We start from the raw sequence: 431,554 nt of genomic DNA, 5'->3' as shown, positions 1-431,554 counted from the left end.
CCCGATGTGGGGCTCCATCCCAGGACCCAGGGATCATGACCCCAGCGGAAGACACCTACTTAACCCATGGAATCCAGGCGCCTGTGACATTGATGGTTTTGATTTACATTCGAAAAGGGCACTGAGAGTCTCAGAAGATAGTCATTTATAATCACAATTATCTTTTTCTTCACACTTCATACTTTTTTTTTTTTTCAAAATCATATAAGGGGGAAATTGCATATAAAATTATGCTATTTTTAAAATCAAGGCTGGTTTTTAAAGCAAGGACAATCTTTTATTTCACGAATCAAAAATAATATATCATTTTGCAATTTTCCATGCAATAATGTTTCAAGCTCTTCCACACATACTGCCTTATTTAATGCTCACACAAAACTCTTTTGAAAGAACAAGACATTAGAATTATCTCCATTTTTTTAACTAACTCTTTCCTTACACTAATAATAGACCATTGTCATTTGCATTTGCCCTTGGAGACTATATTTAGATTTGGGGAGAAATAAAATTACATGTCTATCTGCTCAATGCTTAAAGCTAAAAATTCCACCTGCTTCCCCTCCTATGTTCCCTATCTTATTTAGAGATATCACCAACCAGGAAGTCAGCCAGACTCTAAACCTGAGTCATGCTATGCCTCTCTCTTTACCCTTACATTCCATGAATTACTGAGTCTGTTGGTTATATTTCCTTTTTTTTTTTTTTTTAAGATTTTATTTATTTAGGGGTGCCTGGGTGGCCCAGTCGGCTAAGGATTTGTCTTCGGCTTAGGTCATGGCCCCAGGGTTCTGGGATTGAGTCCCACATCAGTCTCCTGGCTCAGCAAGAAGTCTCCTTCTCCCTCTCCCCCTGCTTGTGCTTTCTTTCTCTTTCTCTCTTGTCAAATAAATGAATAAAATCTTTTTTTAAGAGACTTTTAAAAATCGTCTTAAAATCTTTTTTAAAAAAAGATTTTATTTAATTATTTATTTATTTGAAAGCCAGAGCACATGAGTGCAGGGGTGGCAAGAGGTGGGAGTTGGAGGGGCCAAGGGAAAGGAACAAGCAGGCTCCACGCTGAGTGAGGAGTCCAATGTGGGGCTAGATCACACAGCCCTGAGAACATGACCTGAGCTGAAATCAAGAGTCAGACACTCAACTGACAGAACCATCCAGGCGCCCTGGTTATATTTCTTAAATGCATCTGGAAACAACCCCTTACTTTCCATCCATCTTCATTGGCACTGCCCTATTCCAGGTCTGTAGCGTTGCAATCGCCTCGGAGCTCACCTCTCTGCCTCCAACCATACTCCCTGATGTCTGCCACAGAGAACACTCTTTGGCCACCACTTCCAGACCAGTGGCATAATAAGGCTTTTCACGATCCGGCCCCTTCCAAATGAACAAGATACCTATTTACAAACCGTGTACCCAAGAATCAAAGTAATGCCATGGAATATTCCTCTGCAGTGACTAAAATTCAAATGTCTGCTCTTTCGGGCCCTTTCTTCCTGTTAGCAAGGAAACCAGAAAGTTGCAGTGACAAAGGTAAGGTAGTACTTAGTAAGCAGAAGCACTGTATAATCACTAGGGAAATTTCATGCAGACTAGAGCAGATCCCAGTACTCTCTCCTTTGTCCACAACAGTGTGCTTTTCTAATGTTCAGAATACAGCATTTGCTTCCACTAGATTATCTCTGCCTCTCAGACTTCATTTGGGAAACATTATTTCCTGCCCTAGCTGTCCTATCATAGTACTGTGTTCTGTATTGACTATTTCTACTATAGGACTTGTTAATTTTTTTAGCACTAAAATGATTTATGAAGTTTGCTTTCTGCTAGAAGGCTGCAAGTGAACCAGCACTTGGGTCAACCAGATCTGAGTTTAAATTCTGATTCCTTCACCTACTCATTGAGTGGCCTTTGTCTAGTCCCTTAACCTCTCTGGACTATATAGTTGCCTTACCCATAAAATATAGATAAGACAGTTCTAGCTTCATAGAGTTATTGAGAAGATTCAATGTCAAGCTACATGGAAAGTACTTTGCATAGTACTGGACACATGGAAAACACCCAATAAAGTAGATTTTACTGATCATCTGTTCATTCAGTGTGGCAGTGAGGAATCCTATGCCTAGGATAGGATCCATTATACAGTCTTGTTTTCTACTTAGTGGTTTATCTACTTTGGAAACCAAGAATGTTTTCTCTTTTAAAATATTTTGTCCAGGGGCACCTGGGTGGCTCAGTGGGTTAAAGCCTCTGCCTTCGGCTCAGGTCATGATCCCAGGGTCCTGGGATCGAGCCCCGCATCGGGCTGTCTGCTCCACGGAGAGCCTGCTTCCTCCTCTCTCTCTCTCTGCCTGCCTCTCTGCCTACTTTTGATCTCTGTCTGTCAAATAAATAAATAAAATCTTAAAAAAAATTTTTTTTAAATATTTTGTCCAGGGGCGCCTTGGTGGCTCAGTGGGTTGAGCCGCTGCCTTCGGCTCAGGTCATGATCTCAGGGTCCTGGGATCGAGTCCCGCATCGGGCTCTCTGCTCAGCAGGGAGCCTGCTTCCTTCTCTCTCTCTCTCTCTCTCTCTGCCTGCCTCTCAGTGTACTTGTGATTTCTCTCTGTCAAATAAATAAATTAAAAAAAAAATCTTTAAATATTTTGTCCATTATTTAGGGAGCAGACTTTCTCAGACAACTAGAAATACCCAGTTGGCTTACCTAGGTACCCCCTACCAGACTATAAGTTACTAGAGAAGAGGTGGAAGATTTTAATTCTTTTTGAATCCCCAGCACCTAGAAAATGCCTGGCAAAGAGCAGGTAATTAAAGGAAATGTCTACTGAATGAATAAACTTCTAGAAACTATTTATGACACATTTTTTATTTTATTGTCTAGACCAGTAGTTCTCAAAGTATGCACCCTGGATCTGCAGCACAGACATCACATTGAGTTTGTTAGAAACACACATGGAGTTCTATGTCTTAATTGTAAAGAGATTACAGGAGTTTATGCCTATGTCAAACTCATAAACCTGGGGGTGCCTGGGTGGCTCTGTGGGCTAAGCGTCTGACTCTTGATCTTGGCTCAGGTCTTAAACTCAAGGTTTTTTTTGTTTGTTTATTTGTTTGTTTGTTTTGTTTTGTTTTAAAGATTTTATTTATTTATTTTACAGAGAGAGATCACAAGTAGACAGAGAGGCAGGCAGAGAGAGAGGGAAGCAGGCTCCCTGCTGAGCAGAGAGCCCGATGCAGGACTTGATCCCAGGACCCTGAGATTATGACCTGAGCCGAAAGCAGTGGCTTAACCCACTGAGCCACAGGCACCCTGAACTCAAGGTTTTGAGTTCAATCCTGTTTTAGAGCTTATTTAAAAAAATAAAACAAGGGGCGCCTGGGTGGCTCAGTGGGTTGAGCCGCTGCCTTCGGCTCAGGTCATGATCTCAGGTTCCTGGGATCGAGTCCCGCATTGGGCTCTCTGCTCAGCAGGGAGCCTGCTTCCCTCTCTCTCTCTGCCTGCCTCTCCATCTACTTGTGATCTCTCTCTGTCAAATGAATAAATAAATAAAATCTTTAAAAATAAATAAATAAAAAATAAAAAATAAAACAAAACCTCATCAAACTGTATACTTTTTTTTTTTTTTAATTTGACAGAGAGACATAGCGAGAAAGGCAACACAAGCAGGTGGAGTGGGAGAGGGAAAAGCAGGCTTCCCACGGAAGAGGGAGCCCAATGTGGGGCTCAATCCCAGGACCCTGGGATAATGACCTGAGCCAAAGGCAGACGCTTAATGCCTGAGCCACCCAGGTGTCCAAACTGTATACTTAAGATCAGTGCATTTCACTGTATATAAATGAAGTACCAATAGGAAATTAAAATAAAGTATTGCTATTTTAATTCCTTCTGTATATGTCTTAACAGCAGAAGTTTTTTTTGCCTATCAATCTTAAGATCTCGACAAGGCCCTTGTGGATCTGATCTCCCACCTACTTTTCTAGACTAAACTGTAACCACTGCTCCTGTCACTTTTTCAGTCCTTCACCAGCAAATACCTCTTAGTTCCCCAAAGGCATATATTCCTATCCCGCCCCAGGGCCTTTGCACATGATATCACTCTCTAAGAATGTTTCTCTTTCTTCCCTTTCACCTGGTTAGCTCCCATTCTTCTTTCAGCTCTCATTCTTCTGTGTGTTCCTCAAAGAAATCCTCTGAAATCTCATTTCATTATAGGTGTCCATGGAAACTTTTGTAGGGCTGCTGGGTACAGTTGTGCAGGATGTTCATCTAAATAAGTTTTCCCAGCTGAAATGCTAGTAGATGAAATCCAATTTTCACTCCACTCACAAAGCCTTGCATATGGAGCAGGGCTGTGTCAGTCTAGAAGGGGTGACTTTTTCTAATTCATCAGAGGCATAGTCTGCTTGCTAAGCTCTGCCTACTCTGGGTTGTTTTTGTCCAAGGAGACACCTTTTAAAAAATAGCACACGAACATGATATGGGCTAGCAGCAGTCCTGACCTTATACTTTCCCTTCATAGTATTTATCACAGTTGTAATTTTACATTTATCTGTGTGATTATTTGGTTAATGTTTGTTTTCCCCCACTAGACAGTAAACTCTGTGACAGTAGAAAAGTGTCTGGTTTTGCTTATTATCAGGTATTCCCCACACTGAGAATAGTGACTGACACGTAGTGAGTAATCAGTAAATGTCTATTAAATGCATGAGACATTTGGTGGGGAGGTTAGACAATGTTTATTTTTCATTTTTAATTATATACATACTTAAATTACAAAGTAAAACAGGCTTATTATAAGAAATTCAAACAACAGAGAAGCATATAAAGACAAAAATGAAACTCTCTTTCCCCACCGGCCCTATTTTTCAGGTATAACTACCGTTAATATTTGACATGCATTCTTTAAGATTTTCTTCTAAGCATATGTAATCAAATTCATTATTTTTTCTTATTTTTTTAAATGCAACCCCACTCTCCTTATTGTTCTGTGACTTGCCTTTTTCACATTTTCATCAATAGTTGGATGTTTTAAACATCATTTTATAAAATGTACTTTGTTATTATTTTTTAAAGTAGGCCCCACACCTAGCATGGAGACCAATACAGGGTTTGAACTCACGACCCTGAAATGAAGGCCAGAGCTGAGATCAAGAGTCAGACGCTTAACCAACTGAGCCACCCAGGCTTCTCGTAGCATCATTTAAAAAAAAAAAAAAAAAAAAAAAAAAAAGAAAAACAATAAAGTTATTTTGTTTGGGGGAATAAAAATGATCAGCCAGGAGAGAACATGCATGCATGATCTGAGTAGTCCAGTGAAGAGAGGCACAGGGCAGAGACTTCCTAGTATAGGTCACCATAGTGGTAAATACAGGTGGGGACCCAGACATGCCCAGTTCACCTTGGGAAGTTGATGTGTCCTGTTCTCCCCATATCCTCAAAGCCAAAGAGGGACTGCTAGAGCTCAGCCTCAGGCTAAGAAGGCCCTGACACTGGGCTCTGGGCTGCCCCCAGAGATGCCTTTCCTGTGCCAGTACAGTGGCCCAGGGAGCAGGTTCCATGGGATCAAGAAGGACAAAGCCATGAAAGGCTACCCTGCCTGCCACATGCCAGCAACGACACTTCCCTTGGGCTTGCTGCATTCCCTCATGAAAAGCACCCAAGTTCCTTTTTCTTTTCCTCCCCTGGTTCTTTCACTTGTCATATTCCTGGGGAAGGGGCTTAATGAGGGGTCAGAAATGCTTCTAGAACCTCATTAGCCCCCTGCAAGAAGGACCAGGTGGGTCTCCTTGCCCCCTGAGTCCTGGAGAGAAGCCAGAAAACAAACCTGTCACCGTGTCTGTCTTGCAAGGCAAGAAGATGGGTCTGGTCTCAGAGACCCAGGCCCCAGAGAGCCACAGCAGAACTGTGCCTGCCTTGGGAGGGCCATGTATTTCCTACAGTGAGAACTATGAAGAAACTAAGCAAGAAGATTGAGCCCCTTGCTCTGGGAGATCACAGCATGTTGTGCCAAGTTGTCCCAGTCCCTGCACCACAGAACACAACCGAAGATGGTGATTTGTCCGGTGGTTCTGGCCTGGAGGTGCTTCCACAGGCTCACTGTCCTGTCCTCTGGGAAGTTCTTGGAAAATCTGTCATGATAATCCTTTCGGTTTTTCTTTTCTGATAATAAAACCTACGCTCTGTGCAGAAAATTGCAAAATGGCAGGAAGGTACAAGAAAATCTATCAATGACTCATAACCCCATTCCCCTAAGATGGCTTCTGAGTATCTTCATGTATCTTTTCCACTGTCTATATGGGTATGTACATATTTTTAACAGGATTAGGGCCAAAGTCTATACAGTGTTGTAATATGCTTTTTTTTTTTAAAGGCAGTTTCCTGTGGGTTTTTTTCTCAATATGCTTTTTAAATCATTACATAAATAATAGTAAAGGACCCCATGTATTATGCCAGGTACAGTACTAGGGACATTAAATATATTATGAATTAGGTAGTACTATTACCTTATTTCAGAGATGAAGTAACCAAGTATTGGAAATGTTCAGTTTCCGCCCCGGGCCCCATGGGTCCCATGGTTGGGGGTACTGAGCTGACAACCTGCCTCTTGGGCGGCTGCTTCCATCTGTACTCTCCTCCTGCCCTTTTCAGTGAACACTCCTAGCTCTCCAGCGGTTCCGCTTTGCTCACTAATGGGCTTTACTGCTCCCTTCAGAGAGCATTCCTGAAATGCAGGTGCTAGAGATACCGCTCCACATTTAACTAGAAGACCAACCAGTGAAGATGGTGCAAGGAGCCAGAGATCAGAGAACTAGTCTGAGGGTGAATTATCCTAATTTAATGCCTGTGTCAGATAATCCTTTTCTACTCAAAGCATTTGGTGCCTTTCTCCAAGACACAAATCCAGGGAAGCTAGAAACAATTGCCTCAAATCATGCAGCAGGTCAGTGGGAGATGGATTCACCCCTGCTCCCAACAAATCTCTAAGGACTGTGATCATTCTGTCATGGGCTGCGGGGCATTCATGTCATAGCGCCTCTAGAGATGTCACAGAGATTTAAAGATGGCCACCTCTCCACCTGGGTAATTATTCAGAAGTAGAAAACTCTGATCTCTGCCTAAGTCAGATGTCAGCAGACTTCCTCAGTGAAAGACCAGGTATCAAATGTTTCAGGCTTCGAGGACCATATAGCTTCTGTCAGCTCGGCTGTTGTGGCAAAAAAGAAGCCATAAATAATACGTAACCGACATGGCTGTGTTCCATTAAAATTTTATTTACAAAAATAGGTGGCCGTCAAACATTTGACCCATAAGCAGGATTAGACTGCTGAAGGGGGGCAAAGGAGAAGGAGGGAAGGATCCCTCCAAAGGACAGAAGGGGAAATCCCTCACCATTTCTGGCAAGGTCAGTCTCGCTGGTTCCCCCTGGGGCTTCAGACCCTCGCTGACAGCCTCCGCCAGAGGTTGTCAATTTCCCGAAAAGTACTAGAATTGGTCCACAAAGGGAAAGTCCTGAGAAATTTCTGGAGAATCCAGGGAGTGCGGTGGCCGACAAGGGCTCCCCACCAAATGCAGAGTCCACCAGATGTGGGGTGACCTGATCAGGTGGAGGCCAGCAGCTCAGGGGGGTGAAAGAATTGACCAGTACGAAGGAAACAGAAGTTTACTGAATATACCGCAAGGGAACACGGGCCAAGCAGCAGAGGAGAGACTGTTGACCAGGTGGTGGGGAGCTTAGTGAAGGGGGCAAGGTGAGGAGGTATGGGAATCTATGAATTTTCCTTTTTTTGTATCTGTGCCCAGGTGTAAGTAACCCATTGGTCAGCTAGGGCTTATGGTTATTTTGAGGCGATTTGCCCAATGGCCTGGTGGTCAGTATGGGCCCTTTTACCATACTTGGGTTTCCATTGCTCACGTTGGTTGCCTAAAAGCAGCCTCTACAAGCTGTAATTTCTCAACCTCTGCTTTTATGGTTTAAGCCTTCCCCAAAAGCACCTAGATATTGGGTAGGTTATAATTTACATACAAATCACCTAAATTTTAGAGCATAAGTTCACTTCTGAGGGGTTGACCTGTTTTTCTTCAGTGGTGTAGGAACACAATCTTTCAACTATTAATCTAAAATCTTGGGGAAGTACAGGGAAATCAGAGAATGTTTTGTCTTATATTGGAGTTGGTCAGTATTACTAACAGATGAAAAGGGAAATATTTTACAGATCTATAGCTACCAAAATAGAGGATGAATCAGACCGAAGGAAAGAAAACATTAGGAAAATCAAAAAGGGAGTGTGAGGAGGAAAAAATGACATTAATATAACCAGGCAGCTCCATTTGGTTTCAGGTAGCCAACTGAGGCAAGGGGCAGCTTATCCAAATCAGGAAATGAGGGGACTCAAGAGCTGTCATTAATAACTGGCATCTCCCTTCTTTGAGGCAAAGATACTAAGATCACATTTGGGACATTTGGAGAGAAGAATGCCAGGTAAGGTACTGATGAGAAGTTGAATTGCAGTCTAGGAATAACTCACACCAGGGACATGCTCTACACTCCTCGTTCCATCTTCCTGACTTCCTTCATTCACCTGCAAAGCTGGGATGAGGTAGCAAAACCCCATCTACCTCCTGGATCTGGAAAGAGAGCCTTGAAGTGTGCTGTTGAGCCTGGGTATGCTGAGGTTATTAACACGCCCAAGAAGGGGGGGGGGGGTGGACAACCCTCCCTCAGCTGGAGAGCTTTAGAAGACGCATTCTGGGGACAGGATTACACTGAGCCAGGCAAGGTCCCAAGGATTAGAATGTCAGGGCTGACAAGAATCCATGACTCTGATGGCGTTCCTCCAGCCCCGGCACCTTCTTGGAAAGAGCTAGTCTCAAAATGCAGGCAGAAAGTCTGCATGAGACATTTTTTAATGCTGGAAGAATATTAGGCTTTTTGAAGGCAGAGACTGTGTCTTATTTTTCCCTTTTTAATCCCCACACCCACACCCAATTATCATAATGTTTTGCACATAAATGGCATTCAGTAAATTCCTCCTGATTGATTTTAAAGTGTTCAAAGAAGCCCTATGATGTTCGGTTCATAGAAAACTGGATCTGCAAGCGTATGATTACACATTGCCTGAGTGATGATGAACAGCTGCTATTTATGAAGCAGAAGAGACAGAAAAAATGTTGAATGAATGAGAAATAGACTTCAACTGAAATGGGAAGGATTCAATTTAGCTTTTGAAACTCATTTCCTGATTTGAAGCTTGCATGCTACTAGAAGACAATACGAAGGGAGGCTGTTAAGTTTCTTTTCTTTATAAATAAATGATCTTTGAAAGTTTTTCCAAAAAAATGAACCCTTTATTTGAAGACTAAGGGTATTTCTGACTAGCATTTTCCATAGTCTAATGAGATAGATTTTTTTTTAAATAGGGTTTTTGAAAAAAGAGAGAGAGAAGCAAACTGTAGGAGACTCTTAATTATAGAGAACAAACTGGCTTGATGGAGGGTGTTGGGTGGGGGATGAGCTAAATGGGTGATGGGTATTAAGGAAGGCATTTGTGATGAGCACTGGGTGTTATTTATAAATTCTGCTCCTGCAGCCAAAATTACACTATATGTTAACTAATTAGAATTTAAACAAAAATTTGAAAGAAAAAACGGGATTTTTGGCATGTGGAGGATAATTTTATGGAAAAGTTGCAAAGATAGCACAGAGACTTCCTGTATACCCCTTACTCAGATTCCCTCATTGTTAACATTTTTATTACCATGGCACGTTCATCAAAAAAGTTATAAAGGGGGCGTCTGGGTGGCTCAGTGGGTTAAGCCTCTTCCTTCGGCTCAGGTCATGATCTCTGGGTCCTGGGATCAAGCCCCGCATAGGGCTCTCTGCTCAGTGGGGAGCCTGCTTCCTCCTCTCTCTGCCTGCCTCTCTGCCTACTTGTGATCTCTCTCTCTCTCTGTGAAATAAATAGTCTTAAAAAAAAAAAAAAAGGAATCCTCCTACCCTGAATGTGTCTTTCTCCTAAGTTTTCATCTACCCTCTTCCTTCCCACAGGGGAGGAAAGCCTTTCCCTCTACCCTCCCAGGTTTCTACTATATTTGAGTGCATCAAATATAGTAGAAAAGGTATACAAATTTATTAATTTTTCATATAACATGCACAGGGTCACCACAGGGAACAAAAAGTGAATACCCAAAACTGAGATTTGAGCTTATACCATCTCAGTAGGGGAAGGGGATGGGAGATGTATGTCACACAGGGGAGAGTAAATGAATTTTTTGGAAGATGAATAGGCCCTTACAATCAATGGGAGATCCGACGGTTCATAACAAAGTGTGTCTGGATGTGGTGTGACTTCTAGTCTCTTCTTCTGTGGTAAGAGTCAATCTTCTCTGATTGATGAAACTCCTGGAGAGGGGATTTATGACAGTTGCACTCTTTTTGGATGATCTGTCTTTAGGCAGTTAAGAGGAGTTCAGAGAAAGCCTTTTGTTCAAGTGACTTCAGCTCAAAATAACCAATATAACCCAAAAAGCATATTGTGGGTGGTACGTCCTTAAGCTCCTTCACCCCCATCTCTGCTCCTTGATTATAAATCGCCACTTGTCCTTGCTGCATTTTGGAGTTGAGCCCTATCTCTTTCCTATTGACAATAGTCTTTTATTGTTTCTTTGTTTTTGGTGGTTTTTTTTTTTTTTTTTTTTGGTAATGGTCTTGATACCTATTACTATAGTCCTAAATAAAGTTACTTACTATTTTAACAAGTGTCAAAAATTTTTTAACATTGGTAATAATAAGCATTAACTAATTTCCATTTATTCCTGTCTCATTAGAAAAAAAATTTAAATATTCCTTCAAGTTTTAATAAAATTCTTTAAAAACATTTTTGCTTTTTTACAGATAACATGCATGCTTAGAGGAATCTTCTTTCCATGTATGTCCTTTATTCAGATGTTGAACAACTGTCCTAATTTTATGACCAGAATTTGACTCCCATTTTCTAGCTCCCATAGATCCCAGACACACAGAGTAATATAGGTTGGAAATGCTTTAGTTAACTATCCTGTAATTGTAGAGCAAAATTTCACAATCTTCTTGATAGGAGAAGTTTGTCTCTGCACATGAATATATCATACTAAGTACATGTTACTTTCTCAGTGGCTGACTCCGTACCAGTCTCATCTCTTTCTCACTAACTGAGGAATGTCTGTCACATTAGAAGAGTTCAATAAATAACTGCAATTATTATTAAGACCTGAACTTTAATTTTTTTCAACTTCCTTATTTTTCCCGACTCTGCATTGCAGAGACCTCTTATTCTGCCCTTCCTTTGACTTACCTTCCTTTTTTTCATTCTCAACTGAGTTCTCTCCTGATTTCCAAAAGAAAAGTGACTTGCAATCTGCAGATAATGAAACTGATAGTCTCCCTCTTAAGGCATCATGCAGAAGTAATTCAAGTACACGTAATTTTATTGGATGGGGCGCTCTATCAGGTTATACATTGGATGAGGTCTAACTGAAAAAATTTGTTATCAAGTAGGTGTTGGAGAAATGTCAGGTCGCTTCCAATTTCCTCATTTTTACATAAGAGGACAATGAAGCCCAGGAAGTAGTCATAACTAAGATCTACAAAGAGGGGATGAGGGCCTGGCTTTTATTTCTTGTCATGGTTCTCCTTTTCCTGCTTACTATGGGACTTATGAACCATCTAACAAACCTACAAGGTTCACCAGTATTACTTGACACCTGTCAAGCGCACAGGTATAGTTAACAGAAACAAGTATTTTGGTGAAGTCTAAGTTTTGTTTGCCTTTCCCTAAAATTTTATTGTATCTGGTATGTCCCCAAATCCTGTCCGTTGTTTAAGCCTCACATTCTTATACAAAGTTGGAGCTAACCACTGATTTTTAGGCCATGACATTGTTCAGCGCCGTGACAATGTTTTTAACAGTTAAAACGAGCACTTTGGGCCGCAACTCATTGGAGTCTAGAATGCTAACTGCAGGATATTCCTATATTAAATGATACTCAATATTGGCACAACGGGGTGAGAATAATCATTGATTGAAATAAATATTCACCATATTAAATACCCATCACAAATTTAGAACGCGTCCAAACGCTATGACTCGGTGGTGCTTTGAAATCCATCCCGGGCTACGGAAACCCGGTGGAAGACTACCTGGTTCAGCAAACAAGATTTCGAAGAGGAGGGGCACGGGGAGGCGGGTCTGGACGACCCAGCGCGAGAATACGCCCCAGCGCATGCGCACGTCTTAACTGGCAACTTCCATTTCCTAGATGGGGGAGGCAAGTGAGAGGCACTCTACAGTTTTCGAACGCCTATTCACAACGAAACACTAGATCTTCAGCAGTTCCAATGATTAATGTGAGGGTTTTGTTCTCCGAGTTCAAGATTAAGGACACTTGGCATACGTCGCTAAAGCAAGAGGTGACTTCTCGTATCTTCCCCCATCCCCTGGAACATCGGTGGTCTAGTCCATTCCACAGACTTTCGAGTCCTTGCAGCGGGTCGGGGATCGAAGGATTGGGCCGATTGCGGCTGAAACGTCTTTGGAAGGTGGAAGGGGGTGAGGGGGCATCCCTTTGAGTTCCGCCTCTTCTTTATCGAGACGGCAGTAGGGAAAGGGGACGTGCGAAATACTGCTCTTGATAGCTAACGGATCTCACCTCTCCGTGCAAACTGCCGGGAGGGCGGCGGGAAAAGGGCAAGACGGGAGCAGGGAAAGGGAAAGAGCCAGGAAGCTGCGCGGGAGGGCGCGCACGCGCGCCCCTTTTTCAGCAGTGTGGCGGGGTCGCACGCACGCCCGCCTCGGCGGCTGGGCGCGGTTTGCGACAGTGGGGGGAGCGGTGGAGGTGGCGGCGGCAGCGGCAACTTTGCGGCAGGCTCCGGCCGGGCTTGCTTGACGGCGGTGTGGCGGAGGCCCCGCCCTAGGCGGCAGGAACCTGGAGGGAGGCGGAGGAATATGTCCGAGAGGGAAGTGTCGACAGCGCCGGCGGGAACAGACATGCCTGCGGCCAAGAAGCAGAAGCTGAGTAGCGACGAGAACAGCAATCCGGACCTCTCTGGAGACGAGAATGTGAGTGCAGCCCAGAGCAGTGCGGACGGGACTCTGGAATGAAAGTTTTAAATTCTTTTTAAACTCGGCGTGGGGGCGGGCGGGCTGCTGTGGGGGGGAGGGAGAGGTGTCACCCTCAGGAAAACGCGGGCGTGGAGGAGAAAATCGAACTTGTCTCTATGGGAATTTTGAGCAGGGGCCGAGAGCAAGTAGAAACTTGGCGAAGGAGAGTGGTTTTAGAGAGAGCGTGGTAGGCGGAGGGGTTGAAGGGGTCCGCTGTGAGATCCTTTTGCGTGGTTGGGCCTTTGGGAGATTTGGGGGAGAGTGCGGATCTGAGATTCCAGTAGTTTAAAAGGCAAGTTAGAAGTTTTTCTGAGAAAGTTGGAAGGAGGAGCCAGCGTGAGGTAGCGACTCTTAAGAAATTTAGGGTTTGGATCACTTTTCGACCCTTACAGACTCTTCAGGATGGAAAGAGCAGTTAGATCTTCGACTTAGGGGGTTTGGGTGACTCTTCCAAAGGTGGGATTTTATGTCTGCTCCTGTCCTGCGGGTGGAGTTGGGGTATGCCTGACAGTCGGCTTTTCTTCCCGAGGAGCTGAATTGAAGAGGGTCGTCTTATGAGTCGGAGGGGGAAACCACCTTTGATGTAGTAAGAGTCGGTTACTATTTTTAAAGTTTTTACTAAAATGAGGGGGATGACTTAGAAGATTTAAGCAACAGGGGTAAAGACGATGTCTTTAGGGGTGGGTTCGTGGCTTTGCAAATGTAAGGCTTTTGGAATCAGATATTTTTTTAAAAATACTCTGAAATAGATCTCGGTAATCATCTAGTGTTTAGGTAAGTTGCCAGTAATAAGTGAAGTGACGTTAATTTTCAGTTTTAAGTTTATATCGAATAAGGTCAGCGAAGTGTTTTGGCAATTCACTCACAGTTATCCAAATGTGAACCTCCTGTGATACCTGAATATATTTTAAAAATCTTTATAAAGTGTTGTTGGAGGGTGATGTCAGTTTTTCATTTTCGCAGTTGGGCTAGTTTTAGGAGTAAATGCTATCTTACACACCCAGTTACTAAATTCTACATCATTACTTCACTAACAAGCATATATATAGAATGGTGTCATAATAAAAATTTTCACTGAAGAGATGGGAAAGAATTTTTGTAGACAGAAGAAAAGATATTCGGGGGTTTGTCAGTTTTGGGGATTTGGATTTGAAGTTTCTGGAAAGTTTAGGTGTTGAACGTTACTTTAAACCTTTTTCCAGGGGCTCTGGGTGACTCAGTGGGTTAAGCCTCTGCCCTCAGGGCATGATCTCAGGGTCCTGGGAGCTAGTGCTGCAGGGCTCCCTCCTCAGATTCCTTAATTTCTTAGAAATGGGGATTAATAATGGTATTTACTTCAAATAGTATTTGTGAGGACTAAATGAAATAATACAGGTAAAGGGCTTAAAAGAGTCTCTGCCCCAGAAATACTATACAAGAGTTATTTATGCTATCTGAAGAGAAATTACTGTGAAGACTTCCGCTTCTGGCCCCAGCACATACTAAATAAATAATCAAGCAGAAATGTAATGAACATGTCAATCATCTGTTTAGACTGAGGAAGATTTCAGGGGACCAAATAAATGGAAAGCCTTTCTGGTAGACCCTTAAGGAGGATATATTCTTTGCATTCTGAAGCTACTGAGAACAGTAGATGAAGCCTTTATTTTGGTTCCCTCATTTATATAGAGACTTTAAGCCTTTTTAGTGCCTTGACCACCTCATTGAATCTTGGGTAGCCTTCTCAGAGCAACATTTTTATTTTATTTTTTTATTTTTATTTTTATTTTTTTAAGATTTTATTTATTTAACAGACAGAGATCACAAGTAGGCAGAGAGGCAGACAGAGAGAGAGAGGAGGAAGCAGGTTCCCTGCTGAGCATAGAGCCCGATGTGGGGCTCGATCCCAGGACCCTGGGATATGACCTGAGCCGAAGGCAGAGGCTTTAACCCACTGAGCCACCCAGGCGCCCCCAGAACAACATTTTTAAATTTATAAAATATAATGTATAAAGTTACAAACAAAAAAATTATGAAATATGTTATAAACATTTCTCAAAACAAACTTTTTAAGATTTGTTTTAATAGAGTGCTTTAATAATAAAATAGTCAAGTGCTAATTTGTACATCCAGCATGGGCCTCAAACTCAAAGCCTGGAGATAAAAAGTTCTATGTTTCTCAGACCCAGCCAGCCAGTGCTTCTCTATTAGCACATTAAGTAGCTAGATCTAGGAGGGGGTCTGGTAGTAATGATGGACATAAAGCAGTTTTTTGAGATCTGCAACTAATAGAATATATGAAAATATTTGATTTCCGTGATGACAAAGTGACAGCTACAGTAGTAGTCTCATGTATTCTACCTTTATTTAACAGAAGGAAGTGCTAAATTTCAGTTAAAGATGGTGAAAATTAAGTGGGTTTGTGTGGCCATTTAAATTCACAGGCCCTCAGAATTCCACCCAAAGACCCCAGATCCAGGACTTAGGTTAGAAGGAAGCAGTAAGGAAAGATAGTAGAGAACTCTAGGAAAATGAGTTCAGAGAAAGCTAAACGGGCAGTGTGGTCTTTACTCTTGAGGGAACTGAGTAGTGATGAGAAGGCCAAAAGCAAGTGAGGAAAGAACGTGGTGTTTGAGTTGGGAATTAAGATAATCTGAGGAGTTACTACTATGTATATGAATCAAAGAATTGAAAGGACATATTTTAAGTTTTTTGTATGTGTATATGCCATTTTATTGAATTTTTAAAAGGTCTCATGACTTGCAGAGTATGTAGCTTCTTGAAGAGTATTAATGGTTGCCTAGTAGAGGGCTGAATCTGAAGACTTAAACTTTGCTTAAGTAACCCATGGCAAGATTAAGGGACAAATTACTCTCCCTGTTTGCTTGTTTGGCCAATGAAGATGGTAGTGCCATTTCATCATTCTGTACCTTGAGAAGGGGCCATGGTGGAAGTCAGCCTGTACACAGATACTCAGCAAAGGTTTGATTTTAATTTAAAGATAAAGTTAAAGCGTTGTGACGGCATTGCATTTCCATTTGATTCTTTTGTGATTTTCCTTTGGAGGAGATGGGTAAGTGGTCAGAGTTAAAAAACAAAACAGTGTTTTTTGTGTTTTCTTGATTAGCAATTGAATTTTGTGCCAGGAAGTAAAGAAGCTGGTGAATAAATGTCAGTTTCATTATTTTACTTCTCTAGTGTTAAAGGACAGTTTTCAGAAAAAGGTAAGTAAAACATGTTAAATTTTTATTTTACACTCATATGAGGGAACGGGGCATGTGTGAGTCAAACAATATACATTTATACATTAAAGGAATGTAGAGGTGAAATTGCAGATGGAGACCAAAGTTTTTTCCACTGTGGAAGGGAAGACATTTTAAACCTCTACCTTTGGAGACAGAATTTACACAACTGTCAGTTACTCACAGTATAACAAGAGTTATAAAATTGTTCAAAGGCAGTGAAGAAGGCTTGAATCTGTAATGTGGAAAGGTGTGCATAAAATAGTACATAGTTTTCCACTGAAAGATGGTTAATTTTCTACACTGGGTATTAACTGTGAAACTGTGAAGAGGGCAAGAAAGAGAGATATAAACCATGATTTCAGCCTAGGAACTGAACTTTTAGAATTTCACATTTTCAAATGTCTGATTATATTTACATTAAAATTACAGTTCAGATATTGAGCACCTATTGTATATTATTTATCTGGTTTTTTCATCCTAATTGATAATATTGGAGAATAACAATTGTAGTTTTTTAAAAGGTAGGAACCATTTGAAATTTTGAAAATCACCCCAAGAACAGTTGTGTAATACCACACTGTTTTTAGGTGAATTTGTATGAATTTTTTTATATGCTTTTTGACACGCCAGTTAATTTTTTTACCTTCTGTAAACATAAAACTAGGAAGCAGTCATTTAGAAATAGCCCCTAAGGCTGTGTTTCCTAGACTTGTTCTAATAGATATTAACAGGCATTCCACTAAGAAAGCCTTCCTCTGGAATGAATTTAGGAACTATTGCCCTAAGGCGGTAAGTTTAAATAAATCTCTTTATTCCAGAGAACACATTGGAATATGTAATCAAAGGAGGTAGTTAAATCTTAGATTAAAGGGCCAAGAATGTATCCTGTGAACTGGAGAAAGGGTATAAATTAAGTGAATTTTCATGGTTTCCTGCAGTCGTTTCTACATTTGAAAGGATTTTACTTTAATTATGGAGAGTTTCTGGAATTCTATATAGGTATCATTATTACATAAGAGCTGTGAGGCAAATGTCACTTGTAAATAGCACAGAATATGTAGGATTTTTAAAAAATTCTAAGTTGTTTGTATTCTAATTAAGCAGAGTTTGAACAGTAACAGGATACATCTAAAATAAGAGGCACCAGCATTCCGTCATCCTAAGAGGCCCATTAACCGCTGTACTCCAAGTTGAGCAGCTGTCAAATGAATTACGAAGACATGTAGTTCAGTCAGATTTAGGAGTCACAGCTTTGGTTTGAATCCCAGCAGTCCTAAGTAGCAAGAGACCACTTAACGCTCTCTAAATAACACTTCCTTATCTAACAGTACCTTCTGTGAAGAGCTGTAAAGATGAAATAAGCCAGTGTGCTAAGGTGGCTGGCATAGACCAAGTCTTTGTTATTAGAGGCAATATTATTCTTGTCAGTATTCTGATTAGCTTTTTTTACTATATTGTTGCTGAAATAACACAAGTCCACAAATCTTAATGTTTAGCTGGTTTGCTTTTTATCCTGTTTGGAGACAGGAATATATTTTTCCATTTCTTGCAGAATTTATTAATCACTACTTTAAGGTCAGTCAGCAGCTACCCAGCACAAAGTCATTTTCTGCTACGTACAGTGTTTTGTTTCATGGAATTTTTCCTGATTTATTGCTTACAGGACGATGCGGTCAGTATAGAAAGTGGCACAAACACTGAACGCCCTGATACACCTACAAATACACCAAATGCTCCTGGAAGGAAAAGTTGGGGGAAGGGAAAATGGAAGTCCAAGAAATGCAAATATTCTTTCAAGTGTGTAAATAGTCTCAAGGTATGTGCAGAAAGATCCTGTGGGCTGAATGCCAGGCTTCAGAATTATTTCTCAGTGGTAAACATTTTATGCTTAGATATTTTGTCACATTTAAAATACTTTAAAATTAGAGTACTTTGAAAGTTGTTTTGTAGCATACACTAATTTCAGTGGGTAATGCCTAGTACTACAGACTAGGTTTTCTTTATTATCTGCATTCAGAAAAAAAGATTTGGGATATGTTATTCTTCCTATTTTTTTTTTTTTTATATTTTATTTATTTATCAGAGAGAGGGGGGAGAGAGCGAGCACAGGCAGGCAGAATGGCAGGCAGAGGCAGAGGGAGAAGCAGGCTCCCTGCTGAGCAAGGAGCCGGACGTGGGACTCGATCCCAGGACACTGGGATCATGACCTGAGCCGAAGGCAGCTGCTTAACCAACTGAGCCACCCAGGCGTCCCTTCTTCCTATTTTGATAAAACTTTAAAAACAAAGCCACTGGGCGCCTGGGTGGCTCAGTGGGTTAAGCCGCTGCCTTCGGCTCAGGTCATGATCTCAGGGTCCTGGGATCGAGTCCCGCATGGGGCTGTCTGTACAGCAGGGAGCCTGCTTCCCTCTCTCTCTCTCTTTGTCTGCCTCTCCATCTACTTGTGATTTCTCTCTGTCAAATAAATAAATAAAATCTTTTAAAAAAAAAAAAAAAAACAAAGCCACTTCCTGATACCTCTTCATAATAAGAACTGAATGTGACCCATTAACTTTCAGTCAGCATAAATTGAAACAGATGTCCTTGTGCAGTTTTTAAATATTTAATCCTTATCATTTGTGTTACTTGAAATTGTTTTCAAAGGAAAAGGTATACATTAACATTTTCTTACTATTCAGTATTTGGGGAAGGCAAGGTTTTGGAGTTACTTAAATTACTGCTTCCTCAATAGCATTTTTATTTTAAGAAGGATTAGTGATATTCAAAATGTTTTCCTTTACATATTATGTATTTTCTGTTTTTTAATTTGGGAGTATTTTTCTTAAACTGAGCAAAAGTATGGATTGCATTATTTTATGCATATGTAAGTTAGAATCTTTTATAAGTATCTGAATATACTTTTAGGTAAAGTATTCAGAAAGCATTAGAAGCTCTGGCTGTATGGAAATATTTTCCTGTCTGTGTAGCAAAATACATTGCTCAGTGTGCCAAATTAAATTCTCTTAAAAGGAGGGAAATTAATCTTAGTATATTTTAAAAAAAAAAAAGCAAAGTGTCCATTATAGTTTTGTGTTAATATTTAGTTATTTTCACCTGTTTTTTAGGTAATATACTTGGGAGGTGTTGGTTTTAACTGTTTAAATAATTTGATTAAGTATTTCAGAATCCTAAAGCTATGGCTTTTCAAAGGATAAAAAATGAAAGTTTTACACTTTAAAAGTGAATATGAAAGTTAATGTTCAGTGTCAGGAGATTGCCAGTAAAATTCTAAGGCTGAAAAATAACTTTGAATAAAGTGAATACTGTTGACCCTTGAACAACTTGAAGGTGCCACCACCCCCACTCCTGTGCGCTGAAAATCCAAGTTTAACTTTTGATTCCCCCAGAATCTAACTACTAATAACCTCCTGTTGATCAGAAGTCAGTAACATACCTTACCAATAACATAAAGTCGATTAACACATGTTTTGTGTGTTGTATATATTATGTAATGCATTCTTACACTAAAGTAAGGTAGAGCAAAGAAAATGTTAAGAAAATACTTCTTTGGGACGCCTGGGTGGCTCAGTGGGTTAAGCCTCTGCCTTCCGCTCAGGTCATGATCCTAGGGTCCTGGGATCCAGCCCCTCATCAGGCTTTCTGCTCGGTGGGGAGCCTGCTCACCCCCGCCCCCGCCACCCGGCTCTGCCTGCCTCTGCCTACTTGTGATCTCTGTCTGTCAAATAAATAAATCTTTTAAAATATATATATATAATATGTGTATAAATATATGTGTGTGTGTGTATATATATATATATATATATATATATATATATATATAAAGAAAATACATCTGCAGGGGCACCTGGGTGGCTCAGTCAGGTAAGCATCTGCCCTCAGCTCAGGTTGTGATCCCAGGGTCTGCTTAGCAGGGAACCTGGTCTCTCTCTCCCTCTGCCTATCCCTCTGCCTACTTACACTCACTCTCTGTCAAATAAATAAATAAATAAAATCTTTAAAAAGAAAAGAAAAGAAAGGTATCCAAAAAATCCATGCTTAATTGGACCTGTGCAGTTCCAACCTGTCGTTCAAGGGTCACCTGTACTTGTTTTTTATGCACCTCATTATAGCATCCTGGTAACTGGCCTTATAGTCCTTTGCCTTCCTTGGTCCCCAGTGCTCAGGTATTCTTGTTCATTATAAAACTTCTTGGGATTTTTTTTTTTTTTTTAAGGACCCAAATTCAAGATTATTTGAAATTGTTTCTATAGGAGTAATAGAAAGCGGAGATTTGCATGGAGTATGATATGGTTCACTTTACAAAGGAAAAATTAAACCTAATAAAGTTTAGTGAGTGTTAAAGAAGCTTTACTAATTCTTGGTGTATTTGTTCTTTTCATATTTGAGAAACATAAATTATGTACTTATGTCCCAAGAGATTAAATGCAGCTGTAACAATTATCCAGTTTAATTTTGAATCAGAAGAATCAGTGATTCTTCTTCTTTTTTTTTTTTTTTAAAGATTTTATTTTTATTTATTTGACAGAGATCACAAGTAGGCACAGAGGCAGGCAGAGAAAGAGAGAGAGAGAGGAGGAAGCAGGCTCCCTGCTGAGCAGAAAGCCCGATGCGGGGCTCTATCCCAGAACCCTGGGATCATGATCTGAGCCGAAGACAGAAGCTTTAACCCGCTGAGCCACCCAGGCGCCCCGAATCTGTGATTCTTCTTAAACCAGTGATTTGGTTTCAGAAAGTAGGAGGCAAATATCAGAGAGTTTTCATAGATGAGAACTTGTTATCTGAGCTCTGATTTTTTTTTTTAAAGGTTTATTTTTTTTATTTATTTATTTATTTATTTATTTATTTATTTGACACAGAGAGAGAGAGATCACAAGCAGGCAGAGAGAGAGGGGGACGCAGACTCCCCGCTGGGCAGAGAGCCTGACGTGGGGCATGATCCCAGGACCCTGAGATCATGACCTGAGCCGAAGGCAGTGGCTTAACCCACTGAGCCACCCAGGCACCCCCTGACCTCTGATTTAAATAGTGGTCTACATTTGGGGAAAAAAAGTTATAAGGGGAAATGGTGGATTCACCATTCGTTTGTTTCTAAATTATAGTAACTTTTCTGTTTTACTATTATTTTGCAGGAAGATCATAATCAACCATTGTTTGGAGTACAATTTAACTGGCACAGTAAAGAAGGAGATCCATTAGTGTTTGCAACTGTAGGAAGCAACAGAGTGAGTGTTCAGGGATCTGTTTGGCATTTGGCTTGGCTGTTTGACTCTGGTGTTACTATAGTATTGAAGTGTAATGATTTTGAAGTAAATTTGGCATAGCTAGTTTAACAATAATCCTTACGTAATATTCTAGATATAGTCACAAAACTAAAGTTTTCAAAACCTAGTATTCACTACTGAAAATACAGCTTTCATATATTACTCTCAGCTCTCAGAGTTCATATATTACTATCAGTTGTTTCTGTTTATATTTTGTCCTTGTTAATATTATTTTGTGTGTGACTGAAAGAATTGACTCCTGTTTTTGGAAGCAGTTTTAATAGTTCTGTATCATGCAAATTAGGATATAAAGTCTGTAGTTTCTTAACAATAATAAACTTACTTAGTGGCTCTCTGTAAATGCAAAGGATAAATCCAGTGGCTTTATATATTAGTTATTGAAAGTACTTTAACTATTTGCCATAAACATCTGTTAGATTTGTTTTTATTTAAGGAAGCCAAAAGTATCTTGAGCTGAGAGAAGTGTAGGGAAGAAGCATGTTGGCATATTTTAACATCAGCCATTATTTAACTTTTTAGTTAAACCGGGGGCTGACTTGGTGGACTGCAAAGACTTACTATTCTTTTCAGTTCTAAATAAATGGAGAACAGGAAGAGTCCTTAGTGCTTTCCAGGGACTGCTTTGGAATTAGTTATTAAATTGAAATCACCTCAGGGAAAAATTGTCCTCTTACTAAGTTTACATTAGCTAACATTCTGGTTATCCATTAATACTGTACTAGGAGTTATGAAGAACAACATAGAAATTTATTGTTGTATTTGGGGGAAAATAAAAAACGGAGGCAATTGACTAATTAGATACAGGTTGGCAACAAATACAAGTCACTTCCTCTGCTTTTAACCTAAGAGGTGAAGAGGAGTGAATCTGAGAGATGGTACGTAAGTTGCTACTTTGAGTGAAATAAAATTTTATGCTTCTTTAGTAGTTGTACTAAGTTTCTTAGGCAATAAAAGCATGTGGTTTTAATGCATACTGTTTTCTGTATTTGTTTTTTGTTTCTCAGTATTGGTATTCTGTTCTCAAACAAAGTTAACTTGGTAATAAGGGAGTTGTCAACTCAGTATTTTTCCAATGTCAGCATATTTCCAGGCTTTTTTCCTGCAAGTTCGAGAATCATAACAAGCAGACATGCATCCATTCTGGGCTAGATCCTCTCTATTTCTGTTTTCTAAAAAGTAAAATTTGGTTTTAGGTAATTTCCTATAAAACTTCTTTTAAGGAAGGTTTCATTACATTTAAGGCTCTGGCGCTTTTACTAGGTCACTGAAATCCTGAAAATTTGAAACTTGGCTACTGCAGTTGGTAACATGGCTTTTCTTGGTGTTCAGCCAAATGTGGCTTGTGACATGTAGCCTGCTTATAGTTGTCTGGTTACTGAATTCTTCGGAAAAAAAAAATTCGTGGGGAAAGATAACAGGCTCAAGAAAAGATCAGGTTATTTTTTCCTAGTTGGGAACATAGTGCATTAATTACTTTGAATCTACTTTTAAGACGTTACTATAAACCAAAGATTATACTTCACTACCTTGGCCATGATAATACCGGAATAGTTACAATTTGTGCTTCAGTGTGTTTATTTAAATGTTCAGGCATTGTAATAAAAAGTATCCCTAGTTTCATTAAAAATGACATGGAAGGGCATTACATAGTTCATTGAATTGTAAAAAGTTCTGCTTTTTAGGAAAAATTATCTTCTTGAACATAACCTGTTTTAGCAGTCATAAGGGATATTTTTAAACTATTGTAGCGATTTTATTAATTTAATAGTGATAGTTTATAGTATCTTTATGGAGTTCTTAGATACTTCTATTAAAATTAACAAGTAATTGCTAACATGACTATAAGCTCTAAAAAAAGAAAGAAATCTATTAAAGTTTAATTTTACATAGTGTATATATTAACTTAAGAATATATGGCAAATAAAAAGGACCACCATATATCAGAAAGTTAATATTTAATGAGCTGTGTCCATGAGAAAAACATTATTTAGGCAAGTTATAAGCTTTCTTACATGTAATTAATATGTAAATATTCTTAAACTACCCAAAGACTTTAAGAGCTTAATTAAAAAATGATAAATTACAACTTTACTTTGAGGTGTTCAGATGTATTCACTTTGAAGAGTTGGGCAATTACATGAATGAGATCTAAAATTAAAACATTGGAATTAGAAACCATTATTATTACTACAATATTTAATATACTCAGGAAGTTATCTAATACATTAGGCTTTATAATGCTTCCTTAAGTTTAAAGAAGCTATTTTAAAACAGTTTCTGTAGTATCTTTAAGACACATTTGTAACTAAAATATGTTGCATAGGTGAAAAGAATGTGGTTTCTGTGTTTGAGATTAAATTTACTATATTTTTGTTTTTATTAGGTTACCTTATATGAATGTCACTCACAAGGAGAAATCCGGTTGTTGCAATCTTATGTGGATGCTGATGTATCCTTTCTTGAGTTTTTAATATCTTTGCTAAACAAATTGACTTTCAATAAGTACACCAAAACTTTTCTAAATTAATTAGTTCCCTTAAGCTATACTGTCCTTTATGCAGTGCTCTTCCTTTATTATCTCCCAAGAGATTCCTCGTATCTAGTTTATTTAATTTTCCTGATCCTAGAAATGCATTGTAAGGTGGATATGAGAGAGTGGGGAGAAGTGGCTAGAGATGAGCATTGGAAATCTAGTAATAGAAATGTTAGCAAAGAGTAGCTACAACCTCCTGTTTCTTTGACCTTGCTTAGAATTTTATCACTTGAGGGTAGTTAATATTAGTGAGCTGGGGTTGATCAGAAGCTATGACTGGCAGTCATACCAAGTATTTGAGCAACAAAGCTTATAGGGGAACAGTAAACAACTACAGTTTGTTTAGGAAATAAAATATTGCAAAACATGAACACATAAAGAAAAAGAAAGGCTTAAAAGGCCAGAAGGTTTAGACAAAGGTTGGTGATACGGTGTTTCTTTCAGATCATTTCAAAAACCTAGCAAAAAAGAAAAGGCAAGTCTTCAGTAGTTTATGGAAAGAAGTGACCTGTAGCCTTACTGGGCAAGTCTCACAGGACAAGGTGGAAAACTCATAGTTAACGCTATTCAGACTGAATAGACATGCATAGTCAGACATATTGGGATCAAAGAAGGGTCAGCAATTTATAGCCTGTGGGCCTAGCCACCTGTTGTTGTAAATAGTTTTACTGGGACACAACTATACCCATTTGTTTACATTGTCTACTATGGTTGCTTTCGAATGACAGAGTTGAATAATTATGCATGGAAATAGAAACCAAAATGGAGTGGAAGAATTGGTTTGACCATTTGGTTTAGATTGTAGACCTAAAATGGTCACTGTTTAAATATGGTAATATAAGAAGAAATAAGAACTTCTGTGTCAGAAACTTTAGCACTTCTTTAGAGGTTTCCGTGTAGTATATACCATAATCATTGATGTGTTTACTTTTCAAAAACAAATTACAATTCTTAACTGGCATTTCTTAGGCTGATGAAAATTTTTACACTTGTGCATGGACATATGATAGCAATACAAGCCATCCTTTGCTGGCTGTGGCTGGATCTAGAGGCATAATTAGGATAATTAATCCCATAACAATGCAGTGCATAAAGGTGGGTTTTTGGTTAAATTGTAGATCTGCCCTTTTTGAATACACACTTGTGAAAACTTGTCATTTTTAACTTAAAACCAGTAGAATCAATATCTGTACAGTTTCTAATTTGATTTGCACTTGGCTTTTTGCTTCCTTTAGACTGGTCTTTGAGACCTTTGTCACATATGATAATACAAATTCTGGAATAAGCGGGAAGTTTTTATTTGCAATTTTTAAAAAATAATTTCCCTCCTCCAATGCCTTATTCTGAGATGTTCTAAATGAACTATAGGGAAAGAGTGAGTACTTTTTCTAAACATCCTAATTAGGGATATAGAGTCAAGGACTTGTAAAGAACGGAAATGTAAAGCCTGGGAATTTGATACTAAGTTTTGCAAATTACTTTAATCAGAAGTTTTTAACCCTGGGGCACATTAGAATCATCTAAGGATATTTTAAATCCTTCCTTGGGTCTCAGCTGATCCAGTCAAATCAAAATACCTGCAGATAGGACTTGAGCATTTTTTTTTCCCTTCAATTTTGTTGGGTGATTTTAAATGCAGCCAGGGTTGGGAACCACTAATTTAAGTGAAACTGTTTTTCCATTCTTTAACGATTAATGAAATAATTTATTGATTTTTAATATGAAAGTTGAATGTTCTAAATTTATTGTAGCATTATGTTGGCCATGGAAATGCAATCAATGAACTGAAATTCCACCCAAGAGATCCAAATCTTCTCCTGTCAGTAAGTAAAGGTAAGAGAAGCAAATGTTTCTTTATTTCTGTTTATTTGGGAATGATTTTATTTTTTAAAGGACAAAGAGTCCTAAGTTATTAAAAAAGCCAAATTTAAAAAGAATTTATAAAGTATGTTTTTAGTAGAAAAATCTCAGGCTACAGTAGCATCTCTAGACGAAGAATTAGGTAAAAGGGCTGTGAAATAGTTAACATCAGACATAATTTGTACAGGTTAAGTATGTGTAACCCTTATTAACGGTAGTATATTATGACACTAATACACTAATATTAGTGTATGTATCCTCAGTTGAATTATTTTAGTAAGCTTTATTAATTTCAAGTGGCAGATCACCAAAGTTACGACATTTTTAAGAATTTAAAAAATAGGGCGCCTGGGTGGCTCAGTGGGTTAAGCCGCTGCCTTCGGCTCAGGTCATGATCTCAGGGTCCTGGGATCGAGGCCCGCATCGGGCTCTCTGCTCAGCAGGGAGCCTGCTTCCCTCTCTCTCTCTGCCTGCCTCTCCATCTACTTGTGATTTCTCTCTGTCAAATAAATAAATAAAATCTTTAAAAAAAAAAAATAAAAAAAAAAAAAAGAATTTAAAAAATAGTATTGCAAATCTTATCAGTGATCGGCTGTGTAATAAGAAATAATGCATCTGAGAATCTGTATTGCTTTTTCATACATGAAGTTTTTATTTTATAAAGGAGTCCCTAATAGAATTCCTTAAAATGCTAAGTTCTCCAGCATAAGCTCTTTGAAATAGTTCCCATATGCATAAAGAAAGCCTTGCCTTCCTCCGTACGCTTAAACTGGCATTATAAGTTTATTCAGGGTTCAGACAAGCTTCTTAATAATTTCTGAGCTCTCTGAAATCAGCTGTGTTATTTCTGCATTCTGTTCTTGATTGTTCTCTTTTTACTTCCACATTATTATTCTAGTCAAGTTTATTCATCTTAAAGGCTTTCAAACCTATAACCTTCCCCCACAATCTGCTCATACTAAAAGATGTCCTCAGATTAAAACTCTTCCATGAAAATGCTTCATTGTGATTTTCCTTTACCTACCAAGGCTTACATTTGAAAATCAACAACTAAGAAGAGCTGATAACTTTTTCTCTTTTCTTGATAATAGCTGGGCCCAGGTATTTCTTTACAAGTCATATAGGTCATGATGCCACACTCTCTAATTATCACAACTCCCCAGCCATACTCTTCCCCTTTTGGGTCAGTAAGTACAAAGATAACCTACAAAGTATAAGAAAATATTTTGCAAATTACGTATCTAATAAGGGATTTATATCAAAAGATGTTAACAATTCAACAGTAAAGACAACCCTTTAAAAAATGGGCAATGGTATTTTTTAAATTTTTATTTATTTATTTTTTAAATTTATTTTCAGTGTTCCAGAATTCATGTTTATGCACCACACCCAGTGCTCCATGTAATATGTGCCCTCCATAATACCCACCACCAGGCTCACCCTTTCAATTTGTAAATGTGGATTCTGTGGAAAAACTTCAGTATCTTGTTCTCCGTCAAATCCCTAAGTATTTGTTATCTCAGGAGCATAACTCCATCAAATTAGGATATTATTTAAAGGAAATTATTGGAGGCAAATAAGCTAAACATATTTTAAGATAACATAAGTACTTTTTTTCCATCTGGAAAGTCTGAGCTCATACTTCATTAGAAAATGTAGCTTCCATTCTTACTTCTCACTGTGCATTGCTTGAGTCCGAACTTTTGTAGTTTTTACTTCTTTAAAGAGGTTTTGAGAGTCCAGAGTAAATGAATGATAAAAGTCCATTTAAGGGGCACCTGGGTGGCTCAGTGGGTTAGGCCTCTGCCTTCCACTCAAGTCATGATTGCAGGGTCCTGGGATTGAGCCCCGCATAGGGCTCTCTGCTGGTCAGGGAGCCTGCTTCCCCCTCTCTCTTTCCCTGCCTCTCTGCCTACTTGTGATCTCTCTCTCTCTGTCAAATAAATAAATAAAAACCTTTTAAAAAAAAAAAAAAAAAGGGGCGCCGGGGTGGGTCAATGGGTTAAGCCACTGCCTTCGGCTCAGGTCATGATCTCAGGGTCCTGGGATCGAGTTCCGCATCGGGCTCTCTGCTCAGCAGGGAGCCTGCTTCCTCCTCTCTCTCTCTCTGCCTGCCTCTCTGCCTACTTGTGATCTCTCTCTGTGTCAAATAAATAAATAAAATATTTTTTAAAAAAAAGTCCATTTAAAATTTTTTTATGTCTTTACTAGATCATGCATTACGATTGTGGAATATCCAGACAGACACTCTGGTGGCAATATTTGGAGGCGTAGAAGGGCACAGAGATGAAGTTCTAAGCGCTGTAAGTTGAAAGGTGCAGGGCAATGACCTTCGGGTGTATAGAGCTCTGAACAATCCCCGTGGAACTCTTACAAGAAAGTATATAGTTTATTTGACATAGCCTGCTAGGCACTCAGTTTATTTACTTGTGATATAACAAGGTTTTTACTTTACAGATGAAGGAATTAAGCAAGTAAGGCTTTTTATGCTTTATCTCTACTTTTGTAATTTATACCAGCGTCTCTATTCTCATGAAAAAATACCATGAACTTGTTCAGTCATACAACACCAAAACAACTCTTGTTTTGTTGGTTTTCAGTTATTAAAGAAAAAGGTTAAGCTAGTTAGCAGTTGAGATCAACTTTCATCTTTTATTTACAGTTGAAATATAAAATCCATTTTTAGAAAGTTGTTTTATTGTGCTAAGTCTTAGATAATTTTTTTCGTGTTATTTTTATATTTATGTATTACTATGTTTATCGATTTAGTGATATGATGTTGGTATTTTTAGTCAGCTAGTATTTTTACATTATTGTAGCTTTTATTGTAGCTTTATTTACTTTCCATTTATAGCTTATGTAGTGGTTTTACAGCTCTTCCATATTAAACTATGCAGGGGGCACCATGTTTTGAAGTCAGTAGCATTTTATTTGGAGGTACTAAGTATTTCTGTTGTTGGAGTTTTTATGCTTTTTTTGAGAATCACACCTACCTTCAGCTACCTTGTCACCTTGGATTTTCTAAAACTTGCAGCAGCATTCTCCCATCTGGTTTTATGTGTTCTAAGAGCCATGACTACCATCCTTTAAGAATTATAAATTAGGGGCGCCTGGGTGGCTCAGTTGGTTAAGCAACTGCCTTTGGCTCAGGTCATGATCCTGGAGTACTGGGATCGGCAGCATCAGGCTCCCTGCTCTGTGGGGCATCTGCTGCTCCTTCTCCCACTCCCCTTGCTTGTGTTCCGTCTTTTCACTGTGTCTCTGTCTGCCAAGTAAATAAACTCTTAAAAAATAAATTGAAGTTAAAACCAATATAACAAGTATTTTGACTTAGATACACAGATAAAGTAAAATTTCACTTGTTCAGGGACTGACTGTATAGTTTATAGCTCTTGATTTCATTGTTTAATCAGGGTTGGACAAAGAACTCTAACAAACTTACTCAGATCTTTGTGTCATAAAATAATTGTTTTACTTCAGTTTACCTTCAGAATCAAGCAAAGAAAATATTTAAAGATAATTGGATAGATAAAACTAAATTCAAACAATTTACTTTCTTTATATTGTGTAAACTCATATACTATAGTCATGACAAATCAGCTAAAACTAAATCTTGAAAAAATAAGTCTTGGAAGTAGTAACAACTGATTTATGGGTTACATAGATAAACTCAGAATGTTTGTGTGTGACTTGAAGAAGATTTTTCATTATGCTGTATATCAGATGAAAATTGGGTAGTGTTGGGGCACCTGGGTGGCTCAGTGGGTTGGGGCCTCTGCCTTTGGTTCGGGTCATGATCCCAGGGTCCCGGGATTGAGCCCCAAGTCGGGTTCTCTGCTCAGTGGGTGCCTGCTTCCCTTCCTCTTTCTGCCTGCCTCTCTGCCTCCTTGTGATCTCTGTCTGTCAAATAAATAAATAAAATCTTTAAAAAAAAGAAAAGGAAAAGAAAATTGGGTAGTCTTAATTTGGGCAGTTTTATATATTTAAACTTTTTTCTGTTTTACATACAGGATTATGATCTTTTGGGTGAAAAAATAATGTCGTGTGGTATGGATCACTCTCTTAAACTTTGGAGGATCAACTCAAAGAGAATGATGAATGCAATTAAGGAATCTTATGATTATAACCCAAATAAAACTAACAGGTAACCATTGTGCTATTGAAAACAATTTGTTTTTTCATGTTGTTGTATAGAGGCATTCTACTTTTTCCAAAATTTTTACATAATGTCCCAACATCGAGTTTAGAAGCCCTTCTTTGAATAAGTTTATATACCATAAGATTTTTAAAATCAAAGCTCTTTATTTTTAGTTTAATGTTTGTGGAAAATCCCCTTTGAATTGTGTTTTTTAGTTTTGTAGCATGTTAAACTTTTATTTAGGTATGCATATGCTTGACTATTTACATTATAACAGTTTTTTTTTTGTTTTTGTTTTTTTTTTTAGATTTTATTTATTTATCAGAGAGAGAGAGGGGAGAGAGAGAGCACAGGCAGACAGAATGGCAGGCAGAGGCAGAGGGAGAAGCAGGCTCCCCTCCGAGCAAGGAGCCTGATGTAGGACTCGATCCCAGGACGCTGGGATCCTGACCTGAGCCGAAGGCAGCTGCTTAACCAACTGAGCCACCCAGGCGTCCCTACATTATAACAGTTTTAAAAGCTGCTTAAAACTTGCTGTGGGGTAGGGTAAAGGACCCTTCAGAATAAGATTACTTGTATTATTTGTGAGCACTTTTAAATTCCAAAGTCTAGATAGTAGATCATGAATTTTTTTTAATGGGCTTTTTGGCTTTATTTTATGGTAATATAATGCTTTCCTTTAAATGATGATCCCTTTTTTAGATGGAGAAAATTCAGAAGCAGGAGCCTTGCTTCATGGGACTGACTATGAATGGGAACTTGCAATTTTCTTAAAATACATATATATGAAGATTTTTATTTTTTTAAATTAATCGCTATATCCAGCATGGGGCTCAAACTTAGAACTCCAAAGATCAAGAGTTGCACATTCCACCTGCTAAGCCAGCCTGATACCCTTTAATATATTTTTGAAATGCTTCAATTCTTAATTCAATAACTGTCTTTTCAGAATCTCATCAGGCTATTAACACTTTCATTGTAACTATGGTATGTCTGTATATTAACTTTGTCCTTCTGTTTTAACAAAAAGCATTTATTTTCTGGTTATCAAACCAGATTATTAATAGGTTATCAGTTAAATTTATAACCAACAAATATTTCAGTGCACTAACATATATATTTGGCTAAAAAAGTAATTAACATAATTATAACAATTAAGAGTTTGTATCAGGTCATTAATAACATTTTAATGTTTTAATAAAGAAAAGCTCCCAGAATTTGAACTGGAAAGAATGTTTGAGATGATTCAGCCCACCATCCTTTTTGCATATGAGAAAAAAGTAAAGAGAGGACATGTGAGTTGCCGAAGACACAACTAATTCTTGGCATCATATCATTCTTCTACAGTTATTTCAGTATAAATCCGAATCACTAGATTAGAAATGTTAGGTATACTTTTAAGTAACTATAGAATTGGTAGCAACTTCTCTGCTTGGTCTTCTCAAAAACATCTTTAAGGAAAAAAATAGCACTGTGTTTTACTTGCCTAAATATGGGAAAAGTCTTTAATGTCAAATTCCTGTCAGATAACATTTTTAGAAATTTTTGCTCAAGGCGGGACTCTCCTCTAAACTTACCTTTAGCAGCCTTTGGAATGATGTCATTGTTCCTAGAAAGGTGACTATCTTTTGAAATAATCTAGATATGTTGATGCTTAAATATAAAGGATTGAATAGATAGTTTAATGTTTTCTGTGAGAATCTTTTAGTGCTGCAGACCTTACTTATCATTGGTTAGGATAGCCAGAATTGAAGTGATTAATTTTGGTCACCATAGTAAGAAAGCTACGGTTCTTATAAATGAAATTTCATAAGATGAAATTGAATTGAGAGCTGATAATGGAAAAAATATAGAAACAAATACATGAAATGAGAGTTCAGTTCTCAATAATGAGAAGCTTTGCAGTTTTCTAGGAACATAAAATTAATAGTCATAAATCTGAAAGTGAAAATGAGTGTGATTCTACATTCTTTTTTCTTTTAACTTTTGACATTTCCATTGCAGGCCATTTATTTCTCAGAAAATTCACTTTCCTGACTTTTCCACCAGAGACATACATAGGAATTATGTCGATTGTGTACGATGGTTAGGTGATTTGATACTTTCCAAGGTATGCTAACTGCTGTTAAGCTGTACTTCTGTTGTTTGTGTTTGTGTGAGTTGGAACCTTGCAGGGAGCACAGTTTTTTTATAGTTTTGGTAAATTGGATGGCAGATGGGAAAGTCCTTTTTTTTTCCTTGAAGTCTCAGATTTGGAAACTTGTTTTAGGCATATAATATCCTGGTGAATTATTATAACTTGTTCTGCAATAAAGGAAAAAATGTTAACTTGTAAGATGAGATTCTTTTCTGATATCCGATGTTATAAAATAACGAATATCTAAAGTCAGTAATGGGTTTTTTATGTTTGTGTCCATTTCAGTAAATTTGTATTTACAAATACAGATAGCTGGAGTTGGCTGTGGCTGCAGTTTGCCAACCCCTGCTCTCTAATGTGTTGATTTTTTTTGCTGATAATTTAGAGTAGTTGTTGGTGATGGTATCTGAACGTTTAGGATTGTCATATTTGGAAAAATTGCTGTCCAGTTTCTTTTCTTGATGTGGATTTCAGGGCATTTCATATTTTCTTGGGCAGAGCCTGACTTGTTTTTTTTCTTGGCTTTACAGGTAGTTTTACCTTTTTTTTTTCTTTTTTTTAACTTTTGATCTTGAAATAATAGATTCTCAGTAAGTTTCAAAGAAAGTACAGAGAGGTCCCATATTGCCGTTCACCCAATTTCTTCTATATACATCTCACATAACTGCAGTATAAAATCAAATTTAGGAAATTGACCTTGTACAATGTGTGCATACAGTTCTATGTTGTCATTTTATTACATGTGAATTTTTCCATTTCAAGAATGTTACAGTATGGGACCTTTAAGATTGTTTTTTTTCCATTCAGTATGCCATCCAAGTTGTTGTGTGTATCAATAGCTTTCCTTTTTTATTGCTGAGTAGTATTCCATGGTATGGATGTGCCACCGTTTATTTAACTATTCATCTATTGTAGGACATTTTGGTCCTTTTGCAGTTTGGAGCTATTACAAATAAAGCTGCTAATAAACAATCGTGTATAGGTTTTTGTGTGGACTTAAGTTTTCATTTCTCTGGGATAAATGCCTAGAATGGCAATTGCTGGGTCATGGTTAAGTTTGTTTAGTTTTTTAAGAAACTGCCAAACTATTTTCCAGAGTGGCCGTGCCATTTTACATTCCCACCAGCAATGTATGAAAGATCCAGTGTCTCCGAATCTTCGCCGGCATTTGGTATTGTCACTATTTTTTATTTTAGCTGTTCTGATAGGTGTGTAGTGATATCTCATCGTGGTCTTAATTTGCATTTCCCTGATGGCTAGTGATGAACATCTTTTTCATATGCTTATTTACCATCCGTATATCCTTTTCGATGATGTCTCTTCATATCTTTTGCTCATTTTCTAATTGGATTGGTTTTGTTTTTTTATTGTTGAGTTTTGAGAGTTCTTAATATATTCTAAATATAAATCCTATGTCAGATACATAGTTTGCAGATATTTTCTTCCAGCCTGTAGCTTGTCTTTTCATCCTCTTAACAGGGTCTTCTGCAGAGCAAATATTTTAATTTTTGTTGAATTTCAGTTTATTGATTTTTGTTTGAAAAAAATTTTATGGATGATGCTTTTGATGTTACATTTAAAAGCTCTTCACGCTCTGGATCCTAAAGGTTTTTTTGTTTTCTTCTGAAAGTGTTCTAGTGTTTTGTTTTGTTAAATGTATGATCTATTTTGAGTTAATTTTTGTATGAGGTTTAGGTGGTAGTTCATTCTTTGCATTTGGATATCCAGTTATTCAGCACCATTTGTTGAAAGACTATTCTTTCTCCTTTGAATTGCTTTTGTACCTTGGTCAAAATTGTTTGGCTTACTTGTGTGAGGCTGTTTCTGGTTTTTCTGTTCTGTTCCCTCTACCACTGCTATATATACACAGTCTTAATTAATGTAGCTCTGTAATAAGTCTTGGAATTGATAAGGTGTTTTCTTCCACTTTATTCTTTTTCAAAATTGTTCTAGCTATTTTGATTCCTCCCTTTCTGTTTAAATTTTAGAATAATCTCGTCTACATTTTATAAAAAATTTTGCTGGAGGTTTTTTGGGCAGGGAAGAGTTTGGTATTTTGTTAAACTTGTATATCAGTTTGATGGGGAATTAATGTCTTTGCTCTGCTCTCTAGTCCATGAACATAGTATGTCTCTCCATTTATTTAGATCTTTGATTTTATTATCAGCATTTTGTAGCTTTTAGCATACAAGTCCTGTACATGCTTTGTTGGATTTATACCTAACTACTGCTCTTTTTTGAGTGATTATAGATGGTATTCCTTATTTCTTTGTGTTTACTGCTAGTTAGTATACAGGAAAGCAATTAATTTTTCATACTGACCTTGAATCCCCTGATTTTTTTTGTCTAGTACTTGGGAGTGTTTATGTAGACCATCATGTCATCTGCACATAGGGACAGTTTTATGTCTTCCTTTCTGGCCTTGCTTTATTTCACTGGCAAAATTCCAGTTCTGTGTTGAATAGTAGTGTTAAGATCAAACAAACATTCCTGACTTACTTCTGGTACTAAAAGGGAAAAATTCTGTCTTTCACAATTATGTATATTAGCTATATGGTTTTTGTAGATGTTTCTATCAAGTTGAGAACTGTCCCTCTTACTAATTAATTTTTTGAGAAGTTTGTCATGAATGGGTGTTGAATTATTTATTCATAGTGTGTGACTTTTTATATATGTTGCTAATAGCTGATAATCTTGTTAAAGATTTGTTTGTATTAATGAGGCTGTGATATGAGTCTGAAGTTTTTTGTAATGTCTTTGTCTGGTTTTGGTATTGATAACACAGGCTTATGGACATGAATTGGCAAGTTTTCCCTCCTATTTTCTGGAGAAATATAGAAATTCTTCATAAATGGTTGTTAGAATACTCTGGTTAAGTCATCTAGGTCTAGATATTTTTGAGAGTTTTAAAGATAAAGATTCCATTTCCTTAGTAGTTAAAAGAGCTTTTCAAATTAACTATTTCATATCGTGTGAGTTGTGGTAGTTTGTGTTGTATGAGGAATTAATTGACTACATCTAAGGTAAAATTGATGTGTAGAGTTGTTTGTAATATTCTCTTACTGTACTTTTGACAACTGTAAGGTCTCTGATAGCCCTGTTTCATTCCTGAGATGGTAGTTAATGTCTTCTCTTTTTTTGTAAGTCTTGGTAAAGGCTCCTCAATTTTTTATCTCTCCTTCCATTTGTTTGCCCTGGGTGTATTTTGCTCTTTTACTAGTTTCTTAAGGTGTGGGAGCTCAGATTATCGAGTTGAGACTTTTCTAAGATAAGTATTAGATGCTATAAATTTTCCTCTCAGCAGTTCTTTAGCTGCATCTCACTAATTTATTTTGTTATTTTTTTGCATCTCACTAATTTAGATATGAATTTTAGTTTCTAGGTGTTGGAGATTTTCTTGTTATCTTTCTCTTAAATGATTCCTAGTTTGACTCTATTGTGCTCAGAGCATATTCTTTGTGATTTGGGTTCTTTTAAACTTTTTTGAGATTTGTTTTATGACACTATCTTGGGTATGTTCTGTGGGAGCTTGAAAGGAGTGTGTAATTCTGTTTGTGTGGAGTGTTCCATAAGTGTCTGTTAGGTACTGTTGGTCGATGTGAGGTTGAATTCTTTATGGCTTCATTGATTTTTCTGTCTACATATTTTTTTTTTACGATTTTATTTATTTATTTGACAGACAGAGATCACAAGTAGGCAGAGAGAGAGAGGAGGAAACAGGCTCCCCGCAGAGCTGAAGAGCCTGATGCGGGGCTCGATCTCATGACCCCAGGATCATGACCTGAGCCAAAGGCAGAGGCCCCAACCCCCTGAGCCACCCAGGCACCCCCTGTTCTATGTATTTTATCAATTGTTGAGAGATGGGGATGTTTGCAGCTGTACTTGTGGATTTTTTTCCCTTTTTGCTTTCAGTTTTATGGTGGTTTGCTTGTTATTGCTGTGTTTTGGTGACTGGAATCTTTTTTTTCTTCTTCTTCTTCTTCTTCTTTTTCTTTTATCTGGGCTTTTCCCCTAATTTCCTATAGGTAATGCAAACATTTTTTTTAAGTAGGTTCTACGTCCAATGTAAAGCTTGAACTCACAAGCCCTAGATCAAGGGTCCCATGTTCTACTGACTAAAGCAGCCAGGTACTTCTATGTGAACAGTTTTTAGAATCCCACTTTTCTTTTTTTTTAGGTTTTTTTATTTGTTAGAGCACACAACAGAGCATAACCTTTGAGGGGAGGGGGGTAAGAGGGAGAGAGAGAAGCAGACTCCCCACTGAGCAGGGAGCCAGACCCGAGATCATGATCTGTGCTGAAGGCAGATGTTTAACCAACTGAGTCACCCAGGTACCTCTGGAATTCCATTTGATTTATCTGTAATACTAAATACATTTTTTTTCTTTTTTAAGATTTTATTTATTAAAAAAAAAAAAAAAGACTTGATTTATTAGAGCACAAGCAGGGTGGAGAGGAAGAAGCAGGATCCCTGTGATCAGGGAGCCTGATGTGAAGCTCAATCCCAGGACCCTGGGATCATGACTTGAGCCAAAGGCAGGTGCTTAACTGATTTGAGTCACCCAGTCTCCTGAAGTACATTTCTTTATATAGCTTTTTAGTTTTTCCTCTAGATGTTATATATGTATATTTATTAAATATTTTGTTACCTTTTGTTATATATATTATGTATCTTTATTAATGCTTTATTTGTAAGAAAGTCACTTTAAGTATAAAATGTGTGTAGATTAAAAGTAAAAAATTGCCAGATTCCCTGGTGGCTCAATCAGTTAAGCATTCGACTCTTGATCTCAGCTCAGGTCTTGATCTCACGGTTGTGAGTTCAAGTCTCGTATTGGACTCCATGGTGAGCATGGAGCCTACTTTAAAAAAAAAAAAAAAAGATAAAAATTGCTCAAAGACATGCCTACTATGCAAACACAAATATAAAAATATATTTAGGTAGCCTCTCTACTGTGTATCAGCATTTTGCCAATCTTACTTTCCTTTATGTTACTTTATCCACCATTTATAGTTTGATTGTCTTGAATATTCCCTTTATAATTGAGAACAACATCAAAAAAAGTTACTATTTTTTTAATGTTACTATTTCTGCTTCAACCATCAAACGTAATTTAAAAACTCAAGAGGAAAAGGAGAGTATCTACTCATTTTTGGTTTTTCCCTTGTTCTTTCTTCCTTTCTGATGTTCAACGATTCCTTCTCATATTATTTTCTTTGTGTTTATAAAACTGCCTGTAACCATTCTTTTAGGAAAGGTCTGCTGGTGACAAATTCTTCATTATTCTTCGTCCTTCATTCCTGAAAGGTATATTCATTCAAAATGGGATTTTACATAGACAGTTAATTTCTTTACACATTTGAAAAAAGTTGTGTTCCTTCTCTCCAGGGTCCGTGGTTTCTGATGATCCCTGCCATCATTGGAATTATTTTTCTCCTAATCATAACGAGTTCTGTCTTACTTGCTTTCAGGGTTTTTTTCTTTGTCTTTTTAGTTTTCAGAAGTTTGAATATGATGTACCTTGATTTCTTTGAATTTATCTTTAGGAGTTCACTCACCTTATATTTGTAATAGATTTATGACTTTTGGAGATAGTTTGCCCCAAATTTGGAAGTTTTACAGCCATTATTCAAATTCGTTTCTAGACCTCTCTTCTCCTTTTGGAACTTTAATGATGTAATGTTAGATCTTTCATTTGACTCCTGGGACTGTCATTTTTTTAGGTTTGTTTCATTTTGTTTGGATTGGGTAGTTTCTGTTTTTCAGATGTTAAATTGACTCTTTCTTTATTGAACCTTTCAGTTGATTTTCTTATTTTGGTTATATTTTTCAATTCTAAATTTTCAATTTGATTCTTTTTATTTCTTTGCTGAGACCTTTTTATTTTAAGTGTGTAATTGCTTATTGAAGCATTTTTTTCATTGAAGCATTTTTATTATGGCTGCTTTAAAATCCTTGTCAGGTAGTTTGAACATCTGCATCTCATTGTTGGCATTTATTGTCTTTTAGCATTAAAGTTGAGATTTTTTCTGAGTCTCGGTGTGACAAGTGAATTTTTTTATTGAGATCTAGGTATTTTGAGTGTTACACTACAAGACTGCATCTTATTTTATTTAGATCTTTTGCAGCAGTCTTCCTCTGACAAATTTTCAGCTGGAGAAGAGGAACACTGCTTCATCATTGGCAAGTGGTGGGGAAGTCGAGATGATGGCGTCTCATTACTGTTCCCAAGTGGTCTCCACTGACACTGAGGGCTGTGGATGATTGTAAACAAGCTGACTCTTGCTGGGCCTCCTCTGATACCACCCTAGGCAAAGAGAAGGAGACCAGAGTTACCTCATTATGATGAGGGGCAGGTAGAGTCAGGAGTAGGGAGGGTTGGGTATGCATTTGAGGTACATAGGTTACCACCTGAGAAGTGCTCCCCACTGGGTCATTGGTGGTTCATGCGAGGATGAGCCTACAGTTTTTTTCTGTGGTGTTTTCCTGGAATAGGATGTTTGAAAATTTTCTCCCCTGCTAGATTGTCACTTTTCTGGTTCTTTGGTTAGAGAGAGCAGGCTTTTGTTGTGGGTGTTTTGTAATTAACCCATGGGTATTGATCGCTGAGCTGCTGCCTTCTCTAGCATCCAGTCTGGGATACATAAATTAGGCAAAAGAGAACCAAGGAACTCAGCATCCTTCATGTCCCAAGGTTCCTAACCAGTCTGCCTTTTCTCTACCTTTCAAAGTCTTATGTTTGCTTTCTATTTGATACTTAGTCTTTTAAGCTATAGTGAGGATAAATGGAGAAAAGTACACCTACCCCATCGTTTTGGAAGTAGAAGTAAAAAGGCACTAACTCTAAAATTTCTTTTCTTAGACCTTCGTCAGACGATAGGAAGGGATTTCTGCATTTTAGGTTTCAGGAAGCTGACCTGAATGAAATATATTGGTGGTCACAAATCTATTTCTGCATCAGAATCACTAGGAGAACATTGTAAAAATAGATTCTTAGGCCTCAGTCCCAGAGATTCTAAATCTGGCAAAAGGACCTGGGAATTTGTAATTTTAAAAAGCTCTCTAGATGACTTTTTTAAAGATTTCATCTATTTATTTGACAGACAGAGATCACAAGTAGACAGGCAGACGGGAGGCCGGGGAGCAGGCTCGCCGCTGAGCAGAGAGCCCAGTGCGGGGCTCAATCCCAGGACCCTGAGACATGACCTGAGCTGAAGGCAGAGGCTTAACCCACTGAGCCACCTAGGCATCCATCAAGATGATTTTCAAATGCAGTCATCCATTATAATGAGGAACTTCTCTTTACCTCAAGTTTTAGTTCATGAGGGGACTCGACTAATAAAGAATCCTTTACCAGTGTAATTGGTGCAAGGCACTTGAAGAACTCTGTCACAGTTGTTCTGCTTCGGCCTTCCCTTGTAGAGATTCTGATTCAGTAGGGTTGGGACCAGGATGAGTTTTTTGAGGGAAGTCTATGGGCTATCAGTCCAGTTGTGCATTTAGTTAGGTTATCAAAGTAGGTGATCTCTAATCTAAGGTACTTTTAAAAAAACTTATGTATCAGATATATAGCCCTGGGATTTTATATAATCTAAAAAAGGCAGAGAAAGAAAAAAGTTGGGGTACTGTCTCCTCCCTAATCTTCCCTGCTGTTAAACTGTTCATAAGTCAGTGAACCAGACACAGCTGGGGACCAAACCAGAATTGCCTGGACTGTGTGTCCTGTAACACTCCAGCAGACACTCTTTCCCTACACAGGCATTTCTCAGTTCAGTTTCTGTTGAGGTAATTGGGCTAGATCTTTTTTTTTTTTTTTAATGGGAGGGGCCATCCTGTACATTGTAGGATGCTCAGCAGCGTCTTTCCTTGTCCACCCACCAAAGGCCAGGGACATTGCCAAATGTCCCTCATTATCACACCACTGGCCTTTAATATAAATAGTGCCCACCATGTTGCAGTTTTTCTTCCATTGTAATCCTTATCACTTGCTGCTTAACGAGAATGTGTGCAAAGATAATGATATAGAACGAGGAAGATGTAACTTAGTCTAGTTCAGTCCTATGCCCATATCAGTGTCTTGATGTTAAAACTACTGCGTTTATTGCCTTCTATATAATCTGATCTCTAAGGCCTCTAAGCGGGGGCCATATTGAAGAGCCATGCATTTGTACAGAGTTTTTGTAATTTTACTTTCGTTATAGGACACTCAAGTCTGGATGCCACAGTATCTAGAGCTGAATTTGGTTTGGAAGAGAAATTGTGACTTCAAAATGAATACTCCAGATAACATAATGCTTTTGAATATTGTTAAATTCTGTTCTAATATGACTTCTTGTCCTCAAGTGTGGACATTGACTCTGTAAATATAAATGAATGTATATCACTGTATTTAGTAGTTGGGTAACCAGGTTTTAAGACTGTCAATTCTAAAAAGATAATAAAGAAGGGCTTTGTTTGTAATATTTAAAATTCAGTTTTGTATGTAACATTTCTTGTTTTCTCATTTCTCTCTTTTAAAGTCTTGTGAAAATGCTATTGTTTGCTGGAAACCTGGGAAAATGGAAGATGATATAGATAAAATTAAACCCAGTGAGTCTAATGTGACTATTCTTGGGCGATTCGATTACAGCCAGTGTGACATTTGGTACATGAGGTTTTCTATGGATTTCTGGCAAAAGGTAGCAGCATATTTTTACATTTTAAACTTAAGACCATTGAAAATTTCACTTTTCTCTGTTGTGCATCCATCTTCAGTTTCCTCTAAGAATCTACCTTGATCTTTTGTATTGATTACTTTGGCAACTGATATTATTTATTCTATCTTTGTGGTTCTGCTCACCATCTGCAATGTTTATTTTAAAATGTAGTTAACAGGTGTCAGTGGTGGCAGTGAGGTGCTTACTTTCCATAACATCTGTTACTAAGATTTAATGTTTTGGTGATTAGAGTGTTAAACTTTTTTTTTTTTTTTTAAGATTTTATTTATTTATCAGAGAGAGAGAGAGGGAGAGCGAGCGAGCACAGGCAGAGGCAGAGGGAGAAGCAGGCTCCCCGCTGAGCAAGGAGCCCGATGTGAGACTCGATCCCGGGACACTGGGATCATGACCTGAGCCAAAGGCAGCTGCTCAACCAACTGAGCCACCCAGGCGTCCCAGGAGTGTTAAACTTTTTAAGTAGATTTTTTTATATAAAAGCTTGGAGAAAAATCAGCATCGAAGGTGGGACCAAGTAATAGTTATCTAAAATTTTAAAGAGAATTGTGTTAGGAATTTGTAGTAACAAATTATTTGGGTATTTATTTCTCAGAAGACTGGAGAAGCTCTCTGTAGCTGTTGCTATAATTCTTTAAGGCAGAATAAAGAGTACATGCTAACTATGTAAATGGTAAAGTCCTTCATAAATTTGCAAAATGCCTTCTAATTTACTCAGGACACCTCTGAAGTATTAGTTGCTATTATCCCCATTTACAAATCAGAAATACAGGGTGCAAAGAACTAATCATGAGCATAGCCATAGGATAAAGCTGAGGTTTTTCTGAAATATGAACATGTCTTAAGAATGCTTGAAGGCCCTGTAGCCTATTTAATAATTTGAATTTTTTAAAAATATGTTTATACAGATGCTTGCATTGGGCAATCAGGTTGGCAAACTTTATGTTTGGGATTTAGAAGTAGAAGATCCTCATAAAGCCAAGTAAGTATTTAGACTATGTACTAATAGGGGCACCTGGGTGGCTCAATTGGTTAAGCATCTGCCTTCAGCTCAGACCATAATCCCAGAGTGCTGGGATAGAGTCCTCAGGCTCCCTGCTCTGTGGGGAGTCTGGTACTCCTTTGACATGCCCCCCTCCCCTGCTTGTGTGCATTCTCTCTCTGGGAAAAATAAAGTGGTTTTTTTTGTTTTGTTTTGTTTTTTAAAGATTTTATATATTTGTCAGAGAGAGATTGAGAGCTAGCATCAGCAGGCGGGGTGGCAGGTAGAGGGATAAGCAGGCTCCCCACCGACCAAGGAGCCCGGTGCAGGATTCAATCCCAGGAACCTAGGATCGTGACCAAAGACGAAAACAGATGCTCAACCAACTGAGCCACCCAGGCGTCCCTTTACTGATAATTTCTGCCTTTTTACTCAAATGCCAATAGATAGGAAGTAATTAATACTTAAAGTACCATTCTTAAATCATTTTTAACATTTACATGACTCAGTTATTTTTAAATACTTTGTGTTCTCATAATGACTATTTATCATAAGTACTGTGGTGACAAATTACTTTTTTTTAAATTAAAAATATACCCAAGTTTTATGAAATTAGAGATTGAGCTCTTAGTGATGTTTTAAATGCTTTCCATATGACTTGGAACATCTATTTGTTTTCTAATTCACTGGTTTAATTTGATACAACATTTTTTATGAATGGCATTTAAACTATTGTTTTGTTTTTTTTCTAGATGTACAACACTGACTCATCATAAATGTGGTGCTGCTATTAGACAAACCAGTTTTAGCAGGGATAGCAGTATTCTTATAGCTGTTTGTGATGATGCCAGTATTTGGCGCTGGGACCGACTTCGATAAAATACTTTTTCTTAATCAAAATTAGAGCGTGTTTTCTGTGTATAATAGAATTACTGTATCTTGCTAGTAAGGGCACATAGAGCATTTAGAGTTGTCTTTCAGCATTCAATCAGGCTGAGCTGAATGTAGTGATGTTTACATTGTTTACATTCTTTGTACTGTCTCCTGCTCAGACTCTACTGCTTTTAATAAAAATTTATTTTTGTAAAGCTGTGTGTTAGTCTGTTTTCATTGTGAGAAAAAGAAATGTACACCCTTTTTTGTAATGATCATTTTTGTAGTTCTTTTAACTAAAGAAAGCTCTATAATGTGATTAAGTTAAGTTCTAGAACTAAGCAGAATTTAATTCTGCAACTATGAGCTGAGCTAAGTAACTTAACATCTACGTCAGTTTCCTCCTGTGTGAAACAGAGATAAGAATACCTACCTTATAGGGATTTTAAGGATCAAATGATCAAAGTGAAACAGCTGGAACAGTACTTGACATACACTAAACCCTAAATATTGTTACTTATTTTTACTGGAAAGTGTATTAACTATGTCTTTTATTTCTTATTTCTTCTGTAATAACTTCATAGTAATTATGTTTAAAATTCTATAGATTTTCCATTTCTTTTTTTATTTCTTTTCATTTTTCCATTTCTTCGTGTCTTCCTCAATTTCTTGAGTACTTTATAGTTTTCTGAGTACAGATCCTTTGCCTCTTTGGTTAGATTTATTCCTAGGTATCTTATGGGTTTTGATGCAATTATAAATGGGATCAACTTCTTAATTTCTCTTTCTTCTGTCTTGTTGGTGTGTAGAAATGAAACTGATTTCTGTGCATTGATTTTACATCTTTCCACTTCACTGAATTCCTGTATGAGTTCTAACAGTTTTGGGGTGAAGCCTTTTGGGTTTTCTGTATAAAGTATCATATCATCTGCAAAGAGTGAGAGTTTAACTTCTTTGCTGATTCATATGCCTTCTATTTCTTTTTATTGTCTGATTGCTGAGGCTAGGACTTCTACTACTATGTTAAACAAAAGTGGTGAGAGTGGATGTTCCTGTTGCACTATTGACCTTAGGGAAAAAACTCTCAGTTTTTCCTCATTGAGAATGATATTTGCTGTGGGTTTTTCATAGGTGCAAGCCTCTTGCTTAAAAAGCAGGGAAAAGGGGCACCTGGGTGGCTCAGTAGGTTAAGCCTCTGCCTCAGCTCAGGTCATGGTCTCAGGGGTCTGGGATTGAGCCCTGCATGGGGCTCTCTGCTTAGCGGGGAGTCTTCTTGCCTCCTCTCCTCTGCCTGCCTCTTTGCCTACTTGTGATCCCTGTCAAACAAATAAGTAAAATCTTAAAAAACAAACAAAAAAAAACCCAAGTTCTGGTTCAAACTGAAACCACAGCTTCTTGGGGTTGTCAGGACCGCTGTCTACTCAATTTTAGATGAAACACGCTTGCACTCATTTTGAATCTAATAATGGAATTCTTTGCTCATAAAGAACTGAAAATGCTACATATGAATAGAGAGGCAAGGAATGGTAGACAGATACGCGTATTGCATGAATTCCCTCTTTACATACATGCTGTCTTGTTCCACTGGACTTAAAAAATGCAAGTTCAAAGAAAAGAATGTCGAGATGGGAACAGAGGAGGCATTAAACTACACATGGGGGGGCCCCTGGGTGGCTCAGTGTGTTAAGCCTCTGCCTTCGGCGCAGATCATGGTCTTAGGGTCTTGGGATCAGGCTTTCTGCTTGGCGGGGAGCCTGCTTCCCCCTCTCTGTCTGCCTCTCTGCCTACTGGTGATCTCTCATCTGTCAAACAAATAAATAAAATCTTTAAAAAATATAAAATTTAAAAAAAAAATAAACTACGCGTGGGTTCTTTCTGAACTCAGTCCCCTCTACTGCTTACTGCATTGATCACACACCTGTGAAGCTGATCCTGTCGGGCTGATCTGAGGTCCTGTGCCCCACTTTTCTAGGAAGCTCCTTTGGGTACTAACCACTCTGTAAGTAGGTTCTCATTTTTTTTTTTCTTAACTATTTAGTCTTGTTATTATCTCTTTCTGGCTCTATCTTGGTCTTCTTTGGTCCTTTCAAGTAAAATGAATAGAATGATTTTCCACCTTCTTCCCTTCTCCCCACATTTGCCCTCAAAAGAAAAATAACAAATTCAGCTATAGGAAAGAAGGCAGAGACTGGGAGCCATATTGTGCTCTGTGAGCAGGGACCCGAGTTTACAGAAATCTATGATGCAGAGTAGATGGCTGCTGCTGCAGAGATGACAAGTACAATGGAGTCTTGGGGTCTTTAGAAGGAAAACAAAATGGGCTACGAAAGGACTGGGATGTGATTTTAGGTGTATCATCCTACAGAATATTAGAAAGGGGCTGGATAGAAATTAAATGATTTTAAAGTTGTTGTTTCCTAAGAAAATGCCTGAGAAGGGCAGAGGTATAAAGAACTTGTGGTCCAGTTGTCCAAAAGTGCTCAAAGAATTAAAACTCTCACTTGAAGCAAAGGCGATAGACATTCTGCTTAATCGCTTCATCTAGGATCATCTAGTAATTTTATTTTTTAAAAAAAAAGATTTTATTTGTCAGAGAGTGAGAGGCAGGAAGAGGGAGAAGCAGGCCACCCGCTGAGCAAGGAACCTGATGCACGACTTGATCTCAGGACCCTGGGATCATGACCTGAGCAGAAGGCAGACGCTTAACAACTTGAGCCACCCAGGTGCCCCTATAGTCTATTTCTTACTGTGGGTTTCATTAAAAAATTTTTTTTAAACTACTGTCCTAGGGAATGCCTGGGGGACACAGACAGTTAAGCATCTGCCTTTGGCTCAGGTCATGATCCCAGGGTCCTGGGATCAAGCCTCACCTTGGGCTCCTTGCTGGGCAGGAAGCCTGCTTCTCCCTCTCCCACTTCCACTGTGTTTTCTCTCGCTGTGTGTCTCACTGTCAAATAAATAAATAAAATCCTTTAAAAAATAGACTATAATATCCCAATCACACAAATATATATATACATATATATGTACATATGTGTGTGTATGTGTATATATATGTGTGTGTGTATATATATATACACGTGTGTGTATATATATATATATATCACTAAAACAAAAGTTCTGTGAAAGAGTGCACTTACCATGTAAAACCAAGGAAATTGGGAGCAAGACTCATATTAGGGGTTCCTGACTGGCTCAGTCAGTAAAGCATGAACTCTTGGTCTCAGGATCATGAGTGCAAGCCTCGTGCTGGATATAGAGCTTAGCTTAAAATGAAAAAAAAAAAAAAAGTGCTAGATGATCTGTTTAGCCATAAAATATAGCTCTAACACTATAAAATTTGTAACTTCGCCTACTTTCATTTGTTACCTGTGGGTTTCCCCTGTTAGGTAAAAAATGACTATCATTTTGTTATTGAACTGATGGATTTCTGTATTCTTGGTATTTTGTGGGTTTTTCTGATACAGAACAAAACTTTAGATGAATGAAAGATTCATTTCACTTTCCCTGCTTCAGTTACCCCAGACTGATGTGAAATTTGACAAGTTGGGTGATTTCTGTTACATTGTGTGCAATGAGTTGAAGGAGTGTGTATGTGTTTAATTCTAAAACCATTACATTGTAGGTTGTCAGAAAGTCATTGATTTTGAGTATTGGCCATTATTTGATTTCTTTTTATATGAGGCTTTAAAACTAAAATTTTTAGAATTTAAGCTGCTAAAATTTTGTATAAAAAAATTTTTAAAAGATTTTATTTATTTATTTATTTGACAGAGATCACAATTGGGCAGAGAGGCAGGAGAGAGAGAGAGCAGAGAGCCTGATGTGGGGCTCGATCCGAAGGCCTTGGGATCATAACCTGAGCCCAAGGCAGAGGTTTTAACCCACTGAGCCACCCAGATGCCCTTGTATAAAATTTTTTGTCAGGTTGTTTTCTTTGAAGTTTCAGGATGATTGGTTACTACAACTTCAGATGTCATTTTCAGTTACGTCTGTGTACAGAATGAAAAAATGATCATCTCTTCATGTGATTATCTTAAGACAGAGAAACCTGTCCCAGCAACCACCAGCAGATTTCCTTTCAGGTTTCACTGATCGGAACTGGGTTATGGGATTGATTCTAAACCACTTACTGCAAAGGGGCAGGAAAATAGTTAGATTAAGCAGGGCCTCCTCTGGGGCTCTGAGCCTCCTGGGGAAGGGATGCATTCCTGAACAAAAATGGGGTTCTGTTAAAGAAGGGTGAAATGAATGTTAAATAGATAACTACCAGTAATTGTTACAGGGAAGGAAAATTAATGAATAAAATGCAATCACAAATTGTGAATGAACTACATGGAAGCTAGCTTTTGCTGCACAGCAAAACATTTCAAATTTTATTTAACTTATGATTCTATTTTGGCTGATCATGGCCAAGAAGTTCTGGTCTTGACTGGGTTCATTAATTTCTGGTCTGCCTCAAATCAGCTTTGTAGCTCTGTTCCTAAGGTTTGATTGGTTGTTGGCAGAGGCAGGGGGTGCCAGGTGCCTTTCATTATCCAGCAAACTATCCTTGGCTTGTTCCTTTGTTAGCTTGGCAAAGTTCCAAGAACTAGAACAGATGCTTGCAAATATTTTTGAGGTCTAGGCTTGGAACTGGCACATAACTTCTGCATTCTTTCCATCAAATCAGGTAAAAAGTCCAGGAGGGTGAAGAAATAGATACCATCTTTGCATGTCAAAAGATGCAAAGTCTCATGCTGCAAATTCCTAGACACAGGGAGAAGAAGAATTTGTGCTTTTTTTGGCATCTGCTATCTGTGATAAGACAGGCAACGGGAAGGCCACTCAGATCTCCTTTCAAGAGAGCTATCAAATCATCAATATGTCTCTGAGCTGAAATTCTTATACTGGTGTGATTTTTACTGATGATTTCCTGATAGGGTTTGTTTTAGGCATCCAAAGTTTGGAGGCTGTGATGGGGGTGATTTAAAACAACAATGTTAAATAGACATAAAACCATGGCATATTCAATGCAAGGAATTTTAGAGATTAGTCCAATTCCTTAATTTTTTCCACTTTTATAAAATAAGATTTTATTATCAAAATAATATAGGCATATAGTTTAAAAAGTAAAACAGTTAAAAAGGCTTTTAAGCAAACAAACAAACCACCAAAACCAAAAAACAAACAGTAGTTTTCTGCTCATGTTCTATACCACAGAAGCAAGCACTACGTTTTTAGCTATTTCTTCCTACGTTTACCTAATTAATATGTAGTTGCTGTTGTCTTTTGGTTCCTTCATTCATTTTGATATATATTGACTATGAGGAGGATCTCAGCTGTTCATCCCTCTTCTTCCTCTTCTCTCATCTTAGTGGAGTTAAATAATGATTTTTATTTAATGCACATTTGGAGATTTTATTAAGATAGTGTAGTAGGCTGAATAATACCCCCCTCAAGTAGGACCCCATCCCTGGGACCTGTGACTGTTACTTTCTATGGAAAAAGAGGCTTTATGGGTATGATTGTTAAGGCTATTGAGATGGGGAAATTATTTTGAATTATTCTGGTGGATCTTAAATGTGATCACAAATATCTGCATAAGAGGAAGGCAGAGTGATATATAACAAAGAAGAGGGCAATGTGAGGTCTGGAGCAGGATGTTACGTTGTTTACTTTGAAGGTGAAAGAAAGGGGCTATAACCTAAGGAATGTAGCTCTAATATCTGAAAAGGCAAGAAAATATAATTTATTCTGGACCCTCTGGAAAGACTGTGGCCCTGCTGACATTTTGTTTGTGGCCAGTTGATGATTTCTGACATCTGATCTCTAGAACAGTTAAATTTGTGTTCTTTTAAGTGACCAAATTTGTGGCAATTTCTTATGGCAGCCATGGTTTTGTGCTAAGTCACTTTATTGAATAATTTTATTTCTGTTGGCCTAAATAATGGCCCCTTTTGATTATTCACCACAACCAAGTGGGACTTATTCCAGGGCTGCAAGATTGGTTCAACATCCACAAATCAATCAATGTGATACAATACATTAGTAAAAGAAAGAACAAGAACCGTATGATACTCTTAATAGATGCTGAAAAAGCATTTGGCAAAGTACAGCATCCTTTCTAGATCAAAACTCTTCAAAGTGTAGGGAAAGAGGGTATATGCCTCAATATCATCAAAGCCATCTATGAAAAACCCACTGCAAATATCATTCTCAATGGAGAAACTGAGATCTTTAACATGGCAGGGATATCAGACATATCACCACTGCTTTTCAACATAGTACTAGAAGTCCTAGCCTCAGCAATCAGACAACAAAAAGAAATAAAAGGCATTCAAATAGGCAAAGAAGAAGTCAAACTATCACTCTTTGCAGATATGATACTTTATGTGGAAAACCCAAAAGATTCTACTCCAAATCTGCTAGAACTTGTACAGGAATTCAGTAAAGTGTCAGGATATAAAAATAGTGCACAGAAATCAGTTGCATTTCTATACAACAACAAGACAGAAGAAAGAGAAATTAAGGAGTCAATCCCATTTACAATTGCACCCAAAACCATAAGATACCTAGGAATAAACCTAACGAAAGAGGCAAAGAATCTGTACTCAGAAAGCTATATAGTACTCATGAAAGAAATTGAAGAAGACACAAAGAAATGGAAAAATGTTCCATGTTCATGGATTGGAAGAAAATATTGTGAAAATGTCTATGCTACCTAAAGCAGTCTACATGTTTAATGCAATCCCTATCAAAATCCCATCCATTTTTTCAAAGAAATGGAACAAATAATCCTAAAACTTATATGGAGCCAGAAAAGACCTCAAATAGCCAGAGGAATGTTGAAAAAGAAAGCCATAGTTGGTGGCATCACAATTCCAGATTTCGAGCTCTATTACAAAGCTGTCATTATCATGACAGTATGGTCCTGGCATAAAAACAGACACATAGATCAATGGAACAGAATAGAAAGCCCAGAAATAGACCCTCAACTCTATGGTCAAGTAATCTTCGACAAAGCAGGAAAGAATGTCCAATGGAAAAAAAGACAGTCTCTTCAACAAATGGTGTTGGGCAAAATTGGACAGCCACATGCAGAAGAATGAAACTGGACCATTTCCTTACACCACACATGAAAATAGACTCAAAATGGATGAAGGACCTCAATGTGAGACAAGAATCCCTCAAAATCCTTGAGGAGAACACAGGCAGCCACCTCCTCAACCTCAGCCGCAGCAACTTCTTCCTAGGAACATCGCTAAAGGCAAGGGAAGCAAGGGCAAAAATAAACTATTGTGGCTTCATCAAGATCAAAAGCTTTTGCCCAGCAAAGGAAACAGTTAACAAAACCAGAAGACAACTGACAGAATGGGAGAAGATATTTGCAAACGACATATCAGATAAAGGGCTAGTATCCAAAATCTATAAAGAACTTCTCAAACTCAATCCAATCAAGAAATGTGCAGAGGGGCGCCTGGGTGGCTCAGTGCGTTAAAGCCTCTGCCTTCGGCTCAGGTCATGATCTCGGGTCCTGGCATTGAGCCCTGCTCAGCAGGGAGCCTGCTTCCTCCTCTCTCTTTGCCTGCCTCTCTGCCTGCTTGTGATCTCTCTCTGTGTCAAATAAATAAATAAAATATTGAAAAAAAAAAAAAAAAAGAAATGGGCAGAGGACATGAACAGACGTTTCTACAAAGAAGACATCCAGAAGGCCAACAGACACATGAAAAAGTGCTCCACATCACTCAGCATCAGGGAAATACAAATCAAAACCACAATGAGATACCATCTCACACCAGTCAGAGGGGCTAAAATTAACAAGTCAGGAAATGACATGCTGGCGAGGATGCAAAGAGGGAGCCCTCCTACACTGTTGGTGGGAATGCAAGCAGGTGCAACCACTTTGGAAAACAGCAAGGAGGTTCCTCAAAAAGTTGAAAATAGAGCTACCCTACGACCCAGCAATAGCACTACTGGGTATTCACCGTAAAGATACAAATGTAGTGATCTGAAGGGACACATGCACCCAAATGTTTATAGCAGCAATGTCCACAATAGCCAAAGTATGGAAAGAACCTAGATGTCCATTCAGATGAATGGATAAAGAAGATTTGGTATATATACACAATAGAATACTATGCAGCCATCAAAAGAAGTGAAATCTTGCCTTTTGCAACAATGTAGATAGAACTAGAGGGTATTATGGCGAACGAAATAAGTCAATCAGAGAAAGACAATTATCATATGATCTCCCTTATATGAAGAATTTGAGAAGTAACATGGGGTGTTTGGGGGATAGGGAAGGAAAAAATGAAAAAAGATGGGATTGGGAGGGAGACAAACCATAAGAGACTCTTAATCTTGCAAAACAAACTGAGGGTTGCTGAGGGGAGGGGGGTAGGGAGAGGGTAGTTGGGTTATGGACATTAGGGAGGGTATGTGCTATGGTGAGTGTTGTGAAGTGTGTAAACCTGGCAATTCACAGGCCTGTACCCCTGGGGCTAATAATACATTGTATGTTAATAAAAAAATAAAAAATGTATAGAAAATAATGGCCCCTATTTCCATTTTAGTGTGACTATCTGACTGAGGCTAAGTCTACATTCATCCATGAGCTCTATAATACATCTCTCTGTATCATTTTTCATGTCAAAACTATAGGGGGCGCCTGAGTGGCTCAGTGGTTTGGGCCTCTGCCTTCAGCAGAGAGAGAGGAGGAAGCAGGCTCCCTGCTAAGCAGAGAGCCTGATGTGGGGCTCAATCCCAGCACCCTGAGATGATGACCTGAGCCAAAGGCAGAGGCTTTAACCCACTGAGCCTCCCAGGCGCCCTTCTAATTTTATTTTAATGGTACAATCTCTTTCTTTCTCTCTCTCTCCCTAGATAATAGCATAGAGTTTTATTATTTTTTTTCTGCATCTTGTATTGTTTTTGTATTTACTAAATTCCTTCCCCCTCATTTGTTTACTTTGGTCACTCTCTTTTTTAACTTAAATTCAATTAACATATAATGTATTATTTGTTTCTGGGGTACAGGTCTGTGATTCATCAGTCTTATATAATACTCAGTGCTCATTACAACACATACCCTTCCCAATGTCCATTACCCAGTTACCCCATCCACTAACCCTTCTCCCCAGTCACTCTCTTACTTGATAGTGATTTTCCTCAAATGTCTGATGATTCTTAGTGGCATGTTCTATTTATAAGGAAAAAATATGGGGAGAGCCATTAAGTGGAATGTTTCCCTACAGTAGGATTAGGCAGCCTGTCAGTTTTGTCAACAAAGATTTCAAGATAATTGTATCTCCGGAGTTGTTAGTTTTTCCTGATGATGAAGTTCTAGAACCTAGGTGAGGTTCCGTGGGCTGAGGTCCGGAGCCGATGACCAAGAAAGAATTCTTGAGACATCTTTGGTGCAAAATGGTGGTTTATTAAAGCACGGGGACAGGACCCGTGGGCAGGAAGAGCTGCTGCTGCCCCGGGTTGTGAGGGATGGCAGGTTATGTACCCTGCGTTTGGGGGAAGGGGAGGGGAAGGGAGTTTTCAGTGGAGTTTTCATATGCTAAAGAGGGCCTACAAGGTGCCAGGATTTCAGAGGCCTACCGGAGGCCTTGCCCTTGCGGCTGGATCAATGTTGTCTTTAGACCAGCCATTAACATTAAGATAGTTGGGAGACTTTTTGGTGGGATGTCACAATCCTGCTATCAATCGTCTTTGTTAGTGAGATTTAGGACATTTCTAAGCCAAGGGAGACTCCTGTCTAGCAGGATTGTGAGCTCTGCAAGTTAACTATTTGCTTATTGTTCATGGCAGTCAGGGCTGCCTGAGGGATGCTACACATAGGACTGAGGGGAAGCGGATGGGGGGGTACAAGGCGCCAGCTTTTGCTTTGTCTTCAGCCAGCCTCGTGCTCCCTCATCACTGAGAAGGAAAAATATCTGGGGGATATGAGCCTTGAAGGCAGTATTGAGGAGCTAGGAGTGGGAAGGCTTTCCTGTAATTCCTCTCTTCCATTCCAGGATGGCCCATTTGCTCATAGGCACTTTTACATAAAAATTTTTTGATGCTAAAAAAATTTTTTTTGATGCTATTATAAATAGTACTAATTTTAAAAACAGTTTTATTGAAATATAATTCGCATACCATATAATTTACCTATTTAAGATGTATAATTCAACGGTTTTTAGTATACTCAGTACATGAGCAATTATCACTACTGTCAATTTTAGCTCATCTTCATCACCTAAAGAAGTCTGTGGGGGAGGGGAATATGGAAATTGTTTAATAGGCATAGTTTCAGTTTTGCAAGATAAAAAGAGCCACTCAGTTATTGGTAATTTGTTCTGGCAGCCTTAGGAAACTAATAAAAATCCTTTGTCCATTTTAAAATTGCTTTTAAAAAAATTTTTGAGCAGTAAGAATTCCTTCTGTATTTTGTTTATGACTCCATTACCAGATATATAATTTGCAAATATTTTCTCCCATTCTGTGAGTTGTCATTTTTTTAAAGATTTTATTTATTTATTTGAAATAGAGAGAGAGCATAAGCAGAGAGAGGGGCTCTGGGAGAGGGACAAGCGGACTCCCCACAGTGTGGGAAGCCTGATGCCGGCTTCTAGACCAGGACCCCAAGACCATGAGCTGAGCTGAAGCCAGATGCTTAAGCAACTTAGCCACGCAGGTGCCCCTAATTTGGCCCTCTTTAGTTACAAAGAATTGTATGTAGAAATAATGGAGTTTGGTGAATAGAAGGCTGGATTTTATAATCTGGAGAAAAGGTATTAAATTCACTGTTTCTAATTCTTTGTCCTACGTTAGAACTAGAAATTCACCAGCAAAATGAAGAAAAAGCTGAAATCCCTCATAACAAAGACTGGCATAATTAATATATAGCAACTTTAGTTCATAAAAATATTTCTAAATTTTTAAAGAAGATTTTATTTATTTATTTATTTGACAGAGAGAGATCACAAGTAGGCAGAGAGGCAGGCAGAGACAGAGAGGAGGAATCAGGCTCCCTGCTGAGCAGAGAGCCTGATGCGGAACTCGATCCCAGGACCCTGAGATCATGACCTGAGCCGAAGGCAGCGGCTTACCCCACTGAGCCACCCAGGCGCCCCATAAAAATATTTCTAAGCTAGCCAGCTCTCAAACCAATAAATAAAATAGTTGTGTAAAATAATGTGTGACTAAGAATCAGGTAGATCATGGAAAAATTCCTGAAGAAGGCACTTGGGCAGCTCAGTTGGTTAAGCATCTGCCTTCGGCTCAGGTCATGCGTAGGGTCCTCTGCTCAGCATGGAGTCTGCTTCTCCCTCTTCCTCTGCACCTCCTTCTGCTCATGCTCTCTCATTCACTCACTTTCTCTCCCTCAAATAAATTAAATCTTAAAAAAAATATTTTGAATCAAGGGGGAGGTTGCCGAGTGTCTATTATAGAAAGATAAGACAAGTGCATAAAGTATGAGTTGTTCAGACAATCAAATGCAGAAAAAAACCTGGTCTTTCTTCTGTGTTTCTCCTCCACTTTCACACTACTACCACACTCACAACACCTCTGACACCAAATGTATGGGTTTTTATTTTCTTTCCCCTACACCAAACAATTCTGTGATATAAGCTGGGTGTCCTAACAATTAACTCAATCCCAGTACTACCTAGAGATAACACCAGATCCCATAGCTTAAGTCCCACAAGACTCAGTCTGTCGAGACTGCCCCAGACTTCAGATGCCAAATGCAAGTAATAGGTCCAGGTTACCCACAACTTCTGTCTGACATGGCTACAAACTGGAGGTTCCCATGACCTCCTCCTCCTTGAATTCTATTATTTGCTAGAACAGCTCACGGAAGTCAGGGAAACACTTATTTATGTTTACCAGTTTGTAAAAGGATATGATAAAGGATACAGATTAACAGCAGATGGAGAAATACAAAGGACAAGGTCTGGGAGGGTTCTAAGTGCAGGAGCTAATGTCCTTAAGGAATTGGGGTGATCACCCTCCTTACTATTGGCGTTTTATGGAGGTTTCCTCACATGATCAAGTATTAACTCCATTTCCAGTCCTTCTTACTTCTCTGGAGAATGGGGGAGGTGGGGCTGAAAATTCCTAGCCTCTAATCCTGGCTTGGTCTTTCTGGTGACCAGCCGCCAACCAGGAGTCTCACCAGAGTCAACTCATTAGAACAAAAGTTGTTCCTAGTGCTCTTACCACTTGGGAATTTACAAGGGTTTCAGTGCCCTGTGTCAGGAACAAGGGGCAGAGACCAATATATTTATTTTTTATTTCAATATTTTTATTTCTACGAAGACATAGAAAATCTGTCAGGAGAAGTTAATAATGCTAAATACTAACATTTTATTAAGCCATATTCTGGCTAGTATTTAGAACTTTTCATGCAAGAACCTTCATAACAACCTTGTGATGCAGTTACTATTATCCCATTTTACAGGTGGGGAAATGGAGAAATGGGAGTGTTAGGTTAATTAACCTAAGATTATATAGTTAATAAATGACAGAGATGGGCTCGGAACCCAGGCAGTGTATCTGCCTCTCATGAAGTGATCTTATCATAAATGTCTTTCTATTTTGAAGGTTCTAGGACTTTTTAGGTAGAAAGTTGGAGACATCAATAGAAACATCTTTTATCTCTTCACCTTTGGCTTGGCTATCTAAAAGGAATATCTGAAAGAATATAAATGGTCACAGTTTATGAAACCAGAGTGGAGGCCAGAGGATTGTTACAAACTTTTTGATCTTCCATGTATAACCTGGGTTTGGAAAGACAGACCTGCTGATTGATGACTGGTGTAGGACAGAGACCCTCGGGGACGGGATATCCTACCTTTCTATCTAAGAAGATAAAGCTGTGAAAGGAGAGTGAATATTGGTGTCAATTAGTAATTGATGTCAGTTTCTTTGGGCTATTGCTTTTTATTTCCTATGAACCTTTACTGCAAATACATATAGAAAAGTAAGACATTTAAAACCCCCATAAATTAACTGCTGCCACTCTATTGTTTTATATATACTAATTCATTTTATCCTCTCAGCAACCCTATAAGATAGGTACAATTATTATTCTTATTTTACAAATGGGAACATTAAAACACAAATTTATAAAGTTATTATAGTATCTTGCTTACAGTTTTACAGAAAATAAATGGGGGAGTTAAGTGAAGTTGAAAAGAACTACAATAAAGTTGCCAGTAAGTACTGAATGTCTGGTTAAAAATTAGTACTTTACGACATTGTGTAGGAAAAAGAGTCCTGGATTTCGATCAGGACTCGGATTCAAGCTTCATTTACTGCGGGGTAAAGACAGGGAACTGGTCGTTCTAGGCAATTTCTTTGCATACCTCATAAGGTTTTTGCCAGGACCCGGAGAAGTGATTATCGTAAAGCGCATTATAATTTCTAAAATGTTACACAAATGTGAGAAAAACGTACTGGCACCGAATTTAAAAAACTGTGGCGTGGATAGTCAATCCGGAAAGTCAAGCCCTCTTGACTTTCCTCCCGGAAGTCGGCGCAGGGCAATATGGGACTTGTAGTCTTGTTCTGGTTCCGGCCTGACTTTCTCCCTTGGGTAGGGAGGCTGGTGTAAGCCCCGGAAGTACTCGCTACCTGAGAAGCGTGCTGGTTAAGAAGTAGAGTCAGAGGTCGTGGGGCCAGAAGGCGTTCCTGCCGCTGGCCTAGTCGCGATGTAGCGGAGGGGCAGGCGTCCTCTTGCATGTTCTGGAAGGTTCTTGTGCTCCACTAGGGCAGTAGTCCCAAGACTTGTAGTCGCCGGCTTCGGGTCCCTGGCGGCTGAGCGGAGTCGCCGCCATGTTTGGCTGCTTGGTGGCAGGGAGGCTGGTGAGGATGGGGCCGGGTGGTATCAGGAAGGGGGCAGGGCGCCCGGGGGCGAGGCGGGAAGGGGAAGGTGCTCGGGTGCAGGAGAGGTGGGGGAAACCCCCCCTTACGTGTACTTTCCAGCTAAATGTGAGAGTGGAGAGTGGGTGCTGGGGTGATGTCTTTCTCGGCTCTTTTCAGTCATTTGAATAGTAGCCACATGAACTACTTTTTATCGAGTGTGCATTATCTATATACGCAGGCGGTGCTCGTCTTTGGTCCATTTCTGATAGTTTGAGCCTTCTGGTAGCGCTTATTTAGCAACTCAAATTTATTCTTACTCGTGAGATGGTTATTCTTATTTTGTAGTTGAGGAACTTAAGCCTAATCGTCAGTTTAAATACTTGGCCTGAGCTAGCTCATGCAGTAACTTAAGAGGTAAACCTGGCATTTGAATCTCGTGTGTAACATACTGTTTCTAAAAGATTAAGGTGCTGGGGCAGTGTATACATTTGGAGTCCTTTTGGAAGGACCCCAGTAAAAAATACGATTAAAGTAATCGGAAGTTGGCTGATAGAAATGCCTAAACTTCAGTGTGAGTCATGGCCGAGATACCCCAGAAGGGTATGAGCTTTGAAAATCTTTTTTGGTCAGAAGAGATAATAATCAGCCTTGCCAGATTATTAGAGTTAAATGGGATCAGCACCTGGAATTGTTTAGAAATGATTTAGAGGATGAATCTTGCTTGCCTCCGTAGAAACCACCCAGAAATCCCTTTTAGACTTCACTCCTTTCGCCCAGAGTTCTTTTTTTTTTCTTTTTGCTCCCTGCTTTGTTAAATTTTGCAGCCCATTTGTTGAATTAAATTTTTCATCAACTTCTGTAATGTATTCTGTACACAGTTCTGAGAAACCGCAAAGATAAATTGGAGACTCCTAGTCTCAGATTCTCTTTGTTTCTTGAATGACTGGGAGGCTGGCCGCCTTGGTGATGGTGGTAATTGGTAATTGATAATATTGGTGAGATAACTTTGGGTTGCTCCTGCTGTTGGCAGGGAAAATGAAAAGACCAGCCGGGGATAAGTGTGGTACTCAAATGAGTGAATGTCATCAATGAATGACTTTTAAAATTTGTGTTTGTGTTTTATTTTACTTTATATATTTATTTTTAAGTAATCTCTGTGCCCAACGTGGGGATTGAGCTCATGACCAGGACATCAGGGGCACACATGTGCCCCTGTGTGCGTTTTTCTTTTTGTTTTGTTTTTTAAAGATTTTTTTAATTTATTACAGACAGAGATCACAAGTAGGCAGAGAGGCAGGCAGAGAGAGAGGGAGAAACAGGCTCCCTGCTGAGCAGAGAGCCTGATGTGGGGTCTCGATCTCAGGACCCTGAGATCAGGACCTAACCGAAGGCAGAGGCTTTAGCCCACTGAGCCACCCAGGCGCCCCCGTGTGTGCGTTTTTTAAAGAAAGGGCCACATGGATTCATTCCATGTATCCCATGTTGTTAACTAATTTGGAAGAAAATTTAATTACAGCATATACCTTTGGCTACTTACCTAACACCTAACCTCTGTGATAGCTATCCAGTAGAGGTTCTTTAAAGATAAGACTTTTAGGAGATGTCTGGACTCTGTTAAACAGAGAACATGTTCAAAATGAAGGGCAGATAGACCTGGAGATATCCAAAACTTAACTTCCTTATTCTCTAACTAGAAAAGTCCAGTCATCTAATGTTATGAGTTTAATTCCTCAGTTAAATTCCTTGAAAATTTTTTCTTAAATAAAAGAGTTATCTTTTTCCCTAAGGTTAAGTATTAGTGTGTCATAGTACAGATTTATAGAATGTCTGGTGCTTGGTAGACTTGACATTTAACTGATACTTATTTTGCCTAATGGTTATTTCGTGGCTTGTAAATACCACCATTTTATATGTTTTTTAGGATTATGTGCATGCCCAAAGCTGGCGAAACTGAATTTAATACTAATATACGCAGTTTGGTTTTACATTTATGTTTTTCTTTTGTTTTATTCTCTGTTTAAAGGGACAGTTTTTTTTTTTTTTTTTTAAGATTTTATTTATTTATTTGACAGATCACAAGTAGGCAGAGACGCAGGCAGAGAGAGAGAGGAGAAAGTAGGCTCCCTGCAAAGCAGAGAGCCCGATATGGCTGGATCCCAGGATCCTGGGATCATGATCTGAGCCAAAGGCGGAGGATTTAACCCACTGAGCCACCCAGGCGCCCCATAAAGTGGACAGTTTTTAATGAGGTTGGAAAACTTCAGAAGAGAGAAGCAGAACTTGATTTTAAGAACATTCATTTTTGGTCTCTTGGAAATAAATTTAGGACAATTCATATTTATTGATAATACATAGCAATAAATTCTTGAAGTTTCTTTGTAGTAGTAGCTAGGGTATTAAAAAAGTAAGCATTTTAGTAACGACAACAACAACTATTAGCGAAGGAAAAGAAACTGCATTCTAGGTAATAAGATTTGACCATTTAGAGTCTTAAAATACTGGTAGTAATTCAGATACGGTGTTTTGGTGAATGGAGTGGCAATAGCAATTAAAAAGAAAACCAGAAAACTGTGTGATGTAAACTCTTGACAGCCTTTTGACCAGAGAGCCCTCAGAAGTAATACTTCATTTTTGCTAATGGATGTGATACAGCAATAATCAGTAATTTTCTGAAAGTGGAATAAAGAATTTCCTCTTTGGAAGTAGATTTCTCAAACTTCTCAAACTTCAAAATAAGAAAAGATCTTATTCTAGAAACTGACATTCAATTCTAGAACAGAAAATTAGATTATGAAATGAGTCAAGAGGAAACTTTCACAGGTTCTCACTTAGCACATTCAGAGTAGGATTTTTGTTTCTTATACATACAGTTGATTCTCGTTATTCGTAGTAGTTCAGTTCTGTGAAGTCAGTGTGAATACTCAGTTCCTCGTTAGTAAATACTGAATAATTGCTCTTAGGGGAAACACAGAGTTAGGTTTTTTTCCAAGCCTCTGATGACAGTTTTTATTAGCCTGTCAGTACATAACTTTGTTTTCTGTATGTTTCTGTTTAAGTACATCTTATTTAATATGTTTTGTTGATTCATTAACATTGAACTTAACAGTCAGTAACACCATAACTCATTTCTGAATGAAACTTACATATTTTCTCAGTAAGGCACATAACTGTTTCAGACTTAGGACTACTAGCCAACATTTCAACTTCGCCATTTTAAACATCGGAATCACCAACAAAAAGCACAAAATACAACCGGACATGACACTAAATTGACTGCAGAAAAACACATTTGTTTACACTATGAGAGCTGAAATAAAGAAGGCACAGCTAACTTCTCCATCTCAGCTGGGAACGTGTACATTAGGCAACCTAAAATTTTTGCTGCTCTGTGCATGAACATGCCCATGAATGCCCACCGAAGTGCAATGAATATTGATTTTGTGCATATAAATAAATTTTAGTGAGTAGGCAGATTAATAAATAGGGAATCTGCAAATGAGGATTTTTTTTTTTTTAAAGATTTTGTCCATCCATTTGACAGACAGAAATCACAAGTAGGCAGAGAGGCAGACAGAGAGAAGGAAGCAGACTCCCCGCGGAGCAGAGAGCCCGACGCGGGGCTTGATCCCAGGACCCTGGGATCATGACCCGAGCTGAAGGCAGAGGCTTTAACACTCTTGAGCCACCCAGGCGCCCCTGCAAATGAGGATTAAGTAATTCTTTCTGTATTGCTTACCCATTTTAATTTCCTGTACTTTGCATACTAGAGGATAAGGCTTTGGTGGTGTGGTATTTTGAACAACCTTTAATTTCTTTAATATGCTGAAGCCGTAGTGATTTACTTATGTAAGTAAATTCTTTTCAGGGCACTTCTGAAATAATTTAGTTCTATTTTTTAAAGGTTACATTCATTAAATGATTATTTTAAGGCTGAATATATATACACATATATATGTATATATTTGGACTTTCTTTTTTAAATTTAACACTGAAATATTTGGAAATTCCATATAGACCATCAGATTAACCCAAAGTTATACTGGGTTTAATAATATAATTGACTTAATAACAGCTTACAGAAATACTATAAGGGTTGTAGAAACTCCTCAAACTATTAAACTAAGACACGTCTCTTATTTTCTAGGTGCAAACAGCTGCACAGCAAGTGGCAGAGGATAAATTTGTTTTTGACTTGCCTGATTATGAAAGTATCAACCACGTTGTGGTTTTTATGCTGGGAACAATTCCATTTCCTGAGGGAATGGGAGGATCTGTCTACTTTTCCTATCCTGATTCAAACGGAATGCCTGTATGGCAACTCCTAGGATTTGTCACAAATGGGAAACCAAGTGCCATCTTCAAAATTTCAGGTCTTAAATCTGGTAAGAAACAATATTAAAATGATTACATAATTTAGCTCTTTTCTTAATAGCGTACATAGGATGTAGCTCTTTTTTTTTTTTTTTAAACTTTCCATTGTTTTCCTGGTTTCTAAAGTGATACATTATTTAAAAAAAGTTCAGATGGTAAACTGATATAAACTGATAAACTTGAAAAGTAATAAGCAAAAGACCTCCTTGGCTTCTCACATTTCCACCCTCTGTCCGTGGAAAGAGCCATTTACTTTAGGGATTTTGTATACTTTTGTAAAGGGATTTTATTATGTGTTTTAACAAATAATAACAAGGAATCTTCTCAGAATTTGTAATATGCACATCTGTGTATTAGATAATCATATAAAGCAAATAGACTTGTATAGGAATTAAAATGAGAGCCTTTTTTTTTTTTAATGAAGATTTTTTTTTTAAAAATATTTTATTTATTTATTTGACAGAGATCACAGGTAGGCAGAGAGGCAGGCAGAGAGAGAGGGGGAAGCAGGCTCCCCGCTGAGCAGAGAGCCCGATGCGGGGCTCGATCCCAGAACCCTGAGATCACGACCTGAGCTGAAGGCAGAGGCTTTAACCCACTGAGCCACCCAGGCGCCCCTTAAATGAAGATTTTTTAACAGATTTGATTACCCCTCCACTGTTTTTGAACTCTTAGATTTGATTATCCCTCTGCTGTTTTTCTCTTGGTTGTATTGACAGTGCAGGCCTCAGACCTATAGGGGCATAATCCTTGCTTTGATACTTTGAAGTATTTTGTGGAGAAATGTGAGACAAAACTAGATAGATGGCCATTTACTGCCATTGAATCTCTGGTTCCCTTGAAAATCTACATGAAAACAGACATAATGTATCTACTATGAGGATTTAAAGATAACGATTAAGTTCTTGCTGGAGATAACTGATATGCTGATAAAGGAAGATAGTTTTGTAGACCACTAATTGGAAGGGTGAAAGGTCAGTGGATGTTTGTACAAGATGAATAGAAAGGGGAGCAACTAACTCAAGTTGGTTGAAGTTTCCTGGAGGAGGTGATACTGAGAGGCCTATTGAGCATTCTTTTCTAGGTGGAGGTGATATGTGTACAGTGAAGAAATTTTGAAATTTTGAAAGCATGGCCTGCATAGGATGGTGTAAGGGTAGGTTAGGCAGCCATGGATCAGGAAAAGCTTTCTGTGCCATACCGACTCATTTGAATTTAAGTTAGTGATTTTTAATGTACTTATCTGGGTGATTTCACAGACTTATTAGATGGTATTTTAAAAAAATAAGTGTAACGTAATGTAAATACTCAAAAGTTTTCATGTCCTCTAAAGCCCATCCATGTATTTATTCTTCCTCATAAAGAACTGCTCCTTTGGGTGTAGAGGAGCCAGTAAACAACAGTTTTGGGTAGTGGAGGTGATATGAACAAGTTTTTGATTTTAGCCTGAGAGCTGTGTGAAGAATGAACTGGAGCAGTTGCGGCTGGATGATGGACTGTTAAGCATTGTTACGTTATGTAGTTGGAATTCTAGAAGAAGAAACAGGAGAGAGCAGTATTTAAAGCTAAATTCTGTTTTGACTTGATGAGAAATACTAATCTCTAGATTTAAGAAGCAGGACAAATCCCTGTGGTCCTTATCAACATGGGATTCCATGAGGTAATTATCCCTAATCCCTCAGACAGTGTTTCTTTCTTTCTTTCTTTTTTTAAAGATTTAATTTATTCATTTGAGGGAGAGAAAATGAGGAAGAGAGAGCAAGCACAACTGGGGATAGAGCAGGGGGAGAGGGAGAAGATCCCCACTGAGCAGGGATCCTGACTCTGGGCTTGATCCTAGGACCCACATCATGACTTGAGCCAGATCATGACCTGATTGGAGGGCAGACAGCCAGCTGAGCCACCGGGTGCCCCACAACAGTGATTCTTAAAGCATGATTATGTGACCACCAGAATTAGCATTAGCATCCCCTGGGAACTTGTTAGAAATGCAGATTCATGGCAAGATGACAGACCTATTGGATCAGAAACTGTGGGTGGAGTCTAGTTCCTCAGGTGTTTTGCGTGCTCAAGTTTGAGAACCACTACCCTAGGGCATCCACTGCATGTAATGAATTAATGTCTCACACATTTAGTATGGAGTTGGTTTTGAATAATCTTTGGGAGAATTAAGAAAATCAGATCATGTTTTCTCTTTTATGTGACTGTGCCTAAAAATAAAAAACTAAGCAGTCTGTAAGCAGAAGGAATGTAAATGGACAATTCAATACATTCTAGTGAAAATTCTGGGCATTTAATGTAAAGAGGGAGTAATAAAGGAGCCAGAGAGAAAGACAACTCAATTATAACTTGATGGCAGTTATACCATGAGGATGGATAGAGGTCAAAACCAATAGATGAATATCTTCAAGGAAAAATAAAAGGTGATGGAGAAATAAATATATTTTGCAGATGGAGATGGGAGGTTTACTGCTCATAGACCATTACTGAAAGAACTACTGAAGGTAGTTATACTTTGTAAAAGGAAATTGAACCCAGGATATAGAAGAGCATGCAAGATGCAAAGTTAAAGAATTGGTAAACATGGGACACGTGGGTGGCTCAGTTGATGAAGCGTCTGCCTTTGGCTCAGGTCATGATGTCAGGGTTCTGGGATTGAGCTCCTCATTGAGGGGAGCCTGCCTCTTCCTCTCCACCTTCTTGTGCTGTCTCTCTCTTAAAAAAAAAGTCAACATGTATCCTAATCTGGCTACCTGCTTTATTAAAAAAAACAACAAATAAATGCACACAATAAATAACTTAAATGCATAAGAATGAAATATTGTACTAGAAAATATTGCATAATTCAGGAATGGTACTGCTCAGAGTTGAAGCTTTCTGAAGTCTTAGTATTTAGAAAGAGAATAGTGATACTGATACTTGCAGGTAATCTTAAAAGTTTAAGGAAGAGTTAAAAAAAAAAAAGGAAAAGTAAAGTCATAGTATATAGGCATAGTATATTAAAAATAAAATAAAATTGTGAAAATAACTTCAACTATATCCGTTATCAGGAGAGATGTAAACGGAATACACTTGGCAGAGAAAATTCCAGGATAGGATTTCTTTAAAAGGGAGCAAATGAGTAATTACATTGTTGCGTATGAGTAAGGGTCTAAAACATTTTAACACAAGCAACCAAAAAGTAGCTGTTATAGGTATATTAGTTTTAAGAAAATTTAGACTAAGACAAAAACATTAACAGGGATTGAGAAATTCATTTAGATAATCGATTGGGAAAACAAGTATTTCTGGGAAAAGATAAGTCATGAATTTGTGTGTATATATAACTTCAGACATATATTTAAAATTGACATTTAGGGGTGCCTGGGTGGCTCAGTGGGTTAAGCCGCTGCCTTCGGCTCAGGTCATGATCTCAGGGTCCTGGGATCGAGTCCCGCATCGGGCTTTCTGCTCAGCAGGGAGTCTGCTTCCTCCTCTCTCTCTCTCTCTGCCTGCCTCTCTGCCTACTTGTGATCTCTCTCTGTCAAATAAATAAATAAAATCTTTAAAAAAAAAATAAAATAAAATTGACATTTAGAATGATAAATGCTATTAATATTTTATTTACCTCTTGATAATACACTTAAGTAAATATTAGTAAAATGCAATTTGGATAAAAGAGTTAACAAGTTTGAGCCAATGGGCATTTAGAGAACCTGCACCTAATTATTAGATCATACACATTTTTAAAATTTTTAAAAATTTTTTTAATATTTTATTTATTTATTTGACAGACAGAGATCACAAGTAGGCAGAGAGGCAGGCAGGCAGAGAGAGAGGAGGAAGCAGGCTCCCCGCTGAGCAGAGAGCCCGATGTGGCGCTTGATCCCAGGACCCTGGGATCATGACCTGAGCCGAAGGCAGAGGCTTTAACCCACTGAGCCACCCAGGCGCCCCGATCATACACATTTTTTAAACATTTATTTTATTTTATTTTTTAAGATTTTTATTTATTTGACAGCGAGAGAGAGACAGCACACAAGCAGGGGAAGCAGCAGGCAGAGAGAGAAGCAAGGAACTGCTGAGCAGAAAACCTGATGTAGGACCTGATCCAGGACCCTGGGATCATGATCTGAGCTGAAGGCAGACGCTCAGCCAACTGAGCCACCCTGGCAGCCTAGATCATGTACATTTTTTTTTTTTTTTAAGATTTTTTATTTATTTATTTGACAGAGATCACAAGTAGGCAGAGAGGCAGGCAGAGAGAGAGGAGGGAAGCAGGCTCCCTGTTCAGCGGAGAGCCCAATGCGAGGCTCGATCCCAGGACCTGAAATCATGACCTGAGCCAAAGGCAGAGGTTTTACGCCACTGAGCCATACAGACGCCCCGATCATATACATTTTTTTTTTTTTTAAAGATTTTATTTATTTATTTGACAGAGAGAAATTACAAGTACACTGAGAGGCAGGCAGAGAGAGAGAGAGAAGGAAGCAGGCTCCCTGCTGAGCAGAGAGCCCGATGCGGGACTCGATCCCAGGACCCTGAGATCATGACCTGAGCCGAAGGCAGCAGCTTAACCCACTGAGCCACCCAGGCGCCCCGATCATATACATTTTTAAGTACACAGAACATTTATGAAATTTTGACCACATACCAAGTCATGAAGCAAGTTGTAGTAAATGGCAAATAATCAGTATGCAGCCTATGGTGCTGTGTAATTAAAAGTCAAAAGATAAAACGTTATTCTGTGTAGGAATCCTCCCTTCATCGTGTGTAGCTGTCAGGCCCAGATGGTTTAACAAAGTTTAGCTAAACTTCTATGAAACAAATTGTTCATATCTTATCTAAACTTACAGAGAGTAGAAGACGATTACCCAGATTATATTTCTAAACTGATAAAATCTTCGTATCAGAAAGGACAAGGACAATATAAGAGAAGAAAGTTGACCCATGCCAATTTTATTTATTTAGGATTTTTATATTGATGTACATAAAATAGTTACAAAGTAAATAGAACAAGGTATCTTATTTTTTATTAGTTTTCATTATACAAAATTCAAGTATATATAGAAGCAGGCCACATGGAATATTGAACCGTTCTCTATTCATCACTCAAAATGACCAACTCATGGATAGTGCTATTTTTTTAAAAACATTTTATTTCTCTCCTTAATTTTATTTATTTATTACTTTTTAAAAGATTTTCTTAGGGAGAGAGAGAGAGAAAGCACATTGGGGAGGGGCAGAGGGAGAGGAAGAAGCAGGGAGCCTGATGGGGAGGCTCCATCCCAGGACTCTGAGATTATGACCTGAGCCAAAGGCAGAGGCTTAATTGACTGAGCCGCCCAGGCACCCCTATTTATTTATTTTAGAGAGAGGGAGCATATGCACAAGCAGGGGAGGGGCAGAGAGAGAATCCCAAGAAACTTTGAGCTATTGTGGAGCTCAAGGCAGGGCTCACGACCCTGAGATCATGACCTCAGCTAAAGTGAAGAGTTGGACAGTTAACGGACTGAGTGACCCAGGCATGCCAGTTTTACTTCTCTTATATTCCTACTCACTTCTCCCATCTTGTATTATTTGGAAACAGATTCCAGAATCATAACATGTAATTCATAAATACCATAGTGTCTTTAAAAGACAAGGCCTTTTTTTAAAAAGATGTTATTTATTTATTTATTTATTTATTTATTTAACAGACAGAGATCACAAGTAGGCAGAGAGGCAGGCAGAGAGAGAGGGGGAAGCAGGCTCCCCGCTGAGCAGAGAGCCAGATGTGGGGCTCGATCCCAGGACCCTGAGATCATGACCTGAGCCGAAGGCAGAGGCTTTAACCCACTGAGCCACCCAGGCAACCCTTTCTGCTTTTTAAACATAACTGTAAGGTTGTTATCACATCAAAAAGCAAACAATAATTCCTTAGTAGGGAATTGAATGTCTGATTAGTGTTCAGATTTCCATTAACCTGAATTTTTTGTTTATATATTTTAAAGTTGTAAGTACTTTCAGTCAGCATTGCAACTGATTGATGTCTCAAGTTATCTTTCATAAAAATTAAAAGTATAGTGTATTCTCTGTTCTATTTCCAGTAAATTAGTTGGACTTTGAGATTTGGTCAGACTTCATTTGAGTTTATTTTGAAAAAAAAATTTTTTTGGTGGGATTATTATAGGTAATGGTATGTTCTTTGATCAGTAAATATATATATGTATATATTTGTCTCTTTTTGTGAAATTAGCAGCTATATATATACCATGCCTGTATTTGTTAATTCAGTAGGGGTTTGAATGATCACATTCTAATTGTTATTTCATTTATTAGCTATAAAGAGACTCTTGAATATACTATTGGTCACCCAGAGGTAGGGTCATAGGAAAGGCATGATAATGCTTGATTGTTCGTCTTCATATACCAAAATTCAGAAAAGAGTTGATTTCCTAACATTTGCCTAAAGTAGTAAGTTCTTTTTAAAGGATTATAAAATCTTGGAGATATGTCTGTGTATATTTGTTTACATTTGATGTGTTCTGACTATTTGTATACCCTCAGAATCCACTGGACCTAATTAAAAATTTATTTATTTATTTATTTAAAGGTTTTATTTATTTATTTATTTGACAGAGAGAGATCACAAGTAGGCAGAGAGGCAGGCAAGAGAGAGAGGAGGAAGCAGGCTCCCTGCTGAGCAGAGAGCCCGATGTGGGACTCGATCCCAGGACCCTGAGATCATGACCTGAGCCGAAGGCAGCGGCTTAACCCACTGAGCCACCCAGGCGCCCCTAATTAAAAAATTTTTAAAATAGATTTTATTTATTTATTTGAGACAGAGAGGGAGAACACAGTAAGAATGAGAGGGAGAAGCAGACTCCCCACTAATCAGAGAGACCCACATGAGACTCCATCCCAGAACCCTGGGATCAAGACTTGAGCTGAAGATAGACACTTAACTGACTGAGCCAACCCAGTGCCCCTAAGATTTTTCCAAATTTATTTTTATTTATTTTTTTAAAAATTTATTTATTTAACAGACAGAGATCACAAGTAGGCAGAGAGGCAGGCAGGGAGAGAGAGGGGGAAGCAGGCTCCCTGCCCAGCAGAGAGCCTGACACAGGGCTGGATCCCAGGACCCTGGGATCATGACCTGAGCCGAAGGCAGAGGCTCAACCCACTGAGCCACCCAGGCGCCCCTAAGAGTTTTTGTTTTTTTTTTAAAGATTTTATTTATTTTTATTTGACAGACAGAGATTACAAGTAGGCAGAGAGAGAGGGGAGGAAGCAGGCTCCCTGGTGAGCAAAGAGCCCGATGCGGGGCTCGATCCCAGGACCCTGGGATCATGACCTGAGCCGAAGGCAGCGGCTTAACCCACTGAGCCACCCAGGCGCCCCCTTAAGAGTTTTTTTTAAAGTAATCTCTACATCCAGTGTGGGGCTTAAACTTAGAATTCCAGCATCAAGTTGTATGCTGCACCTGCTGGGCTGCTCAGTGCCCCTAATATTAATTTTTCAATTTCTTTTTTAGGCAAATGCTGATAGTTTGTAATTTTTATCCTTTCTTAAGAATTCTTCTAAAGAACAGAAAATTTACTTTTTATTAACAGTTTTAATAATTTATTGAGATACAATTAACATACAATAAACTGCAAATATTTAAAAGGTGCAGTTTGATGAATTATATATATGTATACCCACCTGTGAAACTCCATACTGAAGATAATGAACTTATCACCCCTTAAGTTTCCTAGAGTTCCGTTGTAATCCTTCCTGTTGTCTCCTCTCCTACCCTAGGCAACTACTGATCCAGTTTGTTTCACTAAAAAATAGTTTGTGTTTCTGGAGTTTTATATAAATGAAAACATACAGTGTGCTTTTTTGCCTAGCTTCTTTCATTCAGCTGCGTTATTATTTTTAGAATCATCATGTTCAGTAGGGCTTGTCTCATAGAATCATCATGTAGTACTTATCAGTAGTTCATTCCTTTATATTTCTGGGTAGTATTCCATTGTATGAACGTACCACTGTTTGTTCATCCATTTACCTATTGATGGATATTTGGATTGTGTAGGGGTTTTTATTCATAAAAATAAAACTGATGTGTAAACATTTTTTTTTTTTTAAAGATTTTATTTATTTATTTGACATAGAGAGCGAGATCACAAGTAGGCAGAGGCAGGCAGAGAGAGAGAGGGAAGCAGGCTCCCTGCCAAGCAGAGAGCCTGATGTGGGGCTCGATCCAGGGACCCTGGGATCATGACCTGAGCCGAAGGCAGAGGCTTTAACCCACTGAGCCACCCAGGCGCCCCGTGTGTAAACATTTCTATGCAAGTCTTAGTGTGGACACATTCCCCCACCTTCTCTTGGGTAGGAGTGGAATGGCTGGATCATATGGTACTTGTATGTTGAACTTTTTTAAAAAATGACAAACTTACATTTGTCAGTCTTATTTTCCAATATGGATGTTCCATTTTACATTCAACCAGCTGTGTTAGAAAGTTCTAGTTTCTCCACATCCTTGCTAATGCTTAGTTTGGTCAGTTTTATGCATTCTAATAGGTGTGTAGAGGTATACACTGTGTTTTAAATTTGCATTTCCCAGGGCGCCTGGGTGGCTCAGTGGGTTAAGCCGCTGCCTTCGGCTCAGGTCATGATCTCGGGGTCTTGGGATCGAGTCCCGCATCGGGCTCTGTGCTCAGCAGGGAGCCTGCTTTCTCCCCCCCCCCCCCCCCGCCTGCCTCTCCATCTACTTGTGATCTCTCTCTGTCAAATAAATAAATAAAATCTTTAAAAAAAAAAAAATTTGCATTTCCCTAGTGACTAAGGATGTTGAGCATTTTTTTCATGTGGTTATTTGCATATCTATATGTTCCTTATTGAAATGTCTGTTTTAAGTCTTTTGTCTTTTTTTTTTTTACTGGGTTTCATTATTTTTTTTTTTAAAGATTTTATTTTTATTTATTTGACAGAGATTACAAGTAGGCAAAGAGGCAGACAGAGAGAGAGGAAGGGAAGCAGGCTCCCCACTGAGCAGAGAGCCCGATGCGGGGCTCGATCCCAGGACCCTGGGATCATGACCTGAACTGAAGGCAGAGGCTTTAACCCACTGAGCCACCCAGGTGCCCCAGCTGGGTTTCATTATTGAGTTGTGAGAGTTCTGTATTTATTCTTGATACAAGTTCTTTATCAGATATGTTATTTGAAAATGTTTTTTCCCAGTCTTTGACTAGTATTTTCTCTAACAGTATCTTTGATAGAGCAGAAGTTTTTTAATTTTGATAAAGTCGACAGTTTTTCAATTTATTCTTTTATGGATTATGCTTTTGGTACTAAGCCTAAGAAATCTTTGCCTAATCCAAGGTCAGCAAGGTTTTCTCTTCCTTTTTAGTGTCAGATTTTATGCTTCTATCTGAGATCCAGTTTGAATTAATTTTGTATTTAGTGCAAGGTTCAGATTGGAGTTTAGTTTTTTGTTTTCAAATGGATAGCCAGCTGTTCTAAAACCATTTGTTGAAAAGACAAAGCAATGGCATATTTTTCTGCATCTATTATCAAGCATGGTCACTTTGGTATTCATTTGGGGGCTCCCAAAGTACTCCATTTTAAAATATAAACAGATATAAATGAATATTTATATATTGATTAAAAAAGATGGAAATAGATCCTAATTTTTTTTTAAACAATAAATTACTAGTTTGAAGACACGCTAGAAGATAAGATGGGTGCTGGTAAATATTTAGCAATATAGGAAGAGGAGCAGCTAATTGAGGGGAAGAGAGGTGATATTTTTGGTTTGGATTTGAGGAGCCTCTGGGCATGATAGCAGTGCCTCAAATACAAAGTGGTAGGTTTTGTTTGTATAGCAATAGGCTAGTAGCCAGCTAACTGTTAACTGTTTGCATAGTTGTCGAGTGCAGGTTTATTTTGTACGCAGACTCTTAGGCATTGATTAAGGTAAATTTTAGCCACCAGCCAGTAGACCAGGACACATTGCTTATTTTGGGGACATACCAATTATTTTACCAATTTAATGCCCACATTTTTCTCTCTTCTCTTTGCCCCAATTTTGCCAACATACTGTGTTTTGTTTTTTTTTTTTTCATTTGTGACCATCACTATATTCCTTGCAGGACATGGTTTTGGGAATAGTGAAGAGTGATTTCTTCTGTCCTTTTCACATTGCCTTTGGCTTTCTTTTCCCTTTTATCTTGTGATACCCAGTAGGTTGGAGCTTGGGATGAGATTGGCATTTGGGGTCATAAGAACCCAGATATTTCCTTAATGTGTTATTTCATTGAATTTGGAGGATATTAAGCTGTCCAAAATGGGTTAATCCAATTGCTGCAACTGGAACAATAATAACTCAATGAGATATGTTTTCTGTTGGGTAGAGTTAGGTAAAATAGTCTAAAACTCAATCCCAGAGTAATACCTGATTCAGTACAAGAAAATGGATATATTTCCATTATGATAATAAGATTAGTTCTGTATTCTCCTGCCTTTTTAAAAAATAAATGATTTGTTATCATTTCCATTATAACATGACTATTGATAATTTTATCCATTAAAACATTTTCAAGGCAGTATTTATGATGGGTAAAGCACAATGTTTTATTAAAGAAAAATAAAGCAGCTTAAAATGTTTAGAGACTTAGTACATATCAGCATTAAGCAAATGATAAAATGTTAAATGTTCTGGTTGTTTTTTTAGTACTAAGTTTGGAAAAGCACTTTTTGGATGTCTGAAGTATCAGAATTCTTATTTCTTTAATTACTATTCTTTTAAATTAGCATATAATGTATTATTTGATTCACGGGTACAGTCTGTGATACATCAGTCTTACAAAATACCCAGAGCTCATCACTACGCATACCCGCCAATGTCTGTCACCCAGCTACCCCATCCCTCTCACCCCCTCCACTCCAGCAACCCTCAGTTTGTTTCCTGAGATTATTAAGAGTCTCATATGGTTTGTCTCCTTCTCTTGTTTTGTCTTGTTTGATTTTTTCCTCTCTTCCCTTATGACCCTCTGCCTTGTTTCTTAAATTCCACATATCAGTGAGATCATATGGTAATTGTCTTTCTCTGATTGACTTATTTCACTTAGTGTAATACCTCTCGTTCCATCCACGTTGTTGCAGATGGCAAGATTTCATTTTTTGATGGCTGCATTATATTCCATTTTGTATGTATATATGTGTACACACACATACCCACTCATCCACCCACCTCTTCTTTATCCATTTATCTGTTGATGGACATCCGATGGACATCTGGGCTCTTTTCATATTTTGAAAAGCCATGAATTCTGTGTGCTGTAATCGTCTAGTGCTGGAGTTTTGCAGTTCTCATTGATCGGTATTTGATCTTGGCTGGATGTTCTTGCTCCTCTTCTGGGGAAGGGGCATGTTGGGTTGATTCTCAAATGTCTTTGCTCCTGGTGAAATTGCACTGCCCTTGCCAGGGGTCAGGCTAAGTGTTCTGCTCGGGTTTGCTCTATGTTCCTTCTGTTACCTGAAGGCTTTCCTGAGCGGATTTAGAGGATGAGAATGAAATTGGTGGCCTCCCAGTCTCTGTCCCGGAGCTAATAGCTTGGGGTCCCACTCTGCAGTGTGCCCTCACAGGAAAGCAGTCAATCACTCTGGTCTCTGTGGTCTCCGCCCACACTTTGTGCTCACCCAGCCTGTGACTGAGTGTTTCTCTCAGACCCAGGACCCAGTTTGGAGTCTCTAAACCCAGCAGATTCTTGTGCATACCCACTCTATTCCTCCTGGGAGAAGAAGGGGAGTCTTTGCGGTTTTGCTGCTTGCTGGGTCCCTGCTCGAAGAGCAGTGGTCGGACTGCTGCGGGTCACAGTTTTTGGCAATCCCGTGCTGAGAGCCCACTCCTCAGCTCACTCTTCACAGCCAGCGTCCCTGCTCTGATGCCTGGGAGTTCTGTGGCACTCAGGCACTCCCAGTCTTCCTGTGACCCTGAGTGTTCTGAGACCACAGCGTCCCAGCGAAGGTTCTCCCCCCCCCCCCCCAGCTTCGCAGTCTGTCTTCCTGTATATTGCCTTGGATTCACTTTTCTGTACTTCCTACCTTGTGGAATGTGGTTGCTTTTCTGTTCATAGAGTTGCAGCTGTTCTTTTCTTCAGTCTCTGTTTGAGTTCGCAGGTGTTCAGAATGGTTTGATAAGCTGTCTAGCTGAATTCCTGGAACCAGATAAAATCAAGGTCTCCCACTCCTTTGCCATCTTGGACTCTTGTCAGTCCTAAAGTATTAGAATTCTTACTTTATATATATAAATGTTAATATTAGAGAATAGTGTAATATTAAAGTATAAGAATAGGTTGACTTTTAATGGGTGTATATTTTTGAAACTTTGAGATGCCCTTTCAAGCCTAAGGATGTAAGTTTCACTATGTTGGGCAAACCTAGCTAAGGAGCACTTGAGGGTGGGAGAGCGACTTGTTTTTTTTTTTTTTTTTAAAGATTTTATTTATTTATTTGACAGAGATCACAAGCAGGCAGAGAGGCAGGCAGAGAGAGAGAGAAGGAAGCAGGCTCCCTGCTGAGCAGAGAGTCCGATGCGCGGGGCTCGATCCCAGGACCCTGGGATCATGACCTGAGCCGAAGGCAGCGGCTTAACCCACTGAGCCACCCAGGCGCCCCTGGTGAATACATTTTTAAGCTGATGCTGGAACAATCTGGGGATGATGGTTAACAATTAGGATAGGACTAAACTTGAAAATAAAGGGTTTGGTATTAAGAAACAAAAAGATTCTTCCTTTTCTTTCTTCCTCCTTTCAGTCCTACAGAAATCCTGAAAAAAAAAACCACAGGCTTAGGAGATAAAAGTTGGTGGTTGAAGAATTGGAGAATTTAAGAAGTTTATTTAAATGAGTCTATTAAAATTTTGTCTTCAGGTCCTATCCTTGGTCTTCATAACATGGAAGAGATATTTAACCAAACAATTAGTAAAAATTATGAAATACTGGGAGTTCTGTGTAAGGAGATTCTTCTCTTTAGTAAGAAGCATATGTCCATTCAAATTAACACAAAGGAATATTAACAAAATTAAAACTTATTTTATGGAACTTATATTAAAAGTGGGTAGCTATAGATACTAAAGGTCTTTTGCTATACCATGATTTTTTTTTTTTTTAAAGATTTTATTTATTTGACAGATGACAAACAGACAGAGGCGGGGGGGCGGGAGAAGCAGCCTCCCCACTGAGCAGGGAACCCAGTACCGGGCTCGATCTCAGGACCCTGGGATCATGACCTGAGCTGAAGGCAGAGGCTTAACCCACTGAGCCACCCAGGCACGCCTATACCATGATTTTTTTCCCTATTTCCGTATATCGCTTTGCGGGTTCAATGAACTATTGGCTATATATGTGCAATATAAACTTAAAAGCATTTCCTAGTGTTATTTTTTCTATTATTGTTCCTTTTTGGTACCTCCTTCCATCTCTTTAATCATGATCTTGCCCCCCATCCCACCAGCAACACTGACTGAATAAAATATTTCAGACTGTGAACAGAAGTTCCCTGGTGAACAGAAACCAAACACTGTAAATCAAACCAAAGCGTAACATCAAATGAAGTAGTGTTCTAACTAATCTAGACTGTATACTCATCTTAGGGGTTGAATCAATCTTTGCCCCTTTCCCCTTCAAACTCTATATATGTCTAGGCCTAAGATAGCTGCTGCTTCTTTTGTTTTGCATTTCACACTGTGGCTCTCAATTCCTTTTTCAGGGACTGTCTTACATTATTTTTTTTTCTTTTTATTGAATACTGTACTAGTTTTAGGTGTACAACTTAGTGATTTGACAATTCTACACACTACTCAGTACTCTTCGTAAGTGCAGTCACCATACAATGTTACTACAACATTACTGACTATATTCCCTGTGCTGTACTTTTTACCTAGAAGCTTCTTATGGAAGCAGCCCAAGTGTCCATCAATAGATAAAGATGTGTGTGTGTACACACACACAATGGAGTAATGCTCAGCTATTTAAAAAAAAAAAAAAAAAAAAGGTCTTGCCATTTGCAACAACATGGATGAACCTAAAGTGTATTTTGCTAAGTGAAATAAGATTGAGAAAGACAAATACAATATGATTTCACTGGTGTGGAATCTTAAAGCACACAACTGAGCAAACAAAATGGTTTCTTAGATATAGAGAACAAACTGGTGGTTATCAGAGAGGAGGTGGGTGGAGTGATATGCAAAATGGATAAAAGGGATTAAGAGGTACATACTTCCAGTTATAAATTAGGTAGGTCATAGAGATGAAAAGTACAGGCTAGGGACTATATTGTCAATAATTCTATACCATAATTTTCAGCTTGTCTGTTTACATTGTAAAAGCTTGGGAAATCAACCGGCAGTTATTTTAGGCATTTCTATTAAATGAATTACAGAAAAGTACCTGCTTATGTAGTTTAGACCTTGTTGTTTATCCCATTCTCAACTAATTACTGAAAATCGACTTCACTCTTAGCAGAGTGTCAAAGTCAATGATGATTGTGTGTGTGCGCGTGCGTGTGCATCTGTGAATATTACGATCACTCCAAGATAGTATTCAAAGGGAACAGATTAGTAAACTGAGATAATTTTAAAATGGCTTTGTGGAAGGTTAGTCTGCAGTATGTATTTGAAGTATGAATAGATTTGGATGGGCTGGCAGTGGGAGGATGAGACTTGCATTTGAAAATGATCAGAGTCATAAAGGTAATGTGTATTGTGTCTCTAAATGGCAGTGAGGAGGCAGACTTTTAAGGGCAGCGTGATAAGCTCCTATTTGAGAGCTATGAGGGGTAAGGTTTTAAAAGTTAAATGGAGCTGTTGTGTGGTGGTTAAAATTTTTTCCTGGTAGGCAAGTGTTTGAGCAAGAGAGTGATACTATTTAAAATGATGTTTTAGGAAAATTATTGTCCAGAGTGGCTTGGAGAATCTGTTAAGATTAGAGCCGGAGAATCCAGTTAGGAAGATTTTATAATGATTGAAGGATAAAGGAAAGGGTAACATATACTGAATACTGAATATCTGCTTGTGCAGTGCATTGTGCTAGGCTTTGATGGGTTTAAATAGCTGATACACATGAAAACCCAGAAGAAGGTGTTATTAATGTCTGGTATTTAAGAGGCTGGATTTCGGAGAAGTTACAGTATTTTGCTCAGAGAAGAGAGTCTGTTAACTTTTATGTGTTATGTGTAGATCAGCTTCTTTGAAACAGTTGAGTGTTGCATGGCAATACCGTTGTTTGTTTAATTCTCAGTTGATGGAAATATGGATTGTTTCCATTGTTTTAAATTGTTTTAGTACCGTTGCTACAATATATATTCTTACACATATCTTTTGTACATATTTTCTAGCACTGTATTTCTGTAGAAGAAACTCCCTAGAAGTGGAACTGAATTCCTGGATTAGAATGGCCTTTAAAACAAATGGGATAGGAGGCCTGGAGAAAGGGAACTGAATGTGGATAATGGATCATAATTTTCATGGCAGTTTTTAGAAAGTCATAATAAAGGTACAGTGTACTTGGTACTACATAAAAAAACGAAGGGAACATATCCTGGCCAAGTATAGTAACAGAGTAAGCCGTGGGGTATTAGAATGGAAGGCCCTAAAAATAATTTAATCTGGGGCGTCTAGGTGGCTTAATCAGTAAGCATCTGACTCTTGATCTCAGTTTAGGTCTTAATCTCGGGGTTGTGAATTCAGGCTCCTCATTGGGCTCCACACTGGGCATGGAGCCTGCTTAAAAAAAAAAAATTAATCTACTTACTTTTGCTGTTGAAAATTTTGAGATTTAGAAATTACATAATGTTTCTAAAACAGAGGAGGAATTAGGATCTAGATACTCAGGTTTTTGTTGTTTTTTTTTTTAAAGATTTTATTTATTTATTTGACAGAGAGAGAGCACAAGTAGGCAGAGAGGCAGGCAGAGAGAGAGAGGAGGAAGCAGGCTCCCGCTGAGCAGAGAGCCCGATGCTCGATCCCAGAACCCTGGGATCATGACCTAAGCTGAAGGCAGAGGCTTTAACCCACTAAGCCACCCAGGCGCCCTAGATACTCAGGTTTTTAGTTCACTATTCTAAGCAAAATTAAGTCCTTTCTTTTCCCAAAGTAAATTTAAGGAGAAAAATACAGTCAAATTTCCGTTGTCTTACGTGTATATATATAGTTCATATGCCTGTAACTACTGTTTTGTGCCGTTTTTATTTAATGTTATTCCATAATGGGTTTTGAAATTTTGATGTGTTCCAAAAGTATTAAGTATTTAGTTTTTCCTTCTTTTCCATTCTTTTTTCCCTACTAACCAAGTAAAGTGAGAAACAGACATATTCTGATCTTCAGATGAGCTGGACTGGTAACAAGATGAAATTTTTATGTTTCTTTAAAGGGATAAGGTGACATGAGTTAAAAGGCTCTCAGAAACACTGATGTAGAGGATATGGTTTTTTTGTTTTGTTTTGTTTTGTTTTAATGTGTTTTAAGTGATAGTATAGTAATATATTTTGTTGATAAGTTATGGTTTGATTATTTATTATTACTTTTTCCTTGTTGGACATTTTGGCCTTTTTTTTTTTTTTTCTTTTTTAAAGATTTTATTTATTTATTGGCCAGAGAGAGAGAGAGAGGGAGAGAGCACGAGCACGGGAAGGCCAAGTGGCGGCAGAGGCAGAGGGAGAAGCAGGCTACCTGCCGAGCAAGGAGCCCGATGTGGGACTCAATCCCAGGATGCTGGGATCAGGACCTGAGCCAAAGGCACCTGCTCAACCAACTGAGCCACTCAGGCGTCCCGGCTTTTTTTTTTTTCATAAGCCTCTGAACATCCTGTAAATTTTCAGTTGTTTTATTGCTAGTATATGGAAGTACAGCTGACTTTTTTAAAAGACTTTATTTATTTTATTTTATTTTATTTTTTTAAATTAGATTTTTTTTTTTTTTTAAGATTTTATTTATTTATTTGGCAGAGAGAGAGAGATCACAAGTAGGCAGAGAGGCAGGCAGAGAGCGAGGGGGAAGCAGGCTCTCTGCTGGGCAGAGAGCCAGATGTGGGGCTCGATTCCAGGACTCTGAGATCATGACCTGAGCTGAAGGCAGAGGTTTAACCCACTGAGCCACCCAGGCGCCCCTAAAAGACTTTATTGTTTAGAGCAGTTCTAGCTTTACAACAAAACTGAGAGGAAGGTACATCGATTTCCCATATAGATGTAGTCTACCCTATTTCAACATCATTCACCAGAATATTTTTTTTTTTTCTTTCAAAAACCAAGGATGAACTTACACAGACAAATCATAATCATCATAATCACTTAAGGTCCAGTTTACCTTAGGGTTCATTAGGGTGTATTACCTTAGTGTTGTACATTCTTTGGATTTGGATAAATGTTTCATGACCTGTATCTATAGTTATACTTTCATACATTTCACTGCCTTGAAAATCTGCTTATTCTTCTCTGCCATCTTACACTCCCCCTAACCCCCAATCTTGGGAAGCCACTGAATTTTTATTGTGTCTCTGATTTTGCCTTTTCCTCAGTGTCATGTAGTTGGCATCAGTATAGTATATAGCCTTTTCAGATTGGCTTCTTTCACTTAATAGCTCATTTCTTTGTAGTACTGAACGATACTCCATGGTCTGGATGTACCACAGTTTATTCATTTATCTACTGAGGGACATCTTGGTGCTTTCAATTTTCGGCAGTTACGAATAAAGCTGCTTTAAACATCCATGTGTAGGTTTTTATCTGCATTGAAGTTTCCATCTCTTTTCATGAATACCAAAGAACATGATTGCTGGATCTTATGGTAAGAGTGTGTTTAGTTTTGTAAGAGTCTGCTAAACTCTCTTCCAAAGTGGCTTTATGTGTTTACATTCCCACCAACAAGGAATGAGTTTCTGTTGCTCCTCATACTCAATAGCATTTCACGTTGTCACACAATTTTTTGTGCATTGACTTTGTATCCTGAAAGGGGAAGGAAAGGGTAACATATTAACTGTCTTGCTAAATTCCTTTATTCTAGTGCTGCCCAGGATTTTCTGTATAGATGATACCTTTGAAAAAGTTTTTATTTATTTCCTTCCAATTTTGACACCTTTTATTTCTTTTTATTGCCTTGCTGCATTGCCCAGGCCTTTATGTACCATGTTAAATACAGGCAGTAAAGAGTGCAACGAGACAAGAGAAAGAAATAAAAGGTAAAACAGTTGTACTCTCTTCTGTTTTATGAGTGTTTAAGATTGGTGAATTGGCTCTTAAAAATATAAAATACCCCTATCTTTAGTAATGCTATTCTCTTGAAGTCTATTTTGTCTAAAATTTATATAACTTTTCTGGCTTTCTCATGGTTAGTGTTCACATGCTTTATTTTTTCTACATTTTTTACTTCTTGACATACATCTGTGTGGCCCTTGTAAAGAGTATATAGTTAGATGCTGTTTTTTGTAAACTTGTTCTTATATTCTCTGCCTTTAAAATGAGATGCTTATAGGGCACCTGGGTGATTCAGTCATTAAGCATCTGTCTTCGGGTCAGGTCATGATCCCAGGGCCATGGGATCGAGCCCTGCATAGGGCTCCCTGCTCTACAAAGAGCCTGCTTCTCCCTCTCCCACTCCTCCTGCTTGTGTTCCCCTTCTCTTGCTGTTTCTGTCAAATAATAATAAATAAAATCTTTTAAAAAATGAGATGCTTAGTCTATTAATATTTAATGTTATAGATACACTAGGTTTAAATTTTTACCTTGCTCTTTGGAGTTTTCAGATTGGATATAGCCTTTTCAGATTAGCTTCTGAATCTGGAGTTTTTTTGGCCCCTTTTTTTTTTTTTTTAAATCCATATTTCTTATGTTGGTTTTTTACAAAGGTGTATTAGTTTCTTTCTTTTTAAAAGATTTTATTTATTTATTGTTGGGGGGGGGAGGTGAGAGAGCATGAGAGGCGGGGAAGAGCAGAAGAAGGAGAGACTCCCCACTGAGCAAGGAGCACTACATGGGCTTAGTCCCAGGACCCCAAGATCATGACCTGAGCTGAAGGCAGATGCATAACTGACTGAGCCACCCAGGTGCCCTGACGTGTATTATTTTCTTTGTGCTTCCTTTAAGGATTATGATATTGGTTGTTAACTTTTCACAGTGTACCATAAATTAATATTAACAAAGTAAACATCTATAATTTGACAACTATGAAACTGGATCTGGCCATTTTTATAGGGTTTTATCTCCCGTTTTCCTTGCTATATTGGTCTAATTAGTGAAATTCTGAATATAATGATAACCATATGGCAAAAATCACATTTTGGTGATTTTTTTTTTTTAAAGATTTTATTTATTTATTTGACAGAGATCACAAGTAGGCAGAGAGGCAGGCAGAGAGAGAGGAAGCAGGCTCCCTGCTGAGCAGAGAGCCTGATGTGGGGCTTGATCCAGGACTCTGGGATCATGACCCGAGCTGAAGCAGCGGCCCAACCCACTGAGCCACCCAGGCGCCCCTAATTTTTATGTTTTTGATGTATTAATTTTTATGTTTTTGATGTGTGTCCAGTTCATTGGAAATCCCATTTTCCACATATACTAAAGTATTTCTTTCTAGTTCTGTATTAATGTTGTCAGATTTTACAGTGCTTTTTAGAATTTTTTTCTTAAATTGTTTTCCTTGAATTCTGAAAGTGTAGTCTTTTTTTTTTTTTTTTTAAAGATTTTATTTATTTATTTGACAGAGATCACAAGTAGGCAGAGAGGCAGGCAGAGAGAGGAGGAAGCAGACTCCTTGCTGATTAGAGAGCCCGATGTGGGGCTCGATCCCAGGACCCTGAGATCATGACCTGAGCTGAAGGCAGAGGCTTTAACCCACTGAGCCACCCAGGCACCCCCTGAAAGCGTAGTCTTAATAGGATCCTTAAATTGTAAGATGACTAAGAAAACTCAGCATTCACATAATATGTGCTTGTGTCCATTTATAATGATTTAAACATCTGTTAAAACCTGTAACAAGTGTGAATAATGAGATGCCATGTAATGTTAACTTTAAGAAGTTTTGGTTCACAGTATTTAGGGAACATGAGTACAGTGTTTAAATAAAAGTTTAAAATTTTGATTCCAAATTTAGAAGGTGAAAGCAGTTTTTCTTACCAAAAATATGTAACTGAAAGAACTTGCATTCATATTTATGCACAGTTATATACATATGTCTGTCAAAGGTAAATACTTGTGGAGTTCATATCTATTTGAAGAGTTTTTTTAGCCACATCCACGTACTCTCATACACACAGAGTTCAACTTAAAACCTTCCTTTTCTCTGTAGGTTAACTATTTGTAAAGTGTTTCACGAAACAATGAGGAAATGGTTCAATGCCTCAGTCAGGGAGAGTTCCAGTGACATCTGCAGTGGAGAATTATATGGAGAATGGGAAACAGAAGAGGCCAAGATTGGAAGAGCAGGTGGGGGAGTAGGACATTAGGTCAGATATAATAAAAACTTACATGGAACTTGACAAGTACTTTTTATTGTGTTTGTAGCACTTTAACATGTGATTGTACTTAATAGAAGAATAAGAAATAGTTGTTCAAATCCCCTGTGGTCTAAAGAAGAGAGATCATATATTTATATGAATAAATAGAGTACTGAATGTAGTAGAACTTCATAGAATACTCTTGTTAGGGAAAAAGGTAATTCAATGTTTCAGGTCTTCAGAGTAAATTGGGCACCTTACGGTAGGGTTTTATCTTCTTTTTTTCCTTCTCCTCCTTTCTTTCTTTTCTTTCCTCTTTTTTTTTTCTTACCCTGGCCCTACTTTGAGGTATTGTTAGTTTGGAATGAAATTCTAGAAGTATCCCTATTCAAATATTAAAAAATGCTCTTTAAAACAACTATTTTGGGAAATAATTTTATTTACTTACTTAGAAATAATTTTAAAAATTAGAGAAAAATGACAAGAATAGTATGAAGAATTCTTAAATTCTCCCACATTCATCAGTTTTGCTACAGTTTATTTATTATTCTCCGAGATATATATATGAGCATGTGTGTGTGTGTGTGTGTATTTTTTCCTGAAACCTTGAGAATAAGTTGTAGACATTATGCTCCATGACTCCTAACTACATCAGAATATGTCTCCTTATACAAAGATATTCTCGTATATAATCATAGTATCATTATCAAATTCAGCAAACTTAGTATTAATATAATACTCTTGTCTAATATACAATATACATTAAAATGTTGCCAATTTTTTTAATAATGCCATTAGTAACAGGCATTATACCTCCATCTAGGATTGTGTTAGGATTGTGCATTACGTTTAATTGTCTTTAGTCTTTAAATCTGGCATAGTTCCTTAGCCTTTCTTTGTTATGACAGTGACATTAAAAATAACCATATAAAAAGGCTTAGCAGCCAAGAAGAATTTTTAAGAAACGTTAAAAATAGAGTTTCTTATAAATCATCATTTGAATTTCTCCTGTATACTTCTGCTCTTTTCTTTTTGGGCTTGCAGCCATATTTTAATGTCATCACTTCGGCTTTCTGTGCACATGACATATATAGTCTCCTCTAATTTCATGTAACTCAGTTGCCAGGAAGAAATTTTTACTCTAGTTTTTGTTTTAAAACTGGGTTGAGCTTGTCAAGGGAATTAGGAAGGACAAGAGTTCAAGATGCTACTCAGCCTATTCAAATGAAAATAGGGCTAGTGCGCCAGAGTGGGAGGGAACCATTTACTTCTGACATTTCTTGGCTTGCTTTCTTGAGTGGCTTATTTTGAAGTAAGTGATGCATAAAAATCAGTGAAGAGTTCATATCATGGAATTTGGTATAAACAGGTAGGATAATGAACTAGAATGAGCTTCAGCTTTAGAGCTTGATAGACTCATTTTGAATATCAGTTACTAGCTATGTAGTCTTTTTTTTTTTTTTTTTTAAGCTATGTAGTCTTGATTAAGTTACTTCACCTTGGGATTTCAGGTAAAACGGATTTCATACCTATAGTGCAGGTGTTTTTTGCAGCCGTTAGAAATAACAAATGCAAAATGTGTAAAAGTGCCTGGCATATAGTTTGTACTCAAGGATAGTTAGTATGTTTTTGTAAAATCATAGAAAGATCTAGGAAAGATATTATGAAGAAAATGAAATCTACTCAGAAAGTTTAACTGTTACTTTTCCCATTAGAATGTAAGCTCCTTGAGAGTAGGGACTGTTTGTATCTTTTACTGTGTGTTCTTTAGAATGTATAGAGCACAGTGATGGACTCAGATACTTGGGAAATATTGCTTGATTAAATACATTTTAGACAATCAAATTCAAGACATATTGTAATGTCAGATACATTAGCAGCTTTATCTGGTTTAAAATATTTATTGTTGATAAACCTTTGGTAGTTACATTGCTCTTGAACTATGCATGAGTGGAAAATGTAATTTCAGGCGTGTCATGCTATCAATAGAAATGAAGTAAAGAGGTTAGTCTCTCTTGCCATGCACACATACAATATCTTTACCAGTGGATTTCCTTTTAGTTTTTTAGTTTTATTCTGTTGTAGAAGTCTTCTAAAGAATAGAGACCACCTTTGCTTGTATATTTTTTAAAAAGTCATTCTATCTTGCAATCACTATATGAATCTGCTGGACCATCTTACAAATCTAAGATGCATTTGATGATACTGGTAATCTTGTTTTTCCTATATTGTGAAACATTTTGCTTTTTCATCCAAGGAATTATTTCATCATTACTCATCAATTGCTCTCAACCATGCAAAAAAAAGAAAAAAAAGTTTGAAATAATAAGAAAACGGAAGAGTGATGGAATTACTTAGAGCAGAGATTGGCACACTTAAAAAAAAAATATTTGAGAAAGCATGAGCAAGAGAGCAAGAGCTGGGTAGAGGGGAGTTTGAAGGGGAAGGGTCAAAGAGAGGGAGAAGCACACTCCCTTGAAGGGTAATCAAAAAGACTTTCCTTTATCTCAGTAGAGTTGACAATCTGGGAGTATTTGTCAAAAATATTTACCTGCAAAAATACCGGTCATTGCTGCCTGACGCACTGACAACGAATGAGGCAAAAATAGGCTGACTACAAAGCTTGGGAGGAAAGGCTGGGAATAAAATACTTTGTGCTTTTTTTTTTTTTTTAAGGTTATTTATTTATTTGAGGGGGGAGAGAGAGTACATAAGCAGGGGGGAGGGGCAGAGGGAGAAGCAGACCCATCACTGAGCAGGGATCCCAATGTAGGACTTGATCCCAGGACCCTGAAATCATGACCCAAGCTGAAGGCAGATGTCTAACCAACTGAGCCACCCAGGTACCCTGAAATAAGATACTTTGGGGAATAAGGGCTTTGAGTTCTTGTACCTGGAAATTTTTGGAAACCTCAAAGACCGTATACAGTTAGGGCTATGCACATGCTCAGGAAAGAACTAAAAAGGTTCTAAGTTTTCACTTCTGGCTAACTTCGGGGCTATACATAAGCAGGAAGTGAAGGCTAACGCAGAGTTGAAAAACTACCTGGCTAGTATTAAAGGGATGTCCCAAACATAGAACCCATCTATAAAGACTGGGAGAATTTTGGGGTTCCACGCTTTTAAGGAAATATCTTTTTAATCACCACCTGACCACTAAGCCAATAGAAATGTCTCTCACTTGTTGCACATGACAAAAAATACAGACTTCGCAGTATTGGTTTAGAAGTTATTAAGGAAACAACAAATATTAACAATAAACCCTGAGGGGGGGAGTCTGATTTCTAGACTTGCTGAATTATAATATTCAGCATCCTGTTTTCAACAAAAAGAAAGTATGCAAAGAAATAAGAATATATGGCCCTTTCAGAGAAGAAATGAACAGAATCTGTCCCTAGGAAACATATAACATTGGATTTACTGAGAGTTAAAGGAAACCAGGAGAATAACATGCCATCAAATAGAAAATATTAATAGAGAAGTTATAAAAAGGAACTAAACATAAGTGATAGAGCTGAAAAGTATAGCATATGTGATATCATAAGTGATAGAGCTTAAAAGTACAGCAGATGGAGTTCACTACAGGTTCTCAATAGATTTGAGTAGGCTGATGAAAGAATCCATGAACTTGAAGAATGTGAACCTTTCAACTTGAAAAGCTGAAAGAAAAAGAAGAAAAATGAACAATCTCTGAGACACCGTCAGGTATACCAACATATGCACATTAGCAGTCCCAGCAGGAAGAGAGAGATGGGGTGGAAAGAGTACTTGAAGAAATAGTGCCCTAAAGCTTTCTGAATTTGATGAGAAACATTATACACTTAAGAATTTAAGTAAACTCCACGTAGGATAAGCTCCATACCAAAACATATCATAAAGAGAAAATGGCAAAAGAAGCAACTCATCAAGTGACAAGATTCTTAGTAAGATTAACAGCTGGTTTCCATTAACAGTGGAGTCAAAAAACAGTGGGATGGTATAAAGCGCCGAATGAAAAACTGACAAGAATTCTCCTTTGGAAGTATCCATCAGAAATGAAGAAGGGTTTCTGGGTGGCTCAGTCATTTAAATGTCCGATTCTTGATTTTGGCTCAGGTCATGATCTCAGGGTCATGAGATCCAGCCCTGCATTGAGCTCCATGTTAGCTCGGAGTCTGCTTGAGATTCTCTTTCCCTCTCTGCCCCTCCTGCCACATGTGCTCTCTCTCAAATAAAATCTTAAAAAAAAAATGAAGACATTCTCAGATAAACTGTTAAAATCATTACTCCAAGACTAAGCCTATAAGAGAGACTAAAGACAGCCAGCCCTTCAGACTGAAAAGAGGGGGTATGAGACAGTATTTGAATTCCCATGAAGGCAAAAGGAACACAGGTAAAGGTAACTAGTTTATCATAAAAATCAGTATTGTACATTTTGTTTATAACTCTTTCCTTCCCTATTTGATGTAAAAAACAATTTTGTGAAATGGAAACTGTGGGGTGCCTGGGTGGCTCAGTTGGTTAAGTGTCTGCCTTTGGCTCAAGTCATGATGGCAGGATCCTGGGATCAAGCCCGGCATTGGGCTCCCTGCTTGCTCAGTGGGGAGTCTGCTTCTCCCTCTGCCCCTCCCCCCATTCCTGCTCTCTCACTCACACTCACTGGCTCTGCTCTATCTCAAAATCTTAAAAATGGAAACTGTAAAACTATGTTTATGGGCATGCTATGTATAAAGAAATAATTTATGACAACACATAGGGAGAGAAATTACATAGCAAAGTTTTTATCTACTACTGATACTGAGTTGGCATTAATCCAAACTAGGTTGTTATAATTAAGAAATTTATACTAATCCCTACTGTAGCCATTAAGGGGAAAACAAAAAATATATAGTAAAAGAAATGGTATAAAATGGTACACTAGCAAGTGTCTATTTAACACAAAACTAGATTCTCCAATTAAAAGGCAGAAATTTGCAGAATGGATAAAAAAACATAATCCAGCTATTGATTGAGACACAAAATAGTTGAAAGTAAAGGATGGAAAAAGATACATACAAATAGTAACTAAAAGAGCTTGAGTGGATGGACTAAAGCCAGACTAAATAGATGTATGACAAAAATTATTATGCGCAATAAAGACATTATATAATGATAAAAGGGTCAGTCTATCAGAAAGTTAATAACAGTTCTAAACTTGTTTGCACCTACCAACAGAACCTCAAAATACATGAAGCAAAACTTAGCAGAATTGAAGGGAGAAAATAGTTGAACAATATTTGTTGGAAACTTCAATTCCCTACTTTAAGTAATGGATAGAATGACTGGACAGAAGGTCATCAAGGAAATAGAAGACTTGAGGGGCACCTGGTGGCTCAGTGGTTAAGTGTCGGCCTTTGGCTCAGGTGATCCTGGGTCCTGGGATTGAGCTTTGCATAGGTCTCCCTGCCTGACGGGGAGCCTGCTTTTCCCTCTTTCACTAACCCTGCTTGTGTTCCCTCTCTTGCTCTGTCTCTCTCTTTCAAATAAATAAACACAATCTTTAAAAAAAAAAAAAAAAAGACTTGAACGCTATAAACCACCCACACCTAACAGACTTACATAGAACTTTCTACCCAACGACAGCAGAACACATTCTTCTCAAATGCACGTGGAGCATTTTCTTGGATAGACCATATGTTAGGTTACTGTAAAACAAGTCTCCATGTATTTAAAGACTGAAATCATACAAAGTGTGTTCTCTAACCACAATGATAGAAATAATAAATCTGGAAAACTCATAAATATATGGAAATATAAAATATAATAAAACAGTTAATTTAAAAATACTAAAATTATTTTAAACTAGTTCTATTTAGTGACAGGTATGTGTGTATTTTTAAATCACAGAAGAATAAATAGTAAGTTTTTATTCATGTGCTTGAAAATTTAAGGAGAGTTTTGATATTTGTAAGGAGAATTCTCGTTATTAGGAATATGTGTTGCTCCAGGTTTTTGTTCTTCTTTATTTGGTTAAACATTTTATAGTCCTGTGAAAACAGCAGATAACCAAAATCTATTGTATGATTTTTTTTTTCCTTCAGACTAACTTTTCTGATTGTCTTATGTAGATTAAAGAAATTGGCCTCTATTTTCCCCATAGAATTTAGATGGCATTTACAGGCTCAGGTGTATACTTAATGACATACTGATTTTTATTTTATTTTATTTTTTTAAGGATTGATTTATTTGACAGAGATCACAGGCAGAGAGGCTGGCAGAGAGAGGAAGGGAAGCAGGCTCCCTGATGAGCAGAGAGCCCAATGCGGAGCTCAGTCCCAGGACCCTGGGATCATGACCTGAGCTGAAGGCAGAGGCTTTAACCCACTGAGCCACCCAGGCGCCCCCACACTGATTTTTAAAGGGAAAAAGTTACTAAGTATTTTCGGTTATAAGCTTTTTTATTGCCTGTTTGATAACATCAGGTGTTATATGGGGTGATTCATGACATTTAGTAAAATATGACATGTCATTTGTCAGTAATAGTAGTAATTTAAGATCTTTCTTTAGTGGAATAATGAGAAAATGCTAAAACTAGTTTTAAAAAATCTTTAAAAATATCCTTTCTTTGGAGTTAGCTTTGAGAATTTTTAAATATAATTAATGCGTATTTATTTTTCTTATTCTGTTACTTTCTGTTTCTACCTACATTAATTGTAATATGTTTTTGAAAAGTAACAGCTGTTTTTTTGGTGGGGAAAATTTTAGTTTTCTTACTCTTTGCTAATGTGATAAAAACTAGCCTTTTACATTTTTTTGAAAAGAGACAAATGTTCATATAACCATTTTTTAGTGAATGTAGATCAGAGGTTTTCCACATACTTACAAAGGAATTTTTATAACTACAAGTTAAATTTGAAATTTGTGGTACATGTTAATTTTTTTCAGGAGAAGGAAGCCAACACCCTTTTGGAGCCATGAATATTGTCCGGACTCCATCTGTTGCTCAGATTGGAATTTCAGTGGAATTATTGGACAGTTTGGCTCAGCAGACTCCAGTAGGCAATGCTGCTGTATCCTCAGTTGACTCATTCACTCAGGTAATGCAATACACATTATCTTCCAAAAAAATTTTTAAACCAAATTCTACATATTCTTTTAAAGATTTTTATTTAAGAGAGAGCACGAGCAGGGGGAAGGGGCAGGAAGCAGGTTCCCCCTGATCAGGGAGCTTGATAGAGGACTAATCTCAGGACCCTGGAATCATGACCTGAGTTGAAGGTAAATACCTTACCAGCTGAGCCACCCAGGTGCCCTCCAGATATGTACTTTAAAAACTAACCTGGTGATTGAAAACATGTAAAAATGAAGGTAAACATGTATGGTGTAAGTTATTGGCTTCCATGGATAATTTAAGTTTGCCTGCTTTCTTCTATAGGTATTTTAAAATTTGTAAATGCTTTGATGAGACTTGTTTTTATACTGGTGAAATAGTTCAAAGTGATTTTAAAATGGGATTAAATATTAGCTTTTTCTTATTCCCTCCCAGTTAGTATGCTAGGCTGTGGGTATACAGTTGTGAACCAGATAAGCAAAATCCTTGTCTTCATGGAGCTTAAAGTGACATAATTCCATGATGGTTGACTTTTAACCTCTTTAAGGCAAAGGCCTGAACAGGAGAATAATGGAGGTAGAGGTGTAGCTAATGCAGAATCTCGAAGGTAGAAATCTGAAGAGTAATATGAAGGTCTTTGTGATTGGAGTAGAGTGAGCAAGGGTGAGAGATGGGAGATAATTGGGGAGGGGGCTGCAGGATAAAATCATATGGTACCTCATTGGCTTTTATAAGGATTCTGATTAAATTTAAAAAAATTTTTTTAAAAATTTTTTATTTGACAGAGATCACAGGTAGACAGAGAGGCAGGCAGAGAGAGAGGAGGAAGCAGGCTCCCTGCTGAGCAGAGAGCCTGATGCGGGCCTCAATCCCAAGACCCTGAGATCATGACCTGAGCCGAAGGCAGAGGCTTTACACTGAGCCACCCAGGCGCCCCTGATTAATTTTTTAAAAAGATTTTATTTATTTACGAGAGAAAGAGAGAGAGTGAGAGCGCATGTGCACATGAAAGCAGGAGGAGGGGCAAAGGGAGAGAGACAAGCAGCCTTCCCACGAAGCAGGGAGCCAAATGCTGGGCTCGATCCCAGGACTCTGGGATCATGTCCTGAGCCGAAGGCAGACATTTAACTGACTGAGCTACCCAGGGTCCCCTATAAGAACTTTGACTCAAATTCTCTCTGGAAGAGAAGAAGTAAGTTTTGAGCAGAAGAGTAATAGGATCTAACTTATATTTCTAAAGGATCACTTTCGCATTTTGGGTAGACACTGTTGTGGGAAGGAAGAAGTCAGTTAGGCTCTTGTGAACATTAGATGACAGATGATAATGACTTGAACCAGGGAAGTTTGGGGAGGTGGAAGTGAAGGTGATTAAAAGTACTGGCATACCTCGTTTTATTGCGCTTCACTTTATTGCGCGTTGCTGGTATAGTGTTTTTTACATACTGAAGGTTTGTGGCAACCCTGCATGGAGCAAATCTGTTGGTGCTGTTTTTCCAGCAGCGTTTGCCCCCTTTGTATCTCTTTGTCATGTTTTGGTAATTCTTGGAACATTTCAAACTCTTTCATTGTATTTGTAACGGTGATCTGTGACCAGTGATCTTTAGTACTATTGAAATTGTTTTGGGGCACCACAAACTGCCCATATAAGATGAAGAACTTAATCGATAAGTGTATTTTCTGACTGCTCCACCTACCAACTGTTCTGCGTTTTTCTCCCTCTTCTTGGGCCTCCCTATTTCCTGAGACACAACAATATTGAAATTAGGCCAATTAATTATCCTACAATGGCCTCTAAGGGTTCAAGTAAAAGGAGGAGTCAATCCATGAGGCAAACTTCATTGTTGTCTTATTTTAAGAAATTGCCACAGCCACCCCAACCTTCAGAAACTACCACCCTGATCAGTCAGCAGCCATCAACATCAAGGCAAGACGCTCTACCAGCAAAAAGATTACGACTCGCTGAAAGCTCAGATGATGTTTAGCATTTTTTAGCAAAAAAGTATTTTTTAATGAAGGTATGTACATTTTTAAAGACATAATGCTATTTACACACCTAGTAGACTATAGTATAGTGTAAACAGAATTTTTATGTGCACTAGGAAACCAAAAAATTCATTTGACTCACTTTATTGCAGTGGTCTGGAACTGAACTGCAATATGTCCGAGGTATGCCTGTAATTGATTTCTGGAACTAATGTGAAGATGGAGCCAGTAGTGTTTCATGATGTGGATCACATGAAAGGTCTGAGATTAAAGAGAGACATCAATTATAGCCCAAGGATATTGGCTTGAGGAATTTGAACACAGGAATATTATGAAAAGAGCAAGTATGGGCTGGGAGTGGAATCAGTGGAGTTGGATTTTGGTTGTACTATAATTGGGATACCTGTTAGATATCCAGCTGGAGATGACAAGTGTAGAGTTCAAGAGAGAGTTCTGGGATATGGATAAAAATGTGGGAGTCATCAGTGTAACGATAATATCCAAAGTTTTGAAGGGTGTGTGATTACTAGGGAAGTAATTAAATGGAAAAGTTGGCTATTGACTGAGCTCTGGGGCCATTTCAAATTTGAGAAGCTGAAGAGATGAAGACAAAGAAAAAGAGCAGCCTGAAGTAGAAGGAGACCCAGAAAGTGGTGTTTTGGAAGCCAAGCAAAGACTGGTTTTTAAGAAGCAAGAAGCCTCAATAGTATCACACTGCTAATGAGTTAAAATGAGGGCTAAGAAGTATCCAGTGGACTCAGCAAGATGGAGGTCATTAAAAAGTTAGAAAACTGAGTTCAGAGAGTAGAAGGAGTTTGGAGTGAGTTGGAGAGGAGGAAGTGGGAACAGTGAATATAGATGACTCTTGATGAGTGTGGTTACAGAGGGTAGCAGATAAATGGTTTGGTTGCTTGAGGGGGCAGTGGGACAGGATTTTTTTGTTTTTACTTTTTTTTTGTTGTTTGTTTTTACTGTTTTTAATGGGAGATATTACACCATGTTTGATGAGAATGAAGCATTAAAGCTGATGTTGCAGGAGAGTGGAGAGAGTTGCTGAACTCCTTGAATAGAAATGAGAGCACATTAGATTGAATAATGCATAGTATTCATAGGAATGGCTATATGAATACAGATGCGGGAGGGTTGTTAAATGTGATGAGAACTTGTGCATGTTTTCTCTTGATACCTTCACTTTGCTCAGTGAAACAGGAAACAAGGTCTTTAGCTAAGATTGAGGGGAAAGAAGTTTTGGAAATTTGAAGAAAAGGATTATTAACCAAGTCCTCTAGGAGAGGAAGAGGGTGAATGGACTAGGGAACCCCTTATGAGTTTGCTGGGCAGCATACTCTTGAGGGTTGTGGCCATGAATTTAAAGTCAGACTTCTCAAATGATTTCTTGAGAACAGGCTGAGTTAAGAATGACAGAGTCTGGGTCTTAATTCTTTTTTCTCCCCCGTAATTAAAAAAATAAACTGCTATGCTGAAAAAGCAAGTTGTAATCAGGAGTTAGTAGTATCTCATATAGACTGTATTAGAAAAATGTCTGAAAAATGCATACCAAAGTGATGTTATCTATGGAAATGGGCAAGGAGACTTTTTATTCTATATATATGTAAGTTATTTGAGCTTTTAAAATCATACATATTTTTATTAAACATTTTATTATGAAATATTTTACATATGTAGGAAAGTACATTCCTCCAGTATTTATTGTATGCCTACTGCATGCCAGGAGTTTTCTAAGCATGAACAAATACAAATAGCTAGACAAAATAATAGCTATCCTCGTAGAGCTCTCTTTATAATGCAATATATATGAAGACTTCTGAGTGTCTTCTACCTAGGTTTAATTGATATTTTCCAAATTTGCTACTAATAAAAAAAAAGTATTTCTGATACAGCTTGCTGGCATGTTTCTCTTCTTCCAGTTCTTCCCCAGTTAGCTACTCTTGGAACCAAATTATCTTTGCCATCCTGTATTAGTACTTTAAAAGGAACATTCATTAAGTATCCACAAAATATGTATGGCATTATTTGTTAAATCATGTTTCTGATACATTCTCTTAGTTACTCTTGTTACTTCCATGTAGTTTTTATTAATAGTACATGAACATGGCTTAAAACATAGATGGTTTTACATGCAGAACAGTTGTCCTCTTAATACTTCTTATATTCTGCTCTTACTCTGTTCCTCAAAAGCAGTCACTTTCAGCCTCTCCCACTTTTTTTACTTTACCTGTTTCTTCTTGTATTTACTTCCATGTGTCAGAAGAAACTTGCTTAATCTCTTTTTAACCAGTTGATTTGCTATAGGTGTTTTCCACCGACTTCCCCATACCTAATGTGATTCAGTGCTCTTACTCCTCTGCTTTCCAGCATTCAGAGTTGTCTTTTCTCCCTACCTTTTTTTTTAAAGATCTTATTTTTTTAAAATTAATTTACTTATTTTAGAGAGAGAAGGATAGGGAGGGAGAGGGAAAAGAGAGACAGAATCTCAAGCAGACCTAGGGCAGAGCCTGATAGGGAGCTCAGTGCCATGATCCCAAGGTCACAACCTGAGCTGAAACTGAGACTCAGACACCTGACTGTGCCACCTGAGGTACCCCTAAAAGGTTGTATTTTTAAGTAATCTCTACACCCATTGTGATGCTTGAGCTCACAACCTGGAGTTGCATGTTCTACCAACTGAGCCAGCCAGATGTCCCCACACCTTTTTATTATAGATTTTCACTAAATTAATATTTAGAGTTTTCAGTATTATGATCAGGTAAATATTTTTCAGAACTGAGCCAGGTGTACTATGGTTACATTTCCTTTCTAGAATGAATTTTTATTTTCCTTGGTTAATAAATGCTTCATTTTTTTCCTTTGTGTCAGTTGCTATATCCACATCTCATTTATGCCCAAACTCTGCCAAGTATAAATTCCTGTAAAGTATATTTTAACCAACTTTTTTTTTTTTTAATAAAGATTTTATTTATTTATTTGTCAGAGAGAGAGCGAGCGAGAGCGAGCATAGGCAGACAGAGTGGAAGGCAGAGTCAGAGGGAGAAGCAGGCTCCCTGCGGAGCAAGGAGCCCGATGTGGGACTCGATCCCAGGACGCTGGGATCATGACCTGAGCCGAAGGCAGCTGCCTAACCAACTGAGCCACCCAGGCGTCCCTTCAGTATATTTTTATTTTTTATTATTATTATTTTTTTAAAGATTTTATTTATTTGTCAGAGAGAGGGAGCAAGAGTGAGCACAGGCAGACAGAGTGGCAGGCAGAGACAGAGGGAGAAGCAGGCTCCCTGCTGAGCAAGGAGCCCGATGTGGGACTTGATCCCAGGACGCTGGGATCATGACCTGAGCTGAAGGCAGCTGCTTAACCAACTGAGCCACCCAGGCGTCCCTTCAGTATATTTTTAAAAAGCAATTTTAAATTTGTTTTGGAAACATCGCTCTTGAAACTCTTCTTTGTTCTTCTGTGGATTGATTATTTTCTGGGTCTTTTGCATAACTGTAGTCAAGGTATTCTTTTCTTTAACCATTATTGTAGAAATTCTTTTCATTTCTCTGTTGCAGTCCTTTTTTTGTTTCTTCTCTTTTCCATTCTTGTTGACTTAATACCCCTTTGCATGTTTTTAAAGTGATTATAAATGGTATACTGTACAGATTTGTACAACTTGGTATTGTTCACTCAGCATTATTTTTAAGATTTACCTGTCTTGATACATGGAATAAATCTAGTCTATTTTAATAGACTTGTATAGTTGTATAGTATGTCATTGTATGAATGAGACAGTTTTTTCTTTTTTTTTTTAAAGATTTTATTTATTTATTTGACAGAGAGAGAGATTACAAGTAGGCAGAGAGGCAGGCAGAGAGAGAGAGGAGGAAGCAGGCTCCCTGCCAAGCAGAGAGCCCGATGCGGGACTCGATCCCAGGACCCTGAGATCATGACCTGAGCCGAAGGCAGCGGCTTAACCCACTGAGCCACCCAGGCGCCCGAGACAGTTTTTTCATTTCCATATTAATAGATAGTCTCACTAATACTTGTTTTAAGACATTAAATTTTTGCCAAACTGCTGGGTGAAATTTGAATGTCACTGTTGTTTTGGTTTGTATTTCTTGGTGACTAGTGAAGTTGAGCGTCTTTTCTCATTTTGACCTCATTTGTGTTTGTAATTGGAATTGACTGACCATTTATATATTTTGCCTAATTTTCTATTGTATTTTTTGGCACTTTTTAATTTTAACTTTCTGGGAAGAGGCCTTTATGTATTCTGGGTAAAGTCTTCTGTACTAGATGCTGTAATTCTCCTAGCATGTTGCTTGTCTTTTAATGTTGTTTTGGCATCTTTTGCATGTAGACATTATATTTTTGTATAGACAATCAGTTGTTTCTTTTGTAATTATTATTATTATTTTTTGCATTGGTGAAGTCGTTCCTATGTTATCCTAATGTTTGAAGGTGTTATGTTCTCATAGGTACTAAAGCTTTAATTAAAAGCTAGTCTTTTTTCTTTTTGAAACACTGAGTTAATAGCATCTTTGTTATATATCGTGTTGTCACATATGTTTAGACTTGTTTCTGGTTTCTCTGTTCTATTCCAGTTAGTTTGCCTGTCCCTTTGCCAGTAAAAGTCTTACTAATATCTGCTAGGCCTAAGGCCCTCCTCTTACTTATGAGAGCATAAGCTTATGTATTCTGCATACTAATTTTATCTTTATTTATTTATAAGATTTTATTTATTGATTGATTGATTTGACAGGCAGAGATTATAAGTAGGCAGAGAGGCAGGCAGAGAGGAGGAAGCAGGCTCCCCGCTGAGCAGAGAGCCCTATGTGGGGCTTGATCCCAGGACCCTGGTATCATGACCTGAGCTGAAAGCAGAGGCTTTAACCGACTGAGCCACCCAGGTGCCCTGCATACTAATTTTAGTATCAGCTTACTGAGTTTTATGAAAAACTTTATTGGATTTTGTTGGAAATAACATTGGTCTTATAGTTGTTTTATTTTTATTTTTTTTAAGATTTTATTTATTTATTTATTTGACAGACAGAGATCACAAGTAGGCGGAAAGGCAGGGAGAGAGAGGAGGGTGCTCAGCAGAGAGCCCGATGCAGGGCTCCATCCCAGGACCCTGGGACCATGACCTGAGCCGAAGACAGAGGCTTTAACCCACAGAGCCACCCAGGCGTCCCGAGGTTTTACAGGTTTAATTTGGGGAGAATTGCTTCCATTATGTACGTCTTCACTGAATGTGGTGTATAGGTCCTTTAGTTTGTTTTCTTTCCTGTCTCTCAAGACAGTCTTGAAGTGTTTTCCTAGATATTTACAGATTTCGTTTTTATTCTGAATTGGATCTTTTAAAAGATTTTTATTTATTTGTCAGAGCGAGAGTGCACAAACAGGGGAAACAGCAGGCAGAGGGAGAAGTAGGCTCCCTGCTGAGCAAGGAGGCTGATGTGGAGCTCAATCGCTGGAACCTGGGATCATGACCTGAGCTGAAGGCAGACACTTAACTGACTGAGATTTAAAGATTTAAAAATCTTTTAAATAAAAATTTGCATTTTAAAATTTTGTTGTTAGTGTTAAAGGTTGCTGTTGATTTTTGTTCTTTCTAATACTGATTTTTTAGTTAGTGATTTTACTGAACTCTGGATTTTAGTCCAAGTAACTTAATGGTAGCCTCCTGGATTAAACTATCTTGATATTATTAAGCAAAAAGATAAAAGCTAATAAGACTTCCTTTCATTGTATTTAGGATTTTATCTTTCTGGCAAGAAAAAGACTTCTTACTATTTTAAATGAGAAAGTAGGCTGGGATTTAAGGGAGGGGCATAGTAGATGGTGAGGGAGAGAGAAAAGAAAGTATTTGAAGGAAAAACATTTTCTTCCTTTTTACCCCCCAAATGAATATCTTAGGAAATTAAAATTTTAAAAGCCACAGAAATCCTTTGAGATATGAAGGTTGTTAAGATTTTACGCCACAGTGTCATTTTATGACTTTCTTTAACTTACAGCATTAAACTGTTTAAAACTCATAGTACTTAAAACCAAGTACACTGCAGGAACATTTTTAATTAAAAATACTAAGGTGTAAGTAGAATATTTAGTATAACTCATTAACCTATTCATTATTAACTTTCCAGTTCACACAAAAGATGTTGGACAACTTCTACAATTTTGCTTCATCATTTGCTGTCTCTCAGGCCCAGATGACACCGAGTCCATCTGAAATGTTCATTCCAGCAAATGTGGTTTTGAAATGGTATGGGACATTTTGTATCTCTAATATTAAGGTTTTTAGTAACCATGCATTTATTTTTGCTGGTAAATGTATTTCTTTGACATTTAAACATACTCTTCTATTGTGAACATCAGCATACATTAACAGTGGCATGCCATTAAAAAGTATACTATGGAGTTCACATCAGGGAATATGTTCTTATCCTAAATACTCTGTTACATAGTAGCTATTTTGAATTTATAAAGATAAGAAAATACAATTGCCTATGTGTAGGGACCACAATTAAGGCTGTAAATTTTAAAATATTTTTATTTATTAGTAACCATATACGAGTCTTGGAATACAAAGCAATTTTTGGGTAAGTTTAGAAAGTCTTGGTCTGAAGTAGATATGCATAAGGCCTCAGGATGATTTTTACTGCACCCTGTACATAAATGGTTAAGAAAATTGATTTTCCTAGCTTTCCCATGATTCTGTTTTATAGGTATTCTTGTCACGTTGAATATCCCAGTGGTGGGCAATACATGAGAATTTGTTGAGCAGTGGTAGCATGGTGTAGCATGGATAGCTCTGGACGGTATTAGGTTTGAGCTTTGTTAAAATGTAGGTATGTGGCCTTGAGCAAATTTCTCTCATCTACTCATCTCTGAGATTAACTCTTTATCTTCTTTATTTTTTATCTGAGCTTTTTAGAAGTGATACTTAGAGTTGTTTGCTTTTTGATAAGTCATTTGGTAGATTATGAAAGATACAATTTTCTTGTAAAAATATGTTCTTTTCTTTTATAGGTATGAAAACTTTCAAAGACGACTAGCACAGAACCCTCTCTTTTGGAAAACATAATTTGAATAAAATAATTTTTAATGGATTCTGAAATTTGTCATGTTTTGAAGAGAAATGCCTCCATTTAAAAGTACGAAGTCAAAAGGATCATGAAGCCTAAGTTTAAAAAACTGCTTATTGACTGAAGCTTAATGAAAATCTTCATAAAAAATTAAAAACATGGAAAAATGAAAATATGTTCCTTATTAATGAGTTTTTCTCCCTTAAGTTTAAAATATTCAGAGGCAAAACACTTTGTTTTGGCGAGGATTCATTTTTTACTTAAAAATAAAGCATGGACAATAGTGTGCCAAATGCCATTGCCTTCATAATATTTCGTTTAGTATTATAGTGGTTTGCTAGAGTAATTAACTTAAAATCAACTATATCAAAATTTGGGGGACTTTTTGAGAAACATATCAAATATACATTTTTATGTACAGAAAGATTATTTTCAGTTTATATTTCTTAAGATTACAAGTTTTTCCATTAACACAGGTTGGCTGTCAGTTTTATATCTGCAAATTCATACATAATTACTTGTTTGACAAAATTGCCATGGTTAAATACTGACAAGGTTTTATTTAATTCTGGTAATGTAATCTTCTGAGGCATTTGTGTGTAGAATATAGGATTTAGTACATTTGCTTATTAAGTTGAAGCCATTGTGTCTCATTCAGAAGGGAGTCCTTGACTCATTTATACTAGTGACATCCATTGACCAAAAAAACCAAGCAAGCAAAGCTAGACTCATTAGCTTGCTGCACCAAGTGAATACAAATACCAGAGGAACTGTGGGGTATCTCCAAAGGAAGGGAACATATAGGAGTTTGGGGCCTCTGGTTAGTTTTGAAACATTTTGGCAAGGATTGGTGAAAATTTGGAAACTAGAGAGTTGCTGGTGCAGTTAATGTCATTAAAACACATGAGCCTATGCAGAATTATCATTACATCAGCTTATGGTTTTATCTTGAAACGTATCTGATTGAGCTAGCATTAAGAGTTTGAGCTTAGGCAATTTGTTCTGTTGTCAAAGTTTTGTATACTTCGGCATTTTGCAAGCTGTATGTTTTTGCAAATTGTAGTTTCTTTTTCACTTCTCAATTCTCTTCTGGTCTTTCTTCAGTCTGTTTTGAAGGATTGACCATTATCTTTTGGAGTTGTGATCAAGCCAGGTTACTATTGCTCTTCACTGGGTTATAATTATATATCAAGTATCCAGTGGTAGTTTTAACATAGTCTCAGGTCTTCATGTTAGTAATTGTTGACTGTTGTTGAATCATGTGACTTGACAGTGGCTGTACCACAGGATTTAAGGCTCAGAACAGAAAGCATCTGCCAACTGTATTAAAATCCTCAAGCAAAATGAGTATTCTACTAGAATGCAAAGCCAGGGACCTAGGCTACAAAACCCAAGCTACAAAAACATATCCCAAAGTCCAGGTGGGTCTATTCTATAGAGTCCGTGAAAGACTTTAGCTTGGTCAAAGACTATTGTACCGGGGCACCTGGGTGGCTCAGTGGGTTAAGCCGCTGCCTTCGGCTCAGGTCATGATCTCAGGGTCCTGGGATCAAGTCCTACATCGGGCTCTCTGCTCAGCAGGGAGCCTGCTTCCCTTCCTCTCTCTCTGCCTGCCTCTCCATCTACTTGTGATTTCTCTCTGTCAAATAAATAAATAAAATCTTAAAAAAAAAAAGACTATTGTACCTGTCAAGTGATTTTTATAGACCTTTATATATAATATAATAAATATGAACTGCCCTTTGGCTTGCCAAGAGGAAGTAGATGACTATGTCATTGCTATGACAATCCTGGGTAGTGAATTTAAACTGGTTTGTTGGGCTTACACAGCATGTGTCAAAATTTGAACCACCTTTTCTAGTTGTATTCAAGAATTAACACTTTGGGGACGCCTGGGTGGCTCAGTTGGTTGAGCGGCTGCCTTCGGCTCGGGTCGTGATCCCGGCGTTCTGGGATCGAGTCCCACATCGGGCTCCTTGCTTGGCGCGGAGCCTGCTTCTCCCTCTGCCTCTGCCTGCCACTCTGTCTGCCTGTGCTCGCTCTCGCTTCTCTCTCTATGACACATAAATAGATAAGGTCTTTAAAAAAAAAAAAAAATTTAAGAATTAACACTTTGGAGAACTCTTCTGTGTAGCCAGTTCCTGCTTCATTTGGAAGTCTCTGGTTATCCTTCCCAAGGAAACATGCTACAGGGAATAGAAACGGGCCTTAAATATCTGAAAGCTTCTTAACAATTATTCTGTACGCAAGATAGGTTTGGGTTTAGGAGGCAGGCAAAAGCCTGATGTAGACCTAAGTAATCCCTGGTGAGTTACAGATAATACTAGGAATATAAATGATACTACGACCGAAATGATCCAGCAATTGTTTCCTTTAGCTGAGCACATTGCCGGTGGAGTTTAGTTCCTGCCTAGAAGTTTGGGAGATCTTTGGAGAAAATGACTAGTGCAGTGAGAATAGCTCTGGCATTTGTTCTCTTCTCTGGTGAATCTGGTTCTGGTGACAATGCTATTATGATTATAGTAGAAGCATTTTGTTGACTTGGAGAAAACTTTTCAGTTTTTACACGAATGAAGGCTGGGGCTACTGATGAAGAGGAAAATTCAAATATCAGAAGAGATATTTGGGAGGAAATTGATCACAGGAGTTTAAAGGGATAGATAATTACATCTTTTATAGTGGAATTTGACAGTTTCAAAGGGTGGCTGTGGTCTGAGAAAATGGAAAAGTTTAGCATTTCTTAGGGTGACCAAAAAAGACCATAGAGGATTAAGAATAAATTCCTTTAATGATACAGATATGTAAGAACATACTGAGAAAAGAAACCTTTAGGGTTATCTCTAGGAGGTGCCACGCTATAATAAACGGGACAAAGAGCGAAGGTATCAGAAAATTAATCATGTTTTTTGCCTTGGGCAGAGGCAGTTCATTTTCTGTTACCCGCTCGACCTGTGGGTTTGATTAGCTTCAAAGATCATGGCTTCTGTAAGGAGGATGCTTATGAGCACTGAGTCTTATCTGTAAGTGATGAATCACTAAATTCTCCTGAAACCAATTTTATGCTCTATGTTAACTGGAATTTAAATAAAAATTGGGAAGAAAAGAAAAGATAATGGCTTCTGGAGAATCCCTGAGAGTCACTGGCTGAAAGTCTCCTGACAAGAGTGGTGGTCCAGCTGTTTGGAGAAGATACTTGTCATTTAGTTGGGAAACAAGAATCCAGGAGTCATTGTCTTGGACTTTCACTGCCATGCTAGTTACAGTATCTGATAAGCTTATTTTCACTGAAGGCAATTTTCATTTCTCTGATGTCTCTTCCAAAAGACTATATTTGCCAAAGATTGAGGATGTTACCAACATTGATGTTTTTGTAGATGAGGAGAGTTGAATTCACTGTTGAGGTATAGCACAATTGTAAGATTATTATAAATTATTATTATTATTAGATGACAAAGGTATTATGGACAGTGACAGTTTTCTAGGTCTGTAATTTATCCCATAAAGTATATATTTTTTGGAGTCAGTTATTCTATTAGTCTTTATGTAAGCAGAGTATATTTCTTTTTACCTGTAATGTATAGTCATTTGCTATGGTCTGAATGGGTATGTTCTTGCAAAATTTATATGTTGAAATCCTAATGCCCAGTGTGATGGTATTATGGCCTTTGTCAAGTGCTTAGGTCATGAGATTATAAGAGAGATCCCAAAGAGCTCCTATGCCCCATCCACTGTGTGAGGATAAGTAGAAAAGTCTGTGACCTGCAAGAAGGCCTTCATCTGACCACAGTGGGCACTTGATCTTGGGCTTCCAGCCTCCAGAACAGTGAGAAACAAATTTTTGTTGATAATAAGCCACCTAAACTCTGGTATTTTGCTACAGCAGCTTGAATGGAATAAGAAACATTGAAACCTTTTTATTAACACGTTTTACTTACACATAATTTAATCTAGGCAGGCTGAACTTTTGATTTTCCAAGTTTTTTTTCTTTTGACTTTTAAAAACTCCTAACAATAGTTTTGAATTAATTAAAATTTGGAGAATGTCAAATAAACTTAATTTTTCCTATTCTTCTATAAAGTGAAGGAAACCCAAAGATTTCAGACAAAAAAGACATCTTAACAATCTTATTATGCCTCAATTTGGGAAGGGCAAAATCATAAAGAGATCTCAGAGGAGACAAGATATGAACACGAATCAAAAATATCCAAAGGCAAGAAATAATCTCAGCCAATATCTATATTCAGTATACTAGGAAAAAGAGTAACACCATTTACCATCTGTGCCCCATGGATCTGTTTTTTTTAAATGCTTCTAAGTCACTTGAACAAGTAAAAGGATGGTAAACAACTTGATCAGAATTTTAAGTAATGAGAAAGCAAACCGTGTTTCGTATTTTCATAGATTTGATGACATATGTACCTAATGAGAGCATTGTCTTCTAAATGTAATTATCATTTGTCATGTATGAATCTGGAACATGTCCATCTTGTAAATGTTGATTTTAGATTTCAAATGCATCTCTAATAGGGTCTACTTTTTTTTTTTTTTTAAGATTTTATTTATTTATTTGACAGAGAGAGATCATAGTAGGCAGAGAGGCAGGCAGAGAGAGAGGAAGGGAAGCAGGCCCCCTGCTGAGCAGAGAGCCCGATGCGGGACTTGATCCCAGGACCCTGAGATCATGACCTGAGCCGAAGGCAGCGGCTTAACCCACTGAGCCACCCAGGCGCCCTAATAGGGTCTACTTTAACATTACTTTCTGGTTCTTGAACTTAAATCTGCAAAATGCAAATACTTAAAGAATTAATTGAAAACTGACAGCAAATGATTTTGTTGAAAAGAGAGTAGCTGTTTTCTTAGTTCCATAGTTGTAAGACATTTTCATTTTTAGATTTATAACTATATGTTAGAATAATCAAATAATTTTTCATTCTCTGTCTTCTCTTTCTCTCTGTACTTTTGTGGACACTTCTTCTTTCAGCATTTGCCTATTTTTAAAAAGCTTTATTGAGATATAATTCATGTACCATCAGATTCACTCAAAATATGCAATTCAGTGTTTTATAGTATATTCACATATTTGTGCAACCACCATCAATCTAATTTTAGAACATTTTCAATTTCCTTAGAAGTTCCATACCCATCAGTAGATACATCCATGTTATAGTATGTCAGTATTTATTTACTTTTTATTGCTGATACTACTCCACTGTATGAATATACACATTTAATCCATATGTCAATTGATGGACATCCCCTTCCACGTCCCCCTCCTTTCCTTTTTTTGGCTATGAACAGTGCTGCTATGAACATTCATCTACCAAGTTTTTTTCCTTCTCTAAGATTTTATTTATTCGAGAGAGAGAGAGAGCGCAGCACACAGAGGGGGCAGTGGCAGAGGAAGAAGCAGGCTTCCCACTGAGCAGAGAGCCTGAGATGGGGCTGGATTCCAGGACCCTGAGATTGGAACCTGAGTGCAGACACTTAACCAGCTGAGTCATCCAGGTGCCCTGATCTATAGTTCTTATGTGGATTTATGCTTTCATTTCTCTTGGGTATGGAGGAGTGGAGTAAAAAAAAAAAAAAAAAAAAAAGAAGTGGAATTAACTGGATTATACGGTAACTTTGTTTAACTTTTTGAAGAGGACTTTTTTTAAAGGACGTTTTTTCAGATCATTTGTACCATTTTACATTCCCATGAGCAATGCATAAGGATTTTGATATCTCTACATCCTGTCAACACTGTTATTATCTCTCTTGATTGTGGCCATTCTAGTGGGTGTGAAGTGGAATCTCATTTTGGTTTTGATTTGCCATTTTCTTTTTTTTAATTTTTTTAAAAAAAGATTTTATTTATTTATTTGACAGAGAGAAATCACAAGTAGATGGAGAGGCAGGCAGAGAGAGAGAGAGAGAGAGAGAAGCAGGCTCCCCGCTGAGCAGAGAGCCCGATGCGGGACTCGATCCCAGGACCCTGAGATCATGACCTGAGCCGAAGGCAGTGGCCTAACCCACTGAGCCACCCAGGCGCTCCTTGATTTGCAATTTTCTAATGACTAATGGTATTGATTTTTTTCCTGTGCTTATTGGCCATTTGTTTACGTTGAAAAAAAAATATTCAAATTCCTTGCCCATTTTTAAATTGGATTATTTGCTTTCTTATTGTTGAGTTATATATTTTGGACACAAATCCCTTGTCAGATATATGATTTGCATATATCACCTCCCATTTTATGGATTGTCTTTATTTTCTTGATGAGAATATTAAGTTGCAGCACAGAAGCTTTTAGTTTTGATATAGACCAATTTATCTTTTTTCTCTTGTCACTTATGCTTTTGGTGTAATATTGAAGAAACCAGTGCCTTACCCACGGTTGTAATGATTTATTCCTCTGTTTTCTTAGAAGAGTTACATAGTTTCAGCTCTTCAGTTAGGTCTTTGAACCCATTTTGATTAATATTTATGAATGGTGTTGGTTAGGGCTCCAAGTTTGCTCTTTTGCAGGTGGATATCCATTTGTCCTAATACTGCTGTTTACTTTAGCTAATTTTGGTGCACAAGCATAAAAGATGGAAAAACGGTAACTAGGTTATCAGGAACTTTTAATCTTTTCAAAAGTGGGTAGCTTTTTCCAAAAATGACTTAACGGTGTATATCAAAATGCTTATAGAATATTTAGATAAAAGAAATCTCATTAATCTCAGCACAGTGATAGCTTTGGTGTTTTACAAGAAATATAGTCCAAATTATAGTTTTACTCATTTTATTATTTTTTAACAACACCTAGTAATGGCTTCATGAACCTGTTGTGAAGAATTTTTGTGGGGGGTGATGCCTGGGTGGTTCCATCAGTTGAACATCTGCTTTCAGCTCAGGTCATGATCCCAGGGTTCTGGGATCAAGTCCTGCATCAGCCTGCCTGGGAGCCTGCTTCTCCCTCTGCCTGCCACTCCCCCTGTTTGTGCTCTCTCTGTCTCCGACAAATAAATAAATAAAATCTTTTAAAAAACCATAAGAATTTGTGTAGGTAAGAGAATGTACATGTAGAGTAGTAATGAACAATTTTTCTACCTAGATAAAAAAATTATTTTGTCTTAAAAAGTGTCTGGTTGTGTGAGGTTATAAAAGAGTACTTTTTTGGGGCACCAGGGTGGCTTAGATGGTTGAGTATCTGCCTTTTGGCTCAGGTCATGATCTCCAGGTCTTGGGATTGAACTCCATGTTGGGCTCCCTGCTCAGCAGGGAGTCTGCTCCCTCTTCCTCTGCCTTGTCTCCCTGCTTGTATGCTTTCTCCCTCTCTCTCTCTCAAATGAAGAAATAAAAAATCTAAAGAAAAAAAAATACTTTTTTGAAAGACAAATTTAGGAGTGTACAGAACGTGCAGAAGGTTTGAGGGGTCAATTTAATCTGAGTTTATAATAAGTTATAAGTAATAGTTTGGAAAGGATCAATGACTGTTAAAACTTTTGATAAGGTTGGTTAAATGTAATGGATGTATTCACAAGCCTGGGATCATGACCTGAGCATCCCCGCTACACAAATTCTATTATATTCCTTCACAATGAACATGCATACCAGTGTAATCTAAAGGATTCTACTCCATTTATTAAATAAAAGCACATCTGGGGCACTTGGGTGGCACAGTTGGTTGGGCAGCTGACTCTTGGTTTTGGCTTAGGTCATGATCTCAGGTTCATGGGATTGAGCCCTGCTTTGACTCCATGCTTGGTGCAGAGTCTGCTTGATATTCTAACCCCCAACCTCAATCCTCTACTCCTCCCCTCACCCCACTGCTTGAGTACTGTCTTTCAAATAAATAACTAAATAAATTTATAAACAAGAGCACATGTTTGGCATAATTATACTGCCTAGTTGCTAAGGATTACTTATTAAATAAATGTTTATATTCTTAACTAACTGGAAATCACAAATTTTAAGCTACTGGAGGACGTCCTTTTGGTTGTAGTGTAAGAATTCCATAAACTTAAAATCTCTAAAAAGACTTTCATTATATAATTTCATTTTGTTAGTCACAACTTAAGTGTTTTGTAATTTAAGTGACTTGTGGAAGCAATGTTAACCCATATAACCTGTTTAATAAATTTATAAATAATATGTATAAATAATAAACCTATATAATAAATATAATAGACACTTTAAACTATGGGGGGGACCCTAAGCTTGTACCAACTAGAATACATTTTTTAAAGATTTTATTTATTTGAGAGTGAGAATGAGCATGAGCCCCCACTCATGGGGGCAGAGGGAGAAGCAGACTCCCTGCTGAGGAGGGAGCTCAACTCAGGACTCCATCCTAGAACCCTGAGACCATGACCTCAGTCCCTTAACCAACTGAGCCATCCCAGTGGCCCCCCAACTAGAATATTTTTACATTGTGGTAAAGTAAGGGAGAAAAGTGATATTATTAACTCATAAATCAATTAGCACAGGAGCTTCTATAGATTATTTTAAAAATCCCTTATTATCTGATTCATTCCTCTTCTGATTTAGGATGCTTCCGAAACAATTTTGTTCATGTCAAAACCCTAAATGGCCATTTATAATTCCAGATTGCCTATGAATATGTCTTTGAGAAAGATATGTGCAAAAATGAGAAAATAGAGGTCAGAATTCTGTCAAGAGGTAGCCTACCCAAGTGTTTTGCAGATGAGCAATTAGACAACCAGGCTGATTTAGGTTCAAAGGGAAAGTATTGCTTGTGTGAGTCTCTAGGGTCATTACTCAGCAGCTTCCTGGCAAATGGAATATTAAGAGAATGTCTTTCCAAAGCCAATTTCTCATAAACAGACAAGACTTAATTAGAGCATTCTTATATGGGCTTAAAAGGGTTAAATTTTAAAAAGTTTGCCTAGATGATGCCAGATTATTAAGACCTTGTGAATTCATGAGTCCTTTGGAGGGAAGTTTGGAAGACAGATTTAATGGGTCTTTAACTGACCTCTGTAAACTTCTCTTTTGGACATGCAGCAGAACTATAGACAATAGACGGGCAAAATGGCTAATGGTAAATCAAAGATTTGTTAGACCTTTACCAAGAAAAATGATTAAATACCTAATTACCTAGTCAAGGATTCCCAGGAGAATTTCTTCCCAGCACAAAACCCAAAAACCCAACGCTGAAAAACTCATTGAAATAATGGACTGCAATTTCAGCCCAAGATTGACTCTGGGCAAGTGGAAGGTAAAGAGGATTTAGTGGATTCACTAGTATCCCGTTGAGAGTCCACATCACGATACGGAGGATCTCAGGGGAGCTCTAAACCTATTAAAGTCTGTAATACAAAGACCACTAGGCATAAACTCTGATTCAAACAAACTTAGATTTATTAGGGTGCTGTAGTAAGGAAGGGTGCACACTAAGGGAACAGTAGTGCATCTCCAATGGGAAGAATTGGGAAGGGGTTTTGGCAGCCGGAGTTAGTCTTGAATTCTCTTGGCAAGAACACATTGGTGAAACACTCAGTGGTGTTTAGAGTGTTGTATGTAAGTGAAGAATCACAAAACTCTACCCCTGAAACTAATATACTGTATGTTAACTAACTGGAATTTAAATACAAATTTGGAGGAAGGAAAAGTCAGTGGTCTTTAGAACACATGAACCCAGTTATAGTTAATGTTACACCAGTTTGAGGTCTTATCTTAGAATATATACATCTGTATAAGCTTAGGTGGTTTGTTTTGCATGTTAAGTTTTGATGCAGTTTATCTCTTGAGAATCATGTATATATGTTTTGCAAGTTGAAGTTTCTGTTCGAATTCTCAGTACTCCCAAGAAAATATCCGTAGTTTAAAAAGATGACATTTATAGACTAATACATTTATTGCATAAGTTAGGGTGGTGGTCTTTAGCGTATTTTGTTGGGTATTATTTTAGTCTTAGTTTGGATTTTTAGTAGTATCTTAATGATGCATCAGGTCATGGAATTGTAAACATTTGTTGGTGACATTTGAAGATAGCTCCTTTGGTTTCATTATGTGCACTCTATTTTTCTTAACTGAGATTGGTTTTGTTACTGAAGCTAGTTCATATAGATTTCAGGCTTTTTCCTGTGATCATTACAATAGTCGTCATGTATTAAATCTAGACTAAAAGCATGTGAAATTTGTTGGGCTTATGTACTTTATCTTCTTTACTTGATATCTGGCCTGCATTAATGGACATGGAGAGAAGGACTATTATTCAGTGGTGGCTATGTGTAAAGAGGCTTATTATGCTGGCAGAATTGTCATGTTTGCTGCTTACCAATTTTTGTATGGCTTAAAAGATCCTTTCATCACTTAAATATTGAAATCAGTCTAAACTCTTTAATTCGTTTTTGGAAAAACCACAGACTGTTATCTTCCTTCACTATTTACCATGCATCCTTTTTTCTCAACATTAAAAGGATATAAAAAAAATTTATCTCACTAAAAATGCTGTTTCTTGAAAGTATAGTGGGATAATAGTTTGTATTACATTTGTAGCCTGTAGAGTTAGATATTTTCAGACATTTCTTACTTCAACTGATCATTTGGCATATTCAGTATCTCAGGACTGTCATCCTATTCCTTTTCTCTCACCTTCTATCACCTATCAACCTGAATTCTGAATAAGTCCAATATATGTGCCTTTCTTTCTTTTTTTTAAAAAAAAAGTATTGCATAAGAAAACCTGTAACTACAATCTCAAACTTAACATTTTTTGATAGACTCTTATTTTTTTTATTTATTTTTATTTTTTTTTAAGATTTTATTTATTTATTTGACAGAGAACACAAGTAGGCAGAGAGTCAGGCAGAGAGAGAGGAGGAAGCAGGCTCCCCGCTGAGCAGAGAGCCCGATGCGGGACTCGATCCCAGGACCCTGAGATCATGACCTGAGCCGAAGGCAGCGGCTTAACCCACTGAGCCACCCAGGCGCCCGATAAACTCTTATTGACCACAACCATTATTTTATCCTCTGGCTGCTTTTAAGATTTTCTGTTGGTCTTTTGTTTACAACAGTTTGCAACAGTTATTTTTTATTTTTTATTTTTTCATCCTGCTTAGTGTTTTCTGAGCATCTCGAATCTGTGATTTGATGTTTGTAATTAATTCTGGAAAATTTTTGGTTGTTACTGGTTTCCAATTTTTTCTGTCTTGTTCTTTCTTTTTTTTTTTTTTTTTAAGATTTTATTTATTTATTTGTCAGAGGGAGAGAACACAGGGGGAATGGCAGGCAGAGGGAGAAGCAGGCTCCCTGCTGAGTAGGGAGCCAGATATGGGACTCAATTCCAGGACCGTGGGATCATGACCAAGGGCAGATGCTTAAGCAGCTGTGCCACCCAGATGTCCCTGTCTCATTCATTCTATGATTTTAGCTATGTGTGTGTTAGACCACTGATACTGTCTCATAGCCCTTTTCTGTTTATTTTCACATTTTTCTCTCTTTGTGTTTCAGTTTGGTTATTTTCAACAGACCTGTATTCACGTTTGCTAAATTTTTCCTTGGCTTGTCAAGGAAGCTGGTGAAGGCATTCTTCATCTCTATGACTGAGTTTTAAATTTCTAGTATTTTCTTTTTTAAAAATTTGTGTACTTGTTTTAGAGAGAGCATGTGTGAGAGCAGATGGTCGGGGCAAAGGGAGAGGGAGAAAGAATCTCAAGCGGACTCCCTGCTGAGTATGGAGCCCAACATATGGCTCAATCTCACAAGTCTGAGCTCACAACTGGAGCCAAAACCAAGAGTTGGACGCTTAACCAACTATGCCATCCAGGGCCCCTTTCTAGTATTTTCATTCAGTTTTTTCCTTTAGTTTCCATCTCTCTGTTGAAATTACCTATCTGATCTTATGTGTTGTTCATCTCTTTTGTTGGAGACTTAACATATTAATTATACTTCCCTTTTTTTTAAAAAAAGATTTTATTTATTTATTTGACAGAGATCACAAGTTGGCAGAGAGGCAGGCAGAGAGAGAGGAGGAAGCAGGCTCCCTGCTGAGCAGAGAGCTGGACACGGGGCTCGATCCCAGGACCCTGGGATCATGACCTGAGCCGAAGGCAGAGGCTTTAACCCACTGAGCCAGCCAGGAGCCCCTAATCATACTTACTTTTAATTCCCTATCAGTTCCAACATATATGTCATATCTGACTCTAGTTCTTTTTTAAAATTAATATATAATGTATTATTTGTTTCAGGGTTACAGCTCTATGATTCATCAGCCTTAAATAATACCCAGTGCTTATTACAACACATACCCTCCCCAGTGTCCATCACCCATCCCTCCAACCCCTTCCTCTCCAGCAGCCCTCAGTTTGTTTCCTAAGATTAAGAATTGCTTATGATTTGTCTCCCTCTGTGGTTTCTTCTTGTTTCATTTTTTTCTCTCTTCCCCATCAATCCTCTGCCTTATTTCTTAAATTCCACATATCAGTGAGATCATAATTGTCCTTCTCTGATTGACTTATTTCACGTTGCGTAATATCCTCTAGTTTTGTTCAGGTCATTGCAAGTGGCAAGATTTCTTTTTTGGTGGCTGTGCAATATTCCATTATAGATGTGTATATGTATGTATATATCTCAATCATTCCCTTTATATATATTCCACCTATCTATCTATCTAATCTGTATATCACATTTTCTTTATCCATTCCTCCGTCTTGACACTAGTTCTAATGATTACATTTGTCTCTTAGGAAGGTATTGTTTTTTTCTTCACCTTTTGTATTCTTTGACATTTTTTAATTGAAAGCCAGACGTCTTCTGTGGGACTAGAGACTGAGATAAATAATTTGTGAGCCTGGGAATAGGGACATCTGTCCTTCTACTAAGCATTTAGTGTTGAGTTAGTAGTTGGGCTGGGGTTGAAATTACTGTCAGTGTACCACAAGCTTAAAATTTCTCTAGCCCTACTTTGTGTTATGGGTGAGGTAGTTTACCAGAGGTTTACTTTCCTCAATTATTATATTTAGATTTTCAGTTTCTGTTGCACCACCAAGAAAGTCTTACGGGTTACTTATTGCTTGAGGCTAGTTAGCTGACGGTGGGGGTGGGGAGTTGGGGTGGAGAAGTTCTCTGTTCTAATTAAGACTTACTCTTAGGCAGTCACCATCCCTGACTCTTGGGTATGTGGCTTTCTCAGTGCTCCCGCCTCCACTGGCATAGTTCTGAGCCCAACACATTTTTCTGCCTCTGTATCTGGGATAGATATTTTTCCCTCTCCTATTCTCTTCTCTTGGCTGCAGTGGGCTTTTACAAGTGTCCTAAGAGTGACAGTTTTTGTCTGTCTCAAATTAAGGTTTTTGTTCCCTTAAAGAGAGTGGGAAGTCCTATCAAGCTATTGCAGCAAGTTCTCCAGCAGGGGCTGCTGTTCCCTCTCTCAAGTTTTGCGCGGTAAGGAGACTTAATCAGTATTCTCCAAATCTTTTGTGTGACCACCCAGTGTAGTTCATGGAAGCAAAGCTCGTAACAGTATTGAGACTCCCCGTGTTTGCAGCTCCAGAGGCTTCACCCTTTCCAACTAATCATCTTAACTGAACTTCTCTTCTTGTTCAGCTTTGTCTAGATAAGCTAGTACCACGTCTTGTCTCTCTCTTGGTTACCTTGCAACCTCAGCACTTGCATGGATTAAAGAAAGTTCTGAATTTGTTGTTTGTTGTTTGCTCATGGCAGTAGCATCTCTTTGTCCAGGTTTCTGCATCCCTAAAAGGACACCAGAAGTCCCATGAGAATTTTAAAAATTCTCCTGCTCTCTTTGTATATTTCCTATTTATTACATCCCTTTCATCAGCTGACAACTGTTCACTTTTCTGAGAAAATAGATGTTATCAGACGGGAATGGTTGCTACTTTCTGTGGCCCAACGTCTGTACTTATCCTTTTCTCCATTCTTCTATCACTGTGGATGGAGGTACTCTCTCTACCTGTTCAAGGCTCATCTTCATTCCAAAGCCCATCCTGATTTAACTTCTCAGGGATTCTCCCTGTGTCAATGTTCCCTTTAAATAGCATATCTTATCCCTCTTTGGCCTCTTCCCAATAATAATTAAATAGATCACATCTTTCCTCTCTCTCATCTTTTTTTTTTCTTTTGTTGTTGTTGTTTTTTAAGATTTTATTTATTTATTTGACAGAGATCACAAGTAGGCAGAGAGGCAGGCAGAGAGAGAGGAGGAAGCAGGCTCCCTGCTGAGCAGAGAGCTGGACACGGGGCTCGATCCCATGGCCCTGGGATCATGACCTGAGCCGAAGGCAGAGGCTTTAATCCACTGAGCCAGCCAGGCGCCCCTTTTTTTCTTTTTTCTTTTTTTTTTTTTTTTTTTAAAGATTTTATTTATTCGTTTGACACAGAGAGATCACCAGTAGGCAGAGAGGCAGGCAGAGAGAGAGAGAGGAGGAAGCAGGCTCCCCGCGGAGCAGAGAACCCGATGCGGGACTCGATCCCAGGACCCTGAGATCATGACCCGAGCCGAAGGCAGCGGCTTAACCCACTGAGCCACCCAGGCGCCCCCTTTTTTTCTTTTTTGAAAGGATTTATTTATTAGCATGAGCACAAGCAAGGGGAGCAGCAGGCAGAGTGAGAGGGAGAAGCAGACTCCCCACTAAGCAGGGAGCCCGATTTAGGACTTCATCCCAGGACTCTGGGGTCATGAACCTGTGCCAAAGGCAGACACTTAACTGACTTAGCCGCCCAGGTGCCCCACGTCTTTCCTCTCTTAAACAAAAAGCCCTTCTATAACTTGCCCCTGCCCTCTCTTGGTCCACTCTTTGATAGATTTCTCAATGGAATTGTCTCCACTTCCTTACAATTTTTTTAAAAAAGATTTTATTTATTTATTTGACAGAGAGAGATCACAAGTAGAGAGGCAGGCAGAGAGAGAAGCAGGCTCCCTGCTGAGCAAAGAGCCCATTGTGGGGCTTGATCCCAGGACCCTGAGATCATGACCTGAGACGAAGGCAGCAGCTTAACCCACTGAGCCACCCAGGTGCCCTCCACTTCCTTCCAATTTATTGACTCTTTAGCCTTTTCAATCTGACTTGAGCCTGCACATTTAATTTAAACTAATCTACAAAGTCATCTTTGGCTTCTTTGGAACTTCAGTCTTTCTATTACTTAGCATTGCATGTTTAATCATAGTCCTCTTAAAATGACTAAGTCTTGACTGCCATAATGTGCCATACGACCTTCTCTGTCTCTCTTTTTAAGGGCATGTCTATCTATAGCATCCCATGGAATGTTATCCTAGGCCCCCCCGCCATGTTTCTCACTGCATACTTCTAAAGCAGTGCTTTCCTGTATAAATATAATGTGAGCCCTATATATAATTAAATTTTTTTCTAGTAGCCACATTAAAAAAATTTAAAAAGCAGGTAAAGCTAATTTTAATAATACATTTTAACCCAATATGTGTAAAATATTATTTCAACATGTAATTAATAAAAAAATAATGAAATATTCTACTTTTAGGGGAGCCTGGGTGGCTCAGTCTGTTAAGTGTCTACCTTCAGCTCAGGTCATGATCTCAGGATCTTGGGATCAAGCCCAGCGTCAGGCTCCTTACTCAGAGGGGAGTCTGCTTCTCTCTCTCCCTCTGCTGCTCCCTCTGCTTATACTCTCTCTCTCTCTCTCTGTCTCTCAAATAAATAAATAAAATCTTTAAAAAATAAAAAAGAAATACTCTACTTTTTTTGTACTAAGACTTCAAAATCTGGTTTTTATACTTACCGCTCTTCTCAATTTGGATGTAAATTTATTTTAATTTTTTAAAGATCATATTTATTTATTTGAGAGGGAGAGAGAGGGCAAGCCGCAGACAGAGGGAGAAGCAGGCTCCCCACTGAGGAAGGAGCCTGACTTGGGACTTGATCTCATGACACTGAGATCTTGACCTAAGCTGAAACTAAGAGTCAGATGCTTAACTGACTGTGCTACCCAGGTGCCCCAACTTTTAAATTTAAATTAATTAAAAATAAATAAAATTTTAAGATTCAGTTTCTCAGTCACAGTAATCCCATTTCATGTCTTCACATAAGGCTAGCGGCTACCATATTAGAAAGTGCCACTCTAGAATGATCTCATCTATTTCAACACATTTTGATGACTCCAGATCTCTTTTCTCAACACGAGAGTTTTATTTTCAGCCATTTCCTAAAAAGCTTCATGTCCTATACGAACTTAAAAATCTGTATAGTTGACCCTGGAATAATGCAGGGGTTAGGGGCGTCAGACCCCCTCCCTTCAGTCAAATATAAGTCAAAAACTTATAAATTTTGACTCCCCCAAAACTTAACTACTAATAGCCTACTCTTGACCGGAAGCCTTACTGTCAACAAATTGATTAACACATATTTTGTTTGTTATATGTATTATATACTGTATTCTTAGAGTAAGCTAGAGAAAAGAAAATTTATCAAGAAAATCATGAGAAAAATCATAGGGAAATTAGATTTGTGGCACTGTACTCTATTTTTAAAAACCTGTATATAAGTGAAACTGCACAGTTAAAACCCATGTTGTTCAAGAATCAAACTATATACAAAAAAGAACTCATCTCTTCCCTCTGCCTCTCTGTTCACAGTGTCCCTTATCTTAGGAAATTCCATTGATTTCTATCAGGTTTCTTTATCCTTTTTTTAAAGATTTTATTTATTTATTTGACAGAGACACAGCAAGAGAGGGAACACAAGCAAGGAGAGTGGGAGAGTGGGAGAGGGAGAAGCAGACTCCCCACTGAGCAGGGAGCCCAATGTGGGGCTGGATCCCAGGACTCTGGGACCATGACCTGAACTGAAAGCAGAGGCTTTCACCCACTGAGCCACCCAGGTGCCCCCATTGACAACATTTTGAATAGAAGAGTTTAGTCCTTCCTTGAAAGAGTCTCTGAAAGAGTCCCTTTGCTGCTTTTAATCCTTCCTTGCTCTCATCTTTTTGCCACACTGCAGTTGGAGGGATCTTTTTGATACGTAAATCTGATCATCTCAATCCCTGGCTTAATATACTTCAATTTCTTGATTTCAGAACGAAGTAGGGAATCCAGATCCTCCTTATCCCTTCAACTTTATTTCCTAATATTCGTCTTCCCCGCACCAACTTGCTCATATTCTGTGTCTGTGTGGTTTGAAGAGGTCTTTGTGTATGTTTTCTGTTCTGCATGGTCTGCTCTTCTTCCATTCCCTTTGTTCCTATAATCCCTCCTTAGGTCTCAGCTTTGATCCCCTTCCCCCTGAGAAGCCTCTCAAGAATAGATAGTTTTTCCCCTCTCTTTTCTCCTATTGCATTCTGCGGCATCCAATCATGCTAAATTGTTATTGCCTATTTACTTGTCTTTTTAGCCTGATAGTCAACTTCTGAGGTCAGGGACTATCTTTTTAATTGTTAGCAAATAGTAGATGCTCAATAGAATTTTTTTTTTTTTGAAAGGCTGAACAAGATATGAGAGAACTATACTTTGTGGAGATGTTAAGTGCTTCCCTGATTAAGCTTTCCTTGTAACTTCCAACTTTAGAGTTTCAGAGGATCCACAAAGGAAGAAATTGAGGTATGAGAGGTGTTTGGAGCTTTGTTTTACTAGGGAATGATACTTTCCAAGACCTCAGTTTATTCCCAATTTCTTTTCTTTCTTTTTTTTTTTTTAAGATTTTATTTATTTATTTGACAAAGGTCACAAGTTGGCAGAGAGGCAGGCAGAGAGAGGGGAGGAAGCAGGCTCCCTGCTGAGCAGAGAGCTGGACACAGGGCTCGATCCCATGACCCTGGGATCATGACCTGAGCCGAAGGCAGAGGCTTTAACCCACTGAGCCACCCAGGCGCCCCTATTCCTAATTTCTTGAATATGATATATGAGTATCATATGAAATATGAATATGAAATTATTGAATATGGCATTATATGTTTTTCAATATGCATACCATAAAACACTAAGTCTGCTAGATGCCATGAAGAAAAGCTTCTGTGATCAAATAGTTCAAGAAATGCAGCATAATCTTCCCACCTCTAAAAATTCATGGTACTATGTATTTACATACTGAAGTCTCTGCAAAATCCTCAGTAAAGAAACCTTGTAAAATTTGTTTAACTTGATGTTTTTCTAGCTTATTTGACTATAAAACTCCATTTTAATTTACCTTTGGCAAATGCAAAGATGAAAGAGAAATTTAATTGCCACTGTCAGGCAATAAGTTTAAATGTGAAATAAAATACATATATACATGTTCTAGCTTAAACACTCATTGAAACAGTTTCAGGACCTACTGTTCCTTTTTTTCCATTTAGAACCCATTGTGGACTAATATGTATTAGACGTCTGAGCCATCACCAGATTCAACTTTTCTGTATTTGGTTGATAAAAGCCCAATATTTTCCAACCAGGAACCACAGTTTTCTTAGATCGCAACTAGCAGTTGGCTTTCTTTTCCCAAAGATACAAAGTTGTGTTTTTGTTTTTTGTTTTGTTTTTGCAAGGGTGCATAGAGAAAACTGAATCACATAAAGTGGTCAAGGTAAGGCCTCTAGAGCCACATAACTGGGGTTCCAAACCTGGCTTTACCATTTACTTACTGATGTGATTTTATCAACTTACTTTGCCTCTCTGTGTCTTAGTTTTCTCATCTCTAAAGTGAAGTGACGGCAGTATCTACCTAAGAGGCTCATTGCAAGGTACAAGTGAGTTAATTTACATAAAACTCATATAATAAATGTTCACTTAGTTTCAGAATCAGATTATTAAAATCTACCAGGTGGAATATCAGCCAGGGTCACACATTGATGAAGTGACCTACCATCATATCATAGCTTCAAAGAACAATCAAATTGTCATACCTTTTGGCCTTCTTTTGGATACTGAAATGACTGATAACTATTTGAATACTAGGTATGTATTGTACTTTTAAAGGAAAATTGCATAAATAATGAGGTTGCTTAGGATAACTATGTATGTATTTCTTGTTTGGAATTTTATTTCCTTCATGTGGTATGTGTACTTGGGGTTTGAGAAAAATGGAAAAGATAGTGGTAGATAAAAACCCTTCAAAACTTGGGAGTTAATTTGGAGAAAAACAGAAGGAAGAAAAGACAGTCTATATAGGTCTGTATCTATTAAAGAAAGTAAATTATTAATAATCTTCCAAAACAGAAAGTGCCAGGCCTAATGACTTCACTGGTGAGTTCTGCAACCGAATAGTTAATGAAGAAATTATACTGATTATCTACAGTCTCTTCAAGAAAATAGAAGCAGGGGGATACTTCCTTATTCTGAGGCCAGCATCATTTTAACACCAGACAAAGACATCAAAAGAAACTACAGATCAACATCTCTCATGAACACAGATATAAAAATCCTCAAAAAATATTAGCAAATGAATTCAACAATGTATAAAAAGAATTATATGCCATGACCAAATGGGATTTAAGCAAGGTATTTAATGCTGGTTAATATTTGAAAATCAGGTGATAGAAACCATCACATCAATAGGCTAAAGAAGAAAAAAATCACATAATGATTTCAGTAAGTATAGAAAAAATTTGACAAGATTTAACACCCATTCAAAATAATAATTCTCAACAAACTAAGAATAGAGAGGAACATCTTCAGCTTGATAAAGAACACCTACAAAGACCCTACAGTTAGCATCATACTTAATGGTAGAAAACCAGAAGTATTCCTGCTAAGATTAGGAATAAGACAAGATCGCTTCTCGGCCTTTTGGCTAAGATCAAGTGTAGGAATAAGACAAGATGTCTTCTCTCACCACTTCTTTTCAGTTGTACTGGAAGTCCTAGTTAATGTAATAAGACAAGAACCAGAAATAGGATGGAAACAGGATATTCATGGATGGGATGACACAATGTTACCAAGATGTCAGCTCTTCCTAACTTGATCTATTGATTTAATGCAATCCCATTAAAATACTAACAGGTAATTTTGTAGATATGAACAAACTGATTCTAAAGTCCATATGAAGAGGCAAAAGACCCAGAAGAGCCAATTCAATATAAAAAAGAAAAGTTAGAGGACCAATAGTGTCTAACTCCAAGACTTAACTATAAAGCTATAGCAATCGAGACAGTGATATGGGGCAAAGAACAGACAAATAGATCAGTGAGACAATAGAGAGCCCAGAAATAGACCAACATAAATACAGTTATCTGATCTTTGGCAAAGAAGCGAAGGCAATACAATGTAGCAAAGATAGTTTCTTCAGCAAATGGTGCCAAAACAACTGCTCTTTCACCTACAAAAAATAATCTAGACTCAGACTTTATACACAATACAAAAATTAACCTAAACTGGATAATAGATCTGAATATAAAGTATGAAACTGTGAAATTTCTAGAGGACAACATAGGAGAAAATCTGAATAACCTTAGGTGTGGCAATAACTTTTTAGATAAACCACAGGCATGATCCATGAAAGAAAGCCTTGATAAGCTGTCAGCAGTCATGGAGTAGTGTTCCATTTCCTTATACCAAATACACTCTTCTCTCCGAGTACACGTTAGACCTTGGCAGAACTTTACGTTGTTCTTTACTAACAGGTCGATTTACTGTTTCAAAGTCATATGGAGTCCATACGCAGGGATCAGGCTTTAGGCTTTTGGTCTAGTTAACTCTTTCCCTTGGCCTATATAAAAGCAGAACTGGACCTAACTGCATAAGCCATAATGTGACAGAATATCTGAGGAGAGATTCTCCCTGTTTCTTTGTCTTTTGAAGAAACTACTCTTCAATCCACAGAACAAAGAAGTTTTAAGCCCTGGTTTCTTTTGTGTCTCATGAATTCTCTTGCATAATCTACTCACTGGGTGTATACATGTGGTCCTACTTTTCTCCGCCATTTGTCTCTGCAGGCAGAGAGGTTCTGTAAAGTGGGGAAGAGCCGGGGAATCCATTGAGTGCTTCCCAGCTGCAGCTGGTTTTCTCCTAAAATACCTCAAATTAGTATGCTATTATGAGGATTGATTTCTATTCTAGGAATACCTAATCTAATCTACATTAGAAACATCTAATTTTCCTACTGACATTTGCCCCTTTCTTTTTCTGGTTTTCATTTGGAGGACCCTCAGGTTAATTGCACATGGCTCTGCCTAAGCCACATGACTAACTAAAGCTAGGATTTAAGCGTTTCTCCTTAGTGGTCAAGTTTATTCTCCGATAATGGGATGGGAGGATGTATAGTTTCATTTTCTGACACCACGCTAGTCTGACTTAATTGTTTTACAAAGTTGTAAGCAGACAAGACCACAGATATTGACTTGAGCTATCTTAAGGAGAAGGGAATTATTGGAAGATGGTTAGGAAGCATACAGACTAATGGGAGCTGGGAGATGGAGACTTGGAAATGGGCAGGAGTCAAGGGGGTTGTGGAGCACTGGGCATTTGGAATCCTGGCATTTATCATAAAGCAGAACAGTGAGGAGGGAACAGCATCCCTGCAGTATACATCTTCCAGACTTTGCTGTTGTTTCTGCCATGGGTTCAACAATCTTCAGTCCAAGAAAGAGCATCTGATAACTATGCTTGGGTCACATGCCTGGCTCCTGGCCTTGCTGAGTCAAGGAAGGCAAGGATTTTTTTCCTTCAGCTTTAGTAATGGAAAGTGGTCATTCCATTATAAGGAATTACTGCCTTACAGACATAATGCACAGTCTGAATGTGTGAATTTCAAACGGAAATCTGGAGGCTCATAGGCAGTCGAAACAAAACAAATGCCACCCGGAACTGTGTTTTCAATGGACCAACTGAAATGTAGGAGAAGGGGATTGAAAAGCGATGATGGGAGGTAATGGGGAAGAGAGTTAAAAAAAAAAAAAAAAGAGTAGGTAAAAGAACAGGAAACATTCATTCAAGAAATATTATTTTTTGGCAACAGGTACATCTACAAACAAGTCCTCATGGCTTTTGTACATGATCTTTAAAGCTCTGAAAGCTCAGTATGGAAAGCACATCTTAGTGACATAGAAGTATAGTAACCCTCTTTCACCACCGGGGGTACTTCCTGTATAAACAGTATGCTGTGGATTCCGGGGTTATTCTCAAACACTTGCTATTTACAAAGTGCTTTCATGTAACAATTACGCAAGAAATATTGAGTTCCTATTGAGGGTGAGAAATGTGAGCCCAGATGAGAGACACCAACCAACCTGTACAGATAGGGAGGCCAAAGTTTCCTAAAAACAGCTGAGATTTGGGCACAAGGACCTGTTAGAAATTAAGAGGGGAATTCCAACTTAAGAAAGAACCATCAAAGAGGTAGAGATTCTTGAGAAAGCACAGTGCCGGGGCGCCTGGGTGGCTCAGTGGGTTAAGCCGCTGCCTTCGGCTCAGGTCATGATCTCGGAGTCCTGGGATCGAGTCCCACATCGGGCTCTCTTTTCAGCAGAGAGCCTGCTTCCCTCTCTCTCTCTCTGCCTGCCTCTCCATCTACTTGTAATTTCTCTCTGTCAAATAAATAAATAAAATCTTAAAAAAAAAAAAAAAAAAGAAAGCACAGTGCCTTACAGGAATCATAGGAGATGGGTTGGGAATGGAGAGAGAGAGAGTATTTTAGGAAGAGGAAACAAGATGAACAAAGGTGTCCAATGTATGTGCATCAGTTAAGATTCAACTGTTTGTTTAGCTTGTTATCTGGCTTGTCTCACTTCTGCATCCATGACCTATCTTGGAAAAGTGAACTGTTTAGAATAACTACTCTGAATCTATCCCCTGGTAGTCCCTCTGCTTTCTATAGCCAGTCCTTTATTCCCTAGCTTCCTCATTTTCCCATCTTTTCTTTTTCTGTGCTAGAGCTGTCTTGGAAGAGACACATTTCAAAACAGGTGTTGTCTTCGAATACACAGAACCCCAAATGCTTATGGAATACCTACACTGTATATATAGAAGAGAAAGAAAAAGCCTATCTCCTGAAGCCCTGATGCATTCATTCTGTTTCTATCTTATTCAGTGATTTAGGCAATTATTTATTGACTCCATATGATACGTCAAATACTGTGTTAGCACTTTACATCATTATCTCATTCAGTCTTTAGTGTAACATGGAGTTATTATGATCCTTACTTTACTGATGATAAAACTAAGACTCAGGGAAATCAAACAGTTTGCCCAATGTTTCCAGAATAGAAAAGTAAATGTCTTGGGGCGCCTGGGTGGCTCAGTGGGTTAAGCCGCTGCCTTCGGCTCAGGTCATGATCTCAGGGTCCTGGGATCGAGTCCCGCATCGGGCTCTCTGCTCGGTGGGGAGCCTGCTTCCTCCTCTCTCTCTCTCTATGCCTGCCTCTCTGCCTACTTGTGATCTCTCTCTGTCAAATAAATAAATAAAATCTTTAAAAAAAAAAAAAAAGAAAGAAAAGTAAATGTCTAGGACTTACCCTTCCATTAAATATTCCCATGTCGGGCTTCTTTACATCATTCAGCTCTCTGCTCAAATGTCAGCTCAGAGAAGACTTTCTAAGTAGCCTCCTCACTCTGTATCCAATTGTCCTGCCCTATTTTTTCTTTGTAGTACTTACAGTGTTTATATTTTTTTATTTGTGTCTTTCACTAGACTATGATCTCTGTGATGGTGGGCTCTTGGCTGTGTTACTGTTTATTATACCACTATGCATAGTACAGCCTGGCACATAATAAGGAGCTCAACAAACTTTTGTTGAAGAACTGATTCGTAAACCCAAGCTCTTAGCCACTATTCTATATGGTGTTCCTAATGGGTTAGGAAGTTTTTTTTTTTTTTTTTAAGGATTTTATTTATTTATTCAACACAGAGAGAGAGATCACAGGTAGGCAGAGAGGCAGGCAGAGAGAGGGGGAAGCAGGCTCCCCGCTGAGCAGAGAGCCCAATGTGAGGCTTGATCCCAGGACCCTGAGATCATGACCTGAGCTGAAAGCAGAGGCTTAACCCACTGAGTCACCCAGGTGCCCCATGGGTTAGGAAGTTTTAATTTTTAAAAGCCCGAATGTGGTGCACAGAGCTTATGAACACAATGTGCCAAGTAAATGTGCACTGCTCTTCCATTCTTTTTTAAAATTAGAAGTAAAATTAGTAAGTAAACCTTAAGCATGTATATATTTTTACAGATGTATATACTGTGTAAGCACCACCCAGGTCAAGATATAGAACATCTTTAGTCCCCAAGGGAAGTCTCTTATATTACCTCCCAGTTGATACCCCATCTCCCAGAAGTAAGTTTTCTGATTCCTATCACATAAATTAGCTTGCTGGCTCTTGAGTTTCATATAAATGTCATCTGTGGTTTGTATTTTGCATTTGTTTTCCTATGCTTATCATAATATTTTGGAAATTTATGTTGCATATTTCAGTAGTTTATTCTTCTTTTAATTGTCATGTCATGTTTCATTGTATGAATATATTGCAATTTGTTTATCCATTTACCTATTAATGTATGTTTAGATCATTGCCACTTTTGGCTATTAGGAATAAAGCTGCTATAAACATTCTTGAACAAATTTTTATAGACATACATATTCAATACATTACTTTTGGGAAGATATACTTAGAAGTGGAATTATTGCATCATAAGGTAGATGTATGTTCAGCTTCCATTTTTGGGAAGTTCCTGTTCAAGAATTTCCCCCTTTTTAAGACTTTTTCAACTAAAGAGTTCTTCATATATTAAGGATAGAATCCTTTATCAGATATATCAGACATATGTACTACAGATATATTCTCCCAGTCTCTGATTGGCCTATTCAATCTCCTACTGATGTGTGTTGATAATAGAAGTTCTTAATTTGATGAAGTCAAATTTATTGACTTTGTTAAGGTTAGCACTTTTTCTGTCATGTTTAAGAAATCTTTGCCTACCCCAGAGTAGTGAAGTTACTTTGTTTTCCTGTAGAGATTTATTTTTTGGTTTTACATTTGGGTCTATGATCCACCTTGAATTAATTTTTGGGTCTGATGTGAGGTAGGGTTTACTGTTCTTCACATATGAATATGCAATTTTTGAAGCACCATTTAATGAAAGAGACGATCATTTTCCTGCTGAATTGTAGTGATACTCTTGTCATAAACCTAGTAAGTTTATCTGTAGAGGTATATTTCTGGACTCTGTGTTGTTACATTGGTCTACTAGTCTATCTTTGCACCAATAGGACACTGTCTTAATTGTATAGCTTTATAGTAAGTCTTGAACTCTTATAAAAGTCTTCCGAATTTTTTCTTAAGATTATATTGGCTATTTTAGGTTCTTTGCATTTTCATATAAATGTAGGATTCAACCTGTGAGTATCCACCAAATATTCCTGCTGGCTTTTGATTGGGTTTGCCTTGAATCTACACATCAAATTGGGAGAAACTGATATCTTATCCATATTCAGTCTTTTGCTTCACAAGCATGATACACCTCCTCCATTTATTTGGGTCATCTTTAATTACTCTTTATAGTATGAACTTACAATATTTTTTAGTTTTCAATATTAGCCTCATGTAAATTTTCTTAAGCTTGTTCCTAGATATTTGATATTTTTATTCCACTGTGGGGAATATTTAAATACTTAATTTTCTGATTGTTTCTTGCTAATATATAGAATTATGATTTTTATATCTTGACTTTATATCTAGAGAGCTTATTGATTATAACAGCTGATATGTTTTTGGATTTCTGCCTTTACATTTATATAATATATAATTGAAAAACATTTTACTTTTTGTTTTGAGTCTTATATTTTTTATTTTTCTTTCTAGTTTTATAGCATTGTCTAGAGCCTCCAGCACAGTAGTGAATAAATGCTAGTGGATATCCTCATCCTCTCTTTGACCTTGGGGAGAAAGCTGTCACTATCTCACCATTGCTAATGATGTAGCTATAGAGTTTATTACTAGCTAATCTTTTTTAAAGATCAAGGATGTTTTGTTCTATTTCTACTTTGTTGAGGACCCTGAGTTTTCTTCTAGAATTTTTATGGTTTCATATCTCACATTTTGGTCTTTTTAAAAATATCTATATCTATCTATCTATCTATTTATTTATGAGAGAGAGAGTACATGGGGTGGGAAAGGAAGTGCAGAGAGAAATGGAGAGAGAGAATTTCAAGCAGATTCTGGGGTGAGCATGAAGCCCGACTTGGGGCTCGATCTCATGACCCTGAGATCATGACCTGAGCTGAAATCAAGACTGAGATAGTCAACTGACTGAGCCACCCAGATGCCCCTACTACCATAACATTATTGAACTGAGTCTCTTTGTTTGTCTTTTGTTTATTTGGAATATCTTAATTTCTCCCTCGCTATTGAAGGATCATTTTGCTGGATATAAGGTGTTTGTTCAGATTTTTTTGTTTTGTTTTGTTTTAGTGCTTTGAATATATTGGTCTATTACCTTTTGGTCTCCTAAGTTTCTGATGAGAAATTTGCTAATAATGTCATTGGGAATCCCTTGGATATGATGTATCACTTCTCTCTTGCTACCTTCAAGATTCTCCTTGTCTTTGTCTTTCAGAAGTTTGACTATATTGTGTCTCAGTGTGAGTCTCTTCAAGTTCATCTCACCTGGAGTTTGCTGAGCTTCATAGATGTTATATTTGTGTGTTTCATCAAATTTGGGAAGTTCTCAGACATTATTTTTCAAATCTTCTCTCTTTCCTTTTTTTTTTTTTTTTTTCATTTCTTTCTGGTACTCCCACAATGCATATGTCAGTCTACTTGAAGGTGTCCTGCCGGTCGCATAGCCTCTCTTTACTTCAATCTTTTTCTTTCTGTCCCTCAGACTCAATAGTTTCTATTAGTCTATCTTCAAGTTCACTGTTTCTTTCTTCTGCTGTTTAAAGCTACTATTGAATCCCTCTAGTGAATTTTTCATTTATTTACTACTGTATGTCTCAGATGCAGAATTTCTTTTTGGTTTCTTTTTAGGTTTTCTATCTCTGTTGATATTTCTATTTTGTTGATATATTATTTTCTTGACTTTCTCCATGTCTGACTCTTAATGGACTGATGTTGAATCACTGAATTCTATATCTGAAACTAATATTACACTGTTTATTAACTAACTAGAATTTAAATAAAAACTCGAGGAAAAAAATATATAGTCTGTATACCAGTTGCCAGATGTATGTAGCATGAATATATTTTCCTGTTCTGTTTTCCTTTTTCATTTCTTAATGATGACTTTTGAAGAGCAAAACTTTTAAATTTTGATAAAGTCCCATTTATCACATTTTTAACTCCAATAATTTATGCTTTTTGTGTTCTAAGAAATATTTGCTTAAAACCTGAATATCACAAGATTTCTCTCTTATGTTTTAAAACATGTTTTATTTTTTATTTTTTTTTTTTTAAAGATTTTATTTATTTATTTGACAGAGAGAAATCACAAGTAGATGGAGAGGCAGGCAGAGAGAGAGAGAGGGAAGCAGGCTCCCTGCTGAGCAGAGAGCCCGATGCGGGCCTCGATCCCAGGACCCTGAGATCATGACCTGAGCCGAAGACAGCGGCTTAACCCACTGAGCCACCCAGGCGCCCTTAAAACATGTTTTAAAACCTTCTGGAAGCTTTGTAGTTTTTACTTCTAGATATAGTTCTACAGCCCATTTTCAATTAATCTTCGTGAGGTGAGTTGCTTAACCAACTTATCACGCATTGCCTAAAATCATCTACATTTCTTTTCAGAGTTTGCTTATTGATCAGTGGTCTTCATTTAAAAAGAAAATCAAGAAGTATTCCTTTGTAGAATACATATCTTGTTTTGCCTATGTAGGATGGTATAACATAATAGTGAAATTGGACAAGTAACTGTAAGTTTAGGATTTGTGGAAGCCAAAAAATTCTCTCTTATTTCAGTTTTTCCCACTTTTTTCTTTTAAAATATGGGAATTTCCTCTATTAGTATTTATCATAATTATTCCTATTTTTAATCAATGAAAAATTAAAGCTCAGAAATATATTTTTTCAGTGGTATAAATTATTTATGCTAATAGGTGTTAGCTCAGGTTTTTGGTGCCAGGTTTTTCATTTTAGCACATATGAAATAGAAAAAAGTTAAAAAATGTTTTTAAGAGGGGCAGGGCAGATGATTACAGCATAAATATCAACCTTCTGTTTACAAATAAATACAAATGTGTATTATTATCATACTTATTATTCATTGAGGTCACATCTATTAAACACGGGAAGTCCTATTGTATGACTTTTCTCCTGTAGATAGTCCAGGCAGGCTGGTGACAGTGCTATCTATAACTTCAAAAGCTCTGTTTTCAAGTAGTCTGATTTGATGCGTTTTGCTCTATTTCCTTTTTGGGTGATCATTTTATAGCTTATTCTCAAAATATTCTCATTTGTCACATTAGCTAATTTACCTTTTTTCAATTGTATTGTATCTTTGCCATTTCATCTTTCAAAAGTCTATAAATAGCTGTTATTGTCAGTGACATTAATCATCTTGTGCCCTGCCTTTCAATGGCTAGCACTTATCCTTTTAATCTGGTAGATTTCCTTCATCTCCCTCAGAAATTTCCCTGATTTTAGTTGCCATCTGAAATATGGATTATTTGTATCATGTGGTGAAATATGAACCTCATCTTAATATAGTACTGGAGAATATAATACTCTGTGAGTGATAAGGTCATCATCTTATTCCAAGGCCTTCAGGAACCATCTGCAACTTCCAAATAAAGCCCAGACCTCTTTGCTTAGCATTCAGACAAATCATCTCAGATATAAGTAACATTCTTCTCTTTGTACTCCCATTATATTGTCTTCATACCTTTAACCTGATTGTTAATGTGTCTTTTATGATAGAGTTGCAGTGCACAAGCCGTTAATTTATAGGATGTCAAGTCTATGTAAAGCTGAAAGAGGCTAATTTAAATTGAAACACTTCAGTCTTAACCACTAGTCTTGTATCAGCGTTTACTCAGGAAGCAGAAGCCTTATGAATGATGAATATCAGATTGCTATGGGCATTAGCCCTTACATAATTGTAGGGACTTCTGAAGCAGTCTGTGGTGTTGGGCCTGAAGTCAGCAGGAACGACAGTCAGGAAGGAAAGATAGTCATGAAATGGGGGAGAATTAAAAAAAAAATGATTGAAATTGGTGAGGATAAGCTGGAACCCATGAGGACAAACTAGAACCGATGAGAACAAATTGGGACTTGCATTTGTCTCTCACTGTATCTAATTTCAGTGATACATGTGACCTGTAGGATAAGGTGGTGCTTTTGGCCCCACTGTTGAACATGCACCAAGCTGAGGATTCAGGGGAGCTGGAGAAGGAGATCTGGTGGGCACTGGAGAGCTGCAGGCCAGGCTGCTGGCCCATGCCTATGTGGCAAGGCAGCAGATCAGCATCTGACCATACAATGATCTTCAGAGCATAAGAACGTCTTCTGCTTTACTTCTGCATTTTAAATCTCACACAAATTTCTCTTTTTACTAACCTTAACCTAGAGCCATACAGGGAATGGAATTCTGGGAAACCCAGTTCCATCTTAGCTAAGTTAATGTGGTAGAAAGCCACCTCAAGTCCACTTCTGCATAAGCCCTTGAGTAAGCAAGGGATTGGAGATATGCATCTGGTATGTTTTTAGTCTGTCTCGGGTTCCGAGTACCTACCATACTGTAAGCATCTCACAGTGCTGGGCATAATTCTGCTATTTGGGTGAATTTTTCAGACAAGATTGCTTTCCTAACCATAAGCCAGTTGCTTCAGTATATGCTCACAGGAAAGTGATCTGATTTAAAGCTGGAGAGAAAAACTGACTGTATTGGGTCTATGAACCGAGAGATGCTATCTGGGTTCTAACATGGTACCCTCTTAAGAAGGCATTTCTAGAGTAATTTTGCTCATTTATTGAATTTTCAATTTACACGTTGACTTCAGAACCCAATCCTGATTTTAAAACTTTCTTCAATAAATATTTGTTAAATGGCAAATGAATGGTGTAGGGATTTTCTTCTGCTGTGTTCCTCTTACCAGCTAGCAAAGTGCTTGACACATAGTAGATACTTAATAGATCAGGGTTCGATTATTTATTGAAAATTTTTATTCTGTGCTGTGTAATATTAAAACAAAAATTTTACAAATTGTTTTCTTTTTTTTACTAGGTTTCCAAGTTGCCTTTAATACAAACCACTGAATACTGCGTATGCTTTGGGGTCTGGTTAAAATGACTGCCCATTTAATGTGGGTTTTGCAAGGTGAGTTGAAGTTTGCAGAAAAGTATATGTATATTAAAGTACTTTGGAAAACTTTGGCTCTCTTTGTTTCCTTCAGTGTTTTCACACAACTCTGCACTCTGCTTTTACCTCTCTCTGTCTTCTGTTTCTCTTTCTTTGGCAAATTACCTTTAAAATGTTAACACTAGGATAATCCATGCTCTTGGTAAACAGTAAATAAAGAAGAAAAGTTAACCTAAAAGTCCTCTGAACTCTTCCCTCTCCACATACAATTCCACACTATCCAAAAATAACCACTGTTAATATCTCTTTCCTCAAATATTCTATGAATTTATGAACATATATGAATATATATCCTTATATGTATATGTATACTTGAAAACAATAGTATCATATTATTAATATTATTCTGCAACAAGTTTTCACTTAATGTATCTTGAAACTTTTAAAATGCCTGCACATAAATGTGCAGCTTTCTTTTAAGCAATCCCTTCAAAATGTATTCCAAAGTATAATTTACCATTTAACTAATTCCCCATGATGGTTATCTTAGGTTAATTCTAATAATTAGCATTACAAACAATGTTGCATGTGTATATGTCTTTGTCTGTATCATGCAGGTGTATCCAAAGAGCAAATTCTAAGCAGTAGAATTGCAACGTTTGCCTGAGCTTTGTTATCAACTAAAGGGTATGTATTTTCGGGAGACATGTTTGTAACTTATTCAAAGTTGCTAGTAAACACTGGGTCACATGCGTCTCCACAGCCTCTTTTGTCAAGAGACCTTTGGTAAAAGGAAAAGATGTTCAAAGAATGGTCTTTGCCTTCATCATTTGTAGATCCTCCTTTGGTCATCTATAATTCATTAATAATCAACAGTCATTCATAACCATTTTTTTTGAAACTGAAGACAGTTTTTCTGGAGACTAGAAGTATCATCACCATGTTTAAATCAATCTAATCTATTATTCTAAGAAACTAATATTTTTTTTCATTTTCATTATCTTAAGATTGAATAATAATGCTGATATGACCACTAAAAATTAGCCTGCTCAGCAAGTGTCCAGACAACTGGTACAAAAGAGTTTGCCCATTGTTTGCTGCTGATCCATTCAACAATCTTCCCTGCTTATTTCCCCAAAGAATTTAAGACAACCTATTCTGCGAAAGACAAGTGCTTGAAGACTAAACACCATCATAGACTAAGGATAGAAGGCAGGTGGTAAAAGAGAGAGTGGGAGAAAATTATTTTTTCAAGAAACTACTTTATGAAAGTCCTAAAACCTAGTTCTGAACTTCTTAGTAGAAGATAGAGAAAACCTGAGTTATGGAACCTGTCATTTTTAATGTATTTTTAAAAAGATTTTATTTATTTATCACAGAGAAAGAGATCACAAGTAGGCAGAACAGCAGGCAGGGGGGGGGGTAAGCAGGCTCCCTGCTGAACAGAGAGCACAATGCTGGGCTCGATCCCAGGACCCTGGGATCATGACCTGGGCAGAAGGCAGAGGCTTAACCCACTGAGCCACCCAGGCACCTTGAGCTTATCATTTTTTAGCACAGATTTTCTCAGTCCTATTAGACACAATGATTCTTTTCTGCAACAAATATTTTGCCTGAATGCCTTGTTACTATCCTGAAGTGAGGTTTGTAGATAATACAGCTTATTTACCTATACCATTTAAAAGTGAATATAAAGGGAGCACCTGGATGGCTCTGTAGGTTAAACATCTGACTCTTGATCTCAGCTCAGGTCTCAACGTCAGGATCATGCGTTCAAGCCCCACCTTGGGCTCCATGTTGGGCGTGGAGCCTACTTAAAAAGAAGTGAATATAAAGTCCAAATTCTAGTATAATGTAAGTAATGTATAGTAAAATAATATATATTTTAATGTACACATGTCTAGGCATGACTATGCTGGAGGGCCAGTGAAGTTGCCACATGCTTTTACCAACAGAAAGGATCACTGTGAATGCCACAACAGCAAATGCAGTCTGGCTCTGCTGTGTTGGCTACTCAGATGCCACCAGCCTCATCGATCATAATGATTATACTTTTCCTAAATAGGAAGAATTCTTCTAAATTCCTGAAAAAGAAAAGGCATAATCTTAAATCCTGAACAAAAGGGCATAATTCCCAACTTTCCTTGGGTTTTGGATTTCTAGGAAATTAAGTGATACTGAAATTAAGGAAAAACTTCTTTGTATTTGCACTTAAAGTGTTTTTTTTCCCCCCTAGGTTCATAAGCAGCCTCCTTTTTTCTTACATGGGGACGTCTGATGAGATATTTCACCATAGTGCAGAATGTGGGACAGTCTTCACTGTATAGGACTGTCCTGTACATTGCAGGCCATCAGGCCTCCCTAGTTTCTGTTCACACTAAGTGCCAGAAGTTTCTCCCTCCCACGAACATTGCAACAGTCACTTTGGAAATCTTCTTGGCCTGTGTTAAAATCTGCACTTCCCATGACCCAGTAGTCTACTCCTAATTATCTACACATCAGAAATGAGTATGTACGTGCATCACAGTTTTGTTCAAGAATATTTGCAGCACAGAGAAATGTACCTCCGAAACAAATAATACATTATATGTTAATTAAAAAAATATTTACAGCACCATTGTTCCTATTAGCCCCAAATGGAAGTAACTCAGATGTTCCCTCAGCAGTGGAATGGATAAATTGTGCCACATTCACACCCAGGAATAATATGCAACAGTGAAGACGAAGAAATTGCTCCTGCAGAAGCCGTGGGGAATCTCACAAACATGATGTTGAATGACAGAGCCGCAAACAAAATAATACATCCTATATGATTCCAAAAGTTCAAACACAGGCAAATAAATGTATAGCATTGGTGGACTAATGCCTGGAGGGGCAATGAGGTATTTCTTTTTTTTTTTTTTTAATTTTATTTATTTATTTGACAGAGAGAGATCACATGTAGACGGAGAGAGAGGCAGGCAGAGAGAGAGAGGGGAGGAAGCAGGCTCCCTGCTGAGCAGAGAGCCCCATGCGGGACTCGATCCCAGGACCCTGAGATCGTGACCCGAGCGGAAGGCAGTGGCTCAACCCACTGAGCCACCCAGGCACCCGCAATGAGGTATTTCTGTGGTGATAGAGCTTCCTTCCTCTCCCTCCTTTCCTTTTTCCACGTATCATTTATTTGTTCCATAAGAAGTTAGTATTCTGCAGAACACTCTGGGAAAATAATTTTATGTGACTTCTGTTTTATTAACTCTTAGTTTTCATAGAGAACCTCAGAGAGGTAGGGTATCTTCTCTAATTTTGAGTAGTGAGTGATGGATGCAAGAGGTGTTTCTTGACCTGGGTGGGGCTTATGTGTGTGTTCACTTTGGGATAATTCATTATCGGCAGAGGGAAGAGTATTAAAACAAGTCTGTAGGATGACATTCGTGTAGTGTAAAGGGAATTTTAAAAAAAGAAACGTCAGTTTCTCTCCCCAGTCCTCTGGCTGTCCATCTCCTCTGGAGAGAGCCCAGGGCAAACCAAACGCGAGAAAAAAAGTCCAGTTCAAACTGCAGTCCTCGCACAGATCTGGAGACTCAAATGTGCACCACCAGGGTTAAAAGGTATTCCCAAATTGGTCCAAGGTGGTTACAAAAGCGAGGAAGTCTCATCGCTGTCCAGGGTAAGAAGGGAAAGAAAAAACGTGAAGTTACTTCCCAACCTCGCTGTTGGAAGCTCCGGAATCACCAGGGCAACTGGGAGCGACCCATCATAGGAGGCGGGGCCAAGGCCATTCTTTGACACCCTAGCAACGCAGCAAGCCTTTGTCGCGTCCTAGCAACACACCTCGCCCTTCCTGTGGCCTCCGTCCTCCTTGCCGGCTCTAGGCTCCTGCTCACCCTCTCATGGTACCTCTCCGTGGCCCGGAGGGAGGGCTTGGATTTGCATACTGGCGCGGGACAGCTCTTGGGTTCCTGTGGTGGGAGTCACTCAGGGAAAGTCAGCACATGGAGGGAGGGACAGTGAGAAACAGCGTTTAAGAAAGAAAAAAAATCAAGATTTGGTAATTTTTATTTTTAAGGCACATCCAAAGCTCTGAGGAGAGGAGATTGGAGGGTGGGAAAATCAATTTTGTACAAACTCCATATAAAGAAAGAAGAAGAGACCCATTGAGGACTGAGCACCAAGCCAACTAGAGACAGACCTGCAATGTTGGACACCATTGTCCCTTCCGTGCAAGACCTAGGCAGGCAGGTGCTGCCTACCCTGCTGTCGCTGAGCCAAGAGGGTAAGCGATGTGGGGTGAGGGCCCTGGGGGCTGGATCTTAACCCGCTTAGGGAAAGGCAGAAAATCTCCTTCCTTATCCTCTGGAGTGACCAGGTTGTCTTGGCAACCAGCTGGCAATCACAGCAGGCTTACACTGGATGCCCAGAGACGGTTTCTTTATTGACTGCCTTAATGAGGGAAAAAGGCCAGGTGAGGATTTTGATTAAAAGAAATAATGTCTTAACTTGGGGACTAGCACAAAGTAAGTGCTCAATAAATGTTAGCTAAAAACAACCACCCCAAATGGCTCCTTCCCAGACTTCATGAAAGAAAAGACTACTTTTGTTGCCCTTGATGTTTTGGGGTTAAGTGAGAGGACCATAAAATGAGCAGGGTGGTTGGAAGAAGACCTGGCAACGTCTTACAGAAAGCTTACTAGGCTTGATTAAAAACATTCTTTCTTGGAAGAATCCCCCTAAAGTGACACTGAGATGTCTGGAAGCAATGGGAGTCCTTGGTTTTCCAGAAATGGACACTCTTGTTACTATCAAGTCATTGTAACTTAGGGACGTTGTCTATGCTTTAACCAAATGACTTAAGAAGACAAAAATAAATAGGAGTAGATGCCTCTTTTCTTTCCCCTGCATCATTCCTATTTTTTCCCATTATAATAATTCTAAAAGAAGCATTAAATATAATGATTTTATGGATTAAAAATATTTGCCATATTTATAAATTTATATAGAATTTATTTATATGAGTAATTTTGAGAGCCTATTATGTGTTAGGTACTAGAGAACTGATGGTGAGCAAAACCCTTGGAATTTATTGTCTATTGTGGGAAGAGATACACATTAACCAAATAATCACAGAAATAAATACTACTTTACAGTTAGTAAGTGCTATGGGTGCAGGTGCACGGTACACTGGGAACTTTTACTCAAGGCGAGGATGGGGATATGTGTCAAGATTTGCTGAAGAAGAGAAGATTCGAGCTGAGATGTGAAGAAGGAGTTGCTGTGAAATAGAGGAAACGGATCAGGGGAGTGGGGAGTGGAGGGAGGCGGTAGTGTGCCTGGCAGGGGGAATAACAAGAGCATGTTGGCAAGAGGGAGCCTGGTGTTACTGTGGTACTGAAGGGAAGTCAACATGGCTTCTCTGTAAGTGTGGGAGGTGAGTGTGTTCTAAAGGAGGCTGGAGAGAAATGGAGGGGTCAGGCAATGCATGTAAATCATATTAAGGATAGTGGTCCCTAATTTAAGTCTGATTAAAGGCCCCTAAGTGTTTTGCGTGAAGCTAAAGGAGGGGTTGAATGACATGAACAAGTTTGTGGGGTTTTTTGTTTTGTTTTGTTTTGTTTTAAAGATTTTATTTATTTGACAGAGATCACGAGTAGGCAGAGAGGCAGGCAGAGAGAGAGGAGGAAGCAGGCTCCCTGCTGAGCAGAGAGCCCGATGCGGGGCTCGATCCCAGGACTCTGGGATCAAGACCTGAGCCGAAGGCAGAGGTTTTAACCCGCTGAGTCTCCCAGGCACCACAATCAAGTTTGTGTTTTGAAAAAGATTGCTCTGGTTTCCAAGTGAATGAATTGGAGGATTAAGAACACCTAGAACAGTAACTTAAGTGAGAATGAATGGTAGCTTGGTCTAAATTGGTAGCAGTAGAAGTGGAGAGAAGTAGACAGACTGTAAGGCTATTTAGAGACAAAATATACAGATTGTGGTGGTGGACTGGGTAGGAGGGTGAGAGAGAAAGGAAGTCTCAAGGATGAGTTCCGAGTTCTTGGCTTATATAATTGAATAGATGGTGATGACAGTCATTGCAATTGAAACCTTGGATTTAGGGCAAGATTTAAGGGAAGAAAGATGCTGGGTTTTTGTTTGTTATGTTTTTTAAAAAATGTATTTATTTGAGAGAGAGAGAGAATCAAAGGGAGAGAGACAGCATGAGAGGGCAGAGGGTCAGAGGGAGAAGCAGTCTTCCCGCTGAGCAGGGAGCCCTATGCAGGACCCGATCCTGGGACTCCAGGATCATGACCCAAGCTGAAGGCAGTCATTCAACCAACTGAGCCACCCAGGCACCCAGAAGATGCTGGTTTTGAGCATGTGAAGTGTCTCAGGGAGATATCCAAAGAGGCAGTGGGATACATGAGTCTAGAACCTAAAGATGGGGAGAGTTTCTGGGCTTCTAAAAAAACACTTGGGACTCTTCAGCATTTTGGTGGTGATTAAAGCCCTGAGCATGGATGTGACTGCTTAAGAGGAGTCTGGAGTGAAGAATGAAGGTCGAGGGCTGTACCTTTGAAAATGTCAACATTTTATTTATTATTTATTTATTTATTTATTTATTTATTTATAAGATTTTATTTATCCATTTGAGAGAGACAGCACGAGCAGTGTGGGAGGGGAGGAGAGGGGCAGAGGGAGAGGGAGAAGCGGACTTCTTGCTTAACAGGGGCCCCCATGCGGGACTTGATCCCAGGACCCTGGGGGATGACCTGAGCTGAAGGCAGTTGCTTAACCAACTGAGCCACCCAGGTGCCCCCAAATTCCAGCATTTAATGGCTAAGTTGAGGCAGGTGAACTTTCGAAGGAGAATGAGAGAATATGGTTGTACAGGTAGGAAGAAAACCCAGGAGACAGTAGTTGTCACAAAAGCTAACAGGAGAGGTGTTTAAAGGAGGACAGAGTGGTCATCAGCGTTATGTGACTGAGGGGTCAGAGAGGTGAAAATTGAACATATCTATTTAATCTGTTGACAAGGAGACCATTGGTGACCTCAGCAAGAACTTTCTTGGTTGAAGGACAGAAATAGAAGTCAAATAACTACTTATTAACATTCACAAATGACCCATTGTGAAGGAGATAAGGATAAAATTCCAATTTCAGGAAAACAAAAAAATTAATTTTTTCATATTAAGTCCTGTTGTTTCCATATGTTTCACTGAAGTTTAGTATTACATAGTTGTGGTACTTTGAAGGTCCTGTCATCGTTTTATGGATATCAACTGAATCAAACTTGTGAAGACTAAGTAGCTAGCAATCTTCGGAGGCAGGAAGGCTGTAGGTCTTCAGTGTGACACACTGATCTTTTCACTACACTTTGCTCTGGGAATATGTTTCTTTGTTTAGATCAGTCTTGAATATTTTGCTTTGTTTGTGTGTCAATATTTTAATTTTAGAAGATGTCTTATGAAGTCAGGGAGCTTATCTTTTATATTTGGTATTAATATCTATTTCTAGCATATATTATTCTATAATTTACATAATGGACACTGTTCTTTTTTATAATGATCATATATAAAACAGAATTCCTGCTACTTGGCACTGTGTTTAAAAATATGGTTTTGGGGCTCCTGGGTGGCTCAGTGGGTTAAGCCGCTGCCTTCGGCTCAGGTCATGATCTCAGGGTCCTGGGATCGAGTCCCGCATGGGGCTCTCTGCTCAGCAGGGAGCCTACTTCCCTCTCTCTCTCTCTCTGCCTGCCTCTCCAACTACTTGTGATTTCTCTCTGTCAAATAAATAAATAAAATCTTTAAAAAAAATATGGTTTTGAATGCATAAAATGTTTAGAATTTGAAGCCAAATGATGGTTGAACTGAGTATAGAAGGTACGTCCAGGGATTATTTCTTTATAATAGTGATTCATGGGATTTCAGTATTTGATTAAAATAAATAATTACCCCAGCTTTCTCTAAAATATAAAAATAGCATGTTCTTTAACTTGCTTCATAGACTGGATTACAATTCTTTTTGTTTTGAGATTAAGTGATGCCCTCTCTGATTTGGGGATGCCAGAAAAATCAAAGTTAAAAATCATAGTTTGTAGGATATTTGAATCTACTTATTCCAGCTGAAGGGCAGAACCCTAAAGCTTCCTAAAGGGAATGATGTGCAAGCTTTCTCTTTTCTTCAGTAAGAAATAGCAAATTTCAGGGGTGCCTGGGTGGCTCAGTGGGTTAAGCCTCTGCCTTTGGCTCAGGTCATGATCTCAGGGTCCTGGGATCGAGCCCCGCATTGGGCTCTCTGCTGCCTGCCTCTCTGCCTACTTGTGATCTCTGTCAAATGAATAAATAAAATTTAAAAAAATAGCAAATTTCAGTTTCCAATAATAAACTCTGCTCTTGCATAACTTTGCCCATTAGATTGTATAGAGTAAAATGACGTGACTTGAATCCAAATGAAGAAAGGTGATCCTCAAATTTCCAGTTAAGCTCAGTCAAGTCTTTTCATTAGTTTGGTTGCAAGCTATATAGATTCTCCAGGCTCTAATTAAATCATTTCCTTTTGGTATAGATTGTTTTCCTGAAATTTGAGCTGCATATCATGAGTCTAGGTGAAAGACTTAATAGTTTTGACTTTAAAAACTCTGAAAGGTCTCCCTGTAAATCTGGGTATTATGAAGATTCTGTCTTGTTAGTAAATTAATGACCTTTTTGGTCATGATGAAAATTTTAATTCAGCATACAATTGGGATTGGTTGAAAGACCTTCTTAGTTCTTAGCTGCCAGAAGTAGAATTCTTTTGTCTATGGTGGTGGGCAAGAGTGAGGAACACAGTAGGATGGAGCAGAGTAGAGGGAAAACTTGGTTATGATCTTGTCACTTGGCTCGCTGTAGCATGCAACCCTAGTTTTCTTGGTGGGTGAGTGAATTTTCATCACCCAGCTTGTTCCCCGATGCCGATGAGAATCACTACTACTTCTCATTGCCTAACCTATTCCTCCTCTGGCATATTAATTAAAATACTTATAACCCTGATATATTGGAATTACAAGATTGCAATTTCCCTGCTTTAGCTAGTGGTTTAAGCCATTAGAAATAAAAGTTGTATATTATGCTAAGCAAAATATGTCCAATCAGAGAAAACCAGTTATCATATGAGCTCACTGATATGTGGAATTTAAGAAACGAAGCAGAGGATTGTAGGGGAAGAGAGGAAAAATGAAACAAGATGAAACCAGAGAGGGAGATAAACCATGAGAGACTCTTAATCATAGGAAATGAACTGAGGGTTGCTGGAGCGGGGGCGGGTGGAGGGAGAGGGTAACTGGGGATGGACATTGAGGACATGCGATGGAATGAACACTGAGTATTACACAAGACTGATGAATCACAGACCAGTACCCCTGAGACAAATAATCCATTATATGTTAATTAATTGAATTTAAATTTTTAAAAAGGAAAAAAAGTAATAAAAGGTATAGCAATAAATCAAGCAGTTTCCAAAGTGGAAAGAGAATTGGTCTTTTATCACCAACTGTGTCCATATCCTAAAGTGGCAACCTGGTAAATGTTACTGTTCTTGATCTTTTATTTTGAGAATTAAATATAACACTCTTTTTTTTTTTTTTTTAAGATTTTATTTATTTATTTATTTGACAGAGAGAGAGATCACAAGTAGGCAGAGAGTCAGGCAGAGAGAGAAGGAAGCGGGCTTCCTGCTGAGCAGAGAGCCCAATGCGGGACTCGATCCCAGGACCCTGAGATCATGACCTGAGCCGAAGGTAGCGGCTTAACTCACTGAGCCACCTAGGCGCCCTAAATATAACACTCTTGATTTGCAAAGAGTTCCTCAATGAAAAGTATCTTTTTTTTTTTTTAAAGATTTTATTTATTGAGAGAGCACGCATGCACACGCTGGGGGAGGGGCAGAAGGAGAGAGAATCTGAGCGCAGAACCCAACAAGGGGCTGGATCCCACAACCATGAGATCTTGACTGGAGCTGAAATTGAGAGTCAGATGCTCAACCAACTGAGTCACTCGGGTTCCCCTGGAAAGTATCTTCAATACACATCATTGGGTTTGGAATGGAGATGTCAACACAGACTTAATTTTCTGTATTTCTTTTTCTTTTCCAGGTTTAAAATTTTTTAATTTGCATATTTAAAAATTGTGCATCCCCATGATTAAAATTGTTGAACAAAAAAATGGCACTCTGATTAAACTGCATTTTACAGACTGCAGGACACCTTGAACCAGCTGCATTTTTTACTCTAGATTTCACTGTCTTCCCACCCAGCTTCTTCCTTCACCAACATCCAAGTTCTTTTCCTTGCCTGCCAGCCAGACAGGCAGATGGGAGAGGCAACCGCAGCTTTCACTGTCAGTAGTTCTTGATTCTTTGATGTGAAAAGGGGCAGCACAGCCATTTAAAACTGGATCCAATGTGTTTGCCTCTGACAAAGTTAAATAGCTAAAAAGAAGTAAGAAAGCAATGCTTGTGGAACATGCCATGCACGTTCAGCTGCACATGCCTCATTAAGATTCCCTGCTTGCTTCTCTTGTTCAGTGGTTTCTCTTGAAGGCAGTGGATTTTTCTTCTGTGTTTCTGCCTTCTTCAATTTCAACTTACTGAATTTCTCTCTCTAAGTCCTGTTGGGGCTGTCAGACTTGGTTGCAGAGGAAGCAGAATGAGGTACACAAGCCAGCGAAGTCCATCCTGTACCGTGGCTGCCGCCAAGTCTCTGTATTTCTAAATATTGGTTATACCTAGAGCATATCCTCATATCCCATATTTAACACTAGTTATTGGCAACTACTTATTTTTCTGCCACATTTTTTTGGGGGGAACATATCTCAGAACAAGAAAAACATAGAAGATCTCTCTCTGATCATTCAGAGCAGATAGGGAGAAGTCTACGCACTGATTCAAGACTTTGGGTCCCTCCCCTAAGTTCAGTTGTTAAAAATTATTGTTTTAGAGATAATATTAGTATATTTGTTACAGTAAGTTAGGTACAGTAAATTAGGTACATTTGAAGCAGTAAATTAGGATTAGGCAGGAGGTCTGCAGAGCCCTCGCAGCAGAACGGTGACAGCTTGTCATCTTAAGAGTAACAAATGAGAATGAAAAGCAAGTCAAAAATTAAGCAAAAACATGGTGATGATTTTGCAATATAGACAAATATCAAATAATGTTGTACACTTGAAACTAGTATAATATGTGTCAATTGAATCTCAATTAAAAAGAATATGTATTTTTATAGGTTTAGTGATGATGTTTTATGGGCATAAGACATTTAAAGATTTTGTTTTATTTATTTGACAGAGAGAGAGATCACAAGTAGGCAGAGAGGCAGGCAGAGGGGGAGGGGGAAGCAGGCTCCCTGCTGAGCAGAGAGCCCGGTGTGGGGCTCCATCCCAGGACCCTGAGACCATGACCTGAGCTGAAGGCAGAGGATTAACCCACTGAGCCACCCAGGCACCCCTGGGCACAAGACATTTAAAAAATATAGAAGGCTACTGCATGCTATTCACTGTTGATGGTACACCAAGACTCAGTGCACCAAAGAACTTAAGTCCCTGCTGTCATGGAGTTTATTGTCTGGGCAGGGTTGTACAGAAAGATCACATGTGCACACACACACACACACCCCATTTGGGAGTACTCCCCACCCCCCAAAAGAATTAAGCAAAACAGAAGTATAGGGACACTTAATATATAGACAACAGCCTCTCATGCCTCAGTGGTGCTTGGCTTTATTCCTGTGTTATAGGATGGCATACGAATGAAGGTTTATCAGATGGCACAGAGTAGACACTCCATAAATGCTTTTTGAATGTCATCAAAACAAGGAGAGGGTGAAATAGGTGATGGAGATAAGGGGGTGAACTTGTGATGAGCACCGGCTGTTGTAGGGAAGTGTTGAATCACTAAATTGTACACCAGAAACTAACATTGCGCTATATATATGTTAACTAACGGGAATTTAAATAAAAACTTTATTATTTTTTAAAATATTTTTATTTATTTATTTATTTGACAGAGAGAGAGCGAGAGAGAAAGGTCACCAGTAGGCAGACAGAGGGGGGAAGCAGGATCCCCGCCGAGCAGAGAGACCGATGCAGGGCTCGATCGCAGGACCCTGAGATCATGACCTGAGCCAAAGGGAGAGGCTTAACCCACAGGGCCACCCAGGCACCCCTAAATAAAAACTTAAAAAAAGTCTAGATTATACTTGGCTAGCTCTATTTATAGGATAAAAGGAACTCTGTCACACTTTTACAGAATTTATAGAATTTCCTTTATAGAATTAAAAAGTGTGTGATAGAGTTCCCTTTATCCTAGAAAGATTTTACTCAAAAGTTTATTGTATTATTATTATTATTAAGCACATTTTTGGAACTTAAAAGGGGGAGCTTTAGCTATTAGGAAAATTAACTTTGAGGAATGACCTTACTTTCTTCCAATTCTAAATTAATTGGGAATTACTATTATTTGATTCTGCATTTCATATTTACTTTTTTATACTAGCACCAGATACTATCACATGAATGCTTAAATAAATTATTTTTTATTTCCTTTGAATTTCAGAAGTCTCTGCTATATGGGCAAATGTGTCAGAATTTGTGGAACGGCAGCTATCCCTGCACAAGGTAGGATTTATACTTTAAGTTTAATGCAAGAGTCCAAAGGATCTTTCCTTCTTAGTCTTGTATAATTTTGCTGTGAGCAAGATAGCAGACTTTACAGCCATCCTAATTTAACTTTCAGTCTTGTGATTTTATGATGCTCCCACTTTGACTTATGGATAGTAGATTTAACAAACATGGATTTTATTCTTACGTAATGAGTTTTTAAGAGTTCTACTCTTTTAGTGATACCATGCACTGACTAACCTGGCTATGTGTAGAGGAACTAGATGAATTCTATTTATCTGTGATCAGATAGTTCCTGGCGTATCTATAGAAGGATATATTGCTTCCTGTCTTGCCTCCTTGCAGGGAATGGCTTTTCATTGAAATACAAGGAGACAGTGAGGGACTGAACTCAACTTGCCCAAAATGAGAAATCTTGGCCTGCCTTGAGTTTGGATGCTGTAGAACTGGTCAGAACTTTGAGAAGTTTGGAGGGGGTTTGGGAAGTTGTGGAACATTTATATGCTACTCAGAGGTCTCAATATGGCAGCCCTTGGGCCGAATTCATCCTTCAAACTTTTGTTTGTTCTGATAATTTGAATTAGTCATCACCACCTAAAATTTGGAGAGTTTATATAAAGTTTTGCATCTGTTCTCTCTTTTCTTGAAAAATCAGCAGATTTAACAATACCAGTTTTTCCATGCCTGCATGCTGACATTTCACTGGAGCCAACAATGGGCTCTAGCCTTTGGATGGGATTTGTACTTTCTAGTCACTGCAGTTTCTGGTTGGCTACCTTCACTCCCCTGCATTCTTTCATGGTGTATGTAGGCATTTGCAACCCTTGAGGTATGATATTTTCAGGGAGACAGAGACCCAGTCTGAGAGCGAAAAGCATTTGCTTCTACCTAGCAGCCAAGATCATTCCACTGCAGCATATGCCTAGGATGCTGGATTGTCTGATTTTAAATGAGAGACAAAACCTAAAAGATGGAATGGGAAAGCAGAGATTCTTATGGCCTCTTAAATTACCTCTTTCTAATGGCAAATGATTAAAATTTGGAATTTCACACAATTTAGGACAAGAGGAATCTTTAAATTTTTTTTATTAATTATTTTAAATAATATATAATGTATTACTTGACCCAGGGGGTACAGGTCTGTGAATCATCAGGCTTACACACTTCACAGCACTCACCATAACACATACCCTCCCCAATGTCCATAACCCAACCACCGTCTCCCTACCCTGTCCCCCAGCAACCCTCAGTTTGTTTTGTGAGATTAAGAGTCTCTTATGGTTTGTCTCCCTCCCAATCCCATCTTGTCTCATTTTTTCCTTCCCTACCCTCAAGCCCCCCGGCTCTGCCTCTCAAATTCTTCCTATCAGAGAGAGAGAGAGAGTGGGTGTGAGTGGAGGTGTGTGAGGGGGATGGAGAGGCAGATGAAGAGGGAGAAGAAGACTCCTTGATGAGCGGGGAGCCCCACGGGGGGCTCCATTGGAGGACGCTGGGGTCATGACCTGGGCCAAAGGCAGACTCTTAACAGAGCCATCTAGGTACCCTGGACAAGAGGACTCTTAAATATAGATTAAAATTAGCAATGGCATCCATACAAGTTTTCTTAGTCCTCACAGCCTTTGAATGATGATGGAGATGGGAGATCTGATGTTGGAAGGATTGGATATCAATGTATTACATTTATATTTATATGAAAACTTAAAGTCATAACGTGCTATAGTTGTAGGAGATTGTAGAGATCATTGACTATTTAATGGTTAATTCTTTCCATGTTTTTTGGGATAATGGTACTAAGGGTTATTTTTCTGATTGTTGCTCTTTTTTTTTTCCCCCTTCCTTTTTTCTTGCAGGGGGTTCAGATTCCAGGACTTGGAACTTTCACTTTCATGAGACAAAAACTGGAGGTGGGAAACAACAAGTTTATTCTGATTCAGAGACCCATGTTTATCATGGCCGAGAAGTTAGTGCAGATTCATGGACTCAAGCAAAACAAAATATATATTCCTGGTAAACTTCTTCAACATTTAAGACGTTCTCAGAAAGTAACTGGCCTGGGGATGAAAATGAAAGGGCAAAGTGTGTTCACTTGCTACCTTACGGGTTTCTGATTTGAGGAGCTCAGTTTTCATGTGGAACCTTTGGTGGGGGGGGGACAACACAGGAAATAATAGTCTTCCTGCAGGCCATTTCAAACCTCAGTAGCTTAAGAGGCAGGCCTGGGAAGACTTGAAGTGATGTCAAGGCAAATTTATATAAATGCCACATTACAGAGTTGTGCAGACTTTATTAATTTTTTTAGGCTCTAAGAAGTTAAAAGTGGCTATTGAAAAAGTTAATTAGGGTCTCTGGTTAGAATTATAGTCCATGTTAGCTATGAAAAAAGACCTCTAACTGTTTCTATCATACATAATCTAAATTATTAAAATTTAAAAGTGAGGTTAATAATTCCATAGATGAACACCTTGTATACCTCTCACACCCTAAAATCTTCCTTCCTTCCTCCCTCCCTCCTTCCCCTGCCTTCCTTTCTTCCCTCTTACCACAGATATTTACTGAGGGCCAACTATGTATCAGGCCTTGTTCTAGGACCTTGAAATACAGTGGTAGGCAAAACAGGCATGCCACCTGACACAGGATGCTTGCTTACGCTCCAGCTTTGGTGTGTGGACTTAGTGATGCCTGCTCTGGCTCCTTAGGGGCCTTTGGGGGCTTCCTTCCTGATTTCTGGGCTGTATTCCTTTTGATCTTCCTTACTATTGGCTCCTGCATCAGACTCATAGATGGACAAAGAGAAACAGTCTATCCTCAAAGTCAGCAGGTAAAAAGGCTAAAACTTGCCTTTTGTGAACTTCCCTGAAAGTTAATTTTCAGACAAACTTCCCACCAAAAAGGAAAGATTGGAAAAACAAATAGCAACAAATTATACTTAGTTATGCATATAATCTATATGGTAGATTTGATGGACTGTTCAGATATTTTTACCTAGAGTTTTATGGACATATAATATCCTAATTCATCAAAAACCTAGCAAAGTGAAAAGATAGCCAACCTTTTTTTTTTTTGACAAAAACATTTGCTCCTTAGAATTAGTTAACCATCATAGTATACTGCAAAAAAGTAGTTTAGATCTGTAGTTTTTTTTTAAACAAGATTACAGAATTATTTTTTTACAAGTTTGAAGAAATTTCAGAATTAAATATATATGCTTGAATTAATTCCAAAGACAGTTCTGTCTAGAGTTTACCTTTGGGGTTATGATTCTTCATCATTAATTAACTACGTAACTAAACATTATATAGTGAGTCTTAAAGATTGTCAAGACATGATCCTTCCTTTGAAGATCTCAGAATTTAGCATGGGAAATAAATATGAAAGCAAATGTTGCAACATGATTAAATGCTGTGAAAGCAGCATTGGTGAGAACTGGATCAAGTGTTAGGGGAGCTGAGAGGTGAGCATGCCCAACTTTGCTCGGGGAGAGTTAGGAAGATGACATGTATGGGACGTCTTAAAGGATGATAGGACTTTGCTGGCAGAGAAGCTATGGAAAATATTTCGGAAACACTGTGAATGACTCAAGAATAAGAAAGGAGTAAAGCCTATGAAAGGAGTAATGGGTACTTCTGTGTGGCCAGGGCATATGATTGTGGAGGCAAGAGGAGGGAGGTAAGACAAAAATGGTTGGTAGTGGTCAAATTGTGAGGGGCCTTTGGCAGTATGATAAGGACTTCAGAATTCATCCTATAGACAATGAGGAGTCATTGAAAGTTTTTGAGTGAGACTTGAATGTACTAATCCAGTTTTTAGTTTAGGAAAACAGTTCTTTTAATTACAGTAGTTTTGGGGGCACCTGGGTGGCTCAGTTGGTTAAGTGTCTGCCTTCTGCTCGGGTTGTGATCCCAGGGTTCTGGGATTGAGCCCCACATGGGGCTCCCTGCTCAGCAGGGAGTCTGCTTCTCCCTCTCCCTCTCCCCTTCCCCACTGCTCATGCTTTGTCTCTGTTTCTCTCTCAAATAAATAAATAAATAAATAAATAAATAAATAAATAAAATCTTTAATTACCGTAGTTTGGTGAAATATGACAGAAACCTGAATGAAGGCATTGGCAATCGGGAAGAAAATGAAGGAGTCAGTTCATGACATATTTTGTATGGAGAACTGATGGGATTTGGCTGCCAGTTGAGAGTGGTGGGTAGCAAGAAGCAGGGAGGTATTTAGCATGACTCAGATTTCTTGGAAAATACATATATGTTCTTGTCATTAGTGTCACAGGGAATGAAGGGGCAGCGGGGATGGCAGGAGAAGTAGTGAGTTCACTTTTGGAGATGTTCAATTTGAAATTCCTGTAGGGATACTTAGGTAGAGAGAATTCCAGAGCTTGGGAGAGGGATGGAATCTATAGGTCAAGATTTGGATTAATTTACCCAGGAGAGGTTTGAAATAAGGGGAAGAGACAGACAAGGACAAAGTCTTGTTTAAGACACACACACACACAGACACAGACACAGACACAGACACACACACACACACACACACACACACACCAAGAAAACACCATCTTACCAGAAGTAGAAGAAGAAGGAAACAGCAATGGAGACCAAAGAAGAGGAAATTGGAGAACCAAGAATGGTGCCATGGACACAAGAGCAAAGAGAGGGCATGGCCAACAGAAGTTACAGAGAGGTCATGAGAGTGAGATTTACAATCTCTCCATCAGCTTGTCCATCCTGGTTGATACTGTCCTTACTGAGATAAGTGGACTGGAAGATAGACTGAAGAGAAGCATTGGATGAATGGGAGGGGACAATCTAGAGGCAGGCATCAGAGCCTTTTCTTTTAAGACATTTACAAAAAATAAAAAGTAAAATAGAGGGTGGTCGTATAGAAGCACCATTAAGTTGTGCAGAAGACCATGGGCTGATATATGTCTCGTAGTTATATTAATCCTCATCAGCCAGCACTATCAGACAGAAAAGCTGTAAAGTAACGCTTGCTGAATGAATGTTTAGAATGTTCTTATCTTACTCCTATCCTGTTCCTCTGTTAGTGGTTCTTGTTTCTTGCCTCTTTTTGCATTTATCATCTTGATCATCTTTGTTATTTACCCCCTTTTCTGACTGTTGTTCTAGTGGAACAGAACAATTGCTTATTTTTATGCTAGCTATAACCATATTCCTCTGCAGTATCATTTATGAACTTATTAGGGAGGAAAAGCAAGTTATCCAGTCTGATGCCCTCTGATAAGACAAACTTCATTTGAAGGTAACTTCTATTGAAGATGACTATCTTTTCAAAACACTTGGCATTTATAGATATTTATAAACATTTCAAAATGGTGTGATAACTGGAGGAGATAGACAAATATTGCTGGAGTATGTCCTGACAGAAGAAGGCTGACAACTTCAGAAAAACCTCTGATGAAGTGATGAAGTTAGTTGTTACTGTGTCTCCAAGATAAAATCAAAAGCTTGTCTGCAGCACTCCTTAGAAAGCTAAATGTTCTTATTCTGAGAAAAAAATATACTTTTAGGGAAATTTGTGCCTCTTACTGACTATTGATAGGGTACAACGAAGGGGTTCACATGGACAAGTCTATTTTTGAGTACTGAGAATTATTTGTGAGTGTATATGATATATTCTTGTTGTAATTTCTACTTTTCCCCCCTACCCTGTCTTTACTCCTCTAGGTGATATTCCAGTTGTTCCACTTAATTTTGTCATGATATCCCTGGAGGGTCCATTTAGCAGGGATACAGTGGAAGGATGCGTGAAGGAGACATTGCTTTTTCTATCACGATCCATTTCCATCAAACGAAATGTGGAATTTACTTTCAAAGGAATCGGGGTCCTTGTGATTAAAGGCAACAAAGTGAAGATGAGATTTTATAAAGACTTCCTTTGTTCTGTGGATGGAAGTGGGACTTTGGCAAAAGCCCTAGCAAATGTAAATTAATGTTTTCCTTCTCCAAACCCCCCTCCCAATCATAGCTTTGAATTAAGTGTGTGTCATTATTAAGAAAAATTCAGGTGGAGTTGTGCCTGGGTGGCTCAGTCAGTTCAGTTACCGACCCTTGATTTCAGCTTAGGTCATAATCTCAGGGTCATGAGACTGAGTCCCACATTGGGCTCCATGCTCATTAGGGAGTCTTTGAGATTCTCTCTCTCCCTCTCCCTCTGCTCTTCCTCCGGCTTGCATGCACACACTCTCTCTCATAAATAAATAAATCAATCTTTAAGGGGAAAAAAAAAAGAAAAATTCAGGTTGGCATATTTTAAATGGCACTTACCCCAAGTAAGAAGAAGTCCTTGTTTATAGATGACTAATTCTTTGACAAAGTTTAGAAGGACAAAGAAACTTTAAAATAAGTTTTGAGTCAATGCCAATTGAAAAATATAAATAGTAATAGAAACACTCATAATTCTAAATGTTTTATAGTACCTTATAGTTTAACAATTCTTCCACATGTATTATTTCACTTGTGGTGCAAAACTTTATCAAACTGGCATTATTATCATCCTGATTTTATAAATGAGAAAAATGGAGGTCAGGTTATGTGGGGAGACTGAAGTCAGGAGGCTATTAAGTGGTAGAACCAGATTTTATAATCATTCTATTTTTTTTTCTTTCTGCTGGTTATAGCATTTTAATGAAAACCTACAGTGAATTGAGTCATGGAAATGTATCTTTAACTTTTTTAAAAAAGATTTTATTTGTTTGACACAGAGAAGTCACAAGTAGGCAGACAGGCAGGCAGAGAGAGAGGGGGAAGCAGGCTCCCCGCTGAGCAGAGAGCCCAACATGGGGCTTGATCCCGGGACCCCAGGATCGTGACCTGAGCTGGAGGCAGAGGCTTAACCCACTGAGTCACCTAGGTGCCCCTCTCTTTAGCTTTTAATTTGCCATATTGTGGAACAAATTTCTAACTGACTCCATCGTTGTTAACTGTTCTGTAGCTGGTATGATCTTCATGCTAAGTTGAATGTAGCAGAATTTAAGGAGCTGGTGAACTAGTCAATCAGTGGGACTAAATGGATGCTTAATGTGCCCTAGGTTCACCTCTGGGAACCAACAAAGCTGGTATAAGTGAATTAGATTATCATAGAATATTAGATAATCCTGTGTCCCACAGAATAAAAGCCTGATTTTTAAGTGAAAAGGCTATAAAATGAAATTCTATAAATATGGTCAAATTCTACCCTTTAATTTATTCTCTCATGGAGCTCTGTTATAGGGACTTTAAGAGTTGTGCAAAATGAGGCTGTTGGTGTTTTCTCTACAATCTGGTTTCATGCAGGATCTTAAAGAGAGGTACCGACCCTGTGTGTGTAAAGTGGAAACACACACAGGTATAACCCTCTTTTTCCATGAAAACCCACCAGAAACAAGGCCAAAGCACACACCTATCTCTAATCTTCAGGGATACTAGGGAACTCTGTAGCTTTAATAATGCATTTCTAAGAGAGGACAGCATTTTAATTGGCCTGCTGTACTCTAAGACATAACTTTTAAGGAGTGTTTTCCAGAAAGTAGTCCTGAGAAAGATCCTATGAAAAGAGGACCTGGAGGCCAAAGCCAATGGAGGACTGCTACATATATCAACCTCACACACAGAAGCACAAAGCACGCAGGCCTGTTCAAGGGTCTGAGAAGTCTGGCTACAGAGAAGCCACTTTAACTGCCTGAATCATGAATCATGGAACTTTAGGTTAATCCAATACTTGTTAACATCTATAAAACACATTTTGGGAACTTGCTGTAAAGTGGTGAGAGTGATTGTTTTCCCCCCAAATGTCTCAGAACTTAAACCTGAGTGCTGTTCTGCAGAGTGGTTCTCTTAGGAAGCTGTGGATTTATTTCAATGATGCTGCTTTTGGTGGAAACATATTTAAAACCTCTTTTTGGAAATTCCTTTCAAGCCTTTTGTAAACTGTGTCATTAATCCCAAAATAATTTTGTATATTATTCTATACTAGTATAATATGTAGTGTGATTACTGCCTAATGTAATAATAATGATAATAGCTGCTATTTGTTGACTGCTGATCCTGTGCCAGCCACTTACATACAGTACCCCCCAAATCCCGTGAATTAGAGCCCATTGTTAGCCCCATATGCCCAGGGTCTAAGGCTACATAACTTTAACAATATGGAGATGTGAATATGAACCCACCGACTTCAAGCTCTTCTCTTAACCACCCAACTTTAGAGTTATTTGGGTCAAGCATGAAATTAGCTTGCTTTTTCATTTTTCTGATAGTTTTTTTTTATTAAGTTGGCTCTCCTCTCAATGATGTGTAAAGGAAGCCATAAACTCCGAAGGCAATTTCCAAAGAGGCGATGGTTTGAGAAAAGGCAGCATCAGTGACGTTGGTATAGGACTACCTGGGTGGTAAGTGAAATAATTCCTCATTGACTTTCTAAGCTCTAGACTTTAAGCACTCAAAAAAGTAACAATAGAGAGTACCAGGGTAGCCTTGCCTGTGAGACGGCCGGTAGCTTAGATGTGTTTGTGTCCTGGTGTAAGCCTTTTCTGTCTCTGTCCTTCAGAGGCCTGGCACTGTGGACTCCGTGTTGTCTAGCAGAGAGATCTCAGGGAAGCGACCCAACAGTGTGCTTGCATTTCCAAGGTCAGTGCTTTGCTCCTCAGGTTCCTCCAGGACAGCAATCCTTGTTGACTTATTAATGTGATTGGGTTGTGTTTCTCACCTTTTCGAGCTCATGCTGCTTTCAGTGTTCTTTCTCTCTCAGTGCTCCAGCAAAGAAGAATTTTATGCATATTTTCCATAGTTAAGATAGAAAACAATGCACAGACTATTTCTTTTTTATTTTATATTATTTTTTTTCCTGAGGTTTCAGCAATTCTAAACACCACTTGGTGCTCATCACAACAACTATACTCTTAATCTTCTTTATCTCACACCCCTCCATCCACCTCCCCTCTGGAAACCACCAGTTTATTCTCTGTATTTAAGAATCTGCTTTTTTTTTTTGGGGGGGGGGTCTCTTATTTTCTTTGTTTGTGGAACTCCTAAGTTCCACATATTTGTCTTTCTCTGTCTGACTTATTTTACTTAGTATTGTACCTTCTAGGTCCATATAGACTATTCATTTTTTAAACTACTCGTAGTTCCCTGGAAATTCTGATACTACCTCCCATCACCGTTAGTCCCTGCGATATAAGTGCAATTCTTCTCAGCTGCGGCGCTTTCTTCTACCTTCTATCACTTCCTCTGACCTAGCTTCCTCTTTCTGCAGTGTAGCCCACCTCCTGTCTACACTCTGATTTTTACCCCTCAAGCTGTAGGAGAGACAGGTAGAATAAAGGAACAACTTTATCTCAAGCATGCTGTGGGCATTACTGGTGACTGCTGCTGACATGATTATAATAATGATAATGATAGTAATAATAATAGTTGTCATCAATGGAACACTTACTACTGTAGATGTCAGATACTGTTAAGCATTTTCTCAGTATTATTGTACTGAATCTTCACTACAGTGATGTAGGGTATGTATTATAGTTTTACCCATTTTATAGATGTACAAAATTAATTGTATTTTTAATTCTTCCCCGCCCTCCTTTTAACGAGTGAAACAACATGGTACAGTATTGAGAACACTGGAACAGGGGTCAGGAGATGGCTTTTTTTCCAGTGAGTGGCTCTCACTCACTCATGGCATGCCCTTAATCATGTTCTTCATCTTCGTTGCTGCCCAACTGACTACTGTGCATTTCAGGAGGAGGAAGTTTGGGGAATAACAACCAGCTTTCCGGAGTGTTATTTTCTCATGGTTTTTGAGTGTGTGACATTCTCTTATGTTTGTTGGATTGCTGATGAAAGGACTGTATGACCTATGCCTCAGCAAAACCAGTATGAGGGCCAGAATAAGCATTAGAGAAGAGTTAGTCCAACCCCTTCATCTTGTAGATGAAATGGCCAAACAACTGACTGGCCAAGTCAGAAATAAAACTACGGCTCCTCACGGCTGCACTGTCCTTTCCATTGCATCGTGTTGCCTTACTCATTAAAAAGAAATCAATGAATTCAAATAATTTTATTTTGATTGTATTTGGGAAGGCAAATCTGGCTGCCCTGCTAGGACACATTTTGGCTTAAGCACTCCAAGAAGGAAATAACTGAATTGGTTCAAGACCAGAGACTGACAGACTCTCCTGTTAATCATAGAGCCTAGACATGGACATGAGGACTCAAATAGTCAAAACAGTTACAGACGTTGTATTTATGTGAAGTTTGGCCCCTCAGTCTACTGGAAGTACCACCTCTCCCCCATTCTCATCTCTCCTGCTTGCCACTCTAACCCAGAACTCCAAACTTGAGACCACAGAGAATCTACAATTACGCATACCAACTAACAAACCCATTCCCCCACTGTGCCTTTGTAAGTCCCTCACTTTTGCCTGGGGAAGGGGTGGAGATGTGGGGCAGAGAAAGAAAGAGGAAAGAAATGGTTATTTCCAGACATACTCTGCCTACGGGCTATGAATCTGCCCTCAAGCCCTCCAACAACCACCTTGCACAGTTATCACTCCTAATGGCATCTTGGTATAGAACTAGAAAAGACAGACAAACTTAAACTGAAACTAAACCCAAAAGCTTAAATCCCACAGTTTATCTGTATAAGAGCTGCTTTTGAGCCCCCAGTGTTGAGGGGGAAGGTCTTGGTCAGGCTCTCAGACTTAGACTCAAAGAAAGCCTCAGCAATTCAAAGCACTCGCCCCCTTGAGTGAATTGGGCTTACTTCAGAATCAGAGAGCTAGCTGGCTTGCTTCTCAGGATTGAAAGTTCACATGATCATCTATTCAGGTCCAGTGCAGTAAACATTGTGGCTTATTTCTAGGATTGAGCTCAAGGAAGTGGAGAACAAACCACCTATGGAGACCATTGTAGAAGAAGGTAGGAAAAATAGACAAAGGAAGTGCAAATTAAAAGACCAGCCAGACAAAGAAGAAGGAATCAGAGGTAGGCCAATGATTCTAGGCATCATTTGTCATGCTTTATTGCTTCTAGGTCCAGCCATATTTCTTAGTGACTTCTATGCCCCAGATAAAATTAGATTCATGAATAATCACTGTATTCTTCTTTCTAACAAATACATTCTTTTATTTAGATCGTGGTTTTTAAAGTTATTTATTTTTATTATATAAATCCTATAATCTCTTTCATAAACATCTGAGGAAAAACTACCTATGTTTATATGATTTCTAAAAACTTATATTTCTTTATTCTAAAGATATAAGAAAGTTCTAGGACAACATTACCAAAAAATTATATAAATGTAATTGTATAATGTAGCATATATGGTAAACATCTAAATATTTCTTAATCCAAAAGAAAGTAAATTGGTTATGGCTAATAATAACAGAATATCTGCTAAATACTATGACCATGCTGATATTTTATGTATGTTAATTAAATCTCGTAAGTCTCAGGATTTTTTCAAGTAGAATTTTTTTTTTCATGGTAGCCAGACAAGGTTTATTTTAGCAATGTAGAGATCGTTTGGCATTAGGAAATGTATTTTTATTTATTTATTTATTTATTTATTTATTTATTTATTTATTTAAAAGATTTTATTTATTTATTTGACAGAGAGAAATCACAAGTAGATGGAGAGGCAGGCAGAGAGAGAGAGAGGGAAGCAGGCTCTCTGCTCAGAGAGCCCGATGCGGGACCCGATCCCAGGACCCTGAGATCATGACCTGAGCCACCCAGGCGCCCCGGAAATATATTTAAATTATACAGTTCATCAATAAGAAAAGCAAATCACCCAAATCTAGATTCTGAAAAGCATTTGATAGAATTCCACATCTGGGGTGCCTGGGTGGCTCAGTGGGTTAAAGCCTCTGCCTTTGGCTCAGGTCATGGTCTCAGGGTCCTGGGTCCTGGGATCGAGCCCTGCGTCGGGCTCTCTGCTCGGCAGGCAGCCTTCTCCCCCGTCTCTCTCTGCCTGCCTCTCTGAGTACTTGTGATCTCTGTCAAATAAATAAATAACAAAAATCTTCAGAAAAAAAAAATCCCCATCTGTTTTTTTTTTAACTTTTAAAATTATAGAAAGTAGGATAATTTCTCTTTTAAAAAATACTATTAAAAAATTTTTTTGTTATTAATATATAATGTAATATTTGTTTCATAGGTACTGTGAGCACAATTCACAGTGCTCACCACAACACATACCCTCCCCAGTGGACATCACCCTGTCACCGCAACCCTCCCACCTCCCTCCACTCCATCTAACAAATATCTTCTATTCCTGGAATCTTATATCTCATCTTGACCAATTTCTGACGCTCAGGCTTTTAGACTATGATCTCTTTGTTGGTTCCCCATTACTTAAAGAGGCCAAACCTCAGATGTCTATGGGGTCCAGGCAGATAATAAACGCATGAAGTGTGTTCCATGTAACACAATAGGGTGATGCATTAGCATAAATAATAATTTTATAAATAGAGAATGATAATTTTGCATCTTTGATTGCCGCTTCCAGTCGGCGACGAGAGAAGAATTAGGCACAAACAAGTCAGCTGCAAAAGACTGGGAGCAGGGGACAACAGTCGAAAAGGACTGCTGCCACGAGCAACTCCACAGTCTCACTTTTATTGGATAGAAAACAATGGCCAACAGAAGGACTGATGAAGGTCAAACGTTAATCCCGTCTTGCAGACAAGCAAGAAGGAGGATAAAGTTTATAGTTAACCAAGCACATTCAAAGGACTCATCTAACTAACAGCGGGCGCTTCTGGGAAGAGAAAGGAGCGATCACGAAAAAGGGAAGCAGGCGGTTTTCATTCCACCCCGAGCTCACCGGGCGTTCCCGGGTGCTCGGCCTCCCTGAAGCAGGCGACGTTCCGCCCTGGGCGGGCCGGGCGTTCCCCGCTGCGGGGCTTCTGTGAAGGGGCGGCATTCCGCCCTGAGCGAGAGCCGGGCATCCCCAGCTGCCCATTTTCATGGTCGTACATCGTCCTTCTCCCCAAAGACCTGTTGTCAGTATATGTATTTCTTAAGGCCATATCTAAATGTGCTTGGCAACTAGTAAAATCCTCCAGGGGTTACAGTTTAAGTAACAAATTGTTCCGAGGGGCAGCAGCATTTGATATTTGACTTAATAGAAGATAGCTGAATTTTTTTTTACATTTTTATTTATTTGACAGAGAGAGAGATGACAAGCAGGCAGACAGGCAGGCAGAGAGAGAGGAGGAAGCAGGCTCCCTGCTGAGCAGAGAGCCCCATGTGGGGCTCCATCCCAGGACCCTGAGATCATGACCCGAGCCGAAGGCAGCGGCTTAACCCACTGAGCCACCCAGGCGCCCCAGATAGCTGGATTTTTATATCTATGTCTTTACCTAATCTGTTATGATGTGTTGTTTGGTTGAAGCATATGAAGAAAATCCTAGGACTTCAAAGACTTTTTGAAAGGGTCCTAGAGATCCTTAGGGGTTTCTGTACTACTCTCAGAAGACTTCCTCTGGAGGACTGTTGCTCTGTGGGCAACACACTAATTGACTCTGAAGCAAAAAATGTGGGCCAAACAAATCATATCAGTGGGTGAACACTGGTTTGTGGATCTTAGTTTTGCAACGTGATGTCTACGTGATTACATGTAAGCTTTTAGCCTAATATTCCCATGCTTTTGTGTTTTTAGCCTCATCTGTCACTGTTCCTCATAGACTTCTTCTCTGAGCAAAACTGTCCATATTCTTCTAACATGTCTTGCCCTTCCCTGCCTTCATGCTTTTGCTTATGCTTTTTCTCCTGACTACAATGTCCTTCCTTTTCTCAGAGTCTCTCCCAATCCTCCTTACCTCTGCGCACCCTTTCTACATCTCACTTCTCTCATCACTGGACTCTGAAGTGTCTTCTGTCTTCTCTGAACATGCCAGACCCTTGAAGATGGCACCATCATTTGGGATTTAGACATTTTTTCTTCATTGTCCTGAGTTGTTATTTATGCAATGTATGTAAAGAACTTAGCATTGTTGACACGTAATAAGATCTCAACAAATGAGAGCTCTCATGTTTTTTCTTTTTCTCCTATTTTTCTACCCAGCTATTGATCTCCCCCTATTTAATGAGCGTGTTAAATCCAGATGAACCCATCATATGTTGAAACTATCATATGAATACACATAACCTACTGAATAGTATAGCTAGCCTATCTTAAATGTGCCATCTAGCCTACATTAGCCTACAGTTGGGCAAAATCATCCAACACAAAGCCTATTTTATAAAGTATTAAATATCTTGTGTGATTTATTGACCACTGAAAGTGAAAAACAGACTGGTTGTCTGGGTACAGAATAGTTGTAAATGCACTGCTTGCTTGCTCCTGTTATTGTGTGGCTGACTGGCAGATGCATCTTGCTGCTCTGCCCAGCATCCCAAGGGAGTACTCTGCCACATATCCCTAGATATGTGAAGATCACACTTCAAAATTCAAAGTACAATTTCTGTTGGATGCATATTGTTTTTGCACTAACATAAAGTCAAAAATTCACAAGTCGAACCATTTTTTAAAAAATATTTTATTTATTTATTTGACAGAGAGAGAGAGAGCGGGAGACGGAACCCAAGCAGGGGGAGTGGGAGAGGGAGAAGCAGGCTTCCCCCTGAGCAGGGAGCCTGATGCAGGGCTCGATGCAGGGCTCGATGCAGGGCTTGACTGGGATCATGACCCGAGCCGAAGGCAGACGCTTAACGACTGAGCCACCCAGGCGCCCCAAGCAGAACCATCATTAAGGGAACTGTCTATACATCTACTGAAAGATTTTTAAGGGCCAAGACTTGCCTCTTTGCATTTTCTAAAGTGACCAGCCAGCTTTGCACATAAGAAGTACACAGCAAAAAAATTTGTTTTCACTACACTGGGCAAGGGACAATAATTTAAGATAAGAAATGTTTCTTTATAAAAATTTTTCCTAGTAAAATAATGAGTTTTAAGAATCAGTTAGGTATAAAACTGCACATTTAAGTTTGGAAGGAAACTTGGGTTTCATTCATTCTACAGAGATCTTATCACCCAAGAGACTTCGGGATAAACAAGCCATATCCCCTCCCAAAATGACAAACGCCACCTTGCTGAACAAGTTAGAGCGCAATGGGAGTGGCGGGAAGATTATGAACCCTGAAAGGTAATGCATTGGTATTTTACCTGTTATATGTTACTAGATGTATTTTTGAGTTCTATCTTGATGCAGGGCATTAAAATGAATGTCCATTCATTCCTTCATCCAGGATTCTTGAGTACATTCTACCTGCTAGGTGATTGAGATAACAGATACAGTCAGGGCTTACCATCCAGTGGGGAACCCAGACATACATAGAATAATTAGTTGATTCAGTAGGATACTTGCTATAACAGAGGTGGAAACAAAATAGCACAGAGGAGGGAACATCTAAATCTCTTTGTGGATTTACAAATACTTCCCTTTTCTTTTTCTTTTTAAAAAATTTTATTTATTTATTTGTTAGAGAGAGAGTGAGAGAGCAAGAGAGAGAGTGAGAGAGCTCACGAGCAGGGGGAGCAGAGGGAGAGGGAGAAGCAGACTCCCCACTGAGCAGGGAGCTCGATGTCGGGCTCGATTCCAGGACCCTGGGATCGTGACCTGAGTTGGAGGGAGATGGTTAATGGACTGAGCCACCCAGGCTTCCGCCCGTTGTTTCCTGTTCTTGGATATTACAATATGACACAGTTTCATATTTAGATAAAATTGGAAAGCAGCTTTGCTAAACATGGTTGGCACTTAATAAATGTTCTTTGAATCAATGGATGTATTACAAATCATCATGGCCATGTCTTCTAACAATTTTACATCAAAAGAGTTCTATATATTTTTTCCTCTTTGAGGAGGACACTTTTTAAGACCTCCAATCAGTCAACTGTATGCAAGTATTTATTGAGCATCTACTATGTACCTTGCACTGTGCTGTCAACTTTGAATTTATTAATGTGTCACAATGTATCAGCTATCATATGTATGATATATGCACTTTACATATGTATGATATATGCACTTTTATATGTAAGGTGTATGCACTTTCGTGGATACTAAGGTCATGTTCAAAACATTAGGCACACTTTTTTTTTTTTTTTAAGATTCTGTTTATTTATTTGACAGAGATCACAAGTAGGCAGCAAGGCAGACAAAGAGAGAGAGAGGGAAGCAGGCTCCCCGCTGAGCAGAGAGACCAATGCAGGGCTCCATCCCAGGACCCTGAGATCATGATCTGAGCTGAAGGCAGACACTTAACCCACTGAGCCACCCAGGCACCCCAGCACACTTGTTTTAAATAATCTCACAGTTACGAAAGAGAATTGAGAATTAAATGTCTTGTTTTTTGGAATTTAGTTCAATCCAACAGACACTGAGCACTACTGCATGCCCAACATTATTCTAGATACTGAAGATACAGAGCCATACAACATATAAAAGACTATATAAACTTGCTTTCATAAAAGAGTCTTTTAGGGAGACTGATGCTGAAGAAGTAATACTCATGACAAAGACAACAGAAGAAAGTACGGAAGCTGCAAAGAGGAGGGAGTAATTAATTGTTAGGGATTATTAATGAAGGCTTCCTATTGGTGTGGGCCAAAAAATGGTTTTTGTGCTGATCATTAAAGTAATATCTGTTTATCACAGAAATTAAAAAAAAATGAGAAGAGCAAAAGATACAAAAAATCAGTCATAACCCCATAAGTAGATGAAACTTTCTGCTAATATTGTGGTATATATTCTTCATTTTAATGCATATACAATATATACATATATTTATACTTGAAACCTGTACACATTTTAAGTACAACTGAGATCATATCATATGAAGCTTTGTTTACCACAGTAAGTAGTAAACATTTCCCCATGGCTTTAAATATCTCAGGATATAAACAAATAATTGCATATCATTTCAGTGATTTAACCTTTTGTTTGACCAGTCTGCTTTTGTATATTCCGATGATATTTAGTTTTTAAAATATTATAAATAATATTGGGATAATATAACTACACAGAAGTCTCTGCCCACATTTGAATATCCTATAGGATAAAAACTTTAACCTAAAATTTTTGAGATAAGAGATGGGCCCATTTTTCATGTCTTTGATACATGTTAGCAATTATTTTCAGGAAGGTTGTATCAAATTATCTTCCCAGGAGCAGGAATATCTGATTATTGTTACTCTCTCACCTTATTCAAATGTCGTCTTGGTGGAGCATCCCTGGGGATTCTGCTTATGGTTTAATACATTCTGTCCCTCCAGCACTGTAAGGCATTTATCACCATCATGTGTACTATTGAATTCATTCATTCATCTTGTTTACCAACTGGCTGTCAGTTCCTATCAGAAGGTCAATTCCATTAGGCCCAGGATTTCTCTTTCTTTCTTTTTTCCTATGTTTTGTTGTTCACTGCACCTCCCATGCCTAATACAGTGCATATAATAAGCACAATTCATTTTATAGAATGAATAAATTTTATCCCAGTTTCACAGAATTGGTAACTGAGGCTTTGCAAGATGACTCAGCCTGCCTAATGGCATCAGCTTATAAGCAAAAAAGCAGGATTCAAACCCAAGTTTATTTGCTATGACACATGGGTTCTTAACCTCTATGCATAGAGATTCTCTGCAAAAAAAAAAAAAGGTATTTTTATTTCTTTTATATTTATACTTGCCTCTAAAATTGTCATTGCTCATGTCAGACTGCTTTAAACATTAATTAGTGTTGCACCGTTTTTATAGTTTGTCATCTCCAGGTTGTTTGAAAAGTGAAATGAAGCCTAAACTTTCTCCAGTCCCCACCTGCCAGGATCATAATAAGGCAGGACAGGTACTGTGTTTTCAAACCAACAAAAAAATTCCAATCAGAATCTTTCTCACTTCTGTTTCTCAATGAGAATTATGAGAATTGCTCTTTTTTTCAATGTATGGATTTAGCTCATGTATTCAGCACCCCAAATTGGACTTTAATAAATCTTTCTACTAGTCAAAATCTACTGGGGTTAACAGAAGTAGGGTTGGGATATCTCTTTCTAATTTTGCGTTGCTATAAATGCTTCTGATCAAATGAGAGTTCAGTATGTCCTCTTGGGTATTTTGGGGGCCCTCTCTACAAATCTCAATTTATTAATTGTCATTAATACATCCTTTTATGAAGTATGTTGCTTGACGTACTCAATCTTTGGAGAGCTTATGAAGGGATTGTGAAGGCAAAAAAGCAAAAGGCAAGAATTAATATGTCTTCAAACCTGGTATTGTAGGAGATGTGTTATGTGTGTTTGCAACGAGCGCAGCGCAATTCCCCATTGTGCTACAGTGAGGAAAGGAAGAGGCGAGAGATAGAAGATGAGCGACTCATTCAGCAGTATCAAATCCTGAAGGATCAAGAGGCTCTCTTAAAACAGCAGGTAGTTCAACGCCTTGATTAAAGAGTGCTTAACATGGGACAGTAGAACATGATTATAAAGTGCCATTTAAATGCTCCATTAGGTGCTTGGATGGCTCAGTTGGTTGGGTGTCTGACTCTTGATTTCTGCTCAGGGCTTGATCTCAGGGTTGTGAGTTCAAGCCCCATACTGGGCTCCAAGCTGGGCATAGGGCCTACTTAAAAAAAAAAAAAATCCCCCCAAACCAACTTAAATATGTCTGTTCTGTAACATATTTGATCATTTACTTACTGCGGGATTAAAACGTAGGTTGTATCAAGTTTTCACTAATAACGAGCAACACTGGGATGAACACCCAAGCAGCTGAATGTTTGCACCTGTTGCTGATTTCTCCCTCTCCCCCACCCCCAAGGATTGAATTTTAAAGGTAGAATTCCTGGATTGATATGGTTTAAATTGTGATTTCTAATAAGACATAATCAAAGCTTTTCCCTTCAAAATCATGGCCTACCTAAGCAAGGAAAGAAAGAATAGCATGTTCACATTTGCACTATCCAGATTCCTGAGGTCTCCAATAATTGACCCTACTACTGCTTCTTGCATTTGTGGTACCAGGTAACTACTTACGAAATCTTCCATTCCCTCTTATGATTCCCATAGAGGTGATGCCTAAAGCTCCAAAACAGGAAATAAAAAAAAAAACCTTCCCCAACCTACTTTTATAGATCTAAGAAGACATCAGAAAGTGCCATTGCCTCCAAAAGGCAAGTTCTATCTTGGTTAGATAATTATAATGTAATAGAATTAAAATTTTAAAGGCTCTATGTCAATATGTGATTTTTTTCTCAAAGATGAGAAGTCTGGCTAATAGAGAACAAAATCAGAAAAATGCTGCCTACAACCTTGGAGTTGCTGAAGCTATAAGAATCCACAAAAATGAGAAACCTGAATTTTATGTGAGTGTTTCCAAAATTTCTGTTGCCAAGACCTGCCCCATCCAGGAGTGTTTGGATCTATTCTCTGTGCTGCAGGCTGTACCATTGTGTAGGTGGCCGAGGTGAAAAGTGGGTTGTGCAAGTTTGTAGCCTTGTTCTGGGTCAGGAGTTGTCCAGCGTCTGTGTCCAGACTCTTCACATCTGCAGTACAGTCTCTGTTCAATACTATGGTACTTGTTAATGATAGTAATTCTCAGCTAAGCCCTGGGACGGGTGGTGGGGGGCAGTGTACTACAGTAATGCCCCAGGAACTGTGGATCTGGGGAGCCAGTATGACCTGGAAGCTTGCTGGAAATGCAGAGTTGAGGAGCCCCATCCCTCCAGAGTGGGACTCTACATTTGAATAAGATCCTCCTGCGATTTGTAGGTGCAAGTTAAGTTTGAACAACCCAGCTCTTCTGTGGAGGTGAGCCACCTACCTCACCACTGATTTCATGTTATCAATAACTGTGCACCTACCTTTATTTTGCTGAATCTTTCTCCCTTCACACCACTGTCTAGGTGGTCTGACACACGGGACACAACTCTAATAAAATGCCTTTTCTTTATTCATCACCAAACATTTATTGGACTCTGTGCTCATGGCTAGGAGGAATACAAAGAGGAATAAGACAAGGTCCCTCCTGGAAGAGGTCTCAGGTTACTGGAGGAGACAGGTTTGAAGTGCTAAGAGTGTGGTATCATAAATGCTATGATATATCTTTGAACAGAGCAGCATGTGAGCAAAGAGTCACGTGACCCAGACCAGAAATGTGCGGGACTTCCTTGTATAAAGGAGTTGGGTAAAGCAGGGGATGGTGGGAGAACCTTCCCGGGAGGGATAGCAGGGAGGGAGGAAGAAGACATGATACTTTTGAGATTCAAGCCTGATTCTTTTCTCTTCTTACATATAAGTTCCAGATTACGATTATTGCTGCCTACTTTGTTAGTAGGCATCCTACTGCCTACTTTGCCGACAAAGATACATCCTCTTTGATGTATCTGCAGACATCTTAAAAAGACCAAAACAGAATTTATTTATTTATTTATGTTTAAAACATTTTAAAATTTAAATTCAATTAACTAACATATAATGTATTATTGATTTCAGAGGTACAGGCTTGTAATTCATCAGACTTATATAATGCCCAGAGCTTATTACATCACATGCCCTCCTTAATGTCCATCATCCAGTTACCCCATCCCTCCACGCTCCTCCCCAAATCAGAACTTTTGATCCCTCTCCTCACCTGTCCTCCTCTTTGCCTCCCCATTACAGTGAGGGGCATCACCTGGCAGACAGTTGCACAAAGCCCAAACCAAGGAGTGATCCCAGATTGCTGCTCCCCTGCCCCCATCCAGCCATCCTCAAGCACAGTTGCCTTTACTGCCCAAATGCATCCCATGTCTTCACCTCCCTTCATCTCCAGGGTTACCAGCGCATCCTAGTACAAGCCGCATTATAAGGCTCAGCTTCTGAAACACTTCCCTGGTTAGGTTTGCTGCTGGCCTTCTTCCCCTTTACAATCTATTCTCCACACTGCAGTCAAGTGATCTTTTGAAACTTAACCCAAACATAACATTCTCCTGTTTAAAACCTCTAACGGTCTCCCGGTGAGTTAAAACAAAATCTAAACTCTTTACCTTGACCTATCAGGTCCCTATGGCCCTGCCTTCCTCTTTGAGCTCTCCTACTTCTTTCCTCTTGCTCACTGTGCTTCAGCCATGTAGACCTTCCTTCTGCTCATTGAACATACCTAACTCATTTTCCTCTAGGGCCTTTGCACTTGCTGTTCTTTCAGTATGGGACACAGGTCACCTGATATTTGCAGTGGAGGTGTTCAGCCAACTTTACTGAAAGGACTTCTCTAATAACTAACTGCTTTAGCCCTGTTTCCACCCACTTGCTATGATAAGGGCTTCCTAGCACTTAATCCCTACCTTAACCGATGATATATTGTTCACTTGTTCCCTATCTCCTATAACGGAAGGCAGGCTCCATGCGCCAGGCTCTCTGTGGATCTCCGTCAGTGTCTAGAATGGCCAGGCCCAGAGCGGGTATTCAGTTCTCCCTCTCCCACATCTGCTCAGTCCTTGCTCATGCTTTTGCTCTCACTCAGAACTCCTTCTTTCCACCTGTGTGTTGTGCGAGCTCAGGATCTCCTCCATGATATCCTGTTTCATTTCTCTCTCATGTATAAGGTTTCATCAGTTCTGCTCAGGTTCGTCCTTGAGCACAGTCCCATTGTTCTGTGGGTTGCCTCAACACTGGCTGGTCAGTATGTCGAGGACTGGGCAAATACTGTAAATTAATAATTGACTTTAGTCTTCTGCATTACTACCTTTATTCTTTGTTGATTTTTGGTATTTTAGAGTAAATGCATTGCTTCTCTTTCATTCCAGAAATCTTTCCTCTTTGATAAACGGCCACTCAGTCCTGAGATTAATGCTCTAAAACAAGAAGAATATTCCCAAAATCTCCTGAAACAAATGGATAACAGACGAGAAAAAGAAATAAAGCAAAGACAAAACAGAGAGTTGATGGAGCGCCTAGAACAAGTACAACTCACAGAGGAGTGAGTCTAACTGACAGGCCCTGAAAAATGGGTTCAGAATTTTCCTGTGAAGCTTATTTCCATGTGGGATTGAATCAGCCTGGGTAGTTTCATTAGCATAGCTCTAACCGACTGTGCAAACCAACCCAGCTAGCAGCCAGCGTGACATTTCTTTAGAAAAAACGAAAAGGCTGTCATTATTATAATGACCATTAGAGTAAGGATTAGCAATCTGTAATTCGCGATAGAGGATCCTTTTGTATTGTGTTGTGATCGCTGATACTGGCAGGTGGAGGAAGGGACTTGTCTTGAAAAAGCAGCACACCCAGCTACTCCGCACTGATCTCAAGGCAAGCTGGCGTTTTGTTGGAAGTAGAGGTGTCTCTACTTTTGGTGTACGTAGGGGTAGGATGAAGTAGTAAGGGTAGGCGTGTGTGGGGGACGTAAGTGGGGTAAAACCAGGCATATGTAAGAAACGCTTCCCCTCTGCTTGTACCCACAGCTCCTTGGTTGACATCATCTCTTTTTCAGCCCAAACTTGGGGGAATATTAGTCCCAATTACAAATGTTCAGGAATGAGAATCTGATTGGTCTTGCCTAGGTTACCTGAAGCCTGGGATAGGGTCATAGTTGCCTAAGGGGGTCCTGTTTCTTTAACTGTGGTCAGGAGAGCAATTAAAGAGGTTACTGTAGTGGGAAAGAGACTCTTAAAGAGTACACTGGTTTTTATGACCAAAGATTTACTTTTCTATAAAATGTATATGTTCCATTATACTCACTTTATGGATCATGTGGGTTCTCTGTGGGTTGCCTGTAACAGAATCATAATTTATGACAGGAAAGATCACTTTTCTTAAAAAGGAATCATATGGTGAATCATTTTATAGAGTGAATAGACACTTCCTGCTTTCCTATCTAGGTTTTTGTTTTAAAGCATGGTGGGTGGAGGGCTACCTGTCTCAGGGGTAGTGAGTTTGGACAGAATGGTCAATCCCCTGCTTACATCTGTCCTGTCTGTCCTGTATTTAACACACTGTCCACTAGCCTTTGGATCTGTTCCTCCTTTCTTCATTAAAATGAAAGCTCTAGGCAGAAATACCACTTTTATATACCAGTCTCTCACTCCTATTGATACTTAGGAAACAGGTTTTAGTGCTGCTAGTCTCTATTACCAGAGACAGTAACACACTGTGCACCCCGCTTCTCTTACTCTTAACTGCCAGACTCGCTGCACAAAGAGCCCAGTATATAAAAGATAAGATGGAAGAAACACAGTGTTACAAGAGAGCTTTGGATGCGCAGGTAAGGGGACAGCAGTTATCTTAAAAATTATGCTGTGCTTCAGTAGCATTCTAAAAATCTGTATAAGAGTTCTCATGTGATTAGCAGCCTTATATGTTACCCATTTTGTGGTTTGGGGGGCCCTCGTTCCTTCCTCTAAGGGGGGGGTGGTATTTTACTGTGCTGCGGTGTTGTGCGTACGGTTTATTGCCTGTAGAATTCTGGTCTGCACGATGTGTGTCCCTGTTTCAGATAAAGAACAAACCCCTGCAACTTCCCATGTTTGAGCCAGACTCTAGTGAGCCCATCTTTGGTAAGGATGAGGGTGAGCTGATGGTGGAAAAGCAAAAGCAAGAACAGAATTACATGAAGCACCAGCTGGAGGCCGCTGCCAGCCACAGGAGGAGAACCATCCTGCAGCAGCTGGTGGAACAGAAGCGGGATTTGCAGATGCTTCGGAGGACACAGAGAGAGTGAGAGAGCCCAGATCTTCCTCCTTCCCCCCCTCCTCTCCTGCTCCCCTTTCCATCTTCCTGTTCTTTCTCTCTCTCTCCCTCCTACAACAGCAAGAAGCAAAAATATTAGTGAACACACTGAGGAGTGACTGTGTGCAAAATATTGCTCTGAGCTTATCAAATCCTTCACCTTGGTTTGTCCTTACAATTCACCCTATGAAGAAAAGTTATTGATTAGAAAACCCAACCAACCAGACCCGATCCTCTCCTCCCTCCTGTTAACGCTCCATGTTTTTCCCTTCCCTTTGCAGTACAGCTTCTTAAAAGAGTTGTCCAGGTCAGCACGATCCATTGGAAATACAATGTGAGCGACAAACGTGCTGCTGTGCTCAACTAGACACCCACCTGAAACTGGGGCTCTTTCTCAGCCTCCAATAAAGCCCCTTCCTTCAAAGAACTGTTGATGTAGTGAGCTGTACTTAGGGCGGGCGAGGTGTGGTGAAGGTGGCAGGGTGGGCAAGGCAGGACTTGATGCCCTATCAGTGAAAATATATGAAAATTCAACCATCAGATACCCAGTTTCTTTTTTTCTTTCCTTTTGATTTGATGAGTCTATACATTCTACTATGCTCACCAGAAGCGTAGCGACCATCTGTCCTGGTAAATTGCTCTTAACGATGTCATTGACCCTATTCCTTATGCTGTGCCTTTTATTGCCTCATTCATTCCATAACTAGAAGCCTATATGTCCCACTCCCCTTCACCCATTTTGCCTGACCCTCCATGCCCCTCCCTTTTGGCAGGCTTCCAGTTTGTTCTCTATTGAGTCTGCTTTTTGTTTGTTTATTCATACTTTTTACAGTCATATGGTATTTGTCTTTCTCAGTCTGACTTGTTATTTCACTTAGCATGAAACCCTTTAGGTCCATCCATGTTGTCACAAATGGCATGAATTCATCCTTTTTAATAGCAGTGTAATATTCCATGGTGTGCATATGTGTGTGTGTGTGTATGGGTGGATAGATAGACAGATAGATAGATACCACATTTTTCCTACCCATTTGTCTATTGATGGATACTTAGGTTGCTTCCATATCTTGGCTACTGTAAACAATGTTGCAGTAAATGTAGGGGTACAGGTATCTTTTTGCATTAGTGTTTTCATTTTCTTTGGGTAAATACCCAAAGGTAGAATTACTAGATCATATGGTAGTTCTATTTTTAATTTTTTGTGGAACCTCCATACTGTTTTCACAGTGCCTGCACAAATTTATATTCCGACCAATACTCCATGAGGGTTCCTTTTTATCCACATCCTTGCCAACACCTATTTCTTGTCATTTTGATTTTAGTTATTCTGATTGGTGTAAAGTGATATCTCATTGTAGTTTTGATTTGCATTTCTCTGATGATGAGTGGTGTTAAACTCTGCCATTTCCAAGCTGTATGACTTGGGCCAAAATACATGTGGGGTCTTTGAGCCCTCTTTTCCTCACACATGAAAATAAGGATAACATATCTGTTGAACCTGCCCTACCTCTCCCTACTGTGAGAAAAACGTGAGAGTATGTATTTGAGAACATTTTTGGAAACTGCAGAGGTCTGAACAAATATGAACTGTGGTGTTGGTTATCTCTCTTGTTGAAGCTCTGGTCACAGACCACCCCCCCCTTTTCTGTATGGGTCAGATCCTTGTCTTCCATTTCTATATCCTTCACGTGGTATCCCAGATTCTCTCACTTATCTCTCTCTCTCTCTTTTTAAGATTTTATTTATTTATTTGACAGAGAGATAGAGCCAGAGAGCATAAGTGAGGGGCTGGGGGTGGGGGGATGGCAGAGAGAGAAGGAGAAGCAGGCAGAGCCCAATGCGGGGCTCGATCCCAGGACTCTGGGATCATGACCTGAGCTGAAGGCAGACACTGAACCAGCTAAGCCACCCAGGAGCCCCCTCACTCAACTCTTTTCCAACTTCCCTGTCTCTTGTTCATCTCAAGATGTCATCTTAAAGCCTCCTGTGGCAAGTAAAGGGTCACTTTCAGAGGAGATAATTTAGTCACTGTGATCTAAACAGGCCTGCTAAAGTATTCTTTTTTTTTCTTAAAGATTTTATTTATTCATTTGACAGATCACAAGTAGGCAGAGAGGCAGGCAGAGAGAGAGGGAAGCGGCTCCCCACCAATCAGAGAGCCCTATCTGAGGCTCGATCCCAGGACCCTGAGATCATGACCTGAGCCGAAGGCACAGGCTTAACCCACTGAGCTACCCAGGTGCCCCTACAGTATTCTTTTTCTTTAAACTTTTCTGCTTTTGTTTATAAAAAATAGAACAATTCATGTTCATTAAAATAAGTCAACTGGTAGAATAAAACAAGGTTAATAGTCTCCCCCAGCCTTCTATATTTTTTCCTACTCTTTACAAATATCTTCACACAATACCCACATATATATTTTCCTTCTACTTTTGTAAATGAAAATTTCCTTTTACTTTTGTAAATGAAAAGACCTATGAGATCGTATACATTACTCTGCAGCCCAACTTTTCTTTAACCTAATAATGCATCATTAATTTATAGTTAGGTCAGTACACAGAAGCAAAATTAATTCATTCTTTATTGGCAGCATAACATCTATAACATGGATTACTATAATTTAATCATAATAAAATTTAATTAATTTTATTATTATAATTTCACTTTTACACTATTGATGAAAATTCACTCGGCTTCCAGCTGGTTTGCTATTACAACAACTTTTTTTTTTTTTAAAGATTTTATTTATTTATTTGACAGAGAGAAATCACAAGTAGATGGAGAGGCAGGCAGAGAGAGAGAGAGAGGGAAGCAGGCTCCCTGCTGAGCAGAGAGCCCGATGCGGGCCTCGATCCCAGGACCCTGAGATCATGACCTGAGCCGAAGGCAGCGGCTTAACCCACTGAGCCACCCAGACGCCCTTACAACAACTTTTGTATTAAACATTTTAAATATATATCTTTATATTGGTTCTTTTGTTTCTGTTGGATAAAATCCTAAAAGGGGAGCTGCTGGATCAACCGTATGGCACATTTTAAATATTACCAGATACCAGCAGTTTGCTTTCTAAAAAGGTAAGGCGAGTTCTCTCCACCAGTCTTGTGAGAATCCTCGTGGTCTCCCCTGTGGCCCAGTTCATTTTCTCACTTGCTTGGCATCTAAATTAAACTGACTTTTAAAATTCTCCCTTTACAAAGAATATAATAGTAGCCGAAAAGCATATGCAAAGATGCTCAACTTCCCTAATCACTAAGGGAAAGAACATCAAAACCACGGTGAGGTAGCTGCTCCTTAACAAATGATCTCTGCACTCTGAAACGTGCACAGGTGAGCCTTCTTTGGCGGCCAGATGCCCTCCTTTGTCCTGTTTGGAATAGACACCATTTAGCATTTAATTAGATTTTTGCCTCTATAAGGCAGGAAGTAGTTCATGTTTCCTTGACTCTTTGCTTATCTGAACCGGAGAGAGAGGGATTCTCCACTCCAGTGAATAAAGGCACCCCAGTAGGATGGCAAGATTGCAAATGTAGCTGTGGTTGTATCACGCAATTTAATAACTTGATTCTGATCACATATCTATCCTGGAGAGCCAAGTCTATGGCAGCTGAATGAAGTAAGCAGTTAGCAAACTGTTCACTCTCCCTTTGCAACTCATTAATGCAGATGTAGGAAAACATCTTTTACTGTTTAAGATGTATATATCCCTGTAACGTAGACGGATAAGATGGCTATCTTTTCTTCCCCCTAGGGCTTTATGAAAAGAAAACATACATTTGCGAACAGTGTCATAAGGTTTCACAAGTGCAAAGATGAAATGTGCTCTCATTTATCTTGTATTATAATACAGTGCTTTGATTCTTTGTGAAATGTCCAAATCAAGAATAATTATAGATTTCTCTTTTTCTTTTTTTTTAAAGATTTTATTTATTAGAGAGAGAGAGTACAAGCAGGGGGAGCAACAGGCAGAGAGGGAAGCAGGCTCCCCACCGAGCAAGCAGCCCAATGCGGGACTCAATACCAGGACCCCTGGGATCGTGACCTGAGCTAAAGGCAGATGCTTAACCGACTGAGCCACCAAGGTGTCCCTTTTTTTTTTTTTTTTTAAAGATTTTTTATTTATTTATTTGTCAGACAGAGAGCGAGTGAGAGCGAGCACAGGCAGACAGAGTGGTAGGCAGAGTCAGAGGGAGAAGCAGGCTCCCTGCGGAGCAAGGAGCCCGATGTGGGACTCGATCCCAGGACGCTGGGATCATGACCTGAGCCGAAGGCAGCTGCTTAACCAACTGAGCCACCCAGGCGTCCCCAAGGTGTCCCTAATTATAGATTTTTTCTTATACCACACGCACCGTGAAACATTTAACACGTACTTCTTTTAGACTATTCAAAAGATTAGAAAGGAAGAAAACTGTCTGTTTATTGGTAGACAAAACCATTAAGATGCTATTATGTTATAAAAGAGAAAGAGAAAGAAAACCAAAACCAAAACTAAACAAATGAAAGAAAACACAGAGAGAAAGATACTATCTCCTACTTGTTAGGATGACTACTATCAAAAACCCAGAAAATAATAGGTGTTGGCGAGGATGTAGAGAAATAGAAACCCTGTGCGCTGTTGGTGGGAATGTAAAATGGTGCAGCCACTCTGGAAAACAGCGTGGCAGTTCGTCAAAAAATTAAAAATAGAATTACCATATGATTCACTAATTCCACTTCTATGTATATATCCAAAAGATTTGAAGCAGGATTTCTTTAAAGTTTTTATTTTATTTTTAAAATTTTCATTCCAATGTAGTTAACACTCAGAGTTATATTAGTTTCAGGTGTACCATGTAGTAATTCATAATTCAATGCCTCTCTGCATTACTCAGTGCTTATCAAGATAATCCCCTTTACCAACTTCACCCATCTCCCATCTTCCCCCGCCACCGTCACCATCTGTTTGTTCTTTATAGCTAAGAGTCTGTTCTTTGTTTTTGTTTTTGGTTTGGATTTTTTTTTTTTTTTTTGGCTTGTCTATTGTTTTTTGCTCCTTTGTTCATTTGTTTTCTTTTTTCTTTTCTTTTTTTTTTAAACATTTATTTATTTATTTGACAGACAGAGATCACAAGTAGGGAGAGAGGCAGACAGAGAGAGATGGGGAAGCAGGCTCCCTGCTGAGCAGAAAGCCCGACTCCATCCCAGGACCCTGAGACCATGACCTGAGCCAAAGGCAGAGGCCCAACCCACTGAGCCACCCACACACCCATTTGTTTTGTTTTCTTAAATTCCACATATGAGTGAAATCATCTGGTATTTGTCTTTCTCTGTCTGGGTTATTTTGTTTAGCATAATACTCTCTAGACCCATCCATGTTGTTGGAAATGGCATGATTTCATTCTTTTTTATGGCTGAATAATATCCATTGTGGGTGTGTGTATATATACACCTATATATACCACATCTTCTTCTTCTTTTTTTTTTTTTAAAGATTTTATTTATTTATTTGACAGACAGAGATCACAAGTAGGCAGAGAGGCAGGCAGAGAGACAGGAAGAAGCAGGCTCCCTGCTGAGCAGAGAGCACGATGCGGGGCTCGATCCCAGGACCCTGGGATCATGACCTGAGCGGAAGGCAGAGGCTTTAACCCACTGAGCCACCCAGGCGCCACCTACACCACATCTTCTTTATCCATTCATCAATAGACACTTGGGGTGTTTTCATAAATGGCTATAGTAATAACATTGCAGTAAATACAGGGATGCATATACCCCTTCAAAGTAGTGTTGTTTTTTACCCCCGTTTGGGTAAATACCCAGTAATGTGATTACTTGGATTGTAAGGTAGTTCTATTTTTAATTTTTTTTCTTTAGCTTTTTTTTTTAAATTTTTTATTTTTTATAAACATATATTTTAATGTTTATCCCCAGGGGTACAGGTCTGTGAATTGCCAGGTTTACATACTTCACAGCACTCACCAAAGCACATACCCTCCCCAATGTCCATAACCCCACCCCCCTTCTCCCACCCGCCCCCCCAGCAACCCTCAGTTTGTTTTGTGAGATTAAGAGTCACTTATGGTTTGTCTCCCTCCCAATCCCATCTTGTTTCATTTATTCTTCTCCTACCCACTTAAGCCCCCATGTTGCATCACCACTTCCTCATATCAGGGAGATCATATGATAGTTGTCTTTCTCTGCTTGACTTATTTCGCTAAGCATGATACACTCTAGTTCCATCCATGTTGTCGCAAATGGCAAGATTTCATTTCTTTTGATGGCTGCATAGTATTCCATTGTGTATATATACCACATCTTCTTTATCCATTCATCTGTTGATGGACATCTAGGTTCTTTCCATGGTTTGGCTATTGTGGACATTGCTTTGAGGAACCTTCATATTGTTTTCCACACTGGCTGCACCAGTTTGCATTCCCACCAATGGTGCCCAAGGGTTCCTTTTTATCCACATCCCCGCCAGCATTTGTTGTTTCCTGTGTTTTTGATTTTAGCCATTCTGACAGGTGTGAGGTGATACCTCATTGTGGTTTTTGATTTGAATTTCCCTGATGATGAGTGATACTGAGCATCTTTTAATGTCTGTTAGCCATCTGTAGATCTTCTTTGGAGAAATGTCTGTTCATATCTTCTGCCCATTTTTTTTACTTGGATTTTTTTTTTTTTAGTGTTGAGTTGTTTAAGTTCTTTATATATATTTTATTTTGATATAGTCCCAATAGTTAGTTTTGCTTTTGTTTCCCTTGCCTCAGGAGATATATCTAGAAATATGTCATAGCCAATGTCAGAGAATTACTGCCTATGCTCTCTTCTAAGATTTTATGGTTTCAGGTCTCACATTTAGGTCTTTAATCCATTTGCAGTTTATTTTTGTGTGTGGTATATGAAGGTGGTCCAGTTTCATTATTCTGCATGTTGTTGTCCAGTTTTCCCAACACCATTTGAAGAGATTTTTTCCCATTGGATATTCTTCCCTGCTATGTTAAAGATTAATTGACCATATAGTTATGGATTTATTGCTGGGCACTCTATTCTGTTTCACTGATCTGTGTGTCTATTCTTGTACTAGTTCCATACTGTTTTGATCACTACAGCTTTGTAATATAACTTAAAGTCTAAAATAGTGACATCTCCAGCTTTGTTTTTCTTTTTCAAGATTGTTTTAGCTATTCAGAATCTTTTGTGGTTTTCATACAAATTTTAGACTTATTTGTTCTGGTTCTGTGAAAAATGTTGGTATTTTGATAGGGATTGCGGCAAATCTGTAGATGGATTTGGGTAGCATGGACATTAAACAATATTTGTTCTTCCAATCCATAAGCATGGAATATCTTTCCATTTGTTTATGTTCAATTTCTTTCATTCTTTTCTTTCTTTTTAAGATATTATTTATTTATTTGAGAGAGAGAGCATGAGCAGGAGGGGGGCAGGGACAAAGGCTCCCCACTAAGCAAGGTCCATTCCAGGACCCTGAAATCATGACCTGAGCTGAAGGCAGACATTTAACCAACTGAGCAACCCAGGAGCCCCTGTGTTCAATTTCTTTAATCAATGTTTTATAGTTTTGGGAGTACAGATCTTCCACCTCCTTCATTGTTTATTCTCAGGTATTTTATTCTTTTTGGTGCAATTGAAAATGGGATTGTTTTCTCTTTCCTTTTTTTAAGTAGGCTCCATGCCCAGTGTGGAGCCCAACATGGAGCTTGAACTCATGACACTGAGATCAAAACCTGAGCTGAGATCAAGAGTGGGACACTTAACTGACTGAGCCACCCAGGTGCCCCAGTGGGATTGTTTTCTTAATTTCTCTTTCTGCTGCTTCATTATTAGTGTATAGAAATGGAACAGATTTCTGTACATTGATTTTGTATCCTGTGACCTTACTGAATTAAATGATCAGTTCAGGTAGTTTGTTTAGGTTTTTTTTTTTTGTTTTTTTTTGGTGGAGTCGAAAGCAGGATCTTGAGATATTTGCACTCCCATGTTCGTAACAGTGTTCAGCAGCCAAGAAATGGAAGCAATATAAATACCTAGTCACAGAGGGATGAATAAACAAGACATGTTATATATATGCAATGGACTGTTACTCAGCTTTCAGAAGGAAGGAAATTACAACACATGCTAAACATGGATGAACAGTGATGGCATCACGCTAAGTAAAATAAGCCAGTCATAATAAGACAAATGTATGATTCCATTTCTGTATGGTATTCAGAGTGGCCAGATTCATGGAAACAAAGTAGAATGGTGGCTGCCAGGGGCTAGGGGGAGGGAGGAATGGGGAGTTGTTTAATAAGTACAGAGTTTCAGTTTTGCAAATGGAAAGAGTACTTTGGTTACTATATTGAGCTATACTATAAGAGCTATATTGGTTGCACAACCGTGTAAATATACTATGTATCTGTACACTTTGAAATGTTTAAGATGGTCAATTTTATGTTATGCGGTTTTACTATTTTTTTTTTTTTTAGATTTTATTTATTTTCTTGAGAAAGAGAAAGTATGAGGGGGCGAGAGGGGAGGTGCAGAGGGACGAGCAGACTCCCTGCTAAGCAGGGACCCTGACTCGGGGCTCCATTCCAGGACCCTGAGATCACGACCTGAGCCCAAGTCAGGCTTTTAATGGACTGAGCCACCTAAGCACCCTTGTGTGGATTTTTACTTTTAAAAAAATACAATGAAAAGGGAAAAAAGTTTATATGGCAGGTACCATTTGGTCATTGAGCTCCCATTGTGTGATAGGCATTGGCACTTTGTGTATATTATCTCATTTAATCTTTGTAATGACCATACAGTAGCTGAACTGTTGAATCGTGCTCATCAGAGGAAAATGTGGCTGCGCTCTCAGGACCCACAAACCGGTGGCTGAGTACTTGACCGATTTTTATCAGAGGGTCCTGACACCTAGTGGCAGTTGCTGCCTATAACACAGAGCCCTGAGAGCGGGCTAACTCAACAGTCATATTTAGTGAAGTCCTTTCTAGACTTTAATGAGAACTGAAGGTAGGAGTTTCAGTTGGGCAAGAAATAGACACACATAAATAATTTGAGCCAGGTTTAAGATGATTCATAACAGCAGGGCTGAGCATCTGGAGACCAGTAATAGAGACATTTAGCACTGGGAATTCTGGGGCATGGTACTTGGAGAGAGACTCTGCAATTACTTCTCTGATATTGTGACCTTCACCAGTCTCTCTCTCTCTCTCTCTTTTTACCTTCTTCACAATGTTAAGTATTTTTTTAAAATTTTATTTTCCTTTACCTGGTCACTTCTGTTTCTGTTCCCTTCTCTAGCCATTCATTCATTTGAATTCCTCTCTATTCTGCCTTGTAACATGCCTGTGGCAACTTGTGGGCTGATTACTGACAGCTGAGAGACTGGAATAAAAGGAAAGAAACCTAAAGTATAGGAAATCCATTTGAGATGATTCTTCAGTTTAGTTAAATTAGCCTCAAAGGAAATGAATGGCTTTAAAAGGCTGCATTTGTTAACTTGAAAAAGATTTCAGTTCTGCTAATTTAAACCAGGATTGAAGATGAAAGCTCCTAGACCCATAAACTATTTGAGAGCTATAATGTTTTTAGTATTTTTCCTCGTTCTGTGTTCATGCCTTTCAGTGTATTTCAAAGAGTAGTGAACAAAACCAGAATGTTTCTGTTTAATCTACCATAAAGGGAATGGGGCTCCCAAGGTTGGTGCCTGCCCTTCCCTATATTGTAAATAGAAGCAGACCATGCTGTTCTCTGCAGGCGCCTGGCAGACCGAAATGCTGAGCTGGAGCGGGTGAACAGAATCAACCAGAGCTTGCAGGAGGACTGGGAAAGCAGTGCTGCAATGAAGAGGCAGCGGGACCTGGAGGAGAAAGCTTTCGAGAGGTGATTTCTGATTGGAACCTCAAGGGCCCTGTTTGCGGAAAAACCCCCTCTGCTCCTCGTTGACTTTCCTGAGACGCTGGGATGGCAGACAGGTTTCCAGGGCCAACTTCAGTTGATTAGTTGTGGCTGCCTAGCACACCTGGTGGACAAGAGAATCCTGGTTTCGGTGGGAGCTGCTGCTCTGGTGTATTAGAAATGCCTGTTATGGAGATGGGCTTGGAGAATGCGTGATGTATGTTACACGCTTCCCATCTCGCCCCGATCTTAGCCTCCATGTAGGCTGATTTTATTGTCATTTTGCGGACGGTAAGGAGGCATGGGGGAGGAGAGCAGGAATTCTCCTTGGAAATAACTAGTTAGAAATAGGGAGACAGACTCCCTCTGAACACATCAAAGGCTGACAGAACAGTCATTTAAGAGCAGAGTCAGGGGGTTGTTCGTAAGACTGGCAACTGGGAAACCGAGATGCCCACGATGGAACCAACCAAGAACATCTTCTTGCCACGTTTCAGACTCGTGCCGCCTCTCCCCAGCTATCCACGAACCATCTAGAGTTAGGGAGTTTCGTCATGGCTTTGAGAATTAACACTAACTTTGAAAGGCAGCTGATCTTTTTGTCTTACTTTTTTTCATTTGTAAAATGAGGAAAGCAAACACCGGCCTGACTTAAGCTAACAGAGGAGTTTTTGTGATCAAATAAAGGGAGGTTTGGAAGCAGGAGATGCCCAGCTGGCTTGAGCTGCAGGGAGCAGTGTGAGGGGCGGGAGGGACTGCAGGGGGGCCATCCCAGGTGGGTGGTAAGCCCCTGGAGGGTGGGGAGTGGGTGTGACTCCTCTTCTGCCTCTCTTCTTCCCCAGTGCCCCCCATCACCACCTTCCCCACCCTGGCACAGACTCAGGGGGCACCTAATGATGGCTGCTCGTCCTCCCTTCTCCTCAGGGCGTCAGACAAGCTCTTCCTCTTGGACCAGTGTGAGAAGTACCGGCGCTGCAAACAGTGCCAGAGGCGCACCTCCAACGTGGGTGAGAGCAACCTGTGGCCCCTCAACAAGCACCTGCATGGCTCCCGGTTGTTCATATAATATCTGAAGTTTGGATCCGTGCTTTCCTGGGGACAATTTTTCTTTTTTCAGTATTTAGGTATGATGGTGAAACTACCTATTTTTACTTTAGAGGGAAAAGTTATTGTGCTGTTTTGGTGCTTTCAGGAAAAGATTGCTTTTTCACCCCTTAATGAAGTCACATAGGCAGGGTCTCCCCCTGGCTTCCTCCTGCCCCTACAGAACCCTGCTGCCACTGGGGGCCGGAAATGGGGGACCCAGCCTCCTCCTGGCTCCCGAGGTGCTGCTGACCCAGCCCAGCTACTCATTGACGTTGTGTAAGAAACTTGGTCTTTTCTTCATCTGTAATGAATAGTGTCCTAATAAACATTTTCTATGGACCTGCCTGTGCCTCCTGGTGAATTTTGCCATCCCTTCCCAGAGAACTGTATATGTTAACATTCCAGAGGTAGATCATTCCAGAGGGAAATCAGGTTATTGCCACAAGTGGTCAGAGCAATGCTTTCTGAGTTTTCTAGTTGAAGACACACCCAGGATTTTGTTGGCACCTCGGGGGAATCTCATTGGTGCCCCTTTTTAATTTAATTTAATTTTATTTATTTGAGAGAGAGAGGGAGAGAACATGAGTGGGGGTGAGGGGGGGTAGGCTAGGGGGCAGAGGGAGAAACAGGCTCCCCGCTGAGCAGGGAGCCTGATGACCACGTGAGGCTGGATCCTACCTGAGCCAAAGCAGACTTAACCGACTGAGCCCCCCAGGTGTCCCCAGCTTGGTGCCCTTCTGGCCAACCATTCTGGTATAGGTTTACTGTTGGGCTGAGTGTGTACTGTGAGGGGAGTCTGGCTGGACCACCAGGCACCGCTGCCTTCTCTCCTTGCTTCACCGGCATTCATGCTTTAACTGCGCTGTGAAAGAGGAATGTGTTTCTGCTAAAGGACTGATTTTCAGTCAAGGTACGGGGGTGTTCTAAACCCAAAACCTCACTCCTTTATCTTCATCTTTTCTCTTTGCTCCACCTGTCCTGTCTTTCCACCTCTGGTAAACCAATGAACAAGGCAGAGTGAAGTCTAGGTTTCTGAAATACAAAAGCTAGGAATGCGGTCCCTTAGACTACTTGCTTTCTGTCTGCCACATCTTTCTTAGGAAATGGGGAAAAGTATATGTGGGTGAGACATCCAAAACATTGTTTCTCTCACAGATACAAAATAAGAATATTTGGAGCCCTGAATAGTTAAGGGGAAGGTATTTAGTCGAAGTGATATTAAGCAAATTTTGTTCCTAATGTTGTCTTTTTCTATGGAAACCAATATGCTTCGTGGGGACCGAGATTGTCTGGAGACTCTCCTCACAAGCTTCCTACAGTGCCACTTGCATTTTCTCAGAAGATCACTGTGTGGAGGACCAGTCATCACCAACCAGTATTTACAACCATAGCCTTTCCCCAGTACTGCTTGACTCACCTAGAGTCCCTACCTGCTACACCCTGGGACGACTACTCGGTCTCAAATATTTAACAAATTTGTATTAAGATATTTAAGAATATACATACTGCTTTGTTAAATAAAAAAAGACTTTAGGCAATTTCTGATAAGTTTAGGTGAAAAGATTTAACCTCATAGGCAATTTACACTGTAGGAACTAAACTTGTAATTTGTAGCGGGTACTGCCTTAGCGTGTGCCAAGCACCCAGCTAATTTTTGGTGACCTGGAGACTAAGACACTTCCGTCCCCGCCTGCCTTCAGAGCACTGACTGTGCAATGCAGAGGCGGGACGTGTAAGGAGGGAAGTACTAAGAGTGCTGTGAGTTGGTTGTTATGGAAGAGCAAGTGGCGCTCTTGGAGTCAGTTGAGCCGTGGCATGGAGACTGAAAGCTCTTGGAGGAGATGAGGCCTAAAATGAATCTGTAAGGATAAATAGGATACAGCTGGGTGAGGAACGACAAGGGGTCATGGCAAGAGATGACAAGACCCTGTGTTCCTGTCTATCAAGGCTATGATGGAGACGCAGTTATATGAGTTCAGTTACAAAACCAAATTTTTTTTTTTATCAGCCACTTTAAGAATCAACTTGTATTATGTCCCGTCATTAACACAAGTGATTTCATATAATAAAGAAAAGATGGTCTTTTTTTAAGAAAAAGTCTTCATAATTTGGTATCTTCTTTATGGATACCGACTGCTAGTCTTGTATATTAGTCCAACCATGTTATTAGGCAGGACTCGATCAGAATGTCTTTTCCTACATCAATTTGAATTATTATCATCAATATATGCCATTCCCAGGATTATGGCACTGCCAGACGAGATTAATATACCAAAACTTGTGGACTCTTTTGGGTATCTCATGAAAAATATGGACCCATTCCTAAAAATATGTCCATTTTCACCTACAACATTTTGCATGCAATCAGAGGTTTCCTAGACCACCTGGACACAAGACCTCTTGCTCTGGATTTTCCTTCAATAGCATTACAAGCTCAAGTTATTAAAAACGAGTTAAGTGAAGATTTTGTTTATTGAAAATGCCCTTTTAGCTTTAGAGAATTATGTCCATTTTTGTCTTTTTGACTTTTCATAAGAACAGTGAGATGAGAGTTGGAACAGCCATTTGAAAACACATACTCCAGTATTTTTCAAACCCTCTAAGACTCAGTAAAAGAAATATATTTCATATTGCAACATAGAACCTGTGCTCACACCTATGACTGAGACCAAAGTTTTATAGAGCTGTGCTTACCCGTCCATCTGCAACGCATTCTGGTAATTTCTATTTTATTTCATTAAAAATTCTGATTAGACCAAACAAAACTGATTTAAAAGTCCACTAATGTAAATAGATTGCATTCAGTCTAGTAAACACACTTTTAATATAATTCTTCCTTCCACTGTGCTCTTACAGTAATGTGTAGGTTATTGGAATTCATTAGTGGTTAAGATGGTATTATAAAGACATTCAGCCAGGAGACTGAGGAATGTTTGGGCCTTATCTTGGCATAATCTGACCTCCTCCTCCTGAGGTACCCCAAGAAAAGCAGGTAACTATTTGCCAGCCCTCCCCAAAAAAGCTTAGTCCTAAAGCTTCCAGTGCATTTGAGGACCAGAGAGAAAGGAGCCAGAGATAGAACGATTCAAAACCTATTCCAATGCCAAGATTGCAGGCTAGGGGAGGTCTTAGAAATTTAAGAAAGAAGAAATGCTAACTAGTCACAGACTGTCTTAATTCACTAGTCTGTGGGTAGAAGAGGAAGAAGTGGACTATGCACAGGCCATCTTGAACAGCCGTGTGGTTTGGGCTGTCTACTAAGGTGCCCAGTTCCCAGTTTTCTGTTGTTGCTGTGACAGATTACTACAAACCTAGTGGCTTGAAACAACATAAATTTATTCTCTTACAGTTGTAGAGGTCAGAAATCTGCAATCACTTTCATGGGGCTAGAGTCAAAGCGTTGGCAGGGTTCCTCTAAAGGTTTGGAGATGAGAACCCTTTTCCTTGCCTTTTCTAGCTTCTAGAGCCCTTCTTTACCTACTTGACTCCTGGCTCTTCCTCCATCCACAAAGCTAGCAGTGGAGCATCTCCCAATCTCTCTCTGCTTCTGTTGTTACATGGCCTTCACTTCTCCTCCAGCCAAATCTCCGCCTGCCTGCCTCTCAGCAATAGTTTTGACTACCTTTAGGGCTCACCTGATTCTACAGGATAACTTGCCCACCTCAAGATCCTTAATCACATTTGTGAAATACTATTTGTCATGTTGCAGGGGTCAGGATATGGGTGTTTAGGGGAACCAGTATTCGGCCTACCACAGGGTGGATGGGTTCTAAAATTCAGCCCCAGCTCCACTGCACACATCATTCCCTGCATCAGAAGGTAGGTGGTAAGACACTTGCAGCTGCTGTTGTTTTCCCTTGAGTCTAGGCTCCATAGCTACATCTGAGGGCTTTCTTAGGGGTTTGGTTGGATTATGGAGGATTATGTTGGGGAGAAGGAAGGACATTCCACAATTCACGTGTTAAAGGCTTATTATGGTTTATGATGTTCTAGTCATATTTTGTAATGTTCTTTTGGTTTTTGTATAGTCTTAAGGAGGTTTTGATATCAGGGTAGTAAGACCTCACAAAATGAGTTGAGAAATGTTTCCTTTTCTTCTATCTTTTGAAAGACACTGTATATAATTGGTATTATTTCCCTCTTACATATTTGGTAGAACTGAGTAATGAAAATTACTTCTGGTCTTCTTTGCTGGAAGGGTTTAAGTGATGAATTCAATTTTGGTAGGTTGCATTAAGGGCTCTCAGCTATTCCTGAATTTAAGGGCATAGGGTTGTTAGTAGTGTTCCCTTAAAATTTTTTTAAAAATCCTATTCATTTATTTGATAGAGAGACAGAGAGCATGAACCGGGGGAAAGGCAGAAGCGGACTCTTCACTGAGCAGGGAGCCCAACATGGGACTCCATCCCAGGACCCTGGGATCATAACCTGAGCCAAAGGCAGATACTTAACAGACTGAGCCACCCAGGTGTCCTAAAGCTTTTTTTTTTTTTTTTAAAGATTTTATTTATTTCAGACAGAGAGCAAGTGAGAGAGAGAGAGAGAGAGAGCTCGCACATGAATTGGGGGGAGGGGCAGAGGGAGAATCAGACTCCCCACTGAACAGGGAGCCCAATGCGGAACTCAATCCCAGGACCCTGAGAATCATGACCTGAGGTAAAGGCAGATGCTTTACCGACTGAGCCACCCAGATGCCCTTCCCTTATTATTATTATTTTTTAAAGATTTTATTTATTTAAGAGAGAGAGAGAGACAGAGAGGGAACACAAGTAGGGGGAGTGGAAAGGGAGAAGCAGACTTCTCGCAAAGCCAGGAGCCCAACATGGGGCTTGATCCCAGGACCCTGGAAGCATGACCTGAGGGGAAGGCAGACACTCAACAAGAGGAGCCACCCAGGCACCTCTTCCTTATTCTTTTGAAGTCGTGGCATCTATAGGGAAATCTCTTCTTTGGTTCTCAATGTAAGTAATTTTTGTCTTTTTCTCTTGGTCATTCTAACTAGTAGTTTTAAGAACTATATTGGTCTTTCAAAGAACCAGCTTTTTTTTTTTTTAAAGATTTTATTTATTTGACAGAGAGAGCACAAGTAGGCATAGAGGCAGGCAGAGAGAGAGAGAGAGAGAGAGAAGCAGGCTCCCCACTGAGCAGAGAGCCCGATGTGGGACTCGATCCCAGGACCCTGAGATCATGACCTGAGCCGAGGGCAGCGGCTTAACCCACTGAGCCACCCAAGCACCCTCAAAGAACCAGCTTTTGGTTCCATTAATTTTTCCCTATTCTTTTCTTCTTAATGTGATTAATTTCTACTCTTTATTATTTTCTATCTTTTGCTTGCCTTGAGTTTGTATCTGTGTCCCAATTTTCATCTCTTATGAGGACATCAGTTCTACTGTTAGGGCCTGCTCTACTGCCCTCATTTTAACTTAATTTAACTTGATTTCTATTATTATTTTAAAAAATATTTTTATTTATTTGACAGAGAGAGAGAAAATAAGCAGAAGGAGAGGTAGGCAGAGGCAGAGAGAGAGGGAGAAGCAGGCTCTCTGTTGAGCAGGAAGCCCAATGTAGAACTTGATCCCAGGACCCTGGGATCATGACCTGAGTCTAAGGCAGAAGCTTAAAGACTGAGCCACCGAGGTGCCATAACTTAACCACTTTAAAGGTTCTACGTCTAAAATAGTCACATTCTGGGGTTGCATGGGTGGCTCAGTCGTTAAGTGTCTGCCTTCAGCTTACTTCTTTCATGATCCCAGGGTCCTAGGATCAAGCCCCTCAGCGGGAGGCCTGCTTCTCCCTCTCCCACTCCTCCTGCTTGTGTTCCCTCTCTTGCTATGTCTCTCTGCTAAATAAATAAATAAAATCTTAAAAAAATATCATATTCAGAAGCACTGGATATTAGGACTTTAATAAACAAATTTTGAGGTATTACAATTCAGTCTATAACAGTGCATATTTTAGTCTTCATTCATCTGACAATGTCTTTATCTTGCTATTAAGCCTGAAGGGCATTTTTGCTGGAAATAGCATTTTGAATGGACTTTATTCTACTGTTTTGGTTCCATAATTTCTGATGAAAAATTCAGCCTTTTGAATCATTGTTACTCTATATGTAATGTGTCTTTATCTGGTTGTTTCAAGATTTCTTTATTTTGTCAGTAGTTTATGATATATCTTTGGTGTGGTCTGTGGGGTTTATTATTTTTAGTGTTTACTGAATTTTTTGAATTTAAAAATTTTGCCTTTTACCAAATATGGGAAGGATTTGTCCATTATTCATGTATTTGTTCTGCACTTCTCTCTTCTCCTTTTGGGAACCCAGTGAAATGCATGTTAAACCTATTGATATATTCCCACAGGTCTTGAAGGATTTATTCATTATTATTTTTACTTTTTTTCTGTTTCTCAGAGAGGATAATTTCTGTAATTTATCTTCAAATTCACTGATTCTTTCCTCCATTGTCTATGTTCTGTTGTTGAACCCAATGAATTTTATATCTTTTTCAGTTCCAAAATTTCCTTTTTAAAACAGTTTCTAGTTCTCTTCTGAGAACATCTATCTTTTCATTCATTTCATAGTTTTTAATCTCATGGATTATGGTTACAATATTTGCTTTAAGGTCTTTATCTGAGAATTCCAATATTGAGGTGATCTCAGGTTGGCATTTGTTGTCTTTTTCCTTGTAAAGAAGTTAAGTTTTCTTGGTTCTTTGTGTGTTAAATAATTTTTGCATTGTATCTTGGACATTTTGAATATTATGTTGTGAAACTCTGGGTCCTCTTAAAATCCTCAGGAAAATTTTGATTTTTTTTTCTATTTTTGTTTTGTTTTGAGCAACCAAAATCTTAAGTTCAGGATCAAGTTCTATCTTACCTTCTTTTTTTCTTCTTTTTTTTTTTTTTAAGTTTCAGAGGTAGAATTTAGTGATTCATCAGTTGCATATAATAGTCGGTGCTCATTATTATCAAGTGTCCTCTTTAATGCCCATCACCCAATTATCACTTCCCCCACCCACCTCCTGGTCCAGAATTCAATGTTTCTTATGGTTTGCTTCCCTTTCAATTTTCATCTTGTTATAATTTCCTTCCCTTCCTTATGTTCATCTGTTTTGTTTCTTAAATTCTACATATAAGTGATATCATATCGTATTTGTTTTTCTCTGACTTATTTCGTTTAGCATAATACCCTCCAGTACCATCCATGTTATTGCAAATGAGAAGATTTCATTCTTTTTGATGGCTGAGTAATATTCCATTGTTTATATGTACCACATCTTCTGTCAATGGTCATCTGGGCTCTTTCTATAGTTCAGCTATTGTGGACATTGCTACTATAAACATTGGGGTGCATGTGATTCTTCCATTTACTGTGTTTGTATCCTTTGGATAAATACCTAGTAGTGCAATTGCTGGTTTGGAAGGTAGTTCTATTTTCAACTTTTTGAGGAACCTCCAGACTGTTTTCCAGAGTGGCCACACGAGTTTGCATTCCCAACTGAAGAGGGTTCCCCTTTTTCTGCATTCTCACCAACATCTGTTGTTTCCTGAGTTGTTAATTTTAGCTAATCTGACCAGTGTAAAGTGGTATCTCATTGTGGTTTTGATTTGTATTTCCCTGATGCCGAGTGATCAGCATTTTTTCAGGTGTCTGTTGGCCATTAATATGTTTTCTTTGGAGAAATGTCTGTTCACATCTTCTGCCCATTTCCTGTCTGGATTTTGTTTTGTTTTGTTTTGTTTTTCGGGGGGAGGAGTTGTTGAGTTTGATAAGTTCTTTATAGATTTTGAATATTACCTCTTTATCTGATGAGATAAAGTGGTAATATCCCATTCCATAGGTTGCCTTTTAGTTTTGCAACTGTGTCATCTGTTGGGCAAAAGCTTTTTATCTTGATAAAGTCCCATAGTTCGTTTTTGCTTTTCTTTCCCTTGCCTTTTCCTTCCCTAGAGGAGTTGTGTCTAGCAAGAAGTTGCTGTGGTGAGGTCATTCTCCTCTAGGATTTTGATGAATTTCTGTCCCACATTTAGACCTTTAAGCCATTTTGAGTTTATTTTTTTGTATGGTGTAAGAGAAAAAATCCAGTTTAATTCTTCTACATGTGGCTGTCCAGTTTTCCCAGCACCATTTATTGAAGAGACTTTTTTTCATTGTATATTCTTTCCTGCTATGTCAAAGATTACTTGACCATAGAGTTGAGGGTCCATTTCTGGGTTTTCTATTTTGTTCTATTGATCTGTGTGTCTGTTTTTGTGCCAATACCATATTGTCTTGCTGATTACAGTTTTGTAAATCAGCTTGAAGTCCAAAATTGTGATGCCAACAGCTTTGGTTTTCTTTTTCAACATTCTTCTGGCTATTCAGGGTCTTTTCTGATTCCATACAAATTTTAGGATTATTTGTTCTAACTCTAGGAAAAGTGCTGATGGTGTTTTGATAGGAATTGCATTGAATGTATAGATTGCTTTGGGTAGCATAGACATTTTAACAGTATTGTTTCTTCCAATCCATGAGCATGGGATGTTTTTCCATTTCCACTATACTGATATAGAGTCCTTCATCTCTTATTTTTGTCTGATATAAGAGTTACTACTCTAGCTTTCTTTTAATGTCCATTAGCATGATAGTTCTCCCCCACTCACTTTTCAATGTCTTTGTGTCTAAAATGAGTCTCCTATAGAGAGCATATTGATGGGTCTTTTTTTTTTTTTAAATCCACTGATACCCTATGTCTTTTGATTGAAGCATTTAGTCCATTTACATTCAGAGTAATTATTGAAAGATATGAATTTAGTACCATTGTATTTCCTGCAACATTACTGTTTCTGTAGAATGTCTCTCTTCCTTTCTGGTCTTTGTTAATTTTGGGCCCTCTCTTTGCTCAAAGGATCCCCTTTATTATTTCTTGCAGGGCTAGTTTACTGTTCATAAATTCCTTTAGTTTTTGTTTGTCCTCTTTATCTCTCTATTCTGAATAAGAGCCTTGCTGGATAGTGTGTCCTTGGCTGCATATTTTTCCCATTTAGCACCTTGAATATATCATGCCAGTCCTTTCTGGCCTGCCAGCTGTCTGTGGACAGATCTGCTGCCAGCCTTATGTTTCTACTCTTAAGGTTAAAGACATCTTATCCCAAGTTGCTTTCAGGATTTTCTCTGTATCTCTGAAATTTGTAAGCTTCACTATTATATGTTGAGGTGTTGACCTATTTTTATTGATTTTGAGGGGAATTCTCTGTGCCTCCTGGTCTTGGATGCCTGTTTCCTTCCCCAGATTAAGGAAGTTTACAACTAGGGATGCCTGGGTGGCTCAGTGGGTTAAAGCCTCTGCCTTCGGCTCAGGTCATGATCCCAGCATCCTGGGATCGAGTCCCACATTGGGCTCCTTGCTTGGTGGGGAGCCTGCTTCTCCCTCTGCCTCTGCTGCCACTCTGCCTGCCTGTGTTCTCTCTGTCTCTCTCTCTCTGGCAAATAAATAAATAAAATCTTTAAAAAAAAAAAAAGGAAGTTTACAACTATAAATTGTTCAAATTAACCTTCGGCGCCCCCCTCTCTTTAATTTCTGGGGTTCTTTATTATCTGGATATTATTTTGCTTTATGGAATCACTGAGTTGTTGAAGTCTCCCTTCGTGATCCAGTAGTTGTCTTTCTCTCTCCCTCTTAACTTCCTTATTTTCCATCATTTTGTCTTCTATATCACTGACTCTCTCTTCTATCTTGTTTATTCTTGCTGTTAGAGACTCCATTTGTGACTGCATCTCAGTAATAGCATTTTAAATTTTGAACTGGTTAGATTTTAGTTCTTTTATTTCTCCAGTAAGGGATTCTCTAGTATCTTCTATGCTTTTTACAAGCCCAGCTAGTATCTTTATAATTATTGCTCTAATTTCTAGTTCAGACATCTTATATCTGTATTAATTAAGTCTCTGACAGTGAGTACTTCCTCCTGTTCTTTCTTTTGGAGTGAGTTTCTCTGTCTCATCATTATGTTGCGAAAAGAATAGAAAAAAGAGAAGACAACAGTAACAACAATAGAAAAAAACAAACAAAATAAACCAGAAGAAAAAACAAAACTCAATAAGAAAAAAAAAAAACAAGAAATAAAACAGAACAATGAACAATATATAATATTGTTTATTCTATAAACAATTTATACAGAATAAACAATAAGCTAGATTCTCAGTGTACTTCGGTCTGTTTGTTAAAGGAAACTAGATCCCAAAATAAGAAAAACATATATATATATATATATATATATATGAAACAAAAAATATGGAGAGCCTGGGTGGCTCAGTCATTCAGCATCTTCCTTTAGCTCCAGTCATGATCCCTAGGTCCTGGGATTGAGCCCTATGTCAAGCTCCCTGCTTGGGGTGTGGGGGGGCTGCTTTTCCTTCTTCCACTCCCCCTGCTTGTGTTTCCTCTCTCGCTGTGTTTCTCTTCTCAAATAAAACCTTAAAAAATACATATGTACCCTATAAAAAAGGATTAAAAATGGAAAAAATAAGAATATAGCTGAAAAAACCAGAAAGACTAAAGAATAATGACTCCCTCCCCCCATTCTATATACTCTTTGCCCCAAGAATGGAAGATTTACAGCTCTCTATGTAATCAGCAAACCTGGTGTGAGTGAGCTGTTTGTGCTGGTCTTCTGGGAGAGGGCCTGTTGAACTGATTTTCAGGTGCCCTTGCACTTGTGGAAATGCGCTGTCCTTATAAGGGGCTCTGGATTCCACTACGCGGCACTGTTTTGCTCCCTGAAGGCTTTCAGCATGGGTGGACAGGATGAAAATGCCGGGCGCCCAGCTCTCCAGTCCCAGAACTGTAAGTTTGCATCCTCCACTCCTCAGTGGATCGTCACAGAAAAGCAGTCAGTCCCTTTTGTCTTCCTGGTCTCTGTCCGCAGTCTGTGTTCACCCAACCTTCCACTGAGAATTTTTATCTGAAGCACTGTGCTAAGTTTCAAGGCGCCAAATTTTATAGACTGTGGCACTGTTCCTCCCCAGGGGAGGGGGTGGGGGTGTCACAAGGGGAGGGAGGGGGTTCTTGCTTTTTGCTGGGCGCTGCTCAGAGAGTGGTTGCTTCATTTATGGCAACACTGAGCAAAAATCCAGTGCCTACACTCGCTATTTGCAGCCAGTTTCCCTGCTCCAGTGCCTGGGAATTCTGCTGCACACAAGCACCCTCATTCTTATGACCCTGGGGATCCTGAGACCACACTGTCCCACCTAGGATTCCACCTCTTCACCTCCTGAGCACCTTTTGTGCAGGGACATCCCCCACTGGAGTAGACCTCTTAAAGTTGTAGTTTTGTGCTCTACTGCTTACAGTACTTTGCAATAGTCCCCTTAGGCTCTCTCCTGCTGCCATATCCTCTGATATATTACCCCAGTTCAAGGCGCCTCACCTCCTACCTTCCAAAAAGTGGTTGCTTTTCTGTTTGTAGAATTGCAGGATTTCTTTTCTCAGATCTCTGATTGACTTCATAGGTGTTCAAAATGATTTGATAACTATCTAGCTGAATTCCAGAGACCAGACAGACTTAGGGTCCCCTACTCCTTCACCATCTTAACTCCCCTCCCTCTATCACTTTCTGTGGATAACAGTTCTGATGTTAGTTCAGTTCTGAAAGCCTGTGTTTTCACAGGTGCAACTGGGGAATAAGCCTGAGTGAGGCTTGTAGTGACTCACATGTGGAATTAGAGGATTTCTTTCTCTAGCTCTCTGCTCACTGGAATTTCTCCCACATTCTCAAATCCCCTATTCCCAGTCCTCTGGCTATAAAGCCAAGGTTTTTTCTCAGAGTTTTGATTCCCTTTGTTCTCTTAAAGTTCTATATGATGGGCTGACCTTGGGGCAAAGCAGTGAAGGACAAGACAGAGTGAAATAACAAATCACTCTCATCCTATTGAAGAGAAGGGTCCCCTTTCCTTGTTTTTCTGGACAAGACAGGATCCCTTGGGTCCAGGTGCTTGCAAAGTCTCCACCATTCCTGCTGCTGATGTGACCCCTGTCTAGCTTCATGATGTTGCTGGCCTTGTGGCATGCCAGGGAGGGACAAAAGAGGAAACTAGGGTATTCTCTTCATACTGCCCAGCCCACAAGGAGACTTTTCCCTGGCTCCTTGGCTAGAAAGCTTTGCTATTAGGTCAAAGCGAGAGGAGGAATACATTTACCAGTAAAGTCATCACTATGCTAGTCATTCTTCAAGTTTTGATTTACTTATGCAATCCATCTGCTATTGTGTACTTTTCTGTGTCCTCAGTAGCTGCTTTTTGTGTTCTCTTCAGTTTGAGTCAGTCGGAGAGAAATACTACAGAGGACTTATTCCATCTTGGCCAGCGCCAGAAGCGTATTGTCGTCGTTTTGAGTCCTTATTCTTCCCGTTTCCCCTTTTCTCCAAATCAGGTAGTACTTCAGCCCTTTTATTTACATTTTGTTAGGATACTGCTTTAACAGAGATCAAATAACAGTGGCTTAAACAAGACAGAAGTGTGTGTTCCTCCCAAGGAACAGTCTAGAGGTAAGTAGTCTAAGATAGTAGGGTGGCTCTACTAGGTTCTCCTGTGCTTTCTACCACTGGGTTGAGGCAACTGCTCCATTTCTCACCATCTCCCAATTAGCAACTCGGGAGAAAGGGGCAGGGGAACCAGTGTGCATTTTTTTAAAGGAGTATAACCCGGAAGTGGTACCATTATTTCTGTCTATGTCCTATTGGCCAGAATTTAATCACATGGCCACACCATGCTGCAAGGGAACTTGGGAATTGAGGTCTCTAGCTTGGTGGTAATGTCTAGTGAAATACTCAGGGAATGCTAGTATTAAATATGGGGAAAATGGAACATAGTGGACAATGCCAGTCTGCCATAACCTGAAATTTTGGCGGGGGTAGGGGGGAGCTACAGAACCATTAAAAATACTAGCTAAAATATTTTTTAAAACTTTTAAAAATGTAAAGCTCTAAAAATGTCTCCAGAGACAATCACAAAGTGAGAATGAGAATCCAAGCAGAAAGCATCAGATAATTATCTATGACCCAGGCCTTTTAAATTAATGCTTAAGTTAGATTTCTACTTGAAATTATTTTAAACTTACAGAGAAGGTTGAAGAAGGGTAAAAATATCCTCCTATCCCCTTAAATCCCAGGCAGAAATAAGATCGAGCAAGTTGCTGACCTAGGTCTTATCGCTTCTGAATACTTCAGGATATAGTACCTTACAAATAAGGATATTCTCCCATAAAACCACAATATAATTACCAAAATCAGAAAATTAACATTGATTCATTAGTATTATATAATTTAAAGACTCGGGACACCTGGGTGGCTCAGTTCATTAAGTGGATGCCTTTGGCTCAGGTCGTGATCCCAGGGTCCTGGGATCCAGTCCCCCATCCGGCTCCTGGCTCAGCAGAGAGCTTGCTTCTCCCTCCCACTCTGCTTGTACTCTCCCTCTCTGTTAAATGAATAAATAACCCCCCCCCCCCAAATAATTTAAAGACTCAATTCAGATTTTTCTAGTTGTCCCAATAGTGTCCTTTTTATCAAAAGGATCGAAATCTGTGTTAGATTTAATTGCCATTATCTCTTTAATCGCCTTCAACTTGGAAAAGTCTTCAGCCTCTACTTGACTTTCATGGCTGACACCTTTAAAGATTTTAGTCCTTCCATTTGGATTTGTCTGATTTTTCATCATAAAATTCCAACCATGATTTTTCTTTTTTCAAGAATATCACAGATGGGATGTGTCATAATCATCCTAACAGGTGCTTCACAACTCAATTTGTCCCATTACTGGTCATGTTAATTTTGATCATTTGATTAAGTGATACCTTCAAGGTTTAACGCTATCTTCTTTAATGAATTATTGTGTGTGTGTTAGATACTTTTGAATGCTAATAAGTAACTCATTCCTCATCAACTTTCACCCACTGGTTTTAGCATCTTTTGATGTTTCTTTGCTGAATAATTGTGTTGACACTTGTTAAATACAGATTTTACTAATTCTGCCATTCCTGTTCCATTTACTAATTGGCATTCTACTATAAGGCAGAGTGTTGGCTTCTCCATATTGATTTATTTGTATGGGTATGGATTTAAGGATTTCTATTTTATTCAATGAGTTTATATAAAAATCATGACCAGTGAGGCCCTTCAAACTTGCTTCTCTGCTTTTGTTATATTTTAAATAATTTTTAAAAATCTTAGAATAGTTTCAGATACTTCTTGTATGCTCCTCATCTAGTTTCCTGATTGCTAATACCTTACATTTCTATGATACCTTTGTTATAATTGAGGAAACAACATTGGTATTTTACCATTAACTAAACTTTACACTTTATTCAGATTGCACTAATTTTTCCCAAATGTCCTTTTTCTGTTTCAAGATCCTATTTGGACATTAGGAGAAGGAAGGGGAATATGAAGGGGTGGGGGTAAATCGGAGGGGGAGACAAACCATGAGAGACTGTGGACTCCAGGGGTGAAACTGAGGGTTTTTTTGCGGGGAGGGGATGAGTGAACCCAGTGGTAGGTATTAAGGAGGGCGCGTATTCTATGGAGCTCTGGGTGTTGTACACAAACAATCATGGAACACTACATCAAAAACTATTGAGGTACTGTGTGGTGATTAACATAATAAAAAAAAGTATAAAAAATTCCCATTTGGGATACCCGATTACATTTAGTTGACAGGTCTCTTTAGTCTCCCTTGGTTTGTGTTCTCTGTCCTTTTGTCATATTCCTGTCATTCTTTGAACATTTCCTTGCTTTCTGTCATAACAAGATGTTCCAGGCTACTCTAGTCCTCTTGTACACACATCTTTATTTCCATAACTATCTTCTCTATATTGAAAATTAAGAGTTTACATAGATGCAACCAATTCCAATCCAAAATCCAAGCGTTAATTCTACTTTTCTCCCTTTCTATGTTTGTAACTCGTATCTGACAGTGAGAATTCGGATTCCCATTACCCTCAATGTGTTACCAGATAGATACTTATGGAACACTTACTTATATGTTCTCTCCACTCTGCTTGGACGCTGATAGTCTGTACCAGGCCACTATTACCATCTGACCCTTGTGTGAAAGCCCTTCTTACTCACCCCTAGACTCCAGTATCCCTGCCTCCTTCACAGACAACTACCTTTTTCATCTAGTGGACTGAGTTATTACAGAAGAAATGAAGGAAGGAAAAAGGAAGAAAAGAGTGAAGAGGGAAGGAAAGGGAAAGAAGAAAGAAACAGAGGTTTATTGTTACAGGCCATGCAGAGACTGGAAACAAAGCCTAGACATTTTATTTCATTTTTCTTGAAGTTTGGTTAACATGCAGTTTTACACTGGTTTCAGGTATACAACATAGTGATTCGACAACTCTGTATATTACGTAGCTCACCATAAACGTAGCTACCGTCTGTCCATATACAGTGCTATTTGACTATGTTCCCTATGTTGAAACATTCATCCCTGTGACTTACTCATTTGATAAGTGGATTAAGTGGGAGCCTAGACCTCTCCCCCTCTTTCACCCATTTTGCCCATCCCACCCGTCCCTTCCCTTTTGGCAACTACTGTTTGTTCTCTGTATTTATGGGTCTGTTTCTACCTTAAAAAAAAATAAATATAATTAACATACATTGTCATATACATTGTTATATTAGTTTCAGATGTACAACATACTGATTCAACATTTCTATACATTACTTAGTGCTCAAAGTGTAAGTGTGGTCACCATCTGTTATTGCATAATGTTGTTACAATAGTATTGGCTCTATTTCCTGTGCTGTATGTTTCATCTCCATGACTTATTTATTCCATAACTGGAAGTTTATCTATTTCACCCATTCCCCCACCCCCATCTCCTCTGGCAACCACCAGTTGGTTCTTTGTATTTAAGTGTCTTTTTTTGTTTGTTCATTTGTTTTGTTTTTTAGATTCCACACATTAGTGAAATCACATGATGTTTATCTTTCTCTAACTTCTGTCACTTAGCATGATAGCTTCTAGGTCCATCCATGTTAACACAAATGGCTTCATCTTATGGCATTGCATACCTATACCACTTTTTCTTTATCCATTCATCTATCAATGGACACTTGGGTTGCTTCCATATCTTGGCTATTGTAAATAGTACTACAGTTAGCATACAGGAGCATATATCTTTTTGAATTAGTGTTTTCATTTTCTTTGGGTAAACACCCCAAAGTGGAATTATTGGGTCATAAAATATTTTTATTTTTAATTTTTTGAGAAACTTGTGTACTGTTCTCTAGAGTGGCTGCACCAGTTTACATTCCCAACAACATTATATGAGGGTTTCTTTTTCTCCACATCCTTGCCAAACTTGTTATTTTTTTGTCTTTTTGATACTAGCTATTCTGACAGGTATAAGGTAATATCTCACTGCGATTTTGATTTGCATTTCCCTGATAATTAGTGATTTGAGCACGTTTTCCTTTGTCTTTTGGCCATCTGTATGTTTTCTTTGGAAAAATATCTACTCATGTCCTCTACTCAATTTCAAATTGGGTTATTTTTGGGGTGTTGTTGTTTTGTTTGGTGTTGAGTTGTATAAGTTTTTAATATATTTTGGATATTAAATCCTTATGGGATACATCATTTGCAAATATCTTCTCCCATAGGTTGTGTTTTCACTTTGTTGGTGGTTTTCTTCATTATACAGAAGCTTTTTATTTTGGTATACTCCCAATAGTTTATTTCTGCTTTTGTTTCCCTGGCTCGAGGAGACCTATCTAGAAAAATATTGCTAAGGCTGATGTCAGAGACTACTACCTATGTTTTCTTCTAGGACTTTTAGGTGTCACAGTTCTGTACTTAATCCATTTTGAATTAATATTTAAGCTATAAGAAAGTGATCTGGTTTCGTTCTTCTGAATGTAGCAGTCCAGTCTTCTCAGCACCATTTATTGACCAGCCTGTCTTCACCCCATTGTTTGTTCTTGCCTCTTTTGTCATAGATTACATGACCATATGTGTATGGACTTATTTCTGGACTATATTCTGTTCCACTGATCTAGGTGTCTGTTTTTGTGCCAGTTTGGGTTATTATGGCTTTGTAGTATGTCTTGAAATCTGGTATTTTGATACCTCTAATTTTGTTTTTCTTTCTCAAGACTGTTTTGGCCATTTGGGGGCTTTATTGATTTCATACAAGTTTTAGTATTATATGTTCTAGCTTTGTGAAAAATGCTATTGATATTTTGATATGGATCATATTAATGTGGATTTGTTCCAATCCACAAGCATGGAATATTTTCCATTTGTTACTGTAATCTTCAGTTTCTTTCCTCAGTGTCTTCTGATTTTCAGAGTACAGGTCTTTTACCTCTTTGGTTAAGTTTATTCTCAGGTATTTTATTCTACTTGGTGCAGGTTTTTTTTTTTTTTTTAAAGATTTTATTTATTTGATAGAGATCTCAAGTAGGGGGAGAAGCAGGTGGGGTGGGTGGAAGCAGACTCCCTGCTGAGCAGAGCCCAATGTGGGGTTTGATCCTAGGACCCTGAGACCATGACCTGAGCTGAAGGCAGAGGCTTAACCCACTGAGCCATCCAGGTGCCCCTCTTTGGTGCAGTTTTAAATGGAATTGTTTTCTTAATTTTTTTCTCCTATTTTGTGTGTGTGTGTATACATAATATAGAAGTGCAACAGATTTCTGTACTTTATATCCTATCACATTAAGATATTAGGATAAAATAGTGTTTATTTACTCTAACAGATTCTAGTGGAGTCTTTAGGGTTTTCCATGTATGGTATTATGTCATTTGCAAAAAGTGATAGTATAACTTCTTCCCTACTAATTTTCCCTCCCTTTTCCCCCTTTTCTTGTCTAGTTACTGTTTCTAAGACTACTATGTTGAATAAAAGTGGTGAGAGTAGACATTCTTGTCTTATTCCTGATCTTAAAGGAAAAGTACTCAGTTTTTTAGCATTGAGGGTGATATTAGCTGTGGGTTTGTCCTATATGGACTTAATTGAGCATTTCCCCTCTAAATCCACTTTGTTGTGAGTTTTTATCATGAACAAATGAATTTTGACAAGCACTTTTTCTGCATGTATTGAAATGATCATATGATTTTTATCCTTTATCTTGTTAATGTGGTTCATTGTCTTGCAAGTATTGAACCAAGAAATTCTACTTGATTATAGCAAATGAGCCTTTAATGCATTGTTGAATGTGGTTTGCTAATATTTTTTTTTTGAAAATCTTTACATCTATGCTCATTAGGGATATTGGCCTATAGTTTTCTTTTTTGAACCATCTGGTTTTGGTATCATGGTAATGCCCAAAGACTAGATATTTTAGAAAATTCTACAGCTATTAGAGAGGGAACCTGAAGACAAGGAATGTCTTCAAAGGACTACAAAAGTAAATGTCAATGTAAAATTATATACCCAGCAAAACAATAAGAATGAAACCCAAATAAGAGAACTTCAGAAAAAAAAACTCATTAAAGAACCAAAGTGTGTGTGTGTGGGGGGACAAGTCTACCAACAATTTCAGTAGTGAGAGAATGCATATTTTTAAGGTTATATAAAATATTATTCAAAGTTGATCATATACTAGGAACTAAGGGAACCTCCAGAAGATGCTCCTGGGTAAATAAAGAATAATCTTAGAAGAAAGGGTGGGGGTGCAAGGAGGAATAGTGAGCAAAGAAGCTGATCACATACTGGATAAATTTAAACAAAGACTGATTTTTATAAACAATGTAATAGGTGGTGTTAAAAAAAATGCTTGACAACATTAATATTTTAAGTCTTTTAAGTTCCTTGAAGACATGGGAAAGTATTTAGAATGTTTGACTGTTTCTAAGCTATTTCAGTAGTAAAAGAATAAAAAGGTATATGATAGGACATATATATGTTAGAGAGGTAGACTCCAGAGCCAGAATTTCACGATTTAAATCTTAACCCTGACATTTACTAGTTGTGTAACTTTGGGCAAGTAACACTTCTGTGCCTAAGTTTAATTTTTTTTAAAAATCAGAGCTATAAAAATAAAGCTATCTAATTCATACAGTTGTTACAGCAAATGAATTTCTTTAAAGCCAGTTAGATTTAGAACAGTATCTAATCGGTAGCAGTTGGTAAGCTTAAATCACAATCACATCATCCCCAACACAGCAGAGGATTTTGGATACGGATTCAGAGGAGCAAAACCCTAATCCAAAAGAAATCAAGAACAGATGAAAAAAGGGATAAATATATGGAAGAGTACAAAATGAGAGCAAATATAGCAATAATTAACATAATGTAAAATAATAAAATGATGTAAATTAACTAAATTAAAAACATTAAATAAAATAATGTAAATTAACTAAATAAAATAAATAAAATAAATAAATAAAATTAAATAAAATAAGGTACATTAAATAAATTTAATAAATTTAAATGTACATTAAAATAATGTACATTAAGTAAAATAATGTAAATTAACGAAGGTCTTCAGTAAAAAGACCAGTATTGTCAGACTGGATTAAAGAAAAAGTCTAGGAACGTATTGTTCCCGAGTCAGCCAAAACACGAAACCGCTGGAAAAAGATTTATCGTTCAGAGCCAATGGATGGGCATGGATGGAATTCTTCCCCCAATACCTTCTCTTCCCTCCCATCGTGACGTCTCCGTCTGCACCACGCCTTCCTTCCCCAACCAGCCGCGCCGTAGTGACAACGGCGGGCCAGCGCGGGGTCTCACGCTCAGAGCCACTCGGTGCGCCCTGCCGCGATTGGTGGAGAGGAGCCCACGTCACGCCTGCTGTGAAAGGGCGGGCTTGTGACGCAAGAACGCCTCCGCTCGCGGATTGGCTCCTTCGAGGCAGGAGCGCAGTAGAGCCTGGTGTCGGGTCACTGCTGCCCCGCGGCTGCCACTGCCATTCCCTGCCCCGCAGCCGAGGCCTCCGCCGCCGCCTGTGTCGCCGCTGCGGGACTGGTTGTATGATTAGGCCACAGTCTTTAATGAGTAAACAGGCTCCTGTCTGTGGTGTTCTCGGGCACGCCTTTATGGAGCTTCTGAAGGGCCCCAGAGATTACTGCCAGGCACAGCACGACCTTTTCGAGGACCAGTGAGCTGCAGAGGCGCGTTGCTCCTCCCCCGGGAAGCCGCCGGCCGATCGCTTATCCTGGGCGCGCACGTGTAGAGTTGAAATCCTCGGAGCGTTTCCCAAGCGTTAAGACCTGGATGGGGTAAACCCGGGCGCGCTCCCTTTCCGCTGACTCAGTATTCCTGAACCCAAGGACGGCTGCTTGCGAGGGGGCTCGTGGCGTTTCCTGTGACTCTCCATTACATTTTCCCAAGCGTTGAGAATTTCCGGTGGAGTATATGGGCGTATCCTTCAGCTTCTTCACATCACTTCTGCCTTCAAGCGTTGGAAACATTTCAGCTAAATGAACATGGCTCCAGCGAGCCGGCCAGCCCCCGTGGAAGTCACGTACAGGAACATGAGATTCCTTATTACACACAGCCCAACCAGCGCAACCTTAAACAAGTTTATAGAAGAACTTAAGAAACACGGAGTTACTACAATAGTAAGAGTATGTGAAGCCACCTACGACACGGCTCTCGTGGAGAAAGAAGGCATCCAGGTTCTGGACTGGCCTTTCGATGACGGGTCATCGCCATCTAACCAGATTGTCGACGACTGGCTGAGTCTCGTACACCTTAAATTTCGGGAGGAACCTGGCTGTTGTATTGCTGTCCACTGTGTTGCGGGTCTTGGGAGAACGCCAGTGCTTGTTGCCCTAGCCCTAATTGAAGGTGGAATGAAAAACGAAGATGCAGTACAGTTTATAAGACAAAAGCGGCGTGGAGCTTTTAACAGCAAGCAACTTTTGTATTTGGAGAAATACCGTTCTAAAATGCGGCTGCGCTACAAGGACTCCAGTGGTCATAGAAACAACTGTTGCATTCAATAAAACTTGGCTCCCTTATGCTGTTGCCTTGGAAATGGAACTTGAGACAGACTTAATTATCGTACATATTAGCCAACATGTAGGCTTAATGAATCACCAGTCTAATGAAGCTTCCATAGGAATCATGAAAAAAACCACAAGCATGACAGAATTGCAGCCTCTATATTTGGCTTCATACTATTCCCATGTCAGAAAAAAAAAATATGTAAGAAATTGAGAGCTTAGGTGCCAAAATATCCAGCACAATACTTGTATATTTTTAGTATTCTATATAATTAAAATCCTAGTATTATGAACAGCACTGTAAACCATATGTGGTTTATTCCTTTAGTCCTTTCAAACATTGTAAGTAGGGCCTATGTGGTTATTTTTTCCTTCATGTTTACCATCCCACATGAACACCAGTATACATCAGGTTTTAGCAAAAATCGATTTTTATTGGATTCTTACCAAGACTTAAGGGATTATTTAATGTCTTTCTATAAAGCTCATTTTGTGCCTGTTATGAAAGCCTCCATTTTGAAAAATCACAAATCTGTGGTTGAAAGTTCATGTAAAATACACATTGTACAGAAGCACATGTGTGTAATGGTTTCAGACAAAAATGTCTTACAGTTACTTTAATGTTTACACTTGGGGTGCAACTTAGAGGGGGAGGGTTTGAAGAGAGAGTGGGAGGAGGCTATGAAATATCTCTAGTAAAATGTTGCCTTTGTCTTGGCAGGGTGTATAGAATAGGTCTTTTATTTAGCAAGAAAAAAATTCTTTTTAAGGCAGAGATGCTTTATAGCCCAAACATTTCTTATTTATAAAGTTTCTGAAATCTTGTAATTCTTCACCATGTCTATTAGAAGTTGTTCATTAACTGTTTTTCTCGGAAGCATGTTTTTCCCTTGTCTTCCCAATCAAAAGAGAGAAGTGGGTTTCTACTAATGAAGTGATCAGACATCTAATATTTTATATGCTTTTTGAACTGTGTAACTTTGTATTTCGGTACCTGATACTTTGTTTTATTATGGAATTGATGAAATGATGACCTGTATTAGTGCTAGTTTAACCATATATTCACACTGTCTGGGAATATAGTTCTGCAGCAGAAATAATTTCAGTGTTCACCATTCACCTAGTACAGGATCCTAACCATCTAAATAAGTAATGAATTGCAGGAGGAAGAAAGGATGGTAGAGATGTGTTATTATTAGTAAAAGTAGAAGCAAAGGCGTTACTAGAGATAAAAATCATTAAAGTTTCAGTTCACCAGGAAGTTATAACAACTCTAAACTTCATGCACCAAACAACATTGGTCCAAAATGTATAAAGCAAATACAGAGAGAACTATAAGGAACATCGACAAATTTACCACAGTGATGGGATATTTTACTATCCATCTTGCAGAAAAGATCAAGTGGGCAAAAATCAGTAAAGATACAGATTTGAAAAAACAATTAAGCTTATGAACATACAAGGGGCATTGCAGCCGACAGTGAGACTCTGTATTATTTCAGGAGTAAGTACATGAAATATTTGTTACATTTGACCATAAAATTTCAACAAATTTAAAAATATTTAAGTAATACTAATAACTTCTTTGACTATCATTCAATTAAGTTGGGAAAAAAGTTAATATCCACACATTTGGAATTTTGAAAAGCTGTGCCTAGAGACTTCCACTTCCAGATAGGGTGTAGAAGTTTGCAGCATTATACCACCTACACTATAACAACCAGAAAAATAAGGAAAAATTTGTAAAGAAGTATGTTTGAAGACCTGTCGGAGAGCTGTAAAAGCAACAAGACCGAGGTGAACAGGAGTTTCAGAGAGGGAGGAGCTCTCCTGAGGTGAGTGGCCAACTCCACCCCCTTCACCACCCCTCACTCCCCACTGGGGGCATTCAGTGATTCTGGACGTGGGCCAAGAATCAGACCTGGTCCAGGGCAGTGGGTGGGGGGTCTCTACTGAGGGAAAGAGAAACCCAGAGGGAAAGAGAAACCCAGAGAGGCTTTTGGTGATCATGTGGGACTGGTACAGCAGATTAGAAAACTGAGAAGTTTGGCCATTTTCCTCCACATGTAGCAAGTTGAGTTCCTCAGGAAACCTATACTACATCTGATATTTGCATTTGGAGATTTACTGGGGAGTTGTCTCAACACCTGTGAGGGAGCAACAGAACCAGAAAATGGCGGCAGTTGTTAAATGGCAATACATACAGTTAGTTGTAAAACTGGCCTTAACTAATCTTGTAAGGAGCTCTCGAGCTGGGATGACCACTTAGAGATGTCCCCAACTGAGGCAAAGGGGTTGAATATTTGGACTTGAGTCAACCAGTCATTGTATGCAGGCTGTCCCTGGGGATGAAGCCATACTCTTGAATGAAGTACCTTCCTTCAGCCAAGTGCAATTCCCAGAGAGGGATGCAGCTGTGAACCTTCAGCTAATAAATATTTCTGGCAGCTGGGGAATGAGTGTTTCAGCCCTCCACAGGGATCTGGGTGGCACAACCACAACATCCAGTATACTAAATGACACATGCTGAATTCTGGGGCTGTGCCTGAGAGCCTCGGGAGTTAGAATGAAGATTTATTTATTGAGCCTGGGGAGTTAGAATGAAGATTTATTTATTTCTTTTAAAGAGATTTTACTTATTTTACAGAGACACAGTGAGAAAGGAAACACAACCAGGGGGAGTGGGTGAAGGAGGCTTCCTGAGGAGCGGAGAGCCTGATGAGGGGCTCGATCCCAGGACCCTGGGATTAAAAAGACAAAGGAAACTCTCCCTTAATTTCATAGCGCTTAGAAGACAAAGTGATGTTAGAAGAGGTTCCAATCTTCCTCAACACTTACCGTCTTCTTTATTATAGCCATTCTGGTAAGTGTGAAATGGTTTTAATTTTCAAATGACCAGTGATATTAAGCATCTTTTCATGTGCTTGTTAGCCATTCACATATTTTTTTGTAGTATGCCAATTCAAACATTCATCAACCTTTTTAATTGGGTGGTTTTGTCCTTTTCTTACTGAACTATAAAAGTTCTTCATATATTCTGGACATGATCCCTTTCTCAGATATATAATTTGCAAGTATTTCCCCTCAGTCTGTTGCTTGTTTTCTCTCTTAATTATATGTTTCAAGAGGAAAACTAAAAAACAAAAACAAAACCAAAAAAACCCTGAATTACAATTTATCAATTTTTCTTTTATAAACCATGCTTTTGAACTATCCAAGAACTCTTCTCAATCACAGTTTTCTGCTCTATTTTCTTCTAGAAGTTTTATAGCTTTAGCTTACATTTAGGTCTGTGATCTATTTTAAATTAATTTCTATGTATGGTGTGAAGTAAATGTCTCTCTTTTAATTTTTTTTTAACATTTTGCATGTGAATATTCAGGCGTCGCACTACCGTTTGTTCAAAAGACTATCCTTTCCCCCACTGAAGTATTTTGGTAGGTTTGTGGCAAATCAATGTGCCATAAATGTGAGGACTTAGTTGTGAATTCTCAGGTTTTTTCCATTGATCTACATAACCACACCATTTTTTTTTTAAGATTTTATTTATTTATTTGTCAGAGAGAGAGAGCAAGAGCGAGCACAGGCAGAGTGGCAGGCAGAGTCAGAGGGAGAAGCAGGCTCCCTGCAGAGCAAGGAGCCTGATGTGGGACTCGATCCCAGGACGCTGAGATCATGACCCGAGCCGAAGGCAGCTGCTTAACCAACTGAGCCACCCAGGCGTCCCATAACCACACCATCTTGATCATTGTAGTTTTATAGCAAGTTTTGAAATTAGATAGTGTACTTTGTTTTTCTTTTTCAAAAATTTCGCTTTTTATTTATTTATTTTTTTAAAAAGATTTTATTTATTTATTTGAAAGACAGAGATCACAAGCAGGCAGAGAGACAGACAGAGGGAGAGGAAGGGAAGCAGGCTCCCCGCTGAGCAGAGAGCCCGATGAGGGACTCCATCCCAGGACCCTGAGATCATGACCTGAGCAGAAGGCAGAGGCTTTAACCCACTGAGCCACCCAGGTGCCCCGAATTTTGGCTTTTTAGATACTTTCCATATAAATTTTAGTATCAGCCTGTCAGTTTCTACAAAAAAAAAATAGTCTGCAGGGATTTTGATATAGTATTGAATTTACAAATAAATTGTGGAGAAAGTTGCAGCCTTAACAATATTGAGTCTTCAAATCCATGAGTATGGAACACCTCTCCATTTATTTGGATTTTTTTTCAGATATTTAATTTCTGCCAGCAGTGTTTTATAATTTTCATCGTGCAAGACTTGCACTTAATTTTCTAAGTATTTTTTGATGCTGTTATGAATGGAAGTATTTTATTTCTAGGTTGTTTATTGATAATATATAAAAACAGCTGATTTTTGTTTATTGACCTTGTATCTTCTGACCTTTGTATACCGATTGGGGAGAAAGGGAGAGCGCTAGTGAGATAAACGGTTCTATTTTTTGGCATTTTCTACATATAGCATTATGTCATCTGTGAATAAAGGCAGTTTTAGTCTTCATTTCCAACTTGGATGCATTTAATTTCTTTTTCTTTCTTTAGTGAACTGGCTATATCTTCAATGTTGATGAGAAGTGATGACAACATCCTTGGCTTCTTCCAGATCTTAGGGAGAAAGTATTCATTCTTTCACCATTAAGTAGGATGTAAGCTGTTGGTTCTTCATCAGATGAAGGATGTTCTCTTCTCGGTTTGTTGAAAGTTTAAGCCTAAATGGATGTTGGATTTTTTCAGATAGTTTTATCACATCCATTGGCTTGATCTTGTGGTTTCTGTCCTTCACTCTATTAATACCAGGCACTGTGAGATCAGTTTTAAAATCTTAAAACAACTTTGCATTCCTGGAATAAATCCCCCTTGTTCCTTGTGTGTAATTCTTTTATATTGATGGATTTGGTTTGCTAATGCTTTAAGGTTTTGCATCTATATTCATGAAGGAAATTTGTTTGTAGTTTTCTTGTGTTGTCTTTATTTGGTTTTGATATCAGGGTGATTCCAGTGTCATAGAATGATTTGGGAGTGTTCCCTCTATTTTCTGAAAGAGGTTGGGAAGGATTGGTATTATTCCTATTTTATTTTATTTAAATTTTAAGATTATTTATTTATTTATTTGTCAGAGAGAGAGAGAGAGAGTGAGTGAGAGCACAGGCAGGCAGAGTGGCAGGCAGAGGCAGAGGGAGAAGCAGGCTCCCTGCCGATCAAGGAGCCCCATGCGGGACTCGATCCCAGGATGCTGGCATCATGACCTAAACCGAAGACAGCCGCCCAACCGACTGAGCCAGGCATTCCAGTACTATTCCTATTTTAAATATTTAATAGAATTAACTAAAAAAGGCATCTGGGCCTGTGCTTTTCTTGGTGGGAAGATTTTTAATTATTTTTTTTTTTTTAAAGATTTTATTTATTTATTTGACAGAGAGAAATCACAAGTAGATGGAGAGGCAGGCAGAGAGAGAGAGGGAAGCAGGCTCCCTGCTGAGCAGAGGGCCCGATGCGGGCCTTGATCCCAGGACCCTGAGATTATGACCTGAGCCGAAGGCAGTGGCTTAACCCACTGAGCCACCCAGGCGCCCCTCTGTTCTAACCTTAACTTGCTTTGGATTTTGTTTGTTTCTGCAGGGAGTTCATGTTATTGTTTTGAGACTTTTCTTTTTTTACTGACAAAGACATTTGTTTAGAGCTACAGAATTTTCCTCTAAGCAGTGTTCTAGATAAAACTCATTAATTTGAATATTTTTCATTCAATACAATATATATATGATTAACTCTGTGACTTCTTCTTGGAACCGTGGGTTATTTAGAAACGTATTATTTAATTTACAAATGATTAGAAATTTCCCATTTTTTTTTCTGATTTCTAATCTAATTATTAACTCTGTCCAGGATGACTTCAGGAACCAGTTGCATTTGAACTCCAAAGGTGAATGATGTCTCCAGCAGAAAGCTGGAGTGAGCTGCTATTTAATTGAGGGCAGGGAATGGGTGGGGGGAAGAACTTGGCAGATGGAGACCAAGCATTTATAAGGGTACAGGCCTGAAAGTGCCTGTGTTTAGTGTGGTTGAAACAAAGGAAATGTACTTTGTATCTTCTTTATGTCTTGGTCAGTATAGCTACAGTTTATTTATTTAGTTGATCTTTTCAAAGAACCTGCTTTTACGTCATTGCTTTTCTCTACTACTTTTCTATGACACTGAGTACAAAGGACGCGCAGCTGGGGTACAGAAGTGGTGGGCCAGGACACAGAAATGACAGCGTAGAGGTTCTCTGGCATTGAGATTGCAGCTTACTTCAAATCCTCTTCTGAAGAAGTTCTCATTCTCCATGAGCCCAGGGATTGTACAACAGGGATGTTTTCTCAGGATGTGTTTGGCTGAGCACCAGCACCAAGGAAGCAGGCGTTGGAAGAACAAGACCTGGGCAAGGGATGACTAGTGTGTCTGCTAATTGCTGTGCTAGGAGTCCGACAGTCCTGTGACTGGGAGGTGGGGATCTTGAGGCTGAGCTGGCAGCAAGGATTGGGGTGGTAGTTCCCTTAGCATGATTTACTGTTTTCTGTGTTATCCAATAAAATTAGAGGTTGAAAGAACCAATAGGTTCTAGAAATTTATCAGGGCCTTTGATTGCGGTGGCCGTAGGCTTTTCTCCACCTCCCCATCCCATGGTGTGGGCTCTGCTAGACAGAAGGAGGTGAAAGCTGTGGTTGAACTTGTCTAAGAAACCCGCATGACAGACTGAAGGCATTCTTTAAGAATACTGCTCTGGTTTGCTGAATTCCTTCAGAGTGAAGGGTGGGGGGTAGGGAGGGAGGGAGAGAGAGAGGTAGAGATAGAGAGAGAAGAGTACCAGAGTCAGGAAAATGGAATCAGGGCTTCCCTAGAACTTCATGATTCTCTTCCCCTCACTGCCTCTCTTCCTCCTCACTCCTTGGCCTGCTGACATGCCCACATTTCTCTAGTTTTCCTTTTAGTAATAACCAAAAAGTAATCCTACTATTCAGTAACCCACATGTGAGGGATAGTTTTTGACTAGAGTTGCCTTCAGCCCCTCAGCCTTCACACCCACCTGAGTCTTGAAGGGTGCGTGTTCCTCCAGCTGGGACTGCGCTCCCTCACGAGTGGGCCGTGCTCTCTGCTCAGTGGCTGCCCTTCCCTTCCTCAGGTTCCCATGCCTCCTACTCATCTTCACTCTTGGGACTTTGCACACATTTCTCCCCTCGAAGCCTTCTCTTATGTTCTCATAGGAAGTCTCCGTTCCCTTCTGTGAATATCTTTGACCTTTATCTGCACTTCTTTCATGGACTCAAACACTTTCCCCCTTGTGGAAAAATGAATTGTGTCCACATCTCATCTCCTTCACTAGACTCTGAGCTCTGTAAAGGCAGAATTCTAGGGAGGATTCTAGATTTCCCACAAGATCTAGCTAATTGTTGGCAATTAGATGAAGAAATTCTTGGTCAGGAAGTCGGAAGAGGGTTAAGAAAAGGGAATTCTCAGGGCCTTCATGGACAAGGATGTCATTCACTATGTGCCTGGATATCTCCCCTCACAGCAGAAAGTTCAAAGGAAAAACACAGTGACAAAGATGGCCATTTTAGAACCCATTTATATTGTCGTCGTTACTCTGGGCTTGTTCCAGACTCACACAGCCTCTGAGACTGCATCAGACTGTTTGAACATTCATGGCTTCCTTAGGCCATGTGTAGCTGTCCAGTGTGAAGGAGTCATAGTCTGGAGTGTAGACCAGGGATCTTACAAAAGCCTCCTTGTCCTTGGGCTCCGGGTAGTAGGAGGCTAGGTTGTGTTTGTACGCGAAGTCGAGGACCTAAGGAAAAACATACAGGCTGAGGAAATGGAACTAAGGAGGAACCTGCCTAAAAGTTTCCTAAAGGGTACTTGGGAGCCTGTGGAAGGGTAACCGCCCCCGAGCAACCATAAACTGTTGTCCTTGAAGCCACTGGCTAGGAGGGATTTGGAGCTTTCCACCCGGGTAGGGAGCTGTGATGCAGTGAATAAACACTAGGCTGCATTCAAGAGGCCTCGGACTGAAGTCTGCGCCTGCTTCCAACTGCCTGTGGGTTCTCGGTGGTGACATTATCCTTGCTGAGCCTCAGTTTCCTCATCTCTAAAGTGGGAGTTATGAGACCTTTCTCTAGAGTAGTGTGAGGATAAAATTAGGCAACAGGCCACATCAGGTGTCCAGTACCTGATATCCATCCCCCGCAATGTGGGTTGAATTGGGAGAAGAGCCTAGACACTGTTCTCTGGGTATCAGATTTGGTTTCAGAAGAGCATTAGTCTCTATATCCCCAAAAGGAAGGAAAGGGACAGTGCGGAGCTGGGGCCGTGAGCTGGACTATTAGTCTTCAGGGCTGACTCTAGAGCCTACGATGGACAGCTCATGGGGAGCATGTGCAGTTGTGCAATGCATCTTCTGAAATTACTTTTAAAACCTACAGAAAATGTCAAAATATATATACTAATCAAAATGATAGTATAATAAACCCTAACGCAACCCTTATTCAACAGTTATCCATGTTGGGCCAGTCTTGATTGCACTGTGTTCTGATTCTCTGAAAATGTACCATCTCTGCAAAGTCTCTAGGAGGACATTTTTCCTTGGACTATTCCAGGAACCTGATCATCGTGTGGCCCAGGCATTCTGAGAAAAGGGGGAGGAAAAAGCATTTACTCTCCAATGAGTGTGGAGCTTTCTCACTGTCCTCTTTAGTCTTCAGAACTCAGAGAAGAATTACCATCCCCTTTGGAAAAGGAAGAAACTGAGGCTCAGGAAAGTGAAGGGATTCCCAGAGCTCTTTTCATGATGCCATGAACATTGGCCTTTCTGTATAAATGGGCACTTATGATTCAGTTTTAAAAAATTCCACCCACATTCTGGTCCACAAGACTGTGGACTTTGTTGATCTTTTTGCCTGGTGTTTGAGGGGAAATCCAGGAGCTTTCCCAGAACTGGCCTGAGTGGGTGTGGGGGTGGGGCTCGAGCTGCAGGCAGGCATTTCTTGGCCAGAGTTGGCGTGGGAGCTCAGGACGCCACTACAGCTGCCCTCTCCTTAGCTCCCCTAAACTCCCAGCGAGCGGAAGTTGTTGAGCTGCACTGGCCATATCACTGGCGGTAGGATGCTCCTTACTTTGATGGCAATTCTCAGAGACACGTCTCGGATGGTGCTGAGTGGGGGGTACAGTCTCCCCTGTGACAGATGCTGCTCGGAGACCTCTTGGGCAATTTGCTGGGGAGAAAGAACCAAGAGGAGTAAGCCGAGTTTCCGCCTTCCCAGAACAAACTCAAATCATTACCCCAGAGACTCCCCTCACCCCTCAGAGGTGGCCAACCAGTGCAGTTCCCATTGTAGTCTCTGCCCCCTCAAGACCCCAGGGCAGTTTAATGCTTGGACTTTTATTATTTTTTAAAGATTTATTTATTATTTTAGAGAGAGGGTGAGGGGAAAAAGGAGCAGGAGAGAGAGAATCTTAAGTAGGCTCCATGCGCAATGTGGAGCCCAATATGGGGCCATATCTCATGACCCTGAGATCATGACCTGAGCGGAAATCAAGAGTCGGACGCTTAACCAGCTGAGCCACACAGGCACCCCCATGCTTGGGCTTCTAAGCAAGGACACATCCTTTCTGTACTGTGAGATTGACTGAGAGATTAAACTACATGGACCCTAAATTCTAAAGGAGATTCACGAAGACTGAGACGAATACACTTGAGACTTGTGAAGCAGACTCTAGGATCTCCCCATGGCTGGTTCAGCCTATTGCATAGAGATCGCTCAGACCCTCCCCGAGTTCCAGCCTCTCCCCTGTGCTTAGTAACATCGTGGGTGCCCACCTACGCCATCTTGTTTCCCTGTGTGCAGAGCTCCTGCTGCTCGCCCTTCCAGTCCTGAGCAAAGCCTTCTTCCGCAGGTGAGTGACAGCGAATGCCAGCATCCTGGGAACAGCACCTCCCACACCTTCCCCGGTTCAGAGCCGGTCTCTGAGGCCCCATTCTCCACCTCAAGTCGTCTCCTCCAGCCTCAGACGCTGGAGCTCAGCCAGCCTTGTGGAACAGCCTCTGTTATGTGCCGGCTCTGAATCCACTCCCACCCAGTCATCTTGTGTCAGAGTTAAAGCTGGGAAGAGCCGTGGTGCTCTCTGAAAAATGTGTCCCAGAATGGATGAGCCAGAGCAGCTGGTCTTGCCTCAGAGTCTGGCTGACCTCAGGGACGTGGGCTTCCTCCTCTTCCGCCTCATTTCCCTGCTCCTATCTCTCCTTTCCGCTCATTCATTCAAACACTAACTGAGCTCTAGGATACGCTGGGCTCTGCGCTTGTTGCTGAGGGTCTGTGGCAGAGAAGCCATTCTCCTCCTGTAGTCTGGAGGTAGTGGACAATGACTAACAGGTACAACAGTTATAACACGGAAGTGAGTGCAAGCAGAGGGTGCACATAGGCACAGAGGAAGGCAGGGCCTGGTCGGCCATGTACAGGAAAGCTTCCCAGGAGATGGGACAGAGGATGAATTACTCGAAAAGGGAGAGGCAACAGCACATGCAATTTCTTGGAGAGAGGCAGCAGGAGGGAGCATGAGTTCTAGATTGTAAGAAGAACATTGGCTTGGTCAATGGGAGGGCGAGGCTGAAGGCTGGAGAGAAAAAAAGGGCCTGGCGATAACATGCCTTAGATGGAAACTGTATGAAGGAGTTTGGGTTTTACCCTGTAAGCATTGAGGAGCCATTCATATGTCTAAAATGAGGAGAGAGATGAACTGCTCTGGGTTTCAAGGATTTTCTTGGGGGAGGTATGGAAGATGGGACCAGAGTGAAGCAGGAGGTCCATGGCGAGATCTGCATCTGGAGGAGTCCTCCTGCGGACTGAAGAGCAGGATGGTGGCTGGCCGTCCCTTCTCAGACGCTGGGCACTGGCGAGGCTCTGCTGCAGCTTGGAGGAAATCCTCTGGGGCCCTCCTGGTGCTGTTGCTCACGCGCCTGGTGACCTGGGGCACGGATTAAACCCTCTGTGCCTTACTTTCCTGGGTATCCCATCAGGATGATCACTGTATCTGGTTTAGAGAGTTGTCAAGGTGGAATGAGATATAGAATTCTCCTAAAAGTTACATCATTTTTTTCCATAGGAAAATCAGGTTCAACTTTCATTGTCTTAAACTTTTAAGTACTCCTTTCAGAAATGTAACTTGCCAGCCCTTTAAAGACCAGACTGTCAGCTCCTAGGAGGGAGGACTTGTCCCGACTGCAGCAAAAGATTAACATGTGGATTGAGGAGAGGTTCCTGACACTGTTCATGAAATGACGGCGCTGACCAACGCCCCAAGCTCTAGGGGGTGAGGGTGTCGATGTCTTTTGGGGTTACAGAGGAAGGTTGGAGCAGCCATCTTTCTGCGCCACAGGGGAGTTTGCTTTAAGGCTCATTCCAAGCAGGAAATGACTCCTCCCATCTGATGAGGGGATTCGCACAGCTCCACCCATGGCCACAGGGGCACCACCACTGACAGAGCAGTAAGAAGAAAGACACAGGAGGGTCACACAAGATGGGCAGATGCTTGTGGCACAAAGGCATAGCCCGTGTGCACACGGCCTGGGGCAGGCTGACAAACCTTCAGGAGACATCACTTGCTGTCCTTGTGGAGCCAGTGCTCAAAGACCAAGAAGCAGGAAGAAGGAACTTAGAGCATGAGATGGTTCCTTGCAGGGCTTCTAGAAAAGGAGCTGGCTAAGGCTGCGTGGGAGCCGTTCCCGTGTCCTGCTCGCCTGGGGCTCTCACCAGTGCCTCGGGGAGGGGGAAATGAGAATGTGTCAGAAATCACAGAGCCTTTGAAGCTCACTGGGGATAAATATGTTTAGTGTGTGCTTATAGTTTTGATTTGTTTACCTTCCCTGAAGAGACATTTCTGTAGTTTCCTCAGAGAGAAGATAGATGTCAAGTGCTTGTCGTTTAGTAACCACGGGGTGGATGTAAGCCACTGCGGCTGGTAGGATTCACAGCCGACATTAGGAACATGAGCTGTCATTCTTAATGAATTCTTTCCTTGTTTTCCTCACTTCCAGCAAAGACTCATTTTGACAGTGTTTCTAGGAAGGTACCCAGAGCAGAAGCACCCCTGTATCTGTGCTCCAGATCCTGGTCCTCAGAGCAGACAAACCAGGCTTTTGTGGCCCATCCCTTTCTTACAGAAAGTTGCCCTGGTGGGCCTTATTCTGCAATAAGTTCCCCCGGTAACGTGGCCAAGATCAGTGGTCAGAAGACTCCGCTGCTGGTCATGGTCCATGAGCCCCGTTTGTGATGGTTCTGGTGGCCTTGCCTCTGTTCTGGGCATGCATGTGGACACTGCTGGGAGGTGAGGAGCAGACAGACAGACGTTCCTGCACTGCCAGCGCCTCCTGCCATGGACTGTTCCTTAATTTCCCTTAAAAATGTGTGTGTTCTGAGAGATGTTTAAGCCTCGAGGGGATCTTGAGAGAAGCTTGAGGGTTACGCATCTTGAGGATCTATTGCTGGGGTGAGGGGCAGGAGGGTAGAAGAGATGAGAGAAGGAATCTCTGGGGGCCAGCCTAGCACCTGGGAGAGATCACAGACCTGACTGGGAGCACACACGCGAGGGAGCAGGGATGGGGCTACCTCTGCCGTCAGGAGGAAGATCTCGTCTGGGATGTGCCGAACGCCACCAGCAATGACTCCCAGAGCCACTCCTGGGAACACATAGGCATTGTTTCCTTGCCCAGGAATGAAGGTCCTGCCATCTTCCAGAGTCACGCTCTTAAAAGGACTTCCGCTGGCAAAGATCCCTCGGCCCTGGAGGCAGGAAGAAAAGCAGAGATGGAGCCTGGAGATGGGTTTCAGGCAGTAATGGTGGCCTACCCTTCTTCGTTCTCTCCCACGTGCTCAGCACAAGCACACAGCAGGTGCTGGAAGCACACTTGTTCCTTTGACCAGAAAGCTTAGCTCTCACTGAGTTACCTGGCAGCCAAGAAATCACTGAAAGGTAGAGGTTTTTAACCTGTCACCTCCCGAGAGGGCTAACCCAGGACACAACAGGAGTGCAGGTGACCTAAAGTCTATGAATGCCTCAGGTTCTGGTCAAAGCTCTGTGTCTCTAAAGGACCCTTGAGCAGTATGACATGATGGTGAGAGCCTGGGCTTTGGAGCCAGACCTGGGTTTGAGGGTCAGCTCCACTCTTTAGCAGCAATGTGACCTCAGGCAATTTATTTCATCATTCTGAACCTCAGTTTACTCATCAGGAAAGTGAGGATTTTTCTTCACCCTCATAGGGTTACTCATAATTATTGTTACTATGTCCTCTCAGCCTGGGGAAGGAAGGACTCCCCGCTGACCTCAGTGACCCGGTAGCACTTCTCAGCTGTGCACTCGGCCTTGCTGGTGGGGTTGCTCAGGGCAAAGATGATAGGGCGCTCGTGGAAGGAGGCCATGTCCCTCAGAATCTGCTCCGTGAAGGCTCCTGCGATGGCAGCAACACCTACAGGGAAAAGGGGGGTAGTAGGGCGGCCTACTCTTTATAAACACCCCATTCCTCTTGGTGCAATATGGAAGACTCAGGAATCTTGGAGATAGCATTCACCATAGGGATGGATGCAGGAAGCCAAAGAGAAAAGGGTCTTCTTGTGTGAGCTAGGCAAGACCTCCTGTTCATGCCTGAGGGAACACTGGTCCTTTCAGGTCCCTGCCTGGTCCTGGGCAAAGTCCTCTCCCAACACAGGGAGAGATGCCAGGGTCCCCTGTTTGGGACAGCAGTGCTCACTTCCTCTCAGACCAGCCCTGTGCTTTTCCACTGAACTGTATAATTCTGCATCACTAAGCCCCAAATTGGTGCCTTAGTTCTATGATTTTTATAGAGTCGTCCCTCAGCGAAAGATGGTGGCACTGCAGTGGCCATGGGGTCTGGGGGAGAGGGTGGTTTCCATCGATTCCTTGTGCCTGCTGAGACAGGCTGAGCCTTAGCTTCTACCTGCAAGTGAAGAGGGTTAGCTAGGCTGGCCGGTGGGCCTCCTGCCTCCTCCTACCTATGATGGCCGTGGGTTTCACCAGCCTCACCACCTCCTCCAGGCTGCTCACTTCAGGATGGTCCTGGGCAAACATCTCCTTCTCGTGGTTCAGGTGGCTCCTCCCCTGCAGGGAAAGGAGAACATGATGCCTGGCAGTGAGAACACATGGGTGCCTCTGGAGATCCCGAGAACATTCCCTGAGAGCCCTGTGCTTTGGTCTGAGCTCTCAGAAGCCTTGTCGCTCACCCTCTTGATCAGATCTGGGAAAACTTGCAGGGGAACTAAGGATTGTAATGTGTGCTTGTGTCACAGTGTGGGGTTGTGTGGGGGATTTCTTTAGCTCAAACCACACATGGAGAATCCATAAAGCCTTGCTTTGCACTTTTAGGGTCATGGTTCCCGGGCCAGGGCCGAAAGGCTCTCATGAAATGCCTGAGTGTGACCAAGACCTTTGGCCCCAAGGCAGCCAGCACCCAGGGCCAGTTGAGGGATGGGGGCCTGAGCCATCAGGATCAGAAAGCTAATTTGAATGTACTTTACAAGAGCCATGGACTGCCCTGTGGGTAATAATAAGCTAAGCCCTAGGACAGGCTTGCCACAGCTGGCTTTTGCAACAAGCTCAGGATCCTTTCATTTCTTCAAATAGGAGTCAGGGGTTGACAGGCTGGCAAATGGCACAGGTGTTCTGATGACTCCTTTGGGTCAGCTGTTCTCATGAGAATCAGAGTGAAGACATCAGCTTTGAGAGCGACTTAAGTAGGGGTCAGCTTAATGGGATAAACAAAATAATGTTGAAAGGTGGCAAGAGGGAAGTGTGGCAGCCTCTGGCATCTTCTTCCTGCACCACCTTGTGCTCTGGAATGACCTGGGGTGTGAGGAGGAATTCCTTCTAGTGGTGATCTAGCTCCAGAGGAGACAACAGAAGGTCAGTTTCTGCTGAGGGCCTCTTCTATTCTTGGTTGAGAGCCCCCTGGACTTCCCCCATTCCTATCTCTTTCATCTTTTTAAAAAGTCTCTCACTGACATTCTCTGTTAGTGGAATTTGGGGCACTAAAACGTGGAGCTGTCAGTGAAGTTCTAAGTTTGGAGGCCATCTAAACATGCCCCTCTCTGTAGTCCAGTCCGAAGTTAGATGGTTTCTTATTCATTCTTGCACTCATACCTCAAACATCATGACAGACTCATCACATGCCAGACATTGATATGAAGACTACAAAGCCTAGTGGGGAGAGAGACAATTAAAAGGGCAACTGCCTTACAGTGTGGCAAGTACAGCGTATGGTGGGGGACGGCTACAGGAGCGTAAATGTAGAAAGTGGACTGAGACCTAGATGCTCAGAGAAAGCCTCTTGGAGGAGGTAACAGAAGACAAGGAGGAAACAGATGGGGCTGTGGGTTGAGAGTGGGTGTTTGGCAAAAGGGAAAGGCATTTCAGGCAGAGAAACAAAATATGCAAGGATGTAGACAGGCGAGAGTGTGTTACTTTTGGAAAACTATGATTTACTGAGGTTGAAGGGTAGTCCAAGGCAGGAAGGGGCATGCATACACGCAGTTGCCCACATATTAAAGCTTTTGGACAGAGCAGTTAAGGCTACTTTGGGATGTATCTTCTGCTTTGGAGGGTAGAACCTTACCCCCCTGTTGTAGTGTGTTTTGTCTGAGAACTTTCTCCCTTAGAGACCTCTTCCAGTCCAGTTCCAGTGGCTGTAGGTGTCAGGAAAACTCTAGGTTTCCAGACTGACCGTACCTTGACAATGAGCCCCTTGGAGTCCACCATCCAGATCTTCTTTGTGGCCTCTGCCTTGGGTACGCCTTCTTTCTCTAGGGCCATGACAAGGAGGTGGGCAATACCCATGGCTGCCTGGGAGGGATCGTACAGTGGATGTTCAGACACAAGGCAAACAGCTGCTCAGCATTTGTCAGAAGCTTTACCAAGGTCCTCTCTTCTCTGCACCTTCCCCCCTTCTTCTAGGAGGCTCAGGAGTCCTTGGGACACCCAAATGTTGGTGCCCAGGCAGCTGCACTTAACACGGTATACCTTGGCTGCTTCCTCTTCTCTGAACCCCTGAGCACCTCCCTTCCTTCATGCTTCTCCACCGATCCTTGTTCTCCTGATGGCACCTACCTCACCCGCACCTTGAAAAACAAACACGTGATTGGAGAGCTTGTTCTTGGTGATTCGCAGAGCAGCTAGGATCCCTGCCACAGCGACAGAGGCCGTGCCTGCAACAGAGTGCCCTGAGATCAGTCTCTGGCCACTGGCTCCCACCCTGAGAGAAGACCGTTGGCAGAGTCCCCCACGCCTGGAATGTGTGGCAGAACAAGCACCTCTGCTTAGCCCTTCCGGAGGTCAGGGCTGCAGGCATGCAGGTTTGGGAGCAAGTATACGCCCTGTTTGTAGGTGCTTGTTCTTGGACAGACAGCTCCTGGATTGTGACTGGACCCTGGGAGGGAGGATCAGATAGTCAGCGGCTGCTCCCTCCAGCATTCATAAACGAAACGATAAGGACAAATATAATAGAAGCTGAAAAGAAATGTGGGCCTCACAGAATAATTTAAGGGATAAATAGATAAAAAGCAAATTAAAAATGAGGCCACCAACTAGCCATGAGACATGAAGTGACCCTGTGATCTGAGCTGTCTTACCCACCCAGCCATGAGGTGGGTGTGCCCAGCAGCAGCCATCATCAGTGGCTTGAGCCTGTCTGGAAGGTACAAGTAAGTCTCATGAGCAGGTGGCTCAGACTCATTTGACACATTGACAGTCTGCTGAAGCATAATTTCTTCTCCTTCGATGCACACCTAGGGCCTCACTAGGGATTCCTTATGACCAAGGAGAAAGTAGCTTGGGCTTGGTTTACTGATTACTCTTCATGATACACTGGCATCAATGGGAAGTTTATGGTTGTTGCTGCACAGCCCCAGCAAAAGGTAGCCCTGAAGAGTGAGAGCGAGAAGAGTGATGGGTAGGACTTGAAGTGGTAAATTTGGTGGTCCATTTTGGTCTAAGAGATGGTTAGGTCTACAGTCTACACTGATACATGGGCCGTTGCTAATGGTTTGGTTGATGGTCAGGGACTTAGAAAGAACAGAATAGTAAGCTTGGTGATGAGGAAATCTGGGGAAGGGTGGGATCAGTATAGATTGCGAACATATTTGTGCCACATAGGAAAGTTCTCTAAAGGGCATGATGAAAGAGATTCCCTCAATCACGCGAGCAAAGTGGCATGTCCTGTGTATCTTAGCATCCTTCTCCAGTCACCTAGGGATTACACAGTGAGTTTCTGTACAAAGTAGTCATGGTGGCAAGGATGGAAACTATGCATGGACGCCCTGTCACCAAGGCTGACCCACTATTGCTACTGCTCAGTGACTAACCTGTCAATGGCAGAGGTGAACAGGGAGCTACTGGTATGTCATCATTCTCTGGGGACCACTTACCGGGCAGCATGAGTGCCTTGGACTCTTCCCATTATAGACAGGAAAGAGATTCCTCCTCCCTGGAATAAACAAATACTCTGGATATACGTTTTCTTTCCCTGTATATAAGACTCTGCCAGTGCCACAGTCTGGGGATGTCTGGGATCTGGGGATGCCCTGTCATCGTTCTGATAGATACCAGACAATAAGGCTCTAATCAAGGAATTCATTTCACAGTAACAGAAGTGAAGCAACAGGCTTATGCCCATGGAATTCAGTGGTCTTGACATGTACTTGGCCACCCAGGAGCAGCTGGCCGAATAGATCTGTAGAATGGGCTACTGAAGACTTCCTTAAGACTCCGGTGAGGTGGGGTGCCTGGGTGGCTCAGTGGTTTGGGCTACTGCCTTCGGCTCGGGTCATGATCTCAGGGTCCTGGGATCGAGCCCCGCATCGGGCTCTCTGCTCTGCAGGAAGCCTGCTTCCCTCTCTCTCTCTCTCTCTCTGCCTGCCTCTCTGCCTACTTGTGATCTCTGTCTGTCAAATAAATAAATAAAATCTTAAAAAAAAAAAAAAAAGACTCCGGTGAGGTGACACTCCACGAAGCTGGTGAAGTTCTGTCTTATAGGAGGCAATACAGGATTTGACTAGCAAACAGTATATTGTACCCTTTCTCCTACAGCCAGAATACTTGGGTCTGGAAATCAAGGGGTAGAAGTGGAAGTGGTTCCTTTCATCATTTCACCTAATAACTCATTTGCAGAAATTTTGCTTCCGGTCTCTTTAATGGATGCACTCTGGATTGGAGGTGTTGGTTCCCCAGAGACAAGCGCTTCTATGAAAGTTCACAACATGGTTCTACCAAACAGAGTTGAGATTGCCACCTTGTCATTTGGTTCTCTTTTTGCCACAAAACCGTGGACAAAGAAAGATGGGGCTACTTGACGGGCTGTTATCAGGCTACCTGATGACTGAGGGGCAACTGAGGGCAGGAGGGTCTAGATCCAAGCCCAGGGGATCCTCTGGGGCATGTCCTAGTACTTGCAAGCTCACTAGTGGATAGTAGTGATTGCTATGGCAACCAGAGAGAGGCAGGACCACTGAGGATTCACATTCTTCAGAAAGAAAGGTTTGGTCACCCCACTAAAGAACCCTGGTCAACCATGGCCCTGAGGATAGGAAAACATGAGATGGGAGGCTGAGCAAGAAATGCAGAAGTATTGACTATGGCCTCATGACTGATGACAAAAACAAGGACTATAGCAGCTTGGCATAGTTTCTGCCTTGATGATGATGTGATTTATGTAATGGTATAAGCTAATTTAGTCTCCCTTCTCCTTCCTCTTATATGTTTATATAAGTATTGTTGGAGGTTAATTCTATAGTTTAGTCTTTAGGTGACAGGATTTTCAAATGTGATTGTGACTGCGTTTAAAGGACAGTTAATCCTGCCTAGAGATGGGTAGTGTGACTCTTTTCCAGAGACGAATAAAATGACTGTAGAGACTTTGTCCCTCCCACTTTGGGGAGAAGGTGAGAATGTTTTCATTTGTTGGAAAGATGTATTTTATTAGGCATTTTGTTAGAGTTGTTTTTGTTGTTGTCTGGAAGTACCAGGGTATAGAACCGTGTGTATGGAGGCTGAATGGTTGAAAGGATGGACTATGGCAATTATCGGGTAATTGTTTCTTAGTTTCAAACCCACCCTTCACTTAGCTTTGTCTGCAAACCACTTCTGAGCTTTGCCAACTGGCTCTATGCTGGGCTCTGCCAATAATGGGCACCACAGTGTGATGGAAAGCTAGGTGAGGGGGACAGATGCTTTATCCAGCACCATCCTTGCCGTGTGAGATTGACAGATAAGATGTAGGATGCTTAACTTTGAATTTTTGATAAACAATAAATAACTTTTTTAGGATACCTCCCATGCAATATTAGTACAAATGTTCTAAAAAGTTATTCATCATTTCTGTGAAATTCAAATTTAAATAGACATGTTGCATTTTCATATTTCTAAATTTGGAAACCCCACAGCCTTGGTTTTCCACTTCTACAGCAACAGAATATTCCAGAAGCAGCACCTGAATTCAGTTTGCAGTTTGTCCATCACTTGCAGAACTAGCCTTGTAGCACACACCTCGGAGACACCAACACTAACCAGTTGCCACCCGGTCTTCTCTTTGTGCCCTAGCCTCAGGACTGAGAACAAGTGCTTAGGGCTTTTCATTTTTAAAATACGTAGTAAGCAATATTTTGTACTAAGTCTTCTCTGTTAAAGCAACTGGTGGAGACACTACTGATAGAGTTCACAATAAAGTAATCACATGGGCACCGTTAGCCTCCATGACAGTCAAAGAAAAGGAAGTTATAGTGGGACTGCTTATGGGCTGTTAAAGTTGCACAAATCAAAGAATTTGATGTCCTCCAAGCCTGGTGAGGGAGTGGTGAATAGTAAGAAGTTGCAGCATGAGTTGGATTTTAAAATGCTACGACCTTTTTTGGGAAGCTATTTCCCAATATAGACCAAAGGCATAAAATGCTTGTGCCCTTTAACCTCATAGTTCTACTTCTGGGAAGCTATGTATGGAAAAATCCACAATGCATGTCCTTGGATATTTATGACTGTGTTATTTATAATACAGAATGACTGGAGATAACTTAAACATTTAACAAAGGAGTAACAGTTCAGTAAATTAGCTAGTGCGGACACTCAGAATATACTGCACCATTAAGAATGATCATATGTAGATGATATGGCAAGAGAAAAATGCTATTAAGTTTGTAACTAATGTCAGATACTGTTCCAAGTGCTTTACATGTCTAACTGCAAAGATGTTTAGTTATTTAATCCTAACTATTATCATCCTCGTTTTACACCCTGGGAAAATGAAGTACAGAGTAGTTTGCTGAGTTATCCAAGATCACATTAACAGAGTGAACATTTTAAGGGAATCCCAGGGAATCAGGTTCTAGGTCTTGTGCTTTTAACCATTAGACCATGCTTCATTGAGTTAGTTGGAAGGAAGAGAACCTTAAAAGGTCTACATATCATGATTCTGTTTGCAATGAAACACAAACATGGAATCTGGAAGGGACAACCAAATACTCAAGATGGCAGAGTGCAAACATGAGTGAATTTTCTGTTTTCTCTTTCCAGTTATCAAAGGCATTTGCATTTTGTAGCTCTGGGGAAGGGCCTTCTTCCAGAATATGGGCTGGATTTGTACCTGGCTTATAGGGCATGTGTTGGGCTAAGACAGGGGACACAGCAAACAGCAGGAGCCTAATAAATGCATGTTCATCACTGTGGCATCAGAAGGCAGGACCCCGAGGTAGGGACACAGAAGATAGGGTGCAGGCTCTCCAACCTTCACACAGGAATGGCCTGGAGGACACTGGGTCCCACAGCCTGGACTGAGGATTGCTGGGAGTTTTCCTAACACCCTTCTGAGGGTCCCCAAGGAGCTCACTGTGCATGCACAGAGGGCCTACCAGGTGACGGGCACCATGCTAGGCACTAGGGAAGGTGAATCACACATGGTCCCTGCCTTCAGGGAACTCCCTGTTCTCCAGGGCTTGGGCACCAATAACTGTAACATAATCAGCAGTCAGAGGTCATTGTGTGGAACTCATTGCCTTCATTTATTTATTAAGCATCAATTGTATACCAGACTCTGAGGTACCAAGGACACCCTTGGTAACAAAATAGGTTCATTCCTGCTTTGTAAAGAAAGTATTAGCTGGAAGTATAACTTTGTAAAGGAAGACTAATCAGTATCAACTCATTGCAAGTGTGATGGCAACTATAAAGAAGTTGTTCACGATACGCTTTTTGTTAGTTCCTGTATAGAAAAGTGTATCGATAGCATCAGCCTGCCTTCGCCTCCTGCCTCCCCGTGTACTCGATGTACCAGGCATGTTCGCGATCATTCCCTAACAGGTCATGTCTCTTTACACCTCCGTGCTATGCCTGTGATGTTTACCATCTGTAGGACCTTCTGCAGTTCCTTATTTATTCCTTAAGACTCAGTGCACAGGATCTCCTCGTCAGACACTCTGTTTTCCCTGGCCAGGCATCCCTAACCTCCCCTTCTTTTCCCAGGACTAATTTTTATCTAATCCGAATAAATGGGGCTGTATCTTGGCCAGGCCCAGCCCTGTACTGCCCTCAAAAGGAACACCAAGCTGACAGCCAAGAAAGCATCAAAGAGCAGTGAAGTCATTATTTAAATCGCTTACATAGGTAGTGCGAATCGCATGGTATGACCCTCCTCCAAATTCCTAAATACCCCTGGCTATGATTTTCTTAGTCTTATGTCAGCTACTCCCGTTTCTGTCTTGACGTAAACACCTCCACCCATCCTCTTCTCTGGCTCTCAAGAGCCACTTTCATTTTAGTTCTTCTGAGTCAGAGTCTGTATTTCCGAAGGTCTGCTGATGATTTATATGCCCATTTAAACCCGAGGTGCACCGAGCTAGACAGCTTCTCTAGGTGAAGTCCTAGTTCCCTTCCCCAGAGAGAGGGGGGTTTTGCTCCTCCGTGTTTGAGACCATCTTCTGCCTCCTGACAGGAGATGTGCAGGACATCCGCCACCAGATGGCGCCAAAGACATTCCAGCAGAGAGACTCCCATAGACACTCCATGCGTGTTGGGTCCTTTCCTTCTCAGAGCCATGTAAATTGTGTTAGAACCTACAAGCTGAACAACTGGGCTTACCTGCAGAAATTCGGTGTTGGATGGGGACTGGAGAGCATGACCTCCAACAACCGCACAGAGGAGGGAACAAGCCCCCGCCAGTCACCCAGCTGGAAGCAAAGCAGGGCAGGGGTGGCCGGGTGCTACTTCTGCCCCTTCAGGGTCTCTGAAGCTCTGTCAGCCTCTCCTGACTCTGGACTGGAAGGCCGCAGGAGGGGCAGGAGGGGCTTTCCTCAGGGACAACTAGGGGATGGGGGCAGTGGAGGTAGAAGGAAGAGAACTTAGGCAGTAGATGCGATGGGGGTGGAGGACACAAAACAATGGGAAATCTGATAGGGAAGAATGGAACATTCCCATGAAAGGATGCGAGGGCAACTGCCATTTATTGATCACACACCGGGACCTTGACTCTGGGCTGCGTGTGTGCTTAGCTGCGTCTGCTCATTTAATCTTTACAACAACTCTGCCAGGCAGGTGTTAGGAGCCCCCGCTTTTTTTTTCTCCTTTCAAAAGTGGAAAGTGAGGTTCAAAGAAGACTGAAACAAGCAGGAGAGAACTTCTGAATCCCCCACCACTAAGCCTAGAAACCCTCTGCCTCCATGTCTATACATTTTGCTTTTCTTCCTGTTACCACCTGCTCCTAGCTCAACCATCTCCAGGTGTGGGCTACATCCTGTCCATTCTGCCTATGCAAGGAATTCGTCTTGTAATTTTTTTTTTTTGCATCCTCAGTTTCTCCTCCCCTGGATCACTGCCATCAGCGTACAAATAAATCATGAAGCGTCCACCTTTAAAAGGCTTTCTGTTGACTCTGCATAGTCCCACCCTATTTCTTACTTGTTAAGAACGGAATATATTTGTTGCCTCTATTTCTTTTTTTCTCAGTCTCCCTGAAATCCATTCCAATCAAGCAACTGTCCCCACCTCTTGACAAGGTCACTTGTCCCACCACGTGGCCAAATTCAGCGCTCAGTCCTCAGCTGCTGCTTCCCTTGACCTCTCAGCTGCACTGGATACCGCCGCTAATTTTCCTTTTAAGAAACTCTCTCTGCACTTGGCTCCTGGAGCCCCACTCTCCTGCTCGCCTTCCTGGGCTCCTCCTCTGGGGCCATCCTATGAGGTGGCAAGTTACCCTAGTTCCAGACCAGAGCCTAAGAGGAAAAACAACAGTTCTCGAGCCCCATCTTTTAATGTTTGGCAAATTGAGGCATCTCCATCGTGAACTTTCATTTTGGGCAGTTCTTGGGTAATACGTCAGGGATTTAAAAGTGGAGAGGAGCGGTGCCTGGGTGGCTCAGTGAGTTAAATCTCTGCCTTCAGCTCAGGTCATGATCTTAGGGCCCTGGGATCGAGCCCTGCGTTGGGTTCTCTGCTCAGTGGGGAGCCTGCTTCCCCCTCCCCGCCTGCCTCTCTGCCTACTTGTGATCTCTGTCTGTCAAATAAATAAATATATAAAATCTTAAAAAAAAAAAAAAAGTGGAGAGGAAGGAAGCTCTTTAGCTTTCTGGAGGTAACCACCTGGAGAGGCCCAGGGGCCCAGGGATGTTGCTGAATCTGGCTTGTGCCCATGAATGCCACAGGCCACCCAAAGTGTGACTGGTTGTTTCCTATTCACCATGGAAGAAAAACAAGTTTTCCTTTTCAGAGGGAGCTTTCCATAATTACATTTCCTGCAAATGGAGTGTTAGAGGTGGTATGCTGAAGAAATAGCACAGAAGGCCAAGCCGAAAATGTAGTTTCTAGCAGTCCCATTTGGCCAAGTTATAGGAACTTCTATGCTGGACAACAGATTGTGGAGAAAAAGGGAAGAATGAGCCGTTTCTCACGTGAGGCAAGGCTGCTGTCTCAGACGGGGAGTTAGGCATGGTCAGGGTCTACTTGTGGTGGCTTCGGAGGCTGGGGACCATGCGGGGGGATGGGCGTTGTCCCCTGCAAGGCCAGGCCTGCTTCTGCCTTCCCACAGCAGCTGGCTATTGGCATGCATTTGTTCATTCATTCATTCATTCATTCGCTCGTTCATCATTCATTTGTGTCCTGGGGGCCTGTTCTGGGCCTTCACTGTGCTAGGCCTTGAGGCTAGAAGGATAAATAAAACTGTCCGTTTGTAGGTAGTTAACAGCACATATGTTCAGAAAATTCAAGTTCCTTTAATTGGATACCAAGCAAAGACCTTCTAGATCACTGCAGCCCTATTTCTGTGTTATGAAGAGATTTTCTGGACTCTACAGAAGGCACTTCCTGGCCTGTGCAGATGATGGGGTAGACCTCTTCTGACACAATTTGGGAAGAGCCAGAGGGAATAATTACCATCTTCTTGGCTGCTTTGGGGTTTTACCTGATGCAGCAGGGTAATGGGAGGTCCCCAAGGAGCCAGGATCAGAGGCAAGAGACCTACAGGAACCTCAGGGCTAGAGACAGCCCAGTAAGGGAGGAACAGCCACAGAACACAGGGCTTCATGGGGGTGAAAAAAAGGCTCTGGAGAGAAGGTTGAGAAGGCCAGGGGAGGCCTCACTGCGAGGAGAGAGATGGGAAAGGGCAGAAACTGCTGCTCTCTGTGCGCGGTGATGGTGTGAGGGAGGGGACAGCGGACCCCTACGAGCCGGAAATAGCTCCTGGTCTCTTGTAAACAGGAGAAACTGGCGGGAAAAAGTCTCCAGTGCTTGGCCATTCCTCCTCATCTGCCCTTTTGGTATCATGTTGTCTGGGCTCTGGGGAACGTGGAGGCATTTTGCAAAGTGGGTGAGCCCTGGGCTCTAGGGAAAGGGGCGGTCAGCCAGACCCCTGTGGGACAAGCCTGACCCTGGAGGTGGGACCCTGGAGGGGGTGAGGCTTGAGCCTTTAAGGAGACACAGAAGTTAGCCAAGAACAGAAGAGAATTCTAGGCAGAGGGTCCAGCCCGTTCGGAATCAGAGTTGGCGAAAATTCAGAGAACAGGGAGAAGTCAATGGTCTGGAAGAAGAGGGCATGCGTGGCGAGTGGCTAAAGGCTCTGCCTCTCTTCTCAGGTCTGCCCCCTCCTGCCCTCTCGCTCACCCCCTGCAGAGCCGCTCTGTGTTTGGCTCTCAACCCTTCCCCCGTCTCTCACCTCTCTAGGAGCCTACTCTGCACCCCGGGTCTTCGTTCTCGCGCTGAGCACGGTTACATGCCTGTCCCTGTCTACACGTCACTGCTGTTCTTCGAACACCCTGGGCCGGCAAACAGTGGTCACGATGGAAACACCACACGGTGAATCCATGTAGGCTCCAGCCACCCAGAAGAGATAATGACTTTGTAAAAAGCATCCTGGTCATTCTGTCCATCCTGGCTGTTTATACTGTTGTGTCCATTTTGCAGATAAAGAGAAGAAGGCTGTGAGGATTTAAGCCACTTGGTCAAAGCAGAAAGCAGAAAAATGGGGATGCAGACCTTGGCTTGTCTCAAGCCAAGGTCTGAGTGTTAAGCGCTCTGGCGCACAAATTAAAACTTGAAAGCGTGAAAGGGTGACAGGGGTCTGGCCTACCACGTGGCAGCCTGATGGCCCTCTGGCCCCGGGGATGTGGTCGGACTTGGCAGCAGTGCAGGTCCAGGGCAGGCTGGCGGGGTGGGCGGATGCTGGGGAACAGACAAGCCAGCTCGACTTTCCTGGCCCTGCGCACATGGTGTGCACAGCTCATAGCGGGGGCTGGAGGGCCAAGGTCACTAGGCCAGCAGCATCCTGCATCTGGCTCCTGGGAAAGGATACAGCTGGCCTGTCCCCCAGCATGACCATTGCTGTTGCTGGTCCACTTCTGGGTCTCTCTCCCCTCCCCTAAGATGGGATGCTTCTCTGGGCCCAGATGAAACAAGTCCCCTGAGCCCCTGCCTTTTCCAAAATGCCTGCAGACACTGCCGGCCATAGGTCAGTGCGTGAGCAGCTTGGCTCACAGAACCAGCCTGGGGTGGCAGAGGCTTTCTGAGTCAACCGGGGTGGGGGCAGAGGAGTCCGCTGGCAGCCCTGGGGAGTGCCTGACCCTTCCAGCCCTCGGGTTCCTGAGGTCCTGCCCTGCAGACGGCCCTGTGGGGTCAGGGAAGCCCAAGCATGTGGGACAGCAGCACTGGCCAGGACACCATCCAGATTAGGTGCTAGAGCTCCTGGTCAGCCCCTGGTATGCTCTGCCCTCTCAGAGCGCAGTCTGGTGGGATCCTGAGGCCTTCAGTCAGATCTTCCTTGTTCTACCAAGGAGGGAGGGGGGGCAGGGCTGGTATGCAGAGCAGGCAGTGTGGCCCCAGTCTCATTTTTACGTGGGCAGCCGGGTTCCAGACCCTACCACGTCTGGGGTTCTGGGCAGAGTCTGACAATGAGTCCTGCTGGGGTGGGCTGGGCCTGGCCCCAGCAACCACATGCAATTTGTTCCTCTTGTCTGTTTGCCCCTGTCATGCCTTCCTCTTTTCTTCCCTCCCTCCTCCTCTCTCTCAACCCTCTTCAATTCTGCACCGGATGTTCCTTCTCTATTTTTGAGCATGGCCATATGGCTTTAGGTCTCACTTCTCTTCACTTTGTATTTGGAGGTAACAGGGGCCAATCCTAGCATGAGCTTACTTGTCCGTGTTGTCCCATGAGTCCTGGAATCGCTCGCCCATCTCCTAATTGCCCACTTAGCACTGAGAACACACATCATAGGCCTCTGGTCCCGGACCCGTCAGTAACCAGCCGGTGATGGCGACAAGCCCCTTCTGCTCTCTGGGCCTCCTCTCTGGTCTGTAAACTGGGGGAGTTGGAGGAGGGATGGGAAAGACGGGAGCAGCCCCACTTCTGCATCTGGAATTTAATCCTCAGCAAGAGGACTTGCTGCCCCGCCCCATGCCCATGGGGGAACAGACAGCCCGGTGTCATGGAGACAGAAGAAGCCGAGTTGGAATAACTAGGTTCTAGTCCCACCTTGTGCCTCTCTGGCTATGTGACCGGGAGCAAAAGGTAATCCTTGAACTTCAGTTTCTTCAGTGACATGAGACAGCAATGTCTTCCTCCCTGAAGGGAGAGGAGCTAATCTGAGGAAGTTGTGAGATACTGTGGACGAAAAACACTTTTCACATCCAAAGTCCTGTGTGCATGCAAAATGTTATCACTTTGCATAGGTTGGGCTCCCTGGGAAGCAGATTCTGAGCCATATGGAGTGTTCTGGAGGTTACCAAGAAATGCCCTTGGGATCAGCACCTCTGGAAGGGGCTGGGGGGAGCAGGATGGGGCAGAGGAGAAGCGGGGCTGTAGGTAGTCCTTAAAGCCTCAGCTGACCCCGTGGGGAGCTCTGGAGTTCAGATGTCCCCTCTGCACTGTCCTGCACTAGGCCACAATGGTTGGGCTTTTCTATTCCCTCATCCCTATGTGAGGGCATCTTCGGCAGGCAGGACTGTGGGCAAGGCGGCTCTCTCTGGCTGAGACTTTCTGCCTGATGCAGCTGACAGCTCTGCCAGCAGGTGGGACGAGTCTTTTCTTGAAGGAAGGTCCGGGGCGGAGTGGGGTGGGGGGGCGTGCTCCTCTGCCCGTCTGTTCACAGTTGTCACTTACGCGGTCGTACCTAACGCTCAGGCTGTCCTGATCAAAGACTTGATATTACAGGGGTCCTGACATTCTGGAACTATTTGTTAGTTCTTGCTACGCATTTTAGATTCATGACTTCAGTCTATAATATCTGAGAAAAGAATGGGAAATTCCTCTGCGGTCTGCTGTGGGGCCCGGAAAACTTTCCCACCTGGCTTGCCTGGGAGCAAAAGGCAGTCTGCTGGAACTGGCTATAGACAGGAAACAAAACCGGTGAACTGATTTAATTAAAAATGCTACACATGTGTGTGTGCGTGCGTGAGGGTGCACATGTGGAGTTATGTCTGCCTCTGAGCGTGCATGGGGACCTGCACAGAGAGAGGCTGCAGGGGCAGGTGTCTGAGCTCGACCCGCCAACCGGAGCTGCGGGTGGGCTTCTGAGGAGGTCCGTGTGCGTGTAGACCGCATTGGTTCACTCTCTCTCCCAGCTCCTTACGAAGCAGCTCCGATGGGCCGGACACCGTGCTGGGAACCAGGGAATGAGAACGAGTGACGTGGCCTCTGCCTTGGGCAGCTTATCGTCTCCTGGGGAGACAGACGATTCAGTGTGGGTGTTTGGGGTGCAGTGAGGTAAGAGCACTAACCGGGCACCACGGGAGCTCCCGGTGGGGACCCACGTCAGACTGCGGGAGCAAACGCCGATGTGAGGTCTTCCCTGGGACAGGGAAGGTGGTGGTGGACTGGGTGGTGGACTGGGTGCCACTGGGTGGTGGACGCCAAGCAGGGGTTCCTTGGGGGACGATGATGGGGAAGGACTGAGGAGCAGAACTTCCATGTGGAGAGAGAACAGACAGGGAAGGAGGTCAGAGGTCAGAGAGGTTGGTGCGGGTGTAAGGGGGGGCCTTATGCTTCTGGGGGGTGGTGGGAGAATGCAAATGTGCTTGTGACTGGGCAGTGGACAGCCCTAGTTCCATCCTAGCGGGGCTCTCTGGCAGCGGTGGGGGCAGTGGAGGCAGAGGGGTGGCAGGGCCTGGATGTGTGCCTGTGCCCGTGTTTGTGAGGATGCACACACGTGACTGAACACATCTGGAGTGCACCAGGTGTGCGGCCCCCGCGGAATTGTTTTCCACGTCCCCCTTCTGACCTCGGCAGCCTCGTGGGCCCAGGGGGACGGCTGTCCTACTGCTGACTCACGAGTGAGGGCCGCAGCGGGGAATCGGTCAGGGGCCAGCCAGCAGTTGTTTCCTCGAGGGCCATCGTCCCACCCCTGGCCCCTGGGCTAACAGGTAGGTGTCAGGCAGGCAGGCAGGGAGTGAATGGGCTGCTCTGTCTATGCAGAGCACCCCACTTTCTGGGTGAGGCTGGGCTGGCGGCCAGTGCCTGGCCCAGGCCCAGACATCTGGGGGGACAGCATCCCCTGGGCAGGCAGGGGTTGCCATGGGTCAGCTTCCCTAACGGGGACTCCCCTCTCTGGCTACCCATGCTTCCAAGTGCTGAAGTCATATATTTTGATCTTAATTGTCTAATAATATGCTTAACTGTACTATCCTGCCTCTTGAAAATTTATGACCGATAAAAAATGCGCCATTTATCACATTTCTTTAGCCCTTAATGTGGGTCACAGGAAAGGAAGGGGCCTTTGGTTCTGTAATAGTGTAAGGTCTCAGAACAGTGTGGCGAGTGATTATGAACTTAGAGTCCAAATTTCAACACTACACTTTCTATGTAAGCTACTTATTTTCTCTGTGCCTCAGTTTTTTCATCCCTGAGACAGAGATGATAAAATCTCATAGGATTAAAGGTGTAAAGTGCTTAGAACAGTACTGGATGTACAATAAATATTCAGCTCTAAACCTTAGCTATTACTATGTGGATTTGAATTCTCCTGGGTGTAACCTAACTGATGTGATGAAAAGTTGTGACCTTTTTGGGTCTCATTTGCAAAAAGGAAGTGTTGGCCAATCTTTTATTCCCAAGGGCCAACACCTGTCCTCCACCAACTTGTTCTTGTTCTGACATACATCTTTGTTTTGCTTGCCAAACATCATTTGTTAAATAATAATCTGTACATCCTGAAGTTTCTCCTAAACTTAAAAAATACTGAGAAGATTTCCCAAAGTTCTTACTGAAAGGGTCTGGATCAGGAGAGATGATGTGTGAGTCCCCCCCCCCCCCCGCCCCCTCCAGGTTCACATATTGGCATCTCCAAGCAAGAAGCAAGTGCCTTCAGATATTTTGGGCCATAGAACAGGTAACCTGGTTGACCCTCAACTAGAAGATGCTTCTCTTTGGCTTCTGGAGTGCCCTGGCGCCCTGGTGTCAATGTTTTTCATAGTTATCATTCTGAGTAGCATGTATGCCAGCCAAGCTAGGAGAAGGGACTCTTGTGATTCCCTGAAGGGCTATACCTAGAGTTCGGGAAATCCAAGGGTGAGTTACTGTGGCTGGGAAAGGCCATTGTTATGGGGACTGATGCTGTGGTCTCATGAGTCCTACGTACCAGTACTTTCTATACATTGAAATGTATGGAATTTGAAATTCTATAGCTCTATATAGCTCTTAAAATTTTCATAATAATCTTCCAAGACAGTTCTTACCATTCCCAATGACTAGACGACACAACTACAGCTCAGAGATGTGATTAGCCCAAGTTCAACTGGCTAGAAAATGGCAGCCTTGGGTAGTCTTTCTCTCAGTTAGGGAATCACGTAATTCTGACTTTCCTCTGAAGCAGTAATCCTATCACTTGTTGGTGAGGAAACTGAGGCCCAACAAAGGGACTTTTCCATAGTCAGAGAGCTAAGAATCAGCCAAGTGGGAGCTGACCCCAACACGAAGGCTCTTTCTTCCCCAGTGGCTGGCAGCAGGTGAGTGGGGGGGAGTGCCCCCACTCTGGCACCCAGGGCGGCCTGTTGGGGAGGCCTTAGTCCTCAGTGGCTTTGTGAGGCGGGGTGAGACTTACCTTGGATGTCATCGTTGAACATGCAGTACTTGTTGCGGTATTTGTGGAGCAGACGGAAGGCGTTGGCATTGGCAAAGTCCTCGAACTGGATGAGGCAATTTATTCCAAACCTGTGGGCGGGGAAAGGGAAGAATTTGTGATTGCCTCCCCACAGCCAGTCCCTGGCAGATCCCAGCCTGCCCTGGGGAGTGAGCAGGCACTGGACAAGAGGTAGTGGGGCTGGCTCCTGGACTGGGGTTCTTTGCCATCTGGCTGGCTCCTGGACCCCTGGGTTCTACCTGCACCATTATGGATGAGGATCAGAATGGGAGAGAGCAGGAACGCCAGGCCTGGTGGTCCTCTGAGCCCCATCCCTGACTCTAATGTAGGCTGGGACTAGCATGGGCTATGGATGGCAGATCTTGGCGTGTGATGGAAAGACTGAAATGGGGCCTGCCCTTCTGGGGGCCTGCAGCCATCTGAACTCCCAGGAGCAAGATCACTCCCACCCAAGTGCATGCAGAGACCCCAACTTCCCAACCACTGGGGCCTGGAGATCTCTGCAGCCTGCAGGTGTTTCTCCAGGTCTGAGACCTGGAGCTCCTCCGCTAGAGACTCTGCTGGGTTCAGGCATTGTGTCCTCGCTCAGATGCAGGAAGGCTGGCAAAGGCCACAAATGAAGCCACTCTCATCTCTCCACCCTTTAATAGGGGTGTTGGCCAACTTGTAGGGACACCTGAATCAGTTTGTGACCTTATTCGAAATACAGAGCCCAGGATCATCTGCCAGAGCTTCTCACTCAGGGAGTTTGGGGCAGGGCTCGGAAATGTACCTTAATGCCCTCCACCTTTATTGTGGTAGAATTGACAAGTAACAATCATCTATTTAAGCTGTACAGTGGGATACTGTGATACACGTATACATTGTGTGGTCATGACCACCTGCAGATTGGATTCTGACCATCCAGAAGTTCTGAGAAATCCTGCCTTTGTGGGTGAAGGCCTTGCCTATTAAGCTGCTTGATAGCAGCTTAATAACAAAATCTATCCTACAGTTGACTCTTAGACTTCAGGGTCAGGGAAAAGTCCGTATTTCCTACAAAGCCACTGTATCCATAACCCATTCTTCCTGCTGATGCTGTGAGACTGCTGAGCACTTGGTTTTCTGCTCCTGTGCTGTGGACAACCTCAGCCTGCCCTTCTGCACACACCCGTCCCCCGACTCCATTCTTGCTCTTGATCCTCCTTGTGAGATTTTCATGCCTTTTATTGGAAACAAGCATGGCACAAATTATTAGAAATCACCTAATACACAGACATACATACATTGATCCATTTGTGTCTAACAGTATCTGAGTTCACGTTCATTGAGAAAAAGTGCCCTGATTTATCAGCCAGGAGTGCTCGGGCAAGGGATAGAGAGAAGGGGTCTGCCACTCCCCACTTGGTGTGAACCAGAGGCTTAGGACTAATGTGGGGCCTGGAAAGATTTATGCCTCCTGCCAGCTGGGGCACGCAGCTGGGGGGCTCCCTGTGCTACTGGGGGCATGCTTCCAATGAGGCTGGTGGCTATGAGGGGTGCATAGTACTGAATTAGCCCAGAAGCTTCTTTTTCAACGTCCTAATTTTGTGCCTGGCTTACCCTGCACGACAGAAATCCAGCGGCAGGTAAATACTTCTCCTCCCACGGTCCTTCCAGAATCTTAGTGAGTTGCAGCTGTTGTGGGGAGGACTGGAGGTGGGTTCATGTGACAGGGGCAGACATGAAGAGACTGTGACTTCCATGGTCAAAGTACTAACAGTGCTGGGCATGGGTCAGCAGGTTGGTGTGCCTGACCTGGCTCCGAGTGGTCTGACACCTGTCACTTCACTCCTGTCACTTCTGCCTCAGTTTTCCATCTGTCATTGGGCACAGTCATGTCTGCCCGGGCAACTGCCGTGGGCTCTTGTGAGCATGAAAACTGGGGTGATTTTTACTTGTGACGTGCGAAACACACATGTCCTCTTGGCAACAATTCTCCTTCACAGTCACAGAGCAAGCGCTATTTGGAGTGAGGAGAGGGGCTCGCTGTCTCTCCAGACCCACCATCCGGCTCCCCTGCTTCTATACAGTGGAAAAAACTGAAAAAGAAAACCCACTGTGCACAAACCTAATGCTATTCTTGCTGAGCCAAAATTTACTGTGGATTTTTTTTTTTCCCAGGGTGTGAATTTCAAGTATTTGGTTTGAGAGAGGGACAGAATGTCTTTGGTTGCTGGTGACATTTTGCTATATATAATCCTCACAAGACACCCAGTGTTGCCCCACGACTGGCCTGGAGCTAAAATGCTGAAAAGGTCAGACAACAAAGCAATGGATGCATGTTCTTTCTGTCTCTCTCTCTCTCTCTCTCTCTCACACACACACACACACACACACACACACACACACACTTGACCTTTAAGCAACACTACTCTGAGGTAAAAATAAGGCAAGAATTAGAAATAAATACCTTCGTTCAGTGCGCTATTACTCTTTCATGTTAAACTTAGTTTTTCAGGAGTAAATTTTTATCATACTTTTTAGTTTTTACTTTTAAATTTATTTTTAAATTCCTGCGTTAACACGCAGTGTTATATTAGTTTCAGATAACGCGCTGATTAAACAATTCTATCCATTACTCAGAGCTCATCAAGATGACTGTACTCTTAATCCCCTTCACCTATTTCACATACCCCCCCCCCCCCACACCTCCGCTCTGGTAACCAGCAGTTTGTTCTTTGTAGTTAAGAGTCTGTTCTTTGGTTTGTCTTTTTTTTACCCCTTTGTTCACTTGTTTTGTTCCTTAAATTCCACATGAGTGAAATCGTGTGGTATTTGTCTTTCTCTGACTGGCTTCTTTTGCTGAGTGTCATACTCTTTTGCTCCATCCATGTTGTCGCCAACAGCAAGCTTTCTTTCTTTTTTTTCCTGTGGCTGAATAATACTGGACTGTGTATGCAGACCACACCATCTACCAATGGATACTTGGGCTGCTTCCATAATACAGCTGCTGTAAAGAACACTGCAATAAATATGGAGGTGCGTGTATCCTTTTGAATTAGTGTTTTCATCTTCTTTGGGTAGATACTCAGCAGTGTGATGACTGGGTCATAAGGTAGTTCTGTTTTTAATTTTTTGAGGAACCTCCATACTGTCTTCCACAGTGACTGCACCAGTTTGCGTTCCCACCAACAGTGCCCTAAGGTTCCTCTTTCTCCGCGTCCGCGCCAGCACTTGTTTCTTGAGTTTTTAATCTTAATGATTCTGACGGGTGTGAGGTGATATCTCATTGTGGTTTTGATTTGCTTTGCTTTGAAGATGAGTGAAGTTGAACATCTTTTCATGTGTCTGTTGGTCATCTGTGTGTCTTCTTTGGAGAAATGTCAGTTCATTATTTCTTACCATTTTTTACTTGGTTATTTATTCATTTTTTGGTGTTAAGTTGTATAAGTTCTTCATGTATTTTGGATACTAACCCTTTATCAGATAGGTCATTTGCACATACCCTCTCCCATTCTCCCATAGGTTGTCTTTTAGTTTTGTTGGTTGTTTCTTCTGCTGTGCAGAAGCTTTTCATTTTGATCTAGTCTTAAGACTTTATTTTTTGCTTTTGTTTCTCTTGCCTCAGGAGACATATCTAGAAAGAAGTTGCTTTGATTGATGTCAGAGAAATTACTGTCTGTATTATCTTCTAGGATTTTTATGGTTTCAGGTCTGACGCTTAGATTCTTATTATATTTGGGGATTATTTTTGTGTATGGTATAAGGACATGGTCCAGTTTCATTCTTTTGCATGTGGCTGTCCAGTTTTCCCAACACCATTTGTTGATGAGACTGTCTTTTTCCCACTGGACATTCTTACCTGCATTGTGGAAGATTATCTGATTATGTAATTGTGGGTTTATTAATGGTCTTTCTATTGATGTGTCTATTTTTCTTTTCTTTTTTTCTTTTTTGCCAGTAGCATACATACTGTTTTGATTACTATAGCTTTGTATATCTTGAAGTCTGGAATTGTGATACCTTCAGTTTTTTTTTTTTTTTTTTAAGATTGTTTTGGCTATTTTAGGATTGTTTTTTCTAGTTCTGTAAAAATTTAGGATTGCTTTTTCTAGTTCTGTAATTTAGGATTCCCTACAAATTTTAGGATTGTTTTTTCTAGTTCTATAAAAAACGTTGCTGATATTTTGATAGGGAATGCATTAAATCTGTAGATGGCTTTGGGTACTATAAACATTTCAACAATATGTTCCTCCAATCCATGATATGGAATGTCTTTCCATTTCTTTTTGTTGTCCTCAGTTTCTTCCATCAATGTTTTATAGTTTTCAGAGTATAGGTCTTTCATCTCTTGGGGTAAGTTTACTCTTAGGTGTTTTATTCTTTTTAGTGCAGTTGTAAATGGGATTGTTTTCTTAATTTCTGTTTCGGTTGCTTCATTAGCAATGTATAGAAATGCTACAGATTTCTGTACATTGTTTTTGCATTCGAGGACTTCACTGAATTCATTTATTAGGTTCTGGTATTTTCTTGGTGGAGTCTTTAGGGTTTTCTACATCTAGTACCATGTCATCTGCCAATAGTGGAAGTTTTACTTCTTCCTTACCAAAATGTTTGCCTTTTATTTCTTCTTCTTGTCTGATGGCTGTGGTTAGGACTATGTTGAATAAAAGTGGTGAGACTGGACATTCTTGTCATGTTCCTGACCTTGGGGGAAGAGTTATCAGTTTCCCCCCCACTGAGTATGCTGTTAGCTATGGGTTTTCATATTTGGCCTTTATTATGTTGAGGTATATTCCCTCTAAGTTTAGTTTGTTGATTTTTTTTTAAATTATAAATGAATGTTGTACTTTGTCAACAGCTTTTTCTGCTTAACTACTGAAATAATCATGGTTTTTATCTTTTTTCTTATTGATGTGATGTATCACATGGATTGATTTGCAAATAATGAACCCTCCTTGCATCCAGGAATAAATCCCGCTTGACTGTGGTGAATGGTTTTTTTAAATTCAGTTTTAAAATTTTTTAATAAACATATAATGTATTTTTATCCCCGGGGGTACAGGTCTGTGAATTGCCAGGTTTACACATTTCACAGCACTCATCATAGCACACATCCTCCCCAATGTCCATAATCCCACCACCCTCTCCCGTCCCCCCTCCCTCCAGCAACCCTCAGTCTGTTTTTTGAGATTGAGTCTTTTATGGTTTGTCTCCCTCCCAATCCCATCTTGTTTCATTTTTTCTTTTCCTACCCCCCAATCCCCCCACATTGCATCTCCACTTCCTCATATCAGGGAGATCATATGATAGTTGTCTTTCTCTGATTGACTTATTTCGCTAAGCATAATACCCTGTAGTTCCATCCACGTCATCGCAAATGGCAAGATTTCATTTCTTTTGATGGCTGCATAGTATTCCATTGTATATATACACCACATCTTCTTTATCCATTCATCTGTTGTTGGACATATAGGTTCTTACCATAGTTTGGCTATTGTGGACATTGCTGCTATAAACATTCGGGTGCACGTGCCCCTTTGGAGCACCACGTTTGTATCTTTAGGATATATACCCAGTAGTGCAATCGCTGGGTCATAGGGTAGCTCTATTTTCAGTTTTTTGAGGAACCTCCACACTGTTTTTACAGAGTGGTTGCACCAGCTTGCATTGTTGTGAATAATTCTTAATGTGTGGTTGGATTTGGTTTGCCAATAATTTGTTGAGAATTTTTGCATCTGTGTTCATCCGAAATACTGGCCTGTGGTTCTCTTTTTTGTGGTGACTTTATCTGGTTATCTGGTTTCTGTATCAGGGTAATCCTGGCATTGCAGAATAAATTTGGAAGTTTCTTCCTCTTCTATTTTTTTTTTTTTTTGGAAAAATTTAAGAAGACTAGATATTAACTCTAAATATTTGGTAAAATTTACCCATGAAGCTCTCTGGTCCTGGACTTTTGTTTGTTGGGAGTTTTCTGATTATTGATTTAATTCTACTGCTGGTAATCAATCTATTTTTTATTTCTTCCTGCTTCAGTTTTGGTATGTTGCATATTTCTAGAAATGTTTCCCTTTCTTTTAGGTTGCCCAATTTGTTGGCATATAATTTTTCATAATATTCTCTTACAATCTTTTGCATTTCTGTAGTGTCAGTTGTTATTTCTCTTCTTCCATTTGTGATTTTGTTTGAGTCCCATTCCCCCTCCCTCCATCCTGTTATGAGTCTGGCTCATACCAGTTGTGCTGATCTTTTCAAAGAATCATCCCCCTGGTTTCAGTGATCTGTTCTACTGTGTTTTTTTTTTTTTTCATATCATTTATTTCTGCTCTGATATTATTTTCTTCCTTTTGCTGGGTTTGGGTTTTCTTTGTTCTTCTTTTTCTAGCTCCTTTAGTTGTAAGGTTAGGTTATTTATTTGAGATTTTTCTTGTTTCTTGAGGTAGGCTTGTATTGCTATAAACTTCCCTCTTAGAATGGCTTTTGCTGCATCCCAGAGATTTTGTACTGTTGTTTGTCATTTTCATTTGTTCCCATGTATTTTTAATTTCTCCTTTTATTTCCTGCCTGACACATTCATTGTTTAGTACCATGTTATTTAACCTCCATGTATTTGTGGTCTTCTCAGATTTTTTCTTGTGATTAATTTCTAGTTTAATAGCATCGTGGTCAGAAAATATGCATGGTATGACTTTGTCTTTTTGAATTTGTTGAAACTTGTTTTGTGGCCTAATATGTGATCTATTTTGAAGAATGTGCTATATGCACGTGAAAAGAATGTATATTCTGCTCTTTTGGGATTGAATATTCTGAATATATCTGTTGAATTCATCTGGTCCAGTGTGTCATTCAAAGCCATTCTTTTCTTGTCGATTCTCTGGATGATCTGCCCACTGATGTAAGTGGATGTTAAAATCCCCTACTATTATTGTGTCACTATCAATTAGTTCCTTTATGTTTGTTATGAACGGTTTCATGCATTTGGGTTCTTCCATGTTAGGTGCATAAATGTTTACAATTATTATATCTTCCTGTCGGATTATCCTCTTTATTATTATATAGTGCCTCTCTTTGTCTTTTTACAGTCTTAGTATGAAAGTCTATTTTTTCAGACATAAGTATTGCTACTCTGGTTTTCCATTTGCATGATAAATGTTTCTCCATACCCCTACTTTCAGTCTGCATGTGAGTCTCTTATAGGCAGCATACAGATGGATCTTGTTTTTTTCCATGCCATCGCCCTATGTCTTTTATTAAGATTAACGTATAATGTATTATATACCCCAGGGGTACAGGTCTGTGGACCATCAGTCTTACACATTTCACAGCACTCACCATAGCAGATACCCTCCCCAATGTCCATTATCCAGTCACCCTACCCCTACCCTCTACCCCCCAACAACCTTCAGTTTGTTTTGTGAGATTGAATCTCTTATGGTTTGTCTCCCTCCCGATCCCATATTGTTTCATTTTTTCCTTCCCTACCCCCCACAACCCCCCACCCTATCCCTTGAATTCCTCATATCAGAGAGATCATATGATAATTGTTTTTCTCTGATTGACTTATTTTGCTCAGCATAATACCCTCTAGTTCCATTCATGCCATTGTAAATGGTAAGATTTCATTTCTTTTGATGGCTGCATAGTATTCCATTGTATATATATACCACATCTATTTTATCCATTCATCTGTTGATGGACATCTGGGTTCTTTCCCTAGTTTAGCTATTGTAGACATTGCTGCTCTAAACATTTCACTCTATGTCTTTTGACTAGAGCATTTAATCTATTATATTGAAAGTAATTATTCATCAGTATATATTTATTGCCATTTTGTTACTTGTTTTGTGGTTGTTTTTGTAGTTCTTCTCTGATCCTTTCTTCTCTTGTTCTCTTTTGTAGTTTCCTGACTTTCTTTAGTGATATACCTGGATTCTTTTCTCTTTATGTTTTGCATATCTACTACTAATTTTTGATGTGTGGTTACCATTTGGTTTGTATATAACATACTCTGCATATAGCTGTCTATATTAGGTTGATGGCTGCTTACATTTGAGTGCTTTATTCCTTTTCTCACCACATTTTTGATATATGGTGTCATACTGCATATACATCCTTTTATTTTGTGAGTTTCTTGACTCATTTTTACAGATATACTTATTTTTACTCCTTCCTATTTTTCTACTCTGTTTATGGTCTTTCCTTTCCATTCAAATAATTCCCTTTAACATTTCCTGTAGTTGATTTAGTTGTCATGAACTTCTTTAGCTTTTGTCTTAGAAACTATTTCTCCTTCTATTCTGAATGATAGCATTGCTGAATAGAGTATTCTTGACTGCAGATTTTTCTCTTTCAACATTTTGAATATATTATGCCACTCCCTTCTGGCTTGGAAAATTTCAGGTCAAAAATCCCCTGATAGCCTTATAGGGTTTCCCTTGTATGTAACTGTCTTCTTTTCACTTTTTTTTTTTTTTTTAAGATTTATGTATTTATTTGAGAGTGTGCGCATGAGTGGGGAAGGGGCAGAGGGAGAGGGAGACAAGAAGACTCCCCATTGAGCAAGGAGCCTGACATGGGACTCAATCCCAGGACTCTGAGATCATGACCTCAACTGAAACCAAGAGTTGGTCATTCAGCTGCCTGAGCTACCCAGGAATCCCTTCTCTTTCTGCTTAATTTTTTTTTCTTTATTGCTACTTTTGCCATTTTAATTACTATGTGTCTTGATATAGACCTACCTCCTTGTGTAGATTTGGGTGGGGGAATCTCTGTGCTTCCTGGATCTGCATTTTACTTTCCTTCCCCAGATAGGGACATTTTCAGCTATTATTTCTTCAAATAAACTTTCTACCCCCCTACATCCCCCCCACCTTTTTAAAATTTTATTTTTTAGTAATCTCTACACCCAATGTGGGACTCAAACTCATGACCCTGAGGCCAAGTCACATGCTCTTCTGACTGTCTCTTCTCTTTCTCTGGAATCCCTATAATGGAAATGTTTTTATGCTTGATGGAGTCACTGAGTTTCCTAAGTCTATTCTCATTTTGCATAATTTTCTTTTTCTCTCACCTCCTCAGCTTGAGTACTTTCCATTACTCTCTCCTCCAGGTGACTCATTTGTTACTCTGCTTTCTTTAGCCTGCTATTTAGTCCACCTAGTGTATTTTAAATCTTGTTTATTGTGCTCTTCATCTCTGATTTGTTCTTTTTTGTGTTTTCTATCTCTTTGTTAAGGGTTTCATTGATGTCCTCCACTCTTTTTTCAAGTCCAGTGAGTATCTTTATGACCATTACTTTAAATCCTTTATCAGGCATATTATATCCATTTTGCTTTTGTCTCCTCATGTGGTTTTGTCCTATTCTTTCATTTGGGATATATTCCTCTGTTTCCTCATTTTGTGTAACTCCATATATGTTTCTTTGGACTAGGAAATTCAGCAATATCTCTTTCTCTTGAAAGTAATGGCTTTATGAAGAAGAGGTCCTTCAGTGTCCTACAGTGTGGTATCGTCTGTCATCAGAACTTGCCACTTGAGGGTTGTCTCCTGTGTGTGTTGCACTGCCCTGCTGTGTGTCCTGGCTGCCTTTTTCCTTCAGTCCATTCATCTGTAGAGGATCTCTTTCCCTGTTGTAGGCAGGGATTGGTCCCTGATCAGGTGAGGCATGCAGTTTCAAAAAGGTGGGGCTGCTGTTGGGACCAGGGCTGTGTGGGCAGTGTGTACAATTTTAACAATGTGCAGAAGTTTAACGACGTGTGCCTCAGGCTTCCACAGAGCCTTCAACCACCACTGCAGGGACAGAGGCCCTGCACATGCCCAAACTGGGAGATGTAGTGTTGGTCTTCTGGGGGTGGGGGTCTGAAGTGCCAGTACTGAAGCAAGTGTGACTGGGAGGAGTAAACCTGCTGAAGTTGGGAGGGGAGCTTGGTGTAAGCAAGTTAGGTGTAACTTGCTTGGTGTAAACAAGTCTGTGCTGGTGCCCACACGTGGCTGTGTGTTTATGCTGGGGAATGGGATAGAGAGATGGCTTCTGTCAGTTCCTTTGTTCCTGGGGGAGCCCCTCCAGGAACCTGCCCCTCCAGGACCTGCTCTGAGATGTGTGAATAAATCTCCCTTCTGTCTGCCCAAGGTGTTTTTCAGACTGCTGCTTCTAGGCTGTATCTCCACAGGCTGGCTGTTATGCTGTCTCTTTGAAGTGAAAGGACTCAGCGTCCTATCACCCTCTGGGTTCTCCCAGAGCTGAGTCCTCTGACTTAAAACTCCAGGATTTAAGGACTCAAAATTTGGCCCTTCTCACTTTCAGAGCCCAGTGTTTTGGGGATTTGTGGTCTCTGGGTGGGCTCCTTTGTGTGGTAGTCTGTTTCTCTCCCTCTTCCATATTTCCAGCTCCTTTCCACCCATCGATGTCCTTGGTCCCTTTAGCTCCCTACTGGGTCCTTGTGCTTGCCACCCTCTTCAACATGAACTCTTCTCTACCTTTAGCTGTGAACTTTGTTCTGCTAGTCTTTGGGTTGTTTTCTAGATTATTTACAGTAATGTGAGTGTTATTTAGTTGTAGTCATAGGATGAGGTAAGTTTATAGTCCTCTTAAACCACCATCTTGGCCCCCTCCTACATTCCATTTTATATAAGAAAAATTTCTCCAGGAAAAATTTGATGAGATAGAGTAAAACCTCATTAATTCAGGTCACTTTAATCCTAACTTGCACACTGCACATCTTGTGCAATTCTAATGTGAATTTTCTACCCAATAACTAGACTTAGTTCCTAGAACTTCTTGGATTTAAGGACCCTCAGAACCCTTAACCACCTCAGATACCCTTCCCCATAGCTGCTCCCTGCGTATTTCCTTTCCAGGAGCCACTCCTACTCCAGAATGTCTACTGTCCATGCTGGTCTCTGACAGCTTGTCCTTTGCTTCCCTCATTCCTACTGCACCTTGTACCTTTGTCTCCATTGAGAACTTTGGGACCTTTATAATTTTCTCCTAGTCTCTTAGCCCCTCATGGCTTTTCATAAAACCAAACTACTGGCCTGTGTGAACTAAAGGTGACTACTTCAGTTGCTTTCAGCATCTTCCATCCATCTATTCATCAGCACATCCATTCATCCTTCCAAAAGCATCTACTGAACACCTGTGATGAGCTGATAGTTTACTTGTCCAATAAATGTTTTATAAAGGGTTAGATATATGAAGGAGTTGGTAGATAAGTGAGTTTGCCTGCCAACTTGTTAATGTAATTAAAAGCCCATTAAGAACAAAAAAATTTAAAGTGAAAATCTAAATTGTCTAGATGAAAAAAATTTGTTCTCAATTTATCCATGTACATTCAAATACAGGTAATGGACTTCACCAAAACACCCATTTAAATGTTACAGAGGAGCAAGATGGTGGAGGAGTAGGAGACCCTCTCTCAATTGGTCCCCTGAATTGAGCTACATATCTACCAGAGTACTCTGAACACCATTAAATCAGCCTAAGATATATGATTATACACTTCTGGATCTCTACAGGGGATGAAGGTCATCAGTGGAGAGGTACAGAGGAGGAGGGAGTGCATGGACTGATATTGGATGATAAACAGAAGGGAGAGGGAGTCACCAGAAATGAACCATTGGAAAGTAATACCCAATGTGAAAATGCCTTGTGCTAGGGGACCAGCAATAGCCTGGAGACCAGTGACTATGAGTTGGGAAGGGACTAATAACAGCATTCAAACAGAACAAAGGGACTTAAGGGACAATTGTTGGGACTGGGTGGCTGCAGGCATGGACCTAAGCCCACGGTCCCAGGATGGCCACAGCTGGCACCTGCTGGTGCCTGGGAGCCTGGCATGGGCTCAAGTAAGTGTTCCCTGGGGCTGGAAGCTGCCATGGCCACCACAGCCACCTCTAGTGCCTCCACCACCACTGGGGCTGAGTGCATCCGGCATGGGCTCCAGTCAGCAGTACTGGAATTGCAGCTGCTGGGACTGGGCTCACCCTGACCAGTATTGCTCACGGTTTTTGTGACATGGGGGTACAGAAACAAGTGGAGGCCTTGGGTGACCACTGAGAAGGTGGCTGGGGGTGCACCCTGCCTGTGGGAGTCTGCAGTATTCAATGGAGTTTGCAGGGGGGAGGCTATGTGTTCTGGAACATTCAAGTAGGAGCAGACTATAGCTTCTCTCTAAGGGGGAGGTCTGGGCACAGGAAGTTAATTTTGCTCTGACCCTCTGAACAGGTGTGAAAAGCTGCCAAAGAACAAAAACCTCCAGAGAACAAAAGCCTGAAAAACCAGTTTCCACAGAGCCCAGCCCCTTGATGGGGGGTGGGGCAACTTCACCCAAGCAGCATTGACTGAAAAACAGTGAGTAGGTCCCTCCCCCAGAAGTCAAGCTGAAAGAACAAGAAGACAACAACCACAGGGTCCCCATAAAACTGTAAAAGCCTGGGGGAGTAGGGAAGATGGCAGAGAAGTAGGAGACCTAAATATCATCAGGTCCCAGGAGTTCAGCCAGATAGTTATCAAACCATTCTGAACACCTAGAAACTCAACAGGAGATCGAAGAAAAAAAGTGCAGCAATTCTAGGAACAGAAAAGTGACCACTTTCTGGGAGGTAGGACATGTGGAAAAGTGAATCTGAGGTGATATATGAGAAGATAAACCCTGGGGGGAGGAACTGCCTCCCAGCAGACAGCAGAGAAGTGGAGCACAAAATTGGAACTTTTAGAAGTCTGCTTCACTGAGAGTTATTGCTCCTGAGTCTAAGCAGGGCGTTGGGGGGTTGGTATGGAAACATCGCTGGGACAGGATTTCAGGACCCTCAGGGTTACAGAGAGACCAGGGGTGTCTGTGTGTGGCAGAGCTCCCCAGTACCAGAGTGGGGAAGCTGGCTGCAGAGAAGATGCCGAGGAGAGGGCTCTCAGCTTGGGGTTACTTTAAACCGTGATCTGAGGCACAGTCAGGTCACTGCTCTTTGAGTAGGGACCCCACAAGTGGCAGATCTGGGGAAACATCCACCTTCCTCCACCAGGAGGAGCAGTGTGATATCAAGCTGCAGAAATCTGCTGGGTTTGGAAACTCCAAATGGGGCTGTGTACCAGAGATAGAAATGCTTGGTCACAGGCTGGGTGAGCATGGACTGTGGCCAGAGACCTGGGAGACAAGAATGATGGACTCCTTTTCTCTGAGGGCACACTGAGGAGTGGGACCCAAGCTATCGGCTCCTTCAGGCCAGAGATTGGGAGGCCACCATCTTTATTCTGTCCTCCAGAGCTGTACGGAAAGTGTTCAGGGAAAAAAAGCTCCTGAGAGCAAACAACAGCCGATTGCTTAGCCTGGCCCCTGGCAAGGGTGGTACAATCTCCTGTCAGGCAAAGACATTTGAGAATCACTGCAACAGGCCCCACCCCCAGAAGATCAGCAAGAACATCTCTCCAGGACCAAGTCTCCTGAGTAAAAGAGACCATCTGAGACTGAAATTATAATACACCAATGTTAGCAGAATACAGCACATAGAATTCATGGCTTTTCCCACATGATTCTTTAGTCTTTCAAAGTTAAATTTTTTAAATTTGTTTTTTTCTTTTTCTATTTTTTGGAATTTTTCCTCTTTCCTATTTTAACTATTATCAATACTTTTTTAAAGATCTTTTTTCATTTTCATTTTTATAGTCATACTGAATCCTTTCATAGTATTTAACCTTATTTTTTGTATACATATAAGTTTTCTTTCTCTAAAATTTCAGGATACAGTTTCTTCTAACAGGCCAAAATATAACCTAAATCTAGCATATGGCTTTGTTCTAGTCTCCAGCCTGATTACATTCTCTTCCTTCTTTCTCCATTTTTCAACCACCTTCTTATCAATTCATTTTTTTATTTTTTAATTTTTTAAAAGATTCTTATTTATTTGGCAGACAGAGATCACAAGTAGGCAGAGAGGCAGGCAGAGCAAGAGGGAGGAAGCAGGCTCCCTGCTGAGCAGAGAGCCTGGTGTGGGGCTCCATCCCAGGACCCTGAGATCATGACTTGAGCCAAAAGTAGAGGCTTTAACCCACTGAGCCACTCAGGTGCCCCTTATCAATTCCTTTTTAAAAATATTTAAAAATTTTCATCTTTACAGTCCTATTCTATCCCTTCATCATGTTTACCTATAATACACACACACACACATATTTTTTTAAAATTTTGGAAGGCAGTTTCTTCTAACAGACCAAAATACAGTCCAAATCAAGTGTGTGGCTCTGGTCTAGTCACCAGCCTAATCATACACACACACACACACACACACACACACACACACACGCATACATACATACATATATACACACACACATATATATACACACATACATACATATATACATGTATATATACAGATATATACTATATATGATATATATATATATATACATATATATATACACATATATACATATGTATATATAAAATTTCTTTTCTTCTCCCCCTGGTTTTGGGTCTCTTCTGATTTTGTTAGTGTATATTCTTCTGGGGTCATTGTTACCCTTCTAGATTTTGTTTTATCATTCATCTATTTTTCTGTGGACAAAATGACAGAAGACAGAAAATCTCAACTCAAAAAACAAAAAAAAAGAACAAGAGGCAGTACCAACTGCTGGGGAACTAATCTATATGGACATTAGTAAGTTCAGAATGGTGATTATAAAGATGCTAGCTGGGCTTGAAAAAAAGCATAGAAGATACTAGAGAATCCCTTTGTGGAGAAATAAAAGAACTGAAATCTAACCAAGTTGAAATAAAAAAATGTTATTAATGAGGTGCAATAAAAAATGGAGGCTCTTACTGCTAGGATAAATGAGGCAGAAGAGAGAATTAGTGATACAGAAGACAAAATGATGGAGAGTAAAAAAGCTGAGAAAAAGAGAGATAAACTACTGGATCACAAGGGGAAAATCTGAGAGATAAGTGATATTGTAAGATAAAACAATATTAGAATAACTGGGATCCCAAAAGAAGAAAAGGGGAGCAGAAGGTATATTGGAGCAAATTATAGCAGGGAACACCCCTAATTTTGGGACGGAAACAGGAAACAAAATCCAAGAGGCACAGAGAATCCCCCCTTGAAATCAATAAAATAGGTCCACACCCCATCATCTAATAGTAAAACTTATAAGTCTCAGAGATAAAGAGAAAATCCTGAAAGCAGCTTGGGACAAGAGGTCCATAACCTACAGCAGTAGAAATTTTAGACTGGCAGCAGACCTATCCACAGAGGCCTGGAAGGCCAGAAAGGGCTGGCATGATATATTCAGAGCACTAAATGAGAAAAATATGCAGCCAGGAATACTATATCCAGCTAGGCTGTCACTGAAAATAGAAGGAGAGTTAAAAAGCTTCCAGGACAAACAAACAACTAAAAGAATTTGCAAACACCAAACCAGCCCTACAGGAAATATTGAAAGGGATCCTCTAAGCAAGGAGAGAGCCTAAAAGTAACAGACCAGAAAGGAACAGAGACAATATACAGTAACAGTCACCTTACAGACAGTACAATAGTACTAAATTCGTATCTTTCAATAGTCACCCTGAATGAAAATGGGCTAAATTCCCCAATCAAAAGACACAGGGTATCAGAATGGATAAGAAAAAAACAAGATCCATTGATATGCTGTCTGGAAGAGACTCATTTTAGACCCAAAGACATTTCCAGGTTTAAAGTGAGGAGGTAGAAAACAATTTACCATGCTAATTGACATCAAAAGAAAGCTGGGTGGCAATGCTTATATCAGATAAATTAGATTTGAAGCCAAAGACTATCTGATGAGGAAGGCCACTATATCACACTTAAAGGGTCTGTCCAACAAGAAGAGGTAGCAATTTTAAATATCTATGCCCCTAACAAGGTAATAGTCAATTATATAAGCCAATTAATAACAAAATCAAAGAAACACATCAACAATAATACAATAATAGTAGGAGACTTTAACACCCCCCTCACTGAAAAGGACAGATCACCTAAGCAAAAGCAAGGAAATAAAGGCTTTGAATGACACACTGGACCAGATGGACAACACACATATATTCAGAACATTCCATCCCAAAGCATCAGAATATATATTCTTCTCTAGTGCATATGGAACATTCTTCAGAACAGATCACATCCTAGGTCACAAATCAGGTCTCAATTGGTGCCAAAAGACTAGGATTATTCCCTGCATATTTTCAGACCACAATGCTTTGGAACTAGAACTCAACCACAAGAGGAAAGTTTGAAGTAACTCAAATACATGGAGGTTAAAGATCATCTTACTGAAGAATGAATGGGTCAACCAGGAAATTAAAGAAGAATTAAAAAATTCATGGAAACAAATGAAAATGAAAACACAACTGTTCAAAATCTTTGGGATGCAGAAAAGGCAGTCCTGAGAAGAAAGTATATAGCAATACAAACCTTTGTCAAGAAACAAGAAAGGTCTCAAATATACAACCTATCCCTATACCTAAAGAAGCAAGAGAAAAAACAGCAAAGAAAGCCTAAACCCAGCAGGAGAAGAGAAATTATAAAGATCAGAGCAGAAATTAATGAAATAGAAACCAAAAGAACAGTAAAACAAATCAATGAAATTAGGAGGTTGTTCTTTGAAAGAATTAATGATACTGAAAAACCCCTGGCCAGACCTATCAAAAAGAAAAGAGAAAGGACCCAAATTAATAAAATCATGAATGAAAGTGGAGAGAACACTACCCAAACCAAAGAAATACAAACAATTATAAGAAAAAAAAAACATATTATGAGCAACTATATACCAGTAAATTTGACAATCTGGAAGAAATGGATGCATTCTTAGAGATGTATAAACTTCCAAAACTGAACCAGGAAGATAGAAAACTTGAACAGATGTATAACCAGTAAGGATATTGAAGCAGTAATTAAAAATCTCCCAGCAAACAACAGCCCAGGACCAACGAGCTTCCCAAGGGAACTCCCCCACATGTTTAAGGAAGAATTAATATCTATTCTCCTGAAACTCTTCCAAAAAATAGAAATGGAAGGAAAACATCCAAACTCATTTTATGAGACCAGCATTACCTTGATCCCCAAACCAGACAAAGACACTATCAAAAAGTAGAATTACAGACCAATATCCTTGATGAAAATGGATGCAAAAATTCTCACCAAAATATTAACCAATAATATCCAACAGTACATTAAAAGGGTTAGTCACCACAACCAAGTGGGATTTATTCCTGGGCTGCAAGGTCAGTTCAACATATGCATATCAAAGTGATACAGTACATTAATAAAAGAACAAGAACTATATGGTACTCTCAATAGATGCTGAAAAAGCATTTGACAAAGTACAGCATCCTTTCTTGATCAAAACTCTTCATAGTGTGGGGATATCAATATCAATATCATAAAAGCCATCTATGAAAAGCCCACAGCAAATATCGTTCTCAATGGGAACAACTGAAAGCTTTTCCCCTAGGGTCAGGAACATGGCAGGAATGTCCACTCCCACCACTGCTGTTCAACATAATACTATAGAAGTTCTAGCCTCAGCAATCAGACAACAAAAAGAAATAAAAGGCATCCAAATTGGCAAAGAAGGAGTCAGACTCTCACTCTTTGCAGATGATATGATACTTCATGTGGAAAACTCAAAAGCCTCCACTCCAAAACTGCTAGAACTCATATAGGAATTCAATAAAGAGGAAGGATATAAAATCAATGCACAGAAATCAGTTGCATTTTTATACACCAACAACAAGATGGAAGAAAGAGAAATTAAGGAGTTGATCCTGTTCATAATTGCCCCCATAACCATAAGATACCTAGGAATAAATTTGACCAAAGAGGCAAAGAATCTATACTCAGAAAACTATTAAGTACTCATAAAAGAAATGGAAGAAGACACAAAGAAATGGAAAAATGTTCCATGCTCATGGATTGGAAGAAAAAATGTGATAATGTCCATGCTCCGTAGAGAAATCTACACATTTAATGCAATCCCTATCAAAATACCATCAATTTTTTTGCAAAGAAATGGAACAAATAATCCTAAAATTTATATGGAACCAGAAAAGACCGCAAATAGCCAGAGGAATGTTGAAAAAGAAAGCCAAAGTTGGTGGCATCACAATTCCAGACTTCAAGCTCTAATACAGAGCTGTAATCATCAAGACAGTAGGGTACTGGCACAAAAACAGACACATACATCAATGGAACAGAATAGAGAACCCAGAAATGGACCTTCAACTCTATGGTCAATTAATCTTTGAGAAAACAGGATAGAATGTCCAATGGAAAAATGACAGTCTCCTCAACAAATGGTGTTGGGAAAATTGGACAGCCACATGCAGAAGAATGAAACTGGATCATTTCCCTATACCACACACAAAAAATTAGATTCAAAATGGATGAAAGACCTCAATGTGAGACAGGAATCCATTAAAATCCTTGAGGAGAATACAGGCAGCAATCTCTTTGACCTCAGCTGCAGCAACTTCCTAGAAACATTGCCCAAGGCAAAAAAACAAGGGCAAAAATGAACTTTTGGGACTTTGTCAAGATCAAAAGCTTTTGTCCAACAAAGGAAATAGTCAACAAAAACAAAAGACAACCAACAGAATGGGAGAAGATACTTGCAAATGACCTATCAGATAAAGGGCTAGTATCCAAAAATCTATAAAGAACTTATCAAACTCAACACCCAAAGAGCAAAAAATCCAGTCAAGAAGTGGGCAGAGGACATGAACAGACATTTCTGCAAAGAAGACATCCAGCAGGAAATGACAGGTGTTGGTGAGGATGTGGAGAAAGGGGAACCCTCCTACACTGTTGGTGGGAATGTAAGATGGTGCAGTCGCTCTGGAAAATAGTATGGAGGTTCCTCAAAAAGTTGAAAATAGAGCTACCTTACAAACCAGCAATTGCAATACTGGTACAAATGTAGTGACCCCAAGGGGCACATGCACCCAAATGTTTATAGAAGCAATGTTCACTATAACCAAACTATGGAAATAACTCAGATGTCCATCAACAGATGGATTGATAAATAAGATTGGTATATAAATACAATGGAATACTATGCAGCCATCAAAACCCTGAAATTTTGCCATTTTCAATGACGTGGATGGATCTAGAGGGTATTATGCTAAGTGAAATAAGTCAATCAGAGAAAGACAATTATATGATCTCACTGATAGGAGGAATTTGAGAAACAAGACAGAGGATTATAGGGGAAGGGAGGGAAAAATGAAACAAGATGAAACCAGAGAGGGACACAAAGCATAAAATACTCTTAATGTCAGGAAACAAACGAGGGTTGCTGGAGGGGAGGAGGGCGGGAGAGATGGGGTGATTGGGTGATGGTCATTGGGGAGGGTATGTGCTTTGCTGAGTTTAGTGAATTGTGTTAAGACTGATGAATCACACACCTGTACTCCTGAAACAAATAATATATGTCAATAAAAAAACAAACAAAACAAAACATGGAATCATATTGAAACAAATAAATTCAGCACATTTGGGGGAAAAAACCCACTGTAAAACCCCAACATCAGGGGAAAACAAATATTAAGCTCCTGGTACTGCCTGAGAGCCCATATATTTCTTATATACAACTTTCTCTTTTTAAGAAAAATTCATTCTCATGATTCTTGTTTTTATTTTTTTTACCTACTTACATTTCAACTAGATGTTTAACACAACATATTCCATAGTAACTTTTTAACTTGAATTTTTTTCATACATAAACTTTTTTCTTCATATATATATATATATATATATATATATATATATATGCTTCAAGGTAGTCCTTTTTCCCTATTCAGTTACATACACACTCACACCAGTTTTAATTTCCCTGTATCTCTGGAAAATTGAGTACTCCAACATAGATAACAAAATACACCCAGGAAGAACTGAAATACCTTTTCTCACCCACATTGAGGGATTATAACCACCTTTCCATCACCCCCCTTTTTACTTTGTCTTTTTATTTTTTTTCCTCTTTTGCTGGTCTTTCTGTGTGCTTGTTTTTGTTTTTGTACTCTATAAATGTTATTCTTGGGGTTCATTTTGGCTGGGTTTTTCTTTTTCTTTTGTCGGTCTTTTTGGTTTTTTTTTTTTTCATTTTTTTTGTACTTTATAAATCTTACTGTTGGGGCTCATTTTGGCTTTTTGGTTTTTTTTTTTTCTCTTTCTTTCTTTTTTCTTTCTTTTTGGTGGTGACTTCCAATTGTTCTGAAACTTTTCAGGGTGTCCTTTACCTGGATCATAGTTGATATTTTCAACAATACATCCCCTCAACCACCTCTCACCAGAATGACTAGGAAGAGGAATGCCCAATAGAGGAAAAATTCAGAGGCTGTGACCTCTGCCACAGAACTATTGGATATGGACATAAGCAAGATGTCAGAAATAGAATTCAGGGCAACAGTTATCCAGACAGTGGCTAGGTTGGAGAGGACCATTAGTGGGAAAATAAAATCTCCTAGGACAGAAGTGAGAGCTGATCTGTCAGAACTTCAAAATGCTATCAATGAGATTTAATCCAAATACTCTAATAGCTAGGGTAAATGAGGAAGAAGATCGAATTAGTGATCTAAAAGACAAACTGATAGAAAAGAAGGATCAGAAGGAGGATCAAAAAGAAAAAAAAGAAGATCAGAAGGAACAAACAGCTTAGAAGCTGAATTAGTTCAATTAATTAATTGTTAATTAATTAGTCAATTAGTTAATCTAATTAATTAATTCTAATTCTTAGAATTAGAGAAATAAATGATACCATGAAATATTCCAATGTTAGAACAACCGGGATCCCTGAGGGGGTGGAGAGAGAGAAAGGACTAGAAGATACAGTTGAGCAAATGCTAGCTGTGAATTTCCCTAGTCTGGGGAATGGAACAAATGTTCATGTCCTAGAGGCAGAGAGGATATCCCCTCAAACTCAATGAGAGTAGAAAGAGGGCTAATTGATTGTGATTGTGAAATTCATGAATCGTAAATTCAGAAAAATGTTTTAAGGGCAGCTAGGGAGAAGCGATTACTTACATACAAAGGGAGGAACATCAGAATAACATCAGACTGTCCAAAGAAACCTGGCAAGCCAGAAAGGGATGGCAAGACACATTCAGGACACTAGGTGAGAAGAACATGTAGCCAAGAATACTTTATAGGGCAAGATTGACATTCAGAATGGATGGAGAGATAAAGAGCTTCCAAGACTATCAAAGACTAAAAGAGTACATGACCACCAAGCCAGCACTACAAGAAATATTATGGAAGAAAGACCCAAGAGTAATAGAGAACAGAAATTTAAGGAGGCAATCTATAGAAACAAGGTCCTCACAGCAACATGATGACAATAAAAACATACCTTTCAAAAATCACTCTCAATGTGAATAGCCTAAATGCTCTCATAAAGCAGCACAGGGTTGAAGACTGGATAAAAAGACAGGACCCATCTATATGTTGTCTACAAGAGATACATTTTGAACCTAAGGATACATCCAGACTGAAAGTGAAGGGTTGGAGAACCATCTTTCATGCCACTGGGCCTCAAAAGAAAGCTGGGGGTAGCGATTCTCATATCAGACAAATTAGATTTTCATCTAAAGACTATAGTTAGAGATGCAGAAGAACACTACATCATTCTTAAAGAGTCTATCCAACAAGAAGATCTAACAGTTGCAAATATTTATGCCCCCAACATGGGAGAAGCCAACTACATAAGCTAACTGTTAATCAGAATAAAGAGACATTTTGATAAGAATACATTAATTCTAGGGGATCTTAACATGCCCTTCTCAGCATCAGACTGATCTAAGCAGATAATCAACAAAGAAACAAGAGCTTTGAATGACACACTTGGCCAGATGGACCTCATAGATATATACAGAACATTCCACCCTAAAACAACAATACTCATTCTTCTTGAGTGCATATGGAACTTTCTCCAGAATAGACCACATACAGGGTCACAAATCAGGTCTTAACCAATACCAAAAGACTGAGATTATTCCCTGCATATCCTCACCACAACATTTTGAAACTGGAACTCAATCACAAGAAGAAGTTTGGAAGAAATTCAAACACTTGGAAGGTAAATACCATCCTGCTCAAGAACGTTTGGATCAACCAGGAAATCAAAGAATAACTTGAACAATTCATGGAAACCAATGAGAATGAAGACACATTGGTCCAAAACCTATGGAATACAGCAAAGGCAGTCCTAAGGGAGAAATACATAGCCATCCAAGCCTCACTCAAAAAAAAAAAAAAAATCCTGAATACAGAAACTCTCTTTACACCCTAAAGAACTGGAGAATCAACAAATTAAGCCTACCCCACTCACGAGAAGGAAAATAATTAAGATAAGAGCAGAGATCAATGAGTTAGAAATTAGAGATACAGTAGAAGGCATCAATGAAAGTAGAAGCTGGTTCTTTGAGAGAATTAATAAGATCAATAAACCACTGGCCATACTAATCCAAAAGAAAAAAGACCCAAGTTAATAAAATTATGAATGAAAGGGGAAGGTTCATGACTAATACCAAAGAAACAGAAACAATCATCAGAAACTATTATCAACATGTACATGCCAATAAGTTAAGCAATCTAGAAGAAATGGATGCGTTCCTGGAAACCTATAAAATTCCAAGACTGAAACAGGAAGAAATCAATAATCTGAATAGACCAAGAACTAGTAATGAGATTGAAGCAGTGATCAAAAACCTCCCAAAAAACAAGTGTTCAGGACCTGATGGATTCCCTGGGGGAATTCTACCAAGCATTCAAAGAAGAAATAATACCTATTCTTCTGAAGCAGTTTCAAAAAATAGAAACAGAAGTAAAACTGCCATACTCTTTCTATGAAGCCAGCATTACCTTGATCCCCAAACCAGGCAAAGACTCCATCAAAAAAGGAGAATTTCAGACCAATATCTCTGATGAATATTGATACCAAGATTCTCAACAAGATTCTAGCTAATAGGATCCAACAGCATATTGAAAAAATTATCCACGAGGACCAGGTGGGATTTATCCCTGGGATGCAAAAGTAGCTCAACATTTGCAAATCAATCAATGTGATAGAATAAATTAATAAAAGAAGAGAGAAGAAAGACATGGTCCTCTCAATTGATGCGGAAAAAGAATTTGACAAAATACAACATTCTTTCCTGATAAAAACTCTTCAGAATATAGGGATAGAGGGAACATTCCTCAACTTCATAAAATCCATCTGTGAAAAACCCACAGCGAATATCATTCTCAATGGGGAAAAGCTGGTCTTCCCACTGAGATCAGGAACATGACAAGGATGCCCACTCTCACCATTGTTGTTCAACATAGTATTAGATGTCCTAGCAACAGCAATCAGACAACAAAAAGAAATTAAAGGTATTCAAATTGGCAAAGAAGAAGTCAAATTCTCTCTCTTTGCAGATGACATGATACTTTATGTGGAAAAACCAAGACTCCACTCCCAAATTACTAGAACTCATACAGCAACTCAATAATGTGCAGGATACAAAATCAGCTGATTCTAAGAATGAAACTGTAGAAAGGGAAATTAGAGATTCAATTCCATTCAAAATAGCACCAAAACCCATAAGACACCTTGGAATAAATCTAACCAAAGAGGTAAAGGATCTATACTTGAGGAACTCTAGAACACTTAGGAAAGAAATGGATGAAGACACAAAAATATGGAAAAACTCATGGGTCCATGCTCACGGACATAAGAATAAACATTGTTAAAAAGCAACCTATACTTTCAATGTCATCTAAATCAGAATACCATTGGCATTTTTCCAAAGTGCTAGAACAAATGATCCTAAAATTCATAGGGTACAGAGAAGACCCTGAATAGCCAAGGAAATGGGGAAGAAGAAAAACAAATCTGGGGGCATCACATTGCCTGATTCCAAGCTTTATTACAAAGCTTTGATCACCAAGATAGCATGGTATTGGCACAAAAACAGACACATAGACCAGTGGAATAGAACAGAGAGCCCAGATATGGACCCTCAACTCTATGGTCAAATAATCTTCAACAAAGCAGGAAAAAAATATCCAGTGGAAAAAGGCAGTCTTTTCAATAAATGGTGTTGGGAAATTTGGCAGGTATATACAGAAGAATGAAACTCAGCTATTCTCTTACACCATACACAAAGACAAACTCAAAATGGATGAAAGACCTCAATGTGAGACAGGAATCCATCAAAATCCTAGAGGAGAACATAGGCAGTAACCTCTTCGACACTGGCCACAGCAACTTCTTTCAAGACACGTCTCCAAAGGCAAGGAAAACAAAAGTGAAAATGAACTTTTGGGACTCCATCAAGATAAAAAATCTGCACAGCAAAGGAAAGAGTCAACAAACCAAAGAGGCAACCCATGGAATGGGAGAAGATATTGCAAATGACACTACAGACAAAGAACTGATATCCAAGATCTATAAAGAACTCCTCAAACTCAACAGCCAAAAAACAAATTATCAAGTCAAAAAATGGGCAGAAGACATGAACAGACACTTCTCCAATGAAGACATACAAATGGCTAGTAGTCACATGAAAAAATGTTCATCATCACTAGCCATCAGGGAGATTCAAATCAAAACCACATTGAATACCACCTTACACCAGTTAGAATGGCCAAAATTAACAAGACAGTAAACAACATGTGTTGGAGAGAATTTGGAGAAAGGGGAACCCTCTTACAATGTTGGTGGGAATGTAAGTTGGTGCAGCCACTTTGGAAAACTAGTGTGGATGTTCCTTAAGAAATTAAAAATAGAGCTTCCCTATGACCCTGCAACTGCACTACTGGGTATTTACCCTGAAGGTACAGATGTAGTGATAAGAAGGGCTATATGTTCCACAATAGCCAAACTATGGAAAGAACCTAGATGTCCAGCAACAGATGAATGGATAAAGAAGATGTGGTATATATACACAATGGAATACTATGCAGCCATCAAAAGGAATGAAATCTTGCCATTTGCGACAACGTGGATGGAACTAGGGGGTATTATGCTTAGCGAAATAAGTCAATCAGAGAAAGACAACTATCATATGATCTCCCTGATATGAGGAAGTGGAGATGCAATGTGGGGGGTTTGGGGGGTAGGAAAAGAATAAATGAAACAAGATGGGATCAGGAGGGAGATAAACTATAAGAGACTCTTAATGTCACAAAACAAAATAAGGGGGGTTGGGGGGAGGGGAGTAGGGAGAGGTGGTGGGGTTATGGACAGTGGAGAGGGTATGTGCTATGATGAGTGCTGTGAACTGTGTAAACCTGGCGATTCACAGACCTGTACCCCTGGAGCTAATAATACATTATATGTTTATTAAAAAATTAAAAAATAAAAAGTCACTTTGGCTTAAAAAAAAAAAAAGAAAAGAAAAAAAAAGAAGGGCTATATGTATCCCAATGTTCATAGCAGCAATGTCCACAAGAGCCAATCTGTGGAAAGAGCCGAGATGCCCTTCAACAGACGAATGGATAAAGAAGATGTGGTCCATATATACTATGGAGTATTATGCCTCCATCAGAAAGGATGAATACCCAACTTTTGTATCGACATGGATGGGACTGGAGATAGTGCTGAGTGAAATAAGTCAAGCAGAAAGCCAATTATCATATGGTTTCACTTACTTATGGAACATAAGGAATAACATGGAGGACATTAGGAGAAGGAAAGGAAAAGTGAAGGGGGGAGAAATCGGAGGGGAAGACAAACCATGGGAGACTGTGGACTCCGAGAAACAAACTGAGTGTTTTAGAGGGCAGGGGGGTATGGGGAGGGGTGAGCGCAGTGGTGGGTATTAAGGAGGGCACAGATTGCAGGGAGCACTGGGTGTTATACACAAACAATGAATCATGGAACACTACATCAAAAGCTAATGATGCACTGTATGGTGACTAACATAACATAATAAAAAAAATGTTAATTATAATTGCCTTACATGTTCATTAAGATACAACTATTAACAACAGTAATAAAAATTGCTAAACTTTACCAAGTGCTTCTTACTGGCTGGGCTTCATGCTGAGCTATTTACATACATTATTTCAATTAATCTTCACATGACCTGTGCAGTAGGTGCCCTTTCAGAGAGGGAGTCCTGAGCTACCCATGTGAGGCTCTTTGCCCAGGGGTTACTTACTCTCCTGCAGTTGGAAAGTAGTGGAGCTGGAATCTGAATCCAGCTCTGACTCCAGCGCTTATCTTAATAGCAGTGTTACTGCTTCAACTTATCCCTAACTTAATGGCAATATGATTTTGTAAAAGATACAGCTAAACAGGTGACAGAGCTGGCTTTCTTTCTCCATCGGGAAAGACAGGGCCACGTGGTGAGAAGAAAACACCAACCAGGAGACAGGCAAACTGTGCTCACTCTCTGTCTCTGACATAAACTCTGAGTCTTGGGTGAGTCCTCCTCTCCGTCTGGGTCTCAGTTTCCCTCCCTGAGAGTGGGGAGTTGTAGAGGAGCTACTCAGGGGATGGCTGGAGTAGATATACTATGAGCTTCATGCATATTTTTTTCTCCAAGTCTGAAGTAGGGAAGTTTGACCACTGTCAGAAAGAGCGACATGTGGCAGGAACCCATCTGAAGAGGGAGTATTTTCAAGTGAGCTTGGAGCGGAGACACAGCAGACCAGCTGAGCTCGTAGGGCGGAGGCAGGCCCCCTCTGGGTAGGACAGCAGCACAGAGGAGCCCCTAGGAAGGGACCCGCTCAGGTGTGCGACTCTGGGCTTGGGGCAGTTTCCTGATTTTACTGCTAGCAGCATTCGGCTGACCTTCCTTCTTTCCTGCCTGAAGCTACCTGTCACCGGGGAGGCCCCTGCTTCTCTGTCTCCTTCTGCACGTCTGAACTCTTCAACCCAAAGCCCTGGCGGGTGCTCAGGGTTACCTGGTGCTTCTGCGCTGGAGAACCGCTGTCCTGGCGGAAGAGGCCCCACTCCAAACCGGCGCAGAGCTGCCCAGACTTTTCCACCCTGCTGGGGACTCAGCTGGGAAATGGCCTTGGAGCTGCCAGGGAAGGCATTTCATGGCCAGGGTTCCCTTAAAGACACAGGGCCAATGGGTGGCTGGTGAGTAATTGTTCCCCTCAGTGCTCAGGCATGAGGAAGCCTGCAAATGGCGACCTGTGTCCGGGACAGCTGGGTATGACACTGTGACAAGACACAGACTGGCACTAACAGAGCTGGGTACCTGCCACCTGCCTAGGATGAGGAGATTCTAACATAGATGTTCTGCCCAACCCCCCAGCAAGTGGGGTGTTGCGTGAAGGACACTGTGTGAGCAAAACATTCCTGGCGCTGCAGACCTGGTTTCTCTGTTCCATAGGTCAGGACCTGCCATTTTTTCAAACACCTGGATCTAACCTCTTTCAGGCCTGAACAAACACAAGGGACCTGGGAGGAGCAGGTGAATTTGCTCAGACTGTCTCCAAACCAAATGACCAAAAGCAACATTCCTATTTTCAGGGGAGGCCAGTCTGGTCCCTCAACACAACCCCCCGCCCCCCCACAGATTCTCACAGCAGAGTGCTCAGTGAGAACATCATTTGTCATCGGTGGAAAGCTATTTCTTTGATTTATCTTTTCCTCCCAGGAACTAGAGCTGACAGAATCATGAAAGCTCTTGGACTTTTTTTTTTTTTTTTTTTTAATGTATTCCATTAAGCCCTAGTCCCTCAAGATATTCCCAGAAAGTTTCTGTGGCTTAATGTATTTGAGAAACTCTGACTATTACATGTAACATATGCAATATATTTTGAAGGCTCTGAAAAGTCCTGCATTAGGAAACCTGTTAAACCTAGCGTTCTTTAAACTTCTTTGACTTTACCTTCTGTGTCCCACCCTCCCCACCTATGGCAGAGCACACTTTGACAGACGCAACTCTCCACAGAAAGAATTTTGTACCATAGGGGTCTGGGTGAATTCAGATCAAGGCCATCTCTCCCTGGGGTTACTGCCACTGCCTCTTCTGGCCAGGATCCTACAATAATAATCTTATCTCCTCCAGGTTTATTCCCCTTCCCCCAATCCATTGTTCTAAACACAAATCTGTGCAGGCCACTTATTTTCTGAAAATCCATACAGGGCTCCCACTGCCTTTAGGATTATGTCCAAAACCCTTGGCTGGTACTCACTTTGGCCCCAACTTTAATGCCCAACCCCTGCCCATCCCATGTCTTCCCCTACCCCGGACACATCCTGCTGTCTCCCAAATATCATGGGTCCTTGCATAGCTCCGTGTTTTTATTCAAGGGTCTAGAAGGCCCCCTTTCACCCAGGCCAACTCCTACTCAAACTGAAAGGTCCAGCTTAAATGTCACCTCTTATAGGAAGGCTTCCCTGTGCCATTGCTTTCCCTACCCTCAGGGTAGTACTGATTCTTTTCTTCCCTGGACTGCCGTGACACTCTGGGTATATCTTTATCATAGCATATATCACCTTGTGTTACAATTCACTTATCTTTTCTAGAGAGAGAGAACACATGTATACAAATGGGGGGTGGGTAAGGAAAGGCACAGGAAGAGGCAGAGAGAGAATCTTAAGTGGGCTCTGTACCCGGCATGATCTCCCACGACCCGAGATCATGATCTGAGCTGAAATCAAGAGCCAGACTCTTAACCAATGGACCCTCACAGGTGCCCCTCCATTTCAATTATTAAAGAAACGTATTCAGCAGAATATCCCCTTTGTCCCAGGATCTATCCTAGGCATGACCTAAAAATCCAGTCCAGCAAACATGTCTAAGTGTCCACTGTGAACAAGGGACCACCTTACCTGCAAGATCACAAAGGCAAATACAAGAACCTCAGTCTGATGGGAACCCAAGAAAATAAAGAAGCTATCGTAACCTACTGTAGCCAGGGTAATAATAAAGGTATGTGCTAGGTATGTGGGAGGTCCTGAAGGGAGCAGGCAGCTCTGTGGGAGGCGGGGGGGTGGCGAGGGGCAGTGAGGGTTTCACAGGTGTGGCCTGAAGGAAGAGCAGGGGTTCACGGGAAGGCTGTGTGGGTGGAGGAGGAAGAAAGGCATCTCCGGCAGGAGGAATAACATGTGTGTGTAGGATAAGAATAGGGGGCCTTCCTGCAGCTGCAGGAAAATACACAGAGCTGAAGCTTGGGTGGAGGGTGGGGAGAAAGGGGGAGCAGCCGGGGGAGACTGCCTGGGTACAGGCCTGTGTAAAGAGCCTAGACAGTCTGGAGGGCAGTGGGCCCCACTGAGGGGCTGGAGGCAAGAAAGTGCATGTGTTTTAGGGAGTTCGTTGTCACAGTACAGTGGAAGACGGGGTGGACAGCTGGAAGGACAAACCAGAGGCAAGAAGACAGGTCAACTCCTGCGAGAGACCATGAAGTCTTCCTGCAGCCAGGCAGCGCGGTCAGCGGGGGACCGAAGGCGCAGGCTACACGGTGTGAAGGAGAACTGGCAGAGTGTCAGGGAGTGGAAAGACCTTTGGGATCAATGGGTCTGGCTCCATTGCACAATAAATGTGTGACCTTAGGCAAGGTATTTAATCGAAATTTCAGTCTTCACTGATGAGAGAGCGGGCTAACGATACCTCTTTTGCAGTCCTGTTAGAATCGAGTAAGATAATGTGTGTAAAGTGTAGCATGCCATAGGCGCGGTGTGCAGGGAGGGGATGGTTTTTAACGGCAGGGATGCGTTAACAGGCCCCGTGCAGAAGATGAAGGAGAACGGGGAGCCCAGGCTGGGGGACAGGGATGTCCACTGCTCACTGAGGTTGGGGATAGAGAAAGACTAGCAAACTTACTTGGTGAGACAAGCTTGGTACATGTGGATTGAGTCTGAGGTGCTGGGATGTCTAAGTGGACGTGTTCCCAAAGCAGTAGGCGCTCCATGAGGTACCGTGGACAGGAGCATGAAGTTCAGGGCCCTGTGACCAGTCAGAGTCATGGGACTGGATGAGGGTCTCAGGCAGAGCACGTGCAGTGTGCAGGAAGCAGGGTCAAGGACAGAGTCCTGGGATGCATGTATGTCCAAGGAGCAGAGGGAAAGAGAGTCCAGCAAAAGAAAGCCCACAGGGAAGCCAGTGGGGTAGATGGTGGGCCAGCAGAGCAGCTGTCACAGGAGCCACATGACGGGCTATGGTCAGGAATGTCAGATGCTGCTGGGACGTCAAGTGAAAAGGACATCTGAAAGTATCTATGGAGGCTGGTGTTTAGATGATCACCGCGATCACCTTTTCCAAACTACATTCAGTAGAGTGGTGTGGTGGGGGAAACCATGCTGTAGGGGGTTAAAGGGTAAATGGAAGGGGAAGAAAAGTCAGTGATTATCAGTTTCAAGAAGCTTGGCTATGAAGTAGGGGTGAGTGCCATTGGGGGATAAGGGACTGAAGGATGGATTCATTTTTGAGACGGGGTGTGCCTATAAGGTAAAGGAGCTAGTGGGGAAGAGAGGTGAGAGAAGCAGGGTTGGGGGAGATCCCAGGGAAATGGGGGAGGTGGGAACCAGTTAGAGCGTGATGAAGACATGGTCCCTCCCTCTGGGACCCCGCCGTCGTGGAGGGGTGGATATGAAGCCCTTACACCACAGCTCCACCCCAATGTGCACAAGGGAGTGACTCATTCTGCTAGGGGGTGGGTTGGGAAGGGAACCACAAGCATAGTGGGAAACTATTCTGTAGGCAAGGAAATTGGAAACCATGGAGTGGAGAAAGTGGGAATACTGAGCCTGAAAAAGAGAAAGCCAAGTGGAATGAGGCATCATGATTATCTTCAAAGACATGAAGAACTGCTCTGTTCTGTGGACAAGGAGTAAAGTAGACTTATTTTATGTGGCCTTGGGGGAAAAAGCAGAGCCAACAGGTGGGAATTGGAAGGACCAACATTTCAATGCTCTCTACGGCACAGAGTTCAAATACAGAACCACTCAGCTAGGTCAGGGGACAGAGGCTACCAGTCGCTGGAAGTGATGCTGTGGTCACTGGAAGTTGGCGACTGGAAAGTGTGGTCCTTTTCACTTGGCACGGAAGTTGTAGAAGGGATTCCAGCCAGGAGGTGAGGGTGGACCTCGAGGCCCTTCCCTTCCTAGGTCCAGCCCTGGGAGATCCCCCTGATGTGCTGGGCTCTGGCAGCCAGACTGGCTGGCTCCTGTGGCTGGCGTTCTGGCCTGATGGGGAAAACTCCCATTGAGTAACAAGACAGTTACAGGAAGCAGCGACTTCTAAGCAAAAGGACCAGAATAATGTGGCCGTTCCTCAGTCACTGCTCTGACGGCCACCCCTGGCCAGACAGAAAACACTTCAGGAACAGTTTGGATTTCCTCCTCAACTTCCCAGCTTGTCTGAGCTCCTGGGCATGCATGCAAATGGGAACAGAAATCCCAGTGCTAGGAAGAGGATGGCAGCCAGTCTGCTGACCCCTTGGCCTCTCAAAGGTCAGAGGTCAGCACTGGGTTTCTCCTCCAGGACACAGCATTGTCACTCCTCAACCCTCTGCTTGTAAAGCCTGTGCACGTTTCCTAGCCACCAACCTGCTGGCTGGCTCGGGGGTGTCAGCCTTTACACCGGCTCTGATCTGCCCAGACGCTGTACATCTGAGTTGTCATAAAGCCACGGAGATCACACGAACCTTCTCTGACCAGTGTGGCCTGTTGTGATCGCTCTCTTCAGGTGGATGACTACCACATCCGTCACATCTCCAACCTCCTTGGCGTCTCAACTGCCCCTCCCCCACAGACCTGGCTAAATTTTACCTTGACTGGCTGGACTGGGGGGAGGACAATAAGGTTGGAAATCCTGGTCCTGTGTGTTGGGCTTTCAGGACAGCAGAGAGCTACCCGCCGGGGGTGGGGGAGGGGGGAGAAAAGGAACCATTTGGCTAGGTCAGGGGACAGATTAGATCAAAACAGCATGGGGCAGTGTCCTTGAGAGAAGGGAGTGGTCTTATTTGCCCCTGTGGGACACAAAAGCTGAAGAAGGAGCTCTCAGTGACTTCCTTTTCTGGCCTCCAGCTCTGGGCAAACAAGCATGCCCAGTGCCCTCTGCCTGCCCGGCCCAGTCGGTGCTGGGAAAGAATGGAAGCATGAATGACCGAAGGCAGAGGACAGTCCCTCCGCCAAGCACCCCGCGGTGCACATCCGTAAGACAACAGCTCCCCTTGGAGCCACACGCTGTTCCTCCAGAGGCCACAGCAGCAGAGTAGCCTTGGATCACCTCCGTTCAGGCTGCTGCCTTTACCCGCGCTGCTCAGGTTAACGCAGGTGGGACTTCCCAGCCAGGCAGGGAGAGCCGGGGGGCGGGGTGGGGTGTTGTAAACTGCCTCAGGTTACGGACTCACATGGGTTTGGGGCAAGTCCAAACTCTTGTAATTTCTAGCTGGGTGATTTTGGACAAGTTACTTAACCTTTTGAGCCGGAGTTTCTTTATCTCTAAGGGCACTGTAATAATTAAAGCCCCCAGCACAGAGTGGGTGCTCTGTAAAAGTGGGTGGCCAGTTCCTTTTCTGGGAAGAAGGCCATGACTTTTAAATCTCACCCAATGTCCCAAGCCCTTTGACCACTGCATTCCCCCGGCCACCCTGATCAACGCTGCCAGCAGGGCCCTTGGCCAGGCGCATGCTAGATCTACACAAACTCAAGGGAGAGATTTCTTTTTTTTTCCCTAGTCGATTATAAACTCCTTGAGACTCCTTGAGACAAAGTCTATTTCTGACTTCTCACTGTGTTGAATAAATATCTGTCCTCTGAATGCAAATATAGTTAAACACATGAATGAAGAAATAAACAAAAGCTAATTAGAACGACTTTCTGATAATTTTTTGTGTCCAGAATACAATGTCAGGAAGCAGGACTTCTCCAGGACAGGTCTACTCTGTATTGGCCACCCTCCCGGGCACAGAGAAAACACATGATAAATACAGGCTGAAAGAAAGCTTGGAAGCAATTTCAGGAATTATGCGATCCAGAGCAAGCAACTGGGTAGGTTCCCCTTGACTTCCCACTGCCTTTATCATTATCTGACTATGGGGAAATAATTTTCTTCCTGGGTCTCAGTTCCCCCACCTGTAAAGAGACAGAGTTGGGTCAAGTGAACCGGCTGTTTCTTGCTCTGGTAGTCTAAGATTGTGAGATGACAGTCCTAGGGAGGCCTGGGTGGGAAAATTAGGTAAGACACAGCTCGAACAGCAGGAGGTGTTCCTAAAATTCAGTATATAAATGAAAATACTGAGTAATGATGGTCTCTGCTAAGAGGGCTCAGAATGGGAACACTTCCTTGAAACCTTCTCATCAAGGCTGGGAGTGAACCTCATGCTCTTTACAAGCTCTTAAAATTAAAATCTTGAAACTTTCTTTGTAGTTTGGATGCCACAAACTTAGGGGTTTTTCTTTGTTTACCATTTAAAAACCACCAGGAGAAGCCTAGAGCCAGAAATCCTCAGCTCTTCCTGTTGGGGATGACTGCATAGAGGTCGGCTTGCAGTTTCTGAAAGGACTTGGAGGGGCCGCCCAGCTCTGGTGAGTGATGGGGTAACAGGACCACCTGCTGTTTGGTGATTAAAGAGGGAAGAACCAAGAAGGGCCAGCTCATCAACCCAGGTGCTGGAGAATTTTCCCATCACAAAAAAGAAATGATAATTACATGATGTGACAGAGGTGTTCGCTAACCCTGCAGTGATCATCATATTGCGATATATTTATCAATTCCGGTCACAAACCATAAATTTACACAGGATTCTATGTCAATTATATCTCAATAAAAATAAAAAGCAAACAACAAAGATGGTGTTTTCCTCACTGCCTACAGCTGCGGAGTTTTGAAAATGGGAGTTGACAGCTGATTCCTCCAGAGCTCCCCTTGTGGTGAAGATGGGCGGGGCACTAACCCTGCCCTCGAACAAGCTGGGAAGAGTATGCTAAGTAGGATAGTTTCCAAAAGACCTTCCCCCCATTTATCTTCCTTGCTTATTGTATCAAGAAGCTGTCTGGAGTATGTTGGACTGTCTTTCAAGTAAAAGAACAGAAACAGAAAGTATCCAAAGGAGAGGGTGGTTTCTGGAGTTTGACTACCTCCTTTTATAGCTTGGTCAATCATTAACCAGAGGTCTGACCTTGGTCAAGCTCCCCAACCTTTCCATGCCTCAGTTTCCTCATCTGTAAATTGTGCATTCATTCAACAAGTGTTTATTGAAAATCCATTGCACACTCAGCATTGTTATGGGTGCTTGAGATCTAACAGTGAACGGAACAGTCAAAGATCCCTCCCTGCAACTTCTATTTTAGTGGCACAGGATAAAAATTATCTACTTAATAGGATTAGCATATTAAATGACATAATGCATGCGAACTGCTTTGTTGTCTACAGGAGCCTAGGTTAGCCCAGCACTGAATTCACCAGAGGGAGATGGGGTGGGATTGTTTTGTTTTGTTTGTTTTTTTAAGACAAAGAACTATTTCTGGGAAGGAATTGATGCTTAACTCATTATAAAAAAATTCATTATTTTTTCTAGTCATAAAAGAGATGCTAGTGCACAATCAAATGATATAGAAATGAATGGCTTGGGAAGCAAAAATTCCAGGCAACTTCATCCTTTAACTACAGGCACTGTTACCAGCTCAGTGTAGATGCATCCAGATACTTTTTTCTTTATAGACCTTATTTTGATGAAATCTTTTGTTTTTCAGAGTTTTCCAGTTACCCAACTTTATCAAAAAACAACCTATTAACCTAATAAAATACTTGTGGCAGAATAAGAAGAAACCGTGTGTGTTTGCGTGTGTGTGTGTGTGTGTGTGTGTGTGTGTGTGTGTGTGTATGAACGAACAAGACACAGAGAAAGAGAGACAAAGAGAAAGTGAGAGGAATGGACTACGCCATGGGATGGTTTGGAATTCCTATATCCCCTCTGGCTTGGAATGAGGAGGCTTGGACCTGGGGCCTCCAGTCTTATCCACTCTTTCTTTCCCTTGAGAAATGCTGTGTCATCAGTAGCAGCTTAGAAAAATCTTCCCTGAGTGGCGCCTGGGTGGCTCACTGGGTTAAGTGTCTGACTCTTGATTTCGGCTCAGGTCATGATCTCAGGGTCGTGAGGTTGAGTCCATGTCAGGCTCCCTGCTTGGTGCAGAGTCTGCTTGAGGATGCTTTCTCTCTGGCCCCCCACCACTCTCTCTCTCAAATAAATAAATAAATCTTCAAAGAAAGAAAGAAAGAGAATGAATCTTTCCTGATAAAACACCTTCGTGTCCCATTTCATTTCTGGATAATCAGGCAGAAGAATGGAATGAAACGCCCCCAGGCAGTACTTTTCTTTCTTTCTTTTTTAAAAAAGATTTTATTTATTTATTTGACAGACAGAGATCACAAGTAGGCAGAGAGGCAGGTGGGGTGGCAGGAAGCAGACTTCCTGCTGAGCAGAAAGCCCGATGTGGGGCGCGATCCCAGGACTCTGGGATCGTTACCTGAGCCGAAGGCAGAGGCTTAGCTCACTGAGCCACCCAGGTGCCCCCTCCAGGAACTACTTTTGAGGACATGGATTTTCTGATGGTGTCCTACCCTAATGCTCTGCTGGATTTCTAGAGTCTGTTTTCCATTTTCAGAAGGCTTTTTTGTTGTTGTTCTTTTTCAAATTTGCTTGCTGGGTTTTTTTTTTTTCCCCACAATGTTGTGCACTTTCTTTATGACTTCGTTCTTGTGAAAAGTATCTCTTTAATATATTAAGCAGAGCTATTCTCTACTCTTTCTGAGAATCCTTTTCCTAGGTTTCTAATTCTTCTACTAGTTGTGTATCTGATTTTCCCACAGTGCAGACTGTTTTCATGTGGATTATAGTGAATCATGAATTCATTTTCACTGGGGAGTTGTTTTTCCCCTCGAGGAATTCCACACAGCATGGCCTGTGGGAGTGTCCTTACAGAGAAGTGTGACTCTGCCTTCTGCCAGGAAGGTTCCCCAACCGAATCACTGGCAGGAGACAATAATTTACACTCATTTCTGAACCATGTGTATCTTATAAATGCAGACCCTAAATCTACCCGTGGTGAAGGCTTCGTGTTTTGGTTTCTTCCAAGAGACATTCTTTCTCCTCACAAGCTCTTTGTCATTTGCTGGGCTTGCCCAGTAGAGCCTGTCTCTTCTCTGAGGGCGGAGTAGCCCCGGAAGGTTCCTAGTTTCCTGCAGGACTCTCAGCGCCAACATCCTGCCTTGTGCGACCCTGCTGCCTGGGTGTGGACCCATCTCCAAGCCTGAATGATTGGAAGGAAACAGCCGTGAAAATGGAAGGACAAGGTTGCCTGGGTGGCTCAGTAGTTAAGCATCTGCCTTCGGCTCAGATCATGATCCCAGGGTCCTGGGACGGAGCCCCTCATCGGGCTCCCTGCTGAGCAGGAAGCCTGCTTTCCCTCTCCCACTCCCCCTGCTTCTGTGCCCTCTCTGTGTCTCTCTCTGTCAAATAAATAAATAAAATCTTTAAAAAAAGAAAAGAAAATGGAAGGACATTCAAGACTGGGGAGATAAGCGTGTAGGCTCTGCGTGCGGCTCTCACAAAATGACATGTGGGGCACATGACAGGGCTGAGGGAGCAAGGGAGCCAGTGGTAGCAGGTGAAGCCAGCTAAGGCTTCCTTCTGGCTCTAAGAGCAAAGCGCAGGGGATCTGGATGGGTAGCCTCTTAACAAATCAGTATCAATGGGTGGATCTTGGAGCAATCTAGTAAATTTTTTTTTTTTATCTTTGGGCGAGTCTCCCTTTCTCATTTTTGTATTAAGAAATGTTGGGGCACCTGGGTGGCTTAAAGCCTCTGCCTTCAGCTCAGGTCATGATCTCAGGGTCCTGAGATCGAGTCCTGCATCGGGCTCTCTGCTCAGTGAGAAGCCTGCTTCCTCCTCTCTCTCTGCCTGCCTCTCTGCCTACTTGTGATCTCTGTCTGTCAAATGAATAAATAAAACCCTTAAAAAAAAAAAAAAAGAAAATAGAGATAGAGAAATTTTTTTTTTTTTTTTAAAGAAATGTTGTCACACGAAAAGATGTTGGGTTTGCAAGGGGACAGTGATGCCCCATAGATTATGCCTCCTGGGATTTTGTCTTGTGTTCTCCCCCCTCTTGGAATCTGGCAGGATCTATGATCTTGTAGGATCTTTCATATTAGAATGTGGTGGACATTTTATTGTGCCAGTCTTACTCTGGTGTGAACTTCAAATGTAGGGTGGTGTGTGCACACGTGTGTGTGTGTGTGTGTGTGTGAGAGAGAGAGAGAGAGAGACAGAGACAGAGAAGGACAGAGAGAGATTGAGAGAGACTGAGAGAAAGAGAGAGAGAGAACCAGATATATAAAGATGCAGAGACTGAAAAAGAACATTTTCCTGGTGCTAAAAAGCAAATGATTTTTTTTTTTAAAAGTCAGGTTTGTTATTATTTTTTAAACTATCATTTACCTTCTCCTATATCACTCCTCCCAGCACCTTAAGAACCTCTATTTTAGGGTTGGGAGCAAGAGGGAAAGGGGGTGGCTTCCCTCCCGAGCCCATGGAAAGGCAGGAGCTGCTGCTGACCTCACCCTCTGTCCAGGCAGCAGACGGGGCTAAGGCCACAGGTACAAATGGAAAACAGACCTTTCCCATCAGTTCTACTGTAAGTAATCCAAACGAAAAAACACATGGTAGTCGAAAGGGCCAGGGAAAGTGTGTGACTCAGGCACCAGGTTCCAGGTCTGCAGGGCAGAAAGAGAGAAAGAGAGAGCACAGGGAGGCCGGAATGACTGTGTACACCCTGGGAGCCTGGGGAACCGAAGGCTTGGTCTCAGCTCTGAGCCCGCAGTGATTCCTTCTGTCTGGGTGTGCCCTCCCCAGCCGTCAGACTCCAGGATAGTAGTGGAGCCACAGTGACTCTTTCTCTGGGCCAAAACCCTTAAGTTCTGCCCCTGTTAGTGGACAGGGGCAAGGAGGTGGAGCTTCTCAGTAGCAGGATGTTTGGAAAAAGACAAGAAAGTTGAAGGCAGGAGTCAACATCTCCAGAAGGGCTTTCTTAAAATACATTGTGTTTGGCTTCAAGGCTGCTGACTCATACCCCACCCCCCTCACTTCCAGGCAGTCCATCCTGGGGCTACAATATTCCCCAGAGCGCCTGGGGAGACCAGCTCATTTCCCACCTACAGTATCCACAGAAACATCTGCTTTAGCTTATTAGACAGTCAAAACAAGCAGCTGTCAACCCATCATCATTTCCACTTGAGGACAACATTCCTCTCGGCTGATGTGCACCCCTGCCCAGACCTCCCCACTGCCTGCATGCCTGTGAGACTGGCAGCCGATTCTGATGATAAATGGGAGCCCTTCTCACAAACTCATTTACCTAACCTCCTCACACGAAGAGCAGAGCGAGACTTCTCTCTGGGGAATCGTGGAATGACTTCTGACTCATTGGAGCCGCAGCGCGCCCAGGACACAGGAAGCAGAAACCGGGCCCTCCAAGCCCATTTCATCTCCCTTCTCTTCCTCTGTAGGGAACTCAGCAGGTGGAAAGCAGTCTGCCCGTGTGGCCAGCACCCACGATCCCCTCTGCAGTCCCCGTTCCTTAGACTCCCGGGGTCCCAGTGTCCTCCTCCATGAAACGGGACAGTAATACCTATCCTTGCCAGCCCCACAGGGATCTTGTGTGGTCCGAATAGAATCCCGGGGAAGAAAGGCATCTTAAATAGAGTCTCTGAGGCTTATCTTCCCTCCTGTAACAGTACTACCCACAACCTATACTTGAACACTTTCTGTGACAGGGAACTCATTCCCATAGAGAGTCAGGTGTGCTGTGAGATAGCTCTGATTTGTTTTCAGCTGAAAACTGCCTCCTTTGCCATTCTACCAACTGGTTCTTCTCCATGTGAGTACACGGAAACGAGAGGAGCCCCTTTCTGGAAGAACAACAGCTTTAAGATATCTGGATATGGACAGAGCAGTCCCTAAGTCCTCTCCCCACCAGGCTAAGCTTTTCTCTCCCCTTGCTGTCACGGTGACTGCTCTCCAATGGCACGCAAGGTCTTTACGACCCTCACTGTAGCCGGTCTGGAACTGAATGTGATGTTGAGGATGGTCTGCAAGGCGGAGCATGAACTGTGACATTCACCTCTCTTGTTCTAGGTGCTATGCCTCTATTAATGCAGCTGACCCTCAGGTTGCTGCTTTGGTGGTGACTTCTCAGTAGCGGCACCTCCCCTATGATCTCAGCTGTGAACACCTCACTTCCTGATGGCCATCTCCTCTCTGTCCAGCTTATTTTACCTTTTACCCAACCCAATCATTCCTAAGCCTCATTAGGACTTACCATCCCTTGATCGTGCATGCCATGGCCCCCTCTCCCGCCCACAATGTCCTCACGTCCCTTCTTACTCAGCATATACCCCAGGACACATCATCATCATCAGCCCCTTGAATATACTCACAATTCTTTTCTCTTTTTCTCTCTTGCCTATCAAAATCCAACCCTGATTAAATCCTACTCTCTGCCTCTTCCTGTCCTGCATCCAGACACTTGAAACTGGCTAGAGAAAAACACAGAAATCAGTTAAATTTATGACCAGCGATCTGCGGGGGGACCCAGGGGCCATCCAGCAATCATCCCCTAGCGCCCTAGTTTGGATACTGTGGGTCATGCCTTCTCCAGGCTTAAACCTCCCCCACCTCTGCCCCTATCCTTACTCTCAGTGGATGACCTTGCCCTCAATCAGTGGGCATCCCACACATCCGCACCCCATCTCCCCACCGGCCTGTACCTGTGCCCAGCGCTCTGCTCCCTGTCCACTCAACCCAACACGTCTATGCTCCTGTCTAAGGCTAAGCCCTCCAGGTGTGCACCAGATCCTCATCCTCTCACTTACGCAGGACCTTTGGCCCCCCTACCCCACACTCCCTTCCTAATGACTTCTTTTCTATAAGATCCTTCCCATCCCATGTAACAGTACTATTTTCTTTCATCTTAAGAAACAATAACAAAAAACCATGACAACGATAAAATGCTTGCTTCTTATCCCCAGATAAGGAGACTTACAAACTCAGTCACCTGCTCCATGACGTCACAGACCTAGGTGTGGTGGGGTCAAGAGTCAAATCCAATTTTCCTGTCCCCAAAGCTGCAGACGCCAGAGCGGTGCCCTTCCCAGCCTACTGCTTCCATTTGTGCGGTGGAGCGCAGGCAAGGGAGGCCTTTGCCAATGACGACTGGGCCAGCCCTGCCATGACCTGGGCACTCTTGGGACAGTGAGAAAGGTTGGAGGTTTTCAAGCGACTAGGGGACCTGTTGGGTCTGCAGGGGCCTGCTGAGTTGCCGAAACTCTATCCTCACTGACTTGCCCATCAGACTAAATGTGGGTCCGGGGAGGCACTGTTTCCAGAACTCCATCCCCGTGCCACCCCAGCCACAGCAGGGTGTGTGTGTGGCCATGATGGCAGACAGACGGGGCAGGTGAGGGGGCAGAAGCTGCCAATTATCACATACCCCAGTGCGCAGATGACACCTCATAAATCTTGCAGGCCGACAGCCCATGTGGCCTCCCTGATGGCTAATTAACGCCATCCGGTCCTCACGTACGGGTGGAAAAAGATGGCTCATGCGGCAAGCTGCCTTCCAAAGCCAGTTTGTCAGAAGGGTACACTTCTTTTCTCCACCACTCACCACATCGCTGTTCATGCCAAGAGACCAGAACAGCTTAGCCAAGGGGGTTTTCTTCCTGGGACATCCGACATGTAACCACCGCCCAGTCATGAGCCTTCAATCATTGGCCCTTTTCTTTCTCTTACTGGCTCCCAAAGATTCTCCACAGAACAAATCCACTGGCTTTGTGTCTGCCAGAGACGTGGGGTCAAGTTGCGATTTTCAGATCACCCAGAGAAGCATGCATCTCCTACCTCTTGTTTGTGTATCTGCTGAAACCAGTGTTGACTTGAGTCATACTATCTCTGCAGAGTCCTCTTTCAAAAGGAACAGGGTGACCCACTTACTTGTCCGTCACAGCTTGCATGAACTCGTCCAGCAGATCATCGTACTCCTTCCCACGCACGCGCTGGTGTTTCAGCCCGATGTACAGAGGGTCTTTGAGCAGCTCCTGGAACAGAGAGCATCCATTTGCCCAACAGTCCTGCTTTAGTGGGAAGGACCAGGGAGCGGAAGGGAGGAGGCAGTTGGAAGTGAGCTGTCCATCGCCTTGTCAGTGTCATCTCTGGAAGGGTCTGGAGGCTGAACCATCGGCTGAGGTTCCTAGGTGGTTCCAACTTCAGGAACCAAGGATGACTTGATACAGAAAATCCTCTCAGACTAAGTCTACTAAATCCTGGCTGCAGGTGTTATGGGTTTATTTTAAGGTTTTTCAACAGTGGTGCTCTTAACATTTGGGCTTAGAATTCTTAAATGGGAGGGCTGAGCTGCACACTGCGGAATATTTAGCAGCATCTCTGATCTCCACTAGAAGTCAGTAGCATCCCCAGTGGTGACACATACACACACACACACACACAAAAGTCTCTAACCATTGCCAAATGTCTATTTAGGGTTAAAGTGTCCCTGGTTGAGAACCACTCCAGGCAGCATCTAGATTGAGGTATTGGGTCTTGTCCAAAGCCACTGATCTGGACTTGAATTAGAAAACACTTTATTTGTTCAAAGAAAGCTTACTGAATACCTTCCATGGGCCTGGCACTGCACTAGTCCCTGAGGGCACAAGGGTAGATCGTACCCCAGAGATTCCAGGTCAAGAAAGAGGCCCATCTGAACACTGGCCTGTGGAGGGAACCCCTACTCTACCTCCTGCAGCTCTTTCTGTCACAGCGCTCACACACTATTCTCTGTCTGCCCCTGGCCTCCTCCCCACCTCTCTCTACCTCCTAACACATACACCCTGCACAGAATCAGTGGATGCAGTCTCACATACATGTATGGATCGTCCATTGCTGCTGATGACCATTCTCTCACATCATACACAAAGATAAACTCAAAATGGATGAAAGACCTTAATATGAGACAGGAATTCATCAAAATCTTACAGAACACAGGCAGTAACCTCTTCAACATTGGCCACAACAAGTTCTTTCAAAGAACTTGTTCTTGAAAGAACAAGTTTTTGCCTTGTCTCCAAAGGCAAAGGAAAGAAAAGTGAAAATGAACTTGTGGGACTTCATCAAGATAAAAGGTTTCTGCGCAGCAAAGCATACAGTCAACAAAACTAAGAGGCAACCCACAGAATGGGAGAAGATATTTGCAAATGACAATACAGACAAAGGGCCGATGCCCAAGATCTATAAAGAACTCTTCAAACTCAACACACACAAAACATAATCATGTGAAAAAATCTGCAGAAGACACGAACAGACACTTCTCTAAAGAAGATATACAAATGGTAACAGACACATGAAAAAATATTCATCATCACTAGCCATCAGGGAGATTCAAATCAAAACCACACTGAGATACACCTTACACCAGTTAGAATGGCCAAAATCAACAAGACAGTAAACAACATATGTTGGAGAGAATGTGGAGAAAGGGGAACCCTCTTACGTTGGTGGGAATGCAAGTTGGTGTGGCCGCTTGGGAAAACAGTGTGGAGGTCCCTCAAAAGATTAAAAGTAGAGCTACCCTTTGACCTGGCAATTGTACTCCTGGGTATTTACTCCAAAGATACAGATGTAGTGAAAAGAAGGGCCACATGCACCCCAATGTTCACAGCAGCAATGTCCACAATAGCCAAACTGTGGAAAGAGCTAAGATACCCTCTAATAGACAAATAGATAAAGAAGATGTGGTCCATATATGCAATGAAATATTATGCCTCCATCGGGAAGGATGAATACCCAACTTTGGCATCAACATGAATGGGACTGGAGGAGATTATGCTGAGTGAAATAAGTCAAGCAGAGAGAGTCAATTATCATAGGGTTTCACTTATTTGTGGAACATAAGGAATAACATGGAGGACATTAGGAGAAGGAAGGGAAAAATGAAGGGGGGGTTGGAGGGGAAAATGAACCATGAGAGACTGTGGACTCTGAGAAACAAACTGAGGCTTCTGGAGGGGAGGCGGTGGGGGATGCGTCAGTCTAGTGATAGGTATTAAGGAGAGCACGGAGGATTACATGGCGCACTGGGCGTTACACGCAAACAATGAACCCTGGAACACTACATCAAAAACTAATCATGTATTATATGGTGACTAACATAACATAAAATAAAATTAAAAAAGAAAAAAAAAAAAGAAGGTGGGCCCTGCCCTTCATTTCTCACTCTCTTCACCCCGGACTCTCCCTCCTTAAGACAGGTTAGGGCTCCGCCCTGGCAGGAGTGTATGTTTGCGAGCTGAAGGGTGACAGGAGGCACATCGGTGCTCACCCTCACATGCCCCCTTTGAGGTGACCCTCTGAAAACCACTTAGAGACAGCAAACATCCAGCCGAGGGTGAACCATAAATGTGATGCCTTGATGGAAAGCCAGGCAGTCGTTAAAATCGGTGGTTTTTAAGACAAGGCAGCTACCTGGACTCATGTGCATGAGATTATCAAAAGTGAGAAAGGCAGGATGCAAAACTACACAGATGTGCTTCCACTCTGAAACACACACATGCGGCCCAGAGGGCGCACACAGAAACCATAAAGCCGGTATCGCTCCTGACACCTGCGGGGAAGATTCACAGTTTTAGTTCTTACAGAGACTTCCAGGGGCCATAGTGAGATGTAACCTGTAATGTTGCCCAGCGACGGATCGGGATCACTGCTACATCTGGCAGCAAAAGGGGCAATTTCTCGGTGCTGCATGTGTGGTTTGTGGGGCAAATGAAAATCTCCAGGAATATTGAAGACTTTTAGGATTTTCCAAAAACTTCTCAGTATATCTGCGTTGAAAATTAAAGGTCAACCATAATAGGGTACCACTGAGAGAGAGGGGTGGCTCTGACAGCTTTTAAAGCACTCCTTATATTGACACGTTTTATGCCTGAAATATTTCCTACCTAAGCACACACACACATACACACGTGGGAAAGAAAGTTTCTATATGGAGAGAATACTAAAAACGAGCTCCTTCTGTTTGTATAGAACTTTCAAGTAATTCACTCCTGAAGCAAAAGTAATTTGATCCTTCCACCTTCCCTATGCTCATCCCCACTTCACAGACAAATTGTTGTGGAGTTGGCCAGAAAGTGGCTGAGCTGAAATGGAGCCTTGCTTTGACTGGATCTAGGGACAGGGCCCCTTTCCCCCAATATTCCATGCTGTGGGGGCCAGGAGACATGGTGGTTGTTCCGCACCCCCGCCTGGTCCCCTGGAGGACCTCAGTTGTGGCAGGGAAGATGCAGGCTGTGATCCTGTAGAGGAGGCAGGGAAACAGGGACAGCTAGAATGGAAGCCGGAGTCGCTGTCGCCAGCCCGCTGGGCCCACAGCACACGGAGAACACTCCTGGCTATGTCGGCACGACATGAAACCAGAAGTCCCCGTCTTGCCCTCTGTCCCACTGAGTGACGCAGCCATCAGAACGGTCACCAGCAAGGTGTGGGACCGTTAACCAGCCTGGACTCTCTCCTTGAGAGAGGCCCTCCTCAATCCTTGCCTCCCTCCCATGAATGCTTAGAAGTGTTTAGCAGGAAGTACTGCTGGATAAAGTACAGAATGCCTGGTTAAATTTAAATTTCAGATCAGCAAGCATTTTTTTTTTAGCCTCACTATGTCTCCACAGTTTTGCATGGAGCGTACATGGGACATCTGCAAAAATACAATTAGCTATTTATCTGAAATTTAAATTGAACTGGCATCCTCTAGTCTTCTTTGCTAAATCTGGTGGCCCTTGCGGGAGAGGCAGAAGGAATCTTGGAAGTGGGCAGGAGGTGTCTGCAGAGGAAAGTGGCATCCAGTTGGGCAGCCCTGCTCAGGGTGCCCCCTCTGTGCTCCCTCAGGCCGGTCTGGCTTTAGAATCAGAAGGGGGTCTGGGCTTTGGAGATGGACAGACCTTGGTCCGAATTTAGGCTCTGTCCCTTTGGTCTGTGATTTTAAGTTTTCCTTGGAGACAAATTGTCATGGAAAACAAAAATGGTTTCCTCCTCTTTACTTGCCCTACACTTGCTGAGCACTGGCTTTAAGCGGGAAGAGAGATGAAGCTTCTGGCTGGGAAAAATACTTCTCTCCTGTAGCAACAGGCCCACAGAGAGGTTCCTCAGGGAGCGTGGGGGACTGGGGAGGTCCTAGGATTAGGTTCACGCTGTGAACACAGGACAAATTCTCCCTCTGAGTGCAGGTCTACCTACCACTCCTGTCTCAGGGGCTCCGTTAAGCCCAGGAGTCAGCTATGAAGATCCTTGGAGGGGTGCCTTCGAAGGTGACGTGCACACAGAGCGAGCACGTCTGACAGCACTGCAGGCCAAGTGCGGGCTGTTCATCAGCTGCGGTAATGATACTCTCTCATGAGGTGGACATGGCCCTTCAACCCCAGCTCTGCTGGTGGACCCACGTTTCTCCAGGACTCCAGCAGCACCCTGAGGGCCCTGGTGACTGGGCTCTGTGGACAGTCTGTCCTCATGTCTCTCCAAAAAGACATCCACTCATTAGAATTCATTGAGGCTCAGGCGCCTGGGTGGCTCAGTGGGTTAAAGCCTCTGCCTTCGGCTCAGGTCATGATCTCAGGGTTCTGGGCTCTAGCCCCGCATCGGCTCGCTGCTCAGCAGGGGGCCTGCTTCCCACCCTCCCCCCCCCCCCGCCTGCCTCTCTGCTACTTGTGATCTCCATCTGTCAAATAAATAAATAAAATCTTAAAAAAAAAAAAAGAATCCATCAAGGCTCAAGACTTCTGCCAGGAGAAGTCTGCTAAGGTTCAGAGGCCACCTTAAAGCCAAGCCCGGCGTCGAGTGTCCTGAGCACTGGGCTTGGAGTCAGTCCTGCGGAAAGCTATTTCGGCTCTGTGCCCCTTCTCCTGGGTGAAATGAGGGGTTTTATGAGAAGTACATCTGACCCTTGAACAACAGCTTTGAGTGGCTCTTGTCCACTTATCTGTGGATTTTTCCCGATCAATATAGTATGGTGCTGTAAATATTTTTTTCTCCTGTGATTTTCTTAATAACACTTGCTTTTCTCCAGCTCACTTCACAGTAACGGTACAGTATATACAGACCGTACAACACACATCATACATATGACACACATGATATGAGCTAACTGGCTACTTATGGCATCAGTAAGGCTTCCCGTCGACAGTAGGCTATTAGTAGTTAAGCTCTGGGGACTGGAAAGTCATACATGGAGTTTCAACTGCTTGTGGGTCAGCACTCCTCATTCCTGTGTTGGTGAACGGTCAACCGTAGCTCAACTAGGTCCCTTCAAATGTGGGAACCTGTGACACTATCTGGCTGCATGGGGATGAAAGACAAGACATGAATCAATCCACACACAGCCACCGAGGCTGCCAGCTGGCGGGCTTATCTAGCGGTGGGGGACGCCCTGACTTTGTCCCTTTAGAACTCAATCATGGGATAGCCCCTCTTCATGGGCTCGCTGCCCCACATATTTATTTTTCCAAACTTCCTTGGGGTCGGCATGTAAGAGTGACTCAGAATTTCAGGGCGGTGGAGAACAGATGTTTTCCTTCAACAGGAAACGTCAAGGGCTGTTGTCCTTGACTCTGATTAGAGCTCCTGTAGTCTCAGGAGTTTTCACAGAGACACACACACACAGACAGTCTAGTTATCCTGACACCATAGCTCCTCAAACAGCACCCTCCCTGTACGGACGCGTGGATGAGAGGTTAAGCGTCTCTCTCCTATAGCTCTGGCTTACTCTGAGGGAGAGACACCCCTAGACTTCCAGGGAGGAGGGAATCTTGCAAATGGACTCAGTTAAAAAAAAAAACAAAACACAACACAAAACTATAGTGTGGGAGATCACATGGTAACTGCATTTGGGAAGAACGCGATGACCATCTTCCCAACATTGGCCACTTTGTAACTCTGGATTTTTGCGTCTTGAATTTTGTGAAGAGGGTCCGGTGGGAGTTTGCCTTTCTTTGGGGCAGGGGGACCGTGCTCATGGCATCGGTAACCCCTGGGCCTGTGCGTGCATGGGCCCCCTGCCTGCACGAAGCACCTCCTTTCCTGGTCTTTAACACCAAGTCTGTAACACAAAACACCCGACCCCTTGAAGTTGTGAGCCATGGTGGACAAGGGAGCTCCAGAGCCAGAGGCAGCGGGTTCCAACCCCGGCTCTGGGGGGCCTGAGGTGCATAGTTCACGTGTGTGGGTCTCGGGTTCCTCATCTCACACAGCTGCAGGGAGAGTGACATGAGATTTAAATCCACAACGGCCTCGAGCTAGGCCTGGCACACTGCAGTGCTGGGAGCTGCTTTCTCTCCCCCGCACCGTGGCGCGTGTACCCGCGCTCAGCTGGGGACTACTCTGGTCCTTCCTGACAGGAGGGGGCAGCCCCAGGGGAAAGTGCTCTCCCTTCCACACCCAGGAGGGAGAAGTGATTCAGAGGCCTAAAGCCCCAGGGGGAGAAGCAGACATGGGGAGGAGAAGGAACACGTTAGCCATTAAAAATGATCAATCAGGTGCTGGCACTGAAACACTGACGACTAGAATATCCTGCCCACGCCCTGGCTCTCGCGTACCTCCCTCATGCCAGGCAGAGTGCCTGACACCTACTAAACATTCAGTGAACTTTTGCTAAATAAATAAAAAATGTTCATAAAATAACATGAATCAAAAAAAAAAAAGAACAAAAATACAGGCACATTACTTCATCTATGCTGATGCATAGATGAATATTGGAAAGGAACACGGACGGAGCATGGTGGGAGAGATGCCATTTCCCTTTCCTTTTAAGATTCTGAATAATGTTACTTTAGTAACAAAAATTCTAAAAATCACGAAATGACCTTTCCTTCTGAAGCCGCAGGCACCCAGGCAGGCAGGTGTGGTGTGGGCAGAGGAGGGCAGAGACAAGGATCGCTACCCTGCCACTCCTGGCAGATCTTTTTGGGCAAATTCATTTCTCTTAGTTGTCAAGCTTACACAGGGTGTGGCCTGTGAAAAGTGCCTGGCCCTGACTTACTCTGTGCTTCCTGCCTGTCTTCGCGTGGCTTTATTACAAGTTGGGGCTAGCTCTTAGGTCAGCACATCATTGCAGTGTTAGACCTTCAACGACACGGGGTCTTAGGCATCTGCTAGAGGCAACCCACACGCTTCCAGGGGATAGAGTGGCCTTAGCCTCAGACTCAGTCTTGCTTGGAGCCAGCTTTTAGGAGTGAGGGAGTCAAGGTCTCTATTAAATCCAGGTGGAACACAGCAAGAGGACCTGGATGAGAGGAACAACTAAAACAAAATTCACTACCCTCCTCCTCGCTGGTATGATTCAGTGCATGTCGAGGGATCATGTCTTTGTCCATGCCTGGCAGGACCCAGGCATCTGGTCTAGGGAAGAGAACCACAGCACACAGCAGACCTTGAAGACTGCTCTTTCCACCTTGCTTTCTGTCTCCTAGGCTGGAGGGGAGGCATATGGAGAAGAGCTTTAGAGGCAGAAACCCTCAGAAACCTTCTGGTTCAGTTCCTCGTTGTACCATGAGGAGATCAAGTCTGAATAGGTGCGGGGACTCACCTGGTTGCCCGTACTGTCAGGACAGTGTCCCACTTCCCAGGGCAGTCCTTCTCCCCCTCCCCTTGTCCTCTCTCACCCCACTCCCACCCCCTAGGATTTCCCAGCTCTTAAATGATACATCCGCCTGGCTGTCCTCTCACTTGATGGCATCTGTGGCTAAAGCCCCCATAAGCATCATTCCACCCGAGGAGCCACAGTGCTCACTCTTGTTCAGAAATAGGGAGGCGGCCACACAGAGACACAGCAGGTGTCTTGAGAAAGATCACTGCAGAATGCGAATAAGATAACCTTTACAACAAATGTAAGTCAAGAATCTAAAAAGTGACCACTCCCTTTGCTTCAGCATTTCTGCTTCTAGGAAATCATCCTAAGTACATGATCACACATGGAAACAAAGACTGATCTGCAAACATGGGCTCAGAGTAAAGATTGTATGTGCAAAAAGGCAAGAAGCAACCTGAGTATCCAGCTGTGGGAGCCTTCCTTCGTAAACTATGACACACCAGGGAGCTGACATTGTGCAGTAACGGCTAATGACCTGGGAGAAAACTCCATACATATAAAGTTTTAAAAAGCATATGCAAAGCTATATATTCAATTAAACCCTATTTTGGTTTTATAAATGTTTGGGGGGGCGGTGGGAAAGGCTGCAAGAAAATATATCAAAATGGAAAGCGTGCTTGGTACTGGTGTCTAACTGTTATTTTTAACACTTCTCTGATTTTCTCAATTTTTTTCCCATTTTAAAAAAGATGAATTTGCACCAACTTTAAACTCAGAGATGCACATCATTAAGAAGGAACTCTTGGGTAATGTTTTGTCTTCTCTGACACAGGGACCCAGAGCAGAGCCTGCGGATGCGCACAAACCCCCTGGCCCAGGATGGTACCTAGAGGAGCCAACTCTTGCCTGTGGTTTGAGCTCCTTAAATCCCAAACCATGTGGAATCTGTAGGAGGATCTCATGCACAGCTTGGGGCACCTTCTCTCCCTGGGCTTGCAAGACACTCACCTGACTGCTTGAGCTATTTTAGCCCCTGGCCCTGGTGCTTTGAGCCTTAATTCTTTCATTGAGGCAGCCTACCTCTATCATGCTGGAAAAATACCGCCCAGCAGCCTCTGTCACCTGGATCAAGGGAGCCTCTTCACTAGTGAGTCAGAGAGAGGCCACACAGGGTCACAGAGTGGGGAAGCAAACAAGGCCCCAGCTGGGGTCAAGGAGGGCACAGAGGGCCTTGAGGAGGAAGGAGAGCCAGGAGACCCGGTAGTTGGGGGGAAAGGAATGGGCTGGGCCAAGGCAGCGAGGAGAAGGGTCCCTACCTCTCAGCCAAAGGGAAGGGCGTTGGCGAGGGGGACCCAGGAAAGAAATGTCCCAATGCTGTGTCGATATAACTGCCCCTCAAAGGTGCCTCCCCCACCCCACCTCCAGCCACCAGCTTCTGGCCCCAAGGCTCCGGGCCTGGGCGGTGCGTTACCTCATTGTTGGTGCCCACATCCAGCAGGACGGGGAGGCACTGCTGTGGGCTGACCCCTCCGCACGCTGTGTACAAGGCCAGCTTGCCCACGGGGATGCCCATGCCGTAGCAGCCCAGATCTCCCAGGCCCAGGATGCGCTCGCCGTCCGTCACCACCACAGCCTGGAAACAATCAGGGAAATGTCTCTCGTGACACAGTGCTCATTTTGTCACTCCTCCCACGTCGGGCCTGACAACTGGGTGCTGGATCTCCTCGGCTGGGGGCCTGACAACTGGGTGCCGATCTCCTCGGCTGGGGGATGAAACGCTGGTCAGGGAAAAGGCCAAGGGATTCATTCCAGGGCAGGTGGCAGTCCTCCCTGTCCCCAACCCTGGCGGGCTGGTGAGAAGCCCCACTGAGCTGGGCAGACACCTTCCCCCGACTGGGAGGTTTAGGGTGGGGGCTGCAGAAACAGCTGGAAGGAAACCAAATCTGGTCACTCTCCCTCCATGAAACTAAGCAAATATTCCCAGCTCGAGATCTGGGCACAGGGACATATTGAAAGGAGACCATGAGGGACGAGAGTTCGTGTTGCCGCCACAGGCCCAGGGTTTTGAGGCCGATGGAAGTGCCCTCTGCTGCTGGGGTACAACAAGTCCAGCCTGCAGAGGGCAGGGCTCTCGTGGCAGCTGCTGGGGTCACTGCTTCCTATGAACCCCAGAGGGTTCTCAGGCTGTCCTGGGGTTACCACTGTGCTCTAGCAAATAATCGCTGGAGGCATACTACGTGCTACTTCGGGCTTACTTGCTAACAGATGTCGGTGAGGCTGACGGGGGTAGAAATTACGATTTTGACAGATATTCACTTACTCATTCCTTCACTACATATTTATGAAGCAGCTACGTGGCAGACACGAGGCCAGATCCTCTGCTCATCTGTAATCACAAGTCTGTATGGATTCAGGCCTTAAAGGACTAAGGGGCAAAAAAAGAGATGAAATATGTCTACTTTGAATTAATGACTCTGGAGGGAGAGGGAGGGTGCGGAGAGCACGAGGTCAGTGGGGACTGAGAGAAGAGAGAGTTATTGCCAGTAGGGTAACCTTTTGTAAGGAAGAGAGGACCCAGGTGCCACCCCTTGGACAGGAGAAGGCTGTCCGTGGGGGGGGGGGTACAGTGCGGAGGAAGGAGCGTGATATGAAAGGAAATTCAGAGGCAGGATGGTGGCGGGGAGGGTGTGGGTGTTGTGTGGGGAACAAGGAGATGCTGGTCGCATGAAAGGAGAGAACAGGAAGTCAGGCAGGAGTCAAACCATGAAGGAACGGTCTTGAAAGTAAGACCACAGAGATGCCCCCGGGTGACAGTGAAGTTGTTCATAGGTCACCCCAACCCGCTCACCATCATTGTCTTCCTCCATCTTGAAATGAGTTATGTTTACGGAGCCTGGCTTTGACCAGGGCTTAGGAGCAGCTGAGAGATGGATGTCCCAGAGCCCCACGGGTTGTGATCCCAGACATCACGGGGCTCAGCTCAACCCATGCAGGTGCCACACTGAGCTCTGGGGATAAAGACATGAAGACCCATTCTTGCCCTGGGAGAGTTTATGATTCGGTGCCCAAAGGGCCCATGGCATCTTAAGCATGTCTATGCTCCAGCTCTCTAAGGATAAGGGCATGCAAAGGCTGGTGCTGCCTTTTGGTAGCGATTAAGTACAGAGATTCTTACAAACACTCCTCTGCTTCTGCAAAGGGGACTTGGGGAGGAGGGGCAAGAGACCCACGACCATCATGATTGTCCCCCTCAGACTGATCCACTGCCTCTATGGGGAATGTTCTCAACCTGCACGCACCTGATTCTCCCCACGGCCCTGGCAGGTAGGTGAGTCTGGGACTCTTATCGCTGTCTCACAGGTGAGCAAACAGAAGCTCTAAGATACCTGACACATGTGTTACGTATCAGCCAGATGCCAGGCACTGGACTGGCTGTTTCCACATTAGGTATCTTAGAAAGATTAGATGGCCTACCACAGTCACCTTGCTTGTGCACGAGGCAGGTCAGGATTCGAACCAGCTGTGGGGTTCCTGGCTCCGGGCTCCTTCTACCACCATGGCAACCAGGCTAAAGCACCTGTGCTCTTGGTCAAGTTCTGCACTGCCTCTGTGTGACCCTTCCCACAGCTCGCCTGTGACCCCCTGCCCCTGGGTAAGCCTGTTCCTTCATGCTGCCCAGACTCCGGGCATTTCTCTACCACCTCTCCTGATCAAAGCTTCCTTATTCCATTCCCATCCTCTTAGAATTTCTCTCCATTGAGGGGCAGGGAGTTAACCAGAGGTGGGGTAGCTCCTACTCCAGGGTGTTATCCCTACAACTCTGGGGCCCTTCCAGATGGTGACCGGGATCTGCAGGGCTGCCTCCCAGCCTGAACCAGGCAAGGGCCCTCTCCTGCACGGCCGCCTCCTCACTTCTGCCTGCCACCCTCTTTCTATTGCACAGAGCTGGTGGCTGGGTTATTACAACAGCTTCACGCCCAGACACATCTTTCCTCCTTCCAGTCTCTCCTGCCAACCAATGTCACATACATTGTGTCAGAAGCCCATTTTCATTACTCTGTTCCCAGGCTCAAAGACCTTGAGTGACTTCGAACTGTCCATAGAATAGAGTCCAAAACATTTAACGCCTTAATGATCTGAGCCCAGGATATGTTCTGACTTATCTCTGGCTACTCATCTGCACACAGGTACCTACTCCAGCCAAACTGGCCTCCTCACTCCTCCCAGACATACTCTGAACTCACATATGATCTCCTCCTTCTCAGCCCCAAAGTCCTCTCTGCTAGAAGGTCCTTCTCTTTCTCCTGTATGCAAAGGCTGCCCATTACAATCTAATGTGATTTCCCCTAGCACTTACGGCTGCCACACAGCTAGCCTGCTTGTCCTTCCACAAACATCGACTAAACACCTACTGCTGCCAAGCCTGCATAAGGTGCTGCATAAACATTTGGGTTCTTATTTAACATTTTTAAAAATGCACATTTTATCTCACCAAACAACCCAAAGGTTAATGGCAGGGGTCCTGAGTCTGATAACCAGTATTTAAATTTAGGCTTCTTGATAATGCACCATATGTAATCTTGGCTAAACAGATCATTTTTCTGAGTTTTAATTTTCCACAAAATGGGGGATAATCAGACCTAACTCATCAGATTTTTGTAATGATGAAGTAATATTAGTCTCATTTTAACCAGGTGCCTTTAGTAAGTGATCAGTGAATGGTTGCTGCGCTTTTGATTATAACAATGGTTATTATTTGGGACAAAAATCCTATATTGGATTTGTAGTTGTTTTATCTTCTCTCTAGTTTAGCATTACCACAAGAAGGGCATGCCATAAGCATCTGTTAAATCAGTGAATGAAATGGAACCAAGAGGAGGTCATAGTGGCCAACTGCCCAGAAAGTCAGCCATGCAAGTCTTGGGGCTTCCACTGTCCTCTCGAAGCACATATTGCCACTTGTATGTCCAATAGTCCTCCCAAATTCCCGAGTCCCTAACCAAATGAATCTGCTTTTCTCTTTATTCTTTTTATTTTTAATTTGTTAATCAAAAGTTTTTAGAAGATTTTATTTATTATTTACTTGTCAGAGAGAGAGAGAGAGCGAGCACAAACAGGCAGAGGCAGAGAGAGAAGCGGGCTCCCTGCCAAGCAAGGAGCCCGATGCATGACTCCATCCCAGGACCCTGGGATCATGACCTGAGCCAAAGGCAGCAGCTTAACCAGCTGAGCCACCTAGTCGTCCCTCCCTTTATTCTTCTAAATCTTTCACTTCTGCCGTCCTCCCTCCCTCTGTTATCTTGTATCTCCCAAGCTCAACTCCTCTCTGTCATTCGTCAAACACAGCCACTGGTCACCAAATTCTGCTGAGTCAATATGCTCCTTACTTTTCTATTTGTTCCATGCATTGTCGTTGCCTTGGGTGAACCCATCCATCTCATCTGACCACTGCAATGGTCTCCTGATGGGTCTCTCCACTCTTGGATTTCCCCTTGGTCCATTTCATTTTCCAAAGCACACCCAACTTTGTCATTCCTTACCCCACACCTCCAATGGCTCTCAATGCCTATGCAATAAAGCTCAAACATCTTCAACTGGTGGTTTAAGGCCTTCCACGGTCTAGGTCATCTGCTTTTTGAATTTCTTTTTTATCCAAATGAAATAATTCCAACCTTGTATAAGGTTTGTGCTTTCCTGACTACATGCCATTTTACCCCTCAATCCCTATGATCTTCCTGATCCGAATCCTACCATCCTTGTGTGCTTCCAGGAACAGTATGGAAGTCACCTTCCTCCGTGTTGCTCCCTTTCCAGAAGTTGTCACTCCTTCCTCGGAGTTCCCATGGCATTTTTCTCTCCAGAGCACCTATCACTTTCTTGCTTGTATTATAGTTAGATGAGAACCTCATCTTTCATAGGAGTTCTAAGCTCTTACAGGCAAGTAAAGGTTCTTGTCATCTTTGGTTCTTCAGGTACTTAGCATGTTGCCTGCAGTGTGAGAGGAACTGGATAAATGGTGGCCAGTGGCCAGTGTGGATACAACATGGAGAACAGAGGCTCTCCATGGGACTGCTTCAACCTGGTATGAATGAACAACTTCAGGGAGAAGATGATGGGTCCTATTTTTCATGACATCAATGGAGTTGGAAACCAAGGGCTACTAGTGCAGTAGAGGTCAAAATCTGATGACAAGTCTGAGCATGGTGGATTTTAGAGTCCAGAAGTAACTATCAGTGAACTTCAGGATCAGCGTTTTCTTGTTTGGATGGCATCTGAGACTCATACCTTCTCTGTATCTCAGATGACTAAGGGGGAAGTTGGGCCCATTCTTCCTCTGTCCACCTAGCTTGGACCTACAGCTTTTTCTGACTTATTGCCCATGTCCCTTAGCCTAGGTGGACCCAGTGGGAATGACCTGAGACTGACCTTTCTTGCTCTAGCCCCGCTTTCCTTGGACTTGTAGATATGTCATGGGCTCCCCGTAGACCTCACCTCCTCCCTCCCTCTCATCATTCCTTTTTTCCTCCTCTTCGTCTTCTCTCTTGCTCTCTCTCTCCACGACATAACACACAGTCTGCAATTTCAAATCTTGGTTCCACCCTCCATAAGCAAATAGCCAGAATCTTTATCTGTAAAATGGGGGTAGTAATAATCACTTGAAGTCACTTACGTAAAGCACTTAGCAGATGCTGCGTGTAGAGGATATGCAGATGTGCCCCCACATCTCCCTTTCAGGACCCAAGGAGTCATTCCCTCAGCTGAGCCCTCAGGGGTCAGCCTACTCTGTGAATTTCCTTGACCGAAGAGAGCCACTTTGCCCAAGTCACACCCAGTTCTGAAGGGCACCTGCCCACAACCAATGACTGATGGATGCAGGGCTATAAGGCCCGGCTAAGGGCCATCCTAACTCCAGCGGCTCCTCATGTGCTCAGCTGAGTCTTCCTTAAGGCTTCACTCTGCCCAACCTCTCCCTTGGCTTTCTCCTGTTTCCCTCCCCTCTAGAGGTACTGATCCCAAGAACACTCCCTGATAGACTAACATCCATCTCAGAGAATGTTTCCAAGGACCACCCTCCTTCTGACCCTGAGAACAGAGTGGGTTTAACACATGGTGGGCCTGGGCATAGCAGGCAGGCACCCGGCACCAGCACCTGGTCCAAGCTGGGACGCCCACGTGGCTGGTGCTCAACCCCAGAGGCTGCTCCCACCCCCCACCCCCATCCAGCTGTCTCTCAGCGCCTCCCCCAGAAACTGCTGCTGGGCCTGGGGTGAGGTAGAGATTTAGGAGACTGGGAAAGCTGTGGGGAGGAGGGCTGCTCTCAGCTCAGTCTTCCTCAGGCTTGAGCCAGTGTCCACTGTGGGAAAGAGTCAGAAAAGCAGTTCTCACTTCTCTCCATCCATGATTTATGCTGGACAGCTCTCTGGGCGGCCTGGCCTGCCCCCTCCCCCATGAACAAGAGCAGCCTGCAAAACTTCGTGGTCCCCTAGCCCTGGGCTTTGGCCTCAACACCCCCCCAGCCTGCTTCTCTGATACCGCGGTTCCGCAGTTCCGCCTTCTGGCTGGGAAACCACAGGAAGTCACCTTTTATCGTCTGAGTCGGTTCAGAAGCTCCTCTGAACCACTTGTCCTTCCAGCCAAGAGGCTGCCGCCATCAGGGTGTAAAGATACCCGTGCCCTGGAAAACCGCCTCCTCGACTCAGCAGCGGGGAGAGGGTGGCTCAGCTATAGGGCTCTGGGGGTGTCAGCTCCTACTCACAGATGACTGTGGGCAAGTCACGGACCTCAGCTTGCTCACCTGAGAAACGACACACCCCTATCCATCCTTCAGGACCCACTTTGGGGGTGTCAACTGCACCCCTTCCTTCTCCACTCTGATCACAAGGACTGTGAGAACCGAAAGAAATAATGAGAGGGAATCCACACCAGCTTCAAAGTACCCTGAAGGGGATTTCCTGCCTAGGGAGGGAGACCTTCATCTCTTTTTAGGGCAACTGGAGGAAACACACAACAAACAAGACAGACTAGGGCTTAGAACATTCTGAACCTTTGAAAGGGCAGCCTTAGGGGTGAGGAGAAAGGACCCTCCAGCAAAGGCCAGTGGATGGGGCAGGTGGGAGAGTCGGGTAAGCTGGGGTGGGGGGAGGTGCCTGAGCAGCCCTGTCTTATTTACGTGCCCAACTACGGGCCCACTATTTAGCCAAACTATGGGCTCCTGGTATTTCTAGAGAAAGCCATAAATCCAAGTTTATATGTTTCTTTTTCTAAATGAAGTCTCCAGATTTTAAAATATTGCTTACAAATTCAAAATTTTCAAAAATAACTGAGGACCAAGTCAAACATGTCTAGGGGCCTCACTGGCTGCCCCTTGGTGGCCCGTGATTCCCAGGTAGGAGGGCCTCCTCCTGGGCTGCTCTTGGGCATCTGCTCTCTCTGCCCTGCATGGCTGCATGTGCCAGAGCCGACCCTTCCACCTCCAGCAAGGACAAGGCCCATTCGAGTGCCTTCCAGTATCGTACAGACTTCATAGCTCGTCCTCATCTTAACAGAACAAAGACCAGAGAGGTTATCTGCACATCCAGCAAGTGAATGGAAGATTCCTGATGTCTGACTGCAAAGCCAGAGCTGGGTCTTCTATATAGTTACCAGGGACTGATCTCGGGGTCTCTCCAAAGGGAGATAGAAATAAAGGGCGGAGGGAAGGAGTCAGCTGCAGGCATTCCCTTGTCTGCTCTCAGCTCCTGCAGGGGGAGAGGCCAGCCAGATCAGGATGCTAGCTCCCCGCCTCTGGGCTCCCCTCTTGGGCATCACAGACACAGTCTATGCAAGTGTTTCCGGGTCAGTCTCTCTCACCAGATTTTGGGCCTGTACACCTTCTTGATCCTGGGAACTACAGGGAAATCCTACAGATGTTTACTCAAAAAGTGTGGAGGGTAAGGGAATTAGATGCATTGGTCCAGATGTGCCCATGGAAGCTCGTTTTCCTGAGAGGCTTCGGACACCTCTCTCTGTCGGAGGTCTGCTCCAGTCCCTCCTACTCTGGGGTGACCTAAAGCTCCACTGTTCTTCCTCTGAAATCACAAAAGTGGCTGTCTCCAGCTAATTGGTACTTAGCACTCACTATGTAAAATGTTCTCAAACTACATGTGTTGAAGTCAGGCAGCAAATATTTTGTAAGTTGCGCCCTGACCAAAGGAGCAACTAGAGCCTGAAATCTAGCCCACGAGCCCCTCACTGAGACTCTGTGCCAGCCTGGAGAAAGGAGCACCTCCTTCCTACCGGTTAAGAGGCACCGGCTTCCTGTCTTTCTCTTCAACAACTCGTAGGCTGTGCAAAGGCGTGCTTGTGTTGGTGGGGGCTGCACGGCCCTGCTATGGGCTCAGTGCCTGCGGCCTCAGAGATGCTCCTCACGGCCGCTCCCTGGGTTCAGGCTCCTTGGGTGACTACTGCGTGCCCACTCTGCACAAGTTTCCACCGTGGGTGAGCAGCCCAGGCTGGAGCCCGGGTCAGTCCATACGGCCTCAGCAGCCTGTCTGCTCAGGGCAGGCTGGAGTTGGCTGTCCATCCAGTGAGCCGGCTTCCCTGAATGTGCTCAAGATTTTATTAGAGCTTCATCTTTGACACGCCCTAGAAACTTGCTTCTGGGACTGAGACCAACACCTGCAAAGCCCAGGCCTGCATATACCAGAATCTGAGCAGATAATCAGGGCAGAAAAGCCCACACTCAGACAGAGATGTACGAAATGAGCTCTTCACTGCAGCCCTAAAGGCCACGGGCCCAGGTGGTGGCTTGAGCCCAGCTCTTAAGAGCCATGCTTCTGCCTTTCCTGTTCTGGCTCCGAATGCTGCCGCTCCCCAGATGGTCAGAGGTGTGTGAGGAGAAGCTGAGCTCAGCACCTAGCAGAGGGAGACAGGGGAAACTGAGGAAACTGGCAGGAACAGGAGGGAGAGCCTGGAGAGGAAGCCATGATGGAGGGCCTCTGCCTCCCATCAGCTCCAGCCCTTCCCCAGCTCGTGTGCCAGAAATGCCCTTGCCAGGCAGCTAGCAGGTGTTTTGCATTTTTGCGCCCATCATTTGCAGAGGCAACGATGATCTTAGATGTGAAAGCCCATCATACTCTTCCACAGATGTTCCCTGTGGCAGGAGGTGATCTGGGCATGTAGCCAGAGGCTAACGGGTTTCTACAGAGCTGCAGCTTTTAGATTTCAGAATGAATATATACTTTGCATATTATAGTATATCCTGCTTATTATGTAAAAATGTTTTCTTCTTAGAGTATTTGAGTACCGTTTGTATTCCAGGCAGAAGTGGCAGGTTTCTTTCATCACTCTGCATACAACTACCACCTGCCCCCCACCCCTCTCCTGTGTACACGAAGGTGGGCAAGTTCTGTTCACCATAAGCTTTGCCTCTTCTTGCAGAATGTCCCCACTCTGTGTCCTACACTCTCTAAAGCCTTATCCAGTCAAACTCTATCCCTCAACTCAAGGTCCCTGCTCCAATGTCACCTCCCTCATGAAGTCTTCCTAGATTCCCCTCAGGCTGAAGGTAATCTCTGCCTTTTGGACACACCCTCAGCTCTCTCCGTGTGCTTCATTTATCTCTGACCAAGTTCCTTGTTAGTCTTTTGTGTCTCTGTCTTATTTTCCCCAGAAAAGTCAGCTACTTGAGAAGAAGGTCTGTCTGATTTTCCCGTATCTGCCATGGAAGCTGGCACTGTATATATAGTAGGTACACAATACACGCTGAACGGATCTTCAGACCACTGCTATGAACAATAACAATGATAAGGGCAATGTCCCCTGGGTGTGGGTGGCAGAAACCTCTGCTCTGTGATGCACTTCTGCCTGGCTCTTAACCTGTCTGGGCTCTGGGCCTGGGAAAGCAGGGCAGTGTCTTGCCCTCCGTGTCACAATGGCTCATTTTCTAGCTGGCCATGACACTGGTCCAGGTTAAAAGGATTCACCTAAGAACAGAGCAGTAACAAAGAAAACAGGATCATACCTTAATATCATCTTCTGGCCAAGAGTTCAGCATTGTTGCAAGGTGGCCCTTGTCATGAATGGTGATGAACAGCCCACTAGGAGAAAAAACACGTACACACAGAGAAACCAGGCAGTCAGACCACAAGACTGTGTACCATTGCATTGTTTAATTTTTCCCACAGACCTGGGCAAGGGAGGGGTCCCTGGCCCCAAGAGTTGAGAGGGTCCAGCCTTGGCCTTCCTCCAAGTACTCCTCTCCACCAAACAAGGACTCCATGTGCCCCATGGGGCTTATGCTCTCCAGAGGTGGCACCTTTCCTTCTTCCTTCTAGACCAGGCACACAGGACCCCAGAATTCTTGGACTGAGGGACCCCCAAGGCTGCTTCCAGAAACCCACGTTGGCTTCTTCTCCAGGTCCCCCCTTCTGAGTACAGACCACACCATGGTGGGCAGACCCCTAGGCCTGGGGCTGTGACTGGAGCTTAGACATGTGGGTTGTGGTTGTCAGACACAGGTACGGGATGCCCCAGGCAGTGGGGGATGGAGCTAGGGCTGGGGCAGGGATGGGCTCCTAGCTGGGAGCCACGTCTCCCCCACAGTGCTGGAGCATGGGACTTCTAAATTCAGACGTGGCCTTCCAACCTAGCGGGAAAGTAACGTCTGTAAAGGCAGGAGGGTGGATTGTATTTTACTTAACAGTGTATACGCTTGGATTTAGAAACTTTATTTATGTTTAGACCTCTGTATGTGGACCTGGGATCAGGGGTGTGAGAGTATGTGTACCTGGGCTGGTCTGTGCTGCTTCCTTCCTTTCCTTTGTTCCTCCAAAGCATCTAGAACCGCTCTTCTTGCGAACAAGGCACTCACTCTGGGTCGCCAACGTGAGTAGCCTGGGGAGGGGTGCGAGAGCAGCCTCCCCCCTCTCACTGCCCTCACTAACTCAGAGACGACTTCCAAACAGTACTTCTCATGGCTTCGTGAGAGGCTCGGACTTTGGATCCATTATTTAAATCATGCCCTAGTCAACACCGCAAGGCTCGTCGCCCTGCTCTTTGGTCCCAGCAGTCTTGTAAAACTCCCAACCCTGGACACACCTACTGTCTGTTCCCTGAGTACTCCACCTGCGCAGCCAAGGGCAGGGGGAGAAAGCCTGACCACGGGGCAGGCTGACTGGCATCACCATAAATGCTTCATCGGCAACCCACGTTCACTGTCCACCATCGTCCGGTGTTTGCTCTTTCAGTGTTTCTCTGCTCAAGAGTCACTCTTCCCACTCTCTGTAAAGACCATTTTAAACTTTTCCATTCTCAAACCGCCAATGGCCTCACCTTGCCCTAACTCCACTAGTGACCTTGCCTCTGATGTCACATGAAGCCAAGGGACACATCTCTGTCAGCTTTCCACCACCAAGCCCACAAACTTCTGCATCCGCAGATAATTCATTTCTTTCGTTCCAATGACTATTCTAAAGTCTTACACTTAGGGATGCTTCTCTCTCTCCCCTAGAGCCATTATCATATAGCCATAAAACATCCCCAAGTCTGTATCATCTTAAAGACTTCTGGCTTGGGATGCCTGGATGGCTCAGTCAGTAAAGTGTCTGCCTTCGGCTCAGGTCATGATCTCGGGGTCCCGGGATGGAGCCCCGCTTCAGGCTCCTTGCTCAGTAGGGAGCTTGCTTCTCCCTCCGCTGGCTCTTCCTGCCACTCCCCCAGCTTGGGCTCTATCTCTAACAAAAGAAAAAAAAAAGGACTTCTGGCTTTTGTTAGTGGCAGTCTCTTGGACAGAGAAAACTCTCTGCAGACAGCAATAAAAACACTGTTATTTTAAAAAAAATTTAAAAAATATTTGAGAGAGCGAGCACGAGCCAAGGGAGGGGCAGAGGGAGAGGAGACAGACAAGAAGACGTGCAGATGTGGGGCTTGATCCCAAGACTCTGTGATCATGACCTGAGCGGAAGGGAGATGCTTAACTCACGGAGCCACCCAGGTGCCCCAAATTGTTATTTTTTAAAAATTTTATTTAAATTCAATTAATTAACATAGAGTGTATTATTAGTTTCAGAGGGAGAGTTCAGTGATTCATCTGATGCATATAATACCCAGTGCTCATTACATTGTGTGCCTTTCTCAATGCCCCTCCCCAGTTACCCCATCCTCCCACAAACGCCTGCCCCTCCAGCAACCCTATAGTTAAGAGTCTCTTATGGTTTGCCTCCCTCTCTGTTTTTAGCTTATTTTATTTTTCCCTCCCTTCCCCTATACTTCTGTTTTGTTTCTTAAATTCCATGTATGAATAAAATTATATAAGTGTCTTTCTCTGACCGATTTATTTTGTTTAGCATAATACTCTCTAGTTCCATCCATGTTGTTGCAAATGGCAAGATTTCATTTTTTGAATGGCTGAGTAATATTCCATTCCATATCTTCTTTATCCATTCATCTATTTCTATAGTTTGGCGATTGTGGACAATGCTGTTGTAAACATTGGGGTGCAGGTGCCCCTTCAGACCAATACATTTGTATCCTTTGGGTAAATGAATAGTAGTGCAATCGCTGGGTCATAGGGGAAGTTCTATTTTTAACTTCTTGAGGAACCTCCATACTGTTTTCCAGAGTGGCTGCACCATTTTCCATTCCCAGCCATAAAAGTGTTCCCATTTCTCTGCATTCTCTCCTCAACCTGAGTTGTTAATTTTAGCTATTCCGACTGGTGTGAAGGGGTATCTTACTGTGGTTTTGATTTGTATTTCCCTGATGCTGAGTCATATTGAGATTTTTTTTCATGTGTCTGTTGGCCATTTGGATGTCTTCTTTGGAGAAATGTCTGTTTATGTCTTCTGTCCATTTCTTGACTGGATTTTGTTTGTTTGTTTTTGGGGTATTGAGTTTCATAAGTTCTTTATGGATCTTGGATACTAGCCCTTTATCTGATGTCATTTGCAATTATCTTCTTCCATTCTGTAGGTTGTCTTTGGTTTTGTCGACTGTGTCCTTTGCTGTGCAAAAGTTTTTATCTTGATGAAGTCCCAATCTTGATGAAGTTCCCAAATGAAGTCCCCCTTTATTTTTGCTTTTCTTTCCCTTCCCTAGAGGAGCCGTATCTAGCAAGAAGTTGCTGTGGCCAAGGTCAAAGGGGTTGCTGCCTGTCTTCTCCTCTAGGATTTTGATGGATTCCTGTCTCATGTTTAGGTCTTTCATCCACTTTAAGTTTATTTTTGTGTATGGTGTAAGAAAATCCAGTTTCATTTTTTTGCATTTCACTGTCCAGTTTCCCCAGCACCATTTGTTGAAGAGACTGTCTTTTATCCATTGGATATTCTTTCCTGCTTTGTCAAAGATTAGTTGACAATAGAGTTGAGGATCCATTTACAGGTTCTCTATTCTGTTTCATTAATCTATGCGTCTGTATTTGTGCCAATACCATACTGTCTTCATGATTACAGCTTTGTGATACAGTTTGAAGTCCAGAATTGTGGTGCCACCAGCTTTGGTTTTCTTTTTCAACATTACCCTGGCTATTCAGGGTCTTTTCTGGTTCAATACAAATTTTAGGATTATTTGTTCCAGCTCTGGAAAATGCTGATGATGCTTTGATAGGGATTGCAATAAATGTATAGATTGCTTTGGGTAGCATAGACATTTTAACAATATTTGTTCTTCCAATCCAGGAGCATGGAATGTTTTTTCATTTCTTGGTGTCTTCCTCAGTTTCCTTTATAAGTGTTATATAGTTTTCAGAGTACTTATCCTTTGCTCTTTGGTTAGGTTTATTCCTAGGTATCTTATTGGGTACAGTTGTAAATGGGATCCATTCCTTGAATTTTCTTCTGTTTCATTGTTGCATATAGAAATGCAACTGACTTTTGTACATTTATTTTTTTTCCAGCGTAACAGTATTCATTATTTTTGCACCACACCCCGTGCTCCATGCAATCCATGCCCTCTCCAATACCCTCCACCTGGTTCCCCCAACCTCCCACCCACCGCCTCTTCAAAACCCTCAGATTGTTTTTCAGAGTCCATATTCTCTCATGGTTCACCCCCCCCTTCCAATTTCCCTTAACTCCCTTCTCCTCTCCATCTCCCCTTGTCCTCCATGCTATTTGTTATGCTCCACAAATAAGTGAAACCATATGATAATTGACTCTCTCTGCTTGACTTATTTCACTCAGCATAATCTCTTCCAGTCCCGTCCATGTTGCTACAAAAGTTGGGTATTCATCCTTTCTGATGGAGGCATAATACTCCATAGTGTATATGGACCACATCTTCCTTATCCATTCGTCTGTTGAAGGGCATCTTGGTTCTTTCCACAGTTTAGTGACCATGGCCATTGCTGCTATAAACATTGGGGTACAGATGGCCCTTCTTTTCACGACATCTGTATCTTTGGGGTAAATACCCAGTAATGCAATTGCAGGGTCATAGGGAAGCTCTATTTTTAATTTCTTGAGGAATCTCCACACTGTTCTCCAAAGTGGCTGCACCAACTTGCATTCCCACCAAGAGTGGAAGAGGGTTCCCCTTTCTCCACATCCTCTCCAACACATGTTTCCTGTCTTGCTAATTTTGGCCATTCTAACTGGTGTAAGGTGGTATCTCAATGTTGCTTTAATTTGAACTCCCTGATGGCTAGTGATGATGAACATTTTTTCATGTGTCTGATAGCCATTTGTATGTCTTCACTGGAGAAATGTTTGTTCATATCTTCTGCCCATTTTTTGATATGAGATTGTCTGTTTTGTGTGTGTTGAGTTTCAGGAGTTCTTTATAGATCCTGGATACATTGATTTTCTATCTTGCCACTTTGATGAGTTCCTGTATGAGATCCAGCAATTTTTGGAGTGGAGTCTTTTGGGTTTTCCACATAAAGTATTATATCATTTGTGAAGAGTGAGAGTTTGACTTCTTTGCTTATTTGGATGCCTTTTATTTTTTTTTGTTGTCTGATTGCTAAGTCTAGGACTTCTAGTACTATGTTGAACAGTATTGGTGAGAGTGGACATTCCTGCCATGTTCCTGACCCTAGGGGAAAAGCTTTCAGTTGTTCCCCATTTAGAATGATATTCGCTGTGGGTTTTTCGTAGATGCCATTTATGATATTGAGGTATGTTCCTACACTGTGAAGAGTTTTGATCAGAAAGGATGCTGTATTTTGTCAAATGCTTTTTCTTCATCTATTGAGAAGATCATATGGTTCTTGTTCTTTCTTTCATTAATTTGGTATATCACATTGATTGATTTGCAGATGTTGAACCACTCTTGCACCCCAGTAATAAAGCCCACTTTGTCGTGGAATAATCCTTTGAAGTTCTCTTAGATCTTACTGGCTAGTATCACGGTGAGAATTTTGGCATCCATGTTCATCAGGGATATTGATCTGTAATTCTCCTTTTTGGTAAGGTCTTTGGTTTTGGGATCAAGGTAATGCTGGTATCATAGAATGACTTGGAAGTTTTCCTTCCATTTCTATGTTTTGAAATAGTTTCAGAAAAATAGGTATTAATTCTTTTTAAATGTTTGGTAGAATTCCCCCAGTGGGCTATCTGGTCCTGGACTCTTCTTTGTTGGGATATTCTTGATTATTGCCTGAATTTCTTTGCTGGTTATGGATCTGTTCAGGTTTTCTATATCTTTCTGTTTCAGTTTTGGTATTTCACATGTTTCTAGGAATGCACTGCCTAATTTGTTGGCATATAATTGCTCATAACATTCTTTTATAATTGTATTTCTTTAGTGTTGGTTGTGAGCTCTTCCTTTCATTCTTGATTTTATTTATTTGGGTCCTTTCTCTCCCTCTCTCTATCTCTCCTTTTGATAAGTCTGGCTAGGAGTTTATTGATCTTATTAATTCTTTCAAAGAACAAGCTCCTAGTTTCATCAATCTATTCTTTTTATTTCTATTTCATTGATTTCTGTTCTAACCTTTATTATTTCTCTTCTTCTGCTACATATATGCTCTACTTACTGTTCTTTTTCCAGGTCCTATAGGTGTAAGGCTATATATTTGAGACTTTTCTTGCTTCTTGAGAAAGGCTTGTATTTCTATATACTTCCCTCTTAGGACTGCCTTTGTTGCATCCCAAAGGTTCTGAATTGTGTTTTCTTTTTCATTTGCTTTCATGAATTTTACTTTTTTTTTTTTTTTTAAGATTTCATTTTGAGAGAAAGCAAACTTGAATGGGGGAAGAAGGAGAGGCAGAAGGAGAGGGAGAAGAAGCAAGCTCCCTGCTGAGTAGGGAGCCTGATGCAGGGCTTGATCCCAGGACCCTGGAATCATGACCTGAGCTGAAAGCAGATGCTTAACATACTGAGCCACCCACATGTCTCACTTCCATGGCTTTTTACAATTCGTCTTTCATTTCCTGTTTGACCCATTCATTCCTTAACAGGATACTCCTAAACCTCCATGTATTTGTGTTCCTTCCAAATTTTCTCTTGTGTTTGAGTTCCAGTTTCAAAGTATTGTGGTATGAAAATAAGCAGGGAATAATCCCAATCTTTTAATACCAGTCGAAACCTGATATGTGACCCAGTATATGATCTATTCTGGAGATTGTTCCATGTGTACTTGACAAAAATATGTATTGTTGATTTAGGATAAAATGCTATGAATATATCTGTGATGTCCAGTGTATCAGCCAAAGCCCTTGTTTCTTTGTTGATCTCCTGCTTAAATGATCTGTCCATTGCCCTAAGGGGAGTGTTAAAGTCACTTACGATTATTATATTGTTATTTGTGTGTTTCTTTAATTTTGCTATTATTGGTTTATATAATTAACTGCTTCCAAGTTAGGGGCATAAATATTTACCATTCTTAGATCTTCTTGTTGGATAGACCTTTTAAGTATGATATAGTGTCCTCTTCATCTCTTATTACAATCTTTGGTTTAATATCTAGTTTGTGCAATCTAAGTATTGCTACCCCAGCTTTCTTTTGATATCCATTAGTATGATAAATGGTTCTCCATCCCCTCACTTTCAATGTTGAAGTGACTTTGGGTCTAAAATGAGTCTCTTGGGGAACATTCCTCAACTTCATAAAATCCATCTGTGAAAAACCCACAGTGAATATCATTCTCAATTGGGAAAAGCTGAGAGCCTTCCCACTGAGATCAGAAACACAAAAATGCCCACTCTTACTGCTGTTGTTCAACATAGTATTAGAAGTCCTAGCAACAGCAATCAGACAACAAAAAGAAATTAAATGTATTCAAATTGGCAAAGAAGTCGTCAAACTCTCTCTTTGCAGATGACACGATACATTATGTAGAAAAACCAAGACTCCACCCCCAAATTACTAGAACTCATACAGCAATTTAGTAATGTGGCAGGATACAAAATCAATGTGCAGAAGTCAGTTGATTTCTTATATACTGACAATGAAACTGTAGAAAGGGAAATTAGAGATATGATTCCATTTACAATAGCACCAAAACCTGTAAGATACCTTGGAATAAACCTAACCAAAGAGGTAAAGGATCAATACTTGAGCATCTATAGAACACTTAGGAAAGAAATGGAAGAAGATACAAAAAGATGGAAAAACTCATGGGCCCATGTTCATGGATTGGAAGAATAAACGTTGTTAAAATGTCTACGCTGCCCAGAGCAATCTATACTTTCAATGCCATCTCGATAAAAATACCACTGGTATTTTTCCAAAGTGCTAGAACAAACAATCCTAAAATTTGTATGGAACCAGTAAAGACCTGGAATAGACAAGGAAATGTTGAAGAAGAAAAACAAAGCTGGGGGTATCATGTTGCCTGATTTCAAGCAAGATAGCATGGTACTGGCACAAAACCAGACACATAGGCCAGTGGAATAGAACAGAGAGCCCAGATATGGACCCTCAACTCTGTGGTCAAAAAATTTTCAACAAAGCAGGAAAAAATAACCAGTGGAAAAAATAGAGTCTCTTCAATAAATGGTGTTGGGAAAATTGAACAGCTATATACAGAAGAATGAAACTCAACCATTCTCTTACAGCATACAGAAAAATAAACTCAAAATGGATGAAAGACCTCAATGTGAGACAGGAATCCGTCAAAATCCTAGAGGAGAACATAGGCAGTAACCTCTTCAACATTGGCCACAGCAAGTTCTTTCAAGATATGTCTCCAAAGGCAAAGGAAACAAAAGTGAAAATGAACTTTTGGGACTCCATCAAGATAAAAAGCTTCTGCAGAGCAAAGGAAACAGTCAACAAAACTAAGAAACAACCCACAGAATGGGAGAAGATATTCTCAAATGACACTACAGACAAAGGGCTGATATCCAAGATTTATAAATAACTCCTCAAACTCAACACCCAAAATAAAACAAATTATCAAGTCAAAAAATGGGCAGAAGACATGAACAGACACTTCTCCAATGAAGACATACAAATGGCTAGTAGACATATGAAAAAATGTTCATCATCACTAACCATCAGGGAGATTCAAATAAAAACCACATTGAGATACCACCTTACACCAGTTAGAATGGCAAAGATTAAAGGCAAGAAACAACAAATATTGGAGAGGATGGGGAGAAAGAGGATCCCTCTTACAACTTTTGGTGGGAAAGCAAGCTGGTACAGCCAGTTTGGAAAACAGTGTGGAGGTTTCACAAAAGATTAAAAATAGAGCTATCCTATGACCTGCCAATTGCACTACTCGGTATTTACTCCAAAGATACAGATGTTGTAAAAAGAAGGGCCACATGCACCCCAATGTTCGTAGCAGCAATGTCCACAATAGCCAAACTGTAGAAAGAGCTGAAATGCCCTTCAATAGATGAATGGATAAAGAAGATGTGGTCCATATATACAATAGAATATTACTCAGCCCTCAGAAAGGATAAATACCCAACTTTTGCATCAACATGGATAGGACTGGAGGAGATATGCTGAGTGAAATAAGTCAAGCAGAGAAAGTCAATTATCATATGGTTTCACTTACTTGTGGAACATAAGTAATAACATGGACATTAGGAGAAGGAAAAGAAAAGTGAATTGGGACTGTGGACTCTGAGAAATAGAGGGTTTTGGAGGGGGTTGTGTGGGGATGGGTGAACCTGGTCATGGGTATTAAGGAGGGCATGTATTTTGCATGGAGCACTGGATATTGTACATTAACAATGAATCTTGGAATACTGCATCAAATGCTAACGATGTATTTTATAGTGACTAACAACACAATTAAAAAAGAAAAACCCGAATGCAAGCTGGTGCAGCCACTCTGGAAAACAGCATGGAGGTTCCTCAAAATGTTGAAAATAGAACTGCCCTATGACCCAGCAATTGCACTATTGGGTATTTACCCTAAGGATACAAACGTAGTGATCCAAAGGGGCACATGCACCCGAATGTTTATAGCAGCAATGTCCACAATAGCCAAACTATGGAAAGAACCTAGATGTCCATCAACAGATGAATGGATCAAGAAGATGTGGTATATATACACAATGGAATACTATGCAGCCATCAAAAGAAATGAAATCTTGCCATTTGCGACAACATGGATGGAACTAGAGCGTATCATGCTTAGCGAAATAAGTCAAGCAGAGAAAGACAACTATCATATGATCTCCCTGATATGAGGAAGTGGTGATGCAACATGGGGGCTTAAGTGGGTAGGAGAAGAATAAATGAAACAAGATGGGATTGGGAGGGAGACAAACCATAAGTGACTTTTAATCTCACAAAACAAACTGAGGGTTGCTGGGGGGAGGGGGTTTGGGAGAAGGGGATGGGATTATGGACATTGGGGAGGGTATGTGCTTTGGTGAGTGCTGTGAAGTGTGTAAACCTGGTGATTCACAGACCTGTACCCCTGGGGATAGAGTATTATGCCTCCATCAGAAAGGATGAATACCCAACTTTTGTAGCAACATGGACGGGACTGGAAGAGATTATGCTGAGTGAAATAAGTCAAGCAGAGAGAGTCAATTATCATATGGTTTCACTTATTTGTGGAGCATAACAAATAGCATGGAGGACATGGGGACTTAGAGTGGAGAAGGGAGTTGGGGGAAATTGGAAGGGGAGGTGAACTATGAGAGACTATGGACTCTGAAAAACAATCTGAGGGTTTTGAAGGGACGGGGGGTGGGAGGTTGGGGTACCAGGTGGTGGGTATTATAGAGGGCACGGATTGCATGGAGCACGGGGTGTGGTGCAAAAATAATGAATACTGTTATGCTGGAAATAAAAAAAAAAAAATTAAAAAAAAAAAAAAAAAAAGAAAAACCCACAAAAGAAAATAAAATAAAAGGAGTCTCTTGTAAACAGCATATCAATGGGTCTTTTTCTTTCTTTCTTTCTTTTTAAATCCAAACTGATAACCTGTGTCTTTTGATGGAAGCATTTGTCCCATTTACATTCAGAGTAATTATTGAAAGATACAAATTTAGTGCCATTGTATTACCTGTAAGATCACTGTTGCTTCTGGTCTTTTGTTACTCTGGGCTCTCTCTTCTCTTAAAGGACCCCCTTTAATATTTCTTGCAGGGCTGGTTTAGTGATCACAAATTCTCTCAGCTTCTGTTTTCTGGAAGCTCTTTGTCTCTCCTATTCTGATTGACAGCCTTGATGGATAAAGTATTCTTGACTGCATATTTTTCTCATTTAGCACCTTCAATATATTTCCGGTCCCTTCCAGCCTGCCAGGTCTCTGTGGATAGGTCTGCTGCCAGCCTTATATTTCTATTTTCTTGGTTAAGAATCTCTTGTCCCAAGCTGCTTTCAGGATTTTCTCTTTATCTCTGAAATTTGTAAGCTTCACTATTATATTTTGAAGTGTTGACCTATCTTTATTGATTTTGAGGGGGGGGTTCCTCTGTGCCTCCTCTACTTGAATGCCTGTTTCCTTTTTTAGACTAGGATGTTCTCAGCTATAATTTCTTTAAATAATATTTCTTTGCCCCTCTCTCTTTTCTCTTCCTCTGGGATCCCAATTACTCTAATATTGTTTTACGTTATGGCATCGCTGATCTGTTGACTCCTCCCCTCATGAACCAGTGATTGTTTATCTCCCTTTTACTCAGCTTCACTATTTTCCATCATTTTGTCTTCTGTATCACTCACTCTCTTCTTGTTTATCCCAGCAGTTAGAGCCTCCATTTTTGACATCATCTCAATTAATCTTTTTTATTTTGACCTGAATAGATTTTAGCTTTTATTTCTTCAGTAAGAGATTCTCTAGTGTCTTCTATACTTTTTTCAAGGTCACCTCATATCTTTATAATCACTAAATTCTAGTTTTGAATTCTAGTTTTGACATCTTACTTATAACCATATTTATTAGATCCCTGGCTGTGAATACTGCCTCTTGTTCTCTTTTTGGGGTGAGTTCTTCCATCTTGTCATTATGTCCAGAAAAGAACAGACATTAAGAGAGGGAAAATACTAATAGGGCATCAACAACACCAGAAAAATATACACTACACTGATCAGAAGAGAACAGAAGCCAATAGAATAGAAAAAAAAAATCAGAATAAAATCAACAAGAAATAAAACAGAACAATAAACTAGAGTCTGAGTGTATTTTGTTCTGTTAGATGACTAGATCTCAAAACTGGCAAGAAAGAAATACAATGAAAGGAAGCCAAAAATGAAAAAAATATATAAACAGAAGTGAAAAGATGAAAATGAAAGAGACTTGAAAAATAATTGATAAGAAAATAGTTGAAAAGGATAATAGAATGTAAAACTGAAGGACTAAAGAATAAGAACTAAACCAGAAAAATATACACTACTAAACTAATCAGAAGAGAACAGAAACCAAACAAAAAAGGAAAGGGAAAAAAATGGGAATAAAATCAGGCAAGAAGTTGGACAGAACAATAAACTTGATTCTGGATGTATTTTGGTCTGTTTGTTAGAGGAAACTATCCCAGCAAAGGTAAGATACACACACACACACACACACACACACACACACACACACACACACAAAACGAAGCTGAATAGATGAAAATCAAAAATGAAAAAATAAATAAACCGTAAGTGAAAAATGAAAATTTAAAAAGACTTAAAAATTGATACAGTAAGAAAATAGTTGAAAAGGATAATAGAATATAAAACTGAAGGACTAAAGAATAAGAAAGAACCACAAATGCTACATACTTCTTTCACCAAGAGCTGGAGGTTTACACTTCTGTGTGACCCGTAACCTTGGTAATAGCTGGAAGGTCCTGCAGCTTATCTGGGGGAGGGGCCTGTGACCCTGACTCTCAGGTGTTTGTCCCGGGGGGAATCACACCGCCCTTGCCAGGGGTCCAGACTCCCTGTGACCATCTCAGGAGCCAGTTGGGGGATGAAAATGGCGGCACCCAGCTCTCTAGCCTAGAAACTGAAAATTCAAGCCCCCCACTCCTCAGAGAGCCCTCAGGGAAAAGCAGTCCATCATCACTCTGGTCTCTCTTATCTCTGCCTGCTCCCTGTGCTCACCCAGCCTGTGACCAAGCTTTATTATTATTATTTTTTTAATCTCACACATACAACCCAGTTTCGGGTCTCCAAAGTATACAGACTCCTGCAGTGCACACCCTGTGGGAGGAAGGGCAGTTTTGCCCTGGTTCTGCCTCTTGCTGGGCCCCTGCTCAGAGAGTGGTCCCTGGTTGTGCTGAGGTTTGGGATTTCTGGAAACCCCTAGCTGAAAGCTGGCACCTGGTCTCCCTCTTTGCAGCCAGCTTCCCTGCTTTGGTGCCTGGGAGCTCTGCGGCACTCCGGCCCCGTTCTTTCAGTGACCCTGGGGATCCTGAGACCTCACTGTGCCACCTGGGATTCCACCCCTCTTTGCCTCCTGAGCACCTTTCTAAAGGCAGAAACGTCGCTCACTGGACCAGACTTCCAGAAGTTCTGATTTTGGGCTCCACTGCTCTATCCTGTTCCCCCACCAGCTAGTAGTGGCTCCCTCCCCCACCCCGCAGTTTGTCTTCCCATTTATCTCCTCAGATTCACATCTCCCCACCTCCAACCTTTCGGAAAGTGGTCGCTCTTCTATTTGTAGAACGGTAGCAATTCTCTTCTCAGATCTCTGGTTGATTTTGCAGGCGTTCAGAATGATTGGGTAACTATCTAGCTGTTTCCATGGACCAGACCAAACTAGGATGCCCTATTCTTCCACCACCTTACCTCCACTCAAAACTGTTTGTTTTTTAAAATAATACTATTGTTACAACATTTAGAGTGTATAAAATACACATATATTTTAAGGCAATGGAGGTAGTTTCTACCAAAGCAGGTAGAAACTGAAGGCGCATCTAACTTTGAAAGCAGGTAGGATACCTCTCGAGATGTACGAATTTGCAGCTCTTTGAGGCGAGTCTAATCTGCAAACAACTTAAGGCAGCAGGGAGCCAAAGCCTTACTGGCTTGAGGGGCTGGAAGAACATCCCGGAAGCAAAAGGGGGCATTCTGGGAGGGAAGGAGCCACGGAAAGAATGAAGTTTCCGGTCTGTGTATAAAAACCACCCACATTATTGACCTGCAGACCATCACCTGTGCATGCACAAGGGCCTGGCAAAGCAGCGGCAGCTGAGGAAACTCAACAGGCACTTCAGCGGCTGATCAGGAGAGAGGGGGTTTTCACAGAGGTCCTTCATAATACTCTGCTTACTTTATGCATGTTAAACATTTTCCATAATAAAACATTTTAAACAAAATAAACCAACAAAAACCCACCACAGAACCCCAAACTATTCTTGGTTTCCACATTCCTTGACAATACTGTTCCTTCTCTCTCCTCCCTTTCACAGCCAAACTTCTTAACAGTGCTCTCTACACTAGCTGCCTCCAGTTCTCGACTCCCACTGCAGGACGTCTTCTCTCACAGCCATGAGGCCAAAGTCATGCTTGTGAAGACTACCAATGACTGCCGTGTCCCAAATATGACTGGAATTTTGTCTTCATTGCCTTTGGCTTGTCTGTAGCATCTGACACTTTTCCCTCCTCCCCCCGCCAACCTTTGGCCTCTGTGACTCTGCTCTGAGTTTTCCTTTTCCCTTTGGTGGCTTGAAGTTCTTAGTCTTTCATACAGGGTCATCCAGCTACTAGTTGTTACAATTCTTCAAAAACTTATACTCGTCCATTTTCCTTCTTACTTTTATTCTTTCTCTCTGTCAGCTCATCCCTGGGCCAGGCATTGGGCCAGTAACTCAACGATTTGAAGACCAGAGTTTCTCACGTTGACATCGGGGCTGGGTAATTTTTGCTGTGAGAAGTGAAGTCCTGTGTGTTATAGGAAGTTTGGCAGTACCGCTGGTCTCTACCATCCAATAACACCCCATCTTTGTGACAACCAAAAATATCTCCCGACGGTTGCTAAGTGTCTCCTGGGAAGCAACGCCTCCCCTGCTTTTAGAGCCATTGTTCTTGAGCTCCCTGACATCTCTCTCTGCATGTCTCAAAGGCAGGTCAAACACAACGGGTTCCAAAACCAAGTCTATGATCCTAATCTTCCACCACTATGACTCAAAGACGAGACAAAACAAAGACTCCAGACAAACCTGATTCTCTTCCCTTCCTCTTTTCCTCAGTGAATGTTACCCCCACTCCGTACTAGGACATCTAGGACTAGATGTATATCTAGTTTAGCAATCCCAAAGCTCTGGAATCAGTCCTCTCCCCTTTAATCTAACCTGATGCCAGGTCCTTCATTTCTACCTGCTTATTTATTTATTTATTTATAAAAGATTTTATTTATTTATTTGACAGAGAGAGAGAGATCGCAAGTAGGCAGAGAGGCAGACAGAGAGAGAGAGGGGGAAGCAGGCTCTCTGCTGAACAGAGAGCCCAATGTGGGACTCGATCCCAGGACCCTGAGATCAGGGTTCTGGGCTGAAGGCAGAGGCTTAACCCACTGAGAAACCGAAGCACCCTTACCTTCTTCTTTTTTTAAAGATTATATGTATTTATATGACAGAAAGAGAGCATAAGCAGGGAGAGCTGCAGAGGGAGAGGAGAAATAGGCTCCCCGCTGAGCAGGGAGCCTGATGTGGGGCTCCATCCCAGGACCTGGGATCATGACCTGAGGCAAAGGCAGATGTTTAACCAGCTGAACCACCCAGATGCCCCTCAAGCAAGTTCCAGGCATTTACTGTACCATTTTGAAACAACCAGGGGGTGCTCAGTTATATCGATCTAGATGAAAACAAAGCACTGGATTGGCTTCTTGGAACTTGTTTCTAAGAATCATCTCTAGGAAATTTGGGAGATCATTATGTTGGTAATAATGAACTTCAAGGACTGCCCTGCATGAGAAAAGCAGCCTCATCTGGCTTTCGGAAGTTTTAACAGGGGAACTTGCCTTGGTGGCAACAGAAGGGTGAATGGGTCAAGGAGAGCATACAAGCCTGGAACTTCTAAAGAACCACCTCTCCACCTCTCAAACCAGCCATTGCTCTGAGGCCTGACCTGCAAAAGTCTCGTTAGGGGTGTGTTTCTGCCAGTTTTTACTTTCCCATAGCTGCATTTCTAATATCCATAAGTGATTTCCCCCTGAGGCTGTCCAGAGCTAGTTGCATAGAACAATAACACCAACAGGATGCCAGTTCTTCCGAGCTGGGGGAACGGAGTCCCAACCCCAGGCTCACTGATGACTCACCGAGTGACCTTGGGGAAGTCATTTACCCCAGTGACACATTAATTAATTAATCCCAGTGACGCATTCCTTGGCCTCTTAAAGCCTTTAACATGCCCTTGTTCTGGAAATGTTCCTCGTCCAAACAGCTCCGGTTTTCAACGTTCCCCTGAGTAATGATACTTAATAGAAAGCTCATATCTTAAGGGATAGGATCCCTATTCTAGATCTTAGCAAAGCTCTTGTTATTAATTCTAAATACAGGAAAAGTATGATTACAGAAATTCTTTGATACATTAAAACAGTCTGTCTTCGTTGAAGATAAGGACAGGGAGGTAAGACACTTGAAATGAAGATTTTTACATTTAAATTTGAGCTACTAAAATTTCAACAGATCCTCTTACTCTCATTTTTGGCATATATAGTTTAATGCTTGGCAGAGATCATGTTGCAAAAATAACACCTTTTGAAATGTATTAAGAGCTTTTAATCACTTCTCAAAGTGCTTCTCCATCTATTATCATAATTGTAGTTACAAATGATCCCAAATTCATTGACTGGATGGGGATTTTGAAATATCTAGTCCAAAGACCTCGTTTTATAAAAGGGGACCTTGATACCCAGAAAAGTGAAGTGACTTGTTCAAGGTCACACAGTTCATAAGCATCAGAACCTGGTGGAACCCGGGTCCAGAGTCCATGATCTTTCCATCGACTCAGACTTCTTGTTCCCACAGCTAGAGGTATAGAATGAAATGTACAGAGATGCTCTTTGGGGCCACTAATGGAAACTTTTTCTCTGATGCATGTTGGTGAGGAACTGAAATCCCCCAACAGAGTGAGGGAGTCTGATGATAAACGGATTGCAGGTTCCATCAGGACCCTGTGGGGGTCTCCTGCCCATCCACCCATTTCCAGACAGAAGTGCCCCTAGAACAGTTCAGAAAGAAGAAACTGTCAGGGAAGTAAACCCTTCAATGACCTCAGCAACCTGTTTGCAGCTTCAGCCACTTTCCACTCGGGGGAAACCATCTTGCCCAGCAGTACTTGGTGATGGGGTCTGCTGTTTCCACGAGGTTCTGGTCAAGTGAGAAATGTAGACAATCGCTCCCCTGCATTCCTCCTTAGTGACTTCTGGAAGAATACCTAAGGGCTGTAGGAGGTAGGCTTACCTACACCTGCTTAGTCTCTCCTGAGACCTCAGACCCTCCGGAGTCCCCGAGGCTGCAGTGGGGATTTTCACCTAACTTCCTATAACGCAAAGCACTGAAAATGATGGGGCTACAAGAGAGTCAAGTAAGGTTTTGGTGAAATGGCAGATGGAAGGTGGCACAGCCTAGGGGTTAAATATAATCATAAATAGAACTTTATAACTATAACACCTGGGTCAAAGCCTGCCCCTGCTACCCAACCAGCTATGTGGCTTATGGACAAGTTACTTCCCTTCCTCAAGTTCAGTTCCTTATCTTTAACATGAGACCATGACACCAGCTCCTTCATACCTTTGCTATAAACACTAATGAAGACAATGTGGATTCAAAAGAGTTTAGTATAGTATCTGTTGGCATATAGTAATCCCTGAACAAGAGACGGCTCTTAATGTTGCTTGGCTAGTGCAGACTCAGGAGTCAGACTGCTCGGGTTTAAATGCTGGCAAAATGCCAGTGAAGCACCTGGCTCATAGTAAATGCTCAGTGGATGTTAGTAGCTAATTATGAATTTGCATTTTAACTAGAATGATTTCAAGTGAGCATGCACGTTGGTGAGGAGCCATGATTGGCAGTTATATGTGCCTTTGATGAAACAGGAAGACAGTCATAAAGTTTGATGGAAAATCTTCCATTATGTGGGTCACTGAGTGAGGGCCAAACACTGTAGCAATACACAGTTGGGGGATTAAAAGTTTTCCATGTTCCCTGCAAAAGCTAGCATTCAGTGAGATTGGTATCAAGGGCAAACTGAAAGGAAAACCACAGCACAAATGGGCAATATTCATTTAGTCACTCACTCATTCACCATTCGTTCACTCATTCACTTGTCCGTCCGTCCATCCATCCATCCATCCATCCAATAGGCGTTTTGAGCATCTCTGTTCCAGGAGCCCTGCTGGACCCTTTACGTACATATCTTAGTTCTCTCGCAAGACTACCAGGTGGGCATCACCACCACTCCACAGAGGGCATTAAGAACTACAGATGTGAAAGCAGAGATGAGATCAAAGCCCAGGTCTTTTAGATCCCAGAAACGTGGCTCCTTTAGTGTGTGATTTGGGCAAGTCACTTCAACTCTCTGTGCCTCTGTTTCCTCTTCACTGAAATGGAAGCAATGGCTTCTCCATGACGGAGTGACTGAGGATGAAACAAGGCAAGTGCACAAAAACTCCGCACACCGGAAAGCCCTACAGACAACGTGAACCTTGGTGCTCGTCTGACCTTGTCCAACAGAGTGAGTCTGAGTCAGGGCTAATGTGAAACCCTCCTAAAGCAGGCCAGTCTCTCTGGTTTCCTGATGGCCCATGATGGATGGATGGGGCCATCACTTAATGTGTCGAGGAGCTGTCTACGTCCACAGCTGGGCCTGCTTCAATCTTTCCATGAGAAGGAGCTAGAATCCCCTGAAATAAGCGGTGCCCTGTGAAGCATTGCCTTTGACAGCTGGTGAGATGTTATCATCCTGCTCTGAGGCAAGAAAAGAGGCAGGAAATTGGGAAGCCCCAGGAAGCCCTGGGCTGAGACACAGAGGCATTTCCAGCTTTTGAGTGAGTTACAGGCTCCCCCGGGGGGTTCCTGAGGTGCTGAACATCCTGTGGTGAGCTAACATTACCTGAACATTCATCAAGGCTAATGACTCTTCTGAGTAATTGGAATGGAGTGTCCTTCACAGCTCCTGGGGCTGCGAAGATGGCCATCTGGGACAGCGGCACTCCTGGGACTCTCTCGCAGTTAACAGTCATTCCACGGAACAGGAAAAAAACAAAAATAACTTTGGCTATTGATGACTTCCCCAAGATTTTCCTGTTTACTTCAAGGAAACAATTTTGGAACTTGAGGGAAGAAAAAAAATACCTATAGTGAATATGGCCAACTGCCAACCTCTGGAATCCAGGGCGTACCTGAATACATGCCCTGCTTTACATTACATACAGCTTATTCCGGAAAAGTTGTGAGTCAGTAAAGTAGCTATTAAAATTGTGTTGTACGTGGAGTTGTGAGGTTGATGTCTAAGGGGAACCCCTGCTGAGAACTGTTGGTGAACACTGACTGCTGTCCCCCTGATTTATGGCTTTTGCCAATTTGGACTTTGCGACTTCAGTTTCTAGAAACAGAACCCAGATTCTCCCTTAGCTGATGCCGGGACAGCAGGATCTGCTGACCAAGCTGAGAAGGAGGGGCCAGAGAAGCGGGAAGACTGACCGCCTCCTGCATGGAGCTTTGGGGTACATGGGCAGACGGGGAAGGGAATGGATGGATGTGTAACCAAAACTGCGCTGAACACCGGCTGCCTTCTTCCCCGTGCTCCTGCCATGTGGCCTGACAGGCGTATTTGTGATAGGCTGTTCACCCTGCTCCAGAGTCTATGTGACCCCTTGGGGTGCAAATGTTTCAAGGCTGAGGTGCGATTCACCATATTTTCTTTCCCCTCCCACAGCAGCCTGTATGGCTTCAGATGGGGTGACTTCAGGAGCCCAGTCCCAGAGAGAAAAAGACCCAAGTATGAGGCCCAGCTGACCCACAAGGGACACGATGCAGCATAACAGAACACGTTTTGCTTTAAGTGTGGACAATTTTAGGGCCATTTTGTTCTACCGTGTAACTCAGTCATGGTACACTCCCTTCAACAAAATCTCTCCTCGATGCCCATTAGTTAAGAAAAGATGTCAGAGCTCTGGCTGAGCGGAGGTGAGGGCCCCCGTGCTCTGCGGAAATTCTCACTGCTCTTCGTGTCAGCAGTCCCATTCCTGTAGTGGATCTCAGACAGTGACATCAGAAAGAAAGAATTCCTGCCTGGAAAGGGCACTATGGCAGTGCGAGTTAGGACCTGTCATTTAGGAAATCGTGTCTTTCATGTGCACCTCCTCCTACTAGACTGAATGCTCTCTGCGGACTGGACAACACCCGTCTCACTCACTGTTGTCCCCCTGCCCCACACCGGGCCTAGCACAGCACCAAGTGCCCATAAGTACCCCAAAAGCAAGATATGTCTTGGGTATGCTGAGTGGCTCGGAATGCCAAAATGAGACAGCTCTGGGCCTTTATTTTTGCAGTTATGAATGGGACATATAGTAATACAGGCCTCAAAGTCCTTGTGTGAGGATCAAATGAAATTACCTGTAACAGGTGCACTGTGGAGCGCTTGGCCTGTGAGGAGGGCTCTGTCAGTGGCAGCGGATACTGATGACTTGGGCTAAAAGCTGAGAACATAGCCACGTATTCTCCAGGTGAGAAAAACTCGAAGCCAATTGTTACAGGTTGACTTGTGTTTCTCCCAGAAGATATATGGAAATCCTAAACCCAGGTACTTGTGACATTATTTGGAAATAGGGTGTTAGCAGACACCATTTAATTGAGGTCACAAGGGGACTCTGATCCAGTGTGACTGGTGTCCCCATAGCAAGAGGTAGGGACACCCAGGGAGAAAACCACCACGTGGTGACCAAGGTGCGAATGCACGAATACGTCTGTAAGACGAGGGACCCCAAGGACCAATGGCAAACAAGGGGAGGTGGGAGAGGCAAGGAAGGATCCTCCCCTACTGATTTCAGAGCGAGCACAACTCTGTCAACACTTTGATTTCACACTTCTGGCCTCCAGAACTGTGAGACAAGGAGTTCCTGTGGTTTTAAGACCCCAGCTTGTGCTATTTGGCTACAGCAGCTTTAGGAAGCAAATGCATCAATACGCTGCCTTCCGCACGGTGGCCATGGGCAACAGCGATCAGGATTCCTTCCCCGTGCAGCCCTGAAAACCCCAGTTTGCGGGAATGCTGCAAGGGCTAGCAGCGTGCGTGAGGTTTCCTCCATCCAACAAAGCCTGTCAATTACATCGTTATCTCCAGTTTCCATCAAGAGCCAGAAAAATCCTCTGGAATGTTAGAATTCAGTGACACCAAAGAGAAAGAAAAGCCAAGATAACATTCACTTAGGAGAATGTTTTTTCTTGAGAAAAAGACTCTTAACCCTTATCTCTGCCTGCAGCCGAGTGACCCTCGGAAGTTTCCTAAAATAGAACTGGGGGAGGGGGGGACTAGCAAAATCCACTCCAATAGACAGCATTCATTTAGGCTTCTTGGCAGCGAGTGCAACACGAAAGGAGGACTTAATTTAAAAGGGCCTGTGACATTAGGCAAACCACCGAGACTGGGCTCGGGGGTGGGGGGTGGAGGGCGGCACGTTCAACTCGGGAACAAAGGCTCCCTGTTGCCACAAAACCATCATAGCACCTGTTTTTTGCCAGGACAGATACATTTTGGGCAGGAAAGGAAGTTATCCTCTGAAATGCAGAAAGAGGCTATGGGTAGGCTCCAGCAGCACAGCAGGAGAGGAGGGTCTGAGAAGTCCCAAGAGCCTCTGCGGCCCAGCAGCCGGTGAGGCCCCGCCCGAGGTCAAGAGGAGGAAGCTGGCCTTGCCTTGGAGGAACTTAACAAATCATATTCTTCCCTGCTTCGGTCAAGTGTCTGCAGGGAGCGTGGCTGAAGTAAGGGATGGGTTCGTGGTAGGCCACTCACGCTCCTTCTTTGGTTTTATTTTCTACCATGAGGAACATTTTGATTATTTTTAACCCACTGACCAACCCTAGCTAATTTCCTGTACCTTGAACAGCCCATCCTGTTTGCTTTCTGTCTCCCTCTAGGTGGGATGTTACAAAGCTCCGGTGGAGGCCTCTTTTCCTCCTCCAGATCCTCCCAGGTTAACAAGTGGTGTGGAGTGTTCCTGTCCTTGGAGTGAGGCCTAAAGGTGAGGAGTGAGACATCCGTCCACAGGCCTCCTTCGGGGGGCCTCCTAGTGGGCTGCGCTTCCTGGCTCTCTCGTGCTTGAAGGTAACAAGTGCCTTGCCCCATGCACAGGCTCCATTCTGCTTTGCACCATGCATTTTGCTGGACACATGGGAAACAAGGAGGGATGAGACTTTACCTCTGATTTAGTCAGGTTTTCTGAGGGAGGCAGACCGGAAAAAAAAAAAAAAGAAGCAGCAGCAGCAGCACACTGGGGTATGACAGAGACATTGCTGGAAGAGGGGAAGGAGCACAGAACAAGCAGGCCCAGGAGGGCTGAGAGAGCTGCAGTCTAGGGCCCTTTGGCTCCACTGCCCCATTTTTCTCCCTCTCGCTTCTGTGGGATGATTTTCCCCCACGCAGACTTGAAGCCTCAGAAAGGCAGGGACCAAATCCACCATTTCCATTGATTTCCATGGGTCCCCTATACAACCCAATGGACACTGTATCCCCTTCAGAAAGGGATTTCCAGAAAGATGATCTATTCCTTTCTCTCCTTCCCTGAATGTGAGAATGGAGCGGTCAGGACAAGGGTGCTAGGGTTCGCACCACTATGTCTAGCTCGGTGAGTCTGAGGAAGTTCGAGGCCAACCAGACCTCTTGGAGTCCGTTTTCCCCCTCTGAAAAATGTAAAGTAGATGAGATAACCTCTAAAGATCTAGGATTCTACAACATACTCTAGCAAGATCTGTACTTTCTAGGTTGTTCTCTGCAAGGACGCAAGGACATGAGGAAGGAAAGGCCATGAGTCGGTCACGCCAATTCCGTAGTTCATAACAAGTAGGTACAAAAGGAGAAACTGAGTAATAAAAGCATGTGATAAAACCAAGATGGAGCTTTCTTAAATTTTTGTAGCAAAGAAGAAGGAGGAGGAGGAGGAGAAGGAAGAGGAGGAGGAGGAGGAGGAAGAGGAGGAGGAGGAGGAGGAGGAGGAGGAGGAAGAGGAAGAGGAGGAGGAGGAGGAGGAGAAGAAGAAGAAGAAATCAATCCATGGAATAGCAGCAACAGCACAGATCTGGAGTGAGACACACCCCAGTCCAGCTCCCAGCTCTAACCAACCCTTACTTGCTGGGCAACTCTGGAAAATTACTTAACCTCAGTATTAGTTGCTTATTATTTAAACAGAACTCTAATTAGCCACTAATTTATTAAATCATCTCATTGAGTTTGTGTGAGCACTAAATAAAATAATACAATGTTACTCACAGTGTCTTAATTCTTAATTAATTAATTTTTAATTAACCTAATAAATGTTTTCCAAAGGAATGAATATCAGTTTCCCTCCAAGAGATGCTTAATTTTGTACCCTGGTTCACAGACAGGGTGACTACATATTTTGGTTTGCTTGTGTTTTGGCACAATTATTGTTTGTTTTCCTTTTCACTTTCAGAAAATGTACTGATCTGCCGGTCCCATCCATTAAATTCAATACTGAAGACATTTATGGGGTGTCCACCATGCAAAGTCAAGCTTATCTTTCTGGTGCCTTCCTTTGGAATCCTCTCTCTGTGTCGTCGTTAATTTGAACCTGGCAAAGGACACAGAGCACACGTGAAGTGGCTGCGATCACCCATGGTCTTTTGCTCTCTCGGCTTTCAGGAAAGGTGGACAGCACACTCGGTACCACACTGCAAAGGTGGGGTTGAACCCAAAGAATGAAGCCTTAATAGCGGTAGACCCACCGGCCTCAGACTGGTCTTGCCTTCTGGCGAGTCTTATCCTGGGCCTTGGGTAACTCATCATTTCTACTTCCGGGGTGTAGAGAGTGGGAAATTAAAAAAGAAGCCAAGATTTGTTGAGCTCCTGCTACGGTCTGAACGTGTTCCCCTCCTCCCTGTTCACATGTTGAAATCCTAGGGCCCACTGTGATGGCATTAGGAGGTGGGGCCTGTGGGAGGTGATAAAGTCATGAGGATGGAGCCCTCAGGAGAGGGATTAGCGTCTTACAAGAGGCCCTGGAGAAGCCTCCTGAACCTTCTGCCATGTGAGGGTAAGAAGAAACCTGCCATCTGGGAGGGCCCTCACCCAACTAGGCCAGCGCTCTGGTCTCAGGCTTCCGGACTCTAGTTCCGAGCTAGAGTTTACAGCCACCCAGTCTGTGGTATTTTGTGACAGCAGACTGAACAGACTCAGACACTCCCCCTGGGCACATTTTACAGATACTACGGCATTGACTCATCGCTGCAGATCTGGGCGACAGGTGTGGTTCCCATTCACACCTGAGAAGACTGAGGCTGGACCAGAGGAGGTAGGACCCTGGAGCCGAGGAGTCTAAACAGCACAGGTGACCAGGTGAGAAGGAGGCACTGTGCCCTCAGGCGTCTCGTTGGATTTAGGAGGTATCTGTAAAACACGAAGCCCCTTAGGATGCACGCTTCTATTAGCAGAAAACAACCAGAGTAACTTTCTCATTATTTGTCTATATTTGCTTCCTGGAATTTGCAAATCTCAGATATTGCTCTGGTATCAATGATTATGAATGCTTTTTGGCAGGAGAAAATGGTTCGAGTCGCATTCCAAGGGTTGGGAGAACTTCTCCATCTGTTCTCTTTGAATCAAAAGGATCCTGATAAGGTGTACAAATAGCTAAAGAAGAAAGTGTGGTTTTCATCCAAAAAGCACGCATACATGGAAAAGCTGATGAAGAGTGCCTTGTATCCCCATCACATCACTGGCTGACTGGACAATTTATAAACAGGAGGGGAAAAAAAGGTCATAGTTGGAAATTTCAGCTGAAACTGACACCCCTGTCCAAATAGCAAATCAGCGCAGAATCAAAAAATTCTAATTTTACAATTCACAGATGCTTCCAATTAGAACAGGGAAGATTAATGTGGTTTCAGCTGTTACTTGAAAAAATTAAAATGTGCCAAGGAAACTAAGACAGAGTTGGTACAAAGGAGTTTCTTTTTCTACTGAAATATTTACTCCTCCAAAAATAATAATCACGGAGGCTTCAGGCCCCCTTTTTCCTGAGAAGTCACACTTAACACTCTTCAGTTTCTTTTATGGTTGTGAACACGGCACAGACCCACACATGCCTCCACTTTGCAAAATAAACACACACCTTCCTGCTGTCTAGAAGACCGCTAGTTAATCTGGGTCTCTGAGCAGTAAGCGTTTTGGAACACGGCTCTGTTCTAACATGAACTTCTGATTTTTCCAAGCAAATAATCATCAAACCTGAGAGTCTGAAATTGCCATTCCTCTAACTCAGGGGCCCCTTGTTTACAGGTATGTGAAAGATAAAGAGGCAAAAAAACATCCTATGTGTTGATTTTTCCGATGCGGATTTGAGAAGTAGTCACACAAAGTTTTTCCCACTGAGTCATACATTTCTGTGGCCTTTGAGAAACGGGCTAGGAGCTCAGAGCCCTAGCAAGACCCTCTGAGACCGTACAGGCCCCTAGGCCAAGGACAAGCTGAACTTGTAAAAGCTCGCATCCATTTTATGCTAGCATTTACGAGACAATTCTACGAGCAGGCATCTGCACCCTATCTTGAAGCAATTTGTAAGCGGAAGACTCTGCCCACTTTCATTCATTATATAAACATTTCTGGAGCTATCAGCGCATATTAGTCATGAAAGCTGGAATTTAATAAAGGAGAGCAGAATGCAGTTTTCAAAGAGGACAAAAGTTCACTGGGAAAACATATGTACAAACCTCAGGGACCCTGATTCCTGGAAGCACATGTAAGAGACAGTTTAAGCGCCTGGAACCAAATGTCTAAAAGGGCTACTCATCAAGAGTGAAGCGGGAGGGGGCGCCAGGAGACATCTGACCTGTCATTCAGACCAAGTGTAGCCTCCCAACTATAAATGTCTTTAAAGGAAGAAGTCTCAAAAAACTCAAGGTCAGGAATGTTCAAGGACAAGAAAGTGTTTACTTTCAAATGACCAGGGAAAGATGCCAGCTTCTTGGGTTAGAGTAAGTCCCAACTGAATCCACTCAACTCAAATCACCAGCGTTATTGTGAAGCTCAAGAGCAGAGGCTCAGACGCACACAGATGCCAATCTCAAGTCTGCTGGTTCGTAGCTCAGTGACCTTGACAAATGACTACCTTTGAGCCTCAGTTTTCTCATCTGTAAAACAGGGAGAACGAAACATTTCTAATAAAGTTGTGTATGACAATTAAGAGAAATAACATATGGAAAACAGTACAATGCCTGGCAGGTTTGGTCAGTGCTCAACAGAAGAAAGCTTATTTTCCTATATTCCATGTAAAAAAGCTTAGGAAATCCTTCACATCCTGGGCTTATGTTAATAGAATATAATAAGTAAGGTTATGAAAAGTTGACTTGATCTGATTTATGTACGTACGAGGTATATGCTTGCAATATTATTGCTTTCTCTCAGTTAGAATATCCTGGGTCTGTATAGCCAACCCCCAAGCTATCAGATGACAGGCATATCAAATGGGGATCTTATTCTGTTCAGGAGACTGATAATATTGGTGTCATTATGAATAATTTTTGCTGTTATGCTAAAAAACATAGTAGGTCCAGACTTTCTTTCCTTTCCTCTATTTCTCTCTCTCTCTTTTGAAGATTTTATTTATTTGTCAGAGAGGAGAGAAAGAAAGAGGCAGGCAGAAGGAGAAGGAGGCTCCTACTTGAGCAGGGAGCCCAATGAGAGACTCGATCTCAAGACCCCAGGATCATAACCTAAGCCGGAAACAGACACTTAAGCGACTGAGCCACCCAGGTGTCCCCCAGTCTTCCTTTTCTATTGGCTTGTGTGAGGTAAAGCACTCATTCATGAACTAGTTCAATAATTATTTATTAGACACCCCCCCATGTAATAAGCACTATTCTAGGCAATCGGGAAATTTATCTCAGTTAACAAAACAAACAAAAATTCCTGACTTTATGGGGCTCATATTCATTCTAGTACATGGGAATTGCCATGCCAGGGGTGACAGAAAAGGACAAAGACACAAAGAGGAATAGACACAAGGTCCAACGGTCTAATAAGCTCCCTGTTTGATAAAGCAGATCTGTGAATATCCACTGGGTAATACTGCAGTGAGTTCATTAACATTATTAGCAGAAAGCCCCTGTGCACCCATAGATAGAGGGAGGAGCAAAATATTCCATCATGAGGGAGGGAGGAGAGAGACCGAGGAAGTGGCAAGAGATGAAGACATGGGGGCTGGGTTTTAAAGGGTAGGTGGGAGTCTGTCCTGGGGTGAGGGCATCAGGCAAAGGGAAAACTCCCGGTTTCTGTCAATTAATGAAGCATTTAGCAAAATGTAAGCTTAGAAGAAAGTGCACTGTATTAACTGAAGTAGCTTCTTATTGTTTTGTTTTTGAACTAGGACTAAGTAGAAAAGGGCCTTTATTTTCCCTAAGTTTTTCCAACAGGTGAGAATAGCAGAGTCTGCTCCGACTTGATTTCTGGTGCTCCGTGTTTTCCCAGAGCAGAGTTTATGAAAATAGGGTCCAGGTGATGCCGGTGTAGTTCTAAAACACTTAAGGCGTGGGGTGGGGCTTTGCCTACAATGAGCTGCGGGCAGTTTCTAAACGGAGATCCTTGTACCCCACTCCTGACATAGTGAATCAGAACCATGGGAAAGAAAGCTGGCAGCTATAATCTGTGGTAAGTGGACTTTTACAGAAATCTAAAATCATTGGCCTCTGTAGAGGTTTCACCTCCCAGTCTGATAATCAGAATAATTTAATTGCATATTTATCTTAATTATTCTAGCTAGCACCCTGCCTAAGTGTGTTCTACTGTTACTCGAATTCAAATTTCCTGTACCATCTTCGTCTAGAAAGAGAGAAGTTTCTCTGCTTCTCACCCCTGGTGACTCCCACCCCCACCCCCATTTGCTCAAAGGAGGTTCACTCTGGCTGCATCTGTTCTTCCCTTGGTAGAAATGTTACCATGACAACCTGATGTCTACAGGAGAAGCACTGACAGGCTCCTGCAAGGTCTAGGCCACACTGGCCAACAAGTGCCACCTACTGCCTTTCTTCTGTGATGAGGGCTGGGCATGGTTATTAATCCTCTGGAACCCAAGACTCCGGAAATGCAGGTCATAATCTCATTCTACTCTATTTTTCCCCCCCCTTTGGCTATTTTGTTTATTTATTTATTTATTTATTTTTCTTCTCTTTTTCTTTTTTTTTTTAATTTTTAAAATTTATTTTCAGCGTAACAGTATTCATTGTTTTTGCACCACACCCAGTGCTCCATGCAATCCGTGCCCTCTCCAATACCCACCACCTGGTTCCCCAACCTCCTACCCCCTGCCCCTTCAAAACCCTCAGATTGTTTTTCAGAGTCCATAGTCTCTCATGGTTCATCTCCCCTTCCAATTTCCCTCAACCCTATTTTTAGAAAAGATTTTACTTATCTATTTGAGAGAGAGCAATGCTCAGGGGCACAAGCTTAAATGGGGTGGGGGTGGTGGGCAGAGGGAGAAGCACGCCTCCCGCTGAGCAGGAAGCCCAGTGCCAGGACCCTGGGATCCTGACTTGAGCCAAAGGCAGACGCTTAACCGGCTGAGCCCCCCAGGTGGCCTGCGTTCCACTCTAGCTATTGATCTTCCCAACTGATAGGTCTGGGTTTGTGGATAAAGTTATTTTGTAAAGAAGGCGATAAATGTTATTCTTTAATTATCCCAGTAACATAGAAACTCTGCAATTACTTTTATCTCCCCAGCTTAGCTTTACACATTCTATTAAATTCCAGAAACACTTAGCCTGGCACTTACTGAGTGCTACTCTGTCTCAGGTCCTGGAAGGTCTACCTGCTAAAGATTCTTAAAGAAATCAAATAACATTTAGGTTAATGTTAAAAAAATTAAACACTAAGAATTTTAAACAAAATTAATAAAGTTAAAGATCTTTGTTTATAAAGAATCATTAATAGAATCTCATGTGGGATTCTTCTTTTTTTTTTTTTTTTAAGATTTACTTATTTTAGAGAGGGCATAGGGGGAGGGGCAGAGGGAGATGGACAAGCAGACTCCCTGCTGAGTGGGGAGACCCATGATTTGAAGTTTGATCCTACAACCCTGAGCTCACGACCTGAGCCAAAACCAAGAGTCGGATGCTTAACTGATTGAGCCACCCAGGTGCCCTTCATCTAGATAAGATTCTATTAGAAGTCATCAGAGAAATGAGACTCCAAGCTTGTTTTATCATTGCTCCTATTCTAACTGTGGATCCTTCCATATAGCTTCCTTCTATCCAACAAGGCAATATGCCAGGCTCAGTGCTGGGCACTGGGTATTCAATGGTGAGCTAAACACACATGACTCCTGCCCATCATCAAGCGGTGGGAAGAAGAGTCCTGGATGGCAAATAGAAACAGTTCGGTTCTACCTCTCACTATTTGTACAACCTGGGGAAGTCAACCTTTGGAATCATCCATTTCCTCAAGTGAAAGGGGCTGCCCTATCTGTTTCACAGAGCAGCTGGTGGGACCGTATTTGAATTCATTCTAAAACTTCAAACTACTTTATACATATAAGTCATCATTATGAATTAAGCTTGATTCAAATGATGGGGGCGGATATCTATCTCTAGATCTGAGTTCTAGTCCTACCATTCCCACTGACTTGTACCCCTGGGCAAGCTGTCATGTCCCCTCTTGGCCTTTGAGCTGGTTGATGGACAGCTGCAGGATGGTCTCATTATATGCTGCAAGGGGAGGCGAACCTGCAGAATTGCAGCTAGAGCCCCAGGTGTCTTCAGAGCTAATCAATTCCACCTCCTCACAGACAGGGCTCCACCTGAGGCTTCTGGAAGAGATGGGACTCTTTTCAAAGTCCTTGTAGGAGGCCAATGCCTCCACCTGTCTCAGAACCCAGAGTGGAGTGCTGTCTGGGAGTTCCGGGGTGCACTAGTAACATCTGTGTTGGCTGTGTAGGCTGCTTCTAAAACTGGAGGCCATGTAATACCCCAATACCAACTCAAGGGGGTGTCATGGTAGCAGGACCCTGAAGCTCTTGGTGTGTCCTTGCTACCTGCCAGAAAGGCTCTGTCTGTGCAGGTATGCAGGACCTGTCAAGGCACAAGGTCTGGCTCTCTCCCTGAGGTGCTCTAACAGGGCACCCTGATACGGCATCGCCCTTCATAGCTTCACTTCACCTCGTCTTCCCCCAGCAGACTCTAACCGAGCTGATGCACATGGGGCTCCTGCAGACACCAACTGCTAATGTCATTCAGGCTAAGGAATGTGTTTGATTTGCCTCTGTTGTTTGGGAGGGGGGGCGTATGAATATTTGTGGAGCCATGATTCAGAAATGTCAAGTTTCAACAATGCAGGACTAGAGGGAGTTCCAATGAGGATGGAGAGGGAGGCATTGGAAGAGGACAGACTTGTGTTTAGACCCTGGAAGGCACTAGCCAGATGGCTCTAGGCAAGGTCCCCATCGCCTCTGAACCTCTTGTCTGTGACCCGGGGACAATCATGGTATCTGACCTCTCAGGACTGTTCTAAGAGTCAGAGATAATAAAGATACCAGAATCATCACCCTACTGGCCACTCAGTGAAAGACAGTGGTCATGGTGGTGGTCGCCATCCAGCTTGAAGGTCCATTTCTGGAGTCCATCTCAACTTTCCATGACCGCCATTATGCCCCAGCACCTTCAGATCTGACAGTTCTCTCTTCACCACCACATCACACCAGCGTCTACAGGGTCCCCTTCCTCACTTTCATCTTCACATCTAGGACCCTCTCTGGCTCTGCTCTCCTGGTGCTTCTGTAAATAAAACAGTGTCCTATGGCCTCTCCTCTTGAATCCTCAAGAATTGTCCTTCTCGAAAAACACTTTTGTTACAGTTTCCCACTCAAAAGTGTACTGTGATCTCACACTAATACAATCCCAACCCCACGCTCTGCCTTACATCAGTGCTACCTCCCCCAGCCTGTCGGTGGCCTGTTTCCTAAGACCCCCTGCACGGGCCGTGGGCCAGTGTGGTGGTGAGTCCTCCCACCGGACATGCTCAGTCACCAGAGGGAAGAGACTCAGGAAGGTTGCTCAGGCATATGCTCTGGAGACTCGGAGGGGTGGGCGCTTCCATGTACTAGACATTTGTAGTTACTTCAGCTCATAGTGCCTCAGTTTCCCTTTTCATGAAAATGGGCCTAACAGTATTAACACAGAGAGATGCTGTGACATTGGTGAAACCCTAGAAGAGTGTCTGGTGCATCAGGAGGTCTCAAAAAACCAACGTGAGCTGCTGCTATGTGACAGAGGTGACTCAGGCATCCCCTCAGGAAGGAACACTGCTTTCGGCTGCCAGCAACACAGCACTGACTCAACTGACTGGAAAGAGGAAGTTCATTTCACATAATAAGAAGTGCAGGGGAAGGCACCTCCACGATTTGTTTATTCAGTGGCTCAACAATGTCACTAAGGACACAGGCTGCCCTCATTACCATTTGGGGCATTACTGGCCTGCCCTCTGGGGTGTTTTCTTCGTGACTGTAGAATGATTAACAGAATTCCACGCATCCCATGTGGACGTGGAAGAAGGAGCCCTCTTGGGACAAGAAACACCTTTCCAGGAGTCCTCTGGCAGACTACCCTCCCCTCTCTTTGCCCAGAATTGTCACTGGCCGAAGGACTTTACCATGATTGGCTGGGATTAATTAAGACCCATTACTTGGTGCTGGGAAAGACCAAGACTTCTTCAAAGCACATGGCCACTGGGAGAAAGAAAGATCACTGACAAAGCAAAACGAAAACACAACCAGGGTTTTGTGAAGGAGGAAAGGGCAGCCAGCGACATGTCTTCCGCATTCCCAGTCCCGAGCATCTGTGATCCTGGCTTGTTCCAACCATGTGTCTCACTCAGGCAGTTCTTCCTGCTTGGAGCTCATCCACAAATCTTTGCATGCAAGGGATTGTGCTGGGTCATGTTCCCAATGGGAATCAAAATCTGTTTTTCAAGGTTTAGATCAAGAAACAACAATTCAGTGGAGAGATTTCTTACCACAATGAATTACCTGCATACTTCCGGAATAAACTAGACAATCCCCACCGCACTTTACAAAGTGGCTTACATTGCTTTAGAGATGCTCTTTGCAGCTGGCCTGTGAACTCCTCAGGGTCAGAGACCTGGAATAAACTATCTTATTCCATTTGGATCTTCCCTGTACTTGACGGTGGCCAACCATAAACATGATGCTTAATCAAGGCTTGCTGAACCTAATTAGAAGACAGTCTTTAAGCGTTCTGTCTGGTGTGTCTGCAGGCACTATGCTCAGCACCATGGGAGACACAGAGAAGAACAAAACCTAGTTCATTTCCCTCCTGAAGACTGGGGTCCAGGAGAGGAGCTCATATGATAAGAGCTGTCAAGCTGGAGAAGTCCTTCCATCTTCCACCACCCAGATTACTTTTTACTCTTTTGACTTTTTCACTTGTTCCCCTCCAGTAACCTCTGGACAGCGTTGAGGCCACACTGGGCACCCTGCCGCAGCCTTGTTTCCATCTGCAGCATCCCAGACAGAATATTCCTGATCTACTCCTTCCCATCACTCTCCCGTTCCCACAAAAACCTATCCTTCCTAACTCCTAATCTCCGTGGGTGGGTTTTGTTTGTTTGTTTGTTTGTTTTTTGGTAAGATTTATTTATTTATTAGAGAGAGCAGGGGGATGGGCAGAGAAGGGAGAGGGAGAAAAATCCTCAAGCAGACTCCTTGCTGAGTGCAGACCCAGACACAGGACTTAAACCCAGGACCCTGAGATCATGACCTGAGCTGAAACCCCAAGAGTCAGATGCTTAACCCACTGAGCCACCCAGGGGCCCGCAATCTCTTTGTTTTTGGGAAACTCTGGTTCAAGATTAGTCTCTAAGAAACCAGTTCATTGATAAAGTTTTCAATGTTACCCATCCAGGGCACATGAAACATTTGAGGGGATTCCTGTAGGGGCAATGAGCCAATCCAAGGACCTGACTATAAGAGTGGATTTTAGGCATCTGCCAGCCGGGGGTGGAGTTCTTTTCTGGCAAGGCAGAAATTTACCCTTTTTCAAGAAATTTTACAACAACGATCCTTTATTCTTCATCTAGCCCAGAGCCTTTCAAAATATATGCACTGTTGGGGGCATCTCTTGTGAAGCCACTCCCTTTGGACTAAACTTAGCGTGAGCAAACCCAAGTTGCCTTGCATTTTACAGGTTAACGAGAGATCAAGGTTATTAGAGGAAAGGTCTACTCAACTCCTGCCTGTATGTACGTATTTCCTTCTCAGTAAGGAAATTCTCCCACCCCTATTCTTTTGATCACCATGGCTGGGATCGCCAGGGACAAAGGAGGAAAAGGACAGAGTCCGATAAAAAAGAAACAAAAATCAGTTTGTTTAAATTGCCAGGGAAATCTGCCTTTGGCTAAAGGAAGTCAAACCCAGAACATCCTGTTCTAGTTAATAAAGCTCATTTGCTCCCAGCTTGAGCAGAAAAATAGAATCTCTGTGCCTGTGGGGGCCGCTCAACCTTTCCCACCTTTACTCTCAGCCCCTACACCCACACTCATGGATGGCTAGGGGCTCCTCGGTCCTCCCCAAAAAGCAGATGCTCCTTCTGGATGCTAACGTCCCAGGCAGGTCCCAGGCAGTTCAGTACAAACTCACTTCTTTTGTATGTAAATCTTCAAACTTCCTCTGCAAAAGAAAAAGGCAGTTCCCTGTAATTCAGATGCAAGAATTAACGGTCCTTCTTTCCTCTGTGTTTCTCTGTTTCAGAGTGTTTCAGTGCCGTGGGATCCAGACACAATGTAACTTGCTTCAAGAGACATTCGTGTCAGATAAAAGCTGGACCACCTCATGCTTTGGAAAGACTCCTGGTGGCACCTTCTTAGCTCTCTTCCAGCCTCAATTCCCAAGCACGGGAACAACCCAAGGCAGACCCTGGACGGCCCAGCTGGTCTGCCTGGGAAGGGGCCCACGTGTGAGTCAGAGCTTTTCAGCAAAATGACACTTCTGCGGATAAGCCTGCAAGCTTTTTCTTGTCAGAAAATGGTAAGTGTGTGTTTCCATCTCCTCTCACATCTTCCTCCTTTCAATGCCAGACACCTCAGAGGCAAATGGATATAGCACAGTGCTCTAGTCCGCTCAACATTTACAGACTAGAAGGGTTGGAACGGGAAGACGCCCCTGAGACCCCCTGATAAAATTCTCTTGTTTTATAGATGAGCACACAGAGGCCCAGAGCTGGGGAGGGATGCATTGACAGTCGCACTGCCAAAACGCTAAAACTGGCACAAAAGCCTTCGTCTCATGACTCGCAGCTTTTTCTACGAATGCACAGCGGGGCCTGGAAGTATCTGCTCCTTCTGCTTCCTGCAGATGGTCTCCATTCAGTTTTCAGGGGCAACCTTTCGCCAGCTTTTCATCCAGTGGCTTTCAAAGTGTGGTCCCTGCCCCAGCAGCATCCGGGTCACCTCGAATCTGCGTTTTACCAGGACTCCGGGTGCTTCTAATGCAAGCTGATCTGTGATGCCCTAAGGTTAACCTGTTCGCCTCACCCACCCAGTTCATCAGGGGGTCAGGACGCTAATCAGATCCATCTAATTTCACAGCCCTTTTCCGGCTTAGCTCTTCAAGTGACCTGTAAGGTGGGCGTTCACTTAAGGGACCCGTGGGGAAAGAGTTTATGGTAAATTTGTGACTAGGAGCTGGAGTGGAAAGCTAGGAACCAGCACTCGCTCCCCTACTTCCTCCAGTTGCTCCCACCTGCCCTGCTGTCCTCTCCCCCCAGATCTGCTCATTTACCTCCTTTCCCTCTCTTCCTTCATAGCTGGCATCTGCTTTTGGTCTACTACGACCCGACTCTGATGTCTAAACCATAGCACACTTTTTGCCCAATTTCTCTTCCTAACTGTAAAAGTCTCCCTACATAACTTTTCCCATTTTTCCATCACATTCCTGTCAAGGACTCCAATGGGCCCAGCCCGTCTTCTGAGCCAGGCCACGCTGGTCACTCCAGTGCTTGGTGGTCTTTGGTCTGATGAGTTTTCCTGTCTAATCAACTGCTGAGTGTGCATTTTGGGAGAGGGAGGACTTCAGTGCACTCTGCAGGAGGAGGAAGTTGGGGGAGGAGAAAGGAAGCACCCAGGGTCTCCTTCCAACCCACCCGAACCTCCCCACTAACCCTGTGAATGAGACATGAGGGAACCTGGCAGCAGCTACAATAGTTAGGCTTGCTGAAGGGTGAACGGAGATGGAGGTTCTGTTCTATTATCATGACCTTAATCTTCGATTCACTGCCAGGCTGGAGTGGCCTAGGAAATAGGGATGGCAGGTTATTGATGCCCCGAAAGTCACAGAAGACCAAGTTGGGAAAACTGTCGAGATCACCTAGCACAGTGGTTTGTAGCATGGGGTGCCCATGAGAATCCCTGGCAAGCTTTTGAAAAGGAAACCTGCCCGGGACCCTCCTTGGGGATTCTGTCTTAAAAGCTCCCACATGTTTTTAATGCACAGCTGTCACTGAGAACTACGGCTTTAACTTGACCCTGTTTGTTTTCCAGGTGGGGAAATAGGCTCAGCTATATAATGTGACTGGGGCTCAGTCAGAGATCTCCTTCCTAACTTGGTTATAGAGTTTGGGTTATTAGATCATCAGTGGCTAGAGCTGGAAGAGATCACAGAAGCCATGCAGTCCAACCCTATGCTTTGACTTGAGACTACGGAGCTCAGAGACTTGCCTACATGTTCAGCCGGGAAGCAGGGAGAGGGCTCCATACCGTACATCATGACTCCTCATCCAGTGCTCTGCGCCCAGTGCCAGGGCTGCCGGATGAGAAGCTAAGCAGACCCAGCTATGGGCCGTGTGCTTGCTGTGTTTTGGGGAGCCTTCTCAGTGGCACGGTGGCAACAGCTTGGCAGAGAAACCTGGTGTAACTGCACGAGGCATGGGCTCGGCCAAAGGAATCAGCACTTCGGTGCCCCAAGAATGGGGAGCAGACAGCCGGTCTGAGGATGCTAACCCTTGCTTTCTGCCTGCCTTCCAATCATGCTGGGAGCATGTGTGTCTGTTCCGGACCAGCTGAGAGTGGGGCTGAGGTGATGGGCTCAGAGGCCATCCCTGGGTGTCAGGGGTCTTCGGACATTTGCCGAGGTAACGTTGTCTTTGTTTCCCAGAGTGGCTTGAAGTCAAGATGTTGGTGCCCACTGGTCCTGTGAAGAGTTAGCAATGGCTTCAGATGGAATTTGGGATGCAGAGGCACGTGGCCCAGGGCCCTTGGGTATGTGTACGCAGGGACAGGTGGTGGAAGCGGTTGAGATGGTTGAAGGTAAAGAGGTTCCGATGTAAAAACAAAACCAGATAAAAGAGTAAATAAAAGCATGTAGGGATTCAAGCACAAAAGCAAAAACAAAATGAGGCAATGGCTGAACAGATATAGTGAGGAGGAAACAGGAAGCCCAAGGAGGTGAGTATGAGCCTTAATCGCACCCCTTCTGGCCGCTGGGGTGAAGGAGAAGTGATGAAAAAGTCATGTCTTTGGAAGCTTGTGAGGAACTGGGCAATGGAGAAAGTGTATTCACACACATTGAGCTCCTCTAACCTTTACAACGTGCCCACGAGGTGGACAGACCCTGTGATCTGGGCTTGGGGAGATCGAGTAGCTGAGCTCTAAGGCCATGGGGTTAATGGGGGAGCTGAGCTATTTCCCCTGGGCCCCAGTCCCAGTGCTCTGTCCATCATGGGATTGTGTGTGTCTGACCACCATGTGTGCAGGCCAGTCATGCAAGGGAACTTGCATGAAGTTAACATGTAACATGTAACACGAAGTTACATTAACTTACATGTTAATCCCTCACATGTCCCACTGACCGGGGCCATGAGCAGCTCGACTGGGATTGCAGGAGAAACCTGGGAAACTGGCACTGGGTCAGCAGGGACGTCTTAGACAAGTCAGCCTTAGTTTTGATCTGGGTAAAGTAAGAAGCCCCTTTTGGGGTCGTGTAGGGCTCAGGGATAAAGGACCCGAAGTAACTAGCCGAGGGCCTGCCACGGGCGTCGTCAGCATTCCATAAATGGTAGTCCTTACTGTCCTGTAAACATGTCACTGGATTTGCAGAGAAGGAAGACAATAGCCTGGCTTGGGGCCCAGGCAGGCTGGCTTTGTCCAGATCCAAACCCAACTTCAGGTGTGTTCCACAGAGCCTCGGCCCAGTGATGCCAAGGCCCACTTCCTCTCCTCCCCTCACCACTCATCACAGCCTCTAGGACTGCACCTGTCCCTGCCAACAGGGACACAAGTCCAGATCATTTCAGGTCCACATCCAACCAGAGAGTGTGTGGCACTTCAGAGGACTGAACTGCCTCAGCCAGGGAGGGTGACTCAGAGTCACATGACAGAGCCCGGGGGCACAGCTGATGAGCACATAGGAGGGCAGGCCCTTGACACACGGAATCTCACTGACAAGCAGCCACACGAATGGGCATCCCTCCCATTTCCCACATGAGGAGACTGAGGGGCTGCTAAACCATCAACAGTCATTGGAAAACAGTCATCGGAAACGGGGATTCAAGGCCAAGTCTGCCTGGCTTCAAGGTCCGTGCTCCTTCCACTACCTACACACTGCCCTCATCACCCATCCAGGTGGGACCGCACACAGAGGCTGGGCGATGTTAGGGTTCCAGGGATGTGCACATCTCTCAGAGCCCAAGAGGAGGGCGGTGAAGACAAGGTTTAAGCTTGTGAGGAACTGGACAATGGAGAAAGCACATTCACACACGTTGAGCTCCTCTGACCTTTACGATGTCCCCATGAGGTAGACAGTTCCTGTGATCCAGAGTTGACCAGTTTGGTCAAGATGGAGGAGCCTGGGTGAGGGAGAGGATTCCCTCTCACTGGATAGCAGTTTTACACCCATACTGGCTTCCCCACAGCCCCCTCCTTAGCTAAGGTGCATTTTGGACTCCTGCCTGGGCTCCCCCAGGGCTTGCTCCTCTTCTGAGTCACATGTTAATGACACTCAAAGGCCTTGCTTCAAGCCAGGCTCTGCAAGATCTATGGCCCACGGAGGCACACACAGAGGGTGTGCCAAAGGAGAAGAAGGAAGGGTCAGAGGAGGCTCCACAAAGCCTAGAACCTTCGGCCGTGTTTATCTGCCCAGGGATATTCAGGTGCCCATGAGATAGCCCAGCATCTCCCTCAAGGTGGTGAGGCGATGCAGAGGCACGCTGGAAGTTCAATTTTAGCATCGGCTGGACCTGATTAGTTAGCTTGGAGGGGGGCAGGCCCTTTCACAGAGGACTCCATTGTTCCTGGGAACCTGGCAGGAATGTTTATCATTTCAGAAACCGAGAAGGAGCTGGCTCTCTCCCTCTTGGCCTTGGGGCTGTCCTCCTTTCAGATGCTAATCCATAAAGCCATTCCAAGCCAGGCCTCGGAGGCAGCTCAGGGCTGAGGTGGAGCCTGTATTCTCAGTTCCTTCAAGAGCAAGGCAGGTGTGGAATCCACACCTGGAAAGCGGCCAAATGGAAACCTGGAGCAACAGCTCAGATGTCACATGTCAAATAGTTTCGTTGGGTAATCATCTGAAGGAGGGTTTGTGCAAAACACATGCGGTAAGTCTGTACCAGGAGCGTGAGGGAAGGATCCAAGAACACAGTCCAGTCTGCCCATGCCTGCCTCAGCCCCGCACAGCCTCGGGCCCGTTCTCTTCCAAGAGAGGCTCAGCAAACAGGATCCAGCGATCAAATATTCCTGGAGCCCCAAAAGCCCACCAAACGGGACCACTCCCAGGCCGCAGCAGGCAGTGGAGCTTGGTGGTACCCGTCCACATTCCGGTTCACACTGCATGGGTTGGCACGCAGGCCTTGCTGGGTATGAGCTGTGTGACTTTGGGCAAGTCATTTCTCTGTGCCTCAGTTTGTCCATCTACAAGTAAGATGATAGTCATACGCACCTCTTAGGGGATTGTGCTAATTAAATGAGCTCATATATATAAAGACTGTAGGATAGTTAGTACCTGGCCTTCAGCGGACATGCATTGTGCTTATCATCCTCTTCTGCTCTGGGCAACTGCAGGTCTGCGGGGATGACAACATGCCTTGTTTCCCACGCTATGTGTCCAGCTTCTGTAGTATGCGGACTGCACCCACTCAGGGCTGACCTGGTTCTCTGGGCTGGAGTTGATGGCAGGGTCCTATTTCCACCCATATGAACCCCCTACTCGGCTGCCACGCACGTCCCTCTCCATTGCTGACCCATTGGAGAATTGCCAATGGGGCCTGAACCCAAGTGACACGGCTCCCCGTGACTCCAACCCCTTGGGCTTGGTTGGGAAGGGAACCAAGCACTTTCTTCTTTTTGGGCAGAGACACTGGCCAATTCTCCTATCTCTCTATTCTCCCGTTTCACCCACCATGAAGTCCCAGAGGCCTTACATTCTGGCAAGCGGAAAGGTGGGTATGCCTGGGTCAACAAATAATTTTGCCTCCTCCATTCTTTGCTTTCACCTTTTATGGCCCAGCTCAAATGGCACATCTTTGATGTGGCTTTCCCTGATTCTCCTGGTCAGAATTCTTACTTCACTGGTTGCTAAACTGTGATGTTGGACAAGTTCCTTTCCTCTGGCTACCTCAATTTTCCCATCTGGGAAATGGAGATACTGCTACCAAACTAACCTGACAGGACACTGGGAAGATCCAATATAAGCCAATGGATGTAAAAACCTACCTCCCCACCCCACGACCTTACACTCCTTGCCAGGCACAGGCGATGGGGAGAAACCCAAGCAGGCTGACTACATAGGTGTCTACAAAATCAAACCCTTTCCTGGAATGGCCACTCCTCCTTCTTTACTCATGGAATTCCCAGTCATTCTCCTGGACCAGCTCAAATATCATCTCTTCTGTGATGCAATCCTACTGCCCCCAGGGAAAATAAATTTCTCCCTCCTTTGTACTCCCATGTAGTTCTTTGTCTCTATTAAATCTCTCTTTTTTTAAACTTTTATTATATTTAACTTATCATTATTGCCTGTCCCCTTATTGTGCTAGGGATTTGCTGGAGGTCAAGAACCATATTCATTCTGATGATGCCCCGTGCCCAGTAGCTGCTCCATAAATGTTCATAAACTCAAGTTTTGCTTTGTGTGTTCCCTGGATTCTAGAGTGGGTTCTGGAGGCAAATCCTGCTGTGTATGCAGGATCCTATTACTAGTTCATCTGGAGCCCACAACTAAATCTACAACCTAATCCCCGGAGTCTGTGGAGAAGGGCTCCCACACAGCCTGGGAGCGGGAAGGCTTGCATTTCCACAGGATCTTAGCTGCAAACCAGTAGCGGCCGCGAGCTACGGCTAAAGGACTTCAGGAAACAAAGAGTTCTGGAAGAGCCAAATCGTGTGTGTAGGTCAATGTGTGAGTTCCTTAAGTGTTCAATGACTCAATTTTCTTTTAAAAAATGTAATGGCGTCTACGTATAATATGACTCTATGTTTAGCAATTCTTCCTTCTTCCTGTAACGGTCACTGAAGGCAAATCGACACTCACATTTATGCCGGGTCCCTTACTTATTCATGCCTCACATTTTACCGTCACAATGAGATCTGAAGTAGTAGTATTATTACCTGCATTTCATAAATGTGGAAATTAAGGCTGAGAGAGGATAAGGAACATGCCTAACATCAAGGAGACTAAATCTCACGGCCAACAGCAAAGACCTAGGTCTTCCTAGCCAGTATGCAATGCAGCTTTCCCATTAGAGTGTCAAGTGCTTGCCCAGTACTGGTCTAGTCCACACAAATGGATCTGACATGTTTCCAGCCCTCTCAAGAAATTTGTAGAGACAGCTGATATACACATAATTAAAAACATGAAGCACGAAAACTATAACTATGGACTAGAAGTATGTGTGATGACTTAAGAGGGAGCACGAGGGGGCGTGAGCCACCCAGTGGGGATCCAGGAAGACAGAGAAGCCTAGTCTTGGGGAACCTGAAAGTCTAGCCTCCATTCTGACGGACAGAGAATGAGGAGAGGAGAGCAGGCAGATGCGGGAGGCGGAGAGGGCCCCGAGTGCGAAAGGGCGGAGGGCTGGAGCGTCAGGCATCCTTGGGCATGGGGAACAGATCAGATTAGCTAGGGCATGGGATTTCTGAGTAGGAGCTGGGCTGTGACAGACTCGCTCTTGTCAAAGTGCTGGACTTCTTTCTTTCAGCCTTGTAGGCCGCTGAAGGCCTCAGAGGAGGATCATGAGCTGACCTGCACTGGGCAGGAGGGAGGGCCTGGGGGATCATTTCTGAGTAGGGACTGGGAGGTAAATAGGATCCTGCATCTTCAGAAAGGTACCGTCAGTTTCCAAGGTCTCTGCCAGGACGGGTTTCGGAATGATAATAAGAAAAAAGGAGTGTCTTTCCTGTTGAAAGAGAGGTTGAAGACTAGAATTGCTCTGGAACCCGATGAAGCGCCCCCCACAGGACGGCAGGAGCATGGCTATTCTGAGGGATGAGGACTTGTGGGTGTCCACAGCTGCACAACCTCCCACAAGATGAGGTCTGATACACTGCCCTCTGTCAAGGGTGATGTATGGCCAGAAAAGGAAGGAGGGGAACCAGCATTAGTCCCTGGGCTCTCAGCCTGCAAGGCTCAGCCCGAATGCTGGCATCAGCACAGGAAGACTGTTTTTTCCAAATTAACAAAAGATGTTTGAGATCCATGATTCCATATTCATCATACATCAAATGATATATACACACAGATTTATAAATTCTATGGAAACATAAATGACACATCTCTGCACAATACACTATATTTTTCCATGTTCTAACACAAACCAAAACAATGTCCCATTACCTGTAATAAATGCAGGTCCCTTTTTTTATTGTCAGTGCTAGAAATACGTATTGATAATTACCAGGCACCTTGCGCTGAGGATTTTGGGAAAATACTCCCACTTTTCCTTTTTTTATATACTTTAAAAAATATATCTTCTAAACTCATCATGGAAAACAAAACAAAACAAAAAAACCCCAAAACCAAAAAAACAAGCCATCTTTTTAGAAAGCTTCCCCCAAATTCTTGGTCTATTAAAGAAAACCTAGTGCCAAATTTTGGCCTAATAAAACGACATTTTAAGTGGAATCTGAGTCAAGCCCCAAGGAAGGAACGAATACTGGTTCTCTGAGTCAGCAGAAGAATTCAGTCTTTGGAATCCAACACTCCATTATTCATTGGCCCGAACTGGTAAGAGAGCTGTCAGCACTGTGGAGATGACCAGAAAAGCAGAGGGTGGGTGTTGGGGGGGGTGTTTCAGGTGGATAATGAAAGAAAACCAATCCGAAATACCTCTCAGGACAACTCTGAACAGTATGTTGGGCGTTCATCATCCGGAGCGGAGCGGAGCGCTGCTCCCCCCTTGCTTCCATACTCCCCTCATTGCTCTGTGCCTGGGGTAATTTTCTGAGCAAGTGCTTAAAATCAAATGTCTTGTCAAGCCTCTGGCTCAGTCAGGCACAGCCTCCAGAGTCCCATTAAACAAGGCCAGAGGAAAGAATTGATTCCCGTGGAGGAGACAGCCCCTCCCTAAGCCCGTGCCCCAGGACGGCTCACCGGGGCCTGCGGAAGGTCAGGCCGTAGTGCTGACAGGCCAGCCCCACGGTGGGAGTGTACACGATGGGCATGAATTTCTCCACATCTGACGTCAGCACGCGGTAGAAGAGCTTCTCGTTCCGGTCCTGGAGTGTCATGAGAATGATGTACCTTGGAAAGGGAGACAAGAACCAAGCTGGTCACGTGGGCCCTACAGGTGGGAGCGCAAAGGGCCCTTGATGCAAAGACCCAGGGCTCCCACTCAGCTACGTACAATGGCACGTTCATGGGCAAATCACCACCTCTCCTCAGCATGAGTCTCATTTTCTATGAAATGAGGAGAGAATCATCTGCCTTATTGTACTTACTCTTATTCATGGAGTAGGCACAATTCTAAATATTCTACATTAATTCATTTAAAACTCCCAAGGACTTGTGAGGCAGGTACTAAAATGCGGACGACTTTAGAGATAAGGAGATGAGGCACAGTGAGATGAAATCGCTCCCCAAGGTCTCATGGCAGAGTAAGGATTTGAGTCTAAGCAATCTGATTCTCGAATCTGGACCACGGTACCATGGTTAGTTACGTTACCACGAGGTGGACATTGAGAAAAGACAACCAGGCTGGGGCAGAGTGGGGTCCAGGAAGATACTGAACACACCAGTGATTTTCCCACCCCTTGTGGCTGGATCCTGTCACAGCCAGAGCTCTCAAGTGTCTGAGTACGACCTGACCTCAGAAGGCACGCTCCCAAAAATCTCTTTCTCACCTATTCCCTGAAGCCTAAAATCACGAAGCCAGGAAAACAGCCTTTCATTTCATAGTCCTGAAAATGCAAAAACCCTAGGAGAAAAAAGACCCAAGGTCTGAAATTCATGATGGGGTGTAGGTGACTACTGACATCACACCCTTCCTGGACAACAGCTTAGGAGAGCCTGCGGGCACTTGAACCCTGGCATGGAATGGGTGAGAGTGATGTTCCCCTAGGGCAATGATCCCTGGGTGTGGTAACAGGGTCCTAGGTTTGAATCCCGGCTCTGCTGTTTCCTAGTTTTGTGACTCTGGGGAAGCCACACGACTTCTTTGGGCCTCAGTCTCTCCTTCCTTCCCAAAGGCACTGGTCCAGAACTAAAAATAGTGTTTAGAGGGAAGGGAGGATTTCTGCTTAGAAAAGCCAGCATCTCAGCTCATTACTGGTGTAAGCATTCTTTTCCTCAGTAGTCATTTACACACATCTCTTCTCAGTTCTACATTCAGTGATTTCAAGTTGGTAACTTGAAATCGGTCATGGTTGGGAATATTCCCATTATGGAAATGGGCAAATGTTACAAATCAGGGCTCCCTCGGTGCCCCAGAACCAGTCAGTAAACATTTACCAGCATACCATTACCCTTACCCAGAAGAAGCTGGGGAGCTTCCTTAGCATTTCCCTGAGCACCTGCTGAAATAAGGAATTCTGGGAATGAGTGGGTCAGAGAAGTCAGTGGGTCAGTGGGTCAGAGAAGTCAGCAGAGTGCCAGGAATAAGCTCTCTGGAGCTCCCACGATCAGGCAAGTCCCCTGCTCCTGGGGCCCGCCCTGTCTTCCCTCTTATATAGGTAAGTTCCATCTAGCTGAACAAACCCAGAGAAGTATGAGCAAAGAGGATTTCACGTTGGACTTTAATTCTTTGTAAATTTAACAGAAGAGGGAAGCTCAGGTTGTTCAAAGTTCAAAGCATGTGTAATGCTGTCAGTTGAATTCATTGTGTACTTTCTGGCTGGCTCTTCAGGGTGATGTAGCCAGACCCAGTGTGGGTAGAATAAACAAGAGGGAGTGAATATATAACCTGAGCTGCAGTATGGCCTTGGAGTTCATGGGAGTGATATCCACAGCATTCAGCCCTTCAGGACTGCGGGGGTGGGGGTTGGGGGGAGTAGGCCGAGATTTCCTCATTCACTACCATTTGGAAGCAGTGGCTACTGTGAGGGGAGCACAAGAAGGTGGGAACAGGATCACCTGTTCTGAGCTCTACCCACACGAGCTCTGTCCCCACGAGGACAGCCACGCCATCAACAACCCCAAATCTTGGCCATTAAGCTCTAACGATATGTAGGGGGAACCCATATCCTCCCCCTAAATTTCCACTGGAGCCCATAGCAAGGTGACGTATTTATTTTTACAAGCTTTTGCATAGGGCCTCCTGTTGTAAGTTACAGTTACTATGTAAGTGTTCTGAGCATGTTAGAATACTAATGCACTTAAGCCTTATCATAACCGTATGAGTTCGATACCACTGATCTACACATTGTGCAAATGAGGAATGACCCAGTCGGTGAGGGGTAATTTTTGCTATTAAGTGGTAGAATGAGGATTGGAACTTAGTCTGACACTGGGGTCTAGTCTTGTAGCCATTAAGCGCCAAAGTCTCCAGCTGTGGCATAGCAGAGCAGTAAAAGGCAGACTCCAGAGCGAACTGTGTTCGAATCCTGGCTGTACCAGTTCATAGCCATGTGACCTGGGAGGTCACGACCTTCTGTAGGGAAACTGACGAAGCTGACCCTGTGATTCCTCAGTTGGCTCTTCATGGAATATCCTCCCTAGGAGAACCCAGAGGGGTGGCAGGGTTAGTTACAGTTCCCATAAACGTCTAACATAGGATATCCTAGGTCCTTTCTGAGGTGTTGCTGTGCATTTCCACTTTGCTCCCCACAACATTCCCCTTATTCTAGGGATGTGGACAATGGACCCCTCTCCCGACACACTTGTCCTGCGCGCTCCCCTTATTCCTGCTGAGTGAAATGCCTTTTATGAACCCCACCGCTGTCTGATGAAACCCTAACTGTGCTTCTCGGGCCGACTCGGATGCCACTGCTTCCCAGAGGACCAACCAGATTGCACCTGCTGGAAGTCCGTCTCCCTTCCCAGTTCTGACTCTGCCTCGGTCCTAACAAGCCCAGTCCCTCGGGGAGATGACCTGGAGCTGGGGCTGGGACAGAGGCTCTCAGCCTCTCCTCCTGGAGAGTACAAGACAACCCGTGTGCTGCAGGAGACAGCTGAACTTGGGGCTTGGGTCGAGGGAGCGAACTCTAGGCACTGACTTGTCCAGGTCGCTCTGCTGCCGCTCGTAGTATCTCATGATCCGAAGGAGCTGGACGTCCTGGCTCAGGAAGCAGGGGGGGATCAGGCCGTGGATTCCAAGCTGCAGCCTTTCTTCCAGTGTAAAGGCCATCCCCTGAGAGAACAAGAAAGAAACACACACCCGTGAAGGAATACGCGTGAAACTGAGGAGCAGGGAGGTCCCAGCAGCAGAGAGCCAAAAGTCACCTTCTGCTGGCATCGGTCTCATGGTTTTCTCATGACTCAGTGGGGTTATGAGGTTTTAGAAAGAAGGCCGCAGAGCTGAAAGGCCATTTTGCTCACATCAGATCAAGAGCCATACTCTCAACATGACTTATCACTGTGGAGATCAACCTTGATCACGACCTTGATCGCCAGGCTGGGTTTCGCTTGCCCGTGTTCTCTGCTGTAAAGCGACTTCTTTTTCGGAACTCTCCTGCATGGGAGATTGGTCTCTTCTCTCCCATGTATCTTTATTCAGTCTCTTGTCTATATGAAAAGGGACTTGTGGGTATTTATTTTATACTTTGGATTATAATCCAATACAGCTTTATTTATTTTTTTACTCAAATTTTTCCAGCTTTGGCCACTGGGAACTTTCAGTCAGTTCCTGTGTCCCTTGAACATATGCTCTTAAGTCCTTCCTCCTTCCTCTCCTTTATCTCCTGCTTCTCTCCCTTCTTTCTCTCTCTTCCTTCCTCCTTTGCTTTTCCTTTCTTCCTTCCTCCCTCCCTCCCTCCCTTTCTTTCTTTCTCTCCTTCTCTCTTTCTTCTCTTTCTGTCTTTCCTCTCTTGCCTCTACTTCTTACTTTCTGGCACAGTATGCTCCAAGCCCGTCTTGTATATTGCCTACCCTAGTCCTAGAATCAGCCATTTTTTTTTTTTTTTTTCCCCCAGGGAGGCCTGATTCCTTCTTTGGAGCATGGCATTAGAACCCAAGATCTGGGCTCTTTTTAATAAATGTGCTACTTACTACTGGGGTTTTGTTGTTTCTAGTTCCTTTCAGCTGAAAGAGCAAGGAAATGAATCTATACTAAGCTAAACACAACTACAGCCAAATGTCTCTAGTCCATTACCACACGGGTCATTCTAGCCTCACCACTTCGCGAATCAGTAAATTCTCACTCCACCCAGGAGAGACTTAGCTACCCCCACCTGCCGTCTATGTACTTAGTTACTAGATTCCAGCACACATATAGAAAAGTATCAGAATTGTTACCTAACGCCGCAATGGGAATCAACTTAGTACACCAGCGTATAGTGCTTACGAGCTGTTCCTTTTGCCTTCAGTCTTAGAAACTCCACTTATTTCCCAAGTTACTCAGGTCATCACTTTTCCTTCCACCTCCTTCACTGAAGTTGTATCATACATTTATAACACAGTTATATTCTCCTGTCACAGTCTGCCTTCTTTCGTGGGATCCAACAACCTACTAAATGATTTGAGAAAATCTGGATACATTAAGAGCCATTCTTTGTACTGTAAAGTTCTATGAGTTTTGATAAATGCATAAGATCATGAATCCATCATGACAGCATGTGCTTTACCTATCAATCCCTCCCTTCCTTGCCTTGGACCTCTGGCAACTACTGATTTTTTTTTTAAAAGATTTTATTTATTTGTCACAGAAAGATATCACAAGTAGGCAGAGAGAGAAGGGGAAGCAGGCTCTCTGCTGAGCAGGGAGCCTAATGCGGGGCTCAATCCCAGCACCCTGAGATCATGACCCGAGCCGAAGGCAGAGGCTTAACCCACTGAGCCACCCAGGTAACCCACTGAGCCACCCAGGCACCCCACTACTGAATATTTTTACACTGTCTGTACAGTTTTGCCTTTTCCAGAATGTGAAACCATTGGGATCACACAGTGTGTAGCCTTTTCAGACTAGCTTCTTTCACATAGCCATAAGCATATAAAGTTTCATCCATCCATTTTTGTGCCTTCGTAATGCATTTCTTTCTTAAAGATCTTATTCATTTATTTAAGAGAGAGAGAGAGAGAGAGAGAGAGAGACCTAGCAGGGTCGGGGGAAGAGCAGAGGAAGAAGCAGGCTCCCCCTCTGAGCCACCTAGATGCCCCTATAACTCCTTTCTTTTCATCATGGGATGACATTCCAGTCTGGTTTTACTGTGGTTTGTTTCCCCATTTATCTATTCATCTTGGTTGCTTCCAGCTTTTGGTGAATATAAATAAAGTTGCTATAAATATTCATGGGCAGGTTTTGTGTGGACATGAGTTTTCAAATCAGTTGGGTAAATACGTAGGAGTGCAATTGCTGGACCATATGGTAAGACTATGTTTAGCTTTTTAAAGAAACTGCCAAACGGTTTTCTAAAGTGGCTTCACTACTTTGCATTCCCACAGGCAGCCTCTGAGTTTCTCTTGTTCCACACTGTCTCTAGCATTGGGTGGTGTCAGTTCTTAAAATTTTAGTCACTGTAATAGATATGGAGTGGCATGCTATTATTGTTTTAATTTGCAATTCCCTATTGGCATATTGATGCTGAGGATTTTTTCATATGCTTATTTTCCATCTGTCTATCTTTTGGTGAGGTAGCTGTTCAGATTTTTTGCCCATTTTTTGTTTTGTTGTTTTATTATTGAGTCTTAAGAATTCTTTGATCGACAGTTTCAATGCAACCTATATCAGAATTCGAATGGCCTTTCCTGCAGAAATAGAGAAGCCAGTCCTCAAAATCATATGTAATAACAAGGGGCCCCGAACATCCAAAACCATTTTTTAAAAAAAAGATTTTGAAATGTAATACAAAGCTACAGTAATCAAAACAGTGTGGTACTGCATAAGGACAGATAAATAGATCGACAGACTAGAATCAAGAGTTCAAAATAAACTCACACATCTATGGCAATTGATTTTTTACAAGGACATCATATCCATTCAATGGAGGAGAGAACAGCTTCTTAAAGAGTTGGTGCTGGGGCGAGTGCATTTTCATATGCAAAAGAATAAATTTGGTTCCCTACCTCACACCCAATACAAAAATTAACTAAAAATGGATCAATAACCTAAAATATAAGAGTTAAAATCATAGAACTCTTGGAAGGAAACATAGGGGTAAATCTTTATGACTTTGGATTTAGCAATGAATTCTTAGATGTGATACCAGAAGCATTAGTACAAAGGAAAAATTAGGTAAATTGACTTCATTTAAAAATTTTCATACAAAAAGGACACTATCAAGAAAGTGAACAGGGATGCCTGGGTGGCTCAGTCGGTTAAGCCTCTGCCTGCAGCTCATGTCATGATTCCAGGGTCCTGGCATGGAGTCCCACATTGGGCTCCCTGCTCAGTGGGAAGTCTGCTTCTCTTTCTGCCTGCCACTCCCCCTGCTTTTTCTCTTTCTCTCTGAGAAATAAATAAAATCTATTAAAAAAAGTTAAAAAAAGAAAGTGAACAGACAACCCACAGAATGGGAAAAACATCTGGAAATAGAGTAAGGAATTTAATATCTAGAATCTATGAATAATTGCTTCAGCAGAACAATCAACAGAAAGCAATCCCATTGAAAAGTGGGCAAATACACAACCTGAAAGTACATTTCTCCAAAGAAGATTTATAAATCGCCACTAGTACATGGGAAAAACGTCAGCATCATTTATCAGGAAAATGCAAAATCAAAACTACAGCGAGATGCCGTTTCACACCCACGGAGATGGATGGAATAAAAGCAACAGTAAATCACAAGTGTCGCTGAAGATGTGGAAAAAATAAAGCCCTCATATGCTGCTGGTAGGAACGGAAAGTATTAGCAGGCCCACCAAAAGTTAAACCTAGAACTACCGTTCAGACCCCAGCAATTCCACACCCAAGTATATTCCAGAAGGAACTGAAATCAAGGACTTGAACAGACACTGGTACACCAACACCCAACGCAGCATTATCGACAATATCTTCAAGATGGAATCAACCCAATACATGAACAGACCAACAAGATGCATATGTGTGCAGTGAGGGTTTATTCAAACACAAAAAGGAATGAAGTTCTGATCCATGCTACTACGTGGGTGAACGTGGAAAACAGCATGCTAAGTGAAATAAGCCAGCTATGAAAGGACAGATACATGATTCCACTTTCACAAAGTATCTAAAATAGGCAAAGTCATAGACACAGAAAGTAGATTAGAAACTTTTTTATGGTTTTTTGTTGTTGTTGTTGTTGTTGTTTTTCAGTAATCTCTACATCCGATGCGGAGCTCGGACTCACCACCCCGAGATGGTGAGTCGTATGCTCCACCAATGGAGCCAGTCAGACTCCTGTAGAAAGTAGATTAGATTTCACTAAGGGCCGAGATGGGCATGGTTGAGTTTTGCTTAATGGATACAGAGTTTCTGTTTGGGATGATGACACAATTCTGTGAATACACATCATGCCACTTAACTATACACTTAGAAATGGTTAAGATGGTACGTTTTGTTCTACTTTCCCACAACTTTAAAAAATTAATAATATACAACACCTCTAAACCACTGAGTCGTACACTTTAAATGGGTGAATTATAACTCCATAAAGCTGTCTTAAAAGAATTCTTTGCATGTTTTAGATCTGAGTCTTGTATTGCCCATGTATTCTGTAAATATTTCTCTGAGTATGTGGCATGTCTTTTCATTCTCTCACAAGTGTCTTTCACAAACAAGCCTCTTCTGGTTCGGGAACTGGCAGGAAGACGGGGAATCAGTGGGGCTCATGGAATCTGCCCCCTGGTCCAGTTAAGCCCTATGGAGACAGTGTCTGTTGGCAGGAGTACAGGGACTGGTTCCCTAAGGGACACTGAGAGGCATGGGGACCACAGCTGTTCCACCTTTATCTCAACATGATAAGGTGTCACCCATTGTGTAAAGGAGACCCCTTCTATGTAGAAGTCAGCCAGCACGACCTCAAAGCTCCTGGCTTCCTCAGCCCCCTGGCTTTCTCATGAAGGGTTCTGGTGGTGACGATAGTAGCAAGCCCCTGAGTAGTTGTCATGGTTGGAGGACAAGGAAGGGACCAGCATCCCCATGGGTGTTGGGTAGGGAACTCTGAACAGCCCTTAACTAATAATTAATGAACTCTATTTATAATGAGCCCCAGGTAATGCTAGGTTCCTCCTGGAAGTGCAGAAGGCTGTGTGGGTGATAAAGCAGACCTAGAGTTTTTGGAGGGCAGTCTAGCTTCCCCCAGACCCCTTGGGGGTGGGGAAGATTGAAAAGGCAGGGAGCACCAGAACTCCCCACACTGCTCTGCCAGCTGAAAAAGACCTCATCTCCTATAATTACTACAAACTCTTCTACATAAAGTTCAAGAGTGACAGGGAGATAGAAGCCCATTTGTTGATATCAACACCACATCCAACACCCATAGGGTTGTTGGCAATCATTGGCTCCAAGAAAAGGAGTCTAATAAATGCTCAGTCTTACCATATCCTTACAACCACACTGTAAGGAGGTTTTATAACCTCCACTTTCTAGATAAGAAGGCAAAGCAAGAGAGATTGCCATGCTCTGGAAGTTGCATAGCTATTCTCCATGTTTTATTGCATCTTAACCAGGATGCGTCTTATAATCAGGAAGTCCATTTGGTGGGATCATTTTCTTGTGATGATTTCTTTGACTAGAGGCAAGTGAAGAACCAAGATTTGATCACAAGCTGCATTCTTGCCCTTACAGTATTTTCCTCCTTGGTGATACGGACCCCAGAAAACGTAAGTGGGGTGGGAGTGGTGAGGGAAGAATGGAAAGAGAGAAAAATAAAGAAAAGAAAAATAAAGAAAAGAAGCAAATGAAAGTTTAGACCCCTTAGTCACTCCTAATTTTCTCTGTTTTTGTTTGTTTGTTTTGTAACTTAGGAATCTCAGAATACTAGGCTCCTCTAGTGTTTTTAAAAAGCAATAATGGGGCACCTGGGTGGCTCAGTGGGTTAAACCTCTGCCTTCAGCTCAGGTCATGGTCTTAGGGTCCTAGGTTCAAGGCCTGCATCGGGCTCTCTGCTCAGTGGGGAGCCTGCTTCCTCCTCTCTCTCTCTGCCTACCTCTCTGCCGACTTGTGATCTCTCTCTGTCAACTAAATAAATAAAATCTTTAAAAAAAATTTTAAAAAAGCAATAATGATACCTCAACTTAATGAAATTCTGAAAAGTTGTCCCTCCTCTCAGAAGAAGTGCTGAAATGGTAAGAAAGATTTACCCAAAGATAGGCTCCACTTTGTTTGAAAGTATGACTCACAGAGAATTCTTTACATACTCTCCACACAAGAATACCAAACTTCTTATTTATCAAAGTCCTAAGTCACCAGTTCATAAATCCCCTGTCCTGGCCACCAGCTTTGCAAGCTGGCACGACACTGAGGTCCCTGATCATTTCGCAGGAACCACTCACCTCCCCACCCTGGAGACTGAGCACTTTCACCAAACACCATTAGGCAGGTGACTGTTCACTGGCTTGGTAAAGACGGAATCGTCTCTTCTTGGCCCTGGAGATCCCAGGAGGGTCCAGGCCCTGAATGATGACATCATCTTCGTTAATGACCACTGTGGCTTTTAATAACAGCCTGCTTCTCTCTACAAGCCGAAGTTGTTTCTCTTGGCTGATTGCCACCAACTTCTTTTGTATTTGAGGAAAAAACTTATGACTGTTTAGCAACTGCTAATTTCAGGGATTAAAAAAAAAAAAAAACTTCCAGAAGCTTCTTTTCATCCTGAAGCTAATGTTAAGGCAACTTCAGATTTACAAGTTTGTACAGCAGAAATGCAGGCACTTTGCAGATACCATGGCCTCCAAGATAGGATTGGAACAAGCTGATTCACTAGCCTGTGGGAGAGAAGTATTAGAATTTGTATTTCTCTACAGAAAAAATAAACTTTGCTAATTGATACTGAAAACTCTAGGTCTTTGTGTCAGAAGGTCACATAATTCCCATAAGGTATACCAGGAATCCTAAGATAGAAGTCAGGCTTGTGCAACATGGATTTGGCAGTGCGGCCCTTATTCATTCTTATCACATTGAGAAATTATAGTTTCTGTGTGCCTGGTTAAGGAAAAGTCACGTATTATATTATCTAATTTTAATAAAGCTCTCAAAATAGAACAAGTGGCTTTTGAAAAATGGCCAGCTCTTTTAGTCATAGGTCAACCTTGCAGTGTTCAGCACATAATAGTAGGTACCTACAGTTGTTATGTTGAAACAATTGAAATGTTTCAATTATTACGGAGCCACTGCTCTGACCAAGTGGATAGCTCAACCAGCTCTGGCCTCTTTCAGGGAACTCCTGGACCTCCTGCTCCCACCACAATCCAATGGCCAAGGGGTTAAAGTCGGGCAGAGTGGGTGGCCTCCAGACCCTATTCTAGAACTAAAGGACTGGGACTGTTTTGAGTGGTCAGTGCCTAAACTGTACCAGGGTGAATCTTTTAAGTGTCAGCCCTGATTTTCCCTCACTTATCATCTTCTCTGAATGATCATCTCTGGTCCAGCTGCTGAAATCTGCCCATGGGCTCAGCATTGCCCAAGTTTCCGGGACAAAACTTTCTGACATCAGAGAGATTTCTGCATAGACCCCACCGTCCAATGACAGGGCTCAGAGGCAGCAAGCCGCATCGGGCTGTGCCCCTGACCCAGCCTCCTGCTGTTGAGACATCCAAGCTGCACAGGGCTCCTGTGACTTAGCTTTTCCGAGGGGAGACCTCCCCATCCCACTTGGGGATCTGCCTAATAGTTCTGGACCCTGAGCCTTGTGATGCACTTGCTAATCTCTTCTCATCCTTCCACAGGCATTGGTGAGTTCCTACTTTGTGCCAAGATGACCTGTTAGACACTGGGGAGTCCCAGAGGAAACAGGTGCTGCTCGCTGCCCTCCTGAGTCGATCAGAGGAGTCACGTGGATTAACACAAGATGGAGATTCTGGGCTTCTGCCTCGGGCAAGCCACTTCTTTGATTGTTTTCCCATTATGGGATTCAGTGAAACAATGGGCGTGAAGCACAGAGGCAGTGTTCGATGATGATGGAGAGTGCTAGGTGTTCTCCTGGTAGCTGTGACTATTTTGTTCACAGGGCAGTGGCCCAGGAGAGTCCATTCGCAGATGCCGGGGATAAGCCCCCAAGCACGCTTAGGAGCTAGTCTGGTCGAAGGGGCTGGAGGAGTAGGGGCCATGGTGATGTCACCACATTCCAGGTGAGTGCCTGCGTATGGCTGGGCAAAGCTCTTCCCCAGGCCGGACAGGCATACTCTTTCTGGCTGCCACGCACAGCCACACACCAGGACCTTGACCACTGTGCTCTGACGGCTTCCTTCCTCCATCTCCTAATCCACATCCAGGGCCACGAGGCCGTCGCTGACACCCCATATTACACAGCCTTCCCCCCCCTCTCAGCATCAGTGTCAGTTTTAGCACATGAATGTATTTTTTGATTGATTTCTTAAGCAGTAACTACTAGGTCCTAAACTTGGGGTGGTAAGCAGCAGGCAGGTCAAAGCAGCTCACACAGGTCTGCAGGACGGTAATCTCATCGTCAGTAACAACAGCAACTGTTACCTCTCCTGAGCACTCACGGGGCTGGGTCAGGCACTGAGACATGTGCTTCTCACTTGGCTTCTCTAATCCTCACAGCAACCCTGGGTTAAGAACCCTGTGATTATTATTTCCACGTGTGGACTAAGAAACCGAGGCCAGAAGGGTAACTGCTCAAGGTCACAAGCGAGTCAGTGGAAGAACCAGGAGGAGAACCCAGGTCCATGTGTTCCCAAAATTCACACCATTTTCCTCTGAGCTGATCAATGACTCCCGAGAGTTCACCGGTTAAACAAGTTGTTGATCGAGCTGGCTTTCATCTGAGTAGGGGTGAAAGTATTCTGCTTCTCCAAGTAGAGGCAGTGACCTTAACAGTGCAGCTGCCGCTGAGAGATCCTCTGTATCAGCCTCGGGCCCATCAGCCCATCTGCAAACAGGGGTGAGTGCACCCTGAAGATCACATGACACACACAGAGCCGTGTTTCCTCTGACCAGTGTTATTACGGAAGGAAGGGGAGCAGACACATGTGTAACAGTAAAGGCACTCTGTTCCGCCATCATGACATCAGGCTTGGAGGGGACTGCTTCTGCCTTAAGCCACTTCCTCCATCCATCAGCTGAGAGAGGCCTCCAGCTGGGACAGAGCTGTGCGCACCAGCTCCCAAACTGTACAGTAAAGGCTGATGAGCTGCTAGAGGACCAGAAGGCATTTTCTCCTCCTTTTGCGTAGACTCTATCCATTTGGGACTTTCATGAGTTAGGGTGACATGGACTCTTGGAGGTAGGAAGTGGGGTTATAAGGCTGCTGTTCTCTCGCTGAACCCCCCAGCCCCAGGTTTATGAGGGCCCCCGAGCACACTCCTGGGATAGACGTTTGGGGGACTTAGAAACTCACGCATTGGGAAGTCTTAGCAGACACAGGGCTGAGAATGCGGTCCCTCCACCCCAGACATAGCTCTGTGATCAAGGTGCAAAATTACAGATCCTGAAACACACTGAAAATTCCCCAAAGTGGAGGATACAGGGCTCATTAGTGGCCAGAACTAACCCAAACCCAGTTTTGGGCTCAAAGACTGGGCTTTGGTGCTGTGGGCTGCAAATTCACCGAGGCTGTCTGTGACTGTTCTATCTATGATATACAGAGAAGTTCTTGCTCTGGTGGGAAATACAATCCCATTTTCCCTCCATGGGATAAGGACCAGGACATGAAGTTGCCATTATGGGGGAATGGGTGGGGAGCTGCAGGTAAAAGTTCTACATTCAGTTTCTCTACTTTGGGGCTGTGTATCCTAGAGAGGTTACTTCACCTCTCTGAGTCTGCTGCCTTCACTGGGTGATTGTGTGAACCAAATGAGAATATGGATGTTGAGATTTCCCAAATTCAAAAAAGTGGCAGAAGGGCTAAAAAATAAAGGCTGTGACAACTGCAGTTTTGAATCCCTCTGAGTTCAGGACCCTAAGCAACTGAGCAATTACTCTTGATGGTATTTCTTTCCTTTCTGTCTCTTTTCCCTTCAAGATAGTAAGTTCCTTGAGGACAGGAATTATGACTATATGAGCCGGGTGCCTTTTCTGCCTAGCACGACTTGCATATTTTTTTGCTTTGTTATTTCTGAAATGGTCTCAGAGAGTTCATGTCATTTAGTCCTAGACAGGGCAGGTGTTGTTATGCCCATTTATAGAAGAGGAAATTGTGGCTCAGATGGGTCAGTGACACGGTGAAGGCATGTGGCTAATATACACTGTTCAAAAGCATGTGAGAATAATGGCTATTCCAATTGTTTTGCCATCGGAAGACTGGCGTATGCACAATTGTTGGATAAGGACCAACAGGCAAGAGAAATGGAAGAACCCGCTCCTGAAATACTTGGTGACTTCAGGATTTTGTCCTAACCAAACAAGGGGAGAGAGGTAGATAGCTGGAAGCCTTATGAGTCATTCTCTTGGCAAAATTCTCTGTGGTGGTTCGAATGCCTCATGACCCTTTCTTCCCAAGAGACTATTATTTAAAATTTAAATAATATTGTTCTTGGCACCTTGAACGCCCTCGTACTCAGCTGTCCCTCCATAGTGTAGCAGCAGAGGAAGGTGACAGACAGGGGAGCTGCTGAGGGCAAGGGAGGACCGTTTCCTTCCTCCCACAACACAGCCCCAGCCTGAGCGGCCTGGGTCAAAGAGTGAACCATGACCAGAAAGAATCAAATAAACAGACATAGTTGGGAGGGTCTCTGAATAGGCATTGTGCATGTAGCCCCGGTTCGGGAGAGTGAGTGCACGGGGGTGCCAGAATGGCACGTGAGACTGCCCAAGGACAAGTTCATCCAACGGAGCAATTTTCCAGCAGGTCGCTATTAACCTGTTACAGCCCTGACATCAACCAAATCCTCCTCCTCTGCATCCACCTGATCAGGAAGGAGGGCATTTTGACCTGGGGACACACGGGAGACTGGAGCAACCAGCCTTTTTCTCTGTCATGACATCGGGAAGCAGGAGCTCGAGGCCCAGAGTCCTTCTGGACTGACTTTATAACAACTGATTCTATTTAATTGCCTCTTTAGGTTTTACAGAGAAGGTTTGTTTCCTTGCTATGTTTGACAATTCCCCAAAAAGGAAAAAGAATATCCCTATGACAGCGTTTCCAACGGTTGCTACCCATTAGAACCACCTAGGGAACTGTTAAATGTCCAGATCACATCCCACCACAGCAAGTCAGAATTTTGGAGACAGAAACCTGGATGAGAAGTTGCTAAAGGTCCACGGGCTATTCCTAGGTACAGTAAGGGTTGGGAACCACTGCCCTATAAGGCGGGCTGTGAGAGTGTTTTGCCCATTTTGCAGAGGGTAACGCTGAGGCTAAGAGAATTAAATGATTTACCAAAACCAAGTCCCTAGCAAGTTGTAGAAACAGGACTTGAACTTTGAATTCCATTTCAAATTTTTGGTTCATTAATTTTTAAGTAACCTTTCACTTAACAAGTATGTTTTGAGGATTAGCCACGTAATAGGCACCCGATATACAGTGAGAGACCAAATATATCTGGCCTCTGCGTCCATGGAATTTCAGGCTAGTGATCTTTTCATTCAAACCAGTGGCCTTTACACTTCTTTGTATTTTGGAATTAATTTGGAATTATGCAGACTAGTTTAGTGCCTGGCAGGCTGGGGTGCTCAGCAAAATAGCAGAGTTCGGGTACACAAAGGAGAAGGGAGATAGGGCTTTGAAGATACTGGCTCTGGATTCAAACTGTGGCTCTGCCCCCACTAGCTGTGTGATCCTGGACAACTTTCTTAACCTCTCTGACCCTTAGTTTCCTCATCTGTGGAATGAAGATAGTAATACCCATTTCACAAGATTGCTGTGAGAACCAACTGAAACCCCCTGCATGGTGTGCCTAGCCAATGGCCAGCACATCTGTGGCACTCAGTCAATGGAGCTGTGCCTGGGTCCTTACTAGATGCTGAGTGTGGCAAAGAAAGCAAGGCTGCATAACTGTCGTGCTTCTGAGAGGCACAGCAGCCTAGAGCATCCTTAGATTTTCCCCTCCTGTGTATTCTTCCCTCTCTAACCTCTACCCTCAATCCACTGTGTTCATCTTCCTTGGTACTCAGAGCTGGGGCACCCAAATTCCGGGGTAAATCCTGGAGTTTAAGACTAGGCATCTGATAAATTTTAACTAGTAATGAGGACTTGATACAAATCTAAAATTAATAAGAGATGCTCAAAAGGGATCAGACTGCAAGGTAAAAGCTAGTACCAGGAATGCTATCTGAACTGTATTTCCATTTTTAAATCAGATTTGTATTACAAGAGAGGGAAAGGAAATGTTGCACCGCAAGCTCACATGGCTTGTTTCTGTTTGATTCACAGTGCTTCGATTCTACGATCAGCCCTGAACTGGAGCTTTGTTCCCCCATGAGATTAGAATCTCATCTTTGCACTTAATGAACTCGAAAGTCTTCTAAAAAAGTTCTCGCTTCATAAATATCGTTAGCTCTGGGCTCTGCATGTTTCAGGATGACATGCACGTAATGAACTAGCTCTTTCCCACCGACGGCTTCTGGACAGGGCCCCGGGATTTGCACACAGGCAGCATGGGTGGTCTAGAGCGACACGGTCTACTCCAAAGGGACACGTGCAGATGGCTTGAAATAAACAACTCTGTGCCCTACACATTTAGTGACACTGAGGCGCCAGCCTCTTCTAAGATCTACATCCTGTGCTGAGTGAAATCAATATTTAAAGTCTCCTTTAAATGACCCACTAAGAGCTGGCTGATTCCACACATCATTGGCTGATTGACAGGTCATTAGGGAATAGTCTGGAATATTCAGTTTGTAAGTTAGTGTATACATTATGATTTAAATGAATAAAGATATTAGTGATATGATTAGATGATGATATGATAAGATATGATTTAAATGAATAAAGATATTAACACTATTTCCTCAGTTCCTACTAAGGGACCGGCTCATGGTGGGTGTTGAATGAACCAAAGTACCACTTCAATATTCTCCTCCCACAATACCCTGGAAGTAACTCGCTTGCCTGGCGGGATGCAGGGAAGAAGCTGTAGAGCTGGACTAGACCCCAAGGCCTGGGTGCCACTGAAGCGATTGCTGTTGCGCTCACACACGGCTTTGCACCGCGTTCTCTGCTGTGGTTTTGCACATTCTGCACTAACCTTCATGAGCCCCATTAAAGATGAGGTTTGAGGGGTGCCTAGGTGGCTCAGTGTGTTAAGTCTCTGCCTTCGGTTTGGGTCATGATCTCAGGGTCCTGGGAGCAAGCCAGGAATAGGGCTCTCTGCTCAGCGGGGAGCCTGCTTTCCCGCTGTCTCTCAGCCTACTTGTGATCTCTCTGTGTCAAATAAATACATAAAATCTTAAAAAAAAAAAAAAAAAAAGATGAGGTTTGATCTGTCTATACCACAAAGTGAGTGTTTCCTGGCTGGCCTCATTCCACTACACCCCAGCCTTTTACCTTTAATACCTTCTTGAGTGAAAAAGGAGGGACACATGTAGCAACACTCAGTGTTCTCCCCTCAAAGGTTGAGGGAATGACCAGGCCTGGGAAGAGAAATGAATTATGTGCCCCAGGAGAACAAAACAGAGCAATGTTTGTCAAACTCAGTCAAACTCTGGCTGTGAACTCAATTTAGTAGGAAGTAACCACCATTTTAAAAGACAATAGGGGCGCCTGGGTGGCTCCATCTGTTAAGCATCCAATTCTTAATCTCCGCTCAGGTCTTGATCTCAGGGTCATGAGTTCAAACCCTGTGTTGGGCTCCACACTGGGTGTGGAGCCTACTTTAAAAAAAAAAAAAAAGATGATAAAGACTTGAGTAGAAAAATATCAGGTTGCATTATTAGTAGCAGTAAGGGTAAGTACTAGGTTCTTTTCTTTCTTTTTTTTTTTTTAAGATTTTATTTGTTTATTTGACACACAGAGAGAGAGCACAAGTAGAGAGAGCAGCAGGCAGAGGGAGAAGGCTCTCTGCAGTGCAGGAAGTCTGATATGGGTCTTGATCCCAGGACTCTGGGACCACGATCTGTGCTGAAGGCAGCTGCTTAACCAACTGAGCCAGCCAGGGTTGCTGAGTTGCTGGCATGCCAGGGTAAGAGCTGTTTTTCTCACTATTTACATAGTTGCCTGCGTGAGTGTATGCACACATGTGTAATGGGCATCTGTGGGTGTTGGCCTGTGATGTAAAGTGTACTTTTAACCACAAGTGTGATTTCAACATTTGAGAAACACTGTAGCTCAGGAGAGTGATTACTGGATTGCCAGTTCGAATCCCTGCTCTGACCCTCACAAGCGGCATGGCCTAGGTACCTTACCTAACTTTTCAGGTTTCAGGTTCTTCCTTTGTAAGACAGATGGTTAACAGTACCTATTTCATAACATGTGCAGCAGGGTGTCTGATGCTTAATAAGACTCACTAACTTAATGCCAGTGACCGTTACATTCAATACAACAGTCTGGGTGATCAGTTGGTGGCAGGCAAGGGAAATGGTTTGCATCATGTCCCCAGAATCATTTAATTCCAGATGCATATATCCGTCTGTTCCTGCATGCTTACCTATACGTCTCAGAAGCCTGTCAAACACCACATGGGCCAAACCAAACTCCTCTCCCTTGCCAGACCTCCAACCTGCATTCTCTCCTCAACACTGGAACCACCCATGAGCCCAGGAGGAACTTCAGAGGCAGATCCTGTGTTCCTCACAACTCTACCCATATCCAAGTCATTGCTAAGTTCAGATGGAGTTTTATCTCCTGAATGGTTCTAATTCTTCCTCTCTTTTCCGACTTGCTCATGTTCATCATCCTGTTCTCTTCAGTATCATCCCTGGTCTCTAATCAACAAATGATTCTTCAACAGCTGGGCTCTGGGCTCTGGGCTCAGCTACTGTCACCCAAGCTTTCATTGCCCTGCTCCTGGAATGCACCTTCTAGAACCTCTGCCAGACAGTTTCCAAAAACCAATTAGACCGTTTCACTTCCTAACCTAAAACACCTTTATCAAAGTCTGCAAGGTTTTTCATGAGCTAGGGATTATTTCGGCTTCATCTCCTGCCAGCCTCCATGGGTAGCCTTCAATACAGCAAGCTCCTTTATCTTTCCTAGCAAAGGCCAGCATTTCCATGCCCCTGTGTGGGCACATGCTGCGTCCTAGGCTGAGAGTGCACTTCTGTGTGTCTGCTCATCACTAAAGTCACAGAAGGATGCAAGGTCTTTGACTTAAACTTATAATTAAGTATTCTGAGTCTCAAAGTTCACTGTACATCAAGAGCACCTGGGTTGCTGGCTTAAAATTCAAGCACGAGGCCTCCACCTATAAATGCCAATTATTGTGGAGTCAGGGATTTTTCACCTGTACCTCTGGGATTATGACAAACTGCACAGAAGAGGAGATGAAAGTTTTGCACAAATTCTAATCCACAACATGCAGATTCAGGAGGGAAGGTGAGTGCTTGGTCCTTGGGAATTTTGACAATAGAAATTCATTTAGGACAATTTTTTAAGGAGGAAGGCTGGGTAGATGTTGACTTATTAGTAAAGATCTGTCTTTTTAAATGAGCAGCAATGACAAGACAGGAAAATATTACTATTTAATAAAATTCTCTATCATGTTATTGCCTTAAAACATAAAGACGGCCTAGTGCCAAAGCACAGTGATACCACTAATCATAGCGCACTGTTGTAGCAAGGTCTCTCTCTGTCCCTAGTGGAAAACCTTGATGAGTGTCTTGGCACTGGGCAGGTTTATAACAGAGAGAGAACATCAGCTGCCATGCTTATGGAGAAGACAGAAACCAAGCCATGTCTACTAAGTCTGGAAAATAGGGATTTCTCTGTTACTTTCCCATTAAAAAAAAAAAAGAAAAAAGAACAGAAGCTTCAAGTTAAATATCTGGGCTTTTGGGGCAATTAAACCTTGGTGAGAAACCAGGATCAGAGGCTGGCTTTTCACAGGGAACAAATCTCTGAAGTATTTTTATGGCTGAAAGTTAATGCAAACCACATAATCCAAGGCGTGAGATAAGGACCTTAGAATGATTTTCTCACTGCTGTCTCTGCAGAGATGTTCACCATCTGCCCATTCTTCTTAATCTACACATTGTTCATTCATTCATTCATTCATTCAACTAGCACATATTGTGTGAATATATAATTCTAGATACAGTTTTAAAGAGAGATGAAAAAGCCTGAATCTCATGTTCCAGCAGGGGAAATTAACATAGAAGATACAAGACAAAGTGATTTGTTGTTCAAACAAAGTTACAAAACAAAGCGATGACATTCATTTGACAAAAATTTCTTGAGCACTTCATCTGTGCAAGGCAGTATGCAGGCTGGGGGTACAGCTGTGAAAAAGAGAAGTTCCCATGCTAACAGGGAAGACACTTATTAAATAAATGATTACCCAAGGAACCCTTTTATGATAAGAAATACTACAGAACAGATGCAGAGGATGCTATTTAGGCATGGGAGGAACTGGGAGCCCTGATGTAGCTTCCTTTGGGAAGAAGGTGATTAGGAAAGCCTTCCCTAAGGAAGCAACTCAAGATGAGATATGAAAGCTAAATGAAGAGTTAATTAGGCCAAGTGCCAAGGCAGAGTTCAGCAGAGTAATACTCTAAGTGGAGAAGGAACAGCATGTTCAAAGAACTTGGAAAGGGGAAGGAACACAGGCAGGACCAAGATGGTGCAGCATATAGGTGACTTTGCTAAGGACTTGGGTTCTCAGCCTCAGGGCAATGGGAAAACACAGAAAGGTTTGAAACAAAAGAGATATAATTAACTTCACAGTTTTCAGTTTGTTTGTTTTTGCAGATGGTTGCTTCAGTTACAGTGAGGAGAATTTTTGGAGGGACTAAGAATATGCTAATAACTTGGGAGATTCCTTTAATAGTCCAGGTAAAAGGTAACAGCAGCTTGGACTAGAATGGTGGGTGCAGATGGAGAGAACTGGAAGGTAAGAGATGTACAGAGGAGAGAAGATGAACAGGAGCTGGTGACGGACGAGATTTGGGGTTGAGTGGGAGGGAGAGGTCAAGGATCGTCGCCAACATAACCAGATGGATAACTGTGGTGGCACTGCTGAGGTGGGACACCCAACAGTGAGGACCAGGATATTTGGGGGAGGGGGTGGAAGGAGAGGAGCACATCTCAGATTGTACTTGATACATACTGAGTCTGACAGCCTGTGAGACAGCCACCTGAAGATGTCCAGTAGGCAGCTGGACATCCACATGTCTGGCCATAGAGAGAGAACCAGAGAATGAATCTGAAAACTGTTAGCTAACAGGTGGTAATTAGAGACTCTATGGAGAGACTTTAGAGTGGGGAAAGAGCCTAGGTCGGAGCCTGGAGAAAATCCAGCATTTGAAATCTGGATAAAGGAGGATAAGCTGCTGGAAGAACCTGAGAAGGGACAGTTGAGAGACAGAAGGGGAACTAGAAGTTGGGTTGTCACAAGATGGCCAAAGTGGAGTGTTTCAGGAAGGAAGGAAGAAAGGAGTGGTCAACACTGCTGAATTTCTCTGAAACATGAGGACTGAAAGCCATATACTGCATTCAGCAAAGAGGAGGTCCTCTGTAAGCCAGTGAAGGTCAGCTCCAGGAAAACCAGAGTTTTGGATAAGAGAGCAGGAGGTGAGGAAACAAACAGAAAACACATAGAACTCTCCAAAACTTTGGCTACTAAATGTGTGTGGTGTCAGGCAGAGATGCTTGAGCACGTTGAAATGCTGATGCGGGGAATTCTTCAAGAAGGTAGAGAATGGGAGACAGAACCCAGATAGAGAGGTGAAAGGAAGTCCCCTCAGCTGCTATAACAGAACGGAAGGAAGCACTGACATGTGGAAGTGCTGTGCACTTTCATGCCTCATGCAGGAATCATCTGTGGGGAGGGAGGGCTGGTGATGTCAGAATGGAGAAGTTTTTGAAAGAGAGGTTGCAGAGAGTGTGAGAATAAGGTGATCAGAGAAACATGAAAATTCTCAGCCCCAAGAAGGCCTCCGTTGATGCTGGTGATCACCGGGTTTATCCAGGGTTGTGATTTCTCTCAAGAGTACAGTGAAATATAAAGGTGCACAAAATCTGGGGCACTGCCAGGAGGGGTGGGAATTGGACCACGCACTCCAAGCTGGACTGGATTAGGATGGTGACCAGGAGTGATGACTGGAACGGGTAGGTGGGTGGGTGAGGTGGATTGTTCAGGAGACAGAAGACTGTTGGGAGCACAGAGGGTTGGCCAACCACACAGTGTCTCTGGTCAGAGCATATTGTTCCAATCACCGATTTCTTTGATTCCAGTATTTCTGTGGTTCACGTAGAGGAATTTCACTCAGTGCCAAAGGTCCAGGGTGTGACTCTGGGAGCAGCTTCGGGGGAATGCAAAGGAAATGTTTCCCGGTTGGGCGACGCCAGAGTGTTAGAGGAGCCAGCCCTACTGATGCTGAAATCCCCCAAGATGATGGTAGGACTGGGTAGAGAAAGTCTATAAGCTGGTGCCAAAGTCCTCAAGGAATGAAAGGTGGTTAAGTGACAGTGATGAAAAGGAGAAAAGGTCAGTGTCTCTAAATAGCACAACTCTTAGAGAAAGGAAGCAGACTTGGTTGCTGTGGAAGTTACTTGTTTGTTTAAATAGGAGGATGAGAGAGGGTTTTAAAATAAGAGGAAATGAAAGGATACTTACCTATGTCCTGACTTGGAGGGCTGGGCAGTGTGAAAAGAGGTGTGAGAGTGGTTAACGAGAAGTCAACTCAGGGTGAGGGTTACAGATGTTAATAGATGGAGCTGGAGACAATGTTCTAGAAGGGACTGAAGATATAAGGAAGGCTGTTTTTCCCGTAATTCAAATGGATGGGTATGGGGCAAGGAATGGAAGGCTGGGTCAGGGGCAAGGATGTACAAACATGAAGTCTGATAGAGAAACAGATACAAACAGAGCACGAGTTAGGGGTATAGAGAAAGAAGCTGATTGCTTGGGGGTCACAAATATGGTGGATGGGAAGGGTTTGCCAAGATGGTTAAATCTAAGCTAAAATTAGGCAATCTGGAAGAAATGGATGCATTCCTGGAAACTTATAACCTATCAAAACTGAAACAGGAAGAAATAAAAAACCTGAACGGACCATCGCCAGTAAGGAAATTGAAGCAGTCATCAAAAACCTCCCAACAAATAAGAGTCCAGGGCCAGATGGCTTTCCAGGGGAATTCTACCAAACATTTAAAGAAGAATTAATACTTATTCTTCTGCTGTATGAGTTCTAGTAGTTTGGGGGCGGAGTCTTTTGGGTTTTCCGTATAAAGAATCATGTCATCTGCGAAGAAAGAGAGTTTGACTTCTTCATTGCCCATTTGGATACCTTTTATTTCTCTTTGTTGTCTGATTGCTGTTGCTAGGACTTCTAATACTATGTTGAACAAGAGTGGTGAAAGTGGGCATCCTTGTCGTGTTCCTGATCTCAACGGGAAGGCTGCAAGCTTTTTCCCATTGAGGATGATATTTGCTGTGGGTCTTTCATAGATAGATTTGTTGAGGTTCAGGAATGTTCCCTCTATCCCTATACTTTGAAGCGTTTTAATCAGGAACAGATGCTGGATTTTGTCAAATGCTTTTTCTGAATCAATTGAGAGGACCATGTGGTTCTTCTCTCTTCTCATATTAATTTGTTGTATCACATTGATTGATTTGCGAATGTTGAACCATCCTTGTAGCCCAGGGATGAATCCCATCTGATCATGGTGGATAATCTTTTTAATGCGCTGTTGGATCCTGTTGGCTAGGATCTTGTTGAGAATCTTAGCATCCATATTCATCAGTGATATTGGTCTAAAATTCTCCTTTTTGGTAGGGTCTTTTCCTGGTTTGCACTCCTGGGTATTTACCCCAAAGATACAGATGTCGTGAAAAGAAGGGCCATCTGTACCCCAATGTTTATAGCAGCAATGGCCACGGTCGCCAAACTATGGAAAGAACCAAGATGCCCTTCAACGGACGAATGGATAAGGAAGATGTGGTCCATATACACTATGGAGTATTATGCCTCCATCAGAAAGGATGAATACCCAACTTTTGTATCAACATGGACGGGACTGGAAGAGATTATGCTGAGTGAAATAAGTCAAGCAGAGAGTCAATTATCATATGGTTTCACTTATTTGTGGAACATAACAAATATCATGGAGGACAAGGGATGTTAGAGAGGAGAAGGGAGTGGGGTAAATTGGAAGGGGAGGTGAATCATGAAAGACTATGGACTCTGAAAAACAACCTGAGGGGTTTGAAGTGGTGGGGGTGTGGGAGGTTGGGGTACCAGGTGGTGGGTATTATAGAGGGCATGGATTGCATGGAGCACTGGGTGTGGTGAAAAAATAACGAATACTGTTTTTCTGAAAATAAATAAATTAATTTATAAAAAAAATTAAAAAAAATACTTATTCTTCTGAAGCTGTTTCAAAACATAGAAATGTAAGGAAAGGGGTGCCTGGGTGGCTCAGTGGGTTGGACCACTGCCTTTAGCTCAGGTCATGGTCTCAGGGTCCTGGGATCGAGCCCCACATCAGGCGCTCTGCTCGGCAGGGAGCCTGCTTCCCCCCCCACCCCCGTCTGCCTCTCTGCCTGCTTGTGATATCTCTGTCAAATAAATAAAATCTTAAAAAAAAAAAGTAAGGAAAACTTCCAGACTCTTTCTATGAGGCCAGCATTTCCTTGATCCCCAAAATAGACAAAGACCCCAACAAAAAGGAGAATTACAGACCAATATCCTTGATGAACATGGATACAAAAATTCTCACCAAAATACTAGCCAATAGAATCCAATAGTACATTAAAAGGATTATTCACTATGACCAAGTGGGATTTACTCCTAGTCTGCAAGGGTGGTTCAACAACTGCATATTAATCAACATGATACAATAAATTAATAAAAGAAGGACAAGAACCTTATGATCCTCTCATAGATGCAGAAAAAAGCATTTGACAAAGTACAGCATCCTTACTTGATCAAAACTCTTCACAGTGTAGAGTAGAAGGAATATACCTCAATATCATAAATGGCATCTATGAAAAGCCCACAGTGAATACCATTCTCAATGGGGAACAACTGAGAGCTTTTCCCCTAGGGTCAGAAACGTGGCAGGGATGTCCACCATCAACACTGCTATTTAGCATAGTACTAGAAGCCTAGCCTCAGCAATCAGACAACAAAAATAAACAAAAGGCATCTAAATCGGCAAAGAAGAAGTCAAATTTCCACTCTTTGCAGATACTCTATTTGGAAAACCCAAAAGGGTCCACCCCAAAATTGCTAGAACTAACTCATACAGGAATTCAGCAAAATGACAGGATATAAAATCAAAGCACAGAAGTCAGTTGTATTTCTATATACTAACAATGAAGCAGAAGAAAGAAATCAGGGAACTGATCCCATTTACAATAGCACCCAAAACCACAAGATACCTAGGAATAAACCTAACCAAAGAGGCAAAGGATCTATACTCAGAAACCTACAGAACACTCATGAAAGAAATTGAGGAATACACATAGAAAAGGAAAAATGTTCCATGCTTGTGGATTGGAAGAACAAATATTGTTAAAACATTTATGCTACCTAGAGCACTCTGTATATTCAATGAAATCCCCATCAAAATACGATCAACTTTTTTTCCACAAAGCTGGGATAATCCCTTTGAAACAGAAAAGACCCCAAATAGCCAGAGGAATGTTGAAAAAAAAAAAAAACAAATCCTGTACTTCAATCTGTATTACAAAACTATAATCATCAAGGCAGGATGGTACTGGCACAAAAACAGACATGTAGCTCAAAGAAACACAACAGAGAACCCAAAGATGGACACTCAACTTTATGGTCAACTAATCTTTGACAAAGCAGGAAAGAATATCCTATGGAAAAAAGATAGCCTCGTTAACAAAAGGTGTTAGGAAAACTGGAAGCCACATGTAGAAGAATGAAACTGGACAATTTCCTTATACCATACACAAAAATAGACTCAAAGTGGATGAAAGACAGAGATGTGAGACAAGCATCCATCAAAATTCTAGAGAAGAACACAGACAGCAACCTCTTTGACCTCGCCCACAACAACTTCTTGCCAGACCTATCTCCAAAGGAAAGGGAAACAAAGGCAAAAATGAACTACCGGGACTTAATCAAGATGAAAAGTTTTACACAGCAAAGGAAACAGTCAACAAAACCAAAAGACAACTTACAGAATGGTAGAAGATATTTGCAAATGACATATCAGATAAAAGGCTAGTATCCAAAATCTATAAAGAACTTATCAAACTCAACACCCAAAGAAGAAATAATCCAATCAAGAAATGGGCAAAGAACATGAACAGACATTTCTGCAAAGAGGACATCCAGACGGCCAACAGACACATGAAAAAGTGCTCCACATCACTGGGCATCAGGGAAATACAAATCAAAACCACAATGAGATACCACCTCACACCAGTCAGGATGGCTGAAATTAACAAGTCAGGAAATGACAGACGCTGGCGAGGATGTGGAAAAAGGGGAACTCTCCTACACTGTTGGTGGGAATGCAAGCTGGTGCAGCAAGTCTGGAAGACAGTATGGAGGTTCCTCGAAAAGTTGAAAATAGAGCTTCTCTATGACCCAGAAATTGCACTACAGGTTATTTAACCCAAAGATACAGATGTAGTGATCTGAAGGGGCACCTGCACCCCAATGTTCATAGCAGCAAGGTCCACAATAGCCAAACAACGGAAAGCGCCCAGATATCCATCGACACATGAATGGATAAAAAAGATGTGGTGTATATATACAATAGAATATTACTCAGCCATTCAAAAAATGAAATCTTGCTATTTGAAATGACATGGATAGAACTAGAGGGTATTATGCTAAGCAAAATAAGTCAAATAGAGAAAGACAATTATCATATAATTTCACTCATGTGTGGAATTTAAGAAATAAGGCAGAGGATCCTAGGGGAAGAGAGGACAAAACAAAACAAGACAAAACCAGAATGGGAGACAAACCGTAAGAGACTCTCAATCATAGGAAACAAACTGAGAGTTGCCAGAGGGGACAGGCGGGGCGGGGGTGGTGAAGGGATGGGTAACTGGGTGAGGGACATTAAGGAGGGCATGTGATGGAATGAGCACTGGACATTATATAAGACTGATGAATCGCTGACCTCTACCTCTGAAATTAATAATACATTATACATTAATTAATTGAATTTAAATAAAACAAAATAGGAAACACACACACACACACACACACACACAATCTAAGGTAAGATCAAGCAGAAGTCTGGCCAATGGGCAGAGGAAGAGGAAACATTCCAGGTTGAAGGATCCATATGCACAGTGATTCTGAGGCCCAGGAGGCATACTGCTCAAGGCCACTGCAGTCTGCCCCAGGGGTCTGCTAGGCACAGCAGCGGGGGATGATGAGGCCAGGGGCCTGGACAGGTACAGGGAAAGCAGGCCCAGGTTGCAGGGGGCTTTGGAGTCTAGCTGAGAGGCCTGTGGCTTAGGGAGCTCCTGTAGGCTTTTAAGTGGGGTCAAGGCCTGATCTTCAATTGTGTCTGTTCCAGGCAGGTGGGTCTCTTCGCATTCCTCATTGCCGCTTCCATGCTTTGGCTCCCACTGTCCCTGGACACTCCAGCCTCAACTCTTTGGTAAATATTACTCATCCCAAGCTTAACTCAAGCCTTAACCCTGGGATAAATCCCTTCATAGCTGCTCTTGTCCACACCTTCCTCCATTTCCCAAATGTTTTCCATTCTTAAAGTCAGAACCACATCCCAAAAGAAAGACTGTGGAATAGGCTGTCCTTTAGCATTTTTATTAGCAAACATGCTCCTCCACTACCAGAAACCTGGTAGGACATAAAATTATAAGTATGAGAGAGTAACCTGTGGTTCATCTAAAAAGAAGGCAGAACAAGAGTTGTTCCTAGAACATTGGGAAGACGGATTCCTTCTCTTTTCTTGTTAACTTCCAGGTTCAAGTATATGTAAGGGTTCAGCTGGAAAGCTGTGGGTTAATACTGTTGTAGTTAGGGCCGGCTGTGGAGCCATAAGCAAGTCACTCAACTTCTCAGAGCCTCAATATGTTAATCTGTAAGTGGGCTAATAATACCAAATCCACAGGGTCATCTGGAGGTCATATAAAATAGTTTGCATGCTCATTTAACATATTTATTGTGTGCCTTCCTGCTCATCAGGCAGCACGCTAGGAGCCAGGCTATGGCAGTGCACAAGACAGGCACAGCCTTTGCCTTCCTGGAGCTCACAGATCAGAGGGAGAGACATTACAGAAATAATACCACAATAATTGCCCATTTAATAATCTAGGGAGCTAGGCACCGTTGCTCAGTTCAGAATGCATCCCCAATACGCACTAAGTTCCCTCACTTTCTTAAGTTGTAACATGTGCTGTGTGCAAGTACATGCAAGTTCCTTATTTTGTAAGTGTTTAGGGGTTCTCACTGCAAACAGGTGCCATGTCAGGCCCTCACAAACACAGATGGTGCCCTGAAAAGACCATTGCAAGGTGACTAAATTCATGTTCTCTCCAGGCTCATAAGTCAAAGGAGACTCAGTAAAAAATGACCACATCAAGTCACATATCTCAGCCTCTAAAAACCTTTGGCTCACTAGAGAGCAGAAAGAGTGAACACATCAACCAACGGGGTAAGGCACTGTCCCAGGCCCTGGGCCATGAGGGGCAAAAATGGCAGCCTCCAATGGAGCCTGGGAATGCTGCGACCACCCTCTCCATGACCCATCCATCCACTGGAATATGAAGGGTCGGGGAGGGCCCTTTACTAATGAGCTCAATTCATTTCTGGTGAAAGAAAGCCTGGGTTCCCTGAAGTTTCCTCATGAGTGACAATGGGATTTAAAGATCTGGGGCACCTGGGTGGCTCAGTGGGTTAAAGCCTCTGCCTTTGGCTTAGGTCATGATCTCAGGGTCTTGGGATCAAGCCCCGAATTGGGCTCTCTGCTCAGCGGGGAGCCTGCTTCCCTTCCTCTCTCTCTCTGCCTGCCTCTCTGCCTACTTGCGATCTCTGTCTGTCCAATAAATATAATCTTTCAAAAAAAATTAAGATCTCTGGGCACAAAGGCTTTCTTAACTCCCTAGAGCCCTAGGACCAAAGAATCGGGCCAAGGAGCTGGCTCCGCTCTCTGTGGGCTGGTGGCTGTGTGTCCTGAGTCCCCTGACCTCCATCACCACCCAGGACCTGCTCTGTGCCCTCAGCACCCACGCTGCTGGGGAGACCGTCTGAGTTGGGATGTCTGAACACAAAAAGTCCCTCTTTTATTCCTTTAGCCACAGATGGCGGGAAATAAATCTCCCTGGCCTGGGAATAGTGACCACTTTATTTTGGACACTGACTGGAGAATCAATTGCTCTCTCCTTTCATGGTGCTGACCTCTCTGTCATCCACAAGACTTGGAGCTCTAAAAATAGCTTTCAGATTTACTGCAAGGGTTTGTTTACAAGTCTGACTCCCCATTTAGACTCTTAGGTTTCCTTATGACAAGCACTGTGTCTTACTTCTTTTTCCCTTAGTGCTTGTGTGGTAGTAGGAGCTTAATAAATGTTTGGGGGGCGGGGGCGGTGGGAGAGAGGGAAAACGAATGAGTCTAAATGAATGAATGAATAAATATCGGTATTCAGGGTTGGACAACGAGATTAGGATAGGCCAGGGTGGACTTGAGGGACCGTGCTGGGTCCTCGGAGTTTCTACAGAGGTGTTAAGCAGAGAGTGTCCTGGGAAGAGTGATCTGTCTTGCTTCCTCTACTACAGTGTAACCCAGGTTTTAGGATATTCCTTGGGCTTCCTTACTCAAGATTTCCTTTGAAAGAAGAAGATTCTATGGTAAAAAGAAGTGTCTGAAAATATTTTGCGTTAGATTGTTTTTTTCCCTTAGGTCCCCTCCAGCTTTGCTCTTTTCCACGGTGGCCAAGTACTTGCATCTCTTCAGCTTCCAAGTGCACTGATGGAACATTTTTCTGCATCTTATTCTTGGAAGGCCACAGAGGCAAGACGTGAGTAAGGGGAGTCACTTGCGGAGTAGCCACGGTGGGTTGTTCCCGGGCCCGAGCTCCGACAGCGCAGCCACTGCTGCCTGGCCCCCGCATGCGCAGTTCTTACAGGTGCACTGCCCCGGAGCGCGGTGAGGGGGTGAGGGGCTACAGCACTCCTGCGAACGGCCCCACACCAGGAGGGTGCTGGGCCCACAAGCACTGCAGAGCTACCGCAGCAGAAGGGTCATGGACGCTGTCAAAGACGAGTTCGTCATTCAAGTTTGAAAAGAACATCGTCAATCTGGCAGCCTCCCAAGCACAGACCAACAACAACGCGATGGAGAGACTCCTTGACTTCATGTCTTTACTCAGCTAGAGGCTGTTAAGTGCCTTCTGTGCAAGGGGCAGTGTGGGGCAGGGCGGTATAGAGATGAAGTAGAGAAAGTCCCTTCCTTAAGGAGCTCCCATTCCAGGGATGGAGACAAAGTTAAGAAAAGGAAACAATTTAAGATATTAAACTCACAGAGAAATGTATCAAGTGCTCTGGGGGTAGAGAGGAGGGAGAGAATGATACTTCTTGAGGGCTGGGGTGAACAGTGGAAAGGCTTCACAGAGAAGCTACATTTGAATTAGACCTTGACTCTGGACATTTCTTCAAGCCTAGAGGCAAGAGAGGGAAAGGAGGGCAGACTTTCGGAGGAAAACATGAGATCCGGGGAGGGGGAACTTACTGGGGGCAGGTAGCAGGATTTGGGGTGGGGGAGGTCTGACCAAATTGAAATGCAGGTCTGAGCATGCAAGCTCAGTTAATTATAGTGTTCTAGAGGCAGCAGGGAGCTCCTAAAAGGTTTTAAAGCACGGTCTTCACATGCCCTGCTAAGGAACTCTAACTGTCCTGTAGGCAACGGGGAAGGCAATCACGCACACAGGTGAGGAACTAATCTCCACATTGAAGAGCCCTCTGGCAGCCAACTGGAGGACCGGGGAGGGGCAGAGCCTGGAGGCTAGGGGACAGTGACAAGCCCCTGCCACTGTCCAGGTGAAGGAGGAAGATGCTCTGTACCAGGGCAGAGCAAACAGAGAGGAAGAAAGGGATAGATAGCTTCAAGGTCCATTTCAGAGTGAGAGAAAGCACAGTAAATTGCCTCCTTGTGTCCTGAGCTATTTGGGGAAGGTAGAAAACATGCAGGGCTTAGATGTTTCAAGCCAGGGAAACTGAGGCCAGTCCCCATTTCTATTTCTCAGCACTGCTTAGGCATCTGTGCTGGAGTCCTCACAGTCTCCCTGACACTTGTCCTTTCCTAGGGTCTGATTAGCTACGCCAGCATTGGAGGAGTTGGCGGACATCAGCCTTCATGGTTTGGAATGTGTCGAGTGACTGTTCTATTCTGATTCTGATTCTCTACGGGTCTCCCTTTATAGGTTGAATTGTTTCCCTTCCCTGCTCACCCCCCACCCCCTAAGTTCATGTGGTACAGTCCTAATCCCTAGTTCTACAGAACATGACTGTATTTGGAGCAAAGGCTTTTTAGAAGAGGTAATTACAGTAAAACTGGTTTTGTCCAGTGGATCCTATTCCACTCTGACTGGTGTCCTTAAAGAAGAGATCAGGACACAGACAACACAGACAGAAGGAAGACCGTGTGAAGACACAGGGAGAAGCAGCCAAGTGTGACCCAAGGAAAGAGGCCTCAGAAGAATCCCAGCCTGCTAACACCTTGGTCTTAGACTTCTAACCTTCAGAACTGTAAGAAAATTTCTGTTGTTTAAGCCACACAGTCTGTGGTATTTTGTTATGGGAGCCCCAGCAAAGTAACATACCTCCTGTAAACAAAAATCTCACCCAGAGCCCCAGCCTGCCTGCAATCAGAGTAAGCAAGGCCTGGGAATTGGAGCCGTGTTGCCTCCCGTTATCTCTCCGGCCAGACCAGCTTCTCCACTGGCTGATTTTGTTTTTGTAGTCACAGCACCATGAAACACCATGGGCAGGTAAGTCCAAAGAATTCAGTCACTGTGACAAGAATGGCACTGGGTTGTTACCAGCAGTGGACTGGGGCTTTTCTCTAGAGTCCCTCAGTTGGTTCACAAAGCTGACAACAGCACAGTTCTCATCATATGCTCAGAGCCACTTTCTTGGCATTGGGAGGGAGACTGTCCCACAATGACTATTGAGCTGTGTTGAAAAAATACCACTTGGAAGAACAATATAAACAGAGTCCAGCTTCAAGAGACGAAGGCTATCAGAGAGGTCAAGGAACACTTCCCTAGCTGTGGTAACCTCCCTAAATCCAAGGAGGGAAGTGTGAGGCCTGTGGCCTTGAGGGGGCAAACACAGGGCATCTCACTGTAACCAATGGGAAACATGGTTTTCACAGATAATTGCTGGATGTTAGCTAGCTTGGTCTCCACATCAGAGATAAGCCACTTATCTAAGGATTGTTCCTGAAACCAGCCACAAAGGAGCATTATACCCAATTCCTATCCAGATTTTGAGATGTTGAAAATGTCTTTATTTCTGGCTAGCAACCACAAAAAAGGTTAGCACCGTACCATCTGGAATATGCATGGAAATCCTCAAATTCCACAAGACCCGCAGCACAAACTGCCTGGTCACTCTTCTGGAAAGAGGGCAGTGAGGCAGAAAGAGCCCAGAACTGAGGAGTCAAAGAGAGCTGTATTTGAATTCCGGCTCCCCTGGTCACTAAGTATGTGACTTCAGGTAATTTGTTTACCTTTCCACTGGCCTCCACTTCCTCATCTAAAAGCTAACATAGACCCCTCTGCACAGGGTTATGGCGAGGATTCAGTGCGACCGTGAGTGAAAAGATAACAGAGAAGGGGCATGGAGATGATGTCTGTAGGTGTGGGAAAATGACTCCCCTCTGCGCACCAGCGCTGTGGTTCACCGTCACCCTGACAAATCGGCACAACAAGCTAGCCATCTGCCGGACTTGTACTACACAAGACAGACAGGGTCCCCCTCTGGGAACTGACAAGGTCATGCCCAACCTGTCCAGAATTCCACCACCCATCCCACAAGGACCTCACGATGCTCTGCACAGCATTCTCAAAAGCTGCCACTTCGGTACCCTGGGAGTAAGAATAGTATCAATAGCTATCAGCACATCCTTTGGTTTAATGCTTAATATTTTGTGAAACACACATACACGTTTCACAGACATCACATGAGCTACACAAAGTCTCAGAATATCAACGCACAACCTGCAAGTTGCAGAGAGGGGAGAGGAGTCACAAGCCTCAGCGCCAACCGACTCTGAGTTCAATAGAGATTTTGTAACATCTACCTTTCCCTAAATTTAGAAGTAATATATGCTTATTATCCACTGAAAAGTTAAGAAAATTAAATAAAAATTATACCTAGTCTCATCACTCAGCGATAAACACCGAGTCATTTGGTCTGTTTTCTTCCAACATCTTTTCTATGCTTAAGAAAAATACTTGTTCAGACAGAGTTGAGATCATACTCTATATGAAATTTCCAGGTCTTTTTTTTTCACTTAAAACTATATAAGCATTTTCCCATATCCTAAAACTTCAACTTTTAAAGCATTATTAAAAAACTGAAAAACACTCCAACTGATTATCTAATAATTCCTGTTTTGTAGAATTGTTTCCCACCTTTCACTATCATCAATTAAGCTTTGATGAGCATGCACTTGGTTTGCATTTCTGGTTTTTATCTTATTTATCTTATCTTTGTCTGACTGTTTTTTAGATTAAATGGCTATGGGCTTGTAGAGACTGATAACTCTCATTCTTTCATTCATTCAACAAATAGGTAATGAGCACTTGCTAGTTGCTGGACAATGTTCTAAATCGGTAATAGAGTACTAAGCAATAACAAACACATTTCAAAACAGACAAAATATCCCTGCCTTCATGAAACTTACATTCTAAAGTGGTCAAGCAATTTTAAGCCTTTTTAGTCTCACTGCCAAATCAGGGTCTAAGTAACCATCCTACTGCATTTTCACTAGCACTGAGGATTATGGTCTAAATTTTTTTTGACAATTTCATTACAGTTAACGGCAGTGTTGCATTCTTTAAGGACTTTCCCCCTTTCTTCTCTGTCTCCACACATTTACCAACTCACAAAACACAAGTAGATTGAAGAGACGTTTAGATACCCATCCAAATGCCAAGTTTCAAAGTTATTTTTTTTTTCATCCAGTGAGAAAACAATCCCAGCCCCAAATCAGGGATGGCAACAGTGAAATCACCTCCCCTATTTTGCAAGGGAACCCCGATGGTAGTAGGGAATGAGGATGGAAAATCTGTGTCCATGGGGCGCCTGGGTGGCTCAGTGGGTTAAAGCCTCTGCCTTCGGCTCAGGTCCTGATCCCAGGGTTCTTGGATGGAGCCTGCATCATCGGGCTCTCTGCTCAGCAGGGAGCCTGCTTCCTCCTCTCTCTCTGCCTGCCTCTCTGCCTACTTGTAATCTCTGTCTGTCAAATAAATAAATAAAATCTTTAATAAAAAAGAAAAGAAAAGAAAAGAAAATCTGTGTCCTGTTAGGACTGGAGGTGTCTAGGAGCTGAGTCAGCAGCAAGTTTCTCCAGCCAAATACCAAGTCTCACAGGCAGGACAAGCCAGGGGGGATCTCTGCAGGGCAGGGCTGAGGGCAGGGTCAAGTCAGTTCTTCCACTAAAAGCACTTGGTAAACTATAAAGCACTGAATGGTAGAAGGGAGAACTTTGAAGGATTTTGAAGACTTTGAGAGGGTCTTATAATATGTATGGAAATATATTTTAAAAAGTGAATAAAACAAAATAAAAAATAAAGAAAATGAAAATATTATATATAATGTTTGGGGAGTGTTTAAATACCTGTTAGAAACTTTCAGAATATTCTTTTCACCATATATACATATATAGTGGTTATAATGTATCCGGCACTGCTTTGAGCATGGTTGACCCATATAACCATTATAACCTGCTTATGATGTGATTCCTACCATCGTCATTTAGTAGATGAAGAAACACAGTTGAGGTCAGGAGGGATTTACTGAGTATCTTCTATGAACGAGGCACTGTGCTGGCCCGGGGTCACGAAGCTTATGAGTGGGTGGGCTGGGAGTCTGCATCTGGCTCAAGATCTAATTCCAGGCCCTCATTCTTTCTGTTATGTTTTGCTTAAGGGAAAATGTTGTCTTGTTTGGGTTGATGTCTAAGAGGCAACTCTGGCCCAGGGCACAGTGCTCTTGGAACAAAATGCCTGAGTCAGAAGAACAGAGGCTCTCAGCTGTGTTGTGCTTGGGGGGGGGGCACTGGTGCTCCTAGGCACACCTGGGGGCCCCCCTCTCTACCCCTTCAAGCCCCCATCACTTTAATATGATCCAGGTGATTCAGAATATATCTTTTTGGTTCAGATTCCTCCATGCAAGGAACAGCAGTCTTTAGGAATTCCAAGAAGTTCTGTAACAATCCTAGGCCTTGGCATTAAAATCAGTTGAACCTTCAGTTATTGAAAATTCTTTTATATTTTTCCCCTGACAACTTGCCCTGTGCCTCAGGCTGCTTTGATAGCTCCCTTAATGGTTGCCTTCATATTTCAAAACCTATGAAATTACATATTTGAAGGGATTATTCATTTTTTTCCTATGGAAAGCACACACACCCCATAATGCTTTAATAATGATAACCAGATGGATTGAGGGGTCTTCAACAAGGAGTTTCTTCAGCTAATTTGAGAACATACTGAATTTCAGCTTTTCTGACGAGTGCAAAAACGAGCAGAATGTAAAGTGCCCTATAAATTTCTTACTTGTGCCATTTTAATACTTTCATCATAGTCAGATGAAATATATTTAAAGCCAACTCTCCCCCTTCTCCATTTTGAAGGCAAAGTTTTTGGGTTTTCCTCAGTCAAGTCCAGGAAAATGTTTAACCAGAAGGTCTGGATACTCCTAAGTAGTTTCCACTCAGAATTCAGCCCGTAACACCTCCAGTCAGTGGGGATGCTCCAGCCTCCTTCCTTCCTCTCAGAAGAGTCCAAGAAACTTTCAGGAGGCTTCTTAACTACATGTATAATCAAAAAATACTGGCCAGAAGGGACCTTAACAATCATCTGGTCTACCTCACTCGCGTTGTAACAGAGGAAACCAATTTTAGAAAGGTTCCGGACTTGGCTAAGGTCATGCATATAGTAAGTGGCCGAGTGTAGACTTGAACCACATTCTACATGTAATGTTCATTCGTGATGTCACCATGCCTCTCTTTTCTGTTTTCCTTTCCTGCACTTTCTCTCCTTTTTTTGTTATGCTTTCCATCTCCCCTGTTAGAACCAGGTCTTGGATGATGAGGCAGTGTGTCAAACCAGAGTGGATCGGGTTGTGGATAACAGCCATAGTGAGGTCCAATAGGAAACAGAGGAAAGGCTCTGGCAACAGGCAGCCAGAGAAAGTGTGACTGACAGGTCCAGCATAAGGTAGAAACTCAGGTGGATAGATGGTATGTGGAGAGCTGGGAATTCAACATCAGATAATACCCAGAAATGTATAAGCAGATTAGATGAGTGGCAGAGACCCAGACTCATGAATGGCTTTTCAGGAATAAGGACTCGCATTTAGAAGACCTGAGGTACGGTACCAAAGGATGTGACCACAGGGGTCCTAGTACTGGGACCCTGAACTAGAAATGAGAATTCAGTCCCAAGGAACATGTTTATAAGGTCAGGTCAAAAGCAGTAGTGAACTTCTTCCAAACCAGCGTGGCAGAGACAGTTGGCAGCTGACCAAAGAGGCCATGTACCTCCACAAATCTAGCCTTCCTTGAAGCTGGACAGGGGCCATGGATATTTCTGGTCAAAGAACTGTGAAGGGAAGTGGAGCCACATAGTTCTTGTTGCTGGGGAGGGGGAAGCCCACTAGACACCTACTGAGAACAGGCTTGTTGTGGCCCCTGTCCACCTATCCAGCTCTGTGAAGTACCGGTGGACACAGCATGACCTTCTCACATGAGGACTTAATGTCTACCTGGGAAATGCCTTGAAGCAAGAGAGCACACTTGGCTCCAAAGGGGCCATCTCCTAGACGAAAGAAGGAGCCAAGAAGGGTCCCCTCATAAAATCAATGTTCTCTGCACATTATAACTTCTTGTTTTGTTGAGAAACAGTTGAGAACTGGATAAAAGGGAATTTCTATATGACATAAATGTAATCATATACAAATATATTTAAATTACATCATGTAAATAGATTAATGTGGCTATAAGCAGACTTACATAGGTATAAACTTACATCTCCTGACTCATTTAGTCCTCTCAACAACTAACTGAGGCAGGTGCAATTATGATTCTCATTTGCTAGATGAGGAAACTGTGGCACAGTTTCTGTAAGTAATCTGGGAGACAGTTAACTCTTGAGTAAAAAATGCAATATGTTAGAGGAAGCTAAGGCCACGCTGGGGTGAGACCCTCACTTCATCTGGGGACTACACTGTGCCCAGCCACACCCACTTAGCACTTGCCCACCCTTCTCGGTGCTCGCCTGCATCTATGTGGCCCTCAGCCTGCTCCACGATGAGGTGACAATCACAGAAGATAAGATCAATGCCCTCATTAAAGCAGCGGGTGTAAGTGTTGAACCTTTCGGGCCAGGATTGTTTGCAAAGGCCCCGGCCAATGTCACCGTCAGGAGCCGGATCTGCAATGTAGGGGCTGGTGGACCTGCCCCAGCAGCTGGTACTGCCCCCCCGCAGCACGGCCAGCCCAGCTGAGAAGAAGATGGAAACAAAGAAGAATCAGAGGAGTCTGATGAAGACATGGGCTTTGGTCTTTCCGGCTAAACTTCTTCTGTAACGTGTTCAATAAAAAGCTGAACTCTTAAAAAACAAAAAAAGCTAAGTAAAAACCACTAGATTAGAAATGACATTTTTAAAAAGATTTTATTTATTTATTTGACAGACGGAGATCACAAATAGGCAGAGAATCAGGCAGAGAGAGGAGGAAGCAGGCTCCCTGCTGAGCAGAGAGCCTGATGCAGGGCTTGATCCCAGGACTCTGGGATCATGACTTGAGCCGAAGGCAGAGGCTTTAACCCACTGAGCCACCCAGGTGGCCCAAAATGACATTTTAATAGATAGTTAAGAAAATTACTATTGAATATTACTATACCTATAGCTGTAATTTAAATGTGTGTGTGTAGATATAGATACAAATATGTGTATATATACATACATATTTTTTAAAAGTAGGTTCCTGGCCCAGCAAAGCCCAAAATGGGGCTTCAACCTGCAACCCTGAGATTAAGACCGGAGCCAAAATCAAGAGTTAGACACTTAACTGACTAAGCCACCTTGGTGTCCTTATATTTTATGTATTTTTAAAACTAAAATTAACCATTTACAAATGCATTTAGGGAGCATCTGGGTGGCTCAGTCAGTTAAGTGTCTGCCTTCAGCTCAGGTCATGATCCCGGGGTCCTAGGATCGAGCCCAGCATAGAGCTCCGTGCTCAGTGGGGAGTCTGTTTCTTTCCTTCCCCCACCCCGCCCTGCTCATGCTCTCTCTCTCAAACAAATAAATAAAATCTTTAAGAATAAATAAGTAAATATGCATTTAGCACATTCACAAGTTGTACAACCAACCCCTTTATGTAGTTTTATATTATTTTCATCACCTCAAAAAGAAACACCCTCGCCATTCAGCAGCTGCTCTCTGTACTCCCATTCCTCCATCCCCTAGACCTAAGCAACAACGCAGCTACTTTCTGTCTCTATAGATGTTGCTATTTTGATATATTTATTCTAGATATTTCATCGAAATGGAATCATATAATCAGTGACCTTTTGGGTCTGCCTTCTTTCACTTTAGCGTGTTTTCGAGGTTCGTCCCTCCTGTAACACGTGCCAGTGCTTCATCCCCTGTCATGGCTGGCTCATCTCCACTGTACAGGTGCGCTCCTATTTGCTTATCCATACCTGTGGACATCTGTGCTCTTTCAACCTTTCAGCTGCCGTGAAGAGTGCTGCTAGGGATACTCTTACACATGCATTTATTGGAATGTCTGTTTTCCACTCTTTTGGGTATCCACCTAGAAGGGGACTTACTGGGTCATATGCTAATTCTTTGTTTAACTTTTATAGGAACTCCCCCACAACAAATTCCACAGTGGCTGAATCAGATTCCACAGCAAATTCCACAGTGGATGAGTCATTTTACATTCTCACCAGCAATGTACAAAGTTTCCAGTTTCTCCACATCTTAATCAACACTTGGTATTTCCCAGTGTTTTTTGTTTTTTGGTTTTTTTTTTAGTATCGCCATCTTCGTGGATGTGAAGTGGCATCTCACTCTGATTTTGATACATGTTTCTCTAATGATTAATGATTCAGAGTATCTTTTCCTGGGCCATTGTCCATTTGTACATCTTCTTTGAAGAAATGTCTATTTAAGTAACTTTGTTCATTTTAAAGTTTCTTTATCTTTTCCTTGTTATAAGAGTTCTTTATATATTCTGGACTCTAGATATATGACTTGCAAACATTTTCTCCCATTCTGTAGATTATTTTGTTACCTTAAAGCTGAGTTTCTAAGTCTCTTACTCAAATAGACTTCCTAGGATAGTAAAAAGTTTGTTTCAATATTTATAAATACTGTTATGCCCTTGACACTATAGATGTTTGCTATGGAAAAATGCATTTGTTAAAATTTGTTACTGAAATTTGTTACTAAACTCTGTAGTTTGTAACAGAAAAAAATTAACAAGTATTTACTAAGCATATACTATGTCTCTTGTCCTCGAGTTATTTTAGTTTACTTTAGAGCAAAAGACTTTTACTACAGACATGGTTACAGCCTACACAACCCAGTGTGGTGTATAGTACTAGAATGAGAGCCAGCTTCTTGGCTTTCAGGCCCAGGCAGGCGCTTCACTTCTGCACCTTGGTTTTCCTCATCTGTAGGACAGGGCTGGTACTAACTGCTTTGCTTCCCTCCCAGGGCTGTTGTGAGGATAAGATGAGAAAAATGAGAATCTGCACCAGGAATTCGAGAGCTCTGTGGGATCCCCCTGCCAACCCCAACACACACACACACACACACACACACACAGGCACTCCGTAAACTTCACCCTTGTGCCGATGTCCTGGGCAAACCAGGCAGGATGGTGTCTGCACAGCACTCCTGGAGTGTTTTCTAAAACACAGGTCTGACTAGGTTACTCTGTCCTCTAAAGTCCTACAGTGGCTCCCTGTCTTCAAAGAGAGACTTGGTGATGTGACTCTTCTTCAGCCTCTCCTCTGACTCTGTCGCTCTGCTGCTCAGGGCCCCGGGCCGGGCTGTGCCAACCTGGTTTCCAGTCTGCACTGCCCTCTGTGACTCCTCAGAGCACCTGGACATGCTGTTCCACCAGCACTCAGAAGGCTGGAGGTGCTTCTGAGTCATAGGCTCTGACACCTGTAAGCGTCCTCCATCTCAGAGGCTTGAGGGACAGGAGATCATTCTGGCTTCAAAGGCTAGTGTGGATGGTGCGACTCTGCTCCCAATAGCTATGTGACCCGGAGCCATGCTCTCTGGTTCTCAGCCTTCTCATCTGTGATTCAGGGGCGCTCTGAGTCCCTTTCCGTCTAGGACTCGGCATTTCCTCTGCGAACAAGTACTTATTTTTAGCTTTACTGAGGTATAATTGACAAAAAAAAAGGTAATATATTTAAAGTATACAGCAGGATGAGTCCTTATATGTACACCCTGTGTCGAGTTAATTATGTAACCATCACATCACATAGTTACCGTTTGTGTATGTGTGTGTGTAAGAACACTTCACTTTCACTCTCAGCAAATTTCGGTTACACAATACAGCACCAGCAACTACAGTGACCATGCTAGGCATTAGAGCAGATCCTTACCGAAAGTTCGTACCTTTTACTAACTTCTCCCTATTTCCCCCAGCCTAGGCAACTACCATTCTAATTAGCTTCTGTGTGTTCACCTTCCTTTTTTTTTTTTTTTGAGATTCCACATGTAACTTTGCCACATGTAGCATTTGTATGAACAAGTATTTTTTGTTGAATTACAGTTGACCCTTCTTGAACACCACAAGTTTGAACTGCACGACGCCACTTCTACGTGAATTTTTAAAAAATAAATACAGTACAGTACTGTACAGTTTATTGAAATAATACAGTATATATAATACATACAAAATATGTTAACCCTTTGTAAGCGTTAACTTACAAAATACGTGTTAATCAACTGTTTACTATAGGTAAGGCTTCCAATCAACAGTAGGCTATTGGTAGTTAAGTCTAAGAAGTGAAAAGCACACAAGGATTTTCAACTGCTTGGTGCCCCTAATCACCACTTCATTCCTTCTAGGGCCAGCTGTATATTGAAATCAGTGGTACTTCACAATAGTCATTATTCACTGATATTTACTATTTTAGGCTCTATTAGACTACATTATTATTTTTTTACAACTACTTATCTATTTATTTTAGAGAGAGAAAGTGCAGATAGAGGGGAAGGGATAGACGGAGAGGGAGAGAATCTCAAGCAGACTCCCCTTGCGCACAGAGCCCAACTTGGGGCTTGATCTCATGACCCTGAGATCATGACAAGAGCCAAAATCAAGACTCAGACACTCAAACAACTGTGCCACCCAGACGCTCCTGAACTACATTATTTGAAATCGTTATAACAACCCTTTAAAAACAAATTTATAAAAATCACGCCTGCTTTTACAGATGGAATGGACAAGCAGCCTCCCTGAGTCATAGAGCCAGAGAGGGAGGAGCTGGCTAGGCTTCAAACCCAGACAGTCTGACTCCAAAGCTCAAAGTTTTTCACTTCAAGTCTCTTCCTCCAGGACACTTTCAATGCTTTTCCCCTCCCTGAGCAGAGGGCCCCAACTTACTGGCCCAGAAACAATGGACTAGTTCTCCACTCCAACCTTCTAAGACCTTCCAGAGCCTTTGTTGTGTCCCTCCCAGAGAAGGATTTGGGAGTCGTAGGCTTCAAGTTGTGGCCGGGAGAAGACTCCACCTCCCCGCCCCCACCCCCACAGCTATCCGAGCTCATCTGAGAAGAGCAATAACAGCCATATCACAAGACACTTACACAACGAGCAATCTATTCATTGCTGTATCTTATCTTATGAGAAGGCCACAGCAATCCCCGCAAGAAGAGTGAGGATTGACTTTATGGTTGAGGAGAAGGAGGCTCAGGAGTTCCCCTGCCCATGACCACATGCTTGGCTCCAAGTACATCACTTCCCTCCTGAGCCTTTGACACAAACTGTGGAGCTAGAGTTTGTGGAAATCTCCTAAGTTTCTCCTTGTGGTCAGCAAGGGAAAGGGGTGTTTCTGGCCACTTTGAGCTACACACACAAATGCCACTCAGTTGGAAACCTGGCCTTGACCCGAAAGAATCGATCAGTGGTCCGCCTTTGGTGGAGCTATTTTCGCGTCCCCATCAGCGTTCTCACATTCCTTTATGCAGGCTTCCTCCTGTAGCCCCTGAGCTTCAGAATACCCCTGACAAGCTCAGTAACTGATGCTCACCAGATGCTGCTCAGGCCTCGTGTTCTTACTCAGGGATGACAGAAAAAATACACCAGTACCCACTGGGAACTGACTGATAGTTCACAGTGCTGGTGACTCTCCCCAGACGGAAAAGTGGAGAAATTTTGGTGGAGCAGTGCAGAGACTTTGGTCGGTTGACTGGTTTTGATATGGAGGTCATTTACCTGGCTTCGGATTATCTGCTGCTTACCCCTCCTGTCTTAAGCACCCCTATTTCTTTTTCTAATCCATGTGTCACCAGAAGAAAGAAGTGTAAACACGTAAGGTTGCGGTTTTCAGCAAATTCGTTGCGAATCCATGCCAAACCAAGCATCGCCTGAAAACCAGTCTGGCATAGAGAACAACTGAAGGAGACAGGGTTACATTTCTTGTAAACCAACAGCTTGATTTTCATTTTGGCACATTGTGGGTTTTGTTGTTATCGTTGTTGTTGTGGGCTAAGGAGTAGGTTTATTTTCCATGGCTGGGTTTATGGCTCAATGCAGTGTTGCTTCTTGAAGTTTGCCGAATAAATTCTAGTGAACTTACACTCACAGCCCTTAAGAATTTGAGCAATCCATTCTCTTCTCAGAGCGATCATTCTCAATTGTGCCACTCCTTGTCTGGGATATTCTGGTCAAAAATTACTTTGCACACTTATTGATTGGGCTGATATTTATCTGGTATTCCAATAGCACTGGAACATAGCTAGCTGCTGTTTTGATTGGTTTAGATCCCAACCATACAGGTCATTAAATATTTTGAATATCACACCTCCTTCTTAACTTTTACTTCTCCCCTTACCCTGATGGCCCTAAGTCAAACCATTCCAGAAAATGCCTCATGCCTCGAATAAACCAAGATCTTTCATCTTCTCATAACTTTGCCTTGGAGACCCCCAGCCTTCTCCAATTCTCTCATCTTTCAGTGTCTTCAGGTCTGTGAGGGCTTCCCTCACCTGTCCTCTCTCCCTTTCCCACCACACACACTCCCATTCTGCCCTCTCTGGTTCCATTAACACCAATTACACTAATATATATAATGCCAATGACCGCGTAACACCAATGACTTAAGAGACACAGTTTTTTCACTACAAGGGAAAAATACCCCAAAGAATCAAGTTAATATCACCATCAAGAGGCAAATAGGGAAGCAGGCCCTTCCCGTAAGAGTCACAGAATTGCAGAGTTAGAAGGGATCTAAGAGTCCTCTCGTGCGGTATCCTTGCTAGATGTTTCTTCAGCTTCCAATCAAACACTTCCAGAGATGGAGCAGTCAGTGGTCTTTAGAAAGTATTTCTTTACATTGAGCAGAAGTTGACCTCCTACTCAATGCTACCTGTAGGCCCTTGTGGGCCTTCTGGAGATGCAGAGTAAGTCTACTTTCCATTCTGCCCGATGGCCCTTTGGATGCTGGAGGAGGGCACTCCTCTACTTTCTCTCCTTCAGAAAGAGACTGGGGTTCCAGAATCATTCTTTCAGGCCCACTCCCAAGAAGATTATGCTTTGACTGCCCCATAAGCCAAATGTACCCATTACGTTATTTTCCAAGTGCTCAGAACCAGGCTGTTGTTTAGAGGAACAGAAATACATTTTACCCCAGAGCTGATTAATATAAGCATGAGCAGTACACTCCTTTAAGTATAAGGTTACAAATGAAGAAAACAAAAAACAAAAATAACAGGAGGTATTTCTTAGAGACAGGAAAAGCTCCATACATTATGGGATAAATCTAGCAAGTTAATTTTAGCAGCTGTTCATTATTTGTGAAATGCTATGCCTGCTTCTAGAAAAGGGACAAAGAGGCAGCCAAAAGATAAGACATGAGTCTCTTGGAGTTCACGCACGCTTGCTTAATTTAGGAAAATTCCTAGGAGGGGCCACTGTGGGGAGCTGGAGACCACTCTGAAAGGAAACCTAATTCCAGTAAAATTAAGTGCACATGTGATGGAAGCAGGCTGGGCACTGTTTGAATCTAGTTTGGAAAATGATCCTGGAAATTTTCTCCAAGAATCTACTCATGATAGCAATATTTTCAGGTACAGTTTAAATGCAGTTTTGCCCAGAGGCAAAGCAATGGACTCAAATACCCCATAAACTCCCTCTAGAGGTTCAAGTGTGCAGCCCTCTTGGGCCTGGAAGGCTGCCCCAGTTTCCAAAGCGAATCAAGAGACATAAAAGAAGTTATCTTTTTTTTTTTTTTCTGTGAATTAGAGCCAGATCTGTTGGTGAACAAAAAATCAGAGAACAAAACAAAGCTTCTCCATTCTCCAAATAAAGCAAGGCTGGGATCAAATACATTGTGAATGTATATACATTCATATTCTAACGTTTCAAACCAGGTAACAGGCCGATGGTTGACAGCGCAATGAAGAAAGCAGAAGTTCCTGATGCCTTCTAGCTGTGCTCACTCCTAAAAGGGCGTGCATCTTCTTGTGAATGGATGACATAATCAACATGACCATCGTAAGAGCTACCAACTGCTGAGCACTTTTTATGTGCTAGGCACTGTGCTAAAAACCTTACTTGCATTTTCTTATGTCATTGTCACAAGCCCCCCCTTTAGGTAGATATTAGTATTAGCACCGTTTACAGATCAGGAAGCAGGGGCTTACGGGAGTAAGAACATAGGAACTGCATTACAAGAGCAATGCAGTTCCTATGGGCTGACATTAGGACTTGAACTCTGATCTGTGCTTTTAAACACAATAGAACAGGGCTTTCTCATCAGAAACTGGACTTTGCAAGCTGAGTGATGAGTTCTGAACACCCAACAATAAGAAGTGCCATTAATGAGAGGCACGGCTGAGAGTGTACATATGATGCCTGGTCCGTCATGAATTTTCAGTGAAAGCCTTCTCTGGTCAAATGACCACCAACCTGACTATCTGTGTCCCAAGTGTGTCCTTCCAGAACACAGACACCCCTGGGACGCAGTCCATGCAATTTAATTTTTATATCCTGTCACCTAGACCTGTATACTTCCTACACTGGGTGCACACATCAAAGAAAGACTGAAAGACACTGGCGGTCTTCTAAGAGCTTACAGTCAGCTAGCAATGTTCAGGATTTGCATACACACACACACACACACACACACACACACAGCCCAGTATAATTATATTAGTCAGAAGTGAGTTAATATATGTTAAAGTTACATACTAGCAATTTCACATTCTTTGTTTACATGAAAGCCAGAAAAACTTGCCCACATACAAGGAGACATGTACCAGAGTGTTGGCTGCAAAATTGTTTCTAATAGCAAAAATTGGGAACAATTAAATAGTTCTTAGCAGAGGCCAGGAGAAGTACATTTCAGTTTACTCATATAATGGAATGTTATACGTAGTGATTAAAATAAACGGACTGAAACTATTACATGGATAACTCTTAAAGTACAGTAAGTAGAAAATATAATGATAATAATAGCTAAGATTTATTTAACACTTAAGTGGCAGGTAGAACTTTATGTGTTTTGCATGTATTAACTCATTTCGTCCTCACAACAAACCTTCAAAAAGTAGATATTATAAGCAAACCCATCTTAGACATGAGGAAGTTGAAGCATACCTACTTTGATGTAATTGCTAAGATGTTTAAAGATATGCAAAAAGATGATAATTTAAGAATACATCCATATGTATTAAAAGCATTAAAACATGCATGGGAATTATTAAATACCAAAATTATGATGGTGATTACCTTAGGGGCGGCAAAACGAAGAGGGCTATGATCCAGGAGGGGATTAGAGAGGACATCAAATTGTATTTACAATGTTTCATATAATGACTGCCACATATCCTTTATATTTATACTTTTTCTATGTATAAAATATTTCATAATAAAAAATTACCAACAAGCAGAAACTAAATACCTAAATATTAAATAGCCTTGAGGTAAAGAAACACTATTCCTGATATTGCATGGAGAAAAGGGTTTTTATTTATATATTTTAAGGTTTATTTATGTATTTGAGAGAGACAGAAGAGGGGAGGTGGAGAGGGAGAGAGGGAGTCTTGAGCAGACTCCACGCTAAGCATGGAGCCTGAGCCAGGGCTGGATACAAGCCATGGCTCAGTCTTACACCTGAGATCATGATCGTGACCTGAACTGAAACCAAGAGTCAGATGCTTAACCATCTGCACTACCCAGGGGCCCCCAAAAGGGGCATTTCCATTGGACTAACAAATGTGGGAATCAGTGGGTATGCCAGGCAAGGGATGCCATGCACAAAAGTGGAAAGCACAGCAAAGTCAGATTGAAAGACATTCTTACTTTCCATTCCAAGGCCCCTGGAAGGCCCAGTCTGAGGGACTTAGCCCCTGGACTTGGTGGCTCCACTGTCTCTCTGGCCTCCTTTCTGTGGCTGGAGACTAGAGAACTGGGAGGCCTCAGCCTTTTGGTCCAGGGCGGACAGGGGTGGCTGGCTTGACTCTGACATCCTGTAGCTCTCCCTTAAATCATGTGTGTGTGTTGGGGAGGAGAGGGGTGCTTATCTGCCACCCAAAGGCAGATTGGCCGGGATGCAGAAGTCTGTGTTGACAGGCATGAATGATGACTGGTGTCTGCTTTTGACTTCAGGGAGAGATGATGGGGATTCAACTGCAACTCAAAACCCAGACAGTGACTAGCTGACAACAGGGGCTAAGTGCTTCACTGACCACAACTGAACGAACTTTTGGCCAGACAGGCCAGGGCACAATGGAAGACCTCAGGCTGTCCAGTTTTAAAGCAGCTGTGGCTCTGGGTTAAAACAGCCCCCACGTCCAGATATCGCCCCAGGCCAGATGACACAGGTTCAGATCCTGAACTTGAACCGTAGACTTCACGCCCCATGCCACCACTACTCCCTGCCTCCATCCACCCTTTCACCACCTGTACCTATGGGGACTACCCCCACCCCTGCTCACCTGTTCTCACTGGATGTTCAGCTGCCTGGGTTCTGGATCAGAAAATCTGGGACAGCATAACTGGCCACTTTGCCAGAGTCTCTGGGGATAAAAAACTGGTTTCCCAAGAGCACAAAGAGAAGTAGCTGCTCCAAAAACACTTATTTGGCTGATACAAATGAGTCTCTGGTTGGTGCTGCACCCAAAGGAAGGCATTGCCTTGTCATGCAATGGGAAGACCTAGAGGTTAAGTCTGAAGATGGGGCCGTGAATGTTGGCTCTTCCTCTGCTTCTACGTGTCTGATCTTCGACAAGTACTCAGCTTCTCCTACCTCAGTTTTCTCCTCTGCAAAAGAAGGGCCACAACAACCATTACCTAAAGGGGCATTGTGAGGAGAAAAGATGAACCTTTAGGTGACAGTTGTTGTGACCGCTGGGCGTTCACTATGTGTCTAACTCTGCACTTGGGACTTTGAAACAGAATCTCATCTAAACTTCTCAGCACCTCCGAGAAGGAACTACGCAACAGAGAACTGAAGTAATTTGCCCCAGTCTTACAGCTCATAAACTGTGGATCTGGGATTCAAACCCAGATGTGTCTAGCCCTAAAGGCTTACAGCACTTGAGGTTGCAAAATACTTTGAAAATATTATTCTACTATTCATGTAGAAGTTGCAAACTCATCTCAACTAGGTTCAAACATCCTCTCTTAAACTGCCCTGATTTGGGATTAATTTAGATCCAAAACACACAGGCTGGATTACGACATTGCTGTGAGTCCAAGACCCCTTTATTGCCACATGAGCAGACTGGAGACCTGTTTTCCTTTCTGTCTGGACACGCAGGGAGCCAGGCTGGACATGAAGGGCTCCCCAAAATGAGAACAATCTTCCCTGGGGAACCCGAGTCTCCCAATCCCCAAGGTGGTTCTCTTACCTTGGACCTCAATTCTTCGTCTTCACAGCGTCTTGGCAATGGTCACCAATGAGGTATCTAAGGAGTTATTTCATGGTCTCCAAAAGCTAGGTCCTCTAACCCAAACATTCACTTCACTTGCCAACCCTGAATTAATGGCTCTGGAAATTAAGCATTTCAATAGCTTCACTGTATCCCCTAGCCTAGAACAAGTCAAGCTGTTTCTTTTATCCTGGCATTATTCTTAATATTTCATTAAATATTAAGTGTTTGGTGCTAAAGTTCTATAGCATTCACCACTTTAAATAAATCAATCAGCTTCTTCTTCACATAATGTCTGAAATGTTAAATCATGTCACATGGGGCCACAAGAGAACTTTTAGGATTTTTGGCTGTAAGAATACATCCGCTCTTGCAGATCCACATTCTTTTTTTTTTTTTTTTTTTTTAAATGTGATCCAGCTTGAAAAACCCAGAGCCTTCAGCTGGAGGTCCTTTTGGGACATGTTTTTCTGACTTTCAGAAATCTAAGCTGGAATTTATACACCCTTCTTCCAAGCAAATAGATGTTAGTGAGCTTCTGGTCACATTTAGACCCTGCCTGTATTTTTCAGAGTCACAGCTTCAGAAGCTACAGCCTCTGGATAAATGGAATCACTGCGTTTCAGAGTTGGAGGTTGCCAAGAAATCAATTAGTAGAGCATTCTCAGATTCCTGGTGAATAAAAATTAGTGGTTCCATCACAAGCCATTATATTAAAGACCATTCATTGGGTACTTACTATGCTTACTATGTACCATGCACAGTCCTTCTTTTTTTTTCCCCCTAATTTTTTAAAACAGATTTTATTTATTTATTTGTCAGAGAGAGAGAGAGAGAGATAGCACAAGCAGAGAATGTGGCAGGCAGAGGGAGAAGCAGACTTCCTGCTAAGCAAGGAGTCTGGTGTGGGACTTGATCCCAGGACCCTGAGACCATGACCTGACCCGAAGGCAGATGCTCAACCGAATGAACCACCCAGGCGCCCCTTTTTTTTAATTTAATAAAAAAATTTTAAAGTAATCTCTACACCCAATGCGCAGCTTACCTCATGACCCCAAGATGAAGAGTCACATGCTCTATGGGCTGAGCGAGCCAGACGCCCCCTGTCACTATTCTAAGCACTTCATAGGTATAACTTACTTTGTCCTCTCCCAAAACTCACAAGGTAGATACTGATAATATTCCCATTTTATAGATAACAAAACAGAGGCACAAAGGTAACATTATCTGCCAAGGTTCAAATCCAAGCTGTGGGACACCCCTTGGCCCGTTCTTTATCTCTTGATTTGAGATCGCAGAGCTAGGAAGTGTTGCCCTCATTCTCAGTCTACAGTCAAGAGGCTACAGGGAAGCACTTTGCCTCTAGAGGGCTGTCAAGGTATGCGAGTGTTTGGAGGGGGTGTTGCTGATGGCGGTGTGAGGTGGGTGGTGGCAGAGCACCTCCGTCCTCTTCCCAAACCCCTCCAACCCCAAGAATGTTAGCTTCTGACCTGGGGCTGCTGTGGCTTGGGGATTAGAGAGAGGATGAGGCCCAGTTCATCTGTCTTGCTCTCAAGGATTCTTCCTTGGTTGGGGGGAAATGTATCTATAAGTATACATATAGATAGATAGATAGATTGATTTTTTTAACAAAGGAAAAGTGAACATCCTAATTGCATGGAATATATTGAAAAGTAGAAAGAAGTAAAACTTACTCATAATCCTACCACCCACCAACCACTGCTGACATTTTTGTCTTTTATCCTGTAGTCATTTTTGGACAATGCGTACGTACATCATTAGCTGTGACAGTGATAAATATACAATATTGTATCTAGCTTTTTCCACTACATATTAGCTATACTAATATTTACCTTTTATGAACATCATTTTAAAATGTATATATGTGTATAAAATGTTGTGTGTTATACCATCATGGGGATATGCTACAATTTATGTAAATATTCCTCTGTTGTCAGGCATTTATGTTATTTTTTGAACATTGTATTATTGTAAGCATCATTAAAGAAACTTTTTTTTTAAATAAAATGTTTGCCATATTTAGGTGTACTTCTCTTGGACGGATTTTCAACACCAAAACATTGGAACTTCTCTTCACTTGAACATTAGGAATTTATTAGGAATTTCTCCACAAGCTGTTAACTGGCAATATGGAAATACGTCAGTCATCATGTGATTTCTCATTATGTTACAAACTTAAATGAACCTCTGCCTTTTTGTGTTTTTCCAAACCACACTACAGTTGTAGTTGCTTCTCAGGTAGAACGGCAGACAGAAATATAATGCCAGTCTATAATATAGGCACGACTGAAAGTGACACAGGATCAGGAAACGTTTAAGAACAAGGATTCTACCTCTGTGATATTCTTTCAAAAAACTCATGACCCCACTCTAATCATGAGAAAACATTAAACAAACCCAGCTTGGGAGATGGGGGTAATTCTATAGGATACCTGACTAGTATTTTTCATGATTGCCAAGATCATAAAAGCAAAGACTGAGAAAGTATCCAGAGCAGACAGATTAGGGGGACGTGGCAACACAATGAAATGTGGTTCCCTGGGATTGGATCTTGGAATAGAAAAGGGGTCTTAAGTATGGTACTGGCACAAAAACAGACACAAAGATCAATGGAACAGAACAGAGAGCCCAGAAATAGACCCTCAACTCTATGGTCAACTAATCTTCGACAAAACAAGAAAGAATGTCCAATGGAAAAAAGACATCCTCTTCAACAAATGGTGTTGGCAAAATTGGACAGCCACATGCAGAAGAATGAAACTGGACCATTTCCTTATATCACACACAAAATAGACTCAAAATGGATGAAAGATCTCCATGTGAGACAGTAATCCATGAAAATCCTTGAGGAGAACACAGGCAGCAACCTCTTCCACTTCAGCCGCAGCAACTTCTTCCTAGAAACATCACCAAAGTCAAGGGAAGCAAGGGCAAAAATGAACTACTGGGACTTCATCAAGATCAAAAGCTTTTGCACAGCAAAGGAAACAGTTAACAAAACCAAAAGATAACTGACAGAATAGGAGAAGATATTTGCAAATGACCTATCAGATAAAGGGTTAGTATCTAATATCTATAAAGAACTTACCAAACTCAACATCCAAAGAACAAATAATCCAATCAAGAAATGGGCAAAGGACATGAAGACATTTCTGCAAAGAGGACATCCAGACGGCCAACAGACACATGAAAAAGTGCTCCACATCACTCAGCATCAGGGAAATACAAATCAAACCACAATGAGATACCACCTCACACCAGTCAGAATGGCTAAAATTAACAAATCAGGAAACAACAGATGTTGCTGAGGATGTGGAGAAAGGGGAACCCTCCTACACTGCTGGTGGGAATGCAAGCTGGTGTAGCCACTCTGGAAAACAGTACAGAGGTTCCTCAAAAAGTTGAAGATAGAGCTGCCCTACAACCCAGCAATGACGCTACTGAGTATTTACCCTAAAGATACAAACATAGTGATACAAAGGGGCACATGAACCCAAATGTGTACAGCAGCAATGTCCACAATAGCCAAACTATGGAAAGAACCTAGATGTCCTTCAACAGATGAATGGATAAAGAAGAGGTGGTATATATACACAATGGAATACTATGCAGCCATCAAAAGAAATGAAATCTTGCCATTTGCGATGAGGTGGAGGGAACTAGAGGTTATTATGCTTAGCGAAATAAGTCAATCAGAAAAAGACAATTATCATATGATCTCCCTGATATGAGGATTTTTGAGAGGCAAGGTGGAGGCTTGTGGGGTTAGGGAAGGAAAAAATGAAACAAGATGCAATTGGGAGGGAGATAAACCATAAGAGACTCTTAATATCACACACACAAAAAACTGAGCATTGCTGGGGGTATGGGAAGGGATAGGATGGCTAGTTGATGGACACTGTGGAGGGTATGTGCTATGGTAAATGCTGTGAAATGTGTAAGCCTGATGATTGGCCGACCTCTACCACCAGGGCAAATAATACAGAATATGTTAATTTAAAAAAAAAAAAGAAAGAAAGATAAAGGGTCTTAGTGGAAAAACTGATAAAATCCAAATACAATCTGGAATTTAGTTAATAGCGATGTACCAACATCCATTTCTTATTTTTAATAAATGATTCTGGAAATGTATGTGCCAACCTGGGTAAAGGGTATACATGAACTCTCTGTATTTTCTTTGTAACTTTTTTGTATATCTAAAATATTTCAAAATAACAATCTTTGTTGTTCGTTTGTTTGTTTGTTTGTTTAAGGAGATGAATAGAAGGGGTTCTGGAGCCAAACTGATTTAGTTTTGAGTCCCAGATCTGGCATTTGTTACAGCTGAGTGACCTTGGACAAATTATTTCTTTGAGTGTTTGTTCATCTACCACAGGGGGTTGTAAGTCTTAACTATAATAAGGTAGATAAATCACTTAGCATTATTCCTGGTATGAGATAAGTGTTTGATAAGTCTAAACCATGGGATTATTTTGATTAGTTCACGGGTTCTTCATTCCAGTTCTTAGTTCTCTCTAAGGTAAGAAGAAATTTTTATGCATAGCTATGTAGAAAGTGGAAAATTAACTAGCCTCATTAAAATTTCAAACTCAACATGAAGGAAATTGTTATGTGAATCTGGAAACAGTAACTGGTGTGGGCTTTTAGGTCACTGCTCTTGTTTTCTATGTAGCTATTGGGTTGTTTCCTAAGGATAGGTGTAGTAAGAAGATGTAAGGTTTTGAAATGAGACTACATTCTAGCACTGACTGCCCAAAATAACCAACTTACAAATGCCCATTGTGAGGCATGGGAATTCTTTCATTTGAACTGCTTAGAAAAACAATCTTGTAGAGAATTGAAAATGGTCTGTGCTTGGCTTCTACCCAAAGACAAATTATTTTAGTATGAAAGTCTAAGGAAAATAATTTAACCACAAGCTATGTGAGTAGGAAAGGAAAAATAACCAAAGGATAAAGAAAAATACATTCTGGCTCTATCATATATAAAATTTCTTTTTTGGGGTGCTAAACCGCAGCACAGATGTGAAACTCGATCTACAAATGGGGTCCAAATGACAAAAAGAAAATAAATAATCCAAGATCAAAAAAATATTCTGAGATGACATTAAACTTCAGTGAAGACTAAGTAGGGCAGGACCAAAGCTCATTATTCAAGACCACTGATCCTAGCCTGAAGTCTAGGGCCTGAATTCAAATCCACTTACAAGAGGTAGGGCATAAATAACCTAAGTAGCTTCAGTTTCCTCAGTCCAGAAATTGTGATAAGAATATCTACATCATAAGATTCTTCACAAAACAATATAAGGAGTAAGTGAGATAGTGGGAAAAATGCCTTGCACAGAGCTTGCATATAGGAGACAAAGAATAAATATTAGCTAGATCTAAATTTGAACATACACAACCCTGACCTGGTCACATTTATGACCTTGTTTCTAATGTTAAGGAATCGGCAACTTCATTGCTGAAAAAACTATTCATATGAAAAATTACAGAATAATACTGAAACTGCATGATAGAGTGTTAGAGTATTAAAAATATGATTGCAACTAATGTCAGTGCTCTTTTGGTCACCAAATTTGACCTTACTTGTCAACATGGTACCTTTGGTAAGTGGAGAGAAGTTAAGAGCTTGGATCAAATGCCCTACATTAATTAGAGCGGCAAATGTATCCTTCTGGTGTAAGCCTGATTGGCTGACTAATGTTCTTCCAACTTTGGGATTCGCACTAATTCATAGCAACTTATCCAGTGAATGAGCTCTTTTATTTAAGTAAATTTTCCAGTGTAATTAATTGTGTCTTAATGCTAAAACTTCAATATCTCTGGACAAAATTAAAATTGTTTACATTATCTCTTTCACACTCCAGACTACCAAAACACATCTTCCTTTAAATCTCTAGCACCAAGCCCAGTGCCTGGAACTTACTAGGCATTCACTCCACATCCTACTGAACTGCAGTATATGATATATATTTTTATCTTAAGTAGGGTTTGATGAACATGATTCAACCTTATCTTTACAACTGTAATCACTATTCTCAATGCCATAAATGCCTAACATTACATGTGAAGGAAGTCCTCTGGGGCTATTTGCCTTCATAAAATGGTCTCAGACATAGGATCTAATTTTTCCAGCTTGTTTCTAAGTTTCCCATCTCCTCTCTTGTGATCAAGGTGTCAGTGATCACTGCTAGCTGCTGTCACATTGCCACCTTTTAAGATCTTCCCTTTTCTAAAATGTTGTAAGGTGTGAAACCAGAGAGCCTATTTTGGGGGATTATACCAAAACTAAGGGCCAACAGGGCTCTGTGCAAGGGACTCCAGGGCCGCCCTCAGAATAAATCACATGTGTTGTGTTGCATAGGCTCTTTGGTTGCTTGGAGACTTAGCTTGCATTTACTCATTAAAAAAAATGTATTGTATTGAGTGTCTTTTTCTGTGCCAGTCACTCTTTTAGGTGCAACATCAATGAAAGAAACTGATACAAAACTCTCTACCCCTTTTAAAGGATACTTCAGTTGGGAGACAGATAATAAGCAATAAACATAGTAAGTCAACAAAGAGGTATATTAGCAATGAATGCTAAGGAAAAAAAAAGTCAAATGTGATATGGAAGATCTAGAGGGAGACATGGCCAGTAGAGCAGGTCACAGTCTTAAAAACGTCGGTCAAAGTTGGCCTGTGAGAAGGAGCACTTGAAGGAGGGGAGGGGGTATGCCGAGCAAGGTGGAGGAAGCAGGTTCCAGGCTGAGGACAAAGAGCAACAAAGCCCATAAAGCCAGAATACAGAAGAGCCGAGAGGCTGGCTGACCAGGTGGCATAGCAAGAGAAAGACCAGGAGGAGATGAAACTGCCCTGTGGAGAGGACAAGCAGGTAGGGGCTCATGGGCCATTGGATTTTCCTTGTGAGGCAGAGGCCATGGCTCCATTTTACAGATGAGCCAACTGAAGATCAGAGAGTTTAAGCACCAGTTTATGGCATCAGTTACCACTGTTAGCTGCTGTCACATTGTCTCCTTAGAGGGTCTTCTCCTTTCTAGTGTATTAGAATATACGTCTTCTCTTTCCTAATACGTCAGGCCTTACGCGAGAGAATTCAGAGCTAGCGTCTGAACTCTGATCGCTGGGTTACAGAGGCACTCCTCTTTCCGTCATGCCATAGAGTTGCAGGGAGAACATAGATCAGGCGGAAGTGAACAATCATTTAAGGAAGCTGATCACATGCTTCATTTTGTATTTATTCTGCGGATTACAAAGGGAAGGTTCACCTTCTAGGCATCTCTACCAGGCAAGGCTCATTAAGGAGTTAGTCTCAGCTACTTGTGTGTCTTCACAAAATACATCTTTTTCTGGTCAAACACTTTATGATTCAGACATTTTACTAATTCAGCCAATCTCCCTGCCCTCCAGGGCCTTAGTCCAATTTCCTGAGGCTTTACATAATAAGCTCCATCTGACCCAGGGCCACTTGTCTTAGAACATTTTCCCATCAGAGTGTGAGGTTTCTCAGGCCTTGCGATTGGTTAAATAATGGAACACAGCCCAAGATCGGGACTCGGCCTCCTCGGAAATAAGGTCTGGGTTTGGATCCAGGACATACTTGATATCAAGGGAACTCTTCCAGACCTCACAAAGGAGTGTCCAGAACCAAAATGTTTCTGTTTTGAGTCCAAATCAGAGTATCAAAACCCACCTACTCAGGCCAATTCCAGATTTCTCCATAATTGCTTTGGGAAGATAGTTTGCCTGCTTAAAATATTCATTTCCCATCCCAACACAATGTTCCTTGAGGTTAATAAAAGGAGCAAAATCACCATTTTCAGGAATTTCAACCCAGTGCCAATGGGAGAAAGAAAACTAATGTTTTTATTGGCACAGAATTCGTGGAACTTAAGAACAATAAAGGTCAACTGTACCATATTTTTAAAACTTTTTTCTCCTTGCTAGTTTATAAGCATCATCCTTAGTATTCTTAAACAAAAAAGCAAAACTTTGAATTATTTACAATCGGTCTAAGAATTTATAAGGAATCAGCAGGCCAGGCCTGGTTTCAACACTTCAGAAAGTTTTTCTTTATATTTTTTACCTAAAATACTTTAAAATTTAAGGATTTTTTTCCTTTCTAAAAAATTTTCTTGAATATTTTTATTTATTCATTTATTCATTTATTTGAGAGAGAGAGCAGGAGCGTGTGCACATAGGGGGATGGGCAGAGGAAGAAGGAGAAGCAGAGAAGCCAGAGGTGGGGCTCAATCCCAGGAGCCTGGGATCATGACCGAGTTGAAGGCAGACACTTAACTGACTGAGCCATCCATACCCCCCTGCTTTCAAACTTTAAACTTGTCCTTCTAAATAAAGCTGTATTCACATTCAAGTCGATCTAAAACATAAGTTTACAGTCAAGTTAGTCCAACGTCTTAGCATAACTGAATAATGAAGATTTACAGGGTTTTCTGTACAAACAACATTCAAATCATAATTACAGTCTAGATTGGAATAATTGGGAGAGAGAAGGTCTGCTTGAGACTTAAGAAAATCAAAATATGAAAACAGTTGTTGCATGAATTTTTATAGGAATGAAAATGAACCCTTTAAGACAAACAATGAAATTACATTTTTTTTCCTTGAAGAACGCTATGAATTTTCAGAGTTTACAAGAACTCTGTGGATCATCTACCGTAGAGATAACATATAAGTTTCAAAGGGAGGCCAACTTGAAGCAATTGTCAGTGGGTGCCTGGGGCACTGTGATTAATACAGGGAAGTGAGCTCAGTCAGGAGTGTCTGATTGTTTACTGTCTGCCCTGGGCAGAGCGGGATGCAGAAGGGAGCAGGACTGAAGGAAGGACATGTGTGGAAGGACTTTTCCAGATACTTCCGTTGGTCCAGTCAAACCTATAGCCAACCTTGACAAAAGAAACCTTAGGTATCTGCCATGGCTAGTTTGTGACAAAGCTAGAATGAAAGCTTCGCAGTCCGGGTTCTCCTTTGAGATCTTACTATCAATGCGTCATTAGAAATCATACTACACACTTCCCTGCCCCAGAAGCTGGTTTAGGGAAGACACTGCCACATACAGTGAGGCCTCCAGGGTCCTGGGGGGTGCGCAAAGCTGTCTGCAGCTCCCTCGGGGCAATCATGAAATGAGTGCCTAACAATGTCTGCAAAATCCTGTGGTCTTCTGGGAGATTTGATAAACTTCTGATTCAGTCCAGAGTAGGGGCCAGACAACTGCATTTTTTCCAAGGGCTTATAGGTCTAAGGACCAAATTTTGAAAAACACTGGGATGGTGTTTCTCTGCTTTTTGCCAGTTCCGTGCTATGGTTTCCCTACTTCACACTGCCTCACAAGCACCTCTTTTGCCTAGTCTTTTTCTCCTTCCATTCATATTTTTGTGATGGTTTCTTGCCTCTTCACTTTCTGGTGCAGCATCTCCTTCCTAGCCCTAGCTGCCATCGTCAGCCGATGAGTCCCTCTTGGTTATTTGGTGAGTGGATCCAACCCAGAATGTCTTTCCAGCTTTGTCTTTGGAGCCTTTCAGCCATTCCCTACCACTCTCCCGGGAACACAAACTCTGGAGCTAGGCTGTTGGATTCGAATCCTGGCTCCACCTCTTACTGCCAGTGTGACTTGAGTAAAAGACTTTGTCCTCTGTGCCTCAGTTAGCACATCTTTAAAATGGAAATCATAATCACATCCACCTGATGCCATTGTTGTGAGGATTAATTTAGATGAATTAACAAAGAGCAAAGTGCTTAGAATTGGGTTTGGTTTATTAAGGTACAAGGTAAGTCTTTGCTATTATTATTATTATTATTACTATTACTACTATAATTATTATTATTTTGTTTCATACTGTTTGAAGCTACCAGACGGTCAAGAGTCAAATAACGAAGGCACTGTTATAGAAGTAACAGCTTAATCCACAGCTTAATCAGTAGGTAAGTTCAATAGCAAGCAGCTATCAAACTCTCTGGGTATATCCACGTTTCCTTATGGTGATTACAAATGCCTTTTCCTTAACACAGTGAATATCACCACTACGACCCCACGCACCCTCCAGCAGCCCAGACGTATAGTGCAGCCTCTTCCCTCCAGCAGTGACTCGACTGGGGATGGCCACCCGACTCAGGCCGGACCAGTACATTCTCTCTCTTATAATTTAGTACTGGGACTAAGAGATGGCCGAGTTAGTATCTCTTTGAAATTGGCATTTTAATGTAAACTTGGGAGCTGTGAAGCAGCCATATTTCCCACAATGAGAAACTGAGAAGTCGAAGAAATTAGCTTGTTGGCAATAAGGAAGGAGAGAAGCTGGAACATTCTGAGGGCCTCCCAGTCCCTGGTTCCAGTGTTCCCCCAGACCTGCCCCGAATGCCAGTGACTGGATCTGTCTGACACCCCTCTAGCCTTCGGTTCTCTATTTTACTTAATCTAGATCAAGTTTGTTTTAATCAGAAGAGATGTAGTACCTACTTTCACTAGCAGTGACTTTGAAATTTGTGAATTCTCTAACAGACCTCTCCAACCTAATAAACACAGAATCAACTAAAAACAATATGCTTACCATACAAATGGAGTTTTGAGATGACTCCCCCATGTCCCCCCCAAGGGCAATGAGATTACTGCCCGGGGTCACATCTAATACAGAGTTTCTGGAGCTGCTACTGTTCATAGGAATATCTGAGACCTCCAGCACAGGGAACTGAGATCTATTTCTCTGGTCTTAAAATAGTCCATGCAGAAAACTGGCTATTTTACCGACTAAATTTTATTAGTGAGTTGGAAGGTTAACAATGAACGAAGGTTAGTAAAACCCCTCCATTCTTCTGTCTTTCTCTGCTGTTTCCCTCCAGTTCCCCTGAGCTTCTGCTCTGGCATCAGACCAAGGAAAAGAGCCAGGGCCAAAGGGCTGTTCCAAGGGCTAGATCACAGAGGGCCTCGTATACGGTTGCAGGGATGGTGGCTTTGCTCTGAGTAGAACAGTACTGCAAAAGGTTGCAAGAACAGAGAAAATGAAGCTTGGGGATTCCAGCAAGTATTTGAGCTTTCTCGGGAAGAGAGAAGAGAGACCAGAGATGCAGATGGGAGCAGCAGAGGACGTGCCAATGGGTGAGAATGTGGACCTGACGTCATGAGCACCATTTAACTTTGTTTCAATTTGCTAAAAGAACATGATTCTTTCTATATTTTAAATTAAATATATTTTTTTAGTGTGCTATTTAAAAACGAAGTCCAAATTTTTTATTCCCTATGCTGTACGTAGAATAAAAAGGATAAGAATCCCTGCCCCCACTGCTAAGCTCCTCATCAGACATAACCACCGTCAGTTAACATGGTGTGTGTCTCAGAAAGCTTTGCTGGTGTAAGAGAACGGCCGAGTTTCATTCTTCTACATATAGCTGTTCAATTTTCCCAGCACGTACACAAAAATAAACTTGAAATAGATAAAAGACCTCAACGTGAGACAGGAATCCATCAGAATCATAGAGGAGAACGTAGGCAGTAACCTCTTCGATATCAGCCACAGCAACTTCTTTCAAGATATGTCTCCAAAGGCAAAGGAAACAAAAGTGAAACTGAACTTTGGGGATTTCATCAAGATTGAAAGCTTCTGCACAGCAAAGGAAACAGTCAAGAAAACAAAGAGGCAACCCACAGAATGGGAGAAGATATTTACAAATGACAGTACAGACAAAAGGCTGATATCCAGGATCTATAAAGAACCTATCAAACTCGACCCACACAAAACAGATAATTATGTCAAAAAATGGGCAAACGACATGAACAGACACTTCTCCAATGAAGACATACAAATGGCTATCAGACACATGAAAAAATGTTCATCATCATTAGCCATCAGGGAGATTAAAATTAAAATCACATTGAGATACCACCTCACACCAGTTAGAATGGCCAAAATTAGCAAGACGGGAAACAACATGTGTTGGAGAGGATGTGGAGAAAGGGGAACCCTCCTACACTGTTGGTGGGAATGCAAGTTGGTGCAGTCACTTTGGAGAATAGTGTGGAGATTCCTTAAGAAATTAAAAATAAAGCTTCCCTATGACCCTGCAATTGCACTATTGGGTATTTACCCCAAAGATACAGATGTCGTGAAAAGAAGGGCCATCTGTACCCCAATGTTTATAGCAGCAATGGCCACGGTCGCCAAACTGTGGAAAGAACCAAGATGCCTTTCAACAGACGAATGGATAAGGAAGATGTGGTCCATATACACTATGGAGTATTATGCCTCCATCAGAAAGGATGAATACCCAACTTTTGTAGCAACATGGATGGGACTGGAAGAGATTATGCTGAGTGAAATAAGTCAAGCAGAGAGAGTCAATTATCATATGGTTTCACTTATTTGTGGAGCATAACAAATAACATGGAGGACATGGGGAGATGGAGAGGAGAAGGGAGTTGAGGGAAATTGGAAGGGGAGATGAACCATGACAGACTAAGGACTCTAAAAAACAATCTGAGGGTTTTGAACGGGTAGGGGATGGGAGGTTGGGAGAACCAGGTGGTGGGTATTATGGAGGGCACGTATGGCATGGAGCACTGGATGTGGTGCAGAAACAATGAATTCTGTTACGCTGAAAAGAAATTAATTAAAAAAGAAAGAAAGAAAGAAAGAAAGAAAGAAAGAAACCTTTGCTGGAAGGCCCCACTCTCTGGTTTGGAGATTGTATAGAGCATAATGATTTCTCTCATGCGGCATGACCAGGGAATGCAGAATTATAGCTGGTCACACATACTGGATAACCCGAAGACCGCAAGGAACACTATCATTTGTTCAAAATACAGAGAACAGTGGGAAATTTATAGTGCCTCAAGGCCATCCTCGGGAACTTCATGCATCACTGGCTGGCAAGCCCTCGTGGGCTCGCTCATGGCTGGGGAGAATACGGGCTCCACAGTCCAGTTCATCAGTGTTGGAATCCCAGCTCGGACAGTTAACCGTTAGCTTCCCTTTTCTTGGACTCCCATTCCCCCATATTCATCCATTCAACAAGTATTTCTTGAGAGCCTTCTGTGTGTCAGACTGTGCGGTGGGCCCAGGGGAAACAACGGTCAGCGGGAAGAGATCTGATGTCTGCCCTCGTGAAGCCAGTCTAGTGAGGGAAACACAGCACTGAGTCAAGATTCACAGATGTAAAATGAAACTGAGGGGCAGTAGAGGGTGGTTTCCCAACACAGACCCCTGGAGCAAAACCGCCTTAGTCCACAGGCTGGTTTTTCTGACTGCCAGCTGAGTCAAGCCATGAGTTATTTCATGTCTGTATGCCTCCATTTCAGTATCTGTAAAATGGGCATGACAGAATATCTGTCTTTGGTTGTTGGGAAGATTTCATCTTGGAAAGGACTTAGAACTGTGTGGGTGCAGTGAGCACCGTGTAAAGCACTTGCTATGACCCCCCGGTTCCCGCCGGAAGAGCTGCAGAGAAAAGACACGCCATGGAATAAAGACACGAGGGAGGGCACCGAGCACACAGGGAAGCTCAGGGAAGGCTTCCTGCATCAAGTATTGCATGATTATGCTCCAAACCTGCTCCTCAAATGTCTGTGCTGTGATCTGGGGGCTGGGATGCTGCCTTCATGCTGGGCTCTACCGGAGGGCACAATGGAGGGAGACTGGAAGCCTGGAGGGGACAGAAGGGCCTGCTCCTTCCTGCTTGCCTCCTGGCACGCTTCTGCAGGCTCCCTGTACCTGCATCTGGCATGTGTCCCTGCAGCGCTTTCTGGGCCAGCAGCAATGGTCTTGCCTGAGGCAGCGGTTAGGCGGAGCTTGCGGTCCTCTGCGTCACCACGCCCCACCTCAGAGACAGTCGTCGGTCTGGGTCGGAGGCCTTTGGGCCCCCTCTTGAAGTTTCTGCGTTTTAGGAATTTCCACTTCCGTTCCCACAGAGCGAGGGGCGGTAGCTGCGTCTCCCAGCCGTCACCCCTGTGATGCCTCAGAGCGCAGATTGTCACACTTTTCTGTGAAGGGTCAGAGAGCAAACACTTCAAACTTTCTGGGCCCCGTGCTGTCTTTGTTGTGTATTGGACTTCTAACAGCTTTTTTACTGATGTAAAATCCATTCTGACCTCACCGGTCATAAAAGCCTGACATGAGCTGCATTTAGCCCGTGGGCCATAGTTTCCCAGCCCCACCTTGGAATCTCCTTTTTATTCTTTTTATTTGTCTAGTTAATGATTTTGTCGTTGTTCAGTGGTTTGTTATAGGATAGCCCCTTGGATCAGATAACTGGTGTGGTTTCAGACTCCTGCCTAGATCCTCACAGATACACTTCCCTTGGGATCTGAAGGAGGGGCCGGAACCAACCGGTGAAGAGTGGCTAGAGGCTTTGGTGTGGGAGAGAGAAGCATGCCTGTAGGTGCCCTATAGCAGGAAGGAGCAGACAGACCATGGATAGCGTGGGACCAGTCCAGCAAGACCCTGTAGGCCATGCCATGGATTGGTTTTGTGTTCCACAAGGTTCCGGAAAGCCACTGACAGGCTTTAAGCAGATGGGTGATAGTCTCATATTTGTATTTTGAAAATATCTTCATGGGTAACATAGTGTGTGGCAAGTATCTAACAATTTACTCTTCCAAAACAACTTGTGAATCAAACAGTTGCTCAACAATTTCCTTCTTCGAGCCTCTCAGTATCATGGCCGTGAGGACTGTGCTGGACTTCTGACAAAATTCTAACCAAAGTTGCTTGTCCTTTGTGATTTTCAACTTCGGGAGAACAACTTTTTCAAACTAAAAGTTTCTCAGCCCAGAAGCATACAAATATTAAGTATGTTATTTCTTTTATTCTTGCCTGGCCTGAGACCACAAATGTAATTTTTCAATCAGACACACAGTGAAATTTCCAAGGCTCTGAGAATCATGTACACAGCCACTTGGCAAGCATATTATTGGCAGCTTCTTTTTGCTGACTTGTGAAGTCTGCCCCTTTCTCCTCACTCTGAAGGATTCAGTATCAACCTCAAAATCACAACCCACCGGACCCCGTGAATCTCCTTACAGCTTCTCTGCCAAGGCCCTCCTCACCAGCTGATTTGCTGTGAGGCCGAAGCCTGTGTACCTGCACCAAAGGAAAAGCAGGGAGGCTAACGTTCTGGCAAGAGACCCACGAACTTGCCAGAAAAGGGTGGCTTTGGTTACAGTGTACACAAACATATCCCCAATTCAGACACCAAAGCAGAATGGCTTCTGGAATAAATTAATGTGAAAATATTACCCTTTCCATGGATGACCATGCCCCTAGATGAAGATGCCCCCATCCTCCCCACCTCTAGGCACCACGTGCCAGGCCTTTTTGCTCTGCAGCCCGGGAGATTAAGAATAACTATAGGTCCTGCCCTCCTGATCACAGAGTGTGGGGATGATGGCAGAGATGGTAGACATCTTTTGGGTACTGGCATCTCAAACTCTGAGGGGGCTTATAATCTGTTTGGGGAGTCAAGATTTAAGTACACAAAATAGTAACAAGCTTGCTACATAAGAGTCGACCTTTTGGCACCCACAGTAATCACCGCAGGTAGTTAGTGTAACAGTTTGGGTCCCAGCCTTGGCTGATCTCTGTTGTCTGCCCTGCATCCACCTCCTCCCCAGTACTGCTGGGACCGCTAGAACCAAGACACCATTTCTGTTTTTCCTAAGCAGGGGTTCTCGATTTTGGCTGCACATCTGAATCACCTTGGAGCCTTTTTTTTTTTTTTTTTAAAGATTTTATTTATTTATTTGACAGAGGGAGATCACAAGTAGGCAGAGAGGCAGGCAGAGAGAGAGAGAGGAGGAAGCAGGCTCCCTGCTGAGCAGAGAGCCTGATGCGGGGCTCGATCCCAGGACCCTGGGATCATGACCTGAGCCGAAGGCAGAGCCTTTAACCCACTGAGCCACCCAGGTGTCCCTCACCTTGGAGCTTTTTAAAAATGTCTTATGCTGGGCACCTGGGTGGCTCAGCTGTCTTCGGCTCAGGTCATGGTCTCAGCATGAGAGGCTCAGCAGAGCCTCTTCCTCTCTCTCTCAGCAGAGAGCCTGCTTCCTCCTCTCTCTCTCTCTCTCTCTCTGCCTGCCTCTCTGCCTGATCTCTCTCTTTCTCTGTCAAATAAATAAAATCTTTAAAAAAAATGTCTGATGTTCAGGCCATATCTCAGACAAATTTTACTGAAATCTCTGGAAGTAGGACCTGCCATTGGTATTATTTAAAATTCATCAAATAATTCAGTGCCGTCAAGGTTGAGAACCAGCATCCTACAGTTGTGTCTGCCCCTGACCTTGTAGATGATTTGATAACTAAAAACTTGATCCAGACATTCGTCCTCCCTGGAAACTTTAATATAATGTTTCTGTTCTGGTCACCTGTCTAGGATCCCATCTCCTTTCTAGGTAATGGATTAGGTAACTAAGACAGGAGGTTGGAAGGCAGACTCTGGATTTATGTAGACCAGTGTTCCAACCCCTCCACTATGTGAATCTTGACTAAATTATGGGCTTCTGTGGCTCTAGTTTCCCAGTCTTTCCAACAGAAAAGTTTACACAGGTATGGGAAAAACTTCACATGGAGAAAAGCCTCTAAATCTAGTATTTCCTGTTGGCAAATACGGGATGAAAAAAACCAAACAAGGAAGGTGACTATGGTTGTCATCTGATTAGCCCAAGCATGGAGCCAGTCCATTCTTCCTCCCTGATGATGTTCTCCATGGACACACCCCATAGTCCCCACAGACAAAAACCTGTGAGCCCCATGCACCCCCTCCCCTTGCTCCTACAAAAGCTGGCTGGTTATACAGAGAATTCAATGGGACTGCATGATGATTTGTCTTTTGGGAAAAGAAAACCCAGGCTTGGAAACTGGAGCCCTACTATCTCTCTCACAGGGGTCATGAGAATGTCTATTATTTTGGGTTCATGTCCCTGAACTTGTAGTCCTTTGTTATAACATTTAGAGCAGCTGGACTATTCCCAGAGGCGTGGCTCTCTCTATGGGGTTTCAAAACACATTGCGAGAGAAAGATGCAGAGCTTCTAATCATTTGTTTTCTTAAGGAAAAGCTTTAGAAAACAGTTGTTTATCATTATTAAGATTTTTATTTTTTTATCTGACACACAGAGAAAGAGATCACAAGTAGGCAGAGAGGCAGGCAGAGAGAGAGGGGGGAAGCAGGCTCCCCACTGAGCAGAGAGCCTGATGCGGGGCTCGATTCCAGGACCCTGAGATCATGACCTGAAGCTGAAGGCAGAGGCTTAACACACTGAGCCACCCAGGCACCCCCCAAAACAGTTTAAAAACAACAACTTAGGAACACTCTCTTAAGCTGAAGAAAGACGACTGACCATATGTTAAGCTTTAGACAAGATGCCCTTTCTCCACCTTAGATTTCCTATTATCTCCCAGGAACAGGTACACTTAGACTGGTTACAATTTCCTTCATCACCGGGAGCCGTAAGCACTGTATGAAGACCAACCACTTAAAACTCTGATTTTCCTCTCTGAAAGAAACAGCGTTAGCCAGTCTACACTGTCTTCCCATCCGAAAGTCAGTTCTGTCTGTCCTGGGTTTCTGCTGAGCCCTGGGTTTCTGGCATTGCTTCCAGAGGTCAGATGTGGCCCACCTGATACAAGCCAGGGGTGCCTGAGGTTTTGGGCAAAGCGATCATTCTTACTCAATAAGGCAGCCTTCAGAAATGACCCTGCTGGCTGAGCGTACGGCCCACCTGCTCCTGCCAGGCACCTCCTTAGTCAACTCTGACGGGCAAGGAACTGTGATTGAAGTTGGATATGAATAATAAAACGTGAACTATTGAGGTTTAAGGCTATCCCTGCAGTGTGACAATGAAGCTGTACGAAGTACACAGGAGAGGAAACCACATCTGAACCAGGCCTGGAGCTCTCAGAGCTCTAGAACCCAGGGAAATACAGGGGCTCTGCAAACAACAACTTACTTGTAATAAAGATCTAAATCCCCCCAGTGAACCTTTCATTGCTGTTACCTGTTTTCTGTATGGGGTTTCCCAACAAAGTTCTTCTTCTTCTTCTTTTTTAAAAGATTTTATTTATTTATTTATTTGTCAGAGAGAAAGAGAAAGAGAGAGCACACGCAGCAGGAGCTGCAGGCAGAGGGAGAAGCAGGCTCCCTGCTGAGCAAGGAGCCCAACATGAGACTCGATTCCAGAACCAACCTGAGCCGAAGACAAAGGCTTAACCACCTGAGCCACCCAGGCGCCCCCCAACAAAGTCCTAATGAAGAGAGCTCAAGGCCACGTTGGCAGCGTAGGAGCCATCTTGACTCAGTGCTCGTATTAATAAAGGAAAAAGGAGCGAGCAGTAGCAGTTTGGATTTCTGATCACAAGACCCTGACTGAGAACACTCGCTCAAAGAGTTGTATCAATGCAGATGGACTCTGCAGGCTTGGGGCTCCCACCCCAGGGGCCTGAGCTGGACACCTCATTGGATTTTGTCTCCAGTGACTCTCCTGTGTCCCTCATCCTGCTATGGATGGCACCACTTCTGGGTTTCCATGAAAAAGACCCCTAGGAGTTTGTTTCTGGCCTTTTCTTCGCTGTGGAGGTTAAACAGCAACTTGGGTGCTTTATACACGAGCTTCCAATCCCAAAAGCAACATTACAATTTCAGGTAAAAAACCAAACCTCCCACAGTGTTTACCTCAGACACGTCCAAATGCCAAGAAAAATCGACAGAATGAAACCGATTTGTCAAATGAGGCCTTTGGCCCAGAGAAAACACGCTTCTTGGCGTCTTCTCAGAATGGCAACATCTAAGCATTTCTCCTCAGAAACTGTAGTTATTCCTTGAGTAATCATGTTAATAAGTGTGAGTGAGCTACTAGAGGCCTGTGTCAGGATTCTCAAAGGGCTTTTCAGGCTGAGGTTGGTGCCAGTACAGGGCTGCCTGGGTCTGTCAGCAATAGGGAGGCAATGGGTAGGGGGAGGGCTAAGAGGAAGTGAGAGTTCACCAGGAGTCCTTGGGGGAGAAAAGACGGGGGCCACACAGACCCTGGAAAGGGGGCAGGCAAGGCTGGCAGGAAGGGCATGAATGGAAAAGATACTGGAGAGGACGTACCGCCTAGGTCACTGACGAACCCAGATCACTGCGGGAGACGGGGGGAGCAGGAGGCTGGAGAACGTGCCTCCCCGCCACCACCCCCGTTCTCTAGCCTCCTGACCCGTGGGGGGCAGATGTTCTCTACTGGATTGTAGGTGCTGAGTAGAACAAAATGCGTAATAAGCACTTCAAAAATGGGGGTCCTGCAGCTTGCCTGGGGAGTTAAAGGAACCTGACTATAAATGACATAACCTTGGATTCAAACAGGGATTTTCAATCCTGAAGCCAGTGTTTTCAGCCCCTGTGTTCTCCCGCCTCCTGAGAGGACACAGACCCCTCCCTTGTTGCACATCCATGTCTTGGTGGGACGTAGCTCATTAAGACGGGTACAAATTAGAGACTCCAGTCAGAATTTTCCAAAGCTAAGTCCAGCCCACCCACAAAACTGCCTTTCATTTGTAGAGAATGAAGAAATGGGAAAGAACTAGAGCCACACTCACGATGGGAAAACAGTGGGCACGGAGGGGTCTCTGTGTTCCCAAACCCAAATACACAGCTGAATCTCTTTGACGAACTTAAAAGAATATTCCCATGCCCATCCCAGACTTGCTGAATCATGCTGTATCCTCTACAAAGCTCCCGATGCATCAGGAACCAGTGGCATGACAAAGGCAATCTGAAACGGTCTTAAAACGAGTAGGTAATAACACATAACAGACCCTGTTAGATGCCTGCTTGGTGCCAGACACTGGGCTCAGAATTGGCTGTCCTCATCTCTGTTCATTTAGCACAGAGGACTGCAGGGTTTCTGGGAAAGAACACAGTTCTTAGGCTTCCAGTCCTGACTGCTGCTAACTCTCCTGCTTCCCCTGGGACATCGGTCTTCACAACTGCAAAATGGGGAGGGGCCCTGGGCCCCATTCCCAAGGCTCTTCCCAGCCCCGGATGCACTGATTCTCTGTGACAACGTGCTGAGGAGACCGAGGGCAGAACTGCCATTTCAGGGCCATGGGTGGGCACAGGAGGTGTGAGCAGTGGTCCAGGCAGGCAGTTTCCTTCAGGGAAACGTGCGCAGTTACACGAACCCCTCCATAGAAGCCCTGGGCCGTGGGGCAGGGCTGTACTGCCAGGAAACACACGCAGAGACGTGGGCTTGCAGAGCCCCCTCCGCTCACTCCTCTCATTCATGAGTCAGTCACCACAGCCAAAAGGTTGCTCTTAGTCACTCTCCTCCCCAGCACCACACGAGCCCCAGCGCCCAGGGACGCAGAGTCAGGATGTTGAGGGTTCCCACAGAAAAACGTTGTGGGTCTCCAACACGCATTCCTGCAGTGACCACTGAGTCACCATCGAGCACTGAGTGGCCTGGCTGGGGGTTTGGTTTCTTAATCCTTAGCCACAGAAACTCCTCTTTGCAGAGTATCAAGTAGCTTTACGGTTTCCAGTCAGCTGGCTGGCACACAGGAGAGATGTGACCGAGGACAGACTAACATTGAGTCACTATGTACCAGATACGGTGCTAAAAGCTTTGTGGTATTAGCTCATTTCACTTTCATTAATGATGACAGGAGGGGTCCTGTTGCTAATAACCCTGTTTTATAGATCAGGAACCTGAGCACCACATGCCTAGACAATTTGCCCAGAGTTACAGGGTTAAGGGAGACAGAGCCAGAATTTGACCCCATGATATGCTGGTTCTACAGCCCTTCCTCCCAAATGCTATGTTCCACTGTCTATATTAAACAACTAGAAAATAAGGGCATGGAGGAGAAATATAACAAGAGAAATAAAAGGGAACCAGAAGGGACATTGGGACTCCATTGCTATAGAAGTGGAAGCAAGGGAGAGAAGTAATATGTGTTAGAGGTATCTGGGATCCAAATCCAGGTTGATCTGAAATTCAAATGCTTGTTCTTCCTCAGGCCAGACGGCAACAGAGATCAGAGCTAGGGAGGAAGAGAACATCTTGAAAGTTTTCATAAGAAGTATCTGCCCTTGGGGGCCCCTGGGTGGCTCAGGTGGTTAAGCATCTGACTGTCGCTTTTGGCTCAGGTTGTGATCTTGGGGTCATGAGATCAAGCCCCACATCAGGCTCCGTGCTCAGTGGGGAGTCGGCTTGAGGCTCTCTCCCCCGCCTCTCCCTTGCTCTCTCTCAAACAAATTAATTAATTTTAAAAAAAAGTATCTGCCATGGGCATTAGGGTTACTTAGGCACAAATGAAGGTGGCGTGGTGGTGGTCTGGGGAGGTCCTTTCAGGTGGTGGGACGGCTTGAGCGAAGGCCAAGAGGCAGGGAGGTCCAGGTACTCTCAGGAAGGAGGAAGAGTGTGTTTTCCCGGGTCACAGTATGTGTGAAGGGAAGTAATGGGGGAAGCCAAGCTGCAGTGCTCTCCTCACAGGAGACTTGAAGCAACAGGCCAAGAAGCTTGGGTTTATTTGTCAGGCCATCGTAGCTGAGTGTTTCCGAATGGGACGGTACATGACAGAACAAAGCCCTCACAAGCTGTTTTGGGGCAGGACGTGCGGTCAGTTGAGGCGGGAGCAAGCAGAGCAGCAAGCTGTCAAGAGGGCGCTGTGAGAGAAAGGCAGCACGCAGTGGGACTTGGCCCAGGATAGTGGCACCAGGTAGCTAAGCTGAGAGATACTTTGGGAAGGAAGAATCAATAGGACTCTGGGACAGGAGACATGGGGTGAGGAGAAAGTATAGAAGAATTCAACAGCCGAGAGGTGCCTACCCTGCGTATCCAGTGGAATAGGGAGGAAGGAGATGAATTTCACAGGAGACGGTGTAGAATCTTGGAGGAAGAGCAGACCCAGCGAGGTGGCGGGTGAGATGGGCTACACAGAGGATGGTGGCCCACAGGGGAGGGGACTGAGGCCAATGGACCAAGGGAAGCCAGGGAATGGGATGGACAACATCCATCTCTATCAGGACCCATGCCTCTTTGTCCTTGCAAGACTACAGCTCATGTATACAGAAGCGTGGTTGAAAGCTCGGACTCTGGTGCTAGCGTGCTCTGGTTTGAATCCCAGCTCCACCACTCAGTAGCTGTGTGATCTGCAGCAAGTTGCTTCATTCTGTGCCTCAGTTTCAAATTCTATACAAGGGGCATATAATAACAGCATCTACCACCGGAAGTCATCATGAGATACAAAAGTTAGTATCTAGAAAATGCTTAGTTCAGTACTTGCCCCAGGGAAAGTGCTACGATAGATGGGAAACTTTTCAACAGGTGCCTTTGAACACGAGACTTGGCTTGCTCCCTCGGGGACAAATGTTATCGTTAATACAGGTGTTAATATAAATGGCACTTTTAGACCTCTCAAGCCATGTTTGCCTTTGCTATCTCACTGGGTTATCATGGCGATATTGTAAGGTTACATCCCAGCATCTCAATGTAGGACCCGGGACTCAGGGCAGTTCGGTGGCTGGCCCGCCAGTAGCGGCCGAGCTGACATGAGAGCAAGGCCACCAGCTCACAGTGCTGTGCTGACTCTGTCACCAAAGTGCCTTTGGAGTCCAAGATGGGAACAATGACAAGGAACGAGGATTTCTTTCTTGCACTTACTCCGCATTGACCCTGATCCGTTCCATTAATTCAGTCCCCAGTTCCTACCCAAAACACACCCCGTCCTTCCACTCCAACACACAGCCATTTGGGGGCATGAGAACGGGAAGGAAGAGGGAGAGGGAGGGAAAAAGTGGGAGACCTGAGAGAGGTGTTCAGGGAAGTCTCCCCCTGGTCAGTCCGAAGTGGAGGCCCGGATTTAAATCCCCCTTCCCCCGCCAAGAAAATAAAATTAAAAAGATAAATAAATCCTTCTCCCCAAATGAACCAGGGAATGCGGGGGCCACAGCGCATGTCAGTGAGCCACATTCACCCCTGCCTGAGCTCACTGTTGGACCCCAGCAGCCTGAGCAGCCATGGGGCCCCACACCTGCCTCCCGACAGGGCTGGCCGGTCCTGTGGGCTAAGGGGCAGGCAGCCCGACCTCCGGGAGAGCAACAAAAACACCGGACTTCCCAGGGCTCTTAGCTCATAGTCAGATCCACTGCTTACCTGTCATTCAGGAAAGTTGTGGCTTTTGGGTTGAAATTAATGATCTGTGTCTCCAAAAGAAAATTATCCAAACAACAAAGTGGCTGGTAGCCTGTTAGTCCCACCCCCAAGGCGTTGTTTACTCTGCGTGAAGGCTCAGGTAGGAGAGAAGGCCACATTTATGGGCTGGAAATGGTTGTGGGTTTTGTGTCTGTTTGTTAGTCTTTTGGGGTTTTATTGTGGGGGGGCAGTCATAGATAGCAGCGGGTGTGTCCACTGTTGTCTTTCTGGGAAACTTTTCGGCAGGTGCCTTTGAACACGAGACTTGGCTTGCTCCCTCGGGGACAAACTGAAACTCTAATCGATGATAAGGAACAATGAAAGTTAATTTAGATGGAATTCTCCACTGCGATTCTTTGGGGGTGAGACTGTATCTTTGTTCTGGATGTCACCGGGCACTGTTAAAGAATTAGGAACTGCCCGTGAACTTGAGGCATGAGAGCTTCGCAGGTGACCTTAAGATGTCGCCCAAACTAGGAGGTCTTGGTGGCTGGTCCTGCAATCTTCTTCCTTCTCCTTTTTAACTCATGATGATGAATATTGCTGGTTGATGGCTATTCCGGACTGAATATTTGTGCCCCCCCCCCGACCCGTTCATGTGCTGAAACCTAATCCCCAGTGTGATTGGAGGTGGGCCTTTGGCAGATGATTAGGTTAAGATGAAGCTACGAGGGCAGGGTTCTCCTGCTGGGACAAAGAGACACAGGAGCTTTCTCTCTGCACAGGTGCCTGCACACGGGAAAGGCCTGGTAAGAACACAGAGAGAAGGCCACCAACTACAAGCTAGGAAGATGGTGCTCAGCAGAGCCCGGACACGCGAGCACCCTGACCTCCGACTTCTAGCCTCCAGGACTGCAAGAAGTAAATGTCTGTCATGTAAGCCTCACAGTCGATGGTATTTTGTTAAGACAGCCCAAGCCAAGGCAAGGGCTTTACAAATATCCAAGAACCTATGTCACTCCCAGAACAACTCAGTGATGTTATCCTCATTTTGTAAAGAAATAGACTCACGGAGGTTGGGGGACCAGCATGAGCTGGCGAAAGGGCAGAGGCAGGATAGGAACTCTGATCTTTTGACTTGGTTATTTCCCTTCCAGTTCTCCTGGGGCTACCTTGTTTAACCTAGTCCCCAGATCTCGGGAAGGCTCCGGGCTGAAGCTCCCACAGTGACGGGCAGAGGGGGCAGAGACCATTTACTAGTCATCAGGGTAATAGAGAGGAAACCTCTTGGGCCCTTGCAGAAGCCTGTTGCTTCTGACAGGTGAGGGAACTGGAGTCTGTTCTGTGGATTGGTGTTGGGAGGCAGCATGAAGGAGGTCTGGCCTCAAACTTTCTAGGTTTAATTCCCTGGAAGGCCTTAATGATGCCTATTACCCTCTCTGTGCCTCGGTTTTTCCTACCTATAAATGGAACTAATTATGGTATTCCAGTATTTGCCTCTTAGAGTATACAGTCTTAAAGAGGAGGATCAAGGTCATGGTCTGGGCTGGAGAGCAGTGCCTGGCCATCGCAGCCAGCACTCGTACCAGAGAAGCCTCGTCCAGGCCAGAGGCCATGGGGACAACACTCCCCACACCAGGAGACATGGGCCACCCATCCTCCCTTCCTCCCCTGACAGCCTAGGAGACGACAGATGGGGAAACCGAGATCTGGAGAAGAGGAAGCCATCAGGAAGAACATGTGCAAGTCTGAGAATCAGAGTGGCATGTATTTTGGCTTTTATTTGCTATGTATGTGATCTTGGGCAAGTGACTTAACTTCTCTAATGTTCACTCTCTGTACTGACAGAAAGAAAGAAAAGACAGATGGACTTAATAAACGGTGACCTCAAAGGGTGGTGTGGGGTTGAATGAGAAAGTCATGTCACAGCAGTGTCCCCTAAAAATGTTAGTGTTGGTTTCACCTTCAGTGCCTGGCTTGTAGTTACACAGCAGCTGGTAAGCAGCAGAGTGGGGCCTAAAATCTAGGCTTTCAGAGGCCGTGAGGCCACCAGAGTGGATCTATGAAAGGAAATGAGAAGCTAATGATTTGTGTGGCAAGGATTTGCCATTTGCCCACTACGATTCTTGCATCTCCACAAGAACTAAAAGTATAAAATGGAATCCACAATGAGAAAATCTTTACAGAGATCTATATCCGGAATCCCCAAAGGGTTTCAAGACCAACCACGGCTGGGTCTTACCCACAGCGAACATCTACACACACACACACACTTAGTGCGTGAACTCATGAACTCACTCAGCCACCGAACTGAGTGATGCACCAAGGCAGGTTCCTGGGGCCGATGGAACCGTCGCTGCTGTGGGGGACCCTAGCACAGTGGGGAAGAGAATAACAAGATCATCGCAAGAACGTGGTAAGAGCCACAGCGGTGGCATAACACGGAGATACAGCCGGGGAGAGCTTGCATTCATGTCTGGAGGTGTCAGGGAGGATTTCCAGAGGAAGGGGCCCCAGGGCTGTCAGAACTAAGAGGAACCAGGGACCAGCAGGCACAAAGGCTCGAAGGAGGGACAGCCTGGTGTGTACTTGAGAACATTCGCAAGTCTGGTGTGGGCAGGCAAAGAGCGCAAAGTGAGGAGAGAGATGAGGAGGCTGGATTGGGATTCCCTTGAGAAAAGCCTCGGCCATTGTGTTTGGGAGTTTGTACTTGTGGTTATGGGTGGGAAGAAGCCACAGAAAGTTTTAAGAAGGGGAGTGAGCATGTTTTAAAAATCTCATCTAGTGGAGGCTGACAAAGAAGCTGGACCCAGAGTGGGAGAAACTGGAGATGAGGCGATAAATAAGGAAACCATAGGCACATTGAATGGGAACGGATGAGATCCTGAACTACATGCACACAGACTCGCACACTCACACACACACACACACACACACACACACACTCACACACACCTGGTTCTGCCTTTACTGAAACAACTTAACATGAATCCTACCCAGCTTCCAGCTCCCACAGAGCCCCCATGCCCGGCTCTGCCTCCCCAGGGGTTACCTGAGCCACCACCACCACTCCCCCAACCACCCCCCATGCTCCCACTTCCCCTCGGTGAAAAGCCCAAAGGGCTGTTCCCTGCCAGACTAACCTCAAGCCCAGAGTCTGAGGTGCAAACCTCCTCCTGAATGATGAAAGAACTGGGAGCCCCGGAGGCAGGACACCCACGGGACCCCCGGGGTTGTGCGGATGGAGAACACAACAGCTGCATTCATTTCTGCAATCAAGACCTTAATTTAAAGGAATACAGCAATTACAGCCACCAGGGGAAAGGGAAATCGGCATTTGCTACTGATTTTTATAAACAAATGCAAGAAAGAAAGAAAGAGAGAGAGAGAGAAAGGAAGGAAGGAATCGCAACCCACAGCACACATGGAAGGAAGCCGGCATTATTTACTGTGTCTTCCTTAACCAAGAAGCTCTTATTGGAAAGAAGGTAGAAGCTCCGTGGAGAGCAGCGTGTGGCTGGAGGATACATGATCTTGCAGGTTTCTGGAACTCTTATATATATAATGGGATGTCAACAGCCGTAAAAGGGTCAGGGAGCTAAGGAGCATATGCTGGGTTCCTACGGTGCATCAGGTGCTGGGTTAAGCAAGCACTTTAGAGAGATGTTACCTCCTTTTTTATTTAATACTGAAAACGGCTCTGGGAAGTTGGGATAGTTAGCCACGGTCTGCAGACACGAGAGGCGGGGAGAGAAAGATCTAGTAGCCTAACTAAGATCACACAGCAGGTAAGTGGCAAGGGCGGGATGCAAACCCACGTCCCTCTAGGAACTCCAAAACTGGAGTTCCTCCAAGGACCCTTCCCCGCTCCCCTCCTCGCTGAAATGTGAATGGCTCTACCTTCTCCCGTGGCTGGAAAGCCCCTGAGGAAATCACCCTCATGGAGCCCATTTTGAATGTCAGCCCGGAAGGAGCCTTGGAAGCAATCATCTCCTGACCTCCAGAAACAGAAGCTGGGAGATGGGTATGGATCCTGTCCCCGGGCCCCATGAAGGATCCACAGCCAAGAAGGATGGCTGCTCAGCTCTTCTCTCCCTAGCCAGCGTTCACCTCGCTCTATGAGCCTGAGGTTTCCTGGCTCAGGAGTCAGGGCTTTCCCACAAAGTCTTGTTATTCTTGTTTTTGTTCTTTTTTAATAATGAGATTTCTATTCTCATCTGAGTCTAAAAAGAAGCTGGGAAAAAAACCAAAAAAACAAAAAAACAAAAAAAAAAAAAAAGAAGAAGAAGCTGGGAAGGAAATAATGCCTTTTTCTTTAACAGATCTATTCAATGGGAAAGCATGACCTGTGTCTCCCCAATGTACATAATCTCCCTTCACACGATCCTACAAGAGAATGAGTAAGAGGTGATTGAATCACAGCAAAATGGCTTTATTTACCATCAGTGCTCAGTATCTTGAAACACAAACCTCCCACCCAAATATTTGTCCCAAGGAGAAACATCTCCCCCACATGTTGTTGTAATTGATTACTGCTGGCACAGAAGCATACATCTGAGCTAGGATATAAATGACTTCCCTAAAAAGACTCAGAGGATGCCCTTGTGTGGTGTTCAAATCCCAGAATCCTAGACCTGAGCTTTCTATTGTGTCTGGATCCAAAGCTGACCATTCCTCAAAGGAAAAAAAAAAAAAAAAAACAAAGAATTCATAAACTCAGCCATGCTGTGAAGTCGTAGACAGAATTCCCCTCTGTTTTCTACCGACTAAAATGCTCACAGGCATGAAAATGAAGCAGGAACCCTTAAGGTGAAAGAAATGAGAATATTCTTTCAAATTAAGCTAGAAACACAGCTTTGCTCTAAGAGTCATGTGATTCAAAGTTTCCAAGATGGCAGAGAGTGGTGATACAGTCCTCTGGTTCTCTATGGTTGGGTGGGTGACTGGAGGCGGTTGTGGTTCGTTGGAGGTACAAGGGAACGGAGCGAGTGGAGCTGATGGGAATCAGAACTCACCTTTGGGCCTGTGGTCTGAACATCTGCCAGCGGGCAGAGAGAGAGTGGATGTGAGACCAGAACTGACCTCTGGCCTCAAGGTCAAACCACAGCCACCTGTAGGTTTCTGCCCTAACTTCTAACATTCCTTCACTAGTAAGATGGGGGTTCAGGTTAATGATAACAATTTGAGAAGTCCTTGATATAGAGAGAAGAGACAACAAAACAAGACTGTGGGACAGCTTTCTGGTGCTTAGACAAGACTCTTCCAAGGACATCTCTGGTATACTGGCTCCCACAATAGGAGAATTCAGGCTTGGTGGAGATCCACAGAACATATTAGCTTCTGACCCTGATGGCTACCACACTATGGAAACAAAAAAGAGTAGACCTATGGGGTTTCCCAAAGCTAGAAGGCCTCTGGGTCTTTTATCCTTGAACTTTGGTGGGGGCAGTGGGTGTCTGATGTCCTTCAAACTGCGGCTATGCAGGGCAACTGCCACAGTATGCAGAGGTGAGTGGCTGTGAGCCCAAGGCTGGGAAACAGCTTGAGCCCGAGACCACTGTGTGCTCGAATGACGCCATCTGGGACCTCAGGCCTCCTGCACTCACTGGGCCATCTGCAGCTGCTCAGCCCAGTCTGGCTTTCTTAAGAAGCTGCTTTACCTCTTCAGAGGTTCCCAGACCCACCAAAATGCTAATGCTCCATAGGCAGCCAGCAGTCATTCATTCTGACCTTGAACTATCCTACCTTACCTATCATGGACCTTGATCCTCATTCCTCCCTCTTCACCTCTCTTCCTGTCTGTCATGTTCTTCCTATTATTATGGTCTCTAACAAGACACACAACTCAATTCTTCTTGGCCTTCACCACTGGCCCACCTCCCCACCCCCCAGGTTCTCTTCTCTCCTTCCTGGCTTGGTGTCTCTCCTATTGCTACTTTGGGATACATCTTTCCCTTATACCTTAGCCCCAGGATCTTGCCTCCAGACTTAAGCCCTTAGTTCTGATGGGAAGAAATGGGGAAGAGAGGGTTTCTGAGGCTAGTATCACCATTCTCAACAACTGGGGAGTCAACCAAGCACACATGATCTGATTTCTGTTTCATGGGGATCCATGAAAGGCACACGTTAGAACATTTCAAAAGCATGAATGTGTAATATGTATCTAAATTAAGTATAATTTTTAGTGACACCTATGCAACTCTAGGGGGCTAAATACCACATCCTGACACCAAGAAGACAAGAAAGAAGTAGGAGAAAAGTCTTACTCACTTGGTATGGAAAACAAAAAAGTGGCAGTAAAATTAATAAAACAGTTTAAGGCAGAAGTCGAATTATACCACAAACACCAGAGCAAGTACATCAGAAGACGTTTTTCTACCAAAGATATTACTGTAGCATTTCCTCTCTTAGTGGGTTGTTGGGAACTCCACTTCAGAGGCAAAACCAATGAAATAAATGCTTTCCCTGTGGAACGCAGGGAACGAAGAGTCCCTCAGATCTACAAACCATCAGCTAAGTGGATGCAAATGTGTTTACAGCCTTCCTTCTTTGAAGCTACAATATTATGAAATGCTTACAGGGTTAGGCCCCATTATAAAAATTCACTCCTTTGAAGAAGAAGAGAATTAAAGACGACCACTGCAGCGATAGGACACAGTGAGTTTCCCAAGATCAAAGTCTTGGGAAACCCATGGTTGGATCCAATGGGTGTGACCAAAGATCTTTTACAATTCTGCGAGAACTCTAAGACTATTAGCCTCCCAAGCATTCTCATTTTGGAAAGCTTGTTTTCATCATTGGACTTTTTCTATGATGTTCATAGTTTTATGATTATAGTCATAACATGTGACAGAGGGCTTTGCCCAGATGACACCGAAGAATGTAGGAAAAACAAGAGATGGCTCACTGAGGTATCTGTGCTGCTGATTCTTTGAAAACTTCACCTCTTTAAAAATCTTTAAAATAGCTTTTTACCTAGACGAGTGACGGATACTGGGTGGAATTAGCTCCCCCTGCAAAAGAAAAAAATTCCTATAAACTTGTGACTTTCTATTTTCCTTCTCCAGGAATCATGGTCCATAAAGACAAACCAGCACTCAGCAAAGAAAAAGATGAGCTAAAGTTCAATCCAATGGTGAAAGCAGCAACACTGCCCGTGGAGGGCCAAATCTGTGGAAGGCTCATCTGGCATGAATCTCAAATCCTTGTTTCTATTCCACCTAAGTCTTCTCAAAAACAAAAACAGAGGAAGGAAATTCTCATCGAGAAAATACACTTTTCAAACAATGAATATTCTTTCCATTTTCGAGGTGAGGAGTTACTGTTTTTCCAGGGGACTGAAGGAAAACATGGAAGAAAAAGCAAGGCCATTGGACTCCTGTCGGTGTTAAAATAGTCTCGTCCAATCTTTGTGGTGGGGGAAGGGCAGAGATGGCAATTACCATATGGGAGGCAGGGCAATGTCTCCATAAGGACAAAAATGCTGGCTAAGGTGACCATGGTTAGCTAGATAAAGGCCAGTCACACCAGTATTCAGAGTAAAACACTTAAAATAAAGCAAGCCCAAGTTAGCAATTCCTCATTAGTAATTTTCCCCAGTGCCAAAGTACTCCTTGTGGAATTTCATGTTTTGAGAAATCCTGCACTTAAAATAATTCTTCAATGTTTAAGACATACAACGTGTAAGCCAAGCGGAATTTCTGATCCTGGTGTAAGATAACCAGTATTAATAGTTTTACTCCGTTTAATTCTAGGCAAAGACAAAGGAATATAATATCCTGATTAAGCTGTGTAAATTCCTGGGACACCTGGGTGGCTCAGTTGGTTAAGCAGCTGCCTTTGGCTCAGGTCATGATCCCAGCGTCCTGGGATCGAGTCCCACATCGGGCTCCTTGCTCAGCAGGGAGCCTGCTTCTCCCTCTGCCTCTGCCTGCCATTCTGTCTGCCTGTGCTCGCTCTCTCCCGCCTCTCTCTCTGATAAATAAATAAAATCTTAAAAAAAAAAATTAAAAAAAAAAAAAAGCTGTGTAAATTCCTGATGGATAAATATTAGGTTTCCATTTGTTTTTCTGGGATACTGACAATAAATCTTGGACTTTTACTGCTATGATGGAACTCAAGGAATTCTGGAACGGATGCAGACTTCTGGTTCCTTGGCACCTCTCACGTCTGTGCCCACCTCACCAGCACCATATCAGGCCCTCCTCATCTGCCATTCAGTAATGAACTCCTTCTTAACGAGACTCTGCTCTTGTGCCCTCCGCTGGCCAGAGTGATCTGCCTACTGCTCCAATCCCCTAGTGTCACATTCAAGAGGTCCACCCCCCCACCCCCCACCCCCGCCCTTCAGGATAAAGGTCAAACTCTTCTGGCAACCAAGGAGCAGTCCCAGAGCCCCATCCAAGTCTGACCCCTGCCCTGCTCTCCAGCCTCCACACCCTACACACTCTGTCCTTCAGAATTACCACACTGCCTCACATGCCATGACATTTTGCCATATTTGCTCGGGACGCCTTTCCCCTACTCTGTCCACCCAGGGAACCCCTTTATATCGTATAGATATTTGCCCTGACACAGCAAGAAAATTAAGTAGTTAGGAGACAAATCAGAGCAGATTTCCCTTTTCACTTCATGGAACACATTGTTATAAGAAGGATCAAAGGTCATCCACTTTAAGAAACCTCACCCTTCTTTCTCTCCACGGGACATTATTAACAGCATATTTTTAATGTACTATAAAACCTATCACACTGCATTACATTTATGAGGTTTTAAGTCTGAACCGTAAGTTCCCTGAGGGCAAGGATCATGACTGATGCATCTCATTCTTTTTCAAACCCAACACAGTACCTGGAACACAAAAGGTGCGCCACAGATATTTGTTTAATAAACCAGTGAAATCTCAGAGGATCTGAATCGATCCCTTCATTGTTTCCCTTCATGGTCTGAGAGACTCACTTGGGCTCTCTGGGCCCTGGTCTCCCCTGCTTAGAAAACAAATGCCTGACTCAAGGTTTTTGTGGGGATCCAATGAGACGACCCATCAAGAAGCACTTCCTAAGCTCCAAAGGTAAAACACCAACCTCCTACTTCCTTATGATTATGAGGTGTTATGAGGTGTGCTGAGGAAGGATAGGAGGTACGGCAGTACACGGCGGGGGGTGTGAGGGCAGCTGCATGGAGGGTAGGCGGTGTGAAAAATGCAGGATGGAGTTCTGGCGAAGCTGAAGGAAGAGGACACAGGGTCCTGTCCCATCCGTTCCACCTTCAAACTCCATTTCCAATCCAGCCACTTCTCTCCTCTGCCCTGTCACCCCCCACGTGCCAGCGCCATCTTTTCTTGGTCCCATTAATTCTGCAGCCCCTTCTGGTCTTCCTGCTTCGACTCTGGTCCTCCGACCTGTTCTCCACAGATCTTTCATGGACATAAATCCACTTTATCACCTCCTCGCTTAGAAACATTTAAGAGTGTCCCGCTGTACTGGGAATGAAGCTAGGCCCACAGACGCCATGGCCCTGCACGCTCTGGCCCCGAGGTCCTCTCCACCTGGATTTCAGGCGGCCCCCTCCCCTTGCTCATCACGCTCCCACTGGAGTGCATGTTGTCTGTGCTCAGAATCTTCCAGGTCAAGCTGCTTGCTGCCTCCAGACTCTGCACGCACCATTCCCGCTGCCCAAAACACTCTTATCCTGGTTTCCCCTCTTACATTAGGGACCTTTGCAAATATCGTCTCCTTGAGAGGTCCTCCCTCCGCCGAAGTCAACCCTCTGTTCTTTCCTCAAATGGACCCTGCTCATTTCCCCTCGACCACCAACAACCGCCTGTATACTTCTGTTCATTGACTTGCTATCTCTCTCACAGAGAGCTACAGGAAAAGTTGACTTTCTTCACCATTTTTTCTCCACTTGGCAAGAATATACGTAAAGCATCTATAAGAGTACCTGGGAGGGTAGGCATTCTGTACGTGTCTATTATTATTATTATTTCTAATATTATCACTCCAGCAATCATGAGTTCCAGAAGACACACCTGACTCGGTGTCCAGCTGACCAGTAGAAGGTCACGGAACACTGGAACACCGATCAGCTCAGTCAACAAAGGAGCAGTTGAGGATGCTCAAGGCCCTGCAGCCCGGGTGGCTTCCTGGAGGCCGGACGGTCCCTCTGCTCGGCAGGCCCTCACTCCCAGCACCTCATGGCAGGCGCCCCACGTCCACCCGTGCCATCATCTCCCACAGACACAGCCAGGCAGCTCCCAAGGCTCCTGAGATGCGAGGAGAAGCTGCTGCCAGCTCCTGGAGTGTGAGAACAGTGGAAATCTTTCAGCTCCGATGGGTGGATTTCAAAGCCCGTTTCTAAAAATGGCCGTGAATAGGGTTTTGTTTTGTTTTGTTTCCCACACCATCTATATCTGTGCCTGTTTTATCAGGTGGTAATAGCATTGCTATTCACTGTCCTGTGACCTGAAGAGATCTTACTAGTCAAAACAAATAATCGCGGGAGGAAAAGACCAAAAATAAAAGAGGTAAGACGGGAGAGCACGATGTGAGGGGTAAGCGTTCTGTCAAATGCTTTGTCGTCACGATCGCGTTACTGCAGAGGGAAACGCAACACCTGAAGTGAAGGCGGTGGGAGTTGGGAGCGGGTCTGCTCTTCAGAAACGGACCCCCAAGAGCTGACAGCAGGAGCTGCACCAGCACATGTTCAGATGAGCAACATATGGCAATGTCAATATTTAAGCATCTCCTTTCCGTGGGGAGACTCAAAGGCCCTCCACGGAAGTCGGTGAGGCGGATTCAGGCGCTATTTTCCGAGGGCAAGCGAAGTGCTCCCGTTCAAAGGCAGCAGGTCTAAGAGACACAGACACAACCCAAGAAGGGCCAGGGTCCGCCTCAACTCACTTCCTAGGCAGGCTGTCTGGGTCTCGGAAACCCTCCCTGTAAAATCGTGGTACGTGTTAGGATATTGTCTGTTCCAAGACGGAGGGCTGGACCAGGTGATTTGTGAATAGTCTTTGGAGGCACGCTCATCCTGATTCTAACAGAGGGAGGATCCTCATTTAAAATATTTTTAATGCCAGTATTTATTAATCACCCACAGCCAAGTGTGTGGAGACGGTAGGACTCGCTTAGGCTCCCCGCCCGGTCTGGCCGCCAGCTCGGTGAGGTGTGCCATGCCCGATTTAGCTGGATTTGAAGCAACATTTTAACTTTTATGCTAAACTGCCAGAGCTGACGTGCTCTTGTCTTGCTGTCTTGATACCATAATCTCGGGAGACTGAGAGTGCTATAGTGACAGACAGAAAGAAAGACAGAGACATGTTACAAAGACAGACTGGCAGATAAACAGAGGAGCTAAATTTGGATTTGTTTTTCAGAGTCAGTTTTTAAAACCTTGGTTAGGATGTGCCAAAATATTGGGAAAAAGTCCCAGGATTCCTGCAGGGTATGATGGTGGCCACTCCCTTCGACCCTAGTTTCAACTTTCAGAAGTACCAGCTCTTCAAATGGCCCTTGAGTTTTCTGCTGCTACAGACATTTTTACTCAAGTTTCTTTCAGACAAATATCTAGAACATCCAGCTTAAGCTCCATCAAGTACAGAGAAATTATTGTGCCTCCACCCAACGTGCCTCTTCCTTGACTCATTCCTCTCTTAGCAAACCTCTGCCAAAATCGAAAGTATGCATGCCGACTTAAGATGAGTTTGGATCTCTTGCTCCTCCCTTCTCCTTGGGACTAGATGCTCTAAGAGGGCAGGTCCACACGCTCCAGGGTGATGCCTTGTGTTCAGAATGGAGCAGAAACTTCAGAGACATGGGCTGACTGAGAACTAACCAACAATATGCTTGACCTGCATTATTTCATTTAAACATGAGAGCACCCTTGGGAGATAGGTATATTTTGTTATCCTCCCCATTCCCGGATGAGAAACTGAGACTCAGAGAAATGAAATGGCCTTTCGAAGGTCCCAGATCTAGTGAATGAGAGTTGGAGCTGGAACTCTGGGTCCCAGCCCCTCAATGGTAGCCTGTGTGCTCTGCTGCATAACACCTAGTCAGAGGCCATAACCCTGGGAGGCCACACGCAATCGATTTGAGCTATGTTCCTTCAACCTCCAAAACCCTTTAACCTGCTGTTAGTTACAGCAGGCCTAAATCTAGTGTCTTCAAAGGACTAGAATAAAGAATCTCATCGTAAGCCTTCTGTCCCTTAGATGACATACATCAGGCAGGCCATCAGAGCAGGAGACTCTCTTAAAGCAGTAGATTCCCGAAACTTCTATGATCAGAACAAAAGATTTCCCTTCACTTTCAAAGTCCTCAAACTCCCAAGGAGAATTGAAATATAATTTATATTGTCACCATCTTTTTAGAAGAGATGGCCAATGGGGTTGTATATTATCTGTCTTTGCCATAGTGGTTTCTGACCTGTCCAGGGGGAAGGGGAAAGGGATTCATCCAACTAATTGTTATTGAAGGTACACTATGAAGAAGCCATCGTGGCTGGTCATGGCAATGCCTCAGACGTGCTCCTGGCTCTGAAGACGACATCGAAATGGAGACAGTCATGCACACTGTGTCTGTAGACTGAGACCAAATGTGGGAGAGAGCCGTGACCACATAAGCTAAATGCCGAAGGAGTGGGAGGAATGAATGAGTCACTTCCATGTGGCTCATCGAGGAAGCTGGAGTGGTAGAGGTGGCCCCAGAGAGCACGAGTACCTATGCACCTCCCATTACACAGACCTTCTGAATTGAACTTCCTGCTTCCTAACTGGTTCCACCGTCACCCTGTTTACGCTATAGGCTCCTTGAAGGCCAAAGAAGGGTTGTATTCATCACTGGGTTTCCACTGCCTAAAAAAGAACAGATATGGAGCAAATGTTGACTGAATAACTTTGATAAATAAAGGAGTCTTGGGAGAATTACACACATTTAAAGGGTGATGAGAAGGCATCCAATGATCCTCGAAGTTCTCTCCAACTCCCGGAGTCTGATCTAACAGAGCCGGTGGAAGGGCTAACAGTCCGTCAGAAGCCCATGACAGGGAATGGCCCAGAGACATCAGACTCCACGTGCCAGTCTCAAGAGATAGGGTACTTGGAGCCCGGAAGTGGTTGTGCATCACAGTGGGGGAGGACGTGGACCTACAACCAGATGGCCTGGGTTCGAGATGCAGCTCTGCCACTATGATCTTGGGCGAGTTAGGTAACCTAGCCAACCTCCTTGGGCCTCAGTTTCCTCATCTGGAATGTAAGAGCATACATCACAACACTATGGTATATGAAATGAGTTAATGCACAGAAACTGTTTAGAACAATTCTGGGCACATTGCATGTCCTAAAAAAAATGCTATTCCTATCATTATTCCTTAAATTCCCTCCACAAGACATTCCCCTACGGAAGGAAATTTGGCACAGAAGGAATCTGGCTTGGAAAACTCACCGCATCCTTCAGAAACCAGAGAAAGAGGGAGGAGAGACTGTCTACTGTGAGTGGAGACCCAGCTCCTCTTCAGACGTGAAGGCACTCGGCTTCCTTTCTCTTATTGGGAAAGTCATGGGACCCCTCAGGAGCTCAGGAGGGATACGAACTCGTGCAGACGGTAGCACCCTCCTTCTGTTTTCTGAAAGAGCAAAGCGAAAAGGACCCAAAGGAACGACCAGAGTCTGCCGCCTCCAGAGTTCCACACCTCAGGGGAGTATGTTTCAGGATCAAGTGTGCTCTGGGCATCATGTAGCTCTGCTTTCCAACAGTGGTGCAGAATCCAGACAAAATGCTTTAAAAAAAGTAATATTCTCAAGTTGCTAATCATTCAATTCAATTCTTTAGTCCCTCCAGCTTTCAATAAAACTTTTAAAAGCAAATGCAGCTTTGATTTTCTCTTTTCAAGTTTCTCAAAGCTGACGATCTTTCCATCAAAAAATCCCTCTCCTCAAATGACTGGGTACATTCTACTCCTTACTGAGTCCTTTCGGTCAGTGCCGTGTTATAAGCAGGCTGCCAGGCAACCATCTGGGTACAGAATGAAGGCATGCTTTTAACCACTGACCTCAGCACCCCAACAGGAGGGTATCCCTCAGATTTTCATCGCACCATCATAGAGCATCTTTTGTGTTCTGCATCAGACGGGCAGTCGGACTCCACCCCAAAGGATTTCCCAATGTACTTTCTACACATCAAAGTGAAGGTCTGGAAGCGGACTATAGTCCATGTCTTTGCAAACAGAAGTGCCGCACATGACTGATTCCCTTGCAGGGGCCCTATGAATGAAAGACCTTTTTCTCCCCTCTCACTACAAAACTGGCATTTGGAAAGAAGAGGGTAGATGATAAACCTTTGGTAGAAATGACAAAAATGCCAAGTAAAATAAAGCCATAGCCCTAGAGCTTACAAAGGTCCAAGAGGACCAAGAGAAGCTGGAAACAGGGAGACTGAGGATGAGCCCAAAAAAGCATCTACAGACACTCCATCTTGACAGCCTGGAGTTAGACTGGCCTAGAGGCCAGCTGGCCCAAGTCTGAGCCAGAACACGCGTATTTCTGTATGGCATGTGCCCTCCAGCGTTGCTATTTCCATGATCTAGATTTTGCTGTTTACAATCATTTTTAGAACAGGTGGCAGGGTCCCTGTGTTAACATTTTATTACATGAAAATAAACATACTGCCTCTAGACAAAACTAATGGTATGCGGGCAAAGCTTGAAATAAGACTATTTTGTGGGGTTTCCACAGAATACAAATGTCACCGGAGTGAGATGCATGAACTTCCAAAGGTTGGTCTGGACGTTATTTACTTAGCCCTGGTGATCTACAATCCAGATAGAGGTGATCCTGGGCATATCAACACTGCAAAGGGGGGCCCTGGGGAAGAAGAGTTACCAGGGTGAAAGACAGGGGCTTTGGCGAAAAGGGAGGTGAAGGGAAGGGATGAGAGGAAGAAGCCTCAGCAGAACTCTCTGAATGACTCACTCTTCCAATAACTGTTTATTGAGTGCCACATACAGGCCAGGCACTGTTCTGAGTGCCTCCGATACATCAATGAACAAATAAAACAAGAATGCCTGCCCGAACGGAGCTTACATCGTCATGAGGAAATGCAAACAATAAACAAGGGTATTTTCAGTAAGGTAATTAAATAATACATTAGGAAGTATCAAAACCCTCCACATTAAGGAGGGCCAAGAAAAGTGCAGGGCATTCACAAGGACATCTGGTGGGGCAGAGTGGGTCTCACTGAGAAAGGGAGAAGCCTTGAAGAAAGCGAGGGAGTTAACATGTGGCTATTGAGGGGACATGTGTTCAAGGAAGGGGGAACAGCCAGTGCAAAGACTTGAGGCAGGAGCATGCTGAGGGTGTGTGAGGAACAGCAGGGAGGCCAGCTGGCAGCAAGTGAGGCTGGGCAGCAGCAAAGACGAGGGCAGGGGGGTCCAATGAGGCAAGCTGTTCTAAGGACTCTGACTGTGGGGTTTGAGCAGAAGAGTGACGTGGTCAAACGGTTTTAAAAGGATCACGCTGGCTGCGGTGCACAAGTAAACAAGAGGAGCTCAGGGGGAAGCAAGGACAGCAGCGAGGTGGCCCCTGCAGTTACCCAGCCAAGAAACATCGGTGGCTTAGGTCAGGGTGGGAGCCATGGTGAGCGGGGGCTGGATTCCAGACCTCGTCCAAAAATAGAGCAAAAGAACTATTTGGAGGACTGGCTATGGGGTCTGAAGGAAGGAGAGTGGTTAAGGATGTGTGCCCGGTTTTAACCTCCCAAGATGTGGTTCTGAGAATCCGAAGGAAGACGATGGGAAGGTGGCAGATCAATGAGCAGGCTCCTGCAAAATCTAGACACGAGATGATGAAGGGATGGACAGGGCTGGAGGTAGCAGGGATAGAGAGAAATGGATGGATTTTAAAGTTTGGGGTAAAGTTGACACTAAAAACGTTAAAAGTCAAAAGAATTTTTTTAAAAAAGTTAAAAGAGTTAAAAGGGTTAAAAATGTTAAAAGTTAAAAGAGAAACATTTTGTGGCAGTTTCCCCAATATCCCTAATGGTGTAGAAATGTTAGCTGCACATACGGACCCCAGGCTACAGACTGCGTTTCCCAGGTTCTCTTGCAGCTAGCTGCAGCCTATGATCAAGTTCTGGCTAGCTGAGTGGGAGTGAAAACGACATCTGCAATGTTCAGATTGTGCCCTCAAGAGGCGTTTCCCCTTCCCTCTGGTTTCTGTGTGGAATCGTTGGCAGAGGCTAGGGCAGCCACCTTGGACCACAGAACGTAGCAACACACACAGCAACAACGTCAGGCCACACACTGACCTGCAGTTGTCTACCCAGGCTTGTTGATTAGAGAAACACACTTCTATCTCATTTAAGTCTTCATCTTGGGGTTTTCACAGCTGCCTAAACTTTGGCCAAACGAATACAGGTTCCATTAGCCACTCCAAGCACAAAGCCCTGACACCAAATGCTATCAGTCCCATGAAGCCAGAACAGTAGTCAACAAGGTAGGATTTAATTTCAACCTGCCTCTGCTTGTTTGTTCTTAAAATACTGGAACAATATTTGCACTTCAACATCCTGAGTCACAGTACAAGAGGCGCCAGTGTAGAATGAACTGATACATCATGGAAACAGTGTTGACTTAAGAACCCACTGCTTCAAATCACATGGTTGAACTCAGTGTCGATTGATATAGTAGGACACTCTGATCCCAGTGGTAAAAGAGTATGAGGTTACCTGGTAAAAATGATGGATACAGGATGGATAAAACATTGGGACCATCGCTGCAATCACTCACAAACTGAGAAGAGATTTTCTGTAATCTTAAGCTTAAAAATGAATTATTAAACTTTTTAGCTATTGAAAAAAAAAAAAAGAACCCATTGTTTCTCTGTCAGTCAGGGGGGCCCAATTCAACATCCTGCCCGAAGCACGGGTCTCACGAAGGTACATTATGCTGTCTGCGTTGGGGACAGAAAGCAGCATCCCCAACAAACTGCTCAATCTCCATACCCCCAGCCACCATCTCCTGACAGATCGATGAGCCAAGTGTGGGACAGATTCCCCTCATGCCAAGGAGGCAAGGTCAAGTTCTAAGCTGGCACCAAATGAGAATCTAATGACTCACCACTGTGTACAGAAGATGGAGCTAAAACCCGTGCCACCTCAGACGTGCAGCCAATGCCGCAGCACTGGCCACTGGACCTCTGCACGTTCAGTGACCTCCAGGCGCCAGGTCCACGTAGGAAAGTGGTCACCTACAGGGCCCTGCAGCTCGGAGGTCCCACGGCCTAAAAGGCGCAGGCGTGTGATCATGGTGATCTAAACACTCTTCTTGCTCATTCTTTCCCTGCGTATCAAGCCCAAGAAGAAAAACTGCCAAGAAGCAGGTGGTGGGTGGTAGAAGGCAAAAATCCATCACTGGCATGTGGGTCAAAGGAGGAGGTTGATATGCTCTGGGAAATAACAGACGTGTGCAGTGAAATGTCCTTAAGTGTGGAGGGATAAGAGCCAAGGAGATATTTTTCCTTCAAACAGGCCATTGGTGGGCATTTTTCCAGACAATGAGGGCATCAGGCTAACTGTAAAGTAGTGGCAGTAGGATTAATAACATTGACAGCAAAGGGGCCATGACTCAATTGAGGTCATTTCAAGAGCAAATATTCATTGAGCATCTCAAGTCAGATATAGAGAATATCATGTGTCAGAGTCTGTCTGCAGGGTACCCAGGGCCCAGGGTGGAAGAAACACCAACCAGACCTTATAACAGGTGCTCAGGCCAAAAGGAAACAAACACAGAGCAATAAGACAAGCGGGGTTGGTGGGGGCTGGTGCTCAAATCTTGTTTCAGGAGCAGGGAATAGGACAGCCCTTCCTAAGAGAGGCTATAGGTAAGTTGAGCCCAGAAATGGATTGAAGGCCCATTTGCTACCTGTACAGAATGGGGATGATACCTGCCTATGACGATGAAATGGAGTACATCGTTGCCTATTTAAGGTAAGTAAAATATGGCTGACATCTTGTAATACAGAATGAAAGCTCTGCTCTGTTGCCACAGTCACCATGGATAATAGAAAAGATCTAGTGCAAATCTGAGATGAATGGTAGGAGTGAAAAAGGAAATAAAAATTGATGTACCAGTGCGTTTGTATGACTTAGAAAACACAGACTCCTGCAGGGAACTCAGAATCATCTAGTTCCAACCCTGTCATTATTAGGAATCTGTCTAAATCAGCCAAAGCAGATGTACATGGGAAATGTCATCGCTGTTCGCTGGCCTGAAATTCAGGAGGCGGGCTGCTTCTGCCCACTTCTGCAACAAATGACAGTCTCTGTGGGGTTACTTGACTTGCTCAGTCCGTTCCCTCATTTGAAACTGATGTGTTGAATGAGAACAACGATGTTCAAAAGCTTTTGTTTTTTTAAACAAAAATCCACAGTGAAGATCAGCATTTCACATGGTGATTTAACACTCTTCTTTATTACATTTGATGCATTTGCTGTTTTTAAATTCTATTCTAACCCACTTTTAAAAAAATTAGTATATGTGCTGCCGAAGCGAGCACCACTTTTAAAAAATTAAAATGCTGGTGAGACCCACTAAGCTAACTTCATGTCCCACAGTTTGTGACCCATAATCTGAAAACTTTAGGTCTTCTCTACAGGCTCCTCCGGCCCCAGCTCTGGGAAGTGTCCACATGATCATCTGATTATCTCACCACAGTGTTCAAAATGATTTCCCAGGCATCTCCCATGATCGTTACAACAGTGGTGTGACAAGGGCAGAGGGGTCCCTGAGCTTGTCACGGATCTCGCATTGAGATTATGACAGAGCAGGAACCAGACCCATTCATTATAGAACAGCGGTGGTGCTTGGTCTATTTAGCAGCTATTCTTCTGGAGAATTCCACCTCCTGACAATGCTCTGCCCTCACGCTTCTTAAATGTCTCTCCTGACCTATCTAAAGCCCAGATGTCCGTTGAGAGATGAATGGATAAAAAAAGATGTGGTGTGTGTACACATACACACACACACACACACACAGGAATATTACTCAGCCATCAAAAAGAATGAAATCTTGCCATTTGCAATGATGTGGATGGAACTAGAGGCTATTATGCTAAGCCAAATAAATCAGAGAAAGACAAATACTATATGATTTTACTCATATGCAGAATTTAAGAAACAAAATGGATGAACACAGGGGAAGGGAAGAAAAAATAAAATAAGATAAAAACAGAGAGGGAGGCAAACCAAAAGAGACTCTTAACTCTAGGGAACAAACTGAGGATTGTTGGAGGGGAGGTGGGGGGGGTGGGGTAACTGGATGACAGGCATTAAGGAGGGCACTTGACGGAATGAGCACTGGGCATTTGTATGCAGCTGATGAATCATTAAATTCTACCCCCTGAAATTAATAATATAGTATATGTTAAATAAATTGAATTTAAATTAAAAAATTTTAAACGTGCAATCGAAGAATACTCATAATGTGGGATGCAAATCTAGTGAACACATACACTTTACATCTCTGTGACTTACTTATTTTATAACTGGAAGTCTGCACCTCTTAACCTCCTTCACCTATTTCACCCATCCCCCCACCTCCCTCACCTCTGGCAACAACCGCACCTGACACTAATACACTGTATGTCAACCACACACCAGTTTAAAAAAATAGTTAAAGATAAAAATTAAAAAGAATCTAGTAAACACACTGCAAGAATGTAATGCTAATATTCATGTTCATGGCCTTGCTAGATCTTCCAGCAACTACCCTGTGCCACCACAAATGCATGAAACACAGCCCCTGCCCTGGAGGCGCTCACAGTCTAGCGGGGGTGGGGGTGGGGGGTGGGGGTGGGGTGGGGGGATCCACCCACAGACCCACCCTCTAAGTGCAGTTCCCTGCCAAGCTGCCATTCTCTTATGTTCTCAGCGATAACCTCAGTTGTTCCGTTTAACTCAGCAGGTCGCCCCAGCTGGCTGATGGAAAGAGCCCACTCTCTCGGAGTGCTGTAGGTCAGCCGAACAGCAAGAGGGGCGCTCCAGAGCGAAGTGAAGGGCATCCTCAGCAGCTCCCTGCCCTGCTTCTCCTTCCACTGCTCCTCCTCCAGCCCTCTGCATCACCCCAGATACCCACCTCACCCCAGACCGGCATCAACGGACTTCAGGGACATACAAAGATTTTGGAACATTACAAAAGGGTCCGATCCCCTAGATTTACAGACAACGTCCCACTTTTACTATTTAGGAGGGGAAAAAATTATATCAGGGACAAGGGAAAAGTGTTTTTAAGGAACCCCAAACTTAGGGCTAAAAAAGAAGGCATTCAAGCCCTTCCTTTATTTTTTTTAAACTAGTCCCAAAGCAGTAAGTGGTGATTGATAATATGTCAGTACTTCTAAGGCAAGTATTATCAAAACCCCTGGAGTCTGTAGTGGGAATTTATTGTTTTGCTTTCCAGTACCAATCCCTTCTTTGTCTGATGACAGGACACAGATTTGCTGTGGAGGAATCCCATCCTCTTACTCTAAACCAGCTGGAGTGGTCCTACCTGAAACTTTCTCTTTAATTTCAGGGGTGAGCCCTGACTGGCTTAAATTAGGAAAATTGGTTTGAGAATAGGAAGGGAATTCAATCAGAGTCAATGATCTCTGAGGCTTCAGAAAGTATCCTCCTTTCCCAAAGAAAATGTCTTTCTATCTTTGCACAGTGCGGTGTGGGAAAAGGAGATAGGAGATTATGCCAGCACTGCCTGAAGCCTGAGGACAAAGCTGACATTGAAGAAGCAGAACAGAGAGCCAGAGAGAACCTGCATCCTTAGAGACGCCATCTGCGCTGCAGGGTCAAGCCTTGCCTGCAATCCTTTCTCTACATATTTAGTAAAAGGTATCTGTTGGTCAAGCCAGTTTGCTACCAAAGCAATTACAATTCATAAGACACTTTAAATATCCCAAAGTAGTAATATACAAAAGATTTACAGTCTTTTGGGGGGGAGGGGACCAAGGAGTAGTGCAATAAGCAGAGGTTGAAAGATTTTTTTTCCCTTAGCTTCTTCTATTAATTCTGTAGAAAATGATCCTAATACTTAGCATCTGTATAATATTATTTCTCAAAAAAACCTTTCCACATGTGTTTTCTCACTTGCATTTCGCAATTCTGAGTCAAAGAAATTATTAAAAATTTTATTTTGTAGTGATTACCTATTTATCAAGCACTCTATATAGCTTAAAATAGTATTTCAAGTTTAGTAATTCATTTGATTGTCACAATAACCAGATGAGGTAAGAATGGTGGTTCTGTCACTATATCCATGTTAGGCAGGAGAAAGTTGAACCTGAATATCTACGTAAAAGTAGGTATTAAATGAGATGCCCAAGTTAATTTGAGGAGGTGTCGGGAGACAGGCCTTAAATCCAGGTCTCTTTGCTTCCAGGGCTTTAACTCCAGTAATACTAAACTGTACTCCCAGAATCTTCAGCACCACGCTCTGGATTCCAGTGGCAGGGCCAGAACTAACCAGCTGGTGACCTTGAGCTAGTTTTCCTTGTTTTGTTTTCTCATCTATAAAAGGAGAGGTTTGAATTAGGATCTTTGATGGCCATTAAGGTCTAAAAGTTCTGTAATTCTAGCCTTCCTTTTCCCCGCAGCTCTCAAAAATGATCTTTTTCTCAGAATAACAGTTATAACCGTAGCTGACATTTGTTCTCACTGGGTGTCAGGTCCTATGCTAAGAACTCTGCCTCCATTTTCTCTCTAAATCTCACTACACACCAGGGGCAACTGTCTCTCGTTTACAGATAAGAAAACGTGCTTGACAGAGGCTAAATGAACTACCCGCGACCAACAGAATTGGCTAACCTCAGGCGGAGCTCCGACCACAGGTCAGACTGGTCAGAGGACCTTAACCAGTCTTTATTGTTCTTGTGGAAGCGATGAGGCGCCCTGCACTACCGGTCACCGCTTTCCGCACAGAAGAGCAAGGAGGGGAGGGAAGCCAAACCGACAAACGCGAAGCCTCTGCAGGACAAAAATGGAAAACCTCTGGAAGGGCGCCTGGGAGGATCCAGCCCAGACCCAGGAGGCGGGGCGCCCCTCCCGGCCCGCCACAGGACAGCGGCTGGGGCCACCCTACCCTCCGGGACCGTTACCTTGTTGAGATGCGGGTTTCTGGTGACATCGTATCCGCGCTTCTTCAGGGGCACGGAGCGAGCCGGGCCGGATTTGGAGTGGCAGCCGCGGGCGGGCGCGGAGGGCGTCCAGCGCGGGACGCCGCCGCAGGCCTGGCCCCGAAGGAGCGCCAGCCGCGCGCCCGTGCCCAGCGTGGCGCCCATGGTCCTTGCGCAGACCTGGCACCGGGGAGAAACCAAGGTCAGGGGTGCCTGACGGCCAACCAGGAGCCACGCGCGCTTCAGGGCACCGAGTCAGAGCCCGGGACGCCTCCTCGGGGAGAAGGCAGCGGGTCCTGAAGGGCGAAAGGCACCAGCCTCCGCCCGTCCTCGGCCGCCACCTGCGCGGCTCTCTCCGCTAGCTTGCGGTGCGCAGGCCTAGCCAAGCCCCCGCCAAAGCGAAAGCAAGCCCGGGAAGCAGATCCGGTGCGGGTGACCGCCCGCGCCACCCCCGCCCCCATCCCCGCGAGGAAGAGACAACTGCTCCGCTAGGGGCCCCGAACCTCCAACGTCGCTCGGCGGCTCGCGGATCCTTCCTTCCCCAGCCCACCTGTCTTGCGCCCGGAGCGGGTGTCGCAGGCGGGGCAAGGCGCTGCGGTCCGATGTTCTCCTCCTGCCAATGGCTGCACCGCACCAGCGGCCGCGAGAGCGCAGGGCTTATGCGTTCTGGAAAGAGAGGTCCCCAAACCTTTGTTCGCAGTGCGGGACTTCCCCTGAGGACGCCCGTGGGGCGCCTCTTAACCCTGTGCACGTGCCTCCCCAGGGGCAAAATGAAGCTCAGAATGCCTCCTGATCGTCTCCATCTTGACAAGCTGAACGCACAGAGGGTGTTAGCGTTTAGGGAGTAACATGCCCTTTGCTCACTCACCTTTGCGGGAAGGCCCTGGCTTTGGGTTTCAAAGCTGAAATCCCCAGACACCCAGTGTTGCTTTGCACGGCACAGTACAATAGCCATTAGCCACATGTGGATCTATAAATTTAAATAATTTAAATGGAATAAAATTTTAAAAATCCATTTCCTCAGTCACACCTAGCCTCATTTCACGTGCTCAAGGTCTAGCAGCTTGGGATTGGATAGCACAGATATGGAACATTTACATCTTTGCGGGAAGTTCTATGGGACATCACTGATACAGGATCTACAGTTACCAAAAGGGCTCCTGCGTACCTTGTGGAGCCCAGGCATGGATTGCTGTGGACAGACAAGGACTTGAGGTCCATCTAGTCCTGAATTTAACTTTATACTTTGCCCACATAGTAGCCAGGAGATTCCTTTTAAAGCAAACATTTCATTGTATGTAGAATAAAATCCAAACTCTTTTGGATGTCTATAGGTTATCCCACAGCCTGTCTTCTGCAATTTCTTCGGGTGAACCTGAAGAAGATGAACTTCTTCGGGTGAATCTGAAGATAGGGTGAACCCTATCCCACTCTCTCTCTCACTGCACTCTAACCACAGTTGCTCCTTCCTGTGTTTCCACCCCATCCAATTTCTTCCCACGCCAGGGCCTTTGTACTTGCTGTCACCTCTACTTACAGTGTTCATTCTCTCTGGTCTCCACAAAACTGTCAACTGAAGGCCTTTCTTCCACTTCATCCAATGTCAGCCTCCACGAGGGACTATAGAGAGAAGGATTTTTCCCCTCACAGAACTTGCCAGAGCCAGTCATTAGCTCATTTCTCTAATTATTTATTGTCTGTCTCCATCTAGAATGTAAGTTTCATGTGGAAAGCCTCTTTGCCTGTAAACGTCTATATCTTCACTTCTCAGCTCAGGGTGTGAGCTGAGAAGTGAATTTTGTATAATTTTTTCCAACTGATAGTTGGGTGAATGAAGGAAAGGGACAGCCACTTTCATAAAGATTGGACTGTAAAGAAGACGGAAGGAGATTCTTCCTGAGGGAGAGGAGAGGATCCTGAATCTAGGCAGGGGCAGCGGCAGACATGGTGAACCCTTGAACTGCAGATTTACGTAAGCCAATACATGATTTAAACAAACAAACAAACAAACAGTTTGGGTTGATACTTTCCTCTCAATACTGTTTTTATATGTGCACATCATCCCACTAGTCAACAAATCTTGAGAGGTGAGATTGTGTGTCTGGGTGTATTTTCATCTTTGATTCCTGACACACAGCAAATGGTCAAAACCTGTTTGTTGAATGAGTCTGCCTGGCTTGATACAATGACCTTTCTCTCACCTGGAGAACACTTAATAGGTAAACCCCAGTCATTCGAAACTGTACTGGAAGCCAGGACGGAAACAACAAAAGCTCCAAACAAGCCAATATAATTTTTATATAATCTATTCACTGAAGCATGCACAGTTCACATATTATGAGAGTCTCTCACATGTCCGCATCTGTGGCCTCTCCTTTCTTAACTCAGACATAATTCTAGCAATGTTGTCTTTCTTTCGTGTGTTTTGATCTTTGGCCGCAGGAAAGGAGAGGTCCTAGCAGCAGAAGGCAGTAGCAAGAGGAGGTGAGGGCTCTCTGCCACAGAGCTGTTCAGGAGCCCATGTCCTTTCTCCAGGCGTCCTACTGTGCCCAGAAGCACTGAAACCACATGGGCTTCCCAGCCAGTGGAAAGGGGGAAAAAGGAAGTGAAGGGCACTTCTTTGGGGAAGTGACGTGTAAGTTACCTACATGACTTTTACTCACATTCTATTGATGAAAACTAAGTCACAGTCAAACTACAGGGAAGCCTGGAAAATATTGTCGGTAATGGGAAAGACACATATTCTACTACAAGGAAGAAGGGGAAAATGGGTTCCTGGGGACTAAAAAACTACATGTCTAGATATAGTACTCATTTTATATTAAAGTGTTTGGCATAGAGTGGATGCTCAGACACCGTTAGCTCTTACTATTGGCATGCACGGTTTCCATCTCTGCTTTTAGGACAATTTCTTTACTTTTACAGCTAACCATAGGATACAGAGACAAGGTTCAAGTCATAGAAACTTTCCAGAACTTATTCCAACTCCCTACAACTCTGATTTCCTTAGCTAGCCAGTGCTGTGATCTGGTCCAGCACTAGATAAAACTAATGAGTCTCCATAATTTGTTTTGGCCTCTCTCCCTGCACGTCCCATTTACTGCCATGGTTGTGATGCTGCTTCCTGGGGTGGCTGGAAAGGAATTCCATTCCCATCCTCCCTGGCCACTTTCCATATTCCCAGTGCACTTAGTACCTTTGCTTTTCCATTTTGGATTCCCAAGATTTGCATAGCTATCCGTTACCCTACTGGATTGAGCTCCTTGAGGGCTGGAACCACCATTTGCAATTTTTAGCATGTTCAATACCTGAGACAGCGCCTGGCACCAAGAATGCATTCAGTTTGTTGAATTAAATAAAATGGAAGTGAACCAAATATGTGCATAACCTTCCAAGAAGTGGACTTGATTGAAACCAAATTTGGTGTACCGCTGAAAGGATATCGTAATAGCTTCAAATTAAGAGTTTTAGTAGTCCAGTCAGCTATCTTGAAACAAGACCATTTGTCTTTTGTAAGCAGATCTTAATGTCTCTACGTATGGGTTTAAAAAATGGAGGTGCGCTAAAAATTCATTAATTTTTGGCTAATCCCATTGTTTCACAAATGTGTAATATTCTACACAACATTTCATGTTCATGGTTGCCCTAAAAGAACTCTTTAATTCCCATTAAATTCTATTATATTTAATAGAATTTATATTATATTCAGAGATACTTCAGCTCTACTGTTTATGCCAAAGGAGAACGATCAGGAACATTTTTGTCCCAGCCTTCAGACTCAGCACGCATGCCTGCACTCTGGGACTTAGCTCAAGTAGTTTCTTCTGCTTCTGGCACTTGCCAGTTAGACCCTGTCCTTTCTCCCCGGCTGCACTCAAACACCACATCCACCATCAGGTAAGTGGCCCAGATTCCCCAGCCCATAGCAGCTTTTCTGTCTTCCGCATGCTCCCCAAAGTCTGTTATTTGCAGCTGTCCTATTGCGCTTTTATAGTCTGTCTCTCTGTGAAGTAATTGACTTATGTGCTTGTCTTTTCCGCACCTCAAAGGGGCTCAGAGAAGTAAAAGCAACAGCTTCGCATTCAGACAGTCTTGACTTCACCAATGACGAGCTTGTATAACCCTGGGCACTTTATGTGACCTCTGTAAGCCCCATCATCTTCGTGAATAAAACTGGGATTCTAATATGACTTCCTACATTGGTTTTTGGCGGATTAATGTATTTATTTGTTTTTTTAAAAGCACATTATAATGTACTTCCACATGCCAGGCACTGTTCTAGTGCTTTATAAGTATCAACTCATGTAATGCCATCATATTTTTATAAAATACTGAGCTTGTTTTTAAACTATTTCTCTCGGCTCTAGATCTACTTTTTTATCCTCTGGTGTATGGCCGGTGCTTGGACTCTGTAAAGCAGTTCTTTGGATTCAAGTATCCTATTAATTTCTGCCAATAGGGGGCACGAGAGAGAGAGAGAGAGAGAGAGAGAGATGGAAGGCCAGAGTGGGGCATTGCCTCCTTTCTCTGGGTTTGCTTTTTTTTTTTTTGCCTTTCAGTATCCCCTCACTCCCCAACCCCCCAGCATCAGCAGCAAATGCAGCCTCCACTGTCCTCCCACATTCTATAACAAGCTTCACAGGCCCCTATAAACTTCAGGGGTCTTCTCCTCTACAGGTCTAGCTTCTTAGCCGTCCAGACTTCTTCCCTTGGTTCCTCCAGCCTTAGAGGTGGGAGCTGCTTACTGAGGCTACCCTCTGTGATTGCTTCAAAACTCCCTTCTTTCTCATTCAGCCCTGAAGTACCCGTGAAACCAGTTCTTTCTGTTAAATCCTGACTGGACCCTGCTTGATACGGGTACCATTATTGTCTCCATTTTACAGATGACAGAATAAAACCTGGAGAAGTCAAATAACTCTCTGAAGTAAACCAGGATTTAGCCCAGGCTCCAGAAGCCCTGGCAGGATACTAAGGGCTTCTGTTTGGGAAGTGCTTAGCAAGGCCTGGTACCGGTGAGCTCCAAATGTACCGAGGTCAGCTGATCCCCAGTGATCATCCTCATTGTTAACTCATCAGCCTTGTATCTTACACCACACCTAGCCCAGGGTTCTTTGCAACAAATACCCACTGGACCACGTTTGATCCACATGAATGGGGAAGGCCAAAGTAGTGCAGAGGGTATGAGTTAGAAATGGATGTGGAGGAGAGGGGCCACGGAGACACTGACCCCTCCTTTGGGGTCGTTTCCAGGGTGACTGATTTTCCCTCTCTCCACCTCCCTGCCACCCTCCCCTTGTCCGATCCAGTGGGCATAAACAGTTCCCTGATATTCTGAAAATGCCACAGGGGGAAATCAAATAGTAATTTTGTTGGTTAAGAGAAGAGAAGAAAACATGTTTCTTATTTTTCTATTTCATTGCATTCCGTTTCCCTGCTCTTCTGTTGCAATGCCATAATTTTTAATACCTAATTTTCACAAGAAATGGGTATCTTTGAAGTACCCACTTTTCTCATAGAAGCGGCCACCAGACTCCATTATCCCTGTATCCTGTTATCACAAAAACACTTTGAAATCCTTGTTAATAAATCCATTCAGGTTTCTACCCAAGGAGTTGTGGTACCACACGTAATTGCTTCCAGAGAGAAGGATAGAGTGTACAGTATTTCTTTCTCATCAGACTCCCTGCCTGATTCTCACTTATTTCCGCACTAATCCTCGACAGGTCTGCTCCCTTCCAAGCCTGGCCTACAGGCCAGCTCTTATTTTCATGGCTGGTTTCGGCACAAACAATCTATAATCCGTTCACACATGCCCACTGCTTCCGCCCCGCAACAGAAATCCCAAGAAGAAAATGCCCTTGATCGGAGTGACTGGGGAGAGAATGAATAACCAGCACTTCATATGTGTTCTCTAGGCCTCCGGATTTCCCAGAGGTTGTTTAAGAAAAAAAAAAAAATCTATTTTCTGCCCCTCTTGAAACACTCCATTCAAGCCCTCAGTCCTCTGAACAGTGACCGTGCCATCTCTCCGTTATGCTCCTGGCCCGTCGGCCTCCTCCCTCCTCACACAAAAGTTAGACAAAAAGGCAACTGTTCGTAAGAAGCAGGACGCGGTAACAGAAATTCATGGTAGCAGCTGCTGAGCTAAGCAGCTGATAAGGGGGAACAAATTTGTGCCCTGGGTGTTTGTTGGGAGGTCAGGGCAGTGGCCCAGCAGTCGAAGGGGAGAGTTCTTTGTCCGCAATGTGATTCGCCCATCTGGCCCATTCAGCGTCCCCCGCGCCTTCTGACCCCTGCTCCTCTGGCTCCTTCACTTCTTGGGCTCCAAGCTTGTTAAACTGTAATGAGCGTGGCCTACCGCTTCCTCCTGGACTTCGCCACAGTCCAGCCCACTTCCATAATGGGAAAAAAGCGTATTCTCCTCTGTCGACAGTTTTATTCCTCAGTGGAACAAAAATCATTAGCTTTCTGGAGGCATCTTGAGGAATGCACTAGAGTTTGGGTTACTTGTTGTTTTCCTATGAAGGCTTCTGTGAAGGTGATCGGTGAGACGGACAGGCTATGCTCAGCAAACGTCGGTTCTCTTCCGCTCCCTGTCCCCGTCTCACAACATTTCACCACTCCACCCTCCTCCCCGCAGCTCAGAGTAAGCCTCCAGCACCCCTTCCCGGTTCACTGAGCCTTGCCCCCAAAGAGGGGTAATTTGCCTCCTTTGTGGATCCCCTGTTAGAGTGGCTGGCTTGCGCAGTCTGTCACTGCGGCGCACTTACCTGTGTCATCGTTGAGATGACAGAGCCAGCGTTCACTGGGCGGGGAGGCTGCATGTGGATTCCGACCCAAAGGCCAGTGTTTCTCCGTCCAGGTCCCACCAGTTGTCCCACGCAGGCCACTCATGTTAGGAATCTGCACTTCTCGGAGCAGGTGGATTTAATTCTCCTTAGCTTGAACCTGGGGCTTGGTTTCGAATCTAAAAGACTGGCTTGTAAAGGGTGAACGTGGAGACCCATCAAGCAGCATTCAGGTGACACGGACTGGACTGGAAGACGCCCTTTTTCTCTTCAGGCATCAGAGTTAGCGAAGTGCCTTTTTATATTTTACAGGGTTGACCCTGATGTTCATAGCAGGTTTTCAGAGTGAGCTGCACGAATACGATATTTAACACCTTACTTTGCACAATAAAATAAGTAAGGGGTAAAATAAGGGATAGAAACCAAGGTCACCGTGTGGGGTTTTCATCTGAGTATTTTGCCGATATACACTACAAGTTCTTTGTATGGAAGCTGAGAGCTTTCTCTTTGCAGTCAGATGCTTCGCGGTTTGGGTCCCTGCTCTGCCAGTAATTAGCTGTGTGATCCTGGGGGATTTGCTTCATCTTCCTGAACCTCGATTTTCTTACCTATAAAACTAGGATGATAATGATAGTACTTAATGCATAAGGTGGTCATGAAGATGCAGTATGTGGTGCATAGTAAATCTTCAATAAATATTAACTATTACTGTTTCAATACTTCCTCTGTGTTCCTCTGTGTTCTCTGTGTAATCATTCCTAAATAAACATTGGTTAAATTGCATTTAACTGAATTTTCAAAGGTACAATTTTCAAAGTTTCAGTGTGAAATACTGGTATAGCTCTAAGGCAGGTAACCGTAGAAACTGAATGTTCAGTAAATTTTAACTATGTTTTAGTGATCATAGAATGAACACACACATACACACATACACAGAAGTGTGAGCCTTTTAGACACTGTCAGGTTCTATTAACATGGGAGTCCTGTGAATGTTCCCCAGCCCCCCACTCCTCTCGTGTTGCAGGGAAGTTCCCTTGGCTTTTAGTTTGCAAAATCTGTCTCCCTCCACCTGTTAAATGTCAGGATCTGAGTGCACTCAAACATTGTATCTAGGAGCCTGCCCAGAAGAGAGGCAGGTTTTATAATCTGAATTACGCCTTTGACTCTTCTGCTCCCTCTGCCCCCTGGGGCTGTGGCCTCCTGATCCAGTCCCCAACACTGGTGAAACTCTGCTCAGATTCCCACTTAGTGGCCTGTACCCCTACACCTCGGAAGTCCCCAGGGTGGCTGCCTTCTCCAGAGGACAGCCTGAAAATCTCGATAATTCTTCCTGTCTCTGAATTCCTGTGATTCCCCATTTTTCCTCTCTTGCCAGACTCTCAGAGTTTAGCTCTCTTCATGGTGGCAGGCAAAGGCAAAGAAGGTGGTGTAGGACTCCTCCTGGCATGGTTCTTTCAGATTTACCTGGCAGAATGGCATGGGCCTCTCTGGACTCACTTATTACATCTCTCCCCTTCTCAGAGCGCACAAGTGTTCCTGGGGAAAGACAGGGCCCCACTGGATTCCAGAACAACCTCATGCCACACTTTGAACCTCTGCTTCCTCCTGTTATGGTTTCTAATTCCACCTACCCTGCAAATATCCTTTGTCCAATATGGTTTTTCCTAAAGAGAGGCATCTTCCCCGTCCAGCTTCAAGGTTCAGTTGGCCTATCGGGTTCAATAGACATATGTATCAGTCAACCAAGATGAGGCCCAAGTTTCTCTTCATGAGTCTCCTGACACAAAACAGAGATGTGTCCAGACAGGGGCTTACATGTCTAATCACCCTGTCACCTTAAAGTCATCTGTCTGCCTAGAGCATACAGAAGACCCTCCAATAGAAGCTGTGTGATTCTATGGAACTGCATCCAAAGCCCAGCTCTTACTCAGAAGAAGGAAGAAGCCCTGACACCTGTTTTTTTTTTTTTTTTAAAGAATTTTTAGTTATTTATTTGACAGACAGAGATCACAAGTAGGCAGAAAGGCAGGCAGAGAGAGGAAGGGAAGCAGGCTCCCCGCTGAGGAGAGAGCCCGACATGGGGCTCGATCCCAGGACCCCGAGATCATGACCTGAGCCGAAGGCAGCGGCTTAACCCACTGAGCCACCCAGGCACCCCCCTGGCACCTGTTTTTAAAAACCTTTGCTTTCCCAAGATGAGTGTGACAGAAATGAAGAGAGGATTGGAGTTTCTTTACAAACCAGGAGAAGTATTGGAGTTGAGTTGGGGACTTTTTAAAACATCCAGTAATTACCAGAGTATATGCAATTACATAATTCTAATGTTGGAAAGGACCTTAGAGATCGTCCAGGTTTTATAACAAATCAGTGATGGTGCCAAGAACACAAACTTTGCTCCCCAGAAAGAACTTTCTGGAAGCAGGGAGACACTAAACATTCATGTAGCAGCAGGGTTTCTAACATTTTTTTTTAAAGACTGTATTTATTTATTTGACACACAGAGAGAAAGAGAGTGAGTGTGTGCACAAACAGGGGAAATGGCAGGCAGAGAGCGAGAGAGAAGCAGGCTCTCCTCTGAGCAGAGAGCTGGTCATGAGGCTGGATCCCAGGATCCTGGGATCTTGACCCGAACGGAAGGCAAATGCTTAACCGACTGAGCCACCAGGCACCCCTCTCACCTTCCTCTTGTAAAGGAAAAAATGCCTTCCTACAACATGATGCTTGAAGAAAGCTGAACAATGGGGGGAACAATAAGGCAGTTGAGTGTGATCATTTTTTTTTTTAAACACACTTCTTTCTTTTTTTTTCTTTTTTAAGATTATTTATTTATTTATTTGACAGAGAGAGATCACAAGTAAGCAGAGAGGCAGGCAGAGAGAGAGAAGAGGAAGCAGGCTCCCTGCGAAGCAGAGAGCCCCATGCGGGGCTCGATCCCAGGACCCTGGGATCATGACCTGAGCCGAAGGCAGAGGCTTTAACCCACTGAGCCACCCAGGCGCCCCGAGTGTGATCATTTTTTAATCACAAGAATGGTTTTCTTACTCAAAGGACAGAATTTCCTTCATTTCACTAGAAACCCTACTCCTGCGGGGTGCCTGGGTGGCTCTGTCAGTTAAGCATCTGCCTTCCACTCCGGTCATGATCCCAGGGTCCTGGGATCAGGCCCCACATCCAGCTCCCTCTCCCTCTTCCCCTTCTCCCACTCCAGCTTATGGGCACCCTCTCTCTCTCAAATAAATAAAGTTCTTTAAAAAGAGAAGAAGAAAGTGAGAGACCGGAAGATACATGATGTGCGTGCTGAGCACTGGAGCTAGCATAGAGAGAAAGTTCTTGGTAATTAATGAACTCTAAGTTCTTGGCTCATACCAAGCCAAGATGAAAATCCTGGACAAAATAAGAAATAATTGATAATAGATTAGAATTAGTAAAGAGGCTATCAAATTGGAACAATATATTTGCATTTCTGAAATATTGCTTACTGATCTATATACTGTATGACAGGATATTGAATGGGATTTTTCTTATTATCTCAGGATTTCAGTTACACCCCAAGCTAAGGAAAATACATCGTACCTCACATTCTATAAAGGAAGCAAGGAATGGCCTGCAGGGTTGCTCTCAGCTCCCCCGGACAGAAGTCCGGAGTCCGAAGTCTTTTGTTGTTGGTATGCAAAGAAAGAAGCCTCCAAGGGACCACATAGGAGAGGGGGAAGAAGAGGGAAACACAGACTATACATACCCTTTTCTCCCCCAGCCATTTCCCA

General features: G+C 42.4%; 5 protein-coding genes and 2 long non-coding RNA genes across 14 annotated transcripts; 6 read left to right on the top strand and 1 right to left on the bottom strand.

Annotated features, from left to right (window-relative positions):
- The first annotated feature begins 12,290 nt into the window (after nt 1–12,290).
- Nucleotides 12,291–42,896, top strand: EED (embryonic ectoderm development). Of its 2 annotated transcripts, XM_032357207.1 has the most exons (13): nt 12,291–13,086; nt 18,016–18,168; nt 21,482–21,574; nt 24,018–24,083; nt 25,137–25,262; nt 25,919–26,000; nt 28,239–28,330; nt 30,038–30,171; nt 32,170–32,275; nt 33,399–33,473; nt 40,823–40,981; nt 41,923–41,996; nt 42,749–42,896. In XM_032357207.1, exons 1-13 carry the CDS (start codon nt 12,973–12,975, stop codon nt 42,873–42,875), a joined length of 1,401 nt encoding a protein of 466 aa, XP_032213098.1. In that variant the 5' UTR covers nt 12,291–12,972; the 3' UTR covers nt 42,876–42,896. The 2 variants fall into 2 exon arrangements, with proteins under 2 accessions (XP_032213098.1, XP_032213099.1); XM_032357208.1 differs by lacking the exon at nt 33,399–33,473 and having other exon boundaries at nt 12,293–13,086.
- Nucleotides 42,897–56,457: 13,561 nt separating this feature from the next.
- Nucleotides 56,458–97,672, top strand: HIKESHI (heat shock protein nuclear import factor hikeshi). Of its 2 annotated transcripts, XM_032357210.1 has the most exons (6): nt 56,458–56,711; nt 60,856–61,093; nt 88,418–88,569; nt 90,719–90,749; nt 96,707–96,825; nt 97,593–97,672. In XM_032357210.1, exons 1-5 carry the CDS (start codon nt 56,682–56,684, stop codon nt 96,790–96,792), a joined length of 537 nt encoding a protein of 178 aa, XP_032213101.1. In that variant the 5' UTR covers nt 56,458–56,681; the 3' UTR covers nt 96,793–96,825; nt 97,593–97,672. The 2 variants fall into 2 exon arrangements, with proteins under 2 accessions (XP_032213101.1, XP_032213100.1); XM_032357209.1 differs by lacking the exon at nt 90,719–90,749 and having other exon boundaries at nt 56,461–56,711.
- A 33,186-nt stretch (nt 97,673–130,858) lies between these two features.
- Nucleotides 130,859–175,400, top strand: CCDC81 (coiled-coil domain containing 81). Of its 2 annotated transcripts, XM_032359196.1 has the most exons (16): nt 130,865–131,633; nt 131,807–132,013; nt 140,308–140,369; nt 142,223–142,379; nt 146,060–146,316; nt 148,920–148,999; nt 151,233–151,354; nt 155,397–155,520; nt 158,130–158,217; nt 158,648–158,794; nt 159,625–159,729; nt 162,151–162,323; nt 163,526–163,604; nt 163,836–164,056; nt 173,813–173,938; nt 174,878–175,400. In XM_032359196.1, exons 2-16 carry the CDS (start codon nt 131,935–131,937, stop codon nt 175,017–175,019), a joined length of 1,962 nt encoding a protein of 653 aa, XP_032215087.1. In that variant the 5' UTR covers nt 130,865–131,633; nt 131,807–131,934; the 3' UTR covers nt 175,020–175,400. The 2 variants fall into 2 exon arrangements, with proteins under 2 accessions (XP_032215088.1, XP_032215087.1); XM_032359197.1 differs by lacking the exons at nt 173,813–173,938; nt 174,878–175,400 and adding an exon at nt 164,350–164,632 and having other exon boundaries at nt 130,859–131,633.
- Nucleotides 175,401–194,885: 19,485 nt separating this feature from the next.
- On the top strand, nt 194,886–196,161 carry LOC116600050 (protein tyrosine phosphatase type IVA 1-like). Its single transcript, XM_032360033.1, has one exon. The coding sequence runs from the start codon at nt 195,435–195,437 to the stop codon at nt 195,960–195,962; it is 528 nt and encodes a 175-aa protein (XP_032215924.1). The 5' UTR covers nt 194,886–195,434; the 3' UTR covers nt 195,963–196,161.
- Nucleotides 196,162–203,559: 7,398 nt separating this feature from the next.
- ME3 (malic enzyme 3) lies at nt 203,560–421,819 on the bottom strand. Of its 4 annotated transcripts, none has more exons than XM_032357745.1 (15): nt 421,506–421,816; nt 420,985–421,182; nt 331,276–331,409; nt 328,217–328,366; nt 286,141–286,216; nt 276,610–276,771; nt 267,512–267,615; nt 226,568–226,677; nt 212,118–212,215; nt 211,740–211,853; nt 210,011–210,116; nt 209,324–209,466; nt 208,610–208,783; nt 205,121–205,219; nt 203,560–203,796 (listed from the first exon to the last, which is right to left on the bottom strand). In XM_032357745.1, exons 2-15 carry the CDS (start codon nt 421,165–421,167, stop codon nt 203,635–203,637), a joined length of 1,815 nt encoding a protein of 604 aa, XP_032213636.1. In that variant the 5' UTR covers nt 421,168–421,182; nt 421,506–421,816; the 3' UTR covers nt 203,560–203,634. The 4 variants fall into 4 exon arrangements, with proteins under 4 accessions (XP_032213636.1, XP_032213638.1, XP_032213637.1 ...); XM_032357747.1 differs by having other exon boundaries at nt 421,553–421,816; XM_032357746.1 differs by lacking the exon at nt 421,506–421,816 and having other exon boundaries at nt 420,985–421,415.
- Nucleotides 307,242–312,003, top strand: LOC116598632. Of its 2 annotated transcripts, XR_004289122.1 has the most exons (4): nt 307,242–307,385; nt 307,542–307,645; nt 309,074–309,673; nt 309,843–312,003. It is a non-coding gene; the product is annotated as an uncharacterized LOC116598632 (long non-coding RNA). The 2 variants fall into 2 exon arrangements; XR_004289121.1 differs by having other exon boundaries at nt 309,074–312,003.
- On the top strand, nt 319,098–325,688 carry LOC116598633. The gene is made up of 3 exons (XR_004289123.1): nt 319,098–319,286; nt 319,391–319,666; nt 319,837–325,688. It is a non-coding gene; the product is annotated as an uncharacterized LOC116598633 (long non-coding RNA).
- Nucleotides 421,820–431,554: the final 9,735 nt, after the last annotated feature.

This window comes from Mustela erminea, chromosome 9 (assembly GCF_009829155.1).
Source record: "Mustela erminea isolate mMusErm1 chromosome 9, mMusErm1.Pri, whole genome shotgun sequence".
Lineage (NCBI taxonomy): Eukaryota > Metazoa > Chordata > Mammalia > Carnivora > Mustelidae > Mustela > Mustela erminea.
This window is presented reverse-complemented; position numbering and strand designations above follow the sequence as displayed.

Bases quoted from the DNA above. Each gene is read 5' to 3' on its own strand.
- ME3 (XM_032357745.1), bottom strand. From the start codon at position 421,167: ATGGGCGCCACGCTGGGCACGGGCGCGCGGCTGGCGCTCCTTCGGGGC. The intron at 286,217-328,216 runs GTGAGCCGTCCT...TTTTTCTCCTAG, and splicing joins CTGACCTTCCGCAGGCCCCG to TGGGCTGTTCATCACCATTC. The intron at 276,772-286,140 runs GTATGATCCTGT...GATTGTTTCCAG, and splicing joins GGCCAGAAGATGATATTAAG to GCTGTGGTGGTGACGGACGG.
- EED (XM_032357207.1), top strand. From the start codon at position 12,973: ATGTCCGAGAGGGAAGTGTCGACAGCGCCGGCGGGAACAGACATGCCT. The intron at 28,331-30,037 runs GTAAGTTGAAAG...TTTTACATACAG, and splicing joins GAGATGAAGTTCTAAGCGCT to GATTATGATCTTTTGGGTGA. The intron at 30,172-32,169 runs GTAACCATTGTG...TTTCCATTGCAG, and splicing joins AACCCAAATAAAACTAACAG to GCCATTTATTTCTCAGAAAA.
- HIKESHI (XM_032357209.1), top strand. From the start codon at position 56,682: ATGTTTGGCTGCTTGGTGGCAGGGAGGCTG. The intron at 61,094-88,417 runs GTAAGAAACAAT...AATTTTTTTCAG, and splicing joins AATTTCAGGTCTTAAATCTG to GAGAAGGAAGCCAACACCCT. The intron at 96,826-97,592 runs GTATGGGACATT...TTTCTTTTATAG, and splicing joins GCAAATGTGGTTTTGAAATG to GTATGAAAACTTTCAAAGAC.
- CCDC81 (XM_032359196.1), top strand. From the start codon at position 131,935: ATGTTGGACACCATTGTCCCTTCCGTGCAAGACCTAGGCAGGCAGGTG. The intron at 149,000-151,232 runs GTCAGTGCTTTG...GCTTATTTCTAG, and splicing joins AGTGTGCTTGCATTTCCAAG to GATTGAGCTCAAGGAAGTGG. The intron at 164,057-173,812 runs GTGAGAGAGCCC...TGTTCTCTGCAG, and splicing joins CTTCGGAGGACACAGAGAGA to GCGCCTGGCAGACCGAAATG.
- LOC116600050 (XM_032360033.1), top strand. From the start codon at position 195,435: ATGAACATGGCTCCAGCGAGCCGGCCAGCCCCCGTGGAAGTCACGTAC.